The 547,599-nt window shown below is 42.3% G+C and overlaps 12 protein-coding genes across 18 annotated transcripts; 5 read left to right on the top strand and 7 right to left on the bottom strand.

Annotated features, from left to right (window-relative positions):
• Positions 1–22,369: 22,369 nt before the first annotated feature.
• TERF2 (telomeric repeat binding factor 2) lies at positions 22,370–47,609 on the top strand. Of its 3 annotated transcripts, none has more exons than XM_058528138.1 (10): positions 22,370–22,757; positions 22,860–22,955; positions 23,624–23,754; positions 34,175–34,261; positions 35,969–36,115; positions 37,609–37,715; positions 39,058–39,450; positions 44,055–44,140; positions 45,769–45,809; positions 46,270–47,609. In XM_058528138.1, the coding sequence occupies exons 1-10, from the start codon at positions 22,379–22,381 to the stop codon at positions 46,426–46,428; spliced, it is 1,626 nt and encodes a 541-aa protein (XP_058384121.1). In that variant the 5' UTR covers positions 22,370–22,378; the 3' UTR covers positions 46,429–47,609. The 3 variants fall into 3 exon arrangements, with proteins under 3 accessions (XP_058384121.1, XP_058384120.1, XP_058384122.1); XM_058528137.1 differs by having other exon boundaries at positions 45,766–45,809; XM_058528139.1 differs by lacking the exons at positions 45,769–45,809; positions 46,270–47,609 and adding an exon at positions 45,722–45,753.
• A 232-nt stretch (positions 47,610–47,841) lies between these two features.
• Positions 47,842–55,963, top strand: TMED6 (transmembrane p24 trafficking protein 6). Its single transcript, XM_058528144.1, has 4 exons — positions 47,842–50,283; positions 51,940–52,066; positions 53,396–53,544; positions 55,262–55,963. The coding sequence occupies exons 1-4, from the start codon at positions 50,071–50,073 to the stop codon at positions 55,493–55,495; spliced, it is 723 nt and encodes a 240-aa protein (XP_058384127.1). The 5' UTR covers positions 47,842–50,070; the 3' UTR covers positions 55,496–55,963.
• A 45-nt stretch (positions 55,964–56,008) lies between these two features.
• On the bottom strand, positions 56,009–59,073 carry NIP7 (nucleolar pre-rRNA processing protein NIP7). The gene is made up of 5 exons (XM_058528143.1): positions 58,781–59,073; positions 58,573–58,659; positions 58,342–58,480; positions 57,661–57,801; positions 56,009–57,452 (listed from the first exon to the last, which is right to left on the bottom strand). The coding sequence occupies exons 1-5, from the start codon at positions 58,834–58,836 to the stop codon at positions 57,333–57,335; spliced, it is 543 nt and encodes a 180-aa protein (XP_058384126.1). The 5' UTR covers positions 58,837–59,073; the 3' UTR covers positions 56,009–57,332.
• Positions 59,074–59,097: 24 nt separating this feature from the next.
• On the top strand, positions 59,098–69,455 carry COG8 (component of oligomeric golgi complex 8). 2 transcript variants are annotated; one of them, XM_058528135.1, is made up of 6 exons: positions 59,098–59,508; positions 60,740–60,947; positions 62,361–63,188; positions 65,699–65,867; positions 66,649–66,825; positions 68,782–69,455. In XM_058528135.1, the coding sequence occupies exons 1-6, from the start codon at positions 59,114–59,116 to the stop codon at positions 68,937–68,939; spliced, it is 1,935 nt and encodes a 644-aa protein (XP_058384118.1). In that variant the 5' UTR covers positions 59,098–59,113; the 3' UTR covers positions 68,940–69,455. The 2 variants fall into 2 exon arrangements, with proteins under 2 accessions (XP_058384118.1, XP_058384117.1); XM_058528134.1 differs by lacking the exon at positions 68,782–69,455 and having other exon boundaries at positions 66,649–67,149.
• A 2,666-nt stretch (positions 69,456–72,121) lies between these two features.
• On the bottom strand, positions 72,122–83,126 carry VPS4A (vacuolar protein sorting 4 homolog A). Of its 2 annotated transcripts, none has more exons than XM_058528142.1 (11): positions 83,005–83,126; positions 79,010–79,121; positions 78,763–78,910; positions 77,328–77,386; positions 77,092–77,211; positions 76,433–76,589; positions 75,731–75,879; positions 75,302–75,383; positions 74,854–75,073; positions 73,710–73,850; positions 72,122–72,982 (listed from the first exon to the last, which is right to left on the bottom strand). In XM_058528142.1, exons 1-11 carry the CDS (start codon positions 83,023–83,025, stop codon positions 72,881–72,883), a joined length of 1,311 nt encoding a protein of 436 aa, XP_058384125.1. In that variant the 5' UTR covers positions 83,026–83,126; the 3' UTR covers positions 72,122–72,880. The 2 variants fall into 2 exon arrangements, with proteins under 2 accessions (XP_058384125.1, XP_058384123.1); XM_058528140.1 differs by having other exon boundaries at positions 77,328–77,389; positions 83,005–83,125.
• A 7,962-nt stretch (positions 83,127–91,088) lies between these two features.
• Positions 91,089–189,331, bottom strand: SNTB2 (syntrophin beta 2). 2 transcript variants are annotated; one of them, XM_058528130.1, is made up of 7 exons: positions 188,718–189,331; positions 147,416–147,629; positions 132,991–133,201; positions 127,113–127,255; positions 106,273–106,469; positions 98,528–98,712; positions 91,089–96,211 (listed from the first exon to the last, which is right to left on the bottom strand). In XM_058528130.1, the coding sequence occupies exons 1-7, from the start codon at positions 189,295–189,297 to the stop codon at positions 96,119–96,121; spliced, it is 1,623 nt and encodes a 540-aa protein (XP_058384113.1). In that variant the 5' UTR covers positions 189,298–189,331; the 3' UTR covers positions 91,089–96,118. The 2 variants fall into 2 exon arrangements, with proteins under 2 accessions (XP_058384113.1, XP_058384114.1); XM_058528131.1 differs by having other exon boundaries at positions 98,690–98,712.
• A 9,267-nt stretch (positions 189,332–198,598) lies between these two features.
• UTP4 (UTP4 small subunit processome component) lies at positions 198,599–227,801 on the bottom strand. Of its 2 annotated transcripts, none has more exons than XM_058528127.1 (17): positions 227,731–227,801; positions 226,490–226,650; positions 223,058–223,249; positions 221,830–221,914; positions 220,019–220,108; positions 216,918–217,129; positions 211,720–211,891; positions 211,519–211,610; positions 210,249–210,345; positions 209,089–209,153; positions 207,853–207,975; positions 207,041–207,197; positions 204,778–204,884; positions 203,093–203,188; positions 201,249–201,434; positions 199,673–199,783; positions 198,599–198,810 (listed from the first exon to the last, which is right to left on the bottom strand). In XM_058528127.1, the coding sequence occupies exons 2-17, from the start codon at positions 226,646–226,648 to the stop codon at positions 198,694–198,696; spliced, it is 2,061 nt and encodes a 686-aa protein (XP_058384110.1). In that variant the 5' UTR covers positions 226,649–226,650; positions 227,731–227,801; the 3' UTR covers positions 198,599–198,693. The 2 variants fall into 2 exon arrangements, with proteins under 2 accessions (XP_058384110.1, XP_058384111.1); XM_058528128.1 differs by lacking the exon at positions 227,731–227,801 and adding an exon at positions 227,603–227,644.
• Positions 227,802–227,829: 28 nt separating this feature from the next.
• On the top strand, positions 227,830–236,528 carry CHTF8 (chromosome transmission fidelity factor 8). Its single transcript, XM_058528133.1, has 4 exons — positions 227,830–227,921; positions 235,466–235,523; positions 235,781–235,898; positions 236,304–236,528. The coding sequence occupies exons 2-4, from the start codon at positions 235,501–235,503 to the stop codon at positions 236,526–236,528; spliced, it is 366 nt and encodes a 121-aa protein (XP_058384116.1). The 5' UTR covers positions 227,830–227,921; positions 235,466–235,500.
• DERPC (DERPC proline and glycine rich nuclear protein) lies at positions 236,525–238,974 on the top strand. Its single transcript, XM_058528132.1, has one exon. It carries the CDS (start codon positions 236,525–236,527, stop codon positions 238,145–238,147), a length of 1,623 nt encoding a protein of 540 aa, XP_058384115.1. The 3' UTR covers positions 238,148–238,974.
• Positions 238,975–239,376: 402 nt separating this feature from the next.
• Positions 239,377–250,702, bottom strand: HAS3 (hyaluronan synthase 3). The gene is made up of 4 exons (XM_058528129.1): positions 250,619–250,702; positions 246,257–246,892; positions 243,502–243,603; positions 239,377–242,704 (listed from the first exon to the last, which is right to left on the bottom strand). The coding sequence occupies exons 2-4, from the start codon at positions 246,890–246,892 to the stop codon at positions 241,781–241,783; spliced, it is 1,662 nt and encodes a 553-aa protein (XP_058384112.1). The 5' UTR covers positions 250,619–250,702; the 3' UTR covers positions 239,377–241,780.
• A 13,056-nt stretch (positions 250,703–263,758) lies between these two features.
• TANGO6 (transport and golgi organization 6 homolog) lies at positions 263,759–438,617 on the bottom strand. Its single transcript, XM_058528125.1, has 18 exons — positions 438,474–438,617; positions 425,665–426,305; positions 423,278–423,394; positions 420,656–420,797; positions 415,018–415,154; positions 412,226–412,388; positions 408,091–408,173; positions 390,684–390,796; positions 389,047–389,223; positions 385,350–385,482; positions 383,409–383,600; positions 377,301–377,435; positions 371,865–372,380; positions 369,548–369,605; positions 344,481–344,621; positions 307,071–307,222; positions 297,720–297,833; positions 263,759–264,527 (listed from the first exon to the last, which is right to left on the bottom strand). Exons 1-18 carry the CDS (start codon positions 438,568–438,570, stop codon positions 264,351–264,353), a joined length of 3,288 nt encoding a protein of 1,095 aa, XP_058384108.1. The 5' UTR covers positions 438,571–438,617; the 3' UTR covers positions 263,759–264,350.
• A 9,782-nt stretch (positions 438,618–448,399) lies between these two features.
• Positions 448,400–522,176, bottom strand: CDH1 (cadherin 1). The gene is made up of 16 exons (XM_058528126.1): positions 522,031–522,176; positions 521,052–521,166; positions 474,291–474,526; positions 470,165–470,308; positions 469,884–470,039; positions 468,986–469,130; positions 467,393–467,568; positions 466,986–467,114; positions 465,198–465,380; positions 463,138–463,382; positions 459,177–459,322; positions 456,199–456,423; positions 455,634–455,864; positions 452,624–452,754; positions 450,429–450,572; positions 448,400–448,609 (listed from the first exon to the last, which is right to left on the bottom strand). Exons 1-16 carry the CDS (start codon positions 522,082–522,084, stop codon positions 448,400–448,402), a joined length of 2,670 nt encoding a protein of 889 aa, XP_058384109.1. The 5' UTR covers positions 522,085–522,176.
• Positions 522,177–547,599: the final 25,423 nt, after the last annotated feature.

The raw sequence follows: 547,599 nt of genomic DNA, 5'->3' as shown, positions 1-547,599 counted from the left end.
ACATTTTTAAAAAACTGTATCACACTATAGTTTTGATTTGCATTTCTCTTCTTATGCATGAGGTCGAACATCTATTTCTATAGTTAAGAGTCAGAAAGGAATTTATCAACCTTCTATCTAGATCAACTCCTGAAAAAAATCCTAATGGCCAAGAATTTCTTTTGGGCTGAGATGGCTTAATTTCTATATGCCAAGCATGAGCCTACTTGAGGGGATGTTCCCTTTGCCTGGAATGGTCTCCCATCCCAACTTCACATTCAGATTTTGTCATTCTAATCTCAGGTGAAATGCTACCCCCTTGGTGAGGCCTAGGCAAGCCACTTCATCCTAAGTGGCTCCCAGTCTCTCTAACACATCATCCTGTTTTCTTTCTCTCCATAGAACACAAGGCTACATGATATTTTTCTGATTTATGTGTTGATTGATCTGTATGTGTACCATTGTATCCCCAGTATCTGGTGTGATGCTTGGCACATAGTAGGTGCTTAATAATTATCAGTTGAATAGACAAATGCCCAACTTCTGGAATGAGCAAAAAGGGGTGAAGTTTCTAAACTTCTAAACAGTTTTTTGAAAGTGGAGTGTGGGAAAGGAATGTGGCCTTGTCACTGGGTTGAGAAATGCCTCCGGGCAGCCCCGAACCCTGAAGCTTTATTCTTAAAGCATTTTAACTCTGTGCTAACTTTGAGCAGTGGATGTGAGACCTACCCTCGGTTCAGTTCAGGTTAGGTTTGGGACACTGGGATATTTTCTTTCATCCATAATCACTGGATCAAGGCCTATAAATCAAATAGTTAAGACACAAAACACAAACAAGTTCATAATTTGTTTCTTCCTGCCCTCTGTTTTTCTTGGCGTGGAAAAACTCAAGCTTTTCCTGACTGGGGATGGGGAATGACACTAGGGGTGATTCATTAAAAGTGGCCTGAGTAACTGGCCTTTTATTTCTTCTCATTCTTTCTCCTTATTGTCCCAACTCATGTAAGGAAACACATTGAATAAAATAATTCTCCTGCTGATAAAGAACTTTCCCTTGACTCTTTGTTCACTTGCAGCTATACGTTCCCAGAATCAAAATCTTGGAGCTGGGAGGCCAACGTGGCTAAGGGCGAATGTGGGGTATTTTTGATAGAGAGGGAAGGCTGAGAACTCTGGCTTACGGAAGCCACTTCTTTTACCCCCTTTTCTCAACAAAGCTGTCTATTATGTTAGGAAATTGTTCCTGTCCCCAGGGACCCTGGCCGCACAAGCAGGAGTTGGGTGTGGCTATGAGTAACTCTGAGAACCTCAGTTCCCGGTCTCTAAAATGGGTGTCATAATACCAGTACTTTCCTCTCAAATGAGTACCATTAGTCTCAACCATTCCTAAGGCCAGGAAAGAGAAAATGAAGTGATAACAATAAAAAAAATTCCATTTAGTAGTACACATAGATCATAATAGTAAGGAAAATAGCAGAATATACGATTTTCATCTTTTACATTGTATGTTGTATTTTATTTGAAATATTTTTATAAATTTTTTAAAGAAATAAAGAATATATTTAAAAACTTGTACAGAATAAAGGCTGGACAATAATAGACCAAAATGCTAACAATAGGGGTTAGAGCTTGGACTTGATTTTAGTTTTCCTCTTTACACATTTCTGTATCTTTTAGTTCTTTTCACAGATTGTGTATTACTTTTGTAATTAAAAAGAAATAATAATAAAATGTTATTTTATTTAAGTTGGTTTGTGTGCCCCAACCTCTTGCACCTTTCTGTGGAAGTGGAAAAATTTATTTTCCAAGAGGTGGGTGCAGAAGGTCACAAGTGGGATGGGGAGAGGTGGGGGACAGATGTGACTATGATCCGGGTCAGGGTGAGGCTGTGGAAAAATACCAGTGATGTCACACGCTCAGCATGGTTCTGGGGAAGGCCACTATTAAATCACCCCTCTGTTGGTTTTCTTTCCCCCTCCACACCAAATAATCCCACTTCCTCTCACCTGCTGTTGTAAATCTAGCTTCCTTGCCTTTGTCATTTTTGTGACTTCCCTCATTCAGCTCCCCAAGGCGACCAGCTCCTCCAGCAGGGACACCGCCAGGAAGGAGAGAGTGTGAGGATGAATCTGTAGGTCCCCAATACTCTAAGTTGGTGGTTCTTGTTGACTTTGTGTGTGTGTGTGTGAGAGAGAGAGAAAGATTGGCCCTGAGCTAACCTCTGTCAATCGTCCTCTTTTTGCTAAGGAAGATTAGCTGTGAGCTAACATCTGTGCCCATCTTCCTCTATTTTGTAGGGGCTGCAGCCACAGCAGGGCTTGATGAGCGGTGGGACCCTCCGCGCCCCGGTATGCGAAACTGAGATCCCCTGGGTCGCCAAAGTGGAGCGCGGGAACTTAACCACTACGCCGCCAGGCCGACCCCCTCTTGTTGACGTTTAACAAGGGCCTCAACAAACAGCAGGCCTGCTCCCTACTCAGGCTCTGAATCAATTAGGGATAGGTTGGAGGAGTTGAGAGAGGGATTCTCTTCTGATAAGGCTATAGGTTGCAGAATATGGCTGAGTGTGTGATCACAACAGGCTTCCTCGCATCCTGATTAAACATTTTCCCACCAGTCCCACGCAGGAGTGGACCAGGGCGCCCTCCCCATGTGGATGGAGAGAAGAACTTGTGCTCCCTCCCAGGATCTTGATCCTAAGAGACCAGGAAGAGGAAGATGTGAGGCGACTCTCTTCCTTAAGTGCAGAAGGAGGAAGGTGCGAAGAGGAGCCTGAAGCGTTAACGTTAATTGATGACCCTCTACAGGAAGGAAATATCTGGAATGAGGAGAAAGCATTTTCCTCTCCAAAAGTTCTTATTATTTCTTGGATTATAGAATACTTCGAGGATATGAAGTAAGCTATAACCCACCACCTCAGGAAAGTGCACAGAAATGCTGTACTTTAGGTATTAACGGTTTGTATCTGCCAGCCTCTCCCTTTCTTCTGGTCTCAGCACCGCCGTCTTCCTCGGAGGAACTGTTCGTGTTCTAATCTCTGTGAAGCTAGCGGGGATGCCAGTCAGTTTGCTCCGCCTCCCCTTGTTTACAGGTGGGGCATGTGATCCAATCTGTCCAATCAGAGAAGCTCATTTCCCTGCCCCCGTTGTTTCGGGAATTGGCACTTGATTTAAGGCAGCCAATCAGAGAAAGAGAACTAAGAGGGGGCGGTATCGTTTCTTTCTTTGAAGAATGCTAAACTGGAAAAACTTATAGTTCTGGGCTCTCCACCGCTGTTTTGTCCCCCAAGTGGAAAGAGTCTAAAGAATGGAGCCCAACAAACCAGAAAGGTGCCCTGGGGACGTTGTTGAACCCTTGAATCTAGTCATAAATGAAATCTAGTCTTGTGGTTACGTGAGCCACTAAATTTGCCTTTTTTTTTTTCCTCAAGCTGTGTGAGGTAGGTTTCTGTTCCTTGCAACGTATGCGCACACACAGAACTCGGCCTCCACTTTCCAGGGGTGCTGAGACTATGAGGCCCAAACCTCCAATGGACAATCAGAGCCCCTTCTGTTAGTGGTGCCCATTATAAATTTGAAAATTGATCAGGTATTCTAAAAGATTCAGATAGATCTGGCTACTGCATTTAGGGCAGCAATACTTGCTTCATGTTGGCGCCATTTCTGCTTGCCAGCAACTTGGAAACCATACTGAAAGCAGAGGCTGGAGGGCATATAGCTGGAGAGAAAACATGGCAGGTGGGTGTGTTTGAATACAGGAAATGACTAGGAGAAAGTGACTAGTCCTCTTTTTCTTTATATATAAGGGGTGAGAGTTGGCGGTGTAAAAGAGAGCAAGAGAATCCCAACCAAACCAAAGAGGCTGTGTGGGCAAGTTAACCTGCAAAAGGGCACTGGGAATCTGATGCAGGGTGGTGGAGAAAAAACTATGGGATAATAATAGCTAACATTTTATTAACCACTTACTCTAAGCTAGACGTTACACTAAATACTTTACACTAGACATTACACTAAATACTTTACACGCTTTATAACAATTCTAGGTGGTAGGTACTATTGTTATCCCCATTTTACAGATGGTAAAACAGACTGAGAGGAACTTGCAAGAGGATCCTACAGCTCCTGGAGCCAGGATTCCACATCAGGGCAGGCTGAATCCTGCGCATCCTAACCTCCATGTCCTTTCTCTCTAGCTAAAGACCTCGGTTAGAATCTACCTCTGTCACTGGCTGGTTGAGTGACCTTCAGCACATCAGCCTCTCTGAGCTTGTTGCCTCACCTGGAAAATTCAGAGATTATACTAGATAACTTTCTCAAAAGCTCTTTCAAGTCAAAAACTTTTGAAAAAAACTATTCAAAAATGTCAAAAACTTAAAAGATCCCCAGCTCCCGAAACTAGGATTTGTATTCCTGGCCTGAGCTTTTCCCCTCAAGACTGTATAAATGGGTTTTCCCATGGATTTAGGATCAAAGGGCTCCTTCGGGTTATGTATTCCTTTGAAATGGATTCAAAGGCATGCGTTTTCAAAGTGCAGGGGGAACTGGAAAGCCTTCATCCTTGCTGTGTGAATCAGCATCCCGGGAGCACAGGTGACAAGTTCTGACCCATCCCTTCGCTGTCTGATAAGCCCAAAGGTCACAGCTCTGAACTCAAACCCACTTTTCCTTCTTCCTGCCCCTTTTGTGGGTTTTCTGATAAGGTGCCCTAAATCAGCTGTAAAACCGTTTTCTCTCTTGGCAAACATAATCCCCAGGGCGTGCACTCTGCCTGCGAGCCCCCCAGCTGCTTCAGCTCTCCCTCTGCCCACAGCCCTTTAATTGCTGCATTCCGACAAATTAGCCATGTGACAGAAGATTATTTTTAACTTCAATAGAGCAGCTCCCGCTCCTTTAATATATCCTTTAATATATCATGCTTGGCTAACAGTCCCTGGGTGAAAAGGGCACCATCGGCTACTTCTGAGAATTTTTAATTATTCCAATTGTTTGCAAAACTCTTAGAAGCTTGGAAAAAATACATTTCTTTCTCCTTTCCCAGTTTTCCCATTTGCTATTTAATGGAGCAGTCAGCTCCTTAATATCAGTCTTAGCAATATTTTTAGGGATCTATCTCCTCAGGCAAAGACAACAAAAGCCAAAATAAACAAATAGGACTACATCAAACTAGGACTGCATCAAACTAAAAAGCTTTTGCACAGCAAAGGAAACCATCAACAAGACAAGAAGGCAACCTACTGAATGGGAGAAGATATTTGCAAATGATATATCCAATAAGGGGTTAATATTTAAAATATATAATGAACTCATATGACTCAATATCAAAAAAACAAACAATAAAATTAAAAAATGGGCAGAGGAAGACCTGAATAGACATTTTCCCAAAAAAGACATACAGATGGCCAACAGACACATGAAAAGATGTTCTTTGTGTGTGTGTGTGTGTGTGTGTGTGTGTGTGTGAGGAAGATCAGCCCTGAGCTAACATCCATGCCAATCCTCCTCTTTTTGCTGAGGAAGACCAGCTCTGACCTAACATCTATTGCCAATCCTCCTCCTTTTTTTTCCCAAAGCCCCGGCAGATAGTTGTATGTCATAGTTGCACATCCTTCTAGTTACTGTATGTGGGACGCGGCCTCAGCATGGCCAGAGAAGCGGTGCGTCGGTGCACGCCCGGGATCTGAACCCAGGCCACCAGTAGCAGAGCACGAGCACTTAACCGCTAAGCCACGGGGCCGGCCCTGAAAAGATGTTCTACATCATTAGTCATCAGGGAAATGCAAATCAAAACTATAATGAGATATCACTTCACACCTGTCAGAATGGCTATTATCAAACAGACAACAAATAATAAGTGTTGGCGAGGATGCCAAGGAATCCTCATACACTGCCGGTAGGAATGTAAATTGGTGCAGCCACTATGGAAAACAGTGTGCAGGTTCCTCAAAAAATTAAAAATAGAACTACCATATGATCCAGCAATTCCACGTCTGGATATTTATCCAAAGAAAATTAAAACACTAATTTGAAAAGATATATGCACCTTAATGTTTATTGCAGGATTATTTACAATAGCCTAGATATGGAAACAATGTAAGTGTCCATCGATAGATGAATAGATAAAGAAGATGTAGTATATATACACAATGGAATATTACTCAGCCCTGAAAAAGAATGAAATCTTGCCATTTTCAACAACATGGATAGACCTAGAGGGTACTGTGCTAAGTGAAATAAGTCAGACAAAGAAAGACAAATACCATATGATTTCACTTATATGTGGAATCTAAAAAACTAAACAAATGAATAAAACAAAGCAGAAACAAACTCATAGATGCAAAGAACCAACTGGTGGTCTCCAGAGAGGTAGGGTGTGGGGGGATGGGCGAAATAGGTGAAGGGGTTAAGAGGCACAAATTTCCAGGGGCCGGCCCAGTGGCGCAGCAGTTAAGTGTGTGCACTCGGCTTCGGCGGCCCAAGGGTTTGCAGGTTCGGATCCCGGGCGCACACCGACGCACCGCTCATCAAGCCATGCTGTGGCGGCGTCCCATATAAAGTAGAGGAAGATGGGCACAGATGTCAGCCCAGGGCCGATCGTCCTCGGCAAAAAAAAAGAGGAGGACTGGCATCGGATGTTAGCTCAGGGCTGGTCTTCCTCACACACAAAAAAAGAGAGGTACAAGAGCCAGCCCGGTGGCGCAAGCCATTAAGTGTGCACGCTGCATTGTGGCGGCCCGGGGTTCGCCAGTTCGGATCCTGGGCGCGCACCAACGCACTGCTTGGCAAGCCATGCTGTGGCGGCGTCCCATATAAAGTGGAGGAAGATGGGCATGGATGTTAGCCCAGGGCCAGTCTTCCTCAGCAAAAAAAAAGAGGAGGATTGGCAGATGTTAGCACAGGGCTGATCTCCTCACAAAAAAAAAAAAAAAAGAGGTACAAATTTCCAGTTATAAAATAAATGTCACAGGGATGTAATGTACAGCATAGGTAATATGACTATATTACAATAACATTGTAATAACTTTATATGGTGACAAATGGTTAACTAGACTTGCTGTGGTGACCATTTTGTAATGTAGACAAATGTGGAATCACTACCTTGTACACCTGAAACTAATATAATATTGTATGTCAACTATACCTCAATAAAAAAAAAAAAACTAGCCTGGCTAGAGCCAAAGGCCTGTGCTGAGCGGAAGTGGAAAATAAAATTGCAGTTAAATTGTAAATAAAAAAAAAAAAAGCTGACAAAAATGTACCTTACACCTCACCTTTGACTCTGCTATTCTGCATTTACAAGTTTCTCTTACAGATAGATATATTCACACATATGTGACAGGACGTTTGTACAAGGATACGAACGGCAGGATTATTTTTCACAGCCAAGGATTAGAAACAAACTAATGTCCTTCAGTAGGGATCCGATTAAATAAATCATAATGAATCCAGACAATGGGACACTCTACAACCATGAAAAAAATGAGGAGGTTCCTTATGTACTGAAATGAGATGATTTCCAAGTGAGAAAAGCGATATGCAGAACAGTGTGTGTTCATTCACTTATTCAACAAATATTTATGGAGAAACTACAATGTGCCAGGCCCCACTCTACATGCTGAGGATACAGCCTTATGCAAAATAAAACCCCTTCCCTCATGGAGCTTCCATTCTAGTGGAGGGGATGGGAGAAAAAAATAAACATGTGAAAAATATGTTTGTATAGTGTGCTATCATTAATGTTAAATAAAAGAATAAAAGAGGAGAATAAAACATACATGTGTTCTTTTAAATATGCACAAAATATCTATTTTGGAGAAGATTCACCAGAAACTGGTGGCACTAGGGGAGGGAACTGGGAAGCTGAGGGACATGGATAGAGGCACAAAGGTCACTTTCTGCTCTTTGTATTTTCTGAATTTTTAAATTCTTGAATGTGTCACTGAATCTAGAATTAATGGATATAATTACAATTTTTTTTAAGTTGGAAGGAGTATTTGGCAGTATTTCCAAGCACCTGGGCCCTCGAGTTGTGGGAACCGCCCTACTGTTTTTTGATCAGGGCAGGAGGAAAGGCCTAGCTCCCAGCTGTCACTCACCGCAGTCATGAACCGAAGTCAGAGCATCTCTCTGGTAAGATAAAAGAGGCACTGAGAGGCCAGAAGGAAATAGAATCACTCTTGAGTCACATATGTTTCACGGGTGTTTATAAAAGGCTTAGGCAGCTCCTTCCTAAATTTGAATTAATGTCAAGAGAGAATCATTTCAGGAAATGCGAGTTCCTCTCCTCAAACTTTTCGAGACCATCCCATTCTGGTATGAATTGCATACAGCCAAGTCCATTCACAGGGAACATCTCTGTGTGAGGAAGTGGAGGGGTGGGAGCATAATAAAGAGACCATCTGACACTGCACTTGGACACCTCTTGTCTTTTTTCCCAGCCTCCCTTGGGTTGTCCATTTGTTTGGCTGTATGGGAAGGAAGGTATATAAAACATTTATGGTTTATTATTTGGGTTTATTCATACAATATGTGAAAGTGGCAATATGGAAGAGAAGCTTGACTGAAATCTGCACTCTTTGTGAACGTCTATATTCTAGAAGCTTCCCAGAGTTATTGGATGATGGCTTTTGATTACTGTCTCCTTGTGGCCTCTAGTCAACTAAAATGGGGGGAAAAAAAGTTTGGCTTTGAATAACAAGTTTATAATTATTTATCTTAACTCACAATAAATTACCCCTTTGAAAATCTTACCATTATTTTTATTATATTTTTATTAACTTTTAATTACTAGTTAATATAGGAATATATTCTTCTTTTTTGAAAAAATGGGAGTGTTGCAGATAAAGTTTTGGTTCTCTTTAATCAGTTCCCACAGTGCTAATTTAATTGGTCTGGAGTGTGGCTGGCAAATAATTACTTTATTATAGTGATTCTAATATGCAGCAAAGTGTGAGAACCACTTGTCTAACCAATATAGGACTCCAATACTTTTGGAAAGTCAATATCTAGAAATGATGGGGAAAATATATATATCTAATACAATAAGTGGTTTTCTTTCTCTAAGTGAAGAGTGAGATTTGCCTTTCCAGAGAGATTGCATTTAGCAAAAACACTTGAATGAACTTTTGGGTTGTTCAAATAAAAGGCCAATGTGCAATCCTAGAATGGAGTTTGGGGACAGTGAGACCCTAAACTTATCAAATAAAAGTTGTCATTATCGTGGGCATGTCGCACCTCTGTAGATTATTAAGATGTGGCATGAGACTGGGGATTGAGGAAGAACTGATCGACAAGTTTCTTGGCCAGAGAGAAGGAAGGCTGTAAAAGACCTTTGTGTAAGGGTAAAGCTGAGACACCCGAGGACTGTGCTGTCCAACACAGTAGCCACCAACTGCATGTGGTTATTTACTTTTAAATTTAAGTGAATTAAAATTAAATCAAATTGGGCCGGCCCCGTGGCTTAGCGGTTAAGTGCGCACGCTCCGCTGCCGGCGGCCCGGGTTCGGATCCCGGGCGCGCACCGACGCACCACTTCTCCGGCCATGCTGAGGCCGTGTCCCACATACAGCAACTAGAAGGATGTGCAACTATGACATACAACTATCTACTGGGGCTTTGGGGGAAAATAAATAAATAAATAAAATCTTTAAAAAAAAAAATTAAATTAAAAATTCGGTTCCTCAGTCATACTAGCCACATTTCAAGCACTCAGTAGCCAAATATAACCAGTGGCTACCATATTAGGTACACGTATAGACCATTCCAACATTAGAGAAAGCTCTATGGGACAGTGCTACTGTAGAAATTATTTTACATCGTCTTATCTAGTAGCAGTTTAAAATTTTTTTTTCCTGAAATGGAATTACATGCTTTATTACCAAGCCTTCAACACAGTCTTAAAGTAATAGTAAGAGCTAACATTTATTGAACACTTGCTTGGTTGCAGACATCAGACTTCACTCTGGCTAATTCAAGCACAAAGGGATTTTTTAAAGGGTATGGATGGCTCACAGAATCATTAGGAAAGTTAAGAAATAGAGTCTAGGCTAAACATCCAGGAACGACTTCCAAAATTACACTGCGGAACTGGGTTGACAAGCAAGCCCCAGCCTCTGCCACCATCAAGAAGCTTCAGAACTGCTAATGTGCCACCACAGCTGCTGGTTCTAGAATCACGTTGCCGTTGCTATGATCAGCACCAGCAAAATGAACGCCTCACACTTGCCTCTTCCTCCACATAACTCATAATTCTAAAGTCTCACACAAATGGAATCAAAATCACAAACAGAACCATAGCTGCAAGGGAGTTTACGAAATGTAAGTGTTTAGCTTTCCAGCCTCTGCAGTCCAGGAAGCCAGCTAGAAAGTGATTGGAATGGATTTTGAGCAAACCAGCCTAAAGTTATCTGCCACGACTTGCCATATGCCAAATTCCATAAACATGTCTGATCTCATTTCATTCTTACAAGAATTCAGTGAGTAAGGGCCTATAATTATCCCCGTTTGATAGATGAGGACACACAGTAAAGGGTGGGCACACAGTATGGTCTTAGCTGTGCTTTGAGAAGTTAAAAGAGGGCCCTCTGTCCACTCTTGGAGAGAAGTAAAGTGAAGCGGAGAAGACACAGCTGCCTCGAGAAGCTGAGATGGAGGACGACAACCCACGAGAATAAAGCAGCAGCCCAAGGTGACAAAGGACAGCCAGAATGAATTTGAGAACTCAGGAGTGGTGCTGCTGTATGAATTCATGCCAGATTCCGGAGTCCCTGCTCTCTCCACAAATCCATGCTGCCCCCATTGGGAAGAACCAGAACTTACATACTGGTAACAGATACAAGAATGCTTCCCTGGTTACATTCCAACAACCCCGATTGCATCGGTGGCACAGAACAGAGTGCAAAAGCAAGGAAGGCTTCCAGAAGGAGGTGAGTTTTCAGTCGGTTTTAGAGGAGAGTATGGCTGTCAGAAGGCAGAGGGTTTCAGATAAAAGAACTCACGCTACCTCATGCCAAGACTCAGGAGCTGAAAGGGGCAGCCACTGTAGAATGTCAAAGCAATGTCCTCCACTGAGGATGAAGGAGGTGAGTCAGTGTTTAGGAGAAAACAACAAATAAGCTCGTTGGGAAGGGAACTGATTGCAGGATAAAATCATGTGAAACCCTTCCTATAATTATATTAAAATATTAAAATATGTATTGAAATTCAATTTGGAGCAGAATGAAAAGCTCGGAGAATGGGACCTAGAAATTTTCTAACACTGCAGGTTGATTCTGTTGATTTGCCTGCACAAGGTCTGTTCCCGCTCTCAGCTCTACTTCCCTGTGACATAGCCCAGGCTTCTGGTGCACAGGGGCCAGGGCCCCTCTGCCACATCCTTCTTTCCTGGAGACATTGTAGTAGGATCAAAAGATAACTACGTCAGGGGAAAGAATAAATCTCAAGGAAATGGGTTGCTTGGTGCTGGGTGATTCAGAATAATTTGAGAAAGGGGCGTCAATATCCCAGAAATGTGGTTGTATGCATGATTCCTACTTTGCTTAAGCTTTATCAAACAATATTATTAACTTACATTTTAACAAGTCTTTCCATCTGCCAGGTCCTATGCTAAGCAATTTAATAATGCATTATATCATTTAACCCTCATAGCAATTACCTATACTAGAGGCTACTGGTGTCCCCATTTTATAGTTGAGGAAACTAAGGCTTAGAGGTCCTGCAGCTAAGAACTGGACTCCATAGCCCACGGATTCAACCATCCTGCTTTTTTCTTCTTATTATTTCTATTTCCCTATTATCTTTCACATGTTATGTTTGTTTACTTGTTGGCTCCTCACTCCTCCAAAAACTAGAAGTTTCTTAAGTGTGACGATCAAGTCCCATTCATTTTTTGACACCCTTACCCCCAGCACCTGACAGAGACTAGCACATAGTGAGTGCGTAATATATGCGAGCTAGACGGAGCTTGGTAACACCATAATCAATCACTTTATATGCTTAACCCAACTGCTCTTGCAGATAGTCACAGCTTCCAGGCAACAAGTAGGTGAAGTGAGTGCTGTCATTTCGTGTAGTGCCGTGGTTAAGTGTGAGGGTCTTGGAGCCAGACGGTCACAGCTTTGAATTCCGCCTCAGCCACTTATTAGCAGTGTAACCTTGGGCAAATGTTAAAAGAAAAAAAATAGTAAGTTTTACAATTTATGAAGGGTTATCTGTAAAAAGAGCACGGCTGTTGGGGCATGAAGAAATAGCTGGAAAGGACTCAGATTATAAGATTCAGGTGCTTAAAAAAATATATACGTATTTTATAAGAGTGGTACGTGGATGAGTTCTCAGGGGAGCCCAGCGCCTTGCTGGAGCAGCCATTTGCCTGTGCCTCTCTCTCAGGCCCCCTTGAGAAGGATGGAGCAGCAAGCATAGGCACTTGCGGTTAAATGTTAACTTGTGGTTATTTCTCTACAACTGCCTGCTGTTTAATTTGGCCAACTCAGTGAAGATTCTTTCGTAAGCCCGTGTGTAATTTCTAAACACCAGTCCTATGACCTTTATACACACGCTAAACATTTATAGAGTGGGAGAATTCTCCTTTTTCTTCATCCGTGAATTGAATAAATATCAACATCCTCCCCTGCCCTCCCCCCAAAAGTATTCTTTGATCTACACTAAAGATAAACCAGTAATAATTCATCTTGATCAGCTAAGGGTTGTAAAGCAGATTCTTTGATAAGCCAATTAATTTCTGAGGGCACTGGGGCTTGTTTCTTCCTGATGCTGATTTAGATTCTTAAAGCCATAGAATGTTAGAGCTGCAAAGAGCCCTTTTTAGATTATCTCGTCAAACCCTCTGATTTTAATGGATGAGAAAACTGAGCTCCAGAGAGAGAAAAGGCCGTTTAGACTCGTGGACAGATGTTAATAAAGAAAGAGCTGTATAGGAAATGTTTTGTCACAACAATTCCCATAGTATTTTAAGCTTTCTGTGGTACTGCTTTTTGTTCCCTTTATAATCTGGTGATCCAAGTACGGAATTTGGGCCTGGAACTGGACATCTGTGGACACATCCTCAGCTTTGCACTGACGTCAGAGATATTTGAGAATCACTGCTGCCCCCTGCTGGAAATTTAAAATATCACAGGATCTCAAGGTTACATGGAATTTTTTTACCAGTCAAAAAATTATACAAGTAATAGTTCCTTTGGTTAAAAGTTTCAACAGCATGAAAGCATATAAAGATAAAATCAAAATCAATCCCACTTTCCAGTGGGATTATTAATTTTTTTGAACATTCTTCCACAATTTTTTTTCTGTTCATGTATCTATGCATATATTTATGCATATGTATACATCTTTTATACACAAATAGGGCAATGCTATATGCACTGGTTTGTAACTTGTTTTTCTCTTTTTTATTTAATTTATTGTATTGATTTTGAGTAGGCAATACATTCAAAATATTCCTAAATTTTTTAAGAAATAATATCTCTTGACCATCTTTTCAAAGCAGTATATATTGGCAAACCTCATTCCTTTTGATAGAGGAATAATATTCCATTGCTTGGGTGTATCATAAATTATTCATTGAGTCCTCCTTTGATGGACTAAAATGTAAATCTCTATAAGATTAGGGACTTAATATTTATTATTTTGTTGTGGTTGTTACTCACTGCTGTCCCCAGTAATCAGAATAATGCTCAGTAAAATTTGTCTAATGAATAAATGGACATTTTCCCAGTTTCAAGTATTTCTCTGTTTCAAAAATGCTGCCCTGAATATCCTTGTGCGTGTATTTTTGGGCCATAGGATAAAGTCTATGAGGAAGTGTAGGTTCAAAGGCATGTGAATTTTAAGTTTTGATAGATATTGCCAAAGCGGTACTTTTGATGAAAAATGGATACAGAAGTTTAGTAATTCTATCATTCCCATACCTGACTGAGCATCAAAACCAGAACGTTCCAGAGAGTTAACTAAAAAGAGCTCCTTTCTGCACATCTTTTCTCTGTTCTAATTCAGGAGTTGGGGGTGGGAGGAGGAATCTGTATATTTAAGAGCCCCCCCACCCCCGTGATACCAGTGCACACTCCGGACCAGCAACGATCACATAATCCACCCATTTTTTGCTACACTGCAGCAGACAGGAGTGTGCTCCTATATCCTAATCCTAACGTGGTTACTCACTCGATGCTTATCAAGCGCCTACTGTGTGCAAGACCCTATGCTGTCTCCACCAGAGGCAAGATTGCACAGGTGGTGTGGCATGGATTTCGCCACTCTCGTGGGTGGTGGTGCTGGGGGCGAATGGGTGAGTTTGCTGGTGTACGTGTGATCGCGGATGGCTGGGGTTTAGGGAGGGTGCAGTGTGTAGGTGAAACTCAGGAATCCTGCAGCACGACAGTTGTAGGAATTTTAAAAAGGCCCAGCCCTGCCCTCGGTGACATGTAAGTGTGTCTGACAAACGTGGAGCCGGCACAACTTCTAGGTCTCCTTAGGCAAGTGCTACTGGGCGTGGCCACAAGCCGATGTGTGGGGCGGCGCACAGTCCTTTCCCTCTAGGCCCTTGTGAGCCAAATAAAATATAATGCAGATGAAACACGAGTAGGAAATGCGCCAAGAACAGCCAACAGATCACAATCATAAAAAGAGATGACAGATTCCACTGTCATTCAAGGCCCACCCAAACGTCACATCTGCTGGGCTCTTTCCCTGGCGGTTCCTGCCCCAAGCAGGTGTTGTTTCCATGTACTGCATGGCACTTGACATAAAACAACAACAGAAAAAACAAAAATCAAACAAACTACTACCACTGCTCCCCAAGGTTTACTATGTCAGAACTTCTAGCCCCTTTACTGTGTGACCCCATTTTATTTTCCCAATGGTGCAGGGAACTCACAGAAGTTAAATAACTAGATAAAGGTCACACTATTTGTTTAACAGAATGACCTTCACATTTTTTTGCTTGCACACCTCATCAAATAATTTTGAAAAATTGTATAGCCTTAGAAACAGACACACACATCTGTGGCCACTTAATTTATAACAAAGGAGGCACAACAGAGTCGGAAAAGATCTTTTCAATAAATGGTGCTGGGATAGCTTGGATACCCGTATGGGAAAAAGATTAAATTGGACCCTATGTCACACCATAAACAAACATCAAATCCAGGAGGATAACAGACTTAAATGTGAAAGGCAAAAACCTACAGCTTTTTAGAAGATAATATGTGAAAATATTTTCATGACTAATGAATAGGAAAAGATTTATTAAACAAGCCACTAACAGCACTCATATAAAGGAAAAGAATGATAGATTCAATTACACTAAAGATACACATTTTGGTTCATAAATATACTCCATAAAGAGTATAATAGATAAATCACAGAGTGAGAGAAGATATTTGAAACAAATATACTACATGCTCCTCAGATTGTTGCAATACTAGGCTAAAGCAGCAGTGTTATATGGTACAACTACTTTGGAAAACAGTTTGACATTATTTTGTATGTACGTTATGTTTCAAATAAAAAAGAAAAAGAAAGGAAACCATCACCTAAGAATGTGTATCCCCTTGCACATTTTAAAGCTGACATCTAAAAGTTTTCATCTTATTTATCTTTTTTTTTTCTTTTACTTGAACAAGAATGCTCATAGCAGCCTTATATGTAATTGCCCAAAACTGGAAACCACCCAAATATCTGTGGAGAATGGATAAATAAATTGTGGATTTTCATAGAATGAAACTCTACTTAGCAATAGAAAGCAACCACATGGATGAATCTCAAAATCACTGTTACGCAAAAGAAATCAGACACAAAGAGTACCTTCTATATGATTCTGTTTATACGAAATTCAACAATAGACAAAACTAAGATATTCAAAACCCAAACAGCGGTTGGGGAATGGGGACTGACTTGAATGGGGCATAAGGGAACTTTCTGGGGTGATTCATCATGCATTTAACTAGGTGCAAAAGACGTAATTTCTGGCATATTACAGACCTTCACATTTAAAAATAAAACTGTTATATCACTCTCATAAATATATCCAATGAAACACAGATACCATAGTGATTTGATATCCACCATCATCCATTTAAAAATAAAAAAATACGTGCCAGGAGGGCAGTGCATCCCCACTTCCATAAGGACAGAAGCACTCAGGACCCTTTCAGACCTCACCCTGTGTGTGTCTTCATCTGGTTGTTCATCTGTGTCTTTTATCATAGCCTTTATAATAAACTGGTAAATGTAAAATAAATAAATAAAAAGTAAAAAACATGGGGCCGGCCCCGTGGCTTAGCGGTTAAGTGTGCACACTCCGTTGCTGATGGCCCGGGTTCGTATCCCGGGCACGCACCGACGCACCGCTTCTCCGGCCATGCTGAGGCTGTGTCCCACATACAGCAACTACATTTCCTATACAGCTCTTTCTATGACATACAACTATCTACTGGGGCTTTGGGGGGGAAGAAAAAAAAAAGTAAAAAACATGGACAAGGCTTTTTTGAACAGTCATACATTTTAAATCACTCTTTTTCTCCTTGAAATCCATGTCTCCTACTACATATTACTCTAATGTAACATATTTTTATGTTTGAGAGTTCCTAATTCGTCACCCTATTATTCTGCAACAATATGTGACTATACATTTACATTTTAAAATCTTAAAAAATATACTATGACCATAAGGCTCTAAATAGCAACAATTTTCTTTGGGCTTAAATTAGCATTATAATTATTAGTTCTACACTAATAATATTGATCAAAGCAGCATAAAATTATTTCCATTGGAAATTCATCTCTTAATGAAATGAATGAAGGAGTAGGTACTGGGACCTTAATTAGTCTTGAATTATGCTTTATTTGCATCCGAACTCGGTTTCTGATGTCATAATATACACCACAGTATGATTCAGATGGTATGCCTTATCTTTTGCAAAGTGGGAGAAAGATGATGGGGACAGGGAAACTGGCAGGGTCTCTGACGCTGGTGTGTTCTCAGGCAGATTAGTTGTAAGAAAGATAACACGTGAAGGTTGATCCCCCTTGAAAAGTCTTCATGCCCAGGGATATGTGTAATTCAAGATTGAAGACCTCCAGTTTAGAAAGCAATGGAGATGGAATTCTAACCCAGATACATCTGACTCCCAGCTTAGATTCTTTCAACTGTCCCATAGAACCCTAATTTATTCCTTATCACTTTGGCTTGAAAAGACCACTTTAGGAGTATTTATTCAAGGGGCAGCGGGAGTGGGCTATAGAAGTAATACTTAACCATTACTCAAAATTAAAATATGGTGTCAGTATTTTTACATATTGGTCTCCCATCTAGACCTCGAACTCCCTGAGAGCAAGATTAGTGTTTTATCTATATTTGTGCCGCTGGAACCTACAGAACTTTGACTCGTAAAGCAGGAACTCAATATATGTAGAGCACATGCCCACGGAGGACAAGACCATTTTGAGTCTCTCACCTGCATGGATAAGGGCCCCAGATTTTGAGAGGTGATGTCAATGAGTGGCTTGGCTTTGGAGTTTAAGTCTCCCATTATTTCCATAAGTCCCTTCCTCCATTCTTTGCTACAGACAACTGACGTTTTCTCAAGCTAACATCCAACGCTTGGTGCACCTGGCCTCAAGACAACGCCCTCACTCAGCCTTCCAACTAGTTTGTCTCCTGCTCCTACCTCAAAGGGCTCCTGCACTGAATTTCTGTAACTCTTATGGATGACCACAGACACCTTTCACCTGGGGGATTTGGGAGAGACCAGCCATGTGTGTGCTTGACACCAACATTCTATGTGCTGAATCAAAAGGCCTGAAGAACCTCCAGTCAGTGCTGGGCTTCATCCTCTGTTGCTGTTCTCCAGCCCGCAGACACCAGAACAGTGTTTCCCAGACTTCCGGCATTCACACGTCACCTTCACGATTTTTGGAATATCCACAGGCCACCTGTACTTACATCGTACTTTTCTTTAGATGACTCATTTTTTTTAACCTAAATACCTACTTTGTCCTGAGCAATTATATCCAAGTAACGACAGGCCTGATGATATAGACATATTTCAAATGCATGTTTTAAAAAGTTCATTGTTATTAGTATTTTTTAAATGTTAGTTGGTGTACCATGTAAGATAATCTCACATAACATATGACAAGAAATGCTCTGTCCTAGAGAGGAAGTCATTAGACTCTGGAGCTCTCTTGAGCCTCTTCTACGAGTCAGGCACCACGCTAAGGCTTCACAAAGGATAACATTTATTGGAGATCTTTTCCCCCTACTCATTGTAAAAAATTAGGAAAACATAGAAAAGTCTAAGGAAGAAAATTTGAAATCTCTGTCATTCTACCTTGGTTAATATCAAACAGACCTGGATCTAAAATCTGACTCAGATGTGTACTCATTATGACATCTTGGGTCAGTCACTTAACCTTCTGGAGCCTCAGTTTTATCATCTGTAAAATTGGCACAATAATATCTTTTTTGTAGGATTTTGGTGAAGATTAAATGAAATAACAGATGCAAAGCACCCTAGCATAGTAAGTGATAAATAGTAAATGATCAAAAAATTTCTTATATGATTATTATTTCCATAAATTTGTGGTCACATTATATGTTTCTATCCTTTTTCTCTTCTTATTATATCTTGAGCATGAAATCATCTTTGGGTACATAATTATTTATTAATTTGTTTATTTTTATTGGAGGGGGCATAATTTTTCCACAGAATAAAATTCCTTACTATAAACACACCATGACTTATTTAATAATTTTATTATCAGATCTTTTCAGTTCTAATTTTTTGTACATTGTAACTAATGCTGTGATGAAAATCCTTGTACTTAAGTCTTGATGCTCATTTATGATTATTTCCATAGGATCTATTTCTAAAAGATGGAATTTTTATGGCTTTTGCTATTTGTTTGTTTTTCCTGAGTTGCTCTCTGGAAAGGTTGTACTCATTTACTCTCATCTGAACTAGCTGAAAGTGTTTCACAGCACCCTGCCTGACATGGGGTATTATTATTTTTTAAGACCTCGCTAATTTAATTGGCATATGTCAGGCATTGTTTACAGGCATTATCTCATTTCATCTTCACTGCAACTCTCTGAAATGTCCATTTGGTAGTCTGTCCTCTTTAGCAGATGGGGAAAACAAGGCTCCTAGAGGTTAGGTTCTTACCCAAGCCAGTAAGTTGTTGCGCCAGGATAAGCCTGTTGGTCCTTAACATGCAGGCTGCGGCTTTTCTCCTATACCACACTGCCTCCTGCTGGAGCCCAGGCAGAGGGCAGGAAGCACAGAAGTTCCTCGGAGCAGATTCCTTAGGAGTTGGGTATTTGTGGCGAGTAAGGAAGAGAGTGATGTTGGGACAACCATATGATGGCAGGACTTTGAAAAATGGGGGAAAACTCATCAAGCTTTACACTTAACATTTATACACTTTATGTAAGTTATACTTGAACATAAAAAAAGAAAAATTAGATTTTTGATAGAGAAGAGGAGGAAAGACTTCAGGCAGGCATTGGATGAGTTAACGAAAATAGCTTACACTTACTGAATCCTTACAACAAGCCAAGCCCTGCACTAAGATCAGTGAAAACAGCAGTTCATTTAATTTTCCTACAACCCCCATGAGATATCTCTATTATTTGTGCTCGACAGATGAGGAAACGGAGGCACAGAGAGAGTCAAGTAACTTGCTCAAGGTTACACAGCCAGCAAGTGGAAGAGGCGGGATTTGAGGCAGGTAATTTAGCTCCTGGTTACGGCAGGCAGGCAGGCTGGGACTGCAAAGCAGCCACAATCACCAAAGATCTGTCAGACTGAGGTCTGTTCCCCTATTCTGGAATGTCCACCTCATGGAGCTTTTGTCAGACCAGGATACTATACAGATTAAGATCCAGGTCTAATTAATGCAAGGGTCCAGCATGCAATTTTACATCCTCAGTGACACTGCCACTGATCTCCTGAGTCGTCCTTTAGTGCCCCAAACTGGATCTTTGCTGGTTCCAGTCCAGTGGGGCTGGTAGAAAAGTCTTTGAAGCTAACCCAGTTACTGGGCCCCTCGGGGAGGGGGCACATTCACCCACCAGAACTGAGATTTCTCTATTTGGTCCAGGTATTGGCCAATAAATTCCAAGAGCATCAGAGACCCCTGTAGGTGACTCACACCCTATGTCCCCACTTGTCCCTACACCCACTCCAGGCCCACCGAGTCCCCCACCCAGTCTGGAAATGCCCCTTATTTACTCACTCCCCTGCCTGTGAAAGACATGGACAACGATGCACGCGATGAAGGAGTGGGGAACGGGCTCTCCAAGGTCAATGTGGCAAACCCATCGCAGAAATGCAAAGAAAGTAAGGTTCAGGGATGTGTCCAGCAAGATGGGAGCTAGAAGTGGATTTGGAACTGGGGGTTGGACAAGAAGAGCACCTGAAGAAGAAGAGAGGGACCATGAACTTTTTTGAAGTCCTCACCAGGCCCATCTAAAAGGATAGAAAGGGAGAAAAGAACTCAGGGAAGGTATGCTGGCAGTCTTAAGTTATGTAGTCAGCTGTTCTGTATCTAGAAAAGCATGACACAAACACATAAGAAATGGGAGGCAGCCCTAAGAACATCCCTATTTCAGTAAACATAGTTTGCTGGTGGGCATGAAATTAAATTTCAGTAAATATAATTTGCTGGTGGTACAGTTTTTCAACATGTTTATTCATGTGCCTAGTCAATTCAATCCAACCTCAAGAAATGTGTCAGGCCCTGGGCTAGGTTCCGGGATGTAGGGTGAACAAGCAGACAGGGTGCCTCCCCCCAAGGGGGTGAACTGTGGAGAATGTATTTTGGGAAGGATGAAATATGAGGTGCTAAGGAGGGAGCAGCAGGGGGATTTAACCTAGCCCAGAAAGTCAAGAAGAGGTGAAATGTCTCTTAAGAGAGACTTGAAGGACAAGAAGGATTTAGTTAGGCCAGAATAGACAAGATGAAGGCTACCGGATGATTGAGTAGCAGGTGAAAAGGAAATGATAGAAATTGCGGCGCACATGCACAGGTGGGCACAAAATAAGATTGGCAAACAGATGATCCTTTCAGGCTTTAAAAGTCGTGTCAAGGAGCTTGCACCTTGTTCAAAAGCCAAAGGGAACTGCCAAAGAGTGATGAGTGAAATGTTTTGAGATGTGTTCTACTGTGTATCCTTCCACTCAGTAATTCCACTTTAAGGAAATTATCCTAAGGTAATAATTACAAATTTGTGCAACAATACAGTTAAAATAATGTTTCTAATATTGCTATTGTCCACAATTACAAATTTTGAAACAACCTAAACATCTTACAGTAGTGGTTTACATACATAAAAATTTGGCTCATTCATATATTGGAATGTTATGTAGCTGCTAAAGATACTGTAGAAAAAATATTTAATAGCATGGAAAGATGTTCATTACATGTTAAATGAAAAATGAAGGTTATATAAAATACATATAGTATAATCCCATTTTTTGTAAGTAAATATATATACATACACAACAGGTATACAAAAGACATTGGAAGGCTGTAAACCTAAATGTCAACTTACTTTTTCATGTGGAATTTGGGTGATTTAAATGTTAACCTTCTGCTTATTTTTTTCTAATTGTTCTACAAGAAAATGTGTTATTTTTGTAATTTAAAAAATTAAGGCTGGCCCCGTGGCTTAGCGGTTAAGGGCACGCGCTCCGCTACTGGCAGCCCGGGTTCGGATCCCGGGCGCACACCCACGCACCGCTTCTCAGGCCATGCTGAGGCCGTGTCCCACATACAGCAACTAGAAGGATGTGCAGCTATGACATACAACTATCTACTGGAGCTTTGGGGGGAAAAAAAAGAAAAAGGAGGAGAATTGGTAATAGATGTTAGCTCAGAGCCGGTCTTCCTCAGCAAAAAGAGGAGGATTAGCATGGATGTTAGCTCAGGGCTGATCTTCCTCACAAAAAAATAAAATAAAATAAAAAATTATATTTCTTACACGTCTATAGGTTTCTGGGGTACTGGCCATATACTATTTTTTGATCTCGATTGGGTTAACACTGGCCTTTGCTTTAAATTATTTGTTAAAGTGTAAACTTGTTTAATGAAGTTTCCTCTATGTATATTACATTTCACAATTTTAAAAGCGTTTAATAAGCTGCACATATTTATTCTTCAATATCTTATACACAGTTCTGCGTCTCTAGTATAGCGTTCCACAATTTCCGAGTAAAGTTGACCCCTGACAGCAAACCCCGGTTGGTTTGCCTGCCTGAGCAGCGTGGACTTCAAGCCCCAGCAGGCATTGCGGCCAGCACACGGGGAACTACGGTGTCCGAGATGGGGGCTAAGCCCCTAGGTCCTTTCCCTCCCAGAAGCCCGCGGGCGGCTCGGAACGCGTCCGTATCATGGCCGCGGGAACCGGGACGGCGAGCCCCGCTTCCGGCCCGGGCGTCGTGCGTGACCCGGGGGCGTCACAGTCGAGGAAGCGGCCTGGCCGGGAGGGCGGGGAGGGCGCGCGGCGATCGGACGCGATGGCGGGAGGAGGCGGGAGCAGCGACGGCAGCCGGCGGGCGGGGGGCCGGCGGGCGTCCCGCAGCGGCGGGCGGGCTCGGCGGGGGCGCCAGGAGTCGGGGCTGGGGGGCGCCGCGGAGCGGGGCGCGGGGGAGGCACAGCTGGAGGAGGCGGTCAACCGCTGGGTGCTCAAGTTCTACTTCCACGAGGCGCTGCGGGCCTTTCGGAGTAGCCGGTACGGGGACTTCAGGCAGATCCGGGACATCATGCAGGGTGAGGGCCGGCCGGGGGGAGGCTGGGGCGCCTGGAAGCGGATCTCTGGGGTCCGGGGATCGGGGCTGGGGGTCGCCGAGCCAACGTTGCCTTCTTTCCCAGCTTTGCTTGTCAGGCCCTTGGGGAAGGAGCACACCGTGTCCCGGCTGCTGCGGGTTATGCAGTGTCTGTCGCGCATTGAAGAAGGGGAAAATTTAGGTATGGCTATTTTCGTGTTCTTCTCTGGGCTTACTTATTTATGGTTACGTTGTTGTTTTCAAACTTACATCCGGAATTGAAGGATTCGGGATTAAGGCGCGCTGCTATGTTTCGATCACAATGGTCTTTTTCCTTCTAGGATGCGTCTGTTCTCTGGCTCTAGTTTTCTCCAGTTAAGATTCTCTTGGCTGCTTTTCTGTGTTTTTTATTTCCTCCCACCTGTTTCTTGCTCGCCCCAACTTTGCTGCTATCTAAAGTGAGTTATGTTAAGATGGCCATCTTTTCCCCCATAGTAGAATGTTTTTCAGACTATGAGCACATTTTTTTTTCTGAATTGAACTTGACTAGCAAAACTGTCTTCAGTTTCTGGCCGCTTGTATCTGAGGAGGATGTGTGTATCCTGAAATTTGAGATGCAAATGCATGTGTTAAAAAATAATTTTTACCTGTCTTGAAAATTATTGAAAGATAGTCACTTCAAATTCATTGATTTGAATTTGGACCCTTTAACATGTTTGTAAGCCTGTAGCCAGTGTCAGCAAGTTTAATGCAAATCTTACTACATTTGCATGTTTCTTTTCGATAAATATATACATATTTTTGGATATAACTTTTTTTGCTCCTTAGAAAGAAAATAGCTTCAAGTGAAAACTGTGCTCTTTGTCCTAGACTGTTCCTTTGATATGGAGGCTGAGCTCACACCACTGGAATCAGCTATCAATGTGCTGGAGATGATTAAAACGGAATTTACACTGACAGAGGCAGTGGTCGAATCCAGTAGAAAACTGGTCAAGGAGGCTGTAAGGCTCTATTTTTATTTCTTTTTTCTTTTAACAAAAATCAGAGGTCTTTGAGGATACAATGCTTATCTTTCTTGTGTGAGGTGGAGGAAAAACAAAGATGGAGAGAGAGCAAGTGAACACACTCAAACACATACACACACAGAGATGTTATCTCTACAGGTGACCCCTTCCCAACCCAGGCTTGGAAAGAACCGGTAATGCAGGTGCTCAGCTTTTGTGATTTTGGTGGTCTTCCTTGTGGCCCTGGCAGTAGGGGCCACGGTACACAAGAAATGGGTGGGCCTTGAAGGCTGACATTTTGGTGGTGGTTACACCATTCAGGAGCATCGTGAAAGGGCTAGAAGTAACTGGCCTAGGGTTTGGTCACCCTTGTTTATAATAAAGCAAGGAGAATAGCTGGGGCCTTGGGAAATGTGGAGCTGACTTTGAGCTATTTCATGCAATTGTCTGCAGAAAGAGAGGCTTAGGGAACATTCCCTTTGAACAAACAGAATCAAAGGTGCTGGGATAATCAGCCAGTTGAAAAACAGTAATGGTCGATGCTGGCACAGAAAGAAAAAAGCTAGTGGAATGTCTAAGAGTTTGGGGCTGTAACTTTGTCTTGGCTCAGGTAGCTTCAAGTAGTAGAACTTATTTGTACTTAAAACATAGAAGTGGCCATGGGAACCAGTCAGAAAAAACTTTTTCTTCTCTGATAACCAAGGCTGGGGGTGTGGAAGCAGATGAAGAGGTAGGGACTGAAGAATACCAGCTCAGGATTGCCTTGGTGGGGAAGAGTAAGGAAACTGGTAAGGAAGGAAAAGAATATCCTCTAAAAGGATGGGAGCTCAGGTAGGGGGGATAAACCTTGCTTATTGAGGAAGACTTTCTGTCCCTTGGCTTTGTGCTGGGTACTCAGGTACCCTGTTAAAAAACAACCTGTGTGTGTGAGGTACAGATGTTTTATTTATTCAGTTAAGGACCTTGGGCAGGAACTACTTTGGTCTTGCAGAGAATGCTTAGGTGATTCCAATTCCAAGGAGGAATAATTCCAAGAATAGATTTTTAGTATAGGTAAGTCAGGTTTGTGTGGAGGGAAAATGCCAAAAAAGACATCTTAGCAAGGGAGGAGAAATCCATGCCTCCTTTCAGAATAGCTAAGGATCTTTTGAATGGGAAGAAATAGTACCAGTTCAGAGTGATTCATGTAACTCCTGTTAAGCAGCTAGCTGATTCAGAAATGCAACTCCTTCAGAACACTAGGGCTGTAGATTTATCTTCTGGCCCCTCTTCTGCTATAGTCTTTGTGGGCTTCCATCTTTCAGCTGCAATTTTTTTTTTTTTTTTTTTTTTTGCGTGAGGGAGATCAGCCCTGAGCTAACATCCATGCCAACCCTCCTCTTTTTGCTGAGGAAGACCAGCCCTAAGCTAACATCTATTGCCAATCTTCCTCCTTTTTTTCCCCTTTTTCTCCCCAAAGCCCCAGTAGATAGTTGTATGTCATAGCTCCACATCCTTCTAGTTGCTGTATGTGGGACGCGTCCTCAGCATGGCCAGACAAGCGGGATCCGAACCCAGGCCGCCAGTAGCGGAGCGCGCGCACCCAACCGCTAAGCCACAGGGCCGGCCCCCGCAGGCCCCGCATATTTATTATTATTTAAGTTCTAGATCTTTTGTTTGGGGGCTTCATTGTATTAGCAAAATCCAAATTCCCTCAAAATAGTCAACCATTTTCTTATGTTGACTCCCTTCAGCTACCAGATCTCTTGTTATACTTACTGTATTACTGTTACTGCTGTGCAATAAATTACCCCAAAACTTAGCAGCTTAAAACAATAAATAAATAAATATTCTCTCTCAGTTTCCAAGAGTTGGGATTCTGGTAGTGGTTTAGCTGAGTGTTTCTGGCTCGAGGTCTCTCATGAGGTTGTAGTCAAGCTGTCTGCAAGGGTTGCAGTCATCTCAGGACTCACCTGAGACTGAAGGATCTGCTTCCATGTGCACTCACATGGTTGTTAGCAGGACTCACTTTCTCGCTGGCTGTTGACTGCAGACTTCTGCTCCTTGCCTCTCCATAGCTACCTGCTTACATGGTAGCTGCTTCCCTAAAGCAAGTGATCCAGGAGATCAAGAGCCCAAGACAGAAGCCGCAGTCTTTTATAACCTAATCTCAGAAATGACATATCGTCACTTCTGTCGTATGCTTTTGGTCACACAGACCAGACCAACTCTTGGATTAGTGTGTGGAATGGGATTATGCAGGAGGTGGCGATCCCTGGGGGGCCATTTTAGAGGCTGGCTACCACAATTACCTTGATCTTCTAGTTATTAAATGATACTATATCACTTGTCTCTTCAATTTATTTTTTTAAATTTCTCATTTAGAGTCACAGAATCTGTTAATGGTCATCTTTGGGAAAATACCTGGGGCTACCTAGGCTCAATGAGACTTTTTGTTGCATTTTAAGCTTTGTAAAGTGTCACAATAATTTATTTAAAAGTATATTAAATTTTTTTTTAAGTTTATCAAATAGGTTATTTGTTAAGTTAGAACTTCTCAATGTACGATCTGGGGATCTCTGCAGGTCTTTGGGACCCTTTCAAGAGTCAAAACTATTTTTATAACAATGCTAAAACGTTAGTTGACTTTTTCAGTGCATTGCCATTTGCACTGATGGTGCAAATGCAATGATGGGTAAAATTGCTGGTGCCTTAGCATGACCAAGGCAGTGGTAAATTATACTAGTAATCATTGTAGTCTTCATTGCCACATGCTTGCCGTTAAAAAAAAAAGCCAGTTTCAATTAAGAATGTCTTTGATGAAGCAGTAAAAATGATTAATTTTGTTAAATGTAGACCCTTGAGCAAACATCTTTTTCAGTATTTTGTGTGACAAAATAGGAAGTTTGCCTAAAGCATTTCTGCTGCATACCAAAACGAGATGGTTGTCCTCAGGAAAAGCACTTGTGTGACTGCTAGAGTTGCATGCTGATCTAGTTACTTTTTTAATGGAACATCATTTTACTTGAAAGAACTGACAAACTTTGGTTATTCAGATGTAGATGTCTGGCACTCATGTCCTATAGAAAGTGCAAAGTGAACTTATTATTACTTCAAGGAAAACAGTTGACAGTATTTGTTGCCAGTGATAAAACTGAAACTTTCAAGTGAAAATTAGAATTTTGGAAAACTTGTATTCATGTGCTTGATAACTTCCCAATACTTAGACTTTTCTGATAAGATGATGGTGGTATTAACAACTATGATTTAAAAAAACATTTTTAATGAAGGTATCAACGTTTGCAAGATCTGTATAATCTGTATAAGTGAACTAATATTTTCCAAATGATCAATGTATTATATTACAAAATCATTCGGGAGTAAAAGATCATTTAAAGTGCAACGTAAACTAACAGATTTTAATGTAACAGATGATGAAAATTTCACTTGCCAAAGTTTGGTGTAGAGTCAAAGAAGAATATCCATAATTTTCTGAAAGGGTATTAAAATATTCCTCCCTTTTCCACCTTCCTATCTGTGTGAGGCCAGATTTCTTAATATACCTCAACCAGAACAACATTGCAACAGAATGAATGCAGAAGCAGATAAGAATCTTTCTTCTATTAAACCAGATATTAAGGAGATTTGCAAAAATGTAAAACAAGGCCACCCTTCTTATTAAACTTTTGTCTTAGAATATATAGTAATTTTACATAAAGATATTTATGTTAACCTGTAATGAATTTATTATTTTTTTAATGAATTAATATTTTAAAATTTTATCAGTTTTATGTTTCTAATATGGTGCTATAACCCACATAAAACCTCTTTGGGGTTCTCATTAACATTTAAGAATATAAAGGAATCCTGAGACCAAAAAGTTTGAGAACTGCTTCTGTAAGCTGTTAACAATATTGAGACTACATTTGGTTATCTCTTCATAACTAAAAGAGAGATTCCTCAGTTAGATTTCTGTGGAGAACAGAGGAGAATAACATGTATGGCATGTTCTTGGGGGAGCATTTACTTGTTGCTTTTTGCTGTGCAGCATTCTCCCCTGCACCTTAGGTAGCAGCACCTTGATTTTCTTTGGGCCTGATGCCTCAGACACTCTCTCTTGGAACTTTATTTCTTGAAACAAAAAGCTTTTGTCAAGGCTTTTTGAGCATTCTTGCTTCTCATAACAGCCTGGTGTCTTTCTGAGTTTGCTTCTTAGCCTTTCTTCATTTCTGTGTGCTTTAGTTTTCTCCTCCTATATGCTTGCTTGCATTTTCCCCAACATAAACCTATCTTACCTCTATTGAAAATCTGTGGTTGGAATTTCCTTTTTTGTCTAAGTTACCCAGAGACCATCACTATTGCTTACACCCTAAGAACCTTAACAGATACATAAGAGAAGAAATTATACTTATTTCTGAAAACTCTCAAGTGAAAAGCAATGGTTCATCTCTTAAAAAAAAAACTTCCCAGGAAATTAATACTTAGTTTTAAAAGATAAGCTCAGAGCACAAACTTTGGAGGCAGATTTTCAATTTTAATTTTGAAAGCATTCACATTTCCTTTCTTGTTTCACAAATTAAATATAGTAGGACCTGCCTTCCAGGTCTGGGAAAGATAGAGGAAACATACTCTCTTCTGTCTCCCTTAATGCAAGTATAAGTCCCGGACAGAATGCGTGGAGAGCCATCTGAGGACTCAGAAATATAAGTGGTAGTAAGCAGATGGGGAAGAAGACCAGAATTTGAAGGTCCACCAAACTGGTGATAAGTAGTTTACCATTTTTCCCTCCAGTATTGCCTGGCCTGGACTTGAAGGCTCCTGAAACCTGGAAGTGCAATCCAGGTATGAACAAAAAGAACTCCAAGATAGGCTCTCTCTGGTCTGAGCAGAAAAGGATCTCCTAAGGGTCAGAGAGGATGGAAGAAATCCCAGGTTTTTTTTTCTTTTCTCCCTTTTCTCCTGCCCCTGCACCCAGACAATACTACACTGGTGGCAGCAGGGCAGGCACGTAAAACTGAACGAAGAGAACCTTTTCTTTTAGCAGTGGGGCTATGATTCCCCAGAACTTGGAGCAAATTGCATTGCTTTTTTAACTGTCCTGCTGCTTAGCCCTGCATGTAGATGCAGTTAATGTGTGGCAGAGTGGGGAAACTAAGCCAAGGAATGCAAGGCTGGTTTGATATTTAAAAATTAGTCAATGTAATCCACCCTATTAGTCTAAAGAAGAAAAAAAAAATGATCATATTAATTGATGCAGAACAGGCATTTGATGAAATTCAGCATTAGTTCATGATTAGAAAAACACTCAGAAAACTAGGAATACAAGGGAACTTCCTCAACCTGATAAAAGGTATCTACAAAAAACCTACAGCTAACATCATACTTAATGGTGGAGGATGGAATGCTCTGTTCCTGACATCTCAACAAGGCAAGGATATCCCTTCTCACCACTTTGATTCTACATCATACTGGAAGACATAGCCAGTGCAGTTGGTCAAGGAAAAGAAATAAAAAGCAACAGATTGGAAAGGAAGGAATAAAACTGTACCTATTTGCAGATGACAGGACTGTCTATATAGAAAATCCCATGGATATACTAAAACTATAATTAAGTTGAGCAAGCTTTCAGGATACAAGATCAACACCCCAAAATTAATCAGATTTCCATATACTAGCAGTGAACGATTTGAAATGAAATGACCAAAACAGTGCCATTTATAATAGCTCCCAAAAGAAAAAAGAAAGAGAAATACTTAAGTACAAGTCTAGCAAAACACGTGCAGGATCTGAATGTGGAAAAATACAAAATGCTGAAGAAAGAAATTAAGACCTAATAAAGGAAACTGAAAAGACATACCATGTTTATGGATTGGAAGACTTACTATAGTTAAAATGTCTCTTCGCTCCAGTTGATCTACAGATTTAATATAATTCCAATCGTAATCTCAGCAGGATTTTCTGTAGATGCAGACTGATTCTAAAATACATATGGTAAGGCAAAGGAACTAAAACAACCAAAACAATTCTGTAAAAGAACAACTTGCAGGACTCTAATTTTAAGAATTACTAGAAAGCTATAGTACGCATGACTGTAGACAGATTAGTAGAACAGAAGAGAGTCCAGAAATAGACCCACACAAATATGACCCTGATTTTTGACAAAAATGTGAAGGCAATTCAATGGAAAATGGATAGTCTTCAACAAATGGTATTGAAACAACTGGATGTCCATATGCAAAAAAATGAACCTTGACATAAAACTCATCTCACACAAATATTAATTCAAAATGCATCATAATCTAAATGTAAACTGTAAAGCTATATAATTTTTAGAAGAAAACATGAAAGAAAAATCTTCATGTCCTGGACTTAGGCAAAAAGTTACTACATATGACACTAAAAGCATGATCCATAAGAGGACAAAATGATAAATTAGACTTCATCAAAATTTAATACTTTTGTTCTGAGAAGAACATTGTTAAGAGAATGAAAAGACAAGCTATAGACTGTGAGAAAATATTTGCGAGTCACATATCTGACAAAGGACTTATATCCAAAATATATAAAGAACTCTCAAAAGAAAACAACCCTATTTAAATAAAGGGCAAAAGTCTCACCATAGAGGATATACACATGGCAAATAAGCAAATAAAAAGATGTTCAAGATCGTTTAGTCAACATCCTTTAGTCAAATACAAATTAAAACCACAGTGACTAATACTAGGACATACCTGTTAGAATGGCTAAACTTTAAAAAATACTAACACTTGGGCCGGCCCCATGGCATAGCAGTTAAGTGCGTGCGCTCTGCTGCTGGTGGCCCGGGTTCGGATCCCGGGCGCACACTGACGCACCGCTTGTCAGGCCATGCTGTGGCGGCGTCCCATATAAAGTGGAGGAAGATGGGCATGGATGTTAGCTCAGAGCCGGTCTTCCTCAGCAAAAAGAGGAGGATTGGCAGGGATGTTAGCTCAGGGCTGATCTTCCTCACCAAAAAAAAAATTACTAACACTAACAAGTGCTAGTGAGGATGTGGAACAAGTGGAACTCTCATACATTGCTGATGGGAATGCAAAATGGTATAGCAACTCAGGAAAACAGTTTGGCCATTTCTTATAAAGTTAAGCATACATTTTCCATATGTCCCAGCAATCCCACTTCAGGGTTTTTTACTTTAGAGAAATGAAAAGTTAAGTTCACACCAAAACCTGTACCTTGAATGTTTTAGCATCTCTCTTCATAATCACCCCAAATTGCAGACAACCCAAATGTCCTTCAGTGGGTGAACGGATAAACAAACTGTAGTACATTCACACAATGGAATACTGCTCAACAGTAAGAAAGAAGGAATTATTGATAATGCAACAACATAGATAGATCTCAAAAGCATTATACTGAGGGAAAGAAGCCAGTATTTTCTTTTTTTTTTTTTTAATTTTTTGTTTATTGCAGCAACATTGGTTTATAACATTGTATAAATTTCAGGTGTACATCATTATACTTCTATTTCTGGCATAGATTACATCATGTTCACCACCCAAATACTAACTACAACCCATCACCACACACTTGTGCCGAATTATCCCTTTCGCCCTCCTCCCTCCCCCCTTCCCCTCTGGTAACCACCAATCCAGTCTCTCTCTCTATGTGTTTGTTTGTTGTTGTTATTATCTACTACTTAATGAGGGAAATCATATGGTATTTGACCTTCTCCCTCTGACTTATTTCACTTTGCATGATTGACGTTTAAAGTAGCTATTGATAAGTATGTACTTACTGCCATTTTTTAACTTTTTTTTTTTCTCAGTGTTTTAGTAGTCCTTCTCTGTTCCTTTCTCCTTCTATACAGAATTGATGGTCTCTTTAGTTTGACCTCTGTCTGAAAGCTCTACTCTTTAACTCCCCTCCTCCCTCATTTTATGTTTTTGATATCATATCTAACCTCTTTTTTGTGCATTTGTATCCATTACCCTCTTATCATGGAAATAGATAATTTTTCCTATTTGCGGTCTTCTTTTTTCCCCTTAAATCAGTCCCTTTAACATTTCTTGGAGCACTGGTTTCTTGTTGACAAACTCCTTTAATTTTTGCTTGTCTGGGAAATTTTTGATCTCTCCTTCCATTTTGAATGATAACCTTGCTGTAAGTTTTTTCCTTTTAGCACTTTAAATATATCGTGCCACTCTCTTCTAGCCTGTAAGGTTTCCACTGAGAAGTCAGCTGATAGCCTTATGGGTTTTCCTTTGTATGTAACTTGTCTTTCTCTTGCGGCTTTTAGGATTCTCTCTTTAATTCTGGACATTTTGATTATGATGTGTCTTGGTGTGGGCCTCTTTGGGTTTATCTTGTTTGGGGCTCTCTGTGCTTCCTGTACCTGAATGTCTGTTTCCTTCCTTAGGTTAGGGAAGTTTTCATCTATTATTTCTTGAAATAGATTCTCTGCCCCTTTGTCTCACTCTTCTCCTTCCGGGACACCTATAACACGGATGTTAGTGCGCTTGATGTTGTCCCAGAGGTCCCTTAGACTGTCCTCACTCTTTTTCATTCTTTTCTCTTTTACCTGTTCAGCTTGGGTAATTTCCTCTAGTCTTTTGTCCAGCTTGCAGATCTGCTCTGGAAAGAAGCCAGTCTTAAGGCTACATCCCTGGGAGCTGGCCTAGTGGCGTAGTGGTAAAGTGTGTGCACTCCACTGCAGCGGCCCGGGTTCAGATCCCAGGCGCACACTGACACACTTCTTGTCAAGCCATGCTGTGGAGGCTTCCCACATAAAGCGGAGGAAGATGGGCACGGATGTTAGCCCAGGGCCAGTCTTCCTCAGCAAAAAGAGGAGAATTGGCATGGATGTTAGCTCAGAGCTAACCTTCATCAATCAATCAACCAATCAATAAGAAAACATTTTTTTAAAAAAAGGCTACATCCTTTAAAAAATAAGCTATATACTATATGATTCAATGTAAATGACATTCTTGAAGAGACCAAACAGTGAAAAGATGAGTGGTTGCCAGGGGTTAGGGATGGGCGAGGCGGTGACTACAGCGGGGCAGCACAAGAGAGGCCTTTGGATCCATGGTTTTATATCCTCATTGTGGTGGTTAAAGAAGTCAATACATGTGTTGCAACTCAGAACAGTGCACCAAAAAAAGAGTTGATTTTACTGTATGCAAATTAAATAAAATTTAAAAACATAATAGGACCTAAATGATTTATAAAAAGTAAAATCTTTGTATTCTTCAAGAAAGTAAGTATAGTCATAGGTATAGTTTTTCTACTGAAAATGATGTAAAAGTGAATATGGTCATTTGATTAAAATGAAAAGACTGACTTTGTACCTTACCTGGGCAGCAAGAACTTTCAGTTGTGCCTGCTATTCAAGAGCATTTGACCAGTTTCCTTTGCCCTGTATGGCTGTGCTCAGCATGTTGAGGACAGAATCACCAGAGATTAATACTTACTGAATTCCCTTCCCCTTCCTCCTCCTCTTGGTCTGTACCTGCTTAAATTTTTCCATGTGAAGACTGAAAATATCTACGCCCAGTTTTCCTTCCTTCCCTTTTTTGAGTGTGAGGTATGTTTCTTATACTTCTCTTTGAAACAGGATTTGAAGTAGTTACTTTACCCTGTTAGATAACTCCAAGTGCTCCCAAGTTTTCCCTGGTTTTTCTAACATGTACACGTTTTTAAAATATCCATTTTAATTTTCCATGACGGTTATTTTCCCTCTACATATATTCTCTTGGTGTTTCTTTACCGAAGGACTCTTCTTTTTCTCTGTGGTTGATGAGACCTTCTCATCCTGCTTGAAACTTTGTCCTCTTTCTTTGCTCCCTGTGGATGAGCTGGGTTTGTTCATCTCAGTAATTCCCTGCACACTTTAACTGGAGTTGTCAGCTGAGGTTTACAGTAGTGAGAGGGTGTGTTGGTTCTTCTACAGAACTGGCCTCAGGCCTTTCCTGGATGAAACTAGCACAACTCTGTGGTCAGCAAATCACTTATTTATTTTTTTTCCACACTATATCCTCCCCACTCTCCCACCATTACATCAAAGCTTTTGCATCCCAAAAGAACAGAACCAGTTGTTTTGGGGACCTGGAATGACTTGTGTCCATTTTGCCTTTCTTAGGAGGCCCTATTCAAATTGGGTAAATGGTCTGTAATCCAGCAGATCAGATTTTGCTGTATCAGCCTTGTCTTTAAAAATGCAAAGTAATGTTGAAAATCTACTACCCTACAAACTGAAAGAGAGCTTACAGTTGTTCATAGGCTTAAACAATAATTGTTAGTTTTTAAATACAAGAATTTGATAGAATGGGAAAAAGTTCTTGGGTATATAAGACTCAGTTTTACTTTTTAGTAGAGTTTATTTTGATATTTGATATTCTGATTACATCTGTCATTATTATAACAGTTAAAACAAAAAGGTTTTCTTCCTCTTTTGTAGGCTGTCATTATTTGTATCAAAAACAAAGAATTTGAAAAGGCTTCAAAAATTTTGAAAAAACATATGTCCAAGGACCCCACAACTCAGGTAAATCTGATATTTTTTTTGCTCCCATGACTTAAATCCATCTCATTGTTTTTTGTGGGGAAACAGGGAAAGGGTTCTTTGTAAGGAATGTTATCTAAATAGTCACCTTTAAATATTCACCGCCTTTAGCATGTTGTCTTTTATATCCAGGATAACTTACTGTTATATTGGCTTTTCAAAATTTATTTTTTATTAGACAAATTTACATAAATCATGTACTTGCCCATTTCTGTCTGGTTTGTGACAGAACTTTATTTAAGTGATTGGCACCAGGTATTAGGCTATCAAGTTTTGTAACACTTCTAACTCTATTTATATAAATGCTGATCCTGCAGACTTGAGAGTCTGCCTTGGTTAGAACTTAACTCCTCTATTTTCTGGTGACAAAAGCTCTCTTGGGGGGCCGGCCTGGTGGCGCAAGCAGTTAAGTGCGCGCGCTCCGCTGCGGCGGCCCGGGGTTCGCTGGTTCGGATCCCGGGCGCGCACCGACGCACTGCCTGGCAAGCCATGCTGTGGCGGCGTCCCATATAAAGTGGAGGAAGATGGGCACAGATGTTAGCCCAGGGCCGTCTTCCTCAGCAAAAAAAGAGGAGGATTGGCGGATGTTAGCACAGGGCTGATCTCCTCACAAAAAAAAAAAAAAAAAAGCTCTCTTGGCACCCTGCTCTTTTTTTTTTCCTTTATAAATCTAAATTTTAGTTTTTGAAAAGGTAATACACGTATATTTTGTATATAATACAAAATTCAATAGGTTCAACAAAAGAACTTGGTGAAAATTCTCTCATCTCTTACTCAGCCATCTCATTCCTCTCCTCAGAGGCAACCAGTGTTGTTTTCTTTTATCCTTTCTTAGATATTCTATGCATATGCAAGCAAATGAGTGTGTGTGTATGTATATACAGACATACACATATGTCCACTCTTCCTATCCTTCCCATATACATATGTGAGCATATTCTACACACTAATTTGAGCATTTTGTAAATTGCTTTTTTCACTTCATATATCTTGGAGATCATTCTATGTTAGCACATAAGGAGCTTCTTCATCTTTTTTGTTTTGTATTCTTAATTTCTCTTTCTGCTACTTCGTTGTTAGTGTATAGAAATGCAACTGATTTTTGTATGTTGATTTTGTATCCTGCAACTTTATCATATTCGTTTATTACTTCTAAAAGTTTTCTGGTGGATTCTTTAGGGTTTTCTATATATAAAATCATGTCATCTGCACATAGTGACAGTTTCACTTCTTCCTTTCCAATTTGGATCCCTTTTATTTCTTTCTCTTGCCTGATTGCTCTGGCTAGGACTTCCAGTACTATGTTAAATAGGAGTGGTGACAGTGGGCATCCTTGTCTGGTTCCTGTTCTTAGAGGGATAGCTTTCAGTTTTTCACCATTGAGGATGATATTAGCTGTGGGCATCTTTTTTGTTTTGTTTTTTGAAAGTTTAAAATCTTTTTGTAAATGTTTAAAGGTACTTTAGATCCTAAGTTCTTCATCCTTTTTTTATAGCTGCATAGTAACCCGCTGTTGATCTGATAATTTACTAGCCTGTTCTTTGTGGTAGGCTCCCCTTCTTATGTATGTAGCAGTGATTTTCACTGACAGCATTAGGAAAGTTCTGATAGTGTTGTCTCAACTAATCATCGCTGAATTTTTACTAGAGTTCTCCTTTCTGATGTTGCAAATATTGGTCCTTTGTGTAGAAGCTGAGAAATGATCTCCTGAACATTATCCGTGAAAAGAACTTGGCCCACCCTGTCATCCAGAACTTTTCCTATGAGACCTTCCAGCAGAAGATGCTGCGCTTCTTAGAGAGTCACCTGGATGACACAGAACCCTACCTCCTCACGGTGGGCCTTGGCTTTTTCTTCCAATAACCATCATGTGACCTTGAGGATGTGCAGGCAATTAGAAAAGGACACCTCTTTTTAGAAGTGAAAAGAGTAAATGTGTGGAAAAGACTTTGAATTATATACACTATCTTCTTTAATTAAATGTCTTAAATGTACAGAAGCTGAGATTCTAAGGCAAATGGAACATTTCTGATCTCCACACCTCCATTTTTACCTCCTCTACATGTGATTAATCTGTTATGGTCAAAGTAGGAGAACATTCTCTTAAAATTGATGGTGGTTCTCAAAGGAGATGAAATTTGAGTTAAGTTTGGGAGGAAGAGTGTTTTGGTAGATCTGGTATGATGGGGTTGTTAACAGGAAGAAGGCATAACTGGAGAAAAGGTGTGACTAGAAGTATGATAAGGCAGAAGAGGCCAAATGAAGACATTCTTTAATTGGATCAAAGAGATAAGCATAAAGAATGAAAGCAATGAGCTCAAGACTGCATGTGGAAATATTAGAACCCGGTCTGTCCTAGAAGGTGGACTGTGATAAAGGAAAACTTAGTGAGAGGGTTTTGTTTTTTTTAAACCAGGATTTTGAGAATGTTGACAATATGCTAGCTGGTAACAGTGGATCTGCAAGGCCCATATTAGGATAGTGTCAATGATCCTAGTATCATTTAGCAGATCTCAAATTATTTGTAAAGCAGATAGTTTGGAATATTCAGGGAGCAAGTGTCAGAATACCTGAGGCTGGCCTAGGATCCTTTCCTTTGTATTCCAGGTAACTGGAAAATAACCTGCCACTTTGGGTGAGGATAGAACTCTCAGCTTTTAAGACGTCACTCCTTACAGATGGACATATATGAAATGGAACAACACTGGACTGACTGGAAATGTATAAAACTTCAGTCACAGGGAGACAGATGAGCAGTTGGAGTTAGAGCAAGATTGGCCTACTCAGGGCTTTATGTGGTATAAGTAAGGATTTTCAAAGAGTTGTTAATAGGCAAAACTTATTTGTGGAAATAGGGTCATAAAAAATTCTATTCACAAACAAAAAGACAGTAATATAAACATTAGTTATCCTAAGTTTGAAAAAAAAGTTCAACTTTTGTACCTGACCCCAAAAGTGTATTTGGGATTCAGAGACTAGATTAGGGATGAGATTGCAAGGATGGAAGAGGAGATACGAAGTAAAATCACATAATTATTTGTTGTCCAAAAGGCTAAAGAATTCTTGCAATATCAAGATGGTTAGCACCACTCCAACTTGAGTTCCCCTTTAGTAGAGAAACCTGTGAGCCATTTTTTGAGGAAGGAAAGAAGGAAGGAATTTGAGATAATTCTTGTAAGTATTCTCCCTTTTTATGTCCTCCTCTAGTTTATGCCTAGATTGGATTTGTAAGTGAACATGTTTGCATATTGTGTATGTTCACAGTGAAAAAAGAGGAGAATTAATGAAATTCTGTGAATTCCTCTTCCTGATGGCATTTTTCCTTTCAGATGGCCAAAAAGGCTTTGAAATCTGAGTCTGCTGCCTCAACTACAGTGAAGGAAGATAAACAGCCAGCACCAGAGCCGGTGGAAAAGCCACTCAGAGAACCCACAAGGTGAGAGGGATGCCCTTTTGTGATCTTAGGTGAAACATTGGAGTGGTCTGTTAGAAACACAGTCTCCTTCTTTGAGCAGGATTAGTTAGTTACTCCTAATTAATCTGACCTACTGACATGTTACTGGATTACTCGTACATGGCACTGTGGGAGTTACAGAGCACACCCTGGGAAAATGAGAATATTAAAGACGGGATGTCAGATCCCTGACAGAAGTTCCTGACTGACTATTCCTCAAAGGTTCTTTCCTCTGTGTCTCTCTCCTTGGCTTGCTCATATCTAGTCAGTACTTCCTTGTGGATACCTGATCTTTTAATAGAGTGTTCAGTCTTGTGAATCAGATTCCCAAGACCAGTTGCTAAAGCAGGGGTCACAAGTTCAGATGCCTTGGGGTGCCTGGTAGGAAATGTAAAGGAGCAAAGAGGGTCTAGGATAATACAGTTGAGAACACAGGACTGTGAACCAGAGAGGGTGTGCTTTTCAGCTTTGTGTGATTGTTGGCTATGTGAGAATGTCCAAGGATGCTCAATCGTCAGTTCAAATTTTTGTGTGAGATGTCCAGATTTTTTTTTGAGATTTCCCAATTTTTGAATATTGCCAGTTAGTCCAATTAAAAAAAACAAACTTGCATAGGTTGTGGATTTGGCCTGCAGGCTGCCAGTTTGCCATCTCCTAAGTTTTTACTTAAAGCATACTAGCTATTCCAAATGATAGATGAACTTAACTTTATTTTGAAAAGGCAGTTTCTCATTTTTCCAAGACTGTCTAGCAGGTTTCTTACTCTGAGAATTCTCAAGGTCCCATTTATAAGTAAGTGTATTGTAGGAGAAAGGGGGCAGAATGGAGACCAGTCTTTTATCTCTCTCACATGAGGATTGGACTGGGACAACTGGAAGAAGAATTGAGACTTCAGAGTGAGATTGCTGGATTATCAGTTGGTTGTCCAGATGGACTTATAGTTGTTAGGCACTATACAGAGTTCTTCCATAATGGAAAGCATTCCTTTAGTCCAAACAGACTAAATGGGTTAGACAGCCCACTGGCTAAAGAGGTCTCTGGAGAGAGTATCATTGACCCTAGTTCCTTTAAGTTTCTCTTACTTGGAGTTTGAACTCCACAGTTCAACTTATATATCATATTTAAAGCCTTTACTTACACTTACAAATGGAAGCTTTTATAAATAAAGGTTGTATCAAACGACCTCTGTTTTTTTTAAATGAAGAGTCCTGAACTTGAGGAGTCCTCTGTCTAATTTGAAGCTTCACACTTTGAAAAAGTTGTTGCTGTTGGATGGGTATCAACAGTGGTAAAACTGGTCTTTGTATGTTTGCTTTACTTGTAGGCAGTTACAGAATACTCCAACCACCATTGGAATTATGACTCTGAAAGCAGCTTTCAAGACTCTGTCCAGTGCACAAGATTCTGAGGCAGCCTTCTCAAAACTGGACCAGAAAGATCTGGTACTTCCTAATCAAGCATCCCCACCATCACCAGCCCTCAAAAACAAGAGACCGAGAAAAGATGAAAACGAAAGTTCAGCCCCTGCTGAGGGTGAGGGTGGCTCTGAACTGCAGCCTAAGAACAAGCGCATGACAATAAGCAGATTGGTTTTGGAGGAGGACAGCCAGAGTACTGAGCCGAGCACAGGCCTCAACTCCTCCCAGGAGGTCGATCCAGCGTCACCATCCAAGCCCAGTGTTCTCAACCAGCCCCTCCCTGGGGGGAAGAATCCCAAGTATGAAGACCTTCTTTGTAGCAGTTTTGGGGCTGGTTGGTGGTCCTGGTTGGGCCTGGTATTGCTTCTGTGAAGGAAGTTAACTTTCAGCTAAGTTATTCACCACCAAGGCTTGCTCAGACTGCTAGAATGTGACTCGGGAGTGGGGAGTGACAACACAGCCATCCCTGCCAGTTCTCAAGTCCCACACTGGGGCTTCTGGGCATTGCACTAGGGCATGAGTGAGGATGGCAGGGTTTCAGAGCCTCCTACTCATCGCTGCTTTCATTTTTAGCAAACTTCTGAGTACCATGACTACTAAATATTAGTCTTGTTTGTTAAAAGAAATTTGTTTGAATTGGGCCACCTTATACTTTGATCCTTAAAAGAGATTTATGAATATTTATAGTTTCACACCTTCTATGAGCATTTGAGACTTGGCAAATTCAGTAAATATATACTAATCTCTCACATTCTGCTAGGTTCTGTGGGGCAGTGGTTAGAATGCTTTCATTTTGCTCTTGTCATGACCCCCAACCTGGCTTTCCAGTTTTGCTACCTTTTGTGCCGTCTTGTGGATCCTTCCTCCGGGCAAACTGGTCAGCTTGCTCAGTCTGGACACACTGTGTTTGTTTCTACTACTGTATTCTTCTTGCTTCCTCTCATTCCCCACGGTTGGACTGTCACCCCTCCATCACTGCTTGTCAGAATCCCATCTGCCCTTCAAAGGGAAAAGAAGCTGATGTTGACCAAGTACTTTCTGTGGGCAAGCACGTTCATGTATTATCTTACTGAATTTCTACAATCCTCATTCTGTGAGTGATATATTAGCCCCATTTTATAGATGAGGAAGATTCTTAACTTGCCTCAAATCACACAGCTGAAAAATGGCAAATGTGGGCTTGGGGATTTTTAATCCTAGTCAGTCTTGACACAAAAGGCCATGGCCGGTACACCATATACACCAAGCTGCCTCTGAAAATTCTGCCTCTTCCATGAGTCTCCACTGGTCACCCTGCTGTAAGTGATCACCTCAGTGGTCTCACAAAGCCATTGCTATCTCTACTACTGTCCTCTGTTGTAGTTGTTTGGGGACCTGTGCTCTGGCATGCGTGTGCTAGGTGCTCTGAGGGGCTTTGGCCTCTGATGAGCGATTTATAGTCAGGCACAAATCTGCACTATATGCACCAGTACCTGCATTTGGAAGTGAGTGAGTCATTGGCCAGGCAAGCAGATGCAGCTCCACACTCTTTTATTCTCATTTGATACATGATCTCATTTACTCCTCATAGCAGTGCTGTAAAATCTAGGTATTGCTCCATGAACAGATGAAGAAACTCAAGAGAGTGCATGATTCAAGTGGTTTTTTAAATGGGAGGATTTGTGAGGGTTTTGGACATACCCACCTCATGTGTCAAGGGTATGAAGTATGATGGGTCCTTGAAAGCAGAGGTTGGCAAACTACGGCCCCTGGGCTAAATCTGTCTGCTGCCTGTTTTTGTAAATAAAGTTTTATTGGAACATAGCCACACCCATCATTTACATATTGTCTGTGGCTGCTTTTGATGCTACACTAAGTTGAGTAGTTGCAACAGAGACACTAAGGCCTGCAAAGTTGAAGATTCTGTCTAGCCCTTTACAGAAAAAAGAGATTCCGTGACCTTGGCTCTAAAGGAAGTGCATGTGAGGTGCCCTTGGAACTCCAGGGAAGAAGAGCTGAGCCTGCTCAGCAGAGTTGTGGGTGGAGCAAACCTTGTAGAGGGGCAAATGTTGACCTAGGGGGTTCTAGGCAGCAGGAACCCCTTGCATAAAGGCATGAGAAAACCTGGTATGCTCTGAAAAATGTCATGTAGTCCATATGGCAGGAGAATACAATGCACAGAGAGGATGAAGGGAGAAAAGTCTGGATGGGTAGATGGGCCAGATCTTGAGTTCCTATTGTCTTCTATCAGGCAGAGGTTCTCAAGCTGGGCTTCCTATCACAATTACCTGTGGAATGTTTAAGAAAATATATATTCTTAGGCTCCTGACTATGAATTAGAAAAGGCAGGGGAATGCTCTGTAATCTGCTTTTCTGACTATGCCCTAGATAATTCTAATACAATTAATCTGAAGGCCTCATGAGACACTACTGAGGGCTTTTGAACAGGTACTAGGGAAAGGAGAGAAGGAGCGGGGCTGGAGACTGCTTCCAGGTGAGCAGTCAGGACCTGCGGGAAGCTGGGACAGTGGAATTAGAGGCGGGGAAGGCAGGATTAGGGTGTATCACCTAGGGGGCAGGGCCACGACTACTAGATTTTTGTGTGGCCCATGGCACTTGGCACAGGACAAGTGCTTACCAGATATTTATTAACCAAATAAAATAATAATAATTCTTAGTTTTTGCAATTTAAGGGGTCATACCCAAAACTTCTATGAAAGGTCAGCAAATGATTAAATTTAGGTTTTATGGGCCACTTGTGTCTCTTGTCGCATATTCTTGCTTTGTTTTGTTTTTTTACCACCCTTTGAAAATGTAAAAACCATTCTTAGCTCAGGGGCAGTACAAAAACCAGCAGCCACAGACTGTAGTTTGCCGAGCCCTCTAGATCATCCATCAGACCCCGCTAGACCATTTGTTGCTCGTCAAATTCTAACTTGACCAGTGAGGAGTGCAAGGACCACGAAGTGACCTGACTTGCCCAGGACTGCACAGCCACCTAATAGTTAGGATGAGGACCCAGATCTCGGCCTGTTCCACAACATGAGAAGTTAGGAAGTACAAGAACATTTGTACACGTAATAAATGCTGAGTTCAGAGGAGGAGCAGGAGGTTACCAAAATGATCCATGAAGATTGTCTGCAGGAAGACTGAACAGCTACTCAGGTGAAAATGATGGACCCAGAGGTTAAAATCAGTTTTATCCCAGCACTGGGATAAGTAGATAGAAAACTTAAACTGTAATCCTGTCTAACTTTTATTTATAAAGAGTAATTAACACAGTTAACATCCTGACAAGGAAAAACCTTGTAATTTTTTTCACTTTGTCTCAAGCAAATGAATTATTCTCTTAAGTAACATTTTTGGAGATATCCAGTTTAAAAACAAAGGAAAGTAAATAGTTCACCATTTGTCTCAGCTACTTAGGTAATTTCATAGAAAACTTACAGAACTCAAGGAATTTTTTTCAAGTCTATGCACTTATTAAGCAAATTGCTTTCATTACGCATTTGCAAAATACCCAGATAGACTTAAAAATAAATTTCTTTTCATACAGGGGAAGGAGACACAAGTTTGTCTCTGTTCTCTTGGTCAAATTTTACAGGTCATTTTGATCTGTATAAATTCTTCAAAATTTAATTCAGATACTTTGCATGTTTGTTTTGTAAAAGATGTTATAATTCTGAGGTCAGATTTACGCTGTGTTCTGTTCCCAGGGCAGTCATACTATCAATCAGGTAAACACAGTTAAAGTTGATTAGAAAAGACTGCCTATAATTTTCATTTATTTAATAAGTTGGGTTTTGGATTATTCTTCAGCTTTGGGACTTTATTTGGTTACACCCAAGTAGTTAATATTTCATGTTCACAGGAAAGGTTCTTGTTTGCTTACCACTCTAATCTTTGATAGTATAATTCCTTTGCAGCTCTTTGATAATCCCATTATTAGTTTAGCTAATATTTCTCTAGCTCCCGTTAGTGTGCATGTCCAGTGCTGTGTTTGGGGTAGACAGATGAAGATATGGCTCCTGCCTTCAAGATGCTTATGCTTAGGGGTGCATTGCGAAATGGCTGTTTAAAAAAGTGGAAAACTACCACAAGGGCAGAGGAGCTGGGCTTTTTGTGTGTGTTGGGGGCTGGTAGTTAGGGCAGGCTTTGTTGAGAATTATGGCCTTGAAAGATGAGTTGGATTTCACCTGGCAGGGAAGGAAATCCCAAGCAGAGGGAACAGTCAATACAGAGGCAGGAAAGTACAAAGTTTATAGGAGAAAAGTGGAGTAGAGGGTGTGGCTCTGCTGTTTGTGCGGGTGTGGGTGTGGTGGGGGTGCTTGTGGGGAGAGGAGGCCTTGGTGGCGAGAAGCTGACTGGGTCCAGACTGGAAGATCTTGATTCGCCCCTATAGGCGTTTAGGCAGTGAGAAGCCATCACGGAATAGAGGAGGGATGGGGTAATTTTAGGACGATTGTTCAGGTGGCTTTGGAAGGAAGGGGAAGGGGCTCAGGGCAGACTCCAGTTAAGAGGCTGGTGTAATACTGGTGAAAGGTACCATGGGCTTGGACTAGGGGGATGGGGAGGGAAAGGAGAGCAGTCCAGAGATAGGAATAGGGCATGTCTGAAGGAGAGGGATTTTGCAGTTTCTAGGTTGAAGAATGCTGAGACCTTTAAAAGAGTCAAAACTAAACCAAAAAAAAAACAGGAAAATGAAGAGATTTTGAGGGAGATAGTGAGGTATTCAGTGCTGAGTTTGAGGGGTGGTCCTGCAGCCCAGAGGATGTTGACATGGAGATGCCTGGCCAGGTCAGGATTTGAGTTGTGTGTAGGTGAATCTCGAACGTGGTCAGAGCAGAACAGTGAGTGAGCCAAGGACAGAAAATGGGATGACCTAGGATGAATTTGTTTTACACCTTGTCCTCTCTCCCCTCAGATTACCCAAAAGCAAGTGGAACAGCTCTAATGGGGTTGAAGAAAAAGAGACCTGGATGGAAGAAGAAGAACTGTTTCAAGTTCAGGGTAAGCTAGCAGATTCTCCTTGGTCTCTCCTTGATGCTTGCTCAAGTGTAGACGCATGTTACTGTCACATTAATGTTCCAGAAACTGCTTGTCTCCAAACTAGAAAAAGTTAAATAATTTCCTCATTGGAACTGATTCATAAGGAATCAGTTTTATGTCCTTTAGTCATTAAACAATGGAGACTGTCCAAGCAGCACTTTATATTCAAAGAAAATTCCTAGTTTTGTTTTAATAAATTGTACATTTAATTGTAGTTGATGTTCTTCCTAAAGTCTTAATTAAAAAAGGTAGAAGTGGTCATTCCTTGCATTTCTTGTTTAAGTAAAAAATCTATCAATTTCTATATATAAATGTTTTTTTCTAAGATGAGAAACTTGGCTTTTCCATAATTAATACTAAACTTCATAGCGTTTGCATTAGAATCTCTCCCACCACATATTTTGCATTCTAATAGAAATATCTAAATGCTAAACCTTAATTTTGGAAATTCTACAGACTTTTGTAATGCAGCAACAACAGTAATGCTTTGCTGATCCCAAAGGTTTTGTCCTTAAAAAGTACCTTCATTGGCAATAAGGGTTGGCAAGATCAAGATCACACGGACAATGGAGGAAGTAACAGAAAATCAATAAAAATGGCATTTAATATTTAAAAACAACAGGATATGAAAGTTCTAGAAAATATCCACTTCCAGTGTGGTCTAGATTTGTCAGCTTTAGAAATCTGCTTCCACTATAGTATGAAATACTTCATGATTTAAAAATAAGTAATCTCCCATAAGTATCATTTGCCCGAGCCACCTTCATCCATTGTTTTTAGGAAGCATTGCTGGGACAGTAACATCTGCTGAGGCAGACACTGTAGCAAGTTTTATATGTTTATGCAACTTTGCCTTTTCTTGCAGCTTTTTAACTGGCTCTCATTGGCCTGAAATGGCATGCATGTCTTTTATACTTGTATTACCCTCCTGTAGCCCTCTGGCCCTTTAAAAAATTATCTTGGTCCATGTTTTTTGAGACCTGATCTCTTTCCATATGGTTAGCAGGTGGAGTTTGAGCAGATCTCGCATGGTCTGTTGGAGTAGGAAGCAATAATTATTATTCTGTTCTTTTGTTTAAGGAATTGTACTTATATAAAGTGATCAGGGATTTGAAAATTCTGGCATATAAAACAGTAAAACTGTTATTTTAAAGTAGTAATTAGCAAGGGGTTATGAAGCAGAAATTTTATATATATATATACACACACACGTATATACATACACATATATGTATGTGTGTATATATATAAAATGTGTGTGTGTGTATATATTAGGGTTTTAAATACCACAGTAATTTTAGAAAATGATATTGGTTTTACTAAAGAGCCTGAAATCCATCATCATACAACATTTATTAAATGACTATTTGTGAAGTATTTGCTTTGTACAGATTCTCATGGGCTGAAATTATTGGTATGTTGCAAGCAAAGGACAAAAACAAATTATCCCTTAGCGATGTCTTCTTTTTTCAAAGTTTGTGAAATTTGAATCAAGTTTTCCCTTTAGGGACATTCTCTGTCTTTTTCTTGTGGTTTGTGCAGAGAAAGGTGAACTCTGAAATGAGTCTACTTTTAATGTTTTCCAGCAGCACCAGGTGAAGAGAGTGCAACCAGTATAACAAAAAAGCAGGTAATTTAAAATTCTCTCTTCTGATCTTTTCTGGTTGTGTGGGTAGAACAGAGGTAAAATATATACCTACATCTCCTGGGCACAGACTACCCATGCACCTGGTAAAAAAATTTTTTGCGATTTTGAGATAATCCAAACTAAATTAAAGTAACACTTATTCTCTGGAAGAAAAATAGGACAGAAACCTGACACATTTTCCCGACCATGAACAACACACACGTTTGAAGTTTTGAATGCAGAAGTGACTAATAGTTGAGGATGAAATGGCAAGACATTGAAAATTATTAAATGTCCAAATCCACAGTGTTAACTTATTATTTATATCATGTTTTAAAAATGTAAACCCTTCTTTTGGGTTCAGATTATTCTCCTGGGGTTCTTGAGTTTACCTCTTCACTGTATGAAAAGGTGAATAAGCGGAGAGATAGGTTGTAATAAATCTTTTGGTTTTCTTTTGCAGAAGTGGACTGTAGAAGAAAGCGAATGGGTCAAGGCTGGAGTGCAGAAATACGGGGAAGGAAACTGGGCTGCCATTTCTAAAAATTACCCATTTGTTAACCGAACAGCTGTGATGATTAAGGATCGCTGGCGGACCATGAAAAGACTTGGCATGAACTGAAACAGGCTTTCATTTCCACAGAATTCACAGGAGCATGGTTCCTAATAATAGCCCCTGATAGTCTGCTGTTTCTTTCAGAAGCTGGGCTGAGATGAGAATTTTGGGCATCCTCCTCTGACGTGGGGGAGGTCCCAGTTCCACTTCATCACTGTTGGAGATCACGGAGCTGAGAAACAAAGCCAAGTCCACCCCATGTCCTTGGCAGAGATGACAGGCACATAGCTTGTACAGTGCCAGAATATCATTAGTGTTTCCCTTCTTTAGTGGTTTGCTTGAATTTAAATCCCCAGTAATCAGTAGAACCTTCTCCTAGGAAATGGTGGAGTCTGTTAGGAGCCACTCATGACTCTATGACCTGTTAAAACCAGCAACATGAGCATTATTTGGAGTGAACTTGTTCCAGGTAAAGCTTTGGCCTTCTGATGCAAATGCAAAGGAACTTCGTCTGTCATGAGCCCAGGTTGATGAGAGACCAGTCCTGGTGGAATCTGAGTCCCTTTAAAGATTGTTTAGCCAGTGGTGACATCAACACCTAGACCTGACTGCCTTGGCATTTGCTCTTAATATTTGCTGGGCTATGTAGGCAGGTTTAACCTCCACTTCTCATGTGGTTGAACCAGTGTGTTTTTTGGTAAAATGGTGATTGTAGCTAAGCTTAGCCCCTCCCTCCATCCTCTCTTCCCAATTCCTTTCCTTATGCTGGACTTTTAAAGCTTAAAAAAAAAATCCTGATTGAATATAAATGCCTAATTCCATTCTTTGTGAAATGGTTGCTTCCGCCTGATTCCCTAATTGTGCTGTGTTAGTGTCTTGCACTGGAATTTAACATTCCCGTCTCCTTTTGTACTGTGTTGTGCTTGCTGTCTCTCTCTGACATCCTTAAAGACTGTCTTTTTAGCAAAAAAAAAAATTTCAGTAAAGTGTTTTCTGTAATCTTTTTTTAAAATATGAGAACTAATTACTGTCTATAACTTGTAGCATTCTTCATTAAAGTCTTGCTTCTCTCAAATTTAAGTAGCTGTTTAATTGCAGCACAGCATGTACAACAGATGAAGGTAGCAAAATGCTGAACACGCTTTGTTGAACCATATTGACTATGTTAAGAAGCTGATGTCAAATTGTATTGGATGTTATAATCCTTGGAATACGTGTTGAACAGAGATGTAGAAGTTTCCTCTTAATTTGTGCATTTCCTCATTTAACATACTTCTCAGAACAAAAAAATTCTCCCTTTCTCACTTTTGAGTGAGTGAAAGGCAAGATGTAAAGAAATAGTAAAGTTTTCTTTTTTTTTTTGTGAGGAAGATCAGCCCTGAGCTAACATCCATGCCAATGCTCCTGTTTTTTTTTTGCTGAGGAAGACCGGCTCTGAGCTAACATCTATTGCCAATCCTCCTCCTTTTTTTCCCCAAAGCCCCAGTAGATAGTTGTATGTCATAGTTGCACATCCTTCTAGTTGCTGTATGTGGGACGCGGCCTCAACACGGCTGGAGAAGCGGTGCATTGGTGCGCGCCCAGGATCCGAACCCAGGCCACCAGTAGCGGTGCGCGCGCACCTAACCACTAAGCCATGGGGCCGGCCCAGAAATGGTAAAGTTTTAAAATTCATCCTGTAGTTATAACTTGGAAACTTTGTACAGCTTTATTACCTATTAACTATGTGTTTTGGGCTTTGGTACTACTGTTTTTCTATCAATTAACCCGAAATGAAACTACAGTGAGAAGGTGAGAACTTGATCTCCTCTCCATCCAGCCACCTCCTCTTGATCTGGCTGCAGCTAGTTGTGGTCTCCCTCTGAATCAGATTAGGATCCAGAAACTTTTCTCCCCTCAACTCTCATATCATTAGATGGTGATCTCTAGGTAGAAGAGGGACACTGTGATGCATTTAGAGAAGTAAAATATCCTAATCAGTGTTTCTCAAATTTGAGAAACCCATAGGACCATTAACATTTTTTAAGATAACTTCAGTGTTATTTTTATTGTAGTGTTACTGAAATGTGTACAAACAAAACTATGCCTACAGCTTCCATAGAACTATAAAATTTACCGTGAACTGATGACTGTTTTGCTGAGTCTAAGTCACTGCTAATGACATGAGTAGTGTTAGGACTGTGGCAGTGGTGGGACTCAGGTGGGCGTGCCTATGCCACTGTGTGCTGAGAAATGATCCCAGTCTCCTACCTTCACCACCTTCCCTTTAGTGAGACTGCTGCAGAGCCACTGTGCCTGCAGAGTGCTGTGATGTCACTTGGCCTTCGCTAGAACTGAACACAATTACAAAGTCTATTCTTTGGTTATTAGCTTGTGACAGTTAAAGTATTAACACTTGAAGTCAATGCAATGAATTCTGAAGCAATATTTGGCTAGAAGGTGCTAATGCTGTTTTGTTTTTTAAGATTATAGCTGAAATAAAAACATTTAGACACTGTCAGAACTCAGAGACTGAAAGAACACTGTCCTGGTGGATAAGTGTGTGTGGCCCACTCAGGGCCCCAGCTGTGCCAGCTGGACTTGTGGGATGGTGAGCTAGCCACTAGAATCCCTGAATGTCCATTTCCTCATCTCTAATGCAGTAGATAATGGTACCTCCCATGTAGGGCTGTTGTGAGAATAAAATAAGATGCAGGTAAATCTCTTAGCTCCGTGCCGGCCATGAAGTCAGTGGGTGTTCAATGAGCCCTCTTCCCCCGTGGGTGCTAAAGAAGTCATAGATACAAGAAAGATCAAGGGGCCAGCCCGGTGGTGTAGCAGTTAACTTCGCACGTTCCTCTTTGGCGGCCCAGGATTCGCCAGTTCAGATCCTGGGCGCGGACCTACTCACAGCTCATCAGGCCATGCTGAGGCAGTGTCCCACAAAGAAGAGCTACAACTCTACAACTATGATACACAACTATGTACTGGGGCTTTGGGGAGAAAAAAAGAAAAAGAGGAAGATTGACAACAGATGTTAGCACAGAGCCAATCATCTTCTTCAAAAAAAGATCAAGGGTTTGAACAATATAAGAGTCTTGAAGTGGGTTTCGAATAGCTTTAGATGAGTGTATCAGAAAAGTGGAAGGTAGCAGAACGGGGAGGGGATTAACAGTGGAAGGTTCTGACCACTGTCTCTTGCTCACTCTATTCATCCATTTGAAGTTGTGCACACACTTCTAGGCTGGGCTTTGCACTCTAAACTGTGCCGTGGGCAGGAAGTCCATTGAAACAGGTATTGCCCCATGTGTCTTATAAGAGCAATAGGTATCATCCAGCAATTTGATATAAGAAAAATCTCTGCAGCCAACCTGTCCATATATTCATACGGTTGTAAGTAAACTTACCCAGTATTCATCTCCAAGAAGCAAGAACTGAAAAATGACAGCCCAAAGGAAGGACGGAAATACCTCCTCTGAAGTAGATTCTATCTAGCACCCCTGAAGTAGGTTTGGTAAGCCATGGAGTTTTTGAAGTAAAAGCCAAAACTCTTTCTGTGAGCCAAACATGGCGGTATCATGCCAGTTCTATTATGGAATATCTCTGTGTGGCCCTGAAACTGGCCTGAGTGTGACTTGTGGAGTTAATGATTACCTTAGCAGTTGTCTAAACTCTTGGTTCCACTGGGCTACAGGCAGTTCACCTGCAGAGGAGTCTCCATAAAGCAGCATGTTTCCTTTGCTCTTTGGGGCTGGACTGGTGGTTCTGAACCTAGTGACCTCTGCTAGGAGCCAGAAGACAGAAACCCTTAGTGGCTCTGGGGACCAGCCACTCTTCCGTGAAGCAGATCGATGTGACTTTGCCATCATGATCCCTCCAGGAGGCACAGAATGCTTTTGGCAATTTGCCCACCAGACTGGATACTTCTATTTCAGTTATGAGGTGGGTACTTGGGCTCCTCTGGCCACACATGGGACTTGGGGGTATTTTTTTGTTTCCTTTTGTAAAGTGGATTAAGTCTTAGACGAACACAAGTTCTGGTTGTCTTTATTATGCTGTGATTCCCCACCTGTTAATGAAATGGACCTGCAGGTAGATGGAAACTCTCGATGGATGAATAGTCACTAAAACATATGGCTTGGCTTCTCAAACTGCGGGTACTGGAAGTGTGCTCAAAGCCACGGGACAAACAGTGTGCCTCTTCCAGGAGAGGTAATCATCACATTTACTCCAATTTGGAGGTAAAGGGGGAGAGAATACATTTTTACAATATTAAAACAATATGGCTATGGTACAAAGTCGAATGAAAAGTCACATGAACTTTGGAGACAGACCCAGAGATTTCAAAGAAAGACACTTCAGTTTATGGGGTTGAGGGAGCAACATTTACTCTGCCTTCAGGGGTAATTCCGGCAAACTGGAGAATCACTGCCTCAAGGTTTCTCTATTCGGTCAGACAGTCCTGTTTCTTTTAGGAAAGAAAATGTCTGCAAGGTGCCTGTTCACAGGCCAAGTACTTTCATCCATCCTGTCGTCTTACACCACAGTGCCCAAGGATGGTCTGATCAATAGTAAAGTTAGAGGCTCTTCATTTCCTTTGTTTATCTTAGAAACCTGTTAACTTTCTAATTTCTCTTTACATAGTAATAGACTATATTGATCTCACTCCACTCCACTGTAACTTAAAACTTATTTTAAATCAACTTATCAGGGCCGGCCCCATGGCTTAGCGGTTAAGTGTTCGCGCTCTGCTGCTGGCGGCCAGGGTTCGGATCCTGGGCGTGCACCGACACACCGCTTGTCAGGCTATGCTGTGGCGGCATCCCATATAAAGTGGAGGAGGATGGGCACGGATGTTTGCCCAGGGCCAGTCTTCCTCAGCAAAAAGAAATCTCTGAATTTATAATCGAACAGTAGCTACTAGTCAGCTCACTGTAGCCTGGGTTTATCAGGGCCCAGCTTGGGGACAAGTGCCTGGGTTTATCTGGAACACCGCCAGGGAAGTCAAAACCAAGTAAGTTCAGTTAAGAACTCTATAGCCAGAATCATACATACCAACCGATACACGCCGGCTGTGTGGTCTGAGACATGTCTTAACAGGGATGCTATTGGCATTTTGGGCAATTCTTTGTCCTGCAATACTTTTTTTTTTTTTCTGTGAGGAAGATCAGCCCTAAGCTAACATCCATGCCACTCCTCCTCTTTTTGCTGAGGAAGACTGGCCCTGGGCTAACATCCGTGCCCATCTTCCTCCACTTTATGTGGGACGCCACCACAGCGTGGCCTGACAAGCAGTGCGTCAGTGCGTGCCCGGGATCCAAACCCGGGCCGCCAGCAGCAGAGCGTGTGCACTTAACCGCTGCGCCACAGGGCCGGCCCCTGCAATACTGTTTCTAACATGGCAGGATGTTCAGCATTGCTGTCCCTCCTCAGCCCCCAACACCATCACTCAATCTAAATTCCCAGAGGATGTTGGGCAGTGCCATCCCTGATTGAGAACCACTGTGCTTACGATCACGGAATGTCAACCTTAGCACTTAGCCAGCTTCTTGGTGATGTAGCAGGGACTTTTCTCCCTCTTGAAATGTGTCTTGGCAGGTTCAGCGGACAGTGGGAATGTCACATTACCGGCATGTTGCTGCCACTGCACATACCCCACAGGGTTTCCTCATAGATACCTCTCAGGATGTTCGGGGCCAGATTAACTTCTCTACCCAAGAGACAGGTCTGTTTTCATCACCACAGCTATTATAATAATAATAATTTTCTTTGAAATTGGGGAAATAATGAAGTACTGAAATTAAGTATCTGAGATTTAAAAGCCCTAGCTTTTTCACATAGGGATGGTGAAATAGTAAGAAAAAGATTTAGCTTTCAACACCAAAAACCAGTTTTCCTGTAGACTGCCGATGGCCAAGAACATTAAGTGGCAGTCCACTGGCAGTTTGGGGCAGAGTCTCCAGGTGACTAATTATTGTAATTCCAGGATCTAGAAGCTCAATTTTATCTCATCATCTCAACTGACCAGATTATAGGAAAGTGACCAAAACAGACCCATTTATGATACAGAATTCCAATTAATAAATTTATTATGGGACAGTATTTCTTTCCAGTCATCAGAATACTTGAGCCAGTTACCAAAAAGCAGACTCAGAACAAAAGGAAATGCAGGGCCATGAAACATATTCACACTCCACAACAAAGCACTTCTCCAGTCACCAGAAAATTCCTACAGCCAGATTGAGCCTATCCCCATTCTGGACAGCACCAGTCAGTTTTAATGGCTCTCTCTTCTAGCCAGGTGTATGAAAAAAGACAGTGTTTCTCAACAGAGGCATAAGACAATGCCCCTTTGTATAGCAGAGGATATTCAGCATTATAGGGTATTTAGCATCTTTGGCCCTTACATGCCAGTAGTGCCTTCCAGTCACTTCAACAAATAACACTGCCACACCTTTCGAATCCCACTCCCTGCCACACACAAAGGGAGGCGACCCCAGTTGAGAACCAGCACCAGTCCATGCCCCAAACTATCAGACCCTGTATAGACCACCTTGCAGGAAGTTACTCCAGCGGGATAGCTTCTTTTATTCACAACGCATCAATTCTTTCCCTAGTTTCAAGTTCAGATGGTATCCCCCAGCTCTAACGGTGTACAAGCAGCAGGCAAACACCATGCTCTTAATTTCAACTCAACTTGTTGAGCAGAAGGACCTTAATAAGGGAAGTGGGAACTATAGGTTGAAAAAGGGGGAAAAAACATTATTTTCTACCCAGGTTAGAACTAAAGTTACCAATATTTGGCAAAACATGATTATTATAAATAATATTAGGTAAGTTTCATGTAAGATCAGTGTCTTCCACATCAAAAATTGGATCTTTGTGCTTCCAAAGTAAAAAGGTGCTCGAGTAGCACATTTAACACTGGAGAACAGTTATCTCCAGGGAAATTTAGAGGGCGGGAGGTTGGGAGGGAAATTTAGAGGGTGGGAGGGCGGGAGATCAACAAACGGTGGGAGACCAAGACTTGGTAATGATCTAGAGATTCCTACAGGTTTTTATCAGCTTTGTCTAAAAAATCAGCAAAATCGCTTTGGTTCTGTGCAAGTGTACCTCAGTTTTGGAGTCTTCTATGAGGACCCTGAGATGGACCACAAACAGAAGGAAAGAAAACAACTGAATGATACTCTGGATGCAATTGAGGTAATTGTTTTGTGGGAGAGAAACATTCGTGGAAACTTTGAGGAAAGATTAAAACTATAGGAGTAATATCATTTGAGCGGGGACTCATTTAGGTAGAAACCAACCAGACAATGGGATTTGAAGCCTTTAATTTTTATGACTCGAAGCTCTTGAAATTCCTCACTTGTTTTATACAAAGGGGTTGGCAAACTATGGCTCACAGGCCAAATGTGGCCCACTGTTTTTTTTTTAATTGAGATACAATTCACCATTTTAAAGTGTATGATTCAGTGGTTTTTAGTATATTCCCAAGGTCCTGCAATCATCACCAGCATCTAATTCCAGAAGTTTCACCACCCCAAAAAGAAACTCCATACCCATTAGTCACTCTCCGTTCCCCATGCCCCCAGCCCTGGGCACTCACTCACTTATCTATTTTCTGTCTCTATAAATTTGCCTAAATTTGCCTATTGTGTACATGTCATATGAGTAGAATCATACAATGTGGCCTTTTGTGTCTGGCTTCTTTCATTTAGCATGTTTTCAGGGTTCATCCATGTTGTAGCATGGATTAGTACTTCATTGCTTTTTATGGATGAATAATACTCTATTGTATAGACATACCATATTTTGTTTACCCATTCATCAACTGACAGACATTTGGGTTATTTCCACTTTTTGGCTATCATGAATAATGCTGTTATGAACATCTGCATACAAGTTTTTTGTGTGAACATCTTTTCATCTCTGTGTATATGGAAGTGGTATATTATGCTGGGTCATAGGGTAACTGTTTAACTTTGTGAGGAACTGCTGTTTTCCAGAGGCTAAACCATTTTACACTCCCATCAGCAGTGTATGAGGGTTGCAATTTCTCCACATCCTTGCCAACATGTTATTCTCATTTTTATTATAGCCATCCTAGTGTGTGTGAAGTAATGTCTTGTGGTTTTGAGTTCTCTCTCTCTAATGACTAGATATTGAGCATCTTTTCATGTGCTTTTGGCAACTTGTATATCTTTTTTGGAGAAATGTCTATTCAAATCCTTTGCCCATTTTAAAATTGGGTTATTTGTCTTTTTATTGTTGAGTTGTAAGTTTTTTATATATTCTGGTTATAAGTCCCTTACCAGATTTACAATTTGCCGTATTTTCTCCCATTCTGTGGGACGACTTTTCACTTTCTTGATAAGTGTCCTTGACACAAAAAAACCCACTGCCTATGTCTGTAAATGAAGTTTTACTGGAACATAGCCATACTCATTTGACAATTACAACTTATCTAAGGCTGCTTTTGTGCCACAATGGCACAGTTCAGTGGTTTCAACAGAGACTGTATGGCCTGCAAAACCTAAAATATTTACTATCTGGCCCTTTAATAAAAAGTTTGTAGTCCCTTATCTTCTACCATATACAAAGAGCAAAAGACGTCACCCAGGAGGGTAATATGTGCTGAGTACATGTCTAAATCTAGAGATATTCCAGAAGAGCTCTCTAGTTGCAGTACTGGTTTTTCATTATAAAAATTATTTTTACTTAAAGTCCAGGCCATTTTTTCTTATACAACAAAACTAACCTATAGCAATAACTATAATGGCCAACTTATTACATATCATAAAGTCATACGAATAAGTTACTCAACTTCCAGATAACTTAGGTTAGTGCTGGTGAGCACCCAGGTGAGGTCAGACGGGGGGTAGGGAGGACCCCTTTCTTTAGTTCGTTCTCTGTCCTACAGGAGAGTACACAAAAGCTGCAGAACAATATCTTTCACATGTGGCGATACTACAACTTTGCCCGCATGAGGAAAACAGCTGACTTTTTCCTTCTCCAATCAAACTATAACTATGTGAACTGGTGGTCGACAGCCCAGAGCCTTGTTATTGTTCTTTCTGGGATCCTTCAGCTGTATTTCTTGAAGCGTCTCTTCAACGTCCCAACAACTACAGATACAAAAAAGCCAAGATGCTAAGCTAAAACGACTATAGCGCCCTGGCTCTCCTTCTGGGGCAGAAGCTTTGTCAAAGCTTTGGTCAAATCACCTTTGTAAAGTTATTGTAAAAAATCAATTTCTCTTGTTAGAAAGTTTTAGTCTATTGCTTTCATCTATGCAGGCAAAATGGCAATAAAGTAATAAAAATGTATAAGTTTTGACATTGGCTATTTCTAAAGTATGCACTAAATGTTACCATTAAAATACTGCTCATCATATAGCAGTTCCTTAACCTTCACTAAGTCTATTTAGAGGTTAACAGAGAACCTTGGAAGGGAGAGGAGTTGAAAAAAACGGGACAAAAACATAAAACCTGGTTTTCTACATTGCATACAAAAACAGGAGTTGGTAGACTGCTTTTTCATAGTTGAAAAATGTTTTATTTTTAGAAATGTCACCTTTGGAATTTAAAACAAGCAGTATATTCGTTAAAGAAATTGTTTTACAATACAGGTAGTTTTAAAAAATTTGAAATGTTTTTCATTTTTTAAAAATATTGTAATAATTCTAAAAATAATTTTGGGAGGTATGGGGAAGGATGGAGGAGTTGAATTATTTCAGGGTCTCTGACTGGTGCTTTTTGTCCAGTCGGGTAGGTAAAGGTTCATAAGAGAAATTATGTTTTAGGAAATCAAGGTGATGAAAATAACATTCAGCCTGGGATCACACCACGCAAGAAAAAAGAAAAGATCAAGGAGAAAAAAAAAAAGCTTGTAAAAATCAAGATAATATAATCAAACTATACTCATTAGATCCTACTCTTAGTAACAGAAATAGTATATGCAATATAAAAATAACTCTTACCATTTATTCAACACCTATCTTTTATCAGGCACTGTGCTAAGCGCTTTACAATCATGATTTCTGATTCTAAAAACCATTCTTAGGTGGATAATTAATGTCGTTTTTTGAAACAGAAAAAGAAAATAAAGCTTATTAAAGTTTAACGACTCGGGGCCCGCCCGGTGGCTTAGCAGTTAAGTGCACGCGCTCCGCTACTGACGGCCCAGGTTCGGATCCCGGGCACGCACCGACGCACCACTTCTCCGGCCATGCTGAGGCCGCGTCCCACATACAGCAACTAGAAGGATGTGCAACTATGACATACAACTATCTACTGGGGCTTTGGGGGAAAAAAAAAGGAGGAGGATTGGCAATAGATGTTAGCTCAGAGCCGGTCTTCCTCAGCAAAAAAAAAAAAGAGGAGGATTAGCACGGGTGTTAGCTCAGGGGTGATCTCCCTCACACACACAAAAAAGTTTAACGACTCATCTAAGGCCATGGAGCTGGTAGGTATCAGAATTGGGGTTTGAATCCAAGTTTTTCTTTCACACCACACAGCACCTACCATACAGAAAATTAGGAGAGCAAACTGTTCTTATTATTTTATCCAAATTTCATTTGTATAATCACAGCCATGACCTACTATTCTATCTTTCATAGTACTAATAAATAATTAAGAAAATTCATGTGTTCCTATCATGTGTTTGGAAAACAGTGTTATCACAGATAACAATCAGCTATTCTTGTCCTCAGTTCCAACAATTCAGAACCTGTTACTCAAAACAAGAAGCCCTCTGATTCAAATATAAAACATAGTATTCTATTTAGTCACAAAGATCTGAAACCCCATTCTTGAGCCATTTCTGTGTGTAAGAATCCAGCCTGCAATGGTCCATAATAGAAGATTAAACTAAGAAGTCCCTGAAGCAGTCACAGTGTTGACAAAATTCAACATGATGGTGGAGCCTACACAGACACAGGAAACAAAGCTAGGCCCTTCCACACAGCCATAAGTCCTTGCGATGATTTCATTTTAAGTCAATGTCTCTTCATGCCGCACATATTCCCCAATGTCTGCTTGATGAAATACCACAATCGCCATGGGGTCTACTTTCCTGCAGTCTTGTGTAGACTTTGCTGCCACCCCAAAACCCTAAGATTCAAAAGAAGAGACACTGATTCACTCAAGTAATTCAATAAGCACGCACTGAGGGCTAGAAATAACAAGGATGAAAAAAATACAGTTCTTCAAAGAATTCAAAAGATGCTGAGAATTTAGTCTCTCAAGCACACAAACTGAAAATACACCCTTCTTGAAAAAAACATACTTGATTTTTGTAACAGCTACCATCTCTACTCACCAAAGGGATGTCTGCCATGGAGTACACCACCACTCCCTGGTACTGAGAAGTATTTTCAGTGATTCGGCCCAGTCCAGATTTCAACACATGGTTCCCATACAGGAAAGACTGCTCTGCTCCAGGCTTTATCCACACTTTATACTATAAGAAAAAGAATTAAACCCAAGAGACATAAAAATGTCTACCAGCCAACAGTTACATCCCTGCAGGTAAGCTAGCTGCTGGATCTGTGAATAATTTGTTCAAAGAATTTTAAGGAAATGAGACAAAGATGTATGTTTCCCTCAAACTGTTCACCCCCTGAACAGAACTGCCAGGAGGTTCTTTGCTCAACTCTACAAGGAACTTCTCCCTTGGACAGTTGAACAGCTCTTCTTCTAGACCCCACTATGCTGCTCATCACAGCCACCTATTCGCTTTTCGATCTTCAGCTGGGTCTGCATAGACTTTTCTCCTTTGCTGGAGATAACTAAAACTACACTGCCACATAGCACTCCTACCCCTGGGCCCTAATCACGCCCAAGCAGCAAGACCTACAAACATCTCCATGTGCTGGCACTGACCCCAAGCACTGTCGGGGACTCCCTGTCAGAGAAGCTGCCCAATTATCTGCGTTCTGATGCGGGCCGCATCCTTGACTTCCTCCATCCCCAGTGGCAGAATAGAAACCACCCCACAAACCTTGGCATAAGGTGCAAGATAATCCAGAGCTGTGATGTGCAATCGGAACTTGTGGGTCTTAGTGAATTTTCCAAAGCAGGTCCCCAGCGACACCAGCTTGTCACCGGAGATATTAGCGGCCAATTTCATGATCTTCTCGCTAAAGGAGTAAGAAAGAAAGTGTCAGATGAGTGACGCTGGTGGGACCCAGGCCCCTACCCGGGTCCATGCTGCCCACCGCCCCCGCCTCACCTCACGTAGTACACCCGGTCGTTGTGCAGCCTGAAACAGTAGGTGCCGTCGGGCCGGTCGACCAGCAGCTGAAGATTCTCCCCGATGCTGAGAGCAAAAGGAGGACTGGAGGCCGCGCCCGAACAGTCTCGTCCCGGCACCGCGCCCCTACTCCCCCCACGCCCCTCCCGGCCACACACACACTCCCTCTTCCACCCCGCGCACTCACTATTTTGCTATCTTCTCAAACATTACGCGGGTCTCCTCTTCAGTCAAAGGCCGCATTTTCCTTCTGGGTTGGAACACAGGATCCTCGTGCCTCAGTCGCCGGAAACGGAAGTCAGCCGCCAGCCGCTCCCTGGCAACCCCAAAGCCTACCTCTCTAGCTGCTTTTCAGTTGTTCCCCATGCTAGCGCCCCGTAGTCTGGAGGACCGTCGGGTTAAGACAGGCGGCCACATGAGACACCATAGAGACCGGAAGTATGCCCCGCTGCTTCCGGTCCTAGATTTGGAGCCGGCGCCCTCGCTGGGCCGGAGAGGAAGTGACGGTGCTGCCGGGAAGATGGCGGCGATGGCGACAATCCCTTCTTCCACTACGGCCTTGGCCACGACGACGGCCACCGCAGCAGCTCTCGGGGAGGTGGAGGATGAAGGACTCCTGGCGTCGCTGTTCCGGGACCGCTTCCCGGAGGCCCAGTGGCGGGAGCGGCCCGATGTGGGCCGCTACCTCCGGGAGTTGAGCGGCTCGGGGCTGGAGCGGCTGCGGCGCGAGCCCGAGCGCCTGGCGGAGGAGCGGGCGCAGCTACTGCAGCAGACGCGCGACTTGGCCTTTGCCAACTACAAGACCTTCATCCGCGGCGCCGAGTGCACCGAGCGCATCCACTGCCTCTTTGGCGACGTGGAGGCGTCGCTCGGCCGTCTGCTCGACCGCTTGCCCAGCTTCCAGCAGAGCTGCAGGTGCGGCGGGCGCGGCGCTAAAGGGGCTTTTAACAACTGTTAATAGCTGACATTTATGATGATAGAAATAGCTGACACTTACATAGCGCTTACTACTTGCCAGGCGCTCCTCTGAGCCTGTTATTAATCCATTTAAACTTCACAACAGCCTTCCAGGTAGGTACTGTTATTCCCATTTTATGTATGAGGAAGTTAAGACAGAGAGGTTAGTGACTGTCCAAGGGCACAGCTAGTAAGTTCCGAAGTCAGAACTGGAACCCAGCAGCACGTCCCTCCCCCACAGGGCTGTTGTAAGCACTAAACAAGGAGAATCCATGCAAAGCACTTATCCTTGGCTCTGACATAGTTAACACTCTACAATTGTCAGCTTAATATATATGCATGTGTATGTAAATATATACACACACACCAGCTTCGACCAGAGGTCATCTGCTCCAAAACTTCCATTGATAGAAAGCTGTCAAGGAAATCCTCCCATTTGGGGGCAGCAAAAATTATCAAAAAAATCCCTCCTTTTTGATCCATATTCTGCTTCCCTAGATCCTCAGTCCATTATCCCTAATTCTGCCTTCCAGCCTTTCATGATAAAAGTTTGTTTTCTTTTAAGTCTTTGGATATTTGACAATGGCTTTGTACCTTTCCACTCCCCCAGAATAGATAGGGGACTTAATAAAGCAGGTCTTTGCAATTACGGAGAACAAATGGAGCCTGTGGTGGCAACTGAGGTTGAATCAACAGCATAGGAGAAGATTAAGAGGCTGAGGGAACTTGGGGGTAAGGTTGTAGCTTCTAGGCTAGTTAGTGCATTATTATGAAAATATAAGAACAGCTATTATTAAAGGAACGTTTATTCTGTGTCACGTTCTGTAGTGAATGCTTAAATATCATCTCATTTAATCCTCACATCCTTATGAGGTGGGTCCTACTACTATTTTACCAATGAGGAAACAGTTCATAGAGCCTAAGTACCTTGCCACAGCTAGTTAAGTGGCAGATCTGGGTTCAGATCTTTTTATCATTTATTAGTTGTGTGATCTTGGACAAGTTGCTTAACCTCTCTGAGATTACAGTTTCCTCAAGAGTAATAGTACTTGCCTCATAAGTTTGTTGTGAAGATTAAATCAGATAAACCATCCAGCCCAGTGCCCAGTTAATATTAAATGCTTGGTAATTGTAGCTGAGGTTTGGGTGCAGAGCGGTGAGCAACCAACGTTCTCCTGATTGTTACTAGGAACTTTGTGAAAGAGGCTGAGGAGATCAGCTCCAGTCGACGGATGAACACCTTGACTCTAAACCGGCACACAGAAATCTTGGAAATCCTCGAGATTCCTCAGCTCATGGACACCTGTGTTCGGAACAGCTATTATGAAGAGGCCCTGGAGCTTGCAGCCTACGTACGCCGACTGGAAAGGAAATACTCCTCCATCCCTGTTATTCAGGTAGCCAGCTCACCCGGAGATGACTCAAACTGATATTCTTGTAATCAGTAAGTCTGTGGTCATCACTGAACCTTTAGGCAGAAACCTTAGGGCAACACCCTGCATGTTTCACATCAGTTTCTGCCAGCAAGGCAGGCTTGAACATAAAACATACATTCATTCATTCATTGAACTGATAAATATTAATCATGTGCCAGGCACTGATGTAGGTGCTGAGGATACAGTGTGAACAAAGCAGACAGGGCCCTGGCTCTCATGAATGTAACCTGAGAATTGGCAAATAAATGAATAAATAATATGATCCTTTCAGATAGTGATAAGTGTCTAAAGAAAATAAAACCAGGGAATGGAATAGAAGGAGACTAGGGTGGGTTACTCTAGGTAGAGTGGTCAGGAAAGACTCTTCTGGAGAGAGAACATTTATGCTGAGACCCAGATGACGAGAAGGAGCCAGCCACACAAAGGTGTGGGGAGAGAGCAAACCAGAAAGTGGAAAGAATAAGTACAGAGGGCTGAAGAGGGAAGAAATTGGAATGTTTAAGAAATACAGGGCCGGCCCCGTGGCTTAGCAGTTAAGTGCGCACGCTCCGCTACTTGGCGGCCCGGGTTCGGATCCCAGGCGTGCACCAATGCACCACTTCTCTGGCCATGCTGAGGCCACGTCCCACATACAGCAACTAGAAGGATGTGCAGCTATGACATACAACTATCTACTAGGGCTTTGGAGGGAAAAAAAAAAAAAGGAGGATTGGCAGTGGATGTTAGCTCAGAGCTGGTTTTCCTCAGCAAAAAGAGGAGGATTAGCATGAATGTTAGCTCAGGGCTGATCTTCCTCACAAAAAAATAAAAAAGAAAAAAATAAAAAAGAAATACAAAGACAGGGGCCGGCCCCGTGGCATAGCAGTTAAGTGCATGCACTCCGCTGCTGGCGGCCCGGGTTCGGATCCCAGGCGCACACCAGTGCAGTGCTTGTCAGGCCATGCTGTGGCAGCATCCCACGTAAAGTGGAGGAAGATGGGCACAGATGTTAGCTTAGGGCCAGTCTTCCTCAGCAAAAAGAGGAGGATTGGCATGGATGTTAGCTCAGGGCTGATCTTCCTCAGAAAAAAAGAAAAAAATACAAAGACAGCCAGTGTGACTGGATTGCAGCCAGCAAGGGGAGAGCAGTAGGAAGCAGGTGAGGCAGGAGAACCAGGCAAGGCCTGTAGGCCCCAGTGAGTAGTTTCATCTGGCTATGGTGAACCAGATCTTTGCTGGTGAACCTATATGCATCAGCTTTAGAAAATCTACTTTGTATGTTAGGAAAGCAGTGGGAATGTTGGTCTGCAACATTCAGGGTTAGTGGAATGGGTTCCAGGGAGTGCCTTTCCCTGTGTGTGTGTGTGTAATGTGACTCACCCCCTGTATTGTCAGGGCATTGTGAATGAAGTGCGCCAGTCCATGCAGCTGATGTTGAGCCAGCTGATCCAGCAACTGAGGACCAACATCCAGCTCCCTGCCTGCCTCCGTGTCATTGGCTTCCTGCGGCGCATGGATGTCTTCACTGAGGCTGAGTTGAGGGTGAAGTTTCTTCAGGCCCGAGATGCTTGGCTCCGTTCCATCCTGACTGCCATCCCCAATGAAGATCCCTATTTCCACATCACAAAAACCATCGAGGCCTGCCGTGTCCATCTGTTCGATATCATCACCCAGTACCGTGCCATCTTCTCAGATGAGGACCCACTGCTGCCCCCTGCCATGGGTGAGCACACTGTGAATGAGAGTGCCATCTTCCATGGCTGGGTGCTGCAGAAAGTCTCACAATTCCTGCAGGTGCTGGAAACCGACCTTCACCGGGGGATAGGCGGCCGCCTAGACTCTCTGCTGGGCCAGTGCATGTACTTTGGGCTGTCCTTCAGCCGGGTGGGGGCTGATTTCCGGGGCCAGTTGGCTCCAGTTTTCCAGCGGGTGGCCATCAGCACTTTCCAGAAAGCAATTCAGGAAGCAGTGGAGAAATTCCAGGATGAAATGAACTCCTACACCCTCATCTCGGCTCCAGCCATCCTGGGCAGCAGTAACCTGCCTGCTGCTGTGCCAGTCACTCAGCCAGGGACCCTGCAGCCGCCCATGGTGCTCTTAGATTTCCCACCCCTTGCCTGTTTCCTCAACAACATTCTGGTCGCCTTCAACGATCTACGCCTTTGCTGCCCTGTCGCCCTGGCACAGGATGTGACTGGGGCCCTGGAGGATGCCCTTGCCAAGGTGAGCGCATGCTGTTGGCTCTCTACTGGTGCCTTCTTTGGTAACAGGCGGCCAGACTTTTGTAATAAACCAGTCCATGTGACAGTGGTGCCTCCTGACTTAAGAGAGGTTTACTGTGGACTTTTCTGGTTGAGAAGCTGTGGTTAGTCCTCCTTCAGGGGACCTAGAGCAATCCAGGAAGTGGCTCACCTGTAGTAACGATTCAGTAATATAGTAGTTTTCTATTGCTACATGACAGACTCGCTCAAACGTAGCAGCTTAAAACAACATAACGTTCATCATCTCCCAGTTTCTGTGGGTCAAGAGTCCAGGCACAGCATAACTGGGTCCTCTGCTCACAAGATTGCAATCAAAGTGTCAGCCGAACCGCGGTCTCACCTGAAGCTCGGGGTCCCCTCTTTTTTTTTTTTTTTTTTTTGCTGAGGAAGATTTGCCCTGAGCTAACATCTGTTGCCAATCTTCCTGTTTTTTTGCTTGAGGAAGATTAGCCCTGAGCTAACATCTGTGCCAGTTGTCCTCTATTTTGTATATGGGTCATCACCCATGCTGTGGTGGTGTAGGAGTGGTGTAGGTCCGTGCCTGGGATCCAAACCCTCGAACCCAGGCCAGCAAAGCAGAGTGCACCGAACTTAACCACTAGGCCATAGGGCCGGCCCCTCGAGGTCCCCTCTGTTTAAGCTCATTCACCTTGGCTGGTTTCTGTTCCTTGCAGTTGTAGGACTGAGGCCTTCAGTTCCTAGAGGCTGCCCCACTCCATAGGCAGTTCATAATGTGGCTTTTTGATTGTTAAGGGCCAACAGGAGACATCTCTCCATTCTGAGTCTCTTTTAGGGAAGTCCTCAACCCTCTTTTAAGAGGCTCATCTGATTAAGTCAGGCCCATCTAGGATAATCTCCCTTTTGATTAATTCAAAGTCAACTGATTAGAGACTTTAATTACATCTGCAAAATCCTTCACCTTTGCCATATTTTATCACTTAGAAACAAGCCACAAATTCTGCACTCAAGGGGAGGAGATTACACAAAGGAGTGGATAGCAGGGGGTGGGAATCACAAGAGCCATCTTGGAATTCTGCCTAACACAAGTAACGCTACTACTACTATCCTAGTATGGTGCACATTTTTTACACATTTATTTATTTATTTATTTTTTGTGAGGAAGATCAGCCCTGAGCTAACATCTGATGCCAATCCTCCTCTTTTTGCTGAGAAAGACTGCCCCCGAGCTAACATCCTTGCCCATCTTGCTCTACTTTATATGGGACGCTGCCACAGCATGGCTTGACAAGCAGTGCGTCAGTGCACGCCCGGGATCCGAACTGGCGAACCCCGGGCTGCCGCAGCGCAGTGTGCGCACTTAACCGCTTGCGCCACCATGCCGGCCCCTACACATTTAAATCTTTAGATAGGGGGATGCTTCTTAGAATTGATGACATAATCATCAGCCAAGCGGCTATTGTGATGTGGTTGTATAAAATCTTTCTGTTGATGTCTTCCTGTAAGAAAGGGCAAGAGGGCCGGCCCCGTGGCTTAGCGGTTAAGTGCGCGTGCTCCGCTGCTGGCGGCCCGGGGTTCGATCCGGGGCGCACACCGACACACCGCTTCTCCGGCCATGCTGAGGCAGCGTCCCACATACAGCAACTAGAAGGATGTGCAGCTATGACCTACAACTATCTGCTGGGGCTTTGGGGGAAAAAAATAAATAAATAAAAAATTTAAAAAAAAAATGAGCAAGAAAGCATGAGCACTGAAGCCTTTTAGAGTCAATTGAATTAAGATAATAGGAATCAGCTAATATTCATGTAGAACTCACTTTGTGCCAGGTAGCATTCATGATACTTTACATGCATTAACACTTGATCCTCACAACCCTATGAAGTAGGTCCTGTCATTGGCCCTACTTTATAGATGAAGAAACTGAGGTAGAGAGGGTACAGAGTGCTTAAATAATGACTTGGAAGTCAGAGAATGAGTAAGTGGCACAGCTGGGACTTGAACCCAGGATGTCTAGCACCAGAGTCTGTGTTCTTAACCCTGTCACTGTGACACCTGTCTGTAATGTCAGCTAGGCTGCTCTGTTATTTGTATATGGAACTTCTTTTCCAGCTGTTTTCTTTACAATTTTCTAGTGGTCCTAGATTCTTGTAACCTCAAAGGCCTTCCTCAGTAGAAACCTTTTATAGTTTTGCTTCATTTTCCTGGACCCAACATAGTTCTGGTCCATCTCCCATGGGAGTCAAGAACTGTGTATTCTGTGTGTAATTTCATGACGCTCTTCCACTGGAACTGGACGCTGCTCCAGTAATGAAACAAGCTGGGTCAGAAATACATCAGTGACGTGAGAGAATTGTGGAGATTGACCACAGTTCTGAATGTAAACAAGATGATATAATGTACTGTTTGGAACTACTTTCTTCATGAAAACTTGAGGGCTGCACATTTGTGCTTCGTTTCATGCACTGCTGATGGTGATAGACCACCCCAGTGATTGATGGTGTCCTTGTCTCTTAGGTAACCAAAATAATCCTGGCCTTCCATCGGGCCGAAGAGGCTGCCTTTAGCAGTGGGGAGCAAGAGCTTTTTGTCCAGTTCTGCACTGTCTTCCTGGAAGATCTTGTTCCTTATTTAAATCGCTGTCTACAAGTCCTTTTTCCACCAGCTCAGATAGCACAGACCTTAGGTAAGAGAAAGGAGGAGAAAAGATTTTTAAAACTACCTTACTGATATAATTCACATACTAAATAATTCACCCATTTGTAAAATTCAGTGTTTGTTATTAAATGTACAGAGGTGTGCACCATTAGCACCATCCAGTTTGAGAACATTTTCATCACCCCAAAAAGATCCCTCATGCCCATCTGTAGTCATTCCCCAATCCCACCCTTAGCTCCTGGCAACCACTAATCTTTCTGTTGGAATTGATTTGCCTTTTCTGGACATTCCAAATGGAATCATACAGTATATGTATATCTGGCTAAATGGAAGAAGCCAGTCACAAAAGAACCACATATTGTATGATTCTGTTTATATGAAATGTTCAGAGAAGGTGTTTTTAAAATATTTTTCCCAATTTGCCTTCATTCCCTGTACCCTCTATCTCTGTGCCTGTGAAGGGGGTGTGGGAGGCACAGCTTCTCAAAGGGCAGGGGCCAGTGCTCACACCAGCAGAGTGGCTGCTCTCGGCTTTCCCCCGGCGTCTCCCTTGGGCCTGTCACAGGGAAGCTGGTGCCCACGGAGGTTCTCTGGGGTCTTGCTCCATCTGCCCTACACTGTGCTGTTCCCAGTTACCTTCAAAGTCTCACTTTACCGTATAGCTTCCTGTCCCATATCACAAAGATGAATTTTATTGTGTTGAAATATGGTGGTTGTGTCTGAACTTCCTTTTTTTTTTTTTCTGTGACATCAATATTTAAATTTATTAAATGTTTTTTCCATTCCACTTTCCCTGCCATCTGGGTCAGGCGTTCCACCTGCTCAGCTCTCCAAGTATGGAAACCTCGGGCATGTGAACGTCAGCGTCGTCCAGGAGCCTCTCGCCTTCATCCTACCCAAGAGGGAGATGGTCTTTGGTCTAGACGAAAAGGAGCTAGTGCCTGAGCTCACAGCTCCAGCCCCAGAACTCCCCGCCGAGGAGCCGCGCCCCGAGCCTGTCACTCCGGCCTTCCCCGAGGGGGCACGAGAGGAGCTTGGGTCGGCGGAGCCGCTGCCGGCCGACGCGCCCACTGCGGGCACCTGACAGGCGTTCCCGCCCCAGAACCCGCGCGGTCCCCGGCCCTGGACGCCCGCGCTGGGAAGGAGCGCTGCCGCGGTGGTGGAGGCCTCCGAAAGCGCGAGTCCGCCCCAACGGAGAGGCTGCCGAGGCATTCATGAGAGGAGATGAACGGGGGAACCTCCGGGTCGCTCGGTAAATGGTTGATTAAACGATGATAAATGGAAGCCAATAATAAAGCTGGTTGACGTCACCGAGAGGCAGGCGGCGCAGTGTGGGCGGTGCTGGCGCTCCCGGAGGGTGCGCGGGAACTACGCTTCCCGGTGTCCCTAGCGGCGGAAGCCTCGGCTACCGGGGCCGGCGAGGGACGCGGGCGGCTCCGCTGGGGCGCGCCATGGGCCTGCTGGGGTCAGGGCTGCTGCTGGGGTCGCTGCAGAGGGGGGCGCGTCGCAGCGTGGGGCCGGCCCTGCTGTGGGGAGATCGGGCGGCGGGCGGCGGCGCCCGGGCCTGCAGCTCCACGCCGGCCCACGGCCTCGAGGGCCCGGCGCGCCGGCGCTCCTACTGGCGCTACGTGCGGCGTCTGGTGCAGGGAGCGCCCTTGCCGCCCTACTCTCGCGTGTGCCAGGTGGGGGACCCGGCGCTGCGGGCCCTGGCGGCCCCGGTAGAGCCGGCGCAGCTGGCGGGGCCTGAGCTGCAGCGGCTGGTGCAGCAGCTGGTGCAGGTGATGCGGCGCCAGCGCTGCGTGGGCCTGAGCGCGCCGCAGCTCGGGGTACCGCTGCAGGTACTGGCCCTGGAGTTCCCCGAAAAGCTCTTCCGCGCCTATGCGCCGCCCCTGCGCGAGGCCCGCCAGATGGAGCCCTTTCCCCTGCGCGTTTTCGTGAACCCCAGCCTGCGGGTGCTGGATAGCCGCCTGGTTACCTTCCCCGAGGGCTGCGAGAGCGTCGCCGGCTTCCTGGCCTACGTGCCCCGCTTCCAGGCCGTGCAGATCTCAGGTGCGGGGCGGCGGGGGCCCTGGGGCGGCTGGGTAAGCGCCTGCGTGTCTCGCCTGTGGAGGCGGCGGCCTCGGGTCCCACGAAACAGTTTCCGCAAGGTTCCAGTTAAGGTGTAGACACGTTGATGGTTGATCAGCGGAGCCTCCCGGCATGAACCAAGGGCAGGACTCAGGAGTGGAGGGGATTAAGGCCTGGCAGATTGGGATGGGGAAAGAGGCTCCTGTGAGAGCAGAGCCAGCTCAAGTGGGGCACATGGGTGGATGGCCCAGTCCCGCTTTTAGCTCTCACTCGGTCCTCTACTCTCTGCCCTCTCGCTCGCTTTGTGTCTCTGCCACACACACACACTCACTCTTCTGCTCTAATTAGATTTGTCATGGTGGAGTGGGAGAAGTGGGACCCAGGTTTGCCCAGCCCGGGATAATGAGGCAGCCATTCCCAGTCTGTCATACCACAGGGTGTTTTTCAGAATGTGGTTCTTTGCTGGGGTTGGGATGATTGTTCCTCTTGAGCAAGCCATTTGGTCCAAGAGGGTCAAGAAGTCAACGGTATCCCTTTATTTTATATTGTACCAAGCTGAAATACTTTTGTTAGGAATTAAGAGCAAACAGTAGTGCTTCAGAAGTGAGAGGAGTGTTCAGAAGGGAAGCACCTTGGGAAGATCATTTCTCATCCCAGCCCCATAGTGGCCCAGCAACCTAATTGTCAGAGTTGGGAACCAGGTTGAATACTTGGTAACGCACAGAGTTAAGGCATCATTTTGAGGAAGGATAGTGGCTGCTGTCAACATTCCTTTCTGATGCCTCCCGTAACTAGCCAGGGGCAGGGAAAGGATAGGGAGGTTGAGAATGATGCAGTTCAGCACGTCCTCACCCAGGCTGTCACTTCCTTTGCAGGCCTGGACCCTAGAGGAGAGCAGGTGGTGTGGCAGGCGAGTGGGTGGGCAGCCCGCATCATCCAGCACGAGATGGACCACTTGCAGGGCTGCCTGTTTATTGACAAAATGGACAGCAAGACATTTACAAACATCCACTGGATGGAGGTGAATGACTAAAGCTTTCCCGCTGCATTTGAAGATTCTGAAAACCAAGACAAAAACATTTCGGCTTGGAGCTGGGCACCTCTTACTTGGCATCAACTTTCTATTGGCTTGGCTGTGACAGAAAACAGTGGCCTGCCAAAGCATGCCAAACTGAGATCGAGGAAGGTGTTTAAAATGTTTGCCCTGAAATGAACTATGAACAAAATATTGCCTTCAACTTGAGAAGAAAAATAACTCTGCTAAAGGAGTGGACATTTCCCGGCTATTTTGTATGGAGATAAGTAGGGCAGATAACCACTCTCAGTAGACATGATTTCTTGAGACCTGTATAATCTATTCCCAAGGTCAAGATTTGATAATAACATGGTCCCAAAATATCAAAGCTGTGTTTAAAAATGCAGGTGAAGGCTATGGTTGACCACTTCACCAAGTTCTTATTTTTACAAAAGGCTTGTGTGTGTCTTACCTGCAGAGTCCTTCTTTGTTTTGGACACCAGTGTGCTTGTGAGAGTAAAACATAGGACAGAAGGGCCCCAGTTCTTGGAAGTGTTTAATGACAATATTAATGTAAATGAGCACCCACACATCTTAACAGGTTCAGATACCGTTTGGGTCTCCACCTTTTACCTTCCACCTTTAACAGAGCTGGGGAAGATTTTTCCGCTGAGATCTCTTGGGCAGCTGGTACTTCGCTCATTCTTTGGGAGGAGGCCATGGAGGAGGGCTAGGAGAGGGGTGATAGCTGAGAAGGAGCAATGAGCCTCTTCCTGTCACAGTTAGGACAGAAACAGAAAGCAGAACTTGTGCTTCCTGGTCACCACACTTATTTTGGAAAAATAAATTAACATCACACTGACCAATGTTTAGCCTTAAGTACTGTCAGAGCTTTGTCAAGAGGTGAGGCAACTCATTTCCTTAGATACTTGTCTTACCTCATTTTTATGTTGAGTTTTGCCATGCAGGTACTCTTACCAAACAAAATCCTCAAAATCCAAGTACTTAGTAATAAGAAGTCCAATAAGTTGTTTAGAGAAAACATGTTTTAAACAGCAGTTAGTTAAATGAACCTAGGAAAGACCCAATCTTCTCTATGGCTTTCTCTAAACAGGCCAAGTCTGGGAGCCTGTGAGGCCAAGCAAAAGTGAACCAGCTCTCTGTGCATTAAACTTTGGAGAGGAACAGGACCCAGCACTTCCCCCAGGTGAGGTTAGAGACTCAACCCTTGGGGAAGTCTCTAGAAAGGGCTCATTTATACTGAAAACATGGATCCTTATGAAAAATAGAATTCAAGGAGCCTCCTTTCCCTTGGACAATGTTCAGAAGCTCCTGCAGGGTGGCGTCAGAACGTTCTGCAGCTTCCTTACAGTGCTCTGAGGTTAACATTCCTTAGTAATGCCTTTGTAATACAGATCAGTAGCATGTGCCTGCAGCTTCTTGACTCAGGCCCAAGAGTAAATGATTTCTTAGAGTGGACCTGGGAGAAGGCCTGAGACTGTCTATCTTGCTGACAATATATGAGAATTACTGTTGTAACCAAATCCACATTGGAGGAAGGATTTGGTCAACTAGCTCAAGACACTACAGCCCAAAGGCAACAAAGCCTCACATGTCCAATAAAGAAAATTTCCCCATCTCAGGCAGATAGATCAGCCACAAAACCAAACACACAAATCAGCATCTCGAGCTAATGCAAGTTTTAGAAGTCAGCTTCCACAGTGAAATCAATGTAGGCAGAAGGTTTAGAACAGAAACCCCAGGTAGGGAAGAAGTGAATTTCAGAGTAAGCATTTAGGGGAGGAAATTCCTCTGCACGAATTAGTCACGTTTAACAGATGGTGAGGCCACAGTGTCAGTCTGAGGTTAGTTTCAGCCTCAGTAGTGAACAGGACATTCATTCACCCTATCACTGGTGGAGAGAGAGAAATGGAAAGGCAGGGCGTCTATGAAAGCTGTCACTAGAGCTATGAGGCTGAACCATAGCCCTAAAGTTTCTGTTAACCCTTGAGACTTGTCAAGGTGTTCAAGCAGAAATGAGGAAGGTTAAAAAAAAAAAAAAAAAAAAAAAGCAGGGACCTTCTGATTCAAGTAAAGTTACCTGGAGGTAGAAGTAAAAAACACAGCTAACTAAAATGAAGCAGTACAAGCAGGGGGCAGGTGTTAGTCCAGCATTTACAGATGGTAATTGGCTGAGGGCGCATAACTAACCAAGAACTCTGGGAACTCCTGAGCGAGTGACAAAGATCCCAGCCATAGTTGCTGCATAAGTGTCATCTGGAGGTCAGGCCCACTGATGCTCTAGACGACAAGAGGAGGGCTAATCCACCAGCACTGGAGAGGAGCACTGGGCTCGAGCCTTCAAGGAACCAAGCAAAGTTGGCTCAACTCAGCAGATGCTCCTAATAAGATCAAAGAAACACCACAGGGCAAGGCTAAAATGGCCTAAGAGTTGGCCACATAATCAGTTCTGGACCATTCGGGTTTGAAAACAGAGGAATACCGGTTTTTGGAGGGGCAGGAGAGCTAAAACCACCAGAGGCCAGGCCTTTTCTGTGTGTTCATATGGTTGTGGTCAATGTGTGACAGCCTCTACTGCTTCTGCTCCCTGTCAGACAGCATTTCCAGGGCTACCAGCTCTGGAGCTGTGGGTGTCTCACTAACAGGGGTCACAAATTCCAATGGCCACAGGGGCTGGGCAGGCAACACAAATGAGTGACGCAGTCAGTCGCTGTGGGGACAGGTGGGCTGGAGAGCATGTTCCTCTTCTGAACAGGGCAGCCCCTGCTCAGCTGCCACTGACAGGCTGCCTCATGGGGATGCAGGCCCAGGGTTACCTAAAGAAATCTGAATCTTTACATCAATTCTTGATTTTAAAATGTTGGCAGTAGATCAAACTACACACAGCTACAGGCCATGTCTGGCCCACAGGCCTCCCAGTTTGCAGCCTCTGATCTGGAGGCTGGACAACAAGAACTGGCCAGGTCCCATAAACACCCCCAGCCACAGTTTTGTGGCCTTGAGGGAAGAAATGTCTGGAGAACAGGCCTGGGAACTGCAGCAGTTGGCAACATTCCTACTTCCTACTCTGCTGAAGAGAAGAGAACAGAGAGAGAAAACCAGAGGGTCTTTCCACTGGAAGCAAGCGTGGCCTTCAAAGAGCCCCAGAGAACAATCAAAGATGAAATCACTCAGGTGGCTCAAGAAGGGAAAAGGATTTATTAGCCCATTTCCAGGACAGGAACCCGGGGGCAGTGGCTGGGTTCAGTGTTCTCACATTCACAGGGAAGAAAAGGCAGCAATGAAACCGCCTGACTGCCTTCACTCGTTCTCATCTACATAGCTTTGTGCTCACAGAAACCATCCTCTCCTCCTGCAGGGAGGACACACGGCCCGGGATGCCGAACTAGGAGGGCGCAAATGGTTGGCCTGACTCAGCCTTTGCAGGCAGCGCTTAGGCTCGACACCCAGCGCATCAGCCATTCTGTTCACAAGGAGCAAAACTTGAGTCTAGAAGGAACGGGCAGCGGGGGCTGGCAAGCCCTTCTGAAGGTCTGCTGCACCAGCCCCACAGTATGGGCTGCTCCCTCTCCTTGACGCTTCCAGGAGATTTTAACTTTATTTATAAACGACAAAAATCCAAGCAGCATTAATTTCGGGGAACAAAAAAAGATTTAAAAAAAAAACAGAGGGACAGGACAAGGAGCATCCAGAAGAGGAAGAAGAGGAGGAAGAAGTGGGAAGAGCCAGTATTCCACCAGGTGCCGAATGTGCTTCTGCGTCTCTGCAGCCAGGGAGGCCCTTCCTTCCTGCTCCCCGCTGGCAGCCAGACAGCAGAGGGGACGCTGTAGTGGCTGTAGGATGAGCCCTGGAGCCCTGTCCGGCCACTGACATGGGGAATGCTATGGATTTACCCCAGTCGACCTCCCACCTTCACCATCACCCGAGTGAAAAAGCTTTTAACTCTCCTGTCCAAAGTCCTCTGAGAATTTCTTCACTTTCAGGAGGTCCTCTGCATTCACGGTGGGCCGAGTGGTGGCCAAAGACCGGAGCATGTCCGACTGAAAGACAAGAGCGTGCAGCTGCAGAGGAGCCAGCCGCAGGTCCTCAGCCTCCCCAAATCACAGACCCATGCAGACGAGGCCTGCCTTCAAGGTCACCCCCTGCCCCAAATGCAGAACTCCCTATGGTTGCCTGGCTTCTGCCTGAATGCCTCCTGTGACAGGGATGCACTTTCCTCTTGAGGCAGCTCATATCATTTCCAGACAGGCCTACTTGCGGTCTGAAAGAATCTAAGCTCCCATCATCTCTTAACTCCTGCGAGAAGCTCTTTCTAACTGCATGCCCACCACGCCGGCCACAATGGCAGACACCTGCCACACAGAACAGGCAAGACCATTGGCAAGACCAGGACAAGGAGAGGTCAAGACTAATCGGGTGAGAGGCTGCCTGTGCAACTGCATCAGATCAAACTGTGCTAACAGACATTTACTGGTTCCTTCTGTGTACAAAACAAGCCAAACCCATGGAATCATGGCGTCACATCATCTGGCCTTGACTCTTCCTGCTGAAGAAAATAAAATGCTAACACTATGGCCTCCATCCTCGGCTCCCACTGAGTCCAATGGCAGGAGCCCCAGCTACCCAGAGCCCCAAAGGCCATTCTCTGTTTAGAAGGAGCCACAACAGCCCAGGACAGAGAAGGGGAGCAGCTTATTTTTACTCTTGGACTCAAGCCACCAATTTTCTGGGCTCTTGTGCAGTCCTCTCTCCCAGCTGGCCACTTACCATGCAAACCACAGGCTCTAAGAGTTTGTCACCTGGGACATCCATCCAAGTCATCTCCATGGCCCCTGGGTCCCCTGGTGAGCATGGGGTCAGGAGGTCATCAATCATAATGCTAGGGTTGGTGCGGGAAGGACCACAGACCTGAAACCAAACAGGAGTTTGACTTCAGGTCAAACTGGCTGGAGGGGTTGCCCCTCAGTGTTTGGGGAAGGGGCAGGATGCCTCAGATCTCTGAAGAGAAGGTAATTGTAGGGTGAGAAGGAATGCCTGCGTTTCTAGGCCATCAGTCTGAGGAGGGATGGGCTCCTCCAAAGCTCTCAGGCTGGGCAGTCAAAGTGGCTCCAAGTCTGATTTCACAGGTTCGTGATTAGCATGCTATTCCACCTACTGTTCTCCAGAATCTCAATTTGTGGCCCAAAATGCCTTGATATCTTTCTCTTCCTCATTAATGCCATTAAATCTCGCCACAAATGCAGTGACATCAAAAATGTTTTTCCAACCGAAGTCTGCTCCATTGGCAACATTCCCCCAAATATCCCCAACTCTTAACTCAAATGCAACCTGCCCACCCACCTCCAAACCTAGGAAACACCAGACCTCCCTCCCCTACTCTCTTCTCCCTCATCACCCTCCAGGAAATGAGTCTTTACATGTTTATTGTCTGTCTCCCCCACTACGAAGGAGGCTCCTGGAGGGCAGGGCTTTTTGTCTGCTGTGGTCACAAATGTCTCCCCAGCACCTAGAACAGTGCCAGGCACATAATAAGACCCTCGGCAGACACTCGACAGAGTGAATGGATGTCCTCCTTACAGTGTGTGACTTGGTACCCACCAGTTTCAGATATTGAGTAGGGTCCACCACACACAACAGCACAGCGCTGACTGCAGGGTGGCAGAGGGGACTGGCATGGCACCCTGTCCTCTAGTTTCACACAACCCGAGGCAGTCACACTCAAGGAAGCAGAACTGCAGGGAAGGGAGAGCAGGTGCAACCCCAGCCCCTAGCACCAGAGGGCTCACTTCACACTTGCCCTTGGTTTCCAGGAGGCCCAAGATGTGTCACCTGAGCAGCTGTGGAGCCAGCAAAGAAAGCCACTACCCCTTTCCTGTGACACTTTCTAAGCCATCCTTGCTGGTCCACTTGCCTTTTTGAAGTGTGTTGCTGACTGTACTTTTCTAACAGGCTGCATGAGGGAGTCCCGCACGATGACGCTAATGTCTGCGCCGGAGTAGCCTTCCGTCTTCCGGGCCAGCTCCTGGATGTTGGCATCCGTAAGGTTGTGGGGAGTGCTCCCCAGATGCAACCGGAACATCTGGGCGCGGGCAGCCTCCTCCGGCAACGGGATGTAAATTCGCTTTTCAAACCTAGAGAGCCAAGCACACGGAGGGGACTTGAGAACAGATGGCGGAATGGTCTCAATGGAGAGGGGCAGTGGGCCCCCCAGAAGCCACTTTACTAAGGGCTCTGCTCACCATGCAGACATGGAGAAGCCTCCAGAGAAATGGGGTCAGGCTGCACCCCCGACTGCTAGCAGCAGGTTGACCATGGCTGGAGAAAGACCTTGGCCCCTGGCTCCTACTAGGAAGACTCACCTCCTTCTAATGGCCGAATCCAACACCCATGGGATGTTTGTGGCACCAAGAACCAGAGTCCCATCGTTGTTGTTCCCCACCCCTGTGGAGAAAGGGAACAGATGCTGACCTGCAAGGATCAGTCAGAACCTGCAGGAAGGACTCGGAGGCTATGTGTCCTGAACTAGCGCCATCCCTGTGCCACCACCAGCAGGCCCCCAACTGGCTTTGCTGTGGCAAAGAGCCCTACAGGCCTGCCTACCTCGGGAGGGGCGCGAAGGCCACAATAACCTCTCCAAACTGAAGGCATGAGATGGAGCTGAGAATTACTTCTCTGATATTTCCCTCTGCCCTAAGGACAACTGAATCCAGCCACAGCTAAATAATGAAGCCCTGGGCTGGCCTTAGGTGGACCAAGAACCAGGGAGGGGACCTGGCACCAGCACGCACCCTGCATCTGGACCAAGAACTCCGTTTTGATCCTTCGGGCAGCCTCGCTCTCGTTTTCATTGCGGGATCCACAGAGGGAATCCACCTCATCGATGAAGATGATGGAGGGCTTGTGCTGCCTGGCCAGCTCAAACAGGTTCTTGACTAGCCTGTAAAGGTGAGAAATGGGGTTGAGATCTGGAAACCCACATACATGCCCAGTCAGGGTCCCAGTCACTGCTTCTCTCCTCTCAGCCTTCCCACGGGGAGGTCAGGACTATAGTCAGGCTTGGAATTCAGAAAAAATGGTGGTAACAAACCCTCCGACAGCACTGTACCAAGAGGATCAGCTTCAAATCTTGGTAGCCCCATCCCTTAGCTCTGGACTTAGGACAAGTCACTTCCCTTCCTCTCAGCCTCAGTTTCATGATCTGCAAAATGGGAGTCAGTGTGGGGAACAGTTAACTATAGAAAGTCCCCACAGGGCACACTCACCTGGTACCCAATTACTGTGGGGGCCTTTCCCTTCCTTCACGAGGACTCATCTCTCCCAAGTTCCTTTTCAATTTGAGCTGTTTGTCAGGACAGTGTCCCACCTGAGAAGCTAGCAAGACACCCCTCTCCTGGCTACTTTTCCCTGACGTCCAATGCCAAGGGCAGGGGAGCTGGACCACGAGCAGCTGCTGGGGCTGCCAGCAGAGCAGGGTCTGGCGGCTGACTTACTTCTCACTCTCCCCCAGCCACTTAGACATCAGGTCTGAGGAGGACACAGAGAAGAAGGTGGAGTTGTTGGCCTCTGTTGCCACCGCTTTGGCCAGGTAGGATTTCCCTGTGCCAGGGGGTCCAAAGAGCAGTATCCCTCGCCAAGGGGTACGCTTGCCTACAAGAAAGAATAAACTGAAGTGAGCATCCTCCTGACTAGGGAAAGGAAACAGAAAAGAGCAGAGGGGCCTCAGTCACTGTGAATAGTCAGAAATGAAAAGTTCTGCAAGACAACTGATTCTAGGAGCAAGGAGTAAAGGAGTAAATGACCTGCTGAGAGCTCGGTCCTAGCCCTGGCTCATGAGCCCCAGGACCTTGCAAAGCGCACTGGCTAACACTGGCTCCTGACCCTAACCACCCACTGGGACAGTCAAGTCAAAGTTCTAGTCACAAAAGTATTTCTGCTGCCAGAGAGAAGCCAAGGAGTGGATGACCGTGATGAGCAGGCCCTCGGGCCTCTCCCAACTCAGAGTGCACGAGAAGGCCGGGCCCTCGCTGCTAAAGGCGAAGGGAGCCGAGTTGCCACTTGCTACTGGACACCTTCAGAGTGGGAGCCCTGAGCTGGCTCCCTTGGAAGCCTCATATTTTTATATCTGGGCCTAAAGCAGCTTGACTCTTACCTGTGAACAAGTGTGGGAATTTAATTGGCAAAATGACAGCTTCTTTGAGGGCCTCCTTGGCCCCCTCCAGCCCGGCCACGTCACTCCACCGAATGTTAGGCTTCTCCATCACCACAGCACCTGCAAGAAGGAGGCAGAGCCTTTGACCCGGAGCCTGACTGATGAGCCTGAGCCGAGCCAGCAGGGGGCCCCAGCCACATCCCACTCCCACTGCCACAGGGCCTCCAGCCTCTTACCCATCAGTTGTTCCTGCAATTTCTTTTTCTCTGGATTATCCCCTTCACTGTCACTATCACTGCTGGGAAAGGAGACAGAAGATGACAGGCTAGAGCAAGAGGCACTTGGCAAAGAGGCTTTCAGAGCAAGGCCAGGCTCAGGCTGCCAGCACGGTGGGAAAGGGACGCTTTCCCTGCTCAACGGTGCTGAGAGACCCACAAACAGGTAGCTCAAGGATGTTAGTGCCACAAGTTACCAGCACTCCCCTCTGGATCCTCCAGGTAACACTCATAACCCATCCTCGTTTCTTCGTGAAGGGAATAAGAAGAGAGCCATGTGTCCTCTCTAGAAGGCTGGTGAGGGACATGTGCTTTGGCTGGACTTTGAGAGCAGTGGGGCGAGCAACTGGAGCTGTCACTGGCCTTTCACATGGACTCAAAGCCAGATAGCAAGTGGCTGCAACTCGGAGAAGAGGTAAAGTTTAAGTCTAAAGGGGAGCACCTGGAAAAGGAACTGTCTCTCATCTCCCCCAGGGCCAGTCCCTATCCGGACATAAGTGATGTGCCATCCTCAAAACTCTCCCAGCCGTCCTGGAGACGCTCGGCCTCCTGCCTCTTCCTCGGTATGTATCCCACTCTGGGGAATCTAAACACGGCGCATCCTCTCCACCCAGGAGCAGAGCCTCTCACCTCTGGTGAGGCGGCTGACACACGACCCACCTGCTGGGGACCCTACCCCCGACCTCCAGGACACCACTGGCCCTTGTGCTCAGCTAACTGGAATCTCCACGGTGGACAAACCACAGATGTGAGGTGAGAGGCTATGGGAGGAACGCCAGCTTTGAAGTCTGAAACAGAGGCCCTGGGTGTGGGTCCAGACCCCATCAAGTACCAGCTCTGGGACTCGGGCAATCTCTGAACCTGAGTCTGCTGCCTCATCCATCAGATGAAGACAAAAACTCTGGTAACAGCAGCTGACATTTATTTAATCCTTACTGCGCATCAAGCTCGATTCTCAGGGCTTTACCCACATCATCTCATTTGCTCCTTGGAGCAAGGGGAGGAGGGAAGTCCCACTCTCTTCCTCCTCCTACAGATGAGGAGGCTGGAGGCACAGGGGGTCATGGCACTTGTCCAAGGTCACAAGGCTAGGAGGTGGCAGAGCCGGGTTATACTGAGAGCCTGGCTGCAGAGTAAAAGGCTCGTAACCTCCACACTGGCTCCCCATCTCACCCACAGCTTTTCCGTGCAGATCCAATGAAATGAGGTACATGGAAATATTCTGTGAAGCACCTGACGAAAGCAGCTGTGGGCATTATCACTACTGTGAGTGGAATTCCCCAAAAGGATGGTGCCATGGAAGTCCAAGGCAGCATTAGCACCAAGAATGACACCGACTCAAGAAAAGGGCCCATGCTTGTAGGAAGCCCCACTGGCCCTCCATTCCTGTACTCACCCCTTGCTCTCACTCTGATTCTCTTTGACTGGCTTCTTGCTGTGCTTCTCTTTGTTTCGTAAATAATCTTTCAGCTTCTCCGCCCGGTCTAGGTACTGCATGCACTTGGCTCGAATGCTCTCCTTGGCCTTGTCACTGTGTGTCTCATCTGCAAAAGGGGAACCAGAGAGGGACCCCTCTGAGCCCCCATGTGCCCACCCTCCTCCCGCAGGGGATCTGTGGCCGGAGGAGCCCGTGTGTGACTCACATTTGATAGCGTGTAGGAAATACTCCACAGCATGCTGGTAGAGCCGGAGCGCCTCCTCGTAATTCTTGGCTTTATCCTCTTCTGTGGCTTTCGTCACCAGATCAATGGCTTTCTGGAAAAGCAAAGCAAATAACTCAGTGCTTCCCAAGAGATCCAGAAAGCCCTTGGGGTCCCAGGCAGCAGGATACACTGATGAGAGTCATTGCCAGGCCTGTGGATTTGTCGGTCGCAGACCATTATGTTTGCCTACTTTTCCAACATCAACTAGAAAGTCCTTAAAAGGAAGCTTTAAAAGATAGCCATCCCTCTTCACAATATGCTCATACAGTTAAAAGCAACCTCCTTCTCAGTCCTCGTTCTGGATTTCAGCAAGTGGAAGCCTGATCAGGTATCTCAGGTTAGGGCTCAAAGGGAGAGTTCATTTTCTATTCCACGGCCTCAAGGGAAAGAGAAGCGGACCTGGACTCAGAGCCTGTAAAAGGGGAAACACAGGAACCAAGTGATTGCCGTGTTGCTCAGCATGGAGGCCAGAAACTGCACCTGACCTCCAGGGCCAGAGAAGAGCCAGCCAACTAGGAAAGTCCTTCATCGATCTGAGAGCTTCTATGAGAGGGACTTAGGGATCTCTACTTCCTTCTACTGGCCCACCTCACTTCTCTAGGCTAAAAGGAGAAGACAGTTTTCCTAAAGTTGATAACCTAGGGAAGGGATGCTGAGACACATGGTTCAATATACCAGTACTCCAGTGAGAAAAGTGCTTGCTTACTCCAGAGGCATATATGTGCTGCCAACTGAGGGGACCTGTCCTCTGGAACCCTCTAAGAACTTTGTGAGAGTGTCTTTGTGAATCTCATAAATCCTGCAGGCCTGTTCTAGACTGAACTTCAAGCATGCTGGATCGCTCAGGCAGCTGCCCCACACCTACATATCCAGTTTTAGAAACCACAGCTTCACTAACCCAGGAAGCGTTACCAGAATCACCCTCCTCAAGCTGAGCCAGCACTAGACACTAGGCAGGCAGAGCTCACTGCAGACACACAGTTCCATCCACAGCAAACAATAAACCTCCTGACCAGCTCTTGGCAGGGCCCGGGCATTTGTGCAGCGCTTCCTCAAATGAAAATAAGTCTCAGAAACACAGACACAGATAGCTCTACAAAACTAACAGTCTGGGCTAGGGTTAGGCCAGGCTGATGTTGAATGAACTCACTGGTTGAACAGATGAGGAAAGGGGCAAGAGTGCTGGCTATTATTTTCAAGCTTCAGCTCCCTCCACTACCTACAAATAGAGAATGGCTGGGAGCCCTGAACTTTCTTGGATGTTGAGCTCAAACACAAGCTTCACTTATCTATTCTCTTCCCCACGACCACCCTTCAGATAAGACATGAAAGGGGTGTTCCTCTCCCTGGTAGCTTTTCTTCTCCAGAACAAACACCCCTAGTTCCTTGGACTTTTTCACTTCAGATGCCTTCTCGCTGGGGTCTGTCCTTTTGAAAGGCAGGACTCAAAACAATACTCCAGATATGCTCTGCCCCTCCTACATGGCAGAGCAGACCCATCCCCTCCCTCCTTCTAGATATTCTATTAATTAATGCACCTAAGAGCACATTAGATCTTTTGAGCAGCCACATACAGTTTTTCACATGCAAGAGGCCTCAGTTGCAATTTGAAGCAGAACAGTTTTGCATAACAGGAGAGTAAGGTGACAAAACTGCCAGCCCTGCCACATCTCTAGTAACACGTATAGCAAAGGATAAGGATGAAAGATTAAGGTAAAGAAGATGTGCGGGCCAGCCCCGTGGCTTAGCGGTTAAGTGCGTGCTCCACTACTGGCGGCCCAGGTTCGGATCCTGGGCACGCACCGACGCACTGCTTCTCTGACCATGGTGAGGCCGCGTCCCACAAACAGCAACTAGAAGGATGTGCAACTGTGACATACAACTATCTACTGGGGCTTTGGGGCGGGGGGGAAAGGAGGAGGATTGGCAATAGATGTTAGCTCAGAGCCAGTCTTCCTCAGCAAAAAGAGGAGGATTAGCACGGATGGTAGCTCAGGGCTGATCTTCCTCACAAATAAATAAATAAATAAATAAATAAATAAAACTGTTTAAAAAAAAAAAGATGTGCTAAGAGAGGAGCTGGCAAACCTTCTGTAAAGGACCAGACAGTAAATATTTTAGACTTTCCTGGCTATACAGTCTCTGTAGCAACTACTTAACTCTGCCTTTGTAGCCCAAAAGCAGCTATAGACAATACATAAACAAATGAGCAGGGATGTGTTCCAATAAAACTTTATTTATAGAGGCTGCCCCATGGTGTAGTGGTTTAGTTCCACGTGCTCCACTTCAGTGGCCTGGGTTCACAGGTTTGGATCCCAGGGGCAGACCTACACCACGCATCAGCCATGCCGTGGCCATGACCCACATAAAAAGTAGAGGAAGACTGGCACAGATGTTAGCTCCGAGCTAATATTCCTCAAGCAAAAAAAGAGGAAGAGTGGCAACAGATGTTAGCTCAGGGCGAATCTTCCTCAATGCAAAAAACCCACTTTATTTATAGACACTGAAATTTGAATTTCATGATTTTCATGTATCATGAAATATCCTTTATTTCTAGCCACTTAAAAATGTAAAAACCTACGACATTACGTTAACTGAAAGAAGCCGGTCCCACAGGACATGTTATATGATTCCATTTACATGAAATGCCCAGAATAGGCAAATCCATAGGTACAGAAAGGAGATTAGTAGTTACCTAGGGTTGGGAGGGATAGAGGGATTGGAGGGTGACGGCTAAAGGGTGCAGGGTTTCTTTTTGGGGTGATGAAAATGTTCTAAAAGTGATTATGGTGATGGTTGCACAACTCGGTGAACATACTAGAAGCATTGAACTGTACACTTTGAGTGAATTGTATGGAATGTGAGTTATATCTTAATAAAGCTGTTTTTTAAAAAAATATATAAAAAACATTCTTAGCTCACAGGCCATACAAAAGCCAGGCAGGTGTGATCTGCAGGCCATGTTTGCTGACCCCTCTGATAACAGAGCAGAGCTTCTGCTGGTGGATGATGGGGTCTGGCTTTGGAGTCCATTCCTAACACAGTACCCCAATTTATTCCATGCCTCTGTTTCTCCTATTTCCTCCACCTAGAGTAACCATCCGTCCTCCACCTCCAGGTATCTGAATGCTACCCATCCTTTGATGGTCTGGCCAAATGTCCCTTCTTCCATGACATCTTGCTTAACTCCCCCAAGCACTGTACCTGTCATCACTTATTGAGCACTTACTATGTAGCAGACACACTGTAAAGAATGCTTTACCTGAATTGCTCCATCTAGAGTCACTGTCACAACAACCCTATATTACCCCAATGTACCGACAGGAAACCCGAGGCTCCAAGATCAAGTAGCTAGCCCAAGGTCACATGCTAGTGAGTGGCAGAGCCCAGATTCAAACCCAGGTCTGAGGCCGGAGCATGTTTACGTCTTCTGGCCCAGCAGGATTGGCAGCACCTGGAGGAAGGGTCAGTCATACGTCCGGGTGGCGCCACCCCAACACCACCCTGCACGATCTAGGGAATGAATGAAGGGTCGTTGGCCGAGAAGAGGAAATCGGAGACCGGGGGAGGTGCGGGGGCTTCCTGGCAAGGAGGCAGGAGGAGGAGGGAGACCGCCCGGCCCGACAGCGGCCCGAGCTCCCCGGGCGGCGCCTGCGAGGCCCGGGTGAGGCTCATGCCTCGGCGGTACCGGGGCACCGGCGGCACGCAGCGGCCTGGGGGCTCGGCCTGGCCGGGGGTGCGGAGCGACGCTCCGGACGGGAGGCGGCCCTCGGGTCCGAGCGCGAGGAAACAGAAACGGACGGAGGCGGCGACAGGGTGGCGGGGCGGGGGCCGCGAGGCCCGGCTCCGAAAGGCCGCCCGCCGGCCCACAGGCCCACAGGCCCCGCCGCGCCTCCTTCCGCCTCCGCAAGCCGGGCCGGGCCGCGCCGAGGTACCTGGAGGGTTGACGTTGTCATTTCATCTCCTGGGTCCGCCCCACACCCCGCGGCGCTGCTTGCGGCCTCGGTCCGGCCCCGGGGAGCCGAGGGGCTAAGTCCGGCGCGGCGAGCCCGGCGGGTCGGCGCTGGGCGCGGGCAGGGCGGCCGCTGGCAGCCGGAGCCGAGTTCGAGGGCGAGCGAGGAGCGCGGCCCAGAGCGGTCGGGCCCGAGCCGCGTGGCTGCCCCCCGGCGGCCACAGCCGGCACTGCAGGCGCCGCTCCTCGCGGCCAGGGGGCGGGCCGGGCGACGGCAGAGGCCGGGGCCGGGGCCGGGGCCGGGGGCGGGGCAGGGTGGGGCGGGGGCGGGGCCAGGAGCCAAGGGAGGGCTGGGGGCGCGGGGCGGGGCCAGAGGCAGGGCTAGGCAGAATCCTCAAATCCTGGACCCTGCTTCGAGTAAACCAGTGCCATAGGGCAGTTTTACTCTCACAATAAGCCTAACTTCCCAGAGCTTTGAGTTCCTGATGTTTAATAGGGTATAATGATAATTATCCACCTTGCCTGCCTTTTGGGGAGAATGAATGAGCTAGCTAATGTAAACACAGTGTACCCCACACTAGGGGCTCTGTCCCTGGTAACTGTTATGGTGATGCCCACTGGCTCTGTCTGAAGCCAGTTTTGTTTTACTTTTTAAACATTAACTCTTCTACATTTCTCCTTAGGAAGGTGATTTTCTTAGACCTCCAAAGCTGGGGGCTTTACCCGGGTGACCTTCGGCATAGATTGGTGGTTCACATTCATTCATTCAACAATATTTAGTAAGTATCCACTATGTGCCAGGCTCTGTGCTAGTTTTTGGGGATACAGCAATGATCGAAACAACTCTAGGGGAGCCTACCGTCCGAGGAGAATGATGGTGTTCATCAGGAGGTAATAAACATGTTGAAGCCTGTGTGTGAAGGCCCATGTGCTATGTGAGCTGCTAACAGGCAATCTGCCCAAGAGGAGATCAGGAAAGGCTCCCGTTTAAGTGGAGGTCTGAGGGATGAGGGGGGAAAGAGCACTCCAGGTTGATGAAACAGCCTGTGCAAAGGCCTTGAGGCTCTGAGGAGGCCAGTGGTGGAACTTAAGAAACTGGAAGAAGGCTCAGATAGCCAGAGAGCAGAAAGTATGTCAAAGTCTGATGTGAACTGATGTCGGGAGTTGGGCAAGGGCCAGGATATTTGACTATGGTAAAGATTTTGGGTTTTATCTGAAAAACAATGGGAAACTATTTTTTTGGATACATGACTGTAGCCCTATATGGAGAACAGATTGCAGGGATGGGGTGGCTATTGCATTTGACGCTATTGCCATAGTCTAGAAGAGTGAGGGAAGCTTGGACTGGGGTGGGGGTAGGGGCATGGAGAAACATACAAAGAATGGAGAGGTTTTTGGAAGACAAATCTTAAGCACTTGGAAATGGATTGGATATGGGGTATGGTGAGGGGCAGGAGGGGACAGAGATGACTCCTGGGTTGCTGGCTTCAGCACCTGGACAGATGGTGTGCTACTGAGATGGAGAATAGTGGACAAAGACTAGGTTTGGGGAGTGGAGGAGTGAGGAAGATATGAGTTTCAGGTGGCTTTGAAATATTAAATGTCAGTTAGATATATGCATCTGGAAGTCAGAAGGAAGCTGAGGGCTGGAGATGCACATCTGTGAGACATCTGGGCATAGGTGGGAATGGAAGCTGTGCGAATGAGGTCTCCTAGGGAAGAGTAGAGTGAGGGTGAGGTGAGGGGAGAGCCTAGGACAGCTTGGAGGTTTGTGGGCTGAGCAGAGAAGGATGAGCCTGCAAAAGAAGCTCAGAAAGACAGCTGGAGAGTTAGGACAGCCAGAAGAGTGTCTTGGAAGTCAAGGAAGGAGTGTCTCGGGGGGTGGGGGGAGGACTGTACCTAATGCAGCTGAGAAGGCAGCAGTGATATGAAAGACACCGACGACCTCAGCCAGAGATGTTTCATTCAAGTGATGGAGGCAGAAGCCAAACAGCAGTGGGCTGGGAGTGAGAGGGTCATGAGGAAATGCAGTCCATGAGGAGGGACAACTCTTTCAAGAAGTTTGGGGCAAAGAAAGGGAGGCCTCGAGCAATAGCTGCAGGAGTTTTGGGTCCAGGAAGGATTTTTTGATGGTTATTAATGGGAGAAGAGTTCAGCATGTTTAAAAAACCAATAGGAAGGATCTAGTAAAGAAGGCTAATCAATGGGAATGTGAGCAAAGCATAGGTCGGAGGACTGACTTTAGACACTATAGTGGGAGGAAAGATGACAGGTGCCTACCTAGGTCGGCTGGAAGGTAACAGGAAGTTGAGAGAGTACATTTGGATGGCTGCTATTTTCTCAGTGAATTAGAAGGAAAGAGAATCTGCTGAGAGAGAGAGAAGGTGGGAGGCCTGGGGTCTGAGGAGAGTAAAGACGGTTTGAAAATCATTTCAAGTGAACCCAAAGTGACCAATGTTAAGGGCTAACCTGGTAAAGGTTGGCAACCTCTATAAATGTATAGAAATGCCAATTTGCCTTGGCTTTTTCTCCCCAGTACTTAGCTACTCAGGTGCAGGGAGATGGCTGGTTCATCCAGGTGGCTACTATGAGCACAGAGCAGCAAGGGAAGTCACCGGCTTGGCAAGTGGGGTACTGTGATGGTAGGCTATGGAATCAGAGCCAGGGAAGGTGGGAAGTGAACAGGGAGAAGGGAAATGAGTCAGTGGGCTAATTGAGGACCCAAAAGGTTGAAGAATAGTCACAGTGGGAGCACGCTGGCGCAGGGTACTTTCGTTCTGATTTTGGAAATGGCTCTGTTTCAGCAATAATGCAGTCCAGGGGGCGACCATGGGAGCAGGAAGATGGGTGAGATGGAGTGAAGGGGCCATCATCGCACACAGGGAGGTTGAGGAACCAAAAGGCCAGAGTGCTGAGCATCCCTGTGGACACTGGAGTCAGGATAATGGCCGGAGTGGCAGGACAAGGCCTTTGATGAGTCTGGGTGAGACAGGTAGGCACGTGCCCTACAAGCCATGGCTTCGCAACTTCTACCCTGAATATTCTGCTCTTTCAGACTCGGACAGAGCTGAGTGGGGAGGCTTTCACTTGCTGTTGTGGCACCTGGTATAGTCACTGTCCTTTTCATCATTGAGAGGGCAAGGCCAGCCTTTCCAGGTTCCTGGCACAGGATAGATACTCACTTAATATCTGCTGGAAGAATTAATAATTAACTTACTAAGAATTAATAAATGATCAAACAAAAGAGAGGGACCCTAACTGGTGGATGAGAGTGAAGCAGAGAAGTTGCGAACATATTAACCCCACATAGGGATGGGCTCTGCAATTTGGAAGATGGAATTCAAGTGAAAAGTCCCTAGAATTAGAAAGAAGAGGGCTGTATTAGTTTGCTAGGGCTGCCATAACAAAATACCATGGGGTGGCTTAAACAATACAAATGTATTTTCTCACAATTCTGGAGGCTAGAAGTCCAAGATCAAGGTGTTAGCAGGGTTGGTTTCTTCCGAGGCCTCTTTCCCTGGTTTGCACATGGCCACACTTCTGCTGTGTCCTCACAGTCATTCCTCTGTGTGCGCCCCAGTATCTCTGTGTCCAAATTTCTGCTTCTCATAAGGACACCAGTCAAGTTGGATTAGGGCCCACCCTAATGGCCTCTTTTTAACTGACTCACCTCTTTAAAGGCCCTATCTCTGAACACAGTCACATTCTGAGGTGCTGGGGGTAGGGCTCAACATATAAATTTTGGTGGGACACAATTCAACCCAAAGCAAGGCCTGGGTTTGTGATCCACTGGCTGTGTTCATCTTCCCTTCGTACTGCCTACTCAGCTTTCTTTGGACCTCTTGCTTAGCTTCTGTCTTTCACGAGCCTGCCATCCAGACACTGACCCTGCTTACAAGGCAGAGCTTCCCAGAGAAAGCTCCCCACCCTAGGGGAAGCTCTGTCCTGAGCAGCTGCTTCTGATGGCAGGGAACGGGATCTCCTCCCCATCTCACTTGGTCACCCATGGTTGACCTTCTCCTTGGATAATGGTTTGAAAACAGATGGTGAGAACGCTTCAGTTCCGAAGTGGTGTTGCCACTGCTGGGGATCAGGGAGTAAGTGGAAGAAGGAAAGGGGAAGTAAAGCCACTAAATGTTAAGTTATTTGTGGGCTGGCACACGGGCATGTTTAGGCTTGAGGAATTCTGAATCACATCAGTAACTTCTTTCTCACGAGAGCAGAAATCAGATTCTCAGCCCCCACACTTTAGAGCTCCTACACTTTAGGTAGCAAGTGACTGACTTGCAAATGCACAATTCCGTGTGCTTTCTTGCGCAGCACTTTTCTAGATTGGATTCTGCTGATGCTGAGAACATGGCACTTGTAAACCCAAGCTTGGGCCAGTGAGTCAGCTCTGCTTAGCCAATACAACCTAATAAAATCAGAGTATACAAACTCCAGCATTCTAGGGCTCGTGCCAAGGAGTGGGTTCTTAATGATTTGTTAAGGAACCCCTTGGATGGGGGCCAAGAGCAACGTGGAGGAGGAGGAACAAAAACTAGGTTCAGGTGAATAACAATTTGGAGAGGTAGGGCCAGGGCAAAATTTTGCTGAGATATCTGCAAAGTGAGTGACTAACATCCAAATAAATGGAGCACTGATGATTCCTATTATGATTCCCGAGAAACCATCTCCCCCCTCATGCTCCTCTCCTGTGTGACTCAAAGTATGATCAAGTTCAGCTTGATCCAATGATTAAGCTCCCATCACACAGCAAGTCAGTGGTAGAACTAGAACCAAAACTAAGTTTTTAAGAATTTGGAGTTGCCCTAAATCTACTTAAAAAGGGCACCAGAAGAGACTGAGACATGACAACCAAATGTAACATGTGGTACTGGATAGGATCCTGTGCCAGAAAGGCAAAGCAGACATCACTGGAACGACTGGCAGCATGTGAATGGGGTCTGTGGATGGGGTGGTAGTGTACAATGTTGATTTCCTGACCGGAAGGGCTGTATGGTGCCAATGCAGGGGAGTGTCCTTGTGTTTGGGAGGTACACACTAAAGAATTTAAGGGTGCTAGAGCATCATGTTAGAAAAAGACGAGAGGGCAATGGAACAAATGTGGTAAAATGTTAACAATCGGAAATTTGGGTGAAGGGGATGTAAGAGCTCTTTGTACTGTTCTTAAAACTTTCCTGTAGGTTTGAAACGATTTTAACATAAAAAAATAAAAAAAAAAACCAATCTAAAAGCAATTTTTTTTATTTACAGTATAAAGGTTACAAAGGTATATATGTATTTATATATATAATACCCTTAAGTTACAAATTTTCATTGTAATGTACAATGCTATATGCTGATGTGCAACTCAAGGGAAAGTGTTGTCTATGCATTTATATTTATAGAGTACATGTAAAGCTTTTTTTTTTTATTATTAAGAATACAAATACTGCCCTGTTTTATGCCATGGGTTTTGATTTGGTAGTCTGGTGATGCCAGAAAATTTGAGACTTAAATTTTAAACAACACTTAAAAAAGAAGTCTTGTTTAAATACAGGGTTCTAAAAAGAAGAAAAAACCAGAATATCACATACTTTTAATTCTTTGTAGAAGTATTATTCTAGCTGTCTTAATACTTAAAAATGCAAGTTGTGTGGGACAGAATACATACAAGTGGGTATAATCAGAGTTTACAAAGATTAGCAAAAACAGGCCTTCAGTAGGTAGTGGTTTGCCACGTTATCTTCTAAAAGACCCTGGATCTGGTACCAAAAGGGAAACAGACTCTTTGGGCACCAAGGTATTATCACGCTGAACCCATCTAACAGATTGTAAACATAACACTGGAGTCTCAACTGGAGGAAAAAAACCTGAACCTAGTTCTTATGAGGGCAGATTTGCTATAAGGTGTGAAGAGTATCATCGATTGTTGATTGTGCCAAACCCAAAACTTAGTTTAAATCATTTCCTCTCCCCAAATTCTATTAATTCACAAAACAGAGGTGAAAAAATGTAACTGACACCCACTTGAACAGGACTGAGATAGAAGGAAACCACTTCTTCCAGCCTAGGAGGAACACAGATGACAATACTTATGTGCTGGGTCCAATAATATATAATTATTAGCACCTGATTGTCAAAGGGTAGGTTTAAAGTAAAGACTAAGATACTGGAGGCATGACCTAATGTGTGTGCACAACTCGAGGACACTTGAAAACAAAGGGGAAGGAGCCCATGAGACGATGTTCTGTATGCCATTCCAATCACGGATAGCTCGGGTACTTTCTGCGCATGATGAAGGACGTCGCCTCAAAGGCTGACCCTAGTGGTAAATGGAAGGCAAGTGGGATATAAAGGGACTGTCACCGTATGAAAATTATGGGAAAATTCAGTCCACCTCTCTGATATTCTTTAGGTGCTCTTTTTACTGAGTTTGAATGCGAGAGTGTTCTAGAATAAGTGGAATTTTGCTAAGTTTTAAATATCTTCATTTTTACTTCTCATTATGGAGAAATACTCCATCTACCGGTTGTAAGGACTTTCGGCAAATAAGATGTTTAAAGGGTCTAAGTGTGGAAATGAACAGGTCAGCACAATTTAGAAATAGGGGGTAAATGAAATATACATTCAGTTTTGCTGTTTTATAGTTAAACATTCTTTTAAAAAGACCTTCCCAAAGATCCACTTTGGGCAAGGGAGCTTAATTTTTGTTGTTGTGATTTATCTCACTAAGGATATTCTACGCTGTTCTCTTTCCCAAACTAAAGTCTAATTTTGTGTTAAAAATTCTGCATGATGAAAGGACCAACCTACTTAAATGTGTTTGAGTTCTTTCACGCTGGCATGGACCAAAGACTGAGCATCCTTTTAAATGTCCAAATGAGCAGAACTACAGATATACTTTGGTAAAAATATGAAGTAGTTAATTACTGAACCTCTGATTGATAAATAGATGCATGGTGTGATTGAGAAATAATGGATTATGTGCTACTTGACGGCAGGAACTTTCTTTTGGACCCTTCAGAGTGCCTGTGAAGAACTGTACATTTATAAATGCTCATTAGATGAAAGAATACATGAATTAATATATCATTAATTAGGTGCCGGCCAGGTGGCACAGCGGTTAAGTGCGCGCGTTTCACTTCCGTGGCCCGAGGGTTTGCAGGTTCGGATCCCGGGCACACACTGATGCACCGCTTGTCAAGCCATGCTGTGGCGGCGTCCCATATAAAAAAGTAGAGGAAGACGGGCACAATGTTAGCCCAGGGCCAATCTTCCTTGGCAAAAAGAGGAGGATTGGCGTCGGATGTTAGTGCAGGGCTGATCTTCCTCACCAAAAAAAAAACCCAAATCATTAATTAGGCTTGCAGTTCCAAAATTTCTCCAACAAACACTTTGTCTTCATAAAAGACTTCTATCACTTTGGAAGAGGTGACAGAACAATCAGGTTCCAAGGGTGTACGTGTGACTGGGATAAAGAGGGACTAAACTAAAAAGTATTTGTGTGTCAATGGCATGGAAGTAAGATAACTACAAAACTAAGTCAGGTACTGAGAGGACTCATAAGTTAGAAATCTACCAGGATACCTAATCTTAGAATATAACAAAGTATCATTTCTCTAGTATAGCTTTTTAGTTTCAACCAATCTATTTTGGGGCAGTTCAAGGATACAGTTCATATGGTAGATTTTTGTTGAATGTAATTAAATGATCATTGAAGAGCAGATAATCATTTGCAAATGGCATACTGATGCATTACATCAAATGTAGATTCACTTTTAAAACCAGAATATGCTTTGGTTCAGTAACCTGAAGTGGAAAGGAAAAATAAAAAGTGGCAAGTTTATCAGTTTTGAAACAAAAGGAGAAATCTTGTTGAAATATTTTGTTGAGTTAATACATAACAACCATTCTTCCAGTTGGCAGTCTAGCTGGTGTCAACGAGAGACAAGAAAACAGATGTGCTCTATGTGCCTATTTATTGTACCTTCTTTAACTTGAAATTCCATCCTTTAATAGGATGAATTTATCACTGATCTGCCAAATGTCTTTTTTTTGGGGGGGGAAAGGATTTCAAATTAGTCACTTAAGCAGTCCTTTACTAGTGTAAAATAAAGTTCACCTAATATCATTACACCATAGGAATAGCTGTATTGCTCAAAAAAACATAATCCTGATATATAGCACAATTATTTTAGAACTGTCTATCATCACACATTTATTGAGTGTCTATATACCCAGCACAGTGAAAGATATAACTTAAAAAAGGCGGGGGGGGGGGGGCGGGGACTCCTGCTGTCAGTTTTTAAAGACAGTATATAGAAAGTCAAAATTATTCTATATTTCCAAGCAATTAAAATAGGGATAGAGAGAGAATGGTACCAGATGGCAGACTCCTCTGCTTTCATCTTTAGGAGGGAAAAAAAAGTGACAGTAACAATTCAAATTTAACTGAAAGAGATTTCCAAACTCAAGGTAGAATATAATACCACCTGGCACATAATATACGTGATAGAGATATGTGAAAAGAATGAATATGACTGTAGTCAAATTTAACTTAAAGTCTAAGCAGAATTCCCACTTTAAATAACTCTCTTTTCCTTACATAGATATTCAGATCTGACCAGAGCAATATCCTTAGAGACCAAAGAGATCTGGCGTTTTACTTCTTCATTAGGGACTGAAAAAGGACCACCTTTGGCTTTCTGACCAGCCATTTCATTCATGGCGTCAACAGTGGATGGCAGCGACGTGGAAATGTATGCTGGATATTTGGATGGTTTAAATATTAGGTACAATCAATAGCTTATAACCAGTGAGAATAATAAGAACATAATTCAGCGTTAAGTGTCCAAGATAAGATACAAAAAGGCAGAGAAAGTGCTTAAGTCTACAGGTCTTCCCTGAAAGCTTTAAAAATGTTTAACTCTTTAAGTAGGTAGGGCTTTTAATAGAATTTGCATAGCAGCTTACAAGATAATCTGCATTAAAAATATGGAGATTCTTCCATGTTTTTGAAAACATACAAATATATCCACATGCATATAAATTAAACAAGAAGACCTGGAGGTTCTCACAAAATTAAAAAAAAAAAAATCCACCATAACTTTTTCTCAAAAGTGGTCACACTTTTGTCCATCAAAACCATTTACAGTGAAACCTGTTTTTCTGGGAGAAACATAATCTTGTCCAGATTCCACACAGTTTAATTTTTTCTTAAAGAATAAATTTTGGTTTATTAGCTAAGTGCATTTAATCAGCTGAAAAAAACCTTTGTTACCATTCTGCTTAGGAGGTAAGTTAAGAAAACAATCAGTAACAACTTTAATCATTTGTTGGTTAGAGAGATTTTTACACTTATAAAAATATAAGAAATAAATAATTCAGGGACTGGCCCGGTGGCGTAGTGGTTAAGTTCACGTGCTCCTCTTCAGCGGCCTGGGGTTCATGGGTTCGGATCCTGGGTGCGGACCTACACACTGCTCATCAAGCCATGCCGTGGCAGTGTCCCACATACAAAAAATAGGGGAAGAGTGGCAACAGATGTTAGCTCAGGACCAATCTTCCTCACCCAAAAAAACAAAAAAAGAAAGAAAGAATTCAATCTCTCCTGCCATGCAATAATTTTCAATAACAAAGTTTGTGAGACTACAGATAAAAACAGGCACTATCAGACTTTACCTTGCCTAAAAAGTGCTAAAACATGGCTTTAAAATAGGTGAATGACATTTAAAGTAACATTTTTGATTGCCTGTACATGTCCCAATATTTAACCTGAAACTCCGTCTACTAGGTAGGTGAATTTACAGTTACAACTATCTAATAAATACTGCATAAACATACATTAAAGTATTTCTTCATATAAATTTTAGATACTAATTTCCAGGTAAGGCTTGTTTGATGATTACAGGAAAGGAATTACCTTTTTCAGAGAAAGAATAATTGAGTATTTTTTTTTCCTTTGGTTCCTTTCCCTTTTGTTTGGAGAGGAAGGAGAGAAGTTTTAGGGAAAGAGGAGGAAGAATTTTCACACTCCAGTTGGCTGCTGATAGGCGTCTGTGTGGAATATGGAGAAGATGTCTAACCCCAGGTTTTGGGGGCACAGGGAGTGGTCCATCAGAACTAGGGGGACACTACTTTGCAGTTTCCTTTCCATTCTACACATAGAAGCCTACAACATTCTCAACAATTTTCCTAATTCAAAATGAAAAAGAAATGAAAAGTTAGCTGTTCTATAAAAGATATGAAATATTAAAAATGCTCATTTTAGTTATCATTTGAAAATAATTTGCCACATTTTGGCATCTAAATACAAAATATATTTATCAAGGCTGTCCTATTCATAAAAAGCACTTCATTTGTGTTTTGAAAATCCCACAAACACACTTAATTGAAGAACAACCTGGTCACCCATGATTGGAAAGCTCTTGAAGTATGTTAAACGAGCAGCTTAAGAGCTCTTGCTCTTGGGGGAGCTAGTGGTCACAGGAAACCTCCCATACACCTTCATTCCATACCAAGGCTCAAAAGATATTAAAAACCCTATGGACCTTGGTGCTGTCCATGACAGTTGAAGCTTGAGCAAAATGAGCCAAAAGGCACACACGCCTTACCTCTCCTGCCCACATTTTAATCTTACCTTTTTTACAGATCTTTTTTATATAACTAATGAGCAGGGTCGCTCACAAGTTCCCCCTGAAAATCTTCTCAGTGGCTTACCCTTTCACACTAATACAGAAAACCTCAACCAAATGGTTTTACTGCAAAAGTCTGAATGAATCGTTCAACTTCTCAGATTAAAAATACTCTCACTGCAAAGAGTGTCTAAGCTCCCTTATATGAGGGTATTATGTGTTGAAATTCTGTTTCCAGAAATCATAGCTGGACCTTCAAGATATATATTTTTTTCTTCCTTGATTTGCAAACTTATCCCAGATGTAACCAAACTTAGGGTTATGAATTTTCAAAACATAAAAAGCTCTTGAAAGATATTCTAGTCTAGATTTCAATTTCCAGTTTTAAGTGGATCACATAAATCATTTTTGGGACTGGAGCTGGAGGAAGAACAAACACCTCTCCCCAGCCTCTGCATATGGTTAATCTCACTGTACTTAGGAAGGAGGACTGACTTCTGGGCAGAGGGAAGGCAATGGGGTTACAACGTCTAACTAGAACTCTCGCTCATGAGTCTGCTCTTTCACATGTCTCACCTGTAGGTCAGTGTGCACTCAAACCAAATAGCTCATGTTTTGCATATGTTTTTTTTTTTTTTTGTGAGGAAGATCGGCCCTGAGCTAACATCTGCCAATCCTCCTCTTTTTTGCTGCGGAAGACTGGCCCTGGGCTAACATCCATGCCCATCTTCCGCCACTTTATATGGGACGCCGCCACAGCATGGCTTGCCAAGCGGTGCGTTGGTGCGCGCCTGGGATTCGAACCAGCGAACCCCAGGCTGCCGCAGCGGAGCGCGCGCACACAACCACTTGCACCACCGGGCCAGCCCCTGCATATATGGTTCTGAGTTGTTTTTTTTCTTATTTGGAGTACTACCCTCCTCCACCCTCCGTAGTACTCACATCCTCTTAGGGTACTCCTGATAAATCTAGTAAATGAGAACCACTGCTAGACCTTTCTTCAGAGGGCACAGAGAACATCCAAGTCAATACTACCTTTTCTTTCAGATCCAGGGACTGTGCTAATCTTGACATTTTATATAGCTATTATACATTTTAAACGTTTTCAGATATATACCTCCTTCATAATTAGGAAAAACAAGTGAGTGTGATTCTTTACCAAAAATCAGCAATCTTACTGCTACTATGTCCTAATGATGATGTCTGGCAATGCCTAGCAAAACCCAGGTAGCTGTTCCATGGTCTTGTCACCCTGTCCACTGTAGGATGCGTTACTAAGCCAACACTGAGTCTTCAATTAGCAGCTGCTTGTCCGTGCCACCCTGCTGCCACAAGGGAGAGGGGCAGGACCAGGATCCTGCATGGGCACACACAGCCCAAAGCAAGTTGACATGATGTTTGTGCTGAAGAGCTGGCTTCATCCACCAAGTCTACTGTTTAAACAAGCTGGCACTCCAGAATTTATCTTCCTTAAAGAGATCTGCCCACTAGAAAAGATACCACTAAGGAAACCCTCCTCAAAGACTATTCCTGAAAACAAGGATAGATGATCTCCCTGGAATGGCAGTGATATCCAGTTATTCAAACAATGACTAATAAAGCTCCACTAACCCTAACCAAAGGCACATATGGCAAGCAATAAAAAATGACTTAGGCTAAAATGAGGATTTTCTTTTAAAATAAATCTTATAATATCCCCTGGCTCCCACCAAAGATAAAATCAGAAAAATCTAAAACAAGCAAAACTTTTCCTTCAAAGCAGTGGTTTCCAACCTGGTTTTCAACTTGGTCACCACTAGAAAGGGAGTGGAAGGCAAGGCAAATCAAATTTCACAAGTTCTAAGTCCTAAAGTTAGCACTTATGAGTGGCAAAGCTTGTGCTGCAGGGGGAAGTGATGGCTAGAGTGGGATGTAGTGAGAGCCAGGACAGATGGACGAACGCTTTGGTGACACAATTCAAGGACTTCCTAGGGTGGAAGGAGCAAGTGAGGACAGTAAACTCCAACCAAATGTACGGCCTCCCTGGAATGACCAAGAAACACGGGCTGCTGCAAACTAGCACCTGGGCAGAGACAGTCTTCCTAAGCAAGAGATCAAGGCTAAGTCGGAAACAAATCCTACAGGAAAAAGAAAAAGAAACCAACTCTTGGATATTTGATTACGTCCAAAAAGCAAAACAATGAGCCACCTTTCTTAACGGGGGAAATAAACCTCATTACTTAGAAACCACATGAGGAAACTAGACAATAAATCAATAGCTTCATTTTGGAGCTTCTTAGAGTCCTAGAATTTCTGGCCAAGGTAGCTTGTGAAAGGCAGGCTTTTCTTTAAACATGGTTCAGCAGTGATTTGCAGGTCCTTGTCAAGGCACTGTGCTGGAGGAGAGAGCAAAGAGCTTTCTTTTTGTGCTTTTTTTTTTTTTTTTGAGGTGGAAACACTTCTTGTGACATTCAAGGCTCTTTTCTGATATTCTGCTGCTCATACAAGCAGTCCCATGCGAGTGACTTTGGCCGACAGGAACGTGTGCAACACAAATACAATTGGCTTCGGACAAGAGTGCAGGTCCATGGTCTGTGGAGAAAGGACATTAATTATCACTACCATAGACAGACGCTTTTTAATAAACAAACATGCAAAATAAAAAATTTGGACATGATATTCTACTTTTTAAGAAGAACTTGGATAAAGAATGTGCCAGATTTATGGAAACTTGGAAACTTAAAGCCACAAATAAACGTGTACTCTGAAGTAAGGTTATTCCATGTTGTAATTAAACGCTACTGTGAAGTTTCATATCCACAATTAGAATACAATTGGTGGTGTACTAGATTCCACCATGCCTGGTAGGAAGAACTAAAAAGTAGAAGATGTACAAAAAAGAGGAATATCCTATATGGAGACCATTAATTGTAATTATATTTCCCAGGGGAACCACAGTGAACTCAGTTGAAGTGTGACCATCTATGGGTCTGACTTTTCTTTTTTTCTTTGTTTTTTTTTTTTGTGAGGAAGATCGGCCCTGAGCTAACATCTGCCAGTCCTCCTCTTTTTTTGCTGAGGAAGACTGGCCCTGGGCTAACATCCATGCCCATCTTCCTCTACTTTATATGGGACGCCACCATAGCATGGCTTGACAAGCGGTGCATCGGTGCGCGCCCGGGATCTGAACCGGCAAACCCCAGGCTGCCGCAGCGGAGTACGCGCACTTAACAGCTTGCACCACCCGGCTGGCCCCTGGGTATGACTTTTGACACCCCTTATAGGTTTGTGGTGGGAATGACAACTCTTGAGGCTAGTTATACCTTCCAAAGCACAGGCCTCTAATTTGGACAGCTGACACCAGATGAACAAAGACCTGGGGTCAGGCACCATGAGTTAAGTGGTTCATTAATCGTTGGCACTGATAACAGAGACCTGCTTTATATATAATATATACAAAGTAGGGATTAAAAATATATAAATAGCCAGGAATAATCTAACACCTGGCTTGCTAAGTGGCAATTGCTATTAATTACTAGTTAATTCAATACAAGTTAATTAATAGAGCATTTAACTCTCTCTAATGCTTCAGGCTTTTGAAAAGCCCTGGTCCATGGCCTATCCATAGTTTCCTAAAGGTTCATCATTTAAAATAAGATTTCTAGCCACAGTTTTCTCGTTTTCAGGTTGAACTATGTTATCTCTAAGATCATTTTCTTTTCTTTTTTTTTGTGAGGAAGACCAGCCCTGAGCTAACATCCGATGCCAATCCTCCTGTTTTTTGCTGCTGAGGAAGACTGGCCCTGGGCTAACATCTGTGCCCATCTTCTTCTACTTTATAAGCCACGCCACAGCATGGCTTAATAAGTGGTGCATCGGTGCGCGCCCGGGGTCCAAACCGGTGAACCCTGGGCCACCGCAGCGGAGCGTGCGCACTTAACCACTTGCGCCACCGGGCTGGCCCTTAAGATCTTTTTCAGTTCTAAAATTTCAAGATTTTGTTTTCCAAATTTACGTCTACTGCGACTGTGTCAATGGACATAAGATTTCACGTAAGATAAGACTTGAACTAGTGGCTCAATATTGATAAGAGAGAAAAGGCATTACTTTACTCCTTGATCATAATTTATGATTTCTAAAGTACATACTTGACATACTTCTCTAAGGGGAATCAGGAATTCCTGTTGATATTTCCTTTAAAGGACAAGGAGGTCAAAAAAGAGGATGGCTGGGGTCGGCCCCGTGGCATAGCAGTTAAGTGCATGTGCTCCTCTGCTGGCGGCCCGGGTTCGGATCTTGGGCGTGTACTGACACACCGTTTGTCAAGCCATGCTGTGGCAGCATCCCACATAAAGTGGAGGAAGATGGGCACAGATGTTAGCTCAGGGCCAGTCTTCCTCAGCAGAAAAGAGGAGGATTGGCATGGATGTTAGCTCAGGGCTGATCTTCCTCACCAAAAAAACACAAAAAAAACCAAAAAAAAAAAAGAGGATGGCGGTGTAGACATATCTCTGTATCTTTTTTTCTGATCAGCAGAATTTCTATAGCAACCAAGTCACTCTATTACTTTTAACTCTTATCCCAACAAACTGCTGATAATAGCAATGGATAGAATTTATTTATTAAAGTTTGCCATCTTTAGTATTTTATATCTTATATTTGATAAAAGCCTGTTTCTTAAAAGGGCTATCTATTTTTACTTTATAATATTCAAACAAAACTTTTTAAAAAGGGAATGATTTCCTAATGTAGGGAAAAGGGGAAAAAAAAAAAACTGAAGAACAATTTCCTAGCTCCAAATGGAATATCAGTCCATAATTTTCTATAAAAGAGGTTAAGAAGTGACGAGAAAGAAAAAGAATACCTAAATATATTTTAGAATAACATGTTTTTCAGAAACACTCTTACCAGTTCTCCCTCAGGACCACCAAAATCCAGATACAGATTTCTGATGCCATCATCAGCAGACATTTTCAGCCTTTCAAAGGGGTAGCGATACAATATGCTGCTGGAACCTCCATTTTCCCTGGAGATAGTGAACCCATTTTCATAATGGACATTGAATCTTACCTCTTGGCCATTTAACGTGCAGCCTGTTGAAGACAAGCAAAAAACATCATTAATAAAGTTCCTACTTCAGTTATCAAATGGGAAAGGAATCTTCTGACTTCAAAAAAGGAAAAAGAATCTTTTCTTGAGAATATGTGATACCTAACCTATTTGGAACCTCCTAAGGGAGTTTTGTTTTGGTCACTCAAGTCAACATCTTGATTGAAATGAGGAAGAAATTACCATAGGTCTCCTGACATCTGATCTAATTCAGTTCAATTCAGTGAGTATCAATTGAACACTTGTACTGGAGTAGGCTGTATGTGGTATTTGAGAAGTAAGAGTCATGGTCCCTGCTCTCAAGGACCTCATGAATGAATAGGCATAAACATGAAATCCCTAACTGTGTAAGGTAGAATGTATAGAACATGACTAAACACCAAACTGAATAAGGCCAAAGTAAAGGAAAGGTTTCCTGGAGACAGAATTCAGATGGGCCCTAAAGAATAGGTCAAACTGGACAGGTAGTGAGAAATAGGAATAAGGTTTTAAGTGGGCAAGAAGAAGGAACAACCAAAGGAGAAAAGGTAGAGATGCCTTTCAGGGGCAGTAACATGGTTTGGTTGGTATTTGGGAAGAGGATAAAGATAATGTTTACCAAAGGTAAAGGCTATAGTTAGCAAAAGTCATATGGTCAGTGCTATTAAAGGTAAAATTCAAAGGATACATCTGAGTTGATGAGACAAAAAAACTTTGATCATTAAGACTGGAAAATGTCTTCTATCAAGACTGGTGAAGTCCCTGTTTCACTAACATTTGAGCACAGTTTTATGTTGTTACTACAGGGGCTACAAGTGAGAGGCCCTCTGAGACCTGGGAATTAACACAGCCCTCTGAGAGCTGAACTTCAAATCACCCAAGGGATCAGAGTCAAGTTATGCTTGGTCACTTTAAACAGAAAGAATGGCTCCCCAACAAGCAAGTCCTCATACCCAGCCCACTGTATTCTTTCACTGGACAAGCAAAAAGATTCAGTTAGCCAAGGCAGCTGGTATGTTTAGGAAACAAGGAAAAAGAATAACACAAATATTGGCAGTGTCCCTTCTCAGTACCACTCAAAGAAGAGAGTTTTGGACAATGGACTTTGAATATTAGTTACCCTCAGAAAAGGCAACTTAGGGGGAAACACGGATAAAATTAACTACCTGTAGAAGTAATTCAATGCAATAATCTCTAAATGAATGGGTGAGGGGAAGGTTTGGAGGAAGAATAGACAGATCCCAATGAAGGCAACCAGGGTACAGTTTTCAAGAGAAACTTATTCTATTAACATCCCTGAAGCTATAGCATAGTCAAGAGTATTGAGGTCTGATGAGAAGAGAGGGGTCAGTTCTAATCTAGAAAAGAAAAGCTCAAAGAACAAGGATCCACCCAAGTCCTTGCACCACTGGCTGTAGAAGGTGAAATTCAGGCAGGCAAGTATTTCTGCCTGCAGGTGTGTCACCAGTGGGGCGAGATCAGGCGATCACAGCCAGCAAAGGCAAACCATTAACCTCCAACAAGCTTGTCATATAAGAGATTTCTTTTATGTTCTCTTTAGGATTGTTTCCCTCAGGAGGGAAGGAAAGGAAAGCTAATATCAGTGTCTGTGTGTATTACTTAAAAAAAAAAAAAAAAAATATTGTTTATGATTACCTCAACCTTGAAAAGGAAAAGTCAGGGTCATACTGAATATGTTTAGGTTTAGAATAGAGTTTGTTTTAGTTTAAAAGTTATAGTTAATACCAGATAATTTTGAATGAGAATATAACTGGCCATAAAAATGTTGTGGCTAATAGTCTTAGTTAAATGGTTTCTCCCTAAATAGTAGATAAAAACAGTTGAGGCAATGGTGATTAGGTATCTGACACCCCTCACCCTCAGAGGGTCTCAGGACTAATGAACCAAAGAGAAATAAGCCTCTGACTCTGATTTACCAAGACAGAGAGAGAGAGAGAGAGAGAGAGAGAGAGAGAGAGAGAGAGAGAGAGAGAGAGAGAGAGAGAGAGAGAGGGAGAGAGAGAGAGTGTGTGTGTGTGTGTGTGTGTGACAGGATCTGGGGCCCTCTGTAATCTGCCACTGCCGTCATACCACCAAGCACCTCTCCCCAAGGGCACCAATCATCTTCATGTTGCTGATCCGACCTGCTTCTTCAGTCCTCATCTTGATACCTACAGTACTCATTGTTGGCCCTCTACCCAGCTTCTATTTCTCCAATCTTCCTTTACAGCCAAACCCCAATTCTATTCAGGTTTCTACTCTCTCCTAATGTGTTTCAGGGAAGGGTGACCTCAACTTCAAGGGTAGATAGCCTCTGGGCCAATCAGAGCATAGCTTCCCCCTGGTGATTACTGTCCAGGGTGTGCGTATGAACCAAACTGGCTCAGTCAGATTGAAAAGAATAATGCTTGGGAAGAGAAGGCCTCCCCCTCTTTTACTCTTGCTGTCTCTCTTTTATGTAAGATAATACATTTCTTTAATGTTTAATCTAGATTTAGAGGGCATTTTCTGTTCATTTCAGCTTAAACCATCCCAACTGATATATTTAACCCTACTGGCCATTCCTCTCCTTGAGATTCTCTTCCTTTGTCTTCTATGACATTACCGTCCTCACCTGCCCTAGTTTTTCTTCTGTTGCTTTGGCTACTACTTCACCGTCTGCTAAGTGGAGGGCATGTTGGCTTTTTCAGACCACAAGGATATTGTTCAGTGTAATGACATACATTAAAGATAACTTTCTAAGCAGCTCCCCAATAGTAAAAAAAATTTAATAAAGCTAAGAGGAAAAACGGCTCACTCACTAATAATAAATCTATTAAGTGTTACACCAAGATGAATACAGGTTAATACAACCTATGTTTTCTACTTTGTGTCTTTTTTTTTTTTTTGTGAGGAAGATCAGCCCCAAGCTAACATCTGATGCCAATCCTCTTTTTGCTGAGGAAGACTGGCCCTGAGCTAACATCTGTGCCCATCTTCCTCTACTTTATATGTGACACTGCCACAGCATGGCTCGACAAGCAGTGTGTCGGTGCGTGCCTGGGATCCGAACCCGCGAACCCTGGGCTGCCGCAGCAGAGCTTGCACCACCGGGCCAGCCCTCTACTTTGTGTCTTTTTAAATCAGAGGTTTACCAGTGTATAATGAAGGACAAGTACCCTAATGTCAAAGAAATTCTATGCTTCAAATCCTATTTCTACTGCTCTGGGACCAGTTACTTGGTAGGAGGGCTCTGGGGGGCTCCAGTGTTTCTAGCAAGACACTTTAGCAGCTGCAGAACCATGTCATCCTGGGCTGCTCTGTGCCTTCCAGAACAAACCAGAAGGGAGTGGGCTTTGCAGGTTCAATCTGGCCCGACTGCCCAGGACTCAGAGAAAGGCTGGGGTAACATTCTCTGTTACTGCACATAGGAAAAGCCAGTCATCAAGTATATCACATCCAGGGTTACAAAGAAGAACATGACTATGTTCTTTTCTTACAGCTATTTGGTCAAAGGCATGAAGTAGGTCTTATTTTTATTTCTCTCATTACAAAGCACAGCGCTTTGTAAATAATAAAACATTCAGTAAATATTTGTTGATTTAATGAATTAAGAGAAACTGATACTATATATGTCCTCCAGGACTTTAATCTGGTCATAAGAATGACTCATTCAGCAGGGGAAATGCAGGGGCTTAAGGCACTGGTTTTAGAGTCAGAAAAGACCTCAATTTAAGTCACAGCCACACTAACCCCAGTTTCTTCATCTTGAAAATGGAGGTAATAAAACTTGCCTTAGAGCGTTGTGTGATAGGGTTAGAGGATACATGTATCTCATTTATGACTTATAACAACCTGACATGTACCTATTATTCTTTCTGTTTCTGTCCTTCTTACTTCAAAGGCAGAGGCTACACCTACCTTATTTATTTTAGTATAGCCAGTAAAAGTACAGAGTACATGTACACTCAATATTTGCCAAGTAGATGAATAAAAAGGGATTCAAGAGAATTCCTATGAAATTGAGAACAACATGGTCAGAGCAAACTCTTTCCTCATACATGCTAACAATACAAATACCTTAAAATGCCCATTTTTCTTTTCCTCTTGTAGATTTTCTGCATATTTAATACAGCTTCTACCTATATCTACTACTTCTTAATCTTCATATCACCAAAGCTATAGAAATATAAAGTATCTTCATAAAGTTCTTATATGATTTAAAAACTTTAATAGCTTGGGTAATTGGTATGATGAAATTAAGGCTTTAAAAGCATACTTATTAAAGTTCAAACAACAACACACATATATGTATTTTCATATTTTCTATTCCTGTGACAAATGGAAAATGGTTTTATGTACCCGAGGGAGTTAACTGCATTCTCTGCCTAGTCGTCTTGAAGTTTATATTTGCTAGAAGGAAAAAGTCCTTGTGTACCAGAAGGATCACTGATCAATTCTACTATAACTATAATCTAATAAAGATTTAAAACTAAATGAACATTATGAAGATCATGTATTGCATTCACTAGTCAAATTGTGTAGGTAGTCACTGAAATTTAACTATAACCAAAACACATAAGAGACAAGAAACAGAGCTTAACTGATTTCTTTTTGTCAACTTCCTGATTTTCTTTAGGCCACAAATATCTAACTATATGGTACGATGTGCCAAAATTACAGTTTTAAGTAAACCTTTCTGAATCTCCCAACAATTTTTTTTTTTTTTTTTTTTTTGGTGAGGAAGATCAGCCCTGAGCTAACATTCATGCCAATCCTCCTCCACTTTATATGGGACGCCACCACAGCATGGCCTGACAAGCGGTGCCTCGGTGCACACCCGGGACCCAAACCCGGGCCACCAGCAGCGGAGCACGCACACTTAACCGCTACGCCACAGGGCCAGCCCCTTGAATCTCCTAAACAATTTAACAGAAGGTGGGAACATGCATCTGAAGGGCATGTTGGCTTATGTATGTACGTGTGTATATATGTGGATGTGGATGTGCATAGCCAACGTACACATATGAAGACATAAGAGACTAAGTGCACACACTCAAGAGTGCACATGTGCACATACACACACAAACACGTTTTTTTTGTGTGTGTGTGAGGAAGATCAGCCCTGAGCTAACATCCGATGCCAATCTTCCTCTTTTTGCTGAGGAAGATTGGCCCTGGGCTAACATCCGTGCCCATCTTCCTCTACTTTATATGGGACGCCACCACAGCATGGCTTGACAAGCGGTGCCTCGATGCCCGCCCAGGATCTGAACCAGCGAACCCGGGCCGCTGAAGTGGAGTGCGCGCACTTAACCGCTGCGCCACCGGGCCGGCCCCAGCACACAAACACATTTTAAAGGAATTCTGGCTCTCATCAAAGCAGTTTACCTTCAGCCAGTTTAACATGACTGGCACAGTTCTAAATACAGAGTAAATGATTAATAAGTACATCAGTTGGCCTGAACTGCGGAAATGAAAGTATTACCAAGGTGATATTAAAATACAGCTGTGAATGAGAACAAAAAAGTTCAAAATTACCAAAAAATATGTTTGTCTATTTAAAAATATAAGGAACCAGCTGGTCCTTATTCTCCCTCTCCTCAAGCCATCTATATGTAAACAACCGTGAGCCAGGGACTGGATTAGATTTTGATTTCCTGCAATATGAAGTTTAGCTGCCAGACACCAAAGAAACAACACAAAACTAAAAAATGTTAAAAATCCACGTTGCGTTCTTTGTTTTGGGAAGCGTATCTCTCTGGATCCTTGAAGAAGATATGGTGACCCCAGATGCCAGTGAAGGACCTGATGAGTGTGCTGGCCTGACCCCCTGAGATCCCCACATAAACACAGAGCATCGCAGACCTTCCCACTGAGGACATGCCAATCCCAGAAAGCACATTCTGCAGCCAAAACAAAAACCAGAACCCCATAGTCCTTAATGTGGTAACCAACTACTCCACAAAGAAAATGGGCGGGAGACAGACAAGTGAGAAAGACAATGTGGATGTGGTGGTTCTGGTAGAAATCCAGGTGGGCTCTTACTAGTTACTGGTGTCATAGCTTGAATCACCCTTGTGGTTGTGAAGGAAATAATGAGCAGGTCCTAAATAGTTGAAGAATTGTGTCATTTTGACAACATAAAAAAAACTGTCCCTGGTGCCAGTGTTAGAAGATGACCCATGGAAATGCTGCCCATGCAGTTCTAAAGTCATGGAGATCCCTCACTTTCCAAAAGCAATGGAAAGAAATATAAATCAAAGATATTCTGCTTTTGAAACATTTTCTCTTTATATATAAATTCTGTAAAACTAGGTTTATAAAATAAAATACATAGAAAACAGGAGCAAAATCAAGTAAACCAACTTGTAGTCAAGAGACAATGTAATTCAAAACATATTAGAAACTGTAATTATGTCTTCATTTTGACTATTCTTGTTAAAGTGAAAAGCAATCTGGAAATATCTATACATATATATATACATACACACAAATATATACATATGAAACCATACCCCCAAATTCATATAGATTAGCCACAAGAGGGCGCTTCAACAATGGAAAGAGACCACCAGGCTTATTTCCTTTAGATGCTCATTTCAGTACGTATTGGGCACACATTTTTGAACTTTTGAAGCAAAACTATTCAAAATATTTTACTTTTTTTTAATAGCCATTAGCTTTGCGATATGCTCATATTTTAAAGGTGCCCATCCAAATATTAGATTCCAAATCTTTTTTTTTTTTTTTTGGTGAGGAAGATTAGCCCTGAGCTAATGTCTGTTGCCAATCCTCCTCTTTTTTGCTGAGGAAGATTGGCCCTGAGCTAACATCCATGCCCATCTTCCTCTACTTTATATGTGGGACGCCTGCCACAGCATGGCTTGATGAGCGGTGTGTAGGTCCACGCCCAGGATCTGAAACTGTGAACCCCAGGCTGCTGAAGTGGAGCATTTGAGGGCCAGCCCGGTGGCGCAAGCTGTTAAGTGTGCACTCTCCGCTGCAGGGGCCTGGGGTTTGCTGGTTCGGATCCCGGGCACGCACTGACACACTGCTTGGCAAGCCACGCTGTGGCAGCGTCCCATATAAAGTGGAGGAAGATGGGCACGGATGTTAGCCCAGGGCCAGTCTTCCCTAGCCAAAAAAGAGGAGGATTGGCAGATGTTAGCACAGGGCTGATCTCCTCACAAAAAAATAAAAATAAAAATGAAGTGGAGCGTTTGAACTTAACCACTACACCACTGGGCCAGCCCTAGATTCCAAATCTTAACTAGAGGGTCAACGCATCTAGTACTTAGTAAATGAGTCTTTACACTACTATCAAATACAGATCAAAATGACGACCAGTAAATCTGCCAAGTTGTATGTAGTGTGTTATGAGTGTGTTTAGAGCCATGCGCAAGGCTTAGGAAAACTTTGCTACTGAAACAGAGACGCTAGGTTTCTTTCCATCATGATCACTTTAAGCTGCCATATTTCAGAACATTTTTAAGTCTGGCACACATGACAATGGTTTTTACTTTAAAACAAAATATCACAGTTCCACTTAATTACTATTAGAAATGAAATGCCAGGATCTATACCTAGAGAGACTTCTTTGATCAGCTCAGCAGCAGCATGGCAACCTTGAACAAGTATCCTGGTCCAGGTTGACAGATCTCGATGTGTCTCTACCCTGAAGAGATGCATCTCAATGCCCTGCCGAGAGCCTGTCCTGGTAGCAAAGGTAAGGTCAGACCCAAGTGAGGGTGATCGACATCCGGAGCCAGAATGAACCAACCTAGGACCGCAAAGAGCAAAGAGCAAAAGTGATTAATGCATTGTCAGAGGAAAATATCAGCAATTTATGCTGATTGACATGCAGAACATTATAAAAGCCACAAGCAGTTTTTGGATAAGCACATTTCAAAATAAGATTATAGTCTCTGAACTAGATACCATTCTGTTTTCCCATAAAATGACCCCTGGTGTCACAGGCAGAAACTGGGCTGGATGGGCCAAGGCCCCAGTTTCCCGTTGGCTTTTTTATGCTCCCAAGAGGCTATGCATATCAACGAAAGATTCAATTTTGATTAGGAAATGATAAGCCCCCATACATGTATAGCCATCCCTATTATCAACTTCACTCACCAGAATGGTACATTTTTTACCAAGGATGAACCTACATCATAATCACCCGAAGCCCATAGTTTAATTTAGGGTTCACTCTTGGTGTTGTACATTCTATAGGTTTGCACAAATGTATAATGACATACATCCATCGTTATAATATCATATAGAGTATTTTCACTGCCTTAAAAACCCTCTTTGCACTGCCTATTCATTCTTCCCCTCCCCCAGCAACCACTGATCTTTTTATTGTCTCCAGTTTTGCCTTTTTCAGGACATTATATAGTTGGAATCATACAGTATAAAGCCCTGTTAGATTGGCTTCATTCACTTAGTAATATGCATTTAAGGTCCCTCCATGTCTTTTCATGGCTTGATAGCTCGTTTCTTTTTAGCACTGAATAATATTTCATTGTCTGGATGTACCACAGGTTATTTATCCATTCACCTACTGAAGGACATCTTCGTTGCTTCCAAGTTTTGGCAATTATGAAGAAAGCTGCTATAAACAACTTTGTGCAGGTTTCTGTGTGAACCTGTTTTCAACTCCTTTGGATAAACCAAGCAGCGGGATTGCTGGATCGTACGGTAAGAGTATGTTTGTAAGAAATCGCCAAACTATCTTCCAAAGTGACTGTATCATTTTGCATTCCCATCACAATGTATGAGAGTTCCTATTGTTCCACATCCTCACCAGCATTTGGTGTTGTCAGTGCTCTGGATATTGGACATTTTAATAGGTGTGTAGTGGTATCTCGTTGTTTTAAGTTGCATTTCCCTGATGACATAGGATGTGGAGCATATTTTCATATTCTTATTTGCTATTTGTATATCTTCTTTGGTGTCTGTAAAGGTTCTTTGCCCATTTTTTAATTGCATTGTTTGTTTTCTTATTGTTGAGCTTTACAAGTTCTTTGTAAATTTTAGATAACAGTTCTTTATCAGATGTGTTTTTTGCAAATATTTTATCCTAGTCCGTGGCTTGTCTTCTCTTTCGCAGAGCAGAAAAATTTTTTTTTTTTTATAATTTTATTTATTTATTTTTCCCCCAAAGCCCCAGTAGATAGTTGTATGTCATAGTTGCATATCCTTCTAGCTGCTGTATGTGGGACGCGGCCTCAGCATGGCTGGACAAGCGGTGCATCGGTGTGCGCCTGGGATCCGAACCCGGGCCGCCAGCAGCGGAGCGTGAGCACTTAACCACTAAGCCACAGGGCCGGCCCAGCAGAGCAGAAAATTTTAATTTTAGTAAAGTCCACCTTATCAATTATTTCTTTCATGGATTATGTCTTTGGTGTTGTATCTAAAAAAGCCATCAGCGGGGAGGGAGGTGAACATGATATAATCTATGCAGAAATAGAAGTATAATGATGTACACTGGAAAAAAAATAAAAGAGCCATCACTATACCCAGGGTCATCTAGGTTTTCCCCCATGTTATCTTCCAGGAGTTTTACAGTTTTGCATTTAGGTCAATGATCCATTTTGAGTTAATTTTTGTGAAGGGTGTAAGGTCTGTGTCTAGATTCATTTTTTTTTAAATTTTGTTAAAAATAGACTTTATTTTTTAGAACAGTTTTAGGTTCACAGCAATATTGAGCAGCAAGTACAGAGAGTTCCCATGCCCCCTGACCCACACATGCACAGCCTTTCCCACTATCAACATCCCGCACCAGAGTGGTATGTTTATTAAAACTGATGAACCTATATTGACACATCATTATCACCCAAAGTCCACAGTTTACTCTAGCATCACTATTGTACATTCTGTGAGTTTTGACAAATGTATAATGACATGTATCTGCCATTGTAGCATCATACAGAATAGTTTCCCTGCCTTAAAAGTCCTGTGCTCCACGTAGTCATATCTTCCCCGCCTCTAGCTCCTGGCAACCACCGATCTTTTTATCATGTATAGTTTTGCATTTTCCAGAATGTCATATAGTTGGAATCATACAATATGTAGCCTTTTCAGATTGGCTTCTTTCACTTAGTAATATACATTTAAAGTTCCTCCATGTCTTTTCATGGCTTGATAGCTCATTTCTTATTAGCTCTGAATAACATTTTCCGTTGTGTGAATTTACCATAGTTTATCCATTCATCCACTGAAGGACATCTTCATTGCTTCCAAGTTTTGGCAATTATTAATAAAGCTGGTATAAACTTCCACGTGCAGGTTTTTGTGGTGGGCATAAGTTTTCAACTCATTTGTGTAAATACCAAGGAGTGAGATTGCTGGATTGTATGGTATGAGCATGTTTAGTTTTGTAAGAAACTGCCAAACTGTCTTCCAAAGTGGCTGTACTCTTTTGCATTCTTATCAGCCTTGAGAGTTCCTGTTCCTCTACATCTTCACCAGCATTTGGTGTTGTCAGTGTTTTGGACTTTTTTGCCATTCTAATATATGTATAGTGGTATCTCATTTTTTTTAATTGAGGTCATAATAGTTTATAACATTGTGAAATTTCAGTTGTACATTATTATTTGTCAGTCACCATATAAACACACCCCTTCACCCCTTATACCCACCCCTGCAACCCCCTTCCCTCTGGTAACCACTAAACTGTTCTCTCCGTCTGTGTGTCTAGATTCATCTTTTTGCGTGTGGATGTCTAGTTGTTCTAGCACCATTTGTTGAAGAAACTATCTTTGTTCCATTGTATTGCCTTTGCTCCTCTGTCAAAGATCAGTTGACTATATTTATAGGGATCTATTTCTGGGCTCTCTATTCTGTTTCACTGATCTATCTGTCTCTTCTTTCGCCAATACTACACCATCTTGATTACTGTAGCTTTATAGTAAGTCTTGAAGATGGGTAGTGTCAGTCCTCCAAGTTTATTTTTCTCCTTCAATACTGTGTTGGCTGTTCTGGGTATTTTGCCTCTCCATATAAACTTTAGAATCAGTTTCTCAATATCCATAAAATAACTTGCTAGAATTTTGATTGGGATTGCATTGAATCTATAGATCAATTTGGGAAGAACTGACATCTTGACAATATTGAATCTTCCTATTCATAAACAGAATATCTCTCCATTTATTTAGTTCTTCTTTGATTTTGTTCATCAGAATTTTGTAGTTTTCCTCATACAGATCTTGAACATATTTTGTTAGATTTATACCTAAGTATTTCTTTTTTGGGGGTGCTAATGTAAATGCCATTGTGTTATTTATTTATTTATCCATCCATCCATCCATCCATCCATCCATCCATCCATCCATCCATCCCCAAAGCCCCAATAGATAGTTGTATGTCATAGTTGCACATCCTTCTAGTTGCTGTATGTGGGACACGGCCTCAGCATGGCCAGAGAAGTGGTGCGTTGGTGCGCCCCCAGGCCGCCAGCAGCGGAGCGCGCGCACTTAACTGCTAAGCCACTGGGCCGGCCTGCCATTGTGTTTTTAATTTCAAATTCCACTTATTCATTGCTCGTATATAGGAAAGCAATTGACTTGTGTACATTAACCTTGTATCCTGCAACTTTGCTATAATTGCTTATTTGTTCCAGGAGTTTTTTGGTCGATTCTTTTGGATTTTCTACATAGATGATCATGTCAACTGCAAACAAAGATAGTTTTTATGTCTTCCTTCTCAATCTGTATTTCTTTTGCTTCCTTTTCTTGCCTTATTGCATTAGCAAGGACTTCCAATATGATGCTGAAAAGGAGTGTCAAGAGGGGACATCCTTGTTTTGTACCCGATCTTAGTGGGAAAGCTTCGTGTTTCTTACTATTAAGTATGTTAGCTGTAGGTTTTTTGTAGACAGTCTTTAAGTTGAGAATGTTCCTATCTATTCCTAGTTTATTGAGAGTTTTTATCATGAATGGGTGTTGGATTTTGTCAAATGTTTTTTCTGCATCTCTTGAGAGGCTCATGTAATTTTTCTTCTTTAGCTTGTTGACGTGATGGATTACATTAAATGATTTTTGAATATTGAATTAGCCTTGCATACCTGGGATAGATACCACTCGGTCGTGGTGTATAATTCTTTTGATACGTTTTTGGATTCAAATTGCTAATATTTTGTTGAGGATTCTTACATCTCTGTTCATGAGAGATACTAGTCTGTAGTTTTCTTTTCTTGTAACATCTTTGTCTGGTTTTGGTATTAGGGTAATGCTAGCCTCATAGAATGAGTCAGAAAGTATTCCCTCTGCTTCTATCCTCTGAAAGAGATTATAGGGAATTTCTTCCTCAAATGTTTGGTAGAATCACCAGTGAACTCATCTGCGCCTGGCGCTTTCTGTTTTGGAAGAGTTTGCACTTTTTTTTTTTTGTGAGGAAGACTGGATCTGAGCTAACATCCATTACCAATCCTCCTCTTTTTGCTGAGGAAGATTAGCCTTGAGCTAATATCTGTGCCAATCGTCCTCTATTTTGTATGTGGGATGCCACCACAGCATGGCTTAATGAGTGGTGCGTCAGTCCGCGCCCGGGATCCGAACATGCGAACCCCGGGCCACCGAAGCAGAGCGCATGAACTTAACCACTACGCCACTGGGCCAGCCCCAAAACTTTGCACTTTTTACAAGAATTTACTTACAATGGATCTTATATCTAAATGTAAAACGCAAAAGTATAAAACTTCTAGAAGACATCTTAAGAGAAAATCTAGGTGATTTAAAAAGATACAACACTAAAGCCATGATCCATGAAAAGAAAAAAGCAGTACGTTGGACTTCATCAATTAAAAACTTCTGCTCTTCAAAAGACACTGTAAAGAGAATGAAAAGACAAGTGACAGAGTAGCAAAAAATATATGAAAAACATATGTCTGATAAAGGACTGGTATCCAAAATATACAAAGACGTCTTAAAACTCAACAATAAAAAACCCCAAAAAGTCCAGTTAGGGCCGGCCCCATGGGTTAGCAGTTAAGTGCGTGCGCTCTACTGCTGGTGGCCCAGGTTCGGATCCTGGGTTTGCACCGACGCACCGCTTCTCCGGCCATGCTGACACCGCGTCCCACATACAGCAACTAGAAGAATGTGCAACTATGACATACAACTATCTACTGGGGCTTTGGGGGAAAAAAATAAATAAATAAAAAGTTATAAAAAAAAAATAAATAAAAGTTCCAACCCTTAAAAAAAAAAAAAAAAGTCCAGTTAAAAAATGAACAAAAGACCCACTTTTTGGTATATATCCAAAAGAACTGAAAACAGGCTCTTGAAGAGATATTTCATGCCCATGTTCGTTGCAGCATTATCCACAATAGCAAAGGGGTGGAAGCAACCTAAATGTCTAATGACAGATGAATGGCTAAAGAAAATGTGGTATATACATACAATAGAATATCATTCATCCTTAAAAAGAAGGAAATCCTGTCATACACTTCAAAATAGATGAACCTTGAAGACATTATGCTACGTGAAATAAGCCAGTCAGAAAAAAGACAAATACTGCATGATTCTGGTTATATTCCAGTTACATATTTCCAGTATCCAAAGTAGTCAAACTCAGAGAAACAGAAAGTAGAAAGTGATTACCAAGGACTGGGGAGGAGGAGGAAATGGGAGGTTGTTATTCAATGGATATGGAGTCTCAGTTTTGCAAGATGAGAAAGTTCTAGGGATCTGTTGTACAACAATGTACATATAGTTAACACTACTGTACTGTACACTTAAAAATGGTTAAAGTGATAAACTTATGTGTTTTTTACCACAATGTAAAAAAAAATCTTTGAAGTTAGCAAAACTGAAAAATGGACAAAAGATCTGAACAGACACCTCATCAAAGATAATATATAGATGGCAAATAAGCATATGAAAAGATGTTCATTGGGGAATTGTAATTAAAACAATGATATACCATCACATACCTATTAGCATGGCTAAAATCCAAAACACTGACAACATCAAATGCTGACAAGAATATAGAGCAATGGGAACTCTTATTCACTGCTTGGGGGAATGCAAATGGTACAGCCACTTTGGAAGACAATTTAGCAGTTTCATACAAAATGAAACATACTCGTACCATATGATCTAGCAATCATACTCCTTGGTGTATACTCAAATGAGTTGAATACTTGCATCCACAAAAAACCTGCACGCAAATTTGTGCAACTGGAAAAAATGCCCTTTTCCTGAATGAAGAAGAGTGCAGGAAGAATAGGTTTGTAGAGGAAGCACAAGATTTGTTTTTAGAAATATTAAGTCTGAGATAGCTATTAGCCATCTCTGCCAATGTCTAGTTGCCTACTCAATATCCATTCTCTCATTCTTCCTTAGAAATAGAAGGCTGCCTTTATCCTGCATGACAGTATGCATGGATAAAAGAATATTTTCCAAACTCCTTTGCAGAAAGAGATGTCCAATGAATTGTAGCTGTTATTGGGTAGGATCTCCAGAAAAGCTCTGTAATTGGAGAATAAGGCAGCAGGTGTGTGTCCCTTTTGTCCTTTTCCTCCTCTTCCTCCTGCCTACAATTTAAATACGATGGCTGGAGCTTCCACTAGGCATCTTGAGCCATGAAGCAAACTTGAAGTGGAGAAGCCTCTTGCTAAGATGAAAGATTTCTTTTACATAAGAAAGAAACATCTATTTTATTATTTCTGGTTACTTTTACTAACAGCTGAATATGCTCCCTAATGATTATGATTATAAATATGTGAATGATATGTTACATAGGCAGTCGGAATATGTTTGTGATTCTGTCTGGGCTGGAGATATAAATTTGGGAGTTGTCAGTGTATAGGAGAGATTTGAAGTTATGGGACTAGACATAATCACCAGTGGGGTGGGGTAGTTGAGAGAGAAGACGTCTGAGCCCTGGGGCATGTCAATGTTTAGAAGTCAACAAGATAAGGAGGGATCAACAAAGGGGAATGAGAAAACGTGGCCAGTGAGGTTAGAGGAGAACTGACGGAGAACCCGGAGAAGCCAGGTAAAAAAAGGGCAAAAAAAGGAGCTCCAAAACATTTTTTTCAACTACTTTCAGTAATCATATTGTGATAATGCTACAGTAGAATAATAGTAGCACTATTCTGATACTGTAGTGTATATAATGTGGGATAAAGCAAATGAGTATTTATGTGATATTCTAATTTGATCATCTCTGATGTCCTTGAGATCTGGAATTCCAGGTATGAGAAAAAGGAAAACCAGATGTAAGATAGAAGAGCTTAAGTTAAAACACTGTAGTCTCAAATTTGAAACGGAGTACCTGTGTGAACTCATGATATATTTTGTTTTAAAAAATATATACACACACACATACTTATTTCCTTCCTCTGTCTATCAACGAAGACCTATAAACAATAACCAACTCAATAGCAACAAATATCCTTACTGCCTAAATTGAACCCCCATCCCTCAAAAAAAAAGATGAGGCTTCTTGGAAAATGACTGCTCTAGAGCAGAAGACAAACAAGATAAGTCTGGAATATTCTATCACACCAGACAGCATGGCAACTCTCAAATACTTTAATATAAAAGTCCTGTCAAAGGGGCTCAGGAGTCCACCTGAAGAGGCTCCCATTGGCCAAAGACAGGACGTTTTGAGCATCAACAAGGATAAACTACAATGGCTATTAAATTCACAAGTTCACATCTTTAAAAAAAATTAACCAGTTCCTCAAAAAGTTAAACATAGAGTTACCATATGACCAAATAATTCCACTCCTGGGTACACACCCAGAAGAACTAAAAACGCATGTCAGCACAAAAACTTGTTCACAAATGTTCATAGCAATATTATTCATAATAGCCAAAAAGTGGAAACAACCCAAATGTCCATCAACTGATGGATGGATAAACAAAATGGGGTATATCCATATAATGGACTATTATTCAGCCATAAAAAAGAAAGAAGGTCTGACACATGCTACACATGGATGAACCTTGAACACATTATGATAAGTGAAAGAAGCAGACATACAAGAACATATATCGTATGATTCCATTTATATGGAATAGGCAAATCCATAGAGACAGAAAGTAGGTTAGTGGTTGTCAAGGGCTGGGGAGAGGAGGCAATAGGTAGTGACTGCTAATAGGTATGGAGTTTCTTTTTGCAGTGATGAAAATCTTCTGGAATTCTATGGTATTGATGCATGCACAACCCTGTGAACTTTATGGTATGTGAATTATATCTCAGTAAAGCTGTTATAATAAAAATAACTGAGCATGATGGGAGGGTATTATTGAACCAACTCAATATTATGGAGAAGGTCCAGTTATTGGTAATGACAAGCTCATCATCATGATAGTGGTGGTGGGTGATGGAGATAGTGTGAAGGAAATCATTGAAGGAGAAGAAGTCAAGGAACTGAGAGTTCAGAGTAATAGAAGGATCGTCTACCTGAATATTAAAAATCATTCAAATACTAGGATTATGTAGAGGGAAGAGAGAAAGAGAAAGGAAGAAGGTGGGAGAGAAGGAGAAAAGGAGAGAAGGGAAGTGGGGGAGAGAGACAGAAAGAATGAACAGGAACCAGGTGCTAAAATCCTTAAGAGGTGTGGCAGAATGACCTGGTAGTCTTGAGATGATATCAACAAAGAGAGCATTCAGGTGGTATGGTCTGAAGGTATGAACTCTAAAGAGGCTGGAGGATTTTAGGGAGGAGGGAGGAACAATGGAGTAACAGAGCAACAGTGGACAAGGAGGAGCAAGGAGGACACCTACCCTATTTCCAAGCCCAGCAGTAAGTGGAACGTGGAAGAGACCATAGCCATCTCTTGAAAGAACAGAAGGGGAAGCAGTGTCCTTAGGGGAAAGCCAGATTTAGAGGAAGAAGGTAACGGGACTCTTCAGAGAAAAAGTCGAGGATATAAAAGGTTTTACTAATGACTGAATGAGTTTCAGAGGGCAAAGTGGAAGAGTTTGGGGAAGGAGGTTGAAACCAGGTCAGATTAGGGGAGAGCCTATAGATTTGGCTAGTGTCAGTTTCATTCAGGGGAACCATAGTGGAAAAGGCCAGAAATAAGACTGATGCCTAAGCAAAAGTGTAAATAAGGGTCAACATTTTAGCCTTACTCCTCTTTACTGATGTCCCTTTGTCCAAGAATTCTCAAAGTGTTCTTGGCAAAGAAGGAAAAGAAAAAGTGAAGCTAGAACCTCCATCCTTTTAGATTCACTGTTAAAATACAATGAAATATAAAAACACTTTGAGCAACTCCTGAGACAAGCAACTCAACTTCTATGGAAAACCTTAATCCTAAGGAGCAGGTCCAATGTTTGAAAAAACACCGGGCTATGTGACTCAATATGAGTCATGTTACTTTCAGTGTCCATGAATATTTTTTTTCTTTTTGTGAGGAAGATTGGCCCCGAGCTAACATCTGTTGCCAATCCTCCTCTGTTTGCTTGAGGAAGATTGTTGCTGAGCTAACATCTGTGCCAGTCTTCCTCTACTTTATGTACAGGACGCCGCCGCAGCATGGCTTGATGAGTGGTGCATAGGTCCGTGCCCAGGATCTGAACCTGCAAACTCCAGGCCGCCTAAGCGGAGCACGTGAACTTAACCACTACACTACCGGGCTGGCCCCTACGTGAATATTTTATATTTTTAAAAAAGAAAATTTGCTAGATATCAAAAATTAAGATAGGATAAGGTCTTTCTTCTCTAACAGGATTTTGATACTCCCTGGGAAACATCACATTCATCACTTAAGAATGTCAAAAGTCAGAGAAATGAGAGACCATACAAACTCTTTCCTTACCTGATGAGTTGAAGCCAAGAAGTCATATCAGCCCTCATATCTCAGGGTTTCAATGAGATGCTAACATGAACATTTCTTCATTTGTCTAACTCCTGTTTGACTGGAACAGGGACCATTATTTCCGATAAATGTTGTGCCTGCGGGCTTTGCTAGTCCAATCTGTTCTAAATGCTTACGTTTTGAGGTGAAAAGCCCCTCTTAGGCTGTGCAAATTATGATGAGAATGGGACATAATTAATTTCTGTTCTTAAAGAAAATAGCCAATGAAAACTGATTTCCTAAACTTTGAAACTACTTGGTTATAACTCTTGACTCCCATTCACTTGAACTATGATATTATTCCACTACATTAAAAAAAAAAAAGTGCCATCCTTTTGCTTGAAAAAGTGAGTTCCAACTCATTTTTGGGAGGGATGGGTAGTGATGCCCATTGAAATATTTTCAGATGTAACAAAATGAGATCTTGAACTAATCATTTTGGGAAGAAAGTTCAAATCAAGTATGGGAAACAATGAAACAAAGTACAGAAGAGAAAAAACATTGAGAAGCAAGAAAGAACCTTAGTTTCATTATACTCCACACATATTCTGCCCCATGAGATGTTCATAAGAACAGAGTTTCAAGGACAAAGAAATGTAACATTCATGAACTAAAAACTATTTTCAGACAAAAAGGAAAGAGCAGAATATTGCTTAAGAGAATACTGAGCATTCCTAAAATATATTTAAAAAATCTCTTCAACTAACAGTGAAAAACTTCCCACAAAGAAAATCTCAAGCCTAGATGGCTTTGCTGGTGAATTCTACCAAATATTTAAACAAGAGTTAATGCCAATTCTTTATAAACTTCCAAAAATAGAAGAGGAGGGAACACCTCCGAACTCATTCTATGAGGCCAGTAATACCCTAATACCCAAACCAAAGACATCTCAAAAAAAGAATACTACAGACCAATATCACTTATGAATATAAGACACAAAAATCCTCATCAAAATACTGGCAAATTGAATCTAGCATGACCAAATAGAATTTATCTCAGAAGTACAAGGTTGGTTTAACATCTGAAAATCAATATGGTAATACACCATATAAACAGAGTAAAGGACAAAACTCACATGACCATCACAATAGACATGGAAAAAGCATTTGACAAATCCAAAACCCTTCCATGATGAAAACACTCAAAAATCGTGGAATAGAAGGGAACTTCCTCAACCTGCTAAGGGGCATCTATACAAAACCCATAGCTAACATCATATTTAATGATAAAAGACTGAATGCTTTCCCCATAAGATCAGGAAAAAGACAAGGATGTCTGTGCCAATTCTATTCAACATTGTACTCGAGATTCTAGGCAGAGCAATTAGGCAAGAAAATGAAATAAAAGGAAACCAGAACGAAAAGGAAGTAGTAAAAACTATCTCTTGTTTGCAGATGATATGATCTTATGCATAGAAAGTCCTAAGAAGTCCACTAAAACCTATTAAACTAATAAACGAGTTGAGCAAGGTTGCAGGAAACAAGATCAAGATATAAAAATCAATGTATTGATTGAATACACTAGCAATGAACAATCCAAAAAGGAAATTAAGAAAACAATTCATTTACAATAGCATCAAAATGAAAAACTACTTAGGAATAAATTTAACAAAAGAAGTATCAAACTGGTACTCTGAAAACTACAAAACATTGCTAAAGAAATTTAAAAAGACCTAAAGAAATAAAAAGATATCCTGTATCATGGATTGGAAAACTTAATATGTTAAGATGGTAATACTCCCAAATTGATCTACAGATTCAACACAATCCCTGTCAAAGTTTCATGTGTCTTTTTTTGTAGAAATTGACAGGCTGATCCTAAAATCCATATAGAAATGCAAGGGACTCAGAATCACCAAAATAATCTTAAAAAATGACAAAGTTGGAAAATTCACACTTCTGATTTCAAAATTTACCACAAAGCTATAAAATTGAGGGCCGGCCCCGTGGCTTAGTGGTTAAGTGCGTGCGCTCCGCTGCTGGTGGCCCCGGTTCAGATCCCGGGCGCGCACCAACACACCGCTTCTCTGGCCATGCTGAGGCCGAGTCCCACATACAGCAACTAGAAGGATGTGCAGCTATGACATACAACTATCTACTGGGGCTTGGGGGAAAAAATAAATAAATAAAAAGCTATAAAATTGAAAGTCCAGAAATAAACCCTCATATTTATGATCAATTGGTGTTTGACAAGGGTGCCAAGAGGGTTCAATGGAGAAAGAACAGTCTTTTCAACGAATGGTACTGTGATAACCGGATATTCACATGCAATCCACTACACTGACCACTACATCACACCACATACAAAAATTAACTCCATATGGATAAAAGAACAAAATGTTAAGAGCTTAAACTGTAAAACTTTTAGAAGAGAACATGAGTAAATCTTTATGACCTTGGATTAGGGAAAGCCTTCTTAGATATGACAAAAAAGGGCAAAGATATAAGAGAAGACTGATAAATTGAACTTCATCAAAATTAAAAACTTTTGTGCTTCAAATGACTCCATCAAGAAAGTGAAAAGACAACCCATAGAATGGGAAAAAATATTTGTAAATCATATATTTGATAAGGTATTTGTCTACAGAATGTATAGAGAACTCCTACAACTCAATAATAAAAAGACAACCCAATTATAGGACAAAGGATTTGAATAGACATTTCTCCAAAGATAAACAAATGGTCAATAAGTACATGAAAAGATGCTCAACATCATTAGCTATTGGGGAAATACAACTGAAAACCATGAGGATGTAGAGAAAACGGAACCCTCATACACTGCTGGTGAGAATTTAAAATGAGGTAGCCATGTACAAAATAGCCTGGTAGTTCCTCAAAAAGTTAAACATAGGGTCCGGGCCTGTGGGGTAGTGGTTAAGTGCGAGCGCTGTGCTGGCTGGCGGCCCCGGGTTTGGATCCCGGGCGCGCACTGACGCACCGCTTGTCAGGCCATGCTGTGGCAGTATCCCATGTAAAGTAGAGGAAGACGGGCAAGGATGTTAGCTCAGGGCCAGTCTTCCTCAGCAAAAAAAAGAGGAGGATTGGCATGGATGTTAGCTCAGGGCTGATCTTCCTCACACACACACACACACACATACCCACAAAAGTTAAACATAGAGTTCCATATGAACCAGCAATTTTATTCCTAGGTATACACTCAAAAAACCCCAAAACATATGTTCACACAAAAACTTGTGCATGAATGTTATAGCAGCATTATTCATAATAGTCAGAAAATGGAAATAACCCAAATGGCTATCAAATGATGAAAATGATATATATCTATACAATGGAATATTATTAAGCCATAACAAGGAATGAAGTTGTGACACATGCTAAAACATGGATGAACCTTGAAAACACGATGCTAAGTGAAAGAAGAGACATAAAAGGCTACATGACATACGAACCATTTATATGAAATGTCCAGAATAGGCAAATATATAGAGATAAAGTAGATTTGTGGTTGCTTAGGGCTGGGGGAGGGGAAAATGAGGAGTGATTGCTAACAGGTACGGAGTTTCTTTTTGGGGTGATGGAAGTGTCTTAATATTTATTGTGATGATGGTTGTATAACTCTGTAAACATACTAAAAACCATTAAATTTTATACTTTGAATGGGTGAATTGTATGGTGTGTGAGTTATATCTCAATAAAGCTGCTAAAGAAATAACAGTGAAGTATCTATGTGGAAAACCATGAGAAAAGCAACTTTCCTTAAGGTCATCTAACTATTCAACATTTTGTTTCATGACAACTATTTAATATAGTTTAATGTATTCACGTTTTCCAAAAATATTTTCCCTATATTTAAGAAGTTCTAAGTAGATCAGTGTAACAGAACAAACAACTACCTCACTTACAAGGAATCACTCAGCAGACAATGTTTTCCACATAGCATTTTTAAAAACTTGGGTGAGGAACATACATCAAAGAGAAATAAACAAAATGGCTTGTTCTTAGCTTCACTGTAGGCTGTATACCTGTTAATATTTTTTCTACAAATTTGCTGGTTCCTTCCTTCACTTGTCTAATAGTAACCTGAGCAAGAAGACACCTAAGAGCAAATGGATGCCCCTTTACATTTCCTTTAGTTGTCAGGGAGTCTTTATTGGTTCAGATAAAAGGCAAGAATGTGTTTCTCAAGCAAAAGGCAATTTGTTCTTAATCTACCAACCGGTTTCGCCAAATTAACTACTGAGTTCTCAACCCCGGCTCTACATGAGAATCAGCCGGTACATAGCTTTTAAAAATTACTGATGTCTGGCTCATATCCTCAAAAATTCAGATTTAACTGGCTTAGGGTAGGGCCCAGGCAACCTTATTTTATTAAAAGTTCTCCAGACAATTCAAATGTGTAGCGACAGTTGAGAAGAACTAAACTAGTGGTTTGCCAACTTTTTGGTCTGAGGACACTTCTGCACTCTTAAAACACTGAGTACTACAAAATGCTTTTGTTTATATGGATTATATTTATAGATATTTACTATAATTAGAAGTTAAAACTGAAATTAAAAAATATTTAATTTAAAAATAAAAATAACAAACCTAGTATGTTAATGTAAATAACTTATTTTTATTAAAATATTTTCCAAAACAGAAAAAATTTAATGTGAACAGTGGCATTGTTCTACATTTTTTAGCAAATCTCTTTAATATTCAGCTTAATAAAAGACAGCGAAATTCTCATATTTGCTTCTGCATTTTGTTGCAGTATGTAGTTGAAATATAAGAAAAAAACCCAGCTTCACATAGGTGTGTTGTTGGAAAAGGAAAGAGTATTTTAACAGCCTTTTCAGATAATTGTGGATATCCTTCTGTCCACTGAACCAAAACCCAACAAGTGGTTTCTTAAAGGTTAGTTGCAATGTAGGATCTGAAACCTTATCACTAAAGTTTTAATGTATCCTGTTACATTAAAAATCCATTGGTCTCCCTTGCACTTTGAATGGATCTTTTTTACCCATGCATTATTTTGTAACATCATGTACTGGTCATTTGGAAAATATTTTTTCACTGAGTTATGCAGATTTTCCAAATGTTAAAAGCATTTCATTATACAATATCAAAAAGTCACATTTGCTAATTTCACCACTGATTTCATCAGAAAAGTCTTGGGAAGCTGTCAAGCTCACAGTGACAGATAAAAGTTTTCCAGAATTCTAATTTTTGTTTGAAAGCTAGAAGTTTGTGATTGGCAACAAACACTATCAGTGTTTTCCTTTAGTGACAAATTTGTTTTGGTCATTTTAGAGAAAATGTCTGACAAATACCCAAGTCTGACTAACCACAGTTTGGCAGCCAGTTGTTATTTCAAGTAAAAAATGGTGTTGCATGAAAAAAACCAGCTAGTTCAGCTTGTAACTCAACCACACATGCACCTTTCTTTGAGACAACCATCATACTTCAGTATGCAACAGAAGTGCTCTGTGAGTACTTCTCATTTCATCTCACAGAATATTAAAAAGATGAATACTCAAGGGTAGATATTAAATAAAACTAATAAGTTTTACTGCTTCAGCAAAGACATTTTGAGGTTAAACCAGCATTTTTTGCCCCCTGCAAGTCCATACAGTTTGGTGCGAATTGCCTTGATTCATGCTAAGGCACCAGAAATTTTACCAACCCTCAGTGCAAATGTCAATAGTGAAAGAAAGCAAATAACATCTTAGTATTACTATGAAAATAGTTTTGAACTCACAGACCCCCTGAAGAGGGGATCCCCAGAGGTCCATGAAAGGATAATTTGAGAACCACCTCACTGAGCTGATTCCCATAGAAACAACATGCCAATTTAACACTAGCTATCTCAGCAAGAGTTAAATGAGTTTCAAAATTACTCTACATATGATCCAAGTAAGACACAGAGTGCGGAAAGTGACGGGTGTATTCTACCATATTCAGTTTGATTGCTAATCCCAAGTCAGATATTAAAAAATAAAAACTCTAGGAGAATTTTTCCTACAGATTTGATTATGAAATATTTGGCAGGGGGAATCTAATTCAAACCAGCTGCTGGACTCTTGCTGTGCAGCAGTTAGTTAGAACATACTGCCAAAAACCCCCCTTTGGTGAGGCCAGATGAGCTCATGCAAAGGCATTTTAGCAGCTTTTGCCCCGTAAGTCCCATAAGCACAACACCACTCCATCTTCCACACTGTAAAGTAGCCACATTTTGAATCTTTTTCTCCTCCAGTCAAACAAAGCTTATAGGAAAAGACTTCAAAATGCACATCCTACAAAATCCACAGCACCTTTAAAACCAATGTTTTCCTACCTGTATCATGTATCTGGCTTTAATCTTAAGAAATGTATAAAATAAAAAATAACTAAATAAAATAAAAATCCTCTTCATTTACCACTTTCATGTTTTACATAATTCCTCACCAGCCTGGAATGAATACCAGTTATTAACACACACACACACTCTCACACATAGCACTATGGTTTCCAAGAACCTGTAAATGTGCAAGCTAATATAAATGGTAACTCATGTTAACTTATATCACCTACCAATGTTCTTTGATTTTTGAACTACAATTAATTCTTAATTTACCAGGGACTATCTACTTTTGCAGATAATCAAGGTCCTTAATTTCTTTTCCTTCCCTATGTGTTTATGTGATCACTTTTTCTGTCTCATCCACTCATAAGAACATGTTCCAAAGTATTAGAAATAGAATTAGTGAAAGTGAACATTCAGCCCTTTCTCATTACTCATATAAATCTCAAACCTTCTCTTTCCATCACACTAAAAAGACATAAGCATACCACTTTCTGGCCTTGATTCTCTCTGCAGGATTCCTCCTAGTCTGGTTTCACCCTCCGGTCTCTCTCAATGGCCATACTCTACCCGCCCTGGGAAGCAGAGGATGATTAAGTCCCATTTAATTCTATCATGCAGTGATTTCAACCAACATCACCTGGCCAACATGGCCACAAGGAAAAACTAAACTCCTCATCTGCCTGTCAGCTTTGCTCCTAATCCACTGGTACTTTCTGAACAAGGAGTAAAAAAATCCCTGCTGTTACATTAATTAAACTTATTAAGAAACAACGTGTTCAGAGAGCTACAGGCCCCACCCATGTAATTAATAGCCAAGTTCAATTTGCTTGTCTAGGTTGATCCAAATAATACATTTGAATTCCTCACATTTAATATAAAACTTTCACTACTTGTAAAAACTGCTGGGTAGAGCTAAGCTCCTCTTTTAACAACAGCCGAATTAAACCAATTATATTTTTTATATAGATTTCTTCTTTGACATATTTTCACTTAATAATAAATAATAATTACTATTATAATTAAAGCAGCTCACACTTGAGCACTTACAATCTGTCAGGTACTACTGTAGGTATTAACTCATTTAATACTCATACCCACTCCATCTCATTAGGGTCCACTTAACAAATGGAAAAATCTGTAGCACAGAAAGGCTAAGTAACATGCTCCTAATGACCCACTACAAATGGCAGAATAGGGATTCAAACTCAGTTTGTTAAAGACTGGTATTAGTCCCTTCTACTAAATCTTGTTGGTTGTTTTGCTTTGTTTTAATCGCAACAGCTTTATTGAGATATAATACACATACCATACACTTTACCTATTTAAAGTGGAGAGTTCAATGGATTTTAGTATATTTAGAGTTGTGCAACCATCACCACATCCAATTTTAGCACATTTTCATTACCCCAAAGAGAAATCCTATATCCACTAGGAATTGCTCCCAGCACTCCCCACACCCCTGGCAACAACTAATCTACTTTCTGTCTCTATAGATTTGCCTATTCTGGACATTTCATATAAATAGAAACATACAATATGATTGGCCTCTCTCAGTGACACCACTTTTGTGTCTGGCTCCTTTCACTTAGCATAAAGTTTTCAAGGTTCATCCATGTTGCAGACTATATCAGAACTTCACTCTTTCTTATTGTTGAACCCAATATTCCATTGTATGGATATACCACATTTATCCATTCATCAGGTGACAGACACTTGGGTTGTTTCCACTGTTTGGGTGTTATGAATAATGCTGTTACGAACATTCATGTATGTTTTGGTGTGGACATTAGTTTTCATTTCTCTTGGGTATACAACCTAGGAGTAGAATTGCTGGGTCATATGGTGATTCTATGTTTAGCCTTTTGAGGAACTGACAGACTGTTTTCCACATACACTGTACCATTTTACATTCCCAGCAGCAGTGTATGAGGGTTCCATTTTCTCCACACACTAGTCTATGCTTGTTATTATCTGTCTTTTTATTTATAGCCATCCTAGTGGGTGGTAAGTGTTATCTCACTGTGGTTTCAACTTGCATTTCCCTGATGGCTAATTATGTTCAACATCTTTTCATGTGCATATTGGCCAATTGTATATCCTCTTTGGACAAATGTCTATTCAGATCCTTTCCCCATTTTTTTTCTTTCTTTCTTTTTTTTTTTTTAAAGATTTTATTTATTTATTTTTCCCCCCAGAGCCCCAGTAGATAGCTGTATGTCATAGCTGCACATCCTTCCAGTTGCTGTATGTGGGACGCGGCCCCAGCATGGCCGGAGAAGCGGTGTGCGCCCGGGATCCGAACCCGGGCTGCGAGCAGCGGAGCGCGTGCACTTAACTGCTAAGCCACGGGGCCGGCCCCCCATTTTTTTTCCCATTTTATTAGTGAGTTGTAAAAGTTCTTTGTATTTTCTAGACACAAGTCCCAGATTAGATACGCAATTTGCAAGTATTTCCTCCCATTCTGTGGGTTGTCTTTTCACTTTCTTTATGGTGACATTTGAAGCACAAAAGTTTTTAATTTTGAGGAAGTCCAATTTATTTATTTTTTCTCTCGTTGCTTGTGCTTCTGGTGTCATATCTAAGAAAGCTCTGCCTAAGGTCATAAATATCTACTCCCATATTTTCCTCTAAGAGTTCTAGGTCTTAAATCTTATTTATATCTTTTCCCTAGCTGCAAATTAATACCACACTGATAGTATACACACAACCACCCCATTTCCTTCTTTAGTACCAAAGGGCTTTGGTGGTTTAGGCCCAGTCTAGTCTATGGCCAGAAAGTATTTGTTTATCGGGTTGTAATTTCTAGTATTGAACAAAGGCTCATCTATGTCACAGGTTTCTGCTCCACCTCTCCGGTGACACACAGTTAAGGAAATGTCTAAGGATAAAACTACCCTCCTTGCACTCTACGATCATAACTAGAGTATAAGCTTCTTCCATAAAATTTAAACTTAAAAGATCTATATAGTCACATTGATAGGCTCTAAGTCTTTGGAAAATGTAAATTTAATTGCTGTAATTATAACTACTGAGACACGTCCACATGTTTTCATAGGATTCCTGTCATGCTCCCAATGTAACCATGACAGAGAAACTATAATTTAAGAAATAGAATTTAACTCAACCGAAATTTATTGAGGGCCTACTATATGCAAAGCATTATGGAAAATGCTGAGATGACTAAGTCATAGTTCATGACCTCATGGAGGTTATAATTTAGTGGGGATAAAAAAACAAAACAGAGAAACTGATGGTTAAATTCAGTCTTTCTGCAGGACTCTTACGTCCTGAAGGAATTAATGAGGGCACATCTCCCTGATTCTGAGGCTCAACAAATCCTTTATATCTATTCTGTGATCTAGGTGCTCCGCTCTAAATTAGAGAAACTCCTTTTAAGCTATGTGAAAATTATATTTTTGTAAAAAGAATGATATATGTAAGAGAAGTTGGCAAGCTGAAGGAAATCCTATATAACATGAAAGTCTTCCTATAACGTAAAGTCTACTCTTCCTCACGTGAATCTTTATCTGCTCAAAGCAGAACCCCCCTACACTGTTCCCTGTGGGACATACCAGATGGTTCTATCATTTAGCTTTTTTGACTACCAATACTTTTCTGTGGGGCTCCTTTTTAATGTGTAGTTTTTTTAGTTACATCAAAACCTGATTCTTTTTTAAGCCCATATAAAACTGAATGTGATTATGTTTTCTAGTTTTGCTAGATAACTAGTTTCTAGTTAGCTCTTAAGAAATCTTGGCCCCCAAATCTACATTTCTCTATTCTTTTCCCTTCCAACTCTCCATATCTGGCATGCTAGAAACATCCTGTTGCTTCAAGTCAAATCAATGTTTATTTGATAGAATCAAAATTACGTGCTCTTATACTAGAAAGAGAAGTTGAAGAATATCTTGGCTGAGTTGTGTGGTTTATCCACAGTACCACATTCTGGTTTAAATGATTTCATCACTCAGTCAAAAGGCTGCCACAGTTTCAGTGGTTTTCTAGTCACGGTCAATAAAGTAAAGAAAAAAAAACACTATTTACTTATCTTCATGACTAAGCAAGTCTTGAAGGGAGCTAATGTTAGGAAACTGTTTCAACAACTTAAAAAATACACACAAAAATACTAATGACAGAAACCATTTATTCTGAGCTAAGAGCTGCAAAATAATAAGACTGTGGAAGAAAAGTTTTTGTCTAAATCAACTACATAAGTTACTTAAATGCTATTTTAGGCACCTAAGATATTAGAATTCACTTCAAAATTCTTTAGTAGATTTAGAGTAGGAAAGACATTTTATTTTTTTTGTCTTTAGTCTTACCTTGTGGCAACAAGAGGGTAGCTATGACATGGTGATGCCCAGGCATCCCTTGTCCACGGCATACAGTCATAAAGCAGCAAATCCTTTTCAGTCACAGCCATGAGGACAGGTCTCCATTGTTGTCTTCCACCATCTAGTTTTGCCTGTTACAATGGTGAAATCCAGAAAGCAGAGCTAACTATGATATGTAATTGTAAAAGTCCCTTCAGTGATGGCCTAACATAGTGGGTCTCTACTTTATTTCCCCATCCCAACAGTCTTGAGAAACAGGAAATATCCCATCAGGTTCCTTCCCACTGGCAGGGATTCTCCACTGGGAGGTATGAGGTGGATTGTGTAGTTTGAAAAAGCTCTCTCTGAGTTATAAACACTATCTAGCGATATGACAGTTTTTTCCCCATTCCACAATAACTAATTATCACCAACTCTAATTAAATACATAGTAATCTGTTCAAAATGATAATTGTTTTAATATATCTGATGTGGGAGTAACATCTTCTAAGTACAGGATAGAAACACAAAATTCTACTACCAAATAAGTCTGGATAATCTAAACATCAGTGTTTTTCAAATATTTTTGATCAAGACCTACAATAAGAAATACATTTTACATTGCAACCCAATACACACATATATAAATAACTGAATAAAACAATTTCCAAAACAACATAATCCTTTTATATTTTGTGCAATGTACTCTGATAATTTCTATTTTATTTTTTTTAACGCTGATCATGACTCACTAGGTTGTATTTTGGAAAAGTGATATAAACTGTTGTCAAAGAGTTCCCCCATTGTACTTTAGGAAGTTTAAGTTTCAGTTTCAAATGTACCATTGCATTTACTTGCATAAAGCTCAGTTATCTCTGTGAGGGTTTAAAATGTAAGAAAACAACCACTATTTATCCATATTGTCAAGGATTCAAGGCCAAAAAGCAAAAGACTATGTTCAAGAAAAGCCCTGGTATCATCAAAACGTTTGCCCTCATGAAATAAGATCTTTGATCAGGGAATGCTTAACAATAGCGTATTTTAACACTGATCCTTCAGCTCACTATCACTTGGCTTCAAGGAGAATTCAAATTAATGAATCACTTGTCTCTTAAAGAGCTGTCATCAGAGCCGCTTTTTACTTTCTCTTCCTTAACGACTTCTAAAGGTAATTTGGATATGTCAGAGCACCTTAAGAATACATCTATAATCCGAATAGTGGCCTGAGTGGTTCAGTTCTGTGTTGTAACATCTACCACCAGGACTCTTTTCTCCACAAGCTGATTCTAGGAGTGAGAAATGAATTCCAGCCAGTGAAATGAGCCTTGTTCTACCATGTGCTGAAAGCACAAAATAGATGACCTGACTGAGAATTCAAGCAAAGTATTGTAGAAATAATTAGACCTTTCTTATCGGTGAACACGTTTTCTAAGATTCTGTGTTAGTCTATGGGTAACTCTAATATCTGGAGGGAGAATATCAGCTTTAACGAGGTTCTCTTGGATTCTTACACTTTTAGATACCCTAGAGGGATTTCTAGTTTGTGCACACTCCTAAGTTTTCTTCTTCAAAATTGTTATGGATAACATTTCAATGGGGAAATAATGTAAAATCTATCTTCCCAAAGGGTTAAAATGATAATCTGATTTTTTTAAATTAATTTTTTCCTCAGTTTTAAGAGAGAGATTTTGAACACTAGATCAGACTATATGCATTTAGAAAACCTAAATTAAATGTATTTCTTCCCAAAGAAGATATTTTAGGCTCTAAAGGAAAACTGCTAATGCCAACAGAAGCAATATCCGACTTCAAGAGAGAGAACTTTTTGTTCAATTAACAATTTTTAAAAAGTCTTCATTCTTTAGCTCTTTTGAGTCCTTAGTTTTTGGAGAATATCTTTTCCCTCTTCTACTTACCATTAGAGACAAATGAAACCTCAATTTAAGTCATTCTGTTTGCCTATTTGCCTTAACTTTTAAGGATGCTGTTTGCTTTCACTGGAGTCAAAATGCAGCCTGCTATATATAGTATGTGTTTTCGGTTGTGGTATCAGTACAAGCAGCCTTGGGGCTCTACTATTGAGAAAACACATAGTCATAGTCAGAGAAAACAGGGATACTAATGTTAGGGTTCTGGTTTGCTGTGTTTCAACACCCACACATGCATGCATACATCTGGCCAAACAACAGCCTTCTTCAAATTTTATTTTCTAATAAATAGAGCTGGGTAGCACTAAAGATGAAAAAATACTAATAATTATCATCTATCCCTTAAATCTCTTAACCCTATAAAACTATCTTTTTGTCAGGTGATGTACTTCTGTTATTTATTTTATTATTATGATAGAAAACAGAGAGCAAAACTAAATAAACCATTCCACTAATCCTGACAGAGTGTATATGTTCCTAATTTGAGTCTTTACATATTTTGGGAATTATCAGGGAAAAAGTAGGAAATGTGGAAACAAAGCTTTCTTTGGCTATCTTCGCTTTTCTAATCAATACTTGAATGCTTAAAAATATTGATTTTACAGGTAATACATATCCCCCCCATTTGGTGGACTTAAGACAATTCCCTTTTAAGAATATAACCAACTAAAAGGTAAACTATCAGTCACATAAAAATAAGTATCGATAAAGAGATAGAAGTGCCTATGCATAGAACAGATTATCTACTGGTTACCAAATATCTGTAGTATAAAATTTCCCTGTTTTAAGCAAACTCAATTTATGACATTGTGAAATCGTTTATGACATTTATTTAACTTTAAATGATCTCTCCTTAATTTATCTGCCAAAAATGACTGTCTTTTCTAAGTACAACTGAAACAGTTTCATTTATATGTAAGCATTTCAGGAAATCACCTCTTGCCAAAAGAAATGCTTACCTATATTAAACAGATTACGTGATCTAAAATTATATTGACCATTTTCATAATCATAGAAGTAAATACTCTTATAGTCAGAAAAGGCTTTGGCATGTACCTAGCTCAACCTTTATCAGATACATAAGCTCATTATAATACCTCTAAGAAATGGTATCCATTCTTGCTTGAACATCTTATTCTGAGAGTGATATTTATTTATTTATTTTTTTTCCCCCAAAGCCCCAGTAGATAGTTGTATGTCATAGTTGCACATCCTTCTAGTTGCTGTATGTGGGACGCGGCCTCAGCATGGCTGGAGAAGCAGTGTGTTGGTGCGCACCCGGGATCCGAACCCGGGCCACCAGCAGTGGAGTGCGCACACTTAACCGCTAAGCCACGGGGGTGGCCCTGAGAGTGATATTTAATTTCAGTAACCCAAACAACTACTTCAAAAAAGTAAAAATCAAGAGTATTTTAGAAACAGCACTTTGAATTAGTTCAGTGGTACTATTTTTTAAAGTGGTTGAGGGGCCAGCCCCGTGGCTTAGCAGTTAAGTGCACGCGCTCCACTGCTGATGGCCTGGGTTCGGATCCCGGGCGCGCACCGACACACTGCTTCTCGGGCCATGCTGAGGCCGCGTCCCACGTACAGCAACTGGAAGGATGTGCAGCTATGACATACAACTATCTACTGGGGCTTTGGGGGAAAATAAATAAATAAATAAATAAAATTATTTAAAAAAAAATAATAAAAATAAAGTGGTTGAAACTTTTCTACTTAGTATTATTTCCCAACCCTGAGATTGTGTTCTTGCACAATATTTTATAATTAGTGACTTGTTTGCTTGTTTTTTGTATGTAGACAAAGAAAAAAAATACTGAGCATCTACTATGTACTAAGTTCTCTAGGGGCAATAAAGAATTGGAAAAAATGTGCTCCTATCTTCCAAGAGCTCACAATTGAGTGGAGGAAACACCTACATAAATATGGCCCATAAAAGTGTATTGTGGGGCTGGCCCTGTGGCTTAGTGGTTAATTGCACGCGCTCCGCTACTGGCAGCCTGGGTTCGGATCCCAGGGGTGCACCGACGCACTGCTTCTCCGGCCACGCTGATGCCACGTCCCACATACAGCAACTAGAAGGATGTGCAACTATGACGTACAACTATCTACTGGGGCTTTGGGGGAAAAAAAAAAAGGAGGATTGGCAATAGATGTTAGCTCAGAGCCAGTCTTCCTTAGCAAAAGAAAAAAAAAAGAGGGCATGGATGTTAGCTCAGGGCTGATCTTCTTCACACACACAAAAAAAGTGTATTGTGTATTGATATGGAAAGATCACCAGGATATACTGTTTAGTGAAAAATAAAGAGCAAGGGATAAAGTAGTCTGCATAACCTATTATCTTCTTTTATAAAAGAGAAAAAGAATATGTGTTCATCATTGCTTTTATTTGCATAAAAAAACCTCTCAAAAGATTCACTAGAAAAGAATGAAAGTGATTACCTCTCTGGTGGAAAGGAAGTGGGAATTAGGTAGATGGGGGACAGGAAGAAGAGTAAGACTTTCCCTACTAACTTTTTATTCTGACTTTTGAACCACGTGAATGTATTACCTTTCTAAAATCATGAAGATTTCTAACATCGCTAAAAGCACAGAACAATTACCACTCAATCGAGTTTTTCAACCAGCATATAAAAATACAGAAACAATGATAAGCATAACTAAAATACTAAAACTTTCAAAGTCCTAAGTACTTAAAACCATGATTTTCATTAGTTTCTTCTCTGCTTAGTTATTCTAATTATGCTTCCTAGAAATGAGCACAGTACTAATTATATGTTCTAATTTATTATAATTATTATTTGAAATGTTCAGAAAATTTCAGAGCTGAAAAAAAAAAAATTAGTGGAGTCCAAAATTGGTCCACAACACCATCACCTGGGGAGCTCCCAACAAGACTGCCAGACCCCACCATAGATCTACCAAATCAGAACTCTGTTGAGGTGGAGCGTGGGAGGCCAGACTTGGGAAACTGTATTTAAAACAAAACAAAACAAAAACAGAAAACAAAAACCTTCCTGGGCTGATACTGACGCAATCCCTGCCCCCTTGCACACACATGAGGGAACTAGGATTCAAAGAGATGAAGGAACTTTTAAAAAGATGTAAAACCAGTGAAAAACAAGAGCTAGCACTTGAACACTCATCTCTGAATCCCTAGCCCAGTGTTCTTTATTCAACTCCCGCTGGCCTAGCTGACATGAAGGACCCGAAAGAAAAAGGACATACCATAACTTCACGTAGAACTTTTAGTCTCTCTCTCGTCAAACTTGGGATCTAACTAACTTGGATTAAGTTTTTCTTTTCCCTTCACCCAATATCCACTTAAGTTTTCTTGTTTTTCTTCTTTTCATTTTTCAGTTGTGGAAGACAACTGTACAATTGTCTAATGGCTTGTAACAACTTTTGTATATTTTATACTTTTCCAAGAGTAGGGGAGTAAGCCTGCTGCCTCTGAAACTCTGTCAAGAGACTAGAACAGGAGTCGGGAAACTATGACCTGTAGGAAAAATTCAGCCTATTACCTGTTTTTGTAAATAAAGTTTTATTGAAATACAGCCACACCTATTCATTTTCATATTACCTATGACTGTTTTCTTGCTACAATGGCAGGGTCAAGTAGTTGTGACACTATCTGGACCTTTGCAGATAAAGTTTACTGATCCTGTTCTAAAATCATGAAAATTATCCTCTGTCTTTAAGGACAGAGATGGTAATAAGAACCTTTTTAGTTATGTTGTAATGATGATTATCATGACAGTCAATTCTGGTGGAGGTGATAATTAGCAACAAATAGCTAAATGGCAGGGAGAAGAAACAAAAAACTGACACACAAAAGATCTGCAAGCTAGATATCCAGGACCTGACTGCATGATAAATATTACAGATATATGTAATGGGGGAACCATCCTGGCACTGAATGACAACCAGGTGAGACCCTGCCCTGCCTTCCAGCCTACCTGTTCTGCTAGCCAGGCAATGTGCTTGACCTCCTTGCTGCCTCCTGCTGTACTGGTTGCACCAAGCATGGCATTGAGTTCAGCCAACACCTGTGGGAGGAGAGCCATTATGTTGGTGTGGATAGCTACGAACCAGGAGTGTGCTGTGGCTGTATCCTTGCAGCGCAGGATCAACGTGTTCCTGCTATCAGGAGAATGTAGCTCTATCAATCTGTGTGGAAAAAGAAAAAAAAAAAAAGTGAGCTAGATCAAAAGTCATCAAACCTTCCAGGGTTTAACATACATAACTGGAAATATATTTTAATTTTACATTCCAGAATAGAGATACTTGCTCTTAATTCCTTAGGGTCCAATTCCAGAGAAAATTACATATGGAAAGATAATCATCAGAAAGTCTAGCTGCTGGGTCTGTTGTTTCAGTGTTAACATAATGACCTAAGATGAGGGAACCTATTGTATAGTCTACAGTAGAACACTTCACTTTGCCTTAATTTCCAGGTCAAAGAAATTGAAAGCATGCTTGCTGAATCTCATAGGCACATTGTAAAGAAGGAGCTGATATTTTTAAATTTTTTTTAAATGTAAACTACCCCCCCCTACCAAAGCCCCAGTAGACAGTTGTATGTCATAGCTGCACATCCTTCTAGGTGCTGCATGTGGGACGCGGCCTCAGCGTGGCCGGAGAAGCGGTGCGTTGGTGCGTGCCCGGGATCCGAACCCGGGCCGCCAGCAGCGGAGCGCACGCACTTAACCGCTAAGCCACGGGGCGGCCCTGATATTTTTTTTTGAATACTTAGAAAATTCTGGAATAAGGTATTGCTAGGTAAATAAAACCTACTACCAAATAGTGAACTGAAATTTCCATGGTGTGAAATAAAGAAAAGACAAAATAGCTGAAGAATATGACTCTTTATGAAAATTTGGAACTGTTTTTTAGTGTCTGGGTAACATTATATGATTAAATCATCCACCGAGTCATAGCAGAAAACTAGTTAAGAGATCTTCAACTCTACGACTATTATTTGTTAATGCTCAACTGAGAACAATCTATACTTCAAAAGTAACCTTGGGAATTAGCTAATTTTTTTAAAGTATATCGAACAAATTCCTTATAAAGCAATTTATGGGTCATTATTTTGTGTTTTGGTCAAAGTTTTTGCCAAGATGAGTAAATAAATAAATAACATATATACCCTGCTGTGTTCTAACAGTGAACACATATCTTTCAAAACGGAAAAACAAAAAGCTCTTAAGAGTGTTCTTCAGGGCCGGCCCCGTGGCTTAGCGGTTAAGTGCGCGCGCTCCGCTACTGGCGGCCTGGGTTCGGATCCCAGGTGCGCACCAACGCACCGCTTCTCTGGCCATGCTGGGGCCACGTCCCACATGCAGCAGCTAGAAGGATGTACAGCTATGACATACAACTATCTGCTGGGGCTTTGGGGAAAAAAAAAAAAGAGGAGGCTTGGCAATAGATGTTAGCTCAGAGCCAGTCTTCCTCAGCAAAAAGAGGAGGATTAGCATGGATGTTAGCTCAGGGCTGATCTTCCTCATCCAAAAAAAAAAAAAAAGAGTGTTCTTCATGGTAGGCTAGAAATTGACAAACGGCCACTGATCAAGGAGAGATCTTTTTATTCTTTCATCTTTCTAAAGACAGTTTTTGTTGCTTTCAAATACTGTCCTCAGATCCTATACCATCTGTCAAAGATAAGCAGTTTACACGTACACTAGCATTTCTGCCTTAAAGCTTGAGTCTCTCTCTTTTGCCACATTTCTAAACCCTTTATAATTCCAAATATTTTAATTTTCCATATTTAATATGGCAAACATTCATTCCATTTGAACTCTGGTCAGTCTGTGCTTTCTTTTTTTAAATTTTTTTATTGAAGTCATATTGGCTTTTAATATTGTGTAAATTTCAGGTATACATTATTATATTTCAGTTTCTGTATAGATTGCATCATGTTCACCACCAATAGTCTAGTTTTTATCCATCACCAAACATATGTGCCCCTTTACCCCTTTTGCCCTCCCCCAACCCCCAGTCTATCCTTTCTTAAATAAACATTTATTGAGCATCTACTGTATGACAGACACTGTGGTAGACACTGGCATTGGAGATACAGTGGTGAAAAAGATAAACAGAAGAAAAATAATCTCTACCCTTATTGGGCCTATAGTCTAATGGGGAAGGCAGAAAATTAGCAACTAATTAATAAACAATTACAGGTTACAAAAAGTGCTTTTATAAAGGACTGTGATGACTACTGTGAAGGTCTTGTCTAAAAAAGGCACTCCCAAGATTGTAGTAGCAAAGCAGGACTGCAGTGGAGGCCTCTACACTTCGGGGGCACACTCACCAAGCTGGTATCATGCTGTGAGACAGTTTATTAACACATCTACCTGCTACCTATCTACTGACCCACTCACCTGCGCTCCCACTGGAGTTACCCATCTAGCTACCTGAAGGCCTAGCCACCACTCTGTCCATGTTTTATATGGCTTCAAAGTTCTGAGGCGACAGCCAAATAGGCCAAAAGTTCTAGAAAATAGCCAAAACATAAAATAAGATCTGTAAGCAGCCAAAACACTTAACAAAGCCCATACTTGAAAGCTCGTATTAGTCAGAGGAGACTCTTTAGATAGCAAGTCATAAGCGATTTGCTTTTGCTTTAGTTACAGTTCTGATGAATTTATTTATTTGATTTCCTATCCTATAGCTAAACATAGTGAGAAGTAGCTTGGGACCAAAATTTAGGGGGTTTTGAATAGCAGGTTATGTCTGGATATTAATTGGTAAGCAACATGGAATCACTGAGAATTCTCAACAGGGGAACAATATGATCAAAACAATGAATTAAAAGATAATTCTATGAGATATTTGTACACCCATGTTCACAGCAACATCATTTACAATAGCCAAAAGGTGTAAACAACCCAAATGTCCATCAATGGAATGGACAAACAAAATGGACACACACACACACACACACGCAATGCAACATTACTCAGCCTTAAAAAGGAAGGAAATTCTGATACATGTGATAACATGGGTGAATCTTGAGGACATTATGCTAAGTGAAATAAGCCAGTCACGAAAGGACAAATATTGTATGAGTCCACTTATATGAGGTATCTAGAGTAGTCAAACTCACGGAAACAAAAAGTAGAATGGTAGTTGCCAGGGGTCAGGAAGACGGGGAAATGAGAAGTTATTGTTTAATGGGTACAGAGTTTTAGTTTTTCAAGATAAGAAAGTTCTGGATATTGGTACTACAATATGAATATACTTAATACTACTGAACTATACACTTAAAAATGGTTAAGTGGTAAATTTTATGTTATGTGTATTAGGCATATAACAGCATGGTACTGGTACAAAAAGGGACACAGAGATCAATGGAACAGAATTGAAAGCCCAGAAATAAAACCACACATCTATGGACAGCTAATCTTCAACAAAGGAGCTAAGAACATACAATGGAGAATGGAAAGTCTCCTCAATAAACGGTGCTGGGAAAACTGGACAGCCACACGCAAAAGAATGAAAGTAGACCATCTCCTCTTGCCATTCACAAAAGTTAACTCAAAATGGATCAAAGACCTGAGGTGAGACCTGAAACTATAAAACTCCTAGAAGAGAATATAGGCAATACATTATTTGACATTGGTCATGAAGGAATCTTTCTGGATACCATGTCTACTGGGACCAGGGAAACTAAAGAAAAAATAAACAAGTGGGACTTTATCAGATTAAAGAGCTTCTACAAGGCAAATGAAACCAGGATCAAAATGAACAGACAACCCACCAGCTGGGAGAAAATATTTGCAGATCATATATCCGACAAGGGGTTAATCTCCATAATATATAAAGAACTCACACAACTGAACAACAAAAAAACAAACAACCCGATCAAAAAATGAGCAGAGGATACGAACAGACATTTCTCCAAAGAAGATATACAGATGGCAAATAGGCACATGAAAAGATGTTCAACATCACTAATCATCAGGGAAATGCAAATCAAAACTACACTAAAATATCACCTTACACCCGTGAGAATGGCTATAATCACTAAGACAAAAAACAACAAATGTTGGAGAGGTTGTGGAGAAATAGGAACCCTCATCCACTGCTGGTGGGAATGCAAACTGGTGCGACCTCTATGGAAAACAGCATGGAGATTCCTCAAAAAATTAAAAATAGAAATACCCTATGATCCAGCTATCCCGCTACTGGGGAATCTACCCACCGAACCTGAAATCAACAATCCAAAAAGGCTTATGCACCCCTATGTTCATTGCAGCATTATTCACTGTAGCCAAGAAGTGGAAGCAACCCACACGTCCCTCAACTGATGATTGGATAAAGAAGATGTGGTATATATACACAATGGAATACTACTCAGCCATAAAAAAGACAAAATCATCCCATTTGCAAAAACACAGATGGACTTTGAGGGTATTATGCTAAGCAAAATAAGCCAGACAGAGAAAGACAAACACTGCATGATTTCACTCATATGTGGAAGATAAACTAACACACGGACAGAGAGAACAGTTTGGTGGTTACCAGGGGGAAAGGGGTTGGTGGGTAGGACAAGGGGTGAAGGTACGCACTTACATGGTGACTGACAAACAAAAAAAGACGCACTTACATGGTGATTGACCACGGGGCCGGCCCTCAGTGGTAAAGTTTATGTTATGTGTATTTTACCACAATTAAAAAATTTTAAATAATTTAATTAAAAATAGGGCTGGCCCCGTGGCTTAGCAGTTAAGCGTGCGCCCTCCGCTGCTGGCGGCCCGGGGTCGGATCCCGGGCATGCACCGACGCACCGCATCTCTAGCCATGCTGAGGCCTAGTTCCACATACAGCAACTGGAAGGATGTGCAGCTATGACATACAACTAACTACTGGGGCCAGTAGTTGGGGGGATAAATAAATAAATAAAGTTTTAAAAAACTAAATAAAAATAATTTTTTTTTATTATGGTGGGATGTAAGATGGATTACAATAGAGAAAGAAATGGCCTGGGAAGATTTAATTGGACCCAAGAAGGATGAGACTACACAGAGCCCACCAGTAGGACACAGACTCCCAGGAAAGAGGAATCCTCTACCCTAAAAGCCCAGCAAAAGTAGAAAGAGGGAGATAAAAGACCTCTGACAAATAGCTTAATATTCATGTTGACCTTTATTTAGTCCTCTATGTTATTTTATAATATTTATTCTTTTTAACGTTATTTTTCACTGTAACAATTGTTGCTGTCATGGTCCTGAAAATAAATATTTCTTGGCTAAAAAATTGATTATATTCTCCAGAAGAAAAATAGCTATACATTTGTTATGGGAAGATTTAAAACAGTACATTACATTATGTAACAATAAAATATTCCACTAAAAGATAGAGTCATCTCTGTTATAATCCTTTTGATGAGTTAATAATTGTATTATCCAGAGAAACTGCTTAAATAATCATTAAAGTAGCTAAACTTATTTTGGAGTAAATTTACTTAATGACAAGTAGTTATTTGTAAAATATAATGCTAGATTATTACATAATGTATGAATACAAACCCAAAGCAAGTTATTTTATATTTTCTTTATTATTTATACTAATCTTAAAAAGAAAAAGTATTTCTAGTATTTCTAGGACTTCCTATAGAAGACGGCAATTGAGCATACACATCTATTCTACCCCTTCCTGAAATTCCACTAAAAACAACAGTTGAGTGGGATTTAAAAAAAATTAATATCCTTTTTTTAGCAAGTTTTTTTTAGGTTTACAGAAAAAACTGAGCAAAAAGTACAGAGAGCTCCCAAATATTCCTCCCTCCCCAATATCCGCCAAAATCCCATTATTAACATTTAGCATTAATGTGGTACCTCTGTTATAATTGATGAGCCAACACAGTAGTGATACATTATTATTAACTAAAGTCCTGGTTCACTCTGTGTGTTGTATATTCTATGAGTTTTGACAAATCTATAATGACATATATCTACCATTATGGTATCACATAGAATAACAGTTTCACTGCCCTAAAAGTCTCCTGTGCTCCATCTATCGATTCCTCCATTACTCACTCCTTGGCCCTGAACTCCTGCAACCACTGATCTTTTTACTGTCTCCATGGAATCATACAGTATGTAGCCTTTTCACATTGGCTTCTTTCACTCAGCAATAAGCATTTAAGGTTCCTCCATGTCTTTCATGGCTTAAGAGCTCATTTCTTTTTATCACTGAATAATATTCCATTGTCTGGATGTACCCCAGTTTGTTTATCCATTCACCTATTGAAGGACTTCTGGGTGGCTTTCAAGTTTTGGCAATTATGAATAAAGCTTATGTTTATAACATTTGTGTGCAGGTTTTTGTGTGGACATAAGTTTTCAATTCCTTTGGGTAAATACCAAGGAGCACGATTGCTGGGTCATATGGTAAGACTGTATTTAGCTTTGTAAGAAACTGCCAAACCATCTTCCAAAGTAGCTGTACCATTTTTGCATTCCCACTAGCAATGAGTAAGAGTTCCTGTTGTTCTACATTCTCGTCAGCATTTGGTGTTGTCAGTGTCTTGGATTTTAGCCACCCTAATATGTGCGTTGTAGTATCTCGTGGTTTTAATTTACAATTCTCTAATGACATATGATGTTGAGAACCTTTCATATGCTTATTTGCCAGCTGTATTTCTTCTTTAGTGAGGTGTCTGTTCAGATTTGTTGTCCATTTTTTTTTTTAATTTTTCTTTTTTTAAAATTTTTATTTATTTATTTTCCCCCCAAAGCCCCAGTAGATAGCTGTATGTCATAGTTGCACATCCCTCCAGTTGCTGTATGTGGGACGCAGCCTCAGCATGGCCGGAGAAGCGGTGCGTCGGTGCACGCCCGGGATCCGAACCCAGGCTGCCAGCATCGGAGCACATGCACTTAACCGCTAAGCCACGGGGCCGGCCCGTGTTGTCCATTTTTTAACTGGGTTGTTTTCTTATTGTTGAGTTTTAAGAATTCTTTGTATATTTTGGATACCAGTCCTTTATCTGATATGTATTTTACAAAGATTTTCTCCCAGTCTGTGGCTTGTCTTTTTATTCTCTTAACAGTGTGTGATGGTTAATTTTTTTTGGTGAGGAAGATCGTCCCTGAGCCAACATCCGTGCCAATTTTCCTCTATTTTTTTATACGTGGGACATCGCCAGAGCATGCCTTGATGAGCAGTGTGTAGGGCCACACCTGGGATCCAAACCCACAAAACCCTGGGCTGCTGAAGTGGAGCGCACAAACTTAACCACTATGCCATCGGGCTGGCCCCTGTGATGGATAATTTTATGTGTCAACTTGACTGGGCTAAAGGATGCCCAGATAGCTGGTAAAATACTATTTCTGGGTGTGTCTGTGAGGGTGTTTCCAGAAGAGATTAGCATTTAAATCGGTAGACTGAGTAAAGAAGATGGCCCTTACCAATGTGGTGGGCATCACCCAATGCATTGGGAGCATGACTAGAACAAAAAGGCGGAGGAAGGGCGAATGTGTTCTCTGTTTAAATTGGGACATCCATCTTCTCCGGCCCTTGCACACTGCTGCTCCTGGTTCTTGGGCCTTTGAACTCAGCCTGAATTATACCACTGGCTTTCCTGGTTTTCCAGCTTGCAGACACCAGATGATGGGACTTCTTAGCTTCCATAATTGCATGAGCTATTTCCTATAATTAATAAACCTTTCCATCCATCCTATTGGTTTCTCTGGAGGATCCAAATACACAGTGTCTTTTATAGAGCAGAAGGTTTTAATTTAATGAAGTTCAACTTATCAATTTTTTCTTTATGTATTGTGCTTTTGGTGTTGTATCTAAGAAGTCATCATCAAAAAAATAAGCACAATCACAAGCTCAAAGACAACAGGAGAATTCAAAGAGAATAAAATTTTGGAAGCTGGCAAACAGACAGAGGAGTTAAATGACTTAGCAGACCTAAGAAAGGTGGGGAGAGTCAAATCCCAGCCAATCCATGTTGTAGAATCCCAAAGAGGGTGGGGAACTGGAGCCACCAGTTACCTCTGGAAGTGGGAGTAAAGCACGCAGCTAAAATAAAAAGGCTGGCTGAAAGTCTGTTTCAGCATTCCCTGCACCCAGCGGCCAATGACTGCCCCACCCTCAACTCAGCAAAAGATTCATACCCACCCTCATCCCACCAAACTGGGTGGAAAAGCCAGTGATGTCCCTAATTCAGATCCTATATCAGGCTGATCATTTTCTACATGGGCTATTTATTTCCACCTGATTGCTTTGGCACTGTAACCAGCTTAACATCCTTTAAACACATGCTAAAAGTTCAGTCACAAAAACCATGAAAAGAAATTTCTTTCACTCTTCCTACTGACCCACTTAGCACTCATGATAGGAAACAGTTCATCATTCTCTAGGCACAAAATGCTCACCTTCTGAAAAAGACTTTACACCTCACACAGTTCCTGGGACAGTCTCTTAGACACATCTCCTTTGATACAGTCTACACTCTGAAAATTCCAATGTCAAAGATCCTTGTTATTAATAACTAGAAGAATGGAAAATAAGTCTGTTATAAAATAAAACTAATAGGCTGGAAAAAGACGAAAACAGGAAGTAAATTAGTTCCCAGGGTACGATCATCAATTTTTCATGAAAAGAGAAATTCTGCAGTGTTTCTTAAAGAGCGATTGTAAAATAGAAAATTAAATTAGAAGAGACAGAAAACAAACTCCAAAATAGGAGTGATGACTGTAGGACCCAGCAGAGTCTGCCTTTGAAGAAGGGGACAGATAAGGGTTGATAAGGGAACAAAGTCTTTTCTAAAGTCCATTGCTGTTTTAAAAGAAAAATTCAAATGAAAACTCTGCTAATAAAAATTTGGAGGCAGCCTGCCAGTAATTGTTTGGGCCCACAGGAGAGAGAAGGAGACAGTGTGAAGAGTTTTGGCCTCTAGTCAAACCACTGAGGATTTCCTGAGAAAATGCTATTACATTTTGATCGTATGAATCAAAAAGATGTTTAGGTACACAAAGGCATAGGATTCTGTTAAGTCTAGCATGCTTATTTTTTCTGTCTAGTAAAGTCTTTGACATAATTTATGTGTTCAATTTAGTAATAATCATATTGTTTTGTATGTCATAAAGCCAAAATTTACCTTTTACATGGATAAGAGCCAAGGCGAAGATGACCAAGACATTGTGAACCAGCTCAAAGGAAAACAGACTTACATTTCCGAAAAGCAGCGTTGAAGAACACTTTGTCCTTGCTCAACTCCATGCTGCCCACAGTGCTGTTTGCTAAGTAAGGAATGTGCTCATGTTCTCTCCCTGGACTTCATCATTATTTATTTAGCTTTCACTTTCCAGAATGAACTGCTTATAACTATCAGAAGCTTCTAGTGAGGTCTTGAGAACTCAAGGTGGAGGAAGAGAATAAACTTCCTCCTCCTCGGTCAGCATTATTTTTCAGCTCTAAATAGTGAAACTAAATCAAAGCAGTAAAACAAAAAAAGGATGTTTCCCTCTTGTATCAAACAAGTTTTTGGCTTAGAAAGTGAAGCCTTTACATAAAAATGAAGGCTGAACCACAAAGAGATTCCACTATACATCCAGTATAGTTAATATTAAGAAGACTGACACCAATAATGTTGGCGAGGATGTGGAGTAACAGAAACTCTCATCATCGTTGATGAGAATATAAAATGGCACTACCACTTTGGGAAAAAGTCTGGCAGTTTTTAAAAAAACTAAACATATACCTACTCTTTGATCCAGCAATTCCACTCCTAAGAATTTACCCAAGAGAAATAAAAATGTAGGGGCCGGCCCTGTGGCTTAGCGGTTAAGTGCGCATGCTCCACTACTGGAGGCCCGGGTTCGGATCCTGGGCGTGCACCGACCCACTGCTTGTCCGGCCATGCTGAGGCGGCGTCCCACATACAGCAACTAGAAGGATGTGCAACTATGACATACAACTATCTCCTGGGGCTTTGGGGAGAAAAAGGGGGGGAAAAAAAAGGAGGAGGATTGGCAATAGATGTTAGTTCAGGGCTGGTCTTCCTCAGCAAAAAGAGGAGGATTGGCATGGATGTTAGCTCAGGGCTGATCTTCCTCACACACAAAAAAAGAAATAAAAATGTATGCCCACAAAAAGAATTATACAAAAAATATTTATGGTAACTTTATTAATATTAGCTCCAAACTGGAAACAGCTCAGGTGTCCATCAATAGGAAAATGGATAAAGAAATTGTGATATATTCATACAACACAATACTACTCAGCAATAAAAAAGAACTACTGACACATGCAACAAGATGGATGAATCTCAAGAACCTTATGCTGAGTAAAAGAATTCTATCACAAAAGAGTCTATATGATATGATTACTTTAATATAAAGTTTTAGAATAGTTAAAACTAATCTATGGTAGAAAGTCAGAACAGTAGTAGCTTTGGGAGGTGGGAGAGGGAATTGACTGGGAAAGAGCAGAAGAAAACTTTCCAGGATGATGGTAATGTTGCACATCTTGATAGGCTTTGGTTACATAATTCTATGCACTTGTCAAAACTTATGATTTGTGCATTTTACTGAAGGCAAATATAACCTCAAAAAAAGAACTATAATGAAACACTGAACACTAGTTATTTATATGCATGCTTAAGTATTTAGATGGAAGTGTATTAATGTTTGCAATTCACTTTGAAATGCATCAAAAAAAATTAAGATGGATTGACAGATGAACAGATGGGCCAATCTGATCAAGCAAATAAAGTAAAATGCTAATTGTAGAATCTAGGTGATAGAAAAATTAGTTTTGACTACAAAATTCTTTTGACTTTGCTATATGTTTGAACATTTTCATAATAAAATTTTAGGGAAAAAATGAAGAATGATGGGAAACCACATGCCTACCTAGGGCAGTACAACCAGATTCATAAGTATTTTCCACATTAGGGAACATCTAAAGCCTATTTCTTGCTCAGAGTTTTACAAGAGACTATGTGGAAGATTAAGATTTTCAAACAGAAATATGGTCAGTTATATATGCTGCAATTTGATAAATGTCTTGGTGACAGATATCCTGATGAAACTTACTTCTGCTGTTCCTACCTGTACTGTTTTTCTCCATGGCTTTAAATGTTGCAGTTGTGTGACCTGTCATGACATTTCCTTTGACAGAGCTGAGACAAATTTAAGGATCAAAGAGCTCCAAGTGATTTTATAGATATTATCTTATTTATCCTTGAAGTAGTTCTAAAGAGTATAGTTGAGCAGGCATTATTACGTCTATTTTACAGACAGAGAAAACAGGAGGACAGAGAAATTAAGAGACTTATTTAAGGTCACAAGGACACTAACAGCACCTATAATAATAATATATTGAGTGATTACTATGCCAATTTTACAATCATTCTCTTACTTAATCCTCATATAACCTTTCATTTTATACAGGGGGAAACCAAGGCTTATGAAAAACAAAGAGCTTGGCCAAAGTTACAAAGTCCATCATCCTAACTTCTGTCTAATTAGTCAATGGTTCTAAACAGTTTTTTCTGCCCAGACACATAGGATAGATGTTCACATACCTGTGGGTATTATACATAATTTTGTCAGGTACGTGTAATGCTACTGCTTTTCTTTTTCTCTAAAAAGCACGCTGGAATGCAACGAATAATCTTGAATCTCATCTGATTTATATTTTACAAAAAGCAAATCATTTGTAGATTTTGGTGTTTCAAGTAAAATTAGAAACAAACTACTTTTGCAGCATTAAGACTGAGAATCTGCAATAGCCTGAATCTTCTAAGACCGTAGCTTGTATAGCGCACCATGGTCAAGTAGACTGGTCATCTTACTGAAGAGTAAAGTGTGGTACAACTTCTTGTAGCCCAAACTGCCCTCTCCAATTGGTTCTGAAGATCTTTTTCAAACCATCCACCAAATGTCTTTAACATATTTATATGCTAAAGAGAATGTAACCCCAAGTTTTAATGAAGGCCAAGGTTACTGAGCTCTAAAAGACGTCTTAGTGGATGATAAAGGAGCACAACTTTCAGCAATACACCCAAGTCATCTCACCTTCCTCCTTCCTTCTCTCCCCACTCCCACAACCCCAGAGTTCTATAGAAACTTTAAATACTTTACTTTTTTCTCCAATACCCAGCTATATCAGCAGCACTACAGGTGCTACAGACTAAATGTTTGTACCCCCCCACCAAATTCATATTTTAAAATCCTAACCCCTAATGTGATAAATATTAGGAGATGAGGCCTTTGGGAGGTGCTTAGGTCACAAGAGCAGAGCCCTCATGAATGGGATTAGTGCCCTTATAAAAGAGACCCCAGAGAGCACTCTAGACTCTTCTGCCATGTAAGGACATAACAAGACGGACATCTATGAATCAGGAAGCACGCCCTCCCAGGTACTCAATGTGCCAGTGCCTTGATCTTGGACTTCCCAGCCTTTCCTACAGCTGTGAAAAATAAATTCTGTTATTTATAAGCCACCTCATCTATGGTATTTTGTTATAGCAGACAAAACAGACTAAGACAACAGGTATCTATTCCAATTCTCGGAAATGATTTATAATGAAGGAACTAAGCCTGAATACTTTCCTCAGCCTCACAACCAGTTGACAAATTTAGTTGCTATTTGTTCTTTATCACATTGTTTCTCTATTCTAGTTCCTTCTCTATGGTCCCTATTATCTAATTTTTTTTTTAAGTCCGTGATTAACAGACCAAAAGCTCTACATAAATGTTCGCAATTTGAAGAAAAAATTTTTAAAATCTGGATTTAACAAGCAGAGGTGATTATTTACTTTACAAATTAAATTCTTACTTTATGAAAAAAAACAAATACAGCATTTTCTTTAAAGATCAAGCTGTGTTGCATTTAGATGTCATTCAACATACACACAATCTTTCACAAATAAACCTGTATGCAGCATGAAGCAATTTCTATAATGTCTTGAACTTTTAAAAGAAAGCAAACAAAAACAATACAAATATATCAGAATACAATTTTCAAAAGTGTATACATAGTTGGCAGTTAAGACTTTTTTGAGCTACTATTTCTCCAGAACCTACTATGTGCTTGGCTCTATGCAAAGGGCTTCATATGTATTATCTCATTTAATCTGCAACTGAGTTAAGTATGATTATCTTTTTATTTTTTATTTTTTTACAGATGAGGACATGGCGGTTTACGGAGGTGAAGGGACTTGCTCAGAGCCTTCCTTTGAGCAGGTGACCTAGTTGGCATTCAAACCAAGGTCTGTCTGATTGTAGAGCTCAGCTCTTTCCAGCATACCACACGATATATTACAGAGCAGGAGTTTTAATGTCCCTATGGCCTAAAATGGCCAAGAAGGTCATTCAGCTTCTTTCTGTCTTCTCTGATCCATCCCATCCTGATTAGGCACCTGGCTATGCATTCAGATCAGAGGAGATCATAAAAGTGAAAGCACATTATAAAAAGTCTGTCCTTAACTACATCTTTAGACAGGTTTCTTTATTTCTTTTTCCTTTTCCCAAATCTCTATTCTAACACTAGGTTTACCAGTGCCATTTCATGGAACTAATGAAGACAAAGTGATAGAACCCAAATGGTTAGAGAACTAGGAGGGACATTAGAAATTATCCAATCCAGGGCCAGCCCCGTGGCTTAGCGGTTAAGTGTGTGCGTTCCGCTGCTGGTGGCCCGGGTTCGGATCCCGGGCGTGCACCGACGCACCGCTTCTCCGGCCGTGCTGAGGCCGCGTCCCACATACAGCAACTAGAAGGATGTGAAACTATGACATACAACTATCTACTGGGGCTTTGGGGAAAAAGAAATAAATAAATAAAATTATAAAAAAAAAAAAAAGAAATTATCCAATCCAACTCTCTCATTTTATAAATGAGGAAACTGAGGTCAAGAGAAGCTAACTTGCCAGGGTCACACTGCCAGCTGATGCAGCCAGATCTATAATGCAGATCTCTGACTTCTTTACACTATCCATAGTAGAAGGAATTTCCATCTAAGGAGACATTTAAAAAAATTTCTTTAATAAGATTTTTCAATTATCAAGTCATGTTCATAGTGAAAAAAGTAATAATAATACCCCAGAAAAGTATAAAATGAAGAGTAGAAGCCCCTTCTTTCCTTCTACCTTCTAATCCTATTTCACTCCTCAGAAGTAACCACCATTAAGTTTCTTGTGTGTTTGTCCAAAATTTTTCCACATATGTACATGTACATATATGTGTGAAGTAATTTAAACATGGAACTCCAAAAATTATTCTCTCATCTCAGACTGATGTTTTCCTCTGTATAATTTAGTCACATTATTGCACAATAATATGCATAAGTAATATTGCAACATGTCCTTAAGATTACAAAGCTGTAAGTATGATGTTCTCCTTAGGTACAGCTCACCTGTTTTCCAGATCCGGCATGCTTAAGTTTCTAGCAGCAAAGCACATTTTGAGAGGGATGACCTTCCTGTCCTTGGTGCTGTTCTGGTGTTTTGGAGAACCAGAGTCCTCACTGCCACTAAAGCTTGGTGACTGGGGAGATGCACCTTCCCATGGCAGATCTGATACTAATGATGGCTTCTTGATATATGGCGTTACTTCTCTGATGAACTTGACTACGAACAAAAATCAAAGAAGAGCGTTAGTGTTTTTGTTTCCCATGAAAAATGACAACTGAAATACACATACACACACACAAAATGTCTGGCATAAAGTGAAAAAATACGCTAAATTAAAGGGCCAGCACACAGAATCTTAGGATTGGAGGGTCCTTTAAGGGCACGTAATCCAAATGAAATACCACTACTCTATTCCGAAAACTTGAACTTCTGAGCCTTTGCATGTATTGTTCCTTCGGCTTAGGACTTCTTTCTCCCTTGTCTGCCTGGTCAACTCTCCTTAAGAGTCATCTCCTCTGCAGCCGTTCCTGTCCACTTTCTCCAGGGTGTTACCATTACATCTCTGTAGCACCCTGGGTTGTAATTCTTTGCTAATACTTCTGTTCCCCTGCTGGCTGTGAGTTCCCCAAGGGCAGGGATTATGATTTATTCAGTCTTGGTATCCAACATCTAAAACAGTGCCTGCTCAGTCAACGTTTGAATAAATGAGTTAAGGAACAAATGAACAATTAAATACTTGAATTATCTCAGTAGTTGACCAGCCATGAATGAATCTCCTGGTGATAGATTCAGTACCTCCTGAGACAGCGCCATCCAGCTTTTGACGACTCAACATTCAGAAACTTCTGGAAACTTCCACGCATTGGTTTGCTGTCTCCTGAAGCCATATAGAACAAACTTAATCTCTTCCACATGAAAACCCTTCAAATATCTGAAGACTGAGATTATAGCTCTCTCTTCTCTAGACTAAGCTAAGAATCTCTAGTTCAATTTGATACAACTCAATCAACATTTTTAGCTACCTCCCAAGTGTCAGACATTAGTAAGCCTAAGCCACTGAGAACACAAGAGCAAATGAGGCACGGACTCTGCCCTTAAGGAATGCTCAGACTAGTAAGGGAGACAGCTATGTAAACAGATCATTGTAGTTTTCAAAACAAGTACAAAAATAAAGAGTATTCCAAATAAAGTATTTCCATCAATTGTAGCCCCAAACTAAAATATGGCTTTTAGTATATAAGAAACTTTTTTCTTTTTAAATTCAGTTTTAGGATTCATATAAAATACTTCTTTTACCTCAGTCATGAGTGGCAACTACTGTCATTTGAGGCATGGTGTTCTTGTTTCAAAAACTAGATAAACCAAAGATTATTATAATCTTAAATAGCATTAAAAATGTAAATAAATAGTTCAATGTGGATGAAGCAGTCACCATTACCTCTGCTAACATCAATATATGTTATATCAGTATTCTACTTTCCTCTCAAATTCTAATGTGGTAGGTCAGAGTAGCATCATGGGAATTGAAAAACTAGAAAGATATGATCATTATCAATGCTTATCAATATCATAATAGCTAGTATTAATATTCTACAGCATTAGAAACTTTACAAGCCTATGAAACTTTACTAACAAATGGATTACTAAATCTAAAAAATAATCAGATATGTTTCTAAAAACATAGCTAACAGTCTTTAAAATACTGTTTCTTTTCTGAATAGGTAATACATGCATATAAAACAAAATTCAAAAGGTATAAAAGATTTTATAATAAAAAATATGTCCTTAAGTTTGGACATATTTTGTCCAAATATGTCAAAATAGCAGCCCAGTTCCCATCCCTGGAAGCAATCATTGTATGGTCTTCCAGCGATATGCTAGATATGCTAAGCATATGCAAAAATACACACACACGTGTGTATATATATGTATACACACACATTTCACACAATGGTAGTATATTATGCTTACTGTTCTGCACCTTGCTTTTTTTCCTTAATAATATTGATAATAGGGCCGGCCCCATGGCTTAGCAGTTAAGTGCGCGCACTCCGCTGCTGGCGCGCACTGACACACCGCCTCTCCGGCCATGCTGAGGCCGTGTCCCACATACAGCAACTAGAAGGATGTGCAACTATGACATACAACTATCTAGTGGGGCTTTGGGGGCAAAAAAATAAATGAAATCTTAAAAAAAAAAAATAATATTGATAATAGACTTTTATAAAGCCTAGCATTCTACAACATGATGTAGTGATAGAGAGGCCTCTGGAATCAGATAGACTTGGTTCAAATATTAACTGTGCTTGCTACCTCAGAGCTATGTGACCTCACTTGACTGTTCTGAGGTCCTGATCTATAAAACGGGAATAATATTAAACAAGTAAAAAGTCCAGACACATACTAAACATTTAATAGTTAGGTGCCTTTCTTTTCCTTCCCTAAATTAGAAAGTTAGAGAAGCTGAAGTTTTTTTAACAGCAATCAGTAGAAGAGGTGAAATTATTTTCTTATAAATTATTAAACAAGACCTGCTGAAAATTAACCATAATTCTAGAAAATATAATGCTAATGCCAGCATTTAGATATAGTTTATGTGTGTTTGTATATATGTGTGTGTGATTTCTATACATAGTTATAATACGTGTAGAGAGAGTAAAAGCTAGTTGCCTCAGGTCACCAAGGAGATTTTTTCATTCTAGAAAAATGAACATGTGTGCAGCCAGTACATCCCTTGAGTGGCTGACTCAGGCATTTCAATACATGCTTTAGCTTTGTGCTTTCAAGAGAGGATTAGATCACAAGAACTTTGGCAGAAATTCCAACAGTTTCCAGTCACTGCCAACGGCAGAGACTTGCTTTTTGAATATTTAAGGCAGTATATCAACTATTGGGCTACCAACTGGGGGAAATTAAAGATGTTCTAAATGACTACTCTGGAATATTATAGCGGTTAGAAAAACACTCTTTATGATCTACTCAGAAGTTCATTCAATCACACAGTAGCATCACTAAACTGATTCTTGCACACATATTTAAACAAAACAGACATATACACAGCCTATTGCCTGGCCTAATTAAAAGAGCGATGAGTTTCACCTGAGTTCATGACAATGCTGCCATACCCCATCTAACTGGCCATCCATAATGGCTGAAGAACTATGAATAGACATCTGTTTCTAATTTACCTGAGATTTGGGAAAAGTGGAAAGTTCTGTTTTAGTCCTATAATTGGACCTCCCAATTGCCACAACTGCTTTAACCTGGATACCTGGCCGGATAAGCAAAGCCTCTACACCCCCACATGGCATTCAGGTCAACTCAGAAACCACAATATATTTCAGAATTATTTCATTTTTCCTGATAGTTAAAGATCAACCTCAAAATGTTTAATTAGGGCCGGCCCCGTGGCTTAGCGGTTAAGTGCGCGCGCTCCGCTGCTGGTGGCCCCGGTTCGGATCCCGGGCGCGCACCGACGCACCGCTTCTCCGGCCATGCTGAGGCCTCGTCCCACATACAGCAACTAGAAGGATGTGCAGCTGTGACATACAACTATCTACTGGGGCTTGGGGGGGGGGGAATAAAAAAAAATGTTTAATTAAACACTGATGTTTGTAGTGTTTTAGGTGTTTAGATGCTGAAGTTAATTTTCTTTTTTCTATGTACTGATCATTCATTGAAAATGAAGGTGGCTTCCCTGACCCTAAAAGCATCACTGTAACTTCTTCTCTTTAGGGAGAAAAAAACATATACATGTACCGTACACACACCTGGAAAGATGTCTGGAAGGATTTTCATCCAAAAATCAATAGTGCTTATATATAGGTACAGGATTGCCTTTTAGTGTTTTTATCTACATAGTTCTATATATGTGAAATTTCTGAGTCCATATCATTTATACAAAAAAAACCCCAATTATTTAAGAAATGAAGAAAACTTATTCTGAACCCTTGCTCAAACTTGAAACATGGAACCACCTTAAACTGAAATCTTGTTGAGCCTTCAAAATCTATAATGTACTGGATGGGATCCAAGATCCAACTGATTTTTACTGAATTCCATGCTCTAATGAATAGGGGTATAGGGTGTCTATGTATTTTAATGAGGTACACTGCTATCCTGGTTTGGGGCATTAGGCAGCATCTGATTTTAAATTGAATGCCATTTATGTGGCTTTTAAAAGCTCATAGTGCAGGGGCCGGCCCCCTGGCTTAGCGGTTAAGTGCACGCGCTCCGCTGCTGGCGGCCCAGGTTCGGATCCCGGGCGCACACCGACACACTGCTTCCCCAGCCATGCTGAGGCCGCCTCCCACATACAGCAACTAGAAGGATGTGCAACTATGACATACAACTATCTACTGGGGCTTTGGGGGAAAAAAATTAAAAAAAAAAAAAAATTCAAAAGCTCATAGTGCAGACATAGCCTACGACTGTAAACACAAGTATTCTGGTGAATCAATCATCTTCCTTTATAAACATCAACCTCTCATATAATCATTAGTTGTATCTCTAATGCTTACCTTTTTCTTACCTCATCTGGTGACCTTTACTAAGAGTTTAAGTGAAATTAAAGGGGTCAGACAATGTGGGGAGAATGGTGCCATTATCTCCCCTGCTTTCGCAAGCAAGTTTCTTTCTGGGTTATCCTTAGGGTGGAAGAGCTGGCTTTTCATTTTGCTCACAAATGAGTTATGCTGACATCACTGTTAAAGTATTCTCCCAAGAGGTTTCTCTTCAATCTCATCCCAAGATCCTCCTCCAAATCAGGAATTTGATAGATGGCCACCAAAAACATTAGGGTGGAATTACTTTACTTTCAGTAAAAAGCCTTTTACATTCTCAACTTGCAGGTGTCTTTCACCTCAAGTCTCCTGCCATCTGGGGGTTTGAGTAGACTGCACAGTCTAGAGTTTGGCGATGTAAACCCTGAATGTGTTTAGTGACTCTGATTTCACTATACCTTTCCATTTCAAAGTAACATTGCATATTCACTAATTTATTGAGCTCCTGCTATGTGCCAGGAATTGTTTTAGGAACTTAAAATAGTACATCCATGAACAAAACATGCAAAAAAAAAGATAAATGTAATTAATAAGTTTATCATATTCTAGAGAAAGAAAAACTTATGTTCACATAAAAACCTGTACATGAATGTTTTCAGTAGCTCTATTCATAAGTGCCCAAACTGGAAACAACCCAAATTTCCTTCAGTGGGTGAATATATAAATTGCAGTACAGCCACAGAATCAGATACTACTTGGCAATAAAAAGAAATGAACTATTGATACACTCAACAACTTGGATGAATCTCAAAGACATTATGATGAGTAAAAAAAGCCAGGGTCAAAAGGTTACATACTACATGATCCCATTATTGAAAAGACTAAACTATATGATGAAGAATAGATCACTGGTTGCCAGGGGGTAGGGATGAGGAAGATGTGATTAGTTTTTTTTGTGTGTGTGTGTGAGGAAGATCAGCCCTGAGCTAACATCCATGCTAATCCTCCTCTTTTTGCTGAGGAAGACCAGCTCTGAGCTAACATCTATTGCCAATCCTCCTCCTTTACTCCCCAAAGCCCCAGTAGATAGTTGTATGTCATAGTTGCACATCCTTCTAGTTGCTGTACGTGGGACGCGGCCTCAGCACGGCCGGAGAAGCGGTGCATCGGTGCGCGCCCAGGATCCGAACCCGGGCCTTCAGCAGCGGAGTGCGCGCACTGAACTGCTAAGCCACGGCGCCGGCCCAGGGGCGTTTACTTTAAATAATGCTATAATGAACATATTTTTCAGGAGAGAAATTACTGGGTCAAAGGAATATTTAAGGTTCATGATAAACATTGCAAATTGCTCCCCAAAAGGATTGTACCATTTTACACTCCCACCAGCAGTGTACGTGCATGTCCACGTCAGTACACTTGCTAACATGAAGTAATCTTATTTAAAACAATCTTTGCTATTTTAATGGGTGAAAAATGGTATGTATATATGCCCACTCAATCTTGATCTCTTGCCTCAACAAATGCAGGATATTATTTTCTTCTCTTTAAAAGCAGGAAATCCATGTCTCTTTATACTGTTTTGTCTAAAGCCATGGGAAGAGTGACTTGTGAGGTTATGACAGTGAGGAGTTACAGGACGATCACTAGAACCTCAGATCTAACAGAAATCTGAGTTAGAAATCTTTGGATTTATTGTACCAGCATTTCCAAAGTCATACTTAATTTCCTATTATTGCCTTATTATTTAACTCTGTAAAGTTAGCTCCTTTCTTCTTGCTAGTCATCAGGAGGACGAAATACCCAACAAAGAAACCAAGCATGTCCTCAGAAGCAGTACATGTGCTTATAAGACGTGATTTCAACGTTTTCCAGTTAAAAAAAACAGCAACTGAGGTTTATGTTGGTTCTGGGATTTTCAATTCACTTCATTACCCCTCTTTGCTTCTCCATTTCAATCCAAGGCCTGTCCAACTCAATAAAAGTAGGAGATAAATCCTTTTTGAGGATCTCAAATTACTATTGGGATGACAAAGAGAACTCAAGGTTCATTTGGAACCTCTGAGCTATAGCGGAGTAAGTCCAAATAAACCAGAAATAAGGTAGCTCTGAAATTTGTCCCCAGCAATTAAAATTTCAGGATTTAAAAATTATGGCCTTTTATAATAAATTTATGCAAACTGGCAAAAAAAGATATTTTTTAGGCCTTAATCAAATTCTAACATGGATATCTATTACTTTTATACAAAAGTATTAGCTTTCACGCTTTTATAATACAACATAGAACAAGCAGCTGCATTGAAATAATTTGGTCCTTTGGACTGTTTACTGTATAATTTCTCCTTGGTAGTCTTCTTTAACTACTAATCTTATATGGTAAAACTAGTTGTGGGTCATTTATAAAGTAAATATTTTTAAAATAAATTTAAAAAATGTTTTTCTTTGGAATGTTTCCCCAAACTGCAAAAGAATATGCAAGCTTTTCAACTTTTTGTAAAAAAAAGTTTTAAACATCTTAGGTTTGCATTTTTAAATGTTTTTGTAAGGAAGACAGCTACTAGCAAATTTCCCTGGGGAAACTGCCATACAGTAAGTATGAGTGTTTAAAATCCTTTATATAACTAGTTCAAAAACCAGGAGACATTGCATCTAAAAAATTACTTCAAACTACATATTTTTCTTTTATTTTTGGTGTTGAGATTTATATTTATTTTCTACGGCATATTTTTGTTTTTATAAGTCAATTCCACTCTTAGTACCTCTCCCTCCCCTAAAAAGAAGTATTGCTTTATGTGAAACAATGTTGCAATCTGTTCATACCCTTCTGCTTACTTCAAAACACACAAAGCAGAGAGGATGGCTGACAACAGCAGAAGTCTTGGATTAGAAAAAATACAAAGATAAAACTTTAATTTCATTTTCACTAAAGTAGAGGCAATGAGACAGGCAATTTGCATAAGAAGAAACAGGCTGGTTAGGAATAATTTATATTGCTTCGTGGTCTCCTGCTGAAGCATTAAAGTAGAGGCTAGTTTTCCGGGAAAAAAAAAAAAAAAAAGAACCCTACCAGATTTCAAAAACATTATAAAATGAATCATATACTATAAAACTAAGGGTAAAACTAAAGGTATCAGAGTTGCTAAGTGATAAAAGCAAGTTCTCAGTTTTATATTAAAAAAATTATATATAGATTAGTATGTTTATAAAGTGCTCAAGAAAATATGCCAATTTGCTGATAACGGTTATATCTACATTGCAATTACAGAGACTTCTATTTTTGAAGTTAACTATTTCTATAGTGTTTGAACTTTTTTATAATAAGCATGTGTTCCATAATAAAATTAAAGTTAACTTTTAAATACATGCCATCAAATAATAAAGAAAAAATGGATTAGAAAAGTAATTTCAGAAATAGATTCAATAAGAGAAACAATACTACTCAATAAATGCTGAAAGAACAATGGGCTATCAGTACAAAATTGTCTTAGATCTATATCTCACACCCTACAATGTACTTGCATTAACCTACAATTGATCCCCTTTGTATAATTTTTATAAAAGCACTAAAGTATAAATGCAGAGCTTAACAAACTCTAATATTACCATTTACCTTTTGGGAGGTTTGAAGTGCATAATTTACCTCTCTGAGCCTCAGTTTCCTCATTTGTAAAACAAAATACCACTCTCAAAGTGCTGCTGTAGGGATTAAATGAGATAAAGTATGAAAGGTGCCTAGGCCTGAGCTTGAGGGTTGTAGGTATTGAATATTAATGTGTATGTGTGTGTACAATTAATACACTTTGGAGGGAGTAAGGTATAGCGGGCAGAGTCTAAGATTTGAAATTAGACCAGATTTGAATTTCAGTTTGTTAATTATAAACTTTGTGATTTGTACAAATAATTTCACTTTTCAATCTCAATTTCTAACCCATAAAACTCTTAATACTAACCCTAATACCAACTTTACTGAGTAACTGAGTTTACTGAGTAACTGAGAGGATTAAACAAGATTAACTAATAAAAGTAAACTGTTTAAGAGAGCCTGGAAGATAGTAGGCATTGAACATAAATGATCTACAGAATGGGATTCTTATGCAACATTGAAGAATATCTGGAGATGGCAGTTAAGATATCTCCAGAAAGATAGCAAACTAACTGTTCTTTGTCGTCTCTTTCACAAAAACATCAATTTTTACAGCACATAGCCTTCCTTGTTTACATTCCTATAACATTCCACACAGCACTGTTAGGGCACTTGTCATATGTCAGTTTCCGTTTTGCCTGTTTTTTCCACTTGACCAAGATACACTGAAGGGATTAAAACCCAAGACACCCTAAAAGTCAACATAATTATAACACATCACTTCTATAATGTTTATCCACAGTTCTTTCACTTTTTTCTTTCAGTCACTCTTAACTGTGTTGCAGTTTCTGCAGGGCTATTTAAGGCCCTGAATACATTCTCTTACACATTCATGAGGCAAAATTCATGTATTTTTCTAGCACACACACAATCTATGACTCTGGTTTGACATTATACTTGCTTCTAATCTTTTAGAGCAAGTTGTACCCCACTCCACATGACATCACTATAACAATATGCATACTTAGTTGTAGCACAAATGAATTCTATACACTGGTCAAAATTTGTCAGTACATTGATAAAAGGTTCATAGTAGGGACCACTAACACACAGGAGATGCACAGTAAATACGGGTTAGATGAATTATGAGATTCTGTCACAGATACAGATATATTTTTGTAGTCCTAATTTCCCAGTCCTGGTGAAATCATGAGAAATATTTATGGCATGTAATATAATCCAGTTAAAAACTGTTGCTGGGCCCAGCCCCATGGCTTAGCGGTTAAGTGCGTGCGCTCTGCTACTCGTGGCCGGGTTCGGATCCCGGGCGCGCACCGACGCACCACTTCTCTGGCCATGCTGAGGCCGCGTCCCACATACAGCAACTAGAATGATGTGCAGCTATGACATACAACTATCTACTGGGGCTTTGGGGAGAAAAAGGGGGAAAAAGGAGGAGGATTGGCAATAGATGTTAGCTTAGGGCCAGTCTTCCTTAGCAAAAAGAGGAGGATTGGCATGGATGTTAGCTCAGGGCTGGTCTTCCTCACACACACACACACAAAAAACCTGTCGCTACTCACGCTAGATTAAGGATTTTTGCAAATATTTGGATAAAGGGTCCTTGCTCAACACCATTATATGCCTTTTGAATATTTGGGACATGGTCACTCTCTCCATATACTGAAGGTTATCACATAAATTCTACATGTAAGATCTTGGTTGAGTTTCTTGTCAGCTAAATTTGCTATTAAAACAAATCTGCCATTAGAATAAAATTCTCCTTAATTAACTACTATCAACTTAAACACATGACTTATGGATGAGCAGTTTATTCTTGCAGTGACACAAAAATGTAATCTTATTGTGAGGAGTCAATCATGGATTAAAACATTCTTCTGTAAGTATTAAGACAAGCCTTGCCTCACAAATCCAATGTATGGGCTTTTATCTATTCCTAGTATAAATGCTAGGAAACAATCTTTTTACTTTTAAAAACCATGTTTCCCTCTTTTCAACAACAAAGAACTTTCTTTTATATGCAAAGCATGTGGGATATTTAAAATGTTTGATCTACAGACTTTGTCTTCAAGTTGTTTAGTTGAGGAGGAAAAGGCAGACATGTATCCCACCCAAAAAAGACCAATTAACAAAGCAGAAATTATAAAAGGCAAAATGTGATAAATTCTATGAGAAGTATAAACAAAATGTTGCACATAATTGAATGTAATAATAGCAAACAAAATGAAATAACTGAAAAATACTTAACAAAAATACTAATAATGTTTTTCCACTAGACAAAAAAAAAATTCTAGCAGTTTAAGTGCAAGGAAATCCTTATCTATACTTTTGTTGCTAAGTAGATGTGTCCTGGAGTAGCTGGATACACCGGATGGTTTGTTTTAGATCAGCAACCCAAGTGATAAACTATAGACGGAAACACAACATTAAGCCAGCACAATAGCTAAGTTCAAGGGGTCAGCAAGCACTCCATCCTGCACATCCAGTCAGTCACCACCAGGAACAAGAGCCATCCAAGTTTCCATATCTTTAAACACTTTGTAATTTTTTTTATTGTACAAAAGAACTGCTATTAGTAACTGCCAGCTTTTGTTGTCATTAGGGATTTTCTGACCAAACTGGCAGTATTAACTGAGTTCAGGAAGCGGAGAAGAGACAAAGATGTGTTCCTGTTCTTTCCCTCCTCATTCTTACGTAACACATGACTAAGGAGTTCATCTGTAGTGGACTGAGAATTGTCCGAGTTCATAGAAATCAACTATTGAATGCTAAGCTATAGTGCAATACATTGCTCAACCCACAACAAAAAACTGTCTTCACTGATAATTTTTTTTTACTAATTTTTTAAATTAAAAGGTAATAAAAACAAAAGCTGGAACAATTTGAGAATCAAAATAAATAATAGTGGTATGGGATTATAACCCATAGAATAAAGTAAATGTCCATGAGTCCATACTCACATAAATAAATAACTGAATAAATAAATGGAGGCCAAGGGGCAGCTCTTTCTTACAGAAGAATTCCAATTAATAAGTATAGAAGGAATGAGAGAAACAAAAAATCATCATTAGAACACTACAGTAACAGTCGTTGCAGGCAAGACACACTGATGAATGCTCATCAGGTCTAAATAATGAAAAGTTCCTGATTCCGATCTGATGTCTTACAGGTACTGCAAACTCAACAAGTCTATATTAGATACTTGGCTGGCTAACTCAACATCCATTCCCAAGCCTCCTCTCTCTCTTGCCTGTCTTCACTATAAAGGTTGAAAAAGCTAAATACTCACTTCTCCAACATCCCTTGCTGGTGACCATTCAACTCAGTTCTGGCCAACAAGATATAAGCTGAAATCTGCTGGGGGCATCTGGGAAAGCTTTTCTTGATAAAGAGAACAGATCCAACCAGCAACTTTCCCTTTCCCCTTCTTCCTGCCTTGAATTTGTGCCTCAAAGCAGCTTTAGATACGATGTCAGGAGCTGTAACCATGTGATAAATGAACTTACTACAAATAACAGAACAAACCTGACATCATGGAGTGCTGCATCAGTCCTAGAATAGCCTACCTTCAGATCTCTTGTGATTTGAGATTAAAAAAATAAAAATCTTTGTTGCTTAAGCTATTCTTGTTTGCGTTTTCTTTTATTTGCAGCCAAAAGCATTCCTACCTTACACAATGTCCCAAATCCAGTCCATCTCTCCCATGCTTTACTTTCTCCTATTTCTAAATTACTCAATGTGGTTAATGGCATCACCAGTTGCCCAAGTTAGAAACCCAAAGTCACTTGTAACTCCTCTCTCCACATCAACTCCCCAAACATAAACACACAAGTAATAGATCAGCAAGTGCCATTCAAGTCTTCCTATAAAATATCTCTCCTCTATTCTCCATTTCCACTGCTACTAATCACTTCTCAGAGGGACTAGATAAAAAAAAATCACCTTCCAGTTGCTAGACTGTCTTTCCCAATTCATCTTCTACACTGCCACTAGTTAAACTTCTAAAACACAGCTTCAATTAAGCACTCTCCTGCTTTAAAAATCTTTGGCTTTGCCTAGAGAAAAAAAGTCCAAATTCTTTAATGTGGCATACAATGCTCTTGATAACCTTTTCAGCCTCATTTCTTGCCTCTCCCTCTTTGCTCCCTATGCTTCAGTAACCAGGATCTCTGCTACTGCAGTTTTACTCATGTCATTGGGCCTTTATTCACTAGGTTCCCTGTTCCTGGAATGCCCTTCTCCCTTTCCCAGATTCCACTCCTATGTTCCAGAGGATTATATACATGTAGCATACATGTAATACAGCATTTTGGTTAAAAGTGCCAGCTCTGGTATCAGACAAGGCTGGGTTCAAATTGTAGCTTTTCTACTTACATAGTAGCTCTGTGACCTTAACCAAGTTACCTAATTTTCAAAACCTCAACTTCCCCATTTGTAGAAGAGGGATTAAATAATAATAGACTGGTTTGACAATTTTTTTGTGTGTGTGTGAGGAAGATCAGCCCCGAGCTAACATCCATGCTAATCCTCCTCTTTTTGCTGAGGAAGACCGGCTCTGAGCTAACATCTATTGCCAATCCTTCTCCTTTTGTTTTGCCCCCCCCAAAGCCCCAGTAGATAGTTGTATGTCATAGCTGCACATCCTTCTAGTTGCTGTATATGGGATGCGGCCTCAGCGTGGCGGGAGAAGCCCGGGATCCGAACCCGGGCTGCCAGTAGCAGAGTGCGCGCACTTAACCGCTAAGTCATGGGGTCGGCCCTAGTTTGACAATTAAATTAGATCATTCACATAAAGCATTTGGATGCTCTGTAAATGCCACTATGGGTGTTTTAGTCATCTTTGTTTTCCCAATACCAAGTCCAGTGCCTGGCCAATATGATCAATGTTTAAAAAATATATACTGAATGAATAATTTTTCAGTACAGTAAGTACATACAATTAGTGGGTTATTATGAATATTATTTAAGGCTGGTTTTAAAAAGCTGCCTTTAGTGACTATGATACAGACTTTAAAACAATTATTGTTTCTTATATTACTTATGAGATAAATATACAATTATTTTGACTGGAGTCTGTACACAACCACATGCTCTTACCTATTATTCCTGTCCATACTCTACCTCAAATACACACTTCATTAATTTTCAGTCAATTTTTAAGAAGAATCATGTTTTTTGTTTGTTTTTAAAACCAAATGCTGTTTTCCTATTCAGTGATTTTCACAATACAACTCTACTTCGCTAAATGAAATATAAATGCACACTACAGATCATAAATGGGGCCCAAAACGGTGTAGATGGATCATTACAAGACAATTATCAGTATGTCAATTTTAAGTTCAATACATATTTTATTAGTGCTATATTACTGTCATCATGCTATTTTTAATAATTGTAAAAAAAGAAAAAATTCACGCTGGACCTAGGAAATAAATACATACATATAACTTCTAAAATTTGGTACTTGCAAGAAGCATCTCAAAAAACCCTTAGGAGGAATAAGTGAAAAAATATAACTCAAATTACTTGATAACATGCACATTTACAAGTAAGTATTGAAAACCTATTAGCCCCATAACTTCTACTTCACATCACTTTGAAAAGGAAACTAGGTAAACTTTCATCTTTGATTCCTGCTATTATATACGACTATAATATACACCTACTACACTACTATTTATTTAACCTACCTAAATACTTGTTAGACCTATATTTTTATCACCAGTGTGCTAAGAAAATTCTTTACTAAACAATTACAATAGAGATGCAAGTTAAAAAATGCTAATACCTGTTTCTAGAATTTCTTTTTTTTTTTTAATTTTATTTATTTATTTTTTCCCCCAAAGCCCCAGTAGATAGTTGTATGTCACAGCCGCACATCCTTCTAGTTGCTGTATATGGGACACGGCCTCAGCATGGCCGGAGAAGCGGTGCGTCGGTGCGCGCCCGGGATCCGAACCCCGGGCCGCCAGCAGCAGAACGCGCGCACTTAACTGCTAAGCCACAGAGCCGGCCCTAGAATTTCTGAATTCATAATTTTTCTTGCTTCTTACTAGGCCTAAGATAGAGTCAAGTTCACTGTACCATGTACAACTAATTAGGTACTTAAACATATTTCCTAAAGATGATTATAAATTCTTTATTTCATTTTTTAAAGGTTTTTTATTATTGTTTTCTAGCTTTATTGAGATATTAACATACAACATTGTATAAGCTTAATGTGTACAAAGTGATGATTTGATACACGTTTATATTGCAAACTGATTACCACAATAAGGTTAGTTAACACATCCATCACTTCACATAATTACAATTTTTTGTGCATGTGGCGAGAATATTTAAGATCTACTCTCTTAGCAACTTTCAAATATATAATCTAGTACTGTTAACTATAGTCACCATGCTGAATGTTAGATGCCCAAAACTTATTCATCTTATAACTGAAGTTATACCCTTTGATCAACACCTTCCCAGTTCCCCCACCCACTTTTACTTCATTCTTAATGAGCCACAGTAAATCTGAAGTGTCAGAATAATGACAAAAATCAAAGAACAGTGTCATTCTAGAGGTATGTATATTTAATTCCAAAATTCCATGACAAATATTCTTGTCAAATAATATTAAGGTAGTAATATAGAGCAGCTTTGGATATGTGAAAGTTTATCCTTGCAATTGACAGTCAATTTGTGTTAATATTAGCTTCCTGTAATCGGTAAGTGTGCTTATCTTGAGATTATATTTATCTTCATGCAAGCTAAATCCTCCTCTCTCCCCTGCAGATTATTCTAGGAAAGGAGAAAGATTCACCAGTGTAGTAACTACACATGAATTACAGAGCTACACTCAATATAGCCTAAATAAATGGCCATATTTAGAGAAGATTAATGAAATACGTATTAATTCCAAGTGTATTATGTTTGGCCCCCTAAACACACACACACACACACACACACACACACCCCTATCCAGAGTGTCCTGTGGACAAATACTGATGTAAAAATAGATAACTTACAAAATTTTAGAGCCAGAGGAGACCTTAGTGATAATTCAGTCCAACCTGTCCATTTTTCAAGATATCTAAACTGAAACTCTAAGAAAACTGAGGCCCAAAGAAATTAGAAAACTTCTTCCAAGTCACAGTCAGTCTGTGGCAAAGCCATGACTAAAAACTCATGTCATCTTTTCCTGAATACATCCTCAACTTTCAATTTGGGTTTTTAGATAGCATAAAATCATGAAGCACTATTTTACAGATTACTCAGCAGCCCGTACAAATAAGTCAGCAGCATTCAAACTTGCTCACTAGGTCTTTCCAGTAAAAACTGAAGTAGTCACGTCTTATCTAAGATTAACGTGATAATCTTAGCATGTACGAGAGCAACTGAGCATTTTAATTCGTGTTTCAAAAATGGGAAAAAAAGAAAAAGGGGCAAAACTCGGGTGCTGGCTAATGATCTCACAGAAGGCTACATTTTATTACTATTACTTTACCATTAACATATTTTAAGAACTCAGGCCTGGGGTAATTCATCTTTTCTACATCAGTAATAAAATTTAAAAAAAAGTAATCAGAGATCAATATTTAATTCACTATTCTGCCCAAATGCTGCTTTCTGAGCCATTAAAAGCACAGAGGAGCCTGAACAGTCACAGCCACTGTCTCCTCCCCTGTCATGGGCATTGCAGTAATGGTGTGGGGAGATGGTGATTGGAAAAGCAGTGCAGTAGCCCCAGTCAAGCTAAAACTAAATAACAAGCATAAGAGGGGCCGCCCGGTGGCACAGTGGCTAAGTGTGTGTGTTCTGCTTCGGCGGTCTAGGTTTCGCCAGTTTGGATCCGGGGCGTGGACCTGCTTACCACTCATCAGGCCATGCTGGGGTGGCGTCCCACAAAGAAGAACTAGAAGGACCTACAGCTATGTACTGGGGCTTTGGAGAATAAAAAGAAAAAGAGGAAGACTGGCAACAGGTGTTAGCTCAGGGCCACTCTTCCTCAAAAAAAAAAAAAAGCATAAGAATACTGTTTTTTAAAATAAAGTTATTACTGTTTAGAAAAGATTGTGCCTCCCATGCGTCCATCCCTTCAGAACTTACGTCCATACAAGTGGCTTAATTCCATTCCTTTGGATTTCAGTTTCTATATATACATAAAATCGCAAAACCTATCCTTAGGGGATTATTGTGAAGATTAAATGAATTTAAGTATGGAAAAGGATTCCAGAAATTGTAAAAGCCATACAAACGTGAAGTATTACTATTATTACCTAGTGCAGCAGAACTTAATCATTTTCACCAGTTTCAGCAATTAGCATGGTACATGGCAAAAAGCAGGTGCTCAATAGTATTTGTTGAATGAATTCACATACAAAGCAGTTAAGACCTTCTTCCAAGGGCATTATCATATAATATAATGGATTACGTGTAGTGGGAATTCAGAAAAACGACCACTGTGCCTTTCTGAGTCTGACTTATCTATGCCCGAGGGTGAATACACCTAACCTACACACCTAACTACTGTGAGGGTTAATGAGATAAAGCTCACAAAACAGACCAGGGCTCTGAGGAAATAGGCTCCTCTCAGCACCATCATCCTTGAACGTATAAACTGTCACGCTGATAGCAGACTAGAACAGGCCAGAATAGAAAGGCCAGGATAAAGCTGAAAATTCAAGTGGTAATAATAGCCTCTTAACAGTGGAGAAAATTGTTTGAATAATTCCTAAACTTGGAGTATTCTGCTGAAATGTTTGGTGAGTAAGCAAAATGTTTTAACACCACACACACAAATCTCTAAAAATGCCTCAGTGCTCTAACTTTACAATTCTGTTTTTTATTTTCTGTTGGTGGAAATCCCAAAAGTGGAAAAGTGCAAAACAAATACTATACCAGCAACAATGCAAAGAGGATGCTTGGAATGAGCAGGAAAGCATACACACAGGAACCGAAATGGGTTCTTTAATAGGAAATCTCTCCCTTTCCTATGTGGGTTAAAAATAAACTGGAAATCTCTGAAAACACATGTGTTAGGCTTCCCAGGCTCATGCAAAATTAGAAGAGTCCAGTCACTTTTCGCTTGTCTTCTTTCTCAATCACTGACACCCTCCTTAAGAGACAAGAAATATGGTTTCCTGTGCTCACATAACTCTCAGAACTTATGGTACTTTATACATCCGAAAATGTGGTGGGATAGTTAGCATAACTTCTAAGACCCTTAAGTCATGAAATCCTTTTCTAATATTGAACATAGCATATTTTAATTTATAATTAACTGGTAAGTAACTCTTATTAATGGTTAAAATAGATTATTAGAGTTCTATGTGTTGAAGCCACAATACACTGTACAAATCCCTAAAATAATACTATTTCTCATAGTACAGCCTATTGGAACGAGGAAGAAAAAAAGAAAGAAGTACAAAAAGTAGGTATAAAGATCTCATGGTGTTGGACAGTTATTTTCTCATTGAATAAGAATTTACGGATCAAACCTATCATAGGCAAAATACTGGGAAACAAAAGATGAATAAAATGCGTCCCATGTCTTCAAGAAGCTCAAAATATAATAGAGGGCACAAATACGCAATCATCATCCTCACTACTCATTTAATGTTCAACATGTGCCAAAAACTGAGTTAAGTGTTTTGTTTTATATGTATAATATCATTTAATCTCACAACAATTCTCTGAGATAGGTACATTACTCCCATTTTACAAATGAGGAAATTGAGGTCTTAGAGAAGGTAAAAAACTTGCTAGGGACTGGCCAGTGGCGTAGCAGTTAAGTGCATGCGCTCCGCTTCTGCGGCCCGGGGCTCGCGGGTTTGGATCCTGGGTGCACACCAACACACCGCTTGTCAAGCAATGCTGTGGCGGCGCCCCATGTAAAGTAGAGGAAGATGGGCCCGGATGTTAGCCCAGGGCCAGTCTTCCTCAGCAAAAAGAGGAGGATTGGCATTGGATGTTAGCTCAGGGCTAATCTTCCTCACACACACACACACACACACATACACACACTTGCCACTCTGCCATTAAACAGCAAAGATGGAAAGACCAAGCATGTAAACCACACTACTATATTTTACCAATGAACAAATAATTACAACTCATTATAGTAAGCAATACTACAGAAATATATATAAAATGTATTATAAAAAGTTAAAAAGGTAACATAAAAGAGTGCTCAGCTTTGAAGAGAGAGGGTAGAACGGAGTCCATCAGGAAAGGTTTCACATAGGAGACCTTGATCACTGAAAGATAAGCACAAGTGCCCCAGGCAGACAAGGTGGCAATGAGCAGCCTGGCTGGGGTTACAGCATAGAGGCAAGGAGGAAAACGAAACATTCAGAGAAATATAAGTAGTTAGCAGAGGCTAGACTATAGGGTTCAAGGTGAAAAGCAGCAACCTGCTATCGAAAGGTTGTTGATACTCAGTTAAGGGTTATCAGACACCAAGAAAGGTAGCCTCGGCTGATATAGATTACTCCTCCTTAAAGAGCTACAGATGTAAGTGTACAAAAAGGAAAGAAGTACCCTAAAAACTATAAAAGACTTTTCTCTCAAAGCAGAGCTTGAGATCATTACTAAAACACAGATCACAAACTTCATAAGATAATGAATAAATGTATATTTTTGAAGAATTTAGCTAAAGAAAGGACACAACATAGATCTCACTAACGCACCAAAGACACCACATGAGTTGTGAGGAGAACATTAGTATAAGACGTGCTACAGGGCTCCTATCCTCAGGTAGTAGCGTTTAATCATGTAAAGGGGTTGGCTGTGTGCACTCCAAAGACACCTGCACAGGTTATCCCAAATTTGGGCCTAGCCTTAATCTACAAATCCAAGTAAAACAAACAAACAACAACAAAAGCCACATAGGAAATCTTTTTCAATTCAACTTGTTTCTTTTTTGATTTCAAGTTTATATTGAAGAGTAACTAAAGAATGATTAAATAGCATTAGGATGTTTACATTAAAATGGTTAAACAACCTTGAAATAAATATACACACACAAAACTACTGGGCATGTACTTAAGAAAACAGAAGTTGTTTCTCTCCAAAGTATCCCTGACTATTACCCTAAGCCTCAGTCCAAAGAATATAAGATTTCTTTTCTTTTTCTTTCATTGCTTTAAAACAATTTTATCTTTATCGGTTTTTTTTACTACAAAAGGAATTGCACACTCTGTAAACATTTTAACATTACAGAAGTACATACCATAGTAGATAAGAAGGCTCTGTGTAACCTCCCTAAATGATCACTGTGAACAGTACGAAAACACAGGCTGCTCTCCAATCACTACCATTATTATAATACATTATGAATGTACATTTATGAGTATAATAATATATTCTCTTATCCTATAAAATTATCCAAAGTAAAGGAAAGTTTATAAACAGAAAAAAGTCTGGGGAAAAGAGGAGTCTTTAATTTTATATACTTTCCTATTGATTAAATTTATAAATGTACTTGATTATTTCATGACAAAAAAGTTATTTTTAAAAAATAAATAATAAAAATGCATCCAATTTCTTATTAACAAATGCTTACAGAAGATATTTTCCTAAAGGGAAACTGGAGATTAATTACCTATATCTTGCCCAAATTTATTTACTGGAGTATTATTTACTGGAGAGATGAATAATGATTGCTAAACAAGTAGTTAAAAGGTAGGAGCCAAGAGCGGCTTTTCATATTCCCAACTCTCTAACAAGCATAGTTGTGTATAGTTCCAGGGAAGGACAGGATTATAGGGACATACAATGGATTCTTTTTCTAACACATTAGAAATACTTAAATACTTAAATGCAAAAAAATCATCTGCATTTAAGTATTTTTAAGAAGCATTATTAGAAACTTCAGTTTTCTCTGAGGAAAAGTCACTTATCGCACTTTGTCCCCTCTCAAACCCATCTAAAGCTACCAGCACCTTAAAATTGTTTGGGATTGCTAGGGGTCATGCATGTAAAATCTGAAAGAAGTAGGCTGGAAATGCTAGATGCAGGGAAGAGGAAATGGGAAAGAAAATATTATCCAATTAAAAGAAAAAGCCATTATGCCACACCCACGAAACAAGATGCCAGAACACACACCCAAGGATCAGTAGGCAAAAGAGAGAAGAAAAGAGGAAAGATAAAACTGGAAGTCTTTCTCCCTGCCTTTCTAGGAGTCACAAGAAGTATCAGAGAAATATGAATTTTGGTAAGAACCTCTTCCCTGGGATGGAATTGAGGGCAGTTGTAGCGAAAGTATTTTATATTACTTCCCTTGAACTCTTAAGAAAGTAAATTGGGTCATGAATATGAGGATTCCCTTTTTGGTAAGTGGTCCATCTCTGTACACAGACAAAAATATAACTTCAGGGAAACAAACCAAGATTATCAGTATAAAAATACTATGACTATATGTGAATGACACAGCAGTAACATCACTGAATAATTTTTATCTCCGCTTCCATAACTGAATTCAGCCCAACAGTCAAACTAACGATTTGAATTAAGTAGAAAGGTAATTTGATGCCAAGAAAGATGTGGTAAACTGGAGAGTGGAAAAATGCTTGTTAAGTCACAGACTATTCAATTAAGATGGATTATTGAAGGGGTCAATGGCTGCAGATTTCCATATGCTGGTAGAACATCTGAAAATATCTTGCTTCACCTGAACACTGAATGGTCTTAAATATGTTTTAGGTTTCCCAAAGCTTAAACCTGCAGTCATTTTATTTAGGTTGTGGGCCATGTATTAATTTGAGACCCTTTCTTTCCACAGAGCAAAATTAATGTATCATCTGTCCCTATGAAGAATTTGTGCTTCTGAAAGAATTTTAAATCTAAGCTAGGAAAGGCCTGAGGTGCTATATCTAAAAGGGATTGTGGTGAAGTTTGACTTCTTAGAAACTACTGTCTCAACATGTTTTTCTTTTGAGAAGCAATAAAATTCCATATATGGAATAAGACCTGATGGCATACAACCCAATGAATCTGGTGCCAGGTAGGAGATTTCTGGTGCTCCTAGTGAACCTATGGAAGCAAATGCAGCCAAGCAGCAACGCTATCCCCTTCTGCTTCCTCATCTTCAAGCAAAGAAGGATAGTCCTCACCACTCTCTAGCTTGTAAAACAATATTAAAGGGAGGCTCTCAATAAATAACACATTCTTATTGCAATAAAAAAGAGAAGGAAAGGGTTAGAGGAACTGTTTTAAATGGAAAAGAAAGGGAAAATTCAAAGGTTAACTGACATTATTTTTAAAAATTCCGATAGTGTATAAAATTCACGACCTACATTTAGTATGAATAGTAACCATCATGCTACCTTCCCTTATAAGCTCTTCAAAGATAGGAATTTTTGTTTGTTCCAAATAATGCCTAATAACTGGGGAGATGTGAGGAGTTACTCCTACTTTCTTCATAAGCCTTGAGGTGAAAATTGGGAAAGATAAGAATAAGGAGAAAGCCTCCTAGCCAAAGAGAAGAGAGGAGACAGGGACAGAGGCTGTAGCCTCTTAATCAAATAATAAGTGATTGCAAAGAAGTTTGCCTACGTCATGGTTAAATTTGATATGCTGCTAAGGGATCACAGAAAGGCTGGGAACAAAAAGATGTAGCTAAACATTACACTCAGGTAATAGCTGAAATTATAGGAGCAGATGACTTAAACAGTGGGTGTATATGAGGGAGAGGAACCCGGGTCCTATCAGCTCGCCTTGCTTCACTGATCTTCTAAACTAGCTAGCACCAGTTTCTTCAGACAGGCAGAATAAGATCCTGAAACAATTTTCTATCTAAATATGAAGTACAGAAGGGAAGGGAGATTAACATTTTTTGAACATCTATTATGTGCTAGGTACTTTTACATAAAATACCTTATATAACATCCACAATCATTTAACCGAAAGAGAAACAGGTTTAAAAGTCTAAGTTATTTTCCTGACATCATGCAGAACTCTAGGTCTGCCTGGCTCTAATGCCAATGCTATTTCTACAATACAACAATCACTGGCATAGATTCACTTGGGTATATTCTGCTCAATAGCACTTTTTCTTGCCCTGAAAGATAGACAACTCTAGCCTGTTCTGGTCACCTTATTTTGTTCACCTACAGGTTTCGGGACCTTTTACTTTCTCCTGGACCATAACAAGCCACTGATCCCCTAGCTTCTACCTTGATATAGCTCCCAGGCTGTGCTTATACTGGCCCATGACAGCTGTACAGCTTACTCCTACTGCTCGGACAATACCATGGAAAAGGCACGTATGAACAGCCGGCAAGCTAAAAACATGTAAGAAGCAGAATTCTGCAGAGGTCAAGACTTCTAACTCTACCATTCTCACTAGTGGAAAGATAAGGAAAGAGTCCACAATAGCGGATATTTCAAAAATAATTTAAGTCTCCAGGATTTTTTGTTATTTTATAGCAGCAGCTTTACGTCTAATTACATTTTGCTCATATAAATATTAAAATTCATCTTCCTTCTCCTCGTAAATGCAGCAGATTGTGGCAATTCACTTTCCACCCAGAACCAGAGAGGGCAAGGGACACCTGACTGAAATGAAATATTTTAGGAAAATAAGCAGCAAAATGGATCAATTTCACATGAATAATAAAGATTTGATTACTCATAGAAAATGCTTTAACCAAGCTCAAGATTATCACCCACTAAACAAGAAATCTAAAATAACCATTCAAACTTTTTCCTGAAAATCTGAGAATAATTTCTCAGGGTGTTTTTTTCTTTTGTGTTGCTCTTGACAATAAATACAATCTAACAGGATTAACATTCCTTTCAGCTGTACTTGGTATCCTAACCTGGTTAATACCCAATGATTTAGCAACAGTTTCCCACCCCCAACTTAAAAATATATTCTTCTCATAAAGAATTTTAGATTTCTTCAAACGGATAAAATGAATACCTTACTAAGCAGTATTAAAGGATTTTATGTTCATGCCTCTTTAATCCTTTCTATTTCACCACTTCCTCCCCTCTGACCTCATTCACCGCATCAACATCGCAAAAATCAGTTAGCCTGCTGTTTTAAGTACAGATCTGCATTTAAGAGAGTCTGACAAGTTATAAGACTAACAACTTGGGGTTCAGTGCATTCTCTCCCATTTATTAGTGTTAATGAGTAGTCCTTTTAGTTCTGTGACATTAATACCATTGCAATGCTAATATTGTACAAGATGCTTAAATAAGAGGTAAAGATGTCAAAATCCTTTAAATAATCATGCATTCACATGTAATACTTCATTATTCCACATGGCAACTTTTAGGCCAGGATGCTGTTTTCCTATGGCTACCCTGAATATTCTGCTTTATTATTTTTTGTGTGAGGAAGATCAGCCCTGAGCTAACATCCATGCTAATCCTCCTCTTTTTGCTGAGGAAGACCGGCTCTGAGCTAACATCTATTGCCAATCTTCCTCCTTTTTTTTTCCCCAAAGCCCCAGTAGATAGTTGTACGTCATAGTTGCACATCCTTCTAGCTGCTGTATGTGGGACGCCGCCTCAGCATGGCCAGAGAAGCGGTGCGTCGGTGTGCGCCCAGGATCCGAACCGGGCCTCCAGTAGTGGAGCGCGCGCACTTAACCGCTAAGCCATGGGGCTGGCCCCCATGAATATTCTGCTTTAAAACCAGGCCCTTGGGAGCCATGAAAGTGTGATGGGGAGTAACTAAAAAAACAGAGAGAGAGGACTCAATTTGTCTGAGATTTCAGTGAGACATCACTGAAGAGGGAACACACATAAGTGAATAGGTAGCAGCAGTGTTTAGTAAAGTGTTTGGTAAAAGTTACGGAGCAGTCTTCTGCCATGACCCCCTAAAGAGGAAAAATGAGGATCTTTAGAGTAGAAGAACATTATCAGTCAGGTGAGAGTAAACAGCAAAAAAAAATAGTCAATATACAAAAAATTATTTCAAGATGGATCATAGGTCTAAACTTGAAACACAACCATTAATCTTCTAGAAGAAAACATAGAAGATCTTCATGACCTTGAAGCAGGCAAAGACTTCTTGGACAGGACATACAACAATAACCATGAAAGAAAAAAATTCAGTTCATCTAAATCCACCATTAAGAAAATGAGTAGACAAGCTACAGAGTGGAAAATATATTCACAACACACACATCTGACAACAGATTTGTATCCAGAATATATAAAGAGCTCTACAAACCAACAATAAAGAGATAAACATCCTAGTAAAAAAATAGGTAAAAGACTTGAACAGATACTTTTTAAGATACATGAATAGCCAATAAACACATGGAAAGGTCGTTTATTTTATTCACCAGGGAAATGGAAATTAAAAACCACAACGAAATACCATTTCACGTCTACTAAAAAGGCTAAAATAAAAAGATTAATAACACCTAATAATTAGCAAGGATGTGGAGCAACTGGAACTCTCATACATTGTTGTTGGAGGGTAAAATGGTACATCTACTCTAAGGAGCTGTCTGGCACTTTCTTATAAAGTTAAACATGCATCTACCCTATGAACCAATAATTCCACTCTTAAGTATTTACTCAAGAGAAATGAAAACATATATTCACAGAAAAGAAAACTGAACAAGAAATGTTCATAGCAGTCTTACTCATAACATCCAGAAACTGAAAGCAATCCAAATGTCTATCAACAGGAAAATTGTGGTACCCTTGTATAATGGAATATTAATCAGCATTAAAAAAGAATCAACTACTCATACATGTAACAACCATGAATCCCAAAAACATGATGTTAAGTGAAAGAAGCCTTATATAAAAGAGAGCCTACTGTGTGACTCCATTCCTATAAATTCCAAGAACAGACAAAACTAATCTATGGTGAAAGAAATCAGAAAGTGGTGGGCCGGCCTTGTGGCTTAGCAGTTAAGTGCGCGTGCTCCGCTGCTGGCGGCCCGGGTTCGGATCCTGGGCGCGCACCGATGCACCGCTTCTCTGGCCATGCTGAGGCCGTGTCCCACATACAGCAACTAGAAGGATGTGCAGCTATGACATACAACTATCCACTGGGGCTTTGGGGGAAAAATAAATAAAATTTAAAAAAAAAAGAAAGTGGTTACCTGGGGTGGGGAGAGGAATTGACTGGAAAGGCCACGAGGGAAACTTCTGGGGGTGAAGGAAATGTTCTATAGCTTATGTAGTGGTTAGACAGGTGTATACAATGGCAAAACTCATTGGACTGAACACCTAAAAACATATTACTATATGTTCATTATACTTCAATTTTTAAAAACGTTAAGGAGTCAGAATTAAAGTGATAGTTAAGTGATCCAGCAAAAGAAAAATTGGACTTTTTAATTTTATCTGAATCTTAAAAACTGTGAAATACTTAAAATATGCTAAAAATTACAGAGTACAATATAATATTCACATAATTCAACTTTATCAATCTTAACATTCTGTCATATTCGTTCAGTTTTATTTCCTAACAGCCCCCATGAACCTCTCCCTGACTCCATTCATCTTCCTCGTGCCCTAGCAGTAATCATATCCTGAATTTGGTGTATAACAAATTTGTTATTTTTCTTGTATTTTAATTCCATGGGCCTAAAAAATAAACTGCATTGCAAGCACATTTTTATTTAAGTCACCTATATTGTAAATGACCTTTTTATACTTGAGATTCGATGCTCTGTATGTTCCATCCTTCTTTCATGTAACAAACATTTGTAATACCAGTGATATGACTGACACTTTGGTAGGTGCCGAGAACACAGTCTAGAAGAGCAGCATGCCTGAAATGAAAATAATTTCATGCCAGCGTGCTAATGCTAATAGAGAATATATTAAATTGTTTGCAAAAGAAATTAATTATTTACCTTGTCAAAATATTCCTAATGTCTAAATTCCTAAATCACTGTAAATAAATTTGCTTGACAACAATGGCCAACACAAATAAATATTTATATAAATAATTTCCCCCTTTCTCCTGATTTTTCACAGTAAAGAGGGCAAAGAGGAAGGAATTATTCGGCATCTAAGTCCTAGATTTGGCCTTTCTTTGCAATATTCACCAAGAGAGTCTTGCCCTCATTCACTAAAGAACAACGAAGAAACCTCAAGTTATACAGCAATCAGTGGCAAAATTAATTGCAATCTAGATCGCTCAATATTCCTCCTCCCTGAAGTGATTCTTTTCTGCTTGGAGAAAAAGATAGCTTTATATATGCTGCCTGTATTGGTCTAAAGGAGATTAGTTACTAGTTATAATGAAAGGTAGAAAAGTAAAAGCTGATTTATCTGCAAAGCTACAACATGAAATCTCTTATCTGGTACTTCTGTGCATCTCTATCACAACAATCAAGTTCACAATAAGGTATTACAAATCCTGAGATTCCATCTGAATGATCAGAGAAAGATTCAATTATATTTAGAATATTTTTAGTGTTAAACATAATTTGATTATATTCTAATTCTCTGACAATCCATGTATTTTGTACAGTCAGTTTATATATATATATTTTTTAATTTTTATTTATTTATTTATTTTCCCCCAAAGCCCCAGTAGGTAGTTGTACATCATAGTTTCACATCCTTGTAGTTGCTGTACGTGGGACGTGGCCTCAGCATGGCCGGAGAAGCGGTGAGTCAGTGCGCACCCAGGATCCGAACCTGGGCCACCAGCAGCGGAGCGCGCGCACTTAACCGCTAAGCCACGGAGCCGGCCCGAGTCAGTTTATATTAACTACAACTCTTCATTCTCTATCTCATATTTAGTATTATAAAATATGAGAACTGGAAGGCATCTTATTTTATTAAGATAAGAAATGTAACACTGGTAATGTTGAAACTATTTTTCCCAAGGTCACAGAGAGAGCTAATGGCCATCAGAATTGCTTTGCTGTATTTTTTTCCCAAGTACCTTGTCCTCTCATGCTTCAGTTTGGAACCAAAGCATTTCTGGTATCAAAAGACAGGTAGTTTCTGTAACTACATTCCGAGGGTTGGAGATGCCTTAAGGATCCCAAAGACTTCTTTTGAGACTCAAGCATAGAGGAAGTAGGAGGAAATATGTGAAATAAAAAGAGAATAGTGGGAGGAAATTGGTAGGTGGTAGAGGAATAAAAGCAGACTACATCTTCTTTCTCTCAACCACAAGCTCCTTGGAGAGACGCAGAGGAAAAACATGCAACGAAAACATTTTTTTTGTAAAAATATACATGTAAAAATATACACACAAATATGGCTGTCTGAGACTATCTGCCGGACCTGGCTGCTAAAAACCAGCTTGGTAGCATTTAAAATTATTTCATTTCCTTATTTTCCAGAATAAATGCTTTATACTAATCTTGTGAGTACTGTCATTATTCTGTAACCTAAAATGATAACAAAGTAAATCAACTCTATTACACTGTAAATGGACAAAGCAGATCAGTATTAAAACATGTGTGGTGAGTAGTGATTTTTAGAAATTCACTTTAGTCTTTTTTTGTTGTTTGTATACAGAATTTATATTTGCCCAGAACCAGCTTAATTTTTTCAACTATTTTTACTTTATGTTCATTGTAAAAATAAATACAGTTTTATTGTAGAATGTAATTAATAATCTTTATAGAGACTAATATAGAATATTTATCCTTAGTACTCTAAAATATAGTATAGATTACTGCAGTTTTCTAAAATGTAGACAGCCCTTGTTGCAATGAAAACAGCTAACAATTTAAATACCTTTACTGGCCAACAATTACAGCAAATAAGAAGGCAAATGCAAGACACCTGGTGTTCACCGAAACAGATTGGTTTCATTTGGGCATACATTTACTTGTAAAGGTAGACACAGTTTGGAGAATGCTACTTTGCTAAAATTGATGTTTTCCAAAAGTAAAATAACATACTAACATATTAAAAATGGAAGAGCTAACAAAAAAAGTGTGGCTAGAATTATTACAAAAGAAAAATTGATTTTTGCTTTACAAAGGAGTTAGCAGATAAATATAATTGTTACAAGAATATCTAAAAAGTCAGTTGTATTATTTGTACTAATAAAATATTAAAGTTATTAAAAGTCAGTGCTCCAGAGTCTTGAAAATCATCTATTTCATCAAATGTGTTTGCTGGAATTTGAACATCACTTGCTTGTTCCCTTCTGCCCTTTGGACATGCCATTTCCCTCACACAGACTACCTCTATCTTCCGTACCTCCCAGCCCTATTCCATGTCCTGCCCTTCTCTCACCTGACCCAAAACACATTCGTAACATCAGTTGCTCCTTTATTCCAAGTTCTCTCAGCATTTGCTATCAGTTGTATAAAATAATTTGGATTAATTTATGTACAATTTATTAGTATTTATAAACCCATTTTGGGTACTTCTTAAAAGTAGGGCCTGTGGGGCTCATATTTTCTTTCCATTTCTCCCAGAGTGCCCAGCAGAGTGTGGGTATTCAGTATGAGTTGATTAATCACAGACAGCTATCTATTTGTGCCCAGAATGAAATACCAGAGAAAAAGAATGGGAGATATTAATGATAATCTCCAAACACATGCAGCAACACAGAATCCAGAGCACAATTTCCTGCACTTTAAGTCAATTACACCAATAAATCCTACTGGTCTTTTTTTTTTAATTTTTCTTCTTTTTATTATTATTATTATTATTTGTGTGTGTGAGGAAGATCAGCCCTGAGCTAACATCCATGCCAATCCTCCTCTTTTTGCTGAGGAAGACTGGCCCTGGGTTAACATCTGTGCCCATCTTCCTCCACTTTATGTGGGACGCCACCATAGCATGGCATGACAAGCGGTGTGTCGGTGCACACCAGGGGTCCGAACTCTGGGTCCCCCGCAGCAGAGCGCACGCACTTAACTGCTATGCCGTGGGGCCGGCCACAATCCTATTAGTCTTTAGACTTCCTGGCTTCTTAACCTAAACTGATCCATCCAGAAGCAGTTTATTATAATGGTAAATATTAAGAGCTGTGGAGTCTGATAAATCTGAGTAACTACTTTGCCTCTACCACCTAAGCACTGTGACCTTAGGCAAATTAATTAATCTCTCCAGGCCTCAATTTCTTCTTATTTAAAATGGGCATGTGGGCTAGCCTGGTGGTGTAGTGGTTAAGTTCCTGTGCTCTGCTTCGGAGGCCCGGGTTCGCAGGTTCTCATCCCAGGCGCGGACCTACACACTGCTTACCAAGCCATGCTGCGGCAGGCGTCCCACATTTAAAGTAGAGGAAGATGGGCACGGATGTTAGCCCAGGGCCAGTCTTCCTCAGCAAAAAGAGGAGGATTGGCAGATGTTAGCTCAGGGCTGATCTTCCTCACCAAAATAAATAAATTAATTAAATTAAATTAAATAATAAATAGAATGCGCATGATGCTACCTGCCTCACAGTGCTATTAAAAGAATAAATTGTGAGGGGCCGGCCAGGTGGCGTAGCGGTTAAGTACCCACGCTCTGCTGCGGCAGCCTGGGGTTTGGATCTGGGGCGCACACCAACCCACCACTTGTCAAGCCATGCTGTGGCGGTGTCCCATATAAAGTGGAGAAAGATGGGCACAGATGTTAGCCCAGGACCAGTCTTCCTCAGCAAAAAGAGGAGGATTGGCAGATCAGCGCAGGGCTGATCTTCCTCACAAAAAAACATAACAACAACAACAACAAAAGAATAAATTGTGATTATGTAAAGAGCTTAGCAGAGTAAGCTCTCAGTAATACATTACTTATTTCTATTGTTTTAATTTTTGAAAATTTACAATTTAGCTACAAAAATATTTTAAGCTCTATAGCTTCAATGTTTGCACTGTTATAATGGGCGTAAGTTTGCCTAGCAACTACCTCATTCCACATTTCATAGTTTGGTGAGGCTGCCAATCTCAATACACTGGGGATAGGTTCGTGACCCAGGCCTAGATCATAGGCTCCATCATCTTGGAAAGAGTGGTAAGTCCAAGTGGTGGACAGAGCAGAGCTAATTACAGTCCTTCCCAGAGACTGATATGTGGGTGCTGAAAGAAAAACTTTTCTTTTTTAACAGGGGTTATTAAGTTAGGACAATATATTCCTAGAACTGTGGCGCCATCTTAGCTGACTACACAGAATTAGACTCTCCACAGCAGGAGATGTTGCAGCCAAGATAATTTGAGCCTTTGGATCCCTCTGGACCTAAACCTAGATCCACCCCCAGTCTTAGGAGTTATATGAGGCAATACATTCCACTTCTGCTTAGTTTGGTTTGGGTTTCTGCAACCAAAATAATTCTTACTGAAAAAATTGTGTATGTCTATTTTGATAGACAAAGATTTTTCTCCATCCCAATCTATCTCTAACTTCAAGGCCTGTCCCTGAGCTCTATATATTTTTGTTGTTCCAGTTATAAAATGATAATCATAAGGCATATTTGCAAAGTTGCTTGAAATTTATACAAAAGTGATGTTCAAACTACCAGTAAAATAAATGCTGAGAATAATTTACTAGTCAATTCAAAGTGTCAAGACTTTTTGAAAAGCTCCAACTAGCTCACCTGTACCCAAGCAAATTTATTCTTCTTGCTTTCCTTTTACAGCTGTCTATAAAGTTTCTAAACCTCTTAACTAATACGGTAATTTCTCATTTAATCTCTGATACCATCTTCTGATGGTTTTAGAACACTGTAGTGGACATCTGTTGTTTTTGTCTGCCTAGTACCCATTCCCCCTTCTTCTGGTAACATCACCTTGACCACCGTGACTGACCCTCACTTTCAGTCCATGTGGAGCCAGACAAGTTGCCTATTCCTTGGCTCCAAGGTGAGTACCTGATATACGCCTGGCCAACTGGAACATCCCATACCCCTTGCCACGATTGGAACATGGATGAGTGAGGCCCAGTATTTCTGACAGGATGATGGGGAAAAAGATATTCCAAAGACATTAGTTCTCTTCAAATTAACTTATGGATTTAATACAATTTTAATCAAAATCTCAAAGGATTTTTGTGTGTGTGTGTGAGGAAGATCAGCCCTGAGCTAACATCTGCCAATCCTCCTCTTTTTGCTGAGGAAGACTGGCCGTGGGCTAACATCCATGCCCATCTTCCTCTACTTTGTACGGGACGCCGCCACAGCACGGCTTGACAAGCGGTGCGTTGGTGCGCACCTGGGATCCGAACCGGCAAACCTGGGGCCACCGCAGCAGAGTACGTGCACTTAACCGCTTGCGTCTCCGGGCTGGCCTCTCAAAGGATTTTTTTTTAAGAATGATAAAATCATTCCAAAATTCATCTGGAGAAATAAGTAACTATACTAGCCTGCAATTGTTTATTGTTATTTTTCAAGTTTTTCTTTAATTATCAGATATTAAATGTTAAAGGTACAACATACAGTGTGGTATGTTACAAAACACTCAAGTAGAATATAATAGAAAATCCAGAATCAGATTGCAGAATACAAACAATTAAGTATATAAAAAAAGGTGCATTTCAAATCAATGAGGAAAGGACAGGTCATTCCTGTGGTGCCAGATATGCAGCACGTGTATTGTACCTCACCCCTGCACATTCGTGGCAGACATCACTAATTAAGCACAGTATGCTTTCCTGCTGAACTCAGATATGGCTTTGGAATCTTTCCCACGTGGCACCCTAGGCAGCCCCATCAATCTATCAGACAACGCATGCAAGAAGATTATTTGATAAATAATGCTGAGACAATCAGTTAACTATTTGGAAAAATAAATAAAGTTAAATCTCTACTGCATACCATATGCCAAAATAAATTCTACATAAATTAAAAAGTTAAATGTAAAAAACGAAACCATAAAAGGACTAGAACAAAGCTGTTGCAAAAGATATCCTCAGAGAGAAAAAGAGAAGCTCTGAGACAAGACATGAGCGTGGGAGGGCGGTGGTTCTCAGCACTGCCTTGGTTCCTGACACTTCTGAGGCCTGGCTGCTCAGCTTTTCCTGAGAACTGTCTGTATCCTTATAATACCTCCAATCTTTTATTTGAACTAGCTTGAATAGGTTTCTGTGCTTTGAAACCAAAAGAGCCTTGAATAGGGCACATGCATTTTTTTTTAGAATTTCTGGGCTGGCCCGGTGGCTTGGCAGTTGGGTGCGTGCGCTCCGCTGCTGGTGGCCCGGGTTCGGAACCCCGGGCGCGCGCCGATGCACCACTTCTCCGGTCATGCTGGGGCCGCGTCCCACATGCAGAGACTGGAGGGGTGTGCAGCTGTGACTTACAGCTATCTGCCGGGGCTTTGCGGGAAATAAATAAATTTAAAAAAAAAATTTTTTTTAAATTTCTGTTAGTTGATCAACTTATTTTACTGAAAAATAAATAAATCTAGAATTTTTCTGAGTCTCTTTCAACGAAAAATCAAAGCTTCCCATTTTCCAATTATGAGGTGTAACATTTTATATACATGACAGATTAGATTGAAAGATACACAACTCAGCTTTCTCATCTCTCTATCCCATTAAGCTTACTTTTCATAAAGCATTCTAAATAATTTGCAAATTTAAAAACAAGAGGGTGAGAAGGTGGTAGAAAGAAAAAATGTTGCGGAAAAGCCAAAGTAATAAAAAAAAACTTTGCACTTCACATATTCTTAACCAGTTACAGTATGTCAACGTACTTTAACCATGTGTTGGGAGCCAGTTCACAGAAATGAAACCGAATTTGAGTTCTGTAACTCTTACTCTTTCCAAAAGGCAAATCTACTAACGCCATGATCACTGGCACTTTGTTCATATACAAAATTATTTCCTGAGTTTCGTTTTTACACTGAAATTCAACCCAAATTTTATGAAGGAATCAGTGTATTTTCCTTAGAATGGCACTTAAATAAAGTAACTAAATCAACTGTATTTCTCCAGACACAAAATATTAAACTCACCTGAACACACCATCACTTTTCTAGAGGAACCAAAAGCTCCTTTGTCTAATCTAGAAAAAAAAATCCTTTAAAGGAAGAATATGCTCTCAGATACAGAGAAATGTTTATAAACTAAAATTTTTCTTCTCAATCTCCACAGGTAGCAGACAGAGTTACATCGCCTAAGCACTTTATAAAAAAGCTGACTGGTATAAGCTTAACAACCTCCCAATTATTCCATTTTTTTCCCCTGGTAACCACCATTCTTCTGTCCCCAGATAGAAATCTCAGAGCTAATTCACTATATCCAATCTGCCCCTGCATCCTGTCATTTCTTCCTTTAAAACAATGGCTCTCAATTTTCTACCCCAATGTCTCTGAGGAATCAAACACCTATGCTAGTAACAGAGGCTCACTGCCAGAGATTCTTTATAAAATCTTTGGGTGCACGGGCAGTTGGAAAGAGGCTGTCTGGGTAGAGAAAGATCCTGGTGGATTCTGCTCTCCCCTGGCAAGAATCCTGTGCTATAAATGTTCTTGAATTGAATCTTCCACTCTATTCCCAGTGCCGCCGCCACCACCACCCCTTCGATGGTTATCGCCTCTGCTTTGGATTGCTTTTCACTACAACAGCTGTAGTTTCTCCTACCTTTGGTCTTTCCTCTTTGCACAGCATCCAGTGCATCCACCGCTGCCAACCCAAAATTCTGTTCCCATCAGGTCACTTCCTGGCTCAAAAATGGATTGCATCAGTTCCCCGACCCTTCTATCTCTTCAACCTCTCCCTCTCTCTGTTGGCCTTTTCTCCTTGCTCTACAAATATGTCCCAATTCTTTACCATTTGAAACAAAACAAAATAAAAACTAAACAACCCCAAAAGTAAAAGCTCCTTGGACACTTCATTCACCTCCACTTACCATCTTTGCTTCTTTTATTTTTCTGAGAAGCTTTTAAAAAGGGTGGTCTACTCACTGCCTTTCTGCTCCTGTCATTCTGCTGAAACTGCTCTTAAGAGAACTCTAACGATCCTTTTCTCTAATTACCAAATCCAATGGATTTCTTTTATGTTATTGAATTTCTTGGATTCTGTAGGATCTGAAGATGCTGATCATCAACTCCTTTTTGAAACTCTTGCCTCCCTGACCTTCCACTGCACCATTTTCTCCAGACTCTCTTCCTGCCTCCTGGACCATTTCTTTCCAGATTCCTCTTCCGACTCTCACTTTAAATGCAGCAGTTCTGCTGGGTTCCATCCTGGTTCTACTTTTCTTTTTAATTTGCACTCTCTTGATGGTTACATTCACACTCATGGCATCAATTACCACCTGTACCCTGACATCTCATAAATCTTCAGCTCAATTCTGACACTGATCTTGACAACCTGTACTTGAAACCAGCTACTGGCCTTTTGCACCAGGATGTCACACAGGTCACTCAAATTCAACATGTCCAAAACTGAACTTCTTATCTTCACCCAAAGAACTACTTACTCTCCTGTTCACTTTGGTTTCATAGCTATCTGGTTTTCCAAGCCAGAAATCTAGGCATTATCCTCTACTTTTCTCTCTCTCCCTCAGCCCCCAAATAAACTGATCATTTAGACCTGTTGTTTCTATCTCCTTAAGGTTTTTCAGCTTCATACTGTCCTATCCAGTCTCACTGTCCTTTGGTGTCACAACAGCCTCCTAACTGCTTTGTCTTACCTCATGTCTTGAGCTCCTACAGTCCATCTGTCACTCTGAACTTTCTAAGACATCACTCCCTCATTTAAAGTACTCCCTTGTTTAAAACACTTTAAAGCCTGGGCAGCTCCCCAGGACTAAAACTTCTGACAGTACACACCCTCTGACAGTAAAAATCCGAGTATACACCCTCAACTTATGAATATTTACCATGCATATATATTATAAAACATACATAAAATACAGAAATCAAGAAAGAATGAGTAAAGACAAAATAAATACACTTATATATCCCTGATGAAATCATACTATCATTAGCCACTATATGATTTGAAGTACGATATACCCTTATAGAGTGAAGTTCATTATTAATGATAATGTGTGTAAATCCATATTTCAAATAGTCTTCTTGGCAATTTCATTTTTTAGGCTGACTTCTTGATATAATTACCTTGAAATGTGACAAGAGCTCCTACTAGGAGAAATGTCAGCTCTACCTTATTGTTACTGTTTGCAGTGTTAGAATTATCTTCAATCCATGGCTTCTTTATGCAAACCTTTAAGTCACTTGTTCATTTTGTGAAGACTAATTTAGTTAAAAGCAGATAATATAACATAAATCCACTCAACCAGGCTCAAGTAAATTGCAATAAATTATAATATGATAATAGACAAATTAGTAAGGTCACCACTCTCAATTCCTCTGTTTTGTGAAGCTTCCACTCTTCCCTTGAGACATCAAGGGAATGTGATAATGGCACCATCTTACAAGACTGAGTGAGAGAACCAGGTCATCTATACGTTAAATATTAATAAAGCTCAAGTTCTTCTTTTTTCAGATTGAAAAGTAAATATAAAACCTGCTTAGTGACAACTGCTTGGCAATGCATACAAGGCCCTTGATGATTTGGCCTCTGCCCACCTCTCCAGCTTGTTCTCCAGGCACACAATTCCCACACCTTACCATGCTTTACTTCTCGCAACACACCAGCTACGTATCACTTTCTTACCCTCTGACATGCAGTCTCCTTCGCACTTCTACCTTTGCTTCCCGTGCACCATGTTCTCACCTCTTTTAAAGCACTTATCAAAACCTGCCATAACTGTTTCCTTACTACTCTAAAGAGCAGGGATTACCCCCAATTTTGAATTCCCAGCATCTACCACAACATCTTGCTTGCAGGCGGTACTTAATAAATGTTGACTGACAGAATGAAAAAGGTTCAAATTCCTCTGGCTGTCTCTCAAGGCCTTGCATAATCTGGCTCCAATTATCTACCCAGCTTTATTTTCTTCCCCTAAATCCATTCCTATTCTGCTTACTTCCTATCACATGTCATGCTCATTTTGGCTTTTGCTCAGGTTACCCTCTCAACTCGGACTGCCTTCCATCTACAGAGAAGCAACCTGCCCTGCAAGCCTCAGATCAAATGATCCTTTCCCCATGAAGTCCTACTCAACTCTTCCAACCCCCAACTGATCACTCCGCTCAGAGAACTCTTGAAGAGTGTTTTAGCAATTACTTTCTATGTGGTAGTTTTCTCTCACTGATTTCAACCTAAGGTCTTTGATGCCAGGGACCACCTTCAACTTCTTTTGCACGTTGATTTCTCACAGCACATTGCAACATGATGATGCATAGCAAATGCTAAAAGATCTGACTGACTGGTTGTAGGCAGTCAGCATGGTGCAAGGCAGAAAGCACTGGATTGGGTTTTAGTTCAAGTTTCACCACTAATCAGTTAGGTGACCTTAAATATGCTGCTAAACCTCCCTGGTCATTAATTTCTCATCTGGAAGATGAGACTTTACAACTTTTTAACTTTCAGGTAACATTTTTCGTCTTGCCCAAAGGAAACATTAAAGTTTTTCCCCTAAAAATCAAGAGAAATTCTAAGACCTTCGATAATTCACTTAACTTTAATGAACTTCATTGTAATCATCTGTAAAATAAAGATAAACAGCCCACCACCTCAAAAGACTGTATAAAGGTCAAATGAGAAAATACAGATAAAAATGAATAGATAATTTAAAAATCCTGATAAAAATGTAAGACATTATTATACTATTTAGTGGAAAATGCAAGCAAGCGGCATTATTCGTTCTTCAATTAGTTAGGATAGCATGCTAACCCAGCCAAGGACAGTGACTGGATCCTTGAACAGTGTTCACAGCAGAACACTGTTCACAGCCACAGGCTGTACCTCATCCCTTATGTACAAAGACGTACATGATCACAAAATAAAGTCACCTTTATCCCGGAAGGACTACAGAGCAGGGAATATATCAGTTGAAGTTACTGAGTTATCAGTTGAGATCTAAATTAAAGCCTCGTTACGGTTTCTAAAAATGTTATTAGAATTTTCATAACCACTCTGTATTAGAATCAGTAAACTTTTCATATTTTGATAATAATTTGGAGGGCGTATTTTAGCATGAAAGGGACTCTGCAAGAAATAATCTGGTTACAAAGACACAGTTTCTCATATAAACATGTCTCATCATTCAAGTGAAACATAAAGAGGCTAGTTAAACAAAAAGAAACAAACACAGAGACAAACGTCCTGACAATTTCATTGTTCTTTATGAGACAGATTAATGAATATGCATGCAAAGTCCAAAGAAAATGTAAAACGTTTTTCCCTAGGAGGCTCTCAACTTGGCCAACATACAACCAAGAAAAGTGACAGCGCAGGAATCCAAACTAGTTTCTTTAACTTAGCAGCCTAATAAAGTCAGCAGTATTTGTTACATGTCCCCTAACATACAGAAAGAGCCATACTGTATATGACACTCAAAATCTCAAACCATTCTAGATACATAAATTATTTTCAATTCTGAAGTTAAATTTCATGCCGGTCTACTTCTTCTATAGACTTAACCATTTTCTTTTCAGTAGATTTGATAACAATACTTTTAGAATCATATTGAGGCAGTAAAAGATCATTTTCCAACAACATTCCAATGAGAATTGCTTCAAAAATACTGATCTTTTCTCAAACATCAAACCTGAAGCTGGGCACTTTATACTGTCTTCCCTAACCTCTGGAACAATGACAGTCACTAGCCAAAACTACAAGTACACAGTTAATGGCAAGTTTTAAGGTTCTGAGTAGTATGTGTGAAGGAAGAGGAAAAATCAGAGGAATGGGAAACTAAACTTCAAAATTTAAGGATAAAAAAGTTGGCCTATACGAGAAATGATAGAAAAATAGGAAAACATGATTGGAAAAAGCTGTTTGCATGCAAGAAATGCAAACTCATTCTTAACCTGTTCACCTAAAATAATTCTTATTCTTATCACGTATTTCTTTTCAAGTAAAATGGAGCCTTGGATTTTAACAGCTTGTTATCCTAGCTCTTCTGACAGTGTCTTTGTTAACTCTTGGCATACCTTCATAACGCAGTCCTACCTTCCTCATTCAGACTTTGTTTTTTGTTGTTGTTGGTGTTGTTTACTGCTGTATTCTCAGTCCTAAAAAAGCGCCCAGCACATAAATTATCAAATGAATAACAACCCTTTGAGGGAGGAATCATTATCATCCTGGTTTTACAGATGAGGAAACTAAGGCTTAGCAAGGTTGAGTAACTTGCCTAGGGGTTACAAACCACCAGCCAGAAACAAACTCACGTCTGTCTAACCACAAAGCCCTCATTTGTCTACCCTCACTAGGCAGAATAACTTCTTAATGTCTCTCACTTGTGTCTCTTAAATGGCGACAGCTTTCTCAGGGGAAGGCTCAATTCAAGCTTCAACTTCTCCATCAACCTGTTCCTGGGCATCCTCAACCTCTGAACTCCACTACAGTCTTTACAGATCTCTCCTTCCTTTGTGCTGAGCCCTCTCCAGAGTTCTATAACAACAGTGCTTTTAGCCCTTTGCTGTACTTATTTCTTATCTCTCTCTTACATCAACTCCAAACTTCCTGAAGGCAGGAATGAGGAATCTTCAAAGGCCTCTGGCACATGGTAGAGTTGAATAAATGTCTGATGTATGAATGAATAATCTCCACAAATCCACAAGATAAAAAGGAACCCTTTAGCTCAATTCCCTAAACACAGGCAACCAGAGACTACAGCTTTCCTTTGCTTGGGGGTGGCAAGGGCATGCCTGAAATTCCCTGCCCACACCACGAAAGAGCATCGGTGTGCTATGTTAAGGCAGTTTTTCAACTTTTGAGACATCCAATGGAAAGACAATAGAGTTCCAAAACTTTAAGGGCTAAGCATAAAATCTGTCTTTGTAAAAGTGATCTACCTGGATGAGATACCAGCTCTCGATTTTAAATAATGTTTGACTGGTTCTATGAAATCACTGTTTTCAATGATTCTGCATATTTTAAGTAATTTTATTTTTATATCCCTTGGCTTAAAAGTGCAATTTCATACTTCGCCACACATGTAAGGACAAAAACTGCTTGTCTCTTACAAAATGGGAAAATAAAGTAGAAGCTGTGTTAGGTAAAAAGGCATTCAATAAATATGTTATTATGCTGCCATTTGTAAACTCCTTCTAAAGGCACATGTGGCCTATTTTAGACTAATGAATACTGGGAAGCATTTGATAGATGATTTTCATTTACTTGGTATGAATACCATGTTCAAATTATATCTAAACAAAAACTGGTTTTAAAAAAAATATGGTGTAAAGAGTTGAAATGTCTGACCATCACCACTGAGTACTACACAAATAGTACTACATTCAATATTCCGACTCTAGGAATTTATAACCAAATGCTTAGCTAGACCAATTTCAAGGTACATGTTTTTGTTTTTTTGTGTGTGTGTGTGTGAGGAAGATCAGCCCTGAGCTAACATCCATGCTAATCCTCCTCTTTTTGCTAAGGAAGACCAGCCCTGAGCTAACATCTATTGCCAATCCTCCTCCTTTTTTTTTTTTTGCCCCAAAGCCCCAGTAGATAGTTGTATGTCATAGTTGTACATCCTTCTAGTTGCTGTATGTGCGGCGCGGCCTCAGCACGGCGGGAGAAGCAGTGCGTCAGTGCGTGCCCGGGATCCAAACCCCTGGCCGCCAGCAGCGGAGCGCGTGCACTTAACTGGAGCGCGTGCACTTAACCGGAGCGCGTGCACTTAACCCCTAAGCCACGGGGCCCGCCCCTCAAGGTACACGTTTACGGTAACAATTTTTTTACACATGCACCACCCAAGCCACAATCTATAATTTTACTTTTATTAACACTAATTTCTGAGCAGTGTCTAGCCCAACCTATAAGTGAGATATAAATAAGATTTATAAATAGAATACTATAAAGGTGGGACACTGGAATTTCACAATTGGAGCACATTAAATCACTTACTTGCAAACTAATATTTTTCCAAATATTTACAAGCAGATTTGGAAAAAAGTGAAAATCACTTTGCCAAGCTGGACTTCTGGCCTCTCAGTTTGATAACTGGTTCCTTCCTACCCCTACTCCCCACCCCTTCCCTTCTGTTCTTCCTCTGCTAGGAATACTCTCCTGACTCATCTCTGTCTGTCTATGTCCATCACTTCCTTGGAGACCTGGCTCAAGATTCAGCTCCTTGAAAAAGTCCTCCCTGACTAATCCTGATTTCCACTAACTACATCCTAACTTTGCATTCCCTTGGCATTTATATACAGTTTACACTATATAATCAATAACTTGTAAGACATTTTGCATTTTTCTATCATTTCTCCAACTAGAGACACATCACCTTTTATATTCTCTTCTATACAGCCAGCAATAAATGCTTCTTGAGCGACTGAATCAACAGCAAAAGAAAGCCGATGGCTCAAAAATTTCTGAAGCAAGCAACTGGCTTTTCAGATCACACTTACAATACTTTATCACCTCCAACATGCATAAGTCCTTCAACGAGATGAGATTTAATTTTGTCTTAGTTCCATAAATTCATCATAAAAGATCCAGGTTATAGATCACATATATACTTAAGGTAAACAATCCTGGATATTCAAATATATCTTGAGATTTAACATTTCAAGCTTCTAAAAAGCTTAAAGCCTTGAAGCAGCAGGCCTGTGAATGGTAGGAAGTTGGCACTAGCCTCTTGCAAAAGAGGCAAAACTCTAGTTGGCAGTAAATGTTCAAACACGTGAGCCTCCACTGTTAAACAAGGCTCATTAACCACACAAACTTGCTGTTTCAGCTTTCTGGCTTCAATGAAGTGCTATGATCTCCTTTGGTTATTGTTGAGAGCCAATGATGGGTTAAATTCCCACACATTAACCAGCGTTTTGGTGGTTTGCCCAAGAATACCTCTGGCATCGGTGGGGCTGATTTTTCTTTTTTTTTTAACAGAGCTGCCCGCCCCGGGGAGCCAGAGGTGAGTGATGAAAATGCCGACCCGGCATTTCTCAGGAGGCAAACGGAGACCTCCAGAACTCGAGCCGTTCGGTCTCCCTCTAGTTCTTAGTGTCAGCTTATCGTGCAGAGGCGGGCTTCAGGCGCGCCTGCTTTTTACTAAATCGCAACCGAGTCTTCCTTAGGGACTGCAAGCCACACTTCGGCGGCTGCCCAACTTTTCCCGCAGGGAGCATCAGTTTTTCCATCCTCAAAGCCCCTGCACATCGGGTCTGGGGAGAGCCGGGCCACCAGCAGAGGGGAAGGCGAGGACTCGGAAAGGGGGAGCGGGCTCGCTCCCCAAAAGGGGCAGACACAAAGTGAGCAACGGCCAGCCCTGCGCCGCCCGCCCGCAGGCCGCCCGCCGGCCCCGCTCACCCTCCAGCAGCACCTCCTTGCCCGCGCGCTTCAGCGCCTGCACGGCCTGGTCGTGGGTGGCCTGGCGCAGGTCGGTGCCGTTCACCGACAGGATGGCGTCACCCAGCCGCAGCGCTCGGCTCTGGTCGGCCGCCAGCCCCGGGAAGATCTTGGAGATGAGGATCGGCATCCGGTTCTCGCGGCCGCCCTTGATGCTGATGCCCAGGCCGCCCGCCTCCTGCTTCACCACCCGCACCCGGCGCACAGGAGGGGACGCGCCTGCCTCGCCCGCCGGGCCTCGGGGCGGCGCGGGCGGGCTCGGGGGACCCAGGCCGCGGCTCGGGCTCCCGGGCAGCGAGTCTCCGGCGCCGCCGCCGTTCGGGAGGCCGTTGAAGGCGGCCGCCGCCGGCCCCAAAGTGGGCTCGGGCTCAGCCGCCGCGGCGTCGCCCGTCAGGCTTAGGCTCTCCCCGCTCAGCTCGGCCACCACCCGGACCCAGCGCTCCCTCAGGAGCAGCTCCACCAGCCCCGCTTTCGTGGCCCGCGTCCACACCGCCATGGCCGGCCCCGCTCCCGCCGCCGCAGTCGTCGTAGCTACCCTCATTCCAGTCAGGCAGCCTAGGCGCTTCCCTCTTCCCGCTCGAGGGGGCGGGCCGGCCCCCTCCCCCCGGCGGTGATTCATTATTCATGAGCCACGCCCACCTCCGGAGGGGAGGGGCGAGGCCGGCCGAGCCGCTTCCGGGAGCTTAAGTAGCTGCCCGCAGTCCAGTCCCTTGCGGCTCACCGGACGTGGGCAGCCCGAGCGCAGTGATGCTTAGTCTCGCGTTCTCCTTCCTTTCGCCTCCAACAACCACCCCCCCGCCCCCGCAAACTCCTGACCTCTACCGTGCAATTCACCGGAGCTGCCTGGGCACGGAAGGCAACATCAGCTTCAAGAAGCACTTTGCAAGCCTGCAAGACTGGGTTGCACGTTCACTCTTGCATTGATTGGTTCATTCCGTCTTTATTGAGTGCTTCGCCGTGTGCTCCTTTTGAGGCCTGGAGATGAGCTGAATAAAACGTACCACAGCTGAGAGCTGGCGGTCTAGTGGGGGAGGAAAACGGAGAACCAATCAACCTAGTGTGATACTATGTGGTTAAGTGACATCTAGACAACGCTCTGAGAGCAGAGTAGAAGAAACATTTGGTTGGGCCCGAGGTCAGCTGCACAGAGGTGACAATGGAAGGTGAATAGGTGGAGCAGAGGGAACTGCATAAGCAAAGGTCCAGAGGCATGAATCAAAGCATTTGTCACTCTGCTTTGTAATCACCTGTTTTCCTACCTGCAATGTGTGAGGGCACCATGTCTTCTTCAGCCCTGCAGCCACAATAGGTTGGCCGCAAAGATATTTGCAGAATGATGATTACTTAGGAAGATGCCAGAATTCCAACGTGAACAGAGCATCGGGTCCCTGGAGATGGCAGGATATGAGTGTGAAAAGCCTCATATAATCAAATGTTGGAGTGTTTGGACTTGAATTTGTAGATCTGACTTTCTTACTCTGGAGGCCACGGCCCTTTGTTGGGGTAAGTGTAGATGAGCATCCCCAGAAACTGTATGCACACTGCAGAGCCTGCAGTGGCTTTTATCCTAAGACATGGGTGATGCAATCCACCCACTTCTTCCAGCTTCCTGGGCTGGAAGAGCAGAGGAAACTGAGGCCTGGAGAGCCCAAGACTCGAGCTCCAAGCCCACAGTGAGGCAGCAGAGACAACTGTCTGGTCTCCCACCTCCTGGTCCACTGCTTTTCTTGACTACATTCCTCAGACCTCAAAAATGAGGGTCCAGAAATCACACTGCTGAGAGAGATCTTAGCAAAAACATGAGTTCAAGGTGCCGTCTAACTTTCCTTCAGCAATAAAATCGAAATCCTCACGTTTTCATTTGGTGCAAGCAGAAGGAATGTGCACCAATTTCTGTAAAAGGGGCTGCATACCTGCTTGCTCATGAAGTACATGTTGAAGCTCGTAAGCCATGTCCACGCACCACTCTATGAATGCACATGCATGTATGGGCAGAAACTTCCAAACAGCCTCCTATACCAGGAGTTAAAACCATAAAAATAGAGACTGGAAAGCAACCAGAGCCCAAATGAAGGAAGAATTCAAAATAAGAAAAGTATCTTACCAAAAAAATCATTACAGCAGAATCTTCTTTGCAATTAATGGAGCAGGATTTTCCGAGCTGCAAATGTCAGCAGCTCAACCCTCTAGCCCTCTCCTAAATCAATTGCAGTGAGGCCAGCTAGCTGTTTTGGCAGGTCCCAATGTGCCCCAGCGCACCTGCAGTCACAGACACTTCTGGCTTTTCTCCAGCTGAGGCATGAGCCCCCAGAGGCCTGAGTTATGTGAAATTTCTGCTTATTAGAGAGCACTTGGCAGCTGATCCCTTAGAGTATGAGCACTATTTTCAACACTTTTATATACATATTCACAAAGGGTTGGGCACTTGAGGACACCTTTATTAGCAAAAGGGAAGCTGGAAACTCCTTCCAAGAGTATGAAGACCTTTTGGTCAAGAGAGTTGGAGGAAGTCATAGATCTTCCAACTAAATGGTAAGTGAGGGTGCTTATATATAAGATAGTAAGTTATATAACATAATATTTAAACCTGGGAGGAGAGAAAGTAATGGAGATTGATATTTGGATTACTTGCGGGTTTCTACGTAAAAAATTATTTTTAAATATATCCATAAAACATTCCCAAATTATTGAGCTGCTTTTACAAGGTCCTCCATCAGAACCTAAATTAATTTTCAACATTCTCTTTCATCACTACTTTCTGATCGGCCAAACTCATCCAGTCAGTGTCTCTCAATGACGCCTTGCACATTCCTGAGTCCTTCCTTCCAAACACCTCCTGCCGCTTTCTACCACTTTCCCACCTAGCAAGATCTCAGCCCAGTTTTCCCCAACGACCCAATTTTTCCTTTGAACAATTTTCTTCTACGCTTGGCTGTTTTGCCCCAGTAGATTATAAAATACAGGAAGGCAGGGACCACCCATCGACTTCTTTTTATTCCCCACTATTCCAAAAATACTGCCTTGCAGAAAAGGAACTCATTAAACATGTGATTGATTGAAATTCAGTGCCTCCTGTGCTGTAGTCGTTTCAAATAATCCTTCTGAAGGTTACTGGTTCCTTGCAGAGTGAAAATTACCATCTAGGAAATCTCAAGTAGTCAGTGGAAATCTACTTACTGTGGATAATGAAATCTGAAATAAAAAGAGTACACATCTGTGTCCACGGTTTCTTAGGGACAGCAAGACAAGCTTAGATAATTCTTTGAACAGGCATGTTATTTTATCTACCTTTAAAAAAGGAAATGGCTGAGATAATTCCTCATAACCCTTCATTCCTGTCACCTATCAATACGTATTCTCCTGTGCTCAAGCTGTTATCTTACGATTTCTCAGAACAAGGCAGGGATCACTGCTACTTTAAAATGAGGGGGTTGGATTAGCTCTCTCAGTTCCATAATTTCCTACAATTCTATGACTCAGGCTCTGATTCTATGCTCTCTCAAAAACCAGTGGTCTTTTCTTTTTCTTCTCCCTCACAGTGGATGTACAATATAGCACAGTAATTAAGAGCACAAGGTTCAAATTGTAGTTTGGCCACTTACTAGGTATATACGATAACGGTCAAAAGGTTGAGGTCACAGGCCTGTTTCTTCTTCAGAAAAATTCAGCTACCTTCTACCTCTAAGGGCAGTTGCGAGGGTTGACTGGGATGACATATGCAAAGCGTTTAGCAGCACTGTACCTGTACAGGGTAAGAGGTCCATAAAAAGTACCTGCTGCTGGTATATTACCTGTTGACCTTCAGCAGCAGCAACAATAAAACCTTTGGTAGAAACTCTGCAGCTGAGAGTCTAGACTTTATCTAGGAATGAGTCTGCCATAGTATCATATGATTCCAGGCTTAAATGGCAAATGGCCAAATTAATTTCGGTGACAAACAGATCTTGTATAAAGCTACACTTCAGCTGAAAGGGAGAACATATTGCCAAGAGTCCGTCAAAGCAAAGAATTAGTGGATCTGGGGCTGGTTCCAAGGTTTGAGTGTTGTGTACACAATTTCATAAGGAAGGAGGGCCCCAGGCAAAATTGCAGCCCTTAGCAAGCCTGAAGGTCACTACCACAGAGGCGGCCTGACGCCAGAGGAACAAAAGCAAGAACTGCTCAATTACTACTAAAGAAGAGGCCAAAGGGAGAAAGAAGCTTGTAAGATAACCAATCCAACACCTAACTTTGCAAAATTATCCACACACAACTCTTCCTCAGTTAGAAGACAGTGAGATCAATTGTCCCTTTCAACAGACAGTACTCCTTTGCCTTCCGGGAGAAATAACCTAAAAGGTATTTTTCTCTCCCGCACAAACATGAAGTGAAAGAGGGAAAGGTGCATATATCCTTTAGCTGATGTAAGCACATTTAAAAATTCATCCTGCCAAGATAAATCATCATCCATCTGAAAACCACAAAAATGGATTAACTATCTCATACGTTATGACTATGAAAACCCACATCTGCTAACCACATTCCTAATGAGAAGCAGCTGGTGACAGTTTTGTAGCTCTGTGACTTTCTTTTTAGGAAAATATTAGCAAGGACATAATAAGCAGAAGGTTAGTTTCATTGAATCCACTTAGTTATGGAAAATCACCAGTGTTTTTTATTGACAATCATGGACATTACATAATTTGCCACGAAATTCAAGTAAGGTCCAAAAATAAAAATCCCCTTTCCCCCAATACCAGTTCTAACAGAATTTCCAGTGCCTCAGAATTAAGACTTACAGTCCTAATAGTCAGCTTCAACTCTCATTTTTCATATACCATTGAACACCAAATCATGTCTATCGATGCAGATGGTATTTCTAGGCCTTTGTCCCACAGCTTTAACTGCCTCCCAAGTCAGTTAATGCAACAGCCAGTTGTGGGGTGTGGGGATCACGGACCCCTTTAGGAGTCAGTTGCATGTTGTGGACACACCTTAGACAAATGCACACCTGTGCAAAATTCAGCATTCACACTTGGGGGCTCACAAAGCCCCTGAAGCCCTTCTATGGACTCTGTCATGGGCTGAATCGTGTCCCCTCAAAATTTATAGGTTGAAGTCCTAATCCCCAGTACTTCAGAATGTGATTATATTTGGAGACAGGGTCTTGTTTTTTTTGAGGAAGATCAGCTCTAAGCTAACATCCATGCCAATCCTCCTCTTTTTGCTGAGGCAGACCGGCCCTGAGCTAACATCTATTGCCAATCCTCCTCCTTTTTTTCCCTTTTACTCCCCAAAGCCCCAGTAGACGGTTGTATGTCATAGATGCACATCTTTCTAGTTGCTGTATGTGGGACGCTGCCTCAGCATGGCCGGACAAGCAGTGCGTCGGTGCGCGCCTGGGATCTGAATCCGGGCCGCCAGTAGCGGAGCACGCGCACTTAACTGCTAAGCCAGGGGGCCGGCCCCATGGAGATAGGGTCTTTAAAGAGGTAATTAAGTTTAATGAGGTCATTAGGGTGAGCCCTAATCCAATATGACTATTGTTCTTATAAGACACACGTGAAGACACCAGAAGACCACCATCTACAAGCCAAGGAGAGAGGCCTTAGAAGAAACCAACGCTGCCGATAGCTTGATCTCAGACCTCTAGCCTCCAGAATTGGAGAAAATAAATTTCTGTCGTTTAAGCCACCCAGTCTATGATACTGTTAGGGCAGCCCTAGCAAACTAATACATATAGACCCCAAGTCAAAAACCTACACAACAGCCTGTTTTTTGTTCCCCTAACTTCCAGTCTCTTCTGCCCCTTACTTACACAAATGGGCATTTTTACTGTGCCATTCCTTTGAATCTGAATGGTTCACAATTATGTTTTCCACTCAACAAAAATTCTTAACCATAGACTTCAAGGCCCACTCCAAGCTGGTCTTATTTCTCACTACAGGTTGGCTTAAGAGGTCTGTATCCAAATCTACTTCTCTTTTCCATACTTTTCTAAACTGCTTAGCTTTCCTCTGTGGAAAACTCTCTCACCTTTTTTATAAACCTCACCTGGTTCTTAGTTACTATCAACTAGGGAAGTTGTCACCCTCAAGGGGCAAGCTTTCCTGAAGGAGACGCGGATGCTCTCAGCACTGTGGCAAGCCCTGCCTGCCCTTTCAGCCTCATTTTCCCCTACTTCCAATATATGCTGTTTCAACCACATGGAACTACTGGCAGTCCCTTGGACAGGCTATGTTCTCTCTTGCTTCAGGCCTTTGCACTGAGAATGCTCCTGGAATGCCTCTTTTCTTCTCCCTTCCATGTTGCTAATTACTACTCAGTTCTAAGAGTTATTAGTTCAAGGACCATCTCCTACCTTTAACCTTATTTCCTAACCCTACTGGTTAGGTGCCCCTTCTCTGTGCTCATCTCTAATGTTGATCTACTTTTTTCCCCAACTAGGCTGTGAAGTTCTTGAGGTCTGAGATCATCTTTCATCTGTTGTTGGTGCACAGCATATAGTAGGCACTCAACAAATGTATGTTGAGTATTAAGTTCTGTAACTTCCTAAAGACAAAGGACTGACACAAAGCTAAGCCTTTAGATCTGTGCTGTCCAATAAGAAAGCCACTAGCCACATGTGGCTATTTATATTAAATAAAATATTCAGTTCCTTTGTCACACCAGTCATACTTCAATTGCTCAACAGCCACCTGTGGCTAGTAATATCTTATTGTACAGCACAGATACAGAACTTTTCCATCACCAGAGACAGTTTATTGGACAGTGTTGATCTACATCATAAAATAACTTGAAATATGAAAGAAAAAAACACCGTAGGAAAAAAAGAGAAGAGGGCCTTAATATGCAATTTACACAATTAGCCAAACAGCCAAAACAAATGAAAAAGTGAGCAATGTCATTAGTAAATAGGGAAATGCAAAATAAAATGAGATACTATCTTTCACCCATTAGAGGGGCTAAAACTAAAGTCTATCACTACATTGGCAAGGTGAAAGGAAACAAGCATCTTCCAACACTGCTGATGGAAATACAGCCACTCCAAAGGGAAACTAAAAGTGAAAGAAAATGGGCACAATATGAGCTAGCAATCCCACTCCTAGGAATTAACCCTAAAGAAACACCCCCACGTGCGTACTAGCAGACAATCTACTAGGTTGTTCATTACAACACTCTACATGATTTACACACCACTGCCCACAGAACACAATACTCGAGCTAAATCAAGTGCTCATCCACAGCAAGAAATGCTTAAACACCTTCCCTGCAGCCTGTGAAATGGAAAATCCTTTTGTATACCATGCCTGCTAATATGTATGATTGGGTCCCTACAACCAAGAGACAGTGGGGGAATAACTCTTAAGAATGCCACCTTGGCTTCTAACAAACCATTGTGTGCTTGGTCTCCATCTCCACAAGTATAAAAACGAGGCCAAGGCCAGCCCCGGTGGCCTAGTGGTTAAGTTCGGTGTGCTCTGCTCTGGCAGCCCAGGTTCGGTTCCCGAGCGCAGACCTTCACCACTCATCTGTCTGGCCATGCTGTGGTGGCAGCTCACATACAAAAAGGGGAAGATTGGCAGCTGATGTTAGCTCAGGGCAAATCTTCCTCAGCAAAAAAATGAAATAATAATATAAAAATGAGGCCAAGAGGCACATGGGTTTCTTTCATGTTCCTTCCTTCCTACCTACCCAACCACCAGAACAGCTCCACTTTTATCTGTATCATTTATTGCAGTTCAGGGTAAAGTTCCATTTGAAAAAAGTTTTGATGCTTAAAAAAAAACACTTCAAAAACCCCCAAACTAGATGATCTCTTCCAATATTCTAAGATTTTAGTTTTTCTCAGTCTAATTTGCTGTAATCTCCATGGCAAAGCGTGCATTATCCATTCACAGATCAGATTACTAGCTACTATATGAGAAAAGTAAATTTTCAAAGCATTTGAGTCAGGTCAACAAAAAAGACCTTTCCTAGGTTGGTCTCAGATCAAAATTTTTCCATAGAACTCAAGTATGAGCAGCAGCCTGCAATACACCCAAAACAGAAACAGAATGCATCTAGGTTACACTAATCCCCAAAGTAATATCACCCTGAAATACATGCACTGAAGTGTCCTCTTATTTCATACTGCTTTGCCCTCCCTTCCCCCAATTTCTCGGACTTGCCCCAATCAGTTTCTGCTTCATTTGTATTCAAAGTTCTCTACTTAGGAAGAATTTCAAGGCCCAAAGCTCTTACTTCCCTTACCATTTATGGAAGTCGAAATCACTGGCTGGAAATGTTGCAAAGGAATGCTTTCAGAAGTTTTACTTCTTCACTCAGATGATCTGTGAGCCCTCTCTGTCAGAATTACACCCTCTACAAGCCAGAGGGTTTCAGAAATATGTTTAAGGTTAAGTAAATCAAGTCTTAAACTAGATTCCAGTTAAATAAAAATTTTCTGAATTTACAGCTCTACAGTCAGTGAAAGCAAGTGAGTTAATATTTAAGGCATCCTGGCTTTCCTCTGGTCATACTCAATGCAGACCAGTGACCTGAACTTTGGTTTCAACCACACAAGAGGACTTAAATCATGTCTTAGGAAGGGCAGGATCTTCCAGTCAACTGCAAGATTATAATAGCCCAGTCTAACGCAGACTGGGAAAGCCTCACTAAGCAAATGTATTCAAGTAAGAGGAAAGGAAAGTTATTCTACACAGAGTGCCTAAGAAGTTGCAGCTATTTGTTTAAACTACTCCTACTGCTGTAAAATCCTAAACAGGCGGGCAGAGAAGTGGCGTCCATTATAAACCTTGTTTCTGTTCCCTCTTAGCAAACCTGAAATAGACTGTTCTTTATATTATAAAGTATTGGGCTCTGTTTCTGTCTCTAATTACCTGTTAATTCTCCTCTCATACATCTACCTTAAATTCTCTTATTTATCTTCCCTTTCCCGACTGGTGGGTGGGGTTCATCTTAGCAAAAATGTTTTTCACCAGCACTTTACTCATGACGTCATCAGAACCCACATACGTCTCTGCCTATATCGTAGCCCTCCATCTCCCAAACAAACAAACCCACACATACTGGGTTTCCACAGGCATGCATCAGAACACATCCACCGAGATGAGAAAGAAATCTATCTACTCAGTTCAGGTTAACTATAGGTCTTCACTTTCTCATTTAAAAGATCACATTAAAACTAGTCAGTTGATAATAAAACTAGTCAGTTGATAACACCCATGGGAATAACAATGTCAAAGCAAGTCGAAGGGGACAGAAAAGGTGAAATACACGGCAGCTTTCTGGTCCCCCTTCCATTCCTCTTCCTTAATAAAACCTCTGCCCAGTTTCCCTAACCCTTGAAACTGGCATATAACAGGTGAAAAGACGGTTAATGGAACTGATATCCCACAGCCTATTTTTTTTCCCTTCAAATAAAATTAACAGCTGACTACTAAAGGCCAAAGGTATCCATTTTTTCAGGTGGAGCACTGCAGTTAAAATCCTTCCTTGAATCAAAAGTCTGATTATCACTATTGGTAGCTGGGCTATCTTGAGTAAGCAAGCAGAGTTCCCCTATCCTCTAGGGTGATGCTGGGTAGGTCCCCACACCTTTGCATGGGCTACAGGCTGGAGGGTGGCAGACGGTGAAAGTCATCAGCCTTCTGAAGCCTCAGGCACGTGTTAGGGAATACAGGGGTAACTATTACCTTTTTTTCCTGAGATCGTGGTCTAAAGAACTGTGGTCTGAAAAAGTTGGATGATTTTGTAGCTACTCGGAACATTATCCCAACTACAAATACCTTGGAGTTTCCGTTCACTTTCAGTCAACGAAGGGAAATTACTGTCCATTATTTTGGAAGATAACATTCATAATGACTAGTCCTAAGAATAACTTTGTTTTATTATCATGATTTGTGAAAACAAACAGGGTAGACAGTTCAAGAAAGGACACAGACAGTGCCCTGTTTTAGGTCCCAAATTTCTTCTTTTTGATAGGTGGTGGGAGCTGAGCAATGATGTCATCCAGGGGCCGTTCTACTGCCACCAGTGTTCTTTCATCCAAAAGATCCATGAAGAGTAGAGGCTGTAGAGAGATGATAATGACTCTACCAGGAGTTAGGCTCCAGGGCCAGCACTGAATAGACTAACTAGAGCTAAAAGGTTCAAGGCTGGAGGGTTCTAAATCTCTGACAATCTTTCCTGCTCTAGGACTCAAAATGGTTGGAAAGGTTGCAAACTTTTAACTGAGTTCACTCATAAAAGATTTCAGCAAGATTTTTCATGTTTCTCTGCACAGAAAATCTGATTCTTTCATTTCTTAGGAATCAACGTTAACTGATGACTTTGGAGCCTGAATTCTTGACAGTGGCAAGTTAAAATGCATCAAGAAGCTAATCATACTTGAAGAATTTACAGACTCCCGCCTCCTAAAAAAAATTCTCACAGACTCCTGAGAAAATGATCCAGGATGCCCAAGGGACTCCACTCTGAGAAGCATGAATATGGAACTTCTGAGCTGGCACAAACAGCTGTAGTATCATAAGCTCAATGGATATTTGTTTTATATACAGTGAAAAGTCTAGCCCAGAAAGGAAGGTCATAATAAATTCAATGACTTCCATTTGCTTGAAATTTATCTTGTGGAACATTCTCCAACTAGAAGTCAAATTTAAAAGCCAGCTTTACCACAAAATAAGACTCCACCTGAGCAACAACATCATTTCTCACTGCCTATGTATTTCATTTTGGTAAAGTATGATGTGCCTGCCTCTAATATACTGAGGCAAGAACAATGAAATACAGACATAAGGGACAGACATCCTCAGAAAGGTCACTTGTCTCCCAAAACCAGGTTCTTTGCAGGTAAAATGAAGGCACTCTGTCTCACTATTGTGGAGTTTATTAATTAACTCCAACTGTTAAGAATATAATGCAAGATGTTTTACCTTATATATTTTAGAAATTTTAAAGGCATGGGCTGTGCGCCTCCTGATGACATCTGATTCATTCGTGGGAGGAAGTGGATTGTAGAGTAAGGTTTTGTCATTTGGAAGAGGCTAAAAAGACAAAGACATAGTGTTTAAATCATTATTTTTATTGGGCTTTGACAGGACAAAGGATTATAGTGATTTTTCAGGCAAACACCACCTTCTAACATCATACCATACACTTACTACCTCCCTGACTCTCCTTACTTCAGGAAGAAAGCTGTAGCCACTCTTCCAGCTATACTGTAGAGGGTGGGAGGCAAAGAGAGCTTGGTGCTCTATGCCAGCAAAATCAAAGGGCCCAGCTGGGGCTCCTCGCCAGTCTTGTCAGTAACACTTTGTGAGACAGGAACAAACTGGCATGTGCAGGAGCTCAGCCCATGCAGGCACTGCTTTCTAGACTCTCCCCCAATCAGATCACGGACCAGCCCAGTGACTGAAGTTCTCCCTAGGCAAAACCGCAACACAAACCACCCCCACTGATGTCACTGACACCTCGAGAGATGGCCTCTGGCCAAGCAAGTGATATTTCATCTCTGACTTCCTTGGGAAATAGCTCTGCCCAGCATGAGGAAGTGATGCACTTATCACCAACGCTTGGGAAAAAATAGGGGCTGATCTGGGCTGAGTTACAAAGAGGCAAGCGAGTGGGAGGGGCCCTTCCTGTATCACTCATCCTGCAGAAGGCACTCGTCAGCCAGCTCTGCTTCCCACGCCCAGAGGACACAGGGCCCATGAGATGAGTTCCAGTGACACATCACCATGCACACCTCCTTTAGAGCCATCTGCTGCTCTCCCCACATTCTTTCCACCCTCCACCTTCACAGACAGACCAGAACACTGTGTATTGGTTGTGACCTAAGCCCAAAGTGCTTTATAGGCATGGCCAGCTCACAATGCTCCTAGGAAAGAAAGTGCCTGCCCAGAAAAGACACATAAACTTGGGGTGAATCAAAACCGCAGCTGGCAGAGGCTGGAATCTAGAACTGAAAAAAATGCTACATCCCACCTAAATCATAGCCACAAAGAATGGAATTTTCCTATCTGACCTTTTTTCAAGACACTAAGACCAACTCTTCAAGGCTGCAGATAGCATTTCAGTATATGCAGTCAAGGGGGACAAGTGGTCAAAACCTCAGCCCGTATCTCCTTTGATGAAACCACATTAGTTAGTCACCCCAGGGTGGAAAGGTAGAAGTGATTCAGCCAAATCAATGGTATTCCCGATCAGGGTCACCTTCTGAATACTGACCTAATCACCTTCCTACTTAAGTTTATGTGCTCATAGGCAAAGCAGAGAAATGGACTGATCAGCAAAAACCACTATACCAAGGTCCACCCTTTCTCTGGGAGCCTCATGAGCATGAGAATGAAAATGAGGAAATTTGCAAAACAAAAGCACCTCTCCTCCAAAGAATATACTAGGAACCTTTATTCTGATTCTCCTTCCTCTATCTTGTTGCTTTTAGAACTTGAAAATTCCTAAGTAAAGAAGAATCAGTGAGAGCACAGGTGGTAGTGGTGAAAAACTCACCAATGACTTGTCGATGATGCAGAACATGTAGGCATCGTGGAGAAGGATGTGCATTGGTTTCTTGGGATGAAAACTGATGTGTGTGATGGGAGTATCCCTCTGCAGCCAAAGGTGATGAAACCCCTGCTTCTGGATGGTCCGGCTCCACTCTGTATACTGTTTGCCTGGGATGCTGTATTCAAATACCTGAGGAAGGATTTGATAGAAAGGAAATGCAGGCTGGTACCCAGAAAGATGAGAAGGATATCCCTCATTCCTAACCATACCCGTATAGAAAATATCTACACAAACCTTGATTGTATCATATTCAGCCTTTTGCTTTCTCCTTTTTTTAAATAAAAAAATTTTAAGGTAAATTACACAACAATAAACAATTCAAACAGCACAGAAAAGTTTACAGTAAAAAGTCCCCCTGCAATCTTGACGTCTCTTCCCCAAGACAAGAGCAGTCTATTTCTTGTTTATATCTTCAGAGATATTTCATGCATACAATACACAGTTCTGTATGTTGCTTTTTTCATTTATTATTATATCATTGAGACTGACCCATATCAACATATATATATAGATCACTCATGCCCCATTTGAAGAACACATAATAATCCACTCACTTTTTGGATGTATCATGATTTACTTATCTAGTCTGCTTAATGGATATTTAGATTGTTCCCAATCTTTGGCTACTACAAACACGGCTGTAAAGATTATCTCTGTATCAATGTCTTTTTACACAGTTGAAAAGTATATACCTGTAGGAAGAACTTTTAGAATCAGAACTTCTGAATCAAAGATTATGTGGATTGAAAATTTTTTTAGATATTGCCAAAATGGTCCTCTACAGGGGTCATACAAAATTACGCAATGTATGAAGTGCTGTTTCCCTGTACCCTCACAGCACTGGGCATCATCAACTCTATTCATCTTTGCTAATCTAACAGGCACAAAAAAATTTCCCACCAGTTTTAATGACCGAAGCACTTACGGGACCAACCGCTAGTAAAAGGCATCAGGCGGACATCATTATGTGTGACAAAGACAAGAATGTAGCTTCACTAATGTTTCAGTCTTTGGTCAAGGACACAAATCTATGAAACTGAAATGAGAGATTTCATTTTTTGGATAGAACATTTATGTGTGTGCATATGGGAGCACAAAAACTGCTAATCAAAGTAGCAAGTATCATTTGCCTAGCAATCTACTTAAATGTGCTTCTCGGATCACATTTAATTTTTCCAACAGCTCAGTGAAGATGGTATTATTGTACCCATTTTACAGATGAGGATATATAAGTATTGATAATTTCATAATGTGTTCTGTAGCGCAGGTATTTTAAAGATCTTCTCCTTGCAATTACAATCTTCTCACAATGTGGTATGGAAAAAAGCAGTAAACTACACACTAATTTTGGCTGATTATAGGTACCTGATTTCACTATGGCCTGATTTCCTCATGTGCAAAAGTGAAGACGAATTATATGATCTTTTTGGTCACTTTCAACTCTCAAGACCTTATTCCATCCCATAGCCAGTCTAACTCCTGAGTCCATGTCATCTCTAGTCTAAAAACAATCAGTACAACGCATACTTCAAAATTCCTCCTCCTTCTTGTACCCCTTTACTCTAGAATCTCAGTGTTTCACCAGTCCATCGTGCCCCATCAAGCCAATGGACATTACTGGCTTATGACGCGCCCAGGCTATACATGGATGCTTTACTTCACACAGGAGAAAACCACCTTTATATCATCCAGTACTTTCAAAGAAAAGCTCCTCCAGAATTGTCACTATCTCAACTTCTAAGTTACTATTCAGCAGGAAGGAATTAGAAAGCACTGGAATCTCTTACCTGCTGGTCAGAATGAGCAATGACAAGGTTGTTGGTATTGGGTGCGATGGCCAGAGCAGTCACAGGGAAATTGTAAGCAGGCACTGTGCAGTGAAGCTGGGAACAAATAACAGACAAAAAAGACAACTCTATATGATACCTTCCCTCAGGAAAGACTGGATGGTCGAGGTCAGTCATTTTAAAATAGTGTTCCTTGGAATTCAAAGTGTTCTATGGAAGTTCCCATCTATGTCAGGCATTTCCCTAAAAAATACACTTTAATTTCATTTTAAAAGGATGCATGTTTAATTGCTTACAAAACTGACAGCACTTGCAGAGAACTTCAGAGTAAAGCTTTCCCTCCTATCTCTACATCTGTACGAACTGCTCATAAACATGTCATTGAACAGAGAATCTAAAGCTCTACACTGGATTTAACAGAAATTAATGCCTAAGCATGGACATTTAGGTACAACTGTAAGGCATATGCATCACTATACTCTTTTAAATGCCAGGCAAGGCTCAGAGAGCAGCACATGCTTTTGCTGCAAAAAAATAAAGATTGAGTTATGCAGTTAACAGGCAAACTCATTAAATTCTGCAGTTTGGTATTGTTCTATAAACTTTTATTTTATTTATTTATTTATTTTTTGTGAGGAAGATCAGCCCTGAGCTAACATCCATGCCAATCCTCCTCTTTTTGCTGAGGAGGACTGGCCCTGAAGTAACGTCCATGCCCATCCTCCTCTACTTTATATGGGACGCCGCCACAGCATGGCCTGATAAGCGGTGCGTCGGTGCACGCCCAGGATCCGAACATGGGCCGCGAGCAACAGAGCGTGCACACTTAACCGCTACGCCATGAGGCTGGCCCTGTTCTATAAACTTTTAATGCTTATTGAAAGTTTTGGGTAGTTCTTTTTTTTCTGAGGAAGATTGGCCCTGGACTAACATCTGTTGCTAATCCTCCTCTTTTTCTTTTTTTCTCCCCGAAACCCCAGTACACAGTTGTGTATCACAGTTGTAGAGTTGTAGCTCTTCTACGTGGGACACCACCTCAACATGGCTTGATGAGTGGTGAGTAGGTCCTCGCCCAGGATCCAAACCGGAGAACCCCCAGGCCGCCGAAGCGGGACGGGTGAACTTAACTGCTATGCCACCGGGCTGGCCCCAGCTTTGGGTAGTTCTTATCTGACTTTTATGATGAAGGTAATGACTTGTACGGGATCATTAGTGATTCAATGTGTGAATGACATCATCATTACTGATTAGTGAAAAATGTTTTCCTGCTATTCCTTTGTCAAATTTCTGGCTCTGTTTAATTTAAAAATGCCTTGAGATTACGAGGCTAGCTATTAAAGGAAATTGTTAGTAGGCTAGCTATTAAAGGAAATTGTTACTATCAAAACTATTTATCTGGGTAAATCAGAATTTTCCTCTCCAAAATACAGAAATAATCTGGATGTGGATTCATCACCCATAAATCCTTAATTTCAAATTTCCCTGCACAAGTGGTTTCACTGTTCCCACTGACTGATTTTAATGTTACAAATTATAGCTTTTGGATTCTCAACAAGTAAAACCGGAAAAATCTTTGGTTAAAAAAAAAAAGTCCAGTAATTTTCCAAGTTATACCCATCTGCCCTGAGTCTTATAACTGCAGGGCTAACATCTTCCTGTTTGCTGCTACTAAACCCCATGCTCACCTTTAGATGTTTTATGTTGTACACATGGACTCCAGCACTGGTACCTGATGCAGCTAGCCAATTTCCGTCTGGACTGACTGCCAAAAGACACATGGACTCCACTGTCCCTGTGAGGATAGAACAGTTAAGTCTCTGAATTCACTGTCCACAGCCAGCCCTGCCCTGAAGATGATGGCAAAAGCCAAGAAGATCCTCAGTTTTAAATCACTGATAGGATAATTTCTTGATAGTGTTGCAAATAAGTTCTAGATGTCAATCTGTCTACTATCTTCATTTAATTAGCCATCCTTCATGTAAAGAGGATCCAGAGAGATAAACCTGAAGGCATCACTCACTCAGGCCTGAGTGAGACACTGCCTACTGTGGGAATGAAGAATCAGGGTAACAGCTACCACTAAAATCTATACTTCAATTGTTTCAAACTCCTTTCTTACCAAACAGGTTTTAACCAAAGTTACGGACAACGAGCAAACTCAACAGGCTTGGAGCTTACCTTCAATTTATTGGGTGGCTGCTACATATTTAGCTCTATGGGAGCATGGGCACATATGAGCCATCTTTTTCACCAAGGGGTTTTAAACAAATCTGGCAACATGAAGACTCATGTGGGATAAAAAGCGGACAGTGATACTCTATGCCAAAATATGTGCTGCATATAACACCCCCAAACGAGGAAAAAGCTTTATAACAAGACACAAACCAGATGCTAAAGGATGGGTGAGGTGGGTAGAAAAGGATGGAGAACAGCGTGAGCTAAGTGACAGGACTGGAATACACAGGTTTGAGGGCAGTGAAGACGCCAGCTTGACTATAAGAGAAGTGAAATGAGAGAGGAGGAAGAAATAGTATATACATAATACAGAGCCTAATTTTAAGGGGTGCTAAATGCAAATAAAGAGCCTAAGTTTTGAAATATAAACATATACAGGTACTCAATAAATATTGTCAGTTTACTTTACCGGACTCTTAAATTTGTGGGTTTCTTTTCCTGAATGGAAAAGCTTTCCTGGAGCAGCTTACGAGCAGTGCAAGTTTAAGTTAAAAGAGTTGATTGAGGGGCAAGCCCCGTGGCATAGCAGTTAAGTGCGCGCACTCCGCTGTTGGCAGCCCAGGTTTGGATCACGGGCACGCACCGATGCACCACCTGTCAGGCCATGCTGTGGCGGAGTCCCATATAAAGTGGAGGAAGATGGGCACAGATGTTAGCCCAGGGCCAGTCTTCCTCAGCAAAAAAAAAAGAGGAGGATTGGCCCGGATATTAGCTCAAGGCTCTTCCTCACAAAAAAGAAAAAAAAAAAGAGTTGACTGAATCTAAATGACAGTGAAGCCCCTATAATCCAGGGCAAGGGAGAAAGGAAAAGCCGCATCGGAAGTACTGGGTACTGAGCCCTCAATAATTAACTCAATAATTAACTCAGCAATAGTTAGCTACAGGGCCGGCCCCGTGGCTTAGGTTAAGCGCTTGCGCTCTGCTGCTGGCGGCCTGGGTTCGGATCCCAGGCGCGCACCGACGCACCACTTCTCCTGCCATGCTGAGGCCGCATCCCACATACAGCAACTAGAAGGATGTGCAACTGTGACATACAACTATCTACTGGGACTTTGGGGGAAAAATAAATAAATAAAATTATAAAAAAAAAAAAAATTGTTAGCTACACACAGTCACTCATTCACGCATACTCATGTTCTCAAAGAACATGGAAAAATGGTCCTGAACCTTATAAGACAGGTAATGAGATTGTATGTGTAAGTTTATCTTTAAAAAAACAACCAACCAAAAAAATTAACATGTCCACAAAATACTAATATTCTAAATATTAAAATACTAATGAAATATTTGAATACTAATATTCAAAATACTAAAATACTAATATGGAATACAAAATATTCCACAAAATATTGGAAATACACAAAAATATTAACAGTAGTTATTTCTGAGTGCCAGGATTACAGATGATTTTAACTTTCTTCTTGCTCTGCTAACAAAACTCTAAGAACGGTGATGAAACTTCCCTGGCCCCAAATAAGGAATCAAGAAACCCGGTGAGAAAACAGTAGGTGTGAGCAACATTTCAGATATCATCAAGCGTTTTCATTTGCCAGATATCTCCTCCTACTTTAAATTGCAAACGTGAGTGTATTAGCAGAGTGGAGAAGATCATTAGTGAACAGCTGACAACGAATGAGGTTTAAAATAGAAAAAAAAAAAAAGATGTATTAGAGACTGACAACTCTCCCCAGTGGCCAGTTACCAAATTCCCACCTGACTGAGGCTGGAAAGTATGCAGGTGCTTGAAGCTTCCTTCCAGTAGCCAAATGATATGTAGAGATCCTTGATTGGATGCCACAAAGAGCTTTGTTGAATCTTCAGAAAACAAAATCTGAAGGGCAGAGCGAAGGAATGCTGGCATTTTGGAAACCTTGGAGTGAAACAGTGGTAAAAATCAATAAGAGAGAAGTAAGAACTAGAGCCCACTAAAAAAAAAACCATAGCCAGGCTTAAATTACATGAATGCTTCCTGTTTCTTTCTTTCTTTCTTTTTTTGTGAGGAAGATCAGCCCTGAGCTAACATCTGATGCCAATCCTCCTGAGGAAGCTTGGTCCTGGGCTAACATCTGTGTCCATCTTCCTCTACTTTATATGGGAATGCCGCCACAGCATGGCTTGACAAGCGGTGCGTTGGTGCGCGCCCGGGATCCAAACCTGCGAATCCCAGGCCACTGAAGCGGAGCATGCGCACTTAACCGCTGTGCCACGGGGCAAGCCCAATGCTTCCTATTTCTAAGGAAGCCAATTGACCAAGGGCCTGGAACAGTGACATGTCCACTGTAACCTATACACTCCCCTTTTCATCTCTTCAAAAGCCTAAACTTCACTGCTACTTTCTGGCATTTCCCTACTTCTCCAAAAACATAATCAATACAAAACGGAAATAAAAGATCATTTCGTAACAGCCGTCTCCAAATAGCTTTTCACTCAGCAGGCATTTATATCCAGTACATTTCCACTTCCCACAAAAATCACACACTTATGAAGTTTCTTCTTATTCGACCAGACATTGGGTTATCACTTACCCTTTGGAGGCTTATGTTGTCATGTTCATAATTCAACCGATAGAGGAAAAAACGAGAAGCTGTAGAATAGGCTATCCAACTTCCACATGGGGAGATACAGCTGCAAATAATGTTCTCGGGACCCTGGCAATATTAGGAATCAGGATGAATGTTCAAGTAAAATTTCATATGACAAGGTTCACTGTGACGTGAATCCTCAAGCTATTGCCACTCTGGATGTATCCACAAATACCTACACATAATCCTGACACTTATATGTTGTGTGTCACTATGATTATTTCAGAGGTAGAGCACCTAAATGGCATGGCTTTGATTTTCAAAACCAAGAACAGAGGTCTATGAATACTGTGAACTTATCTCAGCCCTCTGCGTACTTCATAGATAACTTCATACTAACCCCTAACTTTAGAAACCTGAGCAGAGAGGCATTTAATGCAGTAAAGCTTTGGAGGCCAGGTGACTTGGAGAACTAATTTCCTGTTTTGTCTATGACAACTTGCTTTAATGACCTCTAAGAAATAGTAAGCAAAAATCTGCATAACAAAAATTATATAAATTTACCATTTATATAATTCAAAAAACTCAAAATATCTAAATTTATGTATGTATACACACACACAGAAAAAGATCTGGAAGGATATACAGCTAGTCAACTAACAATAACTATTTCAGGAGAAACTACAATTAAAGAGGTGGACAAGGATATAAGCTGTGAATATTGTTTGAATTCTTTACAGTAAGACTGTATTCACAAATATTTGTGTAATTAAATATTTTTAAAAAGGAAAACATAAGGCAGTTTGTATAGTATATTCCCATCAGTGTAGAAAGAAAAGACATATACACACGCACACATGGGTGGAATTTTTTTCTGGAAGTATATACAAAAAACTATTGGCAGTGATTATCTCTGGAAAGTGGGACTGGGTATTTGGGGTAAGAAAGCTGCTCATTTTTCATTGTATACTCTTTTGTATCACTTGAATTTTTTTTAAAAAATGCACGTTATTTTCATAATGCCAAAGAAGAAAAACCAATTCCCTGTTTCATTCATCATGTAAAATCTGAATGCCCAATTTATAATCACAGGAAACTCAGTTCTGTTGACCTAGTACTTCATTCAACTAACTTTAAATTTTACACAGTTTTGGATGTCAACGTAGGTATACTTCAAAATTCAGAATGAGAAAAACGTTCTGGATTTCAGAGCATGAACACACAGTTAAACTTCCTTACCTTTGTCTTGAGGTGCAGTAAATGATCTGCATCTTTAGAGAGTGGAAGGGTATCCCCATTCTTTCCTGGAGCAAGAAATTTCCCTGAGGTTTTCCTTCTCAAAGAAAGGTTATTTGTACATTTGTTTTCCTAAAAAGTCACTGCTGAGTAGAATGGACTCTCTACCAATCAGAAATCAGAAAAATGTCTGACTTAGCAATGTCTGACTTTTTGGGAGGTATATGAAGAGGAAAGCAATGAGCACCTTGTTAGCTTCTATTTGGGTGCCCTGGATACGACCTATGGTACATCACTAATTCTCCGAAGCTGTACCCCACAGCCAGGCATGCAGGTGGGTGGAAGTGGAGTTTCTGTGGCCTTGACTTCAACTTCATTTACTCGTTTTGTAACCGAAAGCAAAAAACTCTAATCTGCTATAAAACAACAGAACTCAAACATTTTTTTTTGTGAGGAAGATCAGCCCTGAGCTAACATCCATGCCAATCCCCCTCTTTTTGCTGAGGAAGACCGGCCCTGAGCTAACATCTATTGCCAATCCTCCTCCTTTTTTCCCCCCTTTTTCTCCCCAAAGCCCCAGTAGATAGTTGTATGTCATAGTTGCACATCCTTATAGTTGCTGTATGTGGGACGCCGCCTCAGCATGGCCGGACAAGCGGTAGGTCAGTGAGCGCCCGGGATCCAAACCCGGGCCGCCAGTAGCAGAGCGTGCGCACTTAACCGCTAAGCCACAGGGCCGGCCCCTCAAACACTTCTTGAACAGGTCATACAAAAGGCCACAAGGCTGTCACCCCAGTAAGCTCCATGTGATCTTTTTCATGTAGGGCCGTCACTACCCACCATTAAATCTTGTCATTTTTCAACAGCCTGTTTTGATCCCAGTCAAGCCAGGGCAAACTACGATTCCACAACCCTCACCTCTACTACACCCTGCAGTGCACTGCACAGAATCATAAACTTTTAACAGATGATCCAGCATCCTGCTAATGATTCTAACACTCTGAAGAACTCCTTTGGTCTATCTAGTGGGTGGGAATACCGTAAGTTCCAACGGACACAGAAAAATCTACTTCCATTTTTCCATAAGCAGAATTTCAACTGCAGTTCTAACTTCTGGCTTCTCTCTCCAATTTTCTTATTGGAAAAACTTTCTCCCATCTTACCTGTTGCAACTGTAGATCCCAGCCGCCAAAGTTCCAAGTGATGAGCAAACTGGAAGAGGAGAAGCTGCTTCTTTTTCGAACAGGAAATAAGACGTCGCTGTACCCAAGAGTTGAAAAGCGATAAATGAGCCAGGGTCATCTATTGCCTCAGTACTAGATACAGCAGCAATATCTCAGCACATTTTTTACTGTTGAAATCCACTTACTTGGTAAATACTTCCTAAGTACTACCATATGCCAGGCATTGCCCTAGGATCTAAGAACACAGTGGTAAATAAAAACATAGCTACTGCTCTCAAGCTTATAGTCTAAAGGGTTGACATAGAATTACATAGGCAGTTATACTAAGGGTGCTAAGAATTTTAACATGGCTAAGCACAATATGTAACAAAAAAAAGTAGAAAGTATATCTAATCTGGCCTCATAGGGGTAAAGACAGGAGCCCAGATGAGGTTCACTGGTAAAGACTAGTCAGGCAAAGAGGGTGGGGCAGGATGTTTCAAACAGAGTGATGGCATGTGAAAACAGCTCAAAGGTAAAGGAGCATTAGAGGGAACAAAAAGAGTCTTTCAGAACAGCTAGCCTGGCTGGGGTGCTGCAAGTGTGTGAGATGAGAGGTGAGAAAAGAAGCTGAAGGACCAGGGCCAGATCAAGACAGGTTTCATAAGCCATGCTAAAGAATTAGATCTTTATGCTGAAGGCAACAAGGACCAACCAAAGATTGTGAAGCATGGAGTGATGAACAAAGTTGCTTTTTGAACAGATCATTGGAGAATAGGCTGGAACAACACAAATGTAAACAAAAGGAGATCATTAACAAGCTACTGTAAAGGAATCCAGATGAGAAAATACACTGATCCAAATCAGGATAATGGCAGCGTAGACAGACTAGATTCAAAAGATAATGAGGAGGCAGACTCAGTAAGGTTTACCAGCTGAATGGAATGCAGAACCAGGTAGCGGGGAGAAGGGTTTCTAGCTTGGGAAGATGTCCATTCACCTAGAAAGGAACACTGGAAGCCTGGATTTTCCAGCTATCTGGAAAAGGGAAGGATTTCCCTGGAAACTGAACTAGGAGTGCTGCTGTAAATCTTGACCCGTGTAAATGTCTTTGCAAGAGGCTTGCCTCAGAAACAGAAGGAAGCATGAAGAAGGAAGGTAACTACAGAAGTCCTACAGATTTTCCCAGGAAGTGTGAGCTGCACTTAGTCTTGTGGGACAGTGGGACGGGGGAGATGAGGGAACAATGTGGGTTGGAGGTGATACTCACATGGGGAAAAGTGATTTTTCGGAGAGCAGCATCGTAATTCTTTACCTCCACCTTCTCCATGAGAGGACGAATGACTAAGTGGGTGTCAGTGCCTGGGGTGGGAGGGGGAGGGGAGAAGGCATCAGAATTAGAAAAGGTCCTGCATGGAAATAACCAGAGCTAGGCAGAGTAAAGAAGCAGCCCGCGGAGAGCAGAACCTACCTCCGGATATCAATGCTGTCGGGCTGTGGGCCACCGCTCGCACGTCGTGAGTGTGATGTTGGAATGGCTTTGTCCGCACCCACTGCTTCTCACTGCTGTTGGAAGTCACAGAGACCAGCTGAAAATGGAATACCGTCCCCTCGGCTGTGCCCACCACGAAACTGTCTTCTTGCTGAGAAATTAAATCATTAGGGAGGTACATTTGAGCAAAACAGGGCCCAGTTTGAAAAACATTCCCTGAGGTTTTCTGTCTGGGCAGCTTAGGGGAAAACTTATGCTCAGAACTAGAAGGTAGATCACTGGGGTCTTTTTCTTCCAGAAGCTAACAATTCCATCAGAGGAGCAAGCTCACATATAGATAACAATGCGCCCCCTACTGACAAAATTAACAACATGTACCTCAAACTGTTACAGTGCTTCCCATAAATACAAACCAGACCTTATTAGAATAGCAACAAAAAAAGATAAAACACCTAGGAATAAATTTAACAGAAAACTGTGCTAGACCTATATAAGAAAAAAAATCTAAGTCCTTCTAAAGGACATAAAAGATGACCTAAACAAAGAAATCCATACTATATTCTTAAACAGGAATATTTAACATGATAAATATATTAATGATCACTAAGGAAATGTGTAAGTTTTATATAACCCAATAAAAATACTGATAGTCCTATACTTGGAACTAGAAGAGGTGCTTCTTAAATTCATGTAGAAAAATAAGCAAAAACAAACACACACACAAACCAACCAACCCAAGCAAGAATAGTAATGAAAATAAACAGTACTCAAAAGATCTGGAAGCAGGGACTCAAACAGATATATGTACACCAATATTCACAGCAGCATTATTCACAAGTGCCAAAAGAGGGAAACAACCCAAATATCCACCAACAGATGAATGGACAAACACAATGTGGTATCTACACACAATGGAATATTACTCAGCCTTAAAAAGGAATGAAGTTCTGATAATGCTGTTAACATGGATGAACTCTGAAAACATTATGCTAAGTAAAATAACCCAGACACAAAAGGACAAATATTATGATTCCACTTATATGAGGTACCGAGAACAGGCAAATTCACAGGGACAGAAAGAAGAATGGAAGTTAACCAGAGACTGGGAGAAGGAAGGCATAGGAAGTTATTACTTAATGGGTACAGAGTTTCTGCTTGGGGTGATGAAAAAGTTCTGAAAATGGATAGAGGTGATAGTTACACAACACTGTGAATGTATGTAATGCCAGTGACTTGTACACTTAAAAAGGGTTAAATTGGAAAATTTTATGTTATGTATATTTTACCACAATAAAATATTAAAAAAAAAAAGTAAATAAAGTATTGGGAATATAAGGGGAATGGGGGGAAAAATGGTAGTCAAAAGACCAAAGTTTGGAAAACCCTGAAATTCACTGTCTTCTTTTTAAAGATGAAGGGAGAGCAGGCTGAGGAAGGGAAGTGGCCTGATCAACATCATACAAAGACCCAGGTTCCTTGGTCCCCGGTTTAAGGCTCTCTCTTGCCAGTATGTTGAGCACCGTGATTTCTGTTAGTTTTAAAAGGTCTTAGCGGGTCTACAATTATTTTTTTTTAATTCTTCTATATTCTCAAAACCATTTTTATTTAACTCCAGTTTTTAAAAATACACATAACTTTAGGCAATAAAAAAAGATAGGATGTGTGATATGGTAGTGAGAAGAATCAGGAACCTGGATCAGCAGTTAACCAATCAGTGTAAAGACTAGGTCAGCCAGTCAAGAGAAATGAGATGTCTGTACATGTTTGAGCATGTTGCTGTCATCAACTACACATTTACTGTGCTAGGAACTTTATATACGTTATGTCATCTCTAATCCTTCAATAACTTTCAAAGTTAAGTATTACTTGCTCTATCAGAAGAAACTGTGAAAGACTTTGAAAGAGCATAAAAAGCACTGGTGTTCTTGTCTATTGAGCCCTCTGATTGCCTTGGAGCTATTTCACAATTCTATAAATTGTAGAAAACTGAGTGTGATGCAAAAGATTCTTTTGTATAGAAATGCAAAAGAATTTCGCCTGGTGGAATGCAGCTGATTATTGCCCTGTGGATACTGAGTCTTGCAACAATTTGTAAATTCATTTCAGCATTCCTGATGGCCTTATATAACTCTTATGTTCTTTGAATTCTCCTTTGAACTGCTTATAGCATCTTACTGGTTCTCTCATTAGTTAAGGAGTTACAGAAAATCTCTGACATATTTCCATTTCATATTTGTATGAGTCATGATTTTACCTTTTTTTTTCCTAATCATCATTTAATAGCCCTTCACACAGATAAGGAATCTGGAGCTTCAAGAGGTTTAGAGACATGACAAAAACGCATGGCCATCTCCCTCCAAAGCCTCTGCTCTGGGCGCAGCACACTGCCTCAACCTTGTGCCAGCTCTCTCTGAGGTCACTTGCAGGCACAAGATGGTGGAGAAGGAAGGAAAGCATATCTGAAGGACAGCACATCAGGTGGCCCAGACCAGCCTCTCCCTTGCCTCTTCTAGGGATACTATTTGAAATCCATTAGTCCAAGGCAAAGTGGAGATACTGAGCAGCTCAGAAACTCACACACTCTCCCCCACCTCCAACTAAACAGTTCATGTAGCTTACAAAAAAAAAGGCAGCAGTCTGCTCAAAGTCCCACCAACAGAGAGGGATTGGGAAGGTAAGTCTCCCTCACTCTATATCCTCTTTCCCTGTGGTGGAATCATAAAAGAACTGAAAAGCAAACAAAAGAACAAGGTTCTCTTAGGGCACAGCAGGAATGGAGCAAGGGAAAAGTCGACCTGGAAGGAGGGCTGTCCTAATTTAATCAAAAAGTGACTGCTTCACACAGAAAAAAAAAACCTCTCAGGACTGACCTCTAAATGAAAGCAAATGTTCCCTACAACTCCCTGCAGGAATCAGTACTCGTCTACTTGACGAGGGTGGAAGACATCTAAGATCAAAGGACTGGATGTTGGCCACGATTCGCTCTTTAGTCCATGAAAATCCATTAAAAAGGACCTAAAAATAATCAGCTGTTTTGGCAAGACAGTATAGTGGAGAAAAGCCTTGAAATTAGGATCAGTTTCAAAACAAATGTGAATATGATAATGCCAATACCACACTCACTCTGTGCCAGACACTGTACTTAGCACTTTATAAGCACTACCCATTTAATCCTTTCCCAAACTCCTTGAGGTATGTATTACTAGCAGACTTGTTTTCACAGAGGAAGAAACTGAGGCTTAGAAAGAACTAACTTGCCCAGGAAGATATGTAGCTATTAAGTGGTACAGCTGGGATTTAAACCCAAGTCTGCCCAACTTCAGAGTCTCTGATAAGCATTTTTGAGGGCTGGATTTGGTACAATTGCATTTTTCAATTTCTTAAAAATAAGTACCCCAATTCACTGATTCTCAGGCACACATTTTTCCACATTTTAATATCTCTGAAATTAGGTGTCTTATATCTGTCAACCTGTGTGTGTATGACATCTTCAGATAAAGAGCAAATATCAAAACTTGCAGAATCATTGTCAAAAGACTAAAAGGAAATCTTGGGGCTATCGTGGAGTATCATCTACCAATACTATGAACGGCTGGGAGGCATGTGTGGAAAATATTGACCCTAATGAGTGAGTCAAGGGTGGTTCAGAGTCCAACTCTGAATGTGAAGAAGCTTTAGGAATACCTTGATCACTTTATTTCACTTACACTTTCCTTTTTATATGCAGTGATATGACAAAAATTTATGTTTAAGTCTCAAGGAGCTCTTCAATAAGTAAAATATAAATTCTATGTTTAAAAAAGCATTGTGTCAGTTTATATTATATGCTTATAACATAAAATTTAAATTTTACATTTAAAAACAAGCATTGTGTTATAGTTTAATTGGCAGCATTTCTTTTTTCCCAAGATAACAAAATTATGGCGTGTCTTATAATCATTTCTATCTAAGATTCAACGTAATAAGGTATAATATAGGCACATGGGTGAAGAAAGATCAAACAGCATAAAATAGTATACAGTACAAATTAAGCCTGTGTGCCACCTGTGCCCCACAACCTCACTCTCCAGAAATTATTAGCATTTTTTAATCTTTTCAGAGATATTCTATATATAGTAGCAAAACTATATATACATAGAATATCTAATATATAAATATCTAATACATAATTCTGCCCCTCGTTTTCTTAATACGCTATTATGTACTATATTATATACTATAATACTGTTCTGCTTTTTCCCTTTAACCACATATCCTAGAAATTGTTCCACAGCAGTAAATATACATCTTCCTTGGTCTTTGAAACAGGTGCATAATATTTTTGAGAAATTACACTTTAAATGGTACTAAATTTAATAACTAAGCCTTAAGTCTAATAATTACAACCATTTGGATCAAAACCCTATTTTAAAAGGAGAATTTCTCCCACTCCTTTCAATGTATACTTCTATTATAGTTTATATGTGACATCTAAATATCTTACAGGGCTTTAACACACATCAAATTGTTCTCATGGAAAACCTGTGAAATAGGATAAGGAATGTTTTACAGGCAAGAAAAGCAAGCACAAGTGATCTCTACACTAGAAACTGGATGCCCACATTTAAGAGAAAAATAATTCTCAAACTAAGAACGTAAAGAATAAAGGATCTAGTCAACAAACCTCAAAGGCACTTTCCATGCCTCACTGCTAAAATACCGAAAGGTTTCTGATTAAGAATTCATGTTACCAAAAAGGAAGAGGCACACCTGTTCAACACAAATCTGCTTAAGTCTTATGCAAACAGGAGAAAATTAACATTTTCAAAATCACTATAAAATTACCTTCTAATTTTCCAAGATAGGAAGCAGGAGAACAGTTGTACAGAAAGAGGAAATAGTGCTTCTCAAGATTCTTCTAGGGAACTTGTGCCCTATCTACAATCAGGCTGGATTAACTAGGGATGGGGAAAACCTCTCTGCTAACTAACCTCTTAGAGAATATTCCCTAACTAACTGTTAGAGAATAAGAGAGTCAGGGAAATTACGTGGGTTTTCAGATACATTTTCCTAAACACATCTTCCTCCAGTACAACATTCAGGATTAGGGTACAGGTTTACGGCACATCACTGACACAGCCTTCTCTACTCATCCCCGAGGTTGTACAGGAACTGCTCAAAGCAGGGACTATACTCACATCAGATACAGCAATGGACTGCACGTCAGCGTTTGCAATGAGATGGTTCTTCACAAGTGTCCCGGTAGCTGAGTCCCAGAACTGCACCTTCCCAGCAGAGTCCACACTTATGACAGTGCCATCGGACAAGAAGGCCACACCCCATATGATACACTTCCGCTTAGACACACCCATAAACTGCCGATCCACAAGCATCTTATGAATAGAGCTCCCTGAAAAGTAAGAAAAGCCCACATTTAAATGGTACTTATTTCTCCTTTAGTCTTCAAAAACCTTCTGTGGTAGCCATCTGTTAAGTTAGCTGCCTGAGCACAGACAACAGCCAGCAGTAGTTATAGTGAACCCAGTCTTGGAATGACAAAATGGTTACCCAATGATGAGAAAGAGGGAGAGAGGGGGCAGGGGGAAACAAATTTTTAGGGGGAGGTGAAATGGAAAAGAGACAGTTGAGACTTCATTTAAAACTGGCCAATTGCACACAGACATTACACACTGTTCTTTTCCAAAACCCCTTGGGAAAGGAGAGAAGACAATAGTGACAAAATTTGAAGAACTGGAAAGCAGACGTGGAGTGGTAACTGACTTAGCAGAGCCCTGAAACTCAGCAGTGAGGAAAGCCAAAAAACCGCTTGATTTATACAATGGAATCCTCAGAAGACTCAGGAACTGGTGACCCCAGATACTCTGCAAACAGAGTTGAGAGCGGGGTAAAAGGAGAGACTGGCTGAAAGTAAGTTTAAGAAACTTTTGGATCCCTCAGATAACCACCTCTTAACTAAGAAGCCAGGCAACTCCCCAAACTCCACCTCAAAGAAGACTGGAGACTTACTTTCTGGAGAGGGCTATCAGGCACAAGTGAGTGTGGAAGCACTACATGGAAAAGAGACTAAGTGAAAATTTACTAACTGAATGTTGAGAACACCAGTTTGCTTCTCCTTAGAATGCTGATGGCCAGGTTTACTATCACCAGGCAGCAGAATATAAAACATTTCTGGGAAATATGACCAGCACAAGAGGAAAGATCTAAAGAGCCTGTTTTGAGAGGTTCCCCAAACAAACAGTGCAGCTGGATCATTCTTCGGTGAAGCCCACGTGCAATAAGCTCCACTCATGTGGTGATGAGAGCAATCACCAGACATGTGAGGAAAGCCTTAATATGAAAGGCAGAGGACAAACAGACTACCAGAAAAAAATAAACACCACAGAGGAAATAGCCAGGGTGAAGAATATTATTATGAATAATACTGACAAATATTATCATGAATAGCCTTAGAAAGAGAAGAGTTAGTATATAATGAAACAAAAAGAGAATACTACAAAAATAAAACATTCAGGAAACAAAAAATAACTTTGGAAATGGCAGAAGTGAAAAACTCAATACAAGAATTGAAAGATAAAGATGACACACTCTCTCAGGAACAGAAAAAGTCAGAGAGATGAAAAATAAGAGGGAAAAGAAAGATAAGAAAATTAGAAGAGTCAGCATCCAGATAATAAAATTCCAGAAAGAAAATGGAAACTCATTTACAAAACAATTACAAGAATTTTTCCCATAACTGAAAAACATGGGTTTTTGGATTAAAAGAATCTACCAAGTGTCCAATACAATTGATGTTAACAGATCCACATACCAAGAAACATAATTATTAAATATCAGAACACCAAGGATAAAGGGAAGATCCTAAAAGCTCCCAGGAAAAACTAACAAACAGAAAAACCTATACAAAGGATGTACTCTCAGAATGGCATCAGAGTTTGCAACATTTCTAGAATCTAGAAGACAGTGGAACCATGGCTTCAAAATTCTAAGGGAAAATAATTTCCAACCTAGAGTTCTTTCTCATAAACCCTTTGCCAGGATCAACCAAATAAAGGAATACACCAGGAAAGTGAATGACATGAACACAGGGCATTCTGCTTGAGAGAGAAGCAAAGGGGATCTCCAGGACTAAAAAATAAGATCCCATAGTTGTGCAGTAGGCCCAGAAACTGGCTACACTAGACTGGAGCAGGTCATAAGGCTCTGGGAGAGAATCATGCAGAAGATAAAAGTGGTAGAAACAAAACCAAATGTATTCGAACCTAATTTATACAACTAGAAGAATTTGGGGATGAATTAGTGAGATAAATATATATAGAGAGAGAGAGAGAGCGAGAGAGAGCGAGACAGAGAGTAATTATTAACAAAAAGCAAGAGGAAAGGGACGGGAGGGAATTTACTATGCGACCAGTATTTATATAGTCATAATAAAAACACTGACTACTAATCTGAGCAAAGTTATAACATAATCATACCGGGAGGATTAGGAGAAAGTGTGGATGCATGTGGCAGAGGGAACATAGCAGAAGTCAATAAATAATGGTCTAAAACTGAAAAATTAAAATGTAGCATGATAAGCATGCTATGTTATAGCACAGAGATAAATACCAAAAGAATCAGGTAAGAGTTGCACGTGGTTGCCTTTGAGGAGTGGGAGAAGACTTTTTTGTAATAAGCCTTAAGAAATTCTTTGACTATCTGCATGTATAACTGATAACAATAAAAAACATGCTTAAGCATTGAGGAAAAAGAAAAAGGAGACATGCCTGACCTGTTTTACCTCTTGTCTTAGATGGGAGTACAGACACACCAACCTAACAAGTTCAAGTGAAGCTCATCACTGAAGAACTCCATTAGCCAATTCTCTAGGCCAAGAACAGAGAAAGCATGTGGTTCTCTACCTTTCTGATCTCATATCTCACCAATTATGTTACCAAGCTCTCAAGCTCCTCAAAGACAATCACTTTTACCAAGAGCTGTATATACAAAAAGGTATTCTACTGATTATTCACAGTAAATGCCTTACTGGTTGAGGGCAAATTTTGCTGTGAATTCTTATTATGAAAAGTACTGCATTCCATTGAAGAACCAAGATTCCCCTAAAGGAAGCAGGAGTAATCCAAGAAAGGAGTGAAATTCATGGTGGATATCTTGAAGGCTAATGAAGATTAAGCCCTAAAGGTCACTGAAAGCATGACAAGGTCTCAAGCTTTTGGAAACCCAGAAATGTGAATCTGACAAACAAGACCCACACCCCAAATGAACTGAGAAAAACAATCACCTGATTTGACATCAAACACACTAATGTAGTCTATGGAGCCAGCTGCAATGTGGGTACCAGACGGATGCCAGCTGAGACTCAGGATGCGACCTTGGGAGTCGTGCAACAAAAAAGAAAGTGACGTACACATAAATATACAGCAAAGGGTAACTGAGTCTTCTTTCTACAATTATCTACAAGGCTAGTGTTCTACTAGCTCTCATCTACTGCACTCTTGTGAAGAACTGTTTTATAACAGATGAGGAACAACTTTGCCCTGGGACCCACAATGAAGTATTTGAGACTTTAATAATTGTATAAATGGTTGATGAGAATTTAAATAAGCACAACCTTTTGAGGGTGATCTGGCAGTAACCTAACAAAATTTAAATGTGTATTTTTGGTCCAGTAACTGCACTGGAAATTAATCAAAGAGAAATACTCGTATGAGTGCCCCAAAACGTGTATATAAGATTGTTCACTGCAGGAGCCAGCCCGGTGGCGTAGTAGTTAAGTTCGCGCGCTCTGCTTCTGGCAGCCCGGGGTTCGCGGGTTCGGATCCTGGGCAAAGACCTACGCACTGCTCATCAAGCCACGCTGTGACAGGAGTCTCACATAAAGTAGAGGAAGATGGGCATGGATGTTAGCCCAGGGTCAATCTTCCTCAGCAAAAAAGAGGAGGATTGGCAACAGGTGTTAGCTCACGGCTAATCTTCCTCAAAAAAAAAAAAAAAATGTTCACTGCAGCACTGGTTGCAGTGGTAAAAAAATTTTAACATCCATCAATAGGAATTTGGTTAAATCAACTATAGGACGCCATAAAATGGAATGCCATGCACACTGGCATGACTGACACAGAAAGACGTCTGTGATATATCAAGTGAAAAAACAAGCTGAAGAACAAGTGCAAGTGCTCCTCTGTGGGTATTTGTTTACAGGAATATACAAAAAAGTTTAGATTAGTTCCAAAATGTCGCCTGCCTACAGAGTGCAATGAGATACTTATTTTCTCTTTCACACTTGGCTAAACCTATGAAATTTTTAACAAGCATTGTATAATCTTCGTATTAAAAAAGAACACCCAAAATATATTTAAAAAAAACAAAATAGGAAACTGATTAGCAAAGGATAAATATTACTAATTGACACAAAGAACACACTGGACACTTACTATTCTCTAGAAGAGGAGTCAGCAAACTATGGCTCAAAGGCCAAATCGGGCCCACCACCTGTTTTTGTAAATAAGGTTTCACCAGAGCACAGCTGTGCCCATTTGTTTCAGTATTATCATTAGTGGCTACTTTTGGCTACAATGACTAAGTCGGCAGAGACTGTACAGCCGGCAAAATCTAAAGTATTTACTACCTGGTGTCTTTACAGAAACAGTTTGCCAACCCCTGCTCTAGAGGTCAGTGTCAATCATCCAGGTGGAACATGGGCAATTGTTTATAAAATTCTCCCATTCAACCTGAATACACTAGCAGGATTAAGAACCACAGATCCGAAAGGAAAAATTCTAGTTTTGAGACTTTATGCACACTTGTTAAAACTTCACAAAAATGAGAACTAACAAATGAAATTATCCGGAAACACTAGCTTTCCTATTTTGGATTGCTAGTTTTCTGTATTATTAACTAGGCAATTACAACTATGCTACACAATTGAGAAAGCCTGAGCTAGTGATAGCTTCTAGCGCATATTCTGTATTCACAGAAAGTTAGCATGTAGATAAAATATTACCTGGACCCCTGGGAAAGCATCCCATCCCCAGTGGCATAGAAACATAACTTCTAGTTAAGGCTACTCACTGCCCCACCAAAAATGACCCTTACTTTTCTGCCGATCAAAATTTCTTTCAAACTGGATTTTGTCAGGGGTGATTTGAAATAGTTTCACAGATCCATCCTCACAGCCAACCTATTAGGGAAAAGGGGGTAGAAAGTACAGAAAATAAGCATTTTATAGAACTAAACATATATTTTTACAAATATATATATTTCCTCCCTAAAGCTATCACTTGCTCTGAAAGAGAAAAATAGTTTGTGAGAGAAAAAAAATACTGGTACCAAAAAATTGATAGTGTATGCTTGGCAGCCTTCACGTCCTAGGCAGAAAGCAGGCTCATCAGTGGCCCAGCTCCTGCCAAGGACATGGAAGAGAAGCTGGATTTCACAGCACATCTCTGCTAGAGAACCACGGCCTAAAGAGAAGATCCATTAACCATATAACCTAATTGGAGACACGTCAAAATATTTTAAAATTAGTACAAATCAAAAAAGAATCATAGACTCATCACAGAAAATCAAATCTCTGAAAGCACCCATTCTAATAACAGTAGGGGAGAAAAGTAGTCTTCGCAGTCTGTGCTCAAAAAATTTTTGAGAAACACTAGGGTGAAACATAGCTCCACAAGTTAACTTGCAGAATGACCTCTCAGAACTTTCAATATACTAATGTGAATCTACAGAAGGATTTAATATGCTGTATTTCTGAAATGAAATTCATCATAAAACACAAATCACAACAAAACAAAAAAACCGTCTCCACATCTCCCAATTCCAAAGAACAGTTTGGGAAACGCTGAACCAAACCAACCCTCTCGTTTCATAAAAGAATAAATGAGGTCCAATGTAGTGGCAGAGGGCTGGCCCCGTGGCTCAGCGGTTAGGTGCGCGTGCTCCGCTGCTGGCGGCCCGGGGTTCGGATCCTGGGCGCGCACTGACGCACCACTTCTCCGGCCATGCTGAGGCCACGTCCCACGTACAGCAACTAGAAGGATGTGCAGCTATGACATACAACTATCTACTGGGTCTTTGGGGGAAAAAAAATAAAGAAATAAAATTTAAAAACAAAAAACACAAAGTAGTGGCAGAAAGGGTGCTAAAGGATAAAGGATTTTTTAATCCCCAAAATCAACTCTAATTTTGTATTGGGGCTGCTGGAATTCAGCTCAGACTGGAGTTGCTACATGCCGTAATATAACTTCACCTTCCTGTGAACAGAAGAAACAAAGCTTAAGTGAGAAGCCTTGGTTTGAATTACCAATAATTGCTTACTGACCAAAAGTTGAGAACCACGGGGGCTGGCGGCCATGCTCCAAATGGGTCCTCCAAAGGCATCCATAGCGTACTTGATGTTTAATGCCTGCAAATCATACTCGATAATCTCTCCATTGAGTCCAGCACTAAAGAGTCGCTGTCCTTTCGCCCAACACAGAGCTTCTGTAGCCCGAGACTCATGACCTGGGAAAAACTTCAGAAACATCATAACTTTTCAACCTACCATGAATTCATCAGCTACTAGCACTGGGTGATCACAGGCAACATGGGGAAAATTTAAATATTTCCCTAGAAATAACTAGTGGGTTTTGTGTTACAGAAGATTGATCTGTCTACTGACGTGCATTTTTTTTCATGTTCTCATTTTAGTTATTTATATAGTTGGTTTTGTTTCTTTTACTAGGACTTGTTCTGCAGTACCTTTTCAGTAGAATAAAGCTTGTAACCAATTGTATTTGATGTATGCAATTTTTAAAAAACCAATGCAACTATCTTGATTGGGTGATGGTTTCAAAGGTGTACACATACATCAAAAGTCATCAATGTGTAAAAATGGGCAGAGGAAATGAACAGACACTTCTCCAAAGAAGATATACAGATGGCCAATAGGCACATGAAAAGATGTTCAACATCATTAATCATCAGGGAAATGTAAATGAAAACAACACTAAGATATCACCTCACGCCCGTCAGAATGGCTATAATCACCAAGACAAAAAACAACAAATGTTGGAGAGGATGTAGAGAAACAGGAACCCTCATACACAGCTGGTGGGAATGCAAACTGGTGCGGCCTCTACGGAAAATGGTATGGAGATTCCTCAAAGAATTAAAAATAGAGATGCCCTATGATCCAGCCATCCCACTACTGGGAATCTATCCAACAAACTTGAAATCAACAATCCAAAGAGGCTTATGCACCCCTATGTTCACTGCAGCATTATTCACCATAGCCAAGAAGTGGAAGCAACCTAAGTGTCCCTCGACTGATGACTGGATCAAGAAAATGTGGTATATATACACAATGGAATACTACTCAGCCATAAAAAAAGACAAAATCGTCCCATCTGCAACAACATGGATGGGCCTGGAGGGTAGTAAGTAAGTAAGTGAAGTAAGCCAGAAGGAGAAAGACAAACACTATGATCTCACTCATATGTTGAATATAAACCAACACATGGACAGAGAAATCTGTATTGTGGTTACCAGGGGCAATGGGGGTTGGGGGTGGGTACAAGGGGTGAAGGGAGTCATATATAAGGTGATGGACAAACAAAAATGTACAACACAAAATTTCACAATGTTAAAAACTATTAAAACATCAAGAATAAAAAAAAGTCATCAATGTGGATACTGGCAAATACATGCTGATTACTGTGTGTCAATTTTACCTATATAAAGCTGTTTAAAAAATAAAAATAAGATAAACAAATGCAGCACTCTAGCTTTTCATTCAAGTCTCAGATTTCTAAGTGCTTTCTTAGCACTCAAAAAGTTTTCATATCTATCAAGGCATTTTACTCTTATATCTGCTTCAAACAAAAGGGACTGAGTAGGTATAATTTTTCCTATTTGAACTTGAAAAGGCTGAAGTACTTGTGGGTTAAGTGGCTTGCCCAAAGTGACAAAGTCAATGACATGAAGAGAATGTAGGTCTCCTTACTCCAAGTCCCTACTCTTTTCACTCCAACAGATACAATTTTTTCTTGTTCTGAGAGTGATTAACAGACCTAAGCAATTTTATATAGTAGAGAAGAGAGTATGGAGAAAGCAGAAGACTAGACTGAATTAATTAACTGTTGAAGAAAAAAACAGATGAGAGAAGAAAATAAGAGGTACCACGGAAGGAATAGTTGAATTATTCATTCAACAAATATTAACTCAGCAGGGTCTTTATACCAGGCACTTAGTAAATGCTGGGATTACAGTCATGAATATCACTGACATGGTCCCTGTTTTCATAAAATTTGAAGTTCAGTGGGAAAGAAAGACACTAAACAAATATACAAATTTTTATATAATTGTCATAAATGACAAGAAAAATCACAGGATGCAACAAGCATGTACCACAGTATGTTTTTCATACTACAGAACGTGACCCATTTGTGGTGCCTGGCAATTTTTTAACTCTTATTAGTTCTTTAGGGATCAGCGCAATAAGTCATCCCTTCTCAGGATTCTTAAACCTATCTCATCAGAAAGAGTAAGGCACCTCTCCACTAAGATTCTATGCCTGTGCTTAGTTTTACGGTAAAATTTACCCCACTTTTTGGAAACTGTACATTCATCCTCCCCCCCGCCCCAGACTGGGTTCCTTGAAGGTAGGGCCTCTAACATTGGTCTTAATGCCTAATACTTGCCACTCATTCATTTAGAAACATTACAGAGTGCCTAAATTCAAAGTCCTAGGCTCCTGGGCACTGAACTCATTCATTTATCCACCCATCCATTTACATCAGGGTGCCTAGGGCACACAAGGCACTAAATTAATGTGAACTGAATTATTTTGTTGCACCTGAAATCAGTAATCAGTGCCTTTGAAAAATACGCTGCTGTAACAGCCCTCTGAAGACACCCAAATGGTATTTTACCTAATTTAAAAATCTCCTTTAGGGCTGGCCCCGTGGCTTAGTGGTTAAGTGCGCGCGCTCCGCTGCTGGCGGCCCGGGGTTCGGATCCCCGGCGCACACCAGCTGCACCGCTTCTCCGGCCATGCTGAGGCCGTGTCCCACATACAGCAACTAGAAGGATGTGCAACTATGACATACAACTATCTACTGGGGCTTTGGGGGAAAAATAAATAAATAAATAATTAAAAAAAAAAATCTCCTTTACTTCCAAATATAGGCATTTTCTAAGCCTATGTTCTCTCACACAGGTGAACTCAGGAATCCATCTTCCTGCCATCATGTAACCAAAAAGTTTGATATTAAATGTTTCTACACAGAAATTGAAATATAATGATGTACACCTGAAATTTATATAATGTTATAAATCAATGTTACTGGAATAATAAAAAAAAGTTTCATCATTTTTTCTGAATTGACAATGAGTACTGACTCCACCAGCAGGAAATGCCGCCTTGCCAAAGTTGCTATGGTGCAGACATATAAAGCAATGGTCTTGAGAATTTCCCTTGTTGTTGTGACCAAAAGGTCCAGCAAACCTCAGTTTCCAAATGACAGTGAGCCCCCACAGTTCTTAGGTAGGATCTTTCTAACCAACATTACACAGATCAAAACTCTTGAGCTCATCATCAGTCAGAGAAGAGATTGCATATTTGCTACAGAAGTTATGTAGTTCTAAACAACTCCAGGGAGAGTCCCCTTCCCTACGTCTCTCTGAATACAAAAGACACAAAGGATTTTGTATAATCCAACTTAAGAAGAAAATTAAGATCAGAAACACCAAATCAGGCTCCCAAATGACTTACCTTCTCCTGAAAGTAGTTTGCTGACAAGTTATAAATTTCCACAGTGCCATCTGTTCGTGAAACAGCCAATCTGTTTGACTGGTTATTGTAAGCCACACAGCGGATCCCTGACGGAACATAATTAAAGAAACGCACTCGATGGACCGTAAATTCACCCATTCCTAGAGGAGAAAAAAAAATTATTGTTAAACATTAACTGCAGTATGTCATACATCCTGTTTATCATCACTGTTCTGGATAGAAGACTCCAACTACATCTTACTGAGGTTCATTTCTCAATACATATCTAATTAATGATGCTTTTATGCCCCACACAAGAATCTATCAATCTCCAGAAGTTCAGGATACTTCAGCAAAAAAATTAAAAGACCAGCATATAGAGCACCACCCAGACTCTTAATAATCCTGACAAGTGCCTAAAAGAGGGGTGAGAATCTAAAACTTGACCTTAGAGCAAAAGACAGAACACAATCTCATTCTCTAACTGGGAGTGCACACCTAAACGCAGGGAGACACACAGAGGTGACCAGTTGTACTCAAGGCAAAAACTAAGGTCCTCCTTTCTATTCTGTGTGAGATTTCTTGAGGGGGAGCAGAAAAAGAGGGTAAAAACACGACGACTGTCAAGAAGCAAGAAATATCGACAGCTTAAATCAGTCTCTCAGAGTCAGGTCTGCAGGATTCCTGCATCAAAATCACCTCGAAGAACGGTTTTAACAAATGCAGGATTCCAGGTCCTACCCCATAGCTCCAGAATCTCAATCTCTTGGGGGGGGGCTCAGGAATCTGCATTTTAGCAAACATTTTTTCCTAACTCTATTGCATGCTAAATTTGCAATGGTAGCGATGGTGGGGCTGACGGGGCAGGCAGAACCAAGAGCTCCTCAAGGAGGAAGCGACAGGACTTGGTCTGGCATCTGTCAACTACCTCCACCCCGCCGCCAACACACACACTGGGCGAGAGCAGGGGCCGGATCTGGTTCGTCCCTCACTCGTCTCCCTTCAAGATCAGGAGCCTACGGGCAAGGCAGGCGTGCTCCGCCCGGCCCGGCGAAGAGGGCGTCTGAAGCGCGCGCAAGAGTTCGGCCACCCCTTCCCTCTCCGGGCACTTACGGAGTAGCCCCCACCAGCCTCGGCACAAGGGAATCGACGAGCTCCGCGGGGCGTCCACCTAGGGCAGGTCGCACCCCCTCGAACTCCCCTCTCTCAGACTCGCTTCCCCGACCCCTTCCCCAACTCACCCACGGTCAGGCGCTCCCCTCTCTCCGCCCCGGCCCCACGTGCGCGCGCGCTGGCGTACTCTGCCCCGGAAGTGCTCGCGGCGCAAGGCCGGAAGTGCGCAGGCAGTGCTCGCGGCGGCGGCGACGGCGGCGGGAGGTTCGGTTGTCGCCCGTTGGCCGCGCGGCGCCGCGCTCGGCGGCCGCCATTGCAGGTCAGGCCGCGGGCGGGGGCGCGGGAGGCCGCGGGGAGCGAGGACCGAGCCGGGGATGGGGGCTATTGTGCGAGGGAGCGGGAAGCTAGGGAACTGGGGTCGGGTGGGGCGCGCGGCTCGGGGAGAAGAATGGCGAGCCGAGGGGCGGGGAGCAGCGGGCGGGGGAGGGGCGGCCGGGAAGGGGGAGGGGAGGGGCAGGGCCGCGCTGAGGTGGGGGCGAACTAGAGGGGCCCCCGGAGTAGGAGGGCCAAAGGGAGCCGTGTGGAGACGGAAGGCGGAGGGAAGGAAGGGAGCGAGCGGGGCGGAGCGGGAGAAGGGCGGAAAGGGTGGCCGAGCGCGGGCGGAGGACGGAGAAGGGGGCGGCGCGGGCCGGAACCTCGAGGTATGTGCGGAAAGGGGCTCTTCCCCGGGTGGGGAGGGAGCTCAGCACGCGAGGCTTGCGGGAGCGGGGTAGAACTGGAACCCAGGAAATAGAGGGAATATCAGAAAGGGGACTTTGTGGGGTGGGGGGGTAGGACTGTGAGGTTTGTTTGAGGGAACATTTTAAATCGCAGGGGGGAGGCTGCTGGAAGAGGTAATTTGGAGGGTGGTTAAAAGGAAGAGACAGTCTGGAGAGTGATCCCGGTTCTTTTGTGGGCGGAGTGAGAGGTGAGAGAAGAGTGGGGTGGGATGCTGGAGGAGCGAAGTACTTCAGAATTGAGGGGGGAAACGGAACGATTTGGAGAATGAGGGTGATAGAGAATGTTTAAAGAGTAATCTTTGGGAGGAGGGTAAACGGTTTGGAAGATTATTCCGGTGGGGGGTGTGGAGGAAGGCAGTTTAAAGAATAATTTCTCTGGGAGATCGGAGAAAGGGTTAAACAGCCTGGTAAGAGGTCCCAGCGAAAGTCTGGGGGTAATTTGGAGGGGGGTGGAGAAGAGACGGGAAGCCTATTGAGAAGTCCCAGAAAGTGGGCGGGACTAGAAATAGGAAGTGTTTGTAGATCAAACTGCAGGGATGGGAGGGGGCCAGGAGAGAGGGTGGAGAAGATGGGGACCAGTGGGAGGAGAATGCAGGGTTAAGGGAGACCTCAAGCAGGGCTAGAAAGGAAGGGGCTTTGGGGAAGATAGGGTGCCATAGCAGTAAGAGCAGGAAGGGTTGAGAAGGGGTTGCAGAGTAGCAGAAGATGGAGAAAACTGGAGTAACTCAGATCGACTGAAGCCATCTTTTCCGCCCGTTGTCTACAAATACCAGTAATTGATTCCCTCCATCATGGGAATCCTAAAATGTTACGGGAAAGTACCACGTGTATGCATAGTATCCACATACGTTTTTGAACACACTCTTCACTAATGAAAAGTTTGGAAGCATTCAGTTCCACCTACCCTCCATAGCCCCTTTTTGGAGGGGAGCAAGCGTCTCATTGAGAATTTTAGCACTTGGTGACATAAGCCTGTCAAGAGACAAGATCCCCTTTGAAACTTAAACAATCCCCCTCAGTCACAAAACCACAATAACACTGCTAATAAAAATAATCTGTATTCAGTTGTATATAAACTTGCTGAATGGTTCATTTGGTAGAAAGGCACACAGAAATAGTCATGTTTAGAGAAAAAAACCTTCCAGAACTTAATCCCTGAAGCAGTTTGGTGAACCCTGACTGCCATGTTTGACTTGTTGTCCCATTATGTAAACTTGATTTTATTCTGATGACCTGCTGCTTTTATAGGATGTTTCAGTCCACTACAAACATTAAAATAATAATTATACAGTGTAGTATTAAGACATTTGATTGGACATATAGTAAGAAAATGCCACTTCTTCCAGGTAATCAATAGCTTGACTCTAAAAGCTTACCATATGTTAGGGACTGTGCTAAGAACTTTACATTCATAACCTCATTTAATTCTCACAACATCTCTTTGAAGTAGGTTTTTTTTTATGCGCAATTTATTGGTGGGGAAACTGAAACGAGGTTAAATTACCCCACTGTCACACATAGGATAAGTGGCAGAATCCAGATCTGACAACTTGAGTTCTTACTGTATCCCTAAACACAAAGAATAGTCCCTGGGACCAGATAAGAACTCAGTAAATGCTAACTGTTGGCCTAGCAGTTTGCAAACATTTTGTGTCATGTATTTAATTTTTTAAATTAAGAATTTTAAAGTTAAGCTTTTATTCCTTTTCTTAAAAGCTTAAAATACAGGATGAATTGAAAAGTTCTAATGAAAAAAATTTATAAAACATTGTTTTGCTCTAGTAAAATTTAATTATTTGTAATTAGGTTAAAACATTGGGTCAAAGCCTCTTGTTTCAGTAAAAGCTGTTATCTATTTAATTGGATATGCAAGTGCGATATGTATTGCACTTTCTCCTGCCACATTTTATTTTGAAGGCAGTTACCATTACGAGGATCTCTGCTCATGCTGTTCTCTATAAGACAGTAATCTTTTAACATGTTAACATTTAACAATTCAAAAACCAAAAGATAAGGGAATTAAATTTTGTGGGAGAGTAAAATGAATCTGTGACAAAGAACTTGCTCTGTTTTCCTGGCTTATTCTGCCTTACACTAAGGAACAGAGGTTAGGGTAAAGTTTTGAATCCTGGAGGTGACATTGAGTAGATCTCTAGAGATTTCAAAAACCTAACTTTCATCAGTTGGATATGACAAAAAGCAGGCTTATTTTTTGTTTTTAAGTGCCTGCCCCACAGATAGGATAGCTACTTTGGTGGCAAATTATAAGATCTTCCCCATAGGTTACTTATTTACCATTTATAAGAGAAGCTGTGAGAAAGGCTGATATTTGTAAAGCAATCAGAAGTTCTCATGCAAAGTAGTGCATGAGATGGGGCTGTGAAAGGACTGCAAGAGGCCATATTGTGGAGGGGTTAGGGTTCTCGTCCCAGCTCTACCACTTTCTAGCTGTGTGACCAGTTACTTAACCTTTAGCTTCTCTAAGCCTGTTTTCTCATTTGTAAAATGGGAGTGATAAGACAATGCCTACAATCATAGGATTGTTTTTTGTTTTTTTTTTTGTTTTTTTTTAAAGATTTTATTTATTTATTTTTTCCCCCAAAGCCCCAGCAGATAGTTGTATGTCATAGCTGCACATCCCTCTAGTTGCTGTATGTGGGACCCGGCCTCAGCATGGCCGGAGAAGCGGTGCGTCGGTGCACGCCCGGGATCCGAACCCGGGCCGCCAGCAGCGGAGCGCGTGCACTTAACCGCTAAGCCACCGGGCCGGCCCCATAGGATTGTTTTTAGGATGAAATGAGAGAATCCTTATAAGTGTTCAAAAAAGGTTAGCTATGTGAGAAATGAAGTTTTTTGTATTATTAAGATAACACTCTGCCTGGACTTTTCTTCCTTCTTAAATTGTAGTGGCACTTTGATTTTTCATGTTTTTAATAATTTAATAGTAACTAACTTCAATATAGAGATAGAAGCTAAATGGCAGGGCCGGCCCCGTGGCTTAGCGGTTGGGTGCACGCGCTCCGCTGCTGGCGGCCCGGGTTCGGATCCTGGGCGCACACCAAGGCACTGCTTCTCTGGCCATGCTGAGGCCGCGTCCCACATACAGCAACTAGAATGATGTGCAGCTATGACATACAACTATCTACTGGGGCTTTGGGGGAAAAATAAATAAATAAAAATTATAAAAAAAAAAAAAAGAAGCTAAATGGTAGTTAAATGAGGTGTATCCCGGATTCTTCTGATTCCAGTCAAACCTTTTGGGTTTTGATGAGGATTCCCCTTGTGGGTCTGGATGGATTCTGAGACTGCTGGTTCCTTTGCTGCTCTGTGGTTTGTTCAGGGGTCTCGAAGTCATCTGGAGCACTGTCCTGAGAAGCAACAGTGACTTTACCCAAGACCTCCAAACTAATGCCAGGTCTTAAGACTGGGGATGATCTGGGGCAAGCTTAGATAAGTATCGTTTCTAGACATTTCAAAGCCCCCAAAAAGACTTTTATTGTTTTTGAGGAAAAATTGGGAGTTAAAAAGTGCAAAGTGCTTTAAAAAATTTTTTCCTTAGCAAAGCTAGTCACTTGACTAAGTTAGGAATATAGAACTTAAGTATTGTTTAGTTTATTTCGCTTTGTGAAGGCCCGGAAAAACTGAGTAGAAAAAATTTCCCCCCTTTTATGAGATAAAGGAGGAGTCCAAATAATTCATTGCAGAGAAAGAGGTTTGGTTTTTTCCACACCTCCTCATCTCTCCAAGTCCACGCTCTAGTTGTGGCCTGTGAGATTCCACTCTGAAATAGAATGAATTTAAACATCTTTTTGAAAAGTGACATCACAGAACTTTTTCCCTGGCTCTACAGTTACATTGTTAACTTGGAATTATTCCTGTCCAAAGACAAGTTAGTTGGTCCTAGCCAAATCTAGGATTAAACTCAAGGTTCTGGAGAAAGAGAGGTGCTGGGCGAGCTCTTCCATTGACTCCTTTTGGTTTCATGATTTGATATAATGTATTCATCATACTGTGGCTTCAAACGCTGCTCTTGATAAAGCTGCAATTTCTACACAAGCAATATCTTAGAACAAATGCATAGAAATTGCTCTAGTTGTCTTTAAGTGTTGGAATGAGTTGAGATTGAAGACTTAGAAATCTTGTTGTTATACAGAAAATTTTCATTGTGATGTTGTGTTTGTTATTACTAATAGCATTTGATTTGTATTATACTCCTTCACCTCTTTATTCTCTTACTAACTCTTTCTGCTTACTCTCAAGGGGATGGGGACAGATGGGGCTGCATGTTCTCGTATCCTTTTTGGTCACCTCCACACTAAGTGAAATACATATTCCCTGTCACCTCTATCAGGTGTGTCCTCAGTGAAGTGCCCAGGTATCTACTGAGAACAGTTGCTTAGAATAGTAATCTTAAGGAGCAAGAAAAGGAATAATAGGATTCAGGCAATAGGATATTTTAAGGCACTAAAGCAGAATTTCTGAATTCAATAAAGGGATGCCTTTCTCTACGTTTCTTACTAACTTGGTAAATACACCCTCACATGCATAAATGTGGCCAGGTCAGTCCTCGGGTTCCTATGAGCTAGATTGTTACAAGCTGGGTGTGAACTTCATTTGTATTCACATCTGCGGCATCCCAGTAGGTCTAGCACAAGTTTTTACCAGCCTGACTGGGTATAGCAGCAGAGCTGAGGCTGTAGGCCACAGAATTCTTATTTTCAGGAGCATTTCTAGATGTCTGCCAGTATCAATAGCTGTGCTCAGGCAGGGCCTCCTACATAAGTGGGTAAAGCTGTGTGTGCTCATTGAAGCGCCAGGAGTTAGTATGCAAGTGCAGCCACTCTGACCCAGCTATTAAGCATCTGTTTTCCTTTGCCTACTTAGGCCACTGTTCTGAATTCCCAGGAAGTGGGGAATGCACTGAAAATATTTCTGTATCCCTTTTTCCTAAACAGTCCCCACATGCCCATCTCAAAATGTGGTCAGAAGCCTTAAAGATTGATCTTGCCTGCCATGATCTTCCTAGAATGTGTTGTGTATCTGTGTGAACACTTTGTTGCTTCTCTGAAACCGCCTGTATTTTGCTATAACTTATATCCTTTAAGGAAAATATACTGCACCATCAGTCATCAAAAGCTTATTTACAAGAACGGCTTCTCAATCTCTCTGCATTGATTGACCTTTAGAAACTTCACAACTTCATCTTTTTGTTATTGAGCCTTTTTTGATTCATGACTAAAATATACCTACCAGTCTCTAAATTATAGTCAAAATTATACTGTGGAAATGCTGATTTATTTATCCTGTCTAAAAAAATTAGCTGTTCATCTGAATGGAACTTAAGGTCTTTAAAGCATTTTTTTTCATGTTATTTTTAGTCTTCACAATAGTTTTAATGAGTCAGGTAATCTAGGTGTTGGCCCCATAGTTATTAAGTGACTTGTGTGTGATGACACCGTAGAGAGTTCCACACTTAGAGGCCAGAACCTGAATTTAGGCCTTCTGATTTTAAATTGTTATCCTTTCTTCTTCAAGAAACCTTAGAAAAGAAGAATTTTTAAAGTGCTTTTGGTGGTGTGGCCTCCTCATCTGTCAGAAGACCTTTGCCCTCCTGAGCTAGTGCATTACCTGTTCTCAAGTGGTGCCATAACTAGTGCTGCTGCAGAAGCAGCAGCTTGTTCAAGGATGCCTCTTGATTCCCCATTGCCTTTTGGACCAGCTCTTGCATGTACGCAGTGCCTGCCTGATGTCTCTTTGCCTTTTCATTCTCACTGGCACTTGGATTTCTCCTTTGGGAGGGCAGAACTGGGTAGTCATTGTCAGTGTACATAAAGTCAGATGGCCTAGGTTCTTAGGCTGGGTCTACCACATACCAACTGTATGTATCACATATAAGCAAGGGTATCCTTCAGTAGCTTATCTGCAAAATAGGGATAAGAACCTATCTCATAGAGTTGTCACAGTGACTGAATGAGAGACTACCCACATATATGCACAGCATCTGATTCATAGTAAAAATTCAATTAAATATTAGCTCCTGTTTATACTTGAATTTGAAGTCCAGTGAATTGACCAACCTCATGTTCCCAAAGTACGTTTGGTGCTCAAGAGTAGAGGTTCTGCCATCCTGTAAAGCTGCTGGCACTACACTTGTCCCTGGAGGTCCAAAATGAAAGATTAACATATCAGTAAAGAAATCTGTTTAACTTTTTAATCAGGCATTTGCTAAGCTTGAGCACAAATACCTATTGACTTGCTATACTACGGTTAGTAAACACTGGACTAATAACCTCCCACTCAGCTCCATCTGCTCATTGGAGAGACTTATACAGAAGCTGTAGTTTAGATCCCTTAACCCCTATGAATCTGTCCTTCCCAGAAAGACAAATATAAGGGAAGCCAGTTGTTTCAGGCAAAGATGTCCCATTTTAACCCATTCTTGTAGAGTACTACAAACTTGCCACCAGGTGGTGCTGTTGTATAAAATGAAAGTTATTTAGCGGCATGGTATTTTAGTATCTAAGTGAAAGATGGTCGAAGTGTTTGTGAATCATGTCAGAAATCAGCTTACCATTCACTAAAATCTGAAGGACTTTTTCAGTTCTCTTGGCCTTTTTAGTTAAAGGAGGTCCTTTGAACTTTGAAATATAAGATAACCAAAGTAGTAGACGTGAAGTGTATATCATCACCAAAGAAAAAAGTAAAATCTAAAACAATACCTTAGTATTTTAGAAATATGCAGAATGGAAAATAGAATATCCTTGAGAAAGGCAAGTTAGCATAGTGGTCAAGAGTGTGGGCTCTGCAATGTATGTCTTTGATTGACATCCTGGCTTTTTGACTAGTAGCTGTGTGACCTTAAACACAGTTGTGATATCTATTGACTTTCCACATTGTAGTTGACCTTTGGTGATCTTAAGCAGTCTTATATGTACAGTATCAAGTAAAAAAATTTACACTTTATAGAGCTGTTAGGGGAATAAAGTGTGTCTAAAGCACTTAGAAAAGTGCCTAGCACACACTAAGTGATAAATATTAGTTATCATTATTATTATCCTAAATCTTTTTTTTTTTTCCTTTACAGCTTATTTTCAGTTGCTTTTTAAAGACAGAAAGCTCATGGTACAAATTGTTATTTCCAGGTGAGTACATTTTGAGACTCTTATTTAGCTTGAACGATTAGGGCTATATAGGTTTGACATTTTCCTGGAAGAAATGGGGTCCTCAGGTGCATCTTGCACAGATCCTTGCATTTCAATTCTAGTTCAGTGCCTAGCACTGCCCGGTTTCCCAAGAACTTGTGCTCAAGAAGGTTCCTTTGGGCCTTAAATGGTGGTGTAGGACACTATTCATCCTTCACCCCTCAAAAATATTGTAACCGCCAGCCCTTTGCTTGCAGTGCTGGGGCTGGAGGCCTGGCAGAATGGGTGCTGATGGAGCTACAGGGGGAGATCGAGGCTCGCTACAGCACTGGATTAGCTGGAAACCTCCTGGGAGACCTACATTACACCACTGAGGTGAGGGGGCTTTTCTTTCCCTACCTAATGCCTCAGGAAAGCCAGCTACACCAAGGTGGTGCTCCCAGGACCCAGAGTGAGGACTGCCCTCAGGTTTGTTATTCAAGGTCTAGCTAATCTGCTAAGCTATCTGCTTGTTCTCCCCCTACCTCTGTAGTAGCAGGGAAATTTAGCTTTGGGGAATCTGGAAAGGTCATAGCTCTAAAAGTGGAAATTCTTTTACCTGGGGCTAAAAAGAGTAAAAAGGGCACGAGGGTGGGTCGTCCATTGTGGTTGCTCAACAATGGTAGAGCTAGACCAGGGAGTGGAGGTGCCAGCATTGTCTGCCAAGAGTATCTCTAGAAGGCACCTGAATGTTATGACCTTGCCCTGAACCTCAGGCATCTCATTCTTGTTCTGCCAAAGGGAATCCCTGTGCTGATCGTGGGGCATCATATCCTGTATGGGAAAATCATCCACCTGGAGAAACCTTTCGCTGTCCTTGTCAAACACACTCCTGGGGAGCAGGACTGTGATGAGCTTGGCTGTGAGACTGGCACCCGGTACCTGGTGACAGCACTCATCAAAAACAAGATCCTTTTCAAAACTCGCCCCAAGCCCATTATCACCAACGTCCCCAAGAAAGTATGAAAGAACCCCGGATTTTCCCTAGAGAGCGGCCAACTCCTTGGACTCGTGCTCCACTGCCACCTCGAGGACGGCTCGACAGTTCCCTGGGACCACAGGGGGGTCCACTTCTAAACACAGGCCACCCATTGGGCATGAACTCGGATCCGTTTCTTATGGCAACTGGTTCTGTTGGTGGAAATCTGGCCCCATTTCCAAGGAACCCATCTCCTTTTCCAACTTCTTCAGGCTCGTTGGCTTCAAACCCAGCACCTTTCCCTGCTGGTGCTCGTGACCCAGGCATGGCTTCTTTTCCAAGAGGGATGAATCCCACTGGCACAGGTGCAGTTTCTTTCCCAAGGCCAGGTGGCCTCTTGGGCCCAGGCCCAGGGCCAGCTCTAAACCCTAGAGCAGGAGCTCTTCCAGGCCCGGGGCCTTTGTCTAACCCAAGATTAGGGGGTCTCCCAGGACCAGGTCCTATGTCCAACCCAAGGGCAGGTGGTCTCCTGGGAACGGGTCCTGACCCCAGAAGTGGTGGCCCCATGGGTCCAGGATCTGGACCCAACCTGAGAGCAGGTGTCCTGTTGACTTCTGGGAATGGTCCTCCCAATCCTAGGCCCGTTGGCCTGGGCCCCGGACCAAGTCCCAATCTAAGATCAGGCTTTGTAGGTACAAATCCTGCCCCTAGGTCAGGTATGTTTCCAGGCCCTGGCCTTGGGCCCAACCCAAGAGCAAGTGGCCTGGGCCCAGGCCTTGGGCCCAACCCAAGGGTGGGTGGCCTGGGCCCAGGCTCTAATCTGGACACCAGAGCGGGTGGCCTCTTGGGCACAGGATCTGGTCTTAACTTAAGAATGGCTGGACCTCAAGGCCTAGATCTTGCACCAATTCTGAGAGCTGCAGGTCTTCTAGGAGCAAATTCAGCTTCTTTTTCACAGGCTTCTGGAAACATGGGCACGAACCCATCCTCCATGGCAAGAATACCTGGCCCCATAGGCCCAAACTCGGCTCCTGGCTCTCGGGGAATTGGCCTTCCAGGGCCAAATCCATCTCCCATGTCAAGGGCTCCTGGCCCCATAGGTCCTAATTCAGCTCATTTTTCAAGGCCACCTGGCCCCATGGGGGTAAATGCTAATCCCTTTCCAAGGGGGACAGGTTCAGGGGGACTGAACCCAGCTGCCTTCTCTCAATCTTCTGGCACATTGGCTTCAAACCCAGCTACCTTCCAGAGGTCTGCTGGCCTCCAGGGCTCAAGTCCAGCAATTTTCCCAAGAGCCTCTGGGCCACTAGGCCCCAACCCAGCTAACTTCCCAAGGGCCACTGGCTTACAGGGTCCAAGTCCAGCTACCTTCCCAAGGTCTACTGGCCCATTAGGCCCTGGTCAGGTTACCTTCCCCAGGTCAGCTCCTGGGCCCCTGGGCTCTTCTCCAGCTGGCCCTGTGGGTATCAACCCAGCACCCTTTGCAAGACCAACTGGGACCCTGGGTCTAAACTCAGCTTCTTTTCCAAGGATGAATGGCCCTGTAGGTAAGACTTTGGTCCCATTTCCTAGAGTGGGGAGCCTCCCTGGCACAAACCCAGCTGCTTTCCCAAGACCAGGGGGTCCAATGGCTGCAATGTACCCAAATGGAATGTTACCCCCTTAAACACCACCTTCTCTCCAGGACCAGCTTGGTTTCCAGGAACCGTGGTTCTGGGCAGGGTAAAAGGGTAAAAGTGGAGCTACAGTCTGAAGAACATAGCTGGGGCTCAAGTTCAAATGAGCCATCTTTTTCCTCTGCTTCTTTCGTGACTGAAGGTGAAATGTTACTGTGGGACATGGACTATGGCAGGTGGGAATGATCCTGGCCTTGATAGAAAGGATCTCCAGCCTTCCAGAAGCCTGCTGTGCTTTTGTCCCACAGCTTTCTGCCCTTTGTTTCTACTAGTTTCTTGAATTGTTCTTGTGGACTTTTCCTCAGGGATACATTGGCCTGCAGGTCCCAATTAATACATAGTCCCCTGCTCATCACTGGAGAATCAGCTCACTGCTCTCTAGAAATGTTGCGTTGGTGAACGGACCATGCTTCAGCAGCTCTGACCTGGGCAGCTTGGACCTGGTCATCCTCTACTGCCATACCTTTCCCTGGGAGCTTGAACACAGAACAGGGAGGTGGGCAACCACTTCAAAGACCCACCAAATACAGTTCCAGTTTGACTGATTGATTGGGCCTGCAGCTTCCTTCTCCTGGGACTTAGAGGAGGCCAGAATGAAGGCTTCACTGCTCATCCAACTCCCTCCCCACTGGTACTCCCAATCAAAGAACCTCGAAATTTAAACTGATGTGGATGGGAATCCGGGAATTGGGGTGGGGGGTGGGGGGTGAAGGGGAGAAATCACTGTGCTTCGTTCAGCCTGATGTGAAAGGATGGTTGGTGTTTTTCCTGCATTGTATCTTTTCTTACTGTTTCTTTAATAAATGGGATGAGAGGGCCACTAATGTCACTCCATTTTGTTACCTGTTCCACAAGGAAGGAAGTGTACCCACTGCTTTTCATTGTTTCACCTTGGCCACAATCTTACGTTATCTGCCAGATAAAATGTTTTCACTCAAAGAGGAAGCAAGCTTTGGTTTTTAGCCTTAGCTAGGCCTCATTCATCTGCCAGTAATTTCACCAAAGACCTGCCCACCCTCTACAATAAAAGTTAAGCCACCATAGGTGTGCAGTTATCAAGGTGGGCTTACTGTAGTCCCCAGATCCAGAGGCAGCTGTGACAACTTATCCTGCTTCTGAGTTCCACTGGAATTACCTTGACAAACCTATGTTTCTATCTCCAGTGCGTCTTTTGAAACTGGAGTAAAGAGCTAGGTTTCATTAAATACAAAGAGGGAAGAAGTAGCTCAGATACCAGCATTACGTGAGAATCTTTATTTTGACAAATAAGTGCAGTATAAAAAATTTGACCTGAAAAGTAAAAAAAAGGTAAAAATAAATATGTTTACAAATTATTGTAGAAATAATACAAAAGAGGGTTAAAATTCTCAGGAAAAACCAAAATGTGTCCAATTGTATAAAGGCTCTTCCCTTGCAAGAAACGGGGATAAAGCTGAAGACCCAGTTTGGTTTTGCTGCTGAAAAACATACAAAATAACTTAGAAAAACCAGTCGAGGTCAAACGTTGTGAGCCCACTACTTGTACCTGCCTATTCTTGATCTGAGGAAAGTTGATGACCCCGGTGCAAGGCAGAGCTGATGGTAGGACAGCCAGGAATTCATCTGGGAGTCCATCCTACATTAACCTTCAAATCAAAGCTGAAGAAAAACAAGCCCTTAGTTAAGTCTGAGCTCTGCAGTTGGCTGACCGGATTTCCTCCATTGTAGTGCTCAAAATAGTTTACTTCTTGGCCAGGAAAAACACGGAAGAGCCTGGAACAACTGCCTTCAGCAAATGCCTGCTGCCTCTTCCCAGCCTTCGTGGATTGGGCCCAACATCAACCAGCAGTCTTATCAGAAACTCGAGGTGTGTGTGATGGCAGCAGTGTTGGCTGCACCTGGAAAACCCTTGTGTTCATGGGAGATGAAGGAAAGCACCAGGGTTTGCCAATCTGTGGCTCAGAGCACACTTTGTTCCTTGGTAGGAAGCACCTGGGCACGCTAGAGGCTTGCCCCCTCTACTACTCTCTACCTTTGTGCTGGTTCTGAGGGATTAGCTGGCCCCTCTGAGAATGGACGTTGTGAGGGAGGGAGAGTGCGAGCAAGCAACTGCAAATCAAAGGCTTAGTCAAGATCCCAGGTTTCAAACCCAAGAGCTGATAACGGTCTATGGATTGCAAATCTCTAGAAAATAGCCTTCCCTCACTTCCCCCCAAAAAACAGAGGGAAATCAAACAGCCCCAAGAGGAGTGAGAGAGAAAGCAAGAACTTTAGGATTTAGAACCAATTCCATCTTCCAGTTTGGTTCCTGGAAAGAAGCAAGCAGATGCAGTAGTGACTTTCCACAACTTGGCTGTAAGAATTCCCTGGAGAAGCCACTGAGGAGAATGGACAGTCTCAAAGATGACCAGCTTGGATTTGAGGGTTCACTTAGGAAACACTGAAAAGCTTTCCAGTAGAGACGATTGTCAATTGTAGCCTGAAAGTCAAGCATGCTACCCAGCTGCCAAGGAATCTGCCCAAGCAGTTCCAAAATACTAGCCAATTTGGTCAGACCAGCTCCCACTGGTTTTTCGCCCATGTGCTGAGGGCAGGCTTGCCTATTGCAGAGGGGTCTATGAGAGTCCAGGCTCTGCCTCACTTTCCGCCTGAAAAACTTGCCTGATGATGAGGAGGATGGAAGAGGTAACGGCCTCACCTTGAAGAAAGATAAGTGAGGAGGCTTAGGCTTAGAGCTGAATTTGAGAGGAATTTGGGAGTATACGAGTTGAAATACCCGAGCCCTTACTTCCTTTCTGAGCATTTTGGGGTTTAATCTTACTGGTAGATGATGAAAAAATCTCTTACCAGCAGAGATCCCAGAAAAGCTAATCCAGACATCTGGGCAATTTCCAGGTGGAATGCCCTCAGCCCAAGACCTCCATATAGTCCATGGCCTTTAGCACCACCACCAGTTTTCATTCCTCCTGGCAAACTTTCCTCACACATATGTACACTTAAAAGTAATTCAGTGCTAACTCCCTGCTAGTTTGGCTCATCCTTGAGATGCTGAGACATGGAATGGGGTGCATCACATAATAAAGCACCATTCCTGGACCCTGTTTTCTGATACCCAAAGATGAGGTTTCTGGGCCTTGTAGTTCAGGCACAATCTTATTGCATTGATAACTAGATTGAGGGGGGACACATTACTAGCTGGCCCAGATCTCAGAAGTTCTCCCACCACCACTGGTTGTGCTCAGATGGACTAAGAGAACCCCTTCCCATAGGCTGTCATTGCTCACTTACCTATCAGAAGTTGCCCCTGAATGGAACTTACTGTTTGGTTTAGCACTTTTGAGTTCTCTCTGGATCCCTGGGGAGGAAGTGGAATCTTTCCCAGAGACCACCATGCATGCAGAGGCAAGCAGGCAGGCAGCCTGAAAACATAAGTCTCCTGAGCCCCCCTGAGCTGGAATCAGTGTTGCTTCCTCTGAGCAGAACTGCCCAAGGCCATACTGCGGTCAATCTTTGCACTTCATATTTGTCCTTTGGACCATTAAGAAACTAAAACAGCACTCCCTCCCTCCCACCATGTGTTTTCTCTTCCATTCCCCTTCCCTCCCTTACCCATTGCACTTTTCCCGCTCTGCTTGGGGGCTATGTCACACCTCAGCAAAAGCTAAGCTATACTGCTCTGGCTTCTTCCCACATCGCCGGGCAATGATAGCCAGATACAGCATGAGGAGGGCCACCCAGTAGCAGCCATACAGGATGGCCCCAGAGACAAGGAAGGCTAGCTCTGTCTCACTGAACAGATCCTGGCAATAAGCTGTATAGGCCAGCCCTCCCAGAAGGACTGCCACCCAGATGGACACAGGGATGAGGCCAATGAAGTTCACCACAATGGTTTTTCGGCCAGAGGTGCCCCAGCCAGACTTGTTGATGGTAGCAATGGCAAAGATCTTGGCTGGCAGGAGGCTGGACATATAGAGAAGGGAGTAGAGGGACATGAAGATCATCTCTGCATTGCCCCGAAGGAAGCAGGCATAGGTAGCCTTGATAATGCCCACCAGCTGCACCGTCAGCAGGAAGAGGAGAATGTTCCAGATGCGCCCACGGTAGAAAAGCTGTATGACTGTGGCAATGAGGAAGAAGGGGAAGAAACCTGTGACCACTGATTCGTAGGTCATCCAGAGGTGGTGCTTATGGAACCACAGAGAGTTGTAGAGCCACTCTCGGAAGTAAGACTTGCTCCAGCGGGTCTGCTGGTTGAGCCACCGGAGGTACTTGGTGGGGGTCTCTGTGAGGCACTTGGAGCGCGCTGTATACTTAGTCCTGTACCCAAGGCTGAGGACTCGGTTGGTGAGGTGCCGGTCATCCCCAAAGCTGCACTTGCTGCCTAGGAACTTCTGATGGTACCAGTCCTCCAAGAATTGCTGGAGGAGGCTGTTGCGGTACATGCCCAAGGGCCCACTGATACACTGCACACAGCCAAAGTAGGACTGGCAGGCCCGCTCCACGTTGAAGGCCATCCAGTACCGCACACTGCTCAGGAAGGAGATCCACGAATCATACTTGTTGAGGATCTGTAAGGGAACCAGAGATGCTAGGCCCCCTCACCTGACGACATGAGCCCCAGGAGACACCAGAGAGGCCTCCTTTCCCTGAGTTCTGTAGCCCATTGCTTAAATTTCTGGCCATCAGTCCTAGCCCAGCCAGAGCTTGGAAACCTGAGGCTCAGAGGAGCCAACCACACCTGGTTACTCTCCCAAGCACCAGCCCCACCTCTCCACTGTGTCATCTACACTGATTGTCCCAGTGAAGTTGCTTGCAGTCAAAGCCGCCATCAATTTCAGGAGGCAGCCTGTGGCGGTGGCAGAGAGAAGGGCTTGAAAAAGATGCAAAGCAACATCCCAGCCACCCATCCTGACCCTTCTGCAGTTGGAAAGCTTCTTGGGAAGACATGGCCTGTTGCCAGCAGTGCCCTCAAGATCTGGCCCCTCATTCTTACCATACTGCCCAGAGCTCTTCAGCACAACTTCCTAAGAGCAAGGGTTTCTCAAGGGTGTAACTTTGGAGGTGCTTGCTACACCACCGGCCAAAAAGAAGACACCCTCCAGGATCGATGGATTCCGAATACTGTGCCCCTCCCAGCAGCACAGGCTTTCTACATATCTGTTAAGTGATTTTTTCCCCTCAGGTTGAAAAAGAGCAGGAAAGGGGCAAGTGAGCCCTTTGATACCAGTGACAACTGTCAAAGAGGAACTTCCCCCTCCCCCCAATACTAGGAAGTCAAGATGCCCATTTCCCAGCATATCCAGTTGGATTAGGAAGCAGAAAGAGTCCAGACCCCCACCCCCAGGAATCCTTGGTTACTTCTTACTTGGACATCTCCCCCAACTCCCCCTACTTGGGGGTCCTCCTCCAGGACTCGAAGCATCTCAATGGTGCAGGCTGGATCCAGCACAGTGTCAGAGTCACACACCTGCAGAGGGAGTGCACTGTCAGCCCATTGTGACCCCAGGTCTACACACACACACACCAGGCTGCTCACTGCCTGAGGGACATAACCCCCTTCGACAGCTACTAGGCTGAGAGAGAAAGCCAGGAGACTGTCAGTGCTGGGCCTGGAAAGAGAAATGCTTAGTACTGCACAAGTTTTTAGCCCCTACAGAGCCAGGCTCCTCAGAAATGCTCTCAAAATATTTCTCTGGGGGTCCTTGGGAAGAAAGGAGGAACAAGTCATTGAAATCAGATGACAGGCACAGTGGCTAGACCAAGGCCAGCAGACACTCCTCAGAAGGCCAAGAAATGGCTCTTGCCAGATGCTGCTGGCCAAAGCTCTCCCATAAGATTATTAACAGGGTCTTCCCTGTTTCAGGCTCTGGCCTCTTGGACAACTCACAGCCTAAGTGGAGGACGTATCTACCTAGTTACAGGCCCCCCACTGACATGGCGGCCAAGGGCTGCTCTCGCCTGGATTCTCCTCTGGGCTATGAACACTTACCCTGGTGGCTGACTCCTGGTCGGTTTTCTAGAAAATTACTGATGGTAGAAAGAACCCAGTTAACCATTGGGCAGGGGAATTGGTTTCCTGACCCCTGACAGAGCAAAGAACAGTATCCACAGATGGGCCCAAACCCGGTTCTGCAAAAGCTTAAAATTCTTTGACTAAAGCTGCTAATTGAGAGCCCATTAACCTGCAGGAAGGGGGCTGCTGCCCCCCATACCTCAGCCCTACCCAGCTTTCTCCATGTTAGAAGACTTGGTGGCCACAGACAAGCAGCAGTATGAGGCTGAGGGGGGAACCAGGCAGAGCCATCACCCTGCTCCCTCCTTCCTCCCCACCGACACATCCTTACATCCTCACCCATGCTGGGAAGGTCCCAGGGAGCCTCAGGCCAGACTCCCAGAGCCTCCTCAGCTTTCAGGCCAAGCTTCCCAGTGCTGCTGGTCTCAGAGCTGCTTCCTGCCCTGACCCTAACCCATTCTTCAGGCTGCTCAGCTTCATCACTCCAGGGAGGTCTTCCCAGCTGAGCAGGGTTAGGGAAGTTAGAGCTCTTGGCTGCTTGGGTTTCCTCCACTGGCTGGGGCAGGGTTGTCTCCCACAGAGGGAAAGGCATACCCTCAGCAGGGCTGTTGGAAGACAGGCTGAAATCCACTGAGAGTCCACTGACTCCAGCTCAGGGCTGCCCCAGGCAGTAAGCCCAGAGCCGAAAAGAGAAAGGCTGGCTCAGGTGTGTGAGCCACCAGAACAAACAGGAAATGCTCAGGAAAGGAAGATGTGTGGTAGAGCAGGTCTGGGGGGATCCCCTGCTTCTAGAGAGTGGGTGACACTCACTGGAGCTGGAGTATGTTCCAGGGCTCGGTTTTTCTAAGCCTTCCAAGTCCCCAGGAAAGTTTCAAAGGTCTCTCAACCCTAGGTGAACTGCAGAACCAAGAACTGCCTCACGTCCCTCTCTTAAAGGCTGAGGAGGTCCTTGGGGCTAGGAAGACAGAAAAATCACAACTCTCGTGTGAGAATGCAACTTTGAAAAGAGCCAAAACCAAAAAATCTGTAGCAAGCTATTTTTAGGTGAGTACAATATAGAAAATTTAAATATTGGAGTACTCAACATGCTGTCAGCAAGACTCAGTTGGTACACAGGCGGCTACCACAGTGGCAGCTATTCATTCAAGTGATGGGCAAAACCCTCCGGCACGTGCGGAGAAGGGCAGAAACACAGGAGTGGTCCAGATGCTGGGCCAGAAATCTGGGGTCCTGGGTGTCAGTCTCTACTTGGTATTGAAATGTGTGAGCTTTACTCAGTTCTCTCTAGGTTTTGTTATTTGAAAATTGGAGCTGTGTTAACCTTATCAACCTAATAAGATTTCCAGGCTGGTGTCAATGATCCCTTTCACTGGAAGCTAGGCAGGGTCTGTTCAGGGTCCTGGCCCTGCCAAGACTGCTGCAGGCTCAGGCTGGGGGATGATTCGCACCTGTGTCCCCCCACCTCACAGATACGAATTTGACACCAGGAAGAGGACTTTTTGGCCTATAACTAAAATACTATTTGAGTGTTTTGGAGCGTGATTTCTTTTGCTCTTCACCACACTTCTTTATGAAGAGGCTCATCTTATGTTGCCAAGGGCGAGACAGTATTGCACAATGGATGAAGGCAGACTTCAAACAGACCGCCTAGGCTCAAACCCTGGCTCTGCACCATACTGCTGTGTGACATTAGGCAAGTTACTTAGCCTCTCTGTGCTTCAGGTTCACCTATGAGTGGAAATAATAATATTTACCCCCAGGAGATTTATGAGGATTAAAAGAACTAATATGTATGAAGTGCCCACAACAGTGTCTGGTATGAAGTAAATGCTATATAGCTGTTTGCTATTATTATTATAGGGATACCAGTCAGAAACCTACCCAAGTCACAGAGCCAAGTAACAGCAGAGACAGGATTCCATCCATCCATCTTTTTGACCTTAGGACTGCTGTTCAGAACCATTATGCCTTGTTGCCTTCTTAAGTGCAGAGGAGGGATGTGCACAACACAAGGGACCTAGACTGGACCTCAAATCCCAGGAGGAGAGTTTGCTTGGCTGGCTGGACACATCCACATGTCCATACACTCCTAGAGAGGCACCCTTACCTGAATGTAGTCCACCGAATCACCAAGGGCCTTGAAGGCTGTGTACATGACCTCTCGCTTGCCTCCCCACTTCTGCATGATGCATGAGAAGGTGCTGGCCCGCACCACATCCCGCACACGGTCCATGCCCTCCTGCAGACTGGCCTCTGTCTCCCCTTCACCCGCCTCATGGAAGTTGCTGCGCCACACAAAGAAGCCGGCTTGCTCGGTGCCACCTAGCACCTCATGGAAGATGTCTAGCATGTAGGCGTCCTCCTGGCGATTGCCATCTACCACCATGACCACCTTGAGGTCAGGGAAGGCGATGCGCTGGGCCGAGCGCAGGCACTTGCGCAAGTAGTCGGGGTCCTCTTGGTATGCAGCGATGCAGAGTGCCACTGAGCGCCGCAGCGGGGAGGGCAGCTTCAGTGGCCGGCCTGCCCGCCGCATGCGCCGGTGCTCCAGGAAGGCAAACAGGCTCTGGATGAGCAGGTGCAGGCCCAGGATGGCACCATACAGGCCGAAGGACAAGTAGTGCTTTTCTGTATGGATGAACTGGTAGCCTGTCACATAAGCTGCCAGGATGCCACCCAGCACTGCCAGGGCAAACAGGCTGGTGCCCACCACACGCAGTGCTGTTGACAGCTGCACCGGCATCTGGTGGGAGAAGGCAGGAGATGGGAGGTCAGGCAGGAGGCAGCATTTCCAGTCAGGGGGAGCGGGGGCATTTTTTCTGGGCCTAGCGCTAGAACAGGGGAAATGATCTACTAATAAGAACCATTACCATTTATTGAGCTTGACTAAGACTGTTTGTAGACTCAGAATCTAGGCTCCTGGGGTTCAAATCCCACTTCTGCCACATACTATCTGTGTGACTGTGTTCTGCCCCTTAGTTAATCCACCTGTAAAATGTGGACTGCGGCACTAACCTCGTAGCATCTTTGAGGGTTAAATGGGTTCCCTATGTGAAGCACTTAGAGTAGGATTTAATATTGTTAGACAAATCAAAAGCCAGGGAGAGCTATGTGATACCCCGCTGGTGGATGGCAGAACTGGGATCTACCTGACCCAAAGCTCTTCTAGGCAAGCTTCAGTAGAGGTGAGCCTGAGGCCAGAGGCAGCTCTGAGCATCTGAGGGGCCAGAGAGAGGGAGGGCCAAGGCAGGTAGGCAGCCTCTACCTGTACCCACTAGGAGACTGCACGCTGGGAGGGGAATATTCGCCAGTAAAGGACAGCCACCAATGAGGGCCATGAAGAAAGTGGGGGAAGAAAAGACAAGAAACAGCAGGAAACATAAAAAGGCACCAGGGAAAAAAGGAAATAGCTTCCCTTTCTTGAAACAGTGAAATCAGTAAGAGAAAGTTTCCGTGTTCTCTGCTTTCTCACCTTTTTCTCATTTACTTGAGGGGCAGGAAAGAAAAGGAAAGTGACTGGGAAAAGCAGACAAGGGAAAGAGGAAATGAGAGCTGGGGTGTGGACAGCCCTCCTGGAAGGCCAGCACTCGGGCATCAGAAGCAACTGCAGCCACCACTGCAGCAGCCTGGGAGGGGTGGCTGCCTGGGAAGCCCCATCTACTTGGTCCTAGTGCCCGCATGGAATCTCTATGCTCGTCCCCCTGCCCGCAGCTCCTGGAAATGCTGCCAGGTTTCATTTGCAACTAAGTCAGGGCACCTAGCATCTGCCCAGTTGGAAACAGCTGTGTTTTAATGCAAAGAGCCCTAGCACTGGGCACCAGAAGACTTGTGCTTGACACACAGCTCTACTCCATCCTGGCTGCCTGACCTTGCCCAAGTTTCTCTGAGACTTAGTATCCCCCCAATGAGGGGTTCCAATGGTTTCTTGCTCCACAGGGCTCAGGTAAATCATTTCACTGAAAATGGAAGCACTTCCAGCTCTGAAGGACAACCCAAGTGGGAAGGCTGATGGGTGAGGGGGGAAGGCTGATGAGCACAGTTCCCCACTTCCTTTCTGAGGCCTTCTCCCCATCTCCTCTCCTTCCCACCTGCCTGATCTGGAGAATCCTGTTTCCACCACCACCACCCACCTTCTACAGACAATGAGGTCTCACTTACAAGCTTGCTCCAACTCTAGGTCTCACTGAAACAGACCGCTGACCCACACCCCAACACAAACACACCTTGTCAGGGAAACAGGCACTTAGCCACCTAGGAGGGGTGAGGAACACCAATCACTGCCTAAATCAGCCTGAGACTCAGGTACCAGTAGCATTCCAACAGCTTCCGGTCCGGAAAGTGCTTTTGGCAGCCTCCCTCCTCTGGGAAGCTCGGCCAGCCTGCACTCTGCCCTGCTATCCAGGGGAGCTTGCCGGTGCTTCCTCTGCAGGACTTCCAGCCCTCTCTGGGTCCCCGGCACACTGGCACCTGCGGCACAGGGGCCCCCAGGCCCTGCATCCCGCCCAGGAGCAACCCCCGCCCCTTCTAGAGCTTACATGCCGAGGGGGCGCTGCGGGCACCACTGGCTGCCTGTGCTCTGGGAAAGGGCAGGGGGGCGCCAGGCCAGCCCAGCAACGTGCCGGGCTGGCCTGGCGCCCCGCCTCGGTGCAGTCCTAGAGGCGGTGCCCACCGGGTTAATGCACTGGGAAGGCACTCGCCACGCTTCTCATCCCCGCCTGAGCCTCGCCTTCTGGCAAAGGCGGCGTCGGCCACACCCACGTGCCGGTTTCCCACGACCCAGCCGGGAAGGAACGGAAAACCCAAGGAATCAGTCGGACTAGGCCCCGCTCATGCCCTCGGGGCCCCAGCTACCTTGGCAAAGTGTGCCTGCAGACAAAGGCGGCATCCTCGGTGTCGCCAGCCCCCTCCTTCCCCAGGCGGGACCCTCCTTCCCCCGCTCAGGAATTGGAGGCATTACCACGGCACCTCTACCCCACAGAGGACCTAAGAAGGTCCCGCAAGCGGAGGCCCCACGCGAAATCAGGCGGTGGTGTGGGCTCTGGTTGAGGTGCCCCTGTCCAGACGGGGCCGTGTCGCACCAAGCCGAAGGAGGAGAGGCTAGAACTCCTCTTGCTGCCGCCCCTCCACCTCCTTGCTCCTTCGCTCAGAAGGGATGCACGAGAGCTTGGCCCTTGTAGGCTAACGTGCATCCGGCTTCAAGGACACCAGGTTGGGGGCGCTCCCTAAGACCGTCTTCACCCCCTTCCCCAGACGACGGAAGGAGAAAACCCCCAGCCAAGGACGCACACCGCCAGTCTACCCCCGAAACTTTGTGGGGCTGCCCAGTGTGCCGCCTCTCCAGCTGACAGGTGTGCCCTGCTGCGGGGCCCACACGCGGTGGCATGGAAACTTGCGCCCGGCCGCCCTCCCAGCCCCTCCGAGCCGGCAAGGGAAGGGGAGCCCAGGCCCGCGGATACGTGCGGCTGTGGCCCGGCTGACCCACAGAAGCCGGGCCGCCGAGCGTCTTGGTGCCTGGACAGGTGCGAACCCACGGACCGGGGAGGGGGAGATACTCCAACCAGCCTCGTGCCCCACACCGTCGTCCGCCTCCTAATCCAGTCACAAAACCGGGGCCCCAAGGGAGGAAGGGAGGAGAGGCCAGAGGAGAAGAAAGGGAGGAGGGGTCAGTGGGGAAGGGGCTGCAGGAACCGCCGCCGGGAAGCCTGGAGATGCCGCAGCCCTAAGCCTGCCTCCCGGCGCTGGACGCGGCGCCCGCACGGCCGGGGGAGCGGGTGGGGGTCCGCGGGGCTCGGCAAGAGGCACCCCAGAGCCCTGCGCGCCCGGGGCCCCGCGCAGCCCTCGCGCGGCCCGTCCCTCCGAGGCGGCCAGCCGGCCGAGCCCGCGCTCACCGTGCCGCCGGCTGCCCGCGCTCCAGTGCTCAGCAGGCCCGCGGCGGCTCCATGCCCCTCCTCCCGCTCCTCGCCGCCGCCGCGCCTCGCTCCACCGTGCGCCGCCGCCGCCGCGCGCTCCGACTGACAAGCGCCGGCCCCGCCGAGCCGCCTTTAAGTACCCAGCGCGTCCCCGCCGGGAGAGGCGCCCTCCTCCGGCCCTGGGGCCGGGAAAGTTGGGAAGAGTGGGAGGGCTCCCCCGAGGGCCGCGAGGGAGCACCCCCCTTCCCGGCTCGGCCGGAGGAAGCTCCACGCGGCCGGCGCTCGGCGGGACGCCGGGTCCCGCGTGGACGCGGCTCCGCCGGTTCGCGGAGACTCGCAGTCTCTGCGCTCTCGGAACCTGGGTTCCCGCAACGAGGCCAAAGGCCGAGCTCCTCTGTGCTCGCCCTGGGCCAGCTGCCCAGGGGGAGGCGGTCATTGTGCTCAACCTAGAACCTGGACCGTGGTTAACTTTCAATGTAACCCATAGGGACTTCCAAAATGGTTAGTCTCCGTTCTCCCCTCCCCTGCGCCCCGCTCTCTAAGCCTCGAAACCTACTCACCCTGCAAAGCGGGCGAGCGGAGAGAAATCTTCCCCCGGCTTCCACGCGAAGGGGCTGTATAGGGTACTCCTGAAAACCGAGACAGCAGAACCTTCCTGCCGACAAAACAGAGGCGCAGAAGAGAATAATTGTCAAATATAAAAAGACTGGTCAAAGAAGGTGTTAACAATTGTGACAAGCTTAGCTTTGAATTCCGCAGTGGGGCGCTGATGACTTTAAGGCTGTTTGCAAAAGCTGCAAATGGTTTTGCAGGAACCTTGGAAGTTCCGGTGTCTTAAAGCCAAAATCAATTCCTCCTCCCCTTTTTTACACCTTTATTTCGGACATCCATGACCTCCTAAATTCCCAGCCGACCCTATCGCCTGTCGCCTGTCGTTTCCAGGTCCCTGGAAGCCGGTGCTAGACTTGGATGAGGTGGGGTCGGTCGGGGAGAGGTGGGGAGTGAGCAGAGGAAGGAAGTTTAGCACCAGCTGAACACATTGCGCATCTAAATCTCGGAAAAACTTGAAGAGAAATTATAATTAAAGACTAGTAAAAAATGAATTTACATGTTCTCCAAACATACATGAGATAATTTCCATCACTTCTTCCCAAGCTGCAGCAAATTTATAGGAACCTGAGCTGCAGTCTACAAACTGCTCCTCTCAGAAGTCTTAGGGACTCAGGGACTTGCCTGCCCACCCTCACTCACTCTGGGCCCCAGAGCTCACTCCTCACTCCCCCAGGCAAGCAAAGACCCCTGGCACACCTACTCCACCCATCCCCATCTTGCACTACAGAAATCAAATCATTTCACGCTTTTGCTTGAGAAAATCATCACTAATATGCTACATGGTGTAAACATTCTTTTTTGTGTGTGCTTTTTAAAACACACAAAAGTATTAAACCCACAATGGGAATGTGTTCTGAACAACTTCAGACGGGCTATGATAAGAGCTAATAATGCACAGGTTGAGAGAGAAGCACTTGGTTAAGAGGAGGGCTCTGGAGCTGCTTCTGCCACTAGCTGTGTGACACTAACAGTGTCTTCATCCCAGAAATGGGACTGAGTATCTACTGTAAAGATATTAGAAGGATTGAAGAGATTGGCTGAGAGCTAAGTGCTCAGTAAGGTTTGCTCTAGTTACCTTCAACCAGAGAACGGCATCCATTTACCGATGCTATGGATTCTACATACCCATCCCTCCAGGATGTGACACTCGGTGACAAGAAGTTCAGAGAACAGTGTTAAGGAAAAATGCCTTCTCTGGATTGCACTATGGATTCTCAGAGCCCTGGGCCACCGCCTCCACATCCAGAGGGCATCACAGAGCCTAGAGTTGCTAGTGGAGCAACTGAAGGAACTGTCTGATCCTGCCTCCCACCCTCATTTGCAATCTGCAACATTTTAGGTCAGGGAAAACAAGCAGGGGCTAGGCGGGAGCAAAAATGAGTGCATCAGCCTGGTGGGGAGCCAATACCCCATTTAAAGGAGGTGTCCCTGTGAGACAGAGGGCCCAGCATGGTCAGGGCTCTGTTGACAAGAAATCCAGATTTTTATGTGAAATCTCCTAATTTTTAAGTGTTGGCAACTATTTCAAATGTTGGAGTTAAAAAAAACACTCCACAGGCCAGGCAAAATGTGTCTGTAAGTCATATCCAGCCAACTGGCTGCTTGAAAGCGACCTGTTTAGAAGCTTAAGAAATAGAGCAGCCAGTTTGGAAAGATCCCGTCTGCCCTCAGCACAACAGCAACATGACTTCTCTGGGTGCAAGTTTCCTGGGGCTGCTCCAGGATCATCTCATGCCTAGTTAATTTCTAAGGCTCCAAATTTATCCCACAGGCTTATTGCCTACCTCACTCAGCTAGCTTTTATAGGTGGTGGGCTGGTACAGCACCACCTCACTAGTCAATTAAAACCTCTTAAATGAACAGCAGGTCCAGATACAACATCATCAGAATAGTAAACACTCTGCCCATACCAATTGGCTGGGCCCCCTAAATGGCTTCCCCTGGGGAGCAGATTCTCTTTTTCTGATCTGCAGGGCCAGCGACCTGGTATTATCAGACAGCTGGAAGAGTTTTTACCTTTGTGGCCAGTCTATGCCAGGGAGGATTTGACTGTAATTAGCATCCAGTTTTCAGTGCCCTATTTGTATTTATCTCTTCAGGGGGAGGTGGGTAGGGGAATCTTTAAGGGGCTGGTACAATAAAGGTCAACTTTATCTCTGCTTACCACTGGGGATTTAGAAATAGGACTAATTCCACACTCAATCATTTAAAAATGTGAATTCAGATGTTGCTGAATTGGCTTTTACACAAGTTCCAGAGGATAAGCCTCCCTGTTTGACTCAGTAGTAGAAGATTTGTGCTGTATTTCAGCATTCATTTAACATACACTGAAGCCTTGCTCTGAGCAGAGAACAGTGCTTAGGCACTGGGAAGTCTCAGGCTGGTCCCTGTTGTCTAGATGGTTATCCATTTTGAAGACAAATACACTTGAAAAATTAAGTCACCATACAAGGCAGTTTATAATGCAATGGTTTTTTTTGTTTGTTTTTTAATAATTTTATTTATTTATTTTTTTCCCCAAAGCCCCAGTAGATAGTTGTATGTCATAGCTGCACATCCTTCTAGTTGCTGTATGTGGGACGCGGCCTCAGCATGGCCGGAGAAGCGGTGCGTCGGTGCGCGCCCGGGATCGAACCTGGGCAGCCAGCAGCGGAGCACGCACACTTAACCGCTAAGCCACGGGGCCGGCCCTATAATGCAATGTTGATGAAAGATCCAACCCGAAGAGTTGAAGGGTTTCAGGAAAGAGATCTCTGTGAGCTGGAATAGGCTCGGCAGAGTTTCATGGAGAACATGAGCTGACTGTGTGGAGAGGTAAGAGCATTCTAGATGGGAAAAATAGCTTAAGGACAAGAGCAGGTAGAGGAATGGGTGAGGTATGTTTGAAGGATAGCGAAGAGAGGCCTGGATGAAACAAGAAACAGATACTAAAGAACTTGCAACAGTGCCCGCTGTATAGGAAGCACCTGATAAATTCTAGCTGCTGAGGAGGAGGATGCAAGGGGCAGACAACAGAAGGCCTTGAATGACCAACTAAGGAGTGTGGATTTTACCCTGCAGGTGACGGAGAACTACTGAAGATGTCTGAGCAAAGTACTAATAGGTGACAAGTATTCTTTGGAGACAGCACAGCCGGTGGTATTTTGGGGTAAGGACAAGGAATGGGTGTAGGAGACCTGTTAGGAGGCGTATAAACCACAACAAAGAGCCGAGAAGGGGAAGCGATGAGAACTGTGGGTGCTGCCTTCAGGAAGTGGAGGTGAGGACAGGCAGTATCAACTACTTTGGGCACAAATGAGGGTAGAGGTGGAGGAATAATCCAGAGAAAGAGACTTCTACAGTTTGGAGGGTGGAAAGGGCCATCCTCAAAGCTTTGGAGGGTTTGTGGTAACTGAAGCTGACAGTTCCACGAACAAAGATTTCACCTTTCCACTAATTTTCAAATCCAAACTCAGGAAATGCTCAAATACCTTGCACCAATAGGAGTCTGCCATTCAATCTCTCTTGTCATCACTGGTGCTTGAAGCTGCAGGACAAGGCTGCCAGTAACCAGGTATTGCTCTGCTCTGCTGGTCTCCTAGAGAGTGACTGGGCGGGGGAGGGGAGAAGGAATATTCTCGCTCTACAGGCTGCCTCCTCACCCTCTGACCTCACGCTCCAGTGCTCCTCGATGGCATCCAGCCCACAGCTTCTAGCGAAGCAAAGCAGAATGGGGGATGGCAGCCAAGCTACCAAGTCTCCCCCAATCCCTCCAGGCTTCCTCCCATCAGCTTCCCCTGGGCTGACCACAATCAAAACCTCTCGAAGCTAATGAAAGTGAATGTAAACTGGCCTCCAAAGAGTAGCAGGTTATGTCCCCCAGCTGACTAAATAGGGCTTTCTCTTCAAGGCAGCTTAATCTGCAATACTAGTTAATACATAATTCAAAGTGGAAAGTGTGTGCCTTGACTACAGCAAGGCAGCTACTACCAAACAAAGTTATCCTTTCATAACTCTCCCCTCTTACTGACAAGTACTCTGTAATCAGTACCATTTCTAGGTGCCATGTTTGAAGAAGCAGGTGTAAGGACTTTTCTGTGCTGGAGTTCCAATGGTGAGATTTTAACTCTAGTCTCTCGCTCTCTCTCCTTGGATGGAAGAGTCGTTTTCATTTCAAATTAAGGGGCCTCCGCTCTGCTGGCAGCAGAGCAGTCAGCCCCTACGAAGGGGCCAGGTTCTTTTATGCTGGCTTGAAGGTCAGGATTAGGAGAGCGCACCAGAACGATACTGAATATCAAACCAGACCTGGAGGTGCTTTTCTTGGAATGCTGAACAGAAAAAGCTCTTCCCGGCCATCTTTCCTTTCTCTCTCTCCACTAGGTGACTGCAGAAAAAAATCCAGAAGGTGATTTTCAACCATAATCTACCTTCTTGGAGAAATACTGTGCAGCTACTAAAAATTATGTTCACAAAGAGGATGTAGGAATACGCAAAAACACTGATAATGCAATGCTAAGTAAAAAAGGCAGGATACAAAATTGTCACATATGAATGACTACATTTATGTTGTTGTTTTCTTTTAAATCCTATGAATTAAAAGGCAGGAGAGAAGTTCACCCAGGTGTTAAGATCAGGTTTGTTTGGGTGGTAGAAAATGGGTTTTTTTCTCTTTGTCTTTTCCTCTATATTCTCCAAATTTTCTATTAATAAGTATAATAATTTTGTAATGAAAACGTATTTTGAAATGATATGAATTGTAAGTTCACAGAATTTCCCTCTGAGCTGGGACTGGGTGGGGCACAGCCTCTATCACACGTGCGTTCATGTGAGAAAGGTTTGGCCACCTCAGTCCACAAAGAAAGCAGGGAAGTTGGGAGGGCCAGGATATGGGATTAGTGGTAGCCAAACTTGAGTGATTTTCTTTATTTAGATCCCTCCCACTGTTCCTTTGAGAGAATTTAGCAGGGAAGCGAGGTATGTAGAGCTGTGCTAGCTCATCCAGCACCTTTGCGTGAATTATAAAAAGACTCCTTCCTCCTGGCAGCACAGCCCCGAGCAGGGCACATGCTTTGCCTGGCACACCCCAGCTGGTGTCAGCCCCCACTCATCCCCTCATCCAGGCTGACAGTGATCCTGGGTAAGGGAGGGAGGTGCACAGAAATATGGGCTCTAGGAGTACACTAAAAGGATGCTTTTCCTGAAAAAAGTGTTTCCAAGAATAATGATGTCAACAGCATTGCACTGCTGCCCGAGGAAGCCCCAGGGAGAGGTTCTGTCCTCTGGGTGTTGTAAACCTAGCCTCATGCAAGCACCCATGTGCAGGGCCACACCCACACGTGCACATAACTCACTGCACACGAAATGGACACACGCGAACTTACTCACTACACAAGTGCACACGCACTTTCCCAGATCTTAGCAGAAGGCAACCCCAGTCTACAGTCCCAGTCGCCAGATCAGCAGGAGGGGAACAAATCGCTTAAGGTAAACTTGTTCCAAATTCATTTGGCTCTTGTTACAATAACATCAACCACAGTTCTTAAGTGTGTTGGCACTTCTGCCTTCTGTCCTCTTTCTTGATTAAAGACATCATTAGTCACTGTCACAGAGGAAGTCCAAAGCTGGATCCTTCATAAAAGCAATTAGAGGAGAGCTGAGCGTAGGGGCAGTTCCCATCAGCTCCTTCATGAGGAGGGACCCCCCCGCCAAAGTATGTCTTACTATTTTTTTGGCTAGGACACCTCCCTAACACACACACGCAATTTTCTTTTTTCACCAGATAAGCTAATGCAGTTGTTCTCACGTCTGGCTGCTGCACATTAGATTTTAAAACCTGGGGAGCTTTTTAAAAAACACTAATGCCTGGACCCTATCCCAGATCAATTTAGTCAGAATCACTAGGGGTGAGCCCCAGGCCTGATTTTTTTTTTTAATTCCCTAGATGATTCCATTATTTATTCAGGGTTGAGAACACATCCCGAGGATTCTCCTCAGCTGAGATTTGCGAGTGCATTTCTGGCACTGGGAGGACAGCAGAGAGCCATCCAATTCCCGCGTGAGCTCCAGAGCTACGACTGTCTATCCACTTTCCCCTAGCACCTTGTCTGCCACACCTGTTTGAATTAATGACCTTAAAAACTTAACGATGAACCAAAGAGCTATCAAACCAGAAGGAAAAAAGGAAAAGGAGACAGGATGCTGATTTGAACTGAACATAGGAGGGACACCCAGGGAGAAACACAGAAGACAGGACCAGATGGGCAGGGTTGGTCCCCACATCTCTGTAACGCACCTGGAATTGGATCGATATAATCTTTTCATTGGCAAAGGTGCTGTCTGCTTTTTTCAGGAGAAATAGGGGAAAACCAGCCAGCCCTTGTCAGTGAGAGGACAGAGCTGCCAAAAACAACTTGGATTAGCTTTTGTTTTCTAAACAACAGAACCTCTGCACTTTGGGGGCTTTTCCTACCCAAAGGATGGGTTACGGTAGCGGGTCTGAGCTGCTCTCTTTAGGGGCATGGAGACCCCATGACTCTCTCTCTCACATGGTCCTGGCCTTAGTCACAGAGAAATACCCACATGGCTGATGTTGGAGCCTTTGCAGTCTCTGAACAACACTGATATTCAGTGTCTTGGGGGAGGAGGGGAATCATCCCACCCTCAGCTCTTTGAAGCATCAGCACTACCATTCTTTTAGTCAAGACAGCCTAATTTCAGGAAGCCCCTTCCCTCCGATTAATATGGTCACCATAGTTTTGAAAGTGGGGTGTGGTCTAATAAAGGGGTATGTGTATGTTGGAGGCAGATGGGGAGGGCTTGTTCAAGTTCTAGAGACTCTGGAGGTGCCGAGCAGGCGGCTTTGTTCTCCCCTGCGCCAGGCTGCCTGTGTGTGTGATGACTAGGGCAGCACATCAGAAAAGCCCCACCCAGGCTCTGTTCTGAGCGGGCTTCAGCTCTTCAGGCAGACAGTGAAGATTAAATCTTGCATCATTTAATAAATCACTTAAAGGCCCAGTAGCTTTTCCTAGTTCCCCAGCAGAGAGGGTGCTCCTGCAGCTCCGCACCGCTCTGCAGGTTGCCCTCTCTGGCTCTGAACAACCCTCACCCTCAGCCATGCTGCATCTCCATGAGGGAGTTAGGTGCTGCCTTACTGGTTAATACTGGGAACTACTAGTGAATAAAGGGAGAGGTTTCTCTGCTGTAGTGCACTCACGTCTCCCCCTTTTCTCTTTCTCTTCTCATTTGCAAGAACTTACCTCTCTGGACCTTATTTTTCCCTTCTGCAAAAGATGGCCATTAATTTCAGTCTCATTTTTTCCTCTCAAGGAATGGCATGGAATAGAGTTATTAATGTATATATGCAAGAAAATCAGTTTAAAATGATCCATTGTTACCATTCTGCAAATGAAATCTGAGAACTGACTCTGCTTCCAGGAGATGAAAGGGTGAAACAAACCAAAAACAACAACAAACCTTCAAAGGGGCATTTCTGGGCTCTGATTGGAGTTCATGGGAAGACTGGCTACAGTTTCTGTGTTGTACCCACACACACACAACAGGGCCCTCTGCCGCCTCTGCTCCCCGGGAGGCAGTCTTAGGTGTCTGCTACCTTAGCCACTGCCAGAAAGAACAAGCTTTTCCATAAGCAATTTACGAAAGCCGTCAAAGTAAACGGTCCAAGTACGGAGCAGGTGGGCTGGGGAGCTTTAGCAAATCTCTCCAGCTGCTGGACAAGGTCAAACAGAAGACGTATAACCAGTGGTGGTGGTTAAGGTTGGGTTTTGATGTAGGAGGACACTATCTGGAGGAATCAGGGCTGAAATTGAACTTGACTTAGGTGGTCCGTTTAAGCAAGAAGGGAACCACTTTCTTATCCTCACTTATACTGAGAACAGCTGTTTACCATTTGGAACTATAGCATCTGTTGGGTAGCAGCAAAGCACAGTGGTTAAAGGCCCAGCCTTGGGAGCCAGGCTGCCTGGGTCCGAATACTGGTTTGGCTACTTCTCACTAGCTGTGTAATCTGGGGCAAATAATTAGCCTCGTGTGTGCCTCGGTTTTCCCATCTGTAAAACAGGGGTAATAATAATACCTTCCTCACAGGCCCAGTGTGAGGATTTGATGGATTAATATAAGTCCAGTGCACAGAAGAGAATAAGCTCTTTATGGTGTTAACTGATTATTATGTACAACGATTTAGAGCTACAGTCATCATTCATCCTAAGTTTTACAGGATGAAGCCCATACTTTGAGGCGCCATCAGACCCTATGTCTTGAGTCGGGTTTGGAAACTGTTGTCACTATCCTGGGGACACTCCACACCCCATGCAAAGGCATACCCCAAGGCTAAGGACAGAGTCTCAGAGCTGAGAGTCTGGTAAAGCTCACGATTTCTCTCCAGGATGAGCACTTGTAAGCCACTAACCAGTACTTGTAGCTGGAGTATGACTGCTGGTGAGCATCCTTGCAAAATGCATTCTTGTGCCCCTATTGGTGGTTTGGGTTCACAGAAAACTCCAGCCCCTGAAGATGTCCTAGTCTTTAATTACTTAGAGAACGGTGTCAACACTTTGCTGTGGAAACTGAACCTGTATTTCACGAGTATTAAGGCAATGTCTGCTGAGGATGGGGAATGCAGATCAGCACAAACTTTCTGGTGGACATTTTGGTACTAACATCTAAAATGTTTATGGCTTTCTAATCCAGCATTCTAACCTCTTAGGACTTATCCTATAGAAACACTTCAGTATGCAAAGGGTTATGTTTGAGATTCACTGAAGAGTCATTGGAAAGTAGAAACAATTCCTCTGACCCTCAAGAGACAAATGCTTAAACCAGCCGTAGCTCATCGCTACAGCAGAAGACAAGCCACTGTCGCAAAGGAGGGGATCTGTATGTACTGACAGGAGAGTGTCTCCAAGGTATAGGATGAAGAAAAAAATACATGGGACACTATTTATGGTAATAATCCCATTTTTGTTTTTGAAAGCAGTAATGTATGTTAGTATTCATTTGGGAAAAGGGTGAAAGAAAAAGAAATAGCTAGAGGGATACACCGTTTGTCAGTGGTAATGTTGGGGTAGGAGTGGAGGTGAGATTGTGGGAATTTGTCTTTCTCTGTTACAACAAATACATTAAATTTCTTATAATTCATATAACATGTAATCAGAAAACACACACACAGAAGCAGCCAGGGCACCCACACTGAGGACTCTGCCACTCCTCAGCACTCTCAGAGAGGGCAGAGAGCCAGCACAGGGGTTCTGGTAGGCAGCCCTCAGCATGTATCAGTGGAGATCAAACCACCTCTTCGTGGGACGCACATGCTGGGGCGCATGTGTATATATGAGCCCCTGAGTTTGCTTTCCAAACTGTGCTCTGATTTTAACGCTTTGGCTTCTGTACTCATTTTGGGGGGCAGAGGCTCCATAGTAGTCAACAAATGTTCAAAATAGTCTGGCTGGGACCCAGGAGACTTGGGGCCAAATCCCACCCAAGAGGGATACACACAATAGCTTGCCTCTGGCTGGGACCCAGGAGACTTGGGGCCAAATCCCACCCAAGAGGGATACACACAATAGCTTGCCTCTCTGTTCCATGATGTTGTTGTGAGAATCAGACAAGTTTACGGATGAAAAATGACTTTCCCAACTAAAGGAAACAGAGCAACTGATCTTGCTATTCTATGTCCCACAGGGACTGCAGAGGGTCATCTAGGGGAGGGGCAATGCCGGAGCCTTCCTGGTAGCATGGACCTACTGACTCAGCATGAAGAACTGTGGGGAGGGACAACAGGGGGTGACTCATCAAATGACAGTGGTGCAGCCCCTTCCAGGACTGATGGGGAGGGTTTGCGTTCCCTCTTCACTTGCCAGCCTACATGGGGTGTGCCGGGCACAGCCCTGAGCCCACCAGCAGGGAAGCTGGAGCAGTCAGTATTCTAGGAAGACAAATTCCCAGCCCCCAGGCAGCAGCAACTCGGTTCCCAGCAGAGTGGTGCATGGCAGTCAGAGCCGCGCTCTGCAGTGAGGCTGCTACATGTGACTGCAGAATGTCTGTGGCTGCAGAACTCACTGGAGGACACAGCCAGGCCCTCAGAGGTCACACCTGCTGCTGTCCAGGGGGCAGAAGACCTTCCATGGTCAGGGAATAGTGGCTACCTCTCACAGCCCACTCTGGAACTCAGCTCCCATTTCTGACTCTCTCCCTTGCCATTGAAATTCCAGCCGAGATTTTGGAATTCTGTGCAGGACTGCAGAAACCAGTCTGGTTTTGTACAGGTCAGATGTATCATCCTCCAACTGATTCCTACCAACTGATCAACTTTCAGATGTCCTCGCCATCCCTCCACTGCAGCAAACGGCTGGCAGAGTCACAGGCAGGTGGCAGGCAATGCTCCATTCACTCCCTCTCTCACAGACAAAGGGACAGAGCTGTGGGGTGGACTGAGGGCAGATCAACACATTCGCTTTCCTCTTTCTTCTTGGGCCAATGAGGAGAAGCTGCTGCCGCAAGAGAAGGGGGCGTGGTGAAAACGGATGGGACTGACTGCTTCATTTTGATTGAGAAAAAAAAAATGTAGCTGGGAATGCACTCATTTTGGTTGTATGTATTTCCCATTTTACAGCATTTATCATGTTGGCCTCAAAGCACGTTTCAAAAACAAGCTGAAGGGCTTCAGGTAGAAATAGGTCTTTGGCTGCCCCCATTGCTCAGAGTGGTCCACAAGGCTCGATGGGATCCAGGACATCACCTCTCTCCCCTCAGCCCCTCCACTTCCCTCTCGCTCACCCTGCTCCAGCCACTCTGGCCTTCCAGCTCTTCCTCAAACCTGCCAGACACACTCTTACCTCTGGGCCTTTGCACCTGCCATTCCCTCTGCCTGGAATGTTCTTCCCCTGAATATCTTCATGGTCACTCCTTCACCTCCTTCTGATCTTTACTCAAATATCAGCTTCTTAGTGAGGCCTTCCCTGACAACTTATCTAAACCTACAGCTCCCACCCATTCGCTCCTCATCCCCCTTCCTGACTTTATTTTTCTCTATAGCATTTATCACCATTTGACATTCTATTTTATTATTTATGTCTGTCTCCTTCCACTACAATGTAAGCTTTCCCTGAGGGTAAGGCCTTGGTCTGTTTGGTTCACTGCTGTGTTCTCAGTGCCTCGTGCAGCATTGGGCATATAGTTGGTGCTCAATAAACTGTTGTCTGTGATTTGCTTTCTTACCCTCCAGTCCCTGGCGCCTCGGCCCTTACACGTGGATGGGTGGGCAGAGCCACAGGAAAGTAGACGAATGGAAAAGAGCGGTGAAGAGAGGAGAAGAATATCAGGAAATACGGAAAAGCATGTGTGTGGAGAGATGATAAGGAGCAAAGTGAAAGTTTAGAGATTTCTGATTAAATAACAGAGGACTTGTAGAGGGACAAGTTTGTGCCAAGGAGGAAGAACAACACAGCCGAGAGGGAAACTCCAGAATGTCCAGGAAGTCTAACCTGAACAAGCAGTCGACGCTTGGGCAGAAAGCCTGGGGTTTGGCTGCAGCCACAGCTTTGGGGGCCCTGCAAGTCTCTTGTCGCAATACCATCCTCTGTGGGCCAGGGAGCTGTGGTATATAAGATATATATACACATAAAAGTTTGGAAGAATTATTTAATAATTTGGAAATTTTTAATATTTTGGTCATGTTTAGGAGGCTTACAGTATCTTCCCCTTGAATTTGCTAACAAGGTCAGAAAAAGTCACTCTTTGAAATTGAATCCATCAAAATCCATAAAGAACAGATGCTTTAAGCCACTTGGGGAAATACAGTTGGCCCTCCATATCTGCGGGTTCTGATACGGAGGGCTGACTTTTTTGGTATCCACGGGGGTCCTGGAACCAATCCCCTGTGGATATCAAGGAATGACTGTAATTTAAATTAAGATAGGCAATTTATAAATGGAGACACAGGGACTAGGATACTTCATGAGGCACTCCCTAGGAGACTAGGTTTTTAGATTAGAGAGAGTTTCTCAGTCTAATCAAGGTGATCAATTGGGATATGTCCTCAGAACTGGAATGCATTAAATGCAAATAGAGTTGTAAGTTAAATAAATCATCTAATATATTCAATCTGATTAGGTGAAGTGGGTTGTGTAGCGTCTAGTTAAAAGAAGGCCAGGAAATAAGAATTTTTGTATATCCAGGTCATCCAAAGGAGATTCTTCTCTGATTTGAAAGCCCCAATCCTGATTTTCTAAACATCCTTGATTTGGAAAATGGAAATTAATCCACCTGCCCTAGGTGAATGGAAATATTCTTTAAAAACATCTGACTTCCTTTGTTCTAATTCTTTGCTAAGCTAACTTGTGATCCATACTGCCTGTAAGTTGGCCTTTGTAAAGGAGTGCCCACCACAAAGGTTCTAAGCTAAGAACCGGGTCTCTAATCTGGTGGTCAGAGAGAAATATCCTGCTGTTAAATGGCACACAGGCGTGCTTGGCTATAGCTCCTTCAGTCACCTGAGAGTTTTGGGAAATTGTGTTTTGGCTCCCCTGGGCCTGGTCACACCAGAGAGTGGGGATAAAATCCTGTAACAAATTCTGTACCCAGCCCAGCAAAGCTGAGGACTTGACCAAGGAGCCCTGGTTAGCCTTGTCAAGGTGTTGACAATAGGAAGGGCTTGCCTAAAGCAGTCAGCCAGTTTCTCCTTTTTGTCTTGTCTTTTAGGTTCAATCAAAATGCAGTGACCAAAATATATAAATAAATAAAGAGGAGTCCACAGTGCCACATCTGAAATGATTTCAATAAACCTGGCATCGGGTCACCAATGTGTGATGCACTGTGCAGCACGCATTTATTCGGTACTAACCCACTGTCTAAGCATTCATCTTTCTAAAGGACCCAGAGGACCGAATGTAGGATATAAACTCTCACCTGAGATGTTTGTGCCTCTTTTCTCCTAAAATCAGGGCACCTCTAATGCAAACAGTAGCAGAGGGAGCGAAGGAAAATGGCCCCAGACGACAAACAGAGAGCTTACCCTTCTCTGGAAGATTCAACCAGCTTGATTCTCTTTTCTGGAGATCAAATCCTCCTCAACACCGTAGCTTTCCATCTCAATAGCAGAGGACAAGATTCAGACCTCTTATTCTTTCCAGCCAAGATAATTTTATTCCGTTTTGCATGTTTTGATAATTTCCTTCCCCTCCCTACCTCCAACTGCATCTCCATTCTCTGAAATGCCTCTTGAGCAGCCAAGGATGACTAGCTCTGGCTGCTCCGCTTTACCACAGGGAAGAACAATCTCACCACGAAAGAATATCAAGACATGTAACATACGGCTGGCCAAGCTCTTCTACTCAAGAAGCAAGTGGCCAATTAATCAAATTCCATCAGTCGTGTTAAAAAATATACTTCCATCAGGTAGACATCCTTCTCTAAATGCTACGGCACAGTGAAAAATGTGCAGATTAATGAGATTTATAATCTTTTTTCTTTTAACGGCACACACTTCAGGCTGGATGCAGGATGTAGCTAAATAGATGCTTTAGGACGGTCAGCCTGAAGACACAAATGACCAGAGACGTAAAGCCACTTCCAGGGTCAGCCGTATTGCCCGCACCAAAGAGGCAGTGGGGCCACCTGCCGGAAGGCTTGGGCACTGCTCTGGCTGCTTGGTCCCCCTCTGCCTCCTTGATGTCCTTTGACTCAGGTCTATGGCAGAGCAACAATCTTTTTCTCCAGCTTCTGTGGTGGGAACAGGAAGTTTCTCATTATCTCATCCAGCTCTTCCAGGGCCAGCTGGGCATGGAGTTTGGCCACGTCATCGGGCTCCAAACGCACCACATGCTTCAGCAGGTGGTAGAGATCCTTGAGGACGTCCCTCAGCACCTGTACCAGAGAGACAGAGTCAGGACCATCTGCCTACTGTGCCAACATTTCTCAGAGTGACCTAACTGCCCTCTCCTGTCTGAGGAGGTCAGTAGGGGACCCACAGGCTGCCTTAGGAAGATAATGCATAGCCTTCTCAGGCTGGAGATGGAGAGAGGGGCAGCTGTAATGACGTAGGTTTCCCTTTGGGTTTCTCACACACCTTGAGCCCTCACTTCACTGGCCTTTGGGGCTGCTGCTCCCCTTTAGCCCCAGGCCCAAGTATAGTAGTCCTAAAGGATGGCACAGACCTCAGGACCACCGACAGGCAATACTGCCCAGATACTGTTGCTCCTAGAGCATGATTTACCAGCATCTTCCTCTCTAGCTCCCACAAAGCCCTTTGCTGACACCCACAGAGCAGGCATCTACTGTATGGAATCCAGGAGAATATTTCTTCAGCAATCACGCCTTTCCTTGCCACTGCTTTATAATTTTATTTATTTATTTATTTTTTCCCCCAAAGCCCCGGTACATAGTTGTATGTCATAGCTGCACATCCTTCTAGTTGCTGTATGTGGGATGCGGCCTCAGCATGGCCAGAGAAGCAGTGCGCCATTGTGCACCCGGGATCCGAACCCGGGCTGCCAGCAGCGGAGCCCGCGCACTTAACCGCTAAGCCACGGGGCTGGCCCTCCTTGCCACTGCTTTAAAAATTTTCCACCACAGTTCCATTTCCATGCCCTTCTCCAAGTCACTATATATTTTTTTCAATTGCAACTCTGCAATGGGAAATAAGAGAGGATCTGTAGACATAGCCACACTTGTTTGTCATGTCCAATGCTCATTTTTTTTTTTTTGTGAGGAAGATCAGCCCTGAGCTAACATCCATGCTAATCCTCCTCTTTTTTGCTGAGGAAGACCAGCTCTGAGCTAACAGCTATTGCCAATCCTCCTCCTTTTTTTTTTTTTCCCCAAAGCCCCAGTAGATAGTTGTATGGCATAGTTGCACATCCTTCTAGTTGCTGTATGTGGGACACGGCCTCAGTATGGCCAGAGAAGCGGTGCGTCGGTGCACGCCCGGGATCCGAACCCGGGCCACCAGTAGCGGAGTGTGCGCACTTAACCACTAAGCCACGGGGCCGGCCCATCCAATGCTCTGATCTTACGGTCTGATATGGAATTGGGGGCGATGCCAAAGCACCTACTCCCAGGAGCTCCTAATTTCCTTCAAAATCATCCTGGCTTAGGAGCTAGAACTTGTAGCAAGAAAAAGATTTCAAAAGAACAGGGCAACTCAGAGTAAGGGCCCTCAGGGATCATCTAGTAAAGCTAGGGACAGAAGACACTAGGTCACAGGAGGTTACATGACTTGTCTCTGGCTACTTGCAAAGTTACTTCTAGTCCAGGGCTCTTTGCCTCAAAAGCTACTACTTTTTGGGTCAGGTACTGTACTAGATATTTTCCATATATTATCTAATTTTTATGCCAGTCATATAAAGGAAGGTTTTTAGCCCCATTTTACAGATGAGGAAACAGAGGATTAGAGGGTTAAGTAACCCCCCAAGGTTACTCAGCTAAAAAAATGGTGGAGGCAGATTTTAAACATCCATTGTCTGTGTTCTAATTTATTTATTTTTATTGAAAAAGTAGTACAGTACAAAAAAGTACATATTGAAAAATAAGTCTCGGGGCCGGCCCCGCGGCTTGGCGGTTAAGTGCGCGCGCTCTGCTGCTGGCAGCCCGGGTTCGGATCTCAGGCGTGCACTGACACACCGCTTGTCCGGCCACGCTGAGGCCGCATCCCACATACAGCAACTAGAAGGATGTGCAACTATGACATACAACTATCTACTGGGGCTTTGGGGAGAAAAAGAGGGAAAAAAAAAAAAAGGAGGAGGATTAGCAATAGATGTTAGCTCAGGGCCGGTCTTCCTCAGCAAAAAGAGGAGGATTAGCATGGATGTTAGCTCAGGGCTGATCTTCCTCACAAAAAAATAAGGGCCGGCCCCATGGCTTAGCGGTTAAGTGCGCGTGCTCCGCCACTGGCAGCCCGGGTTCAGATCCCGGCTGTGCACCGCTTCTCCGGCCATGCTGAGGCCGCGTCCCACATACAGCAACTAGAAGGACGTGCAACTATGACATAACAACTATCTACCGGGGCTTTGGGGGGAAAAAAAAGGAGGAGGATTGGCAATAGATGTTAGCTCAGGGCCGGTCTTCCTCAGCAAAAAGAGGAGGATTAGCATGGATGTTAGCTCAGGGCTGATCTTCCTCACAAAAAAATAAACAAATAAAATAAAATCTCCCTTTATAAAAAACAAAAAAAGTCTCTCTTCTACTCCAGACTCCTAGTTTCCCTTTTCAGAGTTTCCCATTCTTTTATTTATTTAATTTTTGTGAGGAAGATCAGCCCTGAGTTAACATCCATGCCAATCCTTCTCTTTTTGCTGAGGAAGACTGGCCCTGAGCTAACATCTATTGCCAATCCTCCTCCTTTTTTTCCCTTTTTCTCCCCAAAGCCCCAGTAGATAGTTGCATTTCATAGCTGCACATCCTTCTAGTTGCTGTATGTGGGACGCTGCCTCAGCATGGCTGGACAAGCGGTGCACAGCCGGGATCCGAACCCGGGCCGCCAGTGGCAGAGCACGCGCGCTTAACCGCTAAGCCATGTGGCCGGCGCCGAGGACATCATTCTTAATTGTGAGAAATATTCTAGGTGTTTACAAGCAGATATATGTACAGTCATGCATCGCATAATATTTCAGTCAACAATGGACCACATGTACCACAGTGGTCCCAGAGATTAGTACCATGTAACCTAGATGTGCAGTAGGCTATACCATCTAGGTTTGTGTAAGTACCTCTATGATGTTTGCACAATGATGAAATCACCTAACGATGCATTTCTCAGAACATATCCCCGTTCTTAGGTGATGCATGACTGTTTATACCTTTTTCCCTCCCTTTTTTAAAGCAGAGAATTAAATTCTTTTTTTTTTAAATTTTTTGTTTATTGCAGTAACATTGGTTTATAACATTGTATAAATTTCAGGTGTACATCATTATACTTCTATTTCTGCATAGATTACATCATGTTCACCACCCCAATACTAATTACAACGCATCACCACACACATGTGCCAAATTATCCCTTTCGCCCTCCTCCCTCCCCCCTTCCCCTCTGGTAACCACCAATCCAATCTCTGTCTCTATGTGTTTGTTTATTGTTGTTATTATCTACTACTTAATGAAGGAAATCATATGGTATTTGACCTTCTCCCTCTGACTTATTTCACTTTGCATAATACCCTCAATGTCTATCCATGTTGTCACAAATGGCTGGATTTCATCGTTTCTTAGGGCTGAGTGGTATTCCATTGTGTATATATACCACATCTTCTTTATCCATTCGTCCGTTGATGGGCACTTAGGTTGCTTCCAAGTCTTGGCTATTGTGAATAACGCTGCAATGAACACAGGGGTGCATGTATCTTGACGCATTGGTGTTTTCAAGTTCTTTGGATAAATACTCAGCGGTGGAATAGCTGGATCATAAGGTAGTTCTATCCTTGAATTTTTGAGGAATCTCCATACTGTTTTCCATAGTGGCTGCACCAGTTTGCACTCCCACCAGCAGTGTGTGAGAGTTCCCTTCTCTCCACATCCTCTCCAACACTTCTTGTTTCCTGTCTTGTTAATTATAGCCATTCTGACGGGCGTGAGGTGATATCTCATTGTAGTTTTTTTTTTTTTTTAAAGATTTATTTATTTATTTTCCCCCCAAAGCCCCAGTAGATAATTGTATGTCATAGCTGCACATCCTTCTAGTTGCTGTATGTGGGACGCGGCCTCAGCATGGCCGGAGAAGCGGTGCATCGGTGCATCGGTGCCCGCCCGGCATCCTAACCCGGGCCACCAGCAGCGGAGCGCGTGCACTTAACCGCCAAGCCACGGGGCCGGCCCTCATTGTAGTTTTGATTTGCATTTCCCTGATAGTTAATGATTTTGATTAATGATTTTGAACATCTTTTCATGCATCTGTTGGCCATCTGTATATCTTCTTTGAAGAAATGTCTGTTCAGGTCTTTTTTTTTTTTAATTTTATTTATTTATTTTTCCCCCCAAAGCCCCAGTAGATAGTTGTATGTCATAGGTGCACATCCTTCTAGCTGCCATATGTGGGACCCAGCCTCAGCGTGGCCAGAGAAGCGGTGCGTCAGTGCGCACCCGGGGTTCCAAACCCGGGCCGCCAGCGGCGGAGTGCGCGCACTTAACTGCTAAGCCACGGGGCTGGGCTGTCTGTTCAGGTCTTTTGCCCATTTTTTAATCGGGTTGTTAGTTTTTTTGTTGTTGAGATGCATGAGTTCTTTATATATTTTGGAGATTAACCCCTTATCAGATGTATGGTTTGCAAATATCTTCTCCCAATTGTTAGGTTTTTTCCTTTTGTTGATGGTTTCCTTTGCGGGGCAGAAGCTTTTTAGTTTGATGTAGTCCCATTTGTTTATTTTTTCTATTGTTTCTCTTGCCCGGTCAGACCTGGTGCTTGAAAGTATGTTGCTAACACCAATGTCAAAGAGTGTACTGCCTATGTTTTCTTCTAGAAGTTTCATAGTTTCAGGTCTTACATTCAAGTCTTTAATCCATGTTGAGTTAATTTTTGTGTATGGTGTAAGGTAAGTGTCTACTTTCATTTTTTTGCATATGGCTCTCCAGTTTTCCCAACACCATTTGTTGAACAGAGAATTATATTCTACACTCTTATGTACCATGATTTTTTTCCACCACTTAACATATGTTGAAGATCTTTTGTATAACTGGCACACAGAGAAATAACTTTTTTTTTTAAATGACTACATAGGATGAATATCACACAATTTATTTATTTTTTATTTTATTTTATTTTTTGTGAGGAAGATCAGCCCCGAGCTAACATCCATGCTAATCCTCCTCTTTTTGCTGAGGAAGACTGGCTCTGAGCTAACATCTATTGCCAAGCCTCCTCCTTCCCCCTCCCCCCAAAGCCCCAGTAGATAGCTGTATGTCATAGCTGCACATCCTTCTAGTTGCTGTATGTGGGACGCGGCCTCAGCATAGCCAGAGAAGCGATGCGTCAGTGCGCGCCCGGGATCCGAACCCAGGCCGCCAGTAGTGGAGCGCGCGCACTTAACCGCTAAGCCACTGGGCCGGCCCTCACACAATTTATTTACCCACTCTTCCAGTGAAAGTCATTTAAGTTGTTTTTTTTATCTTTTGCTATTGCAAATATTGCTGCAATAAACATTCTGATACCTAAGTTTTTGCAGACATGTACAAATATACCTGTAGGACAAATATCTAGAAATGGAATTTCTAGGTCAAAGAGTAAAAACGCACACTTAAAATTTTGATAGATAAGGCCAGAGAGGTTGCAATCATTTACATTTTTACCTACCACTATGAAAATTCTGATTTCTCCATATTCTCATCAGTGCTATATATTGGAAACTCTTTATCTTTGCTAATCCAGTAAGTGAAAAATAGTATTTTGCTGTTTTAAATTTGCATCTATCTAATAAATACATAAACTATTTGTATTTTTTTCTGGTACATGTAATTAAACTTTTCTTTATTGATTTGTGAGGACTCTTTGTATGTGGAAAAAAAGAGGTCCATTATCTATCATATGAGTTGCAAATGTTTTTTTTTCCAGTTGGTACTTTTTCTTTGTGAAAATTTTTTTTCCAGTGAAGAAATTTACATTTTTGATGAATTTCTCAATTTTTTCCTTTATGGTTTCTGGGTTTTGTATTTTAAGAAATAAGCCTTAGAAGAAATAGGGCCTACAATCTTAGCCACTATGCTATGCTGTGTTCTTTATATTAATTAATAATGCTACTTATGTATCAAGTTGGGTTTATTTCACTATATGCAAACATCTCTGACAATAACTGGTTCAAATGGGCTTCGAAAATTAGTCTCACTACTTTGAACTTCAAGAGTTGGCTGTATATTGAAGGCTGTGCCAATGTCTAATTTCAAAAAAGGGGAAAGATCAGAAAAAAAGAAATAGGAGAATGTAGACATTTATCCATTCTTTCATTTTTATGGCTTTTTATAAAAAGCATGTAATAAATATATAAAATAGCCTATATACTATAAACATGGAGTATCTCTGCAAAAATACTTTTAAAAAACTGATTGCCTCCAGAGAGGGAAACTGGGGCAGGAAAGGGGGGAATTATGTACTCTTTTGTACCTTTTTAATATTGTATTTTATGAATATATTACATATTAAAATATAAATAAGCTTTTTATTTAACTTAATTAAAGGCCATTAACAGGTAAAACAGATGTAGAACCTGCCCTTAAAAGGCTTACAGATAAGACATACACATAAAGACAATACAGAACAGAACATGGTGAGGGTCCTACGTGAGCACAGAGTGTGATGAGCGATCAGGAGGAGAGGTCATATTATAGGAACATAAAGTGAACTGGAAATGATGAACAGAAATGATGGGAAATGGTTAATTCAGTGGATAACAAGTACATGGTCTGGGCCCAAGGCCCCCCCCTCATTCCACACAAATATACTAAGTATGTTGCACCACATATCTTGGACTTGCTCAAGAATAGAGAAAGAGCCCTTTCCATCTTTTGATATTCTTGATCAGCATAGATATTGGGGAGTGGAAGGAGGAAGGTAGAGGAAAAGGGGTACACAAAACAAGCCCCTCAGGCCACTTGCTGGTCTCCCTCTCATCCCCTGTTCTCCAACTGTGTGGGCCTTCTTTCTTTCCTTGTCTGAGCAAAGCTCCTTCCCGGTTCAAGGCATTTGTATATGCTGTTCCCTCAGCCCAGAAGACTATTTCACTTCCTCTTCACCCTACGACTCCTCTTCACTCTCAGCCTAAAATGCCACTTCCTCAGGGATGCCTTCCCTAACCCCCACCTAGGCAAGCCTTCCTACCCTGCCTGTAGCTCTGTTTGTAGCCCCTATCACAATTAAACATTTATTGTGTAATTAAAAAAATGTTCTCCTCACTAGATCACATATGCTATTGACACTGAGGGCATGTCTTGCCTTGTTCACCCTGGTATAGTCCCAATGCCTCATATAGTGGCTGGCACATGGCAGATGCCTAAAAAACACTTATGAATGAAAGAAGGCATGCATGCATACTGCTCTTGGCCAGTCTCTCACTTGGTAGAAACTAAAAATTCCAAGAACACCTATTGAAATAATGCCACACAACTAGGGCTGGCTTCATGGGTGTGTGACCTGTCTAGTCACACAGGGTCCCACAATCAAGAGGGCCCCACGCTTGGTTTAATGATCTGGTGTTGCTGTCTTAAAATTCTTAATAATTTTATCTTTGAACTTGTGTTTTGTAAGTGAAGTCCAATGGGAGAAAGGAGCATGAGTGTGAGCAGAGGAGATAACGCCCAATATGCGTGTCCGCCATTCTTCGCCAGTGCATTCACATACAGCGTTCACCATGCCCTCTGAGCACAGAATTCTGATGGACTCACAATGTGTGGGAGTTCAGCAAGACTGGAAGCCAGTAGAAGGGGAGCATGTTTGTTACATTTAGGATTGAGCAAATGGAGGCACTGACAGCCCGGAGAGGCCACACTTTCCATTCGAACCAGAACTTGCTTCAAACACAGAAAGAAGGCAATGGCTTTCCCAGAAACATGGATGAATAAGGAACCCTATCATATCCTTCGTATGCTACCCTGTTTCAGCCAAGCATTTATGCTGAAAATGATGACAAACACGGAAACAGGACAACTCATAGTTCTTGTTCCTTTCAGTCCTTTCTTATTCATCAGTAAACTGAAGGTAAAGAATGTTGGAAAAATGTGCACGTATCAAAAAGTGAAATAAAAACAGTTGAATTAGTTTGCTGCAGAGTTTCCACTGTTCTGCTAAGAAGGAAATACATATGCATGTACAAGCTACAGAATACAAATTGTGTAATTTCGGTGATCCCACAGATGAGTTAAATGCTCTTACATTTGCATTTAAAATTGGCATTGCACAGTATACAGATGAACAGTAAAATTCATTCTTATAATTTAACATTTAAAATTTTCTCTAGTTAGAACAACATTAATAGCAAATAACAAACACCATGACTAGTCGAGGGAGAGAGATTGTGGAAGAAAGGAAAACACTTTATATTTTAAAGTGTTTTAAAATAACACTTTCTTCTTATGTTTTTGAACAGGCGACCCCGCATTTTCATTTTGCACTGGGCCCCATATATTATGCAGTTGGCCTTGCAGACAACTCTTCAGTGCTCCTTGCCCAATGTCACCACATTAAGTGCCTGAATCCTGTGAGCAAACCTCACAAAGATGCTGCTCTATCTCCATTGTGCAGTTGTCACCTGGGTCTTCTGAGAGCTGCTGAGACACAATAGGAGTTAGGTCTCCTAGCCCAGGCATCGACTCTAACTGAGGCACTATCCCTAGTGCCCTTTCACAACCTATCTGTCTTTCCTGGAGGCTGGCAATGTGAAAAGGAGAGAGGATTCCGGAAAGAGGATGACTCCCCATAGCGACTGCCTCATGATTACTCACTCATTCAATAATCAGTATTAAGGGCCTACTTCGTGCCCAGGCAGTATGCTAGTGATAAAAAGATGAATAATGCAGGAACCCTGCCCTCTGGCAGCTACAGCCTAGCGGGAAGGCAGACACACACAGCAGACAGTGTGATCTCCACTCTAAGAGATAAGCGTACGTGACTCTGTGGAAGCAAAGCAAGTGATTTCTGCCAGCGGAGGTGGGTGGAGGGAGAACATTTCCCTACCATGAGAAGGGGCCTTCACTCTGACTTTTATTTGTAGCCAATGGGTGGCACCAAGGAGCGCTTGAAGGAAGGTTTAGCGAGTCCCCTCACCCTCAAACCACCTCAAACAAATGCAGATTCAAAGCAAAGCCAGCATGCTTGTTATGTGAAAACAGCTTAAAGACAAGTCTCCTAACACTCTCCCCAGTGGATTATAGGCCAAAGTGTCTCTTATATAGAAATTCTAGAGTTCTCACTGTTTATTACAAGGTCATCTTTTTTTCTTCTTCTAGAAGAATCTTTCACCTAGTCAGAAATACATTAGAGATTTTTTGCCAGAGCCTCCTAACATTCAAAGTAAGGTTGGCTTTTACTTGTTAAAAAGGGTAGTTCTAAGGCATTCTGTTCTGCTGAGGTTCTCTGTTCTTTCCTGGTGTGGGTAAGAATTTCCCCTCAGCACTGCTGTAGCATTAAAGTAACAACAGTGCTTGTGCAAACACTACTTCATGCTTGAGGGTGCAAAGCTCCTTATTATCAGTTACCGGATCTCCTTTTTTAGGTAACTGAGTGTTAGGCAAAGGCTCCTTCTTAATTAATGGGTTTATCTTAGCAACCCACCCTGGTACGGCTTCTCCCCAATCCATGTAACGCTGGGGATCCCACACATCATAGGACTTCCTCTGGACTCCCCAAGGATCAAAGCTTCCCGCCAGCCAGGGATTGTCACCAAATCCCATGGATCAGGGGCTGAATACAAGGAGAGTTCAAAGGTAAAGTTACTCACAGGAGCCTCTGTGGTGGGCAGGATATGGGCAATCCCACGGAGGAAACCTCTCATTAAGAGTTCAACACACCTGCTCTTCATCCCCCCACGCATCAAGGCCCAAGGTTTCCAAGGAAAGGTGGAGTGGGTACAGGTGTGAGTGGGGGTGGGCCAGGCATATCTTAAAGAAGTAACCAGATGCCTAGTCTGAAAACTCTTTGGAAAGGGGTGGGGTTCAGGTGCTTTATTAAAAGAATTCAGAGTGTGGTCACAACACACACACACACACACACACACACACACACGCATCCTCTCCCCTCCCTCCGCCTCCCTCCTGTGCGCCAGTTCCCTGGAGCACACAAAGCTGATGCTTCAGAGACAAGGGCAGTCTTTAGGGTTAGACTTGGCTTAGCAAAGACCAGACAAGGCATGGCATACTGAAAAGGAAGGTGTGAGCAAAAGACTGCCCTGGGCACACAGGTGCACTTTCAATGGAAAAGCAGGAAAAGAGTGTGTGACTCTTTCAATGAGCTTGACTGGAATATCCCCAAAGTGACTGTTGTATCTTTGAATTAAGATCAAAAGAGGAAATAAATGACAAATATCTTTCTTCTTTTTAATTCCTAATTTACTTATTTATTTGACTATAAAAGCAATATAACCACAACCCAGAATATCTGGGATATAGAGGAAGGAAAAAAAAGTTTCTAGTCAAACTACCTCTCTAACACAAGCTCCAATCATTAGTAAAGACATTTAGTAATTAGTAGATCCATTCACATTTAAAAAAATTATTTTAATATTTTAAAAGTCATTTTCACAACCAAAACCAGTAGATCAGGGCTGTCCAATAGAAATACGTGAGCCTCATGTGTAACTTTAAATTTTCTAGTAGCCACATTTTTTAAAATGTAAAAAGAATCAGGTCAAATTAATTTAATAGTATATGTTCAAAATATTGTCAGTTCAATGTGTTGAATATAATCAATATAATAGTATAACTAAATATAATCAGTTCAAATTACAATCAATATAAAACAATTATTAATGAGATATTTGATATTCTTTTTTCCATAGTAAGCCTTTGAAATCCAGTGTATATTTTACACTTACAGCACATCTCAATTCAGACGGTATATTTTCAATTGTAAAAGTGAAATGTAGTCCTACTAAACAATAAAGTTGTGTTTAATGGGGAAAAAAAAAGTCATTTTCACTTCAAGGTGATTTTACAAATGGAACTTAGGTGAATGAAACTGCTATTCTTCTGTTATTATTATGTGGGATTAACAAGACACAACACAAAGGGTCACAAACGACATTTACAGACATAAGAACTCCAGAAAGATGTGATCTAGCAGAGGATTTTCCATCTATACTTTCATGATATTTAAGGGGAAAATGGCTTGCTAAATATAAAAGGATAAAAAAGTCAAATGCTAGCATACACGAATTTTACCTAGAAATTCAATCTTCTATAGAGCCAATAGATGAGGCAAAAAAAGATCAAAAAGAAAGAAAACTAAATTTCATACACTCCTATCAACCACCAATTGTGGCTCCTCTTGTGGCTAAGAAATAGATAAGTATTGGGCACAGAGACAAAAACAGAGGAACAAGAGGGAAGTTAGACATCGAAATAAAAAGGGGCAGACACAAGAAAGCAGTTGAACTGGAATTAGTGGCTGGAGACTGGCCTGGCAGACAAAAAGATTCTCTAGACTGGGGCCCGGAAGAGGTGACCCCAGAATCCAGAAACTAGTTTTGTTTAAAAACATGCTAGACTAAGCATTAGGTGTAGTATGAACCTGTCAGGAAGCTATAGGCCAACTTCTAAGAACCCTCATTTGGACCGCTGTGCCTCCACGTTAAAACCAACGTGTGATTTGGTGGCTGAGGGAATTGAGAGTGAACAGATGCATCTAGTTAATGGGCAGAGAGTCAAGGATCATCAGTAGAGCACAACTCAGCAAACGTTTCCCAAACTGTGTGCAGGAGACTATGCTACGCATTCCTGGTAGTGAGGGCCAGTGCCTACCCCTCGGGACTTACCACCGTATGGGGGAGACAGACACGCCGAGTTGAACCTGATGGTCTGGAAGCAGGCGAATCGGGTGAAGGGAATCCTGGCGCTCCCAATTACTAACTAGGGAATCTTGGGCAAACTAGTTCAGCTCTCGGAACCCCAGTGATGTCATCTGTAAAATGGCGATAATACTGCCTCCTTTTAAGGTTGTTGTAAGAATTAACGTCCAAGATCCAAGCACAAGGACTTGCATATGGTGGGGTGCCAGATAAGTGGTGGTCTGTCAGTCTCCCCCACTAATACTGTGATATCTCTGAGGGCCAAGACTGTGTCTATCTTGTTACTCTTCTATCACTGAGGCTTAGAACAGAGCCCGGCATGGAGCAGCTCTGCCATACAGTAAATCTTTGACAAATGAATAAATGAATTAATGATAACAGCTAATCCTTACATAGTACCTGTTATGTGGAAGATATGGTTCCAGGCATTTTATCTATAGTAACTCACCTAATCCTCACAACAATACAATGAGAGGTACTATTATTATCTTCAATTTTCCCAGGGCCACACAGCTAGTACCAGGGAGAGCCAGGATTCAAACCCTGGTAGGCTGACTTAGAGCCGATGCTTTTTATTAACCACTACACTATTCTGCCCCTCAAAGTGGTTATTATTTTCACTACTACAAAGTGGGGAGAATAAAGCACATATACTGCCTACCTTACAAGTTTGTTGTGGGAGCAGAAGAAATAATGCACGTGAGAGTACTTTGCTATCATGAGCAAAGTGATATTTAATTCAAAGTATCCTTGCTATTATTACCCAGACATTGAGATAACTGCATTTCCCACCAAGCTAAGAAAATGAGAGGAAAGGCACCGCTCTGAAAATGAAAAATAGAGAGCAGAGGCCAAAAAAAGAGTGGTCAGGAAGATGAATAAATGGAGGGGCGTTAGAAGAAAAGGAAAGGATGTAAAAGAGGGGAAAGAGATTTAATGTAGTCTGAGCGCAGCATCAGGGCCAGAGTCGGTACCGACCTTCGGGAACACAGACCATGCTACCTCACAGGGCTGAGAACACCTGGAAGGATTCTGCTGGGCAAGCAGAGAGAAGCCGGGCTCTGAGGTCTTGGAGGCAGGCAGCCTCTCTAGGATAATGGGCAGGAAACAAACAAACTAGGGAAGCAGAATGGAGGTAGACAATCTGTACCTCTTTCAGGGAGCCTGAAGAAGAATAAATGCTTTACTGATAAACCCCAAATCTTCACTTTGATGGGTCTATGAAAAAGAAATTAGTGCCAATTCAAACAGAAAGACCAGGCTTTTGAGACACTTCACTGAAAGCATTGGGAAGGTCAGCAAAGAAAGACAGGATTACTAATGTCTGAGAGATGTCTATCCATGCCTGACAGAGAGAGAACCTCTAACACGCTGAAGTTCGGGGCAGCATTATTATTAACCGGAGGTTATTGAGCTTTTCAAAACCCTTTTATTTTCAAAGTATTTTTCTCTGCTAGACCTAGAGATAAATGGCATTTTTTACCCTTTCTGGATTGTGTCTGGGTGTTAAATGGGGAGGGTATCTCAGGTGCAAACTGGAGATGGATGGGGAGGGGAGGAGGCAGGTATCATGTGTGATTTTCATTGAAGAATAAGGGGTAAAAAATCAACTGGTCAAGTGCCAAAAATGCTACAGGGATGAGGACAGGCTGGGCAGTTTAGGAACAAAGGCCAAGACGGCTGCTATGGTTAACCCCTGGTAGGGGCAACAGCTCAGGGGTCCTAAACTAAAAGTAGGTAATCTGATTTACCAACACCTAATTGCGTGTGCTCCTAGGCTAGCAATGTGGAGGCGTGCCACCCGAGGCTTCCAGGAGTCAGAGACCAGCGCCAACATGGCTGTATCCAGCTTGCCGTGGCGGGGACAGGAGCAGCAGCTGCTGTGGCGCTAGGAGCAGCGGTGGCAGCATCTTTCAGAATGTCTTTAAATAGCAACCTGAGGAAGGCAGCAGCTTTCCTACACCCCCACAGGCACGGAAATAGAACAAAGAAGGCAGGAAAAATGGCCGGAGTATGTGCAAAGGCAGCACACTGCCGCCTGTGGGAGAAGAGATTGGGAGCTTTGTCCTTAGAAGGTGATTACAATCCCAGCTTTCAAATTGTACTCAATTACCATGTCTGGGGGAAAGGGCTTCATTTTCCCTGGCCCTTGAAGCTCTCCACGCAGACACCCTGCCTGCTGAGGGAGCACAGTCCTGCTCCCTTTCTGCACCGGATGCCTCCCACGTGGGATGAGACAGCGCCCGCAAAAGGCTCACTCCTGCCATTTATTGAGTGTTGACTACGTTTCAGTCACTGTGCTAAGCCCTTCACACATTATCTCATTTAATCTTATGAGGTAGGTGCTATTAGGCCCAGTTTACAAAACAGAAAAAGGGGATTTAGAGAGGTTTAGTGATTTGCTCAAAGACACAGCTAGAATTCAAACATGCATCTGTCAGGTCTAACTCTGCAAATCTTGCCTTTAAACACGTGCAGTTACTAGGAAATCCAATATGCAAGAGGAAGCCTTGCATATTGCATAAGAGGAGAGAATTTGACCTTTCTCCTGCAGCATCAAAGTTGTTTATTTGGATGGAGCCTGGTTAGGGAGAAGAGAGAGCAGCAAATGGGCTACTGGCTAACTGCAAGGTTTGGGTTTTCCTTGGGGTACCAGTTTGCTTGGAGCATCCTGCATCACCCCAGGCTTACTTGGGTCACACAGCCTCAGGTCCAGCTTGAGTCGGCCACAGGGGAAGTACAGGCCACTCTCCTTAGAGCATTTGCTCAGTGGAATTCAATGCTCTGCGCAAGACGCTTTAGGAACAACAGGTTATAGCATCAGACCAAAGGCCAGAGAAAACCAGAGTCACTGACACATCAGAGGCCCTGGTGGGTTTGTATTATGTGCTAATATATACATGGCGTGGATCAGACGTGAACTAGACTGGAAAAAGCAACCGCCTGCCCAAAGCTAAGCATGGCTACACAGCCCAGACTTTGCCTCTGAGCAATACTATCATTCTAGTATAGTAATTCTCCACCCTTGCTGCACACTACAATCCCCTGGAGAACTTTTAAAATGCCTGGGCCCCACCTCAAACCTATGAATCAGAATCTTAGGGATTGGGGCTCAGGGCTTAAAAATTTTTTTTTCTTAATTTCTTTTTGTGCTCTCCAGGTGATTCTAATAAGCAGCCAGGATGCAGCAGCGCAGGATGTTAGGAAAAAACACTGGCTAGGTGCCTTAGCGAGAGATATGCCATGGTTTCAAAAGTAGAGATCACCGTTATGACTTTGCCTATGAAAAGTCTAAGCGCCAACAACAAGGGTGATGTAATCTGGACATAGCCTATTGTGCTTCTTGGAATTTTCTCAACTATCAGCAACCAGGATTTTATTTTCCAGAAAGGGGACGGGGTCAAAATCATTTTTGATCCACAAATTAAGATTGCATCTTTTTTCCAAAATATTTTAAAAATTTGTTCTTTGGGGCCGGCCCGGTGGCTTAGCGGTTAAGCGCACGTGCTCCGCTGCTGGCGGCCCAGGTTCAGATCCCGGGCGCGCACCGACGCACCGCTTCTCCGGCCATGCTGAGGCCGCGTCCCACATATAGCAACTAGAAGGAAGTGCAACTATGACATACAACTATCTACTGGGGCTTGGGGGGGGGGGGAATTTGTTCTTAAACATGTGTATGTGAGGTGCGATTCTGAAGACAGACAAAATTACAGGCCATCAACATGCATTCTGTAAGAAAATGAAAGGATAAGAGAAATGCAGCTGCCTCCATTGCCTGGTTAGCTGGTTAGGCAGAAACCTCTGTCCAGATGGGAGGAGTTAAGGGGAATACATGTGCTAAAATTTTGATAGCAATACACACACACACACACACATATATATAGCTCTGTGTGTGTATGTGTGAAGAAGCCAAGTTTTGAACTGCAGCCGGTCTGGTTGCTCATCAATATTCATTCCATTACTCTGTCTCACAGGACTCCTCCCAGCTGATTGGGGCACAGCATGACTACAACCCAACTGCAATGAAAACTTTAGGCACTTCCAAGTAAGGGAGGTAAAATTCCCTCCTAACGAGAACTTGTTTGGATAACTTTTGTTCTTGGGAAGAGTTAGGAAGTCCCAGAATTTCTAGTTCAAGATCTAAGAAGGCTATTTATAGCAAAGGCAGGTACAATAAATTTAAGAGATGTGTTCACACACTCTCTCAACAAACATTTATTAAGCACTTATTTTGTGCAAGACAATGTGCTAGATTTGGGGAACATAAAAGTGAATGGAACGAGGGGCTGGCCCAGTGGCGTAATGGTTAAGTTTGCACACTCCGCTTCAGTGGCCCGGTTCGAATTCTGGGCGTGGACCTACACACCACTCATCAGGCCATGCTGTGGTGGCATCCCATACACCAAAAAAAAAAAAAAAATAGAAGAAGATTGGCACAGATGTTAGCTCAAGGCCAATCTTCTGCACCCCCCCAAAAAAGTGAATGGAATGAGTAGTCAAAGCCACAGAGAGAGAATGGTGATTGCTACAGGCTGAGGGAGGGCGGAATGGAGAATTAGTGTTTAATGAGTCCAGAGTGTCAGTTTTGCAAGATGAAAAGAGTTCCGTGGAGGGATGGTGGTGATGGTAGCACAGCAATGTGAATGTACTTAATGCTATTGAACTGAACACTTAAAAATGGTTAAGAAGGTAAATACTGTGTTATGTATAAGTTAGCAAATTTTTTTTCTGGCTGAGGGAGATTCGCCCTGAGCTAACATCTGTGCCAGTCTTCCTCTATTTTGTTTGTGGGTCGCTGCCACCACATGGCTGCGGACGAGTGATGTGGTTCTGCGTCCAGGAACCAAACCAGGCTGCTAAAGCGGAGCACGCCAAACTTAACCACTAGGCCACAGGGTGGGGCCCCCAAAAATTTTTAAAAAAATAACTGGTGTGTTCAGGGGCTCCCAATTCCCTGTTGACATCAGACATGAACAAATCATTACAATATCTACTCTTGTCCTGAGCTGATACGTAAAGCACTGTAGAACCTGGGGAAGCGAGGACTAATTTTACCTGAGAAATCAGGAAAGGCTTTTCACAAAGAATATGACATTTAAATAGAGTCCTAAAGGATGAATAAAAGCCTATCAGATGGACAGGTGGAGGGGAAAGAAGGCATTTGAGGCATAAAAAACAGTATGGACCAAGATATGGAGGCAAGAAATAGTATGCAGACTGGCATGGGGCTCTCAGGGCACATGAGGGGAAGTATGGGAGAGACAGTTACAGAAGTCAGAGGAGTCCAGATAATAAAGGGCCATGTATGGCATGCTAAGGAGCCTGGTCTTTATGTTATGGATCTGGGAAAAAATGTTAGCTGGGGACTGGACTCCAGCAGATGTGCATTTCAGGAAGATCTCTCTGGCTGCAGTTCCCTTACCACACTGAGTATGTGGATACCTGTCAACCCCAGAGAACTAAAGAGTAGAAGAAAGCCCAGTGGTGAAGGGAACACAAGTCCTAGGAACCCAAGTTGATTTCAATAGACCTGTAACAGTTCACCTCTTCCTCAAGCAGAATCTCGGGCCAGTTCTAATTAGTTCCTTCAGAACAGCCATGCTGGCAATAAGGCAGACTGGGTTTGCGTCCAGTTCTTTCTCTTACTGGCTGTTTGACTTGGGCAACTCAATGTAAACTTCCTGGACCTCAATTTTCTTATCTGTAAGTAGAGTTAATAAGCCTATTTATCTCACAGGGTTGGTAGGAGGACTCAATGAGATAATGAATGTGAAGAACTTAGTGCTTTGCCTCGCATACAGTAGGCCCTTAATAAATGTTAGTTATATTATTATTAGATACTAAACCTCAGAGAACATGGAATTTATTTGGAGCAGATTTACCAAGAGCAAACAAACCATGGGGCGATGAGCAATGAGCTGGAACAGGCCTCAGAGCATCAATCCAGACTGTCATTTCAAGCCCAAGGAGGGTACCTCAGTCACAACTCTTCCCTTTCAGAGGATGAAGCAAAGATAAGTGGGTTTTGCAACCCAGAGGCTGCTCTGATTATCAGCACCATCACTCTTAGAGGAAGAATCCTTTCCCAATCAGGCTGCAGGGCAGGAGGAAAGTCCCAAGACTCTCACTCCCCAGCCTGGCAGCCCCGAGGGTGTCTGGTCTCCTTCAGTTTTTCTCTGCTTCCTGCTTTTTCCAGTTCTGTGTACACTATGGGAAGTTGCTGGATGGTGTAGTCCATAGTTGGCCTGTATTTTTGGCAAGAGATAGTGGAATATGAGGTAGAGTAAAAAGGAAGCCAGCGTTTTTTCCTGTCTCTGCTCTCCGAAGAGTTCACGTTGGCGGGTCCTGGGAGGTCAGGGCACCCGGGTCCCAGGCTAGCCCCAAACCCCCTCCTCTCACTGTACCGTCATTCTCCAGGGTAGACAGTAAATAAGCTATAAGGAGGCAGTCTGACCTGTTTTCCTTTTGGATATCAGGTTTCTAGGATCTGAAGCAGCCTTCCATTAGCCATGATCTGTGGCAGAAAATGCCCAAGTGACTCAGTTTCTGAGTCCTTCAGATGACAGTCACAGAACATGTGAGTGCGAGTCAGGAGCCGCACGGCGTGGGCTCATCTACTGCTCCGCCACTTACTAGTTGTTGGACAAGTTACTTATCTTCTCTGTCTGAGCTTCCTCATGTGTAAAATGGGGATATTAATCATACCTAAATGGGATTATTATAAAGATTAAATTAATGTAAAGCACTTAAATATAAGTGCGATCATATACTAAATGCTCAATAAAAGCATTTTGGTGGGGTTTTAATATACACTGAATTTTTCAGGAATGCAATTACCATATCAATTGAGAGAAGATAATATTTTGATTTGTTTGGAATTTCACAGAGAGTGGTTTATCATTTTGGAAAATCAGGCTATTCAATGTACTTCTGAGTTGCCAGTATAAGATAATCCGTATTAATCTGTATTTGTAGCTGTTCCATTCATGATGATTCTACATATAAGAGCAACTGAATAATTCATTACAACTTAGAGTTGGCCTAGATAGTTATATATTAAAATATACATTATTTCGTTATAAACTACTATCTTTTTGTTCCTTCTTTATATTATAGTTGGGACATTATATTGATTTTTTAAAAATATATGTAGGTTAAGAAGCTATAAATTTCATTTCAGGAGAATAAAGGGGAAACTCCAAAATATTTTTTATAATAAAAGCATATTGGGTCTGATCTAGAGAAAGGAGCTGACAGGAGATGTTCCCAAACCTGGTGCTTAACTTGTGCTCCAACTCACTTTTGCGACATTACCTAAGATACCTGGATAATAAGACGAACCTCGTTCCAGGTGAATGAGTGAATTAAGTAAGAGGAAGAGGGGGAAGATACTATACTTTCATTAGCACTTGGCCAATGTAAGCTACCAGGAACAACTGAGAATGAGTGCTAAGTCTTCCTGGCGTTAGCTTTGGAAAATTATAACCACGGTCTCTTCATGAACTTTATTTCCTCATTCATCAAATAAAACGGTTGGATTATTTCCCAAAGTATGTTCTATGGAACATTATTACTTGGCATGCTTATAATGAAAAAAAGGGTTCCTTGGTAAATGAGTTGAGGAACTTGTTAGTTTTCTCTGCTGTAGGACTTCTCAGACTCCTTGACATGCACCACATCTCCAAGAGGGGAATATATGTTGTATGCAGCATTTTCCAAACTTATTTGACCATGGAGACCTTATGTCAAAAGAGTAACTCATGAGGTTAATAAGCCAAGGGAAATTTTTGCAAAATACAAATTAAATAGCTCTAAGGCCTCTTCCACCTCTAACATTCTACAATTCTGTGTTTAAATGGCAGTACCTTCTTCTTGGCTATTTTAAATCAGAATAAGAAAGGTAAGGAAAATAAAATAGCAGAAGCCTGATGCAGAAGAGGAAGACATGGGGCCAGCCCAGTGGCGTAGCAGTTAAGTGCACGCGCTCCGCTGCAGCGGCCTGGGGTTTGGATCCCGGGCGCGCACCGACGCACCACTTGTCAAGCCATGCTGCGGTGGCATCCCATACAAAGTAGAGGAAGATGGGCATGGATGTTAGCCCAGGGCCAGTCTTCCTCGGCAAAAAGAGGAAGATTGGCGACAGATGTTAGCTCAGGGATGATTTTCCTCACAAGAAAAAAAAGAGAAAAGAAAAAAAGAAGAGGAAGACAAACCAAATTCTAACATATGTAGATCTATGTAAATGATTATGCAGAAGAGGAAGAAAGGGAGCAGTTTTAAATGTTAGGGCTTCCAAACTGTCACTTATGTTATCACTAGAAAAGGTTGGACATTTATATTTTAGCAGTCACAGTAAGGTACTCAGTCCTAATCTTTTCAGTTTTACTTCTCAGATCCATTACTAATGTCATATGGATTTGGCCAAGTTACTGTTGAGGAAACCTACGGGACTATCCCCTACACCCAGACACTGACCCCAGCTTCTCCTCTCACAAATGGCTATGGTGGAGGCTGAACATGGTTTTACACAAACCAGCAACCCCACATACCCTACCCGGCCCAGCCAAGTTGGTTGATCTGGGGATGGGCATCTGATCTTAGCTGAAACATTAAGTTTCCTCCCAGGAATTTTTGAAGTTGGGGCCAGAGAGGGAATCTCTGAGTGTCGGATGTAAGATACAACACTGGGCCACCGTCAGTGGTCAAGTTGCTGCCATAGGAAGAAAGCTGGACTCCAGTGCAAGAGAATGAAGGCGAAATGCAGGAGGAGCAGAGATAAGAGATGGAGCATTTCAGTTCCTGATTCTAAGAGTCACTGACGACCAGCCCCTTCCCAGCTTTTCCCACAACGTGGTTGTTCAGCCCTTCTCTGGATTAGGCAGGCTAAAAAGTTCTCTTTGCTTAAGCTAGTTCAGACTAGGTTTCTGTCGCTTAAAATCAAAAGAGCTCTGACCATAGTCATATGTCCTCCATACCTACTTGCTCCATCGATAAAGAGGGGAGGATGGAGGCTGCCTCCTGAAAGCTGGTGGATTGAACACATGCATATACCACTGCTCCCTCCTGAAACCCAACTTAAATGACAGTAAAGGGATAAAAAATGACACTAAATTATTAGAACAAAAAAAACTAACAAGGCAATGGCAACAAAAGTTTAGATGCTAGAAAGCAGTTGGATGAATCCTAGGGTCACAGTCCTGATCTGCCCAGGTTAGCACGTTTTACGTCTGCTGTGCTGGTATCATTATTAATAGTGTCCTCTTTCACTCTCAAAAGTGTCCTGGTTTAGATGATAAATTGATTCATTAACACTAAGAAGTCCAAAAGCAAGCTTAATGCACCAGAGAAACTCAAAAAAGTTCAGGAGGGGCCGGCCCCGTGGCTTAGTGGTTAAGTGCACGCGCTCAGCTGCTGGCGGCCCGGGTTCGGATCCCGGGCGCGCACCCATGCACTGCTTCTCCGGCCATGCTGAGGCCGCGTCCCACATACATCAACTAGAAGGATGTGCAGCTATGACATACAACTATCTACTGGGTCTTTGGGGGGAAAAGAATAAATAAATAAAATCTTTAAAAAAAAAAAAAAAGAGTTCAGGAGTTGATGGGCCATACCTCTTAAAATGCAGGTGAACAGAAGCCCTGGTTGGAAGTATGTCTGAGTAGTAATTAGTCCCCTGATGCCTTCCATGCTGTGTATCCAGGTGACTCCCCCTCCCTAACCACAGCAGAAGCCTAGAGTTTCACCCTCTGGAGGATCCAACCAGAGAGACTCTGGATAGGTGGACATCATCAGATACAGATAAGGATGAGGCTACCATGTTGAAACTAGAAGGATTAAGTAAAAGTCTACACACTGAATGGTGAGACTGTCATCTTCCTGCTTTCACTTATCTTCCAGAACCCTGGCAGCCAGGCTTATATCCTCTAGGTAGGAGACTAGATGATTCTTCTCTGACCAGCCCCAAAGAAAAGACTTCAAAACAAGTCTTGGAGTCTCCCGATGAAATGACCTGCACAGATCATCACCCTCCTATAAAGTCCACTAGTCTGTAAGCATTGCCTATGCACACAGAGCATCCTCAGCTTTTAAGTGCTCTGTTCTTCAATCTTGCAGCAGGCTTAGAAAGTAACCAGCCCACATAAGAGCAACTGGATGAAAGGCTGTAGGAGACATGTCTCTCAGAAGATGAAGCTGTTAGAGTACTTGATGTGTTTCAACCTTTTAAGAGATTTATAAACTTTTATTAGAGATCAGGGATGAATTGGTAATAGGTTCACAGAAAAGTAACAAATGTAAACCTGAGACATTTATTAACTTCAGAGAAAGCCAAAATTCATACAAGAAAGGAAATGTAGGGCCAGCCCAGAGATGTAGTGGTTAAGTTTGCATGCTCCGCTTTGGTGGCCTGGGGTTCACAGGTTCGGATCCTGGGCGCAGACCTATGCACTGCTCATCAAGCCATGCTGTGGCGGCGTCCCACTTACAAAGGAGAGGAAGATTGGTATAGATGTTAGCTCAGGGCCAATTTTCCTCAGCAAAAAATAAATAAATAAATAAATAAAAATCAAAAATTCAAATTAAAAAAAAGAAAGAAGTGTAATCATAGTATATTATATGGCTCAGTTGTGGATAATAGTTACAGTCATAATAATATATACACTAAATGCTAAAATGGCAAAAACTGTAATACAACTGTATAAGGGGAATGGGGAAGGAGAATGCATATATTTGTGGGGTGCATGTTAATAATAATAATAACCAACACAGGGCCGGCCCCATGTCTTAGAGGTTAAGTACGCGCGCTCCGCTGCTGGCAGCCCGGGTTCGGATCCCGGTCGCGCACCGACGCACTGCTTCTCTGGCCACGCTGAGGCCGCGTCCCACATACAGCAACTAGAAGGATGTGCAGCTATGACATGTAACTATCTACTGGGGCTTTGGGGGGAAAATAAATAAATAAATAAATAAAATCTTAAAAAAATAATAATAATAACCAATACATATTGAGCTTTTAGAACCTATACATTCTAAATGCTTTACTTAAATAAGCTCATTTAATTCTTACAACAACCCTATAAAGTGGTACTATTATTATCCCCATTTTACAGATGAGGAAATTGAGGCACAGAGAGGTCAACTAACTTGTGCAAGGTCTTACTGCCAGTAAGTTGCAAGGCAGGGATTCAATCCTAGACATTCTAGTTCTAGAGTCCACACTCAGTCTAAGCCACTATACTCTGCTGCTTCATTCCTTCTCACTGAGGCCAGTTTTCTCCACCTGAGGACCATAATCACTTAGTCAGTCCCACTTTTACATATTAGATCTGTTAGGAAGTCAGTAAGTCAATTTAAAAATCAAGAAATAGCACTATAGGCATGCTATTTAGAAATATGGAAATAAACATTTAAAGAAACAGCTGATCAAGTTGAAAATACTTGCTGACGGGGAGTGGGAATGGAGGGTAAGAAAGGGGGATGGGGCTATGGATCTTTGAATTAGGTTCTGTACAACTATTGTTTTTAAACTATGTGCATGAATAACTTTTTTGGAAATAAAAATTAAATTAAAAAACAAATACATTAATAATAAAAAGACCAATAGCCCAATTAAAAATTGGGGGGCCAGCCTGGTGGCGTAGCGGTTAGGCGCACGCACTCTGCTGCGGCGGCCTGGGGTTTGGATCCCAGGCACGCACCAACGCACTGCTTGTCAAGCCACGCTGTGGCAGTGTCCCGTATAAAGTGGAGGAAGATGGCCACGGATGTTAGCCCAGGGCCAGTCTTTTTTTTTTTTTTTTTTTTGTGAGGAAGATCAGCCCTGAGCTAACATCCACGCCAATCCTCCTCTTTATGCTGAGGAAGACTGGCCCTGGGCTAACATCTGTGCCCATCTTCCTCCACTTTATATGGGACGCTGCCACAGCATGGTTTGACAAGCAGTGCATTGGTGAGCGCCTGGCATCCAAACCTGGGCCGCCAGCAGCAGAGCGCGTGCACTTAATCGCTACACCACGGGGCCAGCCCCAGTAGGGTCAGTCTTCCTCGGTAAAAAGAGGAGGATTGGCAGATGTTAGCTCAGGGCTGATCTTCCTCACAAAGAAAAAAAAAAAAGGACAAAGATTCTGAATAGACATTTCTCCAAAGGAGATATACAGATGGCCAATAAGCTCATGAAAAGATGCTCAACATCTTTAGCCATGAGGGAAATGCAAATCTAAACTACACTATTTCACACCCACCAGGATGGCTATAATCCTAGTAAATGATAGACAATAACACATGTTAATGAGAATGTGGAGCATTTGGAACCCTAGCACATTGCTGGCAAGGATGAAAAATGCAGCTGGAAAACAGTCTGGAGTTCCTCAAAAAGTTAAACATAGAGTTGCCATATGGCCCAGCAATTTCACTTCTAGGTGTATACCCAAGAGAACTGAAAACATATGTTTGCACAAAAACTTGTACACAAATGCTCATAGCAACATTATTTAAAATAGCCTAAAAGTGGAAACAACTCAAATGTCCATCAACTGCTAAATGGATAAATAAATGTGGTATATCCATAAAATGGAATATTATTCAGCCATAAAAAAGTAATAAAATCCTGATACATGCTACTATATGGACCAACCTTGACCACATTATGCTAAGTGAAAGGAGCCAGACACACAAGGCCACATATTATACGATTCCTTTTACATGAAATGTCCAGAAAAGGCAAATTCATAGACAGAAAGTAGATTAGTGGTTGCCAGGGGTTGAGGGGAGGGGGAATGGGGGAGTCACTGCTAATGGGTACAGGGCTTCCTTTTTGGGGTAATAAAAATGCTCTGGAATTAGATGGTGGTGATGTTTGCACAACTTTATGAATATACTAAAAACCCTGTACACTTTAAAAGGGTGAATTTTATGAATATGAGTTATAGCTCAATTTAAGAAATTATGTGACAAAAAGATATAAGGTGAGGGGGAGTGGGGCTATTGTGCTATTGATGAACAGAGCCCACTCATTTGACCTCTCTTTGGGTCAGCAGCAGTGGCCTTGCAGAAGTGTCTTCATCTGCCTGGACCTAGCCTTGCCTTGCTCCTGTTCACCAACTTCCCTCAACTTGAGTCTGTCTCCAGCCTGGCACTGCTCCTCTCCTGACACCCTTCCAGCCCTGCTCTCTCAGACCCTGGCTCAGATCCTGGGACAAAAATGCCCCTGATAATCTCCAGGGTTATCTAGCTGTAAATCTTCTTTAACACAGGGGTTTAAGGGCACGACTTCTGAGTTGCTATCCATACACAAAACTTGTATTTGACAGGAGGTAGAGATCCTTGGAAAAACAGGCATTCATTAATGACTAAACCTTCAGTTTTCAATGTGTGGGAATGAACATTTGGAAAGTTGTGCTTCTGGTTTGACTGGGTCTTAGGAAGTAAAAGATAGCAAATTATGTTGGGCTTGAGACAAAACAGAATAAGACATGCTTCTAAATATATATAACAGGTGCAAAAAGTCATCACAATTTTTTTGGCAACACCTAGCCACAGAGAAGTGATGAGAAATTTGCTCTTTATGGAAAAAATATATGGCTAAACAGAAACTGGAACTTGGTACAAGTCTCTACTCTAACTACAATGTCACTTTAAATATTCTCAGCCTGGGAAATTAAACTGGTGACTGCTTATTGTATACTTTCACCCATTATTGGTGCAATTCTTTGCCTTAAAAATAATCTTTATTTGATCTTTCTTTAAAAAACAAGCAGTCTAATAAAGGCAGGGAAGCCAGGTAGAGCACAGGCTATAGACACACACAGCCTGAGTTTAAACCAGCTCTGCCACTTACTAGCACTGTGATCTTGAGCAGTTTGCTTAACCTCTGAGGGGCTTCCTTTAGTCATCTGTAAAATTAACAGGGAGTAACAACACCTACCCTCAGAGTTCCTGAGAGAATCAACTGAGATGACGCAGCAGGCACTTGCTCAGTGCCGGCTTTATGAAAGCAGACAGCATTATTGTTGTTTTGTGGTACTACATCCCCTGCTTCCCCGTGGCAGGTAAGAAAACAACAGTGTTGGAGGTCAAATTAAGTTCAAACATATGTCAAGTCCTTTTGGTTCAATGACTACAATCTAGGTTCTTACAAGTTTTCCCAGTGGAGTTGTACCCCTCATGAGGAAGAAAGAGGTGGCACATGCAATCATGAGGTCCTTGCACAGAGTCGGAAGGCTGGATTCCATGTCATAAATAAAGTCTGTTTTCCAAAATCTGAGATGACTGATGGTGAGAGCCTGGCATGAGAAAGTGTAACATTCTAAAAATTCCAGCCATGACATAAATTGCCTATTCATTTAGATTGAGTATTAATTTACCTTTGGTGGGTTTTAAAAAAATCATTGAAAAACCCCACCAAATCTATGGATCAGATAGTAGGAGTAGCGGTGATGGTGGTGGTACTAGTAGTAATAATAATAAAGACAACAATAACAATCAGCAGTAATCATCATCATTGTTGTCTTTTATATTTACAACCCTTTACAGTTTGCAGAGTTTTACATGTGATCCCCATCTAATTCTTGGCACATTAATGTCAGGTAGGTAGGACTGCTATGAAGAAGGTTCAGAGAGGTTAAGAGATTTGCACCAAGACCAGAACTTGCACCAAGTCCAACAGTCCAAAAAATTCTTCAATGCTCCCTCATTATTTTCTCTATTCAAGTGTCAGAATCAATTTCTTTCAAGGTGAGCATGTCAGAAACACTGCTCCTCTTGTCTTCCTGAGGCTATAGGATGTGGTACAGACACTTAAAGGGGAAAAAAAAAGGACGAGAGCGTGACAGACACAGAGATGCAACACACAGAAGAGGCTCTTTTCAAGACGCAGCAAGAATGAACAGAGGGAGAAGCATAAGCACAAAAGAGAGAAGACTATGGAATCTTAGCAGCCTGTTACAGGTTGAATTGTGTCCCCTGTCCCCTCCCCAAAAGATATGTTGAGGTCCTAACCCCCAGTACCTCAGAATGTGACCTTATTTGGAAACAGGGTTGTTGTGATGTCACTAGTTAAGATAAGGTCACACTGGAGTAGGGTGGGCCCCTAATCAAATATGACTGGTGTCCTTATAAGGAAGCCATGTAAAGACAGAGACACACAGGGAAAACGCACGTGACGACAAAGGCAGAGGTTACGCAGCTACAAAGCCAATAAAGGCCAAAGATTGCTGGTAAGCCACCAAAAGCCGGGGAGAAGCAAGGAAGAATTTCCCCACAGGTTTTAGAGGGACCATGGCCCTGTCGACACCTTGATTTTGGACTTCTAGGTTCCAGAACTATGAGACAGTAAATTTTTGTTGTTTTAAGTCACCCAATTTGTGGTACTTTGTTACGGCAGCCCTAGGAAACTAATACAGGGCCTATGAGGATTTTTTCTTCTAAGACTAAAGTGAAGCAACAGCAACTAGGTGTCTAAGAGTAAGAGGAAAGTGTTTGAAGGGGAAGAGACAACTTATAAACTTATAATATATTTCTAAATCCCTCTATGCCTCTGACTCTCTTGATACTGTAAACAATGTCCAACACATGCTGGGTTCTTATTAAATGCATTTTATTAATAACATCAATACTGTATGGAGATTCCCCAAAAAATTAAAAATAGAAATACTTTATAATCCAGCTATCCCACTACTGGGTATCTATCCAACGAATCTGAAATCAACAATCCAGACAGGCTTAGGCACCCCTATGTTCACTATAGCCAAGAAGTGGAAGCAACCCAAGTGTCCCTCAACTGATGATTGGATCAAGAAGATCTGGTATATATATACAATGGAATACTACTCAGCCATAAAAAAAGACAAAATCATCCCATTTGCGACAACATGGATGGACCTAGAGGGTATTACGTAAAGTGAAATAAGCCAGAGAGAGAAAGACAAACACTGCATGATTTCACTCATATGTGGAAGATAAACTGACACACGGACAGAGAGAACTACTTGGTGGTTACCAGGGGCAAGGGGGTTGGGGAGTGGGCACAAGGGGTGAAGGGATGCATTTATATGGTGACTGACAAACAATAATGTACAACTAAAATTTCACAATGTTATAAACTATTAAGACATCAATAAAAAAATAATAATATCAATACTGCAAACATCCGATCCCAGGCGAGTAGCAGATGATCAACAGAACTGCTGCCTTGGTCAACTGGCCGTAGCTTTATGCTCCTAGGAAGGGGAGATGCTCTTTAATTTCAGTCCTGGAAGGGCTCTCCCAAGTACTTTTTCAAAGTTTGCACAGGAAGGTAATTATTACCTAGATCCCAGTCATTTTTATATAAATGTTCTTTTCATTTGCTCCTCACATGGAAACTTGCATCTGTTAAAAGGAGCATTGTCTGTGAAACGAGTTCTGGGAAGGAAACTGGACCTGTTTACTATACCCATAGAGCAAAAATCACACCAAATGCTGTCAAAATAACTTTGGGGATAAGACAAAACCAACAAAAGGAAGGAAAGTTTCCATTCAGTCTGTCCATTTACGTATAAGTTGCCATTTGTGCTTTGTCAGAGATTGTCATATCCTCCTCAGGTCCTGACTCCCAGGATGGACAGACAGGCACAAGGTGAAGCTAGGACACATGCACTAAATCGTTTGGACGGACATGTGTAATTGCTGTAATTAAAAAATCATGACATCATCCATAAACCATTTCTGTTTTTTTAGCCAGGGTTTGCCTTCTCTCTCAAAAAGAAGTAGGAGAGTAACTTTCAACCACACAAATGTTAGTGAAACCTCTGTTCACAATGTTATTATGAAGAGGCTTCTGTCATCAAGTCCAACACTGGACTCAAAAGAAGGAATTAAAGATCCTTCCTGGGTGGAGGCCTGGGTTTGGCTCAACCTGACTCAGCCATCAATTAATAATTAATCCCAAACTCTTCCCCCTGAAGATGCTTCCACGTTTTGCTTATTTTTGAAGAAATGACCTGGTGTTAATGCTTGCTTATCACCTTGAAGAAATGAATTCTAAAGCCTACTACTTATTTCCCACTAGACAGAGTTGAGAATAGATTATTCTTTTGTCATCCAAAATTAGGGATTAGAAGGAAGAAAAGCTATGCTCTGGGAATTACCTTCTTATATTAAAAAGCAAGGGAGGGGCCTGCCCAGTGGCGCAAGCGGTTGAGTGCTAGCGCTCCGCTTTGGCGGCCCGGGGTTGGAGGGTTCGGAGCCCGGGTGCGCACTGATGCACTGTGTGTCACGCCATGCTGTGGCCGTGTCCCATATAAAGTGGAGGAGGATGGGCATGGATGTTAGCTCGGGGCCAGCCTTCCTCGGCAAAAAAAAAAAAAAAGCAAGGGAGAAAGTTTCAATATAAAATGCTGCCATACTTGTTCACTACAAATCCACGTGCAAAGTTCTCAAGTACTTCACAGTTCTTCTAAGATGTCAACTTTCTATAAACTATGTAAAGGACTGCAGTAGTAGTTATCTAAATAAATCTAGAACTATAGTCAACCCCAAATCACTCATTCCTTTTTTAAGATCATCAACTTTTTTTTTCTACTATGTATACAGTCGATTCTTGTAATTTGTGGTAGTTATGTTCTAGAAAGTTGCCACGAACACTGAATTAGTGGATACTGAACCATTGCTCCTAGGGGAAATACAAGTTTAGGGTTCTGACAGCCTCTGATCACACCAAATCACTCATTTCTAAATCTTTTTTTCCCTCTCTGTTCTTTATATTAGATCATTTCTATTGTTCCATCTTCAAATTCACTTATTCTTTCCCTGTCATCTCCATTCTGCAATTACTTCCATTCAGTGATTTAAAAAAACATTCAGATATTGTAGTTTTTAGTCCTAGAATTTTCATTTGGCTCTACTTTTTAATTGTTTCTACTTCTTTGCTGAGATTTTTGTATTTTTTTATTAATTGCATGCATATTTTTCTTTTACTTCACTGAGGATAATTATAATAGCTGCTTTAAAATCCTTGCGTGATAATTCCAGCATCAGGATTATCTTAAGGTTGGTCTCAGTTGATTTTCTTTTTTATTGAGAATATGTTCCATTTTCCTGTTTTTTTATATATCGAGTAATTTTGGATTGTACCCTGGACATTATGAATATTAAATTATGGAGACTCTGGATTCTGTTCTCCAATGAGTGCTTTCTTTTTTCTTTACTTTTTTTTTTTGTGAGGAAGATCAGCCCTGAGCTAACATCCTTGCCAATCCTCCTCTTTTTGCTGAGGAAGACCAGCTCTGAGCTAACATCTATTGCCAATCCTCCTCCTTTTTTTTCCCAAAGCCCCAGTAGATAGTTGTATGTCATAGCTGCACATCCTTCTAGCTGCTGTATGTGGGACGCGGCATCAGCATGGCTGGACAAGCGGTGCATTGGTGTGCGCCCGGGATCCGAACCCAGGCCACCCGTAGCAGAGCGTGCACACTTAACCGCTAAGCCACGGGGCTGGCCCCATTTCTTTATTTTTTTAAAGTATGCAATTAGGGGCCAGCCCCGTGGCTTGGCGGTTGGGTGCGCGCGCTCCGCTGCTGGCGGCCCGGGTTCAGATCCCGGGTGCGCACCAACGCACTGCTTCTCCGGCCATGCTGAGGCCGCGTCCCACATACAGCAGCTAGAAGGATGTGCAGCTATGACATGCAACTATCTACTGGGGCTTTGGGGGAAAAATAAATAAATAAATAAAAATTATAAAGCATGCAATTAAATTATCTTCCTTGGTTCAGGGGCCAGAGATAGAGGTGAAGAGAATTTGGGAATCCTCTCTCTGGTTCTTTCCTTTCCAGGATTCCTCCTCTGTCTCCTGCAGCTGTGGTTTCCCCAGACTCAATCTTCTGGTTCCCCAGGCCAGAAAGACTGTTATTTCTCCACCAGAGCCCCTAATGCATTACATGCCTCACCAAATAGACTTGTTCCTAGGCTAAAAGCCAAGAAAATGGGAACTCACTCTGTACAGTGTCTCTCCTCTAAGCATGGACTCCCCGTGCGAGTCTGCTGCTTCTGATCACTCTCCACTGTCTTCAGGTAGCTGCTTAGTACTATACTATGTTCAGAGTTTATAGTTGTTAGCTGAAGGAGGGCCAGTCTGGCAGGCTATTGCTCAGCCACTACCGCCTCAGTTATTCATTACTGTCTCTGGAATGAATTTATGAGTATGGATGCTCTAAACACTTACAATAGAACAAACCAATCACCTTGCAAAGACCCAACTTGGGAAGAGCTGGATAGTTAGGCACAATTTTCTCATTCTGTCGCTCAGCTCATCTTCTCCATGTTGAGAAGGGCTGTTCTTAACTCTGAGGCCAACAGAAAGTACAGGTAAATACACCACCTCTTCTGGGTAGTCCTAGTAAATTTAATTCTCAGCAAGATTAAGGTAGAATGGGCTGAAAGGGGGTTCCTTCTGGCTTCTCCTACGCTTTAGGTTATACTTGGGAATGAGTTAACAAAAAGATATGGTCATAAGGCGAAAACAAGGTTGAGACGAGAAAATAAGTTTTCCAATAATAAAGTGAATGCAGTATTTCCCTCCAACGTGGATATTGTGTTGAATGCACAAAATTCTGGCTACTTGCAAATGGGAAAGAGGTAAAAGTTACCTCATGAGTTGGGGTGGTGCTGTCTTCCCTCTCTGATCCAAGTCTTTCTCCTGATCTTCTAAATCTCTACCTTTTACTGGACTCTCTGCCTCCTTTTCAAACTGCCAGAACCACAAAGGTCCTTGGCCGGCACATCTCCGAGCAACAGAGAATTCACTGAAACCTGGGATTATCTTTTGGCGCTCTATAGCTTGAGAGATAGTGATTAGAAGGGGAAAAAAATACACAAAACTTCATCAACAAAGTGGCATTTTCATTTCAGCTGTTCCTGGGGGCAAAACAGAGCAGTAAAGAGAAATCCTAGATTGAAAGCTTTGTGGTTATCTCCGCTTCTCATTAAAGTTCCCCTGATTATAATCACACCTACGATTACAAGATTTAACACACCTGGTCTCAAGGATGCAACAGGAAGAGGAATCATACATTCATCCCATCCCATTTCCTTTTCTTTATTCACTGAGTAAGCACAATTTATAAATTTCAGTGAATGCAGACTAGAGATGGTTTTGAGAACAGGAGAGAGGCTTTCATTCACATGGCTTTTTCGAAAGTGACAAAAATCTTCCACGGCCACAAATTATTTTAGTACTGGTGAGACAAGCAGTGTTGCTTTCATTGGCTACACACAGATGTGAGAAATCTGGATAGACTTTCTTTCTATTTCTTCTCTCATTTTTACTAACCAGACATTTTGCTTTGCTTCACACACACACACACACACACACACACACTCTCTCTCTCTCTCTCTCTTTCTCTCTCACTCAGTAAGGATGTGTGCACTTACAGAGCTTTGTAGATTTATTTTAATAGTGTTGTAACTCATTTTTAAATACATTTTTATTTTGAAATGATTTTAGATTTACAGAAAAGTTGCAAAGACAGTACAGAAAATTCCTGTATATCCCTTACCCAGTTTCCCCTATTGTTAACAACCTACATAACAATGGTATATTTGTCAAGAGTTTTATAGATCTTGACAATGGGTGAAAAACACTGACTCTTTCTTAGCTCCATTTTGTACAGCAGATTCTCAACAAGAGTAGTGTGTACTCTATAGCAATTTATTTAATTATCTGAATTATCGCGTTATGATCTGTACGTCCCCCACTCCCATCAAGGTCTTAGATAATAACTAGGGGATAACAGATGAGTCCACGCTTGCACAAAAATGGTGTCAGGAACTTGATATGGCAAAATTCTAGCAGGAACAAAGCCTGTGTGTCTGACAAAACAGTAACTCTTCTAATGGCTTCACTGACACTTAGTTAAATACTGATGTGCCAGCCGCAGATGAGCATTGTGGATACCAGGAAGTGAATTATTAATGCAAAGTCTCTCTATTAAGTCAACTGGGAATGAGTTTCCATTAAAATCAAGAAGAAAATTAATTTAGAGGTCACTCCTTAGCAAACATATGGAAATATACATTTTCTTCCTGTATTGGCCATACACTGGGGAGAAATCCGACCAAACTCACTTGGAGGAGGAGGAAGGAAGTTTAAGTTACGCAGCAACTGAAATCTCATGGATTGAACTCATAGCCAGAAAGGAAACATTTTAAATGAAGCCCTTTAGTAATTCCATATGAACAATTAAATGAGTCAGGAAGACAAGTCACTAAAGTTCAGGCTATAGAGGCAGGCTTTGTGCATCCCAGCTAGCTCACATTGGACTTGTCCCTCTGAGGAGAACACCAGGACTCAGAGTCTCAATCTATGAACTTGTGCTCTGGTTTTTCTGCAGCAGTTAGTGTGTAGCTTGCCGAATACGTTGCAGAGGGAATAGAGACTCTGACTGAAGATGCAAACAATACAATTTTCCTGTTACAAAATCCCTGCTGATCGATTCATCTGCATGAGTCCATCCAGGGAACGGGTTTGAGGCCTGCCTTGGTGAGAGGCAGACTGATAGACAAAAAACAAAGAGGAAGGGATGTTGTAAATGGTAAGAAACTGACTGACCTCAGTAGCTTTCTGGCTGAGTCCCCGAAGCAGCAGGACAATCACGTGGACGGCAGCTCTGCGCACTTGAACTTCATGGTCTGTTTTAGCCACAGCAATCAGGCAAGCTGTCACCTAGGAGGGTGAGGGAAGAAGTCAATAAAAATCAGGACTGCACAATTACCTAAAGCCTTTCAACTGTGTTCCACTTTCCAGACATTCATCAGGAACAATTTGGCTTAGAGAGGAGTGGACAATTTCCTTGTTTTCAATAAAGAGAGATCTAGTGGTAGAGATCTTGATTCAGTCTGGCTTTTCTGGAAAAGGACAAAATCTGGTTTGGAATTAAGGAGGGAGTTTAGGGAATGGGAAAGAATATGCGTATATAATAAAGGTACAGTCAAATGCAAATAGTTTCTCAAAAGTGGGAAGAACTGTTACTTGACCCGCTTTGGGGACATTAAATCAAAAGAAGAAAAGATGGTTGAAAATACAGCATCTTAGGGACTGAGGACCACGGAGATTTAGCTAAGCAGGCTTCAGAGTTCAATGCCCAGCACGAGTATGAATGTGCCATCAATGAAAGTTTCAGCCCAGGGATACAGAAATACGTAAATATCCAAACTGATCTCCTTCAGCATGTCCAGACGTCCCAGTCCTACAGATCTAGTGTAGACCCCATGTGAGTTCCAGGGGCCAATTTCAGAGACTCCCTGCCTGGGCTTCTTCATTTATGGAATAGGTCTTTCAGTGCTCATTTACTTTAATAGACAGCTCTATAACAGAAAAGACTGGAAATTACTTGCAAAACATGGTGCCAGATATATAGCTAATAATTATATGTCATAAAATAAGACAGTTTCTATATCTTGTACCAGACACTGGCCCCACCCCCCTCCTGGTAGGCACAAAAATATTCTAAAACCACAGTAAAGAGATACCACTAAAAACAATGGCAACAAACCTTTCTGAGGCATTCGTGTAAGATTTAAAAAGAAAAAACAAAAATTTGAAAGTGTAACCAATGCAGCAACAATCTGAAGGTAAGAATTAATCATTCAGTTAGTCTCTCACTTACTTGTTATTTGATTTACTGAGTGAGTGTTATTTCTTGGCTAACGGGGGAAGGATTTCTAACCATGATAAGAAAATAGCCAGACTGTGTGTTTGGAAACAAGTACAAATACATATTATGTTTAAAGAATGGTTTAAAAAAAGATATAGGCACAAATGAGGAAATAGGCTTGTGTAGAAATTTAACTATGCAGGTTGTATTTTTCACAGCTTTCAAACAGTTGGGCATAGTTCAAAATGTCTAATTAATCAGTGATGGCAGAGAGATTAGAAGTAGCTTTTTCTTAAATCTAATCGCATCTGTGATACACTGGCATTTACTCAAGTTGTACATCTATTAGACAAACTTGCAGCTTGCAACTGAAGGGAAACCCCAGAAAAGCTCAACTCGTTGGGGGCTGTTTTTCAATAAGACCCAGAAAACTGCATCTGCTTTTGACCTGGGACACCCTGACCCAAGGCCATCAGTGGCTTCCATGCCTCTGGCATTAACGGTAGAAGCAATTCAGTCCTAGGAGGAATTCCTTGGGCGACCTCCAAACAGGCAGCAATATAATAGCTACCTCCACTTGCAGGCTTAGTATTTACAAGGTAAGAGTTGAAATCAGAGACACAAGTTAGAGCTAGGTCTGAGTCTTTCTTGACACGTGGAAAGTTTAGCTTATTCAGTCTGATAACTAAAGTACGAAAGCCAGCCCAGGGCCGTGTCATGTGCAGACGCTCCCAAGCCTTTAGCCTCTAGGTTCAGTTTTGGGTCCACGTTTCCATGATTCATGGACCAAGGGTTCCTAGCCTAGGACACTTCTGGTGTCTGGCTTTGCCACCTCTGCTCTGCCTCACTATGCTGAGCGGGCCATGCTTCTGCCTCAGCTCTCAATGTGAGGCCAACTCTAACTGTCAGGCATTTATTCTACGATCAGGAGAGGCAGATGCATCCTAGCTGGAAAACAGTTTCTCCTGCAAGGCCAGTTCTTGAATCCCTGTGCTACCTTGAAGGTATGACTGAGAGAGAAGCCTTGCTGAGACCAGTTGGAATGGCCTCCTGCTTGCTGCAGGCTGCTGGTGACTTATCCACCAGACTGTACCAAGCCCAGCTGCAATCAGCCATCGAGGCAATCAGGAAGAGGCCTTTGAAGAGAAGCGTGTTCAGGAACCTTCCTCAACATCTCTGTCACAGGACCAAATCCTGTGAAACGTATGATGGTTGGTTATACAAAATGCTTTTACAGCATCAGGATTTTAATATGGTCTTGCAGATATCATTAGAGATAAGAACAGCCTTCTTCTATTCAGGTCAAGCTCCCACAACCAACTTGGAATGTCGCTCTTCTGCGGGCCAGTGGGATAGACCCCTCGTCAAACACTAGAAGCAGATGGACGCATGGCCACTCTCTTCCATCTGTCCAGTCTGAACAAGTCCCTCCCACGGCTAGTCTCTCTCACCTACAATCCCAAGGACACACTCAACATTGCCTTCCAGCCCTAAGAGTCTTGGTGAATAGACAGATAGATGATGTAAGGTCTTTACTAATTTATGGATTGATGTAATATTTCTATTCTCTTTTTAAATCTTCCCGGAGGGCAGAAACCCATTCTATGTGATCTTCATGTCACCTGTCCTAAGGGTGAATGCTCCTATTCTAATAAACCATACTATGGAAGGCTTTTTCTTCATTGGCTAAATTATATAAATTGTATCTACTTCTGAAAGCCATCCAGTGAGAAAGAGGATGATTGCTTTGGAAACACTAAAGGTCAGTTTAAGCAATTTAACACTTGATAGGAGCCAACAGAAATAAGGAAAAACATCACTCCCCAAACAGCTGGCACACACCAAGCATAATCAGAACTATAAAAACAAAGATAATACAAATGGCAAGATTACCAAAAACCAACTCTGGAAAATTCCAGAAGAGAGGTACTAGAGTTGAGGTATGTATAAAGAAAGCATGAGTTAAATTTTCCAACTGCATCTCCATCCCTTTTCCTAAAGCTCCCTTTGTTAAAATTCAGGCAGTCTGCTAACTTGTCTGAAACTAGACCATCTGTCCTTCTATTTTGTAAACTAAGAAACCTTAACAGCAAAGACAGTGTGGCCTCTAATTCACATGTGCTCGGCTTGCTCCCTTAACCAGCCATGAAAGAGAACTGCGGCGGCTACTTGAGCTTCCTTGAGGTTTCCCAGGACATCAATTTGCGTCCTCATCTCAGGGGTCCACATACCCTCAAAATGCATGAGCCTTATCACTTAGGAAACTGCACTAATTGTGGCAAAAATGGTAATAAATTTTTTTTTTATAATTTTATGTAAACTTTTATTTTATTTTTTTCCCCCAAAGCCCCAGTAGATAGTTGTATGTCATAGCCGCACATCCTTCTAGTTGCTGTATGTGGGACGCGGCCTCAGCATGGCCAGACAAGTGGTGCGTCGGTGCGCGCCCGGGATCTGAACCCGGGCCACCAGCAGTGGAACATGTGCACTTAACCGCTAAGCCACGGGGCCGGCCCTGGTAATCAATTTGGATCATTCAGTGGGATCAGAGGTGATAGCTTTTCATCAGACCTCAAAGCTCAGGTTCGTGGAATTCTGACCCCCCTCCCATTAAAATTGGGTTGCTCCTGTACATGTCACCTGGGGCATATCTTATTTGCTGTACTGAGGGTGGGCCTCTCACTACAGTGCACTTAAATCATATTCACTTCTCATAGAGAGTGATAAAGATGAAAGAGCCTATCAAGATTTGGTTTCAAGCAACATAGCTCTTCATAAGAACAAGGAGAAATTGGGAAAAATAATAATGCTCTCCAAACAGGTTAAATCTTGATATCAACAGGGAGGAAAAACCTGAATTCCTAGTATAGAGATTGTGGAAGGGTTGATCCTAGTCTTCATATTCCTTCTCTACCAGCTAGCATTGTCACAGCACAGACAGTGCCCAAATCTGGACTACTCAGCAGGTGGGACAGCTTTCTTCAGATGCCCAAGAGCTACAGCTGTGACCCCCAGATCAGATCACATTAGAAGAGCCTGTGGCGGCTAGTCTGTTCATTTCTATATCAAAACAGATTACACTTCTCCTCTTGGTTCCTTCTCTACCAGTACACACTGGGGCTAAGCATTTATGAGACTACAAAAGACTTCAAGAGCTTTTATGGGACACTGAAAGAACTGTCATAAAAGACATTAATCTTTAAAATAAGTTAGACCATTTCATTCCTCTGCTTTGTCTTCACATCTCACTCATAGTAAAAGCCAAAGTGCTTATAAGGCCCCGCTTGGAGTGCCACCACCTCTCTGATGCCAACTCCTACGATTCCTTCCCTTACCCTCTTCACTCAAGCCACGCTGGCCTTGCTGTTGGCATGTCAAACATGCACCTGCCTCAGGGCCTCTGTACTTGCTGCTCCCTCTGCCTAGAAGGCTATCCCCAGGTATCTGCCTGGATCAGCCCTTGCTTCCTTCGCATCTTTGCTCAAATGTCACTCATCAGTGAAGCTTTTCCTGTTCACCACAGTTCACATACAATAACAAGCGCCCTTCGTGCCCCTTACCTGACTAGACTTATCTCTTAGCACTTACTCCACCCGACACAATATATGTTTACTTGCTTGCCTATTTGTTACCTAACTCTCCTCTCTAGAATGTCAGCTCCATGAGGACAGGCACTTTGTTGTTCAGAGCTGGATCCCCACCAACTAGCACGTGGCTTGGTTGCAGTCCCATAACCGGCACAGAGCAGGTGCTCAATATATATTTGTCGAAAGAATAAACAAATGAATGGAGAACTACTTAAGAGCCATGCCAAATATCCCACTTTTTCCACGCGAATGGACAAGAGTGGTCTGACTCCATACGAGGACTCACTGGCTGAAATACTAAGACTGTCAGGTGTCCAATCATGTTCAAACTTGTAGTCCGCCCAGGGCAGCTGGTTTGGCACTAATGACATGGCAAGCGTGGGATGCTACATAAGAAGGAACATCTAAAAAGAAGAGACAAATTATGTGGGATGGAAACACCTGGCTTTTTAAATCAGAGGGAATATACTGCCTTCTGAAGTTTCACTGCCAAAAGCAAGTGCTATTAAGACACAGCTGCATGACCCCTCCTGTCCATAGCTTTTCTCATACGGCAATTCTCTTCCTTTTCAAGGGCACAAAAGCAATCTTATAAATGAACTGAAAACATTTATTGAGAGACAATATAGAGGAGTGGTTAAGAGCAGGGATTCAGGAACCTACTGCCTGCATTCAAATTCCAGCCTTGCCACTTCCTATCTGCATGACTTTGGCAATGTATTTAATTTCTCTGTGCCCTAGTTTCCTCTGTGAGGATTGGATCAGTTGACACATAAGGCACTCAGAAGAGTATTAAGTGCTTGCTATTATTACTGTTTTTAAAACATGTAGGAACTAGTCTTCCCAAATAAGCCTTACCCTCTTCTTCCTTTAATATTAATCAACAGACATTTCCTGAGCACCCACTATATGCCAAGCACTGCGATAGGTACTAGGGGGTACGCAAAGGTGAAAAAAGACTGATTCTGCTCTTACTGGGCTCACAATTTATTAATGTTCATAAAAACTCCTGGGATTGATGTTACAGAGTGTCCAGGTCTCCAGAAGTGAGGTAGGGTCACTGGACAAAGCATTCGCCAGACAGGTGCCCCCACAGCAGCAGCTCCTCACATCGATTTTAAGGTTGAAAGAAAAGGAAGGGCTCTCTCTTTGTGTTAGCACCCATGGTAAGCAAACAGCCTACTACCTATTCATACTTCATTTCTCAAGGCTTAATAAGCAATGCTCAATTCTTGCTGTAAGCCAGGAGGTCGTAAAGCTAACAAGGCCCTTAGCGATGTGGCCCCTGCCTGCCTCTCTTGCCTCAGCTCCGCTACCAACTAACCTCTCATCCCCACCCATTCACTCTAGCCTTTTGGATCTTCCTATAGTTCTTCAAACATCTCAGGCTGTCCCACACCACAGTGCCTTTGCACAAGCTGCTCCCTCTACTGAAACGTTCACCTCTGCTTTCTTGGGCTATTTAACTTCTACTTCTCCAGATTCAGCTCCAAGGGTCTCTCTCTCCAGCCCATCTTTGTCAACACCCAAATCTGATTGAGGGTCTCCTAAAATGTGCTCCCACAGCACCTATCACAATGTACTGTAATTGTAAACACTGATATCTGTGTCTTCCACAGGTTACCCAGGCCCAGAAGGCAAGGTGGTATCTTAGAGGGTTTTATATTCCTGGCCCCTAACAAAGGGGCCTGGCACATTGCAGGTGTTTGGTAAATATACGAGTGGAGACATGTGAAGGATGTGGGTTACACCTGTCCTTCTCATTTCCTTGCTTTTCATCCTCATCACTGTCATCATCAGCTCCCTTCAAATGACCAAAATGCTCCTTAAAATAAATCTTAATATAGAAAACTAAAATTTCTTTACTCAAATATTACCCTCTCAATGAGGCTCACCTTAAATACCCTATTTAGACTGCAAACTCCCCTCCACCTAACACTACAGTCCTGATCACCCTTATCCTCCTCTACCTTTTCTTTTTTTCTTTTTCTTTTTTTGTTGAGGAAGATTGGCCCTGCACTAACATCTGTTGCCAATCTTCCTCTTTTTTCTTTTTTCTCCCCAAAGCCCCAGTACATAGCTGTGTATCATAGTTGTAGAGTTGTAGCTCTCCTATGTGAGACACCACCTCAGCATGGCTTGATGAGCAGTGAATAGGTCCACACCCAGGATCCGAACCAGAGAACCCTGGGCTGCTGAAGCAGAACATGGGAACTTAACCACTACAACACTGGGCTGGCCCCTCTCTACCTTTTCTTATCTTCCACAGCACCTATCATTGTCTAACATGCTATAAATTTAATACGTATATCAGTTATTGTCTGATAACTACCTCTTACTAGAACGTAAGCTCCATGAAGATGGGAATCATTATCTATTTGGAAAAGTGGTATGTTTTAGGTTTCCAGAATGCTCACTTGGCATACAGTAGGCTCTCAATAACAACTGTTAAATAAATCATTATATTTCACATATACATCATTTCTAGATCCTTGTAACAATCCTGCATTGTAGGTATATTAATCTTATTTTCTAAGTCAGGAAACTGAGCTCAGAGTCTAAGTCATCTTCTCAAGTGAACACAGGGAAGGAGGTGGTGGAGCTGCGCCCCCATTTATTCCTATCCCCAGGTGTGCTTGGAGATTTGGTTCTCTTTCAACAGGTCAAGTGGGTCTCCAGAAAGATGACATTTCTTGAATGTTACAAAAACTGCTTTAGCTCAATCTTTCTAATTAACCAAACCAAGAAATTTCTCCAACGCTTTCAAGAGAAAATCATAAGCCACTAGCATGCTACAGTTTCCTTAACAGAGAGAAAGGATAGAAGAATCTAGGAATTCAAAAAGAAATATGGTTTCAGTTTCTGGGTTCAGAGAAGATCATGACGTTCAAACATAGTTTGAATTCATTGGTTTTAGAAAATGTATGGGATCCTGTCAAATCTGAGCTAATCCTTGTGAAGATCTGGGGGAAATTTTTATTCAGTTCATGGCTATGTTTAAAAAAAATTTGTGATGCTTACACAAGTCTGTGAATATACTAAAAACCATTGAATTGTACCCTTTAAATGGGTGAATTGTATGGTATGTGAATTCTATCTCAATAAAGCTGTTATTAAAAATAATATTTGAGTTGGTTCAGATCATGGTCCAAGAGCTTGTCTCAGTTCATGATTTATGGCTCAGTTTGGGTTGAGTCATGTGGAGACCAAGTAAACAGAGAAAAAAATGTGGGAACCATTTCCATATTTGACCCAGAGAAGTTATAATAGGCTGGAATCTCCAGACAACATAACGAAATAGACCTGCAAAGGCCCTCTCGTAAGTGTTACAAGTTAATATTACTAAAGAACGAGATTTGCTAAGTGCCATCCAAAACAACCTCAAATCAGGCACCTAATGGTTCACATATAGTAGAGAAATTAAAGGTTTTAAGTTGGTGCTAATCATTGTTTCCAAGTTATCAAAAAAAGATACAAAAAGTTGGGGATAGGGGTGTGCCTAGTGACCCCCCAAAGAAGAGTTAAAGGGGAGGAAATGACTGATGTATAACTTTCCTAAAAATCCTAAGTTGGAATTTAATGACAAGAGTAGTCTTTATAATCACTAAAACAAAAAATATAAAGCTCAGGAATGAGGAAATAACACAAATTCAAGTGTATGTATATATCCCTGAGTGTCCTTATTCATACTGATAAGACACAACACCAGAGACTGAAGGAAATTCCTTCTTGGTTGGTACTTCTTAAGATCTAATGTTCAACATGGTCAGCCCTAGGATATGGAATATTGTAAAAGATGCCAGTATTACAGTTTTCTAAGTTGCTGTGAAGTTATGTGCTTTATATGAGAAACTGGCTGCTTATAAATAAAAAGGTAATATAAACTATACTTTATTTACATATTTATAATTTATAAGCCATCTTCTTCCAAAAAGGATTTAAGATGGTCAAGTGCATTGGAAGCAAAGAGACTTCTGGCCACATATTAACTAGTCTTTTTCTGCCCATCATCATCTTTCAATAGCAGAGGGCCTGGCACAGAGTAGGTACTCAAGATATATATTAATATATTGATGACTAAATAAACACAAGAGCAAAGATAAAATTTAAGAGGTTAGAGGAAGATATTCATAGAGGACAACAGCAAGATGTACCTTTCTCTAAATCTTAAACTGTAAAACCAGGAGAAGCGTCCAGTGTCACCATCTTGTATGGCTATTACTTTGGCTGCTCATTCATCCTTTACCTATTATGTACCAGGCACCGGGTATAAAGTGGTGAACAAAACAAAGAAGTTAATTAGTCTTTTCTGGTAGTCCCCCTGAACATAGGGCACCTCTGATCAAAGAAGGCCAATTAGAATATTCGCCTGAGATTTTTCTGCGAAAAGAGATGAGACTCACAGATGGCCCAGAGACCCAGGATGAAATTCCATCTGCCCTTCCACCAAGTTTCTTCAATTCTGTTAGCTACCTCAGAAGCTTTATAATAAATCCTCTTTTATTGCCTAAGGTAGGTTGAGATGACTTCCTGTCTCTCTCAATTAAAAAATTCTTACTACTATAACTTTCAATATACATATGAGACTAGGAGGCCAAGGGAGGTTAAATGACTTACCGGATCTAGAAACGGAACACAGGTCTCCTGACTCCCAACTAGGAGCTATATCATAGGTCCAAGTAAAAATAAGCTGTAGAGAAAGGAATCAACATACGGTACCTCATGAACCACGGAGCCCAGCAGAAAGTCCAGCCTCTGGCACAGTTCTCCAAGGTTAGATAAGCTGCTGGCCCTGTGAGCACTATCTGGATCTCTCGCTCCCCTCAGGAAGGTGTGGATCAAAGGTTCTCGGTACTTTGAGACCATGACCCCTATAGAGAAAGAGAAGAAATCAAAATCCTTTAAAACAAATATTCAAGTTCTTAAAGAAGGAATAATGATATTATCATGGTAGATTATATGGTGTTTTACACTTTTCAAGGTACTTGCGTAACCATTAAAAATCACGCTCTGGAAGAATATTTAATGTCAGGCAGGAAGAAGACTAATAATTGACCATTAGATTGAGTGACAATGAGGTCATTGTTGACCTTGACAAGAATAGTTTTGATGGACTGGTAGGAGTGAGAGCATGACAGAAGTGGGTTTAAGAGAGAAAGGGAGAAGAAGACTTGGAGACAGAAAGATCACTTAGGGAGTTTTTCTGCAAAGCAGATCCAAGAAATGGAGTGGAGGCTGGTCATGGAAGTGGGGTCAAGAGAAGCTTTTGTTTTATTTAAAGAGAGGAGAAATAGCATGCTAAGACATTGAGAATTGACAGTTTATATATGTAAACAACTTCTTCCTCCACAGGTGTACCAAGAACTAAAGCTGTTTTCACTTGATCTTAGTTCTGAGGCCCTAGTTCCAGAACCCACTATAAAACTCTACCTTTTAGCCTTTTGGTAGCCCTAAGGCTGCCCGATATCTATATGGTGACAAAATGGTTTCTGAAGCATTTGTTTAAAGTCACCAATTCTTGGGCCGGCCCCATGGCTTAGTGGTTAAGTGTGTGCGCTCTGCTACTGGCAGCCCAGGTTTGGATCCTGGGTGCGCACCGACACACCGCTTCTCCAGCCATGCTGAGGCCACGTCCCACATACAGCAACTAGAAGGATGTGCAACTATGACATACAACTATCTACAGGGGCTTTGGGGGAAAAAAAGGAGGATTGGCAATAGATGTTAGCTCAGAGCCGGTCTTCCTCAGCAAAAAGAGAAGGATTAGCACGGATGTTAGCTCAGGGCCAATCTTCCTCACCAAAAAAAAAAAAAAAAAGGAAAAATAAAGTCACCAATTCTTCTCTTTTTTTTTTTTGGTGAGGAAGATCCGCCCTGAGCTAACATTGGTCACCAATCTTCCTCGTTTTGCTAGAGAAAGACTGTCCCTGAGTTAACATCTGTGCCAATCTTCCTCCACTTTATGTGTGGGATGCCGCCACAGCAATGGCTTGATGAGTGGTGCGTGGGTCCATGCCTGGGATCTGAACCCTCGAACCCCAGGCTGCCAAAGCAGAGCACATGAACTTAACCACTACGGCATTGGGCTGGCCCCTGAAGTCACCTATTCTTAATCACCAAAATGACAACCTACATAGAAAAAGCACCAACCTGTCCTATCAGGCCCAGTTCAAACGCCACCTCCTTTGTGAAAACTTCCTCAACATCCTCAGTCAGCCTTACTTAGTCCTCCTTGGACATCCATCCCACAGTACTTTGTACTTAAATCACATTTGTCACTAATGCCTTGATTCCTACACGTTTTCAGCCTATATCTATTTCTCCCACCAGACTATAAATTCCTTGAGGGTAGAATTTTGCTTCATCTCTTTTCTCATCAGTTCTTAGTAATCTTTGTACACACTAGGTACTCAACAAATGCTAATGTTGAATTGAATTCATGAGTTTATTCGACAAAACAAAATTATGTGCTAGGTATCATGCTAATGTTCTAGGGACACAAAAATTGATAAAACATCATCTTTACACTCTAACAAGCCCCAAGTTCAGGGGGTGGGTATAAACAGATAAGTACCAACAATTACAGTACTGTGTGGTTAATGCGGTCATAAAGTCAAGCAGAGGTTGCTTAGAGAGCATAATTTCACTAATCTCAGTCACTTGGAAGGGGGAGGAAGAAGTACTTTTTTGTTTTTCTTTTTGCTTTCGCTCAAGGTCGAGAACACAATGTACTTTCCATACGATATAAAAAAGAAATGAAGGAGTAATTTCTCTAAAATGCTCCCAGATCCTAATACAATACGTGCAGTCATAAAACATCTCCTGCCCAGTTAACATCAACATATATCGCAGATGCTGAATCAATGGTGACTTAGCTATAGTCTGTTTTCAGGATAGAAAAGAGGGGACTGGGCCGGCCCCGTGGTGTAGCGGTTAAATGCGCGTGCTCCGCTGCTGGCGGCCTGGGTTCGGATCCCAGGTGCGCACCCACACACCGCTCTGTCAGGCCATGCTGTGGTGGCATCCCATATAGGGTGGAGGAAGATGGGCATGAATGTTAGCTCAGGGCCAGTCTTCTTCAGCAAAAAGAGGAGGATTGGCATGGATGTTAGCTCAGGGCTGATCTTCTTCACACCCCCCCCCCCAAAAATAAATGAATAAATGTTTAAAAAAAGAAAAGAGGGGACTTTGTGCCTATTTTTAGACCTAGCATTTGCATTTCTGAATATCAATCCTAGAGAGGTTGTCACACATGTGACAAGGATATCTGCATAAAGATTTTACTGCAGAATTGTAATAGTGAAAAATGAGAAGGAATAAATTAAATATTCATTAACGTGGAAGTGGTTAAATAACCATACATATTATGGAATACTATGCAGCCATTAAAAGGAACATGACAGAATTATGTGCACTAATATGGAAAGGTCACCTTAAGACACTGTTAAGTGAGGGGCCGGCACCGTGGCTTAGCGGTTAAGTGCGCGAGCTCCACTGCTGGCGGCCGGGGTTCGGATCCCGGGCTTGCACCAACGCCCCACTTCTCCGGCCATGCTGAGGCCGCGTCCCACATACAGCAATTAGAAGGATGTGCAGCTGTGACATACAACTGTCTACTGGGGCTTTGGGGGGAAATAAAATAAATAAATAAATAAAATTAAAAAAAAAAAAAAAAGACACCGTTAAGTGAAAGAAACTAATAGAACCCATATCTTTCCATTTATATACATAAAAACACACACAAAATTTCTTTCACTATTAACAAACCAAACTTACAGACTTAAATATGTATATTAAATATACAAATGTATAGAAAAAAGAAAGGATATACTAAAATAGAGGAGTTAAATAACTTGTCCAAAGAGTAAACACAACCACAATCAAACTTAGGTAGTCTGACACTTAAACTCCTATGACATATTGCATTTCAGATATTTCTAACTAAGAGGAAAATATACTTTTCTACTTTTGTTGTAGTACTTTCCCTTTCTGGAGCTGGGAAGGGGCTTGCTCATTCTGCAATGTGAGATGTGGATCCAGAGTTAAGAAATCTGTGTTCTAGTTTTAGTCCTGCTGGCAACTAGCAGTGTGACTTTGGGCAATTCGCTTCACCTCTTTGGACCAACTGAAGATGAGCCAATTAGATGAGATGATCTCTCTGGCTTCTTCCAATTTTAAGAGTCTCTGAGTTGATGAGTCACCTTTGGTTTAGGATCAAGGGAATGAGATTCAGGAGACAGGGAAAGGAAGAAAAGGCACACATTCATGAGCCCTGGAGTGGAAGGCTGTTGTGGTTAAAGGAACGAAGGTCCCTTGTCGGGAAGGAAGGCACAGAGAAGTGAAAAGATTGGAAATCCATTAGGAGGGGAAATTGCAGGTTGAAAAGGTAAGAGCAGATGACAAACCAGTTAATGTTTACTAATGTAGGGATTTAAAGTTAAAAATAAATCGTATTTTTCTGCTTGGCACTGTGGATCATAAATAAGAAAGACACAGTCCCTCCCCTTATGGCATTCAAAGCCTAAAGGAGATGAGGAAAAAAACTGACCAAGCAACAACAATGGAGTGAGATGTGGCCAAAAGGAGAAAAATACTTTCATGAGTAATGTTTTGATCTGGTTCCTATTCTATTAACAACAGCTTCAGTATTCTTATTCATCCAGACCCAAAAGTCTGGCATTCTTTTTTGATTTCTCTCTGTTACCCTTCAGTCAGTTCATTTATTATTATTCAATCCTCATTTACTTCCCTAGAGGATTTCAGGCAACTTACAATAAGTAATATTGAAACTGAAATAAATATTTTTTAAAAGTTCTACAGCAAGTGAGGAAGCATAGACATCGCAAGCTAAGGATGGTTATTGCAAATGAACCCAAAATTTAACTTAGCAATTCTTGGTAGCTAAGGCAAAAAAGGAAACAGAAAACTTAGTTCTCATTATCCAATAAAAGAAGGAACATCAATCCATTAGGAGAGAAAAACTTTAGAAAGAACACCAAGAGGTCTCTTATTCATTCATCCAGCAAATCCTAATTGAGTGCCTACCATATACCAAGTACGTTCTCAGTACTGGAGGTTACACAGCACAAACAAGAAAGCAAAGTTCCCATCTTCATGAAGCCTACTTCTCGTGGGGAAGAAAGACAATAAACAGTAAATAAATCTTCCAGCAGCAATAAAGGCTATGAAGAAAAATAAGGAAGCGGCGGGGAGGTGTTTAGAGCTAGGGGTGAGGGCTCAGGGAAAAGCTCTCAGAGAAGACCTGAAGGAACAAGTCATGTGAAGACCTGGAGGAAAAGCAAAGAGCAGAATGGACAATAGAAGTTTTATATTCAATGTAGAAATCATATGGCTGTTTCTTATACTGACCCACCATAAAAGTCAAGGGCATACCATTACACTAACAAAACCACAATTTAATGTTCCATTTACCCAAATTCCTGCCCTGTCTGAGCTTCGTGACTACCTTCAAAATGAGTATCCATTTAACTGCATGCTCCACCAATGCCATCCTCAACTGCAGCTAAGAAACAAGAGGAGCCAGTGGGAGGGTCAGCATCTCAAGAACCCTGCACTGTACCCAGTCAGCTGGCTCTGGATCCAGGTATTGGACTGGAAGAGCTGGAACACTCACTGCATCCACTCTGTACTTCTCAAAGTGCCCTGCCATCATGTTCTCTGAAACCTGATCTCCCTTAGACTCACATACACAGCCTACATTTGTCACACTCTTGCTCAAACTTGGTCTTCTTCAGGGATTTACAGTCCTGCCCGCATTTCCTGGAGGCTCTGCTGGCCTCTAACTAATCCTCTCTTCTCCTAGCTCCTACTTTGCCATGGGACTGGTTTCTCAAGACTGCACTGGATCCTAGTCTCCAGGCTGGGGGTCAGCCCTGACCAGGTTTCCATGCAGTACAAAATGCATGCATGTAGTCAGAGAATTGTAGCCCTTCCAGGGCTGCAATTTGACACAGACATAGAACTTAAAGATCCTATATAAAGGGTTCTTTTTTTTTGGTGAGGAAGATTGTCGCTGAGCTAACATCTGTGCCAATCTTCCTCTATTTTGTATGTGGGACACTGCCACAGCACGGCTTGACGAGGAGTGTGTAGGTCCGCACCTAGCATCTGAAACTGTGACTCTCAGGCTGCCGAAGTAGAGTGTGTGAACTTAACCACTACACCACTGGGCCAGTCCCCATAAAGGGTTCTTAATTTGAGCTTTGGGGATCCCTAAAGTCAAATTTTGTTTTCTACATTTCCTTGGCATTCTCCCGTTCTTCCTTGCAAACAGCACTCTAATTTTGTTCAAATATCCACCTTACCAACCATCACCCACATGATTCAGGCTAAGGTCTTCATTGGTCTAAGTGAATCATGGTGGACATATCCCTTTGGCTTAATTGGTTTAGGCATGGGCATGTGGTACAATTCTGGACAATGAGGTGTGAAGGAAAATCTGCTAGAAGGCTCTAAGAAAAACTTTTTGCCTCTGGCTATGATAGGGATATGATGCCATAGAGTTGATGCAGCCAACACGAAACCATGAGGGACTAGAGGATGAGGCCAATAAACTGTGGCTGGCAGAGCCGAAAGATGAAAAGAATTTGGGTCTCAAATAATGTCATGAAGCTGAAGAATTAACCAGTCTTGGACTTTTTGTTATGTGCAGTGACTCATTCCTTATTGTTTAAGCCAGTTAAGTTGGGAATTTCTGCTACCTGCAGCAAAAAGCATTCCGACATAATATGAAAACAGGAATGTTCTTTAAAATTGTACAGCACTTCTAAGTCAGTTTTATGTCTATCAGTCCAAAGCCAGAAAAGTTATATTTGCCAAAACAAAGGAATTTAAGACAGTATATGTTTTTAAAAGGATTCAAAAGTCAATTTTATAACTAACATATAACAAAGGAAAAAAGTAAACCCAATAATTTTCTTTCTTCTAATTATAATTTTAATTGGGACAATAGCCTAGTATACAGTATGACTCTTATAATATTAGCATATATATATATGACTTTCCCAAAGAGCTAAGTCATCTTTATACATCTGCCAACCTATTAAAAAAAAAAGTGAGTAACTACTTACGGTAATAGCTCATGTGAAGGAGTTATACGCTGAGTGTATTTCGCAACTACTGACTAACCCACTTCATTATGAACTGAAACCTCGGGCTCTGGGACACCCACTACTATTCCTTAGTTTCTGATTAAGCAACAAAACCTCAATTATCCCATCCAGGAGGGGTTTTGGTTTTGGGTTTTTTTTCTTTTTCTTTTTTTTTTTTTCTGTATTTTTCTTTATCCAGATGAGATGTTGTTATTGCTTCAGTTGAAACTTATTGGAACCACAAGATTTCAAGATCCTAATTCACCTTTTGTCTGAAAGATGGCACACACCACCTGACAAGGGCAAACATTCATTACCACCCTGTTAACGCGTCTCCTTAAAAACATGCATATTATATGGCTTTTACAAAAAACGGCATTGATTTCTGAATTCCCTCACCCCCATTTTCAGAAAATACTCACCACAGACTACAATATTTAGACTAAGAGATACTCATGGAACCGAAGTTAGAGAGATCACCGTCTTTTCTTCAGGCATTTCTAAACAGCTTCAGGGAAATGAACACAATAAATCCAAGCCCACTTTCAGAAACTGACTCAAGTGGATTCTAGTCAATGCGGTTTATCTTAGTTCCGCTCTAACGTCTTTTACTTTGTGCAATGATAATGACAACACCTGGCTATTTGCATCTCCATATTCTTCTCAGGAAGTCAGCAATAATCAACCTTATTGAGAAGCAAACAGCTGTGTGTTCAAGGAAACAAGGGAAGGATCTAGATTTGTTTGAACAAACCTGATAAAAACGAGTTGCTTTTGAAGGTGAAAAATCAAGTGCATAATGAAAAGAGAGATCTGAAAAAATTTTAACCTGCCTATGACTTGCTTGTATCAATTATCATATATGTGAAAAGATTCTTTTAACAAATTAGGATTTAGAGGATTTTTATCAAGCTTTTCAATTGTACTTTGAGGTCTAAATTGATAGATTCATTTATGCATATCAGATCCCATCTTCTTCCATCAAGGATCTGAGATGACTTGCAACAAGAGACACGCATGTAGTAGAAGTGTGCTGAATTAAAACTGAATTAACAAATCTGAATTAACACAATAAACTTTTGGAGTCAGGGAACCTGCTGATTTCAAGGGCTCAACCATTCGCCTAGTTCACTGAAATAGGTCATAAAAGTGAAATTGAGAAAAATCAAGTGAGAAAGAAAATTCCACCCGTGGCCAAATCCTTACATCATCCTTTCAAAGCTCCATTATTAATCTCTGGAGGGCCCTCTACTCCTTCTTTCCTCCTACTCTTCCCTCCTTTTTTTTCTGGAGATACAGAAGTGAACACGGATAAAACCGTTCCTAACTATTCTCTTTCATCTACCAACAGGAAGTAACTAAGAAATATCCTATCCTGCTGGTTAAGGCGCTGCTCGGTAAAACCAATTATATTTTCCAAAGATTGAATGATCACTTACAGCCAGCACTCCTCTGTAATCAGAAGTTTACATACATCCTGAGTAATGTTTTAGGCCAGTGTTTCTCAAACACAAACACAGGCACTGAAATTGTGCAGTGCAATTTGATTATAATGTGGATCCAGGTGATTCAGAATTATCATTAAAATGAAAACACAACATTTAAAAAATTCTTTTACAGAATTCACAGACCCCTTAAATATATCAGAATTTAATCTTCAGACTCCAGTTTGAGAAATGCCCTTCCACCTAGCCAATTCAGTGAAAACAATTAATGTGCACCACTATGTGCAAGAGACTCGGTGGGGCATCAGAGGTTTAGAGATGAAGGAAATTTTACCCTTACTTCTAGGACGCTAGAGGTACCAAGTGTCATGAGAGCAATAGGGCAGGTGATATTTATTCTTTTTTGGGGACAACTTAAATGGAGGAGGTGGCATCTAAACTGAGTCTTAAAGGATGGTGAGGATTTTCATAGGTATAAGAGGAAGAGTGCTCCAGGTAGATGGAACTGTGTCAGCAGAGGTGTGGGGGCAAAGTGGTAGTGGGGGAGAGAGACAATAAAATAGATGGCATATTCAGAAAACAGCAGCTGTGCCAGCTGACTGTAACAAAGGGTGCAATGTAAGATGAATATGATCAGAAATAGGCAGGGTCAAATCACAGAGGGCATGAACTTAAGGATTTGAACACTGACAACGCTTTTTTTTTTTTTAAATAGACTTTATTTTTTAGAGCAGTTTTAGGTTCACAACAAACTGTGCAGAAAATACAGAGAGTTCTCATATACCTCCTGCTCTCCACCCATCTCCCTCTCGCCCCACAGACTCCTTCACTACCAACATCCTGCACCAGAACCATACATTTGTTTCAACTGATGAACCTACATTGACACACCATTATCACCCAAAGTCCTTAGTTTATATTAAAGTTCACTCTGGTGTTGTACATTCTGTGGGTTGACAAATGTATAATGACGTGTATCCACCATTATAGTAGCAAACAGAGTAGTTTCACTGACCTAAAAATCCTCTGTGCTCTGCCTGTTCGTCTTTCCCTACCCACCAACCCTTGGCAACCACTTTTTTTCTTACTGTCTCTATAGTTTTGCCTTTTCCAGAATGTCACATAGTTGGAATCATACACTATATAGCCTTTTCACATTAGCTTCTTTTACTTAGGAACATGTGTTTAAGGTTTCTCCACGTCTTTTCATGGCTTGATAGCTCATTTCTTTCATGTGCTTAAAAATATTCCATTGTCTGGATCTAACCACAATCTATTCATCCATTCTCTGAATAAAGGACATCTTGGTTGGTTCCAAGTTTTGGCAATTATGAATAAAGCTGCTATAAACATCTGCATGCAGATTTTTGTGTGGATGTAAGTTTTCAACCCATTTGGGTAAATATCAAGGAGCATGATTGCCGGATCATATGGTAAGAGTATGTTTAGTCTTGTATGAAATCGCCAAACTGGCTTCCAAGGGGGTGGTACCATTTTACATTATCAGTTCCCCATTGTTCAAATCCTTAACTTCATGCCCTCTGTGATTTGACCCTGCCTATTTCTGATCATATTCACCTAGCACTGTGCCCTCTATTACAGTCAGCTGGCATAGCTGCTGTTTTCTGAATATGCCTTCTATTCTATTGTCTCTCTCCCCAACTACTACCTTGCCCCCATGCCTCTGCTGACACAGTTCCATCTACCTGGAGCACTCTTCCTCCTATACCTACGAAAATCCTCACCATCCTTCAAGATTCGGTTTAGATGCCACCTCCTCTTCCAAAGTGGTTGTACCATTTTGCATTCCCATCAGCAATGAATGAGGGTTCCTGTTGATCCACAGCCTTGTCAGCATTTGGTGTTGTCAGTGTTTTGGATTTTGGCCATTCTAATAGATGTGTAGTGGTATCTCATTGTTGTTTGATTTGCATTTCCCTGATGACATACGATGTAGAGCACCTTTTCATATGCTTATTTGCCTTCTGTACATCTTCTTTGGTGAGATGTCAGGCCTTTCGCCCCTGTTTTAATCAGGTTGTTTGTTTTCTTATTGTTGAGTTTGAAGAGTTCTTTGTATATTTTGGATAACGGTCCTTTATCAGATATGTCTTTTGCAAATATTTTCTCCCCATCTGAGGCATGTCTTCTTATTGTCTTGAGAATGTCTCTCATAGAGCAGAAGTTTTTAATTTTAATGAAGTCCAGCTTATTGATTATTTCTTTCATGAACTGTATCTTTGATGCTGCATCATCACCATATCCAAGGTCATGTAGATTTTCTCCTATGTTGTTATCTTTTAGGAGTTTTATATTTTTGTTTTACATTTATTTCTATGATCCATTTTAAGTTAATTTTTGTGAAAGGTATGAGGTCTTTGTTTAGATTCATTTTTGCATATACAGGTCCAGTTGTTCCAGTATCATTTATTGAAAAGATTGATAATCCTTTTTTGAGTAGGAGAGTGGCTTAACTACAGATATATTCTTGAGTTTGGTGAATCTGAATTTATATGTGTGTTCAGAAAGGCCAGAAGTCTTATTCTATGATGCAGAATGAGGCTTGCATTGCAATGATTAATCTCCAGCTGGACAATTTCTACTGAAATGCCTTCAGCACGCTCTTATTCTGTTAAATGGTTGCAAAGTCATAGTCAGCTGAAGGGTATGATAATCTTTTAGTGATCAACTTTTTTCCAAATGAATGATGGCTCAAATAGTACTGGGACTTCTCTACATAATAAGAGTAGTAAACAGAACGATAAGATACATGGAATGATTGAAAACTTTCTACATTCTTTGGCAAGAGAAAGTCTTTTTCATATGATAGTCACAGAGGAATCAAGTCATTGATAGCACAGTCACTGTAGGGTGTGGCCTCACCAGCTCAGATGTGCTGATGCCTACTTCTTCTACTCTTATTACTTGCACGTAAGTAATTTACTCCACTGCAAGCAATGGATGTCTCCTAAGTTGCCTTTCAGTTCTTGCTACCAGGTGTCAAAAGTAAGTAATGAGACTAGCAATTAATACTCTGAAAATGAAATTGAGAAAACAATTCAATTTACAATTGCATCAAAGAGAATAAAATGCTTAGGAATAAATTTAACAAAAGTAGAACACTTGTACTCTGAAAACTACAAAACATTGTTGAAAGAAATTAAAGAAGACCTAAATAAATGGAAAAACATCCCATGTTCATGGATTAGAAGATGTAATATTCTTTGATGGCAATGCTGCCAAAATTGATCTACAGACTGAATGTAATCCCTATTAAAACCCAGCTGCCCTTTTTGTTTGTTTGTTTTGGCAGAAATTGGCAAGCTGATCCTAAAATTTACATGGGAATCTAAGGGATACAGAATAACCAAATGATCTTGGAAAAAAGGAACAAAGTTGGAGGACTCACATTTCCCGATTAAAAAACTTATTACAAAACTATAATAATCAAGACACTGTGGTACTAGGCTAAGGATAGACCTACAGATCAATGGAATACAATTGAAGAGTCTAGAAATAAACTCTCATATTTATGGTCAATTGATTTTTGACAAGAATGCCAAGACAATTCAATGAGGGAAAGAATAGTTTTTCAACAAATAGTACTGGGATAACTGGATATCCACATGCACAAGAATGAAGTTGAACCCCTTCCTCACACCATATGCAAAAGTAATTTCAAATGATCATAGATCTAAATGTAAGACCTAAAGTTACAAAACTCTTAGAAGTAAATTTTTGTGACCTTAAATTAGGCATAGCCTTCTTAGATATAACACCAAAATCACAAGTAACAAAAGAAAAAATAGGTATGTTGGACTTCACCAATACTAAAAACTTTTGTGCTTCAAATTTCAACATCAAGAAGGTAAAAAGACAACGAGCAGAATGGGAGAAAATATTTGCAAATCATGTATTTGATAAGGGACTTGTCTCCAGAATTATAAAGAAGTCTCACAACACAATAAAAAAAAAGACAAATAAGCTGATTTAAAAATGGGCAAAGAATCTGAATAGATATTTCTCTAAAGAAGATATACAAATGGCCAATAAGCACATAAAAAGATGCTCAACATCATTAATCATTAGGGAAATGCAAACCAAAACCACAATGAGATATCACTTCATACCCACTAAGATGGCTATAATCAAAAAGACAGACAGTAACAAGTGCTGATGAGGAGAAACTGGAACCCTTCTACCCTCCTGGTCAAAATGTAAAATGGTTCAGTCCCTTTGAAAAACAGTTTGGCAGTTCCTCAAAAAGTGAGAAATAGTTACCATGTGATCCAGCAATTACACTCCTTGGTATATACCCAAGAGAATTTAAAACACATTTCCACATAAAAGCTTGAACACAAATGTTCATAGCAGCATTATTCATTATAGCCAAAAAGTGGAAAGAACTCAAATGTCCATCAACTGACAAATGGATTGAAAAATGTGGTATATCCATATAATGGAATATTATTTGGCAGTAAAAAGGAATGAAGTACTGATACATGCTGCAACATGGATAAACTTCGAAGACATTATGTTAAGTTAAAGAAGCCAGTCAGAAAAAAACACATGTTGTATGATTTCATTTATAGGAAATATCCCCAATAAGAAAATCCTTAGAGACAGAAAGTAGATTAGTGATCGACTGACTGGTAATAGGTACAGGGTTTCTTCTGGGATGATGAAAATGTCCTAAAATTGATTGTGGTGATGGCTGCACAACCTTGTGAACATACAAAAAAAATTTGAATTGCACACTGTAAATGAGTGAATTGTATGGTATATGAATTATATCTCAATGAAGCTGTTTGTTTTAAAAGTAAGTTTTGAGAATGGGAGGGGTAGGAGGAGGGCTACAGAATCTATTTTACAATGAAGTTGGAAAAAAATAACACAAAAATCTTCACATACGAGAAGAGAAGAGAAGAGAAGAGAAGAGAAGAGAAGAGAAGAGAAGAGAAGAGGTATATGTGTATAAGCAGAACCTGATATGAAACACACCTCTGCCTTCCAAAAACTCAGACCAAATCTTGGGGCGAATTTCACAGACAATTCACAATGGCTGCTCCCCTCAAATATGAGGCAGGAGCTCCGAATTCTTTGGTGATACGCCCACTATAGAAACCAGGTCCTGCCCTTGACCACCAGTCAAGCAGGACCCAGAGCTTTCCCACAGCTTTGTGAATGGCATTGCTTCTGCCAGCTCTTTGCTTCCTTATTTGTCAGTAAAAGATGGTGCCAATACAAGTTCAGTCTTTACTGCTTCATAGAAGGCCATTTAATGGGTGATATTTTTAAGAACCTTCTATATTAATTTTCATTGCTTCAACTTTTTTTAATATAAGTGTAATTTAAAAGTCTCTTAAAAGAAGCAAGAAAAATACTGAAGATTTAGACTTAGTCCTTACACATAGTTATAGCCATTTGGTCCAATATCCCATCTCTAGGTATGGCTGCGCCAAAACACATTTGACAAATGTCAACCCAGGGATTGTGAAGACATCCTGCCAATATTTAAAAACCTTTGTGCTCCAGCCTTTTTATTATGTCCAATCCAAATTTCTTCTGCTCTTTATTTCATTTCCTCTTATGCACCAGAGTCAAGTGGAGATGAAGAAATGGAGTCTTGCTCTGCTTATCTTTGAATCTTAATCTCATCTTTCCAGGCTCCTGGATCTCAATTACAGTGTTTAAATCTCCTCTGTAATCTAAACAGTTCAAGTATGCTCTTCCTTTCTCCAAGACAGTTCTTTTTTTTGTACTTTCAGTTTTGATATTAGATATTTTGGGGAGAAAAAAGAGTAAAGGTGTAAAAGGGTCAAATGTTACAATACACACTTGACTTCACTAAATCAGTTACTGAAAAAAGGGATCCAGAGAAACTACTTTTCCTCCCGTCTTGGATTCCCATTTCCTTGGAAACTAAAGTGAACAGACGGCTATGGGTTAGTATCATGGAAAGCCATGTGCCCTCACAGATATACTCCTGCTGATCCAGTCAATGAGGAAATGGAAGACAAAATATAAATCTGACTCTGCTCATGTACCCTTTTATGTCCTCACTAATGTCTATTCATTTTTCCTGCATTTCAGGGCCTAGAACTCTACTCCACTACTGAAAGAAATACAGTGGAAGAATTACTAGCTTCTTGTAACATTTCGTGAATACAACTTACTGCCACGTGTGGACCAGAGTCAACAGAGATTAGAGTTTCTGTCAAGGTCAGAAGGAAATTAGATTGACATGGCAGATCCTGACAGGCAGGATTTCCTCTCCAAAAGCTATTTAGAGAATTAAATAATTTAAATGAAATTAATTTTTTATGAAATTCATCATTAAAAAAATTCATAGGTAAATTTTGATCTATTAACAACAATTACTTTTCAGCCTTGAATTTCCCCTGCAGCTCTGGGTAAATCATCTCTCTTCTGATTTCAGTTTCCCTTCTCCACATAGCCCTTTATGAACAGGGGAGAGATTGTAGTTAAGATAAAATTCGCAGCCACAGTATACAGAAACAGTACAGTACTATTTCCACAGACATAAAATGCTGTGGAATAAAACAATGTTGTGTGCATCTGTAAGCCTCTTTATCTGCAAAATACTGTGTGCCTATTATCTTGTTTGAGCCTCACAAGAATTTGAAGTAGGTAGAAAAAATATTATTAACTCTGTATTACAAACAAAGAAAGAAAAACTTAAAACAGGCTGTTCCCAGGTTACACAGCTACTGAAAGACAGACAGGCTCTTGTCTCTCAGGCAGAGGGCTCTTTGTACTGCCACCAGGACATTTACTTGGCTCTGTATTAAGACTAGCAGGAATTTCTGTTCTAAAACAAAGGACATAAATGTGGCCAACTGATTACCCCACATCTCTGACATTTCACTGTCTTTGTAATTTTCATCTTTCTTTGTTTAACCTTATAAGACACGGGTTAAACATGGGAAGAGAATCCAGGGACTTAGGTCTTCAAACAGTGCATAAGCAATAGGGCATAATAGGAATAAGTTCCTCTGGGCCATGGGCAAACACCAGAATTGTCACTTAATCATCTTGTTTAAGGGCTAGAATTCTATTAATTCTAGCCTAAAGAAAAGAGAACAAAAAAAATTCCCCTCTTCTTTACCATTTTTCAAAGTAGAAAGAACCGAACACTTCTGATTTCCTAACAGTAGGAGATGACTGATAAATGGCCTCGTGAAAGCTGCTCAACTCCAATACTTGATGCACATATTAGGGCACTGCCGAGTGCTGGAGCCAGGAGTGCTGGAGTCTTGATGGGGCTTGCCAGGGAGGCAGGTCGCAGTAGTCACTGGGCAAGAATGCTGGGTAGTCCCTGGATAGATTTCCCCCTACTGGTATCTACTTGCCAGGACTCACTTTTCTCCCTAAGGCTAATTGTTGATCTGCTGCTTTTGGTTTTTCATTTATACTGTTATCCTTTTTAAGGTAATATAACCAAGAGGTGACCCTGAGTTATGAGTAGGTTAGCCAAGATTCCAGGGGCTCTTAGCCCTCCCTTTCCTGGTTCTAGTTTCATTGTACCTCATCACACGGACCACATAAGCAGGGATGATTTAGATGCAAATTGTGTGTAGATAGGCTTAGATGTAACCATGAGAAGATCCCTGTGGGACAAGTTATTAAACAAAAACAAACTTGTTAGTGGGACTATTGTTGGTGCAAGTGTCCTACCAGGTATGTTTTAAGGAGACAGAGAGACCTTCTTTCCTCCAAATATTTCTTCTATTAGCAAATTGTATTGCTTCAGAGTCTATTTAATCATTAGAACTTCATTTCTCTAGACTAAATAACCTCTTCACTAAAAATGCAAAATCATCCCAATAAGGGCAGCACAACAGGAGGCTGTCATCCACCCTTTAGTAAATATTAATATACCTGCTACCTCCTTTTTACAAGCTGGGAAGGAACAAGAAAGATTTGAAGGTGAGATAATTTCTGAAATTTGATTACTTTCTAGTGATGGTCAAGTCTGGATAAGAACCTGTAGAGATAAGTTTTAAATGGGAGAGGAGAAGAAAAAAAGAGGTAAGTGAGGGGCACCGAAAGGAGAGGTTTCTACTTTACACTTCAACTTGCAAAAGGATGTTTTCTTTACGTGCCTTCAACTAACAGAGTGATGTGCAAATAAGAACCATAGATAAATACCTTTCGGACAAAGTAAAACAATGCACAGGAAATGCTTTGTACCAATGGATTTTTGGCAACTCAATGAACTAAAGTAACACAGAAACAAAGAAAGTTTGAAATGGGATGCCAAGACTTCTATAGTTATGTATTAACTAGGTTACTCATTCCATCTCAACAGCTCATTGAACTCCAAGGTTGGTTTAACCAGTGTATAAACTTTCAGTTTATACAAAGTCACCCTACAAGGAAATTCTGCAATAACTGACTCTATCCCAGTGTGTTACTGACAAGACAAACAGATTAGTTCTCCTGAAAGGTGTGCTTGAGACAGTAACAGACTTCAGAAACATGGGAATTTTCTTGAAGGGAGAAATTAACAAAGTAAAGCCCAGAAACATGATCATAAGGAAGCAAGAGTTTCAGGTTTATGGCAAGTTATTTTAAAAGATGAAAGAAGGAAAAAAACAGATATTTTAAATGAAGGAGACTCTCTTTGCAATTTTGTAATGATGAAAGTATTAAGACCATTCCAGTGACTTAATTAATGTAATTTGCCACATAAATGTTTAAACTCGTTAAAGCACACCCAAGAGTCAGTTAGCCTCATAATATTGACAAACACAAATCAGAAAGCCTGTGGCCTGAGAATATAACTTTATGTTTAAATTATTAACAGAACATCCCTCAAGTGCTACAAAATCACTCTCTACTATGTCAGGTCCAGCAAAAGTAAAATTAAGTTACAATTTCTTTCTAAAGGAAATATTACATTTCAATTAGATTGTTGGTTTACTCTCTTGCAAGTCCGCAAGTCAAAATGAATGCAAGAATCTATTTTAGGGCCGGCCACATGGCTTAGCGGTTAAGTGTGCGCGCTCCGCTGCTGGCGGCCCGGGTTCGGATCCCGGGCACGCACCGACGCACCGCATCTCTGGCCATGCTGAGGCCGCGTCCCACATACAGGAACTAGAAGGATGTGCAGCTATGAGATACAACTATCTACTGGGGCTTTGGGGGGAAAAATAAATAAATAAAATCTTAAAAAAAAAAAAAGAATCTATTTCAAAACTTGCAAAGAAAAGAGAAAATCAGGTGCTTCACTGTCCTGTATCCTTTCACATATATAATGAAGAATCCCAATCAATGCTTTAATTCATTCTAATTGGAACAAGGGAGTGAGATGACAAGATAAAAGTATGAAGACACTGAAAATAAAAATAACAGCAGAATAAAATGCTGAAACATTCAAGTATAATTATGTTGTTATCTTTAAAGAAAGGATCCTTTGCCAATCGCATCTTGTATCTCCTGAGCTAATGATTCCTGCAGCTGGTGATTTTCAGAAAAGAAATGCAATATCTATTCAAATCTATTTAAAGAGATTTAATTATAAAATGTAAGGCTTCTGCTGTTTAAAGTAGGATACAAAGCTTGATTTGGGAGGAAAAATGGATGATTGCTTAAGAATGATTTGGAAAGATGAGTCACTTGCAAAGAAACTCCACTGCAAAGCGAGCAATGAAGGGCTGTTAAAGAAACATATATATGTACTTGGATAATGGTTATCTTAGAATAGAGGTCAGCAAACTTTTTCTGTAAAGAGCCAAATGGTAATATTTTTGTCTTTGAGGGCCATTACAATTTCTGTCATAACTACTCAACTTTGCCGTTGTAATGCAGAAGCAGTTATAGGCAATATGTAAACAAATAAGCGTGACTGTTTCAATAAAACTTTATTTATGGACACTGAAATTTGCATTCCATATAATTTTCACATGTCACAAAAGATTATTCTTCCATTGTTTTTCTTCCCCCAACCATTTTAAAATGTGAAAACCATTGTTAGCTCACAGGCTATACAAAAACAGGTGGCAGGTCGGATTTGGCCCAAGGGCCGTAGTTTGTCAATCCTGCAATTTTCCAACATAAAAGCCCCATGATTTATTTTTTATTTTTTGGATCCATGCCAATCCTCTTTTTGCTGAGGAAGACCGGCCCTGAGCTAACATCTATTGCCAATCCTCCTTTTTTTCCCCCTTTTTCTCCCCAAAGCCCCAGTAAATAATTGTATGTCATAGTTGCACATCCTTCTAGTTTCTGTAGGTGGGATGCCGCCTCAGCATGGCCAGACAAGCGATGCGTCGGTGCGCGCCTGGGATCGGAACCCGGGCCCCCAGTAGTGGAGCGCACACTTAACCGCTAAGCCACAGGGCCGGCCCCAAGCCCCATGATTTTTTAATTACAGAAATGAATTCCCTATTCCTACTGCAGTCACCAATGTACATTCTGCCTCTAAGAGTTCATGCCAATATCAGACAGTTGATTTTCTAATTTCACAGTAGAATTTGGCTTTTATAGTCTCCATTTCAATTAAGAAAATTTTTATTAAAGCAAACAACCATTTATTTATTATAGTTGTGACTAAGGGCATGATCTTTGCAATCAGAAAGATCTGGCTCCGAGTCCCTGATCCAGCACCAACTAGCAGTGTGACCCTGGGGAAGTCACTAACTTCTCTGAACTTGTTACCTTTTCTATAAAATGGATAATAATAATAGGAATCACTTTGTAGGGCCATTTCAAGGATTATGCGAGAACATGCATATAAACTGATTAATAGAGAGCCTGGCATGTAATAAGACCAGCTATGTAATAAGGTTCAACTATGATTTGTATCCCGGCATCGGACAGGATGATCACACATTTTACTTATCTGAAGGGCTACTTACTCAGGGTTAGATTTTGCCTTGGAAGAATGAAGGAATATGATGTACTCACTCAAAAATAACAACAATGAAATAGCAACCAACATTTATTCACCCCTTACCATGAAGGATGCTGGTTCTGAACACTTTACATACATTATTTTTTTAAATTTCATAACAACCCTATCAGGTAGTTACTAGAATTATCCCCATTTTACAGATAAGGAACAGAGAGATTATGTAACTTGTCCACAGCTATTAAATGGTAGAGCCAAGATTAAAACTTAGCAAGCTATGACTCCAGAGTCACAGTGTGTAACTCTGATAGAGAAAGGTAAAATGTATCCCCAGGTTAAGTCTATGCATCAAATTCTTGTTTACCTGCCCAATGGCTGCCACTGTAGATGGTCCCACCTCTCTACTTTGGTATCTGGCAACCCCACTATAGGAATTAATATAGTGGTAAGTATATCTCTATAATGACACTCAAATATTTGTAAGTGATTTCATATATATTATTTCATTTGAGCCTCTCAACAATTCTATGAGAATAAGAGTTACCGGGTGGATTAGAACTCCATCTCCACTGATGTTTAAAAAAAAAAAAAAGATGACAGTCTCTCATTTCTTACTCTGAATTGCCTATAATATCTACTTTTTCTCACCCTTCTCACAGACATCCCTCTAATCAAAGTCCTCATCTCTTTGTGTCAAGGAATACCACAATAGCCTCCTAGTTATCTCTCTGGCTCCAGGCTCTCCTTTCCTCATCCATCTTTCACGCCCCTGCCAACCACCCCTCCACATCTCATCACGTTGCTTCTTTTCTTAAGAATCTATAATGATTCCCAAATGCCCATCACATCAAGTCCAAACTCCTCTGCCCATCTTCACGGCTCTCTGTGGTCCGCCCCACCCTCTCTATCTAGCCTTACTTCCTCCAAGGCACCCAACACAACTTGGTACAGCGAGACAGGTCAAGTCTCAATTCTCCATTCACACCACATGCATTCCACTTTTGTTCTGTTGTCATGCTTTCTTTGCTATGTGGGGACATCTTTTTTCCTTCTTTCTCACATGTAAACCTTTCTTCCATATCCACCATCATCTCTTCCCAGATTGCCCCAACAACATCCTAACAGGTCTCCCTGCTTCTAGTCTTGTCCCTCTCTTGTCCTTCACAGAGCAGCCAAAGTGATTTTGCTAAAATGTAATTAGGTTAATTCTTCCCTCCTTAAAATCTTTCAATGGCTTCCTTTTAAAGTCAACATAGGGGCCGGCCAGGTGGCGCAGTGGTTAAGTGCGCATGCTCCGCTTTGGCGGCCTGGGGTTCACAGGTTGGGATCTGAGCATGCACTGACGCACAGCTTGTCAGGCCATGCTGTGGCGGCGTCACATATAAAGTAGAGGAAGATGGGGACGGATGTTAGCTCACGGCCAATCTTCCTCAGCAAAAAAAAAGAGGAAGATTGGCATCGGATGTTAGCTCAGGGCTGATCTTCCTCACAAAAAAGAGAAAAGAAAAAAAGAAAGTCAACATAAAATCCAAATCCTTTAACACAGTACATGTGGCTCTTTATGATCTTGGCTTCTTGAGCTAAGCCAGGCCATGAGACCTGTTCTGAGTTTGAAGATGGATAAGAATGATTTCTTCTCTCTTAATTTTATTTACTCCCAAAGCAGCAAACAAACCGGATAAAGATTATGAATAAGAAAAGGAATGGGCTGGCCCGGCAGCGTTAAGTGGTTAAGTGGTTAAGTTCGCGGGCTCCACTTCACCTGGGGTTCACAGGTTCGAATCCTGGGTGCAGACCTACATATCGCTTATCAAGCCATGCTGTGGCGGCATCCCACATACAAAATAGAGGAAGATGGGGACAGATGTTAGTTCAGGGCTAATCTTCCTCAGCAAAAAAAGGGTGATTGGCAATGGATGTTAGCTCACGGCTAATCTTCCTCACCAAAAAAAAAAAAAAAAAAAAAAAAAGATAAAGATTTAGGTGGGTGAATATAGTCACTCACTAACTCTCTGGAATCTCAGGGAAATGTGCTGAAATTCAGCAGGTGTAGACCAGACTCAAAGCAGCTTTCAGCTAAGGCTAAAAGAACTGAACTGAGATTTGAGCTACTGCCCACCACAGGCAAGACAAATTTTGCAATTTGCATCTAAGTTAATTGCCTGCTAAAACACAAATTTAACAGTGTTTGGAGGACTATAACAGAATCCAGTCTCGCCAACTAATATTCATAATGTCCCGGACATAATCCCAAATTACTTGTTATATAAAAGTATGACGCATTCTCAAGAAGAAAGATAATCAACAGAGGCCAAGACTGAAATGACACAGACATTTTAATTATCTGGCATGGATTTTAAAGCAGCTATTATAACTATGCTCACTGAGGTAAAAGAAAAAATACTTACAATGAATGAAAAGATAGGAAATCTCAAAAGAGAAAGAGAAAATATGAAAAGAACCAAATGGGGAAAAAAGAACCAAATTTGAAATTCTAGAGAAAAATATAATACCTCAAATAAAAAATGAACTGGATGGGCTAAATAGCAGAATGAGGATGCCAGAGGAAAGAGTCCATAAACCCAAAGATAGATCAATCTGAGGAAGAGAGAAAAAAGATTGAAAGAAGAAGAAGATGAAGATGAAAAAGACAATGAAAATGACGACAACGACGACGAACAGAGCCTGAGGACAATAACAAAAAATTTGAAGATACAAGTAACTGAAGTCCTAGAATGAGGACTAGAAAATTAAACAAAGAAGTAAAGATAATAAGCCAAGAGTGGAGATGAAGAATCATAAAATATACTTGATCAATTCAGAAGAAAGAAGGAAAAGAGGGGAAAAGGAACAAATAGTAAAGATACGAATAGCAAGCTGGTGGATTTTTTTCTTGCTATTTAATTTATTCAACAACTATTTATAAATTTTATAAATATTTATATGCATGTTATTACAGTTCAACCATCAATTTCTCAAATGAGAAACGGAGCTACAGAGACATTGGCTTCATTATTTAATGGAAAAGTAAGAAAAAAAACTTAGGCCATTTCATTCTCCATCTAGTTCCTTCCTATGTATATCATATGACCATCAAATGTCTTTCTTAGTCATACCAACCACATTGGACCCCTTATTATTTGAAAAAATACCTTACGTTTTCTGCCTCCAGGGTTAACTTATATTTTTCCCTCATTAATTCATTCCACATGTATTTATCAAGCGCCTCCAATGAGCCAGGAAATTTTAGGCACCAAAGTACATCAGTGAACAAAACAAAGATCTCTGTGTAAGTTTATATTCTAGTGGGGGTAAATAAACAATAAATATAATAAATTAAAAGATGAGTACTGAAAAGAAGAAAAAGCAGAACAGGTTGAAGGGAGATGAGATGAGAGGTATGGGGCAGACTAAGTCACTCTTACAGGATCCATCATCACCATCTGTTGAAATCTCAGCTCTTCTCCAATATGTCTCTCAAATGCCACCTTCTCCATTAAGCCCTCCTCAAGACCTTAGTTAAAATTTCTCTCTCCCGCTATGTTCCTTTAGCACATCCTATGTCTATTACAGCACTTAGCATCTTTGCCTTGTGTTAGATACAAATACATCTGTCTCTTCATGAGACTGTAATTCCTTAATTAAGAGAATGTGCCTTATTAATCATTTTATCCCTTGCAGAGTCACCCATAGTAGTTGGGCAAGACGATAAATTTAAACTCAACCATATAAAAAATTACATTAAATATAAACAATCTAAACTATTTTAAAAACTAAGATTAAAAGAGAATGTCAGACTGGATTAAAAAAAACAAGACCCAACAACATGGTGTCTACAAAAACCCACTTCAAATATAAAGACACAGACAGATTAAGAGATAAAGGATAGAAAAAGATATACCATGAAAACACTAATTTTAAGAAAGTTGGAATGGCTATATTAACATCCCCCAAAATAGACTCTGAAACAAGGAATAAAAAACAAGGATAGAGAGGTCAATTCATCAGGAAGAAATAACAATTCCAAGTGTGTATGCACACAGTAACAGAGGTTCAAAATACATGAAGCAAAAATTGACAGAACTGAGGAGAAATAAGACATATTTATAATTTTAGTTGGAGGTTTCAACTTTCCTCTTTCAGTAACTGATAGGATAAGTACACAGGAAATCAGTAAAGATACTAAAGATGTTAATAAATTGTGAGCCAACTTGATCTAATTGATATTTATAGAACACACCTCCAAGTGCACATGGAACATTCACTCAGAGAGACCATATCTTGGGCCATAAAACAAGTCTCAATACATTTAAAATAAATGACATAATATACAGCATGTTCTCTGACCACAGAAGTTAGGAAGCAATAATGGAAAGTTACCTCAGAAATCCAGAAATATTTGAAGTTTAAACAACAAACACCATACTTCTAAGTAATCCGTGGTAGAAAAAGAGATCACAAGAAAATTTAGAAAATATTTTGAAATGGATGAAAATGAAAACACATCAAAATTTGTGAAGTACAGTTAAAGTGGTTCTTATAGGATAACATAGTTTTAACACATACTTTCAAAAAGAAAGGTCCAAAATCAGTGATTTAAGCTTCCACCTTAAGAAAGTAGAAAAGTAAGCAAATTAAACCAAACATTAGTAGACAGAAAGTGTTGTAGAAAGCCTCTAAAATGGCACCCTATGATCCCCATCTCCTGATATTCATGCCTTGTGTAATTCCCTCCTCTTGAATTGGGGCTGAACCTAGTGATTTGCTAGTAATAAACAGAATGTGACAAAAGTGATGGGGTGTCAATTCTGAGATTAGGTTACAAAATAACTAAGACTTCCATCTTGCTTGCCCTCTCTTGCTTGCTCACTCTGGTGGAAGCTAGCTGCCATGTTGTTAGTTGCCCTACGGAGAAGCCCATGTGGCAAAGAACTGGGGGAGGCTGTCAGTCAACAGTCAGCAAGGAACTGAGGCCTTCAGTCCAAAAGCCCACAAACAATGCAATCCTGCCAACCACGTGAGTGAGCCTGAAAATGGCACTGTTCTCAGTTGATTCTTCAGATGAGAACACAGCCCAACCAATATCTTGACTGCAGCTTTATGAGAGTCCTTGAGGCAGAGGCACCCAGTGAAGCCATGCCTGGATGCCTGAATTACAGAAACTGTGAGATAATGTTTGTTGTTTTAATCCAGTAAGTTTTGAAGCAATTTGTTTTGCAGCAATAGATAACTAGTACAGAAAGAAATATTAAAGATAGGAGGGAAAACCAACGAAATAGAGAACCCAAAAACAATAGAGAAAATTAATTAAACTAAAGCTGGTTCTTTGCAAAAAAAAAGTTAAAACAATTGATAAACCTTTAGCTAGACTGACCAGGTAATGAGTAGCACCATATGCATGGAAAAAAGAAGACTAAGGACAGAGTCCTAGGCTAGGACTCTGACCTTTGGAGATCTGGTAGTGGTGGAGGAGCACTAAAGAAGATTGAGGAAGAACAGAACAGCCATGAGGTAACAGGAGAATCAGGAAAGTCTATTGTCAAGGAGGCCTGGAGAGGAGGGTTTTTCAAAAAGGAGGCAGTGATCAAACATATCAAATACTACTGAGTAGTTGGGTAATATGAGGACAAAGAATTGATCATTGGCTTTTTCAATATTTAGGTTGATAAAGGAATGTTGGGGATGAAAGTCCCATTGGAATAACTTGGGAAGAAAATGGTAAGGGAGGAAGTGCAGCCAGCAAGTCCAGACAACTTTTTCTGAGAGTTTTAATCTGGATGAGATCAGAGAAATAAGGCTATATTTGGAAGGAGATATAGGGTTAACAGAGGTATTTTGTTTATTTGTTTAAAAATATATTAAGTGATGTTTATATGTAGATGGGAATAATTCAGTAGAAAGAGGAAACTGATGCTGCAGGTGACCCAATTCAGAAGCAGTTTTGCTTCAGGAGCTTTCATCCTAGGGAAATTACTAGAAATTAGTCCTAGTCTCTAGTTAGCAGGGTCTGGTGGTGGGTATGTCTTCATCCATCGTCCAAGAGAGAAGCTTGTTCCCAGTAGGATCTTTAGCTTTCATTCTTGTGTGTGTACAGGGTGGTACAAACCTGGTCCCTGGCTTTATGCAAGAAGTCTGGTTTGGGATCAGTTTCTGTTCTCCTGAGGAAGTTGAAATTCTACCCAGAACTGTCTGGTGTGCCTATTGGCCTGAGGCTTCAGTTACTGTAGAGTTACTACATAGAGCTTGAGGTAATAAAAGGTAATAATTAGCATTAATTGAGTGTTCATTATATACCTGGCACTTTAAATTTATTAACTCCTGTAAGCCTCACAAGAGCTCTATGAAGTAGGTGTTATTATTATGATCATTTTACAGATGAGGAAACTGAGACCCAGAGATGTTAAGTAACTTGCCTTATGGTCACACGTTTAAGACTCAGGATGGGCTGGCCCTGTGGCTTAGTGGTTAAGTGCGCGCGCTCTGCTACTGGTGGCCCGGGTTCGGATCCCGGGCGCGCACCGACACACTGCTTCTCCAGCCATGCTGAGGCCGCGTCCCACATACAGCAACTAGAAGGATGTGCAGCTATGACATACAACTATCTACTGGGGCTTTGGGGGGAAAAAAAAAAAAGGAGGAGGATTGGCAATAGATGTTAGCTCAGAGCCGGTCTTCCTCAGCAAAAAGAGGAGGATTAGCATGGACGTTAGCTCAGGGCTGATCTTCCTCAAAAAAAAAAAGACTCAGGAAGTGGCAGCCTTGGGATTTGAATGCAGGCAGCTTGACTTCAAAACCCAAGTGTTTTGCAATGGTTACACATAGGGAAGATATGAGAGTAAATAGTCAGCATAATAACTTGGACATGCTGATCTAAAAAATATTCTCCACCATAACATCAGAACCACATTCACATTGTGGGTAGTGATTTCGTTTTAGCAAAACATGATCACATTAAAAATGTGATCAATAATAATAATGTGATCAATAATGTGATCAATTAATAATGTCATCAATTTGATCTTTTTATTTGCATTAAAATTTTAAATGTGTTTTTCGAGCTGTAAATGAGCTAAAATATATAACCTAATTTTATGTTTTTGTATATTTACTTAATATTATAATAAATAACAAATAACTATTATTTTAACTAAAAAAATTAATGTTGGCTCTTCAAAAGACACCATTAAGAAAAGACTGGGAGGAAATGTTTGCAATACATACGTATGACAAAAAACTTCTCATATCCACTACATATGAGAAATCTTACAACTCAATAAAAAGAAGAGAAATAATTCAGTTTAAAAATGGAAAAAGATCTAAACAGTTACTTCACAAAAGAGACAGAAAAACAGAAAATAAGCACATTAAAAGATATGTGTTCAACATCATTAGTCATCAGGGAAACACAAATTAAAACCACAATGGGATACCACTATAGACTCACTAAAGAAACTATTGATACCAAGTGTTGGTGAGGATATGGAGCAACTGGAACTCTCACACATTGCTTGTCATAACGTAAAATGGTACATCTACTTTGGAAAACATTTTGGTGGTTTCTTATACATCTATGGTATGACCGAGCAATTCCATTCCTAGGTATCACCCAAGAGAAAAAGCATATATACATTCACACAAAGACCTGTACCAGAATGTTCATAGCAGCTACACTCATAATACCTCAAAACTGGAAACTGGGGCTGGCTCGGTGGTGTAGCAGTTAAGTTTGAGCGTTCTGTTTCAGTGGCCTGGCGTTTGCCAGTTCAGATCCTGGGCGCAGACCTACTCACTGCTCATCAAGCCATGCTGAGGCAGCATCCCATATAGAAGAGCTATAACTCTACAACTATGATACATAATTATGTACTGGGGTTTTGGGGAGAAAAAAGAAAAAAGAGGAAGATTGGCCACAGGTGTTAGCACAGGGCCCATCTTCCTCCTCAAAAAAAAAAACAAAAAACTGGAAACAACCTGCATGGCCATCAGCAGGTAAATGTATGAACAAATTATGGTATATTCATATAAAGTAATACTACTTAGAAATAAAAAGTAGTGAACTACTAATATATACAACATGGATGAATCTCAAAAACATTATGCTGAGCAAAAAGCAGTCAGACGCAAAAGGGTATACACCATATGATTCTATTTACATGAAACTCTATAAAAAAATCTAATCTATAGTAGCAGAAAGTATATCAGTGGTTGCCTGAAGTAGGGTGTGGAATGAGAGATTATCTAGGCCCAAAGGAACTTTTTGAAGTGATGAAAATGTTCTATATTTTGGTTGTAGTAATGGTCACATGGATTTATATCAAACCTCATTGAAATGTACGTTTAAAACGGGAGCATTTTATTGTATATAAATTATACCTGGGTAAAGTTGATTTCACAGAAAGCAAATTGCAGAGTATGTAATAATAGTAAAAGCAATAGTAATAGTATGCTTAAGATTCTTTTTTTTTTTTTTTGTGAGGAAGATCAGCCCTGAGCTAACATCCACGCTAATCCTCCTCTTTTTGCTGAGGAAGACCGGCTCTGAGCTAACATCTATTACCAATCTTCCTCCTTTTTTACCCCCAAAGCCCCAGTAGATAGTTGTATGTCACAGTTGCACATCCTTCTAGTTGCTGTATGTGGGATGCGGCCTCAGCATGGCCGGAGAGGTGATGTGTCGGTGCGCGCCCGGGATCCGAACCCGGGCCGCCAGTAGGGGAGCACGCGCACTTAACCGCCAAGCCATGGGGACGGCCCTAAGATTCTATTTATATAAAAGAGAAAAAAAATGCCCACATTTGTTTCCATATTTTTTGTATAAACGCAGGGAAAAGTGTAAAAAAATATATACCAAACTATTATCACTGTTTACCTTGGGAGGTGAGAATAGTAAACGTAACTAATATTTGGAAGAGAATGGATTTTTCTTTATATATCTCTATATTGATAGGCTTGTGGCAATGAGCATGAACTACTTTTGGTAGTGTGGTAGTTAGCAGGCATCTATGGCTGCCAACACACCATAGCTGAATACAATGCTATTTCTCTCATCAAGAATTAGAGGCTACTTCCTCTCCCCTTGAACCTGGGCTGGTTTTGTGACTTACTTTGACAGTAGAATGTGGCAGAAGTCATACTAAGCCAGTTCCAGGTATAGCTCTTAACAGGCCTTGCAGATCCTACTTTTGTTCTTTGGGAAACCATTCACCATGCTGAAAAGAAGTTTAGTCTAGACTGCCAAATGATGAGTGTCCAGAAGCAGGGACAGAGAGAAGCCATGTGGAGGAGCACTGAGATGCCCCAGTCAAGATCCCAGCCGAATGCAACCTCCTGGGTGAGCCCAGCCTATACCACACGCAAAAGAAGAATCACCAACTGAGCCCAGACAACACCATGTGGAGCAGAGATGAGCTGTCCCTGCCAAGTCTTATCCATATTACAGAATTCTGAACAAATAAATGGTTGTGGTTTTAAGTCATTAAGTTCTTGGGTTGTTTCTTACACAGAAGAGAACCAAAACACATACTATGAAAGAAATAGCCCATAAAGTAAAAACTTTAAATTAGTAAATTAAAAGTTAAACTATTTCTGGAAACTACCTAATTAGAATGCCCTTGAGGTAACTGATTATAATGCTGCAATTTTAAACAAATTTTGTTGAGTAAGATACTCTTAAAGGTGATTTATTTTGTTCTTCTTTGTCAAGTCTTGTAAGTTACTTAACACAAAATGTATTAATATTGTATTTCTTAAAACAAGACTTTTGTTCTTCCCATTGCAATCAAGACAAACAACAAAATAATACAAAAAGAGGAGTTTCTTAGTCCATTCACTTTGGAAAACACAATTTTCAAAAGATATTTTTCTCTATTTGACAATAGACATAGCAGGGGATTCAGAAAGCCCTATCTCACCCACAATTTTAGGAAGCATTATGTCAGTAGAGTTACACGAACAATCTAAAATATAAACAGCCTTTGACCTAGTAATTCCACTTTGGTAAATATCAATCCCACAAAAATAAAGGTTCCAGTACTTTAGCATGTACGTATATATATGAAAATGCATATATATATATAATATATATTTCTATTAGCACATATGTATGAGAATTTATATTGCAGTGCTGCATGTCACAGGACAAAAACAGAAAAAGTGAATGTTCATCCACAGACGGAGGGTTGAATCAATGGTATAAATTGTGGTACATCCATACTTTAAATATATGCCGCTGTTTAAAAGATCCTCCCCTCATCTTAATTCCCATGCCAAGCCAACAGAACCCATAGTAGACTGCTAGACAAATCCAATATTCAATTTTTCTTTGTTTCTACAACTGGCGAGAAGAAGGTGGTCGTGAGAGCAGAATTTGGGGCTGAATTTGCTCCTCTCTGGGTAGATGATAGGTTTTCTAAAAACAGCTTATGAGCTTCATCCTGGAGCTGGATGGGATCATGGGTTGCTCATCACTTGGATGAACTCTGAAAGGGTAAACTAAAACATAAAAATTAAGCAGGTGACATGGAAAAGAGTTCACGAAATACATTAAATAAGGGTGTTTTGCAGATTTTAAGAGTTAGAAATACACCCTAAAGCCCAGGACCCACCCTTTTCCTGGAATATAGAGTGATTTGAGAAAAGGTGCCTTCTAACCTAGAAGTATAAACTGCTTTGCCCCAGGATTCCTCATGTCATTCTACTTACCACACACACTCCATTAGAGACTTGAGATTTAGTTCTCTCCCCTCATTCCTCATTCCAAAAATTAATTCTCGATGTTTCCTAGAGTTCACTGAAGGTAAACTCTTCAGATGGAGCAATACAAATATGGCTTTCTATTTCTGCTCTCATTTTTAGAAGTTTCTAACCTAGAGTAAACTGGAACTTGTCTGAGCTTGCTGATTAGGAGACTATGTTCTGCCTCTAAAAATAATGAAGTGCTGCTCTTTGTATTTCATGATGACACTACCAGATCTGAGTTGCTCTTCTAGAGCAGCAGTGGGGTTACACTGAGTCATGCATCCACCCTTCCATCCATCAGCCCCTCCCACCCCTCCCTCCCTTCCTCCTCCCTTCATCCACCCACCCACCAACGTTCTCTTCCTCCATTCATTCTGGGAGCAAAAGTACACATTTTGGAGACGGCTGTTCAGGGTTAGAAGTTTGGCCTGAAGCCGTGGAATAATTTTTCTTTGTGAGACATTATCAGTCTCATTTGCTGCTGACAAGACTGCACATTTCTGGAGGGTAACTTAGCACTAAACAGCAAGAGCCTTAAAAGCATGCATACACTTTGACCTAGTAATTTCCCTTGTAAGAACTAATCCTAAGGAAAGAATCAAAGATTCACCAAAAGGATTTATGTATACGAATAATCAATAGCACACTTCTCATAATCCTCATAAAGTAAGGAACTGGAAACAACCTAATTAAACAATAATATCTTTCCAGAAGATAATTAAATAAAATTATGATAAATTCAGGTTATTTATCATATACAACCAATAAATCTTATATTTTCAAGAAATATTTAATGACATGGAAAAGTGGTTATAAATAATGTTAAATGAAAAAAAAGCAGTATACATACAGCGTAATTATAATTCTGAGAAAGAAAAAGAAACTAGAGGAAACATCAAAATGTAAACAAAAAGTGTTCACTTCTGAATGGTGAGACTACCAGTGATTACTTTCTTTTTTAATACTTTGTAATATTTTCAAAATTATCCAAAATTACCATGTATTACTGAAACAATTAGGAGGGGAAAGGTCTATAAATAGATTTTAAAGTTATACCTCAAAAAACATTGACAGGAAGAAGAAAAAGAGAAGAAGGAAGAGAAAAAAATAGTTATTCGGTCTGGGCTTCAACCTTCAATTCTGGCCAGATCAGTATTTCCAACTACTATTAATATAAATACTTGTTGAATTGAACTATACTGATGTTAACCTATGCAGACTTGGCAAGATGCATTTCATCTGATCCTCTGAATTTTGCTGAAAATGTCTCCTTTTAAAATATGTAAACTCTAATCCTTAAATGCTGTTTATTGTGCTGAAATCTATGAATACTAAACTCCCAGACTGGTAGCCAATTATTCACACGTCCAATCGACCTTTTTACCTTAATTCAGGCCGATGCTGTGAATTGAAAATCTCTGAAAACAATCATACAAAAGCTATTTTTCAAAAACTGACCTGCTCTGCTGTGATAATGATGAGGAACTGATGTAGCCCTGTAGTCTACTACCACCTTCAACTACAGGGCCTCAAGAAGTAAAAGGACAGACAAGACCATTTCCTCTGTGCTCCCAAAATACACTACACAGGCTCTCCCCTCCAAGAGCAGGTCGCCTTACAGAGATGATTTGTGTCTGAGTCGACCTCTCCCACTAAACTATAAACTCCTTGCAGGAAGAGACTGTGGCTTTTTCATGCTCCTATTTCTAACTCCAACCACAGAACCTGCCAATCAGTAGCTGCTCAATACATGTTTCTGAACTGAACTACGTTAATGCCCCCACCCCCAAGATCATGAAAAAAATAAATAACTTTGAACATTAGGAAGAGCTATCAAATAACCCAATAATTTATGATTTAGAACTTGACAAAAGCAGGAAACTAAATTAGAATTCAGAGAGTGTTTGGGTGTTACCATTGGCAGAGGTGGAAACTGTTTTTCCATTAACCCAAACTCGGGATTCAAATGAGAGCCACATACAAATAAAAAGCAACTTCACTAATTTTTCTCTCTCTTTTTCCTTAGAATGAGAAATAAATGTTAGCAAAGGACACAAAATATTCCCTAAATATAAGGGATGATTTAAAAATGTATGTTAGCTCATATCATGGTCCATCAAAGGTAAAAGAAAGGCAAAAGAAGGTAGGAGGCATATATAATCATTTCAAAGGTGGCCAAGTGCTCTAACAAGGACACACTCTCACATCCAGCAGACATCAGGAATGGCTACCCACTATAAATTATGCTCATAAAATTGGTATAAAATATAAAGATTAGCCATGTGCAGAAGCTACCACATCCAAAAGGATTTGTAAATGTACACAGAAAGGAAAGAATAACTTATTCAAACTCTCTCCAGTGAAATGCCAATCTAAAACGTAAGAGATGTGAGATAGACTAGAACTTAGTCAAGGCCACAAGGATGATTGCACAGATGGAGTACTGTACTGCAGGGCATGCCATTCATACAACGATGCCCCTTGGAATTTATACAGCTGTGAACAACCTGCATAACTAACTGTATGCGGCAGTCCTGGATTTAACTAACATATCTGAGTGATGTTATAAAGCAGAAACAGAATGGCTCACGTGAGCTCTAGAACAGAGTGTATCAAGAGGGACCCCATTAACATTTTGGGCCAGATCGTTCTTTGCTGTGGGGGGCTGTCCTATGTATTCTAGGATGTTTAGCAGAATTCCTGGCCTATATCTACTAGATGCCAGTAACATCCTCCCCAGCTGTAACAACCAAAAATGTCTCTAGACATTGCCAATGTCCCCTGGGAAGTAAAATCTCTCCCTGCACCTCCTGTTTGAGAATCATGGGTCTAGAGGAACAAAGAAGAACTGGGTAGTGTTTGTTCAGCTCTGCTGAAGAGACAGAAGATACTGCATCTGGTATATATGAGAAAAGAGTGTAGTCTACACCAGCTCAGGAATAATGCTCTAGGAAGCCTCAAGGAAAGAAGGAAATACTCCCCCAGATTCAATCCCCTTTGTTTTCATTCTACTTGTCAAGTAGTGTCCCAATTACCAATTCAAAATCTTGGGCACGGTAATTTAATGTTATGTCTTTAAAAGAAGTTTCAAAAAATGCAATGACATATAACAGTCCATAGGTTATTGTCAACATCGACACTGGGACATGTAAGAGGAAACAGATGGAGAAACATTTGGAGTGACTGGTAATTTAGCAATGTGTTAAGATTAAATTTCTAAAAGTACATTAAAAAACTAAATAGTTCCTTAAATAAAAGAAACTAAACCAAAATCTTTCCACAATATTTTCTACATTGAAAAGTAGAGATTAAAATATATAGATTCATACTAAGATAATGTTGGTTTGAGAAAGCCTTTCTATATGAGAGAGAAACCATAAAGAAAAAGATAGATTTGCCGACATCAAAATAAAAAACTTCTGTGTTTTCATTTTCAAAATCAAAATGAAACAGAGAATATGAACAAAACTAAAATGTAAATGACAACCTTAAGAAAATATTTACAACATAAATGTCAGTGGTTCAAGATCTTTAAATATATAAAGCTTTTATAAATCAAATAACAAAATTAATCCCCTAATGGAAAAAGGACGAGAAGAGGCAATTCACACACACAAATGCCCTCCACACACAAAAAAATGTAGCCAATAAATATATGAAAAATATTTAACTTATCAATTGAATAATGGAAATAAAAGCAAGAAAGAATTTCTTTACATATCTGCTTGATAAAAATGATAATATCGAGCATATATAGAGCTGATTAAGGTATAAACAAATATTCTCAAATATTGCGATATAAACTGGTACCATCTCTCTGGAAGACTAGTTAGTGATAAATATCTTTAAAAATATGCACACTTGGGTGCTGGCCCGGTGGCGCAGCAGCTAAGTGCGAGTACTTTGCTTTGGCGGCCTGGGGTTTGCAGGTTCGGATCCTGGGCGTGTGCCGATGCACCACTTATCAAGCCATGCTGTGGCGGCGTCCCATATAAAGTAGAGGAAGATGGGCACAGATGTTAGCTCAGGGTCAATCTTCCTCAGCAAAAAGAGGAAGATTGGCATCGGATATTACCTCAGGGCTAGTCTTCCTCACAAAAAAAAAAGAAAAAGAAAAAGAAAAAACATGTGCACGTGCTTTTTAACAAATTCTACTTTTGGAAATTTTTCCTAGGAAATTATCATGGATCTGCACAAAGATTTAGCTACAAGAATATTCATCTCAATGTAATTCATAATAGTGAAAAACTGGAACAACCTATAAGTTGGTCAGTTGAAAAAAATTATGGTACATTCAAATGATATATTATCATGCAATCACTAAAAATTATAGAGCATGTGGAAAATGTCCATGTTAATGAGAGGAAAAAGATACTTAATGACAAGGGAAAATGTTCAGGATGCAATAGTGTATTGGGCAAGAGACTGGGTCTGGAGTCAGACTGTCTGGGTTCAAATTCTGGGTACACCATTAATTAGCTGTGTGACATTAGGCAAGTTAGTAACCCTCTCTGTATCTGTTTCCCATTGTGTAAAAAATGTAACCCCTATGAAATAATGGATCTACACAACACCACCAATGGTTACTTAAACAATCACCAGTGGTTACTTAAAACCATTAAGAGGAAGGATGATGGGAAAGTTTATAATGGATGTATCCTACTGGAAACACCACTGATCAAAACTCAACATCGCTAAAATGAGATAACCAGACATTATGTGCCTCCTAACATGAAACAAGAGGAAATACAGTACACAGAATTGCCTATGAAATATTCTTGCCCCCCCCCCAAACTTTGACCTAAATTTACCCAAGTGTCCTGATCTATCAGCTTACTGGAAACATGAGGATTTAATTGCATTAAAATGAGGTTCAAGAACAATCAAAATAAATCAATGGTGATAAAAAGTCAGGATAGTACTTACCTCTGGGGCAAGTATAGACTAGAAAGGGACAAAAGGAAACTTTATGAGTTACTAGAAATTTGTATGTATTGACCTGGGTGGTGGTAAATATGTAAAGAACCATAAAACTATACGGTCTTGATGTTTCGGTCAACAACAGACCGCATATACAATAGTGGTCCCATAAGATTAGTACTACATAGCCTGGATGTGTAGTAGGCTATACCATCTAGGTTTGTGTAAGTACACTCTATGATGTTTGCACAACGAAACGAAATAGCCTAATGACGCATTTCTCAGAACGTATCCTCATTGTTAAGTCACACATGACTATACTATTAAAATTAGTGTACTTTATATACTTTTCTGTACGTATGTGATACCTCAGTTTTTAAAAATGGAAAGAAAAAAAGCTCTTGCTGATTTTTCACCATCGTCTAATGACAGGAAGAAAAGTAGGTATGGTTAGGGAACTAGAAGTGATGCCAAGAGGGAGCAGTAGTGCACTGCACCCGGCTCCCACCCATGGGCCTTGTTCTCCCATGGAACTCCCCCTGCTGAAGAGCTGAGGGTGGGGAGACAGCAAGGCCTGGCCAACGACACTAGGGTACTTATTAAAGCAGCTTTACAAAGTGGCTGTTCACAAGGATTTCCACACCACTAGTAAACTAAGAATACTGGCGACGTTGTAAAAATGGGCTTTAATTTCACCTAAAGGATTCAACAAGCCACCTCATCTACGCACCTGGACAAGTTGGTAATGTGAATGAGAAAGTAGCAGTTAAAGCTAGGGGAGTGTTTACGGCTAGATACTTGGAAGAGTAGGCTACAGAAAGATTACAACTTTGAGAATGGATGGAATTTGCTTTGAAATCCCAGAAGACTGTTTTGGAAATTGTGCTAATTATAGGAATACGTAAGGAGGAGTAAGGCCTCTCTCTCACTCAACCTAGTCCTTCATCCCTACCTTCACTCTCACCACAGGAAATGATCTGGACTGGCTAGTGGAGACTGAGAAATGTGCATTTTCAGCATTCATCATCCCAATGGTAGAGGTCTACCAGAATTACAGAGAAAATACACATTACGTTGATGTCTATTCATTCTTTTTCAGCTCTGACAATCCCAATGACTCACACACAAGCCAGAGGTTGCACTCGATCCTGTGATACTTTAAGCTTAACATTCACATCTATTGTGAGAGAAAGATTTCTTATAATGGTGCAATTGTCTGGTATGTTTCACACCCATATTTAAGACTAAGGCAAATACAGAAAGTTGGTCTTTCTTCACAGAGTAGAAAAAAATATTTTTAAATTTCACTTTCATGAGATTCTCCTTTCACTGATGAAAGGATTTAAGAGGTTGGAGATCTAAGTTCTATCTTCTTTAGCCAGAAGAGTCTCCCAGAAATTAGGAAAATTAAGGGCTATGTCTGTAGAAATGATGCACGGCTATGTGGAATCTTTGTAAATCTGTTGAAATGCTGGTGAAGCAAGAATTCAATGTGATTTCTTGATGCAAGTGTCAAAAAGTTAATTTGTTTTCCAAAATCCTCCCCCAGCGGGTAAAGAGTAGAATTTATCAGTTTTACTACAGCTCACAGAAAAATTAGCCAAACTGAAGGTGAGATCACCTCCCTTTCTGCCTTAGGTAACATGCTAGTGGATAGATGATGGAATTACTAAAAAGCCAAGGACAAATATATCAGCACCTGAGGAGAGAGCTGATTTAGCTTAAAGAAAGAAAGAAGTCCAGTTAAATGTGGCATTGTTTTTAAGCCAAAATATTAACAACTGACAGTATATCTCATAACACACTCTGATACAGGACATACATGGTAAGAATACAGCCCCAAAACATAACTTAATTCTCAAAATTCAACACAGCAGCTGGTTGGTTCAATGGATACTGTACACCACTGGTGCACACCTGAATGACTGGCTTGCCTAATTTTAAGGCTTCAAGATATCTATATTCAGTGTGGCAGTCAATGGTTAAATTTATGGAATGCAGGTTACAGAAACTCCTTCAATTCTATGTTATAAGGCCCAATATAAAAATATCAAAAGTGTACTTACTGACTTATGGAGAAATTCATTAGCTCATATTAATTTAACTCCTGTTTTTAGAGTGAATAACTGTTTTCTTCGTCCTTGCTCCCCAGTATCCCACCTCCTAGCCCCATATGGGCACTCAATAAATAGTAAATAATAAAGCATTTCTTTTCTTTAAAAAAGCCATCTTTCTTCTTTATTTAGCAAAAGTAAAAATTTGTTGAGCCTATACTCTGTGCAAACAGTATTCTAAGTATTACCTTACCTAATCCTTACAACAGCCCTATGAGGTAAGTGCTATTAATATCCTCGCTTTGTATATGAGGACACTGAGGCACCAAGAGGTTAAGAAACATTCCAGAACCACGTAGCCAGTAAGCAGAAGTACGAGATTTGAACCCAGGCAGGGTGACTCCAGAGCCCATGCTCTTACTACTCTCAGCTTGTGTAGTTTTGAGCAACTTCCTTTGAGTTGGTGGGTGCAATTTTTAGCACTACTATTTACCAGCTGAATGAGTCTTGGACAAATTGCTGAAAGTTTCTGCACCACAGTTTCCTCATCTTTAAAATGAGTCTAACAACAGCCTCTTTCTAGGATGTTTTGGGAAAATTAGATGAGATTATATATGTAGACGACGTGCCACACAGTAGCCATTCAACAAGAGCACCCTTCCTTCCCTGTCTGACATTCCTCTTCTTTTTATGCTTGCTGCTGCTCAGCAAGTGTGAATCTTCTCATTCCAGCTCCGAAGAAAATCAGGGAACCAACACAGCTCAGGGGAAAAGACTAAGCAGTTGTAGGAAAATGGGTACTATTGCTGCCAACCTCTTAGTGGGCATCTGGATATTTGCTAAATTCTTGAAGAGGAAGTACTTCATCCCAGCCTCTAAACCATCCTCACCTTGCTAGCATAATGAGCCTCCAGGTACACAAACTTTGGGTCCAACACCATACTGCTCCCCAACCCTGTTCCAGACAATGGAACAAGAAAACTCACCTAATGTCCTGACAATTCGCATCAGGACTTCTCCAACTTTCATTCTGGTCTCCGGAGTGTGCTTGTCTTTACCACTGTCATACTGAGTCAACAGGCCAAGCAAGATTTTCTCAGGGTACGCATCTGAGAGCAGGGCAATCCCTGGGGTTGAAAATAAAAAGAAAAGATCCATTACTATTTAGGACTGAAAGGCAGATAAATCCAGACAGGCTGTGATGGGACGAACACAGACATTTAAACCCACTTCTGTAATTCTACCAGCAAGGGCCACCCTCTATTTAGAGCGACAACATAATGAGTGGAAAAAAATGGGTCTGGTAGTTCAGACCCTTGGACTCGTCTTGTCTCAGCTCTGTATGATCTCTAAGATCACTTCCAGTACTGACATTCCACGATCTATGGATTCTAGACTCGAAGCAGAGGCCAGATGATTAAATATCACGGCAGGGATTCATACAGCAGCAGTAAAAGACTGGATTAAATGCCCTCTAGGGAGCCTGCCAAGTCTGAGACTCGAAGGCTCTATGACTAGTATTGTCCCTGCCCACATATCAGCCTAAAGCACAGCAGTGCTTCCTGTCTGCTGCAGTTCTCCATTCTGGTAAGAGTTTTCTCTGTGCATCTCAATGATGAGAGCAACTTTCACAAGGAGACATCTTCAGAGCATTCTGGGCGTGATCAGTAGTAGACCAATGCTTACGGCTGAGGTCCCTGATCAGAAGTAGGGAAGATCCTGCTCTTGAGGTCCTCTTCCTAGTACTTGGGGATCCCTTCTCCCATCATACCAGTACCTCCTACATGTGTAATCTGCAATGGTGTTATTATTATCTGAGCCCAGCCCCATATCGGGCAAACTCTACAGGGGTGGAGAGAGGAGGGGAGATATGACCTAAGACAGGACCTAGAAATAAACCCGTAGTCTCAAAACTATACAAATACAAATTCCATTACTTGGGGGAAGAATGGCTACATACTTCTAAAGAATAGCAAGGAAAAAGAAACGAAAAACAAAGGAAGGAAGGAAATATGGGTTTCAAAATACATCTGGGATGAGAATGTTTCTTGCCACCTCTACCTCAACCACTCTGGTTGATCATTTCTGGCCTGATTTTTTCAATAATCTCCTAACTGATCTCCCTGCTTCTACTCTATTCTCTCATTGGAGCTAGAACTATCTGGCCAAAACAAGTCAGGCCCCACGATTCTTCTGCCTGACCCCCTCAATCATTTCCCTTCTCCCCTGAATATGACCAGCCCCCATGCCCCCAGCTGCCTTTGCTCTCTCTCTCTGACCTCATCGTTTACCACACTCTCCCTTGAGCACTGTCCTCCAGCAACTCTGGCCTCCTTACCGTTCTTAGAGGAGACCAAGCTGCTTCAGGCCCAGTGTCTTTGCCTTACTACCCCCTCCGCCTTAGCTGCTCCTCCTCCAGGTAGCCTCTTGCTTGTTCCCAAAACCCCATGATGTCTCTGTTCAAATATCACACTTATCATATATAAAATGGCAGCCTCCCTCCCCTACCACTCTTTATCCCTCTCACTCTGCTTCATTTTTCTTCTTAGCACTTAATATTATCTGACATGTTATATATTTGCTTATTTACTGCTTGCTCTCCTCCTTAGAATGTGAACTCTATGCAGTCAAGGATTTTGTTTTGTTCCCCACTGTACTCTCAATGCCTAGAAGAGTACCAGCACATAGCAGGTCCGCAATAACTACTGGTTGAATGAAAGAATGAATAAAAGAATTCAAACATATAGTCTTGATATAAATTTCAGGAATTAAGAAAGAGAAGATGGAGAAGGAGTAATATAAATGCTTGAGAAATCTATAATTATTTTTCATCTGAGTTTACCATTCTTCCGTTTAAACCTGACAATCTTGCAGGCAAAGTCTACATATCATTTTCTGTTACAGTTTGTGATTCCGTTCTCTTATAAATCAGACAGACACAAAGGCGGTGCACCTGCTGAGGGCTGCACCTGTTTGCCCATCCTCTTTCTGCCCTCCCCACACCTACCTTTTCATTGCTTCCAAAAAGCCTGGGAAGTCTCTGCATGTGGTCCTAAACCACATCCTCCTTTATGTGGCCTCCAATTTTATACAAGCAGAAGCTCTGCTCTTAAAGGAGTTTCAGGCAGTGGCAGAACCTGAATTAGGTAGTTTCCCTGATGGCAAAATGTGACACTGCATTTGTAGTTAGCTCTATTATGCAAAATGATGGGGGAAGTTCTTGGAGGTCCAAAGTGGAACTAGAGACATCCTAGCATAAGAAAAAAGTCTGTGGCTAAGAAAGGATAAATGAATTGTTTACTAAGGGAGAGAGAGGCAACAGCTTCCAAATTCTGAAAGAGCCCAAAGGAAAAGCGAATTTATAGTTGGTAACTGCAATTCTGGCAGACATTGTATCACTGATATATTACAATATATCATATATTATAGACCTGTGTACAATACATTATAGATCTGTAGCAATCATAACGACTTTTTCATCAGAAGTTCCCAACTCAGAAATCTAGTGGATTTGTTTCCTTTTAGGAATATAGTTTATGACTTTATAAGGTAAATTAGTGGGAAAATGGGATTTGCTTTATAAAACTTTGATCTATATCTAGCTTTTCTGAAAAACATCTATTACTGGTATGTCTAATTTCAAATAGCAGGTTTTTTTTTTTTTTTTTTTTGATGAGGAAGACTGGCCCTGGGCTGGCTTCTGTTGCCAATCTTCCTCTTTTTGCTTGAGGAAGATTGTCCTGAGCTAGCATCCATGCCAATTGTCCTCTGTTTTTGTATGTGGGACACTGCCATGGCGTGGCTTGGTGACCGGTGCGTGGGTCTGTGCCTGTGATCTGAGCCCACAACCCCGGGCTGCCAAAGTGCAGCACGCAAACTTAACCACGACAAAAAAAAAAAATTATTACTAAAGTCCTTCCTACTGTCTTCATGCCTATTTTCTCTAATTAATCTTTAGCAGAGAACAGTTACTTACTTCTATTAACATATCCTACTTTATACTTCAAAACCAAATGAGCTCTTGATTTCCTCTCTGTAGCAGACAAGCATTTTGGTTGCATACAGGGTCTACTCTCTCTTCTGGTAACACCTGGTGTTCCTTTGGGAAATATCCCTTCTCTATTCTCAGTTTATGTGGTTTGAGTGGGGCTAACTACCCACTTTCTCTCCCTTCATATGTGAACTCATATCCCAGGCTGGCCAGTTGGGATATTCCATCCCATCCCCACCACAACAATTGGTTTAGGAATGGGCAATGAGACTCAATCCTGGATCCCACATTGGAACTATTAGGAAAGACAAGCTCTTTTTTGTTTTTTTTTCCCCTGCTGAAGCTGCCAATGGCCACCATGTGGAAAAATCCCACCCGAAAATGGTGCCAGCACACACAGAGGAGGGTCAAGCCAAGAGAGGTAAGCAGAAAAGGAAGAGAACTGGTGTCACGCTTTGAGCCTCTGGATCCAACCATACTTCTACACACTGGAATCTTTGGATATATAAGCCAATAAATATCCTTTTATGCTTATCTCAGTTTGATTTTTTTTTTTTTAACCAAAGGAATCCTAATATAGCCTCCTTCAGATAAGAAAAAAAAATTCAGGTTTTTTTTTTACTTTTCTTGTAATGCCAAATTTTTAATTCCACCAGGGAGCTTTAAATTCTTCCAATCTTGCATTAAAAGGTTGCCAAAAGCAAAGTACAGTTTCCTTGCTTCCCACAGTCTCATGTTAGCAATTGTTTATCTTCCTGCTGGCCTGCTGGACAGACTCCTGCCAAATGGCCCTCTGACTGTTTGAGTTTTACCTTCTAGGATACAGTTGTCACCTATAAGTTTATAAATCCCTAGAGGACAAGGGCAGTTCCCTCCTTACTCTTACACCAAGCAGTGAAGAGAATCATTTAAGATTAAGACTATATAACAATTAAAGGGATGAGATTTTGTGTGGCTGTTTTTCTTTCTTATTTGAAAAGTTTTCTGAACTTTGACAACTGAGGAAGCATGGCCATAACCTTTGCATGACCCTTGGCCCCTCAAACTTGATAATTCCTTTGTAATTTGAAAATGGGGTAATTTCTGGGTCAGCAGAGGCTTCAAGGAAACATGACACATCAATCCCTTTGGCAATAAGAACCGAATGATTGCGTAAGAGATACCTGCTCCTGCCCTGATCGCAGGAAAATGACTATGCGTTTCAAGATGTGGTATAACAGATAAGATACATAGACGGTAAAGGTGAACCCAAACTGGCAAGAGTTCATGAAAGCACTCTGATCTGTGTTTAGGAGCAAAGCATAGGATATAGGCAAATTAACCAACTGAAAAAATATTACTACAAGTAGTTTATGTAACAAAAAAGAGACAGTCAACTTTGTAAACTAACTGTTGCTTTTATCCCCTGAAAGACTTTCATTACAAAGCCAGAAAAGTATTCTGTCCAGCACTGACTTGAAGATGACCCCTCCGCAGGCTGCTTGGTGATTCTACAGACCTTCAGCAGTAAAAGTAGTTTAGGTGTAGTGTCACTTTACACAGTGCTTTTGCATTGTAGGAAAGACAGTCTAAGTCTAAATGTCTTTGCTGACTGGCTCTATTCCACAAACCTGCTAAGCCATCCCCACCTCAAAACTGACCTGCCTCATTCCGCTGGGCAGATAACAACCTACCTCCCCAAACAACCACATCAACCTGGAAAACCACCTACTCACTCAAACCTGTCAGCTATTTCTGCCAAAAAACTATAAGAAACACAAAACACCCACATATTGTGTGATTCCATTTACATGAAATGTCCAGAGTGGGCAAATCTATAGAGAGAACGTAGATTTAGTGGTTCCCGAGCTGTGGGAGTTGGGGGGAAATAGGGGATGACTGCTAATGGATACGGAGTTTCTTTCTGAAGTGATAAAAAAATTGTAAAATTGATTATGATGACTCTGTGAATATACTAAAAACCACTGAATTGTATACTTTAAATGGGTGAATTGTATGGTATGTGAATTATATCTCAAAAAGTTCTTACAGAAAAAGATAAGAAAATATTTCATATCTGCCCTTTTAAGTTTTTAGAATAGAAGAAAAGGGGAGAAAATAATATAGCACATCTTAAATGTAAAGAGAAATCTACTGCAAAGAGCAAAGCATCAGCTTCTTTTTGTATCCAAATCTGCTTTGGTTGCCCCTCCAGGGTGAGAGTGGAAAGAGGGACAAAATGATTCGTTATTTGAATGGAAAACAAATCAAGCATTTCACATTTCACAGACTGTCTTGCATTTGTAAGAAAATGTATTTCGTTTAAAAATCTAAATTCTGTGGTAAGCCAGAAATTCTACTCTAGGAACAACAAGTATGAAATTATTTATGTACAAAATCATCACTGTAGCACTATTTGTAAAAGGAAAGACTGGAAACAAATTAAATTTTCATTAATAGAGAATTGGTTAAGTTGTGGTCATTCATACAATGAAATACAATGTATCCATTAAAAAGTTAAGAAGCTTTGTAAGAACTGTTACAGAATAAATTCTAAGATCTATTGTTAAGTGAAAAGCAAGGTGCAAAACAACATGTATAGAATTTAACCATTTGTGTACAAAGGGGAAAAACACACTCATAAAATAGTTCTAGAAAGATACACAAGAAACTAATGATATTGGTTGTTTCTGGAGAAGGAAATGGGGGGACTAGGGGACAGATATGAGAGAAGAGACTTTTTATTCTGTATCTTTTTGTACCTTTTGAATTTTGAATCCTATTACCTATCAAATATAAATAAATAAAATATAAGTTAAAGAAATCTATGATAAGGGACATGGTCTTCTAAAATAGAACAGCCTCTTTAGAAGTGAAAATACAAAAAGAATTTGCAATCAAACGTGGCAGAATGACCACAAACATTTTTATTCTCTTCCTCCCGAAATTCCACTAAAGTGACAGTTAAGGAGTAAAAAAGGTATAAATTCACAAATAAGGATAAACAGAACGGGGTAAATGTGAAAGGCTGAAGTCTGGCTAAAGAGAACAAAGGTGGAATAAATTAGTGATACATATTTGATAGAGTTGTTAGATCATTTGGAAAAAATTAGCAATAATTACAAAGAAAACTGAGCAAATGTACAAGAAAGGAAGACTGCACTAGGCTCAGCAGTGAATCATAACCACATCTGTAGTCAGCAGCAAACACTGCCCAATGATGTACCCAAAAACCATGATGGGGAAATGGCAGGAGGAGAAGGGGTATGGGTGTGCATGTGCAGGCATGAGTGTGTGTGTGTGTGTGTGTGTGTGTGTGTGTGTGTGTGCACGTGCTAAATCCTCATCCAACATACAGAAAATGAGTAGATAATGTCCAAAATTTTTTAAATCAAGAGAGATCTGTGTAAGCATTTTATTTATAAATGGGGAGGTAATTATTAGAAGAAACTACTTAAAAAGGGGCAGAAGGGGGAGGAATGGTTATCTCTGGGGATTGGAACTGTCAGTGGGTAAGAAGTGGGGCAGGAGATAAGCTTTTTGACTCTTTACAAACTATGTTCAAAGTAATTAATAAAAAGAAGTTCATTTTAAAAATTAGAAAGAAGATATGAAAATGTATGTTAATCTGTGGAAGAAGCTCTAGTTTGAAAGAACAATGATGGCTAAGAGAAGAGGTCAGGCAGGAGAAAATTTTCCTTCTAATTACAATAAGATAATCCCCAGTCTGTGACCGTCCTGTCTTGGTGCTCTACAACACGACGATGAGAGAGGCAGACTGGAAGAGAAGGAAAATACTACCCTGTAGTAGTGTACTTCAGTTGCTACGTTTGAGACCTCTCATTATGATGGAAACACAATAATTTCAGCTGCAAGAAACCAGGAAGTTGCACTAACTGGGGAAGTTGGTTATTAAATCAAGGAAATATGGGGAACTCAATTGAATAGCTGGGCTGTCTTTGTAATTACAGTAAATGATAACATCTAGCATGCCAATTTGATGTTAAATTTCTATAAGGCTCCAAAGTTGTGTTAAGTGTGGACAAGCCCCAACAAATTTATAAAGATTCAAGATGAGTGAGTGTTACTCAGGCCTGAGGAAAAAACAGGGTTAGACTAATAAACCGGGATGGCTGATAGATTTGTAAGAACCATGCCTAGTGTCTACCTCTTTAAACCAGGGTCCAAATAATATATTTGAACACTAAAATAATGTCGATATATTGACTTAAATTATTTTCTAATTCCCATTTTGGAGGAGAAAAAGTAAAAACAAGTGAATAATCTATATTTACTGCCAGTTAACTACACTTGCTAGAAGCCATTTGTATCACAAAATATTATTATAATAAATAAAAACCTAATAGCAAAGACAGCAAAAATTCTTAACATTTACTGAGTGTTTTCAATATGTTGGTCTGGTCCTAAGCACTTTACATCCATTCATCCACTTAACGCTCCCAACAATCCTTTGAATTAGGTACTATTCTTATTCCTAACTTTATTGAGGGAAAAGTTGAGGAAAAGAGGGGTGAAAAATATGGGCCAAGATCACAGAAGTGCAAACCTGCACTCTGCTACACCATGGCCCACCTGGCAGCAGTGTCTAGGAGAACATAACTGCTGAAACAGTACTAGCTTTGCAAATCCTAATCCCAAAGATTGCAAACCTTACATTTTCAAGTATATGCTACCAGCCTCACTCCATAAAAGTTACTTTCTGTTGGACTCCAAGGTCAGAGGAAAAAGTGGCACTCTGCACACTGCATCCCATAAGAAACAGGCAGAATCCTCTACTAGGTCTAGTTGGGCTTCATAGGGACTGCTTTGTTCCTGGTTGGCATCTTTAGTATTTAGCATGTGGAAAAAGGAGGGGGTAATGTTAATGAAATTCCAAATTATTCTAACTTGAGATGCCGTTGACATTAGTGGAGACACAGGAGCCATACAAAAGGAAATCAAAAACTTCGATTTTAATGAATTCCAGTTTTTAACCAGTGATTCTCAAACACCTCCACTCCACTTGTTACTGCAAGCCCCTTAAATCTCTTATTCTACTACCCTCCCCAAATAAATAAAATAAAATCCAAAACAGCACGGAAAAGCTTCGAGTCCACCTCGTCAGGGCTGCCTCTATCAAATACTTCTGGGTGATAGAGATGAAGGAGTAAGAGAAGAGAGCTGAGAAAAATGCCACAATGATCAAGGATTCTGTTGTACGTACAGAAACATGAACAGAGCTGCCCAAATACTGACTGAAGGCATAAGTGAGGAAGGAAAGAAAACAAAACAGCAATTACCCCTGCTTTGAGAGTAATCACTGCCCTATGCTTTCAGAGAAACTTAGGTTTCAGCTGATCATGGGTGAGAAATGAAGCAAGATGTCATTCACTTAATTCTCTTTATGTAGCTTTCAAAGAGTGAAAACATACGTTACCATTCTCTTTATGCTATCAAAAGAAACATTTACTGGTAAAAAGTAAAGAGGGGCTTCTGATTTCCCAAAAAAAAAGTAAGTGGTTCTCTTTTAGCCAAATCGAGGTAAGAAAATAAAACCTTTACATCTCCTAAAGACTGAGATGGATGGTCCTAGGAGGAGTACCACCTGAACTTCGGATTCTTTTTTTTCTAAGTTTTCTACTGACATTTCACCTCAAGCCTCTGCAAGGAGAAGCTGCAGAATCAGCAAAGCTGACTGATGCGTCAGGTTCTCACTAGTTTTCAGAGAGCCAAACCCTCCCAGGGGAGTTGTCACCTGGCCTGAAGCTCTGACAAGACAGAGCGCCGATCTTACACATTCTCCGGTGTCTTAGGGCCAAGAGACTTGCTCTGTGCGTTGGGCACCAAACAGTGATACAGGCAAGATATAAACTCTTCTGAAATTGTCCTTTTCTTCCTTATAAACTTAGCAGGTGTCCTAATGAGATGATTAGGTAAGTCTTTGTGATAGGACTCCAGGTTAGGACAGGCTTAGAAAAGGTGATTGTTGTGAAATCAGTAACCATGACGTGTAGGACTCAGAATGTAGTTTCATATGGAAGCCAGGCAGAGCTACTATAGATTCCCCCCCAATACCCCCTTCTCCCCTGATAAATGCAGAAACTCACATAAACACTCTGTCTACAATTTCAGGGAGTGACTAGACCTAGTCATGGATCCTCAAGGGGTCCTCACAGGCCTCAGGTTGAAATCCCTGTACTAAGTAGGGCACCTATAAATAGAGGGGAAAGGAGAAGACTTTAAAAAATTTGCTTGAACAATCAAAAGAACTTGACTTTATTTCCTGATGATATAAATAATACATGGTCACTGTAAAAGATTCAAATACTAGAGAAAAGCATAAAGAAGAAAGCAAAATAAAAATCACTTGTGGGAGGTATGGGAGGATTGAGGAGTGAAGGCCAAGGGGAACCGGTTTCCCTTTAAGGTAACGAAAATGTTCTAAAATTGATTGTGGTGACAGATGCACAACACTCTGAATACACTAAAAGCTATTGCATTATACACTTAAAAAGGGCGAATGGTATGGTATGTGAATTATCTCTCAATAAATTTGTTTTTAAAAAGTTACCTGAAATCTGAAATCAGCACAAACATTTCAGTGCCCTGTCATTCATACACCATTCTTTGAATAACACACACACACACACACACATGCACGCACACACACTGTTTTTATTGTGGACAACTTTGTTTATTTTAACAGTCTTTTTACGAGAGGATGAGGGGAGCTGATTCTCCCAGATGGCTTGGCTTTCACACTAGATAATTTGAGGTGGTCCAATAATAACACTGAAAACTTTAGTAGTAATATTATTATTTAGGATGGTAAAAATATAAAGGATTTCTTAAATTTTGCTGCAGTTAAAAAGAGGAGAAAAGGAGTCAATTAAAAAAAAACTAATCAGTTATCTGAGTATATAGAAGTAATCTGCAGCTATGGCATAAATCATAAAGTTTGGGAAACAGCTTTAGAATAAAGGCAATGAAAAGAATTCTTTCATGCATTCACATATTAATAGGGTGCTTACAATGTGCCAGGTACTGTTACTAAGTGATACAAATGTTATAGGGCAGTGCCTATCTAGAGAAAGGGACAAATTAGCCAATGATTACAAGACAGTCTGGTCAGTACTGCATGTTTGAGTGTAATGAGAGCACTGGAGAGAGAAGTAAAAAAAGGGTATGGGAGGGGGCTGGCCCAGTGGCGTAGTGGTTAAGTTCGTGCTCTCTGCTTCAGCAGCCCGGGTTCACTGGTTTGGATCTTGGGTGCGGACCTATACCACACATCAGGCCATGCTGTGGCGGTGACCCACATACAAAATAGAGGAAGTGTGGCATAGATGTTAGTTCAGGGCCAGTCTTCCCCAAGCAAAAATGAAGAAGATTGGCAACAGATATTAGCTTAGGGCCAATCTTCCTCAGCCAGGGGAGAAATAAAGGGTAGGGGATGGGGGTGGGGCTTCCTGGAGAAGGTGACAGGCGAGTTGCACTGTAGAAAGCACAAGGTTCTTCAACTGAGAGCTGCCCTTGGGACCAAGAGCTATTTGCATAATTATTCAGTGTGGGAAAAATTTCAAAGACTTTTTTGGACAGAACAACTAACTACAGGTACCCACTTCCCATTTATACTCTTAGGGTAGATTCCCAAAGAGAAATAACTGGCTCCATGGGTATAAACCTTTTCAAAGCTGCATTCTAGGGGCTGGCCCAACAGTTCACGTGCTCCACTTTGGCAGCCCGGGGTTCACAGGTTCGGATCCCAGGTGCAGACCTATGCACCGCTCATCAAGCCATGCTGTGGCGGTGTCCCACATACAAAATAGAGGAAGATGGGCACAGATCTTAGCTCCGGGCTAATCTTCCTCAGCAAAAAGAGGAAGATTGGCAACAGATGTTAGCTCAGGGTCAATCTTTCCCACCAAAAAAAAAAAAAAAAAAACTGCATTCTAAAAATGTTCCAATTAATTTTCCTACCAAGAGTGCTCAAGTGTGCCTTTTTCACTACACTTGGACAGCAATGGATATTCCTATTAAAAAAAAAAATCTGTTTTTTGAAATGGCACAAAAAAATTGCATTTCATTATTACTTTAGTCTATATTTCTCTGTTTATTAGAAAAGTCAAATATTTTTCCCAAAATTCTACAACTTATATTCCTCTACCATGAACTGCCTATTTATGTTATTCATCCATTTATCTACTGGATATTTTTCTTATTAATCTCTATGAGCTCTCTATAGAGTGAAGGCATTAATTATCTGCTTGTTCTTTTTTTTTTTTGGTGAGGAAAATGAGCCCTGAGCTAACATCCATTGCCAATCCTCCTCTTTTTTGCTGATGAAGATTGGCCTCGGGCTAACTTCTGTGCCCATCTTTCTCTACTTTATATGTGGGACGCCTGCCACAGCATGGCTTGATAAGTGGTGCATAGGTCTGTGCCTGGGATCTGAACCTGCGAACCTGGGCCACCAAAGCACGTGAACTTAACCACTACACCACCAGGCTGGCCCCCTTGCTTGTCCTTTTTTTAAAAAATAAGTTTATTGAGATATAATTCATGGACCATAAAATTCATCCTTTTAATGTGTACAAGTCAGTAATTCTTAGTATATTCATGTAGTTGTGCAACCATCAATACCTAATTCCAAACCATTTTCATCACTCCAAAAAGAAACCTCCTACTCATTAGCAGTCACTTTCTTTTTTTGCCCAGACTCCCCAGCTCTAGGCAATCAAAAATCTACTTTGTGTCTCTATAGATTTATGCTTGTCCTTTTTGCTGCAAATCTTTTTTCTTTAATTATACTTTGCATCTTAATTAAGGTTGTTTTTTGACATAAATTAGTTTTAAACTTTTCAGAGATCAAATATATTAATCTTTCCTTTTTGAATTCTCCATCCAGAAATTAAACATTCTCTCTCTGTGCTGCATTCTGCATAATTTCTTCCTTTCTGCTTTCTGTTTCATTAATTCTCTCTTCATCTGTGTCTGAAGAGGCAAAACCTATCCACTGAGTTTTTAATTTTAGTTATTCTACTTCTTATTTTTAGACATTCTATTTAGTTTTTTTCAAATCTGCTAGATCAGTTTTAGTTGTTTCCTATCCTTGAAGATATTTTCAAACATGTCTTGTATTTCTTTGAAACCAGTAAGCCTGGCTACTTCATAATTTGTGTCTGACAATTCCAACATCTAAAGTCTTCTGGGACCTTGTTTCCTTGTGCTTGGTTATTTTGTGACTATGTACTAGTTGTTGTACATAATTTAATGTACATTATTAATTAAATAATTATTATGGAGCAAGGGAATGGGGAGTTATTGCTTAATGGTTATGGAGTTTCCGTTTGGGGTGATGAAAAAGTTTTGGGAATAGATAGCAGTGACACAATATTGTGGATATAGTCAATGCCACTGAATTGTAATGGTTAAAATAGCAAATTTTATGTTATATATACAACCATAATAAATTTTTTTTTTTGTGAGGAAGATCGGCCCTGAGCTAACATCTGCCAATCCTCCTCTTTTTGCTGAGGAAGATTGGCCCTGGGCTAACATCCATGCCCCTCTTCCTCCACTTTATATGGGACGCCGCCACAGCATGGCCTGACAAGTGGTGCGTCGGTGTGCGCTCGGGATCCGAACCAGCGAACCCCAGGCAGCCACAGCGGAGCATGTGCACTTAACTGCTGTGCCACCAGGCCGGCCCCCATAAATTTTTTTAATTATTAGAATATTTAGGGCTGGCCCCGTGGCTTAGCGGTTAAGTGCACGTGCTCCACTACTGGCAGCCCGGGTTCGGATCCCGGGTGCGCACCGACGCACCGCTTCTCCGGCCATGCTGAGGCGGCGTCCCACATACAGCAACTAGCAGGATGTGCAACTATGACATACAACTATCTACTGGGGCTTTGGGGGGTAAAAAAAAAAGGAGGATTGGCAATAGATGTTAGCTCAGAGCCGGTCTTCCTCAGCAAAAAAAAGAGGAGGATGAGCATGGATGTTAGCTCAGGGCTGATCTTCCTCACAAAAAAAAAAAAAAAAGAATATTTAAAATAAAAGTGAAAACTTAAAAATTATTATGGGGATTCTTTGGGATCTAGGGTGAAGGTGCCTTCTTCTATAGGAGATAGCCTTTTGTTTCCGCAAGACACCCACAGACACTACCAGTATAGAAACATTTTAAACTCTAATTCCTTGCTTGAAATTTTCTGAATGCTAATTATGCAAATCTGCAGGAGAAGTGGTCCATTCAGTGATTACAACCTCTCAGAATAGGTTTTCTTCCCTTACTCCCTCCTGCTCTGCTTAGGGCCAAGACAACGCTCCTCCCAGTTCCTGGGGCTGAGGTGGAGGGCAGCATTTTTACCTCTGCTTCACCTGAAGGTATACTCCTTTGGGGTCTAAGCTTAATGTTGGAGGTGTTCTATTTCACTCCTCACTTCAAGTTGGCTCTGGGCTTTCATTTCTGCAACTTGCGCTTCAAAGCTTTCAAACTCACAGCTTAATTTCAGCCAATGCCCTCAGGGCAAATGCAGGTTCTTACACTCAGTTTACCTTTTAGGATTCCGGCTTTCTCTTAAGATGTTGGATTGGTAATTCTCTGCTTTCTTGTTAGCTTTTTAATGCTTTTAAAATGTTTTAAATATGTTATCCTGCATAATAGTTGTTTTCCACTGAGCTATCTGATCATTACTGGAAATGGACGACAGAAATATATTTTCTTCTAGATTTTGTCTAGTTTGAATGTAAGATTTAATGTTTTAATTCACCTGACAAACATGGAGCATGTTGAGGTTTCTTCACTGTTAGTAATAGCATATCAGATTTTCCATTTATCAGTTGTCATTCTAAAGAAGCATCTTTACTCCTCAGCCCTTCCTTTACACTGCTGTCTCACTGAGCTTAACTTGAATTGAAGCTGTTTTCACATTTTCATGTACAATTTTTGACCCACTGACCTAACTGATCCTCTCAGCCACCTAATAAGTGTTACATGTCACAGCTTCTAATATATACTGGTGCAAGATCAAACACGCTCTGCCACTGGAGAATCAGTTAAGAGCAGAGCAGGGCAGCTCCATGAGCTTCATTTTCCTTGTATGTCCTTGTTATGAATAGCATCTGGATAGACACATCTGGACGAAATTTTGCTGCTAATTTAACCATTTGGTTGCTGAATTCCAAGACAAGAAATAATGGATATGTTCAATTTTATCTAGTTAGTATTCTCCAACTTAATAATTTTGCAAACTGAATCACTTTACAAACTAAATATAGGAAAGTTATTATTATGGTCTGGTTTCTAAGCAACCATTTCATTAAGAAAAGCTCCACTTAGGAAAAACATCTGTTTGTCAGTAAGGTTTCTGCTGTCATCATATAACTTCATGGTGAAAAAGCCATGATCACCCCATGCCTTAGTGATCCCTAGTTGTGAAAAGCTCAACAGGGGGTACTACAACAGAGGGAGCCATCTGTTTCCATCTGAGCTGATCCCTGAACCCTGTTCTCATGAAACAATTCAGTTTTCCTAAACAGCCACATAATTTAAAAAACATTATCTTCCGATTGTATATATATTTTTCTTTTCTTTTCTTTTTTTGCTGAAGAAGATTCGCTCTGAGCTAATATCTGTGCCAATTTTCCTCTAATTTTGTATGTGGCACACTGCCACAGCATGGCTGGTGAGTAGAGCAGGTCTGTGCCCGGGATCCAAACTTGCAAACCCGGGCCACCGAAGCAGAGCACGTGGAACTTGAACCACTCGGCCACATGGCTGGGCCTATCTTCTGATTATAAAAGCAATAACTGTTCATACTAGAAAATGTGAAAAATATAAGGAAAAAGGCACAAAAATATACATTGCTTGAGTTTTTGATGCCTTCATGTTAGATCTCATTTGAAAATGAATTCCACTGCTAAAAAATAATTGTTTGAAAATCACTGGCCTAAAATAACTCCATATGGTTTTACCTTTTTCATCTGCAATTAGAATGCTTTTGATAATGGTTAAGGGCCATGTGTTGGAAACTGAGTTCAGAGATTTGTAGAGATAGCCAAACATATTCACTGCATTTCATGAAAACAGGCTTAAAGAGAGACTGCATTATCTGGCAGTGGTGAGCAGAAGGTGACAAAAGGTGTGTGTGGTATGAAACATCACATATGACATTATAAAACTTCCTTGCTAGGTCAGGTAGATTGTCTCAGTGATTTTTCAAATCCTTTTGTTGTTGTTTTAAAAGCAGCAGAACCTTATTTTCACATGAAATCTTTAGAGGAGGCTCAATGAAAGACAGAAAAGCAGAGCACTCTGATTCGAGTGGGTTGCCTAGTGCTCCAAGCCCACCTAGCCCACCCCTTTCTTCACTGATCTTAAGGGCCCTGCAGAACACAGGCATTCACGCAGTCCTCCCTGTCTGCAGGCTCCTCTCGGCCACAGTACTGCTGCTTCGCTCTTCCCTCAGTCTGGAACACTCTTCCCTCTTCTTTTTTTTTTTTTTTGGTGAGCAAGATTGGCCTTGAGATAACATCTGTTGCCAATCTTCCTCTTTTTGCTCGAGGAAGATTGTCCCTGAGCTAACATCTGTGCCAATCTTCCTCTATTTTGTACATGGGATGCAGCCACAGCATGGCTTGATGAGCAGTATATAGGTCCGTGCCTGGGATCCGAACCCACGGAAACCCCGGGCTGCCAAAGCAGAGCATGCAAACTCTACCACTATGCTACCAGGCCAGCCCCTTCCCTCCCTTCTTTACTAGGTTAACTCATAAATCATCCACCAGATCTCAGCTTGTGTGTCACTTCCTCCTTCCCCTGTCAGGTAACACGCCCCTAACACAGGCTCTCATATCACTGTGTACCTTTTCTTCACAGAACCTGTCAAAGCCACATTTCACATTTGTTCATGTGATTATATGATTAATATTTGCTCTGTTCCATCTCCTACTCCCCTCTGACTGTAAATTCCATGAAGGTAGGGCATGACTGTTTTTCTTAGCAATGTACTGAGCATAGTGCCCTCGCATATAGTATGCTCAATAAATATTTGTTGAATGAATGAATAAACATTTTAAACTATTAAGAAAAAAGGTCAATGGCCAAAGATATTTTACACTTCTTTCTGTCCCTATCTAAAGCCAGGTTACCAATAATGGAAATCAAAAGTTGAATATAAAGTGCAAAAGTGCTTCTAAAACAGCCTTCTCCTAAGAAAGAAAACTTGAGCAATCATGCCCTGGCAGGTGGATGGGAGAGATGACCTAATTAGGTCTTTGGTAGCTCACTCCCTGAGGCTCAGTTCCTTTCCAACCTTCCAGACTCCTCAGGGACAGCAGATACCACAAGGTCAGATACCAAGTATCAAAGTCTAATGTAAGAATTCAAAAGTGAGTTGCCAAAACTGTACAGACACCATTTAAGGGCACTTTTCCACCACTGCCCCAGATCTCGATGTGACCGAAGAGAGGGAATTTGATGCTTTAATCAGTTAAAAATGTTAAACTTATGATTAAGCAACAAAAGGAACTATGTCAGGGTTAATAAAAAATATAATTGGGCTCATTAAGTGCGTGAACAGCTTCAAGGATCATCTTAATCACATCTGGTGAGATTAGGAATTTTAATTTATATTTGAAATGAAGGGTAATGCAGGCTGCTTCCTCTTCAGTTTGGGGAAAAGCGAGAGCAGGGTGCTCCTCCAGCTGTTACCTCAAAGTAGTTCCAGTAAAACGGATTGATTCCTTAGAGTAAAGGACCACTGTACTTATAGATAAGTCTAAAGAGGAACTTGCTGTTTTACTTGTGAGCTCTCTCACTGTTTTATTCTCCTTAACTTGCCTTCAAATTCCAACTTTACTAAGGAAAGGGTGGCTCCAGGGCAAAATTTAAATACAGGGAAGGTACTTATACCTTCTTAATAGCTTGTAAAGTAGACATTTAAGCAACTGACTCTTTATACCAAGGGATCTCACAATTGCCTCCTTGGTAGTGAATCCTGCCTTTGTGACTGCTAGCTTACAAGAACAGGAGGTAAAGGATTTGAAATGAGTCCTGGAAACCAAGAAACTAAGAAGTATTAATTGCTTAGCTGAAAATGTCAAGACCCACTGGTTCCATGGCTTAATTTTACTGTCTCCAAGAGCAGAGGCCATGATGATTTGAGTTACGGTGAGAAAATAGAAGGGGGAGAGGAGAGAAGTAGAGAGAGGTATAAAAGCCTTGGCTCTGGAGTTGATTCCAGACTCCACCACTCACTGGTTGGCCTTTTACCTGTAACAGCCTTTGAGCTTTGGTTTCTTTGTTTGAAAAATTGACTCTTATAGGGTTGTAGTGAGGAGTAAATGAAAAAATGTAAGTTACATCTGATATCTGGTTGGTGCTCAATAAATCACGAGTGAAAATAAGAACAAAAGAAATATAAGAAATAACCATCAACAAGCATGATACTCTCAAATCCAGGAAGCCCATCACCGAGACATTACCGGTGGGCTGGCAACAACAAGCCTTTAAAGGCCGCCTAGAGACACACAGAAAAGCTGAGGTGCCTTGTCTTGGCATTCCAACAGCTTTTGGGTTGCAGCCCCATCCCTCTCCCCCCTCCGCGCCCACTTTGCTCCACTAACAACTGGAACTGCTGACCTTCCTTTATACTTGCCCCACTCTTGAACATCTTCCTACTTTTGCTTTTCTTTCTGCCTTAATCCCCTCACTCCATCTGTATATGTCTAAATCCTGCCCATCCCAAGGATCACAGTCCTAAGAGCTCCATGAAAAACTATTGTTCTGAATTTTTAAAGTTTTTTTTTTATTTTTAAAAGTGCATAACTCGGCGACTTTTAGTATATTTACAAGGTTGGGCAATAATAACCATCTAACTCCAAAACATTTTCAACACTCCCCAAGAGAAACCTTATATCCATAATCAGTCACTCCCCATCCTCCCATCTCCTCCCATCCTCTGGCAACCAGTAATCTACTTTCTATCTCCACGGATTTGCCTATTCTGGATATTTCATATAAATGGAATCACATGGTACGTGGTCTTTGGTGTCTGGCTTCTTTCACTTACCATGTTTTCATGGTTCATCCATTGTGTAGCATGAATCAGTACTTCATTCCTTTTTATTGCCAAATAATATTCCATTGTATAGATACACCACATTTTATTTATCCATTCATCATGTGATGGATATTTAGGTTGTTTCTACTTTTTGGCTATTATGAATAATGCTGCCATGAGCACTCATATACACACTTTTATGTGGACATGGGTTTTCATTTCTCTTGGGTATATATCTAGAAGTGGAATTGGTGGGTCATATGGTAACTATGTTTAACGTTTTGAGGAACTGCCAGACTGTTTTCCAGAGCAGCTGCATCATTTTATATTTCCACCAGCAGTGCATGAGGTTTCTGATTTCTCCACAGCCTCATAATTTGTATTATTTTAAAGTAAGTTGTTTCTAAATGTCATTTATGGGCATCAGAAATGCAACAAATATCAAAAGTTCTATACAGAAAGCTATTTATTTACCTAAGCGACAATCTCAGTAAACTACATAAATCCCAGGACTGATTTCTGAAGCCTCTTTCCTGATGCTCCTAAAACGATGCTGATACTCTCAGTGCTGAAACAATAATGACCATCAGCAGGAAGAAGGGCAGGCAGTGTGAGGTAACACAACTCATATTCCACTAATGGGAGATGAGTTTCAAAGATATACACAGAGATTGCTTAAAAAATAATACTGTACACATTGCCAAATGAGCAAAACCACACACCCACATAAATCAAGCAAAAATGAGGTCAGCATATTATTAAGTTATAGAAAGGGTTGATTCGTAGAGAGATCACTTCCTATAGGCAGGCCTGGCTCTCCTATACCTAAGACCATCTGGAAACTCAGCCCTTGCATCTTGGGAACAGGAACAATGTGGGCACTAGGATCAATTATTTTTGCCTGTGGCAAGAGCATAGTCTTCAGAGCCAGAGAGATTTAAGACTCAAATCCTGACGTTGACATGTAGTATTTGTGTCACTTTGGGCCAGTTTCTTAACCTCTTTGAATCTCAGTTCCCTTATCTGTAAAATAGGGAGAATAATTCCTAACTTGCAGGGTTGCTATGACCGGCACATAACAGGAACTCAATAAATGGTAATTTCTGTAATACTTACTGCCATTTCTCTTAGATGGCAATTATTCAGGGCAATCTCGGAAAGTGAAAGTAACTAACCATGAGGTAGCCAGTTCATCTTGTACCTACAGGTAAAAGTACCAAACTGCTAAATATTCTGATGCAAATCTGAGTGTATCAATCTTCTACTGATAGAGGGAACCACTGGACAGATATTCCAAAAATAAAGCTAATATAAAACTCAAGTGTTCTGGGCTTTGAAATGCAATCTCTGGAGATTGGGAGAGGGGGAGGAGGCATCATATATATCATCAAGGCTGTGGTAAGATAAGGTACGGTGGACTGGGAATCCCTGAGAAATGGGTCTGGGCCCAGCTCCACCATTCTCCCAACTTTTGTGACTTTGGGCAAGTCAATTCTTCATTTAGAGAAGGATTATAATATCCTCTTTTATTATATTTCAGGATTGTTGACAGAATCAAAGCTTTTTAGATGATTAAGCATTATTCAATTTTAATAAATATTATTGATAACCATAATCATAACATCCGTTTTCTATTTTAAAAAGCACAACAAGGGGCCGGCCCGGTGGCATAGTGGTTAAGTTTATGCACTCCACTTCGGCGGCCTGGGGTTCTCAGGTTCAGATCCCAGGCGCGGACCTACACAGCGCTCATCAAGCCATGCTGTGGCAACACCCCATATACAAAATAGAGAAAGATTGGCACGGATGTTAGCTCACTGACAATCTTCCTCAAGCAAAAAGAGGAAGATAGGCAGCAGATGTTAGCTCAGGGCCAATCTTCCTCACCAAAAAAAAAAAAAAAAAAGGAAAACAATTGGACAATTTCTACCATTATTTGAAAAGTTCTCAGGCCGGCCCCGTGGCTTAGCAGTTAAGTGCGCACGCTCCGCTACTGGTGGCCCGGGTTTGGATCCTTGGCGCGCACCAACGCACCGCTTCTCCTGCCATGCTGAGGCCACATCCCACATACAGCAACTAGAAGGATGTGCAACTATGACATACAACTATCTACTGGGGCTTTGGGGGGAAAAAAAGGAGGAGGATTGGCAATAGATGTTAGCTCAGAGCTGGTCTTCCTCAGCAAAAAGAGGAGGATTAACATGGATGTTAGCTCAGGGCTGAACTTCCTCACAAAAAAAAAAAAGAAAAGTTCTAGAGAAATAATCTAGTGTATTGGGAGGGAAAAAACAAGATTTGGAGGCCAAGAACAAGGTTCAAATTATTTGCTATGTAATCTTAGAAAAGGGATTGAATTTATCTAAGTTTCAGAATCTTTAGCTATAAAATGGGTATATCTCACATCATACCCAAAAATTAACTCAAAATGGATCATAGATCTAAATGTAAGAGCTAGAACTATAAAACCCTTGAAAGAAAACCCCTGGAAGAAGTAAATCTTCATTATCTTGAGTTAGGCAATGAGTTCTTAGAAATGACACCAAAAGCACAAGCAATAAAAGAGAAAATTGGTGAGTTGGACTTCACCAAAAGTAAAAAGTTCTGTGCTTTAATGACACCATTAGTAAGATAAAAGACAAACCACAGAATGGCAAAAAATATCTGCAATTCATATACTTGATAATGAACCTGTTTCCAGAATATATAAAGAACCCTTACAACTCAACAATAAAAAGACAAACAACCCAATTTAAAAACGGGCAAAGAATCTGAAAAGACATTCCTCCAAAGAAGATATACCAATGCAGAAAAAGCTCATGAAAAGATGTTAAACATCATCAGTCACTAGAAAAATGCAAATCAAAATCACAATGAGATACCACTTCACACATACTAAGATGGCTATAATTAAAAAGACAGACAATAACAAGTATTGGAAAGGATGTAGAGAAATTGGAACCCTCATACATTGCTGATGGAAAAGTAAAATGGTACAGCCGCTCTGGAAACCAGTTTGGCAGTTCCTCAAAAGGTTAAATATAGAGTTACTATGTGACTCAGCAATTCCACTCATAGGTGTATACCCAGGAGAAATGAGAACATATGTCCACACAAAAACTTGTACAGAACATTCATAACAGCATTATTCATAACAGCCAAAAACAAAAACAACCCAAATGTCCATCAACTGATGAATGGATAAACAAAATGTGGTTAATCAATAAAATGAAATATTATTCAGCCTTAAAAAGGAATGAAATACTAATTCATGCTACAACATGGATGAACCTCAAAAACATTATGTTAAGTGAAAGGAGCCAGACACAAAAAACTACACATTTGATGATTCTTTTTTTTTTTTTTTATAATTTTATTTACTTATTTATTTTTTCCCCCAGAGCCCCAGTAGATAGTTGTATGTCATAGCTGGTCACATATCCTTCTAGTTGCTGTATGTGGGACGCGGCCCCAGCATGGCCGGAGAAGCGGTGCATTGGTGCGAGCCCGGGATCCGAACCCGGGCCGCCAGCAGCGGAGCGCGAGCACTTAACCGCTAAGCCACGCGGCCGGCCCTATTATTCTATTTATATGAAATGTCCAGAATAGCCAAATCCATGGAGACAAAAAGTAGATTAGTGGTTAGCAGGCACTGGGGGTAGTAGGGGATGGGAAGCGACTATTAATGGGTATGGGGTTTCTTCTTGAGATGATGAAAAAGTTCTAAAGTTAGATAGTGGTGATGGTTGCACAACTCTCGAAATATACTAAAAACCATCGAATTGCACATTTTAAATGGGTGAATTTTAGGTATGTAAATAATAAGTTTAAAAAACAGGGATAACGTCTACTTCCCAGAACTAATTCAAGCATTTACTGAGATCGGATATAGGAGAGACATTTGCTAAATGCTCACTTGTTAATTAGGTGGTACAGAAACCAGGTCAGGACATAAAAGAAATCTCCCCATTTCAAGGACATAAATGGAGATGATAAACTTCACAGGACTTCATTCCAAATTTCATTGCTAGATCCAATTAGATGGTCCTTCAAGGGATAGAATTATTTTCAGTTCACGGTTTCCCAACTTACTTTATTTGAGGTAGAAATCTGAGAACGAGATAGGGAGTCCAGTCTCTGACAAGTTAAGACTTGAAATCTCGTTCAGTTTGAAACTCTATAAAAACAATTTTATCTCGTATCTACCTTCCCCCCTTCCGGGCCCTTTGCCTTCCCTCCCCTTGGCTCTTTTGCCAGAAATAAAAACTCTTCTCTGAAATGAAGAGGGTGGAAGAGTTAGCACGATTTGTCTGGGCACGTCAAGATGTCTCGATTCTCTTCACTACACACACTGGCATACTTTCACCTCCCATGCTTGGCTCAGAGCTTAGGAGTCTTTTTCTTTTTCAATGAGCCTGGTAGTTTTATCCAAAGATCCTTTTGACAGTGATGGAGATCACTGAGATCCCTGAAATACATCTGTCTCTGGTGTTGCTTTCAAAATGTCCTTCAAATAATTGAAAGTGACTGAGAGGACAAACGAGCAGATCCACATTATGATAAATAACTTGCTATATCTTATTTGAAGAATATCACTTATTTATTTATCACATTCATTATTGAACATCTATTTCAAAACTGAAATGTGAAAAATATCCCAAAACATCTAATATATATTATAGGACTCTCAAGGACATATTTTAACTCCTATTTTGGAAAAGGGCCTCCACTTTTTACCTTACATACTTCCTTGACATTTAAATTTTTTTAAAACAATGAGAATGTATTAATTTGGTAAGCCATTTTTTTTGTGTGTGTGTGAGGAAGATCAGCCCTGAGCTAACATCCATGCCAATCCTCCTCTTTTTGCTGAGGAAGACTGGCCCTGAGCCAGCATCTGTGCCCATCTTCCTCCACTTTATATGGGATGCCACCACGGCACGGCCTGACAATGCCCGGGATCCAAACCTGGGCCACCAGCAGTGGAGCACGTGCACTTAACTGCTACACCGTGGGGCCAGCCCCGAATTTGGGTAATAATAGTGATGATAAAACAAACAATGAAAAGAAGAACATACAAGGAGTCTAAAAAGGCCATATAATGGCCATAGTCTAAGGTTAAGTCTTCTATTTATAAACTCTGGATTGTAACTGGAACTCAACAACTTGGTATATAATTCTCTGCCTGAAGAGGCTGCTACTGCGTACACGAGAGCAGCTGCTATGAGAACTAAATCAACCACCACTTTCTCAGTAGGACTAAAAGGAAATGCAGACAGTCTTTCACAAAATTAAAATTTAACTCATAGGGAATTTAGTTCTCAGATTGTTGTGATGGACGGATAACACATACATCAGAAATTCTTCCATCAGGCATCAGTAAGTATCTGTTGAATAAACGAACTTATTCAATTCCCCTCTGCTCTGTGCCTAGACTGCAGACAGAGTTGGTGAGAAATCACAAAAGAAATCTAAAATATCAATAAATTAAGCAAAAAGTACATTGTAACTTTCACATGGGGCCATTCAGGCAGTCTAGAAAAGGAAAACTTTAAACACACAAACACACACACTCCCCACAACTAAATGCTATTCAAACCACAGCCAAGTACCCCTTGTACTGCAGGACATTTACAAGGGGGCTGGTCGTGTCTGACTGGGAGTCCAGAATGGCTTGGCTCCTGGAGTACTTTAGGCCTGCACAAATGATATTGGCAATGCAGGTGGGAAAACTCAGCTCTTTCCTTTCCTAATGGGAAATTCACCTAAGGCCTTGGCCTTTAAGTGCATGTTACAAACACTAAAAACATCAATTAATTCAAACTTGTCCATTGTGGGGAGCTGAGAACAGAAACCATACCTCTACCTCCCATGTTCTTCATCACCAAATTAGCTACTAACTGATTAGCACACCAATTAAAATTACTAAAAACAAACACAAAAGCAACAGTTGAGATTTTTATAGCAGACCCTAGAGGCTAATGAGCTCAATGAGTTAATCAGATAAGAAGCTTATTCCAAACAGCAATGTTGCCATACTAGAATGACACACCGCTGCTTCCCGAAAACCCCGTGATGAAAAAAAAATCAATGAGAAACATCTCCCCGACACTATTACAGTTTCTAGGGAAAAGTACAGGGTGACTTGTTTTCTGACTTATGAATTATCAGCATTTTAGGTTCTTGCTTCATTGATTTGATTTCCATAAGTACCATTCATTGTCATGCGGCTTCCTGAGCCCTATCGAGTCCCCCTGTCTGCTTCTCACCCTTTTGGGAAGGGTGCTTAATTCTCTATACTCCTTTTCATGAGGCCTTTCGCTAGATTTGGAACCCACAAATTAATGGAGACGGGAAGAACAACAAAGAATCACAAAAGAGAAATAAAATTCTTGCAAAAAATGTTTTGATGAAGAAATATTACATATTCTGAGATTCTTTTAGTTAAAATAGAGAGCAAATGTGCATGCTGACAGTAATCAAGTACATAAAAGGCCAATGTAATGAGGGCTCATGTGTGAGCCATTCTTTACCTCCTTGAATTAGAGGAAATGGGATTTAATCTATAGAATGATAAGTACAGTCATGTGTCACTTAACAACGGGGATATGTTCTGAGAGATGTGTCGTTAGGTGATTTCATCATTGTGCGAACATCATAGAGTGTACTTACACAAACCTAGATGGTATGGCCTACTACACACCTAGGCTATATGGTACTAATGTTATGGGACCACTGTCACTGTCACATATGTGGTCCGTCGCTGACCAAAACGTCATTATGCAGCACATGACTGTAAACATAAATAAAGACTTTCTCATCATTATGAGACACTGAAACTCGACAGGGACCCTTTCAGGAATATTATTAGAATTATGGCTTAAATCAAGTCTTAGCTAGGAGGCAGGAAGATGTACAAAATGACCAGCAGTCTTGTGCCTCTCTGAATTTAGAGACTTTGTGCAAACACACATGATATAATCTTGGGTCCACAGTCACTCGAAGTCCTTTACCAACTTACCCTGAATGGCGGACAGATATACAAAGGTGTCTTCATGCTCCAAGTTCTCCAAGAAAATCTGGAACCACAAAATACAGCAGTAATATGATGCACAAAGAGCAAGCAAGATTTAAGAGACCCTCATAGCAGCCTCAAAAGAATAAATGCTTTTTTTCTTGTTTATTTTAGCTAGACATCGGTCTGACTTGAGAATCTTGTGGGGAAAACAGTGTATATGTTTGCAGTCTCATTTTTATAATAATTTTAAAAAAGGGAAGCAATTAGGAGGAGACACTTCTTGAAGTAGTCAAGTATACACCAAAAGTAGGCATGAAAACCAAAATCTGGAAGAACAATCCTCAACAGTTTTTCCACTACAGCCCATGGTAGACAACATTCTCACATATGACATGACAGACTACAAGCCATGACACACAAGAGGGCAGGTTTGGGGTTATGTCCAACTGATGGCACATTTGCTATAATTTGATCCTTTTCTCTTGCACATCTCACAATTTAGGAACGCACCAGTGCATGTCAACTGCTGTGGGTACTGCTAATCTAGAAGATATGACAGTGACACGTTAGGTTTAGGCCCTAACATGAGGGCCAGAGAAAGACAGTGGCCATGTGCCCATGTTCTTTCTGCTTGGTGTTTAGGGGAAGACTGGGGTGCTGGTCCATATAGAGTGATGCGTCCTTTGCTGGCACAGCGATTCTTGATATCAACTTGATGCTGCTGGTCTCCACATCTGCAGCATGTTAGGGAGAGCCTAAGATTAGTTAAATTGGGTCAGGTTGGAAGCAGTGGGAATCATGTATGGAATAAAGAAAGCTTAATCCAAGGTAGTGGCCATGGGAATAAAGAGGAAGAGATAGATCGAAAGACTTCTTGGAAGAAGAACTGACAGGACTGGATGACCAATTATATATAGCAGATGAAGGTTTACATTAAATTAAAGAGGGGCCGGCCCTATGGCTTAGCGGTTAAGTGCGCGCACTCCGCTGCTGGCGGCCCAGGTTCGGATCCCACGCGTGCACCGATGCACCGCTTCTCCGGCCATGCTGAGGCTGCGTCCCACATACAGCAACTAGAAGGATGTGCAGCTATGACATACAACTATCTACTGGGGCTTTGGGGAAAATAAATAAATAAATAAATTATACATTAAGTTAAAGAAAATTCCAAAGATGTTCATAGCATTCACCATCCAAATAGGTGTATGAAGGGATAGTTTTACTTCATATTTTACTCAAAAGAGATACATAATTTAAGGTTTTCAGCAATATTTCAATGACAGCAAGTCCTTGGCACATTTCTGTGCCTTGGTTTTCTCATCTACAAAATGAGGATAATATGAATATTGCAGTTGTGAGGACTGGAGACAATGTCTGAAAGGTATAAGTCTGGTTCAATAAACAGCAGTTATTATTATTATACTATTGGTTCTAATAATTCAGTGACTATAAATAAATGTTTTCAATCAGAATTATAATTCTTAGTAAAGTATATGGAAGAGATAATAATAATAAGAATAATAACAACAGCTAACCTTTACTGGGTGCTCATTATGTGCCTATCACTATAATTAGTGCTTTACATGTACTATTTTATTTTAAATCTTTCAACATAAAGTGGGTCCTATTATTATTATCCTCACTTTACAGATGTAGAAATTGAGGTTTAAAAAGTTTAAGTGATTTGTCCAAGAAGTCCAAGGGATTTGATCAGGAGTCTCTAGACCCTTTGCTCTTAATCTCTAAGCCATACTGAGGTCAGGACAATTTCCATAAAAGGGAAGAGATCCCCAGCTAAGCATATATATTCTCCTACATAAATCTATGCTGTAAAGAACAGCTTTTTCACTGTGATAGAGGGAGAAGAGGGGAGTTCTGACTAATGTCCCTCTAAAAGGGGCCCAGAGAAAACAGATAGCTTAACTGGGCTGGGTCACAGTGTTGAAAGTGGCCTTAGTTACCAGAAAGGGACTTTCCCATCTCTGGGAATTTGCTCATGCTGTTCCATCCCCTTTTCTTTCATCTCCTCAAACTTTATTAGTTTGTTAAGGCCATGTCAAGATCTACTTCTTCCAGAATTCAACTCTCTCCTTTTCCTGACTGTCCACAGCACTTCTTGCCTGTCAAAATTCTGGCACTTTGTTAATGTTCAATTGAGTCTCGTGTGGTTATCTAAGTCTTTCCTGTGTCTAGGTCTTGCCTCCTCAGAACAACTACAATTTCCCTGAGGGGAGTTCAGGACAGTGCTTGATACACAGTCAAGGCTCCTGGAAAGCTGTCCCACCTTGTGTGCGTGTGTTTTGTAGTGTGTTCTACTCACCTTGAGAAGTTTCTCTTGCATCTCAAGGGCTTTTGCCTCTCTCTGCTCTATCCAGCAGGAAAGAGTGCGCAGGGCAGCAGCCCGTGTTGGAATCTGAGGATCATAAGCTGATAAAAGAACTTCCTGGAGCTGCTCTGTGGTTATGCTTCCAGATTTCTGATTTGTAGTGGTGCTGGGTTCACTGACCTCCTGAGGGATGAGTGGAGCATTAGATTTCAGGTCTGTCTCATTGGATTTCTCACGGCTTTGCTGTTGTGTGAGGTGGCTATGAGACACATCAGTGGATCTTTCACGACTGCTTTGTTGCTGCCCTTCTATTTTCCCTTGTGGATCCTTTTTGTTCAGGGTACTCTGGGCAGCCACACTGACAGCCTCAGTGGAAAAGGCTCCGTGGGTGGAGATGGTGATGCGGAGATCAGCAGCAAGTTCTTGGATGACAGGGTCAGGGTATGTGTTGGAGACCTTCTCCAATAGAGGCAGCAACTGCTTCAGGACAGCAAAATCACTTGACTTCAACTACAAAATGAAATGAAAAATGCCAAACTCAAATTAACACAGCAGATGTTAATATGACCTGAGCATAAGGCAACATATCCTGAGCAAAAGAGGCAGGGAGCAAATCTTGTTCCTAGTGTAATCAGCTATACCAGGAACTGAATCCAGTTCTGAGTTCAGTTCCTGAGTCCAGCACTCAATGACTATTGTTAAATAATTACAGCTAACATTTATTGAATACTTACCATGTACAGGTACTTTTCTAAGTTAAAAAAAATACATCAGTAAAGCATATTATTACTCCTAATTTTTATAATCTGATGGGTAAAACATGTTATCTTATGGTTTTAATTTGTGTCAGCCAGACTAACAGTGCTTTTAAGCATCCTTCCATGTTTACTGGCTGTCTGCATTTCTTTTTCTGTGAACAGCCTGTTTACACCCTTTGTATCCACTTAGCTATTAGATTGTTTGTCTCTACAGCTATTCTTACCATGTAGATTTTAATACTCAGTCATATGGTGAAATTCTTTTCTAGATTATTTTATCTTGACTTTCATCATATCTTTTTGATTGTATTATTGTATCTTTGACTTTTATGTACCTTTTGCCATAAAAAGATAAGTTTATATTAGCAAAGTACTTAGTGCCTGACACATAGTAAGTGCTATATAAATGTTTTAAAAATAAATATGATAACCTAAAAAACACACATATTCATATCCCTATGATACAGTTTAAACATTTTCATATGTCTACATTTTAAATAGGGGGAAACTGAGGAAGAGAACAGTTAAGTAACATGTTCAAGGTCACACAACTAAAAGACAGCAAGACGTGAACTCAACAAGTCTGGCTCCAAAGTCCACACTCTTACCCAATACTCTACACGGTCTCACTCGAATGAATAAAGCTATTCTTTTTTTATTTTAGCTGAGGAAGATTCGCCCTGAGCTAACATCAGTGCCAATCTTCCTCTATTTTGTATGTGGGTCGCCACCCCAGCATGGCCACTGATAAGTGGTGTAGGTCAGCGCCCAGGAACCGAACCCGGGCCGCTAAAGCAGAGCTCGCTGAACTTAACCACTAGGCCAGGGGGCCGGCCCCATAAAGCTATTCTTAACATGTGATCTAAAGTGACTGGTCAGCATACCAGGGCACCATAGGTCTGGAAAGGATTGGGACAATAATTGGCAAAAGGGAATTTCTCCTAGCAAGTAGGAGTGAAAATTACATAAGATTTAATTCTCTCCAGAACCTTTGTTCCAATAATGCCATATGTCTGACTAGGAAAGGCACATGTGCAATCAGTAGAGAAACAAGAATCAGTGGTAATCCTTTTCTGTTTGAAAATACTAGAAAAATTATCATATGAGGCTTCATGAGGGCCTGACAATTTGAAAACCTTTCCGGTCTTAAATCCTTTTTAGAACAAGGCAGGGTATTTATTACTTACTCATTCACTCACTTCATTATCCAACCAACCAACCAATTAACCAACTGTTTTTGTAGGACCTAGATAATGTTCTCATTTTACACTATAAGTCCACAGAATTGTTATTATTCACTTTCCCCACCACTTTCCTCCCAAGTAAATGAAAACTTGAGGTATATGTCAGGTTTGTACCTGGAGAATTTCACCATACACTCCCCTCAGATTTCTTTGTTTAAACAATTAGGAACTAATGCAAAATTGACATAGGGTACAATTCCTAGCTCCACAACATGTCAGTTTATCTTCACGTATAAAACAACTGACCCTTCTGATGTTACTATATCTTAAGGGGAAAAAAGAATATGTATGTCTAGAGTAAAGGTATATGTTATCTAAGAAAAGGGTCAATTTTATCAGGAATCTACATGGAACTGGAGAAGACATTTTAGAATAATTTTGCCAGTATTATTATTATGTTAGACTTCACTCAGTGCCTCTGTAGTATCATGGACCTTTGGTTTTCTTTAAGCATCTTAAATGGGAATATCTACTTAAATCTACAGTATAAGGCCTCTTTTTTTATTTCTATTATATACAATAATTTCATCTTAAAAAAAAACTAAGACAAATAGACCAATGAAACAGAAGAGAGAGACCAGAAATAGACCCACATAAATATAGTCAACTGATCTTTGACAAAGGAGCAAAGGCAATACAATGGAGAAAGATAGACTTTTCAACAGATGGTGCTGGAAATGGACATTCACATGCAAAAAAAAAAAAAAAGAATCTAGACATAGACCTTAAACCATCACAAAAATTAACCCAAAATGCATCATAGACCTAAATGTAAAATGCAAAACTATAAAATTCCTACAAGATAACATAGGAGAAAATCTAGACGACCTTGGGTATGCTGATGACTTTTTAAGATAAAATACCAAAGAAAAGAAATCCACGAAAGAAATAATTGATAAGCCGGACTGCATTAAAATTAAAAACTTCCTTTGGGGCTGGCCCCGTGGCTTAGCGGTTAAGTGCGCGCGCTCCAATGCTGGCGGCCTGAGTTCGGATCCCGGGCGCACACAGACGCACCGCTTCTCCGGCCATGCTGAGGCCACGTCCCACGTACAGTGGCTAGAGGGATGTGCATCTATGACATACAACTATCTACTGGGGCTTTGGGGGAAAAGAATGAAGAAAATAAATAAAATTTAAGGGAAAAAAAAAAAAGATACTCTCAGAAAATGCGGTATGAGAGCTCAAGATTTGGGTTCAAGTCCCAGCCCCACCACCTGCACCTGAAAGCTCAGATCAGCGCCATGCATCAGTGTTTTTGAGGACCCGACGGGGCCTGGAACATCATGCAGAAACTGCTTCCTGAGGGAACAGGGAAGTTACCAACATCATAGTTTTACTGATGACCAAGCCTGAAACTTAGAAAATGAGTTTGGAATTACAGTTGTCTTGTTAGCAATCTCAAGCCTACACTTTCTCCAAATTAACTCCTCTTCCCAGACACTATGTTCTAATAATCACCTTAATTACATAAATTAGAAAGGAAAGAAAGAAAGGTTCAAATGCTATTAGAGTCTGTTTCATTAGCCAAAACAATGAATCCTGATCAGGGATAAGCACAGTGTATTCTTCTAGACTCTGAAGCAAAAACTCTAGCCTGACAATCATCACCTGAAAACATAATTCAGAATCGCGACTTTTTTTTCTAATACAAAGACAGAAAACTCAGCATTACTATAGAAGCCACTTATAAATCCATGAAATAAGCAGAAAAAAATTAATAGATCTAGGGCAAAGGTATAGGGGTGACGTGCTAATGTTCACTTAATTAACTGCAAAGTCAGAGGAATCCAGGATGTAATCAGTGAGTCATGATGGCTCATGGAAGGGTAAGGACAAGTAAGGGATGTATATTTGCATCAGTCCCCACAGTTCTGTGTTCTACTTGCCATTTGGGCTGTGGTTCGAAATTCTAAGAAAAGCCAAAAACACATTCAACTTATGGAAACAAAGACCATTCAAATTAATACTCAACCAGAAAAACAAAAATCAATCAGGCCAACTAAATTTAACAACAATACAACTTAAGAAAAACTATTCCATTGGTGAACCCCTCCTTGACAGTTCTAACAGAAGAGATGTTGTTATATGACTCTAGAAACTGAAGCAAAAATGTTATTTTCAAACTATAAGGGAAAAATAAAATTAGGAGTGCTAAGTACATCTACCAAGAAACGGGCTTCACATTAATAACAAATAAAATTCCAAATAAAATTCCTTTTGGCCTTAAGGACAGGCTAAAGAGAGGTAAATTCTCACATATCAAGAATTAGTATCAGATTTAAATCCTCAAACTCAAAAATCCATTCCCAGAGGGTTCCCTATTCATTGCTAAGAGTTATACCAGTCTGATTTCAGGTTAGATTTCATAATACTTGCTCTAAGCCTATTCTGCTTTCCTGCAGCCTCCTAACCTAGTGTGTTTGTAATTAACCAGACACACACTGTGTCTACCTTTCCACCTTGTCTGGCTCTACTCTGACCCTTGGTCTCTAGAATTCAGCTATACTGGCCTTCTATCAGAGTCTCAAGTATACCAAGCTCCTTCCTGCTTCCCAGTCTTTGTACATGATGTTTTCTTTAATTGGAACAGTTTCCTCCATCTACACCACACACACTCCCACACTTCATCATTCAAGTCTTAGCTTAAACTTACATTTCCTCATGGAAACCTTCCCAGCCTAGACTGGGTGTTATGTTCCCTTGGTACCTACTACTTCTCTTCTGAGGCACTTCATTCAATTCCAAGTATATTTTTTGAACAGTTATTTGGTGCCTGACTCTCTCACTGGCTGTAAGCTTCACAAGGGTACAGACCAAGACTGTTTTGTCCACTGCTGTATTCCCAGCACCTTAGCTCAGTATCTGGCATATAGCAAGTATGCAATAAATATTTTTTGAGTGAATAAATTACAAAATTATAAACTAAGTATATAAAAGATACATGCACTGGAAACAAAGCTTTAACATGCTACATGAGGTGGGTTGAAAGATGGATCCTGTGCTAAAATGGAACTATACAAAACAGATGGAATCATGGAACCCTCAGAAGCCAGTAGGTTATGAAGGATTTCCCCTGACTATAACAGTAGGGACAAAGGCTGAAATTTGGAAAGCCATTACAGTGAGGGTCAGAGAATCTAGCATTCACCTGGCAAAACATTGTGCCAGGTGTTTCCAAATCAAGTTTGTGCCAGGTCAGAAAGGGCCCTGTCCTTCTGTTGGTAAAGTCTACACAGGTGACAAGGAAGAAATGGCACAATTTTCTTGTCTTCTACTTTGGAAAGAATTCTAGTAACAACCTGACTTGTTTATCCTGGTTCTCCTACGCACAACATCCATTCTTATTTCTCACAAGGGTATGGAAGGGAAGCAATAGGTTTTTCTCTTCTCCCTCCACTCAAGTTTAGCTCATGTCTGCAACTCACCTGAACAGCTCCTCCCAGCATGACAGCCACCAGCCCCATGGACATGCTCAGTGTCTGTGATTCCACAGTGCTCTCTGTCTGGTGGGCCAAGCTTGCACATGCTCGCTGCAGTGTTGCTGCTACAAAGTCCACCACCTACCACAGAAATGGAATTTAGAATCAGTGAGGAGCAAGAAAAAAATCTCAAAGTTCTCCTTACATGTTATGTCTACATCTTCTTCTTTTTCCATATCAACATCATGATAGCAAGACCCTTCAAGAACAACTGCTACCGTGTAGCAGGCACAGTGCTTAGTGTCTTACATGCACAATCTCACTTAGGTCTCATATCAACTCTAGGAGGTCGGACTCTTACCCTCATTTTGAGATGAAGAATCTGTGACTTAAAGAAGTTATCAGCTCAAGGCCATACAGTCAATAAATGAGAAAGCCTGTTTATACTTTCCCAAATGCTTTAATATACTAACTCAACTTCCTTTACTTTTCATGAATTTTGCCAGGAAATTAAAAAGAAAAATGATTTGTTACTTTCTGACCATCTTAGAGGGTCCTAGATTGGCTTCTCCTAACAAGATTTCCTCCTCAAGGATTCCTCCCCCTCCACCCTCACTTTGACAGTCTAATTCTAGCAAGCAAAGAATGGGGGAAGAGGCATTCAATTTTATTTAGAAGCCAGTATCCTCAAACAATCTGTACAAATCATCCAGAGTCATTTTTCTAAGTATTAAATATTTTTAAAAGATTAAGATTATTCATATATAAGATTTACATAATATTTGGCTAACAATTAAGCCTCAAATAGAATTAATTTGGTCAGCATCATTTTAACTGCATATGGATTAATCACCTTAAGTAGAAACACCTTTCAATAAAAGACAGCATACACATACACATGTGCACGCACATCTACACAGACATACACACTCACACACACATATACGCATATTGAGGATTAATGGCTCAAAAGGGAAAAATCAGTTTGAAAATGGGACGGCTGAGATAGCTCATAATGAGTCCCTGAACACTATGCAAGCGTGCATGTTTAACTCTCTGGGCAAATCACATGCTACGCTAGAATCTTTACTGCAAGCTTAAAGTCAGGAGAATGGCCTGTTAACGCTTGTCTTTGGAGCAAGGCAGGAAACTAAGAAAGGTTATTAAAAGTTCCACTTACTGAAATGAACAGTGCTGCTATGGCAATTTTCAGTGCCCTCTCTAGCCTAAGACTTTATTCATACTAGAAGTTAAGGACACTGCCCCTTTCTAGAGAAACTGCTGCACTTACCATCTTGGGCCACCTATTTGGCCTCCGAAGGGTTTTCTAAAGCACTCCTTGTTTCTAGGAAGCTTCTATTTCAGCACAAGTATTGTTAAATTACTGGAATAGAACCATCTAGTCTTCTGATTTTTTCTAAGTTCCTCTCCACAATATATACATATATTTTAAATGTTGCAAAACAAATAGTATGATCCTATTTTTGTGAAGAAAGAAACTTCCCATGTTTCTTTTTTTTTTTTTTTTAAAGATTTTATTTATTCATTTTTTTCCCCCCAAAGCCCCAGTAGATAGCTGTATGTCACAGGTTCACATCCTTCTAGTTGCTGCACGTGGGACCCGGCCCCGCGTTGGACGGAGAAGCGGTGCCCTGGGGCGCGCCCGGGATCCGAACCCGGGCCACCAGCACCAGAGCGCGCGCACTTAACCGCCAAGCCACGGAGCCGGCCCCCATGTTTCTATATATGTAAAAAAAACCCCTGGGAGTTGTTATCTGTGGTGTGGGAGCCAGCTGTTACTGTCATCTGTGAGGCACCCTTTCCCCCAAACTTTCCTCTTGTAACAACAAAGCCACCGTACCCTTTTGGACAACAGCTCTTCCATCTACTACTCATTTCCTACGATTCTCATGAGGCTGCCAGCCACAAGGATAGGTATGTGACTGACTTCTATTCTAGAATTTATGTATGTTTCAGAGAGGGGGAGAGACTTTTACTTTTTACTTAAAAATTTTTGTAAAGATACATAATTCTTTTTTTTTTTTTTTTTGTGAGGAAGATCAGCCCTGAACTAACATCCATGCCAATCCTCCTCTTTTTGCTGAGGAAGACCGGCTCTGAGCTAACATCTATTGCCAATCCTCCTCCTGTTTTTTCCCCAAAGCCCCAGTAGTATGTCATAGTTGCGCATCTTTCTAGTTGCTGTATGCGGGACGCGGCCTCAGCATGACCAGACAAGCGGTGCGTTGGTGCGCACCTGGGATCCGAACCCGGGCCGCCAGCGGTGGAGCGCCCGCACTTAACCGCTAAGCTACGCCCCAAGATACATAATTCTAAAAGCCAAATATTCCTGATAGTTTATAATGAAAACTAGCAGTACCCTACCCCATGTCTCCCCATCTGATTCTGGCTCTACAGAGGCAACCACTTTTAATTACTTAGCTGTTTAATTTAATAATAACATTAAGCACTTACTATTTACCAGATACCATTCTGAACACATTACAGGTATTAACTCACTTAATCCTATGGGGATGTATAAACCTACTGCCAATGTTCTGGCAACTGAGCGGACGGGGGCTGGAGGCCTCACTGCTGAGAATGTAGGCACCAACTTAAGTCTCCAGCTTTTCAGTTTGCTACTTCCACCCAAGTTCAGAGTCTCTTGGGTTCAACCTCTCTCAAGAATAAACCTCCAGTCTTTTGCTGGGGAGGGGAGGTAGTTGTACAATGTTGAGGGAGGAATCAAAGGGTCTACTAGATCTTGCAGAGCCTTTTAACCTGTTTTAAGCTCTAAATTCAGCTCCATCTTTAGAGCTTATCTAATGCCTCCAGACCTTCCAGGTTTCTGCAATGAGAAGCAGCTTGCTTCTTTCTTTATCTTTTCAAAAAATTGTTAACAGCTTTATTGAAGTACAGTGCTTTGCTTCTTGACTTCTCCCACATAGGCATTTAGCTTTCCATTTTCTGAAGTTGCTAAATCAGCTATTATTATCCAGTTTCCAAATGTTGTTATTCTCTTTTATCTACTATCTCTCCTCTCTTTATTTTTTATGATTTTATTTATTTATTTATTTTTCCCCCAAAGCCCCAGTAGATAGTTGTAGGTCATAGTTGCACATCCTTCCAGTTGCTGCATGTGGGATGCGGCCTCAGCATGGCCAGAGAAGCGGTGGGACGGTGCGCGCCCGGGATCCGAACCCGGGCCGCCAGCAGTGGAGCGCACGCACCCAACCGCCAAGCCACGGGGCCGGCCTATCTCTCCTCTCTTGCTCTGTTGGTCCCTGTGGTTTCCAGAAGGAACAGATAAACACATGTCCTCAATATACCATCTTTAATCAGAAGTCCCTACTTTTTAAATTTTGCTCTTCTACGTTATTTAAATGTTTTTACAGTGAGCATGTTACTTATGTTAAAAAAATTTTTTAGCATATGAAAAAAAAAAACCCACCATGTAGAACCACTTCTACTCTGACAATTACAGACATCCCTCAGTATAGTGGGGTAGGGGATTGGTTCCAGGACCTCCTGCAGATACCAAAATCCAAGGATGGTCAAATCCCTTATATAAAATGGCATAGGGGGTCAGCCCAGTGGCATAGTGGTTAAGTCCGGTGCACTCCGCTTCGATGGCCGGGATTTGTGGGTTCAGATCCTGGGCGCGGACCTAGACCATTTATCAGCCATGCTGTGGCAGCATCCCACATACAAAAAATAGAGGAAGACTGGCCACAGATGTTAGCTCAGGTGAACCTTCCTCAAGCAAAAAGAGGAGGATTGGCCACAGATGTTAGCTCAGGGCAAATCTTTGGGATTTTTTAGGAGAGACTCAGATTTTTATAACTTTGATGTGTTTCAATCCATTGCAGGCATTATTCTTTTTAATGCTCAAATTGTCCTATCTATGGCCAATAGGAGCCCCTTCAAATGGGCTCCTGAGTGGTACTGACATGACCCAATTAATGTCAGATAGCTTCCTTGCATTCAGATACAACAAGATGCCCCGAGGCTTATGGTGTATAATTCCTGTGCCAGACTTCCAATGAACCTTTAATCCAATGAGCTTTGTGTTCTTTTAGGAGGAAGTGGAATTTAGAAACTATAATCTGGCACTAAGGATGCTTATTGCTAATGGGTTGTCATTGCTTCTTGGCATTGACAGTGGACCCAGCTACAAAACATCTATTTTTTAAAAAGAGAAAAATAAATCATTAGTTCATACTAATACTTCCCACTGAAATTCAATATTATAGGGTTTTTACTCAAGTTCTTTGATTTTATATTTATAACTCTTGTTCTTATGCTGAAAATCTTGATTCTTTTTTTTTTTTAATTTTTTTTTAATTTTTATTTTTCCCCCAAAGCCCCAGTAGATAGTTGTATGTCATAGCTGCACATCCTTCTAGTTGCTGTACGTGGGACACGGCCTCAGCATGGCCGGAGAAGCCGTGCGTCGGAGCGCGCCCAGGATCCAAACCCGGGCCACCAGCAGCGGAGCATGCGTACTTAACCACTCAGCCACAGGGCTGGCCCTGAAAATCTTGATTCTTTTTTTTTTTATTTATTTTTTTTATCCCCAAAGCCCCAGTAGATAGTTGTACGTCATAGCTGCACATCCTTCTAGTTGCTGTATGTGGGACGTGGCCTCAGCATAGCCAGAGAAGCGGTGCGTCGGTGCGTGCCCAGGATCCGAACCCGGGCCGCCAGCTGCAGAGGGCACGCACTTAACCGCTAAGCCACGATGCCGGCCCCGAAATCTTGATTCTTAATGATATTAACAAAATTACTTACAATTTATCCTTATGTGTATGTTTCAAAATAACATACTAAAATTATCACTAGCACTAGGACTACTAAATGCAATTTAATATTTCTTTGTGGTTCCTTTCGTCCTGATACATTTTAACCTTAGCTGAAGGATAATGTAATGGGACAAATCACTTTTGTATCAGCCTAACGCCATTGTTCCTTAATTAGGAGTAAAGGGAGATAAGTGCAAAAGCTTAAGTCATATCAGTTTTTAGATCCTTTTAACTAGCATCCTGAGACAAAAACACAAGGTCTGGGTGAAAAAGTCTTTAGAGAATGATATAAACACAGGAGAAACAAATCACCCTACCGAGTAACACAGGGTCAGTGAACTGAAGGAATAAGAGTCCAGGAAAGAAATCATGAACATAATTCTCATTAAATATGCTCAATAAGTCAGAGCTGACAGGCAGCTGCAAATTTTCTCAGCAGGAGCTATAGTGAAATGCTGCTTAGCAACACCAGAAGGCAGATGACAATGGGGATGATACAAAGAGCTGGAGAATCAGATTTAAGCGTGACAATCATACCATCTTACAACTGACTATTCACCAACCAAGCAACAGCTAATTCTAGTAAAATGGTAAAATATGGCGACTTCATTGCCTATGCTTTATTACTTTTATTTCCTATTTTTAAAAAAGCTCATAAAAATAATGTCTGAACCAATAAAATTCAGGCAGTGATTCACATAGCCATTCTACTCTGAAAGCATTTTTAAAAAACATCTTAAAATTTCACATGCTATTGTGGAGGTAAACTGTGAGTTAGAAGACCTATAAAATTCAAGGTGATCTTATTATCCTTAGTGACTTTTTTTTTCAAATTTGAGTTTCTAATCATTCTTAACTTTCGACGCACGTTAGAATCATCCATGGAGCTCTAGAAAATACAAATGCCCAGGCTGTAATGCAGACGTGCTGAATCAGAAACTCTAAAAGTGGGCTGGGCATCAATATTTTGAAAAAGATCCTAGATGGTTTTATTTGCATCAAAAGTTGAAAACCACCGTGATATAACATAAAATATTTAAAACAGTTCCCAAAGTTTTACGTGCATGAGAATCACCTCAGGAGCTTATTAAACAAGACGATTCCCAGGACCTGTGAAGAAAGTGTTGATTCTCTTGGTCAGGCGTGGGCTCAGTAACGTGCTTGTTTAACCAGCATTTCAGGCAACACTGATGCAGGTGGCATCAAACCACACTCTGAGTAATATTTCTTGAACATTTTTTGGAAATAATGTAAAGAAACCAAAACAGACAAATACCATCAGGCTGAGATCTGGAACGTGGCAGCCACTGACCTGAGTGATGTTTGTAAATATCTGCTCAGACATTCTCTCGCACAGAACAGCCACCAGCTGGAGGACCAGCAGTTTCTGCTCCTGGCCTTCCACAAGAAGAGTTTGGTGCTGCTCCAATTCCAAGAGGCTTTTGCTGGAGAAAGGCTTTGTTTTTAATTCTGCTTCATGTTCCTCAGCCACACACGTCAACTCCTATCAACAGTGTGGGAGAAAAGAAATAGTGAAGAAAAAGCCTGTAGAACTGAGACTTCAAAAACAGCCAGAAAACTCTGTTTGAAATGTGTATTTAAAGAACTAGTCTGTGTTCACTGCAGCATTATTTGTCATAGCCAAAAACTGGAAACAAATGTCTGGCATAAGAGAATGAACAAACTGGGATGTATTTATTATATTGTAGCAGTTGAAAGAAATGAATTAGATCTATATGAATATCAATATAGAGAGACCTCAAAAACACTGTTGAGTGAAAAATGTAAGTTGCAGAATAATACATATATTATGATACCATACATATGAAAATTTAAAACTTCATAATAAAAAACATAGATACACACAAAGAACTAGTTTAACAGACTACTTACTTCATCAGTATTTTCATGATCTCTATCACTAGCCTTCCTTGAACTGAGGCCATATAACATTTCCAAATCCTTTTTAGAGACTATTACATGCTTTCAGCACCACAGCCCCTGTTTCCCTAAGATATTTAGAACTAAGCTTCTACTAATAGGTAATTCATTACCGTGGGTTTTATAAGCTTTTCCCCTATGCTTCACATTGTAAATTTCCTTGGGAAGGGAAAACCTTAAGTTACTTAACAATTAACGCTTTAACAAAGTAATTGACAGTTTAGAGCAGTGGTTCCCAAACGTGCCTGGCCAATTTTGCTCCCCAGGGGACATTTAGCAATATCTGGGGACATTTTTGGTTATCATAATTGGAGGGTGATACAGGCTTCTAGTGGGTAGAGGTCAGGGATGCTGCTAAACATCCTATAATGCACAGGAAGCTCCCCATCCCAAACAAAAAATTATCCAGCCCAAAATGAGAATAGTACCAAAGTGGAGAAATCTTGGTTTAAAGCAAAACCCTTTGATCTTTTGTTTTTTAAACAAATTTTTAAAAAATTACCCAATTAAGAGCATATCTTTTTGGAATGTTATTTACAATGAGTGGCTGGGCAGGGGGATGGATGTGAACATGGGAGGTGAGAAAGCATCAAAAAAGTACCCCCTACTTCAAATTCTACAAGTGTTAGCCCTGATAACCTCCTTGCATTCTCCCTTACCCACAATGACCTTAAACTCCACAGACATTCTCTTAGAGTAGACACTTTAGGGAAAATAAGGTAGAAAGCAGAGCTGGAGGACAGGGAATTGGAGATCATCTGGCTTATGGTCTCAAATAAGGAGTAACAGTATGGGGTACAAGTTACTGTCAAGATTAGGGCAAAAGGAAGCACAACCACCAGCACTAAGAAACAAACCCGGAAAAGGTTTAAAGTGGCTACAAAAATGAAATGAGAGAGGCAGAATTGCTAAATCTCCTTTCCAAATACCTGACAAAACAACAGTCAGAAAGGATAAGGGATTACTCTATAGCTGTAAAACCTGCTATTAACTTCAAAAGAGTTCTTACTGTCAACACAGAGCAAAGATTAACCCCTTCATAGATCAATAGTTCTGCTTTGGTCATCTTTAAAATTTCACTGCAGATTACCATGGAAAGTAGTTCGATCATACGTGACTTGCTGAAGGTAAGTTTTATCTTTTTACCAAACCAAATGATACTAAAAAATAAATTACCCTTATGTCCTCTGATTATGTCTCCTAAATTAGCACCTAATTTTAGGATCTAAAATTATGACTGCCTTGAAAATTCAAAGGGGTTTCTGGTACTACCCCAGAATAAAGGTGACCATGAACTATATGTAGTTCTTACCTTCAAGCAGAAGATGAAGAAGTCGCCTGCCAAACCACATTCCTGGCAATGGGACAGCAAGTCCCCGAGATGCTCTATCTGGCATTGCTCTGAGGACACCTTCTGATACAAGGCTTCATCTTCATCTTCATCACTGCAATGTGGGGTAAGATTTATCTTGGTAAGATTTGTCACCCAGAAATATCATTTTTCTGAAACCCCAATAATAATCTTTCAAAGTAATATGTTATTTCCACACAGTAAATCATTAGAAAGATCTCAAATTTTTATTTAAATTATTTTCCTTCTCTCCATACTGAAAAAGTATTTATTCTCAGAAGCTAGGCTATCATGTCCTGCATAGTCACTTGCTCAGATGGGGAAAAGCTTCGTGAAGGAAGTAGCTTTTAAGATGGATGTTGATGAATTACTACTATTTCAGTAAATTGCAAAAGCAGGGAGGAATTAAAGCATAGGTTGTATACAAATATTCAGGTTCCTAAGGAAGAACAGAGAAAGAGAAGGCTGCAAAGCAAGGCCAGATCACAAAGGGCCTTGGATGCCATGCAAAGGAATTTGGACTTTTTTTTGAGGAGGCGCTGAGGGCTTATGGGCAGTGGAAAAAGACATGATTTTCATAGGAGGAGATTCAGTCAATCTCAACTAATAAGAACCAATTAGTTGAGTTACAAAAATGCATATAGCTTCAGAAAACTGAATAGGCCAAATTTCCAAGTAATAAAATGTGGCTAAGTTATTGAAAAGAGTCCTATGATTTCTGCAAAAAGTTTCAAGAAACTTCTCATAAGGTACTACGGCTTTTAGCTTTAATTTATCTGATAGGTGAAAAAGTCAAGATACAATATTATTATACTATATCATGTAAACAAATACAAAGATACAGAAGATGTATTAGAAAACAAAACACTAAAATAACGTAAACAGTGATCACGATACTGGTTGATTTTTGTTTTCCTTTTTTTTTGTATTATACAAAGAACATGTATTACTTTTGTGATCAAAGAAAGAATAAAATTTCTTTCAGACTGAGAAAAAAACGACAGATGTTGCTTCATCTCATTGAAAAGTACAATTATTAATTTGACAGACTATCGCATTGGGCAGTATGTCCCAATTTGCCTGTTCACTAGCAACATGGCCTTTATATTCCTCTAGTAGAATGAATAACCTTAAAAACTAAGCTTAGGGGCTGGCCCTGTGGTGTAGTGGTTAAGTGCTCGCGCTCCGCTGCTGGCGGCCCAGGGTTTGGATCCCAGGCACACACCAACCCACCGCTTGTCAGGCTATGCTGCGGCAGCGTCCCACAAAAAGTGGAGGAAGATCGGCATGGATGTTAGCTCAGGGCCAGTCTTCCTCAGCAAAAAAAAAAGAGAAGCACTGGCATGGATGTTAGCTCAGGGCTGATCTTCCTCACAAAAACAAAATAAATAAATAAACTCTTCAAAAAAACCCCAAAAAACTAAGCTTAGAATTACTTCCTATATTATCCCAGAATCTTCCAGAGTCCTTCAGATCAGTCATGTTATCTCCATCATATTTTATGTTAGAAGAAAAGCTGAGGGGCCGGCCCCGTGGCTTAGCGGTTAAGTGTGCTCGCTCCGCTGCTGGCGGCCCGGGTTCGGATCCCGGGCGCGCACCGACGCACCACTTCTCCGGCCATGCTGAGGCTGCATCCCACATACAGCAACTAGAAGGATGTGCAGCTATGACATACAACTATCCACTGGGGCCTTGGGGGGAAAATAAATAAATAAAATCTTTAAAAAAAAAAAAAAGAAGAAAAGCTGAAATGGAGAAATGTCACTTCTAAGCTTGTGTGAACCATCCTGACTGTCAAAATGAAGTACTGTATTCAAATACTCTTAGAAAAAAACATGACAACAATTACCTTAAGATGCACTACTTTATTCACTTTCAAAATTGCAATGATAAAATGCCAATTGCAATAGTTATATTTAGTTCCGGAAAAGTAAAAATTCTGGATCCAAAGATCATGAAATCTAGGCTGCTCTTTCAGTTTCTTTAAACAAGCCTCTTACTGATAACTAGTACTGCTGGGCAGAATAGTACAGTGAAAGGTAGGCGGTGATACAGACCAAGTGATGATACTGACCCTGCCCTTGGGGGACTAGTACCACAAGCAGGCTCTTTAGAACAAATCATAAAATCACACACACACATACATTTCTCTGCTATAGTGAGTGTCAACTTTTTGGAGACATGGAGAGTTTTAAGTATCTCATGAAAGCCATGGACCCCCATTTTCAGAAAAAAATCCATGTTTGCATATAGAAAAATTTCTTGTGTATAATTTCAAGGGGATTATAGACCCTTAGAAGTCCATGTAAAGACCCCAGGTTAAGGAGCCATTGCTTCTGGCAGTGGATGGAGATTCATTCAATCACTGCCTATTCACTTTTTCCTACTATGAAGAGAAACTATCGTTTCAATAAGAACTGTTGATTTTGACATATGTGCACTAAGAAGTACACTAAAGACTTGTTAAGATAGCAGTAAGTTTTAACTCCTGATAAGTTAAATATTGTAAAATTCTCTATGTAGTCACTAAAGTGGTCCCAGGTTAAACTGTTCCCAAGTGTTTTTTAAATAAACATGCCCCCAAATTTTAAGCTTTTTCAACTCAGGGGCATAGTTATAACCACAAATGCTCAACAACTCTCAGTAAATTAGTAGCTTGAGTTTGTACTGATAATTCTGTTTGTAATCAATGTGTTTTTTCCTATTTTCCTCAAGTCCATCATATTGAAAGAGTGTTTTAAAACTTTACCAAGTTAACCATGAATAAAAGAATTAAATTTAAACACTTAAACAGCAGCACTTTGAACACGATGTAAAATCTGAGTAGCTGCCACTCAGTAAATACTATATGGACTCTGATCAACAAGAATTTACATTCTGAGGTAATAACATCTACATATATCACCCAGAAAATGGAAATAATTTAAAATACACTTGGGCCAGCCCCATGGCATAGCTGTTAAGTTCAGCGCGCTCCGCTTCAGCGGCCTGGGTTTGTGGGTTCGGATCCTAGGCGCAGACCTATACCACTCATCAGCCATGGTGTGGCAATGACCCACATGCAAAATAGAGGAAGACTGGCACAGATGTTAGCTCAGGGCTAATCTTCCTCAGCAAAAAAATAAAATAAAAATAAAAATTAAATACACTTGTGAGATGTTGGAGAAATAAATTATCCATTCCACTAACATTTATTAAGCACCTTCTAATCAATCCTTAGGAGAAACAAACCTTCATCATAAAATTGCCACAAAAGATAGTTATCAGACAGTTTCCTTTAGGAATACGTCTGACTCTGAACACACATATGCCATTTTGAGAGTCAGAAAGAGAACCGCATTGTTATGGTGTTAAGGTGAACATGTGTCTGTCCTTTACTCTGATTCACTGGCAAAGACTTTATGAAGTAGGTGGGCTTGTTATGATGCAATTTACTGCAGAGATGCAGTAAATTGTATCTACTATTACCCAGCTCCTAGGAAAAACGTGGAGAATTTTTTAAGGCTCACATTTCACTCAGAGATTACAAACAGCAGCCCCTCAGCCACCTGAGTTTCCAGTTTCCTTTCTATCAGCGCCCCTTAGTGGACCAGTCACAGAATGGCCTTTGCGGAATAATTAAATCTGAAGAGAGGCAGTAAAGGATGGGTGGACTCACCAAATGGCCTCTTTGATGGTAATCATAATGCCACCTTGAGTGGCAGCTCTAAAGTGACACAGACAATGGAGAGAGGGCACAGATTTGTCCAACCCTGCAAATCCTTTCAGGCTGGCAATCGCCTTCTTCCTCTCCAGCTTCCCCAGAATCCACAATAAGATCTCTTGGCAAAGTGACCTGGCAGAAAAAGCAGTTATACATGAGCTTGCCATCTTACTCATCTAACCAGCTAACATAAAAAAAGAAAGAAAGACTGTCAGGTTCCACTGCATTCTAAATGCTGGCATAACCAGCTAGCACTACTGAAGTGCAGGAGTGGAAAGTATGCTTTTTGTGAATTTCAGAATGCAAATATTCTGAAATCCAAAGAGTGACGGACTAATCTTGGGCTCTAGAAGCAACCCTGATATGACATATGAGCCCCACATGATTTTCTTTTTTTTTTTTTGGAATTCCAAGTGTACTCATTGCGTTTGGACCAGGCACTGTGAAAGAAAGTTTACACTGATAAAACCATCTACTATCAACGGGACCAATAGCTGGTGACCAAGAAACAGCATACCAACAAGTTCTTGTTGATTCCTCACCCCCTTTTATCTGTGCCAATCAACTAGGAGAGGAATGGAGTACACATTTGCTTCTTCCTTCTCAGTCTCTGATCAGGTCATGATAATGCTGTAAGGACTTGAATTTCAAAACTAAAACAAGAGTTATAATATGGTCAGTCCTTTGAAGCCAATTTCACAAATTCTCCATCATCTACTGCCTTTTCTCTTATCAATTCCCTTATGGCTGTGACCTATAATGATGTGCTGATTGAAAGTTAGAGCGTCGAAGGCAGTATGTAGCCTCTGAATAATATGCAAGACCGAGCACTTTCCTTTACCACTCAATGATGATGATAACTACCACTTATTGAGTTTACTATTTGTCAGGGACAATGATAAACACTTTAATGCACAGTTAGTCTTCATAATCACCCCATGAAGAAGGTACTATTATTGTATAACAGATTACAGGTGGGGGATTTCGAAACACCAAATGTCAGAATTCTGTAGGACTTTGGAAAAGATATAAACTCTTATAAGGAGGAAGAAACAATATAAATAGCTGTGAAAATAGAGCTGATACAAAATGAGTCCTACTTAAATTCCGACACAAAAGATTATTTTCTGGATGACTAAGAAATCTCTTCATTTTAAACAACACTGTGCAACACTAACACCGAGTCCAAGTCTAAATTACAGAGTGCCACATTCAGATCCAGATTTCCTGAACTTGATTTCAAACTCTCCACAAGGTAGTTATGATCCATCCTCTATTTCCTCCTTCCTAGACCTGTAATTCTAGTATTTCTCACTGATCAAACAGTGGCATGTTTACATATGTAAACAGAGATTTCGTCTCTGATGTCTAGGAGAGAGGCTGAGGAAAGTCATTCTAAAAACTACATCCAATCCCCTGCAATTTGCAAAGCTCTTTCTTTTCTAGATGAGCAGAATAAGAAGATACTCAAAGGTTTTCCTGCCTTTGAAAGAAAAAAACAAAGTGGCATGTCATATTCAAAATAAGCACAAGAACAACATGCAAAAAAGACTTCACTATTCATAAACAAATAAGGTTCTCTGATGGTTTACCTTATGTGAGACACACCCTGCTTGGTAAAACAGTAGAGAGAAAAGAGGACTCCCAGGACTGGAAGCAGGGAATCCACCAAAACTGTTGAAGGTTCATTCCCGACCACATACACCTGGGGAAAAGAAATGGTGAGAGGGATCATGACTGCAAGGCCAGAGGAATGGGAATCAGACACCATACACTTACTAGCAGGGCTTAAAGTCTTATCTTAAGCAACATTTGCCTTATCTAAGGCAAACAATTTTAGCTCTAAGGCCACTGAAGCCATTTGAGATTGGCAGACAGGCTGAAACACAGGGAGACTGAACTGGAGCAGCGCCTTTCGTGTGGGCGGCCTGAAGAACTGCCAGGTGAAATTGGTAAACGAACCCATTTTCTGACCCCTTCCTTTCCTACTTTTGACTACCTCTGAGTCTCCTAATCTGTCTACTATTCATCTATACGATAACTATCTTCATGCTGAAGCCCCTGCTATTAAGAACTAACACGCAATTACCACCAAATAGAAAAACTTACAACTAGATTAGAAAAAAAAAAAAAACCCAAAACATAGCTTGCTCTAGATTTGTCACTCTTAAGATGTAACCACCACATGGGCATGTCCTATTCTCTCAAGCTCAATAAATGTTCAAAGAAATTACTCTGTGCACCTAGATCTGCACTGGCTTTACAGGGTTAAGTGTGTGAGGATGCTGATTTTTATTAACAATAATTATGTTACATATTCTAGTTGTACCTTTTAAAAAGGATTCAACAAGTTTTTTTGAATACCCACTGGGATCAGATACTGTTGTAGGCACTGTAGTGAATACAAAAGTGAATCAGAATTATTTCTCTCAGGTTGCTTCTGATCTAACAGGAAGAATAAAACAACTAAATCAATTATAATAATAATACTTCAAGGTGGATAATTTAAAGTATCTTAAGAAGTGCAAAATGCTATTCAAAACTCCAAACACAATACGATTTCAAAATGTAAATCTGTTACAATAAATTAAAGCCTGAGAGTGTGGACAGTGATAATGATGGTAAAAGGAAAAGGAAGAGGAACTGACAATGATTACACTCTCAGTATGTGTCCCAGGAACATGCTAGGATTTTTATCTTCCAGGTACTATGTTAGATTCTTTAAACAGTTAGCTTATTAAAATTGTAACAATCTCACAAAGTCAGTATTCGCAGTCCTACTTTAAAAGATGAGGAAAGGGAAGCTCAAAGAGGCCCTTATTTACAGAAAAAGTATTAAGGTAAGAATCAGTGCTGTTTATGGGAAACTAAAGGTCCCGGAGGCACAAGATGGAAAAATCTCTGTGCTTTTCCAGAGAATCCTGTCCCTTTAAATCAATCCTAATTTTTCACACTCCTTAAGCCTCCCGACTCCTCTGTGGAGCCTGATAACCAAAGAGCCAGCTTCCTGTGCATGATCTAATCTCCATAAGCCCAGCTAAATGAAGTGCATTGTATGGCAGTGTTCAGAAATAATATGCAGGCCTAATTATGATATCACCAATTACAGGAGGTAAGAGATTCCCCCAGATAACGTAAGGGCCTATTGTTTTAGGCTCTGGATTCTGTGTTCCCAGAGGTAATCCCTATGGAGCCATCCTTCCTTACCAGCATCTTTTGTAAAACAGAAACAAAAAAAACCCAATAACAAACAGATGGAGTTAAATCTCCATTATTTACTGGCTTGATTGGGCCAGAGCACCTCAAAATTTAACACGAACTCAATCAAGCACATTTCTCAGGGGTATATGTTGTTGTTGATAAATTCCTCCAATTTTTAAATTCTGTTCTTATACTGTTCTGTATTTTCTTACAAGGAACAAGTACTTTTATATTTAGAAAAAACTGTACAGCTATTTATAAAGATATGTTATTTATTTTTATATAAAGTTTCAGCAAATGTTTATTGAATGCCAATTGTGTGCTAGGCATACAGTGGTGAACAAATTATCTGCTTCAAAGAAGCTTACATTCTAGTGGGGGGACAGCAAATAAATAATAAATATATAATATCAGATAGTGACAAGTGCAATGATGAAAAACAAAACAAGTTAAAGGGATCAAGAGTGATGAGGAGAAGAGTATGTGGAAAGAGAGAGAAATTAAGAATAACCCATATCAATCCATCAACTAATAATTCCTTAAGTTCACAGATAGGAATAGGGAAATGGGATTTTGTTTTCAAAGTAGAAAGATTTGGAGATGAAGTCTCCTTTGGCTCAAGCTGATCAGTGAGTTTTCTCTACAATATTTCAAAGAACTTGAATGGCCTCTGCTTGACACATACAAGATTGTCACCTCCCTTCCAACATTAATAGTAAATTCCTCCTTGTACTGAGCCCAGATCTACCTCCCTTTAAACTTCCTTGATGTAAGTACATCTTTTTTCTAAAAGTTTTGGACTGGCCATCTAAAAACAATCATCAAAATCCAGTTTCTTTTATCCACCTTATGGGTTGCTCTGCATCCTAATGACCAGATTGTATTTTGTAGATGAAAGGCAGGCAGTGGTACTTATTAAACTGACCCAGTTCAAGTTCTACCTCTTCCATAGACCTGCTACATATTTGACTGTTCAACGGTTCATTCATTCATTCACTAATTCAAATATTCATTAAGCATCTAACCACCATTAATGACTCTTACTCCTCTAAATTCCAATAGCATTTTACAGCTTGTAAAATATAATCAGTCTTTGAATATATAGTTATCTCTCATCTCTTCAACTAGCCTGGAAGGCAAAAGTCAAGTTCCCTACTTTAGCACCTATCAGAGGAGATGATTAAGTTGTGTTACCTTGATTTGTGGTGAATACGCAGTTTAAACACAGTAGTATAAAACTTAAAGGAACCCACCGTTATCACTTTTATGAAGCAAACAATAAATATCATTTATTGCATGTCTACTCAAGAATGAACCAGGTTATTCAGCTAAACGTTTAACATACAATTAATCCTCACAAGAGTCCTGTGGGTTAAGCATTTTAATTCACATTCTAAAACTGTGGAAAACTGAGGCTCAGAGAGGCAACGTTAGTTGAGCAAAGGTACACTGCTAGTAAATGGCAAGGCCAGGATGAATCCAGATATGTCTGACATAAAATCCATGCACAATCCATAGAGACAGAACGCAGATTAGTAGTTGCCAGGGGCTGGGGGAGGGAGGAATGGGGACTGATTGCTTAATAGGTACAGGGTTTCCATTTGGAGTGATGAAAGAGTCCTGGAACAAGATAGTGGTGATGGTTGTGCAACACTGTGAATGGACTTAATGCCACTGAATTAAAATGGTTAAAATGGTAAATTTTATGTTATATACATTTTACCACAATTTTGAAAAAAACAAAGCATGTACCCCATGGCCTCCCAATACTCACCTCCCCTTGCGCATAATGATATTTTCATTGCTTTAATTCCTAACCTATACCAATTATACCAACTTTTTTTTTTTTTTTTTTGTGAGGAGATCAGCCCTGTGCTAACATCCGCCAATCCTCCTCTTTTTTTTTTTTTTTTTTTTGCTGAGGAAGACGGCCCTGGGCTAACATCTGTGCCCATCTTCCTCCACTTTATATGGGACGCCGCCACAGCATGGCTTGCTAAGCAGTGCGTCGGTGCGCGCCCGGGATCCGAACCAGCGAACTCCGGGCCGCCGCAGCGGAGCGCGCGCACTTAACCGCTTGCGCCACCGGGCCGGCCCCTAACCTATACCAACTTTATCCCAGCTGTCCCCCTCAGAATCAGTAGATCCCAGCTTCTCAGGTTGTTAATAACTCCATTCCTGCAACCTCTGCAAAGTAGGAGTTCCTGAGTGGCACCATGGACAGCAGCTTCTGTACCACTTCCTCTTCCTCCTACTGAGTCTTATATAGTCCCCTTCTACCAAGTCTTCCGGTAGATCTCCACGGCCATACCATAGCCAGCCCTTTTCAACAACAGCTCCCTCTTTCTAATCTCTTGCCTTGCACTGAACTTACATGCAGGTTAACAGTTTGGTCTGCACCTGACATCCAACATTACCCTCTACTTACATTCCCAAAGAGGAATCTGGTCACTTCTCCCTTAATGTGGACTCCCCAGACCACTGACTTGTATCTGGAGTTTAGTGACCAATTTGTAGTGACCCAAAGGAAAACGGGAGGCTAAACTGACTCAGGCAATGTTGAACTGCAATCTTTTGGTGCCAGCAATGACAATGATCAAATGCCCTAGAAAAAACAGTCCTTCTAATGAAGTCATACTAGATATGGAGGAAACTGTTGGAGCCAGTTCCAGTCTCCACACCAGGCTGGTAACAGTACTGACTGAAGAAGCAGTGAAGGCACACTAGGTAATATGTTTCCTGCCCCACTGAGGGGAGGGCCCTACTGCCCCGTCTCTAACATGTGAGTGTTGTAGAATTTCCTGGACTGTGCTTATGCATAGTCTCTTTCTGGTTGGGGTCTTCCCTGCTCACCTGGAGGCAAAGTGGGATGGGAACTCAAGTTCTGAAACACAATCCGATACTTAATATATTATTTCTACCTTTGTTAAAAATGTTCCATATCACTTGGAAGTCTCCTTTTTTCAGCAGTATAACTACTGGGTATGTTTCACTTGGATTGTTGTAAATACTTCTGCTGACAGTTGTGAGACTTAACACAAGTCAGTTGACTTCTCTGAGTTTCAGTTTCCTTACATGGAAAATAAAGAGGTTGTATTAATCAAGCTTTAAGCGTCTAATCTGTCATTCTCTGACTTGATTACAAGTTTGCTCATTTTCTTCTATACCTTTCTGGTACCTCAGCCACTAAGAAGTAGGACGAGTTGAAAAAAAGGAACCATCCCACTCCACCTCAAAAATTTTCAAACACTGAATCTTCAACTTGACCAAGATGTAACAAATTTCTAACCCTTCCCCACACACTTTCTGTTCTTCTACCAGCTCTGAAGTTAGTACTTTAAAGAAGAAATCCTGTTTAACTGAAAGGTTTTCTGGTTACTTGAGGTATCTGTACAACTGGGGATCACCACACAAAGTATCAAGAGATGAGAAAGCAGAAACAGGGAAGGGAGAGACAGATTCTCGGGTATCTTTTTAATTCTTTAGTGTGAAAAAGCCTGAGAGTAAGTAAAATGGTGCTTTGAAGAAAAGTTGAACTTCCATATATACCCATGGCTTTTCCAGTATAAATGTGTAGGACAGGGCTGAGGGGCAAAATAAGAGGCCACTATGGATCTATAAAAACCATAACAGCTCAGAACACATTAGACAAGGAAACAGACTGGTACCAACGAACCACTGGCAGCCTGGGGATTTCCTCCTTCCTGTCTGGGGATTTCCACATTCCTTTCTGAATGCATCTTGGCTGTTTATCACAGATCCAGCCATGAGAAGAGGAGTCTGCGGTTAAGCCTTACAACCCTTCATCTAAGCTAAGAGGACTGCTCTAACAAATGACAGAGGCGTGTTTCCGGGTACTCTTAACTATAGATCACAGACTACTGTAACTCTTTGTTTGCTTGACTGGGAGCTCCTTGAAGGCAGCAGCTGGCCTATAATCATTTCTGTATTTGTAAACCTAGCAGAGGGTCTGGCATTCAGTAGGTACTTGGTAAATTTTTTTGTGACTGATTAACTGAATCAAAGAATGAAAGAATACAGTAGACTGACTGTTGTTTATTTTCTCAAAAGCTCTATTTTTGTGGGGAGGTTACAATGCCCTGCATATTTTCATATTTTTAAAAAAGCTGTAGCTAAAAGCTATTCAATCAGTGCTAATTAACTCAACAGAATCACAGAACTTCAGCCATGGAAGGCAAAGCAGATTGAACAACAGAGGACTTGATTTTACTATAGTAGCTTGTTTAGTATCTATCTTCAAGGTCTGGAGGACTGAATTTCTCTGGAAAGATTGACTAGAAATTTAAATTAAAAAGGAAAGGAAAAACTTGGAGGAATCAAAATGGTCAAAAGCATTAAGAATAAACATGTGTGTCTGTTTCAAAGCAAAACAAAACAGAAAGCAGTCCTCACGTGCTCGGTTTCTCATTTCACAGACTTCATTACATTGTTAAGCACACTCATTAGAGCCTGCTGTAGACTAGATGGAAGAGCACTCAGAAGTCAGCAATCAGGAAACTTGGGTGTGACTGTCCCAAATCACATATTAAGTGAGTGAACATGGATAAGACATTTAAACCTCCCTAGGTCTCAGTCTCTTCATTTCTAATGTAGGCACCAAGCCTTTGGCATAAGGACCAGTTAAGATAATTCATGTTAAAATATTTGAAATTAAAATATACAGCCATGTGCAAATATTAAATTTATTCTTAAATATTTTATTCTTGTTGATGTTACTGTAAATGGAACAGTTTTCTTCATTTATGGCCTTATCTTTTAAGGGACATACATGTGGAGAAAGACAAGTATGATAAGCCTATTCAGAATCAAGCTGACGGAATCCTAACATTGAAATTCAGTACAGGCTGGAACTGGATTTTACCCCTGTTAAAGATTCAACTAGTCAAATGCTGCTTTCTAAAATATCACGGTGGGGCCGGCTCCGTGGCTTAGCGGTTGGGTGCGCGTGCTCCGCTACTGGCAGCCTGGGTTCGGATCCCGGGCGCGCACCGACGCACTGCTTCTCAGGCCATGCTGGGGCCGCGTCCCACATACAGCAACTAGAAGGGTGTGCAACTATGACATACAACTATCTACTGGGGCTTTGGGGAAAGAAAAAAAAAAGGAGGAGGATTGGCAATAGATGTTAGCTCAGAGCCGGTCTTCCTCAGCAAAAAGAGAAGGATTAGCACGGATGTTAGCTCAGGGCTGATCGTCCTCACAAAAAAAAAAAAAATATCACGGTGATCCTTTTGATAGTAGTGTTCCAGAACCTGTAAAGCACTTACTGAGTTTAATTAAGACTTGTGAGAAGCAGAAGAACAAGGCAAGTTACCTAATATAGTATTTTGCACTGTGCATGCTCTCAGAGCATACTGCATAAAAGAGTCTTTTTAAAAGAGTTTCCCTGAACCAAAGGGAACTAACAGTTTTTTGAGCACCTATTATGTGCTAAAGAATGCCACCTTATTCATCCCTGCAACTCAAGTGTCAAATAAGTTACCTAAAGTCACACAGAAAGTCAACCCTGGAGCCAGATCCAACCTAAGTCTGTTTGACGGAAAGAGCTAGGTACTTTTCACACTATATCACAGAATCTGAACTGCAGCATTTAAAAAATCTAACACTTGCATTTCCCATAACTTTGAAGGATACTTTTTTTAGTCCTTTGCATGTTAATCAAGGTCACAGTTCAATTAGAGATGGAAACATCCAGAAAGAATGATTGCCTTTAGGGAGGAGCCATAGATGGGAGGGAGATTAACTTTTCACTATAAAGCCTTTTGCACTTGTTAAATTTGTACCATGTGCAAATATTATCTTTTCTAAAAGAGTGAGAGAAAAAGAGAGAGAAGGAAAGATTGGTCCCCAGATCAGCTCTGCCACTCACTAGTATGATCTGGGACAAATCATTTCACAATCTTTTGGATTTGGTTTTCTTTAATGTAAAATGAGACATTAATTTGTCAAAACCCAAAGAACGTATCACAACAAGAGTGAACCCTAAGGTAAACTATGGACTTTGGGTGATATTGATATGACAATGTAGGTTCATAGACTGTAACAACCGTACCGCTCTGGTGTGGGATGTTGACAGTGGGAGAGGCTGTGCACGTGTGGGGATGCAAGATATATGGGAACTCTGTACTTTCCACTCACTTTTTCTGTGAACTTAAAACTGCTCTAGGGGCCAGCCCCGTGGCTTAGCAGTTAAGTGCGCGCGTTCCGCTGCGGGCAGCCTGGGTTCGGATCCCAGGTGCGCACCGACACACCGCTTCTCTGGCCATGCTGAGGCCGCGTCCCACATACAGCAACTAGAAGGATGTGCAGCTATGACACACAACTATCTACTGGGGCTTTGGGGGAAAAAATAAATAAATAAATAAAATTATTAAAAAAAAAAACTGCTCTAAAAAGTACGGTCTATTAAAAAAAGAGAGAGGTTATACTAAATTATTTCTAAAGTTCCTTCCAGCTTTAAGATTCTATTATTCTAATTTACTTTACAAAAATAATTAAAAATTCAGAAAGCTGAGCCAACTGGCCAATCTGACAGAGAAACTTTAATTAGAAATTCATTAAGATTAGATGGGGAAAAAAAGACTTGGATAATTAAAGTCAAGATTCCCTGAATCTGCAAACACAGAGATAAAATGGAAATGAGAATGAAGAAAATAAACTAATTAGGTACCTTCTAGCCTTTCCTACCCTAAAATTTCTTCTGCCTTTAGGGAGTCTCGGCAAGTATTGTGAGGAATACTAAAAGGAAACATCCTCCCTTGCTCCTCCCCCCTGCCCAGTATTAGATTCTGGCCAGTTCTCTTAAGAGCAAGAAAATGTCCAAATCAGAAAGAATTGGAATTCTCTTGCCCTGCCCTACCCAGAACTGATTTCTATGCAATCTAGGCCTCTCTTCACCTCTCTAGGCAAAGAGAACCCATTAATCTGTCTCATTCCAGGGAGGACAAAAGAATTAAGCATTCTAGGGAGTGAGCTCCAGATGGTCAGAGTCACAAGGAGATAGAATAGGAAGCCATTGGACTAAAAGTCATATGAGCTGCATATCCCATTTTTGGCTTAGGTAATTTTACCAGGTGTAAGGTACACACACAGAAATGACAAAAATTATTTATGCAGATAGACTATGCCAAGTTTTCAATTCAATTCAATTCAATAGCATCTATATACACATCTGTATTTCCACCTGGCCCACCAGAGCACACTGCTCCACTTGCTGCTGTACAGGAAGGATGCAAGTGTAAAAAGGCCTTCCCTTGCCATTGTTCCTGCAATAAATTTTTCATTCAGAGAACTGAGGGATTATTCCTTTAAATACTAAAATGTATTTATATGTTAACTCTTTCAGAAGGAAATATTTCTAAAATGGATTATAAACCTTCTTAAACAAAGTATACTGAACATACCAGCCCCAGCATATTTTGCTTTTCAAATTATGCCCTTTTTGGGTATTTTTTCTGTCTCCTTTCTTGCTCCTTTCTCTTGTTTGGGTATTTTTTCTGTCTCCTTTCTTGCTCCTTTCTCTTGTCAGTGTACCTTAGTCAGTCTAACTAACTTTATTTATTTATTTATTTATTTATTTATTTATTTATTTATTTATTTATTTTCCCCCCAAAGCCCCAGTAGATAGTTGTATGTCACAGTTGCACAGCCTTCCAGTTGCTGTATGTGGGACGCGGCCCCAGCATGGCCGGAGAAGCGGTGCGTCGGTGCACACCCGGGATCCAAACCTGGGTCACCAGTAGCGGAGTGTGCGCACTCAACCGCTAAGCCATGGGGCCGGCCCCGTCTAACTAACTTCTAATTTGTTACTTCTAATTCTGCTATGGTCTTAAAAATCAAATAATCAATCTTATCAGGGTTGTGTATAAACATGAAACTGGCTCTGAGGAACTAAGGGGTTCTGCAGTTAGATGTTGAGACGGCAGGCAGATGGGTGGCTGTCATAATGCAGGTGACATAGGACATTAAATTGGAAATGTCAAGTGAGGCACGAAAATAAAATAGCTTTAAAACTCTAAAGTAAGACACCAGACTAAGATGAGAACACAGAAAGATCAAAAGGAGAGGAGATGGATGAGGAGCATTTTAGGACAGAGCTGTTGGTGAGGGTGAGTCCCATCTCTCAAGCTACCAATGATAAAAAGACAACCCAATTTAAAAATGGGCAAAGGATCTTAATAGAAATTTCCCCAAGGAAGACATGCAAATGGCCAATAAGCACATGACAGGCTGTTCAACATCATAAGCCATTAGGAAAATGTAAATCAAAACCACAATGAGACACTACTTTACTCCCACAAGGAAGGCTACGAAAAAAAAAAAGGATAATAACAAGTTTTGGCCAGAATGTGGATAAACTGGAATTCTCATAGATCGCTGGTGGGAATGTAGGATGGTGCAGTCACTTTGAAAAATAGTCTGGCAGTACCTCAAAAGTTTAAACAAAGAACTACCATATGACCAGCAATTCCACTCCTAGGTATACACCCAAGAGAAATGAAAACGTACATACACAAAAAAACTTTTATGTGAATGTCCACAGCAACATTGTACACAATAGCCAAAATATGGAAACAACACAAATTTCCATCAACTGATAAACAGGTAAACAAGATATGGTACATATATCCATATAATGGAATATTATTTGGCACAAAAAAGAATGAAATATGGTGGTCCTCCCTTATTCATGGTTTCGCTTTCCGTGGTTTCAGTTACCTGTGGTCAACTGTGGTCTGAAAATATTAAACAGAAAAAAATCTCAGAAATTAACAATTCATAAGTTTTAAATTTTGAGCCCTTCTGAGTAGCATGATGAAATCTTGTGCTGTCCTGCTTCATCCGCCCGGGACATGAATCATCCCTTTGTCCAGTGTATCCACGTTTTATATGCTACCCGCACCATTAGTCACTTAGTAGCCCTCTTGGTTATCAGATGGAGTGTTGTGGCATCACAGTGCTTATGTTCAAGTAACTCTAATTTTACTTAATAATGGCCCCAAAGTGCAAGAGTGGTGATGCTGGCAATTTGGATATGCCAAAGAGAAGCCGTAAAGTGCTCCCTTTAAGTGAAAAGAACATAGTCTATATAGTCAGTACTATCCGCGGTTTCAGGCATGCACTGGGGGTTCTGGAACGTATCCTCTGTGGATAAGGGGGGACTACTCTACTGTTTCATGCTGCTGTATAGATGAACCTTAAAAACATCATGCTAAGTGAAAAGCCAGTTACAAAAGACCACATATTATATGACTCCATTTATATGAAATGTTCAGATAGGCAAATCTATAGAGACAGAAAGTAGATTAGCAGTTGCCTAGGGCTGGGGGGCAAAGAGGAGAATGGGGAGTGACAGCTAATGGGTATGGGGCCCTTTTAGGGGGATCAAAGACATTCTAAAATTAGATTGTGGTAACGGTTGCATAACAACATCCCTGTGCATATACTAAAAATATTGAATTGAACATTTCAAATGTATGAATTGTGTGGCATGTGAATTATATCTCAATAAATCTGTTAAAAAGAAAAGAAAAGAAGAGAGAAAACCAGAGCTGGAAATGCTCCCAAATGCCACTCTAAAATTACACACCCTCTTGTTACCCAGTGAGTTGTTGGATCAATTCAACGATCCCAGATGTTTTCCTTATTTCCTGCCTTTGAGCTGTACTCTATAATTTAGTATTAGCAGAAAGTTAATAAAGACAACACATCCTTTGTTGCTAAATTTTACACAATGTTTACCATTTTCCACCAACATACACATTTCCTCTGTTTTCCCCCTGCAGCTGAGCTGCCAAAACCTTGCAGAGAGAATAATTACCCTTCTGCATCCCTTCCTGCTTTCATGACAGTCCCAATCCTCATGCATAATCAAGTGTATACAGCAAACTAATGTTTTGCTTGCCTCTCCAAGAGGTTTTAAATTCACACTGTTCACCTAACTATAAGGGTTTTTTTCCCCCTTTTGGGGGGCAAGGATAGGAGAAATGGTAGGATTCACTATTTCTGGATCTCTATGTTTTTTTGGAGGCTAATTCACTTGCCAGAAAGTTGTTTTGCTTTCTTTTTCCTCTAAAAGCAATTTATTGACTTTCAAGGAATACTATGAGCGGCTTGTACCAAAGTTTAGTCATCATTAGTCCTCCCAGGGCCGGCCCCGTGGCTTAGCGGTTAAGTGCACACGCTTCGCTGCTGGCAGCCCGGGTTCGGATCCCGGGCGCGCACCGCTTCTCTGGCCATGCTGGGGCCGCGTCCCACATATAGCAACTGGAAGGATGTGCAGCTATGACATACAACTATCTACTGGGGCTTTGGGGGGAAAAAATAAATAAGTAAAATGTTTAAAAAAATAATAATAATAATAATTAGTCCTATCCCTGCTAGCACTTTGAAGTCTTTCTGACATTCACACCCAACCATTTAAAAGATTTTCATCATGGTATTTCTTAGATGGAACATGACTGAAGATAATCTTTCTAAAAGTTAGTTGGGGGCCGGCCCTGTGGCTTAGCAGTTAAGTGCGCGTGCTCCACTGCGGGCTGCCCGGGTTCCGATCCCGGGCGTGCACCAACGCTACTGCTTCTCTGGCCACGCTGAGGCCGTGTCCCACATACAGCAACTAGAAGGATGTGCAGCTATGACATGCAACTATCTACTGGGGCTTTGGGGAGGAAAATAAATAAATAAATATAATTAAAAAATAAATAAATAAATAAAAGTTAGTTGGGCCTTATTCTCTAATTCAGAACATTTGCTTTCTAGATTGCTCTATATAATTTCTTGTGTTCCTATAATCTGAAAAGTCCTTGCCTACCAATATGTAGAACAGGATATTAGAACTTTCTTTGCATAAGTTTCTAGACGAGGCATTAAAAAAATAAAACCAGCATTATATTCATTAATTCATCATGTCATGTTTTATCTATGAGCAATTTAATTCTTTTTTTTTTTTTTTGTGAGGAAGATCAGCCCTGAGCTAACATCCATGCTAATCCCCCTCTTTTTGCTGAGGAAGACCGGCTCTGAGCTAACATCTATTGCCAATCCTCCCCCCCTTTTTTTTTTCCCCAAAGCCCCGGTAGATAGTTGTATGCCATAGTCGCACATCCTTCTAGTTGTTGTATGTGGGATGCGGCCTCCGAATGGCCGGACAAGCGGTGCGTCGGTGCGCGCCCAGGATCCGAACCTGGGCCACCAGTAGCGGAACGCACGTACTTAACCGCTAAGCCACCCAGTTGGCCCTACCCTGTTTTTTTAACAGCAAAATTAAATAAAATGGTAGTAAACATCACACTTCAATAAAAAGTGAGTGTTATGGAGAATGAGTTTTGAATTTTTAAGCATGCATCTTATATCTACAAATTTATTAGTACCATACATAAGGCTTAAAATAAAACAAAAGCATCTGCCTTTTTATCTGAAAGAACATGATTTAAGACTTAGTCTACACCCTCATACATGGCTGGTGGGAATGTAAAATGGTGGAGCGACTTTGGTAAACAAACTGGCAATACCTTTTTGTGAGGAAGATCAGCCCTGAGCTAACATCCATGCCAATCTTCCACTTTTTTGCTGAGGAAGACTGGCCCCGGGCTAACATCTATGCCCATCTCCCTCCTTTATATGGGACGCCACCACAGCATGGCCTGACAAGTGGTGCATCAGTGTGCACCCGGGATCCGAATCCCGGGCCGCCAGCAGCGGAGCACGGCACTTAACTGCTATGCCACAGGGCCTGCCCCATGGCAACACCTTAAATGGTTAAACATAGAGTTACCCACGATCCAGCAATTCCACTCCTAGGTATATACCCAAGAGAAATGAAAACATATGTACACATAATAACTTGTACACAAATGTTCATAGCAGGATTATTCATAATAGCCAAAATGCGGAAACAATCCAAATATCCATCAAATGATATATGGATAAATAAAATATGGTATATACCTAAAATAGAATACTTTGTTGTTTGTATTGTTGAGTCCACTCCAATTCCCAGCAACTCTGTACAGCAGAGCAGAACCCTGCCCAGTCTTGTCTGCATCATTCTCTCACCTGCTCCACTGCTATTCATAGGGTTTTCATAGCCAATTTTTTCAGAAGTGGGTGGCCAGGTCCTTTTCCCTAGTCTGTCTATCTGGAACCTCCGCTAAAACCTGTCCACTATGGGTGACCCTGTTGGTATTTGAAATATCAGTGGCATAGCTCTCAGCATCAGAGCAACATGCAGCCACCACAGTATGACAACCAACAGACAGGTGTGTGGTTCCCTGAATGGGAAACGAACTCGGGTGACAGCAGTGAGAGTGCCAAATGTTAACCACTAGACCACCAGGGCTGACTAAGAGAATACTATTCAGCAATAAAAAGGAATGAAATACTGCTTCATGCTACAATAGATGAACCTTAAAAGCATCATGCTAAGTGAAAGAAGCCAGTCACAAAAGACCACATATTGTATGATCCCATTTACATGCAATATCCAGAATAGGCAAATCTATAGAGACAGAAAGTAGATTAGTGGTTGTCTAGGGCTAGGCGGTGGGGAGTGAGGGGAACGGTGGTGGAAGGATTTGCGAGTGGTGTGGGGTTTCTTTTGGAGCAATAAATGTCCTAAAATTAATTGTGATGATGGCTGCATAAATCTGCAAATATACTAAAAAGCCACTGATTTACACACTTTAAATGGGTGAATGTAGGGCCGGCCCCATGGCTTAGCGGTTAAGTGTGCGCGCTCTGCTGCTGGCGGCCCCGGTTCGGAACCCCAGGCGCGCACCGACGCACCGCTTCTCCGGCCATGCTGAGGCTGCGTCCCACATACAGCAACTAGAAGGATATACAACTATCTACTGGGGCTTTGGGGGAAAAATAAATAAATTAATTAAAAAAATTATAAAAAAAAAATAAATGGGTAAATGTATAGTATGTGAATTATATCTTATAAAGCTGTTAAAAAAAAACATTTACTCTACACCCAAATGTCCATCAACTGATGACAGATAAAAAAATATATACTATATTCACACAATGGAATATTAGTTAGCAATAAAAAGGGACAAAATATTGATATGTGCAACGACCTGGATGAACCTCAGAAACATGATGCTAAGAGAGAGAAGCTAGCCACAAAAGAACACACATTGCATGATTTCCTCATACGAAATGTCCACAAAAGGCAAATCCATAGAGAGAGGGAGCAGATTAGGGCTGGGGCTGGGGGTGGGGCTGGGGGTGGGAACTGGGAGTGACTGTAGATGGGCACAAGAGATGTTTTTGGGATGATGGAAATGTTCTAAAGCTATATTGTGGTGATAGTTTCACAACTCTGTAAATTTACTAAAAATCATTGAATCGTGTACTTAAAACATTATTTTATGGTCTGTAAAGTATACCTCAACAAACCTATTTTATAAAAACAGATTTACTCTAAAAAAATTTTAAAGAGGCAAATAACCCAATTTTTTAAATGGGCAAAATACAAGAACAGGCAATTTACAGAAGAGAAAATATGAATGAACCAAAAACACAAAAAGATGCTCAACATCACTAGTAATAAAGAATTAACTGCTAATTAAAACCACAATGCACCAAACAGATTGGCAAAAACTCCCTGGAAACAACTCAGATGTCGATCAATAGAAGAATAAACAAATAAATGATGATATAGTCATATAATAGTATAATATCTAGCAGTGAAAATGAATGATTATAGTTACATATATTACAATGCCATTTAAATAAAATTTAAAATCATGCATAACAACACTTAAGTAGCTTAAGTAATAATAAACACAAATTCAGGATAGTGGTTCCCTTAGGGTGGGGAGCAAGGGAAATGTGATCAGGGTTGGGTAGATGGAGAATTTCAACTGAACTGATAATGTTTAATTTCTTTAAGCTGAGTGATGGGTACATGAGTGTTTTGTTTTGTTTTTTAATTCTTTTTTTTTTTTTAATATTTATTTATTTATTTTCCCCCCAAAGCCCCAGTAGATAGTTGTATGTCATAGCTACACAACCCTCTAGTTGCTGTATGTGGGATGAGGCCTCAGCATGGCTGGATAAGCAGTGGGTCGGTGCACGCCCGGGATCCAAACCTGGGCCACCAGCAGCGGAGCGTACGCACTTAACCGCCAAGCCACGGGGCCGGTCCTAAATGATTCCCTGACCAGGAATCTGAGTGTTTTACTTTTCATATTTTTTTGTATGTTTGAACTATTTCCATAAACTAAAATTTAAAAATTCACTCTAAAATGTTTAATTTACTGCCATAGAAAAGAAATGAGAAATGTAGAATATAAAATTTTAATTATTGAGATACAACTCACATGCCATAAAATTCACTCTCTTAAAATGTACAATTCAGTGTTTTTTAGTATACTCATAAGTTTGTATAACCATCACCACTACCTAATTCCAGAATATTTTCCTTACCTCAGAAAGAAACCCCATACCATTAGCAGCTACTCCCCGTTCCCCAGTCCCAGGCCCCAGCAACCACTAATCTACTTTCTGTCTCTATTAATTTGCCTATTCTGAACATTTCATATAAATGGAATTATACAATGAGTGGTCTTTTGTGTCTGGATTCTTTTAAAATTAAAACATTATAATTTTTAAATGCTCATCCATTTTGTGGCATGTATCCATACTTCATTCCTTTTTATGTCTGAAAAATGTTCCATTACATGGATATATCACATTTGTTAATTCATTCATCAGTTGACAGACATATGGGTTGTTTCCACATTTTAGCTATTACGAATACTGCTGCTATGAACATTCATGTACAGGCTCTTTTTTTTTTTTGAGGAAGATTAGCCCTGAGCTAACATCTGTTGCCAATCCTCCTCTTTTTTATATGGGATGCTGCCACAGCGTGGCTTGATAAGTGGTGGGCAGGTCCTCGCCCCAGATCCGAACCTGCAAACCCCAGGCCACCGAAGCGGAGCATGTGAACTAACTGCTATGCCACCGGGCCAGCCCCATGTACAGGTTCTTGTATCAACATGTTTTCATTTCTCTTGGGTATACACTTAAGAGTGGAATTGTTGGGTCATATACTAACTCCATGTTTAACTTTTGAGGAACTGCCAAACTATTTTCCAAAGTGGTGCACCTTTTCACATGGAAATAATTTTGAAAGCTGTTTACCAGTGTAAATATTTTTAATAGTAAAATATTATTATAAATTTACTGAAATAAACTTTAAAGAAGTATACTTACCCCAACTCCATCTGGCCCTAAAACAATGGATTTCATTTTTGTCTAAAAATTTATATTTCACATATATTTATAAAATTGCAACCATAGAGAATATACAATTTATATTCTTTTTTTTATTTCATTTTCAGTATATATTTAGGTAGTCATTTGTGGGATTCATTTATTCAGACTTACTTCTTTGTGATGGTGATTACTATCAAAACTTACAAAGTAGATTCAATATTATCATACACTTTTAGGAAGCCTACAGTATTGCAAATGCCTCTGTTAGTTTCCTCAAAAGACACGCTTTCATCAGTGGCGTGTGCCAGTCAGAGAAAACAAACTGTTTAACATTCAGAGTAAATGATGAAATTGACAGAGTTTCAAAATGTATCAGTTTTTTCACTGACAGCTTATAGTTTCCAGTTTCCAAAGTGAAAGGATCTTTATGGTTTGGAATTTAAGATTAGTATTCCAATTCTGGAAGTACCAGTTGAAAAGACAAAATTATTTTAAAAGACTAAGTACAAATAATAGCTAAAAACATTAGTGACTTGAATTACCAACCTTAAATACATCCTCAATACATCTACTAAGTTCTTCTTCTGTCACCAAAATGGTCCCAGGCACCACGTCACTCTCTGGAATCTCTAGAGAAGAAAAAACAAAATTACCCACACTCAGCATCTCATTGAATAGAAGAAACTGGGTCTAAGAGAGAAAGTTTACTAGAAAGATAGTTCAGTAAGTAACAGCTAAAATTAGAAAATCAGCCTGGTTACCACTGCACAATATGGCACCATTTGAATACAATATTTCATGGAATCTACAATGCCATTGATTATAAACATGCATTGTTATTTTATGTATCACTAAGAAAGAAAAAAACTACTGCCCAGTAACCTATGAAACATTATCACTTAGAATTTTTTTTGTGTGTGTGAGGAAGATCAGCCCTGAACTAACATCCGTGCTAATCCTCCTCTTTTTGCTGAGGAAGACCGGCTCTGAGCTAACATCTATTGCCAATCCTCCACCTTTTTTTTTTTTTTCCCCCCAAAGCCCCAGTAGATAGTTGTATGTCATAGTTGCACACCCTTCTAGTTGCTGTATGTAGGACGCGGCCTCAGCATGGCTGGAGAAGCGGTGCGTCGGTGCGTGCCCAGGATCCAAACCCGGGCCGCCAGTGGCAGAGCACACACACTTAACCGCTAAGCCACGGGGCCGGCCCTATCACTTAGAATTTTAATTGTAAATTTACTGAATGAAAAATTGGGGATTAGAGTAAATGAAAATGGCAGTCAATAGTTGCATCCAGTAGTTGGTACATAGGAGTTCATTATACTATTCTCTGTAGCTGTGTTTGAAAATTTCTCTTTAAAAAGTTTTAAAATAGAGTTTTTTAAAAAAAGTATTAAAAGAGCTCTTTTAGATTTATTTAGACATACAGTTTTATTATATATCATTCTTTATATAAGCTAAATAGTTGGGATAAACAGGATAAGAAATTCTTAAAACTTCACATTAAGTGTTCAACTCTTTTAAAACATTTCAACACCATTACTGATATCCACATTTTGCCATAATATATTGTCCTTTGTGCCACCAAGAGCACAGGTGATGTGACATTTCTTGAGTCCTCTGTTCTACTGTCTTCATGATTTTCTTCTAAGTCACTGACATCCATTCTATAAGTTTGTTTTCCTTTTTTTTTGCTGAGAAAGATTCGCTCTGAGCTAACATCTGTTGCCAATCTTCCTCTCTTTTTTTTTTCCCCTCCCCAAAGCCCCAGTACATAGTTGTATATTCTAGTTCTTCTATGTGAGCTGCTACCACAGCATGGCTACTGACAAGACGAGTGGTGTGGTTCTGCACCCGGAAACCAAACTCAAGCCGCCAAAGCAGAGCGTGCTGAACTTTATAACCCCTAGGCAATCAGGGCTGGCTCCCTTCTACAAGTTTTAATATTCATTTGCAGACACAGACAACGCCATGATTGCTACCTGGCCAACAATGATTGTGAGGTGCATCTTGATAGCAGAGTTGTTAAAATGTGAAAAAGATTTCCAAAATAAAAGTTTTTTAATGTGAAAAAAATGTGCATCTTGGAATTGATAAAATACGGTAATTTATCATAATTGCCACATAGTCCTAAAAATGTGATACAATATGAAAAACAAAATAAGAAAGCTTATACTTCAGATTGTTTTTCCAGTGGCAATGATGGGGCTGTATAAGATCAGTCATATTCTTACCTAGTCCTTTTTGTTATCAATAGATTCTATATGCAAAACATGTAGCTGGTGTTACAAATGTAACCTAATACATGAAGAATGCCTGGTAAATAGATGTCCAAGGGCCGGCCCCGTGGCTTAGCGGTTAAGTGCACGTGCTCCGCGTGCTCCACTGCTGGCGGCCCGGGTTCGGATCCCAGGCGCGCACCGACGCACCACTTGTCTGGCCATGCTGAGGCCACGTCCCACATACAGCAACTGGAAGGATGTGCAGCTATGACATACAACTATCTACTGGGGCTTTGGGGGAAAAAATTAATTAATTAATTAATAGATGTCCAATAAATAGTCCTTGAATGAATGAACAAGGTCCAGGACAAAAATAATTGACCCATAATTGGACTGAATCTAGGCCTCCCAAGAATAGTGCTCTAGACCAACGCTCAAACTTGAATACACATTTGAATCACCCAGAGGGCCTGTTAAAACACAGATTATTGGGACCCACACCAGACTTTCTGATTCAGTCTGGAGTGGAGCCTGAAGCTGTATTTCTAATAAATTCCCAGGTGATGCTGATGCTGCTGGTCCTGGGACCACACTTTGAGAACCATAGCTCCAGACTAGAGGAAATATCTAATCAGCCATAGACAAGCAAATAAATAGATTAGTAATGAGGTAAAGTCTTAATATATGAAATTAGATATATAAAAATTGCTATACCCCAATGCTGAAGGTCAACAGAAATAATACTTCATTTTTTGAGCCATTTTTTAAAGAATATATTGATACTAGACTAGATTTCTATCAGATGCATGGAGGAATTTTAATTATTTACTCAAATATCATGTTTATCATGTCTGAATAATCACAAATTTCACTTCACCAAGGCTCAATCTGATGAAGTTTTACTATGCACAAGAATTAGACTTTCTCCATTCCCACCCAACCTCACCCCTCCCACATACACACCCAGAAAAATTTATACTACAAATGATTTCTATACAAAGTTTACACAAAACTAAATTTGGTTTAACCACAACCTCAAACTTTTTCTTCATTTTTAACCTTGGGAACTACTATCTAGAAAAATTTTTTTTTATATTATGCTGAAATGATAGTTTAATGTATCCCAGCATTAAACTCAACAAAGCATGAAAACACACTACGGGAAGTGGTGAAAATGTTAATCTACTAAAACAGGGCCCGCCCCGTGGCTTAGCGGTTAAGTGTGCGCGCTCTGCTGCTGGCAGCCGGGGTTCGGATCCTGGGAGCACACCAACGCACCACTTCTCCGGCCATGCTGAGGCCACGTCCCACATACAGCAACTAGAAGGATGTGCAACTATGACATACAACTATCTACTGGGGATTTGGGGAAAAAAAATAAATAAATAAAATTAAAACATTAAAACAGAACTAAACCCACTGGTCAAATCTGGGAAAATTTGAGCATCAAAATGAAAGACAGGAATGTTTGGTAACCCACTGAATAAAAAAATAATCTATGAATCTATATTAATACTTAAATAATTATTTTTTAAAAAGGAATGAGGAAGGGAGAAAGAAAAGCTCTTCTTTACAGAAGAATACCAACTAACGAACTAGAAATAACAAAAGAAATAAAAGTGACAATTTTACTGGCAAGAATCATCAATGGATACTAAACCACAGTATGAAAGACTATTGGGAAACAGGGTATTCACATGGTCTCAGACTATCATCCCATAGATTACTCATTAATTACAAAGAGAGGAAAGTAGTTTTACAATGGAGAAATTTGGCTGCTACCACCTTAATCAAATGATCAAATTAAATATTGCTAGTAATGAGATTAATTGATAACTTGTGCCCCCTAACCTGATGGAGACTGAGAAAAAAATCATTATCCTATGCAGTATTCCTGCTGAAATGTTTAACCTGGATCTAATCAGGAGAAAACTACTAGACAAATAAAGATTTCTGAGGAATATTTTATAACCTGGGCTCTTCAAAAATGTCATGGTGAAAGATAAGCAAAAGACTAGGGAACTATTCTACAGTAAAGGAAACTGAAAAGACATAACAAGTAAATGCAATGCATGACTCTTGACTGGATTCCGGATTTTAAAAAAATAGCTATAAAGAAAGTTCTTGGACAATTAGAGAAATCTGAATAAAGTCTGTATATTAAATGACATTGGCAACTAACCCTCAAATGCTTCAGAAAAAAATGTACATGTATAGAAAGAGAGAAAGATAAACATGGCTCAAATGTTAAGAGTTGGTCACTCCAGGTGAGGTGTATAGAGGTGGTTCAACGTTCTCTTCTTAGAACTTTTGTGAAGAGAATTTTTTAAAATAAAAAGTTGGGGGAGAGAAAAGTAAAACTAAAGACACTGAAATACCACAGACTCAAGTCATTTCAATCTGAACCATTGAAGAAGGTCCTTTAGAGGGACACCTAACCACAAGACTTCCTCCTTTACCTGCTGTATTTAAACATCGATGAAGAGGAGCTAACATTGGCTGAAGCAAATACTTTGCTGCCAATTGTGGGTGTTCTCTTGACATAGTTATAAAGGTAGTGGTAGCAACTCGCTGAAATTGTCGTGCTGTCAATTTATCTTGAAAGTGAAATAAATCCAGAATCTGAAAGAAAAAATTTACATGAAGCAAATACCAGGCTCTTTGCAAGGAGCAATATATTAGCTAAGGGAAATCACTAATTTCTTTAAGCCAAAAAATAAACTCACTGCAATAACACCAATTCAACAGAATTTTTGTTTTTTAATCTAAGAACCCAGTATCAAAGTGAGAACTGAAGATTCAGGCTATGTTTTTATTAATTTTATCAAATTTATAAAACATATGCTCATTGCAAAAAATATGGAAAATAAAGTTTTAAGAAGAAAAGTAAATCTTCCCAAATCACTATAAACATTTTTGGTGTATTTTTTTCCAATTTATTTCCATATACTTCTTTTTTCTTTTTCATTGAGACCACCCTTAATACTCAGTTTTGTGTATGGCTAAAATCTTCTCATATTGTTATAAATTCCTCAAAAATATTATATTCAAGATGTATGCAAGAATTTTTTAAAGTATTCCCTAATATTCAGACCTTTACTTTTTTTCTCAAAATTTTGCTATTATAAATAGCACCGCCAAATGAAATTAGTGGGTCCAGGCAGATAAATATATTTAGGATCTGAAGAGCCTGTCATGTCTGAAATGTCCCAGACAGAACTCTATTTTACTCTCAAAGAAAAACACAGATCTCCAGTGCCTATGAGTGGGTTTACCCCAGAATAAGCAACTGATAGTAAAGGGCATTTATTTCTGTTCCTGACTTAAAAGTGACTCTTGTACTTTTTACAGATAGTCAAATCTTCAGTCCAAAAACTGTATGTGACCTTTGACACTGCCAGAGAGACTCAGCAAACCTGAAACCCGTGACTTGATTTTCTCATTTTGTCAAGTAACAAAACTATAGCTACTAGTTTCAGAAAATATTTACTCATCATTGCAAATGCTAACTTTGCCCTATAAGATGATTTATATTTAGTATTTTTCAATATAAGACCATTGCGGGCTGGCCCCATGGCTTAGCGGTTAAGTGCACACGCTCCGCTGCTGGCGGCCCGGGTTCAGATCCCAGGTGCGCACCGATGCACCGCTTGTCCAGCCATGCTGAGGCCGCGTCCCACATACAGCAACTAGAAGGATGTGCAACTATGCCATACAACTATCTACTGGGGCTTTGGGGAAAAAAAAAAGGAGGAGGATTGGCAATAGATGTTAGCTCAGAGCCGGTCTTCCTCAGCAAAAAGAGGAGGATTAGCATGGATGTTAGCTCAGGGCTGATCTTCCTCACAAAAAAAAAAAAAAAAGACCTTTGCATTGATATTTTGTTCTCATGCGTGCCTACCCATGAGAACCCTGAAGATCAGTGTAACAACTGAATGATCTTCTTCGGACTGTCCTCCAAAAGGCATGTCTTACATCTAAATACATGTGGAGTACTGATTAAGAAAATTCCTTCCACGTTTTTCACCTATCAAATTAGGAAAGATAGAAAAGTTTTGTAACACATTGTATAGGCAAAGCTATGGTAAAACAAATATATAAACAATATCAATCAAAAATTTAAAGGCATATACCCTTTGAACGAGTAATCTTAATTTCAGGAATTTTTTCTAGAGTAATATTTGCACATGTACAAGATTTATTTTTTTATTTTTTTATTTTTTTTGTGAGGAAGATCAGCCCCAAGCTAACATCCGTGCTAATTCTCCTCTTTTTGCTGAGGAAGACCGGCTCTGAGCTAATGTCTATTGCCAATCCTCCTCCTTTTTTTTTTTCCCCCCAAAGCCCCAGTAGATAGTTGTATGTCACAGTTGCACATCCTTCTAGTTGCTGTATGTGGGACGCGGCCTCAGCATGGCGGGAGAAGCGGTGTGTCCGTGCACGCCCGGGATCCGAACCCGGGCCGCCAGCAGCGGAGCATGCGCACTTAACTGCTAAGCCATGGGGCCAGCCCAGGATTTATGAATATTAACTATAGCACGGTTTGCAACAGCAAAAGAATGAAAACAACTCAAATGTCCATTAATAGGAGGCTGGTTAAATAAATTATGGTACATTAATATGATGAAATACTATGTACCTGTGAAAAAGAATGAAGCAGCGCAACATGAAATGATCTCCCAGATACATTAAGTTAAAAAAGCAAAATGAAAAACAGCGTGTGTAGCATGTTATCACTTGGATAAAAATTAGAATGTATACACACATACATACACATATAAATGTATATACATAAGACACAGAATATCCCTCGAAAATAAACAAGAAACTGGTAACAGTGACTACTTCTGAGGGACTAGGGAACAGAGAGGGGAGGAGTCTTACTTCTCTGTTTACACTTTTGTGCTTTTAAATTGTGTACCATGTGAATTTACCTTGTTTATTTAATGCCCATTTTTTAAAAAACTAATTAAAAACACACAGAGAAGATAATGAACAAGATGAAACTTTACTTTCATATTCCAGCTCTTGAGAGCAAGCTAGTCATTTATTAATGGTGAGGTGTTCTTGAACCTAACAATGAGGTTGGTGTCTTCCACAGGTTTTTATTTGCTTATTAAGAAGCCCCTCACTGAACAATAAACTTAGGTATTATATTGCTTTTACCTCAACATCAGAGGAACATTAAAAGTCCTCTTTCTATAAATAAGCAGATAATCTTCAAACGGTCAAAAGAAACAAAATTATTTACCTGGGGGCAGATATCCCTATAGTAATCCTCTGGTGAAAGAGACTGCTGGGGACAAGAGGCCAAAATCTTTGCAGTCAAGTCACACTTCTTCCAGTCAGCAGCCGTGGCCTCAGCATCACTCCCGCCAGCCGCCCCAGCTGTCAGCAATGGAAAGAGATGTCAAAAACTCATACCAGTTCCCCATATAAGGTTCTTAAAATACAGGGCAAAAAGTGTTTTTTGTCTACTGAAAATTGTTTATTTCTTCTACAAGATAATCTACCCCTCTGCACTTTCCTTTCGATGTTGGTTTCTGGGAAGTTCAGAGAAAAAAGTAGCACTTAACCATTATAATGATATTATTCATATGACTTGAATATTAGCTTCTTCTCAGTGTTTATTACTTTTTATTATTATTATTATTATTGTCTCTTTATATGAATCATGCCATTTAAACTGCCTTAAACCACAGCTATGGAGTAACAGGGACCAGATTTACTTTACCATCTTAAATGATTAGAAAACTGGACAAAATATATTAACAATGGTTTTCAGACACTGGACAACAGGCAGCCCGGACACTGATCCCTGAGAGAAGGGAAGCAAACACGGTGAGCCCCAGGAATAGCCTGGCCTACTACCTAGAGAGAGACTTGAGGCCATAGCACACACAGCAAAGGGGAGCCCAAATGAAGCCTGGCACCTTGTTGAGTTAAAGAAACATATTTCAGAGTTCAGAGAGGCCAAGGCAGCTAGAATTTTCAGGGCAAAATATCAGAGAGGAGGAAGATACACAAAGAGAGAGCTCCAAAGATCTGCAGAGGCATCCTCTCTCAAGCTTTTGGTGGAGTAAAATCTGTGTACGTGTGTGAGGAAAAAAACCCAAGGCTGGAGCAAGAACAACCAGAAAGGAGTAGGGGGAACAATCCCCAGAGTTTACACAGGGCTGGGAACAGTTTGTATCCCACTAGCGAGCATGAAAAGGCCTCCTAATACACAGGGCATCAAGTAAAACCTCAGAAAGGTATTGCCTTAGTAGTGGGGTCAAATTACCTTAGATTAAAGGCTGCTCTAGACCCACAGTAACAAGGCTTAAAAGCCAGGATCAAAGAGATCAAACTTATTCCAAGAAAAATAACTGCATGCCAGAACACAGTCTAACAAAGGAATACAACAAAATCTAGCACCTGGAGCCGGCCCTGTGGTGTAGTGGTTAAGTGCGCGTGCTCCGCTGCCGGTGGCGCGGGTTCAGATCCCGGGTGCACACTGATGCACCACTTGTCAGGCCATGCTGTGGTGGCATCCTATACAAAGTGGAGGAGGACTGGCACAGATGTTAGCTCAGGGCTGATCTTCCTCACACACACACAAAAAAATCTAGCACTCAACAATGTAAAAGAATGTTCAGTATCCATTCAAAAATTACCAGGCATATGCATACAACGAAATATTATTCAGTCACAAAAAGGAATAAGGATTGATTCATGCTACAACATGGATAAACCTCAAAAACCTTATGCTAAGTGAAAGAAGCCAAACACAAAAGACCACACGTTATATGATTCCATTTGGATGAAATATCCAGAATAGGCAAATCCACTGAGACAGAAAGTAGACGAGTGCTTACAGGGGGTTGAAGGAGGGGAGAAGGGGAGTGACTGTTCATGGGTATGAGGGTTTTTTTGGGGGGTGATGATGAAAATGTTTTGGAAGTAGATATTGGTGATGGTTGCACAACTTTGTGGCAATACTAAAAACCACTGAACTGCACTCTTTAAAAGAGTGAATTTTATGGTATATAAATAACATCTCAATAAAAAAAATTACCAGGCATGGAAAGAAGCAACACAATATGATCCATAATCTGGAGCAAAAATCAACAGAAACAGACTCATAAAAACAGAGATGACACAATTAGGAGACAAGGACATTAAAACAGCAATTATAAATTTATTCCCTATTTTCAAAAAGGTAAAGGAAAAAATGATCATGATGAGGAAAGAAATGGAAGATATAAAAAAGACCCAAACTGAACCTCTACTAATGAAAAAGAAAACATCTGAAATGAAAAATACACTGGATGGGATTAACAGATTAGACTGCAGAAGAAAAGATCAGTGAATTTAAACACGTAGTAGCAGAAATTATTCAAAATGAAACAGAGAAAAAGACTGAAAAAAATAATAAACAGAGCATCAAGAACTTGTAGAACGACATTAAGCATAATATTAGGTGTAATTCAAACTCCAGAGAGAGAGAAGAGAGGACAGAAAAAAATATTTGAAGATAATGTCTGACAAATTTCCAAATATGATGAAAACTATAAACCCTCAGCTCCAAGAAGCTCAAGAAACATTAAGCAGAAGCAACATGAAAAAAAACACCCACACCAAGGTATATCATAATAAAATTTCTCAAAACCAGTCATAACAAGAAAAATCTTAAAAGTAGCCAGAAAAAAATATATCATGTACAGAGGAACAAAGACAAAAATGACAGCAGAAATATTTTCAAAAAGGAAGGTGAAATAAAGACTTTTTCAGACAAATAAAAGCTAAGAGAATTCATTGCCTACAGACCTGCACTACAAGAAATGTTAAAGTTCTTCAGGCAAAAGGAAATTTGAATTAAAATCTGGATTCACACAAAGAAATTACAGACACCAGAAATGGCAAATACATGAGTAAATATAATTTTATTTATTTATTTATTTATTTTTCCCCCAAAGCTCCAGTAGATAGTTGTATGTCATAGCTGCACATCCCTCTAGCTGCCGTTTGTGGGATGCTGCCTCAGCATGGCCAGAGAAGCGGTGCGTCGGTGCGCGCCCGGGATCCGAACCTGGGCCGCCAGCAGCAGAGCGCGCACACTTAACCGCTAAGCCACGGGGCCAGCCCTACATGAGTAAATATAAATAAACGGCCTCAAATCATTTTTGAGAATAAACAAGATTTGAATAGATAACAAAAAAATATATACATGCATAAGTAGGGAGAAAAAAGCTGATAGCAAAAATAGGGTTCTAAGTTTCTCATAGCAGCTCTCCAATTTGCATTCCCTTGGGTGAAGTCTAACTCTTCTTTGGAAAAAGAAGATGCAAGGACCTATTTGCATGTGACAACTTCTCACAGGTAACTGATAATTTTTCATTTCATTGGCCCTCGAAGCCGCTGCAGGCAGAACTGGCGAGGCAACATTACAGTGACTTTAGACCATATATATCAATGTCTGCCAACCACGATGACCTCAGCTTTGTCTGACAGGGCCAACGTACATTTACCACACCAGAAATGGAAAGTCAAGATTGATTCTTCCGGGCTGGCCCCCGGCTTAGCGGCTAAGTGCGCGTGCTCCGCTACTGGCAGCCTGGGTTCGGATCCCGGGCGAGCACTGACGCACCGCTTCTCCGGCCATGCTGAGGCACCGTCTCACATACAGCAACTAGAAGGATGTGCAACCATGACATACAACTATCTACTGGGGCTTTGGGGGGGGAAAAAAAGGAGAAGGAATGGCAATAGATGTTAGCTCAGAGCCAGTCTTCCTCAGCAAAAAGAGGAGGATTAGCACGGATGTTAGCTCAGGGCTGATCTTCCTCACCAAAAAAAAAAAAAAAAAAAAAGATTGATTCTCCTCTCTCTCCTCTTCTTTCCCCACATACCCAGCCCTTCATTAAGTTCTGGCAACTTTATCCCTTAAATACCTCTCATATGCATTCATTTCTCTCTGTTTCCACTGCCACAGCACGTCTGAGAGGTCCCAAGCCACCAGGACCTTTCAGATGACTGCCCATTCTTCACAATACATCCAGATAGATATTTCTAAAATGTAGATTTGATCATTTCTCTCTCCTTAAAACCTTCCAATGGTGTGTCACTGCCCTCAGAATAAAGTTTGAAGTCCTTAACTAGGCCTACAGGCCTCATGACGTGGCCCCTCCCCACGCTGCCACCCTCATTTCACACCACTTTCTGCCCTCACTGCTCTACTCATACTGAAATTTCCTCAAAAACACTATGCTCTTACCTATGTCAGTTCCTTCATACGTGCTAGTCTCTCTGCCTATAATAGTCTTCTCTCACTCTTCAACTAGTAAATTCCTATTCAGCCTTCAGGGCTCAGTTTAAATGTCATCTCCATCAAAAAGCCACTAATGTTGTGGTAATTCTGTTACATCAGCAATAGGAAACTAATGTGCAAGGGATACAGGAGATAATGGACTGAACACAAAAGAGAGGCAAAGCATGACGGGAAAAAGGTGAAGGGAGATGCTCGATGAGAGCCCTGTGGAAGGTAACTAGCCCAGACTAGAGAAGACTCAGAGAGGGGAGTCTCCAAGAAGACAAAACGGATAGATTATCTGGTGTCTCTTAATGTATTAAAAGGAGACTTAAACAACTAGGGGAGAATTTGAGAATAGATTAGTGATAAGCACATAAAAAACTAAGCAGACAAACAAAACAGATAGTTATTAACTCTAAGAAGTACAAAAGTTGTATAAAAAAAGAAAAGTAGTTATAGTATACTACACAGCTCAACTGTAAATAATAATTACATAGTCAGAAGAATATAAACACTGAATATTGATCTAACCAAAATTAAGCTATTACTATTAAGGAGATGGGAAGTTACTTGGGGGAATGATGGCAGGGTTTTGAAAGAGAACATCCTCTTCCATACATGGTGAGGTGTTGATAGATGATGTCTCAAACAGAAAAAGTAAGAAGATGCTGTATGGGCCGGCCCCGTGGCTTAGCGGTTAAGTGCGTGCGCTCCGCTGCTGGCGGCCCGGGTTCGGATCCCAGGCGCGCACCGACGCACCGCTTCCCTGGCCATGCTGAGGCCGCGTCCCACATACAGCAACTAGAAGGCTGTGCAACTATGACATACAACTATCTACTGGGGCTTTGGGGGAAAAAAAAAAAAAAAAGAAGATGCTGTATATGCATTATAGTAGAAATATAGAGGCGAATACTAGAAGAAACCCACTAAAAGAGTTCAAAGTGGTTGCTTCTGGGGATGGGAAATGCAGTGGAATGGCGAAAGGACTGCTACTTTTCTCTATAAGCCTTATAGACCTATTTGACTCTTTAAACTATGTGCATGTATAATTTTATTTTAAAAATTAGAAAATATAAATTAAAAACTACTACCATGCTCAGCACAATAATTAACTTTTTTCTATTAATGAGGACTTAGAGAACATAATTGGGGAAATGAATCTAAAACTTCATCGCAAAGTCTGCATCTCTAAGGTGTCTCCAGCTTCAAGAACTATTCTGTATTTTAAGTCCTGAGGTGAAGTACTCTTAGCACTCTGGTACAAAGCTCTTTTGCACAGAGAATTTCACATTTTCTTTAGAGTTTTACTTAAACTTTCTGTGCAATGTTTTCCTCTGATATTATAAATTATTTGAAACAGCTGACAATATTATTCAATGTCAGCAGTATACTACAATTGTTTCAGAAAAATGGTAAGAAAATGAATTTCTCTGGAAAAGAATCTGTAAGGTTTAACCTCGAAGTCTAACCTCCTCAATCTCCACAAAGGCACAGTTTAGTCTCAATCAGGTTTTAAAGACAAATGCTCAAGATCAATAATTCACTCTTACTCGAAGGGAAATGGATACCAAAGTAGCAGAAACATCTTATTTCTTACCACCTGCTCCTTCCAAAATGCCCCGGACTACTGCCTGAACACCACTGGGTCTAATCAACCTTTCGGAGAGCAGCTGCCCACATAGACGCCGAAGCCAAGCTGGGGCCCGACACCTAACTTGTGTCTTCACATCTGTGCAGGACTAAAAAAAGGAAGGGAAAGGTATGAAATGAATGTCAGTGAAATAGACAGGATATGTAGAAATTATTAAAAAATATATATATATACACTGAGTCATATTTACAATTAACAGTATGCTACACAGACTTTAGAAGAGCAACCTTTTTCCAAAAAAAAAAAGACTCCTTTACAAACCCGTCTTCAACATTTCTTAAGAATGTAGAAATACAGTAAAACTTCAAGTGAATTTTCAAACCCAGAAATAGACAAACACATCAGTGAATAAAATATAGATCTGGGGAAGACAAAGTTAACGTAACCAATCTCTGAATGCAGTCCTTCCAATCAAATCTCGCTTCCAAAAAGAATCCTATGAACATTACTCCCCTCTAGGATAGTTCACAACAGTGAGAGGGCACTCCAGCCCTGCCTCCATGGTCTTAGCTACTCCAATGCCTTGTGACACAGCAGTTTCAAGAAGGGTTAGACTTCTTCAAGGACTCCTTTCTGAGAGCTCTGTGGAGCCACCATTAACAAAACAGACTTGGTGTCCCTTATTTTGGGTCTAGAATGCAAACTATGTTGCTGTCAATCACTGTATTTGACTATACATAAAAGCATAGTTAAATAAGCATAAAAATTAGTGACAGAAACACTTCGTCCTAACTAGCCTATCCTCTCTCTTTTATTTAAGGAAGATGAATAATTACCATTTATTGAGCGGGTTATGGCGTGCCCAGCACTGCGCTAAGTACCTCCCACATAACCTCAAAAGGGAATTACAGGGAGAGCACTGTTATTATTCCCATCTTATGGGTAAGGAAACTAAGGGATGGAAAGGTTTACTGATTCACACCACTGCACGTGGGGGTTGAATCCTGGTATGCCTAACTCCAGAGCCTCTGCTTTTCACCACATTCTCATCATTATGACGCATTTGGTTTAATCTGGCAAGCTGTGGACTCATTCAGAGAAGCAGAGTCTGAAGCAAGATGGCCCTAATGGGAAGCTATAGTAATATTCTGAGGACGAGATGAAAATGACTTCAACTAGGAGGTATCTTTGTAGGCAGCTTCAGCTGGTCCTTTTCCTGACCTACAGCCAGTTCCTTTGGCCCTTCACACTTTACTCACCTAGATTCATTACTAAAATTTAGGTACTAAAAGCAAAAAGATAATTCCATCTACAGCATCAAATTAAATCATTTCAGGTAACTAATTATTTTTAAGGAAAAAAAGAAACTATCTTGGGGCTGGCCTGGTGGCGTAGCGGTTAAGTGCGTGCGCTCTGCTGCTGGCGGCCCAGGTTCGGATCCTGGGCGCGCACCAAAGCACCGCTTGTCAGGCCATGCTGTGGCAGCGTCCCATATAAAGTGGAGGAAGATGGGCACAGATGTTAGTCCAGGGCCAGTCTTCCTCAGCAAAAAGACGAGGATTGGCATGGATGTTAGCTCAGGGCTGATCTTCCTCACAAAAAAAAAAGAAACTATCTTATGCCCAGTAAAATACATACTATTATGTTTTTCAAACAAAGGAGCTAAGAATAGTCCCAATACTAGTTCTAATTTTATTTTATTTTATTTTTTTATTTTTTTTAAAGATTTTATTTATTTATTTATTTTTCCCCCCAAAGCCCCAGTAGATAGTTGTATGTCATAGCTGCACATCCTTCTAGTTGCTGTATGTGGGACACGGCCTCAGCATGGCCAGAGAAGCGGTGCGTCGGTGAGCGCCCCGGATCCGAACCCGGGCCGCCAGCATCGGAGCGCGCGCACTTAACCGCTAAGCCACGGGGCCGGCCCACTAGTTCTAATTTTAATTTCTTGACTTCAAATACTCCATTCAAAGAATAAGATGTCCAAATATTGCTGCCAAAGGAATGTATTGTCAAACAGCCAAATTTTAAAGAAAAAAAAGATCCAGTTTCAGAATAAATAAAATATATTTTAAATAAAACTGCCATATTCTTGGGAAAAGTGTCCATCATTCCATTAAAAGAAAAAGCCTTTTAAATTATCCGAAGGGTCAGAGTAACTCAGTTTTTTGTTTTGTTTTTTTTTGTGAGGAAGATCAGCCATGAGCTAACATCCATGCCAATCCTCCTCTTTTTGCTGAGGAAGACCGGCCCTGAGCTAACATCTATTGCCAATCTTCCTCCTTTTTTTTCCCCCCTTTTTCTCCCCACTGCCCCAGTAGATAGTTGTATGTCATAGTTGCACATCCTTCTAGTTGCTGTATGTGGCACGCGGCCTCAGCATGGCCGGACAAGTGGTGCGTAGGTGCGTGCCCAGGATCTGAACCCGGCCCGCCAGTAGCAGAGCGTGCACACTTAACCGCTAAGCTATGGGGCTGGCCCCAACTCAGTTTTAGAAATACCATTTAATGATCTAAAAGATGAAATAAGATTTAACTAGATTATCGAATTTCCCAGGAGAAGAAGGCAGCATACCACACATCATCATTAATGAATGATTCACCCACCAGAGTCCCCAGTCCTGAATACCTGGGGTGGTCCTCCCTGGAGGATAAGTAATTCTCGGACTGCTAATGGTTGATATATTTGATCCAAGATGTTTCTCAAGGCCTCCCTAGATAGGGCTCTTTCCTCTTCGGTTAACACCTAAAAGAAACACGTACTTGGCTTTAGCAGAATACAAACCAGGCAGGCAACAGAAGGTAATGTTTCACAATAGCGTACAAAGACACTTGTGAGGGGAGAGGAGGGAAGGCTTCTTTCCCCTCTTGATTTCCTTCCACATGGAGGAAGCTATAACACTGAAACACTCCTGGCCCTCTCTCTACCCCTCACTCACTTCTGGGCAGATCTTACTGACTTATTGCTGAGTTGGGAGTAAACTTACTTACTGGTGAGTTTTGGCATGCATAGCTCAGCTCGCCCCTCTTCTATGTCTTGGGAGCGAGTGCACATTCGTTTCTGCTCTTCCTTGTTGTAGACTTTAGAGGTATATCCCCCGCCATGGGGTGGAAAGTGCTGCAGTTTTCCAGCACTCCTTAGAAGTGGGTGAGTAGTAAGTATCTCTAATTCTGGAATGTACTTTTAGAAGGCCCATTTGTCTCCTTCTATAAGCTATATCCTCTGACTTTGCATTTATGAGTAATAGAGGTGATATTCTGACTTTTCATCTCTCTTACTCTGTTAACTGTCTTTTAATTCATTCAGAACTTGGGCAGCAAAGAGGGGTGCTATTGCTTGGGCCCCCTTGAGCCTCAAAGTACTGTCCCCCTGTGATAACTCAGTACAGCAGTCAGGGTCCTGCCCATTACCATTTAGCTAACTGAGGTACAGGTGCTGCTTAGAGCAGCAGCTATTGCTGGGACCTGTCCAGCTTCATAACGTGCACCCACTGTGTTTCCCCTTCTGTCAACTTCTTCACCTGCCTTCCCACTTGGTCCTTTCCTTGGAAACACTTGTGTGTTTCCCTTTTCTTTTCTCTCTCCTGCCCGAGACCCCTGGGGCACTGCTTAGACCCAGCAATAGCAACAAGACCTGTCAATCCAGACCCCCCATCTCAGGGAAGCGCAGGCAGCAGGCACTGATTGAATTGTCAAGATTCATACCCTGCCGAAAAGAGCACAGTGCTCTGCTCCACATGACATAAAGGCACTGAGGAAGCTCATAATTTTGTGTCACTGCTTGGATGATAGTGGCTTTTAAGCAAATGTTTGTGAATATAGGCAGGAGAGAGAAGAGAAAAGAAGAACAAACAGAAAAGGAACAAGTTGCTGGCCGGCCCCGTGGTGTAGCAATTAAGTGTGCACGCTCTGCTGCTGGTGGCCCGCGTTGGGATCCTGGGCACGCACTGATACACCGCTTGTCAGGCCATGCTGTGGCGGCGTCCCATATAAAGTGGAGGAAGATGGGCACAGATGTTAGCCCAGGGCCAGTCTTCCTCAGCAAAAAGAGGAGGATTGGCATGGATGTTAGCTCAGGGCTGACCTTCCTCACAAAAAAAAAAAGGAACAAGTTGGAAGATGACATAGGAAGGTGACAGAGAAATGAGGCAGGTAGGCATTATGAAATCTGGCTGCAAAGGCTAAGGAATTACCCTGCATATGAGCTGTGCTGACCTTCAATACATCTATCATAACAGCTTCTTCTGGCTAGGTTCCTATGCTGATGTGGGTGGTCCTCTCGTGGGGGAGTAGTGGTCTCTGCTATGTTATAATTGTGAGTCTGGTCTCCCCACTTAATATGTGAGCTGTTGGAGAAAAGGACCATGTCTTATGCTTCTGTAACCTCCATGGCACCTTTATAGTCCAGGTACTCAAATCCTTACTGCCTGAGAGTCAGCAAAACTCAGGCACATACCCCTAACCTACTAATAACAACGAACATTGACTGAATTATCTGCGTACCAGGTGCTTTACCTACCTTATCTCATTTAATCCTCCCAAGAACTTAATGAAGGAGGGATGACTAGTTCAATACTAATATTAGTAGTAATTACTTTTTGATGAGCACTACTGGGGATTGAGCTAGGCACTTTTAATACATTATCCTTAATCCTCACAACCACCTTCCGACGCAGGTATTATTATACACATTTTATAAAAGAGGAAACAGAGACTCAAAGAAATAGCCTGCAATAGCTGTTCCACAAAATGACAAGAAGGGACAGGTGAAATGGATTCTCCAGGCGTGCAAAGGACTAGCATCTAACAAATGAAAGCTCCAATCCCCTAAAAAGATTCATTTATTCACTAGATATGCTTTGGCATTCAGTAGGAATTCTACATCTTTATATCAGCCTGTTTCTAAAGAACTAAGAGTTGTCTTTTATAAAAACCACACACAAATATATACACATATTCATATAGACTCACACAGACACACACACACATGGTCTCTCTCTCTCAATGTATGTTTACCTCTTCCTCAGGTTTTAGTGGTTTTCTCTTGGTTGGGCAGAACCCCAGTTGGCACAGGCCTGCAGCAATATCCCCAAAATGGCGGCAGAAAATCAAGCTCCCCAGAGATGCATGCTGAGCAACATTTAGGAGGACCCTGCAGCTGGTGTACAGTCTCCGGGTTGCATCCGGGGCAACATCAAGACATACCACATCTTGAACAACGGCCCCGAACTCCGTCCTATATCTCAAAGGGACTCCAACACCAGGCATGAGATAGGGGCAGACACCCAAGGTGACTACAAACTGCAAGACTGACTGGACAGTCTTCTGCTGTGAGATACTAAGTGTATCTGGGCTCAGAGCAGGAGCAGCTTCTGGAGTCCTAGGGTTGGGTTTACCCGGATTGAAATCAGCTGCAAGGTGGATCATGGTTTCCTTCAAGCACAACAGCAACAGTAAGGTTTGAGAGGTAAAACTCCAGGTGACATCCACAGAATTTTGTGGCCATTCTGCCTTATTAGCAATTTCATCCCTTAGGAGTTTCAATTTCTTCCAGTGAGGATCCTTCAGCAATTTGTCCTCCAAAGCAGACAGGTTAGATTTTAAAGTAGCCAACAAGATATCATGTTTTGTGATCTGCAGTGAACTTGAGCCTGATCCTTTTGAAGAAAAAAAAGAGGTTATATACATGGAAAACAAATTGCACTTCCCTCTGCGTGGAATGCCTTGCCTACTCCGGTTCATCCTCTGAGGCCTGGCTCAGATGTCATTGCCTCTGGAAAGCCTCCCCCAATTTTGCCACACCAGCCCAGGCAGAGTTCAGGACCACATTTCCTGCCTTCCCATAGCACTTGGGATGTAGTAAGAATAGTGTACCTAACACATTATACTTCATCTAGTTTGTTCTATTCCCCTCGTGTTCTGAGGGCAGAGGCCATGTCTTAGTCATCTTACTGGGCTTAAACTGTAGCCAGAACAGAAATTTTAACAGTTGAACATGGACCACAGGAGATTCTTTCAGTCAAACTGTTCTAGGTGCGAGGTATAAAGCATTGAACAAAACAAAGTCCTTCCCCCATGGAACTTACATTCTAGTGAGGCAGATGACAAAACATAGCTATAGGGTTCAAAGAGATTAATTTAATCACATCCCTCCAAAACAGCGATTCTCAATTTTTCCGGACCTTTCCTAAAATGGTCTTTACTGCCCTCTACTGGTGAAGGAGCTCTTATACACTGTCAGCAACGGACATCCATGAGGACTCCCTCCTTGAAACACTCTCCTCTCTTGGCTTCTGGAACACTGCTCTCTCTCGGTTTTCCTCCTACCTTAAAGGCCATCTCTTCGAGGTCTCCTCTGCTAGCTCCTTTTCCTCTACCAGTTATCTAAATGCTCCAGGGCTTGTCCTGAACTCTGCATTCTCTTCCTCCATAATCTTATTCAGGCCCAGGTCTTTAAAAACCATCTATAAGCTAACAACTCCCAAATTCATATCTCCAGCCCATGTCTACCCTCTAAGTTCCAGAGATATATTTCCAACTGCTACATGAAATCTCCACCTGGATGTTTCTTAGGCATCTCAAATTCAACACATTCAAAATAGAACTCTTGATTCTCACCAATACCTCCCACCCCCTGCTGCAATCCAACCTGGTTACATCTCCATTCTTTTCCTCATCTCCCTTATCCAATCCATCATCAAGCCTTGTCTGTTTTGCTTACCAAATGGTTCTCAAATTCATCCATTTTTCTCCATCTAACCACTACAATCTTTGTCTAAGCCATGATCATCTTTAAACTAAACTATGGCAACAGCCTCTTAACTGGTTTCCCTGCTTACACTCCTCCTCTCCCAAAAATCTATGTTCTATACATCAGAAAAAAAGACCTTCTTAATACTTAAAATAGATTTCATTGGTGGACGTGCACACACATTCCTGATATGTATATATACCCAAGAGTAGAAATGCTGAGTCATAAGTATCTGGAAATCTCAATTTACATACCATCTGCTCAGAGGTGGCCTTTCTTGACCAGTCTAACTGGCCCCACACTGTTAACTCTGTGATAGCATCCACTATCTTTTCTCCATAGTACTTAGCACAATCAGTAATTATTTCACTTGTGTTTCTTTTCATTTTCTTTTAATTTTTTGTTTATTGAAGTAACTTGTGTTTATTTTATTTCTTCTCTACTAGAGTTTAAACTTAATGAGGATAGGCATCATGTCTCTCTTGTAGCGCTTTGCACAGTATATAAACACCAAACGAATATTTGTTAGTTGATTGAGTAAAAGAATGAATGAAAAGAGTAGTTAAAAAAGATTTCCTTAAAACTCCTATAAGAACAACTCTCCCACAGACAAAAACTATCAACTCTGGATAAAATGTAAAAAGCAACTACCTGAAGACATCTGAAGGTGAAAAAAGTGAGCAAAAACTGGGAAATGATTGGCATTCGTCAGTTGCTAAACACCAGCGATAAAGAGAAAATCTTGAAAGCAGCCGGAAAAATATGACACATGTTTACATACAAGGGATCGATGCTATGAATGACTTCAAACTTATCATCACAAACAATGAATGCTACAAGACAGCAGAAAAATATCTTTAAAGTGCTAACCAAAAAAAAAAAAAAAACCCCAAAAAGCTATCAACCCAGAATTCTATATCCAGTAAAAATAACTTTCAAAAATGAAAGTAAGGGGCCAGCCCTGTGGGATAGTGATTAAATTCGGTGCACTCCACTTCAGCAGCCCAGGTTTGGTTCCTGGGTGTGGATCTACACCAGGCCATGCTGTGGTGGCGACCCACATACAAAATAGAGGAAGATTGGCACAGATGTTAGCTCAGGGCTAATCTTCCTCAGCAAAAAAAAAAAAAAAAGTAAAATGAAGACATTTTCAGATCAATGAAAACTAAAAGAATTGACTGCCAGCAGATGTGCGCTACAAAGAAATGTTAAAGGAAGTTCTTCAAGCTGAAGGGAAATAATACTAGATGGAAACTTGGATCTTCAGGAAGGAATGAAGCAAATCAGAAATGGTAGGGGCTGGCCCAGTGGCACAAGCGGTTAGGTGCGCACGCTCCGCTGCGGCGCCCCAGGGTTCACCGGTTGAGATCCTGGGTGCGCACTGATGCACCGCTTGGCAAGCCATGCTGTGGCGGCGTCCCACATAAAATGGAGGAAGATGGGCATAGATGTTAGCCCGGGGCCAGTCTTCCTCAGCAAAACAAGAGGAGGATTAGCAGGTGTTAGCTCAGGGCCAATCTTCCTCACAAAAAAAAAAAGAAAAGAAAAGAAAAAAGAAATGGTAAATATGTGGGTAAATATAAAAGACTGATTTTTTCCTCTTAATTTTTTTAAATACATATAATTGTCTAAAGCAAAATTTATAAAATTGTATTATGGGATTTATAACTTTTATAGATATAATAAACATGAAAACTATAGCATAAAGCCTAAGCAGGGGGGCTATAAAAGGACCCTTATAGATGCAAGGTTCTTCCATGTTATGTGAAGTAGTACACTATTAATCCTAAGAAGACTGTGAAAAATTAAGGATGTATATTGTAATTCCAGGATGACTACTAAAAATATAATGCAAAAAGGAAAGTTATGGTTATAAAACCATAATAAAATGTTGAAAATATAAATGAATATAAGCAGCAACAGACTTCAAAACTAAAGTTAATATATTTTCTAAGAAACAAATTAGAAAGGATCAAAATATAATTGATGATAATTAAAAGGGTGTTCAACAGTGCATTATTTATAATAGTGTAAATTTAGAAATACACGTCCAATAACAGGGGATTGGTTGAGTACATTATGGTCTACCTGTATCTAACATACTATATGTATGTATAATATTTATTATTTATTGTCTCTCCACCAACTAGACTAAAAGCTCCTTGAGGACAAAGATGTTGCTCTGTTTCGTTCACTGCTGTATTCCCTTTGCCTGGAACAAGGCCTGTCTGCCACGCAGTAGCTGTTCAAAATAAGTAGTTGTTGAATGAACGAATAATGGAATATTTGCAGTCATTAAATTATGTTGAACATTATTTAATGACATGTTCATTAAATATATTCTAAAGTGAACAAAGAGTATGAAACACTATATGAGCAGATATGAACAGTGTACAGAAAAAGAAATGCAAATGATGTTTAAACATGAAACTATGATCAACCCTGCTCATAAGAGAAAAGGAAATTAAAACTATACTGAAATAGCACTTCCCATCTATCAATTGGCTAAAAGCCCAAAGTTTTATAACACATTTTGTGGCAAGGTTTTGGGGAAACACACTCTCTCATACATTGCTAGTAAGAACTAAAATGATACTTCCCTAAGGAGAGAAATTTGGCAATATCTAGCAAAATTACATAGGCATTTAACCTTTGGCCCAGCAATCTCACTTTTAGGGATTCATCCTATAGATAAATACACAGGCAAAAAACCAAAATGACATGTACACAAGGCTATTCATTGTGGTGCTTCTTATATTAATGAAAGATTTGAAATAATCCAAATGTCCATTAATAGAGAACTGACTGAATAAACAATGGTATACCCATATAATGCAATACTTGTAAAAGGGAAAGAGGAGGATTTCTACGTACCACTACCTAGTGATCTAGGTACATTTAAAAAGTAAGGTGTAGAAGAATGTATATAGTATGCTACCTTTTGTGTAAGGATGGGAGGAAATATGACATATTATTTGCTTTTATTTTTAAATAAGAAGTAGTGGAAAAATAAATTAAAATGTAACTAAAATGAGTTTATCTACAGAAAGAAGGAGAAAATAGTGGGGAGTTTTGAAACCCTGTATATGTTTTTCATAGTTAAAAAAATTTAAATCAAAAAGAAAATTCAAAATAATTCCTAAAAATCAAAAACAAACAAATGAACCTAATAATTCTATACTCTATGTCCAAGGTGGCCAAACTACAACCTGCAGGTCAAATCTGGCCCACCACCTATTCCTATAAATAAAGTTTTATTGGAAGACAGTCATGCCCACTTATTTACATATTATCTATGGCTGCTTTCAAGTTCAGTAGTTGTTATAGAGACTGTATGGGTCACAGAGCCCAAAATATTTACTATCTGCCCCTTTACAGAAAAAGTTTGCAGGGCCGGCCCAGTGGTGTAGTGGTTAAGTTCATGTGCTCTGCTTTGGTGGCCCAGGGTTCTCGGGTTTGGATCCTGGGCATGGACCTCCACACCGCTCATCAAGCCATGCTGTGGTGGCATCCCATATACAAAATAGAGGAAGATGGGCACAGATGTAGCTCAGGGCTAATCTTCCTCACCAAAAAGAGGAAGACTGGCAACGGATTTTAGCTCAGTGCCAATCTTCCTCACCAAAAAAAAAAAACAATTTGCAGACTCCTGCTCTATATCAAGTTAGCATCATAACCACACAGATAATTACTTCAAGTGACTTGAAATAAAGAACTTTGACTGTACATCCTGAGGACAAAAAAAAACAAACAAAAATCCCTTAAACACTTGGTTTGTTGATGGTGGTAATGTAGAATTTGTTATTTAAAAATATTGGGGCCAGCCTGATGGCACAAGCGGTTAAGTGCACGCCCTCCACTGTGGCGGGCAGGGGTTCACAGGTTCGGATCCCAGGCACGCACGGACGCACTGCTTGTCAAGCCACGCTATGGCAGCATCCCATATAAAGTAGAGGAAGATGGGCACGGATGTTAGCTCAGAGCCAATCTTCCTCAGCAAAAAAAAGAGGAGGATTAGCATCAGATGTTAGCTCAGGGCTGATGTTCCTCACAAAAAAAAAGAAAAAAGAAGAGGAACAAAATATTATATTCATCTATGAGTATATATGAATGTGTGATTATACATTTATATGTATGTGTGTATATATGTATATATATTAAATAAGTACAAAGTTACATTAATTTCATTAGGAACCAATATTTTCAGGTAAAAGAAATACAAATATAAAAATATAAAATTAGTATAGAAGAACTGCCAGGTGGACAAACATGTGATAAAGAATCTAGGTCATGGTATACAGGTTTTCACTGTAAAATTCCTTTAACTTTTCTATAAGCTTGAAAATTTCCATAATGAAATGTTAGGAAAGATTTGAACTCCATAATATTTCATGTTAACTGGGAATATCAGTAAGAACTCTCGATTTGTTTTTCAAAAACAAATATTTGTTTGTTTTTTGAAAATTCACATATTTCCTAGCTCTCATCATTGAAAAAGTCTGGAAGCAAGGACACTTCAGCAGCAATGAATATCCCCAGTGTCCATATTGTGGGCTCCAAATACCATTTCTCCTTAAAGAGAGCTGTTTTCAAGAATGGGGCAAGAAATGTATAAGATGAGTCTGGGACATCATGTCATGTCTGAAAGCAAGGAAGCTATGAAAGACTACTATAGTCATGTCAAAGGGCCCAAGAGCCAACTTGAAGTGGCTCCCAAGGCCACAAAGGAGACATTCTGAGTATCAAGAATAATGAGTATAATAATCGAAACATATCATATATACAAAAAAATCTACTAGTTCATAATAAAACAAACAAAAAATCGCTTCATTTGCTACCTTTGGAAATTGCTAAAACACTAATTTATTATTCTGAAAATTGATTAATAAAGGAACAGTATGAACCTAAATGTATTAAAATATATGCATTACATATGTATACACACACACACAAACAAAAAGGGTTTCAAAGGTTATACCTCAAAGTATTAACAGTGATGGTCTCTGGGTGGTAGGGTTATGAGTGATTTTTCTTTTTTGCTTAATTATATTTAAATTTATTTTCTACAGTGAATATGTATTGTTTCTGTACTTAAAAAGTTATTTTAAGGTTATAAAATAGTAGGTAGTATATGAGACCATTTGTGTCAAGAAGAAAAATAATATTTCCCAAAATGTAATCTCTGGGTAGTGGGATTAAAGATCATTTTAATTTTCTTCTTTTAGTTGCTCCATATTTTTTCTAGCTTTACTATAAGGAACATTAACTAGTTCTATAAAAAGAAAAAGGAACAATGACACTGTTCTTTAAAAATAATGAGAATTAGGGCCGGCCTCGTGGCTTAGCAGTTAAGTGCTGTGCTCCGCTGCTGGCGGCCTGGGTTTGGATCCCGGGCGCGCACCGACGCACCGCTTGTCTGGCCATGCTGAGGCCCCGTCCCACATGCAGCAACTAGAAGGATGTGCAGCTATGACATACAACTATCTACTGGGGCTTTGGGGGAAGAAAAAATAAATAAATAAAATTAGAAAAAAAAAAAATAATGAGACTCAGAAAAGTAAGAATTTTCCAGTACTTCTCTAGGACTGACCAGGGCGAGTGTTCTGACCCACTGGCATGAATATCTGGTTCCTTTGGCTAATATATACCTAAAAAGGAAATGAGTACTCTCATAGCTTGTTGCCACTAACCATTAACATCACTAACAACCTCTTAAGTGACTTCCTGATCTTTGAACCCAAACATGGGACACAAAGAAAGAGATTTAAAACAAAAACTATTAGCTAATTTTTTCAAGAGCCCCTTAATAAAGCAGTCTTCTCTGCCCTCTACTGGTGATAAAAATAAAATCTTCTTGAAAATAAATAAAGGCATTCCCTTAAAGAAGTTCTCAATGTGTGATACAGGGACTCAGGTTTCAAGGAGTTTCCCAAGATTCTCTCAGGGAGTCTGCAAGGTCAAAACTATTTTCATATTAATACTAAGACATTATTTGCCTTTTACGCTCTCATTCTCTCATGAGTCTACCAAGTATGAAAAGTTCATTGAGTTCAGATTCCATATTGCAACTAACCTTTAAGAAATTACCTCTTGCTGAGTTTTAGTACAGTGTAAAAGAAGAATATATGCAATTATCTGAAAAGGCGATTGAATTCTCCTCCCTTTTCCAACTACATATCTGCATGAGTCTAGATTTTCTTCATCTATTTCAATCAAAACAACCTATCCTGACAGATTGAATGGAGAAGCAAATATGAAAATCCAGCTGTCTTCTAATAAGCCAGACATTAAATAAATTTGCAAAAATGTAAAACAATGTCACTCTTCCTGCTAAGTTATTTTATTTTGCAAAATATATTTTTCATTAAGAATGTCACCATGGGGGCTGGCCCAGTGGCGTAGTGGTTAAGTTCACGTGCTCCGCTTTGGTGGCCTGGGGTTCACAGGTTCGGATCCCAGGCACGACCTATGCACCACACATTAAGCCATGCTGTGGCGTCGTCCTGCATACGAAATAGAGGAAGATGGGCACAGATGTTAGCTCAGGGCCAATCTTCCTCACCAAAAAAAAAAAAAGAATGTCACTATGTTAACATGTAATGGGTTTATTATTGTTATTTTTAAATAAATTCAAAAGGTTTCTCTTAAGGTCTTAATTTCTAATATAGTAGATATTGATACATATAACCCACATAAAGCTCTTTTAAGTCCTCAACAATTTTTTTTTTTTGGCTGAGGAAGTTTCCCCCTGAGCTAACATCTGTGCCAATCTTCCTCTACTTTGGATGTGGGTTGCCGCCACAGCATGGCCACTGCCAACTGGTATAGGTCCGTGCCCGGGAACTGAACCTGGGCCGCTGAAGCAGAGCATGCCAAACTTAATGACTAGGCCATGGCACTGGCCCCCTCAACAATTTTTAAGAGTGTAAAAGAGTGCTGAAACCAAAAAGTTTGAGATCTGCTGCCTTAAAACAATGTTTTCCAAATTTCAGTCACATAGTGCTTCCACAATTTTTGCCATTTACCTGAGTACAAGCTGTATTGTTATTTGCTTTATTTGTTTAATTATTTCTTCAAATTAAATCATTTTTTAAAACTTAAATTAGTAATAGCTAGTACATTTTTCTAAGTGCTTTATGTCTTTAATTCAACCCTCACAACAACTCTGTGAGGTAGAGAGTGTTATACTGTTATTCTTATTTCCAGATGAGGAAACTAAGGTTAAGCCACTTGCCCTAGGGCATATTCAACTGGCAGTCTGGCTCCAGAGCCCATGCTCTCCTCACTGCACACTATTCAGCCTCAAATGTTTCTCTACATACCACCTACAGCCAGGCCTATCACACTTAGGGAAATGCCGCCCTCATGAACAGCACTATCTGTTCTTCCCATTCACCAATTTAAATGTCTACGCTTTGTGACATTTAAAATCAGACGTCACGGTTTGTGTGGTACTTTTTTGTGTGTGTGAGGAACACTTGTTGCCAATCCCCTTTTTTGCTGAGGAAGATTGGCCCTGGGCTAACACCCGTGCCCAACTTCCTCTACTTTATGTGGGAGGCCTGCCACAGCGTGGCTTGAGGAGCGGTGTGTATGTCCAGGCCCAGGATCCGAACCTGCGAACCCCAGGCCACCAGAAGTGGAGCACGCGCACTTAACCGCTACGCCACTGGGACAGCCCCATGTGTGGTGCTTTTTATTGAGCTCGAAGCGCAAGAGCCCTGGTGGCGTAGCGGTTAAGTGCACGCGCTCCACTGCTGGCGGCCTGGGGCAGATCTGGGGCATGCACCGATGCACCGCCTGTCAGGCCATGCTGTGGTGGTGTCCCATATAAAGTGGAGGAAGATGGGCACGGATGTTAGCCCAGGGCCAGTCTTCCTCAGCAAAAAGAGGAGGATTGGCAGATGTTAGCTCAGGGCTGATCTTCCTCACACACACACACACAAAAAAGTTCGAAGCGCAAAGCAAGATGGCATGCAAGAATAAATGTGATACAGCTTCATTATTTACAACTTATAGGAATTTTCAGCTCCTTCTCCCCCGTGTAATTCAAATTTAATGACAGAGTTCAGTGAATCTATATTTAGTATGGAAAGTTATTTTTTAGGAAAACTATTGCTGAGATGGCCCCCATTTTTTACAAACAAAACTCACTAAAATTGACAAACCCCTTTCAAATTCTTCTTACATAATTCCTAACGCTGTAGGTGGAGATATTATTATTTGCCCCATGATTGAGAATAGAAATGGAAGATAAGGGAAGAGAAGAAGCTTAATGCAGCACAACTTTTTTTTTTTTTTTTTTTTTTTGTGAGGAGATCAGCCCTGAGCTAACATCCGCCAATCCTCCTCTTTTTTTTTTTGCTGAGGAAGATGGCCCTGGGCTAACATCTGTGGCTATGTTCCTCCACTTTATGTGGGACGCCGCCACAGCATGGCTTACCAAGCAGTGCATCGGTGCGCGCCCGGGATCCGAACCAGCGAACCCCGGGCCGCCGCAGCGGAGCGCGCGCACTTAACCGCTTGCGCCACCGGGCCGGCCCCTGCAGCACAACTTTTGATGGATCAAAAGTGAAAGTTTGTTGGTATCTTCCTTCCTTTCTATGTAATTTCCACCTAGACTCAATTCCTCTTCCTCATGTGGCCTTCCACAGCCCTACCCCTGGATAACTCCTTCTCTATCCAGTTGATTGTACCGTCTATTCACCATGAGTGTTATCCCGCCATGTTGAATATCTTTCGGTCTATATGTCTAGTACCACCACCTCCCCAAATGGACAACATGCTTGAGAGCACAAGTTGTTATATATTTTTGTATCTCCAATAGCACTGAGGATAAAATACTACATACAGTTGTCTCTCAGTAAATATTACCTCAAAGGTAGTCATTTTAAAGACAGATCAAAAAAAGTTTAAGCTGGATGTAATTTTAACCAATACTTTCATCCCGTCTCCTCAATACCCCCTGTCCAACAGGGACATGTGAATACTCATTATGCACAGGTATTTTTTTTTTAAGCTTTTTTAAAATTTTTTTTTTCTTTTCCCCAAAGCCCCAGTAGACAGTTGTATGTCATAGTTGTACATCCTTCTAGTTGCTGTATGTGGGACGCGGCCTCAGCATGGCCGGAGAAGCGGTACGTCGGTGCACACCCGGGATCCAAACCCGGGCCGCCAGCAGCGGAGCGTGCGCACTTAACCGCTAAGCCACGGGGCCGGCCCGCACAGGTAGTTTTTAATTCCCTCAGCAGCTCGCATGATAAAGCAGCAGGCAGATTCACAAAATATAGAATAGACTATGTGTGCAAAATATTATCATTTTACCACACCACTTAAATTATTCTTTTTAAATAGGTATGCTTGTAGTTAAATGACTACATGTATGCAACTCCACCACATACTCTTCGAGATTTAGAGAGGGTCTTCTATAAATGAAGTATATGTGCTTTGTGATAGATGATTACTTCCAGATTTTTTGCTTATTTAATGATGTTCTCAGTCATGTTCTAGATAGCTGCAGTTGCTAGACAAGTGACCTCTCGATTAGCAAGTTAAAACTGTATTTTGCAGTTTAATTCTTCACTGGAGCCATGCAGTATAGTTACCATAATACAGTGGAAGACGCCGCAGTTCAAATCCTAGCTCTGCCACTTACTAGATTGACATTAGACAATTTCCAGTGTACCTGAGCCTTGGTTCCTTCATCTGTAAAACGTAATACAAGTAATACCTATCTCATGGGATTGTTGTGAGGATGAAATGATATATATGTAAACAGCATACTACGGGGACTGATACTTAGTAGGCACTCAATTGCTATTATTAATAACTTCTTTCACTTCCCCCAGGTACGGTATAACGGAGGTTTTGCAGTTTCGGGGGTATCTCAAAATTTGAGACTTGGGTTTTTTTTGTTTTGTTTTGTTTTGTTTTTGTGAGGAAGAGTAGCCCTGAGCTAACATCTGTTGCCAATCCTCCTCCTTTTTTTTTTTTTTTTTTGCTGAGGAAGATTGGCCATGAGCTAACAGCTGCGCCTATCTTCCTCTATTTTACGTGGGATACCTGCCACAGCACTGCCTGGTAAGCGGTGTGTAAGTGTGCGCCCGGGATCCGAACCTGCAAACCTCGGGCTGCTGAGGCGGAGCACGTGAACCTAACCACTACGCCACCTGGGCCAGGCCCAAAATTCTGAGACTTGGAATATCACCTCAGGCCCTTTATGGACCTTACCTTGCTCACCCTACAAACTCCTTCCTCCAAAATATACACTCCATTTGCAAGCAGGATCTTTCTTCTTCTCTCCTTTCTCAAAGCTCCAGACAACATCAGAGGCTCCATACTGAATTAATTTGCCTTGGTCTGAGCAGGGGGTTCGCTAGACCTCGGTTCTAGGTCTGTGTTCTGCCCCTAATTTGACCACCTGATCTTGGGCAGGTTCCTGACTCCCTTCAGTGAACCTAGGGTGCCCCCAGCTGTTAAAGGGGCGCGTCAGGCTAAACCACTCCCAAGGTCCCTTCAGATTCTAAATTGGGAAGATCTCAACTCACTACAAAAGATTAAAAGTGACTGTAAATCCCTCCCACAGACTGTAAATCCCTAAATACTCTCCCCAAACCCAGCTCAAACGTCACTGCTTCCTTCTTCTGGACTCCCTGGCATTTTGTGCAAATCGGTGTCCACTTCGGACCCCGCGCCCTCAAGAGGCTGGCCCTCACGTTATACACCACGAGCGCCTCCCGTCTCTGAGCTGTTTGCGCCTCCCCGCCTTCGAGGGCTGCAGTGAGGACGGAGTGAAACCACGTACCCAGGCGCCTAGCAGGTGCCCGGCACAAGGTAAGTGCTCAAGAGACACTGGTTACTATCACTATTCAACGGATCCCATCCCTCCTTGAGCCTCGGTCTCCTCAAGAGACAGACAATGCCCAAAGCCCCCAAGAGCGGGGCGGAGCGGCCGCAGGGAGGAGGTCCTGGGGAGGGCCTGAGGGGCGCACGCTGCGGGAGGCAGGGCAGCCCTGCAACACTGGCGGCCCTGAGAGTCCCGGGAGCAGCCCGGCGCCGATATCCGGCCTCTCACCTCCCGGGCTCAGCAGCAGCTTCAACGCCTCCAGAATCCGCTCCAGACCGCGTGTTTCCAGAGCGCCGCCGTCCGCGGCCTGTCGGGGGGCCGCCATAACTGGAGTGGAACGGGGCACTTGCGACCTGCTCAGGCGCCTCGGCGGACCGGCGCCGGCGCCATGTTGAGTGTGGCGGAAGGCTATGGGGGCGGGGGCCTGCGGCGAGGGGCGGGACCAATTCGGTCGGGAACGCCCCCTTGACAAATAAGTATTTCCGGAGCCCCCACTTACTCCTCTGGAAAAAAAAGAACATAGCCAGCACAACCTGCCTACACGCACAATTTCAGAAACTCAATATGATTAACTGCTATATAAAGAAGAAGGAAGAGAGAAGTAGTTTATCATGAAATAAAAGTATTTCAGTATGAAAATATTCAGGTACGGAAATACTGAAAGACATAGTGAAGTAAACAGATGCTGCATCTACCTATAGTGAAGTTCGGATACGTAAAACAATATTCGACTGAATATTGTTGAATTTCTTTATTAGTGATATTTAAAAATAAGTGCTAAACACATCCATTGTGAATATAATAGCTATCAATGTTGCTATTGGTGATAACGATTTTTGAAATGAACTTAGTAAAAGTTCCCAGTAAAAGTTCTGTCTTTGCTCTATTTAAATGCATTTCTGGAAAATTCAGTCTATATTAAAATCATGCCCCGGGCCGGCCCCGTGGCTTAGCGGTTAAGTGCGCGCGCTCCGCTACTGGTGGCCCGGGTTCGGATCCCGGACTCGCACCGATGGACGCACTGCTTCTCCGGCCATGGTGAGGCCGTGTCCCACATACAGCAACTAGAAGGATTTGCAGCTATGACATACAACTATCTACTGGGGCTTTGGGGGAAAAATAAATAAATAAAAATTAAAAAAAAAAATCATGTCCCCTCCCCATTGTGTTAATATGTAAAACAGAATGGGTTTGAGATTCAGATCATGGAAACAGATTTTCACCTACCTGAATCCTGGTGGGACACTGAAAAGTCATCTTGTCTGCAAGTCATGATGCAAACCTAGGACAATGCTTCTGAGGGCAAGACCTTTCGCATGCCTGTCTCTCCTTTCACTACAAGTCAATAATCTCTCACGTCATTTTCACAGCCACCCCCACCACCCACTTTGCCAGAGTGCTCCCTAAGAGGCTGTCCTGCTTTTCCTTGAGATTCCTGAGCTGGCCTGAGCTCTTGACTGATGACTGCCCTTTAGCATTTAGCTGCTGGAAGTCTTGGGAAGCGGGATGTGCTCCAAGCCCATGCCGCTGGGGAAGGAAGCTGTTCATTTAACTCCTTTCTCAGTCAGTCAGGCCCCTTCTTGGTCACTCCCGGGGTCTCTGGGCTCCAGCCCAAATCCATCAACCATTTCCTACTCTCTAAAGTAAGATGAGAACAGAACCATTTTTCAGAAGTCTATTTTGGGGAATTAAAATGATACTGCTCAAGGATTTAGCAACGTCTGCCACAGAGAGAATGCTTAATAAATTGGACCTGTATCTTCCTCTCCATCTCTTCCTCAAATAAAATCCTGCCAAAATATCTTTAAATTGGAAAAACATTTTTCAAGGGGAAATAAATGATCTAAAAATTACCGTAACACTCTTTGCATTGTGTGTATCCCATCCCAGGCTTTGTCAATAGACAATTTTTCTTCAGTTACGTGTGGACACAAGTTCATTTGCGGAAAAAAAAATTTTAAGGTCATTTCGAGGTGTTAAACATTTAGTGAAATGGGTGTAAAGCTTTGTGTGGGAAAGGCCCATCCCTAAGATTTGTGGGGATTGGGGCAAAAAATACAAGTGGAGGCTCTCACACCATATGTCTAAATATTTCAAAGTATAAATCAAACTAATAAACTGTTAAATATTTTCTATCCTCTAACCTTGAAAAATATACCAGGTTTGAACTGAGAATTCTCAGGCTTCACCTCAGAGCTCCATACTGGACATGGCACTACGGGGGGGACCAGCCCCACACCTCCAGCCTGACCCCTTTTTCTTCTCACTAATGTCTCCATCCTGCACTCACACTTGTGGACACCCCAGCCTGGCTGTGCACATCTAGGCTCTGTCCACACATCCAAAGAAACTACCACACGGCCCCCCTAGGGCTAGGAATGCATACACTGAGCATGGTGTACCTTCCAGGGGCAGACCGTGAAGAGGCCCCCATAGCCTGGGAAGCAGGCTCACGGATAGCTGGGCAGGGAATTCCAGGGTCCCAGAATCCAGAGTGTGGTCTGGGGGGAGGATGAGGATTTGGGGTGGGCAAGTCCCCTAGGCCTGGCACATTTCTTGCCCATGGGGAGGGACATGGCAGAGGCCAGTGGGGACTTTAAAGTGTAGGGCCCAGGGCTGGGGCCCTACTAGCCCAAGTCTAAGGGCAGTATACTGGTGTGGGGTTCACAGAAGATGGTAAGAGGGTTTCCAGAGCTGAGAATCCCTTATTCCGAAGCATTATGACACCGCATTTTATTTATTGGGCTCTATAGGCTCAGATACCACAAAACAACAAGCATAATCTCAAAAGCAATGTCATAAAGATCCTGTAAAATTTTTTACAGCAAAAAAATATATCCCACATGGAACATTGGGTGCATTTTAATACGTGTGATAGGATTTTGAAGTGCCTAGGGCCTGTAAGGCTATAAAAAGGGCTGTGTCTGAAAACAAGGAAGCATTCTCAGGCTGCTCCCAGCCTAAAAAATCATTCAAATGGGCTTTTAGGTACCCTATGTCCTTAGAATCCGGTATTTCCACTTATGGAACTTTAGTTTATAGGGATTGAATTCTGGTAGCCCCTTCCTCAGTTTGCTCGGGGCAGCTTTGTTAAAACACTGAAGTACAGCTGGGAGACTCCCTGGTAATATGCTATTAAACATCCATCACAACCAGTACCCACAAGAGCTACATTAGAGAGCTGCTTCTCTGCAATGAACCATCGGGGGATGTTCAAGACACACACAGAGGTCTGTTTTCATGTAAAATGTGTTACACTGACTTGAAGTCAGCCAACAAGGAGCCCATTACGAGGAACTTGAAGGACAGCAGCTAAGTTACCTAAGCAGGCTGGGGGCTGTTTGCCTCAACTCAGAACTAGCAAGGCTAATGACATCCAATAATTATCAATGGGTGTTTTACAGAAACAGAATTCCCAGTAAAGACCTCAGCAAATTAAGGGTTCTTATCTTCTAAAGTCACATGTGATAAAAGGAGTGGTTGCATTCCATTTTCCGTAATTGACCCCTAAATTCTTATTCTTTATTTTTTTTTTTTGCTGAGGAAGATTGTCCCTGGACTAACATCTGTGCCAGTATCCCCGTTTTTTTTTTTTTTTAAAGTAAGGATAGCCCACTTTTATTGTATTTATTTATTTCAGTGAGGAAGATTAACCTTGAGCTAACATCTGTTGCCAATCCTCCCCTTTTTTTAGCCCAGATTTGCCCTGGGCTAACATCTATGCCTCTACTTTGTATGTGAGATGCCTGCCACAGCATGGCTTGATGAGTGGTGCATAGGTCCGCACCTGGGATCCAAACCAGCAAACGGTGGGCAACCAAAGTAGAGTGCATGAACTTAACTGCTATGCCACTGGGCCGGTCCCAACCCATTTCGAGTGTATTTTCTGTTCCTACTGTTACTACAATACCTAACTTTTTTGTGTGTGTGTCAGGAAGATCAGCCCTGAGCTGCCAATCCTCCTCTTTTTGCTGAGGAAGACTGGCCCTGGGCTAACATCCATGCCCATCTTCCTCTACTTTATGTCTTCCTCTATTTTGTATGTGGGATGCCGCCACAACATGGCTTGATGAGCAGTGTGTAGGTCTGCATCCGGGATCCGAACCTGTGAACCCTGGGCCGCCAAAGTGGAGCACGCGCACTTAACCACTACGTCACCAGCCGGCCCATTTTCATTTATTTTAAACAAAAGGTTTTCTTTATTTTATAATTTTATTTATTTTTTCCCCCAAAGCCCCAGTAGATAGTTGTATGTCACAGCTGCTCTTCCTTCTAGTTGCTGTATGTGGGACGCAGCCTCAGCATGGCTGGAGAAGCAGCGCGTCAGTGTGCGCCCGGGATCTGAACTCGGACCGCCAGCAGGGGAGCGTGTGCACTTAACCACTAAGCCACGGGGCCAGCCCAGGCTTTCTTTGTTTTACCACTGCCTTTAGCATCGATCAGATCCTTGTCAGAGAAGAACTTTTCCTCTACCCTCTTAGGTTGTGATATGGGGACACGTGAATTAAACTGACAAAAGACAGATTAACAAGAGAAAAGACAGATTTTTATTCACATCCAAGGGAGTTCCCAGAAAAATGTCTCAAAGAGGTGGTTAGAATTTGGGGCTTATATGTCATCTTAATGGGGGAAGGGGAGAGAGAGAAAGGGCACTTACCAGAAAGCAAATGACTTTTAGGAAAGCTAAATGAGCCCATAGGAGAATAAGTGGGAGATAGATAGTGTTATGACAATTAGGTGATTCCTTATCCCAGTGGTGTCCTGGTTTCAAACTCCTGAGGAGGGTATTTATGAGTTGAATTCTTTGGGGAGGCTCTGCTTTTAGCCCGATAAGAGGAGTCCAGATAAAAACCTCTTCACAGTGGTATATTCTGGATCCTTTCATCCTTATTTCAACCTCCAGAAGCTCTTCACTATCTCTAGTCCCCTCCCCCGGCCAATTCATCATCCCTGCAAACAGATGCACTTTCACAGACCACCACTTTGGATCACATTCTGCTCAGAACACTTCAGTGGTTCTATCTGACCCACTAAATCCAGTCCAAAATGGAATGCTTGGCCTTTTCTCTCCTAAAAACCTGCTTTTGCTTAAGTGATTGTCTCCACCCGAAACTCCCTTTCTGTGCCCCTTATTCAATAATGAAAATAAAAGCTAACCTTTAACAGAGCACTGTCATGAGCCAGGCACTCTTCTAAATGCTTTATACATATCAACTCAACTAGTGCTCATGACGACCCTGAGAAGTGGATACAGTTATCCTCCTCTTGGAGGTAAGGAAACTGAGGTAGAGAAAGGTTAAGTAACTTGTCTAAGCTCACAGCTGGAAAGGACAGAACTAGGATTTGAACTCAGGCAGCGCGCCTCCAACGTCTTGGGGTCTTCACCACATACTGCCTTGTCAGTACCTGCAGAACCAGCGAGCGAGAAACGGAGGCACTGTTCTCCAGGCCTCCCATTGGCCAGGATCCTGGCTGGCTGCCGCTACCTTCCTTGTAGCCCTTTTCAGAAGTCACATTTCCCTGCTGGCACAGCCTTTTGCACATGGTAGGTACTGTGAAAACAGTTTAACTTCATTCTCTATAGAACAATTTAACTTTGTCTTCATTCTATTTTTCCCTTTTTTTTATTGTGATAAAATACACATGACATAAAATTTACCTTTTTGTGTGTGTGTGTGGGGGTGTGTGTGTGTGAGGAAGATTAGCCCTGAGCTAACATCCGTTGCCAATCCTCCTGTTTTTTGCTGAGAAAGATTGGCCCTGGGCTAACATCCCTGCCCACCTCCCTCTACTTTATATATGGGACGCCGCCACAGCATGACTTGATAAGCGGTGCGTAGGTCTGCGCCGGGATCCGAACCTGCAAAACCCGGGCCGCTGAAGCAGAGCACGCAAACTTAACCACTATGCCACTGGGTTGGCCCCTAAAATTTACCATTTTTAAGTGTATAATGCAGTGGCGATAAGTACATTCACAGTGCTATGCGACCATCAACAGTACTCATCTGCAGAACTTTTTCATCACCCCAAACTGAAACTGTATCCATTAAAAAATAATTCTCCATTCCCCTCTCCTCAGCCCCTGGTAACCTCTATACTACTGTCTCTATGAATTTGACTATTTTAGATACCACATCTAAATGGAATCATATGTGTCATTTTGTGTAGATTTATTTCACTTATCATGTTTTCAAGGTTCACCCATGTTGTAGCATGTATCACAATTTCTCTCGTTTTTAAGGCTGAATGATATTCCATGGTATATATAAACCATTTGGTTTATCTACTCATCCGTCAACGGACATTGGGTTGTTTCCATCTTTTAGCTATTATGAATAATGCTGCAATGAACATGGGTGTACAGATATCTGAGTCCCTGCTTTCAATTCTTTAGTGTTTATACCCAGAAGTGGAATTGCTGGATCATATGGTAATTCTATGTTTAGCTTGTTTAAGAACTGATATACTGTTTCCTACAGAGGTTGCACCATTTTACATTCCTACCAGCAATGCACAAGGGTTCCAATTTCTTCACATCCTTGCCAACTTTTTTTTTTTTATAATAGCCATCCTACTAAATGTGAAGTGGTATCTCATTGTGGTTTTGAATGCATTTCCCTAATGATGTTGAAGTCTTTTACAGTGTTTATTAGCCATTTGCATATCTTCTTTGAAGAAATTATTCAAATCCTTTGCCAATTGTTGAATTGGATTTTTTTTTGCTGAATTTTTAAAATATATTCTGGATAGTACTACCTTATCAGATATGATTTGCAAATATTTTCTTCCATTCTGTGGGTTACCTTTTTACTCTGTTGATGGTGTCCTTTGATGCATAAAAGTTTTTAATTTAATGAAGTCCAATTTATCTATTTTTTGTTACCTGTGCTTTTGGTCATATCCAAGAAATCATTGCCAAATCCAATGTTATGAAGCTTTTCCCTGTTTTCTTCTAAGAGTTTTACGGTTTTAGCCCTTACATTTAAGTGTTTGATCCATTTTCAGTTAACTTTTTTTTTTTTTTTTTGAAGATTGGCCCTGAGCTAACATCGTTGCTAACATCTGTTGCCAATCTTCCTCTTTTTTCTTTTTTTCTCCCCAGGGCCCCAGTGCATAGTTGTAGCTTTTCTACGTGGGACGCCGCCTCAGCATGGCTTGATGAGCGGTGAGTAGGTCCGTGCCCAGGATCCGAACTGGTGAACCCTAGGCCACCAAAGCAGAACCTGCTAACTTAACCGCTATGCCACCGGGCTGGCCCCGTTGTGAGTTAACTTTTGTATGTGGTGTTAGGCAAGGGTCCAGCTTCATTCTTCTGCATGTGGACACTCAATTTTCCCAGCACCATTTGTTGAAAACGCTGTCCTTTCCCCAGAGAATGATCTCAGCAACCTGTTGAATACCATTTGACCACATATGAGAGGGTTCATTTCTGGTTTCCTTATTTCTACTCAACTTTTTATTCTGAAATATTTTAAACCCAAAGAAAAATTGAAAGAGTAGTACATGAGCACTTATATACATTTCACCTAGATTCAGTCATTGGGATCATTTTTCCACATTTGCTTTTGTGCTCTCTCGATATGTTTTGTTGAACCATTTTTAAGTTAATTTCCAGACATCATAAGACTTTATCCCTAAATTCTTCATGATTTATCTCCTAAGAGTTTCCCTGGTGAACCGTCACTATTGTACCGAAGAAAATTAATATTCATTTGGGAATATCATCATAGGATCCATATTAAAATTTCCCCAATTTCCAAAAAATGTATTTTAGTTTTTAATTTTCACTCCAGGATCCAATCAAGGTTCATACATTGGCAGTTTCTCAAAAAGCGAAACATAGAATTACCATATGACCCAGTAATTCCACTCCTAGGTATATATCCAGAAATGAAAACAGGGACTCAAAGTAGCACCTCCCCAGTCATGACAATCAAAACTATCTCCAGAAGTTGCCAACCGTCCCCTAGGGGAGGGGGCCACAGTCCTCCCTGCTGGATAACCACTGGCCTATATTAACTTTGCTGACTGACTAAAGGTTGTTTGAAGCCCTGCTTCTGTCCCTCAGCTCAGCCCACAGCAGTCTCCCACTGACAAGGGAACTTAATTGGTTCCACCACATGCCATATGGATGGATCTTCTTCAAATAAAATAACCTTGTGAATGCAGTTTCCCCTCATTCTGCCCCAATAGAATGACACAAAGTTCTAAAGACGTCATTTTAATATGAAGCTTCTTGGGGCCAGCCTGGTGGTGTAGCAGTTAAGTTTTAAGTGTGTGCACTCCGCTTCGGCAGCCCGGGGTTCGCAGGTTCAGAACCCTGGACACATACTGACGCACTGCTTGTGAAGCCATGCTGTGGCGGCGTCCCATATAAAGTAGAGGACGATGGGCACAGATGTTAGCCCAGGGCCAGTCTTCCCCAGCAAAAAGAAGAGGATTGGTGATGGATGTTAGCTCAGGGCTGATCTTCCTCACAAAAAAAAAAAAAAAAAAAAAAAAGAAAGAAAGAAAAACTTCTTTCTCCATGTTTCAACTGAGCTCATCTACCATTAGTCTTGCCTGGAATTGTGGTGGTGTCAAATAAAACAAGTTTGACAATGATTTAACAAAATTCTTTAATACAATTTATAAAAATGAATATTTAAGAATAATTTTCTCAGTTTGAATTGTTTTCCTTTTCCACTCCCAAAGAAAATACAAAATTATCACCACCCACACACACGTACACTCAAAACCACAGTGACATTCTCTACACAGAACTATATTAGATAGAGTTTAAATTGCTGAAAAATCAAGACAATTCCAAGAAGTGATTGTAGGGATGATTTTTTTTCTTCTAAAGACAGTTGACAGACCATAAAGCAATTCAGATAAAATTCTTTTCTATGGTTGTCAAAAGTTTCTTGAAGATCACTTTTCAACTGAAAGATCCAAATCAATGTTCCCCTACCTCCACCTCCCCTGGCTAACACCTTTCAAAGTAGTTTTTAGTTCCCGCTCGTAAGAAAAAATTTGGATTTTTAATATCCTCAAGTTTTCTACGTACAGTTGGAATTTGGGGCAAATGTGTCCAGATCAGCTAGCATTTTCTGTGGACATCAACAAAGGCAGGCACTTGCAGATTCTGGGCTTCAGGTACAAACTGTAGTGTAAGGATTTTAGTAGGACATACATGTTGAGATTCCTCCATTCCTCCAGAATTTTCAGGGCTGGAGGTAAAACCACTTCAAACATCGCTAGCCTCAGTTTGGCAAATTGCCAAGCTCAATGACACTCTCTCCTGCCATCTCCAAGCCCCCTTTTCATGTTCCCCCTCTGCTGTGACAAGCCATCTTCTGTCTTTGGCTGCAGCACTTTAGGCACTATCCTGAGTCTTGGAATATATCACTCTTGTTTTAGTGATGAATGAACATGAACAGTTAAGTGGCACCTGAAAACTCACATTTTCTGGTCAAAACTCCCTGTTTAGAACTAAAGTATCTATAATGACATTCACATAACAAAGATTCTTAATCTGAACAGGTAAATGGATGGATGCCCATTTCAAGTTACATCCTCAGGAGATGGAAAAGGAAAACCGTTCAAGGTGTTAAGATATGGCCAGACTAAGACACAAGGCTATTGCCCTAAAAGGGCCCAATAATTTCTGCATCAGAGAACTCCTGTCCGGGACAATGTCAATTCAGAAGGAGTAAGAGTGGATATTAGAACATGGGACACCAGTGCAGTGACAGGAGAAGAAAAGGACACAATTTTTTATATATACAAAACAATAGGGCAGTTGACCCCTCCCCTTCCTTTTAAAAGTGAGACAAAGCCCTTAAGGAAATCTGCAAGTTGCTAGCACAACCTTCTGAGGTTGAAGCTATTTTTCTGAAATATTAACATTTGGGGGTCTTCTGGACATCATCACCATGTAAAGAGTGATGAAAGAAAAAACAGATTCAACGAATAAGTCAAAATCTTTCTAACACACAGATTAGATCTATAAAGTGGAAATCCTAACTACCCTAACTACATCGCTGATCAGTCTCTCTTCCCCAGAAGCTCATCAAGTGAAGGGAGCTGAAAAACCTCCAGAAACATTATGCCTGCATTTGCCATCCCTTGAGTATAGGGACCCATCTCTTTCCCCATCTGTCTCAAGTCCCCTAGTCGTCCTCGCCACCTCCATACATGTCCGCCAGCTTCTTGAAGCGATTGCCCCACTCGTTCAGGTAGTCATAGTCCTGGTCTTGGTCCGACTCTGAGGAGTTCAGGGAGCTCAGAGTAGCAGCTTCGGAACCGCTTCCTTCATAGTCAAACACGAGCAGAGAGTCGTAAGGGGGGGCAGTGGGGTCACTATCAGCTGCCTTCAGGTTCTAAAGAAGAAGGAAGACAGTAGGATCTTTCAATGAAAGGAGTCAGACAACTGTCATCTTAGGCAAGATGCCTTCTCTTGGTCCCTCAAGTGACATGCATGCACAACAATGCAACCATCCTATAGAACACCAGGAGCAATCAACAGCAACAAGGTAGATTTATACAAACTGGCATGGAAGACGGGCATGATGTATTGTTGATGAGAAGAGAAAGTTACGGGAACATATGCAGAATGTAATGGTAATTATGTGTAGGCAAGGAAGATATAAGCACCAACCAACCAGGATGGACAGAGGCTGAGAACAATGAGGGCAGTCATACTGGTCTAAAGCATTTCCTCCCAGAAAGGTCAGAAAAGATGAATGCCAAACTGTTAACAGTTAACTCTGATGAGTAGGGTTGGGGGAACAGAAAAAGGATTTGCATTTTTTCCCTTGATATACATTTTCATAATTTATATTTTTAAAATAGCAAACATTATTTTTGTAATTAAAAAACGAAGCTACAATCAGATACAATGACACACAAGGAATGAGAATGGAGGAAAGGACCTGAAGTCAGATGTACCTAAAAGGGTTGATTTAAACTGGCCTTTCCTGTTCCCAATTTTCTCTAAGATCCAGACCCCGCTGGACTATTGTCTTGCTTGGTTCTTTGCTCAACCCCAAACCAAATTCTTCCTCGTCTTACCCTAAGCTAATTAATTTAATGCCTTATTTCTCACCCTCCCTTGCAGACAGAGACAATCTTGTGACAGTTCTGGACAATAACATGTAGGATGAATTCCCTTCTTGCATAACAGTTGACTAGAATCAAGATTTTTGCTCTCTGCTCTGCCATTCCTACTTCTTTACTGGAATACAGACATAAGGCCTGAAAGTGTAGCAACCATCTTGTATTTTATTTATTTATTTAAATTTTAATTTTAATTATTTATTTATTTATTTATTTTGTGAGGAAGATCAGCCCTGAGCTAACATCCATGCTAATCCTCCTCTTTGTGCTGAGGAAGACCGGCTCTGAGCTAACGTCTATTGCCAATCCTCCTCCTTTTTCTCCCCAAAGCCCCAGTAGATAGTTGTATGTCATAGCTGCACATCCTTCTAGTTGCTGTATGTGGGACGCCGCCTCAGCATGGCCAGACAAGTGGTGCGTCGGTGCACGCCCGGGATCCAAACCCAGGCCGCCCGTAGCAGAGTGCACGCACTTAACCGCTAAGCCATGGGGCCGGCCCAAGCAACCATCTTGTGATCATGAGGCAATAACCCTGAGAACAAGGACCTACGTGCTTGGATTATGCAGCAGAAAGGTAGAAAAGGCTGATGCACAAGCCTGGACTGTTTACCCCAGCCTTCTACTTGTACGAGGCAAATCTACCCATATCTAAGCTTCTGGTATTTATAGCTGAATGCATTTCTGACATATACAATATGGATGCTATTTTTATGACCCTCAGGTAGACTTGTGATTCACATTTAACATTACATCCCAACCAGCTGTGGGATGCAGGGGAAAAGAGACCCATTAATGAAACCAAATTGGATCTGCTTTGAATCTCTTTAGTTTCATTTCTAGTTCCACTAAATCCATCCAAGCAATTCTTGATTTTGCCATATGGACTTCACAAAATCAGTAAGACCAATTGGAAGTGCCATTAGTTCTGAAATTCAGATGCAACACAAATAAAAAATAGAGCTTGGGCAAGGTGAAAATGTGGTAAAGGGAAGAATCTAAAGACTTTGTCTCACTTTTGACACAACTGCTCCTTTCTGAGTTTAGAGATGAGGTGAACCTTGGCTTTTGACTTTGCTTACTTACTTCATCAATAAAGTTTCCAATTTCATCAGGATTGGCAGGGCGGGGCCGATACTGGGGCACACTCATGATGGTTGGCGCCACATCATTGCGAATCACTTCGGGCCGAGCATCCAGGCCCCTGTGCAGCTGGCTCAAGTCAAAGTCCTTTAGAGAAAAAGACACAAGCATAGCAAAGAGTAAAAAGAAACAGTCAGAAACACAGGGCTGTATTTGGTTTATAGACTATGGTATTGGATAATACCTTAACTAACAACTGTATATTTACGAGCATGGGCCATTGTAATCCGAAATGACTGTTTTCAACCTAAGAGTCTCCAAAATACCACTGGAAGAAAATATAGCATAAAAGGATTGTGAAGAGCTCTTGTGGGTATGGATGTAGACTTTGTCCCTTATTAACGTTTCATAGGGTATAATTATTAGATTATTATTCAGCAAATATTCACTCCCTTCCCAGCATACCCTCCACGAGAAGAACTGAAATCCATGAATGTTGGGCTTTGTTATGTGACTTGCTTGGGCCAATGGGACATTAACACATGTGACATAGGCAAAGGCTATGTACTTTGGACTAGCCTGCTGGTACAAAGAATTGCCCAGGACAGTCCTGGACACAACTTGCAGCATAGAGCCATTCAGCCAAACCCAGCTCAGATCAGCTGAGCCCCAGCCAACTTGCAGATTCTTGCGAGCCTAGCTGCCATAGATGGAATGTTTGTGTCCTCCCAGATTTCACATGGTGAAACCTAATCCCCAAGGTGGTGGTGTTTGGGGGTGGGGCTTTGGGGAGGTGACTAGGTATGAGGGTGGGTGGAGCCCTTGGGAATAGGATTAGTGCCCGTTCCTTAAAGACACCCTAGGGGCCAGCCCGGTGTCACAGTGGTTAAGTGCATGAGCTACACTTTGGCGGCCCAGGGTTCAGGTCCCTGGCGCGCACCAACACACCGCTTGTCAAGCCATGCTGTGGCAGCGTCCCATATAAAGTGGAGGAAGATGGGCACGGATGTTAGCCCAGGGCCAATCATCCTCAGCAAAAAGAGGAGGGTTGGCATTGGATGTTAGCTCAGGGCTGATCTTCCTCACAAAAAATAAAAAATAAATAAAATAAAATAAAAGACACCCTAGAGCTCCCTCGCCCTTTCCGCCGTGTGAGGACACAGTGAGAAGAACCATGTATGAACCAGGAGGCAGACCCTCACCAGACACCAAATCTGCTGGTGCCCTGATCTTGGACTTCCCAGCCTCCAGAACTGTGAGAAATGAACTTCTGTTGTTGATAAGCACGCAGTCTGTGGTATTTTGTTAGAGCAGACTGAGCAGACTAAGACCCTAGCTGAGATCGGCAATTGTCCAGCTAACCCACAAAGGCATGCTGATGGGTGTGTGCCACTGACATTCTGGGGTTGTTTGTTACACAGCATTACTGTGGTAACAGCTCACTGATACAGTTTATCTGGTACCCCCCAACTAGACTTAGAAGCACCTTGAAATCTGGAACCACATCTTATATTTCTCTATACCTCCTGTATGTTGTACAAAGCAAGCACTGAAATTCTGATCAATGGCTATTCTTCCAGACCACAGAGCTCAGCAAATGTGCCTCACTGCATGGCCTGAGTCAAAAGCAGGACACTGTGATGGGTCCCATGGTTTCCTTTCTAAATAGAATAGCTTTTCAAAAGTTCTCTGGAAAATTCCAGGGTAATGCAAGTTAAGACTGTCTACAAACTCAGGGAAAATAAATAAGGCCTAAAGATTTAACATCCTCAAAAAGCAAAAAACAGTTTGGCATAGTTAAAAACTCAAGGGAAACAAAATTAAAATGGATCAGTTGCTTTCTATCAAAGATAATTTGATTGAAGTCCATGTCCTGAGAATAGAGATGAGAGTAGGTTCTGCAGTCAGACCACCTGCTTCTACTTCTCCCTAGCTGTGTGACGTTGGGCAAGTTACTTAACCGCTCTGGGCCTCTGTTCATTCAACTGGGTGCAGAACAGTAAGCAATCAGTAAATGTTAGCAATGTTGTATTGATGATGATAGCCAATGACAACGTCTGTTTTCTTGGGTAAGGCCTTAAAAAAATAATACACAAAGTGACAGAGAGCTATGTCAAATGTCTGCCTTCTCCTAATCATTGCTTCTTCCAAATAAAGAGAACACCATTAAGCTTTTTACCAGGGCTTTAAAAACGCACCTGGTCTTCTTCTCCACCTCCTTCTTCGTCATAGTAATAGACGTTGTCCCGGGTGTCATCTTCTGGGGGCAGTAAGGGCTCCTTGACAGCCCCTCTCCTCCGAAGAAACAGCAGAAGCAGGAGAATCAGGACTGGAGAGGGGAAGAGAACGCGATGAGAGCCACAGGTCAAGAAGGCCATAAGCAGCAGCTATCACAGAGTGCCACTGCCTTGCATACCAGGCAGATGGCTGTAAGACAACCCACATGGTGACGCTCACATTCCTGAAGTTAATATATGCAATGTAACACAGTGGACAATTTTATGTGAATTCAACTGTGCTCTGTAAGTGAGTCTAAAGCAATCAGTCATTTCCCAAAATCTGGGGGGAAGTGTTTCTGGCAAAGGAAATGGTAGGGGCAAAGGCCCTGAGATAGGAGCACGCTTGGTGTGATCAAGGAAAGGCGAGGCCAGCGTGGCTTAGCAGAGTGACCGAGGGGGAAATTAGTGGAGAGGAGGTCAGCGGGGCAGCAGAGACGTGTGGACCACTGGAAGGACTTTGGCTTTGATTCTGAGTGAGGTGGAGCCATTGAAGGTTTGTGAGCAGGGCTGGGTCAGCCTAAATGTGACTGATACACACTCATTATTGTTAATCAGCTACAGGATGTGAGGCGCAGATTATAAAATCACCTGGTATATTCCTTATCTTAAGATAAAACATAAAAGCAAGCTTTAAAATCTCTTTAATTTCCAAGGTTTTCATCTGATCTTGGAATATTTCTAGGAGATATACGATTAACATTTACTTTTTTAAATATTAAACTATTTACTGTGAATGGAAAACAAATATGATTCAGTGTGTTTTCTTTCTAGATGTTTGTGCCCAAGTACCTACATATGACACCCTAGTGAAGCATTATTGCATTGAAATAAGAGGTTGCATAAACTTGGGGAAAAGATTTCTTAGAAGTACTCAACCTACCTATTGTTTCTGAAATCAGAAAGATTCCAAGACCTTATCCAGATAAGCAACATTAACTCCCTTGACCAGGAATAACGAGTACTTGCTAGGTGGGCCAAGGCCTGTCTCAGCATTGAGGATACAGCACTGAAGACAACTCAAGGTGCAAACAGTCCCCATCCATGTGGAACTTAGAGCAAGTGAGAGCCAGAGGCAGGTTATTGTTTCCAAAAGGACGCTTCTTATCAAACATTAATTAAATGTTACTTAAAGGAAAGTAACCAAAATATAGCAGATTGTTATCACTTCAGGAATCACCACCCCACCCCAGCATCCTCAGTGTCTGACACAAAGCCTGGTGCAAAGTAAGCAATCAAATATTGATGGACTACACGAAAACCTTCATCGCCTGGTGTCTCTCTCCAACATGCTTTAGAAGTGTGAGTTGTGTGTTTGCCCATAAGGAACAAGAAGTCGGAAATCTGAATCCTGACATTGCTTCTGCTTTAAATGTTGTTCCACATTTGAACATTTGGAAATGTTGTGCTGGGCCCCCATATCTGATGAAATATACCCATAGCAAATTTAAGTAATGCTATTATTAAAAAGTCAATATTTTAAGTATAACTATTATCTTTAGTATTTTTCTCAGAATGACAGTACTAGTCAGTAATCACTTTCCCAAAGCATACTGGCCGATTCAAATATAATTTGGTGGGAAGTAAGTGGGCAGGCAGGCAAGGCTTCTGTTGTGCATAGGACAGTGACTTAACCTAATCCCATGGGGGCAGTAGAGCCATGTAAATCCTGGAGGAACAAAGGTCCAGAAAGCTTGCTGAATTCTCAACAACACTCTCCTTCCTTCAGTTTTGAGAGGACACAGGCAGCAGAGAGCAGGAGCAAATGGGATACACTACCAGCATTCCTGAAGGCCAAGAGATAACCCCTTCCCAAAGCTGCTGCAGCAGCAAGCAGCAAGATCAACACGCCCATGCGGAGTCTCAAGTGAAAGCCTCCGAGTTGATCCCACTGCTGCCTTTAAGAACTTTCTTCTTCTCCAGCCAGGTTGGCCTCCTCTCTGTCCTACACAGTCCAATCAAGCCTTCCTCTCTGTGCCCTGGCTAGTGTGGGAACCTTCACGAATGCCCCTCTGACTATCTGGGTTCCACCAGCCCCTGTGGCCCAACCATCCTACCTATATCTTCCACCAAACCTTCCTTGAGACTCAATTAGCAAGCAGCCCCCTCTTCCGACTGCAAAGGCATTCATGACCATTTCCAGCCCCTAATTATACACTATCTTTAAAAGTTTTCTAATTGACTTGCCATCACTAGCTTTTGGAAACCATAATGGCATCTGTGTCAACCCTAGGGATCAGTCTACAGGTGGGCTTGGGTGATACCAGTTTCAAGGACTATAACAGAAACTGCCAAATTTTCCTCAGTACCCTTTTTCCCCTTCCTCCTTTCAGTCACTGATACTCACTGTTTACCTCACTCTCACCCCCTGCCAAGTGTTAAGTGGGCACATGGTTGCCCAGTTAAGAGCGGGAGCTTCCAGGCTCCCTTGCAACTAGGTGTGGCTGTGTTTGGGCCAGTGGGATGTGAGTGGAGATGATAATGTGCAATTCCCAGATAAGTGCCTTCCACTCCGTCTGTCATCCCTCCTCCAGGATGGAATGTGGAGGTGGTGGTGGTGAGCTGGCTAGCTATGATCGTGCTGATGAGGACAGCACCCCCCCCACAGCCTTGCTGCTCTGAGTATGGGTCCAAGGACCTGCAACATCAGCATCATCTGGGAGCTAGTTGGAAATGCAGAATCTGAGGCCCCCCCAGATCTACTGGATCAGGATTCTCATTTTACAAAGAGGCACAGGTGATTTGTTTGCACTTGGGCTTGAGAAGCACTGCCCTGATGGATAAAAGAACAAAATAGGACTGGGTCCCTTGCTGACTTAATGGAACAGGGCTGCCTTCCAGTCTTCCACCACTTAATCTGAAACATTCAATAAGAGATAAACCTCTGACATTTTCAAAGTCAGAGGCTGAAACACCTGCCAGCTGTACTTACTTAGCAAAGCAAGGATGCCTCCAAGAATCCCCAGAACAGCAGAAACCGGCAATCCTGCTTCGGCATAAGGCATGTGCCTCTTACAGGTGTTGACAGCCCCTTCACAGTCACACACAATCACATCTAAGGTGGTCACTTGGTCTTTGTTCTGGTTATCCGTGAGCTTGAGATTTATTTTGTAGTCGCCCAACTCTAAGGCTTTCTTTGGCTTCAAAATGAGAGATTCATGGGCTGAAGGAAGCAACAAAAATAAACGATGAGACTGGGGGAGAAAAAAAAGTTCACTCTAGAATAAAATTATTAGGGAATTAAAGACATTCCAAAGCTGAGTAAAGAAAAAGAGCTGCCTGGGTTGTAGATTACTGGGCAGTATGTCACAGATTCAGGTACCAGGAGAGGAAAGGGACCTTTGGTGGAACGCCTCAAATGTAGAAAGGATGAGGAAACAAGCACCAAACAAAAAGGGTGACGTCTGGAAGAAGAGAAGAGAAATTCAGGAGGGGGAAGCAGCAGGGGAAGCATGGTGGTTGGAACAAAGTTTCCAAAATATGACTCAAGTTCCCACCTGGGTCATTGTACTCAATGGTCCAGTTAACACTTGCCCCATGTGTTAGTTCTGCTGTGAAGGGTGATGTGTTGGGGGGAAGATCAGGATCAATGATTTTGATGACACGAGGCTGTGGATCCTTCTGGCAGAAGTCCGTATTTCGAGGTTCTGGTACGGGGCCATTGTCATTCACATCGGAAAGGATCAGGAGAAGAGTTCCCGTTCCAGTAGCAAGTGGAGAACCTAAAAGAAAATACATAGGAAATCTCACAGCTCGGGAACATTGATGAATCCCTACTGCCTCCCATCAGACTGAATCCAAATCTTGTCCTGGCTCGTCAGGGGTCCATTGCTATGCCCCACCCTGCCCATGGAGCTTCCCAGCCTGCCAATCCCAGGGCACCTTCACTCCTGGTTAGGCAGGTCTCTGACATGCTTATTCCCACTTTGATAACAATTATTCAAGTTATTCCTCACACCAAGGATACCCTCCTTCCTCTTCTTCATGTATCTCTATTCATCCATTAAATTTTAACCACCCCAAGAAGTCCTCATTGCCCCCTACCAGTTCTTCCTTTTCTTTTTTTTTTTGCGAGGAAGACCAGCCCTGAGCTAACATCCACGTCAATCCTCCTCTTTTTTTGCTGAGGAAGACCGGCCCTGGGCTAACATCCGTGCCCATCTTCCTCTACTTTATATGGGATGCCGCCACAGCATGGCCTGACAAGCAGTGCATCGGTGCACACCTGGGATCCGAGCCCGGGCCACCAGCAGCAGAGCGCGCGCACTTAACCGCTACGCCACAAGGCTGGCCCCCAGTTCTTCCTTTTCTGAACTTCTATAGTTTTAAGGGTTGAGTCTTTTTTAATGGCTGCAAGTTGCTTTTCAAAATAGGTTTGGAAGTTCATACACACTTCCATTTGCATTTCTTTTACATCCTGAAACAGCACCCAGGATATGGTAGTAGAAAAAGTAGATACTCAAGGAATCATCATCATATTAGTATATTATAGGGAAAAAAAAAAACCTAGAGGAATATACCCCAAACCTAAAAATAGGTATACCTGGGTGGCAAGACAGTAGTGATTATTTTTTTCTTTTTACCTTTTAAAAAAAATTGTGGTTAAAAAAAAAATAGCATAAAATTTACCTTCTTAACCATTTTTAAGTGTATAGTTCGATAGTGTAAGAACGTTCACATTGTTATGAAACAGATCTCCAGAACTTTTCATCTTGCAAAATTGAAACTGTACCCATTAAACAATTCCCTATTTCCATTTCCCCTCCTCCCCAGTCCCTGGCAACCACCCTTCTATTTCTGTTTCTATGAATTTGACTACTTTAATCCTCATGCGAGTGGAATCATACAGTATTTGTCTTTTTGTGATTGGTTTATTTCACTTAGCATACTGCCCTCAAGGTTCATCCATGTTGTAATATGTGATGGGATTTCCTTCCTTTTTATGGCCGAATAATATTCCATTGTATGTGTATACCACATTTTGTTTATCTATTCACCCATAGATGGATCTTTTTACCTTATCATGTGAAACATTTTTTAAAAAAATGAGCAGGTGTCATTTAAAACTTCTTTCTAACGAAAAAAAGACTTTCAAAAAATTTAAATGAGCTGATAGTTTCTGAAGAAACCTCATTCTCCTCTTAGAGCTTACATTAAAAAGTGTTGAGTCATGCACAATCAAAGTAACACTTGAGAGAATCGTTCAGAACCGTCACACTGTAGCCTTTGCTATTAGGTCAGGAGTCAGCAAATTAAGGCCTCCTGGCCAAATTGGGAACACAGACATGCTCACTCCTGTACAGCTTTCTATGGCTGCTGCTAGGCTACAGCGGCAACAGAGACTACACGGCCTGCAGAGGCTAAAATATTTGCTTCCCGGCTGCCCCTAGGTATACTGCCATTTCCTCAACTCACCCCCAGGCCAGGCTAGGGAACTCCCACACAGCCACAGCTGGCCAGTGTAGCACTGCAGCTGAAGCAATGGGCTAGCTTTCCCTTCACGCAAAAGGGTTCTGCGGATGGAGCCCCATCATGGCCTAACTTGCCCTGCCCTCTGCTTTCCAGACTATCAAACCTGGAATTACTATCATGGGATGTTAGGGAGTAAGAGAGGGGAAGACAATTAATCACAAGAAGCTGGCAGGTCTCTTTAACAGTAATTCTGCTTCTGATTATCTTTCCAAGGGAAATACTTGTACATCGAGGCATGAACAAGAATGTTTACTCATCACTCATGGAAATAAGAAACAGTTGGAAACAAGCCCAGTGTCCTTTAATGTGTGAAGAATTAAATGATGCTATGTCCAGATAAGGTCGTGTCATTAAAGAGGTACATCTATAATGTGCCAACATAGATCTTTGTGTTAAAGACATATTGTCAAGTAAAAAAAATTTTTTTTCATTTGAAACAACATGAATAAGATAATAGTTTTTATAATAAAAACAACAACAAAAAGCTATAAACCAGATAGTGGTTTTATAATAAACTATATTTCTAAATGTATTCAGATACATGGAAACAGTCTGGAAAGAGCCATACTTCACTGAGGATGACGACAAAAATAATGATAGTCCTTACAGAGCATGTACTATGTAGCTGGCATTCTTCTGGCACTTTTACATAAATTAACACATTTAATCCAGATGAGGTATTATCATTTTGTCAGATAAAGGAATTGAGGGACAAAAAAATTAGGTAATAAGTCCAAGGTCACACAGGTATTAAGCTTTGGTCGTAGGATCTAAACCCAGGTGTTCTGGCTTCCAGGGGGAAGGGGTGGGTTCGGGTATGGGAAAGGGGTGGATTCAGCTATAGAGAAGTGGTGAAAAGGAACTTCTGCTTGACCCAAATTATTTGCATTTTTGACAATGACAGCGCTTTTGTTTAAGAATAAAAGAAAAAGAATGAACTCGTCTGTCCAAAAAGAAGGATGAGGGCAAGGAAGCAAAGGCCGAATGCCAAGGGTGTCCTTACCGTTGTCCGTGGCTATAATGAGGGCCGTGTATGTGCTGTTCTTCACGTGCTCAACGTCCTCTCTGTCCAACTCAGCCCGAGTGGAAATGGCACCAGTGTCCGGATTAATCTCTAGCCAGTTGGCAGCGTCCCTCCAAATCCGGTACCTGGAAAGGGACAAGCTATGGCTTAGAATGGGAATAGCAAGCAGCATATAGTTGACGAAGGTTCAAGTTCCTCTTCATTGATATATTTACTTCTAACTTTCTTATTTAAAAAAATATCAAACCTACAGAAGTTGCCAGAAAAGTATGACAACCATCCATGCACCCTTCACCTAGATTCACCCGTTGTTAATATTGTGCCATACACATACATTCACATGAACGTACATAATTTCTTGTTTTGCTGGACCACTTGAGAATAAGTTGCAGATATCATGTTCCTTTACTCATAAATACTTCAATGTGTCATCTCCTAAGAATAGAGGCATTCTTTCACATAACCACAATTTGATTTTCAATTTCAGGAAATATAACTTTGATATAATACTACTATTTAATATATGGTACATATTCATATAGTGAATTTGCCCAAAACTGTCCTTCATAGCATCCCTGCACCAATTCAGGATCCAATCCAGGATCATGCATGACATTTAGCTGTCATCTTTCTTTGGTTTCCATTAATGTGGAATTATTCCTTAGCTTTTCTTTTCTTTCTTGACACTGACATTTTTGAAACATGCAGCCCAGTTGTTTCATAGAAATCCCCTCAGTCTGGGTTTGTCAGATTATTCCCTCATAATTAGATTCAGTTATGCATTTGGTGGGGAGGAGTGACATTGTGTCCTTCTTGGTGCATCACATTAGGAGGCACATGATGTTTGTTCTTTCATTGGTGATGTTAACTTTGATCACTTGGATAAGGGAGAGGCCTTCATAGTAAAGGTACCTTTTTTCACTTTGCAATTAATCTATAACCTGAGGGGAGATAATTTGAGAATATCTTGTTCACCAAGTAACTTTCATCCAATCAATTTCACATCTATGGATAATTCTTGCCTGAAGCAATGAATACCATGATCCTTATGTATTTGAAAAAGCAGATTCTTTCACACCAGGTCCCCGAAGGGTAGTGTTCTCAAACAGTGGCGCCCCCCCAACAGCTGCCATGAGCATTTGGAGATTCGGGTTGGCACAGTGACATGGGGGCAGGCTGCACTGTTGGCATTGAATCGTAGATGCCAGAGAGGCTAAAGCTCCTTCTGGTCTTACACAGCAAAATAATATTTTATTCAAAATGCCAAGAGAATCCTGTTAAGCAACACCTTATTAGGAAAACCAGAAACAGTCAATCAGAGGAAACAAAGGCATGGAAAAAACAGAGATATATTGCCCAGTTATCCATTGGAGTCATGGAAACGCTCAGTAAGGCAGGCAAAGAGACCTAAGGAGGAAAGGGCCCTGGATACCTGTGGGCTTACCCTCACTTCTTTGAAGTGCAAAGCAATGAACTACAGAGAGTGGTCTTTATTCCAGGAGTAAGGACCTCTACAAACACTATTAAGACCTGGTCTCTGAACTTGCCCAAAGAGAGGCTTTGAAGTACCTATTTCACTCCTGCAAGCTAGGAAAACAACTCAGCCTGGAAACCATGCAATCCAAGGCTTTATCCCTGAACAAAAACCCTACAATACCATCTTTGGTTTTTCACTATTCTTTTAAACTTTGATTAAAATACATCTTACCAGCCTTAATATTTTGGACCGCCTAGAAGTATCCCTGGATTATGAGCAGTGCATTGACTACATGTACAAAATTAGAGTATTTTAAAGTAAATCTCAGACATCATAAGGTCTCGCCTGTAAATACATCAGTACATATCTCTACTAGATAAGGTCTTTAAAAAAACTTAATTACAATGCCACTAACACAAACAAAAACAATATTAATGACTTAATGTCACTAATGCCATGTCTGTTCAAATTTCCTCAGTTGCCTCCAGTGTGTCTTCTATAGCTGGATTGTTTGAATCCGTATTCAAGCATAGTCCACACGTTACAATTGTTGATTTGTCTCTTAATATCCTTTTATTCTATAGCAGTCACCCCCATTCTTTCGCCATTTGTTGAAGAAACTGGGTCATTTGTCATATGGTTCCCACATTCTGTAGCTGGCTGACTGCTTCCTCATGGTGTTTAACCTGTTTCTTCATTCTCTGCATTTCTTCAAAATCAGATCCCAAGGCTTGATTAGATTCTGTTTCAACTTTTGTTTTCTCCAAAAAATATGTCTTAAGTGGTGCTGTGTCCATGCTATTGAATCACATCAAGTGGCACATCATGTCATGTTGTCCTTGCTTCTTTAGTAAATGTTAAAATCACTCAGAGGTTTGGGTGGTATCAGCCTGGTTCTTCTATTTTAAAATTCCCCATCAGCCTTGACGCAATGATTCTAGCAGCCACTAAGATCACTCCCTGGGGGCCAGCCCTGTGGCTTAGCGGTTAAGTGCGCGCGCTCCGCTACTGGCGGCCCAGGTTCAGATCCCGGGTGCGCACCGACGCACCACTTGTCCAGCCGTGCTGAGGCCGCATCCCACATACAGCAACTAGAAGGATGTGCAACTATGACATACAACTATCTACTGGGGCTTTGGGGAAAAAAAAAAAAGGGGAGGAGGATTGGCAATAGATGTTAGCTCAGAGCCGGTCTTCCTCAGCAAAAAGAGGAGGATTAGCATGGATGTTAGCTCAGGGCTGATCTTCCTCACAAAAAAAAAAAAAAAAAAAAAAGATCACTCCCTGGACCCTTTATACTGTTCACCCCATACAGTGCACATGCACAGTTTATTTATGAGCTCTTTTATTCAGGGCAGAATTAGCAGTTCCAAGAATAACCTCAGAAGTTGAAGTCACACTTCAACTCTGTTTGGTTTATGTTTAATAAGTCACAGGCATCAATGCCGAAACACAAACACCCCCCAAAACAAGAACACGCTCAATTATCAAGCATGACTCTACTCTGGATTTGCATAATGTTTTTTCTAAAGAGAGTAGATATTAACAGGTAGGAATCTATCTCTCTGAGAAGAGGAAGCAGAGAGATTGACGGAGGCCTTGGTTATCTCTGGAAATCGTACTATTACTAGCAAGACACACATGTCATGTTTGGATTTGTGCTCCAATAGTCTTTCCTTTAAGTCACACTGTCGTCACACTGGAGCACCATGTATGCAGTCAGATACAGCTCTCAAAAGATTAAGAATATTCTTTATGGGGGCTGGCCCGGTGGCACAGCGGTTAGGTTTGTGGGCTCTCCTTCAGAGGCCCGGGGTTCACCGGTTTGGATCCTGGGCGCGGACCTACTCACTGCTCATCAAGCCATGCTGTGGTGGCGTCCCATATAGAAGAGCTACAATATTACAACTATGATACACAACTATGTACTGGGGCTTTGGGGAGAAAAAAGAAAAAAGAGGAAGATTGGCAACAGATGTTAGCACAGGGCCAATCCTCCTCAAAAAAAATAAAAATAAAACAATAAAAGGAATCTCACAGCTTTTAAAAAAAAAAGAATATTCTTTATCATACTTGGTCACAGGGGTGGTGTTGTTGGTTGGTTTGTACACGTGTTTTCAGCATCTATAGCTATGATTTACATATTTATAGAGGTGCCTTCAAGTTTAAAAAGAGAAAAAACAGTAAGCTACTTATAACACAATACCATGTTTGTAAATTAAAACCACATGCCTACTATACTACATGAACTCAAAGGGAGGAAGCACAGTAAACCTAAAATGGCTGACTATGGAGGGAATGGAAAAGTGTGGGGAATGGGGATAAAAAGGAATAATAATAATAAAAAAAAAGGACAAACAAGAGAAGGGTCTTGCAGTGATTGATGATGATAAATGCTATGAACGAAATATATTATACACACACCCAGTTGCTGCAAGTCAGTTGAAAAGTCCTCACACTTACGTTATCTTCTGTTCCATAAACGTGTCGGGATCCCGGGCAGTGTAGGATGTGATTTCCAGGCCCACGCCAAAGTCTTCGGGCACTTCCACTCTCTTCTGGGGAGGCACGAAGATGGGGGCTTCGTTCACATCCAGCACGTCCACGGTGACGGTGGCTGTGGAGGTGGAGAGAGTGACCTCAAAGGAGGCCACATTCTTCACAGTCACGAATAGATTGTACTGCTGCTTGGCCTCAAAATCCAAGCCCTGAAGGGCAGAAAAAAAATGAGTTAAAAAAACCCCACAACATTTTATGTTAGTAAAAAAGAAAACAATTAAATCCTCTATTGCTTTTGGTTAGCAATACACCAGTGGTTCTCAAATCTGGCCTCATTAAGAAGAATTAACTTGAGAACTTGCAAAGAAGATGGACACCCAAAGCCCTAGCCCCAGACCCAGTAAATAACAATCTCTGTGGGTGGGGCCTGGACCTTGATATTTTTAAAAAGCTCTCAATGACTACCATGCAACCATATTAGAGTTGAGAACCCCAGGAGAAAAATAAAGATTACATGAAATCTCCAACAGCAAACCTCAGCTAACAAACACTAGCAAATTAAGTAATTTATTTACCCAAGACGAATAAGGATGTTCACATCCTATATGACATGTTGTCCATGTGACAGCAGATGGACAGAAGACCCAGCTTGTCCACCTCACTAACCCCAGTAAGTTTAGTGGCAAGAACATGGGGTTCAGAAGCAGTCAGCAATGAGGTCACATTCCAGCTGGGCCATTTCCTAGCTGTGTGATTTGGCAATGTAACCTCTGGGTCTGTTTCCACACCTAAATAAATGAGTAGGAAAAGGAACTACCTCTTAGAGGCGCTGTAAGGAAATTTTTAGGAAGGAACTTGTGTATGGTAGGAACTCAAACTATTAGCTTCTTTCTTTTGTTGATAGAATAACAACAGAAAATGTTGACATCAAATGTTAAGTGGGAGACAAGATGACACACTAAGTAATTCAGAAATGAAGGGTCTGCTCGCTTGCTCAAGAGGAAGTTGAAGATTTGGGGCTAATCCAGGGATCTATTAACTCTTTGACTAACTTCAACAAGGAAATCACTTAACATCTTAGTATTCAAGTTTCCAAGACATCTTTCAAAACAGTCATATTTGCCCCACTTCTAAAATAATCCAGCAAAATAGCAGAGACCAGGAAACCATTTTTCCTCTCATTTGCAAAATGGATATGGGGGTAGGGAAATGTTTCAGGGAAAGAGCCTATTAAAATATGGACCGCCCCGTGGCTTAGTGGTTAAGTGCGTGCGCTCCGCTGCTGGCGGCCCGGGTTCAGATCCCGGGCGCACACCAACGCACGGCTTCTCCCGCCATGCTGAGGCCGTGTCCCACATACAGCAACTAGAAGGATGTGCAGCTGTGACATACAGCTATCTACTGGGGCTTTGGGGGAAAAAATAAATAAAATTTTTTAAAAAAATTAAAAAAAAGAAAAAATAAAATAAAATAGATGGTACTTGGGCTGGCCCCTTGGCTTAGCGGTTAAGTGCGCGCTCCACTACTGGCGGCCCGGGTTCGGATCCCGGGCGCGCACCGACGCACCGCTTGTCCAGCCATGCTGAGGCCACGTCCCACATACAGCAACTAGAAGGATGTGAAACTATGACGTACAACTATCTACTGCGGCTTTGGGGCAAAAAAAAAAAATGGAGGAGGATTGGCAATAGATGTTAGCTCAGAGCCGGTCTTCCTTAGCAAAAAGAGGAGGATTAGCACGGATGTTAGCTCAGGGCTGATCTTCCTCACAAAAAAAAAAAAAAAAGAAAGAAAATAGATGGTACTTCCTCTTCAATTTTAGGGTGCTGTGAAAGAGCTTCCCGACTTCTCACATGAACCTGAAAAGTCACCACAAACCCCAAATGGTCCACCAGAATCTGGGAAAGCCACCTGCCCCTACCCGCCAATGCCACGCTGATCTACTTCTGAGAAGACAAGGGGACAAGGGAGGGGGCAGCTAGCTGGGCTGTCAGTTTCTGCATCTTGCCAGGCACCATACAAACCTTAGCTGTTTTCAAAATGCCTTCATTTGTTACTGGGTCTGTGGTGACGACAAATTGCTGCTCATTATCATTTAATATGGTGTACACGGCCTCCCATGCTGGGCTGTTGGGAACATCGGCATCAGTCACTTTGAGCCTGGTGATTAGGACGTTAGCCTGGTTCTCGGGCACCTGCCCCTCGTACTGCAGAGCAAAGGAGAAGATGGGTCACTTATGACACACTGAGACCTGATAGTGGAGACAGGGTTCAGGGGACTAAGGGAATCCTTTCTGAGCCCAAGCTTCAAGAAGAATCTCAGAGGAAGTGCCCACTCTACAAGCAGGGCCCTTATTTCCCATCAGCCGGCGGAGCAGCGAGCACTCCAGAGCATCATCCTCCCTGAGTCCCTGAAGTAGCTTTCCAAGGCCCTGGCTCTCGAGCCCCTCAGCACACTCTGGCCAAGTTGCTGACTGTGATCTTAGTCAAGTGCAAGACACTGTGGTTTATCCACCACCACCCTCCCCCCCCATCATTCTCAGTGGTACCAGTAATTTTCATAAAACTAAAGTCTGGTTATTACAGTCCTCTGCTTAAAACCCCCTTGCACTCAGGATAAATTTTTAAATTCTTACCTCAGTCTACAGGGTCCTTCAGGACCTGACCTCATTTGGTTCACTGCACTGACTGTTTTTCAGTTCTTGCTATGCATCAAGCTTCCTCTTGATTTAGGGCATTTTGTACATGCTGATCCCTCTGTCTAGAACACTCTTCCACGCTCCCCTGGCCCACATTTGCCAACCTCCTTTCAAGTCTTACTATAAATGTTACTCACTTTCTTTGTGAAGCCTTCTTGTACTCACAATGTCAGGTTAGAGTGGCAGACACGGCTAGTCGCCTACTAAATATCCATTCTCCCCTTCTTCACTAACTACATTGCTGGTGGCAGCAACGTACCCAGATAAAATACTTTATTTCCAGTCTTCTCTGCAGAAAGCAATTGCTAACAAGATGTAAACAACACTTGTGGGATGGGTCTTCACAGAAATAAGAGGACTTAACTTAGCAGCAATGCCTTTTGTACCCTTTGCCCTTGCCTCCCTCTCGAATGAAGCAGAGATATGGCTGGAGCTCCAGCAGCCATCTTGGGCCACAAAGTGACATTGAGCCTAGAAGCCATGTACCAACAATGGTGGGATAGCAAGACAAAGGAGGCGTGGTCTCTACTGACAGAGGGGACTATCTACCTCTGGGCTTTTTGTGACAAAAGAGAAAAAGTCAACCTTATTTGACCACAAGAGTCAAGTCTCTGTTACTAACCATTGAGCTGATTTCTAACTAATACAATAAGGTTTAAGGTTCTTTCACATGGCTGTTAGTACCTTCTCCTTGACTGTATTTAATGTAATTACACACAACAATCTGTATAAGTTGTCTGACATCTCCCTAGCTGGACTAGAAACCCCATGAGAACAGAATCTTTGTCTAGCTTGTGATATCATCTCCAGTGTCTGACACCGTGCCTGGCATAAACTCAGAAAATATTTGTTCAGTGAATAAATAAAACCCGGTAATATTTGTTACCAAGATGCACATCATGAGGACACAAATTCGGTAGGTGTTTTTTGCAGCTTCACAAACCTGTGCCGATAGGCCCCAGGCTGAAGAGGACAGAGACAAGTGCCGCCCCAATCTGCTCCCTTCTCAAAGTTCACTACTCTGGGGAGAGTTTTCAAAGGGTTCACTCTTGAGCAGTTGTGAGACAACAAAGGACCTTTCTTTAGAAACCATCCAAGGAGTTGGGGAATTACCAATGTGGGGTTGAAGACGGGAGGGTTATCGTTGGCGTCAGTGACTGTGATCACGGCTGTGGCGGTGGTACTTAAGCCATCACCTTGAAGGTCGGCAGCCTGGACCACCAGAGTATACGTGGGAAAACTCTGCAGAGATCAAACACACCAGTGTCAGAACCAATAGCCACATCAGGCCCAGCCCAGCCCACTGCATAGAAACAGAATATTTTATCATCTGCTTAAATGCCAGGCTGCCTGCCTGCCTATCTGCTTGGCACAAAACCTTTGGGCAGACGTTTACATGCAAAGCTCAGACCGTGACCATACGAAGTGGCAACTGGCCTCAGCGGAGTTTTGCATCGTCCATGGGATGTAGCTAATGTATATTTGCCCCCAGCATCCTCTGGATCCTCTTGACCCCTGACCTCCCGGTCCAGCCCGGTGGTGAGCACGCTGATGACTCCCGTGTCCCTGTTGATGGTGAACATTTTGTTGTGAGGCAGCGTGGGTTCTTGGCTGATGATGGTGTAAGCGATGGCGGCGTTGTAGGTGTTCACGTCATCATCCGCATCTGTGGCCGTGACCTGCATCACGGAGGTTCCTGGAAGTGTTGAAGGAGAGAAAGATTCAGTCAAGCTGCACTTTGGGGCCTGGTCAATACGACTCAGCTCAATTGAGTCTAGAACGTTACAGGAGGGGCCCTGGGGATACTACCATGGCACAGCTCCTCCATTCTCTAATTTCCAAATTTCTTACTAAGTGCTAGGGGAGGAAGCAAGCATTCCACCAAATGAGTGGTGTTCCGAGAACTCAACTTTTCCCACACACATTCTGGGTGGGGGTTGGGGGTGAAGAGGAGTATGGGGAATAAATAACCTTAAACTAGAACATTGTGCCATGTCTCTCATACTGAGTGAATGGCATGTAAAACAGGAAAAATCCCAGAAAATTTCCAGAATTGGCTTCTCAGCCACAGCTTCATCAGAGAGAACGATCATTTGAGATCATTGCCTTCCAAGTGGAAGAAAATATTTACAACACAAGTGACTGACAAAGGACTGGTTCCCAGTCATCTAATTAACTCTTTAAGAATCAATAGGAAAAAGACAAACAGCCCAAGAGAAAAAAAGGGCAAAAGACTGGAATAGACAAGTCGTAAAGAAGAAACCAAATGGCCAAACATATGATAAGCTGTTTCACCCATGAATAATCAGAGAAATGCAGTTTTAAATTGCATTGAGATATAATTACACACTCAACAGATTGGCCAAAGCTAAAAAGTCTAACATTCCAGGATATATATTGCTGGTGGGAGTGTAAATTGGTTCAACCACCTGGGAAAACAGTTTGTTACCATGTAGTAAAGTTGAATGTGCACAGATCATACAAGTGAGCAATCCACCATCATAGATATATACCCTAGAGAAATTCTTACATATCTGCACCAGGAGACATATTCAAGAATGTTCTGAGAGCACTGTTCCTAACAACAAGAAACTCAAACAACCCCAATTTCCATCAACAGTGTAACAGATAAGTTGTTTTATATAAATATAAAAATATCCATGCAATGGAATACTATGCAGCAATGAAAACGAATTGCTATGGGCAACAACACAGAAGAACCACTATGTACGTAAGGTTGAATGAAAGAAGTACCTCACTTCTTTCACACATACAGTGTGATTCCATGTGTATAAAGTTTGAAAACAGGCAAAACTGACAAGATATTATCTAGAAGTAAATACACACATGGTGAAAGATAAACAAGGGAATGATTACCACAAAGGTCAGGGGAGTGGTTACCTTTACGGGAGAGATACAAGAATGTGATCAGGAATGGCTTAAGGTACTGGCAAGGATCTGTTTATTAATCCGGGAAGTTTGTTCTTAAAATGTTCCTGCCAAAGAAGTTCTGTCCGTATGAAGGGCCTGAGCCCAAACGCCAGCCCCAACACTTTGAGGTCCAAAGAATCAAGAGTCTTTCTAGGTGTTCAGCCCCTCATTATTGGACATACCTGGAAGAGCACCTTCCACGACAGACCCCTGAAAGACCTGCTGGGTGAACTCAGGCTTGTTGTCATTCTGATCTGTCACTGTGATCACAATCTCCATCGGGTCCTCAATTGCATTCCCGTTTGAAGACACAGCATGAGAGAAGAGCTGCAAGAGCCAAGTGAGGGTTACTTGGGCCCTGACGAGACAGAAGAGGTGGGAGAAGCGGTCTGACCAGAGCAGAGTGGGCTCTGCCTGGCCTCCACTCCCTCCCACTCCCACGCCAAGGATGGACACACCCAGCAGAGAACTTTTCTCACACATGGGCTGCTGCTCCAATGACATCGTGACACTAGTTGAGATCATGACATGTGAAGACCCATAGGCTGAAGAACACACCCACCAGGTCAGAGGTCCATTTCCCACCCAAGGTCTGGGGGCTGGGCCTAGAGATAAAGCCTCAAACACCCCGACTTATTCCAAGCAAATTAAAATTTGCTCTGGCCACTCCAGCTTAGTGTTTCCCCCAGATTTTTCTGCATTTGGTATCAATGATTTACCTCCCAGCTTCCCTAAGCTCATACTGCTACCACGACCCAGAAATGGTTTTTGCTCCCCACATCATCACTGGCGTCTTCTTTGGGGTCAGGGACTTTTAGTCCCAAGAGAAGGTGGGCATCTTGGGTCTAACTTGTGCATGCTGCATAAGGACTCTCCCCCTTTATTCCTAACAAGGAAAAAATTAATATCCCCCAATTTTTCCAGGTGGTTCTGTTATTTCTCCTTATCAACAGGTCTAGAGATGTCAGAATAAGCTCCTCACATGTCCAGGGCATCTGATCCAGGGTTCTGACACGGGTTGACCAAAAAATTTTAGAAGGATGTGACCCCATCATTAACAAGCTTCTAAGAGATACTCACAATGTACTTCGCAATTTCTTCTCTATCCAGAGGCTCCGTTACCTTCAGCCACCCCGTTTCTCTTTCAATAATAAACACACCAACAGGGGGCGTATCAGCTCCCTGGCCAGTGATACTGTAGAAAACCTTGGTTTCTTTGTCCCTGTTAGATTTGATCTGAAGACAAAACAGAAAGAAATAAAATTAGCAAGGAAGGATCCCAACACTAGGTCTTTTCCCTTTCTCTCTTTGGTCCTTCCCTGCCAAATTCTCCCAGAGAAATAGAGAACTTCCTTCTCTACCTGAACCAGATTCTTAGGAAATGGGCCTTTCTCATTTTCTGGGCAGCTGATGGGAGGGATAACCCAGTCTCTCTTCTGTCTTCTGAGACCTTGGTGGGAGCTGGGAAACGTGAGCACTTCTGCCTGGGTTCCAGAGACAGACTCCTAAAAGGAAAGAAGATGGAGAACAAAATGAGATAATTTAGGAGAAATATGACAGGCTGAACAGTCCAACCTATCCAGTCAGCATCACCAGCCTTTGGAGGGAAGTGTGCGGTTTAAACTTAACAACAAAATGAGCGACCAAAACAAAACCCAGTGAGCCCTTTTGCCGTATAATAAAGATTGTGCTCTCTTTTGATCCTTCTTAGTGTTCAGAGTTCAAGCAATCATTGTGCATACATGATTACAGGTTCGAGGCTTTGATATTATTTTACAACTTATTTCCAGCCTACATATCACACCTGTTGTTTTTAATAGAACATTATACTCTGATGATTTAATATCAGAGCTTATTCAACAAGTGGATATTCAAGTGTTTTAATTTTCTTTTCTTTTACATTTTTCCTGGGGATATAGGTCCCCAAAGTGGAGTTATCAGCCAAATGACTAAGTTTTGGGAATTGGTACTAAGAACCACTTTGTGATCAATACAAATTCCTTAATCTCATTGTGTCAGTATATCTATATGGTTTCCATTTGTTCTAACAGAAGCTGTGGGGATGGAAACCAAAAACACCCTTTCAGATTTGTATTGAACAGCTTTCATGTGTGATAAAGATAACTTTATGCACACACCAGGAAATGAGATAGTTGAGGATGGAAGGAAAACATCCTCCAAATTGTTTAAGTGTTTTAAAGTGATTAGTGGTAACACAGTAAAGGTTCCAGAGGACAATTCCATCTCCCACCCTCCACACAGCCACTGATCACTGTTTCCCAAGTGTGATTCAAGCCCTACTTCCTGGCTTTTTAAATTTGATTCAAAATGCACAAGATAGATATGAGGTGTGACCAGACAGCATCACAAAATCCTTCCTAGTCCTGCATCCCTGCGTCCTGGTCCCTCACACACCCCTTAACACACACACACACACACACACACACACACACACACACACACACACACACACCCTCTGCATCCTTGCATTAAACTCCTAGAGAAACAGCCCTGCCTGGGCCAAGGGCAGGCTCTGGGAGCCAGGCTACCAGGCTCTGAATCCTCACTGTGGCACTTCCTCCTCTTGGGCAGATTATTTAACTTCTCTGTCCCACAGTCTCCTAATGTCTAAAGTGGGGATAATATTAGTATCTCCCTCATAGGGTTCTTGGAAGGATTAAATGAGATACTGGTATGGCAGATACGGCACTTAAAATAGTGCCTGAAACACAGTAAGTGCTCAATAAATGATAGTGATGAAGACGATGGCTGGATTCGTTGGAAAATATTGAGTTACGGTTTTAAGGAAGTCGAGTTTAGGGCCGGCCCCGTGGCTTAGCGGTTAAGTGCGCGCGCTCCGCTGCTGGCGGCCCGGGTTTGGATCCCGGGCGCGCACCGACGCACCGCTTCTCTGGCCATGCTGAGGCTGCGTCCCACATACAGCAACTAGAAGGATGTGCATCTATGACATACAACTATCTACTGGGGCTTTTGGGGGGAAAAAAAAAAAGGAGGATTGGCAATAGATGTTAGCTCAGAGCCGGTCTTCCTCAGCAAAAACAAAAAAAGGAAGTCGAGTTTAGGATGTGATTCCAGCACTGGAACCAAGTATTAAACTGATTGTCCACACCGCGTCCTAATCCTAAAAATGACCATCTTGCACAGCCATGGTGGGAGAAGAGGCATTGATGAATGAAGACAGATTCATCACTTGGCATATTGAAGAGGAAGACGAAGAGCATGCTTGCTGACATCAGTATGCAGAATATTTTCAGAGAATGATAACAAATAACGAGGAACATTGTGTGCTGGCAAAACATTGTGCCTCAACATAGTGAATATGAAATTCAGCCCTCAGATAAAAAGGATACCAGACTGAGAAAACCCACCCTAAGAGAAAGAATTGGAAACTTAGATCTACTCTTACTTTTTCCTCAGCTTTCTTGAGGTATAATTTGACTAATAAAAATTATATTTATTTAAGATGTACAGCATGATGTTTTGAAATACATACAAGATCTATTCTTACATGAATTAAAAGAGAGGTAAGATCGTCACCCTTTCTCCTAATGCAGGACTACCTGGCTCCACAAGGGCTTCTTGAACTAGAGACAAACCAAAGTGGGCCTCAAACCAGCTGTGGCAGAGTTGCCACCTACTACTCAATATCCCTTCTCCTTTTCTTATCTAAAAACCAAAACCAAAAATAATCTGTTTCTCTCCAGATATGTATTTCAATTTTGTATCCAGCAATGTGCCCAATAAAAGACTACATTTTCTATACTACACTTGCAGCTAGGTGTGGCCATGAGGCCAAGTTCTAGCCAATGAGATGTAAACATAATTTGCTTGAGAATTTCAGAGTCTTCTTAAAAATGCAGACAGACAACTAAGTGATGCATTTTTGTGCTTCTTCCCTTTCTCCTTATCACCTAGAATAAAGATGTGACGACTGGAGCTCCAGCAGCCATCTTGGATCATGAGGTATCCTTGAGAATGGAAGCCATGTGGTAAGGATGACGGAATAGAAAGGAAAGGAGGAACCTAGGTTCCTAATGACTGTGGAGTCTCCATACTGGCCACTACTTACCCCTGGGTTTTCTTAACTTGAAAGAGAATTACTCTATTTTTGCATAAAGCATGGTAATTTGTGGTTTTTTGTAATATGTATTTGAACATAATCATGACACAGCAGATATGGAGGCAGAGGCCAAGTTGGCAGAGGTGGGGAGGAACAGGTGAAAAACCAAGCTCAAAACTGTCTTTTGGTCATAAGAGGCTTCCATGCACAGTTGTGCAACAAGAACTCACCATGCTGAACTTACATGAATGATGGAGTCAGCTGGAGACTTGAGTCAGGGAGCTATATTAACATAATTCTACTAAGTTGCCCATTTTTCTGCTCTATCCAATCACACCAGGGAGAAAAATTAGATCAGGGTTATTAAGTTCCTAGACTCTAAAGTCTTCAGGGAGAAAAACAGGAGCCAGCCTGAAAGGCTCTAGTATTTACAACATGTTCCACACTTCCAAGGCAGGAGCAGGATAGAACTAGAATGGCCCCCAGAGAGACATTTTGTAGGAAGCATCATGGGAGCAGTTTAGAAACTGACAAAGGCATTAGGCTTTGGGTAACAACACCCAGAAACATTCTTTCCAAGAACCTGGACTGATACATATCCTACCATTCGCGGCCAGTCCATGCATCTGTCCATTCAATATTTACTGGGCTCCTGGTATGTGCCAGACTGAGATCAGGCACTACAAATACAATGGGGAAGGATCTTGTGGAAATCACAGTCCAACAGGGCAAAAGCTTCCCACTGATTCTTCCCTTTCTTTGCCAAGACCCTCCCCACTAGAAACACGAAGAGCAAAATGATGAGAGAATTGCCCTCTTGTTCATTGTTCCTCCAGGAATGATAAGACAGTTAACAATTACTGAGTACTTGCTCAATGCCTAGCATAGTTCTAGCATTTCACATGTATTAATACACGCAGTCATTGTTATCTCCATTGTACAGATAAGGAAATTCAAGCATAGACAGATTGAGTAACTCACCCAAGGTTATTCAAGTAGTAAATGGCAGGGCTGGGATTCGATTCCAGACAGTGTCCATGCTTTTACCAGCAGAAAGAAAGGTAATGATGCCTTGCCATCATTCCACCTGATTCCTCTCCACTCAACAACAAAAAGATACCCAGCAAGAATCAGTTCACTTAGACCAATGGTTCTCAACTGGGGGCGATTTTTCCCCCCAGGGGGCATTGGCAGTGTCTGGAGACATTTTTGGTTGTCGCAACAGAGGAGTGGTCCCGGCATCTATCTAGTGGGTTAAGGCCAGGGATGCTGCTAAACATATAGGACACAGAACAACCTACAACAAAAATTATCCAGCCCCAAATGTGAATGGTGCCAAGGCAGAGGAACCTGGATTAGGCAGGAGACTAAAATAACAGGAACTTCCGAGAAACACTCCAACATACTTGATCACGGTGGCGATGGCCGTGGTGGCGGTGGTGGTGTGCTGCTGCCTTCACGGTAACTTTGGTGGAGAGCTTCCTGCGGCTGGAGTCCCAGGCATGGACAAGAAAACTCATCTCTGGCTTATGAAGTTGTAGAGGCCGCTTGACCGTAACCACACCATCTGTGCCCACGTTGAATCTAGTGTCATCAGAAACATAGGCCGTCCTCGGCCGACCAGTGCATCCTTCAAAACTCACTGCAAGGCATAAATCACAGCGATTAGCAAATTGGGCAGATTAAAGACAAGAGCATTCCCTCTCTAAAAAGCAAACTTGATTCACCCACCAAAACAAGCACAACAAAACAAACCAGTCTGGAGACAGACAGCAGAGATACCAAAGTAGTTGATATCACACTACGTTCTTCACAATCATAAGGCGACTGTTCATTGTGGTCTGATTTTTTTCTCATCTACTTGTAAAGTACAGTTACTCGTCTAGAAAGTAACTTCTCCTTTTCGATAGCAACAAAAATGGGGCCTCTCCTTTAGCTAGCTCTTGACTGTATGAAACCAGACCACTAAAATAACTGAGACAGAATACCTATTGAGCCCACAAGTTAGAGACCAAGGTACAGCAAGGGGCTGTGGAGAGGCCACATTTAAATAAACAGTGGACATTTCCATAAGCAGTGGCAGATAATAAGATAAGAGAGAGGCAGCATGGCATAATGGTTGGGAGCATGGATTCTGGAATAGACTACCTGGGTTCAAGTCCCAGCTCTACTTATTTGCTCCGTGACCTTGGGCAAATTATTTAATCTCTGTGCCTCAGTCTACCCACCTGTAGAATGAAGGTGACAATAGCAACTACCTACCAGGGTTGTTTTAAGATAGATAAAATAGCACCGGGCACACCATAAACACTATATTAAAGTTTGTTAAATAAAATTTTAAAAAATGAATATAGCTTTGGTTAATCACTTATTCAGCCCCCATGAGTATTCCACAAAAGACATTGATAACTGTAAATATTTACTGAGTGCTGATTCTGAGCTTATTATCTGAGGCATAGAGAGGTAACGCCTGCTCGCGGTCTGAGGTGCAAAGAAGACACTGACCCCTGTCAGTCAGGGGAGATAAGGAAGGTTGCACAGGAAAGTCTTTAACCTGGTCACACAGGGCAGCAAGACAAATGCAAAGACTACCTGGGTGAGGGGAACGTTAGGACCAATGGCTCAGAGATAAAACTACAGTCACAAGTCGCTTAATGACAGGGATATGCATCATTAAGCGATTTCATCATTGTGCTTATAGCCTAGGCTATATGGCACTAACTTGCAAGACCACCACCATATATGCAGTCCATCGTTGACTGAAATGTTATATAGCACATGAATGTACTTAAAGCTTTATAGCTATTAAAGTATTAAAACTTAAAAAGTATTAATACCCAAAGCTGGAGAAGCTGTGGTGAGAAATGTTTACACTAAACATCAGAGTCTCAAAGGATTCCGTCAACAAGTTTCCACGAAGCTATATGCCAGAAACTGTGCTGGGCTCTAAGGACAACCTGTAAACAAGAGAGACAAGGCACCTGCTCTCCTTGAGCTTACACTGCTGTGGGAGAGATGGACAAAAACAGAAAGCAATCATTTCAGGTAGTGACAAGTGCTAGACATAAAGGAATTAAAGAGGGTGACACAAGAGTAACAGGTTGGGGAAGGTGTAACTTATAATGCATGGTGAGGGCAGGCCTCTCTAAGGTGGAGGCATCTAAGCTGAGACCTGAAGGAGCTAGCCTTACAGAAATCTGGCTCAAGAGCCTTCTAGGGGCCGGCCCCGTGGCTTAGCGGTTAAGTGCTCGCGCTCAGCTACTGGCGGCCTGGGTTCGGATCCCAGGCACGCACGGACGCACCGCTTTTCCGGCCATGCTGAGGCAGCGTCTCACGTACAGCAACTAGAAGGATGTGCAACTATGACATACGACTATCTACTGGGGCTTTGGGGAAAAAAAGGACGATTGGCAATAGACGTTAGCTCAGGGCCGGTCTTCCTCAGCAAAAAGAGGAGGATTGGCATGGATGTTAGCTCAGGGCTGATCTTGCTCACAACCAAAAAAAAAAAAAAAGAGCCTTCTAGGCAGAAGGAACAGTCGACAAGACAGTTCATTCTGGGAAACTCTCAAGTTGGCCTGCTTTTCTCTCATTCAAGTAATTGCTCCTCATTCCTCCGATGGAATTTCTATTTTGTCCAAGTGATCTCTTATAAAAATTCCTGCTCTTCTGCCCATTTTACAAGGCTAGACACCTCCACATTCGTGAGGATCGGGTCTCTGCCAGAAAGCCCTCAAGCCATCCAGGATGCCTGGGCTGCAGTTTTCATTTCTTCCACCAGGGGCAACCCTTGCAAAGATTGCCGAAGCCAACAGCCCCACCCTTGCCAGAGAAAATAAGACCATGTTTGGGGGCGAGAAGGTAAGCAACATGATTACCGCCATATTAAAGATGAAGAAACTGAGGCTCAGAGGTTAAGAAATTTGTCTGACATCCTATAACTAGTAAGTAGCAGAGCTGGGACTGGTCCTTAGCATGAGTTACACGAGTCTCATGGTTGGCTCCCTCTCACCCTGGAGAGACCCTATTAGGGCCTTGGATATTTTTAAAGGATGATTTTGCCTCCAAGGTAGGATCCAAGATGGTTGAAATCTGAGGCTACTACGTGCAGTAGCTGGCAGTCTGCTACCTGGCAAGTGAACTGAGTAGCCAAACCAAGAAGAGTTAGTTCACAGGAAGGGAGTTGGATCCTTCGAATAATCACCCATCCAGCCCTGCCTCCTAGATGGTAAAAAAAAAAAAAAAAAAAAAGTCAAAACCACGTCCCTACCTCTACCCTCACCCTTCAGGCTGGTTCTACAACTCATTTCCCAGATTTGAGGGCGTGCAGGTAAGGTGAGCAGGGCTTGAAGGCTATGATAAATGACAGGAAGAAGGTGAGAAGAAAGGGCTGGTCTGAGTCTGTGACTGGATTATAAACTCAGATTCCACCAGGTTCTTGCTGGGTGGCCTTAAGCAAAATGCTTAACCTCTCTGTGCCTCAGTTTTCTCTACTGGAACATGAAGGATACCACTGGTCCAGCCTACCTCTCTTCAGGGTCTTGTGAAGATTAACTGAGACAGTGAATGTGATCATATTTTGATCAAGAGCAATGCAAGTAGAAGGAGATTATTATTTCTGTGCCTTTGGGTAGACAAGCTGGAAGACACGTATTTGCTAAGTGAACAGATGAACCACAAAATGACAACAGAAGCAAGAAGAAAGGCAAAGTCAAAGGATGGGCAGATACTGCCCCTTAAGACTAATGTAGGAATTTCTTTTCAAACTAGCAAATCAAGACGCTTTTCAAATAACCCTCCCCCAACGTCACCCCCAGCAGAAGTAATGGGGCGACAACTGGAATGTGTTTGGGGGCTTGTCATATAAGCAGGGAACAAGAGCTGCCCTCATATATCACACTGAATTCCTGTCCCCAGCCGGCCCGAATCTGGGCAGTGAAAGCTGGGACAAGCATGATTGAACTTGCAAAGGGTGGCAGCTTGAAAAAATGATAATGGTTTTGCAAATAATTTGATGCAAGGTGCTTAACCGGCTTTGGGGCATCTCGTGTTAATGGTGGCTGAGCCCCACCCTTTGAGAGGGGACAGAAGTGTGTGCAACAGACAGGCAGCCCCAACCTGAATTTCCAGGTGCTCATTAAGACACATTATCTTTCTGTGCCACCTGATCCTCTGGGCTGATAAACTGGAAATTATAGGCAAGACTGAGGGGATGGCCCACTCCTGGAAGGCTCTGGGAAGCTTGCTTTGACCCTGGCGAGTGCTGGGCAGTGTCTCTGAGCCACACTGAAGGCTAAGGCCAGCACGTGGGAGCAAACAAGATTGGCAAAAGATTCAAGATTGTTGAAACCAGAGGATGGGTACATGGGGATTGGGTGTACAAAATATTTCCACCAAAAAAAGTTAAACAACAGTAAAGCCAGCGAGGGACTAAGAATCTGTACGTCAGTCCTCCTTTCCTACACCTCTTATTTGGTCACTTGGTCTAGAAACAAAATCCTAATGGCAAGAGCTAAGAACCCATCCGCCATCTCTAAACAGGAAAATCTTTTCACCATAATAATATCATCATTACCCCCATCAAAAACTACAGCTTTGGGCCGGCCCCGTGGCTTAGCAGTTAGGTGCGCACGCTCTGCTACTGGCAGCCCGGGTTCGGATCCCGGGCGCGCACTGACGCACCGCATCTCCGGCCATGCTGAGGCCACGTCCCACATACAGCGGCTGGAAGGCTGTGTGACTATGACGTGCAACTATCTACTGGGGCTTTGGGGGAAAAACAAAAAGGAGGAAGATTGGCAATAGATGTTAGCTCAGAGCCGGTCTTCCTCAGCAAAAAGCAGAGGATTGGCATGGATGTTAGCTCAGGGCTGATCTTCCTCAAAAAAAAAAAAAAAAAACTACAGCTTTAACTCCCTTTTATTAACTATTTTATCAATATTTTAAACACATGTAGAACATTATGTGTCAGTCTCCATTCTAAGCACTCTACAAATATTAACTCAGTTAATGACGGAACTCTATGACGTTGCTATTATCAGTGCCCTCCTTTTGCAGATGGGGAAACTGAGGCAGCTAGTTAGTGGCAGAGCTGGGATTGGAACCCAGACAATCTGAGAGTTCAGGCTCCTAACCCCTCTGCCTCGTGCCTCTCTCTACAAGCCAGACCCTTACACTGTGCTCTTTATGCCAAATTTTCTTATTTAATTCCCCCTCCCCACCTCCAGCCACTCTTTGGGGTAGGCATCACTATCCCCATTTTTTTTGCCCTAAATTATATGCTGGTGAGTGGAGGGAATGGGCTTGTCCAAAGTGAGCTCTCTTCACCACTAGTCCCATATGCAAAATGGGGATATGCTTTCCAGCAATAGTAAAAAGGAATATTTATTAACAAAGAAAGAGGGGCTGGTCCCGTGGCGTAGCAGTTAAGTGCGCGAGCTCTGCTGCGGCGACCCGGGGTTCGGATCCTGGGCGTGCACCGAGACACCGCTTGTCAAGCCATGCTGTGGTGGCGTCCCATATAAAGTAGAGGGAGATGGGCATGGATGTTAGCCCAGGGCCAATCTTCCTCAGCAAAAAAAAAGAAAAGAAAAGAAAAAAACAAAACACCAAGATGATATTCCAGAACACCATGGAATTCTACACACCAGGAGGTTAACATAATTTGGTTGGAGGTGGGGGAAAGATTGAAAGAAGTGTGGTTAGAATAGGGGTAGGAGGCAGTTATTTATTTATTTTTTTTAACATATTTCTCTTATATATCTTTCTATTATATTGCGTGTTACAATTACAGTGCATTACTTTTTAAAATGACAAAAATAAGAATGACTTTTTAGAAGTATCTTCAATGCACTGTGCCCCTTGTGTGTTGGTATTCATCCTATAAGCACCCCATTTTCTAGCTTACTTGGCAGAAATAGTAGCTTTAATCAGAGGACCCTGGAAGACATGACTGAAGTTCAAATAAAAATGAAGCCCAAGTTCAAGAAAAGCTTTTGGTCCCGGGGCAGGCTTTGAGCACTCAGCAACATTCTTTGCTTGGAATTGCCATCATGCCATGGAACAGTCCTGCGTAAAGGATCCCATTTCTTCTCCCACCCCCGCCCAGCCCTGTAACTGGAATGTGAGTGGGTAGGAACGAGACAGTCTCAAAAGCCTCTATGTATTTCTGGGAGATGTTGAGATTTAAGGACTGGGCCTGCTATCAAAGCCGGCTAACCATAGTTATTTGGTAACTAGTGGGATAACCTAGTCTCTTAGAAGAGACTACTTGAAAGCAGTGTTCTCCCCCCACCACACAAAAAGGCCTGCATTGTGGATTGTTTCCCTCTCGTCAGAACACATTTCCCACAGCTAACACCAAAGAACACTGCCTTGAGCTTTATTTCAAGGACCATTTAAACTTGAGCCTCAGCCTCAGGAAGAGAAAGTCATACACACAACCTCCAGGGCAAGATCCGAGAACCTTCTGCGGCTCCTGGGGGTGCTGCTGCCATTGCGTACCCTCAAACCAAGGGCTTTGGTTTCTAACTTAAATAGTGAAGATAAAAGACAAGAAGTTTAACTGGATGGGCGAAAGGAATCCTGGGGAGACAGATATATATATACCATTTAGCTGGACTGGAGTTTCTTTTTGCTGGTTAGGAGCAGTGTTTCTTTCTTTTTTTTTTTTTTTTTTTTTAAAGATTTTATTTATTTTCCCCCTAAAGCCCCAGTAGATAGCTGTATGTCATAGCTGCACATCCTTCTAGTTGCTGTACGTGAGACTCGGCCCCAGCATGGCCGGAGAAGCGGTGCACGCACCCGGCATCCAAACCGGGCCGCCAGCAGCGGAGAGCACGCACTTAACCGCTAAGCCACTGGGCCGGCCCAGGAGCGGTGTTTCTAATTCCAACCATAAAGCCATAATTCTCCATGGATACCACCGCCTATAAAATTTCTTTCTAGGTTGATCATTTTCTTAGATGGCACGGAGTGATTCTGGAATGTCTTCCTTTGATGGGTGTCCACAAAATTACTGAACATTACGGGTTTGTCGAGCACCCATGCTCAGCAAAACATGTAATTTTATGTTTAAAAAATGAGACGGAAAAGGATGAGGCCTCCAGCTGGTCCACACTCGGCGGATGTTAAGGAGATTCAAGTTGCCCCAGGAAGACTGACCATCTTTTTAGCCCCGATAAGTCTCCAAAATTGTATGTGTCCATTCGCTACTGAGAACTACGGACAATAAACACAACCTAATAGCCTTACTGGATATAGCGGCCCTGGGTGGTAGAATTTAGCAGCCCTAGCTTGTAAATGAGGAAATTGAGGCTCAGAGAAGTCTTAGTGAAAAGCCTTGGCCAAGCCACAAAGTGACAGAGTCTGTGGTCTGAAGCCACTGTCAGGACTTCACCACCAGGCAGCCTGCCTCTTAGCACTGATAAGCCATTTGCGAGGCTAGTTGTTAGTTGAATAGATACTGGGAATTTAGTTCACACAAATGAATGCACAGTTGAGGAGTAACTAGAATGAGATTCATAGCACAAGTTCCCCTCTCTCCATTTTCCCCTTACACACACTCACTCCCTCTCTCTCCCTGAATGAACGCTGTGTCTTGGAAATCCAGTTCCGGGCCTCAGAAAAACATAAGGATAGTTAGACAGCCAAGTGAAGGAGGAAGTTTTAAACTTCAGATTCGACCATGTTCTGCTTTAGGTCACCACATTACATAAGCTAAAATAAGTCAGAGTTCCTCTAATTGGCCAGTTTAAACCCCAAACATTTTTCTGGGGAAGATAAGCAGCTTGGACTATCACGCTGCACAAGCACAACTTGCAGTGTCCGCGAAGCCGAGTGATGTGCTCCAGGGGCATCGTCGGCCAGTGCTCGCACCCCTCAAATCTCCCTTGGTGACAGGCGGCTCGCAGAGTATCCCAGGAACGGGAAGTTTACCTTCATGAAGCATATCCGGTGCTTTCTCCCAGCCTCCTAACATGTCCTTGCCCAGAACAAGTTATAAAAGGTCTCTATCTTTATTTAACTTACACCCTAAAAACAGATGTCAACATGTCAGCAGTGAATGCTGCCTGGAAGTCTCCTCTACTTCTGTTTCCATCCAAATGGACTAGGGTGGAGAGTAGGGTGTCAGTGCAGAGAGAAAACAATGAGATTAAGAAAAAATTAGCCTGGGCCCCCGCGAAGGGGAGCCAGCAAGGATAAAACGGTGGTCCATCACTCTGGACTTGGGATTCTCCCTTCATTTTAAGGTGCCTCATGCCGTCTGCATCACTCCGGCAGTGTATTTTTGCGTCCCACTCATGTTTCTGCTTGGGTTAATGTTTTAGTTCTTGGACAGCAAACACCATGGATGTTGATCAGAATCAGCCCAGGGAAAAATGTCGTAAATGGCACTTCAGGAGTTGGTTAAAAGCCAGTGCAAATACTTTTATAGTTTTACATCTGTGTAAATGGGGTCAAACTGAATTGGGTTCAAATTCCAGCTTTGCTTCTTATGTCCCACGGTAGGCACGTTATTCTGACCTCCCTTAGCACCAGTTTCCCTATTCTGTAAATGGAGACATCCTCGTCTCCTTCGAAGGATTGCTTCAAAGATTCTTCCTTCAACAAATCCTTACTGAACCCTTGCTCTTCACCAGGCATCACTTTATGGCCTGGGAAATACTGTGTTTGCAAGGTCCCTGCTTTCACCGGGCTTACATTCCAGTGGGGAAGAGATAATTAACAAATAAATTAGTAAGTGCCAGGAATGAAAAGTGTAATAGAGAAAAATAAGCAGGTAAGGGGGTTCCTAGGGCTTTATGCCACAGCCCAGGTGGAGGGGACAATTTAATAAAGGACATTTAGGGAAGGCCTCAAGACGGGGCATTTGAAGAGATCATCCCAGCTTCCGGCTGCATGTCACAGCAAGGGAACGAGCCGTGCAGAGTGCAGGAATGATTCCACTCAAGCGCTGCTCACCTCCTGTGTGCTGGGCCCTGTTCTAGCATTGAAGACCCAGACGTGAACGCAACAGGTAATGAAGCCTGCCCTCCTGCGGCTGACATTCTAGTGGAATGAAGTAACGTTAGCGTGCAGGTCCCACTCAGGCCTATGAGCTGCGTTAGCTCCTGTTCCTCCAGTCTAGAAGGGTCAGAGGGGCCTCCCCACTCCCCTTACCCTTCTTGAGAACAAGGCAGAAAAAAGGACTCAGTTTGAAGTCATTTTCCTTTCCTGGAGAGTTCAGAAATGGGCCAGCACCCATTGATAAAACCTCACTCAGTTCGATCTCAATATTCCTGCCTGGATAAGGCTCAGCTGGAGAAGCTGGGGCTGCTTCTCTGCTCAAGTCTGAGATGGAGGGCTTGGCTTCAATTCTCCAGAGTGGACACTAACTGGCAAGGAATCTCAATCAATTTATTTCAAACAGGCAGGAGGAGAAGCAACTGAACTCCACTCTAACAAGAAGCTGGCAGCTGGCCTGCTGCAGAGGGGGAGAGGGCCTCTTCCCTGTCACAGGGAGGGAAACTTGTTTGGTTTCATCAAAAACAACAACGAGAATGGGGAGACCCTCCACACTAGATTGGAGAGGCTTTCTTGTCCCAGCTTCTGGCTGGGTATTAAATACACAAACACCCAACTCACCTGCCTAAAGAAAGGCTGCACCCCAGGAAACATTCCTGAGGCCAAGTCGGCCAACTCCAGGAACTGTTTGCTTATTGATTGGAAAGAAAAGCCTCCTCTCTCCCCACAGTATCTGCCCACTTTTCCTTTCTTTTGAGTTCCCGAAGCCAGAGAGGGCCCCATGTTCCGAATTCCAAAGTGGCTGGACCCCTCCTCCCTCCAACTCCTGCTGACCCCTCACAGGAAGGGGCAGCTGACAGGCCTAGGGTGAGGGACCGGGTCCTAGGCCCTAATACAGCGGGAGGGGCTCTCCAGGTCTTGGTTGCCCACCTGTGAAATAAAGTACCTTGACCAAAATACCTCTAACATCATCTCCATCCAGAGTCTAATGTGCCCTGCACATGGACTCTCCTGGGACACTTTTTAAAAATACCCAGGCCGGGCCGGCCCCGTGGCTTGGTGGTTAAGTGCGCGCGCTCCGATGCTGGTGGCCCGGGTTCGGATCCCGGGCGCGCACCGAGGCACCACTTCTCCGTCCATCCTGAGGCCGAGTTCCACATACAGCAACTAGAAGGATGTGCAGCTATGACATACAACTATCTACTGGGGCTTTGGGGGGAAAAAATAAATAAATAAAATCTTTAAAAAAAAAAAAAATACCCAGGTCTGGGCCCTGCCTGGGGCTAACTGAATCCCAATCTCCAGGGCTGATAGAGCCCAGGTGTGGGTGTATTTTAAACCTTCCCCAGGTGCTTGGAACACCCACTGGAGGGTGGAGAATGGCTCCACAAAGGCTTCCCTTAGGAAAGGCAAGAGGCATACTAAGCACTTGACATTATCACAACCACCAATGTGGGAAGTATCACTCTCTCAGTTTATCAGTAAAGGCTCCAAGATGTTAAGTGACTCTCCCAAGGTCACACAGCGATGAGTGGCAGAGCTGGGATGCAAACCCAGGTTTGGCTGACTCCAAGACCCATAGTCTTAACCCCTGCATAGTTCTGTTTCTCCACAGCCTGATCTTCTGGGTTTCGGGGCCTCCTTCTTTCCCCACGTCTGTCTCTCTGACAGTGAACACAAGCATACCGAGTGACTTCCCTTCCATTTACTCTGGGTGTTGGAGGCTAACACAATGGGAAAAAACACACACACCTCACATTTCTCAGTCACTTTTTATCAGGGTGGTTTGTTACCCATGTCTATTTTTTCCCCCAAATCTTAGTTTTGTTTTTAATTTCAAAAGCAGTACCTTGTGTATGTTAGAGGAAAAAAGTGACAAAACAGATAACATAGCAGCATTATTCATAATAGTAAAAAAGTGGAAACAACCCAAATGTCCACCACCAGTTGATGAATGAATAAAATGTGGTATATCCATACAATAGAATGTTATTCCGCAATTAAAAGAAATGCATTACAGACACATGCTACACCATGGGTGAACCTTGAAAACACTACGCTAAGAGAAAGAAGCCAGTCATAAAAGACCATGTATTGTACGGTTCAATTTATATGAAATGTCTGGAATAGGCAAATCTGTAGACCAAAAATAGTTTAGTGGTTGCCTACGACTGGGGGGTTGGGGTGGGGGAAGCCTAGGGGTGGCAGCTAAGGGGTGAGAGATTTCTTTTTGAAATGATGAAAATGTTCTAAAATTGTGGTTGCACAACTGTGAATATTTTGAAAAGCCATTGAATGCTACACTTTAAATAGGTGTGATGTATGATGTGTGAATTATATCTCAATAAAGCTATTACCAAAAAAAGAGGGAAAAAAAAAAAGACCACCCAAAAGCACAAGGCTCTCATGGTCCCATCCATGCAGAAAAGCCACTGTCAATGCTTGTTATGTGTCCTTCAGATCCTGATCCACACCCCTTTCCTAATTCACTTCCTTCCCCTGTCCTGCATCCCTTGATATCCTGATTTTCTAAAACTAGAGTATGGACATTACTATATTTTTAAGGATTGTCTTCCCCAACTTTCTTCTTTCTCCTCTTTTGCCCTTTACAAAAAAAGAAAAAAAAAAAAAGAAAAAAAAACCTATATAGTTATTAGGGTGGATAAAATGTGGTATCGCCACTCAGCAATAAAAAGGAACAAAATACCGATACATGCAATAGCATAGATCAACCTTCAAAGGTTATGCTAAGCGAAAGAAGACAGCAAAAGACTGCCAGCCCTAGAGACTGGATTCTGTCTGAGGCAGGGCTCAGGCCTGGGTTATTTTAAAAAAAAAAACAAAAGATTACATAATCCAGTTATATGAAAATTCTAGAAAACTAGAGACACAAAGCAGATCAGTGGTTGCCTGGAGCTGGAGGTGGGTGTGGGGCTTGAGTGCCAATAGGCGCGAGGGAACCTGTAGGCTGATGAAAGTATTCTAAAACTGGATTGTGGTGACGGCCACATGGCTGGGTACATTTATAAAAATTATCTCACTGTAGACTTACAGTGGGTAAATTGTATGGTATGTAAATTATACCTCAAAAAATCTGTAACAAAAATAATTATTAGGGTCTCCTTTGAGAAGCACCCCACAAGTCAAAGTCCCGTGGTTCAAAAAAGGCACTCCATGCACCCAATAATGCCAAGGTCAGAGTTATGAAAAAGTGTGGGGGGGAATAGAGAAGCCATAAATAAGTCTTAATGAACAATAATTAGAAGAATAAATATTCAATGTAATGATAGTCATCATGTGCAGGCATTGTGCTGAGCTCTTCACAAACACTGGCTCCGAAGCTGCTGTGAAGCAAGTGGGGTTCTTTAATCCCCTTAATGCTGACTTGAGCTGCTGAGGCCCAGAAAGGCTTAAGTCATTTGCGCAAGGTCACAGAGCCAGTCGTCAGTCTCCGATGCGGGATTCACACCCAGAACCAGCCAATGCTGGTTTAGCCACTAGGCTAAAACTGCTGTGCCTTGAGGAGAAGAGAGGCTCGAGGGGTAGTTAAGAGCATCAAGAGATGGTTGAAAATCCACACTGGACGCAAAGGTAGATTGCTAAAACCACAGACTTAATTCTCTGTGAAGAACACAACCCAGATAGAAATATGCGCCAATCTAGGGGCAGTATTTCCTAAGTGCTAGCTGATCCAGAAATGTGCCGACACTGGCCCTGGAAACATGAAAAGCTGTCATGGAGTTCCAAATCTTGAACCATTTGGTAACTCGGGAACAAGGACTGGAAACCTCTTCCTCAACACAAAGAACGAATGTGAGGCTTGCACCATTTCCAAATGTGGGTTGTGCTGAAAAAGCTTGGGCCCTCTGCCGCTGACATTTGGAACAAAACTGCTAAAACAGCCCAAAAGAACAGCTGGAAGCCAAACTTCTGCAGAAGTTAGTCATTTCCCACAGTCTCCAGGTCACATGCATTTGCAGATGACTCCAAAACAAGTGCTCACTTGTCCCAGGGAGCTTTCAAGAGCAGGCTTTCTCTTTTTTAACAGATGCTAGCATCATTTTTCATTACCAAGAACAAATAATCATTGATGTGAAAGGCAGTTGCTTCCAAGAGTGTCTGCTAATAAATCTAAAAGTAAATGCTCAGCCCCTACCTGTGCCTCTGCGCAGGCTCCTGAGAAACAAACCCCACAACCAATCCCATATTCCTCCAGGTACCAGGAAAAAGCAGACTGGAGGGCTCACTCCAAGAATTCCCAGCAGGCAAAAAAATGAAAATATGAACATGACATGAAGATGACCAATCCATGGTTCCAGATGTAGACTTTGGCATATGCTGGGGTGCAGCCACGGTTCACATGGCTAACCCTCGGAAGATGCTGTGGTACGGTTGCTGCCGCCACAAGGACCTGGGCACGTGTCCCAGCAGCAGTTCTCAAACTTTTTATTTTCCTGGTTGCAGCTCTTGCAAAACCCTGTGGTCCCTTTACCTGGCCTCTTCCCATTTCCCGACGTGATCAAAAATTGGACCCTTGCACATATCCAGAATGACGTATGTACAAGGTTGCTCACTAAGGCATGGTTTGTAGTAGCAAACATGGGAGACAACCCAAGTATCCACCAATAGAGGATTAGTTAAACCAACCATGGAATTTCCTTACAGTGAAATACTATGTGGCTATAAACAAATGAGAAAGCTCTATGCACTGCTGGGGAATGAAATTTAAGACATATTATGAGGTGATAAAATCAAGCTGCAAAGCACTGCAGCGGGATAAGAATTTATGTTCATATTTGCAAACAGAAATTTTGGAAGAAACCAATAACTGAGGTTACAAGTATGTGGGAAGGGCTGTTTTTGGAGCAAAAGAGGACAGGGTGGGAGCAGAACTTCTCATTATATTTTTTATATTGGTTGATTTTTCAGCCAGGTAAACATATTATCCATTAATAAAGTTAAAAAAAAAATTTGTAGAGGATTATATGAAAATTGCTTACTATTTACTCTGTAGGAAAAGAATTTATATTTTTGCAAATGCTCACAGGACTTGTCCCCCAGGGACCACAACCCCTCTGAGAATCTCAGCAACCAGGATGCAGGAGACTATAGGGAGGGGTCCACGTGGGTGATGGGAAAGAAGGGGGATGACCCACACATGACCAACAAGGAATAAGTGCTGTGGGGGGCTCTGGTCAGCTGCTCTAGTAAGAAGAATGCCAGATGCTGAGTCAGGTGACCAGAGTCTCTCTGGGGTTTGTCAGGAAGACAAGCGCTCAGCCAAGTGCCTTGCATTCATTCTGGGTTAGCTTTCTCATCCACAACAGGCAGAGGCTGAATTGTATCAAAGACGGGGGGCTCAAAGGCCTTCTTGGACACTGTGGCAAGTAGAACCAGCACTTTTTTTTTGGAGGGCATCCTGAGCACGTCCACAGATTTTACATGCTTACATCCTCTCATCCAGCAAAGGCCAGGTCTAGGACCTCATCCCACAGATGGACTCACGCATGTGCATGAGGACAAGTCACGAGGAGAGTCACTGCAGGCTTGTTTAAAGTGGCAAAGACCAAAACAGCATTGATAGAGGGCTGGTTAAATAAATAATGGGCATCCACCCAATAGAAAACAGTGCAGAAATTTAAAAGAACAAGGTAGCCGTTAAAAAGAATCAAGTAAACCTATATGTAATACTGAGGGATGAACTTGTCTTTTAAAAAAAAAGCAAAATGGGATAGAGAATATGCTGAGAATATTTTCAGAAGGATACAAGAAACCGGTAACACTGGTTGTCTCAGGAGGTGAACTGCTGATGGAGGGAGTAAAAGGTGGGAGGGAGACTTGCTTTTATATCCTTTTGTACCATTTGAATTGGTTCATGGTGTTTTCCTATCTTCACATACACAGACCTTTCTCTTTTCTTTAACAAGAAGGTTGAACAGCGGGTTGAATTGAAGGAGAGATGGTGTTTAGTTGACTAACTTCAACGGGCAAGCCCTGCATTTGAGCTTCCAAAACCACTAATGCAGACTTCAGTTGCATTATCAGAAATAAGACACTCAGGATGTGGGAGGCTATGTGGTCCTGTTCTGTCCGATTCTATTTGTGCTTTGATAAGTACATTCTCAGGGTTGCAATCTAATAATCTAAATGATAAATGCTGTTTTTCTTTCCAAGAGTCATGCTTTACGAGGGACATTGACCCATGGAACTGGTCCAGAGGCAAAGGGGCAAGGATGGTTAAATTGCACTCTGCGCAGTGAGGGACAGACTGGGAGAGAAGACAGACTAGTCCTCAAGATGTACAGGGCTGACTCCTTCTAGAAGGGTCGGTGACAGTGGCATTAGGGGGCAAGATAAGGGCCAGCGGAGAATAGAAACTGCAAGACAACCCCAGGAGAGAAGGAAATGTCTTATGCAAAGAGCTGACCCCAAATAGAACTGGGCTACCAGCTTCCTGAATGCCCCTCACTCAAGCACAGATGGCTTTAGTGTGGAAGCTTGGAGGCCAGACAGATCCAGATTTTCATCTCAACTGTGCATCTAACCTCATCTCAACTGTGCATCTAACCGCGTGACTTCAGGAAAATTAACCCTTGAGTCTCAGTTTCCTCTTTCTAAAATAGAGAGAATGTTCCATTGGCAAGATAAGATGAGAGCTCTTATCAAGTGCTCAGCCAGAGCCTCCTATGTGGTTAACCCTCTAAGCTTCCCTGCTGCTATTCTCATATTATAGATTTATGGAACTGGAAACTTCCGCAGCTGCCTGAGGCCACCCTGCAGGAGAGGCAGGGCCCCCTCTGTAAACTAAGATCCTATCAGTGCCTCCCTCTGGCCTCATCCACACCCCTCAGGATCTGCCACTCCTGCTTTTGGGTGTGCTGCCCCTTGCCTTGAGCAAGCTCTAAACTTGAGGAAGTCAATCCTCTCCCACCACCTCTGATCAAAATTTTGGTACCACAGGGAGAAGTGTCTGTCCCTTCTCAGGCCACCTGGAAACATCTCTGGCCGTGGAAGAAAGTTTTCCACGTTACTGTTCTGCTTTGCCTGATCCCCTCCCTGAGGACTTAGCAGCGAGCACTTGACTTGAACCAAGTTTCTGGGCCTGTGAGTGGGTGTCAGGGAAGGCGTGACCCCCTGGAATTACAAGTACAGATGTGGACACCTGTGCGAGGCTCCATGGCCTTTGATAGTTTCTCAAAGGGGCCAGAGATCCTGAAAGAGGAGTTCTGGACTAGAGACACACTTAGGGCTTAAATTGGCGTTGTGGGTATTAGAAGGGAGGATGAGAGATGAAGAGGCTCAGCTGAGGCCACAATGACCAGTTGTTTCCAATGCATCCCCAACCCCAACCCTCTGAACACCAGCAGAGAAATAACTCCAAACCTCCTGCTAGCATGCTTTGAATGCTGTGAATAATAAAGCACAGGTTGGGAGTGGGGGACAGGGGGGTCAAAATGGGTGAGAGAAGAACATGGACACAGGCAAGCGCTCGACCCTTTTTTCCTCGTAGACCCAATTCATCTCTCGAAGCCTGTACTATTGCAGTAGACTCCTAACAGTCTTCCCAACTCTAGCCCAGGTCCCTGTAGCCTTTTCTTTGCACGGTAGCCCTAGAGAGCCTTTTACAACCGCAGTCAGATCATGACATGCCTCTGCTCTACTGTCACCCCTCCAGAGATCACTATTTCTCTCAGAATAAAAGCCCAACCCCCTATGATTAGGCTCCAGCTTCTTCTCTGACTTGTCACCAACTACCCTCATCTCATCCACTCTGCTCCAGCCAACATGCTGGATATGCTCCTGCCCAAGTCTTCTGTATTTGCTGTTCCCTCTGCCCAGAGGACCATGCTCTTTCTCAGATGACCCCTCTCTCCTTCTCTTCACTCAAGGGTCAAAGATCACCTTCCATACAGGCCCTGAACATTGTATTTAAAGTGACACCCCACAGCCTCTAGCATTCCCTCTTTATGCTTCCTCCCTGCTTTATTTTTTCTCTACACCCACTTACTACATTATGTATTTATCACACCTATTTACATATTTATTACCTACTATCCTCCCAGTAAACATAAGTTCCATGAGGGCAGGGGTTTTGCCTAAATGTTGTGCTCATTACTGTATCTACAGCACTACACCACTCCCAAGCATTTAGTAGGTCCTCAATAAATATTTGTTGAATGAATAAATGGTGCCTTTATCTCCCCCAAACATCTGACCAGACCCCGAGGAGGCCCCAGATGGCCCCAAAGCCAATCCAAGAGCAGGCCCTTCATGTGAACACTGAAGACGAGGGCCAGCAGAGGTGAGCATGCTTTCCAGAGGCCGTGGTGGGGCCTGGAATGGCCAGGAATTGAGGGCTTTGGAATCCCCAATTTAGATGCTCCAAGGATGCTCATGAGCCAGGAACACCCACCATAACTTCATGAATCTGCAAGCCAGCTAGGACTGCTAGTCATCCTAATGATTTCACGCCCAGGGTTGCCAATGAGTGATCAAATATTAACCCTATGAGAAGCACCAATCCTCACAACAACCCTGGGAAGTAGGCACTGAAGCCCCATTTCACAGGTGAATAAACCAAGACAGAGAAGTGACTTGCCCAAGGTCACACAGCTAGCAAACAGGCAGAGCTGGGAACTGAACTCCGGCCAGCCTGACCCCAAAGCCAGTCACCTTAACCTTCACCTTGCCCTGCCCGTCTGATCTGTTTTGTCAGCGTGTCTCCTCCCTGGTTCTCTCTGCCTTTTCACTTCCTGCACAAAGTCACCAAACTGGGAGTGTCAGGTTCCAGATGGGAGAGGAGCCACTGCGGCTTCTCCTTAAAGCCCGAGCTGCAGTGGAAGGCTAGAGTCCTGATGGGGCAGGCAGTGAGCTGACATCTGACATCGCCCATTTAGATGAGGACTGTGGGCAATTCCGACAGCACAGGAACTGGCTCTAAGAGCTGTAAATAAAGTTGGCTCAACACCTTGGCTGGTAATGGGGCTCACTGGCCCTGGCAAAAGCTGAGAGGCCACCTGGCCATCCCCAAAGGCCTTAATTGGCTAAAACAAGAGTGTAACCTTTGGGTGTGAATTCCCAGAGAACACCCTGCCTTCTAACATAAAGGAAGCATGCCAGGGAAGCCAGGAAGAAGGGGAAAAATCTCCACACCTCAATTCCACGGGAGAACCGTGTATCAACTTAACCCTGCACGACAGGGCAAACGAATCCACTGATGCCAGCTTAAATACTTTCCCTTCTCATTCTTAATGCGCCGTTTCTGCTGACTGGGCAGGAGTTCAGACCAGTTGGACTACAGCTTTCTCTTTTAAACACCCTTTTAAGCCATTAGCTTAGGCTCATCTGGAAAGCCTGCCTGCTTTTTGATTACACAATACATCAGACTTATTTCAGGTGTCCATGTTCTTCAGCAGGTAGGTGGCTGTGGTTTCCCAGAATCCCTTCTGTTTAAGGGAAGGCTGCAAACCAAGATTCTTCAGAGGGCGGGACCATGCAGAATCACCTGGCAGCTTGGGTTGTTTACTAAAAGCTCAGAGCAGGAGTTCTCCCACTGTGAACAGGCACTGTTTCACTAATGACCCTAGGTTTTTCCCACTGGCATTTTTTCAAATTGAGATATAATTCACATAACATAAAATTCACCAATTCAAAGGGTACAGTTTCAGTGGTTTTTAGTTATTCCCTCTGTTGTGCAACCATCACCACTTTCTAATTCCAGAACATTTTCATCATCCCCAGAAGAAACCATGGGCCCGTTAGCAGTCAAGCCCAATTCTTCTCTGCTTCCTCCAGCCCCTGGCAATTACTCATCTATTTTCTTTGATTTGCCTATTCTGGGCATTTCATATAAATGGAATCATACAATACAGCCTTTTGTGTGCGGCTTCTTTCACTTAGCATGATGTTTTCAAGTTCATCCATGTTGTAGCATGTTTCCGTAGTTCATTCATTTTTATGGCTGAATAATATTCCACTGTATGCATATACCACATTTTCCTTATCCATTTATCAGTTGATGAACATCTGAGCTGTTTCCACTTTTTGGCAACTACGAATAATGCCATAAACATTCATGTACAAGTTTTTACGTAAACATATGTTGTCGATTCTCTTGGGTATACACCGAGGAGTGGAATCGCTGGGTCATATGGTAACCATGTTCAACTTTTCGAGGAACTTTCAGACTGTTTTCCACAGCAGCTGCACAATTTTACATTCCCACCAGTAGTGTATGAGGATCCAATTCCTCCACATCCTCACCAACGTCATTTTGCTGTTTGTTTTTAATTATAGCCAACCTGCTGAATGTGAAGTGGTATCTTCTCGTGGTTTTGCTAATGATCTTTTAAGGAAACATTTCACCTCTCCTAGAGTGTCACCATCTCACAAACACTGCTGTGAAGGCAACCCTGGCTAAAGCCAATGGTGGTGGTAATAACAACAACAACAACTACTACTACTACTACTACTACCACTTTCTCTAGTGTATACTATGTGCCAGGCTCATTATCTCAGACATTTAGTCTTCACCATAACTGCATGAAGGAAGTGCTATTATTACCTCCATTTGACAGGTGGGAAAATTGAAGCACAGAGGGGTTGAGTAACTTGCCCAAGGTCACATAGCTTGTAAGTTATTGGTATGAAACTGGAATTGGAGCACAGGCAGTCTGGCCCCAGAGCTCTTGACCACTGTGCTTTCATGGATGGTTTTCTGACACATGGAGTTTGTTGAGAAAGCCTGGAGGTAGCACAGGAAGCACAATATCAACACACCTGAACACCACCCTAAATGAACCCAGGGTAATTCTGGGTTTCCCTAAACCAGCTCAAGATACAAGGCTTACAAACACCAACACCACCTTTGTGAGAGGGCTATGAACAGAGGAGGTGGGACCACGTGGTGCTAACAGGTGGCGACTATGAAGTCAGACACTCCTGGACTGAGGTTTCAGCTCCACACTCAGACCGCCAGTTGAAGTTAAGTCATTTGCCCTCCCCAGGCCTTAGTTTCCTCATCTATAAGATGGGTCTAATGGCAATTAGAGGACTGTTGTGAGGATTAAATGAGAAAGTGCATGACAGGAAGAGACCAGCACACTCGCTGACATACGAGCCTGTCAGATTCAGATTTTATGCAGTTTTATTTAAAACTGTGCATAACTCAAAACATGTTAAGTATTCCCTTAAAAGTAGATGTGAAGGATTCTCATTCTTCAAGTTGCATCTGAAGTGAGACTTTACTATGTAAAACATTACAGTGCAGTTTCAAGTTTGAATGATTTAAATTGGCACCACCTGAGTGCACTGTCTGATGGCTGGCTAACACTGAACTCAGCATCAGGTACCATGCTGAGCACTTACTCTAGTGTTCATGTTCAGGAAGTGGTGATCGTAGTTACTCAAAATAGCAAAAGTGTATGAACTGTGCTTGTTACCTGCTACTACACTAAAAGAAATCTAAAATAGCTGTATTTGAGGACTTTTCATGAGTTTTGTATGACTTTCACTGCTAAATTCGCCCCTCCACTCTTTTCGGGGGTCGATGGAAGATCAACGAAATAAGTGGAAAGAGGGCTGTTCAGCTAAAGCTACACACTCAAGTATCCAGTGAGTGCTCTGGAAAATGCTCACACAGGAGCTTATTCCATCTCGACCTTGAGGTCTAATTTCAGGGTCTGTTAAATCATAACCTTTTGTTCCTTTTGAAAGCAACATGCTGACACCATCAGCTCTGTTTACCTTAGAAGCTGCAGATCTGGAAATGCCAGCAATGCTTTATTATAGGGGAGGGAAATATAATGTCTTTTTAAATTACAAACTTGAATTCCGTGTGTGGCTGGTGTGTACATGGATACAGCTTTCATGAAACTCATGTGCTTACAAACACAGAAACAGAAACTTCCAACCCCTCCTACCATCCACCAGATGCTTCAAGTTCTAACAAAAGGAGGCCAGTAGGCTCTGACTGGAAGGCAAGAATGCCACCTTTTCTTCTCACATTCCCTACTGTGTACACAACAGGAGCAGCTGTGATCAGAGGAGCCAACATTTTAAATGGATCGCATGGAAGATTCTATAATAAATAAAAGACATTCTTAGGATTGTTGGGGGTATTTGAATATGGAGTGGAAGCTAGATGACGTAAATTTTCTTACTTGTGATAATGGTATTGTGGCACAAAAGGAGCACGTCCTTACTCTTAGGGGATGCAGGCTAAAGTATTTAGTGGCGAGATGTCTGCAACATCCTTTCAAACGGCTCATAAAGCACACATGCACACATAGAAGGCAAAAACCACAATGTGACTGTAAAATGAGGGTATTCAGGTGTTCACTGTACTATTTCTCAACTTTTATGTATATTTAAAGTTTTTCATAATTGAAAGTTTTGGGAGTGGGGGGGAAGATTCTATAATAAGAACTAACTAAACTAACCAACGGTGTATTTATTGAGGATGTAATCAGGACTGATACTCAGCTAGTATGCACTGACACGGCTGCACCAATGGTTGAAATACTGAAAAAGTGCCCTGTCAGTTGGAGACTAGCCTCTGCCCTGAGCCTCCATTGTGATTGCAAAGGGTCCATGCCGGGCCGGCCTCATGGCTTAGTGGTTAAGTGTGCGCGCTCCGCTACTGGCGGCCCGGGGTTCGGATCCAGGGCGTGCACCAACGCACCGCTTGTCCGGCCATGCTGAGGCGGCCTCCCACATACAGCAACTAGAAGGATGTGCAACTATGACATACAACTATCAACTGGGGCTTTGGGGAGAAAAAGGGGAAAAAAGGAGGAGGACTGGCAATAGATGTTAGCTCAGGGCCAGTCTTCCTCAGCAAAAAGAGGAGGATTGGTCTTCCTCAGCAAAAAGAGGAGGATTGGCATGGATGTTAACTCAGGGCTGATCTCCCTAAAAAAAAAAAAGGGTCCATGCCATACTGGTCATCATTAAACTCTTTTTTTTTTTTTGGTGTGGAAGATTGGTCCTGAGCAAACACCTGTTGCCAATCTTCCTCTATTTTGTATGTGGGTTGCCGCCACAACACGACTTGATGAGTGGTGTAGATCTGCCTAGGAACCGAACACACGAACCCGGGCCGCAGAAGTGGAGTGCGCCGAACTTAACCACTACGCCACTAGGCTGGCCCCCATTAAACATTTTACAACATCAGTCCTGAATATTCTTAAGCAGTGGCCATTTACCACAGAACATTCTTTCTCCTTAGTGAGGTTCCAGAATCTGTCCTTTTGGCCAAGTCTTTCATCATAACTTGCTTTCCCTGAAGGAGAAAAGGGAAGAGCTGTGTGCCATAGAGGTTAAGTGCTCAGGCTAACCTGAGTTTAAATCCCAGCTCTGCTACCTCCTAGCTGCATAACCCTGGGCTGGTCACCTCACCTCTCTGAGACTCAGTTTACACTGCAAAATAGAGATAACACAGTCAGTTCCTCTAGAATGCTTATATCGAAAATGCAAATTTGTTCCAACATGAATGATTTATTAGGGAACAAGTACAGCATAACTCAAATTTCAAGTTTGCTCATGTGTGTGATTCTGTCTGCGAGAAACAATGGGTGAATACAGAAAAGTACTCAGCTAAAGTGTAGGAATGCACAAAACACACACATCTTCCAGCTACCCAGTCCACAACATGTTATGCACCACACCCATTACAGCTCGTATTACAACTTTCCATCTGACTTCAAATTATCTTCCTTCCACAATAACTCACAAGATGCAACCCTACCGAGACCTACTTCCACAAGCAAACTTCTTTTTTTTAACGTATCGCAACGAATTTTTTGAGTGCTGTGCCCAGAGCCATTTCCCTGTAAGCCCTGTGGTTTTTACTGGGCAGTTTGCATAGAGTGGTGGTTTTTAGGAAGGCTTATGTCATGCTACAGCAGAACTGACTGTCGTTTCCACCCCACGGAGCATGCTGAGGAATATAAAAGCTATATGCAGGGAGAGGTTGTCCAGTGCTGGGTATACTGTAAGTACACGATAACTGCTGGCTGTCATGGGTCTCTCACTCTGAATGCAGACAGAGCTTGGTGCATAAAAGATGCTTAGTGAACACTTACTGAACTTTCCCTGAAAGGTCTACAGCTTATTAATCTTAGTGGGCTAATTAAAGAGACTTATCCTTCTCTCCCAAGAGGTTGGGAGGGGCACAATTATCGAAACTGTAAATTAGAGATGAGGCTGGAAAGGGCTAATGGAGCCCCGCCTTTCCATGCCTGGCACAAGGAAGACAAGAGTCATGAAAGACAGGGACTCTGTCTGCAAGGAGTCAAGGATATAAAGTATTAGCCATCACCGGACAATATAGGGTCAGTATTGAGACAAATAGCCTAGACTCCGAGTTCTACTATAATTCAGGGCCACGGGATAGTGTCAGGTGGTTAAGAGTCCAGGTGAGAGGTTGATGAACCCGAGTTCAAATCTCGGCTCCCGCACCTACCAACCACGCCACCTCAGCACATAACTTCACCCTCTCCCGCCTTGCTTTCCTTACCTATAGAACAGAGATCATGGTAGTCCCTATTTCCTGAGGGGGTGGGATAATTCGACAAAGTAACCCATGTAAAGCTCTTGGGACAGTATCAGACACAGAAGAAAAGTTTGTCGAGGGGCCGGCCCGGTGGCGCAAGTGGTTAAGTGCACACGCTCCGATGCAGCGGCCCGGGGTTCCCTGGTTTGGATCCCGGGCGCGCACCAACGCACCGCTTGGCGAGCCATGTGGCGGCATCCCAAAAAATAAAAAATAAAAGTAAAGTGTCGGAAGATGGGCATGGATGTTAGCCCAGGGCTGGTCTTCCTCAGCAAAAAAAGAAAGGAGGACTGGCAGATGTTAGCACAGGGCTGATCTCTTCGGAAAAAAAAAAAAAAAGAAAAGTTTGTCGATATTAGCTGCTACTCTGGAGCTAGAAAAAATCAGATGCTCCAGAAACAGCTGGAGCAGGAACTGTATGAATGGATAGAAGCAAGAAGAGGTCTGACTCAGCTAGAATTGAAAGACAGGATACTGCGGGCAACAACTAATTTCCATCAACCATCCATCCCAAATCCTTTCTGACACAGAGCCCCCACTTAGCTAGCCATGTTCACTGAAGAAATGAGACTTAATGTACTGGTCTCCTGTGCATCATTTCCAAAAGAAAGAGACAGGGCCTCCTCTGGTTGAGGGCAAATGTTCCCTGATTAACCAGAAGGATGAATCAGCCAAATGGACTGGTTTGCATCACTTCATCTGAATGCAAGCTGATGAGACACCAGCCAAACCAGAGACAAGATCTGGTCTCTGCCCACCCCTCCACCTGTCGCCTCGCACCTGTTACCCTGCTGCGTGCGCCAGGCCCTCGACACATCGGCCTCTTACTCCCCCAGCACACTGCTCTCTTTCCTGTCTCAGGCTCTTGGTCCTTGCTGTTTCCTCTGCTTGGGATTCTCTTCCTATGGTCCTCCTTCCCACCACTACAACCCAGCATACACTTCCCAGAGACAATGTGCCTGACCCCCTCGCCGCCCCAGTTACTCCCTCCCCCATTTCTCTACTTTATTTCCTTCGTAGAATGTGGGACTCCTGAAATCCTATTTATTTACAAGTTAATGTCTCTTTAGACACTGGGACCAAAGTTCCCTGAAGGCGCAGACCTGGTGTTGCCCTCTCTGCGGTACCCCCAGTGCCTGGGACACAGCTGGCTCTAAATAATACCCACCTGAAGGAGGATGTGGAGGTATCCATCCATTCATTAACATTCCTCGAGTGCCTCCTAAGTGCGAGTACTGTGCCTGGGGCCGGGAGGCAGAGTGGGACAGAAAAGAGCCCCAAGTCCCTACCTCTGAGGTCCTTCTCATCCCAGGGAAGGATGGAGTCAGATGGGGCCTAGCTAGGAGTGGTGTCTGTGGGAAGCAGGCCCAAGTCGGGAAGGTGACATTTTTAGGATGGGAGGCAGAGCTCCCCGGAGCACGCACATCTGGTGGTGGCAGCAAGGCTCTCAGGCTGGCAGGTAGGACGCTTGACCATCTAGGCCAGAGAAAGGGCGGGACCACATGGACCCAAGAGCCCTTCTAACTCTGAAACTATGCCTCTCAGGCAAAGGTGAAGAAAATTTAATAGTGGCCAAGACAGGACATGGAACTGACTAGGAGGAAAGGTCTCCAAGATGGACTATTACCTGAAAAAAGCCAGGTGCCCAGGCCTCCTCACACTAATCAGGAAGTAGCCAACAAATGTTAAGTAGGTGCAGCATGGCAAGATCACAGTTTGAACTATACACACATACATCTCTATCTACAAAACATTTACATGGGCTTTCATTAGTGGTTATTAATATAGAGCCTATCCGTAATAAATACAGAAATAAGAGCGATAGCTATATGTAGTAACTCATTTCAATATCTGAGGACCTACTATGTGTGGGGTAGCATGCAGAGCCCTAGAGGTAGAGCAATGGATAAAACAGACCAGTCCCACCCTCAAGCGGCTCACATTCTAAGAGAGGGAGCAAGTAAATAATGTACAATATTAAGTTGAATAGTAACAAAGACTATGAAAAAAAACACAAGGTACGGGTGTGACACTACTATACAAGATAGATCTGATGAGGGTGTGACAGGGTACTGGTGTGACACTGTTATACAAGACAGTTCTGATGAGAGTGAAATTGGGGCAGCGACTTGAAGGAAGTAAAGGAAGAGAGTCATGAAGATACCTGGGGGAAGGGTGTTCCAGGTTCAGGAACAGCAGGCACAATGGCCCTGAGGCAGCAGAGTGCTGGGGAATAATAAGCATCAGTAAAATCTCCATCATTATGTATAATTGCTATAATATGCATTTATATTATATTGCAACCTACAAGATATAGTAATAGAGACCTTACTTCTAGGAGGATATACACCAAAATGTCTCCTGTGGTGACATCTAGGCAGTAACATCATGCACAATTTATATCTTTTCTTCCCTTCTTAGTTACCTACATTTTCTAATGTTTTTCCCACAATATGTGTTAGTTGTATAATAAAGACAAGTACAAATGGGAAGTCTGAGGTATAAGAGGTGTTGCCAGAATTGCAGGAGGGTGAGAGCTCTCTGGAGCAGCTGGGTTCCCCACTAAGGTACTGATTTATGCTTAACACACAGAAACCCAATCCCGCAACTGATCTTATTTCCCTCTTTGTTTGACTGGTAGGAAGCCCAGAGTCAAATTTGTGGTCTGCTTTTAGCTGGGACCCAGGCTTTGTGGCAAGCAAGCCTCCTCCTGTCCTCATGTTTTATACTTCTTTTTCCTTTGCCTGTTTCCCTATCCAAGATACAGATATTATGCATCTAGGGACCCCATGCCTTCAAATTCTTCATTGGAATGGGGCGGGAATGAACAAAGGTAAGAAAGAGACCAATAGAGACAAGTAGTTCTTCAAGAAGTCTTGAAAAAGGAATGTTTGGGGAAGTCTTGGCACCATGGGAAAGAGCATCGCCTGCTCTGGGGGATCCTAACTTTCCCATTATTGGAACATCATTGGCTGAAATGGAGTAAGGATGATACAGTGCATCAGGTTCTATCATGAAGAGGATACAATGGCATTAAGACCATCTAAGCAGATCTCCATGTCACGGTGGACCCAAAGCTAAATGAACCTCTCCAGGCCTCATTTCCCATCCCAAAATGGAGTCTAGAACCTACCGTTGCCACAGAGTGATTGGGAGAATTATATGTTACTATGCAAATGCTTAGTGCAATGCCCAGCATATAGTAAGAGCTATAACTGTGTTAATAACAGCGATTATATTTTGTAATTATCAGTAATAGTAAAAACTGCTTCTGATTCCTGACACTCTATATTGTTCATATTGTTTAATCTCCCCAATAACCTTATGAACGAGATAATACTAATCCCATTTTGCAGAGGAAGTTTACAGGAAGACAGGATGACCTCGAAAGAAATCCTGTTACAATTGTGCCAGTACTGATCCCCTGAGTGCCTGGACAGCATAAGTCAGTGATCTCAAGGAAGGAACTGTGTATCCCAACAGTTAGGTGCAAACTGTGAATCCTCACCCCACCAGTAAATAGTCAAGGGAACCACCCGGAGCCTCAGTCTCCTCACCTACAAAATGGGAATAACTATAATAGGGTTGGTAGGAAAAGTAAATGAACTCATATATGTAAAACCAAGTGCATATCAATAACTGAAAGGTTCAATGGCCTTTAATTATTTGACACTTACATTGAGGAAGATTAGCTGAGAATAGGCACAAGATATAAGGAGAAACCAGATCCAATTGCAACAGGGAACTTTCCCATGAGAGAAAAACAAATCTTTACTTTTTGATGTTTTTTTTTGGAGGAAGATTGGCCCTATGCTAACATCTGTTGCCAATCTTCCTCTTTTTCTTTTTTTCTCCCCAAAGCCCCAGTACATAGCCGTGTATCATAGTTGTAGAGTTGTAGCTCTTCTATATGGGATGCCGCTTCAGCATGGCCCGATGAGCAACAAGCAGGTCTGTGCCCAGGATTCGAACTGGCAAACCCAACCACTATGCCACGGGGCCAGCCTCACAGATTTTTTTTTTCTTTGTTTTTTTGTGAGGATAATCAGCCCTGTGCTAACATTTGCCAATCCTCCTCTTTTTTCGCTGAGGAAGACTGGCCCTGGGCTAACATCCATGCCCATCTTCCTCTACTTTATATGGGATGCCGCCACACCATGGCCTGCCAAGCGGTGCTTTGGTGCACACCCGGGATCCTCACCAGCGAACCCCAGGCTGCCGCAGTGGAGCATGTGCACTTAACCACTTGCGCCACCAGGCCAGCTCCCCCACAGATCTTTAATAAGTGTTAAATATCTGAAAGTCATGATATGTCCAGAAATATGACATGTCCAGAAATACTTTTTTTTTTGCTGAGGAAGATCCACTATTGCTCTGAGTTAACATCTGTGCCAATCTTCCTCTACCTTGTGTGTGGGCTGCCGCCACAGCATGGCTGAGGAGTGGTGTAGGTCCGCGCCTGGGATCTGAACCCACGAACCCTGGGCTGCCGAAGCACAGCGTGCTGAACTTAACCACTACGCCACCAGGCTGGCCTCAATACTTTATTTTTTTTAAAAAAGGAGATAAATCCCCTGTGTTGGGGCAAACCTGTTTAATAACAAGCAAAGACAACCCAAGGAGTCCTCAGGTTCATGATTAATTACCCTCTCTATAGTTTTGGGAGTGCGTTTAGTATCAAATTTCTGAAATGCCTTACATATTCACTGGATCTGTTATCAAACTCCACATGGATTAATCATAAACCAAACCCTACCCCACCCCCCCAAAAAATAGAAAAGCAGCTTCATTCCCTGTCCACAGTAAGGAAAGTACCTAAGATTCTTACTTGGACCAACCTAGACTGAAACCACAGCTGCCTTATCTTTATGCTGGATGTGTTTTCTGTTCGGCTTGAGTTTCATGCTAGCTTCTCCAGGACAGCAGCAGGGCTTGGCAACGCATTTCCATATTGGGCTAGGCAACTCATAAATGAGGGAATTGTGCTTGCAGACCCATAAATGATAACTTGGTCCAAAACCAAGTAAGTTAACTTGTCAAAAATCTTCCACTCGTCTGAATTATCCAGGCTGCGCCCCTCGCTCTAGCAGCCTGGATGGATGAAGGTCTTGGATACAGCGGTCTTGATCTATCTAAACTAAACTATCTAAATGGAAGAATGAATGATGGGTGGATGGCAGGATGGATGGATGGATAAATAGAGGGAAGGAAGGAAAAAAAGACAGACAAAAGAATGAGCCCCTTGGCCATCCAAGCTCTCCTCTCCAAATACACTGGAATTCTTCCTCCACCAGTTTTTGCTGTGTCACACATCTTGCACACTTTGCTCATATTTGCTTCTCCAAGAACACAGGTGGAGGGGCCAGCCTGGTGGCATAGTGGTTAAGTGCGCACGTTCCACTTTAGCGGCTCCAGGGTTTACAGGTTCGAATCCTGGGCGCGGACCAACACATCGCTTGTCAAACCATGCAGTGGCAGTGTCCCACATAAAGTAGAGGAAGATGGGTATGGATGTTAGCCCAGGGCCAATCTTCCTTAGCAAAAAAGAGGAAGATTGGCAAAGGATCTAGCTCAGGGCTGGTCTTCCAAAACAAACAAACAAACAAAACACACAGGGGGAGTTTCCAGCCCTCAACTTAATTTCCCTTCATCTGCCTTGATGGACCCTGGGGTTGGTTCCAGATCAGGCTGTTTCTTCTGCACACAGCCCTAGCCTTGAAGGCCTTTTTTTGGGGGACTTGAATGCCTCGGAGTCTGATTACAGTTGTGGACCCTCTGAAGCAAAAAACACTCTCACACACACATACTCGACTACAACTTTGGATGAATTCATAGATTCCCCTCCCTCAGGCAACCAAAAATCATCTAGGGAGTGTGTTTAAAAAGAATCCCTGCACCAGCCCCAGTGGCCTAGTGGTTAAGTTGGGCGCACTCTGCTTTGGTGGCCCGGGTTCGGTTCCCGCGTGCAGTCCTGCACCACTCCTCAGTGGCCATGCTGTGGTTGCAACCCACATGCAAAATGGAGGAAGATTGGCACAGATGTTAGCTCAAGGCGAATCTTCCTCAGTTTAAAAAAAAGTGTATATATATATATATATTCCCCAGTTCCCCTCAGACTTCTTGACCAGGAATCTCTGTAGGGGAGGCCTGTCAAAGTCTGTACTTTTTTGTTTGTTTGTTTGTTTGTTTGTTTTTAAAGAGACAGTTTCTCATGTTTTCTTTTTTTTTTTTTTTACAATTTTATTTATTTTTCCACCAAAGCCCCAGTAGATAGTTGTATGTCACAGCTGCACATCCTTCCAGCTGCTGCATGTGGGACGCGGCCTCAGCACGGCCGGAGAAGCGGTCCGTCGGTGCGGGCCCAGGATCCGAACCCAGGCCGCCAGCAGCAGAGCTCGCGCACTTAACCGCTAAGCCACGAGGCCGGCCCCAAAGTCTGTACTTTTAAGTTTTCCTGGTAAGCAGGACGCAAGCCCAGGTTTGTGGGGAACTCATGCTGTGGTCTAGCTTTTCTTTGAAATGCAATCCTGGGACCTCCAGTTCAAGCACAAAATGGGCTTATTTGAAAATGCAGATTCCTGGACCCCACCCAGATTTATAAACTGGAATCTCAGAGGAGGTGGGGCCCAGTAGTCTGCATTTTTAATTAGTTATGCCAGGTTTTGAAGCCTGTTAAAGACTGGGAACTGTTCCCCAGAACTACAGGGTTAAAACGTTAGATGAGCTGAAGGCCTCTAAACAATTGCTAATTAACTAATCAGCATTTCAAATGGCAGAGTGTTCAAGGGGTCCACATTCCAGAGAGTTTGGAGGGGAGCATGTGACCACCTCCCCACCCCTGGCCCCTGAGCCGGGGACTATTTACTTCCCTCCTCCACTTCCAGGTCCCACAACCCTCCTCCAGGTCCCTCTCCACTCCACTTCGTTTTCCTCATCCTCTCAGCCACTTCCTCAACTGCCTGGGCACCCTCCACAATGCCAGTTATTCCCCTTTCTAAACCTCAGTCTCTTATCTGTACAATGGGAACGTGCCTAGGAGACAGAGGATTGTAGCAATAAGGGGGCCTACTGAATAAGGTGCAACCCTCACCCCGAGACTCCTATCCCACACACCCTGCTTTACTGCTATGTACCAACCACCTTCAAACATTCTCCTTATTCTGTTTGTCGTTCCTCCTGTTTCAGAATGCAAATTCCACATAGGCGGTGGTGATTTTCACCTGTAGTCTTCATTTCCCAAGGCCCCCCGAAATGCCTGGCTCAGGGCAGGCTCAGTAGGCTGAAGAGTCAATTGAAGTTTTGGGCTGAGTGCCTGGCTGATGCTAAGCACTCAAAAAAGTAGTAGCTATCACTATAACTTCCCTTCAACGTAAAAAGCAGAGGAATTGAACGCTTTAAATTAAGCTGCCTTTTACAAGTGATTTATCTTTAGGAAGCAAATAGCCATGGGCGGGAGAGGGGGATAAAACTTTTTAAAGCTCTCATCATTGTTTAAAAGGATGGCTGGAGGGATCGCATCTAAGCTCAGCTGAAAGTGGTTTGTTTTGTTTTGTTTTGTTTTGTTATCTCCCCCACAGCAAGAAGAGCAAAATCTGATTGAAAAAAATAAGAGATCTAGGAATGGCTTCCTCTTCTACATTATAATGCACTGCCCCTAAAGTCCCCAACAGATGGAGATGTCACCCCCATCCCCCGGCACCCAGCCAGGTGAGGAGAGAGGAGAACTCACAGGAGATCCCAACCTGAGAGGAGTTGGGGGATGGGGATGTCTTGACCCAAGCCTTGGGGGCAGAAGATTAGGAAAGGCTTCCTGGAGGAAGCATCAACTGAGCTGGCTTTCAGAAATGAGTTAGCCAGGTAGGGAGCACAGGCAAGTGTGCTAGTGGAGTGGACAGAGTCCAAGCTGCTAACCACTGGCCTAATCCTCCCCACGGAAGAGCCCCTCATCAAACTACCTAATGAGTATTCCACTGCCTGGAATGGGGAGGGGAGGAGGTGTGGCAAGGAGGAGACAGAACTGGCAGGAGGCAGTGGGTGGATCTGGACTGAAGGGGAGAGAGGAGCCAGGAGTTAAAGACAAAGTCCTTACAAACCCCTCTGAGCTGGGCCATCCCCCCTGCCTTTCTCCTGTCACCCCAGGTACCTTAATCACTCGCACCCATGCACACCGGCCTTCTTGCTCTTCCGATCCACCTTGGGCCTCTGCCCTGCTGACCCTGGGTCTAGAACAACCTTCCCCCAGGGTCCTCCTTCAGTGAGGCCTCTCAGACCACCCCACTGCTTCCTAACAATTCTTCACTTAGATTCATTTTTCCTAAACATTTCTCACCACCCAACGCCCTAAATGTTTTACATATTTATTATGTTTATTGCCTGTTCCCACCAACACACTAGAACACAAACTCCACACAGGAGGAGATATGTATGTGTCCCCTTCTCTGCTGTAACCCTGGTCTTAGAACAGTGCTTGGCACATAAAAGCTCTCAATCATTATTTATTGAATGAATGAATGAACAAATGATTGACAAAGGGATGGATAGAATAGGGGGTGCCACTTGCTGAGATGGGCACCTGGAAGCAAGGTTGGGGATGGGAGGAGTGGATTTTGGATAAGCATCTGGGGAGGCTGTGGGACAGCCAGGTGGGGCAGTCCCGGGTCTGATGCACCAGGCCAGATGGCACTGGCTTCTCTGAGGGCCGCGTGGATGGTGTGGCTCATTTCCCGTTCTCTGTGGGGCACTCCAGATTGCCCCAGCAGAGCCTGTGCCTGACTTGGTCCACTGGCCCCACGGCAGGGAGAGGGAGGAGAACCTGCCGCTCCTGTTCTCCCCGGGTTCTCCCAGCTTGCCTGGGTCTCTGCCCCCAGGGCCCCACCCAGCCAGCCAGCGGCAGCCACATTACTGTCCTTCTACGGTTATGTGAGGCCCTGCCAGCCAGAAGAGCCAAGGGGGAGTTGCCTCACAGCCCGCCAGGCTCCTAGTATCACGCCAGAGCCGGAAGCTCCGTTTCACCTCAGCTCCCTGAGTCGCATCCAAACACCCCCTGTGTCATATTCCTGGCCCCCAGAACCAGCATGGGAGGTCCCTCCCCACCTGCCTTGGCTAACGGCATACCCCTCTCAGCCAACAACAGACACCATCGCCTCCTCCCCTTCCTGCTCACATACCACCCAACACCCCAGGCCTGGCTCTCCCCAGCCCCCTGCAGAAGCTTCGCCAGCGGCTCCAGCCCACACAGGTCTTACCCCACCTGGATTCTGAATGCACCCATTGTCTCAACTTGGCATCTCAGTGTTTTCCGATGCTCTTGGACCAATCTCCAAACCCCTCGGGACAGGAGAAACCTCTCTACTGACATAGAGCACACAGTAGGCACTCAAACACTGTACTGAGGGGAACTTGGTTGGCTTCCGTGACATTAAAAACACCTTCCTTAGGTTAAAGGGAAGGAAATAAGGGGGAAAAGTTCCACAGACTGACGTGCAAAAATTTCCAGGGTGTATTACAAAGGAGGAGCAAGAGATGGTTACATTTTACAGAACAATTCACATTTCCATTTATGGAATACTCCAATTTAAAAAAACCCACAAAAATGGGCACACATGTTCTGTAAATGCTTAGAAAAATGTCTGGGAGGATACACACCAAATGGTTAACGTCCACTCGAGAAGGGGAGGGTGTTTGAATTCTCTATTACAGATCATTACTCAAGTGTTCCTTGTAGAACGTGTTTAAGCTTTATAATGGAGAATTTCAAACATACCCAAAAGTAGAGAAAATAGTAACATGAGCCCCACACACCCAGCACGCGGCACCAACAACGCTCAGTTCCTGGCGGTCTTCTTTCATCTGTACCCCCATCTCCTTACCCATCCCAGACACCCACCTTTCCTTCCGTAAATATGTCAGTGTGAAGCTCTAATGGGTCAAGACCACCCATTTTTTTTTAACATAACCCCAATCCATTACTACTATTACGAAATTTTTTAAAAAATGAAATACCTTAGCTCACATCCTGCTTGGTAGGTAGGTCAAGCAAGCTGCTGCATTCACACAGTTAACTGCTTTACCTGCCCCTCCCAACCCCTACAAAGTGATTAGGAAGAAACTTTAAGCAGCAGTTCAGAAAAGAAAAAAATAATAATAATTAAAAGGAGCTTACGAACCTCTGAAATGGCTGCTTGCAAACTTTAGTCTCTTGACACGGTTGACCACTCAGATTTAAAATGGAGCCCCAGGGTAACCCCCCTTTTGTTCTGGGTTTTCAGATGGACAGGCAGGATCCTGAAGCTTCATTTACCCAAAGGTCTAAAATTGGTAAAGACTTTGGGAGCTGCAGAGTGGACCTTGGGGCTCCTTTCTAGGCCAAAATGAAGACTCTAGAATGCAGATATCTCAGAAATGGAGCTGCCGAGCACAGGGAGGGATAAAAGCAGGCCAGGCTGGGAAACATGACCTGTCCATCCCACTGTCACCAGCTACATGACCCTGAGTTGGTCAATAACCTCCAGTGGTTTCTGTTTTATTATCTGAAAATGGCACTGTCAACGTACCTACCTCAAAGATTGGTACCGGGATTAAAAAATGAGATCCTACACAAACGCTTGAATACTGAATCAATAAACAGTGCAATGAATATTATGGCTCTTGTTTAACAACAATACGAATATTATTCTTCTAATTCTGACACCTACCAGCTGTGTGACTCTGGCCCAGTCACCTAATCTCACTCGATTGGCCAACTTACGACTGGCCAATTTACGTATAAACTAAGAAACTAGATGGCTCTCGGGCCGGCCCCGTGGCTTAGCGGTTGGGTGCGCGCGCTCCACTGCTGGCGGCCCGGGTTTGGATCCCGGGCGTGCACTGGCACACCGCTTCTCCGGCCATGCTGAGGCCGCGTCCCACATACAGCAACTAGAAGGATGTGCAGCTATGACATACAACTATCTACTGGGGCTTTGGAAGGAAATAAAATAAATAAATAAATTCTTAAAAAAAAAAAAAAAAAAAGAACTTCAAACCAATCTCGAAAGTCTTCCCTAGTCCCTCCTGCTGCAATTTCTGCCCCACTTCCCTTTATTCCACTCTCCGTGGGGCCACAAGGAGTACACCCTCTCCAAGTATTTAAAAACAGAAATTAATTGGTTCTCAGCTTTCTCAAAAGGCCAGCAGCAAAGGCCAAGGTAGTCAGTCATCCATAAAACTCCCCGCCCAGGGAGGCTTAAGGATCCTGGCGCAGGGGGAAAGAGTGGTATTACCCAACTATTGATGGGCAGAGTGGGAGGCTGGGCAGAGATCCCTGCAAGAACAGACTCAACGGATTTGGTGAGAGAAGGTGCCCACGGCTCCATCCAATGCTGACCCTGTCTCATGCATCACCAGAGAACCCTGAAAACCCAGCACCTCTCCAATGCCCAGAACTGCTGTAGGTGGAATCCGTCCCCTGCCATCGGTAACCATCCCAGAGGCCACAGAGACCTCCACATCTGCAGTCCCTCCTGCTCACAGCATCTAGAATGCTCTTGATTTGCTTGTAACAGTGAAAGACCAGAAAACAGCCAGCATCCATCAACAGGGAACCAATTACACAATAGAATACCACACAACAGCTAAACATAGCTTGGAGAGCTAAACTCTCCAAGATATATCCAGTAAAGAAAACAAGAACAGTGGGTATAATATGCTATCTTTTGTGTTAGAAGTGGGGAGAGGCAATAAGAATCAACATACTAATTCAAGAAACACTGGAAAAATATATAAAATAATAACAATGGTTATGAAAGGGATCCGAGCAGTTGGAAGTCACAGAAAAGCACAAGTCAGGTACAGGCCACACAGGTGGTGGCATAAGCTTTGAGGTTAGCAGACAGGAGTTCAAATCCCTGCCTGCAATTGCCTAGCTTTATGGCATTGGGCAAGTCACTAGCTCTCTGAGCCTCAGTTTCCTCCTCTATAAATGGAGATAATACTAGAATCAAGTTCACAGGATGGTTGAACCCAATAGATGTGACTGTCAATTAGCATAGAGTAGCTTCATGATGGTGCACCTGGTGGGCAGCGCTTGACACATGGACCAACAATTTGCACTTGAATGGGTGTTGGATAAAAGGAGTGTCTTAGATTTGGGGAGGTCAAGGAGCAAAGAGACAAGAAGATGTAGCCCTCCTTCATCCTTAATTTTTCTCTCTGGCTCCTTCGGTCTTTAGCATTTATACATTTTTTTCGCCCCCTGCCACAAGTCTACAGGAGAAATGTCTAGTAATAAAAACCCAATACTTAAGAGTGTCTGCAATGTCCAGGACTGAAAGCACTTATGTGAGTTATATACTAACTCACTGAATCCTCGTCGCAACCCTATGAGCGAAGAACTATGATTTTATCCCCTTTTTACAGATGAAGGGACTGTGGCACAGAAAGGTTAAGGAACTTGCACAAGGTCACACGGCAAGTAGAGTGGAGTCAGGATTTGAACCCATGCAATCCTGCTTCCCATACTGCCCTCCCCAACTCATCTTCACTCTCGGAGGGAGGCTCGTTCCTTCATTTCACAGGTTAAAAGAGACATAAATGCTGAAGATTAAAGTCACAACCTTGACGTCAAATCTCTGTTGAAACCGGGAGTAAAACCTCACACCCAGTAAGTGATATACAGTTTCCAGGACTGAACAGCCTCCCAGGTATTCAATTCCCAAAGTCTTAAGTATTCTCATGCTGCAGGTGAGAGGATTAGCAGAAAGGAGGAGGAAAGAAAAGAGAAAATTAAATTCCACCTAAATTCCAAAGTCCAAAGATAAATCAGCACAATTTACATGGAAGTTTCAAAAATGAAAGACTCTAATGACAAGCTCTGAAACATGCATCTGCAAGGCACAGATGAGCATTTCTTTATAAATGCGGACTTGAGAAGGCAAAAGGTACAGGAAGTACACCCACAAATTCTAATTTCTCCAAAGTTTAGTCATGATTACAAGCCCAGGAGTGTTGGGATGGTAATGAAATCGACCTGTGAACTTCACCAAACAGCTGTTGAACCCAGTCACTTCTGTAAAGCCCCAGGCTTCTTGCTAAGAGTGAAGGGATCTAGGGCCAGTATCTCCTGGGATTAATGAGTAAGAGCGGGCTCCTAAAGTTCCTGCTACTCTGAAAGGGTGATGTCACAGGGCTGATTCAACCTCTGATACCGATAGCCTCACCAGGAGAGGCCTCTCAATGGAGGTGATTCAGGGCTCTGCCCCACCTGTCAATAAATGCGCAAGTTATTGTCCCACAGCTGACTCAAGGGGTGACGTTTTCCGTAGGAAAACCACAACTTTTCCCACAAACAAGTTGGTCATCTTGTTCCCTTTTCAAACACTCCCACACTATTGTGATGAAGAATTTGTGGGGGAGGAAGTCTGCAGTCTTTGAAAATCCTCACACTGAATCCAGGCTTCATTCTAACTAGCAGGTCCTGAGTCACCAGTATACATGTATCCCCCTCCACTAAAATAAAACCTGCCCAAGAAGTCACAATGCCTATTTCAGACAATCTCATCCCTCTGCCATGAGGAGGTTAAGAAAACTAGACTTGGAGCCATATTCCTCTTGGGCAACATGCCAAGGGGTGGAAGTGGCTTGGAAAGAGCACTAGATCCTGGTTTGAATTTGATACCCTTTAAAGGAGATGTGGTGACAATTAGCTCTCAGGATTATTTCTCTAGAAAAACTCTTGCCCATAGTATAGTCTTTAGATGGCACCAATATGTACTTAAAGAATGTGGGAAGTCCAGCTCCCTCAAGACATAGTCCAATTCTAACACGATCTGAGCACCTCACTTCCTCAGGTCTTTACACAAATTTCATTCTTCTCAGTGATGACTTCCCCCAAATCCTTCCACCAACACCCATGGCTCCTATCACCTTTCCTGCTGTATTTTCTTTTCCTTCCATAGATCGTCATCTACCTTCGTCCTCCCATCATCTCCAATTAGAAGAGAAGTCCGGGGCTGGCCAGGTGGCGCAAGTGGTTAAGTGTGCGTGCTCCACTGCGGCGGCCTGGGGTTCACCGGTTCGGATCCCGGGCGCACACCGACGCACCGCTCGTCAAGCCATGCTGTGGCGGCGTCCCATATAAAGTGGAGGAAGATAGGCACAGATGTTAGCCCAGGGCCAGTCTTCCTCAGCAAAAAGAGGAGGATTGGCAGATGTTAGCTCAGGGCCGATCTTCCTCACACACACACAAAAAAAGATAAGTCATGAGGGCTGGGATTTTTGTCTTTGTCCCCTGCTATGTCCACAATGCCTAGCACAGTGTAGCAGTGGCAGGTGCTCAACACAACTTTGTTCAGTGAACAGACAAATGAATGCCTCCATCATCCAGAGGGGCTTCTTTCCCTCTGAGGCCTTCAGAGCAGGAATTATCCATCCCCTTCACCTGGCTGCTCACAGACCATCTGTTAGTTGGCTTTTCCTGCTGTAAAGAGCACAGGCTTCAGAGTGCAACAGCCACTGAACACGCAGCAGGGCTCTCCCACTTCCTGTCTGCGTGACCTGCACTATCTTAGCCTCTCAGTCAACAGTCACTTCACACACAGAATAAGTCTAGTCGATACAATGGAGCTCATGATAAGAACAGAGGATGAAACAACAAATCACTTTTTTTTTTAGTAAGTATGTCTCAAATATTGCACAGAACAGACTGATGCTAAAATTAGTCATTGTTTACCTGAAATTCAAACATAACTGGGCGTCCTGCATTTTTTATTTGCTAAATCTGGCAACTCTGCCCATTAGGCATTACCTTCCTGAAGGCAGGGTAGTGTTTCTTACATAAAGATTTATAAGATATCGCCCTGTAATACTCTCTCAATTAATATTTACTGATCAGATGGATTGTGGAGCTGTGAGATTTTTATCTTGGCCACGCGCGGATTGAGTTAGCCTTAAATTATTGTCTTTGAGTTTTCTGCATCTCTCAACAAGCTCCTTCCGTGGTCCTGTGCATTGCCAAGAACTGGAAGAAGGGACACCGGGTCTTGAACAATTAATGGGCCTGAAGGATGCTGCAGATACCCAGGAAGGAGGTGTCGGGTGTATCTGGGAGACTTGCTCGAGGAAAGTGTTACCCAGACAATAGGAAACCGAACAGATGGCCCTGGCTGGCTCGGATCTCTGTTTAGATTTGATCTGGTGCTTCCTTACACCAAGAAGTGTGGGGCAGAAATGGCTCACCTGACCTTTAGACTCTGTTTTGTGACAAGACAATTAGGTAAGGTTACACCAGAGGTGTGCAGGGCTCCGAGAAACTGGGGAGTGCCAAGCAGACACACATGCCCTGAGAACATCCCCTCCTCCTGTGTCCTTTCTGTGGCTCAGTGAGAAAGTTCCCTCTTTTCTTTAAAACAAAAAGCACAGTTATACCCAAAACTAATACAATGTTATATCTCAATTTAAAAAAAGCAGTGGAATAGCTTCTAAAAGCAAGAGATACACATAGACCTATATATACACTCTGAAACCTCACTCATTCATTCATTCATTCATTCAACAAATACTTATTGAGTACCTGTTATGAGCCAGGCACTGTTCTAGATGCAATACAGCCTGTGAACTAAAAAGGACAAAAAATCCTGGCCTCCTGGAGCTTATGTTCTAGTGGGAGGACACAGACAATAGGCAGGAGGAATAAGTGAACTACATAGCATGTTAGATGGTGAAAAGTGCTATAGAGGAAAATAAAGCAAAGAAGGGGGCCGGGGGTGCTGGGGGATGGGGTTACTATCTCAAATAGGGGGTTCAAGAAAGGCCTCACTGAGAGGGTGACATTTGAGCAAAGACTTGAGGACATAAAGGAGTGAGCTGTGCAGATATCAGGGAAAAGTATTATAGACAGAGGTAATAGCCAGTGCAAAGGGCCTGGGGCAGAAGTGTGCCTGATGTGTTCTAGGTACAGTCAGGAAGCAATGAGGACAAGAGATAAGGGGGGGAGGTTTGAGGGGGCAGGTCATGGAAGGCTTGTAAGTCATAGAAAGGCCTTTGGCTTTTATTCTGCGTGAAATGGGGAACGCCTGGTGGATTTTGAGTAGGAGTGATATTTTCTGAGTTAAATTTATTTATTTATTTATTTATTTATTTTTCCCCCAAAGCCCCAGTAGATAGTTGTATGCCATAATTGCACATCCTTCTAGTTGCTATATGTGGGACGCGGCCTCAGCATGGCCAGAGAAGCGGTGCGTCGGGTGCGCGGATCCGGGCCAGCAGCGGAGCGCACGCACTTAACCGCTAAGCCACGGGGCGGGCCCATGAGTTAAATTTAAAAAACCATCACTCTGACTGTTGTCGGGTGGAGAAAAGACTGTGTTGGGGGAGGGGCAGAGGAAGCAGGGAGACAGAAAGGAGGCTGTTGAAACAATCTAGGTGAAGACACTCTAAAACTTCTTTTGGGAAAACTCTTCTGGGAACAGAGGAGGTGTACCAGTGCGTTTGAATGCCAAACCACAGAAACAGGTGCTCTTCTTAGCCTTCAACTTGTCCAGGTATCATAAATCTGAAAGGCTTTCGGCTTGTTACAAGCTCTCCTAATTACAAAGCCCACTAATTATTATCTAGGCCTTGGCCAATTATCCCACGGGGTCCTGTGCTGGCCACCATTTATGATTTTGCTCATGGGGAACAGGTTCAGCCCTTCCCAGCAGGCCCCATTAGGTCCCAGCAGTACCGTCTGAGTGCACAGGGATCGGGCACATTCTCCCTCTTTCTGGGAAGAGATCCGCACCCAGACCTCCACCTGGCTCCCGCACCCTGAATAAGTCGCAGCCGGAACATGCGTGTGTTTAGGACGATTTCTCTCCCAACTCCCAATCCTGAATTCCAATCTAATTGCATTTTCAGTGACCCAGAAAGCTGAAAAGACAGACGGAAAGGAAAAGATTAGTGTTGTTCTTCTAGCATTTATTTGGAAGCAAAGGTCAAAAGGGAAAGAGGCAGAAAATTGCTCGGTGGCCGAAAGACAAAAGAGGTCCTTCAAAGGCAAAAGAGGCTGAATTCCAGCATCACAATTAAAATTAGAGAGATGCAAAATTCACCTTAGAAAGGGGAATTAAGTTTTACTGGAGATGCATTTTGGCAACAAGGCAGTAGAAGGGCATGGATAAAAGCACAGATTCCAGAAAATACAAGTCCAGGATTGTAGCCCCAGCTCTGCCACTACCTGGCTGAGTGACCCCGGGCAAGTTGTCCAACCTCTCTGAGCCTCTTCTAGAGTCGGGGATAATGGCAGTTCCTGCCTTGGGTCACTGTGAAGCTGTTGAATCTCTTGAGGCCCTTTGCAGGGCCCACTCCTGACGCTGGGTAGAAACACATATTTGTTTCTAATATTTGTTCTATTTTTGTTGTTTTTTTTGTTTTTTTCTGTGGAGGAAGATCAGCCCTGAGCTAACATCTGCCAATCCTCCTCTTTTTGCTGAGGAAGACTGGCCCTGGGCTAACGTCCATGCCCATCTTCCTCCACTTTATATGGGACGCTGCCACAGCATGGCTTGACAAGTGCTGCGTCAGTGCGCGCGCGCCCGGCATCCAAACCAGCGAACCCCGGGCCACCAGTGGATCGCACACACTTACCTGCTTGCGCCACCAGGCCTGTTCTCATCTATTTTTATTTGTCGGCCACTTCCAAATAAATACTCTTAGCATAGCCCTTCCATCATTTTATCCTCCAGTTTGTGGGGTCCCTGAAAAATCTCTGCATCTATTGACACAAGATTAAGGAAAAAAAGACCACTGTCCTCTAGAAATTCGTACTTAAACTGGTGCCTATCATTCTTGCAAGCTCCAGACATGAAATTCCCAAATGCCTCTTTGATAATGCCACCTCTGCGTCCTTCAGACACTCCAACTCAACACTTTCCTAACTAAGAACTCATTTTCCTTCCCCAGCTCGCTCTTCTTTCTCCTCTATTCCCAGCAAAGGATACCGTCTCATTTACCAAGGCCCAGCAGGTAAAATTGACCACTCCTCGCATCCTCTGAACATTTGCCCACCCCAGCAACATTCTCACAGAATTACCAACTTGGGGGTCTCTCTGAGAGATTTTCTGGAATCTCCCTGAGGGCCCTGTGTACTGAGTTAAGTCAGTAACCTCTAGCACTGGGTGTACAGCAGGGAGAGGTTTGTGTACTGGCTACTGCTCTGGGTCCCCCAGTCCCACCCCATCTGCTCCACTTTGCACCCACAGAGCCCTCCTTCAGCGGCATGGCAGAAGGACCAGCCTTATCCCTCCCTGATCAAGGGTGCCCTTGGATCCCTGACCTCAGGCTGGACAACAGATGTCCACACCCTGGCTGGCACCAGGTATTTACTCATCAAACATTTGTGACCTAGCCGCTGGAGTTGTCCAGAGCAATGAATCAGGTGGCAGCAGACACCTGGGGAGCTTTTAAAAACGCCATGTCCAGAACCCCACCCACAGAAATTGTAGCTCAGTGAATTTGCAGGAGGGCAAATCTGTGTTTTTGAAGTGCCCTGGGTGATTTGATGCTTAGCCAAGTGGGTGAACCCAGGTCTCAGGCTGGGGCAGAGCATTTTTGGCAAGGGGAAAACAGGCAGGTATCCTCAAGCATGTGTATTATGAAATATTTTAGCAGAAGCTGACAAATTCTAGGTCATCCTGACTTCCCCGCCCCCAGTTGCTCCTTGCCCCACTCCCCCCACCCCAATTCTAAACAGTCTTCATGAGCAGGTAGCCAGGCAAATGCACTTCAGCCCAACCCAAGCCGACTGCACAGTGGCAAGCAAGAAAATGGCACAGAACTTCCTCTCCTAGGAAAGGGCACTTTGGTCTCGTCACTGTTTGCAGAGCAGTGTTTGCTTTAACACAGAAGCAGGGAGAGTGAGGAAACTGGTTTGGCTGGTTTGCTGGGTGGGAGGGAGCCCAGGGAAACATTTGAACCAAAGGGAAAACACGGGTGAGTCTCAAACAGAAAGCACCCAATACTCCAGGTGCTTTAATATTTAATATTCACTGAGCACTTGACACACCCCATGACTTGGGTGCTGTTATGCCCATTTTACAGAAGGGGAAACTAAGGCTTAGAAAGTCCTTGGCCAATGTCCCTCGGCTGGCAAGGGGCGTTACTTGGATTTCAATCTAGGCAGTCTGACTCAAAAACCTTCCAAAGGTTGGGACGATGCCACCAGGGCCTTGGGGGGAAGTAGAGGATTGGAGGTAGATAAGAGGAAGGAAAAGAGCAGATAGAGTGGAGGCCCAAAGCCCTCCCAACAGTAACAAGCATAAGCTGAGGCATATTAAAGAGAAACTTGAATTAGTGAGGGAGAGAGAGAGGCCACCACAAATTTCTTTTTAATTGACCAAATATGAAAAACACTTAAAAATTACTAACTGCCCTTCCATTTCTGGATTCAAGTTTGAGGTCTCCCTCTCTGACCTCCGCAGCTTTCAGAGGGAAGCACTCAGGACACTGTATCTCCAGGACACACTTAGCTCAGCTCCAAGAGCCACTGACTGGCCTGCAGCCCTCATAAGCATCTTAGGAAGTTCTGACAGACCCAAATCTTTCCTGCCCAGTTACAATCAACATTGAGGGCTGGCCTCAGGCCAGAGAGCTTGAGAGGAAAAAAATGAGCCAAGGTATGAGTGGTAGTAAATATTCATTCATTCATTCATTTGCTCAAAATAGTATTTGAGTCCCTACTCTGTCCCTAAGAAAAATGAGCCACCATTTAACAACTCTTTCCTGTTTCTTTACATCTCTCTCACTTGCTCTATGTTCAGCCCATGTCTGCTTTATCCATTACTGTAACCCCAGTGTCCAGCCCAGGTGCGAAATAAACGAATATGCACATTGAATTCTCATGACAAACCTCTAAGTATCACTGCCTCCTATTTTACACGTGGGGAAACTGAGGCTCACAGAAGTAAAGTGATTTACCCAAGGCCACATAGCTAGTAGCTGAAATTCACAGCTGGATCTTTCATGTACTTACTCATACTGAGTTCATTCCCCTTCTTGAAAGGCTAAAGCCCTGAAAGGAGATGGGGGTTGAGGCAGAGTGGAAACCCAGAAAGTCTGGATTGTGACAGATGCCTCTCGGGGAGTTTAGGGTTTTCGCAGCTTCTGGACGATGTGAGAGCTGATTGCTTCAGCGTCTGGCTTATCTGGAGCTATGCTTGGAAAGGAAAGTGTAAAGGCTCACCCAATAAAAAGCCTGGGAGAGCAACCCGGGATTTCCATAACCACCTGGCAGAGGCAGGGCAGGTCCAGTGGGCCCCACGGGGAAGGAGTGGCAGTCAACCTCCTTAAATGGCCTTGCAGGGCCCCAGATCTTTCCACCTCCACTGCTCCTGAGACACAAAGGCAAGGGCAGGAGAATGACCCATTAGCATCCTTCCCCAGTGAGCTCTGCTTCAACCCTTGCCACAGCCATGAGTAATGGAGAAGTGACATTTAGGAGATTGAGGGCTGGGGGAGTGGGGATCCGATGATGTAAGGTGATCCCCAAGCAAGCTTCTGTATTTGTTTGTTTAAAGCCCAGTTTAATTGGGGGGCCTGCATACTGTTTCCACCACATTTCAGCAGGTCTTTTAGAAAGAGGGGGAAATGGATGAGTTAATCCACACAAGTGGGTGTCTGTGAGCTAGGTTGATCCATCAAGCAGCCAGGCCTCAGACCCCAGATATAAGCCTTGTTTGCCCAATGCCAGGTGGTGGAGAAGCAAAGCGAGGAAACCATTGGTTTAAAAGCCTGCCCACCCGGCCCCCTGGCTTAGTGGTTAAGTGCGCGCACTCCGCTACCGGCGGCCCAGGTTCGGATCCCGGGCGCACACCGAGGCACTGCTTCTCCGGCCATGCTGAGGCCACGTCCCACATACAGCAACTAGAAGGATGTGCAGCTATGACATACAACTATGTACTGGGGCTTTGGGGGAAAAATAAATAAATAAAAATTAAAAAAAAATAAAAGCCTGCCCACTTTTTTTTCCCACCCCTCAATCAACTTAAAGCTGAGCACACTAGGATAATACTGCTGAGATTCCAAACTGCCTAACAGCCTGGGTTTCTCAAACTAGTTTGTGTTAAGAAAGAGGAAAATAATCAGAAACTCTCAAGAACCAGTTTACAGGTTTTTAAAAAACATTCTCCATTCTAGAATCTGGAAAGAAACCAACGGAGTACATACAAGGCTGTGATTGCAGTCATCCATCTCACGAGGCACAGGAATGGCCCCAGGAAACCAACCCAAGCTCCCCTGAGTTCGGTCAAGCCCTATTTGTGACATTCACTGGTGACAAAAAGTGACAGGTTCCTTGTTTTCAAACTCCCATGCAGCAAATTCTCCCTGGGGCCAACGTTTACACCTGGTGCTAATGTGGCATCCCTCCATTTTCCTGGAGTGTCCAGAGGGAGGCCACCTCCCTAAATCCTGGCTGCCTTTTTAATCACAAAGCCAGTTCCCTGAGGTTACATGTGTGATCTTACCAGAAGGGGACTTCTGTCCTGGGGTGATGCCACATTGGACGGGTAGAAGGAGACCCCATGGTCCAAAAAGGCCAAAAAAAGTGAAATGTCAGGAAATCTGTTGAACCGGGATAGGTCCATGGGCCTAAAGGGAGCTGGAACCAGCCACACAAGCAGCCTTGCGGAGGCCGCCTCTCCCACCAAGACCACAAGCGGCAGGCCCCCTCCGCCTCCCACCCAATCTGACCCATCTCCATCGCCACCACCTGCTCTGGGGGTCCTGCTCTATCAACACCTCTCCTCTCCCAGGCACACAGGGACCACGACGTCTACTTCACAATGGACACCAATTCCCCAAACACCCTGTTTTCTTGATTGATTATTGAATTATTGAGAAGCGGAGAGAACAGGAGAAGGACCAGCTGTGGATCCCTGAGCAGATTACTAAATTGCTTTATGCTTCAGTTTCCCCACCCACAAAATAGAAATAATAAGGTTCTTGGGAAGATTAAATGAGGTAAAATATGTGAAACATTTTGCCCCAGAGTCTGGTTAAAAAGCAAATAATAGATGCCACTGCTAATAATAATGATAATATTTATATTATTACTAGCATGTAATAATGTTGTTAGCGGTCAGACATAAGAGCTTGGGGAGAGGAATAAAAACCAGACTAACCCTCCCTTGGCACTAGCAAATATCTTGGTGCAGGAAAACAAAATGACCAGCACTTGTGTTGGGACACCTCACACACAGGCACACACTCCCTTTCTAACCCTCACCTGCTCCTCAAGGCTGGGTCAGCTTTGCCTCCTCTCAGAAACCAGTCCTCACTGCCCACTGATACCCATCAAAACATCCCAGGCCACCCACACTCTTGGCACCTAAATGTTCACGTCCCACAGTGCCCTCTAAGTGGGTCCTGGGACACTCCCAGCAACCTGCTGGAATGTGAAATACCAAGAGCTGGGCTGGAGTGCCCCTGTATCTCCTCAGTTCATTCCCAGGTGCCCAGCACAGAGTCAGGCAGAATATCAAGCAGAGAACTGGCCAAGTAATGGCGGACTTACTGCAAAATCAGGCAGACAACACTTCCTACCTGACCCAATAGAAAGCTCTACACAACACAGACGGGCCTCAGAAAAGTAAATATGTTTAATCAATCAAGCTGCAGTTTCTGTTAAGAAAAAATCCCGCCCACTGTTGGAACAACTTCCAAAGTTCAAAAAAGAATTTCAGACAACAGCATGATTGCTGCAAATTTTTCACGTGGCCAAAGACTGGAGGAATAAACTCGGTGAATTCCCTCAGAGGAATTGTGGGTGATTTCTCATTTTAAAAAGTGTTTCTTTTACTGTTATGAAACTTGCCCAACCAACTAAAATCAAGAGGGAGGAGAAAGTCGCCTGGTAGGAAATAAGCACCTGGGAATCAGTGAAGCCAGAAGAGAAACTAACTTTCCCTTGCTCTCACTCCTGGGCCACTGAAAAGTGAAACAGAGCAAGCTCTCAAATCCTGATGATCACAGTGATAAGGCCCAGAATTACGTTGTGTGCGTTTTCATAACCTGAGTCAGAGCTACCAGGCTTTTTTTTTTTTTAAACCATTATTCCTTGAGGGAATAGTACCTGTATCAAAATGTTTTCATCTCTGTGAGTAATAGCCACAGCCTGGTAACCAAGAGAGGGATCCTCAGTCATCCCAGAGATGGTGCAGAATGGGGCCTGGGAGTCAGATCCTAGTTCAAATTCCTGTTCTGCTGACCCTGGGCAAGTGGACTCCACCCTCTGAGCCTCCATTTGCTCATCCGTAAAACAGGAATTACTGCTCCCTTCTCACACATCAGGTTTTTGCAGTCTGAAATGACAGACTGTCTCTAAAGTGGTCAGGACACTATGAGACACACTGAAGGCCTCTAATAAGTGCTCCCCCCCTTATAACATAACCATACGAGGATAGCCCCTCAACCACAGTGCTCAATCAGGGTAAAAGTTCAGATCCTTACATCTGTGTAAATTTCAAAGGGGTGTCATTTGAGCCAGAGAAGGAGGGCTTGCCCAGTTCAGTCTAGGGCCGTGGGAGCGCAATTTCTTGGACACTTTCCACTCCTACCCCAACCCACCCGGCTCAGCACACCGCCGGCGCGCCCTCACCTCTGCCCAGGACTCGGCCCGTCTCCAAGTGCCGCCGGGGCACCGTGAACGTGTAGCTCTGGGCACCAAAGCCGGGACGGCAGGGCTCCGGCTCCTGGCAGAGCCACGATGAGACCTGGGGTAGGGAAAAGGTATGGAACCGGGGTGAGTTGGGGGGTCCCTTCCTGCCCACATCGAAACCAACAGCGCCGCCCCTCCCTCGCTCCCGGCGTCAGGACTGTGGGAAGGACCCACCCCCGGGGCAGGCAGCCACGCCAAACTCTTTCATTCCGAAACCTGCGGCCGCCAGGACCCCAGGCCCTTCCAGGAGAGGGGGCTGCTGGTCACCTCCTCCCGACCTAGCACCTCTCCTGTCTCCTTTACAATTTCACGGAGGCATCTTTACTCTTCCCAACTCCACTTTCCTCATACCGGGAACGTTCTCACTCCTAAGTCTAGTTCCTCATACCGAGGGGCGCTCCAACCCCTTTGGACCCCACTTTCCTACCCCAGGGGCACCCCCATACCTACTTACTACCCTTTCTTTACATGGCAGGTGCCTTTATTATCTATTGGTTCCCTTTCCTTACCTCAGGGATCGAACCCACTACTCCTGGCTCCCCCTTGACTTGCGCCGGGGCTCCCCTTCCATATCCCTACCCCTACCCTGCTCCACAGCCCCCGCTGCCCGCTCCCCGCCACACCGCGGCGAACCGGAGTCCCAGCGCCTGCAGCGAGGCGCGCGCCCCCTCGGTGTCTGCGGGCTGGAGTGGGCAGAGCCGCGCTCGCCCTTCACCTGCTCCCACCCCCATCTCCCGGGAGTCCAGAGCGCGGCGCAGCTTCCAGGCCGTTTAGGCCCTTTGGACCCAAACTTTCTTAGTGGAAGAGGGAACGACGAGAGAGACGAAGGGACGACGAGAGAGGAGGGGAAGGGACGCGGGGCCGGGGCGCGGTTGGTGAGGCTGGAAGGCGTCTCCTGCAGTCCGGGGACCCGACGTACCTGCAGCAGCAGCAACAGTAGGAGCGCAGAGAGGCTGCGGCACGGAGGGCCCATGGTGGGCCGGGCGAGGGTCAGGTCGGCTCTGGCCAGGCTGGGCCGGGCTAGAATCTAGCAGGACTTCCGCGAACTCACAGGTGCTCCGCGACTCCCGACGCCACTGAGCCGGGCAGCGCCGCGGCCGCCAGGTGAGCCTCGAAGGCCCCGCCCCCAGCCCCGCTGATTGGCTGAAGGTGCACCTGCCGGCTGCAGCCAATAAACGGCCATGGCCTCAGCTTCCTCGACAGAGGGCGGACGGCCCGCCCACGATCCGCCCCCCTGCCTCGCGCCGACCCGGTGACTCGCTGGCCGGTGGTTGGCAGGGTCGAGGTAGGGTGTAGGGGCTCCCCGATTGCGATTACCACCAGGTTCGAATCCCAGCCTCGCGGTGGTTCACTAACACCCGGGGTCCGAAAGGACTTCCGCTTAATTGAGTTCTGTCTCTTTAACTGCAGGTCTCCATCGGTTAGTGAGTTTGCAAATCAGATCACTGGGTAGCACCCACCTTTTGAAGCCTCAGTTTCTCCACCTTCCAAATGAGAATAATAATCACAAACGCCTCCCTCTGTTGTTGTGAGGTTGCCACACAATTAATAAGACCAGTGTTTCCTGCAATATAAAAGCTCTGTATGGATGTGAGGGATAAAAATAGTAATAATAGGTGCTGGGGCATTGAAAGTTACAGTGCCAGGCTCTGTGCTAAGCATTTGACATTGACCATCTCAGTTAAACTCATCTCCAAACAACCCAAGGGCTTTGTTATTATTCCCTTTTGTTAGGCAACTAAGGCATAAAGAATTTGAGGCCTGGGAGTTGGCCCCGTGGCTTAGCGGTTGAGTGCGCCCGCTCCGCTACTGGCGGCCCTGGTTCGGATCCCGGGTGCGCACCGACGCACCGCTTCTCTGGCCATGCTGAGGCCACGTCCCACATACGGCAACCAGAAGGATGTGCAACTATGACATACAACTATCTACTGGGGCTTTGGGGAGAAAAAGGGAAAAAAAGGAGGAGGATTGGCAATAGATGTTAGCTCAGGGCTGGTCTTCCTCAGCAAAAAGAGGATTGGCATGGACATTAGCTCAGGGCTGATCTTCCTCAGGAAAAAAAAAAAAAGAATTTGAGGCCAGTAGGAGGTGGGGGGAGGACTGGAACTCATCTCCCTCTGATTCCAGAGCCCTTTGTTCTATTAGCTTCACCTCATGCGGCCTCAGATAGTCTTCCAGCTGGAGCTGCAGTTTTCAATCTGTTCTTTAATGAAGATCTGGAAGAGACCCTTTCGAGATCACCCAAACCTGTTCTTTGCAAATAACTCTTTCAATGTCACATGGAAGTCAACCTCAAAGCCAAGACTAGAACCTGAGATTCCTGATCCCCAGACTGGGGCTCCTAACACCACACCACAGCCACCACCACCCTCTCTAGAGAATTCTGTCCCCAGTAAAATAATTTTAGGATCAAAAAAGGAATAGACATGCAAATGTTAGGTTAGACAGTTTCCCTGTCTGACTGCCAGGGGCCAGCCCCTTCTTTGTGGTTGGCTACCCTGATAAGGACACCATCTTTCCCTTCCCCCTTCAAGCGTGATCAGAACTACAAAACAGTGTGTGGAGTCAGCTGCTCACTAGCTGTGTGACCTTGGGCTAGTCAGTGTTCTTACCTATATAAATGGGTTGATAGGAGCTAATGCAAGAAAATCACTAAACAGAGTAGTTGACGCCTACTAGCAACTGCTCAGTAAATGTTGTGGAGGTTGTTCTTTGGAAAGAACCACTGCCTTTCCTCCTTCCTCATGGGGAAGGCCATGTTTAGAATATTTCACCCAGAGCTAAAGGTGAGTCTGAGCCCATTGTGGCTACTTTCTCAACCCCAGAGGAAAGGCGTTGTCTCAAACCAAAACACTGTTTTGGGTCAGCCCCCTCCCACCCCCAACCTGTCCCCTCAGGCTTAATGGGTTTCTGAGCACATGCCCAGGCCATTTGATTTCTGCATCTTGGCTCTCTGTCTCTTAACCCACCAGGAGGCTCAGAGGGAAAAGGCTCCAGTATTTCCTTTCCCACTGAGGCTCCTGCCGGACTGTGCATTAAACAAGATAATGGAAATACAGAAAGAGGCGTCTCCCCCGTGGGGCTGCCTTGTCCGTTTATTTTTTCCTCCCAGTTATGTAAAAATACATATTTTATATCTTCGCTCAGCCCAGGGAGCCTTTAGGGCTTTGCTTTCCTCCCCCCAGCAAGCCCTGGCCTTGTAGCTCCGCGGCAACTTTCATCGACTCTTCCATTACACTCTGATAACTCAATAAGAAGGATTTTAGAAAACAATTAGGGGCAGTGAGGACAGGTCCGGCACAATGCTCTCTCCAGACTTCTCGGCAAGTCCTTCTCCAAGCTGCAGGGAGTGGATCGTGAAGGCCTGCCCGCTCAGGGCCGGTCTTCCTCAGCAAAAAGAGGAGGATTGGCATGGATGTTAGCTCAGAGCTGATCTTCCTCACACAAAAAAATAAAAAACATTGAAATTAATGCTTTAAATAGGTGAATTGTGTGGCTTATGAATTTTGTCAGAATAAAACTGTTTTCTTTTTTAAGTGGGGGGCTGTCTCGCTAAGAGCAGGCTTAGTAGAGGGGTGACTTTTGTAGCCCTATACCTCCTACTGTTTTTGTTTGTTTCACACACAGAAAAATCTAGAGACCTCTCTTTTTTGTGTGTGTGAGGAAGACTGGCCCTGAGCTAACATCTGTGCCATCTTCCTCTATGTTATATGTGGGATGCCTGCCACAGCATGGCTTGATGAGCAGTGCCTAGTTCCACACCTGGGATCCAGGCCTGTGGGGAACCCTGGGCCGCCAAAGCAGACCGTGCAAACGTAACCAGTATGCTACTGGGCTGGACCCTCTAGAGACCTTTCTTCCATGCACATATATAATTTATAATCATAACGACAACAACAACAATAATGGCTCTAATTTATGTAACACTCACTCTGTTCCAGGTGCTAGACCCAGGCACTTTTCCTTTTGTTAACTCACGCACCTCTATGAGGAAGATACTGTCCTGTCCCCTCTTGAGGAAACCGAGAGGTGAAGTGGTCTTCCACAGCCAGTAAGTGGCAGAGCTGTGGCAAACCCACTGTGTGCCAGGCCCTGTGCTCAGTACCTGCAACAGAGAAATCAGTCCTGAAGGCCACCGCTCCCTCCACTGTCCAAGAAGAATGACCTAACCAACCCAGTGCTAGGATGACCAACTGTCCCGTCTGCCCAGGACAGAGAGGGGTCCTGGAGTGTGGGACTTTAGTGCTAAACCTGGAAAGTTCTGGGTAAACCAGGACTAGTTAGTGAGCACTGATTGACTGTCCATTCCTGTGTGTGTGTTGTACACGCGTGTGCTCGCCTACTCACCGGCTCATGAAAGGGGTGCGTCTTGGTCTTTCCAGGTTCCACACTTCTCAAGTTTTGCAGGAGGGAAAGGTGAAGCTGGCCGTGCTGGAGCCAGACTGGGGCAGGTGGAGGGAGCTTCCACAGGCAGGGGTGGAGACCTGCGGAGCCATAAAACCTGGGCAAAGTGCAAGGTTTCCATTGCAGGCCTGGAAGAAAACTCCAGAGTCCAGACCGAGGATGTGGGGCCCATCATTTTCTAGAGTGACTCTCCAACTTTTCAGGACACACTCATTCATTCACTCACTCATCCATTCATTCATTCAGTAAACCCTCATTGCACCTAGCACATGCCAAGCGCTTTGCTGGTGAGGGAGGCCCTCCCTGCCCTCAAGGAGCTTTCAGTCTGGTGAATAAACAGACAAGGGAACCAGGTATTTATGATCCAGGGCAATAAGCAACAATGATATTCATATTTAACAACTGGTAGAACCCGGGCACCAGGCCAACCAAAATGAACACCAGCCGTGAATGCTGGGGTGGGGGTGGGGGTGGGGGTGGAGTCCCAGGCCCCCTGCTGTGCCAGGCTTTACCCTCTGGTTGCTGGGTGGTGGGGAGATCTGGAGGGGTGTGGGAGGGGCTGCAGGTGTGGGGAGCACTCTGAGAGACTGAGGGAAGTCGCTGATTCCCAAATGATGTGGAAAAATTTCAACACAATATTTCAGCAACTAGAACCTAGAGTGATATCAGTGACCCTGGTTGGAGACCAGCCCTAGTGATAATGATTTAAGATCAACAAGGCAAGTGATGTGGAGGCGCAAGGGGCTCAGAGAGGGCTTCTTGGGGGAAGTGACATCTAGGTTGAGTTAGCCAGAGTGTTCCTGGCAGAGGTTACCACCTGGGGAAAAGCCCAGAGAAGAGGGCTTAGCACTTTAGGTAGTTCAGTCTAGCTGGAGGAGAGGCAGGTTAGACCCAACAGGTGAGGAGAGTGTTGCGGGGGGCTGTGTTAATCATGGTCATCAGCTTGGACTGTGTCCTCAGAGCAATGGGGAACCATTGCAGGATTTTAATTAAGATCAGGGGAGTCACGTGATCCAGTTTGCAAATCCCCCGGGAGACACCAGGAATCCACTTTTCCGAAGACAAGAACCAAGTTTCAGGGAGGTTCAAACACCTGTCAGATGTCACGCAGCAGGTTGGACATGGCATAAATGGAACTGCTCCCTTCTAGATCACCTTCTCCATTGAATACCACGTGCAACAGAGGCTGCCCACTTGTATATGGAGCTTTAGAGTTTGCAAAGCACTTTACAGATTACAAAGCACTTTCCCATCCATGCTCATTTGATTTCCCACCAAAACGTTTTATAGGCAGTGATGCCATTTCTATTTCTCAGTTGAAGGGACTGAAATACAGGGAAGGTTTCAAGATCTAATAAATAGTGGAACCTTAAGTCAAATCCAAGCCTTAAGACTCCCCACCCAGTGCTCTTTCCCCTGTAACATGCTGTGTCTCGGCATTTATATTGGTCACTTTGGGTTGTAAATGTCAGAAACACAAGTGCCTAGGCAGAAAAAGGAAATCTGGGGGCTCATGTACTAACAAGTCCACAATAGATGGACTTCAGGCATGGATAGCTCCAGGTGGTCAAATTATGTCATCAGGGATCTGTCTTGCTCTGTCTTTGCTTTCTTCTATGTTGACTTTCTTCTTTGATTCTCCTATCAAGGCAGAGACAGGCTCCCAGCCTACCATTTTAGCAATCCCAGCCACAAAGAACTATACTTTCCCAATAGGAACAGCAAAAGTCTCAGGTTTCACTTTTCTGCCCTGACTTAGCTCATGTGCACACCTGTGAACCAATCCTGTGGCCAGAGAGACAGCTGGGTGGTTCTGATTGGCTAAGACTGGGTCATGTGTCCAGCTCTGGAGTGAGGTAAGAGGAATCAGCCTCCCAGGACCATGTGGACTAAAAGTGGAAGAGGTATGGTCCCCTAACGGAAAATAATGGTGCTCTCACCTAGTGAATAGACACTGGGCACATAAAAAGTAACATTCAAAGGCCAGCCCTGGTGGCCTAGTGGTTAAGTTCAGCACGCTCCGCTTTGGTGGCCTGGGTTCAGTTCCCAGGTATGGACCTACACCGCTCTGTTAGCAGCCATGCTGTGCTGGCAGCCCACATACTAAAAAATAGAGGAAGATTGGCACAGATGTTAGCCCAGGGCAAATCTTCCTCAGCAAAAAAAAAAAAAAAATTCAAGCTACACCATGATCCCTCAGCATCAGGAGGAGGCTACTCACCTGGGGTGGGGAGTCCTCTCTGACCAAGGAGCTCAAAATGGAGGCACCTGCCTGGTGCCTGCTGCTTGAGGCAGGAACCCTGCCCCTCTGTCTGCAAAGCCCCACCTTTCCAGAGCCGGCCAGCAAGCTCTAGTCCAGCTTGGAGCCCCAAAGCCACTTCCTTTCTTCTAGATACCAACTTTTGGCCTGTGCCTGCTGAGGCTGGGGTTAGAAGCTGGGTTCCTTGCAGACATTCCTCTTAGTAGATAGAACTTAGTCACAGTGTGACCTAAATATCCAAAAAGTATAAAAGTAAAATTTAATAGCCAAAAACCCAAAATAGCCTGACTGTGGATAGACGCTGGGGCTGAGTTTGCAATAAACTCTCCCTACTTTTGAGCCTCTCTCTCCCCCATCTCATCCCCGTGAGATCCGCTGTGGCTTATACTGCAAAACCACCCAAAAGACAGAATTGGGTAGTGCTTAAGAATACAGGCTCTGGAGGCAGGCTGCTGGGACTCAAATCCCAGCTCTGTTACTTACCAGCTAGGTGCAAGTTATTGACTCTGTGCCTCAATTTCCCCATCTATTAAGTGGGTTTGATGATGTCAATAGTAGACCCTCCCATTTAGGGTCGTCTAGGAATCAAATGAGCTAGCACATGTTCAGACCAGTGTCTGGCACAGAATAAGCAATATGTATAAAGGGTGGCTATTATGTGCCACATTAGCTGTGTCTCATCCCTCTCAGGGAACTGAGGCCCCTGGAGGACAAGACCAGGTCTGTCTTGTTTGTCATTATATTCCTGGTGTCCAGTGTGGGGCCTGGACCAAAGCAGGCCAAGGTAAGTATCTGTTGAATGAATGAATGAAAGATTGAATGGCTAGTGCCATGGGAGCCGGGACTACTGGACTCTAGGCTGGCTGCGTGACCTTAAGCAGTCGGCTTCCTCTCTCTGAGTCTCAGTCTCGGCCTCTGTAAAATAGATCAGAGTGCAAACTTTTCCAATCAGGACCCCCTGAAAGAAATACATTTTATACTGTGCTGGGACATGCACACTGAAATGGAATTTTCACGATACAACGCTTACTTTCCTATGCGCAAAATACTCTGATATTTTCTATTTTCTTCTGTTCTACTCTATTTTATTCTTTTTCATTTAAAAAAAAATGCAATCCTGACCCAGTGATGAGATTGGAAGCTTCACTAACTGCTCGAGACCTGCACTTAAAAAACTGAACTAGAGGGGCCAGCCCCATGGCCTAGTGGTTAAGTTTGGCACACTCCACTTTGGCGGCCTGAGTTCGATTCCCAGGTGTGGACCTACACCACACGTCAGCGGCCATGCTGTGGCAGCGACCCACATGCAAAATAGAGGAAGACTGACACAGATGTTAGCTCAGGACGAATCTTCCTCAGCAAAAAAAACACAAAAAACAAAACTGAACTAGATAAAAGGCATGGGTCCTTTCTGACACAGAGACTGTGAGGATGTTCTAGAGCTTGCCTAAGGCACATCATTGATGCAGCGTGTTGGGTAAGAGCTCAGGCCCTGGTGGGAGAGGACTGGGTTCCAGTCCTGGACACAGTGGGCTGTGTTGATCTTGGCAAGTTATGTAGCCACTGGGTGCCTAGGTTTCCTCCTTAGTAAAATGGAGGTAACAAGGGTTGCTACCTCTTAGGAGTGGTGTGAGGATTAAATGGACTAATACCTGCAAAGCACTAAATACATGTGAATACTCAATAAAAAACTTTTAAAAAACATTCTTCTCCTCCTCTTCCACATCCTCCTCCTCCTTGTTATTTTTATTGCTCCATGAAAGAACATACGTAACACTTCATGGGCGGCCTGGCAGAGTGTCAGTGCTCACTAGATGTTTGTGCATTTTTAGAGATTATCAGAGCATTCCTCTCCCTCTCTGGGGGAAGGAACTGAGTTTTCCGGGAGGGAGGGAGAGGTACTTGCCCAAGGTCACCAGCAAGTCCAAGACAGAGCTCTCAGGCTGGGCCTGACAGGAGTCAGATTTTAAGGAAGTTCTACAAAGAGTTGAGTCAGAGTACACATGGCAAACCCCCTTGTCTTCACTGTCTAGAACTTCAGAGATCTCAAGTGCTCTTTGTTTTAACCTTTTTTCCCCATTTTTAAAAATTAAAATGTTTTACATATAGTAAAATTCGCCCTTTTTGATGTACAGATCTGTGATTTTGACAGACACATACGGTTGTATATCCACCACTCTACTCAAGACGTAGGACAGTCCCACCATGCTAGAAAATTCCTCTGAGCCCTTTGTACTTGTTTTTTTAATTTTTTTTTTTTCAGTGAGGAAAATTAGCCCTGAGCTAACATCTGTCGCCAATCCTCCTCTTTTTGCTTTTTTTTTTAAATTTTTATTTATTTATCTTTTTCCCCCAAAGCCCTAGTAGATAGTTGTATGTCATAGTTGCACAGCCTTCTAGTTGCTGTATGTGGGACGCAGCCTCAGCATGGCCAGAGAAGTGGTGCGTCAGTGCGTGCCCGGCATCTGAACCGGGCCGCCAGGAGCGGAGCCTGCGCACTTGACCGCTAAGCCACGGAGCCGGCCCCCTCCTGTTTTTGCTGAGGAAGATTGGCCCTGGGCTAACATCCGTACCCATCTTCCTCTACTTTATATGTGGGATGCCTGCCACAGCATGGCTTGATAAGCAGTGCATAGGTCCACGCTCGGGATCCAAACCCATGAACCTGGGGCCAAGGAAGCAGAGCACACAAACTTAACCACTACACCATCAGGCCTGTCCGTTTTTTTTTTTGCTTAGCAGTATTCCACTGTACGGGTATACCACCAATTGTTTATCCGTTTACCAGTTAACAGGCATTTGGACTGTTTCCAGGTTGAGGCTATTATGAATAAAGCTGCTAGGAACATTCATGTGTCTTTGTACAGACATATGTTTTCATTTTTCTTGGGTAAATACCGAGGAGTAGAATTGCTAAATCATATGGTTAGAATATGTTTAACTTTCTAAGAAATTGCCAAGCAGTTTTCCAAAGTATTCTACCATTTTGTAACACCATCAGCAATGTCGGAGAGTTCTGGTTGCTCCACATCTTCTCCAGCGTGTGGTATGGCCAGTCGTTTAAATTTTAGCCATTCTAACAGTTGTGTAGTGGTATCTTCTTGTGGTTTTCATTCATATTTACATAATGACTAATGTTGAGTACCATATATCTTCCTTCTTTTCTTTTTAAAAAATTATACAAGTAATAAATATCCACAGTAGAAAAATTTTTTAATGCAGAAAGAAATAAAAAGAAAAATTAAAATAAAAATCACCTGTTACCCTGGAGTTACCCACAGTTGACATTTTGAGCTGTATCCAAACTTTGTCCCTTCAGACAAACATATAATTGTATTTTATTTACTTATTTGAGTAAGTAATATATGCACCTGGTACGAAGTTTGAAAGGAACGAAACGATACGCGTTGAGAACTAGGTCTCCCGTTCATTCAGTTGCCGAAGTTCAGAAGTCTAACTAAACGTGGTGCAGCAGAGAACATGGACTAACAGCATCCCTCTGATGTGCTGGTGGGAGTGTAAACTGGTACAATTCTAGTAAAATTGAACATTCACAAACGCTACACCCCAGAGAGTCCATCCCTCAGCATTTAACCAGAGAAAACACCAGAAGCATGTGCAGGAGGAGACCCGTACAAGAATCTTCCTAGATGCATTATTCATAATAGCAAAAATCTGGAAAAACCCAGATGTCCATTGACAGGATATTTGATTTTTAAAATGCAGTATATTCGTAAATGGATGAATACAAAGCAATGAAAAAATGAATGGACTGCAGCTACACACCACAGCATGAATGAATCTTAATAATGTGATGTTGAATGGAAAAACTAGTTCCAAAAGATGCCGTACAACATGATACTCTTTTTATAAAGGTTAGAAACAACTAAAAGTAAACAATATATTTAAGACCTTATGCATATATGTGATCAACTATACAAAAGAAGCAAGGGAAGGAAAAACACAAACATCAGAAGATTGGTCATCTCTTGGGGGATATAGGAGGTGAGATAGACAAGGATCCCATAGGTAGATACAGCATATTGTTATGTTCTAGTCCTTGGGTTGGGTGGAGAGTTAAAAATAAATGAATAAATGAATCAAATTGAAAACTGGACATGCACACACCAAAGATATAAGCATATAATGAATCAGGGATCATGATTAATTTAATTCTGTGCACATGAAGTGCATTAAAAATTAAAAAGTAAGTCTTCCTCTCAGGTCCCCCAGCCATGCTGTTCCCCTCCCCAAAGGAACTACTGTTACCACTGTCTGTGTATCCTTCGCGAATAAACTACCTTACTCTGCCTAGTCTATAGAGTAACCTGTGTCTTTATTCAACAGCAGTTCACGGACAGTCTGCCACATCAATCAATATAGATTCCCAATAGCGTTTTAATGGCTATAATGGTATAATTTTCCACTGTTTAGATGCCTATAGTTTATTAAACTAATTCCCTTTTTGAAGGACCTGGGTTTTTTCCAGTGTTTACTCTTATAAACAATGTTATGAGGATCTCCTTTATGTGTATATATATATATATATATATATATATATATACGAAGAACTGTATGGATAGGTGTTTGGGATAAATTTCTCAAAGTGGTACTAGGTCAAAGATTATGTGCATATTTCAGATTTTTGAGCCATCTATTGTGCCCACCAGCAGGGAGAGAGGTGACAGTTTTTGAGAGGTCTGCCAGCAGGCCTGGTGCTGCAAGATCTTTTGTTCCTAAAGCTTCTCCAGAGGTTATTCATCAGCAAAGCAACATAACCCCTTCCCAGGACCTCCTTATGGGGCAGCAGGAAATGGGGTGGTGCCCAGGGCAGAGGAGAACAACAAGTCTTTATTAAAACGCTATTCACCAAGAACGCTTTCTTAGTATAGATCTTGGCCTCGCATTTGGGCAACTCCCTGCAGACTGGCGTGGGACTATGTCTCCTGGGGGAAGATGAGCAGGAGTCCGGGGTGTGCCGGGGGTTACTTGCATTGGCCCCACTTCCGTTCACTCAGTTATGGAATTAATACTGTGCAGTGAGTAAGAGCTGGCACTGGAACCAGATGGCCTGGGTTAAAATCCTTGTTCCTCCGCTTCCTAGCTGTGTGATTTTGGGCAAGTTTAGAACCTCTCTAGCTTCAGTTTGCCCCTCTGTATATGGGACTAATACTACCCACCTCATTGGGTTGTTTTGACAGGTACATGAGTTAGTACACATAAAGTGCTCAAAACACACTCGACATGCTGAAAGTGCTCTACAATTGTTCACCAGGTACCTGCCCTGGGCTAGACCCACAGCCCCAGCCTTCAGGGTGTCCTTCTGCTGGTGGGGAAGATGGGCAGGTAAAGAGGCGTTTACAATTCAGGGTGATGAGTGCATTAATGCAGGTGCTAAAGAAACTCATAGGGGAGATGCCAAACCCAGAAGGCTTCCTGGAAGAAGCAAGATCGTGGCAGGAACCAAGTCCCTTGTAGGCTAAAGGAGAGGCAAAGTGATTTTGAGAGATGAGAGACCAGCCATTAACTCCCTTTACTGGAAATGTGAAGATGGGATTCAGAAAAGGTTTTTGGTTTCGGATTTCAATTCAGCAATTTCTCAGCACTTGCCTGGGTCCCAGGTGCTGTGCTCAGTGCCAGGAGTGAGAGTGTTGGTTGGAGACCATCAGGCAGAGGCCCTCAGTGCGCTTAAGATCTAACTGAGGAGATGGACATGAAACATCTAAGAGCTAGCCTCTGATGAGATCTCCTGGAGGAAGGGACAAAATGTCAAGGGAGCAGCTAATTCAGACACTCCCAGGATTGAGGAAGGCTTTGCAGAGGAAACGCTTGTAGGATTTTATCAGATCCGGGGAGGGCTGAGGTGAGAAGGAAAGGCAGCCCAGGTAGGGGAACAGCACAAGGAAAGGTAATGTAAGAGGTAAGTCTATATTCCAGGAAGAGTGAACTGTCAGTGTGACTCCTGGGGGCTGTACCTGGGGAGAGGTGATGGGGGCGTAGGAGTTAAGGCTGTAAGGTCAACCGCAGCCAGGGTTTGGAGGGTTCACATGACATGCTACTTGGGCTTCATCTAGTAGGTCATGGGAACGGAACAGAAGTGTTTAAACAGAGAAAGGACGCAATGAGATCTGTGTCCTGGAAAGTTCACTCTGGCACAGATGGGGGAGGAGTCCTGGGGAGGCAGCACAGCTCAAAGGCCACTGTAACTGTCCAAGCAAGAAACCTGGTGGGCACTGAGAGGATGGGTGGAGCATTCGTAAGCAGCGCTCTGAAATACTTGAAATCAAAACCCTGAAGTTACTCCCTGATGGCCCATGAGTTGGGATGTCTAATACCCCTGGAAAAATAAACCCGCTCCTGACCCCAGCCAGCAGGAGCGAAAGCAACCTGATATGCTTGTTGATTAGGATTAGGGAAACTTCGGCTTGATTGAGGTCAACTGAATTATTACAGGAAATAAGAAAGTGACATACGAAAGTGAAATGACTTGATTTTATGGTTTTTTCCTTAACAGAAACAATACATGAGATCAACACTTAAGATGTTCCTCAAGGATCATAAAGTGTAGTCCCCCAAAAACAATCTCGACTTCATTTCCATAGAGACACAGAAAGGGGGGGAGTCCTCCCCTCTAGAGAGGGATGGAAGGGTGGGGAGATCTCAGGAGGAGGAGGAGGAGGAGGGAAAACTGGCCAAGGGGGAGTGGTGGGACCAGCGGCAGAGGGAAGAGGAAGGCAGCATGGGAGGGAAGAGGATGCGCTGGGCCTAGAAGTGGACTGAGTAAGAACCTTGGAATTGGGAGGGCCTGAGTTCAAATCTCAGCCAAGATTCCTCACCTTTCTTAGCCCCAGTTTCCTTACCTGTCAAATGGGGATCACAGCGTCCTTGTCATAGGGTACAATGCATGTAATTGGACCTGCATCTGAGAAAGAGTAGACTGTTCTGGCCACCTGATTGGAGAGGGACAAAAGAAAGTGCTCTGCAGACCACCTGGCTTTTAGAAAGCTCTAAAGACAAGGGGACTGTTATTATTGACATTATTTTAGCTTTCCTTATTATTATTTCCTTTTGAAGTTCTGGTTGGCCACTTGTATTCACAGCTCTTCAGCTGTTCTTATTGAAACCTTTCTAGAGTCATCGACTCATGGGGTCACCCAGGATGGAGGGTGCTCTCTTAGATCTTCAGTCCTAGGGTTGGCCAGCAGCTTCCTGCTTCCTCTATCCCCAAACTGTCTCACTGTTGGGCCTCCCAGGAAGCATCAGGGGTAGACGGGGTAATTTGTTCCTCCTACTCCTTCCCCCCAACTGCCTGGTGGCTCACGAGATGACACAAGCAGGGTCCCTGAAGCTCTCTCCTCCATGTTCTCTACTCGGGCCTCCCCCCTCAGCTTTTACTTCTCTCCCCAGGAAACCACCCCAGAGAGATGAGGAATATGAAATGAAGGATGTGAGTTCCCTTCGTAATATGGAGCCCACCACTTCTCCTTCACTCTTTCTGTTCCTTCCTCTCTGGCTGGTGGCAACTTCCCTCTCCCATCTCTAGCGGGAAGCAGGACAGAGGCTGTGGGAAGCTGGCACCAATGTCCCTCCCTTCCAGGGTCCCCTCGCCTGTGTGCAGTCCAGACCTCTCTCTAGAACCCCACGCCCATATAACCTCACTGCACCTGAACATCTCCCCTTACATGTCCCATAGGCACCTCAAAATGTTCAAAATCCAGGCATGTTCACAACCAAACTCATCATTGCCCTTCTCCAACCTGCTCTTCTGTCTTCATTTCAGAAAATGGCACCATCACCAACCCAGCTGCCCAGGCCAGAAACCTGAACATCTTGTCCTTAACTCCTTCCTCTCACTCACTGCCCACATCCCATCAGCCTTTGAATCCTCCGAAATATCCCTGAATCCACTCACTTCTGTCCATTACTCACCACCACCTTTGCCCCAGCCACCATCACCCCTACTTGGATGATGGCAATGTCTTCTGTGCTGGTTAATTCCCCTTTGCTCACCAGATCCACTCTTCTCCCTTCTCCCTCCAGCTCTGTGCCTTAGGAGGCTGACCTGTATGGACCACACCATCCCCAGCTCTCTTGTATTTTGGCTGTAGGCTGGTTGAATTGAGGGAAGGAACCCGAAAGAGATAGGGCTGGGAGGAGAGTGAGTTCACACTCCCCCATCCCCTCCCCGCTAGGCTGAGGTGTGGCAGTGGCTTCATTCTGCAATCCACAGCCACAGCTCCTGTCAGGTGGACGCTTCTTCACGGCTCCAGCTCTCACTGGGATCTGAAAGGCCATTTCCTCCCCTTGCCCCATTAGGTCTAAGGGTGGTAATGGCTTCCCATTTGCTGGCCCCAGGATACCTTGCTATTTCATGATGGTTGGTTACATAGCCCAGTGATTCTCAACTAGGGATGATTTTATCCTCCTGGGGACATCTGGCAACGTCTAGAGACATTTCTGATTTTCACAACAGGGGAGAGGTGCTACTGGCATCTAGTAGGTAGAGGTCAGGGATGCTGTTAAACTTCTCACGATGCACAGGACAACCCCCACAACAAAGAATTATCCCTCCCAAATATCAATAGTGCTGAGATTAAGAAACCCCACCACACTGTCAATAGTGCCTCTATTAACTCTCCTCAGTTAATCTTTTGAGTATGCCTGTTTCTTGCCAGCACCTGATACATCTGGTCTCCCTTTCCAATCCATTCTCCACACAGCAGTGGAGGGCTCTGCCTCCTTCCCTCTCCCGCTCCCTCCCTCCCTCCCTCCCTCATTCCTCCCATCCTTTCATTTTTCAAATCTAACTTTTGGGATGGGTAAGGCATTCACATAGTTCATAATTTTATTTATTTATTTATTTTCCCCCCAAAGCACCAGTAGATAGTTGTATGTCATAGCTGCACATCCTTCTAGTTGCTGTATGTGGGACACGGCCTCAGCATGGCTGCAGAAGCAGTGCGTCGGTGCACGCCTGGGATCCGAACCTGGGCTGCCAGCAGTGGAGTGCACGCGCCCAACCGCTAAGCCATGGGGCCGGCCCAATTCACATAGTTCAAAAATAACAGAAAAAAAAAAAAAATAACAGAACACAAAAAAGATATCAAGTACAACTGTTCCCCCTGCCCCCCAACTCCTGTCAGCCATCCACCTAATTAATTCCCAGCCTTCTCCCTACAGTTAGCTACTGTTATGAGTTTCTGTTGTATTCTTCTAGGGCCGTGCTGTCCAATAAGATGGCTACTAGCCACATGTGGCTGTTTTTAGCTTTAAATTTAATAATTAAGTAAATTGAATGCAGTAAAATATTCAGTTCCTCAATCACACTAGCCACATTTCAAGTGCTACGTGTGGCTAGTGGCTATGACATTGGTCAGTACAAATATAGAACATTTCCATCACGACAGAAAATTCTATTGGATGGCACTGTTCTAGAGTTTCTCTCTGCATATTTAAGTAAAAAAATTCATATATTCTCATTTTCCTTCTTTTTTTTTTGAGGAAGATGGGCCCTGTGCTAACATCTGTTGCCAATCTTCCTCTTTTTCTTTTTCTCCCCAAAGCCCCAGTACGTAGTTGTATATCCTAGTTGTAGGTCCTTCTAGTTCTTTTAAGTGGGACGACGCCTCAGCATGGCTTAATGAGCGGTGAATAGGTCCGCGCCCAGGATCCTAACGGGCGAACCTGGGCTGCTGAAGTGGAGCACGTGAACTCAACCGCTACGCCACCAGGCCGGCCTCTCTTCCTCTTTTTTTACACAAAAGGTAAGGACACTTTACACACTGTCCTCTAGCTTGCTTTTTCACTTCACAAGATACCTTGGAGAACTTTCCAAATCAGTGTATAAAGAGCTTCCTCCTTTGTTTTCAGTTGCAGAATATTCCATGCTGTGAATGTGGCGGAGTTTATTTAAGCAGCCCCTCACTGATGGACTAAGGGTTGTTACCAATTTTTTTTTCTTACAGACAGTGCAACAACAGTGAATGGCCTTGTCCCTCTGGAATTTTGCATGTATGCGAGTGTATATCTGGGGCACACACCAAAGGCATCATTCTAGACCATCAATTTGGCCATACCCCTCCCCTTGCTGAGCACCCATTATTTCTCCTGATCTCCTTCCTCAGCCCATGGCAAACTCCTACACAGCCCTCAGGTCTCAGCTTGGGTGTTACCTCTTTTGGGAAGCCCTCCCTGGCTCCACACCAGGTCTGGCTGGGATCACCTGCACTGTAATTGCCTGTCCTTCCTGTCTCCTCCCCCAGTCTAGTGCTTTGTGAGGGAGGCACGGGGCAGGGGGCAGGGCTGTCCTGTTCTTTAGTGTGTCCCTAGGGCCTGGACCAGGGCCTGGCACTCAGCAGGGGCTCAGGAAACATTTGCTGAGTGATGACGCAGGCACCAAGTTCTAGCAGCCAGTGCTCCATGTGGTCCCACGCCTCATGGAGCTGGAAAGGAGAACCCCTAGAGAGCAGCTGATTCAGATGGGGAAATCGAGGCACAGAGGTGGCAGCCTTCTTATCAGCCTCCTTCACTCCAATCTCTCCTTTATTCTCAGCCCGCCCTGTAGTTAATATAATAATAAAAACTATAAGGATTAATATTTACTGAGTCCTTGCTATGTGCTCAGTGCTGCTCTAAGTGTGTTACATGCACTAACTCATTTGATTGTTGCAGCAACTCCGTGAGGCAGGAACTCTTGTCATCCCCGTCTTCTGGGTGGAGAAACTGGTACTAAAGAGAGATTGTCACCTGTCACAAATGGCAGAGTGACTTGAACCCAGGTGTTGGGGCTTCAGAGTCCATACTCTCACATGCTCCTCTGAGCTGTCTACCGTCCTTGGGGGCTTCTCCCATTTTCCGAAGTCCACTGTGGCTCCTTACTGTCTCAAGCACAAAGCCTCTTCCCTTTCATCTTTCTTCACTCTGCCACCCCGGTCCCATCCCTTTGGCCTTGGCTTGGCTTATTTTCTACGTCATTGGGTCCCCCTGGCACAGGATCCTAAGACCTGAGCCAGACGAGGCTCTCCTGTCCACTTGCTACAGCCACCCTCTGGGCCTTGGTTTTCTCACCCGTACAAGAGGCCGATGCAAGAGAAAGCATGGGACTGTCCAAACCTCTTCCTTTTCCATTCTAAAATCCTAATGACCCATTCTTTTCCTGCTTCTCTCCTCCTTTCTTTCAGGCCCTTATCCAATTCCCACACATCCTTCAAGGCCAACTCAAATGGCTTCCTCCTCGGGCCGGCCCCGTGGCTTAGCGGTTAAGTGCGTGCGCTCCGCTACCGGCGGTCCAGGTTCGGATCCCTGGCGCGCACCGACGCACCGCTTCTCCGGCCATGCTGAGGCCGCGTCCCACACACAGCAACTAGAAGGATGTGCAGCTATGGCATACAACTATCTACTGGGGCTTTGGGGAAGAAAAAAAGGAGGAGGATTGGCAATAGATGTTGACTCAGAGCCGGTCTTCCTCAGCAAAAAAGAGGAGGATTAGCATGGATGTTAGCTCAGGGCTGATCTTCCTCACAAAAAAAAAAAAAAATGGCTTCCTCCTCCAGGAAGCCCACCTGCTCTAGCCCCTAACTTTCCCTTTCACTCTTCCCTGAACTGTGAGTAACTTTTAATACTCAGATTAGCACTTAATTCTTCTTTTATTTTCTGGATCTAGATTGGCCCTACCCAAAGAAAGTGAATACTCTTTGAAAGGACCTATAAGATAAAACGGAGGATGGATTTAAAATTTCCAGCTTCATCGTTTGAAGTACCACCTTCATTGTTTATGGCATCCCTGAGTTCTACCTTCAGTAATCTTTACTTAATATTGTTTCTTTAAATGGACTCAATATCTAAAACTCAAAGAAATTTATTTTATTTATTTATTTTTTTAAAGATTGTATTTATTTTATTTTTTCCCCCCAAAGCCCCAGTAGATAGTTGTATGTCATAGCTGCACATCCTTCCAGTTGCTGCATGTGGGACTCAGCCTCAGGATGGACGGAGAAGTGGTGCCTCGATGCGCACCCGGGATCCGAACCCGGGCCACCAGCATCGCAGCGCACGCACTTAACCACCAAGCCACAGGGCCGGCCCGAAACTCAAAGAAATTTATTTTAAATGAAAAACATTAACATATTGTAAATGGAAAACCAGCATCATTTGCCATAACTAGAAAGTAAATATAAAAACAATGACAACAGAACAATGCTGTTAAACGCCAGTCCTTCTTTTTTTTTTTTTGTGAGGAAGATCAGCCCTGAGCTAACATCCATGCTAATCCTCCTCTTTTTGCTGAGGAAGGCCAGCTCTGAGCTAACATCTATTGCCAATCCTCCTCTTTTTTTTTTTCCCCCAAAGCCCCAGCAGATAGTTGTACCCCAGTAGATAGTTGTATGTCATAGTTGCACATCCCTCTAGTTGCTGTATGTGGGACGCGGCCTCAGCATGGCTGGAGAAGCGGTACATTGGTGTGCACCCGGGATCTGAACCCGGGCCGCCAGTAGAGGAGCGTGCGCATTTAACCGCTAAGCCACTGGGCCGGCCCTAGGCCTTCTTTTTCTGGTTAAGAGAGAGAACCGTTGCAGGTTCAGATCCCTGGCGCAGACTGATTCACCGCTTGTCAAGCCGTGCTGTGGCGGCGTCCCATATAAAGTAGAGGAAGATGGGCACGAATTGGCCCAGGGCCAATCTTCGTCAGCAAAAAAGAGAAGGATTGGCAATGGATGTTAGCTCAGGGCTAATCTTCCTCACAAAATAAAAAAAAGAGAGAGAGAATTGTAAGGATAAAAGTTGTTAAAGACTTGCTAAGCGCGAAGAGTGGGGAATCTCTCCTTGATGCAAGCAGAAGGATTGAAAGAAAATTGAAAATGGAGTAACTTTCTCTCTGGGTAATTCAGAGTCATTTCATACTTTAACACGTTGCTCGTGTATCACCTAAGATCGTTTCACATCCCACCACAGGCACGCAGCCCCCGTTCTAGAAAACAAGGGATTGGTCAGAACAGACACGGCCAGCTTCATCGCCCACCCTTGCCACTCTCCAGCCTTGGTTTGCCCCTCTGTAAAACGGAATGATCACACCCACTCCTGGGACTGCTGTCAGGATTAGAGGAGATGTCCCACGTGGTGGCCCTGTATCCTCTCAGCTCTGCTGCTTAGCACCTGGGCACGACCGTGGGTGACTTGCTCCACCTCCCTGGGCCTCAGTTTCCTCATTTCCAAAAAGGAATTGATAAAATCTGCTTTGGAGGATTGTAAAGCACCTTCATTCAACAAATATTTCTTGAGTATCTACTACGTGTGGGGCACTATTCTGTGGGTTGGGGATGCAGCAGGGAAGAAGAGAGACAAAAATCCCTGTCCTCATGCAGCTTATAGTCAAAGCGGGGGGAGGGAGGAGAAAGACACTAAACAGGACAAATAGATAAAATATCTAATACAGTCTGGTGAGAAGTAATAAATGCTCCGGAAAAATAAGGCGGGTAGGGGCGGGGTTATAGTTCTAAAGAGGGTAATTCAGGGTAGAATCTCTGACAAGCTGACATTTGGGTGACGCCTAAGGAGGTGAGGGAGCCGTGAGCTATCTGGGGGAACAGCATGCCAGGCAGAGGGCACAGCAAATGCAAAACCCTGAGGTGGGAGCCAGCCTGGACTATTCCAAGAAGAGCAGGAGGCTGGCGTAGCCAGAACAATGGTGTGAGTGAGGAAAGAGCAGGAGAGGCGAGATCCCGGAGGCAACGGGGTCAGAGCCTATAGAGCCTTATAGGACATTTTAAACTTTGGTTTTGATTTGGAGTGAAGCTTCAGCATATTGCCTGGCGCACGGTAAGTGCATAATTCACAGAGGCGCTAATGATGATAATCCCTGTAATTACTCAGCCTCCTCTTCCCAGCATGCCTTGGTTGTCAGGCTCCAGGGTGGCACACAGAGGCCTGCCCTGCCCTGTCAGCGGCCCTGGTTTACTGGAAGGCAGTGGGGACAGGAATGATGGAACCCAGCCCAGCATTCCTGACTCACCCATCCCCTCTCGGATTCCTCCCGGGTCCGCCACACCCCTGCAGCATGCTGGGCAGTGGGCACAGGAATGCTGAGGCAGCTGAGGGGACGGGCGGCTCTGGTCCACCCCCAACTCAGAGAAGGCCTAATAACAAGCCGCAACAACAATAATAGCAGTTACCACTTACTGACCCCTCTGCACATCAGGCACAGCTCTGAGTGCTTTTCAAACGTTATCTCACAGCGGCCTCCTCTCAGCCCTTTGAGTGAGGTGCTGTCTTGAGGAAACTGAGGCTTAGAGAGGTCCAGCTGGTAAGTCACACCCACGTCTGTGACCTCTAGGGGCCGCACTGTTCACCAGGGCTCTGCCCCACTGATTTGAGGCTCCTTTCTGACAAGCTCCCCCTTCAGTTCGGGGGCGCCCCTGAGAGGAATCTTGTAGCTCCTGCCTGCCAGCTCTGCAGCTGCCCGCAGGCCCAGACAGGTCCTGGCTGCCTCCTCAGTGGCTGAGGACGGAGCAGAGGAGGAATCAGGTTTCACCAGCTCTGGGATGGAGCAGAGCTTGCTGAGTTAGGCCTTTTCCCAGGGCTTCTGGGAGCAGGCCCTGCCCTGACCTGTCTCCAGCCCGGGTGTGGAGGAGGAGGCCCAGGCACTGGACACTTGTCTGACCTCATCTCCCACCGCACTCGTGCTTGCTTGCTCTCTCTGCTCCAGCCACACAGGGCTCCCTGCTGAACCCCACCAAGCACACTCCTGCCTCAGGGCCTTTGCACTTGTTGTTCCTTTTACCTAGACACACCTGTACACTCCCTCCCCAGTATCCTCCAGTCTTTGCTCAAATGCCACCTTCTCAGCAAGGCCTTCCCTACCAGAACTGAGCCCCCACCCCAGCCCCTTACTTCCTACACTCCATCTCAGCTTTATCTTCCTCTATAGCCTCACCTTTCACTGTACCATGTATTTTACTGATTTGTGTTGATTATGGTCTGCCTCCCATTGAATGCCAGCAGGATCGCCCTTAGACTGGGCAGGAAGGGCCTCGGCCCTGTGCTTTGGAAGGCCCTGCTCTGGTCCTCCTGCTGCTCCCATGGAGCTAAGTAGTTGTGACTGCTAGAACCTGTGTCCCCCTCCCTGCCCTCTAGACCATTCCCTGCCCAAATGGTCACAGGGCCTCCCCAGGTCTGCCCTGAGGGCAGCCAGCACAGCCCAGGTGCGTGCTCCTAGGCCAAGGGGTAGTCAGTGGAAGGCTGTTTGTGAGGATCGGTGGGTGGAGCTTGGACACGTGGGCTGGGTGTCCACACACACACACACACACACACACACACACACGCACGCAGGCACGTGCAGAGGGACCCTCATGGTGTGGGATGGAGCCTGGGGTGGGTAGAGGAGTAGACTGACCACTGTTCCTGGGCTAGGGACTAAGTCTGTCCTGCAGCCACAGTCTGGTCCCCTACTCTAGGTGTCTGAGAACCCAGATTAAAACCTGGCCTTCCAGATCACTGTGAAGACATGCTTGCTCAAGTAGGAAGATAGGATATCTTTTATTTAACAGTTTACTCGACTCCTATGGTATGTGGGCCCTATATACATTTTTGCCCAGAGCCCCCCTATGTTAGGGCTGGGATTTTGAACAGTTTTCTGCATTTCTGTATCTCCAGCACCTAGAACAGTACCTGGCACAGAACACATGCTCAGCAAACAGTTGTTAAATAAACGAATAAAAAGGCCCTGGGGTGATGCCCCATATACTCAAGGAGACCCCAGAAGTGGTTGGAAATGTGTGGATTTTCTGTGTCAGGGCCTCAGAATCTCAGGGTCAGGTGGGGCCAACTCTGTCGTGGGGGGGCTGGGAGGACTGAAGAGCCTCTTCCACCACCTGCCTACCTTCCCTATGCTCCCACCTTATGCTCCCAACTTAGCTGGAGTTTTTTATTCTTTTTTGCAGAGGAAGATTCACTCTGAGCTAACGTCTGTGCCAATCTTCCTCTATTTTGTATGTGGGTCACCGCTACAGCATGGCCGCTGATGAGCGGTATATGTCTGCGCCCGGGAACTGAACCTGTGAACCTGGGCTGCAGAAGTGGAGCACAAGAACTTAACCACCAGGCCACAGGGCGTCCCCTGGAGTTTTTATTTTTTACCTTTTTTTTTTTTTGGTGAGGAAGATTGGCCCTGAGCTAACATCTGTTGCCACTCCTCCTCTTTTTTGCTGAGGAAGATTGGCCCTGGGCTAACATCCCTGCCCGTCTTCCTCTACTTTATATGGGACACTGCCACAGCATGGCTTGATAAGCGGTGCATCAGTGCGCGCCCGGGATCCGGAACTGAACCCCGGGCGACTGAAGCTGAGTGCACGCACTTAACTGCTGCGCAACCGGGCGGCCCGCCTTTTATTCTTAATAGTAAAAAGAACCTACACTCGGGAATCAAGGAGACCTGGACCCCAAAACTGTCTCTGTCATTTCCTGGCTATGTATGGTCATTAATCTCTCCTGACCCTCAACTTCCTTTAAAAAAGAGAACCATAAAACCTCTCTCCCCAGGGCTGTAGGTGGAAGAACGTATGTAACTGACTCCACGCATGTGAAGGGCATGGCCAGTCATTGCCCATTAAGTATTGACTGCTGCTGCCGCCACTGCCACTCTCATCATCACCGTCATCATCCCAGTGTCCGAGGCAGTTCCTGGCCCACAGCAGACTTCAGACTTCCGTACAAGGTATAAGGTATGCGGCAGCCAGTGACTCTTCCGCCCTCGGGCTCTTTCCCTCCCTGCAGACCTTGCTCTTGGTCGCCCGGCTGGGCGGGCCATGCTGTGGTTCAGGTGAATGGCGCCCTCTGCTGGGCGCAAGGAGAAGGCCTGCGGGGAAACCACAGGCACCCCGACCACTGCAGTCGCTTTCCAGTCTGGGAATGTCTAGCTTACGTGGGAAGGGCAGTTTCCACCCAAGTTGTGAGTGTGGAGATAAAGTGGCAGTAACTGGCCCTGTCAGTCACTCAACCACCACAATAGTAGTAGTAGTAACAACAACACTTACGCAGCACTTATATGCCAGGCACCTTTCTAAGCACTTTACAGATATTAACTCATTTACCCCTCCATTTTCCAGATATGAAAATTGAGGCACAGAAAGGTTAAGTGATTTGTCTAAGGCGTCATGCCTGGAAGTGCTGGGATTTGAACCTGTGTCCTGAACCACGCCTGCTTGGTGGATTTTAATGGGAGGTGGGAGGTAGGCTCTGCCTTTAGCCAAAAGGGAGCTGGCCCCCTGGAGTTCCCCAGTGAGTTTGGAACTGGACATACAGGGTGTGGGCTGCCAAAGGGGCTTCCCAGGATGACCGCCCCCACCCTTTCAAGGGCAGGCCTATTGCCTGGTTGACCTCAGGGCCCCTGCCTGACTGGCCATCCCTCAGCATTTCCTGCCTGGGTCTTCTTGCTGCATCCCTGTGTGGCCTGTGATTAAGAAAGGTCCATGCCTAACATAGGGAGCCAGGAATTTGAGGGCTCAACTACTTGCCCACCTTCCAGGGATGAGAGCCATCCTTCTCAGGTCCCTCAAGAGCCTGGGCAAAGCCCACCTAGGGAGACAGGTTCTGTTTGCAGCCTCTTTGGGAGGAAAAGAAAAAGATTGTCAGGTCAGCCACAAGGGAAAAGGCCTGGTGTGAAGCGAGGCCTGGGCTCTGCCCATCTCTGCTGCGCTGCAGAGATCTTGGGGAGTGCCTGCTTTTGGAATCTCTTTTTCCATCTGAAAAATGGCAGGGGTAGACTGGGGGCAATTTTCAAAACGCTCTTTATTTGGGGGTTCTTAAGGAGAAACATTGAGAGGATGAGGCCAAGCCCCATCCTCTCTAGGCATCCCAACCCCTTCTTCCAACAAAGTTTCACTTTGCTTATCATTTTTTCGGACTTGGGTTCTGGGACTTTGGCTTTTAAAAATCTGGAGGAAAATCACTTAATAGAATGAGCTTGAGGTCCTTTGCACCAACCCATCATCCTAGACAGAACCTTTCACTCAGAATCAGGCAGCCTTGATCCCAACCAAGACCATGGTCTCCCACCACTCTCCCCAGTCATTGGAGGACTAGCTTTGAAGCACCTGCAGAGATGGATGCTCCAGGGAGTTTATTTTAACACTGTTAAAGGCAAAAAACTACAATCACTAGTGTCCACGGATGGCGGTGAGATTAAATAAATGCTAACATCCAAACTGGATGTGTTGGAGACAATAAAGCAGCCTCCTTGTATGTCCTGTTATGAAAAGATATAATGCAAGGGGCTGGCCCCGTGGTTTGGCGGTTAAGTGCGTGCGCTCCACTACTGGCGGCCCGGGTTCAGATCCCGGGCGTGCACCGACGCACCGCTTCTCCGGCCATGCTGAGGCGGCGTCCCACATACAGCAACTAGAAGGATGTGCAACTACGACGTACAACTATCTACTGGGGGGCTTTGGGGGAAAAAAAGGAGGAGGATTAGGCAATGGATGTTAGCTCAGAGCCGGTCTTCCTCAGCAAAAAGAGGAGGATTAGCACGGATGTTAGCTCAGGGCTGATCTTCCTCACCAAAAAAAAAAAAAAAAAGATATAATGCAAAATGTGTACGTAATGCATAGAGAGGGAAAAAAGATTGGGAGGATGCATACCCAACTGCTGAATCACAAAATGTAAAGGATTAACATTTGGGCTATGCAAAGTCAAACATTCAGGTGGTCCCCATTGGTACGGCTAGAAGCACTGGTTATTTACAGTTAGCACCCACTCTGAGTGGTTAGCACTGGTGACTTACCAGCTGCAAATATTTTGACTTTGTATCATAGGCTCTAAAGACCAGAGTCCTAAGATCCCATTGTGCAGATGAGAAGCAAGCCCAGAGAGAGATATGACATCCGCCCCCATTGCAGAGCCCGGGCTCATTCTCTCCAAATCACTCAGAGGCTGGTGACTGGTTCCATCGCCAAGGGGATCTAGATCCATCCAGCGAGACCAGGCTGGGCTAGGAAAGACTCTTTTTCCTCCTCTACTCCCTTGAAAAATCTCAGGGGAGGAAGGCCAGCCCAAACAGTGGCTGTTTGGTTTTATTATTAGTCTCAGCTGAAGATAGGATTGCAGGCTTTATTCAGAGGGGAGTTTAAGATAAGGGGCAGCAGGTGTTTGCTGGTTGAGACACCTAATCCTCCTGTACAACCTTATCAGCAAAAGCAGCAGGGCCCTGGTAGGGGGGGATCTGAGGCCGCGGGAGCCAGAGGCTGCAGCTCGAGGGAGAGGCAGGATGCGGCCTTGACTGTGGGCTAAGGCGAGGTGCACCAAGACAGGGGAGGAGGTGTCTTATCCGACTTAGTTCCCTTCTGACTTCCCCATCCAGGGTCTGAGCTTTGGGACACCCTCAGCCTCATCCTTCAGAGTCTTCGTCTTAAACTTGCATGTGCATCAGAATCATCTGGAAGGATTGTTAAAACAGATTGCAGAGTCCTGCCTGCGGAGTTTCTGACTCGGCAGGTGATGCTGATGCTGCTGGTCCAGGAACTGCACTTTGAGTACCACTGCTTTAAAGAACTAGTCACTCTTGCAGGAAGGACACATTTCAACTTCAGCAATCCTTTCAGCTTCACTGCAGATTTTTTTTTTTTTTTGGTGAGGAACATCAGCTCTGAGCTAACTTCCATGCCAATCCTTCTCTTTTTGCTGAGGAAGACTGGCCCTGGGCTAACATCTGTGCCCATCTTCCTCCACTTTATATGGGACGCTGCCACAGCATGGCCTGACAAGCGGTGCGTTGGTGCGCGCCCAGGATCCGAGCCTGGGCCGCCAGCAATGGAGCGCGTGCACTTAACCGCTATG

Source organism: Diceros bicornis, chromosome 32 (assembly GCF_020826845.1).
Source record: "Diceros bicornis minor isolate mBicDic1 chromosome 32, mDicBic1.mat.cur, whole genome shotgun sequence".
NCBI classification, from domain to species: Eukaryota; Metazoa; Chordata; class Mammalia; order Perissodactyla; family Rhinocerotidae; genus Diceros; species Diceros bicornis.
Note: the sequence above shows the minus strand (reverse complement) of the source record. Positions and strands in the feature narration are given on the sequence as shown.

Bases quoted from the DNA above. Each gene is read 5' to 3' on its own strand.
- CDH1 (XM_058528126.1), bottom strand. From the start codon at position 522,084: ATGGGCCCTCCGTGCCGCAGCCTCTCTGCGCTCCTACTGTTGCTGCTG. The intron at 467,115-467,392 runs GTCAGGGGTCAA...TGATCTCTGCAG, and splicing joins CCACCGGGCTGGACCGGGAG to AGTTTTCCCACGTATACTCT. The intron at 465,381-466,985 runs GTAATTCCCCAA...TTTGCTCTGCAG, and splicing joins CCGTCTTCAACCCCACATTG to TACGAGGGGCAGGTGCCCGA.
- SNTB2 (XM_058528130.1), bottom strand. From the start codon at position 189,297: ATGAGGGTAGCTACGACGACTGCGGCGGCGGGAGCGGGGCCGGCCATG. The intron at 147,630-188,717 runs GTGAGCGGGGCC...TTTTGTTCGTAG, and splicing joins CAAGGAGGTGCTGCTGGAGG to TCAAGTTCATCAGAGAAGTA. The intron at 106,470-127,112 runs GTAAGACTAAAG...TTGCGGTCCTAG, and splicing joins TACCCTCTTGTTGCCACAAG to GTTGGTTCATTCTGGCTCCG.
- TMED6 (XM_058528144.1), top strand. From the start codon at position 50,071: ATGTTTCCTTTGCTCTTTGGGGCTGGACTGGTGGTTCTGAACCTAGTG. The intron at 50,284-51,939 runs GTGGGTACTTGG...GTGTCTTGGCAG, and splicing joins ACTTCTATTTCAGTTATGAG to GTTCAGCGGACAGTGGGAAT. The intron at 53,545-55,261 runs GTAATTGTTTTG...TCTGTCCTACAG, and splicing joins ATACTCTGGATGCAATTGAG to GAGAGTACACAAAAGCTGCA.
- CHTF8 (XM_058528133.1), top strand. From the start codon at position 235,501: ATGGTACAAATTGTTATTTCCAG. The intron at 235,524-235,780 runs GTGAGTACATTT...CTTTGCTTGCAG, and splicing joins GTACAAATTGTTATTTCCAG to TGCTGGGGCTGGAGGCCTGG. The intron at 235,899-236,303 runs GTGAGGGGGCTT...GTTCTGCCAAAG, and splicing joins ACCTACATTACACCACTGAG to GGAATCCCTGTGCTGATCGT.
- DERPC (XM_058528132.1), top strand. From the start codon at position 236,525: ATGAAAGAACCCCGGATTTTCCCTAGAGAGCGGCCAACTCCTTGGACT.
- NIP7 (XM_058528143.1), bottom strand. From the start codon at position 58,836: ATGCGGCCTTTGACTGAAGAGGAGACCCGCGTAATGTTTGAGAAGATA. The intron at 58,481-58,572 runs GTGAGGCGGGGG...TTACTCCTTTAG, and splicing joins GACCGGGTGTACTACGTGAG to CGAGAAGATCATGAAATTGG. The intron at 57,802-58,341 runs GTTTGTGGGGTG...TTTTTCTTATAG, and splicing joins ATCTTGCACCTTATGCCAAG to TATAAAGTGTGGATAAAGCC.
- UTP4 (XM_058528127.1), bottom strand. From the start codon at position 226,648: ATGGGTGAATTTACGGTCCATCGAGTGCGTTTCTTTAATTATGTTCCG. The intron at 209,154-210,248 runs GTAAGATGGGAG...TTCTTGCTCCAG, and splicing joins GGGATCTACAGTTGCAACAG to GAAAGAATGGGGATACCCTT. The intron at 207,198-207,852 runs GTAAGTGATAAC...TTTCACTCCAAG, and splicing joins ACAACATAAGCCTCCAAAGG to GTTTCCAAAATGCCAGCATT.
- TANGO6 (XM_058528125.1), bottom strand. From the start codon at position 438,570: ATGGCGGCCCCCCGACAGGCCGCGGACGGCGGCGCTCTGGAAACACGC. The intron at 423,395-425,664 runs GTAAACATACAT...TGTTTCTTTTAG, and splicing joins CACTAAAACCTGAGGAAGAG to GTGTTAACCGAAGAGGAAAG. The intron at 412,389-415,017 runs GTAAATAATTTT...TTTTTCTTTCAG, and splicing joins ATAGGGATATCTGCCCCCAG to ATTCTGGATTTATTTCACTT.
- VPS4A (XM_058528140.1), bottom strand. From the start codon at position 83,025: ATGACAACGTCAACCCTCCAG. The intron at 75,880-76,432 runs GTAAGTCAGCCG...TCACCTTTACAG, and splicing joins TGGCTGGGGGAGAGTGAGAA to GCTAGTCAAGAACCTGTTTG. The intron at 75,384-75,730 runs GTGCGTGCTGGT...CTTTCTCCACAG, and splicing joins GTTCTTGGTCCAGATGCAGG to GGGTGGGGAACAACAACGAT.
- COG8 (XM_058528135.1), top strand. From the start codon at position 59,114: ATGGCGGCGATGGCGACAATCCCTTCTTCCACTACGGCCTTGGCCACG. The intron at 63,189-65,698 runs GTGAGCGCATGC...CTTGTCTCTTAG, and splicing joins TGGAGGATGCCCTTGCCAAG to GTAACCAAAATAATCCTGGC. The intron at 66,826-68,781 runs GCCCCGAGCCTG...CTTCCTTTGCAG, and splicing joins ACTCCCCGCCGAGGAGCCGC to GCCTGGACCCTAGAGGAGAG.
- HAS3 (XM_058528129.1), bottom strand. From the start codon at position 246,892: ATGCCGGTGCAGCTGTCAACAGCACTGCGTGTGGTGGGCACCAGCCTG. The intron at 243,604-246,256 runs GTAAGGGTGCCT...CTCCCTCTGCAG, and splicing joins ATTCGGTGGACTACATTCAG to GTGTGTGACTCTGACACTGT. The intron at 242,705-243,501 runs GTAAGAAGTAAC...GTTCCCTTACAG, and splicing joins GAGTTGGGGGAGATGTCCAA to ATCCTCAACAAGTATGATTC.
- TERF2 (XM_058528137.1), top strand. From the start codon at position 22,379: ATGGCCGCGGGAACCGGGACGGCGAGCCCCGCTTCCGGCCCGGGCGTC. The intron at 37,716-39,057 runs GTGAGAGGGATG...CTTTACTTGTAG, and splicing joins CCACTCAGAGAACCCACAAG to GCAGTTACAGAATACTCCAA. The intron at 45,810-46,269 runs GTAATTTAAAAT...TTTCTTTTGCAG, and splicing joins CCAGTATAACAAAAAAGCAG to AAGTGGACTGTAGAAGAAAG.